Genomic DNA, 548,737 nt, shown 5'->3' with positions numbered 1-548,737 from the left:
CTTGCTTATGTTCATTCTTCTAGCTTGACTTCATCAGTACATACTGGTGACATTTATATGCAAGTCTGAAAAGAGATATAGTAGTAATTACATTAACAGAAATGCTCATCTTCAGAAGGATGATAATTATTTTTTTTTGGGGGGAAAGGTAACCATACTTCTAGGGTTAGCACAGTTCCTTGGCTTTGAATCGGAAATGTATAGTTTGCATCCTATGAACCTAATGGATATGTTTCAACGGTGAAGGAGGCAGCTGTCATTTGCGTTTGTTTAGTGGCAGAGGAAATGATTTTGTCTTGTAATGGCTTTTACAATATTCAGCAAGCAAAATGGACCATCTGGATTTGTGCCCATCTACGCATTTCATCACAACAGTGTACCAAAAATGTTAGCGCACGACTTAGTCAGAGATATATTGTGAATAATGTATTGCATGACAGTATATTGAGAAATATAACGTCTGTGGCTTAATGTTGTACACACAAGCATGCTTGTGTAGCATTGATTTGAAGGTCTGTAGACAAAGGGTCGCTGTTGAGACAAAGCTGTAACTCCCTTAGTTGGTGTTTGATTATTTATGTGACATTGTGTGTATGTATATATCAAAATATATATATTTGATTTGGTGTTTTTTTTTTCTCAGTAGTATGCAGCCAAATGTGTTACTTTTTTCTGGTTACGAAAGGTCATGTATACCTTTAAGGCATGCAGTGAATTTGTTTTAAAGAACAATCATTCTCTTCATTTAATTTACATAAATTGTGGAAGGTGTTTTATTGAACTGTGTTGTAAAATGTGTATTCTGGAACTCAAGTTGCATTTTTCCGTAAGATCTTGAACGTTCAGTATTTCATGTAATCCAGTGAGCCTTAATTGGTTAAAAAGTACCTATTACCAGTCTTCAAATGCCCTTCGTAAAGAGACTGGTGAGTTTTCCAAATATCTCCCATTAGCAAAAGTCATAAGGATTACTAATGGTCCCCTAAAGGGCATGACTTTCCAACAAATCCTAGGTTTTCCATTTTATGGGATCCTAGCATGCAGAATGGGATGTCAAAACCCTCCACACACGCCCCTGCTTTCATAAAAACCCTCCACACCCGCCCCTGCTGTGATAAAGATCTTGCTCTTTGCACTAACCCTGCACTATTGCACACTTTACTAAGAGCTCTTTCACACTTCCGTCTTTGTAGTCCCGTCAAGATACGTTGTTTTTTGAGAAAACGGGATCCTGCAAAACAATTTGCAGGATCCTGCATTTTCTCATAGAGTTGTATTAGCAATGTATCGCGACTGATGGCCACACATTTCTTCCGTCATGCACTGGATCCTGTGGAATTTGACAGCCCACAGGAAAAAACGTTCCCCGATGCCTCCTGCGGGATACGTCGTTCCACAAAATAGGAGCCTGTGGACACGGGATCCTGTGAACACTGTGAAACGCAGGAATCCAGTGATGTATGCAGTTTTTACATCTGAGCATGCCTGGAAGCATATTCCAACCAGGGGAAAAGTCTCGTTCTCTCTCTCTCGCGCGTTTTGTCTCTCTCTCTGTTTCTCTCTCTTGTCTCCCCAGAAATTTCTCTATTGAAATTCAGGCAAGAACACAAACGACACATCTGTCAAAACACTGGATGTGTTATACACGTTTTACACTATTTTCAAAACATATGTCGATCCGTTGCAACAACGCATTACAACGCTCGCCAGAAGACGGAAGTGTGAAAAAAGCCTAAGCTGTTCCCGAATGGTAGCATCACTAGAGCAGTCATAATTCAGAAACCTCTTAATAGAGTATGTGACCGCACTGGGTTAGTGCAAAAAGCGAGATCTCGCAATAACTCTTGAGAAGGGCCACCAAGTGTTATAGGATCCCACTCTACATGCTGATATTCCACATCCCAGAAGTTGGGACTTGACTTTTGCTAGAAAGCCGGGTCCTTTTGGAAGACCCTTGTCTTTTGCTAAAAGGTGATATTTTGATTTGAATTTCTTAAATAAAAAGGGCATCTACAGACTGTTGATAATCCTCTTTGACTTCAGTTGAGAAGTGTTTGTTCTAACCTTTATGGCATGTTCTTCACTTATTGTGTAAGTACGTAGATCCACTATAAGCCTTAATATTTAAACACTCCAGGCCTGTTGTGTTAATTCCTGTTTCATATACATATTTCTTAATGTTTTATTCTCTAGTGTCAACATTTGATAGCATACCAAGAGGACCCTGTAACAGATGGGTAATCCTGATATGAATGTTCTTCTTTAAAGAGAGTCTGTCAGCACAAAATGACTGTTCACACCAAGCAAGGGCGCTCGGTATACCCATGGAGTGGCTAAACAATTCAGTGTACCTTTCTACCTACGGCTCTTGCAATGCCAAAGCTGTTAATAAAAGAAAAAGTGTCATTGATATAGATCGAAAACAAGTAAGTAAAAGGAACTCTTTACTACGCCAAAGATGGATTGAGCACCAGTGTTTGGTTTGAACAGTCATTTTGGGCTGACAAACTCCCTTTTAGTAAATCTGTAGACCTTGCCTATGTGACACAGTGCTGTGCAAAATAATTGGGACAAAGCAAAAAAATAAAATGTTATAATGCACTGTTACATACTAATTCTGAAAATTACCTTTTTCCACTGGCTAATTGACCAAGATTTATTTATTATATATTAAAACTGTTTTGAATCACTGACTGGTAACCAACTTACGATTTTACTTAAAGGGAACCTGTCACCTGAATTTGGCAGGACTGGTTTTGGGTCATATGGGCGGAGTTTTCGGGTGTTTGATTCACCCTTTCCTTACCCGCTGGCTGCATGCTGGCCGCAATATTGGATTGAAGTTCATTCTCTGTCCTCCGTAGTACATGCCTGCGCGAGGCAATCTTCCCTTGCGCAGGCGTGTACTACGGAGGACAGAGAATGAACTTCAATCCTATATTTCGGCCAGCATGCAGCCAGCGGGTAAGGAAAGGGTGAATCAAACACCTGAAACATCCGCCCATATGACCCCACACCAGTCCCGCCAAATTCAGGTGACAGGTTCCCTTTAAAAAATGCTTTGTCCCAATTAATTTTCACAACACTCTAGTTATTAAACATCGGTTGTCTGGTTTAGATAGCCCATTTTCAAGTACCACATTCTGGGGTGAGGGTATGGGGTTGTTGAGCACCTCATTTATGAACCAGAGATTGTAATAGATGGTGTCCTAAAATACTTACCATATCCACTTATAACATAGAAAGCCCATATATTTCAATAAGTAATGCAAAAAAATAAAATTTAAAATATGTTTTAAGTACAAGATTCTGCCATGTATCCTAGTGCCTTCATTCATTTATATTGTTTCTTATGTTGTTATCTTGAAAGAGGTTGTCCAGGATTAGAAAAGTGGTCTGCTTTCTTCTGTACCAGTCCGTGCCTTGCATTATAGTCAAGCCAAATTTACTTGAATAAGGATGAATGGTAACACCAAATAGAGGCCATGAGTGGAACTGTGTCTGAAAATGGCTGACCCTTTTTTCCGACGTCCTGACAATCCCTTTGCTACCCAAATAGAACCAATGGACACGAAACCCCATAAAAAAGTGATTACTGGATGAGGACCTCACAGTATGGAAGAAAATAATGGAAGGGTAGTTTTATTAAACTATAGGATGCTCATTCTTGATAAACTAATTCATTCCAATACTTTAGGTCGAATTAGAAGTAGATCCAAATGTTGGTATAAATAATTCTCGTGGCATGTTATGGGCAGTGATGGGCTCAACATACTGTATGTGAGGACAATGCTGCTAATGATAAATGTGTGGATTATAATCTTCCAGACTGCTGTTTTGGAGTTGGTATCAAAAGGGCAATAATGCAAACTCCTTTATCTATCGTCCATATCCATCATATCTTTGAATGTATAGTGCCCAACACTGGATATTTGCTTTCTAGCTGAAAGCTTGTAATCAATTTTCTAATAACGAGCACACAGAAATTTCAGGGTTTTGCCATTGCATTTGGGGTACCGTACTACACATCGGCCATGGAAGACACCACTGTTTCCGAACTGGTCATCAAGAATTGATTTATTGTTGATGACCATTGACAAACAATTTTTGTCAATTTGAAAGATTAAGCTTCTTGCATTGCCGATGCTATGTTTGCCTTAATCTTTTCAATCTATGGCCACTGCTTAGGGCTGTACCAATAAATTAGAGCTACTGCTCATTTAGTATAACAGTGTATATCTGATAATATGATAGCAGTTGCAAAAGATATCAACTGCAGCAGCTTTTAATAGTGTATGGAACTTTGAGCTGCGTATTAAGGTGATAAATATACTCACAGTGGACTTTTTTTTCCATGTGGAATATACACTCAAGGGTTGTATACCTTACATCCGCTTAGATGTGACAATTACGCTTCTATAAAATCCATCTTTTTTTCCCCCCAGAATGCTTTTGGAGCAGACTGATAGTAATATTCTAATTTGTACGTTCTGGTAGGATTCACATCTAGATAATGTAACTGATTCGTGTTTCTTTATATTTTCTTGGGGCTTGATGCAAGAATTTAAAGGACCAAAGTTTATGTGCCTTCAAGTATCCACATTTTGCTGTTTGTCATTCTGTAAACCATCAATATCATTTCAGATTGGCATGTCTTTAAAGTTTAAGTCTACAGAGTTTATCACCAGGGCTAAATGTAAGGCCTGTTAATGACATAAACACCCAACGAATGACCTCTACAGGTTTCCTTGTGTAGTATTGCAGTAAAAACATGTCGAGGTTGTCACACTACATTCCCATATAAGTAATATGCAGCTATGTCTTTATTTTGAGGCAGTCAAGGTCATTCTTCATGCTTAATGGAAGGACACGGGTGAGATTTCATTACCTATTCTATGTACATTGTGGTGTTGCTAATTACAAGATGCTTTTACTCTCCAGATTCCTTGGTTCTTTTGGATGTGCGGGTGTGTTTTGCACATTTTGGTTTTAGGTCCACAGTAGCACAAGTTACAAGTGCGTTTCTGTACTGTATCTAGAATGTCACCTCACGGCTCTGACCAAAGATGTCTGTCCTGGTATTACTAAGACATTCACTGGTTGTCTGCATTTTTACTATGTTATTCAGAAACGAAAAGTGGCCTTTTCAACTCATTTTACTTTTCCTGTTGAAAAGATAATTTCCGTTTTTTGTGATCAAATTTTCAAGGAACCTGGGACAATACAGTAGATGGCTATTTACAGTACTGTATGTATAGAGAGATTATTGACCAGGGGCATTTTTAGTTCTGCCCGTTTCCTTTATCACACCCTTTCGTCAAAATAAGAATGTTCATTTGACATAAAAGCTGTAAATATTTGTAACAACTTTTTTTTTTCTAACTAGGCAAAATGTGTTTTTTTGGGAACAATTTAAAGTATAAAGTGCTTTTATATGAAAAAGAATCACTTGTCTTGTATATTTTGATAAGCAACAGTACCAGCTTTACTTGTGACAATGCAGAGGGTGGGTGGGCAGCAAAATGTCATGTATATTATCATGACCTGTTATCACATGGAAAGTGAAGATGAATATTAAAGAAACCATTATTTTCTAATTGCGTAGTGCATGGTTAATTTCTGTATTCTGTATCCGTTTTTTAATTTTATGTATTTACTGAAAAAATACTCAAATATCTATACTTACTCTTTCTAACAACTCTAGCTGTTTGTAGCATGCCGTTAATAAATGTCATTACATCTACACTCTCTTAATTTTCCTGCATTCTTGTCTCCTGCATCAGGGTTTACCCTTGTCTTTATTTGTGAAGCTAATGTCGTCTTGATTTTATCTAAATGCTTAACCACAAACTCCAGAATATTAAGTCTGTCAAAGTCATCAACTCGAAAAGGCTACCTCGGACAGACTTCACCCTTTAATTTGTATAAAGGAATTTGGAATTACTGTTGGGTTCAATGCGTTGCGTCCACATAGTGGCTGCAGGCTAGAGGAGTGAGCCTTAGGCAAGACTAGCATTAGCTGAGTCAGAAACATGGCTTTCTCCGTGACTTTGGCTTTATTTTCTGATTTTTGTCCAAGGTCAAATACAAGGAGGTTAGTAAATAGCGGAGTAACACAGAGGTAAAAAATAGGAAGGTTATTAGAACAGACGTGGGCAGAGTCACTAACCGCAACAGAATCAACAACAGAGAATCCAATAAAACCAGAGATCAAGTAGTAATCCAAGAACAATATCTGGCACTTCCCAGCAATATTCAGGAAGTTTAAGTATGGTGTGGTGCTTCCCCATAAGCCACAGCAAGAAGCTGATTTCTCGTTCTGGACAGCAACATTCTGGCTGGGTGGAACCACAGGTCCCACTTACACCTGTATTTTTTTCCAGGAAAATGTCTGTTCTGCTCAGAGACACTGACTGTGGCATGTCCTTCATTTTGAGCACTAAGAGATTCAAGACTGCCTGGAAGCAGAAGCGGGTAAGGGTCTAGATTTGACAGGCATGCCTTTACCGCCAGGATTCCAACTTGAAAAATGAAGGATAAGCAATGCTGGTTGAACAGCGTTGCACAATGATGCAGTCATACCATCTTTGCAGGAAAATACAACACAGCCCCATTCCCTTAAATAAAGTTCTGTTGCAGTTCCTTTCCCAGCAAGTGGCCATGAAATTAATGTACCAGTGCTGAGAAATGAATGTTTCAAGAAAAACGCAGATTTGCCTATAAATGCGTTGTTCCTTTTTATTACTACTCAGTGAAACCTTCTTTGGTACTGATTGCAGACGATAGATCTGTCAAACACCTGGCATAGCGGAGGATGATGCTGTCATTCAAGGAGAAGCGGTTGGGCCGTAATGAATGGGATCAATGCACTCAGAATACATTGATAAGCCATCAAGGAACTTCAAGACTAATTTGGATTTTACTTCAATCATACATTTGTCAGCACTGGCACATCAGTAATTAAAATAGGGGTATCATTTTTATTGGAACACATCTGGAAGAAACCAGTTTCTTGGCTGCATAGGACAACCTTTTAAGTTTTTTTTCTTTCTTTTTGCCAGAACCGATGAAGGCCCTTACAGTTCTATGACAATATGAGCATCTATCAATCTGAACCACAATTAGTATATGAAAAAACCAAGGAAGGAAGAAAATTGAGTAAAATAAATGGTAGATTTAAAGTAGAAAGACAAGAAAATAGTTTAAAAAAATAGCCTTTATTGAAAATAAGTATAAGGGCAAATGGTGGCACAAAGGCGCACACATACAATGGAATTACATAATAAGCAGCAGAAATTGGCAAAAAATGCATATTAAAGGAATAGTATCAATCAAAAATCGCCACTTAAAAAAGTGCAATCATGCTATTGACAACCATGGGGCGCATGAATTGTATTCATGTATGGAGTATTTGATGTCAATGTTTATATAATAAGGAGAGCATATATATACGGTACATACTGTATACACACAGTAGGCAATAAGTAAATCACAAGCAGTGAATTAAATCAATGTGTATAGTAAATGTATAATACATATGTACATGCGCCTGCCTATATCATCAATAGATGTATAGTAATAGCATGACACATAATTAAAAATTGCCAGTGGCAAGGAAGTGCATACCAGAAGAGTGGTGTGCTGATGGAGATGGAGATGCATGGCGCCGGACCCCGACGTGCGTTTCAGACCAACCAGACCTTCATCAGTATATGAACTGTAGCTCTGAGCTGGTTAATTCCCATTCAATGGAAACATTTTCCAGCAAATATCACAGATTTAAGCTGATAAGATTACCATTAACAACAATTATTTACTGACCCTATACTGTGCATTTGAATCATATGACCCTCACAAAAATCAATAGCCTGAATAAAGATATGTATAATACAATTATCATATATGCACTGACAATTGATCAGGGTGAAATAGGTAAGGTATTAATTAAAAAAACAGCAAATACGCCAAAAGAGCCAAAGGACCCACTCATTGTCTCGACTTCATCTAACGTGTATTTTAAACTTTCTTTTTTTTTAACATTTCTTTAGAAGGGAATTTATCAGCAAGATTTCACCCTCCAAACTATGTATGTGCACTGGTAGCTCATTCAAAGACAAGTCAAGAAATACCTTTACCTAGATAGTCTGTATTTCTACTGAGAAATCAGCATTTCAACCGATATGGAAAGTAAGGCTGAAGTGCCTTTGGTGCTTGGAAGCTCTTCCCATGCCTGTGTCTCTCTGGCTCTATCCCCAACTGGCGCAGACTACTCCTGCTTGTGTGCCACCCTGGCCGGTCCACTGCGGTAGCGGTACAGGGTCACGGCGATTGAGAACGACAGGGGGCGCACGCCAGTCTTTGTCAATTGTGGGGCTAATAATAAAATAATAGAAAGGTTTGTGATGCCAGTTGGGATGTTCGGCCTCGTATGACCGGGCACTGATGAGGGTCCCTGGGAGTTAGATGGTGATGGACAGTGCCAGATGACTACTTCCCAACTAGGGCTAGCATTCGACAAAGTAATAATCAGTTGGTACCTTGTTATGGACCTGGTGGTTAGGAGCACCCGAAAAGACCTGATGGTTAAACTAACAAAGGACAAGCTCTGGGAAGTGGGAGCTCTGCTGACCGCAACCCCTAATCCTATAACACACACTAGAAATAGCCATGGAGCGTTCCTGACTCTCCCTAGACGCCTCTTCACAGCCTAAGAACTAACTAGCCCTAGAGATAGAAAATAAAGCCTACCTTGCCTCAGAGAAATTCCCCAAAGGTAAAGGAAGCCCCCCACATATATTGACTGTGAGTTAAGATGAAAGTCACAAACACAGAAATGAAACAGGTTTCAGCAAAGGGAGGCCAGACTTACTAAACAGACTGAGGATAGGAAAGGTATCTTTGCGGTCAGCACAAAAAACTACAAAAAAACCACGCAGAAAGTGCAAAAAGACCTCCGCACCGACTCACGGTGCGGAGGTGCCACTCTGCATCCCAGAGCTTCCAGCTAGCAAAGCAAAATCATGATAGCAAGCTGGACAAGAAAACAATGAACAAATAATAAACTAGCAGGGACTTAGCTTCTGCTGGAGTAGACAGGTCACCAGAAAGATCCAAGACCGAACTGAACCAGTACAAGAACATTGACAGCTGGCATAGAGTAACGATCTGAGTGGAGTTAAATAGAGCAGCCAGCCAAAGAATAAACTAAATCACCTGTGGAAGGAACCTCAGAAGCAGCAGCTCCACTCACAGCCACCAGAGGGAGTCCATGGACAGAACTCGCCGAAGTACCATTCATGACCACAGGAGGGAGTTCGATAACAGAATTCACAACAGTACCCCCCCCTTGAGGAGGGGTCACCGAACCCTCACCAGAGCCCCCAGGTCGATTAGGACGAGCCAAATGAAAGGCACGAACTAGATCGGCAGCATGAACATCAGAGGCAAAAACCCAGGAATTATCTTCCTGACCATAACCCTTCCACTTGACCAGGTACTGGAGTTTCCGTCTCGAAATACGAGAATCCAAAATCTTCTCCACCACATACTCCAACTCCCCCTCGACCAACAGCGGGGCAGGAGGATCAACGGAGGGAACCATAGGCGCCACGTATCTCCGCAACAACGACCTATGGAACACATTATGGATGGCAAAAGAAGCTGGAAGGGCCAAACGAAATGACACAGGATTGAGAACTTCAGAAATCTTATACGGACCAATGAAACGAGGCTTAAACTTAGGAGAGGAAACCTTCATAGGAACATAACGAGACGACAACCAAACCAAATCCCCAACACTAAGTCGGGGACCAACACAGCGCCGGCGGTTAGCGAAACATTGAGCCTTCTCCTGGGACAATGTCAAATTGTCCACCACATGAGTCCAAATCTGCTGCAACCTGTCCACCACAGTATCCACACCAGGACAGTCCGAAGGCTCAACCTGCCCTGAAGAGAAACGAGGATGGAAACCAGAATTACAGAAAAACGGCGAAACCAAAGTAGCCGAGCTGGCCCGATTATTAAGAGCGAACTCGGCCAAAGGCAAGAAGGACACCCAATCATCCTGTTCGTTCGGTTTGGCCATTTGTCTGAGGATGGAAAGCCGAAGAAAAAGACAAATCAATGCCCATCTTAGCACTAAAGGACCGCCAAAACCTCGAAACAAACTGGGAACCTCTGTCCGAGACGATGTTCTCCGGAATGCCATGCAAACAAACCACATGCTGGAAAAACAATGGCACCAAATCAGAGGAAGAAGGCAACTTAGACAAGGGTACCAAATGGACCATCTTAGAGAAGCGATCACAAACCACCCAAATGACCGACATCCTCTGAGAGACAGGGAGATCTGAAATAAAATCCATGGAAATATGCGTCCAGGGCCTCTTCGGGACCGGCAAGGGCAAAAGCAACCCACTGGCACGAGAACAGCAGGGCTTAGCCCGAGCACAAGTCCCACAGGACTGCACAAAAGAACGCACATCCCGTGACAAAGAAGGCCACCAAAAGGATCTAGCCACCAAATCTCTGGTACCAAAGATTCCAGGATGACCAGCCAACACCGAACAATGAACCTCAGAGATAACTCTACTAGTCCATCTATCAGGGACAAACAGTTTCTCCGCTGGACAACGGTCAGGTCTATCAGCCTGAAACTTCTGCAGCACCCGCCGCAAATCAGGGGAGATGGCAGACAAAATTACCCCCTCTTTGAGAATACCCGCCGGCTCAGGAACACCCGGAGAGTCAGGCACAAAACTCCTTGACAGGGCATCAGCCTTCACATTCTTAGAGCCCGGAAGGTACGAAACCACAAAATCAAAATGGGAGAAAAACAGCGACCATCGAGCCTGTCTAGGATTCAACCGTTTGGCAGACTCGAGATAAGTCAAATTCTTGTGATCCGTCAAAACCACCACGCGATGCTTGGCTCCTTCAAGCCAATGTCGCCACTCCTCGAATGCCCACTTCATGGCCAACAACTCTCGATTGCCAACATCATAATTGCACTCAGCAGGCGAGAACTTTCTAGAAAAGAAGGCACATGGTTTCGTCACCGAGCCATCAGAACTTCTTTGCGACAAAACAGCCCCTGCTCCAATCTCAGAAGCATCAACCTCGACCTGAAACGGGAGCGAAACATCTGGCTGACACAACACAGGGGCAGAAGAAAAACGACGCTTCAACTCCTGAAAAGCCTCTACAGCCGCAGAGGACCAATTGACCACATCAGCACCTTTCTTGGTCAAATCAGTCAACGGTTTAGCAACACTAGAAAAATTAGCGATCAAGCGACGGTAAAAATTAGCAAAGCCCAGGAACTTCTGCAGGCTCTTCACAGATGTCGCTGAGTCCAATCATAAATGGCCTGAACTTTAACAGGGTCCATCTCGATAGTAGAAGGGGAAAAATGAAACCCAAAAATGAAACCTTCTGAACTCCAAAGAGACACTTTGACCCCTTCACAAACAAGGAATTTACACGAAGGACCTGGAACACCATTCTGACCTGCTTTACATGAGACTCCCAATCATCCAAAAAGACCAAAATATCATCCAAATATACAATCAAGAATCTATCCAGGTACTCTCGGAAGATGTCATGCATAAAGGACTGAAATACAGATGGAGCATTAGAAAGCCCAAATGGCATAACCAGGTACTCAAAATGGCCCTTGGGCGTATTAAATGCTGTTTTCCATTCATCGCCCTGTTTAATACGCACAAGATTATACGCCCCTCGGAGATCTATCTTGGTGAACCAACTAGCCCCCTTAATCCGAGCAAACAAATCAGACAGCAGCGGCAAAGGGTACTGAAATTTGACTGTGATCTTATTAAGAAGGCGGTAATCAATACAAGGTCTCAAAGAACCATCCTTCTTGGCCACAAAAAAGAACCCTGCTCCCAACGGTGATGCCGACGGGCGCATATGACCTTTCCCCAAGGATTCCTTTATATAACTCCGCATAGCGGCGTGCTCTGGCACAGATAAATTGAACAGTCGGCCCTTAGGAAACTTACTACCAGGAATCAAATTAATAGCACAATCGCAATCCCTATGGGGAGGTAGGGCACTGGATTTGGGCTCATCAAATACATCCCGATAATCCGACAAAAATTCAGGGACTTCAGAAGGAGTGGAAGGCGAAATTGACAACAATGGAACATCACCATGTACCCCTTGACAACCCCAGCTGGACACAGACATAGATTTCCAATCCAAAACTGGATTATGGACCTGTAGCCATGGCAACCCCAAAACGACCACATCATGCAGATTATGCAACACCAAAAAGCGAATATCCTCCTGATGTGCAGGAGCCATGCACATGGTCAATTGGGTCCAGTACTGAGGCTTATTCTTGGCCAAAGGTGTAGCATCAATTCCTCTCAATGGAATAGGATACTGCAAGGGCTCCAAGAAAAAACCACAGCGCCTGGCAAACTCCAAATCCATCAAATTCAGGGCAGCGCCTGAATCCACAAATGCCATAACAGAATAGGATGACAAAGAGCAAATAAAAGTAACGGACAAAAGAAATTTAGACTGTATCGTACCAATGGTGGCAGACCTAGCGAACCGCTTAGTGCGCTTAGGACAGTCGGAGATAGCATGAGTGGAATCACCACAGTAAAAACACAGCCCATTCCGACGTCTGTGTTCTTGCCGTTCAGCTCTGGTCAAAGTCCTATCACATTGCATAGGCTCAGGCCTATGCTCAGAGAATCCCGCCAAATGGTGCACAGCTTTGCGCTCCCGCAAGCGCCGATCGATCTGAATGGCCAAGGACATAGACTCATTCAGACCAGCAGGCGTGGGAAATCCCACCATGACATCCTTAAGGGTTTCAGAAAGACCCTTTCTGAAAATTGCTGCCAGGGCACACTCATTCCACTGAGTAAGCACAGACCACTTTCTAAACTTCTGACAATATACCTCCGCCTAATCCTGACCCTGACGCAAAGCCAGCAAGATTTTCTCTGCCTGATCCACTGAATTTGGTTCATCATAAAGCAATCCAAGCGCCAGAAAAAACGCATCTACATCACGCAATGCAGGATCTTCTGGCGCAAGGGAAAATGCCCAGTCTTGAGGGTCACCACGCAACAAAGAAATAATGATTTTTACTTGTTGAACGGGGTCACCAGAGGAGCGGGGTTTCAAAGCAAGAAACAGTTTACAATTATTTTTGAAATTCAGGAACCTAGATCTATCCCCAGAAAACAAATCAGGAATAGGAATTCTAGGCTCTAATATCGGATGCTGAACCACAAAATCTTGAATGTTTTGTACCCTTGCAGTGAGATGATCCACACAAGAGGACATACCTTGAATGTCCATATCTACTCCTGTGTCCTGAACCACCCAGAGGTTAAGGGGAAAAGAAAGACAAAACACGCTGCAGAGAAAAAAAAAATGGTCTCAGAACTTCTCTTATCCCTCTATTGAGATGCATTAATACTTTGGGCCAGCTGTACTGTTATGGACCTGGTGGTTAGGAGCACCCGAAAAGACCTGATGGTTAAACTAACAAAGGACAAGCTCTGGGAAGTGGGAGCTCTGCTGACTGCAACCTCTAATCCTATAACACACACTAAAAATAGCCGTGGAGCGTTCCTGACTCTCCCTAGACGCCTCTTCACAGCCTAAGAACTAACTAGCCCTAGAGATAGAAAATAAAGCCTACCTTGCCTCAGAGAAATTCCCCAAAGGTAAAGGAAGCCCCCCACATATATTGACTGTGAGTTAAGATGAAAGTCACAAACACAGAAATGAAACAGGTTTCAGCAAAGGGAGGCCAGACTTACTAAACAGACTGAGGATAGGAAAGGTATCTTTGCGGTCAGCACAAAAAACTACAAAAAAACACGCAGAGTGTGCAAAAAGACCTCCGCACCGACTCACGGTGCGGAGGTGCCACTCTGCATCCCAGAGCTTCCAGCTAGCAAAGCAAAATCATGATAGCAAGCTGGACAAGAAAACAATGAACAAATAATAAACTAGCAGGGACTTAGCTTCTGCTGGAGTAGACAGGTCACCAGAAAGATCCAAGACCGAACTGAACCAGTACAAGAACATTGACAGCTGGCATAGAGTAACGATCTGAGTGGAGTTAAATAGAGCAGCCAGCCAAAGAATAAACTAAATCACCTGTGGAAGGAAGCTCAGAAGCAGCAGCTCCACTCACAGCCACCGGAGGGAGTCCATGGACAGAACTCGCCGAAGTACCATTCATGACCACAGGAGGGAGTTCGATTACAGAATTCACAACAGTACCTTTTACGTTTTGGTAAGGCCCACATGGTGAGAGTTCAGTTTCTCTGCTGTGATGTAGTGTAGCCTTCCTGCTGCTAATCATGTCTCTGGTAAATGATTCCTTGGACCCCCAGGGGTACAAGGTAAACAGTTACTGGATCCATGACCCCTTCCAGCGAGCAGGCAGCTCGAATCCTGTGGAAAAACACTTTCTCTTGCAGCAGTTTCTCTGATTCTATGCGCTGCTGAGCTCCTGGGCAAAAGCACCCAACTGCTCATTATATGAAAACCGAGCAGTCTTTCAGTTTAGCGCAGACCCTGAAAGTCTCTATGCTGAATTCTCTGATACCCTGCCCCTCGTAGCTTGTCCTGGCAAAGAAGGCACCCTCCTATCCTCTGCCTGTGGACCTCCATTTTGCTACATCTTTGTTACTCTCCACATTGCAACCTCTCATAAGCACCTCCTCCCCCCGCATGGATTGTGCACAGCTCCTGGTTAAGGCAAAAGTGCGCAATCTTCCAGTAAGAGATTGGTAAAATGTGTGGATGCAGTTTTTCTGAGCAGAGAAGCCAGCCCTCAACATAGCTGGCAATACATAAGTGTATCACACATGTGGTTTTAACCCCTTAAGGACCACTGATACGCCTTTTAACAGTGGCAGTTAAGGGTACTTATTCCTCAGCAGCACTTTTTAACAGCGCTGAGAAATAAGGGTATAGCGCCCCCAACATTGGATAATCTCCGGGAGCTACCTGTGGTATCTGAGACCCTGGAAAACATGATCAGGGCTAGTTTTTACCATCCCCTGTCATGTGATCGCTGTTAACCGAATAACGCCGCGAAAAACTGACCGTCACATCCAAATATAGACTAACGCTCTCATTTTTCATATTTCTAGTGCAGTAATGCAGTTCAATTTTCGTGTTTCATGTTTGCATGTTTTAGCGATGCAGTGTGCTGCCTTATTTACTTGACTATCTACGAGTTGGCGACTCTAGGTTCAGCACCTGTTCACACTTAGTCTATATTTGGATGTGACGGTCAGTTTTTTGAAATGTATTCTTTAGCCTTCTGATCGAGCACTCCGCCTCCTAGCCACAGGTGTTTTAATTACAGCAGGTCCAATACCCCTCCACAGAGGGAGAGAATTTTAGTCTAAGAAGAGGTTTCACAGGTACCCATTCAGATGGAGACGTTTATTCTCAGCGAGGAAAGGCAAGTGTAGGACCTGGTATAAGAGAGATGCCGTAAAGTGGCTACCAGGTACACATAAAATTGGCCATTTTTATGCGCTAAACGCTCTCATTTTTCATATTTCTAGTGCAGTAATGCAGTTCAAATTTTCGTGTTTCATGTTTGCATGTTTTAGCGCTGCAGTGTGCTGCCTTATTTACTTGACTATATACGAGTTGGCGACTCTAGGTTCAGCACCTGTTCACACTTAGTCTATATTTGGATGTGATGGTCAGTTTTTTTAAATGTGTTTGGTTGCTCTTGAAGCAATGACACCAGCAGCAGTCCACTTCTTGTGAATCTCCCCCAAATTTTGATTGGCCTTTTCTTAACAATCCTTTCAAGGCTGTGGTTATCCTGGTTGCTTGTGCACCTTTTCTTACCAAACTTTTTACTTCCACTAAACTTTCCATTAATATGCTTGGATACAGCACACTATGTGGACAGTCAGCCTCTTTAGCAATGACCTTTTGTGGCTTACCCTCCTTGTGGAGTGTGTTAATGACTGCCTTCTGGACATCTGTCAATTCTGCATTCTTCCCCATGACTGTGGAGCCTACTGAAACAGAGTAAGGGACCTTTCTAAAAGCTTAGGAAGCCTTTGCAGGTGTTTTTGTTAATTATTCTAATTTACTAAGATAATGACTTTTGGGTTTCCATTGGCTGTAAGCCAGAATCATCAACATTAACAGAAATAAACACTTTGAATAGATCACTCTGTAATGATTCTATATAATACAGTATATAAACTGCACAGTACCACTCTTCCTGTCCTGTATATAAACACTGCACAGTACCACTCTTCTTGTCCTGCATATATACAGTGCACAGTAGCACTCTTCCTGTCCTGTATATACACTGCACAGTACCACTCCTCCTGTCCTGTATATATACACTGCACAGTACTGCTCCTCCTGTCCTGTATATATACACTGCACAGTAGCACTCCTCCTGTCATGTATATACACTGCACAGTACTACTCCTCCTGTCCTGTATATAGACTGCACAGTACCACTCCTCCTGTCCTGTATATATACACTGCACAGTACCCCTCCTCCTGTCCTGTATATAGACTGCACAGTACCACTCCTCCTGTCCTGTATATATACACTGCACAGTACTGCTCCTCCTGTCCTGTATATATACACTGCACAGTACCACTCCTCCTGTCCTGTATATATACACTGCACAGTACTGCTCCTCCTGTCCTGTATATATACACTGCACAGTAGCACTCCTCCTGTCCTGTATATACACTGCACAGTACCACTTCTCCTGTCCTGTATATATACACTGCACAGTACCACTCCTCCTGTAAATATACACTGCACAGCACCACTCTTCCTGTCCTGTATATACACTGCACAGTACCACTCCTCCTGTCCTGTATATATACACTGCACAGTACCACTCCTCCTGTATATATACACTGCACAGTACCACTCTTCCTGTCCTGTATATACACTGCACAGTACCACTCCTCCTGTCCTGTATATATACACTGCACAGTACTGCTCCTCCTGTCCTGTATGTATACACTGCACAGTAGCACTCCTCCTGGCCTGTATATACACTGCACAGTACCACGTCTCCTGCCCTGTATATATACACTGCACAGTACCACTCCTCCTCTCCTGTATATACACTGCACAGTACCACTCCTCCTGTCCTGTATATATACACAGTGCACAGTAGCACTCCTCCTGTCCTGTATATACACTGCACAGTACCACTCCTCCTGTCCTGTGTATATACACTGCACAGTACCGCTCCTCCTGTCCTGTATATACACGGCACAGTACCACTCCTCCTGTCCTGTATATACACTGCACAGTACCACTCCTCCTGTCCTGTATATATACACTGCACAGTACCACTCCTCCTGTCCTGTATATACACTGCACAGTACCACTCCTCCTGTCCTGTATATAAACACTGCACAGTACCACTCCTCCTGTCCTGTATATACACTGCACAGTACCACTCCTCCTGTCCTGTATATAAACACTGCACAGTACCGCTCCTCCTGTCCTGTATATATACACTGCACAGTACCACTCCTCCTGTCCTGTATATACACTGCACAGTACCACTCCTCCTGTCCTGTGTATATACACTGCACAGTACCACTCCTCCTGTCCTGTATATACACGGCACAGTACCACTCCTCCTGTCCTGTATATACACTGCACAGTACCACTCCTCCTGTCCTGTATATACACTGCACAGTACCACTCCTCCTGTCCTGTATATATACACTGCACAGTACCCCTTCTCCTGTCCTGTTTATATGTACACTGCACAGTACCACTCCTCCTGTCCTGTATATATACACTGCAAAGTACCACTTCTCCTGTCCTGTATATATACACTGCACAGTACCACTCCTCCTGTCCTGTATATATACACTGCAAAGTACCACTTCTCCTGTCCTGTATATATACACTGCACAGTACCACTCCTCCTGTCCTGTATATATACACACTGCACAGTACCTATTCTCCTGTCCTGTATATATACACTGCACAGTACCCCTTCTCCTGTCCTGTATATATACACTGCACAGTACCACTCCTCCTGTCCTGTATATATACACTGCACAGTACCACTCCTCCTTTCCTGTATATATACACTGCACAGTACCACTCCTCCTGTCCTGTATATACACTGCACAATACCACTCCTCCTGTCCTGTATATATACACTGCACAGTACCGCTCCTCCTGTCCTGTATATATACACTGCACAGTACCACTCCTCATGTCCTGTATATAAACACTGCACAGTACCACTCCTCCTGTCCTGTATATATACACTGCACAGTACCACTTCTCCTGTCCTGTATATATACACTGCACAGTACCACTCCTCATGTCCTGTATATAAACACTGCACAGTACCACTCCTCCTGTCCTGTATATATACACTGCACAGTACCACCTCTCCTGTCCTGTATATATACACTGCACAGTACCACTCCTCCTGTCCTGTATATATACACTGCACAGTACCACTCCTCCTGTCCTGTATATACACTGCACAGTACCACTCCTCATGTCCTGTATATAAACACTGCACAGTACCACTCCTCCTGTCCTGTATATATACACTGCACAGTACCACTCCTCCTGTCCTGTATATATACACTGCACAGTACCACTCCTCCTGTCCTGTATATACACTGCACAGTACCACTCCTCATGTCCTGTATATATACTGCACAGTACCACTCCTCCTGTCCTGTATATACACTGCACAGTACCACTCCTCATGTCCTGTATATATACTGCACAGTACCGCTCCTCCTGTCCTGTATATATACACTGCACAGTACCACTCCTCCTGTCCTGTATATATACACTGCACAGCATCACTCCTCCTGTCCTGTATATATACACTGCACAGTACCGCTCCTCCTGTCCTGTATATATACACTGCACAGTACCACTCCTCCTGTCCTGTATATATACACTGCACAGCATTACTCCTCCTGTCCTGTATATATACACTGCACAGTACCACTCCTCCTGTCCTGTATATACACTGCACAGTACCACTCCTCATGTCCTGTATATAAACACTGCACAGTACCACTCCTCCTGTCCTGTATATATACACTGCACAGTACCACTCCTCCTGTCCTGTATATATACACTGCACAGTACCACTCCTCCTGTCCTGTATATACACTGCACAGTACCACTCCTCATGTCCTGTATATATACACTGCACAGTACCGCTCCTCCTGTCCTGTATATATACACTGCTCAGTACCACTCCTCCTGTCCTGTATATATACACTGCACAGCATCACTCCTCCTGTCCTGTATATATACACTGCACAGTACCGCTCCTCCTGTCCTGTATATATACACTGCACAGTACCACTCCTCCTGTCCTGTATATATACACTGCACAGCATCACTCCTCCTGTCCTGTATATATACACTGCACAGTACCCCTTCTCCTGTCCTGTTTATATGTACACTGCACAGTACCACTCCTCCTGTCCTGTATATATACACTGCAAAGTACCACTTCTCCTGTCCTGTATATATACACTGCACAGTACCACTCCTCCTGTCCTGTATATATACACACTGCACAGTACCTATTCTCCTGTCCTGTATATATACACTGCACAGTACCCCTTCTCCTGTCCTGTATATATACACTGCACAGTACCACTCCTCCTGTCCTGTATATATACACTGCACAGTACCACTCCTCCTGTCCTGTATATATACACTGCACAGTACCACTCCTCCTGTCCTGTATATACACTGCACAATACCACTCCTCCTGTCCTGTATATACACTGCACAGTACCACTCCTCATGTCCTGTATATAAACACTGCACAATACCACTCCTCCTGTCCTGTATATATACACTGCACAGTACCACTCCTCCTGTCCTGTATATATACACTGCACAGTACCGCTCCTCCTGTCCTGTATATATACACTGCACAGTACCACTCCTCCTGTCCTGTATATATACACTGCACAGTACCACCTCTCCTGTCCTGTATATACACACTGCACAGTACCACTCCTCCTGTCCTGTATATATACACTGCACAGTACCACTCCTCCTGTCCTGTATATACACTGCACAGTACCACTCCTCATGTCCTGTATATAAACACTGCACAGTACCACTCCTCCTGTCCTGTATATATACACTGCAAAGTACCACTCCTCCTGTCCTGTATATATACACTGCACAGTACCGCTCCTCCTGTCCTGTATATATACACTGCACAGTACCACTCCTCCTGTCCTGTATATATACACTGCACAGTACCACCTCTCCTGTCCTGTATATACACACTGCACAGTACCACTCCTCCTGTCCTGTATATATACACTGCACAGTACCACTCCTCCTGTCCTGTATATACACTGCACAGTACCACTCCTCATGTCCTGTATATAAACACTGCACAGTACCACTCCTCCTGTCCTGTATATATACACTGCACAGTACCACTCCTCCTGTCCTGTATATATACACTGCACAGTACCACTTCTCCGTCCTGTATATATACACTGCACAGTACCACTCCTCCTGTCCTGTATATATACATTGCACAGTACCATTTATCCTGTCTTGTATATATGCACTGCACAGTACCACTCCTCCTGTCCTGTATATATGCACTGCACAGTACCACTTCTCCTGTCCTGTATATGTACACTGCACAGTACAACTTATCCTGTCCTGTATATATACACTGCACAGTACCACCTCTCCTGTCCTGTATACATACACTGCACGGTACCACCTCTCCTGTCCTGTATATATACACTGCACAGTACCACTTCTGTCCTGCATATATACACTGCACAGTACCACTCCTCCTGTTCTGTAAATATACACTGCACAGTACCACTCCTCCTGTCCTGTATATATACACTGCACAGTACCACTCCTCCTGTCCTGTATATATACACTGCACAGTACCCCTTCTCCTGTCCTGTATATATACACTGCACAGTAGCACTCCTCCTGTCCTGTATATATACACTGCACAGTAACACTCCTCCTGTCCTGTATATATACACTGCACAGTAACACTCCTCCTGTCCTGTATATATACACTGCACAGTAGCACTCCTCCTGTCCTGTATATATGCACTGCACAGTACCACTTCTCCTGTCCTGTATATGTACACTGCACAGTACAACTTATCCTGTCCTGTATATATACACTGCACAGTACCACCTCTCCTGTCCTGTATACATACACTGCACGGTACCACCTCTCCTGTCCTGTATATATACACTGCACAGTACCACTTCTGTCCTGCATATATACACTGCACAGTACCACTCCTCCTGTTCTGTAAATATACACTGCACAGTACCACTCCTCCTGTCCTGTATATATACACTGCACAGTACCACCTCTCCTGTCCTGTATATATACACTGCATAGTACCACTTCTCCTGACCTGTATATATACATTGCACAGTACCAATTATTTTCCTGTCCTATATATACACTGCACGGGATTTGGATGTATCGCCCCCAGCAGTTCGCCCCCAGCAGTTCGCCCCTGAGTACATTTCACCCCCACACATTTCGCCCCCAGCAGTTCGCCCCTGTGTACATTTCGCCCCCGAACATTTCGTCCCTAGCATTTGGCCCCCAGGATGTTTTGCCCCTGCACATTTCACCCCCGCACATTTTGCCCCCAGCAGTTCGCCCCCAGCAGTTTGCCCTTGGGTACATTTCGCTCCGCACATTTCGTCCCCAGCATTTGGCCCCCAGGATGTTTCGCCCTCGGCAGTTCACCCCCAGCAGTTCGCCCACGGATGTTTGTACATTTCGCCCCTGAACATTTCATCCCCAGCATTTGGCCCCCGGATGTTTCGCCCTCGGCAGTTCACCCCCAGCAGTTCGCCCACGGATGTTTGTACATTTCGCCCCCGAACATTTCATCCCCAGCATTTGGCCCCCAGGATGTTTCGCCCCTGCACATTTCATGCCCACACATTTCGCCCCCAGCAGTTCGCCCACTTCGCCCCCGGCAGTTTGCCCCCGGATGTTTTGCACCACAGCAGTTCGCCCCCAGCAGTTCGTCCCCGGATGTTTGTACCCTTGTGGTTCATGAATTCCCATCCGTCATCAATGTTTCACCCCTAGCAGTTCGCCCCCAGCAGTTCGCCCCCAGATGTTTTGCCCCCGAATGTTTCTCCTACAGCATTTTGTCCCTGGATGTGCCACCCTCAACTTTTGGGGTCAACATGCAGGGAACAAAACATCTAGGGCTGAACAATACCTGGGGGTAAAATGTACACAACCCCAATTGCTGGGGATTCCTGTGGCTGCCTTTTCAGCAGCTCACCCAGTGTCTCTTCTGGCTGGCCTTGTGCACACGTTCAGGTTGTTTTGCGTTTTTTCGTGGTAAAAACACTAAAAAACTCATTAAAAAGGCATACATTATGCATCCTATCATTTAGAATGCATTCTGCATGTTTTGTGCACATGATGCGCTTTGTTCCACGAAAAAAACGCATCACGGTAAAAAAAAAAGCAGCATGTTCATTAATTTTGCAGATTTTCTGCGTTTTTCCCGCTATTCTATGCATTTGGGAAAAAACGCACAAAAAATGCGTCAAAATGCATCAAAAATGCATGAAAAAAATGCAAAAAAAACGCATGCGGATTTCTGGCAGAAATGTCCGGTTTTTGTCAGGAAAATTTCTGCAAGAAATCCTGATGTGTGCACATACCCTAAAGAGTATTATCACCCTAGAACAAAAAAAAACTGACATACTTACCTGTCACGGCTGCAGGTCCTTGGGTCACGGAGTGCAGTCTAGAGGTTCCCCGTGATGTCTTCTCCTGCTTCTGGCTGTCTTTTCATCTTGCCTGGATCACTGATCCATGAAGCATGATGAATGCCAATCTCCAGGTCGCTCACTGACATGACGTCACTCCTGCCCCATTCATCAGTCAATCCAGGGGGCAGGATGCCTCTCCAGTCACCAAGACACTGCTGCACATGCGCAGTGCCACAATGAGATCAGCCAGAAGAAGAGGAAGCTGGGAAGAAGGAGGTGGCCTCCGGATCCAGCATGGCGGTCGCCAGCCCACACAGCCAGGAGAAGATCAGGCAAAGCTGAGCAGAAGACCTCTAGATAAGTACCAGGATGGGAAGATCGGCAGCATACTTACCGCAACATGATTGCTGAAAGCATGCTGCCTTATTTTGCTGCTTGGCATGAGAATACCCCTTTAGTGCTGTATGGAAGCAGGGGGATTGTTGCCTGACTACAGGGTTAATCCCACCAACCATCTCTGCAGAACTGAGATATTGGCTTTACTGAACTAAAGGGGTGGTTAACCAGCTTCTACAGAACCTCTTTATCAGGTCTTCAGAAGGGGGGTTTTGGGATCAGCCCTCACAGAACACTCTGCCAGTATACCAAACAATGGAGCAGCAGATAAAAGTGGCATTCTCACTTCAGGATCCCTTTTTCTATTGATGCCCTTCCTCAGATTAGGCCAAGAATAGGGTCCAGTTGTATTCTGCATTGAACCAGCTGTTTATCAGCAACTTTCAGCACCAACGACATTGACAAGTGACTGTAAGCTGCAGCCATAGTAACATAGTAACATAGTTAGTAAGGCCGAAAAAAAGACATTTCTCCATCCAGTTCAGCCTATATTCCATCATAATAAATCCCCAGATCTACGTCCTTCTACAGAACCTAATAATTGTATGATACAATATTGTTCTGCTCCAGGAAGACATCCAGGCCTCTCTTGAACCCCTCGACTGAGTTCGCCATCACCACCTCCTCAGGCAAGCAATTCCAGATTCTCACTGCCCTAACAGTAAAGAATCCTCTTCTATGTTGGTGGAAAAACCTTCTCTCCTCCAGACGCAAAGAATGCCCCCTTGTGCCCGTCACCTTCCTTGGTATAAACAGATCCTCAGCGAGATATTTGTATTGTCCCCTTATATACTTATACATGGTTATTAGATCGCCCCTCAGTCGTCTTTTTTCTAGACTAAATATTCCTAATTTCGCTAATCTATCTGGGTATTGTAGTTCTCCCATCCCCTTTATTAATTTTGTTGCCCTCCTTTGTACTCTCTCTAGTTCCATTATATCCTTCCTGAGCACCGGTGCCCAAAACTGGACACAGTACTCCATGTGCGGTCTAACTAGGGATTTGTACAGAGGCAGTATAATGCTCTCATCATGTGTATCCAGACCTCTTTTAATGCACCCCATGATCCTGTTTGCCTTGTCAGCTGCTGCCTGGCACTGGCTGCTCCAGGTAAGTTTATCATTAACTAGGATCCCCAAGTCCTTCTCCCTGTCAGATTTACCCAGTGGTTTCCCATTCAGTGTGTAATGGTGATATTGATTCCTTCTTCCCATGTGTATAACCTTACATTTATCATTGTTAAACCTCATCTGCCACCTTTCAGCCCAAGTTTCCAACTTATCCAGATCCATCTGTAGCAGAATACTATCTTCTCTTGTATTAACTGCTTTACATAGTTTTGTATCATCTGCAAATATCGATATTTTACTGTGTAAACCTTCTACCAGATCATTAATGAATATGTTGAAGAGAGCAGCTCCCAATACTGACCCCTGCGGTACCCCACTGGTCACAGCGACCCAGTTAGAGACTATACCATTTATAACCACCCTCTGCTTTCTATCACTAAGCCAGTTACTAACCCACTTACACACATTTTCCCCCAGACCAAGCATTCTCATTTTGTGTACCAACCTCTTGTGCGGCACGGTATCAAACGCTTTGGAAAAATCGAGATATACCTCGTCCAATGACTCACCGTGGTCCAGCCTATAGCTTACCTCTTCATAAAAACTGATTAGATTGGTTTGACAGGAGCGATTTCTCATAAACCCATGCTGATATGGAGTTAAACAGTTATTCTCATTGAGATAATCCAGAATAACATCCCTCAGAAACCCTTCAAATATTTTACCAACAATAGAGGTTAGACTTACTGGCCTATAATTTCCAGGTTCACTTTTAGAGCCCTTTTTGAATATTGGCACCACATTTGCTATGCGCCAGTCCTGCGGAACAGATCCTGTCGCTATAGAGTCCCTAAAAATAAGAAATAATGGTTTATCTATTACATTACTTAGTTCCCTTAGTACTCGTGGGTGTATGCCATCCGGACCCGGAGATTTATCTATTTTAATCTTATTTAGCCGATTTCGCACCTCTTCTTGGGTTAGATTGGTGACCCTTAATATAGGGTTTTCATTGTTTCTTGGGATTTCACCTAGCATTTCATTTTCCACCGTGAATACCGTGGAGAAGAAGGTGTTTAATATGTTAGCTTTTTCCTCGTCATCTACAACCATTCTTTCCTCACTATTTTTTAAGGGGCCTACATTTTCAGTTTTTATTCTTTTACTATTGATATAGTTGAAGAACAGTTTGGGATTAGTTTTACTCTCCTTAGCAATGTGCTTCTCTGTTTCCTTTTTGGCAGCTTTAATTAGTTTTTTAGATAAAGTATTTTTCTCCCTATAGTTTTTTAGAGCTTCAATGGTGCCATCCTGCTTTAGTAGTGCAAATGCTTTCTTTTTACTGTTAATTGCCTGTCTTACTTCTTTGTTTAGCCACATTGGGTTTTTCCTATTTCTAGTCCTTTTATTCCCACAAGGTATAAACCGCTTACACTGCCTATTTAGGATGTTCTTAAACATTTCCCATTTATTATCTGTATTCTTATTTCTGAGGATATTGTCCCAGTCTACCAGATTAAGGGCATCTCTAAGCTGGTCAAACTTTGCCTTCCTAAAGTTCAGTGTTTTTGTGACTCTCTGACAAGTCCCCCTAGTGAAAGACAGGTGAAACTATACAATATTGTGGTCGCTATTTCCTAGATGCCCAACCACCTGCAGATTTGTTATTCTGTCAGGTCTATTAGATAGTATTAGGTCTAAAAGTGCTGCTCCTCTGGTTGGATTCTGCACCAATTGTGAAAGATAATTTTTCTTGGTTATTAGCAGAAACCTGTTGCCTTTATGGGTTTCACAGGTTTCACTATCCCAGTTAATATCCGGGTAGTTAAAGTCCCCCATAACCAGGACCTCATTATGGGTTGCAGCTTCATCTATCTGCTTTAGAAGTAGACTTTCCATGGTTTCTGTTATATTTGGGGGTTTGTAACAGACCCCAATGAGAATTTTGTTACCATTTTTCCCTCCATGAATTTCGACCCATATGGACTCGACATCCTCATTTCCTTCGCTAATATCCTCCCTTAAAGTGGACTTTAGACAAGACTTTACATAGAGACAAACCCCTCCTCCTCTCTGATTTTTACGATCCTTTCTAAACAGACTGTAACCCTGTAAGTTAACTGCCCAGTCATAGCTTTCATCTAACCATGTCTCGGTTATTCCCACTATGTCAAAGTTACCTGTAGATATTTCTGCTTCTAGTTCTTCCATCTTGTTTGTCAGGCTTCTGGCGTTTGCGAGCATGCAGTTTAGAGGATTTTGTTTTGTTCCAATCTCCTCGCTGTGGATTGTTTTAGAAATGTTCTTACCTCCCATCTGAGTATGTTTTCCTGGGTCTTCTTTGTTCAAGTCTAATGTTTTTCTTCCCGTCCCCTCTTCTTCTAGTTTAACGCCCTCCTGATGAGTGTAGCGAGTCTTCTGGCGAATGTGTGTTTCCCAGGTTTGTTGAGGTGTAGTCCATCTCTGGCGAGGAGTCCATCGTACCAGTAATTCACACCGTGGTCCAGGAATCCGAATCCTTGTTGTCTGCACCATCGTCTTAGCCAGTTGTTTGCATCAAGGATCCTGTTCCATCTCCTGGTGCCATGCCCGTCTACTGGAAGGATAGAAGAAAAAACTACCTGTGCATCCAGTTCCTTTACTTTCTTCCCCAACTCTTCAAAGTCTTTGCAGATTGTCGGTAGGTCTTTCCTTGCCGTGTCATTGGTGCCAACATGTATCAGAAGAAATGGGTGGACGTCCTTGGAGCTGAAGAGCTTTGGTATCCTATCGGTCACATCCTTGATCATCGCACCTGGAAGGCAGCATACTTCTCTTGCAGTTATGTCCGGTCTGCAGATGGCTGCTTCTGTGCCTCTCAGTAGTGAGTCTCCCACCATCACCACTCTTCGTTGCTTCTTGGCTGTACTTTTTGCTGTCACTTGTTGCTGTGTGCCCTTTTCTTTTTTGCTTGCTGGTATTGCTTCATCCTTAGGTGTGCCATCTTCATCCTCTACAAAGATTTGATATTGGTTCTTCAGTTGTGTGGTTGGTGATTTCTCCATGGTCTTCTTGCTTCTTTTGGTCACATGCTTCCACTCATCTGCTTTTGGAGGTTCTCTGACACTTTTTTCACCTTCTGTTACCAGTAGAGATGCTTCTGTTCTGTCTAGAAAGTCTTCATTCTCTTTGATGAGTTTCAAAGTTGCTATTCTTTCTTCCAGACCCCGCACCTTTTCTTCTAAAAGAGCCACTAGTCTACACTTCTGACAGGTGAAATTTGATTCTTCTTCTGGTCGGTCTGTGAACATGTAGCACATGCTGCAGCTCACCATGTAGGTTGTCACATCTGCCATGTTGCTCCTAGATCCTGCTGACTTGCTGTGTGTTTTCCTTCTTGTGTAATCTACTCAGCCAAGCTCTCTTGCAATAATATCCTACGGCGCGCGGTTTGGTGATGCTTTCCAAGCAGCTGGCCCCGGCTGTACCCAACGATCTTCTAGCTTAGGGAGACTTCGCTTTTCCCAGAAGGCACCTGGAATATGCAAATTAGCCTCCTCAAGCTTGAATCCCTGGTTTGGCGATGCTTTCCAAGCAGCTGGTCCCGGCTGTACCCAACGATCTTCTAGCTTAGGGAGACTTCGCTTTTCCAAGAAGGCACCTGGAATATGCAAATTAGCCTCCTCAAGCTTGAATCCCTGGTTTGGCGATGCTTTCCAAGCAGCTGGTCCCGGCTGTACCCAACGATCTTCTAGCTTAGGGAGACTTCGCTTTTCCCAGAAGGCACCTGGAATATGCAAATTAGCCTCCTCAAGCTTGAATCCCTGGTTTGGCGATGCTTTACAAGCAGCTGGTCCCGGCTGTACCCAACGATCTTCTAGCTTAGGGAGACTTCGCTTTTCCCAGAAGGCACCTGGAATATGCAAATTAGCCTCCTCAAGCTTGAATCCCTCCATGATATCAGTGAGATCCAGGGAAGATGTGACAGCGCCTGGTAAAGAGCTGATCCACTGTGACATGCCTTATACCGGGGCATGCACTGCTCTGTGCAGAGAAATGCATTTTCTTGAAGGGACTCGGTTGTGTGCATCCGGTCTTTCAGTAACAAATGGCCCTTTGGTGACAACCATTAAATTGATGTGGCCCTTGGTGAATATGAGTTTGACACTCCTGATCTAAGACAAGTGACCATCATTTTACTGTTATATACTAATGGTGTTACACTTAATGGCTTCTTTTTGTCATCCATTACATATCATACTGTATCTAGTGATGAGCAAACCCAATCTGGAAAGTTCAGGGTTCGCATCGAACATTGCCTGCTCGGGTTCAACCACACCAATCCCAAACAGGCAATGTTCGGTATTTGCTCATCAGTAAATAAAAATCACTTCTCTCCCATTTGCTGGGGTCCCGACCTGTGTGGAGAGTCTTCTTGACCAAGGGAAAACCTAGCTAGGAATCCTGAAAGGGATTCCCTCGGGTACGATGACATATTCACACAATGTGGAAGTGCATGGAAGAGGACTGAAGGGGACCCTCCGTAAGTAAGTAAGTAAGTAGCAATATATATGTATTTTCTTTTTACTATCTGGTCAGTGATGAGGATGTGGTGGACAGATCCTCCGTTCCTCTGAGTCTCCATATCCATTGAGTTCAATGGAGGTGACAGTTTGGGGGTGCTGAGCCCGAACCCGGATTTTCTTGTGTGTTTGGGTTGGAACTGCCCAAACTGAACTTTGGCAGGTTCACTTCTCACTAATCATATTTTGGGTCTAAGATGTATAAATGTGATCAAGTTACAGTATTTTTTTAATTCCAAAACTTTGAGTTTTCTAGATAAGTAACTTTACAAACAGACAGAAAAATATTAACAATTGGTCAAACCAACCAATATTGCAGAACAATATATTTAAAGCATAACGATAAAAAAAACAAAAAAACTGTTGATATGTTATAATACCTGAGGTACTGATCTTTTTCATTGGAGAATCCCTTCCAGAAAGATTTAGTTTTTTTTTTAAATATAATATTTTCTAAATTTTATTTAATTTTGTGTGAAAAGTTCCATCCAAGTTACAGCAGCAGGCTCTATGTGCTGCAGGATTTCAGTGGTTACTAAGGAAGTCGGGCCCCCTTCGAAGCAGAAATTGTGGACGGATTCAGGCTTCCTGTGATACATTCAGGGCTGTTCGATCACAGCCCTATGGAAAGTTCCCCTTCCCCCTCCCCTCATGTGCTTAATCCTGGACAAGAGTAGGGCTTCTCCCCCATGTAAAGCCAGAAAAGAACTGAGCACATGAGGAGTTGGGGAGCTTTGCGGGGGGCTGTGAACCAGCAGCCCTGTATATATCATAGGGAGCACGTTGATGCCCCTTTCAGACTTGCTGTTTTCCTGGTGATTACCGCGGCAGTTTAAATTCGCAGCGGTAATTGCCAGGAAGATAGAACATGTTTTAAAATGGAAAACCGTGCAGCTTTCTGCTGCACAGTTTTCCCACGATTTGAGCCCATTGACTTGCATTGGGCAAATCGAGTGCTATGTAGTGGTTTTGCTGGCGACTACCGCCGTGGTTTTAAACTGCTGTGATAATCGTCGGCAAAACCGCTAGTCTGAAAGAGGCCTGACTGTTTCACGCCCCGTGTAGCCACGCCCCCTAGAGTCCATCCACAAGTTCTGCTACTAAGGCGAAACGACCTACTTATTAGCCACTGAAATTCTGCATCACCTGGAGCCTGCTGCTGGAAATTGGATTGGACTTTTCACATAGAAATAAAGTTGCTGGAAGGGGGTCTCCATTGGAAAAGAAGATCAGTGCCACAGGTATTATAACATAGCAAAACTTGTTTGTTTTTTTAGAGTTACTCTTTAACTGTATAAATTAAAACTGTTAAACAAGAAACATAAAGGGTATAGAGGGGAAGGGTTAGAGAAAAAGAGGAAAGAAAAGAAAAATTGCAGGTGTTAATGTTTGAATTATTTTACAGCTAAATATGTGACCATCAACTAAAATTCAAAGCTCTAGGCGATGCCTCTCAGATAATATATCAAGCTTCTATTGTTGAAATCTTGTACAATATGTTTTTTAACCCTTGCTAAAATTGCAGCGTATTTTTTGTTTCTTGCAGGGGTGGGATTTCCTGCTATTATCTGCATTATTCCTAAACTGTGGAGCTCTTGCTGATGTTTCAGACAGTTAATGAACCGGTATATATTTGGGAAAAGGATACCACATGTTTCTTGAAAGCTACGGTGCCACCCTTCAACATCATTATTTGTTCGCAAATCCTGAATGTGTGCACACAGGCTTAGAAAAGTTTTGGAAAATTTCTTGTTAAAATTGCAGGTAAAATGCTATGACACTATAATGCAATCAGTTGTGAGGTTTACAGATGGAAACAGTTGATTAAACATGTCACAAAAGTGCAGCACTCTGTACAGTACTTTGTGGCATGTGGATTGATGACGGATGGGAATTCATGAACCACAAGAACAAACTGGCGAAACAACCAAACACAAAATTCTGGGAGCAAAACAGGGTACAAACATCCGGGGGCGAACTGCTGGGGGCGAAACATTGATGACAGATGGGAATTCATGAACCACAAGGGTACAAACATCCTGGGGCGAACTGCCGGGGGTGAAACATTGATGACGGATGGGAATTCATAAACCACAAGGGTACAAATATCCGGGGGTGAACTGCTGGAGGTGAAACATTGATGACGGATGGGAATTCATAAACCACAAGGGTACAAATATCCGGGGGTGAACTGCTGGAGGTGAAACATTGATGTTGGAGGGGAATTCATGAACCACAAGGGTACAAATATCCGGGGCGAACTGCTGGAGGCGAAACATTGATGACGGAGGGGAATTCATGAACCACAAGGGTAAAAACATCCGGGGGCGAACTGCCGGGTGCGAAACATCCGGGGGTGAACTGCCGGGGACGAAATGGGCGAACTGCTGGGGGCGAAATGTGTGGGGGCAAAATGTGCGGGGGCAAAACATCCTGGGGGCCAAATGCTGGGGATAAAATGTGTGGGGGCGAAATGTATCATGGGGCGAACTGCTGGGGGCGAACTTCTGGAGGCGAAATGTGCGGGGGTGAAATGTGCGGGGGCAAACTGCTGGGGGCGAACTGCTGGGGCGAACTGCTGGGGGCGAAACATTCAAATCCCCTCTCATGCGATACTCTGTGACTTCTTTAGTAGGATCATTGTATCTGTACCAAAAGAATCTTAGGAAGTTCCTGTCTCTCTCTCTCACAAGGAAACAATGGAACATTTGCTGTATGTCAGCGATGAAGGCAATGGAATCTTTACAGAAGACAATAAGTATTCCCAGCAGTTTGTTATTGAGGTCTGGTCCTGTCAGTAGAAAGTCATTCTAGGAGACATCATCAAATTTAGCACTGGAATCAAACACCACTCTAATCTGGTCTGGTTCCTTAGGGTTATATACTCCAAAGATGGGTAGGAACCAGCATTCTTCAGAGCCTTTGAGAGTGGGAGCTAGTTCTGCATGACGGTTTTGAAAAATCTTTGACATGAAGGAGAAAAAAGTGATCTTTCATCTCTGGTTTCTTTTGTAGATTATGTTTGAGAGAGGAGAAACGTTTTAATGCCTGATTTCTGTTGTTCGGTAGACGTGGTCTGTGGGTTTTGAAGGGAAGAGGTGCGACCCAGCTGTTGGTCTCATCTTTAACAAGTCCCTTGTCCATTACCTCTAAGAACAACTTGTCCTCTACTGACATTGCTACTTGTTTGTCCTGCTTAGTTCTCTGGAAGACAGTGCACCCTAACTGATCCTCATAGCTTCCTGACACTATACTGCTGTTGGGAGTAAAGTCTATTAATTGATTCAGCAGATGGATGCTGTGTAGCAGTTCCCTGACATGGAACTCATTGTTACAAGGTTTAAACAGAGATGGGCATCCTTTCTCCAGTGTATTTGTCAGCATGCTTGTCACAGAAGATGGGGTGTGCATGCGTCCCAAGCATAAGTTTCCAATTATGACCCATCCTAGGTCTAGCTTTTGGGCATAGGGAGCGTTGTGGAGTCCATTGATATGACATCTCACTTTATGAACCTGCGGGATATCTCTCCCCAACAGCAGGATTATCTGGACCTGATGGTCGAGTTCCAGTATAAGGTGTGCTATGCGTTTCAAGTGAGCGCGATGGATGGGATCTGGTTACATTCGATGATTGTAGGTAGTGGTAGACAGAATTGTCCGTCTAAGGACTCGATTTGGTAGTCAGTAGCTTTCCTGCCTTTTGATGTCACAGTACCTGCACACGTCTTTACTGAGTAGGGAGTGCTTGGCCCTTTGATGTTGAATACTTCAAAGAATGTTGATCTTGCCAAGGATCGATTACTTTGATCATCCAATATAGCATACAATCTTACAGCTTGGTCTCTATGGCCTTTTGAGCACACTCTGACAATGCATATTTTTGAACAGGACCTACTGTCTATTGTCCCTTTGCAGACTTCTGTACATTGTGATCTCTGGCTTAGCTGTATCAGTGTTTCTTTCCTCCCCACCATGCTCACTGTCAGCTGATGTGTTTTGTGTACTCCATGGAGCTGGGCCAGGGTGTAGAGCAGTGTTATGATCTGTGGTGCCACATTCTGTGCATTTTACACCGACTTTGCAATCCTTGGCGAGATGAGTTGTGGACGAGCAGCACTTGTAGCAGATACCGTTTTCTTTCAGGAAGCTTGTGCAATCTGGCATAGATTTTCCTCTGAAGGTTCTGCATTTCAGGAGAGGATGAGGCTTCTGATGGAGTGGGCACTGCTGCCTGTCAGGGTACTGCACATTTGTCTATGATTGGGAGCAGCCAGCAGACCTGTAATTAGAACCTGGAGTAGAAACATAAGTCTTGTGTACTGCCACAGACATTCTGCGTGGATTTGCAGCTGGTGACGGTGTGGCATATGGCATTGCAAAGTCAAAGCTGGGATCGTTTCTAATTCTCTCTTGTTGGTGTATAAAGTCTACAAAAACGGAGAAGGGAGGGAATGGAACACTGTACTGTGTTTGTATTTGTATGTGGAACCCTGTGTGAGCCACCTCTCCTGTAGATTGTAGGATAACTTTAGGACTATGGGGTTAACACCTCTGGCTGTGTCGAAGAATGCAAGTCCCTGTAGGTCATCTTTGTATTTGGCAACTTGGACTTCCATTAGCAAGTTGCTTAGTTCTCTAAGATTCTGGAGACCCTTGTTAGATATTTTAGGAAAGTCATCGATTCTTTTGAACAAGGCTATTTCTATTACCTCTGCTGAGCCATAACACTCATCCAGCCTCTTCCAGATCTCTTTGAGGCCAATCTAAGGGTGGTTTATATTAATGTCTCTGATCCTCACTGCGTGTTTGACTGACTCTTCTCCCAGGTATTTGACTAAGAGGTCTATGTCTTCCCTGTGTTGTAGCCCCAAGTCTCTAGTGACATTTTGGAAGGAAGCTTTCCAAGCTCTGTAACCTTCAGCATGGTCAGTGAATTTCATGAGTCCCTTGACAACCAGTTCATGTTGTGTAAAGAAGTAAGCAAATTCTGCTGTGAACCAATTGTCAGCAGAGTATGCTGGTGATGGGTCACCCTGATTGTGATGTCACTGTGAGGTGCGTTTGTACAGGCTAATATCCTCTGGGTAACATAGTAACATAGTAACATAGTTAGTAAGGCCGAAAAAAGACATTTGAAAATCCAGTTCAGTCTATATTCCATCATAATAAATCCCCAGATCTACGTCCTTCTACAGAACCTAATTGTATGATACAATATTGTTCTGCTCCAGGAAGACATCCAGGCCTCTCTTGAACCCCTCGACTGAGTTCGCCATCACAACCTCCTCAGGCAAGCAATTCCAGATTCTCACTGCCCTAACAGTAAAGAATCCTCTTCTATGTTGGTGGAAAAACCTTCTCTCCTCCAGACGCAAAGAATGCCCCCTTGTGCCCGTCACCTTCCTTGGTATAAACAGATCCTCAGCGAGATATTTGTATTGCCCCCTTATATACTTATACATGGTTATTAGATCGCCCCTCAGTCGTCTTTTTTCTAGACTAAATAATCCTAATTTCGCTAATCTATCTGGGTATTGTAGTTCTCCCATCCCCTTTATTAATTTTGTTGCCCTCCTTTGTACTCTCTCTAGTTCCATTATATCCATCCTGAGCACCGGTGCCCAAAACTGGACACAGTACTCCATGTGCGGTCTAACTAGGGATTTGTACAGAGGCAGTATAATGCTCTCATCATGTGTATCCAGACCTCTTTTAATGCACCCCATGATCCTGTTTGCCTTGGCAGCTGCTGCCTGGCACTGGCTGCTCCAGGTAAGTTTATCATTAACTAGGATCCCCAAGTCCTTCTCCCTGTCAGATTTACCCAGTGGTTTCCCATTCAGTGTGTAATGGTGACATTGATTCCTTCTTCCCATGTGTATAACCTTACATTTATCATTGTTAAACCTCATCTGCCACCTTTCAGCCCAAGTTTCCAACTTATCCAGATCCATCTGTAGCAGAATACTATCTTCTCTTGTATTAACTGCTTTACATAGTTTTGCATCATCTGCAAATATCGATATTTTACTGTGTAAACCTTCTACCAGATCATTAATGAATATGTTGAAGAGAACAGGTCCCAATACTGACCCCTGCGGTACCCCACTGGTCACAGCGACCCAGTTAGAGACTATACCATTTATAACCACCCTCTGCTTTCTATCACTAAGCCAGTTACTAACCCATTTACACACAATTTCCCCCAGACCAAGCATTCTCATTTTGTGTACCAACCTCTTGTGCGGCACGGTATCAAACGCTTTGGAAAAATCGAGATATACCACGTCCAATGACTCACCGTGGTCCAGCCTATAGCTTACCTCTTCATAAAAACTGATTAGATTGGTTTGACAGGAGCGATTTCTCATAAACCCATGCTGATATGGAGTTAAACAGTTATTCTCATTGAGATAATCCAGAATAACATCCCTCAGAAACCCTTCAAATATTTTACCAACAATAGAGGTTAGACTTACTGGCCTATAATTTCCAGGTTCACTTTTAGAGCCCTTTTTGAATATTGGCACCACATTTGTTATGCGCCAATCCTGCGGAACAGACCCTGTCGCTATAGAGTCCCTAAAAATAAGAAATAATGGTTTATCTATTACATTACTTAGTTCTCTTAGTACTCGTGGGTGTATGCCATCCGGACCCGGAGATTTATCTATTTTAATCTTATTTAGCCGGTTTCGCACCTCTTCTTGGGTTAGATTGGTGACCCTTAATATAGGGTTTTCATTGTTTCTTGGGATTTCACCTAGCATTTCATTTTCCACCGTGAATACCGTGGAGAAGAAGGTGTTTAATATGTTAGCTTTTTCCTCGTCATCTACAACCATTCTTTCCTCACTATTTTTTAAGGGGCCTACATTTTCAGTTTTTATTCTTTTACTATTGATATAGTTGAAGAACAGTTTGGGATTAGTTTTACTCTCCTTAGCAATGTGCTTCTCTGTTTCCTTTTTGGCAGCTTTAATTAGTTTTTTAGATAAAGTATTTTTCTCCCTATAGTTTTTTAGAGCTTCAATGGTGCCATCCTGCTTTAGTAGTGCAAATGCTTTCTTTTTACTGTTAATTGCCTGTCTTACTTCTTTGTTTAGCCACATTGGGTTTTTCCTATTTCTAGTCCTTTTATTCCCACAAGGTATAAACCGCTTACACTGCCTATTTAGGATGTTCTTAAACATTTCCCATTTATTATCTGTATTCTTATTTCTGAGGATATTGTCCCAGTCTACCAGATTAAGGGCATCTCTAAGCTGGTCAAACTTTGCCTTCCTAAAGTTCAGTGTTTTTGTGACTCCCTGACAAGTCCCCCTAGTGAAAGACAGGTGAAACTGTACAATATTGTGGTCGCTATTTCCTAGATGCCCGACCACCTGCAGATTTGTTATTCTGTCAGGTCTATTAGATAGTATTAGGTCTAAAAGTGCTGCTCCTCTGGTTGGATTCTGCACCAATTGTGAAAGATAATTTTTCTTGGTTATTAGCAGAAACCTGTTGCCTTTATGGGTTTCACAGGTTTCACTTTCCCAGTTAATATCCGGGTAGTTAAAGTCCCCCATAACCAGGACCTCATTATGGGTTGCAGCTTCATCTATCTGCTTTAGAAGTAGACTTTCCATGGTTTCTGTTATATTTGGGGGTTTGTAACAGACCCCAAAGAGAATTTTGTTACCATTTTTCCCTCCATGAATTTCGACCCATATGGACTCGACATCCTCATTTCCTTCGCTAATATCCTCCCTTAAAGTGGACTTTAGACAAGACTTTACATAGAGACAAACCCCTCCTCCTCTCCGATTTTTACGATCCTTTCTAAACAGACTGTAACCCTGTAAGTTAACTGCCCAGTCATAGCTTTCATCTAACCATGTCTCGGTTATTCCCACTATGTCAAAGTTACCTGTAGATATTTCTGCTTCTAGTTCTTCCATCTTGTTTGTCAGGCTTCTGGCGTTTGCGAGCATGCAGTTTAGAGGATTTTGTTTTGTTCCAATCTCCTCGCTGTGGATTGTTTTAGAAATGTTCTTACCTCCCTTCTGAGTATGTTTTCCTGGATCTTCTTTGTTCAAGTCTAATGTTTTTCTTCCCGTCCCCTCTTCTTCTAGTTTAACGCCCTCCTGATGAGTGTAGCGAGTCTTCTGGCGAATGTGTGTTTCCCAGGTTTGTTGAGGTGTAGTCCGTCTCTGGCGAGGAGTCCATCGTACAAGTAATTCACACCGTGGTCCAGGAATCCGAATCCTTGTTGTCTGCACCATCGTCTTAGCCAGTTGTTTGCATCAAGGATCCTGTTCCATCTCCTGGTGCCATGCCCGTCTACTGGAAGGATAGAAGAAAAAACTACCTGTGCATCCAGTTCCTTTACTTTCTTCCCCAACTCTTCAAAGTCTTTGCAGATTGTCGGTAGGTCCTTCCTTGCCGTGTCATTGGTGCCAACATGTATCAGAAGAAATGGGTGGACGTCCTTGGAGTTGACGAGCTTTGGTATCCTATCGGTCACATCCTTGATCATCGCACCTGGAAGGCAGCATACTTCTCTTGCAGTTATGTCCGGTCTGCAGATGGCTGCTTCTGTGCCTCTCAGTAGTGAGTCTCCCACCACCACCACTCTTCGTTGCTTCTTGGCTGTACTTTTTGCTGTCACTTGTTGCTGTGTGCCCTTTTCTTTTTTGCTTGCTGGTATTGCTTCATCCTTAGGTGTGCCATTTTCATCCTCTACAAAGATTTGATATCGGTTCTTCAGTTGTGTGGTTGGTGATTTCTCCATGGTCTTCTTGCTTCTTTTGGTCACATGCTTCCACTCATCTGCTTTTGGAGGTTCTCTGACACTTGGTGGTGCCAGCCAGTGTAGTATTGCTTCGGTCTGACGTGCGATGTGTCAGAAAAGTGATTAATGTTGGTTACCTGGTGAAGGGCAAGGTAGTCATTAGCAGAGTTGTTTTGCTCCACGTTTTCGAGTTTGTATCTGTCCTGAAGTTGAGCCTCATGATGACTCTCACTCGCTTCACTGGAGATGTCATGTTCTTGTTTTGGTACCGGTTTAGTGTTATAGTTTGAATCAGGAAGTTAATTAGCGTACTGAGATGTGCATTGTGCTGAATCTTGCAGTGGAAACTCCAGACTTGACATACTGGTTCAGCTATGTAGCTCAGGGTTTTACATGGCTTCTAGCGATTCAGCTTCAGTGAGGTCTGCGGCAGCTTCTCTTTTTGCTGCCAAGCTCTCTAAGGCGGCACGTGCCATCTCTAACTGCGTCCTTCTCTCTTGGTCGTCTCTCTGTAAGCATGACCTTCTCTCTTGGTCATCTAGGAGTGCGTTCTCTAATTTAAGTTGCATCAGTGATGCGCCCTCTGCTGGTTGTCCTCATATGAACTCGAGCCTGGGAACTTTTCAGATTTTTTTCCCACGCTCGAAGGACATCCAGCAGAGGGCGCATCTCCGCGAATGAAGGTAACTACAGGTCATTGACCTACTTTACATTCATTCGCTGGGGTTTTACAGCCAGGAGCACAGCTGCATTATAGCAGAGCTCCTGCCTGTAAAAATTTGTAACCCCTTCAGATGGATTTACTTCGTGGGGCGTGACAGATCATCCGAAGGTATGAGATATTGTTTTTTTTTTTTTTTCTTTGTTACAGAGCGAGGGTCTTCAGGTGGATTACCAAGATAATAACATATTCCAACAACCTGTGTTTTTATTTCATTAAAAGACTAATAATGTGTTTGTGTTTTTTTTTAACCATTTCAGACTATTGGATTAATAATGGATAGGTGTCATAATTGACGTCTCTCCATTATTAATCTGGCTTAATGTCACCTTACAATAGCAAGGTGACATTAACCCTTCATTACCCCATATCCCACCGCTACACGGGAATGGGAAGAGAGTGGCCAAGTGCCAGAATAGGCGCATCTTCCAGATGTGCCTTTTCTGGGGTGGCTGGGGGCAGATGTTTTTAGCTGGGGGGGGGCAATAACCATGGACCCTCTCCAGGCTATTAATATCTGCCCTCAGTCACTGGCTTTACTACTCTGGCAGAGAAAATTGCGCGGGAGCCCACGCCAATTTTTTCCGCGATTTAACCCTTAAATATAATAGCTAGAGCGGACAAATTTGGCACATACACACTACTTACATTAGTAGTGTGGAATATGCAAAAAAAATGGGGATTTGAGATGGTTTACTGAATGTAAACCATGTCTAATATCATGTTGGGTTTAGGAAGGAGATAGCAAAAGCCGGCAATTGAATTACCGGCTTTTAAGCTATGTAGCGCTGCATTAAATATAAATATATATATAGGTGTCTCCCTGACATATATATATGTACAGTGGGGCAAAAAAGTATTTAGTCAGTCGGCAATAGTGCAAGTTCCACCACTTAAAAAGATGAGAGGCGTCTGTAATTTACATCATAGGTAGACCTCAGCTATGGGAGACAAACTGAGAAAAAAAAATCCAGAAAATCACATTGTCTGTTTTTTTAACAATTTATTTGCATATTATGGTGGAAAATAAGTATTTGGTCAGAAACAAACAATCAAGATTTCTGGCTCTCACAGACCTGTAACTTCTTCTTTAAGAGTCTCCTCTTTCCTCCACTCATTACCTGTAGTAATGGCACCTGTTTAAACTTGTAATCAGTATAAAAAGACACCTGTGCACACCCTCAAACAGTCTGACTCCAAACTCCACTATGGTGAAGACCAAAGAGCTGTCAAAGGACACCAGAAACAAAATTGTAGCCCTGCACCAGGCTGGGAAGACTAAATCTGCAATAGCCAACCAGCTTGGAGTGAAGAAATCAACAGTGGGAGCAATAATTAGAAAATGGAAGACATACAAGACCACTGATAATCTCCCTCGATCTGGGGCTCCACGCAAAATCCCACCCCGTGGGGTCAGAATGATCACAAGAACGGTGAGCAAAAATCCCAGAACCACACGGGGGGACCTAGTGAATGAACTGCAGAGAGCTGGGACCAATGTAACAAGGCCTACCATAAGTAACACACTACGCCACCATGGACTCAGATCCTGCAGTGGCAGATGTGTCCCACTGCTTAAGCCAGTACATGTCCGAGCCCGTCTGAAGTTTGCTAGAGAGCATTTGGATGATCCAGAGGAGTTTTGGGAGAATGTCCTATGGTCTGATGAAACCAAACTGGAACTGTTTGGTAGAAACACAACTTGTCGTGTTGATGAAACGTGGCTGGGTCTTTCAACATGACAATGATCCAAAGCACACCGCCAGGGCAACGAAGGAGTGGCTTCGTAAGAAGCATTTCAAGGTCCTGGAGTGGCCTAGCCAGTCTCCAGATCTCAACCCTATAGAAAACCTTTGGAGGGAGTTGAAAGTCCGTGTTGCCAAGCGAAAAGCCAAAAACATCACTGCTCTAGAGGAGATCTGCATGGAGGAATGGGCCAACATACCAACAACAGTGTGTGGCAACCTTGTGAAGACTTACAGAAAACGTTTGACCTCTGTCATTGCCAACAAAGGATATATTACAAAGTATTGATGAAATTTTGTTTCTGACCAAATACTTATTTTCCACCATAATATGCAAATAAATTGTTAAAAAAACAGACAATGGGATTTTCTGGATTTTTTTTTCTCAGTTTGTCTCCCATAGTTGAGGTCTACCTATGATGTAAATTACAGACGCCTCTCATCTTTTTAAGTGGTGGAACTTGCACTATTGCTGACTGACTAAATACTTTTTTGCCCCACTGTATATATACCTATTCTATGTGTATATATCTACTCTAATCTAACCTGTCAGTGTGATTTTACTGTACACTGCGCTGAATTACCGGCTTTTCAAAGGAGACACATGCGTAAAAATCGGACAGCAATACGGATGTCATACGGTCATACGGATGTTGCGATAAAAAAATTGCATGACACTCGCATGACACTCGCATGACACTCGCAGACGTTACATCCGTTTTTTCGGTCCGTAATTTGGAACGTTTTTTTTCTCTCAAGTGGAAAGGGCCCCTTATAATGACTGTCCCACAACATTCGATCTCCCATATAGAGCAGTCACATCAGGAGATGTGACTGATCTACAGGGCCTCCAGTGACACACTGACAGGAGATAATGGCTCCTTAAGTGTTATTACTGAGGGTTCACTGGAGTTCATGCTGTCACTTTACAGCACTGCTGAGTGAGAATTTTCCCACGTAGCGGTACCGCAAGTGACTGCATGAACTCCAGTGACCTCTGACGGTGGAGTGATCCACTGCGGGAGGATACCTGCTGCATTTGTATCACGAGAGGCCCCTGGAGAGCGGTCACATCTGCCAATATGACAGTTCTGCATGGGAGATCGTCATGGGACACTCGTTATTAAATAGATTAAGTCAGAACAGTGTGTATACTGTTGGCCTATTATTATTTTTTTTACAGATGATTGAGGGTGTCAGGCATTAGCTGTATGGTGAGTATGTACTGTATATGTGTGTATGTGGTTTTTTTTACACTTGAACACAGTGGCCGGATGATGGGACTACTGTCCCATCATCTGCTAGCTGTCACTGTAGCAGCCATAGCCGGATTGGACTAGTTGTCCCATCGGCCGATGCCCGCCTTCATACAGACCCGCACACATACACACACAGCACCGCAGGCACCTGCACACACATTGTTAGGGCTAGCGGATTGCACCAAATAATAAGAAAGATAGAATAAGGTGCGTTCGCAGCCCAGGGTCCACTGTGCAGAGATGGAACCTGCTGCCAAGTAATGACGGACTATATGGCGGTACAATGTGAATACACACACGGGTTAACTTCACCCTGTGTGAAGGAAGCGAACCCTGTTAAGTCACAGGGCCATGGTACTGCACACAAGAGCGCAAGCAAGGAGTCACCGAGCTCAGTCCCAAGACTTGGGATCCGAGTCCGTCAAGACTACTTGCGCTCGACACTGCTAATGGGGTGTCAGCGTAACCAAAATAATAATTAAAGATGCACGAGAGTTCGTGCGGTGCCGCACTGGCGGACGCCACTTACCACACAGGTTTGGGTCAGGAAAGCACTGTGAAAGCGCATGGCGCCGCAATGGCGGTCACAGCAAATAGATGCTGTATGGTGTGTAATGTGCTGATGGCTTAGTCGGGTGCTAGATAGCAATCATCCACCTTCCGCGAGCAGTCATCCAATAGGGAGGGGATTTTAAAGAACGACTTTCACTCACAACACACACACGTTTACAAATGTACACTAGCTCATGGCCGTGCGGTCATGCGAACCTTAAATAGCTGCAGCATGTACATGACCTTCCCAGAAGGACCAATGGGAGGCTGCCACAGAAGTTGAGCACCTTCAGGACCTTCCTGGAGGACCAATGGGATCTGCTGCAGCTTCTGAGCATGTGACCCTTGATCTCCAACGGGAGATCTTGCCCCGGGCATGCTCAGAAAAGGAAAAGCAGGACTTAATCCCAAAAGCATCTGCTCGCTGCTGCCCAGCACTGGCTTCAATAGCAGAAGCTGGAAAAGCAGCAGTATCCCTATGCACAGAGTGAGACGGAGCAAGACTCTGGGACCAACGTCTCTGCTGAGCAGACTCCACTGCGGCTGGAGAAGAATAGGAGACCGCAGCAGAGATGGTTTGAGATTCCCCCTGTGCAGAGGTGGGAACTCGACAGATACACACACAGACATGCACATCTTCTGTGCTCACACACAGTCTCGGCCCACACACATAGTCTCCACCCACACACTCTTCCTCCTCCCAATCTGCAGCGTTTCTCGCATGCAACTCCGCAGCAAAACCGCAGATCTTTTTAAACCTGAGGTTTTGCTTCAGATTTGCCTGACTCAATGGTAGTCAAGAGGTGCAGAAACGCTTCAGATCCGCAAACAGAATTGACACGCTGCAGAAAATAAAACGCTGCAAATCCAAGCGGACTTTTCCTCAGTATGTGCACACCAATTCTCAATTTCCCACTGACTAATATTGGTAGTGCACGACACTGCGGTTTTGATGCAATTCCGCACGTCCAAAAATGCTGCCGAAAGGCATCAAAATCTGCAAGTGTGCACATAGCCTTACTGAAAAAAATTTATCAGAACAAGCCTGCTGCCACACTGTGTGTACCCATGTTGACACTTGGAGAACTCTGCTGCGCTCATCCAGTGTCAGTGTGCAAGCAAAGACTTGCAAGTTGATTTTAGACAGCAATCACTTTTAGGCCGGTTTCACACGTCAGTGTCTCCGGTACGTGAGGTGACAGTTTCCTCATGTACCGGAGCCACTAACACACGTAGACACATAAAAATCAATGCATCTGTTCAGATGTCATTGATTTTTTGCGGACCGTGTCTCCGTGTGCCAAACACGGAGACATGTCAGTGTTCGTGGGAGCGCACGTATTACACGGACCCATTAAAGTCAATGGGTCCATGTAAAGCACGTACCGCACACGGACGTTGTCCGTGTGCCGTGCAGGAGACAGCGCTACATTAAGCACTGTCCCCCCCACTGGTGCTGAAGCTGCGATTCATATCTTCCCTGCAGCAGCGTTTGCTGTAGAGAAGATATGAATAAGTGTGTTTAAAATAAAGATCTATGTGCCCCCCGCTCTCCCACCCCCTGTGCGCCCCCCCACCCCCTGTGCGCCCCCCCACGCTGTTCTGAAAATACTCACCCGCCTCCCTCGTTGGCTGTCGCTGCTTCCTCTCTTGGCCGCATCTTCTCCTGTATGCGGTCACGTGGGGCCGCTCATTTACAGTAATGAATATGCGGCTCCACCTCCCATAGGGGTGGAGCCGCATATTCATGACTGTAATCGGCGGCCCCACGTGACCGCTCATACAGGAGAAGATGCGGCCAGAACAGGAAGCAGCGACAGCCAACGAGGGAGCTGGGTGAGTATTTTCAGAACAGCGAGGGGGGGGGGGGGCGCACAGGGGGTGGGAGGGCGGGGGGCACATAGATCTTTGTTTTAAACACTATTATTCATATCTTCTCTACAGCAAACGCTGCTGCAGGGAAGATATGAATGGGGCTTCAGCACCAGATGCTGGTACGTGTGGTACCCAGCACGGTGCGTGTGGTACCCAGTGGGCACACGGGCGGCACATGTGTGCCGCACGTGTGCCACACTGATGTGCCACAAAAACGTAGGGGCATACGGACACGGATAATTTTGGTACCGATTTTTTCCGGTACCGGAATTATCTGGACGTGTGAGACTGCCCTTACAGAGCACTGTCAAAGACAAAAGACTGGCTTTAATTTACAAATAAGAAGGCATAACAGAGCACCAAAGCATAGGTCAGGTGAAGGGTGCACCGAAGCACCCTCATCGGCATAATAGTAGATTTTTCTGCAAATATTAATTTTTCACCCTGAACCAGTGTAAATGTTAGTGTAGCCCAATATGCATTAAATTGGTGGTTGTTAAGGGGCCTTAGTCCTGCTCCTGTAGGTGAAATTCCTGTGGATGACAGCTGACAACCTACAGCATCTGCCCCGAATGGTTGTGGAACTGATCGTGGCCAATTAACCCCCTTAAATACCGCTGTCAATCGCAACAGCAGTATTTAAGTGTTTAAAAGGGGGTTACAAGATCCCCTTTGACAGGATCGACAAACAATTGATCGATTTCCATGGTACCCGAGGTCATCTGATGACCCCAGAGTACGGTGACCTGATATAGCTCACTTATTCAGATTTTAACAGGCTAAGTCAGTGAGACTCTGACTCTTCTCAAGCACTGCAGTACACAAGTACTGCAATGCATGAGACCAGAGATCAAAATAAAAAATATACATGTCCCATAGAAGTCACAAAAAACAGATGATCGTTTGTGATAAAAAGAAGCAATAATTGGAATCGTCATGTCTGGAATGACTCGATCTATAAAACTACCAAATGATTTATGCCATTTGATGAACACTGTAAAAAAAAAAGAAATAGAAACATGCCAAAAATGTCACTTTTTCATTATATTGACACAAAATTTTTTTTATAAAAAATGATACAAAAGTCATATGTAAAAAAAAATGGTACAAATAAAAAGGTCAAATCGACCCACAAAAAAACAAGCTGTAATATGGCTCATTCTGCAAAAAAAGTTACAGCTCTCAGAATATGGCGACGCAAAAACAAATTACTTTTTGTAAAATATTGTTTTCAATCTGTAAAAGTAGCAAAGCATTAAAGAACAATATCGCTTTTACTGCATGGTGAACAGTGCAAAAAAAATACAAAAGCAATAACTGAATTGCTGGCTTTTGTTCATTCTGTGTCTAAAAAATCTGAAACCAAAAAGCGATCAAAAAACATTATTTGCCCCAAAATGGTACCAAAAAAATCTCCAATTCATCATGCAATAAATAAGCCCTCATACAGCTCTGTTTACCATAGAATGAAAGTTTCTGCTCTTCTGGCACCTCAGGGGCTCTGCTAATGGAGCCCACAATTTATTCAAACTGAATCTAAGGTCTAAAAGCCAAGTAGCTCTCCTTGACATCCTATAACCTCTGTGTGCTCAAACAGTAGTGTACAACCATCTCTACCCTCTCCTAGTGTATCCCCACCCATACCCTGCAGACTGTGAGCCCTCGTGGGCAGGGTCCTCCCTCCTTATGTACCTGTGTGCCTTTTTTTTTGCTCATGTTTAATGTATTTGTCTATATTTGCCCCCTTTTCCACATGTAAAACGCCATGGAATAAATGGCGCTATAAAAATGTATAATAATAATAAGCGGTACTACCACGTTCAGTAAAAATTGCATAACAAATTATGTGGCACATCTAAATGTTCTAAAGTTTCGTGAATCATCTGTAGGGTAAAAGTACAAAATGCACTGCTAGATGAATTCTTTGAAGGGTCTAGTTTCTAAAATGGGGTAACTTTTGGGGGTTTCTGCTGTTTTGGCATGTTAGAGTGTCAGCAATTGTGAAATGGCATTCACAATCTATTCCAGACAAATTTATGCTCAAAAAATCAAATGGCGCTCTTGCTTTTCTGAACCCTGTCATGTGCCTAAACAGCAGTTTCTGACCACATTTGGGGTAGTATCATGTTCGGAAGAAATGTTTTAATAAATTATGGAGTCCGTTTATTTATCCATTTTGAAAAATGCAAATGTGGGGGTAAACCAACATTTTAGCAGAAAAACATAACTTTCGTTTTCACATGTACATTTTAATATGTTCTGTGAAGCACTTATTGGTTCAACATTCTCAAAACAGTTCTAGATAAATTCCTTGACGGGTCAGGTTTCCAAAATGGGGTCACTTGTGGGGTTTCTTTTGTTTTGGTACCTCAGGGGCTCTACATATGAGACATGGTGTTTTCAATCTATTCCACTCAAATTTACATTCCAAATAGCAAGTGTCACTTCTTTCTTTGGATACACGGCAGTGCTTGAAAACAGTACATTTCAATTACATGTGGGCTACATCACAATATGTCATGCTCACTATACCCCTGTATAAAATCCTTGAGGGATGTAGTATCCAATACGGGGTCACTTATGGGGGAATTCTGCTTTTTAGGCACCTTAGCGGCCCTGCAAATGTGACATGGCAACTGCAATCTATTTCAGCCAAATTTGTGTTCCAAAATTCAAATTACTTCCCTTCTGAGCCTTACTGTTTGTTGAAATAGAGGTTTCTGACCACATGTGGAGGATCAAGGCACTCAGACATTTTCTTGTGCTATTCCTTGTAAAAGAGAAAAAAGTGGGCTAAAGTAACATTTTAAAGGAAAAATTACATTGTATTTGAGGAGGTGCGGTTTTTAAGATGGTATCACTTATGCGAAGTACACTTAAAACTGATTTGGTCCTTAAAGAAACAAGTTTTGAAAAAATGAGAAATTGCTGCTCAAGTTTTAACCCTTCTAACATCCTAACAAAATAAAATGACATTTTAACCCCTTTCTGACCTCAGACAGGATAGTACGTCCGAGATCAGATCCCCTGCTTTGATGTGGGCTCCGGCGCTGGGCCCACATCAAAGCCGCGACATGTCAGCTGTTTTGAACAGCTGACATGTGCGTGCAATAGCGGTGAGTGGAATTGCGATCCACCCGCTGCTATTAACTAGTTAAATGCCGCTGTCAAATGCTGACAGAGGCATTTAACTACTGCTTCCGGCCGCGTGGCCGGAAATGCACTCATCGCCGACCCCCGTCACATGATCGGGGGTCAGCGATGTGTCACGATAGTAACCTTAGAGGTCCTTGAGACATCTATGGTTGCTGATGCTGACTTGCTGTGAGCGCCACCCTGGGGTCGGCGCTCATATCAAGCCTGTAATCTGATGATCTGATTATCGCTGCTATGTAGCAGAGCCGATCAGGCTATGCCAGCTTCTAGCCTCCCATGGAGGCTATTGAAGCATGGCAAAAGTAAAAAAAAGTTTAAAAAAATATGAAATAAATAAAAAAAATATAAAAGTTTAAATCACCCCCCTTTCGCCCCATTCAAAATAAAACAATAAAAATGAAATCAAATATACACATATTTGGTATCGCCGCGTTCAGAATTGCCCGATCTATAAAAAAAAAGGCTTAACCTAATTGCTAAATGGCGTAGCGAGAAAAAATCCGAAATGCCAAAATTACATCTTTTTGGTCGCTGCGACATTGAATTAAAATGCAATAACGGGCGATCAAAAGAACGTATCTGCACCAAAATGGTATCACTAAAAACAAAAACTCGGAATGCAAAAAATAAGCTCTCACCCGACCCCAGATCACGAAAAATGGAGACGCTACGGGTATCGGAAAATGGCGCAATTTTTTTTTTTGGGCAAAGTTTGGAATCTTTTTTCACCACTTAGATAAAATATAACCTAGACATGTTTGGAGTCTATGAACTCGTAATGACCTGGAGAATCATAATCACAGGTCAGTTTTAGCATTTAGTGAACCTAGCAAAAAAAGCCAAACAAAAAACAAGTGTGGGATTGCACTTTTTTTGCAATTTCACCGCACTTGGAATTTTTTTCCCATTTTCTAGTACACGTCATGGTAAAACCAATAATGTCGTGCAAAAGTACAACTTGTCTTGCAAAAAATAAGCCCTCACATGGCCATATTGACAGAAAAATAAAAAAGTTATGGCTCTGAGAAGGAGGGGAGTGAAAAACGAACACGGAAAAACGGAAAATCCCAAGGTCATGAAGGGGTTAACCCCTTCCCGACCTGTGACACAGCGTATGCGTCATGAAAGTCGGTGCCAATCCGACCTGTGACGCATATGCTGTGTCACAGAAAGATCGCGTCCCTGCAGATCGGGTGAAAGGGTTAACTCCAATTTCACCCGGCCTGCAGGGACAGGGGGAGTGGTAGTTTAGCCCAGAGGGGGTGGCTTCACCCCCCCGTGGCTACGATCGCTCTGATTGGCTGTTGAAAGTGAAACTGCCAATCAGAGCGATTTGTAATATTTCACCTAAAAAACTGGTGAAATATTACAATCCAGCCATGGCCGATGCTGCAATATCATCGGCCATGGCTGGAAACATTGATGTGCCCCCACCCCACCGATCGCCCCCCCAGCCCCCCGATCTGTGGTCCGCTCCCCTCCGTCCTGTGCTCCGCTACCCCGTCCTCCTGTCCGCTCCCCCCGTGCTCCAATCACACCCCCCGTGCTCCAATGAAACCCCCCGTGCTCCAATCAAACCCCCCGCACTCCGATCACCCCCCCGCACAGCGATCCCCCCCTCCCGTGCTCCGATCCACCCCCCTGCACAGCGATCCCCCACCCCGTGCTCCAATCCATCCCCCCATGCTCCGATCCACCCCCCGTGCTCCGACGCCCTCCCGTGCCCTGATCTCCCCCCCCTTATACTTACCTAGCCTCCCGGGATCCGTCCGTCTTCTTTCCTGGGTGCCGCCATCTTCCAAAATGGCGGGCGCATGTGCAGTGCGCCCGCCGAATCTGCCGACCGGCAGATTCGTTCCAATGTGAGTTTTGATCACTGAGATAGGTTATATCTCAGTGATCAAAATAAAAAAAATAGTAAATGCCCCCCCCCCCCTTTGTCACCCCCAATACAAAAATTTTTTTTTTCCACTAAGGTTGGGGTAAGAACTAGGGTTAGGGTTAGGGGTAGGGTTAGGGTTAGGGCTAGGGTTAGGGGTAGGGTTAGGGGTAGGGTTAGGGTTAGGGGTAGGGTTAGGGGTAGGGTTAGGGTTAGGGTTTCGGTATGTGCACACGTATTCTGGTCCTCTGCGGATTTTTCCGCTGCGGATTTGATAAATCCGCAGTGCTAAACCGCTGTGGATTTATTGCGGATTTACCGTGGTTTTTCTGCGCATTTCACTGCGGTTTTACAACTGCGATTTTCTATTGGAGCAGTTGTAAAACCGCTGCGGAATCCGCAGAAAGAAGTGACATGCTGCGGAATGTAAACCGCTGCGTTTCCGTGCAGTTTTTCCGCAGCATGTGTACAGCGATTTTTGTTTCCCATAGGTTTACATTGAACTGTAAAGCAATTGTTACCATCCACCTCTCGTGTCTCCCCTTTTCCTCATAGTTTGTAAGCTTGCGAGCAGGGTCCTCATTCCTCCTGGTATCTGTTTTGAACTGTATTTCTGTTATGCTGTAATGTCTATTGTCTGTACAAGTCCCCTCTATAATTTGTAAAGCGCTGCGGAATATGTTGGCGCTATATAAATAAAAATTATTATTATTATTATTATTATTAACTGTAAACTCATGGGAAACTGCTGCGGATCTGCAGCGTTTTCCGCAGCATGTGCACATACCTTTAGAATTAGGCCATGTGCACACGGTGCGGATTTGGCTGCAGATCCGCAGCGGATTGGCCGCTGCGGATTCGCAGCAGTGTTCCATCAGATTTACAGTTCCATGTAAACCTATGGAAAACTAAATCCGCTGTGCCCATGATGCGGAAAATACCACGCGGAAATGCTGCGTTGTATTTTCCGCAGCATGTCAATTCTTTGTGCGGATTCCGCAGCATTTTACACCTGTTCCTCAATAGGAATCCACAGGTGAAATCCGCACAAAAAACACTGGAAATCCACGGTAAATCCGCAGGTAAAACGCAGTGCCCTTTACCCGCGGATTTTTCAAAAATGATGCTGAAAAATCTCACACGAATCCGCAACGTGGGCACATAGCCTTAGGGTTAGGGTTGGAATTAGAGTTGTGGTTAGGGGTGTGTTGGGGTTATGGGTGTGATTAGGGTTATGGCTACAGTTGGGATTAGGGTTAGGGGTGTGTTGGGGTTAGGGTTATGGTTGGAATTAGGGTTGGAATAAAAAAGTTATGGCTCTGGGAAGGAGGGGAGTGAAAAACGAACACGGAAAAACGGAAAATCCCAAGGTCATGAAGGGGTTAACCCCTTCCCGACCTGTGACACAGCGTATGCGTCATGAAAGTCGGTGCCAATCCGACCTGTGACGCATATGCTGTGTCACAGAAAGATCGCGTCCCTGCAGATCGGGTGAAAGGGTTAACTCCAATTTCACCCGGCCTGCAGGGACAGGGGGAGTGGTAGTTTAGCCCAGAGGGGGTGGCTTCACCCCCCCGTGGCTACGATCGCTCTGATTGGCTGTTGAAAGTGAAACTGCCAATCAGAGCGATTTGTAATATTTCACCTAAAAAACTGGTGAAATATTACAATCCAGCCATGGCCGATGCTGCAATATCATCGGCCATGGCTGGAAACATTGTTGTGCCCCCACCCCACCGATCGCCCCCCCAGCCCCCCGATCTGTGGTCCGCTCCCCTCCGTCCTGTGCTCCGCTCCCCCGTCCTCCTGTCCGCTCCCCCCGTGCTCCAATCACACCCCCCGTGCTCCAATCAAACCCCCCGTGCTCCAATCAAACCCCCCGCACTCCGATCACCCCCCCGCACAGCGATCCCCCCCTCCCGTGCTCCGATCCACCCCCTTGCACAGCGATCCCCCACCCCGTGCTCCAATCCATCCCCCCATGCTCCGATCCACCCCCCGTGCTCCGACGCCCTCCCGTGCCCTGATCTCCCCCCCCTTATACTTACCTAGCCTCCCGGGATCCGTCCGTCTTCTTTCCTGGGTGCCGCCATCTTCCAAAATGGCGGGCGCATGTGCAGTGCGCCCGCCGAATCTGCCGACCGGCAGATTCGTTCCAATGTGAGTTTTGATCACTGAGATAGGTTATATCTCAGTGATCAAAATAAAAAAAATAGTAAATGCCCCCCCCCCCCCTTTGTCACCCCCAATACAAAATTATTTTTTTTTCCACTAAGGTTGGGGTAAGAACTAGGGTTAGGGTTAGGGGTAGGGTTAGGGTTAGGGCTAGGGTTAGGGGTAGGGTTAGGGGTAGGGTTAGGGTTAGGGGTAGGGTTAGGGGTAGGGTTAGGGTTAGGGTTTCGGTATGTGCACACGTATTCTGGTCCTCTGCGGATTTTTCCGCTGCGGATTTGATAAATCCGCAGTGCTAAACCGCTGTGGATTTATCGCGGATTTACCGTGGTTTTTCTGCGCATTTCACTGCGGTTTTACAACTGCGATTTTCTATTGGAGCAGTTGTAAAACCGCTGCGGAATCCGCAGAAAGAAGTGACATGCTGCGGAATGTAAACCGCTGTGTTTCCGTGCAGTTTTTCCGCAGCATGTGTACAGCGATTTTTGTTTCCCATAGGTTTACATTGAACTGTAAAGCAATTGTTACCATCCACCTCTCGTGTCTCCCCTTTTCCTCATAGTTTGTAAGCTTGCGAGCAGGGTCCTCATTCCTCCTGGTATCTGTTTTGAACTGTATTTCTGTTATGCTGTAATGTCTATTGTCTGTACAAGTCCCCTCTATAATTTGTAAAGCGCTGCGGAATATGTTGGCGCTATATAAATAAAAATTATTATTATTATTATTATTATTAACTGTAAACTCATGGGAAACTGCTGCGGATCTGCAGCGTTTTCCGCAGCATGTGCACATACCTTTAGAATTAGGCCATGTGCACACGGTGCGGATTTGGCTGCAGATCCGCAGCGGATTGGCCGCTGCGGATTCGCAGCAGTGTTCCATCAGATTTACAGTTCCATGTAAACCTATGGAAAACTAAATCCGCTGTGCCCATGATGCGGAAAATACCACGCGGAAATGCTGCGTTGTATTTTCCGCAGCATGTCAATTCTTTGTGCGGATTCCGCAGCATTTTACACCTGTTCCTCAATAGGAATCCACAGGTGAAATCCGCACAAAAAACACTGGAAATCCACGGTAAATCCGCAGGTAAAACGCAGTGCCCTTTACCCGCGGATTTTTCAAAAATGATGCTGAAAAATCTCACACGAATCCGCAACGTGGGCACATAGCCTTAGGGTTAGGGTTGGAATTAGAGTTGTGGTTAGGGGTGTGTTGGGGTTATGGGTGTGATTAGGGTTATGGCTACAGTTGGGATTAGGGTTAGGGGTGTGTTGGGGTTAGGGTTATGGTTGGAATTAGGGTTGGAATAAAAAAGTTATGGCTCTGGGAAGGAGGGGAGTGAAAAACGAACACGGAAAAACGGAAAATCCCAAGGTCATGAAGGGGTTAACCCCTTCCCGACCTGTGACACAGCGTATGCGTCATGAAAGTCGGTGCCAATCCGACCTGTGACGCATATGCTGTGTCACAGAAAGATCGCGTCCCTGCAGATCGGGTGAAAGGGTTAACTCCAATTTCACCCGGCCTGCAGGGACAGGGGGAGTGGTAGTTTAGCCCAGAGGGGGTGGCTTCACCCCCCCGTGGCTACGATCGCTCTGATTGGCTGTTGAAAGTGAAACTGCCAATCAGAGCGATTTGTAATATTTCACCTAAAAAACTGGTGAAATATTACAATCCAGCCATGGCCGATGCTGCAATATCATCGGCCATGGCTGGAAACATTGTTGTGCCCCCACCCCACCGATCGCCCCCCCAGCCCCCCGATCTGTGGTCCGCTCCCCTCCGTCCTGTGCTCCGCTCCCCCGTCCTCCTGTCCGCTCCCCCCGTGCTCCAATCACACCCCCCGTGCTCCAATCAAACCCCCCGTGCTCCAATCAAACCCCCCGCACTCCGATCACCCCCCCGCACAGCGATCCCCCCCTCCCGTGCTCCGATCCACCCCCTTGCACAGCGATCCCCCACCCCGTGCTCCAATCCATCCCCCCATGCTCCGATCCACCCCCCGTGCTCCGACGCCCTCCCGTGCCCTGATCTCCCCCCCCTTATACTTACCTAGCCTCCCGGGATCCGTCCGTCTTCTTTCCTGGGTGCCGCCATCTTCCAAAATGGCGGGCGCATGTGCAGTGCGCCCGCCGAATCTGCCGACCGGCAGATTCGTTCCAATGTGAGTTTTGATCACTGAGATAGGTTATATCTCAGTGATCAAAATAAAAAAAATAGTAAATGCCCCCCCCCCCCCCTTTGTCACCCCCAATACAAAATTATTTTTTTTTCCACTAAGGTTGGGGTAAGAACTAGGGTTAGGGTTAGGGGTAGGGTTAGGGTTAGGGCTAGGGTTAGGGGTAGGGTTAGGGGTAGGGTTAGGGTTAGGGGTAGGGTTAGGGGTAGGGTTAGGGTTAGGGTTTCGGTATGTGCACACGTATTCTGGTCCTCTGCGGATTTTTCCGCTGCGGATTTGATAAATCCGCAGTGCTAAACCGCTGTGGATTTATCGCGGATTTACCGTGGTTTTTCTGCGCATTTCACTGCGGTTTTACAACTGCGATTTTCTATTGGAGCAGTTGTAAAACCGCTGCGGAATCCGCAGAAAGAAGTGACATGCTGCGGAATGTAAACCGCTGTGTTTCCGTGCAGTTTTTCCGCAGCATGTGTACAGCGATTTTTGTTTCCCATAGGTTTACATTGAACTGTAAAGCAATTGTTACCATCCACCTCTCGTGTCTCCCCTTTTCCTCATAGTTTGTAAGCTTGCGAGCAGGGTCCTCATTCCTCCTGGTATCTGTTTTGAACTGTATTTCTGTTATGCTGTAATGTCTATTGTCTGTACAAGTCCCCTCTATAATTTGAAAAGCGCTGCGGAATATGTTGGCGCTATATAAATAAAAATTATTATTATTATTATTATTATTAACTGTAAACTCATGGGAAACTGCTGCGGATCTGCAGCGTTTTCCGCAGCATGTGCACATACCTTTAGAATTAGGCCATGTGCACACGGTGCGGATTTGGCTGCAGATCCGCAGCGGATTGGCCGCTGCGGATTCGCAGCAGTGTTCCATCAGATTTACAGTTCCATGTAAACCTATGGAAAACTAAATCCGCTGTGCCCATGGTGCGGAAAATACCACGCGGAAATGCTGCGTTGTATTTTCCGCAGCATGTCAATTCTTTGTGCGGATTCCGCAGCATTTTACACCTGTTCCTCAATAGGAATCCACAGGTGAAATCCGCACAAAAAACACTGGAAATCCACGGTAAATCCGCAGGTAAAACGCAGTGCCCTTTACCCGCGGATTTTTCAAAAATGATGCTGAAAAATCTCACACGAATCCGCAACGTGGGCACATAGCCTTAGGGTTAGGGTTGGAATTAGAGTTGTGGTTAGGGGTGTGTTGGGGTTATGGGTGTGATTAGGGTTATGGCTACAGTTGGGATTAGGGTTAGGGGTGTGTTGGGGTTAGGGTTAGGGTTGGAATTAGGGTTGGGGTTAGGGTTGTGATTAGGGTTATGGCTACAGTTGGGATTAGGGTTAGGGGTGTGTTGGGGTTAGTGTTGGAGTTAGAATTGAGGGGTTTCCACTGTTTAGGCACATCAGGGGTCTCCAAACGCAACATGGCGCCACCATTGATTCCAGCCAATCTTGTATTCATAAAGTCAAATGGTGCTCCCTCACTTCCGAGCCCCGACGTGTGCCCAAACAGTGGTTTACCCCCACATATGGGGTACCAGCATACTCAGGACAAACTGCGCAACAATTACTGGGGTCCAATTTCTCCTGTTACCCTTGTGAAAATAAAAAATGCTTGCTAAAACATCATTTTTGAGGAAAGAAAAATTATTTTTTATTTTCACGGCTCTGCGTTGTAAACGTCTGTGAAGCACTTGGGGGTTCAAAGTGCTCACCACATATCTAGATAAGTTCCTTGGGGGGTCTAGTTTCTAAAATGGGGTCACTTGTGGGGGGTTTCTACTGTTTAGGCACACCAGGGGCTCTGCAAACGCAACGTGACGTTCGCAGACCATTCCATCAAAGTCTGCATTTCAAAAGTCACTACTTCCCTTCTGAGCCCCGACATGTGCCCAAACAGTGGTTTACCCCCACACATGGGGTATCAGCGTACTCAGGAGAAACTGGACAACAACTTTTGGGGTCCAATTTCTCCTGTAACCCATGGGAAAATAAAAAATTCTGGGCTAAATTATTATTTTTGAGGAAAGAAAACGTATTTATTATTTTCACTGCTCTGTGTTATGAACTTCTGTGAAGCACTTGGAGGTTCAAAGTGCTCACCACACATCTAGATAAGTTCCTTTCGGGGTCTAGTTTCCAAAATGGGGTCACTTGTGGGGGGTTTCTACTGTTTAGCCACATCAGGGGCTCTGCAAACGCAACGTGACGCCCGCAGAGCATTCCATCAAAGTCTGCATTTCAAAACGTCACTACTTCACTTCCGAGCCCCAGCATGTGCCTAAACAGTGGTTTACCCCCACATATGGGGTATCAGCGTACTCAGGAGAAACTGGACAACAACTTTTGGGGTCAAATTTCTCCTGTTACCCTTGGGAAAATAAAAAATAGCGGGCTAAAAATCATTTATGAGAAAAGAAATTTTTTTTTTAATTGTCATGGCTCTGCGTTATAAACTTCTGTGAAGCACTTGAGGGTTCAAAGTGCTCACCACACATCTAGATTAGTTCCTTTGGGGGTCTAGTTTCCAAAATTGGGTCATTTGTGGGGGATTTCCAATGTTTAGGCACACAGGGGCTCTCCAAACGCGACATGGTGTCCGCTAATGATTGGAGCAAATTTTCTATTTAAAAAGCCAAATGGCGTGCCTTCCCTTCTGAGCCCTGCCGTGCGCCCAAACAGTGGTTTACCCCCACATATGGGGTATCTGCGTACTCAGGACAAACTGGACAACAACATTTGTGGTCCAATTTCTCCTATAACCATTGGCAAAATAGGAAATTCCAGGCTAAAAAATAATTTTTGAGAAAAGAAAAATTATTTTTTATTTTCATGGCTCTGCATTATAAACTTATGTGAAGCACCTGGGGGTTTAAAGTGCTCAGTATGCATCTAGATAAGTTCCTTGTGGGGTCTAGTTTCCAAAATGGGTCACTTGTGGGGGAGCTCCAATGCATAGGCACACAGGGGCTCTCCAAACGCGACATGGTGTCCGCTAACAATTGGAGCTAATTTTCCATTCAAAAAGTCAAAAGGCGCGCCTTCCCTTCCGAGCCCTGCCGTGTGCCCAAACAGTGGTTTACCCCCACATATGAGGTATCGGCATACTCGGGAGAAATTGCTCAACAAATTTTCGGATCCATTTTATCCTATTGCCCATGTGAAAATGAAAAAATTGAGGCGAAAATAAATTTTTTGTGAAAAAAAAGTACTTTTTCATTTTTACGGATCAATTTGTGAAGCACATGAGGGTTTAAAGTGCTCACTAGGCATCTAGATAAGTTCCTTGTGGGGTCCAGTTTCCAAAATGGGGTCACTTGTGGGGGAGCTCCAATGTTTAGGCACACAGGGTCTCTCCAAACGCGACATGGTGTCCGCTAACGATGGAGATAATTTTTCATTCAAAAAGTCAAATGGCGCTCCTTCCCTTCCGAGCCTTACCATGTGCCCAAACAGTGGTTTACCTCCACATGTGAGGTATCAGTGTACTCAGGAGAAATTGCCCAACAAATTTTAGGATCCATTTTATCCTGTTGTCCATGTGAAAATGAAAAAATTGAGGCTAAAAGAATTTTTTTGTGAAAAAAAAGTACTTTTTCATTTTTACGGATCAATTTGTGAAGCATCTGGGGGTTTAAAGGGCTCACTATGCATGTAGATAAGTTCCTTGGGGTGTCTAGTTTCCAAAATGGGGTCACTTGTGGGGGAGCTCCAATTTTTAGGCACACGGGGGCTCTCCAAACGTGACATGGTGTCCGCTAAAGAGTGCAGCCAATTTTTCATTCAAAAAGTCAAATGGCGCTCCTTCCCTTCCAAGCCCTGCCGTGCGCCTAAACAGTGGTTTACCCCCACATATGAGTTATCAGCGTACTCAGGACAAATTGGACAACAACTTTCGTGGTTCAGTTTCTCCTTTACCATTGGGAAAATAAAAAAATTGTTGCTGAAAAATCATTTTTGTGACTAAAAAGTTAAATGTTCATTATTTCCTTCCATGTTGCTTCTGCTGCTGTGAAGCACCTGAAGGGTTAATAAACTTCTTGAATGTGGTTTTGTGCACCTTGAGGGGTGAAGTTTTTAGAATGGTGTCACTTTTGGGTATTTTCAGCCATATAGACCCCTCAAACTGACTTCAAATGTGAGGTGGTCCCTAAAAAAAATGGTTTTGTAAATTTCGTTGTAAAAATGAGAAATCGCTGGTCAAATTTTAACCCTTATAACTTCCTAGCAAAAAAAAATTTTGTTTCCAAAATTGTGCTGATGTAAAGTAGACGTGTGGGAAATGTTATTTATTAACTATTTTGTGTCACATAACTCTCTGGTTTAACAGAATAAAAATTCAAAATGTGAAAATTGCGAAATTTTCAAAATTTTCGCCAAATTTCCGTTTTTATCACAAATAAACACAGAATTTATTGACCTAAATTTACCACTAACATGAAGCCCAATATGTCACGAAAAAACAATCTCAGAACCGCTAGGATCCATTGAAGCGTTCCTGAGTTATTACCTCATAAAGGGACACTGGTCAGAATTGCAAAAAACGGCAAGGTCTTTAAGGTCAAAATAGGCTGGGTCATGAAGGGGTTAAAAATGATGCAGATGTAAAGTAGACATATGGGAAATTTTATTTATTAATTATTTTGTACAGCATGACTAACTGGTTTAAGGATGTAAACATTAATAGTTTGTAAATTGCGAATTTTACATTTTTTTTTGCTAAAATTCTGATATTTTCACAAATACATTGACAAGCAAAAGGGTAACGATGTTTTGAACTTTTGACTTTCAGACTCCATATCTCACCATCAACTACAGCTTTGAATGTGAGACTACCATAATTTTATAAACAATCATCTAGGCTATACCTATACACAAATTTTACTTGCAACTATTTAGCATATGATTAGTTTTGCAGATTGTTATCATGTCACTGCATTATTACAGTCTTGCTCCTGGTGATGGAAAAATCTTTTTCGTCCTGTATACTACAATATACAACCTGTTCTCACAATCCCTAATAGCTCAGTGTGTTATTAGGTTGATTCCCACGTGAAAGGTTCAAACTGAGGACCAACCATGAAGAAGTTTTCCAAAGAAAAGAGACATGGCATCATCCAGCTCATCAAAAGCGGTCTGTCAGCCAAGAAAATTGCGAAACTGAATAATGTGAGTGCCATGACAGTTGGAATAATATGAAATGAAGTCCGTCTATACATTCAAAAGGTAAGAGGTGAATGTTCAAGCAAAATATCTGAGTCAACCCATCGGCTCATCACAAAGTATATAAGTTTTGACGAGACAAACACTGGAGTGGAGGCAGCTCACATGCTTCATAATAGTGAGCTCATAGACGTCCATGCAAATACCGTGCAACGCACATTACACAAGTCTGGAATGGTGGACCGAAAAAAGGGGAAGAAGCATTGACTCCAATATCATTGTAAAAAGTGCTGGCTGGCGTTTGCAAAATAGTACGAAAAGTGGACAGTAGAAAATTGGAAACAGGAGCTTTGGAGTGATGAGATGAAAGTCCATAGACTAGGCAATGTTGAAAGTCAAAGTTGGATTTAAAAAATACTAACAAAATAGTAAAAATAAAAATTTAGATTTTTAGGAGCAAAGCAGTAACAATGCAGTGGCATGACAAGAATCTGCATAATTAATCATATGCTAAATAGTTGCAAGTCAAGTTTATATACAAGACGGCCAAGATGATTGTGTATAAAATGATGGTAGTCTCACGTTTGAAGCAGTAGTGGATGGAGAGTCAAAAGTTCAAAACTTTGCTATCCTTATGTTTTGTATGTACACTGAAGAACAAATCTATTTAAATTTACCACTAACATAAATTACAATGTGTCACAGAAAATCAGTCTCATAATTACTGGGATATGTTAAAGCATTTCAGAGTTATTACCACATGAAATGACACTGGTCAGGCTTAAAAAATGTGGCTTGGACATTAAGGTCAAAATTGGCTTGGTCACTAAGGGGATAAATTCTGCAATACATACTGTAAATCAAGTAAGAAATACTGTACTAAAACAACTAGATCTTAAAAATCTAAATACTAGTATCCTAACAACATAATCTATAATTGCAAGTGCAAATTCGATAACTAAGGTATGGTCATTACACTTTTTGAAAACTCAACCTTCCCCTTTGATGGAATGAATGAAAATGCTTGTTAAGGCTGTCTACGCTAATATATTATGTACATCTGTTTCTAAAGGGCATAACAAACATTTAGAGGACATGTCTAAATGTAGAGTTCTTATGGCAAAATTACCAGACATGAAGAACTCATCTGACCAGGCAGGTGAGGTTTAGTAAGGAGTTCTGTGTTAATGTGATATACTAAGAATTTGCACTCCAGCACAGATCACTCAGATTGGGTGCAAGGATCTCCTCTCGTCTGTCTGACAAGACAAGATCATCATAAGATGTCTTCAGACATGATGTGAGGTCGTCTCCACACACTAGCACAGGAAAAACTGGTAGAAACTGAACCTGTAAAAGGAAATAATTGCTAAAAGTGCCATTTATGTCATGTCATATAAACAAAAATAGTGTTAGTCAACAAGTACAGTACACACAGAACAACTTATTATATACATTGTAACGCTACGGTCACTAACGGGTTGGAGAATACTCGCTTAGCAGCGAGATTAAAGCACACAGGAACGTTTTTCACATAAATAGTCTATTCCGGTTTATTTACACTTATAAACCGCTGTAGGCCATGTTATACATCACAGACCTCACATAGTCCTTAGCACTTCATAGTATACGGCTTCGAAACGCAGTCACTAAACACGCCGGACCTCTTTGTCCAGTTACCGTGGGTGACCACATGCCGAACAGTTCATTAATGTCCATGGAACAGAACAGGCACTAACACACGACATTAGATTGCAGTCTCTAAACATTCTGGACCTTACTCCGTCCAGTTACCATGGGTGACCGCACTGTCAGTGCACACAGTTCCCCATACTCTGGGTTACCTTCCAGGAGCTCCTACTCGACACGCTAACTCCTGTCAGTACTCTCTCTCCCAGGGAAGTTGTCTTACTGGGATCACCATTCTTGTGACCTGGGCACTCACAAAAGTCCAGACCTGCAGAAAAAATGGTAGCTCCCCCTCCCCAACGCAGTGCCGTCATAGACTCTGCAGACATGAACTCTCCATGTGCTATTCAGGAAGTCCTACTCCCAGGATCTTCAAACACATAGGCCTGCCAGTCCAAGGTCTCATCATGTGCTCTTCAGGAAGTCCGTCCCCACCTGGGACCTTACAACACATAGACCTTCCAGGACCTTACACACAGACCATTCAGGTTCATACACTCTCCATGTGACCACACCATGGTCACATTATATACCTGTAGCCACTCCCATAGGTGGGAGGTGTGTGTGTGGTTAGTCAGACCCGCCCAGCTCTATCTGACTAACCCTGTAAACCTCCCTTTAAAGCTACACAAACACAACTCTTATGGAACTACAAATCTCAGAACAACAATACTGGCTTACAGCGCAGACTCCCTCTGCGACACATACCGGCCATTTACAATCATGCCAGACACTGTTTCACAAACCCAGTTACCTCCATGCGTATCCTGAGGAGCCCACACAGTGCCCCCTAGTTGCAGCATGGGTCTCTGCATCACAACATGCATATTATATACAAACAAAGGTGCACTTTTGGGTACTGATTTCTAGAGATAACCTACATTGAGGAGGGTAGATCTGTAGTAAAAGGAAAAGAGCCCCCAACCTTTTCTATTTACACTCCGAGCAATCACAAATAGTTATAATACTTTAGGGATAGAGATAGTGTATACATTTCTCATATATGAAATCTTCATGGTACCATTCAAGAAAGTTGAGATCCTTTGGGAGGGTCATTGAGAAAGTTTATCCAACAGCGAAGTGGTGAAGACTCTTTTTTTTTCAATTGTAAACACTTGGTTATCAATGCAATCTGTTTAGACTTTAGATTAGCCATAAAGAGCCACATCCACTATGGGGCTATTATAGGGAGGATGAGGAGTGGGTTAGGTAAAATAGGGGGGCCATTAACCTCAATATAGGTCTTGCTCACTGTAGGCTATTACTAGCCATTCCCATTGACAATTTGTTTGTGGAGTAGACAAACTGTTTTGTTAGTTTCCAGCAAAAATCTATAAGTCCTCATTTTACAGTCTAGCAACATCTCTTCTTGCAACATTTCTATTTACTGTTAAGAAAGCTCAAATCGGTTGAGTTTTAGCTTGAAATCCTTTGTTTCCTCCCCTTCCTGCACAGTGCCCTCTGCACAGATAAAAGAGCATATAGTCTTAAATCTGAATTATTTAAGCTAGAAATTAGAGTGTGATTGAGTGTGAGTTCTGGTACCCGAACCGAACTTTGGATTAAAGTCCAGTCGAACCAGATCTTCCACGGGTCCGCTCATCCAAAATTGAAACACCTCTGTCACCCATTTGTTTTCAGAGTGAACCTGTCAAATAGATGGACCTCCACTAATTTGATACTGATGGCCTAATATAATGCTTAAAAACTCTTTTAATAAAGACAATATAGGTGACTGGGGGTAACATGACCTTTTACAGTGAGTTCGTAACATAAAATATATTTTGTTTTCTAGATTTTGAATAGAGAATGCTCAGGAATAATGTACAAAGTGATATATCACTGGGATAATGCAGACTATGATTTTACAATTGAGGGATCATGTCACAGTGAAGTCTCTGAACAGAGATAGCGCACATAAAGAAATCTAATTAGTGATGTTACAGCACAGGAATTATACAGTGATATAACAGTATAGAGAAAATGCACAGGAATAACGTCCACAGTGATGTCACAGCACAGGCAGGTAGAACAAGGCACTCTGTAGTTTTGTTTTGATAGTGTAGGAATTCACTTGGGAAAATAGGTAAGACACTAAAAACTGCCACTGACCCTAAAGGTTCCTGTACAGACTAGAGATCCTGACCCTGCAGTCCCTAGTAGTTCCCGTGTGAGCTGAGATAGCCCTAACCACAGACTAGATGATGGCAACTCGGATCTATGCTGCCTGAAAGGCTGTCAAGCGCTTCATATTCCTCCTAAAGAAGCCGACGTCAGAGCAGAGTGCAAATTACCTACAGAAGGCAATTAAGTATGTACTGCTATAGAATACACTGCCTACTTCCTAAATAGAAACCGAAGCTAGGAGCAGTGTGAAGAACATAAACATCAGATAGATAAACCCTAGCTGGTATTTCACTGACTGGCTTAAACTACAGCAGTATGACTGGACATGAGACTATCAAATGAGACTATCACCAGCAGGAAATATCAGCAGGGGGAAAGTATATATAACCGCACCAAAAGGTGATAGAGCAGACAAAAGAATAAATAAAAACACCTGTTTCCCTAAAAAGACTGAAGTGAAGATAACAGAATCTAAATACCCAAAGAAAAGGTGTATCTGCTGTGGCTCAGCAGACAGAGAAGCTGTCCACAAAGCACAGGCTCAAGGGTCCGAACACAAAGTTGGATCGCCCCCTTAGGGCTATGGGGTAGTCGGTACCGGGCCTTTCGGTTCTCAAGGGGGATATCACGGTGGCTGACCTGGTCCGTGGCCCTAGGGGACATCTGTTGTAAATTGGGGAAAGGTCTTTAAAGGGATAGTGTTCGTGACGCCACCTGTGGTATTCGGTCAAGGTGACCGACGCTGCTTAGGGGTCCGCTGGGGTGATGTTATGGCAGCTAGATGGTATACCTTCCCACAGGTGAAGTGTATCCCCAGGGCTTCCCAGAGTCTAGATGGTGAATGGTGGATGTTGTAAGGCACAGTGAATAACGAGGACACAAGGTTGCAGTCTCTTTACCTTTACTGAAGGCTTCAGCGTCCACAGTCCAGAGCACCAGATCACAGGGCAGGCAGAGTCCGGCCGGTCTGAAGGCAATTCCAGAGTCCCCTTATCCAGGTGGAAATCAGTAGCCTTCCTCTAGCACCTGAGTGTTGTAGTACCTCCCTGCTGAGCTTCTCGGTGAGGTCCTCACAACTGATGTTGGTGTTCTAGATATTCTGTCTCTTTCTCTCTGTCCCCCAGATGGTATGGATAGGACAAACCCATATGACTGATGGTCTGAGGCTTTTTACAGGGACCTTACGACGCCCCAGCTCCCACAAGTTGCCACCGTGCCTCCTGGGTATGGGTCGGGCAACTAAAATGGAACTAGCTGTCCTGCCAGTCTCTGAAGCAAGGCTTGGAGACGATTGCTCCCTCGGTGTTCTGGCTACCGGCTTCTGTGCCTTAGAAGGAGGCAGCCTTTTACAGGGCAGAACTCCTTCTGGTTTTCTCTCCTTTCACTATGACTTCGTTTCTCACTCTCAGCAACGCAATTCCCTTCGTGTCCTTTCTTAGGATGCTGCCGCACGTGGGGCAGGCGCAGCTTTGTGGCCTTCTATCTAGGCCTCTGACAGGATCCAACCCTTGTCAGGGACCTCTCTGACTGCAGCTGTTTGATGTTCCTCCTTTCCCCTGTCTGCCTGACAGGTGCTGCCTGGGTGAAGCCCAGTCAGCTTCTGACTCGGTAAATCCCCAGCCAGCTTCTGCCTGGGTCAATGCCCAGTCAGCTTCTGCCTGGGTCAATGCCCAGTCAGCTTCTGCCTAACTTTCTATCCAAGCCACCAGTTTTACCTAATTGTGAGGAGTGCCCTACTAAATAGGAGCATAGCTCCCCCTGGTGGACTGGAGTGCGAAGTGTGTTGTGTGGTTTGTGATACGTAACATCACTCCCCCTGGTGGAAGAATGACATTACTGCAACGACCAGGACCCTGGGGCGCTGCAGACCCATGACAGTTTAATTTAGTATGAGACTGATTTCAATTTTGCATGCCATTTATAGCTATCATTGAAATCAGCCCTCAGGATTTGGCCCCATAGCTGCTATACTATTCCTTCTACCCTGGTAGTTATGCCCATGATAGGTGATACATCCCCTTTAAAAGAATTGTACAACATGGGAAAATATTACTTCCTCCTAAATATGGTGCCACACCTATCCTTCGGTTGTGTCAGCGTGGTTCTACTAATGTCTTGGGCTGGATTGTCAAAAACTTAAACTACCTGTAGACTTATGTCACAGGTTTTTTTTTTTAAGAAAAGAGATATGTTTTTCTAAGGGTCTAAATACAGATTAATATATATATTTTTTTCCTGTTTTGTATTAAACATAGTATGGTTTCTGTAGCTGGATCAGGCTTTAGCATTGGTGACGAGGTTACTGTATCTTAAAACTCTATTATCATACTTTACGGATGAAGAGTTTGTTTCATAGCCCGAACAAAGAATGGCTTTGTGATCTGTACACGCAAATCCTGTTGTTCTGTAATATTAATTGTAAGAAAAGGTCGCCCGTATAAATGTATTTCATAACTGGATCCTTTCATCTGACTTGACACGACACAGATCAGTTCAATCAGTGGTGTATGATGTACCGCAGTGCAAAATCGTTTACTGCATTGAATCCTATTAAATACGCAGCAAGAAGATGGAGCTGAAAGTCCAAATGAACACGTTTCCAGGATGCTGAAACAAATGTGATTTGTCAGAATGGGTTTCTCATATTCTGGTGACCTTTTACTTCCCATCGGAAATTGCTGTTTACAATGCGTTATTTATTTATTGACTTTGCGGCTATGACTGTCACCATCATTTGTATTTTTGTCAAAACTTCTTATCTGTAATTCTACATTTTTTAATGTCATTGGATGGCAGAATGAATTATTAATGAATGGATGAGCATTAGAAATCCTGTGTATTATGTGGAGCACTAGCGTATGCAGATTGCTTCCTAGGACACAAGACAGCCAAGCATTAATATCAATCACCTGAACTTCGTATTGCCATATTCATAACATTTTGCCACTGCAGCTCATAATTCAGGAAGAACCTTCACTTAGGCTTAATTCTCTAGTTGTCACCCAGATATGTAGCTACATGCAGATCTAATTATTTTGGATGGGGTTTGAAATCCTGCTGACAGATTACCTTTAAAGATATAAACTTTAGTCCAAGAGAGGATTCATGTTAGGTTCCCAGAGAGACGTAGACTGTCTAAGAGAGGATTGGCATTAGGTCCTGGCTACGAGAAATGCCTTAATGTGGCTGCCAGGTACACATGAATTGGCCAATTTATGCGCTAAGCATTCTCAATTTTTCATATTTCTAGTGCAGTAATGCAATTCAATTCTCATATATTATGTTTGCATGCTATAGCGCAACAGAGTGCTTCCTTATCTGTTTCATTGTATATGAGTTGGCGACTCTAGGTAAGCACCTGTTCAGACCTGATTTATGTTTGGATGTGATGGTCAGTTTTTTTGATATTTGTATGTAGCCTTCTGACTGAGCACTTCTCCCCTTAGCCTTAGGTGTTTTTAATTGCAGCAGGATTCTACCCCTCCCCAGAGATATAGACTTCCATCCAAGAGAGAATTCACATTAGGTTCCCAGAGAGATGTAGACTGTCTAAGAGAGGATTGACATTAGGTCCTGGCAACGAGAATCGCCTTAACGTGGCTGCCAGGTACACATGAATTGGCTAATTTATGCGCTAAGCATTCTCAATTTTTCATATTTCTAGTGCAGTAATGCAATTAAATTCTCATATTTTATGTTTGCATGCTATAGCGCTACAAAGTGCTTCCTTATCTGTTTGATTGTCACACAACCGCTACACATGTAGCAGCGGAGCAGAACAGCTGATCCAAGAAGCCGGGTTCCCTCTGCAGCTTACTTGGTAAGCGCTATAGCTTGCCGAATAAGCCCTGACCCGATAAAATTCGTTCATTTTTAGGATCAATTGATGTTGATTTGCTTTCTTAAAAAACACAGATACAAAATAGGAATTTAAAAGTTTGGCCTTCTCAGCATCATTTTTGCCCACTTTTCAAGCCTTAGATTTCAGCATTCGTACAATTCATTCTTGATGTGACACAAATATAGCCTATATTGGCCTGTGTGAACTATGTCATACACAGATAAGAGCAGACCACGATTAGATGACATGGAGATTGCACAGTAATTGACAACCATATGCACTTGTCTGATAAGAGATATCGTGGTGACATATCAATTGAAAACTTCTTTTCTGAGTGATATTAGGTATTATCTGTTGGAAGTCGAATGTTTGCAGAAAAGAGAGGAAATTACCGTGAGAATTGTTTTCTGTGTCGTTCATGTTAAACTGCAGATAAACCAAACATTAGACTTCTGTTGGGAAAACAAAGAAAATTTTTCTTCTGCCCCTTTCTAGTTTTCCGTAAGATTTGTGTTGGAATATATCAGCGGCTATATAAGACCATCACTCTTAACCTTTAGTAGAACAATGTAATCTTCTTTCTTGATCAATATGAATAAAAAGTCCAGCAAGTATAACATTATTTCTGTACACTGAACACCAGTAACACCCAGTGCATATTCAATAATGCTGTGTTTAAACAAGAAATAGCTTATCTACAAAGCAATGCCAACCCATCTCCTATAAAAATACTTTGTACCATACATTGGCAAATGTAGCTATAAGGAGACTCTTTATTGTATTCATGGATGTAGAACACTGCTTACTTGTGATAGCAAAAACAGATGAAATTCTGGATGTGACCTCTGACCTTTATTTCACCTATTTATTCCTTTATTAATAGAATTAACAAGGATTATAAAATGGGGCTTGTGCAGATGACTATATAGATAAATCCAACCAGGGCAGGCGTTAGGGGCAATCAGACTAGGCATCTGCCTAGGACCCCCGCTACCCCAGGGGCCACCAGTCAGAGGCATGCTGCTAACAGTGACAAACCAGAGGGCCACTATGGGGCCAGTGAGTATGGGGGACCCGTCACCGCCCCCCGCATTACGCATTCAACTTATTGGCATCTTAGATGCTGATGCAGTTGAAAGCAATCATGGAGGAGAGAGCGTCAGATGAGGCTCCCATCACTCCCCCTTTGTCTCTGATGCAGTGAGCGCGTGATGACATCACTTTATCGTGCGCCACCCTGTGCCAGCAGTGCAGCTGATGAGACATGCTGCAGAAGCCAGAGCAGTGGGGGAACTTGGAGAGGTAAGTATCGTATGTATTTATTTTTTATACTACTGCTGGACTGTGAGGCTGTATTTTAGTGTGTGCGTGTGTGTGTGGCTGCATTATACTGTGTGTGTGTGTGGGGCACATTATATATGTGTGTGTGTGTGTGTGTGTGGGGTGGGGGGTCATGCATATGGAGAGCATTGTGGAGGAATTTGCTCTGGGGATATCATACTGTTTGTGGGACCATGAAAGGGATATTTTAATGCATAAGAACACTCAGGGTCAAAATTATTTTGTAAGTGCTGCAAAATTGTAAGATATGTTCTTCTTTGACCTCATCAAATTTTTTTTTAAGGGGGTGGGGGTTGGCAAATAGGAAATCTGCTATGGGGCCCCTGGCAGGCGTCATATAGTTGGATTGGTTTCAAGAACATGACAACTTTCTTTCCTTTCAGTTCTCAAATCTTTTTATATGCAGCATTTTTTGGATGACCAAGAATGGGATGTTCAAAGCATGTGAGTACCTGAATCTAATTTGTGGCAACTGCAAGAAAACGATCCTGTCTGCAAGCTTTCGCCAGAAAATTTTCAACAACTCCTAAATTCCATGCTTCGCTGATATGCTGCAATTCTGAAGGTCAAGAGTGGTTCAATATGCCTTTAAATGGGTGCCTTTAAAAGTGGCCTCAAAAATTCTGTAACTTAGAATGACACACTGTGGTCAACTGGGACAGGGTGCAGTGACTTGGCATTCCACGTCACTAAAGCATCCTGCTTTTATCACTGTGTATACTTCTTGGTGGTGATAGCTGTGAATCGGATTACTCCATCAGCATTTACAGAAATATTTTGTAAATCGGAAGACTACGATTATTGTACATGTTTGTACAGTTGGTATTTTATATCTTTAGACTTTCACTAACACTTTGCGCTTTTTCTTACATGGAACCGAAGCTCCCTTACTAATTGGCCATTTTTAACATGAGCCTTATCAGACCGCTGCACCTGCACACAGTGCTGAACTTGCTCGAATGCCCTTTCCAAAGGAGCGAGGACACACAAGGGGACAGACAGGACCTTGCAAGATATATTTATATCTGGAGGGAAAAGATATGTCACGGTGACCGCATTATATCTGGAAACTTTCCAAGAGAGCCCCACTTTTTGTAGAATAGTCATGAAATGAGTTCCTCTATGTGCAGTTGCATTACGTAGGTCATTGACGATGAAACATAATGGTAGAAATATATTCATCTGTATAGATGGAGCTTTGAGAGTTAATCGGAACAAAACAAATCATGAATGATGTATATATTTCTTTTATTTTTATTTAACATTTGGTTTTAACGTTCCATCACATCTTTTGCTTTACGCCTCATGCTTATTTGTCTACTAGAATATTATAAAGAATGAATGATACCAATAGTTCTACTGTAAATAAAGCAAATATAAAAGTATTCTCAATATTTTATCCACATTTTATTAGATGACCGCTATGTGTTTTTGCTCCTGTATATTTGCCTGGAGTTGTTTCTAAACTTGAATGCTTGCTTTCCACCCCTCGCATTGCTATCTCATACCCCATATTTAAAGTTAGCCCACCTATTCCAGCTGACAAGTTCATTAGATAAGGAAACGCGTTGGATTCAGATGGGACCTTTTAATTTTTATATTTTGAGCAGCTTTAATGCAAGATGAAAAATGAGTCACCCAAGTGCTTGCTCCATCCTGCCAAGGCGTTCTATGAATGTGCTGCCCACAGGAAAATGACGCCTCGTATCTGATAAAAAAGGGTTTTCTGCTCTCAACTTATTTTAGATGTGCAGGGTAAGAAGTGGAGCTGCCAAGAAGTTAACAGTGGGGGGAGTGCTGAAAAACTTCATGATATGACCACACTAAGTACTGCGCACTTTGTCCTGCTGGTGATATGGCTCCTGCTCCTGTTCTGTGCTTGCGGCTCTACTGGTGAGTTACAGCCCTATGGAACATTTGCTGGATTTATTGCTGTCTTAGGTGCAATGAAATGTATTTTGGAATAGCTTGAATAGAAGGATACATTCCATTTTGTGCTCTTTGGAGTTATATCATCAGATATCACTATTTCTATTATAGATTAAGAGATTATATTAATGTTAATAATAATAATAATAATAATGATAATAATAATATTAACACAAGCATACCTGAAAAACGACATGCCTTTCTTTATTCTCCTGGGTTCACCTAGGGTTATACTAGTACAGTTTAGGTATATGCGAATAGGAATTCAGGAATGCACAGAAAATCCGGTATAATTTGTTGAGAATTTTTTTTCTAGAACTTCTTAAATGAAAAATACCGTTGGTCTTTTTTTTGGAGCAAGTGTGAGTGCAAGTAGGGTCCTCTAAATACCGAATTGGAATATTGTACCACTTTATTTTTTTGGTTTCATACCGATCATCAACACCCACTCTATAGTGGTAACTGTATAAACTCTGTGTGCCCAATTACACTCTATATATAAGGTCTTAGATGTCAGTAATCTTGGATATCAGAGAGATCGAACAATACCGACGAGACTGGTGACGGGAGCTAAGCATGTAGTTCAATGACTTGAATTACCTGAAATCTACTATTTATTTTATTTATTTATTATACTCACCTATACAGCGTCATTAATTCCATAGCACTTTACAGACATTATCGGCACTGTCCCCATTGGGGCTCACAATCTAGAATCCCTATCAGTAAGTCTAAACCGGAGAACCCGGAGGAAACCCACACAAACACGGGGAGAACAAACAAACTCCTTGCAGATTTTGTTCTTGGAGAGATTAATTTTGTGTTATAACACAATGGTCAGAATCATCATGTGTGTGTTTTTTAAAGTCACTTTTCTTATTATATGGTTTTTCTGACCTCGGACGGGATAGTACGTCCGAGGTCAGATCCCCTGCTTTGATGCAGGGCTCCGCGGTGAGCCCGCATCAAAGCCGGGACATGTCAGCTGTTTTGAACAGCTGACATGTGCCCGTAATAGGCGTGGGCAGAATCACGATCTGCCCGCACCTATTAACTAGTTAAATGCCGCTGTCAAACGCAGACAGCGGCATTTAACTACCGCTTTCGGTCACATGATCGGGGGTCGGCGATGCGTCAGGATGGTAACCATAGAGGTCCTAGAGACCTCTATGGTTACTGATCACCGGTGGCTGTGAGCGCCACCCTGTGGTCGGCACTCACAGCACACCTCCATTTCTGCTACATAGCAGCGAACAGCAGATCGCTGCTATGTAGCAGAGCCGATCGTGCTGTGCCTGCTTCTAGCCTCCCATGGAGGCTATTGAAGCATGGCAAAAGTAAAAAAAAAAAGTTTAAAAAAATGTGAAAAAAATAAAAAAAATATAAAAGTTTAAATCACCCCCCTTTCGCCCCAATCAAAATAAATAAATAAAAAAAAATCAAATCTACACATATTTGGTATCGCCGCACTCAGAATCGCCCGATCTATCAATTAAAAAAAGCATTAACCTGATCACTAAACGGCGTAGCGATAAAAAAATTCGAAACGCCAGAATTACGTTTTTTAGGTCGCCGCGACATTGCATTAAAATGCAATAACAGGCGATCAAAAGAATATATCTGCACCAAAATGCTATCATTAAAAACGCCAGCTCGGCACGCAAAAAATAAGCCCTCAACCAACCCCAGATCATGAAAAATGGAAACGCTATGAGTATCCGAAAATGGCGCAATTTTTTCTTTTTTTTTAGCAAAGTTTGGAATTTTTTTTTCACCATTTAGATAAAAAATAACCTAGTCATGTTAGGTGTCTATGAACTCGTACTGACCTGGAGAATCATAATGGCAGGTTAGTTTTAGCATTTAGTGAACCTAGCAAAAAAGCCAAACAAAAAACAAGTGTGGGATTGCACTTTTTTTGCAATTTCTCCGCACTTGGAATTTTTCTCCCGTTTTCTAGTACACGACATGCCAAAACCAATGATGTCGTTCAAAAGTACAACTCGTCCCGCAAAAAATAAGCCCTCACATGGCCAAATTGACGGAAAAATAAAAAAGTTATGGCTCTGGGAAGGAGGGGAGTGAAAAACGAACACGGAAAAACGAAAAATCCCAAGGTCATGAAGGGGTTAAAATGGTTCATGAATTTAGTGCAAAAAAAAAAAATCTTTACCTTTTTGGTGCCCTTTCAGAGCAAAAGGTGGGCAGGTTAAAATGTGTCAACATTTGCGCAAAGAGCCCAGATATACTTAGACTTACTTAATGCTGGGACTGGAGTACATGTGCGTAACATTTTTCACAACTTGCTAAAAACAAATCATTTAAAAATGCCTGGTAACCCCCAAACTCTGCTCTGAATAATGGACAAAAAGAACCCAAACATGCGAACACATATAAAATAGGCTATAAAAAGGCACACATAAAAGGAAAAAATGAAAAATAGGTGAGAAAACTCCAAAAACTAGACAAAAAAGGGGAGCAATAGGCAAAAATGAATTGTGCCTTAAGATTATTTATATTTTGGTGTATTTCCTTCATAATTTTAATCATTTAGCTTAAGTTCCTAATTGCTTAGTGAGTATTTGATGCTGAGTGTTTCACTGCAGAAAAAATGCAGCACATTACCATTCTGACAAAGTGGATGGAATTTATCGAAATCTCATACCCATTATGCTTTTCTTTTTTAAAGCAGCGTAAGTAGACTTGCCAGGCATTTTTGAAATTCGCAACATGTCAACCTCTCTTGTGGTAAATATGCATTTTATTTGCGTTTTTTTTCTTTAGACTTGAATGAGATAAGTGAAATCCCCAGGTTAAAAACAGAGATGCGTTTTAGTGCGCTTCTGCAACAGAAATGCACTAAAAGCCGACTTGCAATATTTGCAGCTGATTTTTCTTCAGCAAAAGCCAGATTATTGGCAGCTGCATAAAATATGCACTTTTTTACGTGTTTCTGACTTTTTAATTATTTTTTCACTTGCTTTTTTCACATTAATTTGAATTGGCGGAAAACACTGCATGCTGAAAGTATTGACATGCTATAGAGTTGAATAAATGCTTTGAAAGTAAGTTCAAATCTGCAAGAAAAAAATAAGCAAACGTAACATGGACATGACATTTCAGAAATCTCACTCACTTCCCTGGTACTGTAAAACAAGTAGCATGTGAACAAACCCTTTAAATACATTTAATTACTAGTGATGAGCGAATATACTCGTTACTCAAGATTTCTCGAGCACGCTCGGGTGTCCTCCGAGTATTTTTAGTGCTCGGAGATTTAGTTTTCTTCGCCGCAGCTGGAAGATTTACAGCTACTAGCCTGCTTGATTACACGTGGGGATTCCCTAGCAAGCAGGCAACCCCCACATGTACTTATGCTGGCTAACAGATGTAAATCATTCAGCTGAGGAAAACTAAATCTCCGAACACTAAAAAATACTCGGAGGACACCCGAGCGTGCTTGGGAAATCTCGAGTAACGAGTATATTCGCTCATCACTATTAATTACCTAAGTTTTACAACTCATAGATAACTCCTACAATGCTTATTGTGCTCTGTATGAAGTCAGGATGTAGCAGGGCAAAAATTGTCTATTCACCATGATGTTATGATGAGGTATATGTGGTTTTACCAAGGAATCTAGAGAGTCAAACAAATCTTAAAGAAAAGCGTACAGCCATGTGCAATAGATGAGATACATCAGACACATAACCAGGGTCCTGTGAATCGTTTTACTAAACCCTAAAAATTACTGATCCTCATTAATGGATTTCTTAGGCCGGCTTCACACTCAGCGTATGAAAATACGGTCCGTATATTACGGCCGTAATACGCTGAAATGTCCCGAAAATAGTGGTCCGTAGCTCCTCCGTAGGCAGGGTGTGTCAGCGTTTTTTGCGCATGGCATCCTCCGTATGTAATCCGTATGGCATCCGTACTGCGTGGTTTTCTCGCAGGCTTGCAAAACCGACATACCGCTATAGAAATGATCCATGTGTCCCAAAAAGAAAAAAAAAAAAATATATATATATATATATACTGTCTATATATATATATATATATATATATATATATATGTCAGTAGACACATATATGTATATATATTAATATTTATTCCAGCGCTATACAGCTTGAAAGCCGGTAATTCAATTACCGGCTTTTTCTTTCTCCTTCCTAAAACCCGACATGATTTGAGACATGGTTTACATACACTAAACCATGTCTTCTCTCCATTTTTTTTGCAGATTCCACACTACTAATGTCAGTAGTGTGTATCTGCAAAATTTGCCCGTTCTAGCTCTTAAAATAAAGGGTTAAATGGCGGAAAAAATTGGCGTGGGCTCCCGCGCAATTTTCTCCGCCAGAGTAGTAAAGCCAGTGACTGAGGGCAGATATTAATAGCCTGGAGAGGGTCCATGGTTATTGGCCCCCCCCTGGCTAAAAATATCTGCCCCCAGCCACCCCAGAAAAGGCACATCTGGAAGATGCGCCTATTCTGGCACTTGGCCACTCTCTTCCCATTCCCGTGTAGCGGTGGGATATGGGGTAATGAAGGGTTAATGCCACCTTGCTATTGTAAGGTGACATTAAGCCTAATTAATAATGGAGAGGCGTCAATTTTGACACCTATCCATTATTAATCCAATTGTAGTAAAGGGTTAAATAAAAGACAAACACAATATTTAAAATTATTTTAATGAAATAAAAACAATGGTTGTTGGAGTATTTTATTCTACGCCCAATCCAGTCACTGAAGACCCTCGTTCTGTGAAAGAAAAAACATAATAAACCAACAATATACTTACCCTCCGCAGATCTGTAACGTCCAACGATGTAAATCCTTCTGAAGGGGTTAAAACAGTTTGCAGCAAGGAGCTTTGCTAATGCAATGCTACTCCTCGCTGCAAAACCCCGGAGAATGAGTCTAAATATAGATCAATGAGCTATATTTAGCTTCATTTGCGGTGAGGCGCCCTCTGCTGGATGTTCATAGATCGTGGGAAATTTCCTAGAAAGCTCCCAGGCTTTCTAGGCAAGTTCCCACGATCTATAAACAGCCAGCAGAGGGCGCCTCACCGCAAATGAAGCTAAATATAGCTCATTGATCTATATTTAGACTCATTCCCCAGGGTTTTGCAGCGAGGAGCAGCCTGCATTAGCAAAGCTCCTTGCTGCAAAATGTTTTAACCCCTTCAGAAGGATTTACATCGTTGGACGTTACAGATCTGCGGAGGGTAAGTATATTGTTGGTTTATTATGTTTTTTCTTTCACAGAACGAGGGTCTTCAGTGATTGGATTGGGCGTAGAATAAAATACTCCAACAACCATTGTTTTTATTTCATTAAAATAATTTTAAATAATGTGTTTGTGTTTTATTTAACCCTTTCATTCAATTGGATTAATAATGGATAGGTGTCATAATTGACGCCTCTCCATTATTAATTAGGCTTAATGTCACCTTACAATAGCAAGGTGGCATTAACCCTTCATTACCCCATATCCCACCGCTACACGGGAATGGGAAGAGAGTGGCCAAGTGCCAGAATAGGCGCATCTTCCAGATGTGCCTTTTCTGGGGTGGCTGGGGGCAGATATTTTTAGCCAGGGGGGGGCCAATAACCATGGACCCTCTCCAGGCTATTAATATCTGCCCTCAGTCACTGGCTTTACTACTCTGGTGGAGAAAATTGCGCGGGAGCCCACGCCAATTTTTTCCGCCATTTAACCCTTTATTTTAAGAGCTAGAACGGCCAAATTTTGCAGATACACTCTACTGACATTAGTAGTGTGGAATCTGCAAAAAAAATGGAGAGAAGACATGGTTTACTGTATGTAAACCATGTCTCAAATCATGTCGGCTTTTAGGAAGGAGAAAGAAAAAGCCGGTAATTGAATTACCGGCTTTCAAGCTGTATAGCGCTGGAATAAATATTAATATATATACATATATGTGTCTCACTGACATATATATATATACCTATTCTATGTGTACACATTTATTCTACCTATTGGACTGTAAGCTGTCAGTGTGATTTTACTGTACACCGCACTGAATTACCGGCTTTTCTCTCTAACAGCGCTGCGTATTTCTCGCAAGTCACACTGCTTGTCCGTGTGAAATCCGTATTTTTCACGCTTCCATAGACTTTCATTGGCGTATTTCTTGCGCAGTACGGTGACAAACGCAGCATGCTGCGATTTTGTACGGCCGTAGAAAGCCGTATAATACTGATCAGTAAAATACGGCAGATAGGAGCAGGGGCATAGAGAATAATTGTGCCGTATTTTTTGCGAGTTTTACGGACGTAGTTTCTGCCCTCTTACGTCCGTAAAACTCGCAAGTGTGAAGCCGGCCTTACAGTTACTCGTGTAGGGTACTGGTTCTCCTTATAGTGATCCAGCTGGTGTAAGGAGTCTTACAAACAATACTCCACAAGGAAAATATGTGAATTAGCTGGCCTAAGAGTTCACTTAGCAATATAAGTCCTATGTGTGTTTTTTTGTGAATAGAAATCACTGCTATTATAGGCTAAGCGGATGTTCTCATGTCTGTGTATTTTCATAGATTGAGTGTCCCAAACCAAAATATGGAGACTTGTCCTATTTCGATTTGAGTCATGCAAGTCTATGGGTCCGTAACATAACCGGAGAGAACTTGGATGAGGTCCATGTGCTATCTGTTTTTCACATACTGTTTAATATGAGAAACCGGAGAAACTCAGTTTTGTTTATTTGCATATGAGAAAAACTGATGAAACTCTGATGGTAAAAATTGATATACTGACCAAGCACTGAAAAAAATCAAATGAAAAACACTGATAAAACGCAGAACGTTTTTTGCGTACTGGAAAAATCTGGGTGAAACCTAAGCTAATACTAAACTTTCTTTCCAGTATCCAACTATGCTAATTTAAAAGTGGACCATAACCAGAACTAGAACCCAGAAAACATTGCACCTTATTGAAGTAAAACTTCTAAGAAAACATAGAAAATTACTTACCCATTTTTAAAATTTGTCTCAATAACACAAAGCATTTTGGAATTTTCATTTCAAGAGGCAGTTTAATAAACGTATATCTTAACCCCTTAACGACTGCATTAAAATAGTGGCCATTAAAGGGACACTGTCACCTGAATTTGGAGGGAACAATCTTCAGCCATGGAGGCGGGGTTTTTGGGTGTTTGATTCACCCTTTCCTTACCCGCTGGCTGCATGCTGGCTGCAATACTGGATTGAAGTTCATTCTCTGTCCTCCATAGTACATGCCTGCACAAGGCAAGATTGCACCTTGTGCAGGCATGTACTACAAAGGACAGAGAATGAACTTCAATCCAATATTGCAGCCAGCATGCAGCCAGCGGGTAAGGAAAGGGTGAATCAAACACCCAAAAACCCCGCCTCCATGGCTGAAGATTGTTCCCTCCAAATTCAGGTGACAGTGTCCCTTTAAGGGGCCTTATTCCCTCATTTAAAATGGCAATTGGGAATAAGTCTATAGTGCCCCCACAAAATTCAAAAATCCCCAAGGTCTCAGCTAACAGGGGTAGCTGTGACCCTGGAGAACATGATCAGGGCTGGATTTTCTGGTCCTCGATCACATGATCGCCGTTATTCAATGAATAACTGCAATCACGTTAAAAAAAAGTATGCCTCCTATTAAAATCATTTCTCTCTCTACTGACATAACATATATGTCTGAGGAGAGAGGAATGATATCCCCAAGCCTATCACATGGTTCTCCTGCGTTATCCCCAAGCCCTCCGCTTCTTATTCCGTCACCTGGCAACAGCAGAGATTTTTCCTATTACGGTAGTTAATTTTGATCACTGTGATAGACCTTATCACAGTGATCAAAAGCCAATAAATAATATGTCATCCCCGTCTCATCCCCTTAGTCAGACGATTACTACGGTATTTTTTTTTAAATTTGTATTTCTCTCATTCTTTACTATTAGGGTTAGTGTTGGGCTTTTGGTTACAGTTTGGATTAGGGTTAGAGTTGGATAGGGCTTAGAGTAAGGGTATGTGCACACGTCAGGATTTCTTGCAGAAATTTTCCTGACAAAAACCGGACATTTCTGCCAGAAATCCGCATGCGTTTTTACCACGATTTTACCGCAATTTTGATGCGTTTTTGGTGCGTTTTTGTGCGTTTTTTCCCAAATGCATAGAATTGCGGGAAAAATGCAGAAAATCCGCAAGAATAATGAACATGCTCATTTTTTTACCGCGATGCGTTTTTTTCACGGAAAAAAGCGCATCCATTTGCACATAACATGCAGAATGCATTCTAAATGATAGAAAACATAATGTATGCGCTTTTAATGAGTTTTTATAGCGTTTTTACCGCGAAAAAACGCGAAAAAACGCGAAAAAACCTGAACGTGTGCACATAGCCTTAGGGTTGGGGTTAGGATTGGGGTTAGTGTTTTCTCAAAAGTAAAAAAAAGATGACTATATGACAACTTGGGCTGAGTGCAAGTGCTGTCTACTTGAGTTTGCATCAGATGCTCGGGTATGCATTGAGTAGTGCCGGTGCTCGAGTGACATGCTTGAGTTCCCACCCAGCATGTTTTGCAGCTGTTACACACCAACAGCCCCACAATTAAAAATTTGGGGCTAAAACAACATTTTAGTGGTAAAAATATAATTATTCTTTTTTCAACGCCCAATGGTATACATTTCTGTGAGGCACGTTTGGTGTCAACGTGCTCAATGCACCCCTAGATGAATTCCTTGAGAGGTGCAGTTTATAAAATTATATTTCTTATGGGAGGTTTTTGCTGACACCTCAAGCAAAATCTGAACTCCAATACAGTGCTTCTTCCGTTCTGAGCTTTGCACTGTGCCTCAAAAGTAGTTTTCAACCACATATTAGGTATCTGTGTCCTCAGGGGAAATTTTGCTCTGTTAGCCTTGTGAAAAAGAAAAATTTGGGCAAAAAAACATTTCTGCGGGAATCTTTTGTCTTTTTTACAGTTCAGCATTATGAACTAATGTGAAGCAGAGGTGGGTTCAAGGTGCTCACCACACATCTAGATACATTACTTGATGGATCAAGTTTCCAGAACAGGGTTACTTGTGGGGGGTTTCCACTGTTTCCTCACTTCAGGGGTTCTTCAAATGCTACATGGCATCTGCTCTAGATTCCAGCTATTTTTGCATTCAAAAAGTCAAAAGGTGCTCCTTCCCTTCTGAGCCCTGCCGTGTGCACAAACAATAGTGTTCTCCAACATATGGGGTTATCGAAATGCTCAGGATAAATTGCAGAATAAATGTTGTGGTCCATTTCCTTCTGTTATCCTGTTGAAAATAAAACATTTGGAGCTCAAAGAACATTTTTGGGGTAAAAATTGGATTTTTTTTATTTTCACGGCTATGCGTTATAAACTGTGAAGCACCTAGGAGTTCAAGGTGCCCACCACTACAGATTTTGGTTCACCGTGATTCCCAAAGCAGCACCAGACAAGTCCACAATGGGATTTCAGTATTTGTCAACTTTACACTACTCTACCCTTCCTTGAATCTCTATTATAAGGTTTGATAAAGACCAGGGACATGATCGAAACATTACTTTATGGAATAGGTTGTATTTCTCTACTGCGGTGAAGCAATTTTCTTTTTTTGGTTATTGAAATAAATCCTTTCTTTGCAAATTATATGAGACTCTGAGTGCGACTGTTTATCCTCTGGATTACGGTCAGTGGAATATTTTCACGTTCAGTCAGCACCTCCCAAGCTAGAGTGCCTTTTCTTTCCTTCTTTTTCACCACTAGAGATGAGCAAACTTGTTTGGAAATCTCAAATTCTGCATGAACGTTGCACATTATCGTGTTTGGATTCCTGAGCTTTATTTACTCAAAATTGGTAAAAGTCAGCGAAAGTTCAGTAAATGACCGAGTTCACCAATGGGTCTTTCAGACGTCAGTGGTTCCTTTAGCAGCATGGGCCGCAAAATCTTCCGCACACATGCACGTTGATGACACATGGATGACATCCCTGTTTCATCAGTGTGACACGTATCGGCACCTGGAAATCAGTGGTGCTGTTTGCATTGGTCCCTGGTGCCGGGTGCTGAAGACAGCTCACATCACTGTCCCCTGCTTGCACTGCAATAATCAGTGTGACATGTACCGGCATGGAGGGTGCTAGTCACTGGTGCTGCGCTCACAGCAGCTATTTCCTAAGTGGTTCTCAACCTGGATTGTCACATCTTGGCACGATCCAGGTTGAAAACTGTTTATTGCTAGACATGGATTTAGTTGTGGGACAGAGTGACAGGTGAAGGATATGGTTGTTTTTTATTTTTGCTTTATTACAGAAGAACATGGCTTCAGTGTAATAGGTGATGCCGTGAGTATGGTTTAATTTAGATTCATTAAAGTAGTCTGTGCCATTCTTTCAATTAGAGGACTTTATTCTGGCTATGTGTTTATTTACAATATAACTTTAGAATTAGCAATGGAGAGGAGTCTTATAGATGCCTATCCATTGCTAAGACGTGGGCTTGATGTCACCAGACAGTACAAAGGTAACATCATCACCATATGAACCCCACATGCCACTGCCATAGGGCCAATGGGAGGAGCCAGGCAATACCCAGAATTGGTGCATCTAATAGATGTGCCCTTTCTGGGGTGGCTAGGGGCCAATATCCATGACCCCTTACCAGCCTGAGAATACCAGCCCCCAACTATCTGCTTTGGTTTGGCTGGTTTTCAAAAATGTTTTAAATTATTTATTTTAATAATTGAAAAACATGGCTTGGGGACCCTTCTATTCTTGACAACCAGCCTTGCCGATGCTGATAGCTGAGGTTTGCAGCCCGCAGCTGGCAGTTTTGCCTGGTTGGTTATCAAAAATACAGGGGAACCCATGTCAATTTTTTTTAAATTATTTATTTATAGTGGAATTGATGAGTCAATTAGTGTCACTTTTCCTGGTGTCTGCCCCTAATTTTTAGCTGTTTTGGCAGCATTTTGGCCCCCCTGAAGGTGTTGATTTGCTCTGCCTCCCATTGAAGTCAATGGAGTTCGGCGAATATCGGGACATTTGCCAATTCGAACCGAACCTTGAATGGTTTGCTCATCTCTATTCACCACACATCTATATAAATTCCTTGAGGTGTTAGTTTTCCAAAATGGGGTCACTTGTGTGGAGTTTCCACTGTTTAGGCACATCAGGGGCTGTCCGAACGCAACATGACGTCCACTCTTGATTCCAGCCATTTTTTGTGTTCAAAAAGTCAAATGCTGCTGCTTTCCTTCCAAGCCCTGCTGGGGGCCCAAATAGTAGTTTTACCCCATATATGAGTTATCTATGTACTCAGGAGAAATTTCACAACAAATTTTGGGGTTCATTTTCTCCTGTTATTCTTGTGAAAGTAAATTAAATTGAGTCTTTTTTGTGAAAAAAGTAAAATGTTAATTTCTTCCTTCCACATTCCATTAATTCCTGTGGAACAACTGAAGTGTTAATAAACATCTTGAATGTGGTTTTGAGGACTTTGATGGATGCAGTTTTTAGAATAGTGTCACTTTGGGTATTTTCTGTCATAAAGGCCCCCAAAGTCACTTCAATTGTGATGTGGTCCCTAAAAAATTGTTTTGTAAATTTTGTTGGAAAAATTAGAAATTGCTGATCAACTATGAACCCTTCTAACTTCCTAACAAAAAAATTACTTTTAAAAAATGATGTAGATGTAAAGTATCCATATGGTAAATTTTATTTATTAATTATTTTGTGCAAACTATTTGATTTAATGGCATAAAAATCAAAAGTTTGAAACTTGCAAAATTTTCAACATTTTTGTAAAATTTGCGATATTTTCATAAATATGCGCAAATCATATTGACCAAAATTTACCACTAACATGAAGTACAATATGTCACGAAAAAACAGTCTCAGAATCAGTTGGGTCCGTTCAACTTGTTCCAGAGTTATTACAACAAAAAGTGACACTGGTCAGATTGAAAAAATGTATCCTTGTCATTAAGGTCAAAATTAGCTTTGCCACTAAGGGGTTAATGGCCCTGGACATTTTGTACCAAGTAAGGGCAGAACAATTCTGTTGGTGTGTTTGCTGCCTTTATATTGGGCACATGTTCTATTCCTGAAAGACATAAAAAATACAGACTTCTGAATGAAGCTTAGCATCAAAACTCAATCTTTCATTGGGAAGCGGAAGAACAGACTGTCCAGCAGCTAAGGAACCAGAACTGCAATATAAGAAATGGGTACATATTTGGTGCAAAACTTCTAGAAAGCTAAGTAAATTGTTACATAGCTACCATAGCTCTCGTTCACTTTCATGGCAGTTTCAGAAACAGCGCTGTGTTTGGCTGTTTTTGTGGCCTCATCGGCTATGGCCAGAGTTTGGACGCTGTTATTACAGTCCCAGGTACTGTACAGTTGAGCTCAAAAGTTTACATACCCCAGCAGAATTTTTGCTTTCTTTGTTTTTTTCAAAGAATGTGAATGATAACACCAAAACTTTTTCTCCACTCATTGTTAGTGGTTATGTGAAGCCATTTACTGTCAAATTACTGTGTTTTCAGTTTTTAAATCATATTGACAACCCAAAACATCAAAATAACCCTGATCAAAAGTTCACATACCCCATTTCTTAATACCATGTATTGCTCCCTCTAACATCAATGACAGCTTGAAGTCTTTTGTGGTAGTTGTCGATGAGGTTCTTTTTTTCTCAGATGGTAAAGCTGCCCACTCTTCTTGGCAAAAAACTCCAGTTCCTGTAAATTCCTGGGCTGTCTGGCATGAACTGTGCACTTGAGATCTCCCTACAGTGGCTCAATGATATTGAGGTCAGGAGACTAAGATGGCCACTCCAGAAACTTCACTTTGTTTTGCTGTAGCCAATGACAGGTCGACCTGGCCATGTGTTTTAATCGTTGTCATGTTGGAATGTCCAAGTAAATCCCATGCGCAGCTTCCAGGCTGATGAGTGCAAATTTGCCTCCAGTATTTGCTGATGACGTGCTGCATTAAACTTTCCTTCTTTCCTTCCACTTTGACCAAGTTTCCTGTGCCTTTGTAGCTCACACATCCCCAAAACATCAGCGATCCACCTCCGTGCCTTACAGTAGTAAAGGTGTTTGTTTCATCATAGGCCTTATTGACCTCTCTCCAAATGTAACGTTTATGGTATGGCCAAAAAGTTCAATTTTGCTGTTATCACTCCAAATTACCTTGTTCCAGAAGTTTTGAGTCTTGTCTCTGTGCTGTTTTGCATATAGTAGGCATTTGTGCAGTAATGAAGCAGTAATGGCTTTCTTCTGGCAACTCGACCATGCAGCCCATTTTTGTTCAAGTGCCTCCTTATTGTGCATCTTGATACAGCCAGAGCGCTAGTTTTTAGAGAGTCCTGTATTTGTGCCGATGTTATTTGTGGGTTTTTCTTTGCATCCCGAACAATTTTTCTGGCAGTTGTGGGTGACATTTTTGTTGGTCTACCTGACTGTGGTTTTGTTTTTACAGAGCCCCTGATTTTCCATTTGTTAAAAACAGTTTGAACGCTATCAATTCCTTGAATATCTTTTTATATCCATTTCCTGTTTTATACAGTTCAACTACCTTTTCCCGTAGATCTGTTGACAATTCTTTTGCTTTCTCCTTGACTCACAATCCAGAAACATCAGTGGCTGGATGAAAGATACAAGAGTCTGTCTGGATCCCAGAAACTCACTCAGCTTTTATGCACACACACTGATTACAAGCAAACAGGTCACCTGTGACGATGTTACTTTTAGTAGTCATTCAAACCCGTTTGTCTCAACTTCTGTTCATGTTATCAGGCCAAAATCACCAGGGTATGTGAACTTTTGATTAGGGTCATTTGGATGTTTTGGGTTGTCATTATGATTTAAAAAGAGAAAACACAGTAGTTTGACAATAAATGGCTTCACCCAACCACTAACCATAAATGGAGAAAAAGTTTTGGTGTTATCATTCATATTCTCTGAAAAAAGGCCAAGAAAGCAAAGATTCTGCCGGGACATGTAAACTTTTGAGCACAACTGTATGTATGACAGACATGGGAATAACCCTTTATACTTCAATCTCACAACTAATTTTTTACCGATGGATTCCAGGGTCGTCTGTAACCGGAGGGTCATATGATTCAAGGCATTGACAGATGAACACACCTGCCTCAGGGTTTCCAGTTCCTGCTGTAGCTGCAGACCTTCCGCCGTCATCTCTTTTTGCTCAGCTTGTGTTTTCCGTAAGGTATTTTTCCTGCTCGCGCTCATCTCTCCGGTAAACTTCAGTCACCACAAGCGGGAACTTTGTAAACTCCCCGCCATAAGTAGAGGGAGGAGGAAGCCGTGCAAAAAGAGATGACGGTGGAAGGTCTGCAGCTACAGCAGGAGCTGGAAACCCTGAGGCAGGTGCGTTCATCTGTCAATGCCTTGAATCATATGACCCTCACGTTAAAGAAGACCCTGGAGTCCATTGCTAAAAACAGTAAAGACGTGAAAAACTTAAATGAAGGCTGGGAGATATTCTTTGGACAAAAATAAATATAAAATAATTTCTGATATACTACATGTCATTGGAAAATGTTAATTAATATTTGTATAAACCTCACATTATGATGTCTGAGATAAGGGGTGCTACATAGACACTGATAATCTCCTATTTGCAATCTCACAACTAATGTTGCCCATACAACTCTACTGAACTTTTGTGTCCTTTCAATTTCAATGAAGGCACACAAATGTATTTTTTTTACGGACACTTATTTCATGTTCCAATGCCATATCATGTGCTATATGGAGGCACCCAAAGTGCATTTTGGTCTTATAATTTCTGCTTTTAGTTATTCCTTACATAAAACTGTTTTAAACTCCACATAAATCTACGTACAAAAACAGACTTCTCTCTTTTTCTGAAATTGTGATGATTCTGCATCCATATCCTATGATATGACCACAAACAAAACATGCCCAAAATAAAGATTGTTTTTCTCTTTTATGATTTTTAGATTGCAGTAAGCTAGCTTCTCTTTTTTGTTATAAATAAATAATATTTTACCATACTATATTATGAGACGAGCAGATCTTTTGAAATTCAAATTCACCAAATTTTCCCCACAAATTAGATTTAATTTGACTAATTTTGTGCAAATCTCAGGAGAGCTTGTAATTGCTTGAAAAATACACATGGGGCTGAGGAGAGAGAGAGAGAGGACTCCACTTACTGTAAGAGCTTACACTCTACTGGACAGAAGGATAGAACCCTGCGGGCCACAAGAGCTTACACTCTACAGAAGAGAGAGAGACAGAGAACCCTGCAGACCATAAAAGCTTATGGATCACCCCCACGTAAGGGCAATGGGGTACTCGGTACCGGGTCCTTCAGTTCCCTCAGCTGGGATGTCACGGTGGCACGACCCGGACCGTGGCCCTATGAGGGGCGCCCAATAAAAGGCAGAGTTCGTTGATAACGGTAGTGTTCGTGACGCCACCTGTGGTATTCGGTCAGGGTGACCGACGCTGCTTAGGGGTCCGCTGGGGTGATGGAATGGCAGCTAGATGGTATACCTTCCATCAGGTGAAGTATATCCCCAGGGCTTCCCAGAAGTGTAGATGTTGATGGTGGATGATTTAAGGTGCGGTAAATAACGAGGACACAATGGGTGCAGTCTCTACCTTTACTGAAGGCTTCAGCATCCACAGTCCAGAGTGCCGGATGACAGGGTAGGCAGAGTCCGGCCGGTCTGATGGCAATTCTAGAGTCCTCTTATCCAGGTGGAAATCAGTAGCCTTCCCCTTGCGCACAGTAACGTAGTAGGTCCCTACTTGCATTAGCTACCATAGGGTCCTCACTCTTGTTACTTCTCTCTCTGTCCCCCAGATGGATAGGACAAACCCATATGACGGTGGTGGCCTGAGGCTATTTCATAGGGACCCTAGAGACGCCCCTCCTCTGCGTTGCCACCTTGTCTGCTTAGGTTCTTAGTTTGGACAGCCAACTTGGAATCGACTGCCCTGCCGGTCTCTGAAGTAAAGCGTAGAGTCTATTACTCCCTCGGTGTTCCGGCCACCGGATCTGCGCTCAGAGGGAGGCAGCCTGCTTCTAGCTGGTCTCCCTCTGTTGTTTCACTCCTGTTGCTACGACTTCTGTGCTCACTCACTACGGCACACTTCCTTTCGTGTCCTTTCTTAGGAGGCTGCCGCATGGGTTGCAGGCGCAGCTCTGTGTCCTTCTCTCCTTTTCCTGGGCTGAGTCCAGTCTGCTCCTCTCCTCTCCTCCTCCTCCTGGCTCCAACTATCTCTCTCTCTCACTTCCTAACCAAGCCCCAGTTTTACCCAAGTGTGAGGAGTGGCCTAATAGATAGAACCTTTTGCTCCCCCTGGTGGCCGGCGTGTGAAGTGTGTGTGTGGCTGTGATACCTGGCAGGGTGAACTCCTTTGGTGCCATTAGACGTAACATCGCTCTCCCCTGGTGGAAGAATGACATTGCTTCAATGACCAGGACTCTGGGGCGCTGCACTTACCCTCTACAGAAGAGGCTTACCTAGTGACTGTGGAGATAGAAAACAATTCTGCCATGCAATCTCTGCTCCGCTGGGAACCACTGATCTATGATGGCCAAGCTACTGACCAAGATATGATAATCTGCTAGAGGTCATAGCTACAGGGCATTATGATGAAGGCCATATGGCCACACAAAATGACACTAGCCTGCTCTCTGATGTTTTCACAGTGCAATTGTGTGGGGCATTTTTTTTGTGTACGGAATCTCAAAATGTTCAAATTCGAGTGAAACAACAAATTTCAGGAAACTTTACTTGAACTTGACCCTCTGTGGCTCGATCTGCTCATCTCTAATACTATACACTATTTTGTATCTTGTTGAAATACAGTAAATTACTGCAAGCGGCCAAAGGATAAGGAATAATTGCTATACAAACTAGCCTGATCAATTCAATCATCTTGACTAGGGTTGAGCGACCTTGACCTTTTTAGAGTCGAGCCGTGTTTCGCGAAACCCGACTATCTTAAAAGTCGAGTCGAGTGGAATCGGCCGATTATCGCGAAAAGTCGGGTATCGACCGAAACACGAAACCCAATGCAAGTCAATGGGGGAGCATAGTCGGCAGTGAGTGGAGGCCAGGAATACACCTACACTGCCCATTTTAATGGCAAAAACATCCATTCTTGTTACAGAAGCTTGTCAATCGTAATTTAGCTTATAATAATTGGAAGGCATTTGAAATTGGGGGTCATTTGGCTAAAGTTGTGGGGGGTAGGGCTGGTTCAAGTAATTAGTGGGCTCAGTAAATCTGGACCACGTCACGGCAGTGGAGCAGGGAGAGGTAAGTATTTCAACTTTGCAAGTGCTGTGATCCTGAGCAAGCAGGGGGGGCCTGTTATGAAAGGCAATTCAGTACCACAATGGACATAGCGGTCAGAGCACATACAGTGATCTGACAATAACTCAAAATCATAGAACGAGCTCTGAGACGTGGGAACTCTGCAGACCGCAATCCCTAATCCTCTCCAAACAACACTAGAGGCAGCCGTGGATTGCGCCTAACTCTGCCTATGCAACTCGGCACAGCCTGTGAAACTAACTAGCCTGAAGATAGAAAATAAGCCTACCTTGCCTCAGAGAAATACCCCAAAGGAAAAGGCAGCCCCCCACATATAATGACTGTGAGTAAGATGAAAAGACAAACGTAGGGATGAAATAGATTCAGCAAAGTGAGGCCCGACTTTCTTAACAGAGCGAGGATAGGAAAGATAACTTTGCGGTCTACACAAAACCCTAAAGAATACCACGCAAAGGGGGCAAAAAGACCCTCCGTACCGAACTAACGGCACGGAGGTACACCCTTTGCGTCCCAGAGCTTCCAGCAAAACAAATAGACAAGCTGGACAGAAAAGATAGCAAACAAATAGCAAAGAAGAACTTAGCTATGCAGAGCAGCAGGCCACAGGAATGATCCAGGGAAAAACAAGTCCAACACTGGAACATTGACAGGAAGCCAGGATCAAAGCATTAGGTGGAGTTAAGTAGAGCAGTACCTAACGACCTCACCACATCACCTGAGGTAGGAAACTCAGAAGCCGCAATACCACTTTCCTCCACCAACAGAAGCTCACAGAGAGAATCAGCCGAAGTACCACTTGTGACCACAGGAGGGAGCTCTGCCACAGAATTCACAACAGAACTCCCCCCTTGAGGAGGGGTCACTGAACCCTCACCAGTGCCCCCAGGCCGACCAGGATGAGCCACATGAAAGGCACGAACAAGATCGGGAGCATGGACATCAGAGGCAAAGACCCAGGAATTATCTTCCTGAGCATAACCCTTCCACTTAACCAGATACTGGAGTTTCCGTCTTGAAACACGAGAATCCAAAATCTTCTCCACAATATACTCCAACTCCCCCTCCACCAAAACCGGGCCAGGAGGGTCAACAGATGGAATCATAGGTGCCACGTATCTCTGCAACAATGACCTATGGAATACATTATGTATGGAAAAGGAATCTGGAAGGGTCAGACGAAAAGACACAGGATTAAGAACCTCAGAAATCCTATACGGACCAATGAAACGAGGTTTAAACTTAGGAGAGGAAACCTTCATAGGAATATGACGAGAAGATAACCAAACCAGATCCCCAACACGAAGTCGGGGACCCACACAGCGTCTGCGATTAGCAAAACGTTGAGCCCTCTCCTGGGACAAGGTCAAATTGTCCACTACATGAGTCCAAATCTGCTGCAACCTGTCCACCACAGTATCCACACCAGGACAGTCCGAAGACTCAACCTGTCCTGAAGAGAAACGAGGATGGAACCCAGAGTTGCAGAAAAATGGCGAAACCAAGGTAGCCGAGCTGGCCCGGTTATTAAGGGCGAACTCAGCCAAAGGCAAAAAGGACACCCAGTCATCCTGATCAGCAGAAACAAAACATCTCAGATATGTTTCCAAGGTCTGATTGGTTCGTTCGGTCTGGCCATTAGTCTGAGGATGGAAAGCCGAGGAAAAAGACAAGTCAATGCCCATCCTACCACAAAAGGCTCGCCAAAACCTCGAAACAAACTGGGAACCTCTGTCAGAAACTATATTCTCTGGAATACCATGTAAACGCACCACATGCTGGAAGAACAATGGCACCAAATCAGAGGAGGAAGGCAATTTAGACAAGGGTACCAGATGGACCATCTTAGAAAAGCGATCACAGACCACCCAAATGACTGACATCTTTTGAGAAACGGGAAGATCTGAAATAAAATCCATAGAGATATGTGTCCAAGGTCTCTTCGAGACCGGCAAGGGCAAAAGCAACCCACTGGCACGAGAACAGCAGGGCTTAGCCCGAGCACAAATCCCACAGGACTGCACAAAAGTATGCACATCCCGCGACAGAGATGGCCACCAAAAGGATCTAGCCACTAACTCTCTGGTACCAAAGATTCCAGGATGACCAGCCAACACCGAACAATGAACCTCAGAGATAACTTTATTCGTCCACCTATCAGGGACAAACAGTTTCTCTGCTGGACAACGATCAGGTTTATTAGCCTGAAATTTTTGCAGCACCCGCCGCAAATCAGGGGAGATGGCAGACACAATTACTCCCTCCTTGAGGATACCCGCCGGCTCAGACAAACCCAGAGAGTCGGGCACAAAACTCCTAGACAGAGCATCCGCCTTCACATTTTTAGAGCCCAGAAGGTACGAAATCACAAAGTCAAAACGGGCAAAAAACAGCGACCAACGAGCCTGTCTAGGATTCAACCGCTTGGCAGACTCGAGATAAGTCAAGTTCTTATGATCAGTCAATACCACCACGCGATGCTTAGCTCCTTCAAGCCAATGACGCCACTCCTCGAATGCCCACTTCATGGCCAGCAACTCTCGGTTGCCCACATCATAATTTCGCTCAGCAGGCGAAAACTTCCTGGAAAAAAAAGCGCATGGTTTCATCACTGAGCAATCAGAACCTCTCTGCGACAAAACAGCCCCTGCTCCAATCTCAGAAGCATCAACCTCGACCTGGAACGGAAGAGAAACATCTGGTTGACACAACACAGGGGCAGAAGAAAAACGACGCTTCAACTCTTGAAAGGCTTCCACAGCAGCAGAAGACCAATTGACCACATCAGCACCCTTCTTGGTCAAATCGGTCAATGGTTTAGCAATACTAGAAAAATTGCAGATGAAGCGACCATAAAAATTAGCAAAGCCCAGGAACTTTTGCAGACTTTTCAGAGACGTCGGCTGAGTCCAATCATGGATGGCTTGGACCTTAACAGGATCCATCTCGATAGTAGAAGGGGAAAAGATGAACCCCAAAAATGAAACCTTCTGCACACCAAAGAGACACTTTGATCCCTTCACAAACAAAGAATTAGCACGCAGGACCTGAAAAACCGTTCTGACCTGCTTCACATGAGACTCCCAATCATCCGAGAAGATCAAAATGTCATCCAAGTACACAATCAGGAATTTATCCAGGTACTCTCGGAAGATGTCATGCATAAAGGACTGAAACACTGATGGAGCATTGGCAAGTCCGAATGGCATCACTAGATACTCAAAATGACCCTCGGGCGTATTAAATGCAGTTTTCCATTCATCGCCTTGCTTAATTCGCACCAGATTATACGCACCACGAAGATCTATCTTGGTGAACCAACTAGCCCCCTTAATCCGAGCAAACAGATCAGATAACAATGGCAAGGGGTACTGAAATTTAACCGTGATCTTATTAAGAAGGCGGTAATCTATACAAGGTCTCAGCGAACCATCCTTCTTGGCTACAAAAAAGAACCCTGCTCCTAATGGCGACGATGACGGGCGAATATGCCCCTTCTCCAGGGATTCCTTCACATAACTGCGCATAGCGGTGTGCTCAGGCACGGATAAATTAAACAGTCGACCTTTTGGGAATTTACTACCAGGAATCAAATTGATAGCACAATCACAATCCCTATGCGGAGGTAGGGTATCGGACTTGGGCTCATCAAATACATCCCGGTAATCAGACAAGAACTCCGGGACCTCAGAAGGGGTGGATGACGAAATTGACAGAAATGGAACATCACCATGTAACCCCTGACAACCCCAGCTGGACACCGACATGGATTTCCAATCCAATACTGGATTATGGACTTGTAGCCATGGCAACCCCAACACGACCACATCATGCAGATTATGCAACACCAGAAAGCGAATATCCTCCTGATGTGCAGGAGCCATGCACATGGTCAGCTGGGTCCAGTACTGAGGCTTATTCTTGGCCAAAGGTGTAGCATCAATTCCTCTCAATGGAATAGGACACTGCAAGGGCTCCAAAAAAAACCCACAACGCTTAGCATACTCCAAGTCCATCAAATTCAGGGCAGCGCCTGAATCCACAAATGCCATGACAGAATACGATGACAAAGAGCAGATCAAGGTAACGGACAGAAGAAATTTTGACTGTACCGTACCAATGGTGGCAGACCTAGCGAACCGCTTAGAGCGCTTAGGACAATCAGAGATGGCATGAGTGGAATCACCACAGTAGAAACACAGACCATTCAGACCTCTGTGTTCTTGCCGTTCAACTCTGGTCAAAGTCCTATCGCACTGCATAGGCTTAGGTTTAACCTCAGGTAATACCGCCAAATGGTGCACAGATTTACGCTCACGCAAGCGTCGACCGATCTGAATGGCCAAAGACATAGATTCATTCAGACCAGCAGGCATAGGAAATCCCACCATGACATCCTTAAGGGCTTCAGAGAGACCCTTTCTGAAAATCGCTGCGAGCGCAGCTTCATTCCATTGAGTGAGTACGGACCACTTTCTAAATTTCTGACAATATACCTCTATCTCATCCTGACCCTGACACAAAGCCAGCAAATTTTTCTCTGCCTGATCCACTGAATTAGGCTCATCGTACAGCAATCTGAGCGCCAGGAAAAACGCATCAATATTACTTAATGCAGGATCTCCTGGCGCAAGGGAAAAAGCCCAGTCTTGAGAGTCGCCACGCAAAAAAGAAATAATAATTCTCACTTGTTGAGCTGGGTCACCAGAGGAGTGAGGTTTCAAGGCCAGAAACAGTTTGCAATTATTTTTGAAATTCACAAACTTGACTCTATCACCATAAAACAAATCAGGAATAGGAATTCTTGGTTCAAACATAGGCTTCTGAACCACCAAATCTAGAATCTTTTGTACATTTATAACGAAATTATCCATTGAAGAGCACAGACCCTGAATGTCCATGTCCACACCTGTGTCCTGAACCACCCAAATGTCTAGGGGAAAAAAAAGGCAAAACACAGTGCAAAGAAAAAAAAATGGTCTCAGAACTTCTTTTTTCCCTCTATTGAGAATCATTAGTACTTTGGGCTTCCTGTACTGTTATGAAAGGCAATTCAGTACCACAATGGACATAGCGGTCAGAGCACATACAGTGATCTGACAATAACTCAAAATCATAGAACGAGCTCTGAGACGTGGGATCTCTGCAGACCGCAATCCCTAATCCTCTCCAAACAACACTAGAGGCAGCGGTGGATTGCGCCTAACTCTGCCTATGCAACTCGGCACAGCCTGTGAAACTAACTAGCCTGAAGATAGAAAATAAGCCTACCTTGCCTCAGAGAAATACCCCAAAGGAAAAGGCAGCCCCCCACATATAATGACTGTGAGTAAGATGAAAAGACAAACGTAGGGATGAAATAGATTCAGCAAAGTGAGGCCCGACTTTCTTAACAGAGCGAGGATAGGAAAGATAACTTTGCGGTCTACACAAAACCCTAAAGAATACCACGCAAAGGGGGCAAAAAGACCCTCCGTACCGAACTAACGGCACGGAGGTACACCCTTTGTGTCCCAGAGCTTCCAGCAAAACAAATAGACAAGCTGGACAGAAAAAATAGCAAACAAATAGCAAAGAAGAACTTAGCTATGCAGAGCAGCAGGCCACAGGAATGATCCAGGGAAAAACAAGTCCAACACTGGAACATTGACAGGAAGCCAGGATCAAAGCATTAGGTGGAGTTAAGTAGAGCAGTACCTAACGACCTCACCACATCACCTGAGGTAGGAAACTCAGAAGCCGCAATACCACTTTCCTCCACCAACAGAAGCTCACAGAGAGAATCAGCCGAAGTACCACTTGTGACCACAGGAGGGAGCTCTGCCACAGAATTCACAACAGGGGCCCACTCGTTGGCATTGGCACTGGCACAGGGCCCCTCAAAGTACAGCCGTGTGTTTTCACGGCGGGGGCGCCTCCCACCGGCAGCAACACTTTTGCGTACTATGAGAGGCCCTGTGCCAGTGACGTCGCCAACTAGTATTCCTCTCCCCACCTGATGAAGGAACCTGCACTTTCATCTGCACCTTCCTCTTTGTCCCCGTGTAAGGTGGTATGGTATGCGGGAAGAGGAACCTGACTTTCAGCAGGGTCACAATCTTGCTGTGTAGCGTGCATGGGGAATGTTGCGTTATGGGTCAATGTACCAGCAGACTCATCTATCACTGGCTGGGCAATGGGCAGGATGAGGAGGAAACACAGATATAGGCCCAAAGAATAAAGTGGGCTAAATGCAGTTCAAAATTGGTAACACAGGACTAACCAGGGGGCATTGCAGTGGAGGACAACTGGAATGAGAGGCTGACACAGAGAGTAGGCCCAAATCAGTAAGTAGTTGAAATGCAGTTCAAAATTGGCAACAGTAGTAAACAGGCGGCACAGCTTTGTTCAGTGGAGGAGAACAGCAAGGAGTGGCAGACACCGATAGTAGGCCCCAACCCAACTAGTAGGCCAAATGCAGTCTAACATTAACAACTACTTAACGAGAGCCTGAAAATGGAATTTCAGGACAGGAAACCAGGAGAACAGCAAGGAGCGGCAGACACTGTTAGTAGGCCCCAAACCAACTAGTACGCCAAATGCAGTTGTTCCATTTAACAACTATTTAACAAGAGCCTGAAGATAGAAGCTCAGGAAAGGCAACCTGGAGAACACCTTGGAGCGGAAGACACCGTCTCTACAACCCAGACCCAACTTCTAGGCCTAATGCAGTGTTGTTTCAACAACTACTTAATGAGAGCTAGAAGATCGAAGCTATGGAGAGGCAACCTGGAGAACACCTTGGAGTGGAAGACACCGTCTCTATGACCCAGACCCAACTTGTAGGCATAATGTAGTGTTGTTTCAACAACTACTTAACACGAGCATGAAGATTGAAGCAATGGAGAGGCAACCTGGAGAACACCTTGGAGCGGAGGACACCGTCTCTACAACCCAGACCCAACTTGTAGGCCTAATGCAGTGTAGTTTTCAACAACTACTAAACGAGAGTAGGAAGATCGAAGCAATGTGGACGAAACCTGGGGAACACCTTGGAGTGTAACACACCGTCTCTCTACACCCCATACCCAATTTGTAGGCCTAATGCAGTGTAGTTTGCAACAACTACTAAACGAGAGTCGGAAGACCGAAGCAATGGCGAGGAAACCTGGGGAACACCGTGGAGTGGGACACACCGTCTCTACACCCCATACCCAATTTGTAGGCCTAATGCAGTGTAGTTTGCAACAACTACTAAACGAGAGTAGGAAGATCGCAGCAATGTGGACGAAACCTGGGGAACACCTTAGAGTGTAACACACCGTCTCTCTACACCCCATACCCAATTTGTAGGCCTAATGCAGTGTAGTTTGCAACAACTACTAAACGAGAGTCGGAAGACCGAAGCAATGGCGAGGAAACCTGGGGAACACCTTGGAGTGGAACACACCGTCTCTCTACACCCCATACCCAATTTGTAGGCCTAATGCAGTGTAGTTTGCAAAAACTACTAAACGAGAGTAGGAAGATCGAAGCAATGTGGACGAAACCTGGGGAACACCTTGGAGTGGAACACACCGTCTCTACACCCCATACCCAATTTGTAGGCCTAATGCAGTGTAGTTTGCAACAACTACTAAACGAGAGTCGGAAGACCGAAGCAATGGCGAGGAAACCTGGGGAAAACCTTGGAGTGGGACACACCGTCTCTACACACCATACCCAATTTGTAGGCCTAATGCAGTGTAGTTTGCAACAACTACTAAACGAGAGTAGGAAGATCGAAGCAATGTGGACGAAACCTGGGGAATACCTTGGAGTGTAACACACCGTCTTTCTACACCCCATACCCAATTTGTAGGCCTAATGCAGTGTAGTTTGCAACAACTACTAAACGAGAGTAGGAAGATCGAAGCAATGTGGACGAAACCTGGGGAACACCTTGGAGTGTAACACACCGTCTCTCTACACCCCATACCCAATTTGTAGGCCTAATGCAGTGTAGTTTGCAACAACTACTAAACGAGAGTCGGAAGACCGAAGCAATGGCGAGGAAACCTGGGGAACACCTTGGAGTGGAACACACATCTCTCTACACCTCATACCCAATTTGTAGGCCTAATGCAGTGTAGTTTTCAACAACTACTAAACGAGAGTAGGAAGATCGAAGCAATGTGGACGAAACCTGGGGAACACCTTGGAGTGTAACACACTGTCTCTCTGCACCCCATACCCAATTTGTAGGCCTAATGCAGTGTAGTTTGCAACAACTACTAAACGAGAGTAGGAAGACTTTCTTTAAAACTTTAAAAATGTCTGTACTGCTACATACTTAGCCTGTTAACTGGTTCATGCAGCTTTACATGAACACCCGAGCCTTACACTATGGCCGGTCCGAATAACTAAAGCAATTGTTACCATCCACCTCTCGTGTCTCCCCTTTTCCTCATAGTTTGTAAGCTTGCGAGCAGGGCCCTCATTCCTCCTGGTATCTGTTTTGAACTGTATTTCTGTTATGCTGTAATGTCTATTGTCTGTACAAGTCCCCTCTATAATTTGTAAAGCGCTGCGGAATACGTTGGCGCTATATAAATAAAAATTATTATTATTATTATTATAGGAAGATCGAAGCAATGGAGAGGAAACCTGGGGCACACCTTGGGGCGGCAGACACCGTTAGTAGGACCTACCAAAGTAGTAGCCCCAATGCAGTTTTAAAATTCCTAGAGGCTGAAAACAAGACTATTGACACTCTGCTTTTTTCAAAGGAGGACAGCTGTATTGAGTGGCGCAGACAGACACAGGTAGTAGGCCTTAAACCAAAAATGTGGCTCACTGCAGTTTAAAAAAGGTTACAGGGGTACACAGGCAGCATTGCTCTGGGCAGTGGAGGACAATTTCAATAGTGGACCGCAGACAGACTTTGTACACCTACTATTAAAAAAAGGATGCTCTATGCAATTAAAAATAGGTTCCAGGGGTCCACGGGCAGCAGTGGTGTGGTCAGTGGACGAGTATTGGAAGGAGGGACCGCAGACAGGCGTAGTAGGCCTAACATAACAAAATTAGGTTGTAGGCACTTTAAAATTGGTTCCAGGGGTACACGGGCAGCAGTGGTGTGGTCAGCGGAGGACAATTTGAATTAGGGACTGCAGACAGACTTGTAGGCTGTCCCCTGTGGACCATGCATCCAACACATTAACCCAGTGCGCCGTAATGGACTCGTAACTTTTTGTGGACATGCCTACTGGTCCATGCGTCTCTTGTCAGGTGCACCTTTCTACTGTTTGATTGCCTGAGTGCTATGACAATGCAGACTTTTTCATGCCGGTGGAGGGCTGGGATGGCTTTTCTCGCAAAAGAAATGTCGACTGGGTAGCTTGAACCATGGTACAGCGTAGTTCATCTGGGCTTTCTAAATATAAAACAAAGAAAAAAAGGAGGCTCCATGCACTTTCAGCTGGGTTCCAGGGGTACACGGCCAGCATTGGTCTGGTCAGTGGAGAACTATTGGAAGGAAGGACCGCAGACAGGCTTCGAAGGCCTAACATAATAAAATATGGCTGTAGGCACTTTAGAATTGGTTCCAGGGGTACACGGGCAGCAGTAGACAGGTCAGTGGAGGCCTAGTGGAAGGAGGGACCGCAGACAGGCTTCGAAGGCCTAACATAATAAATTTGGGCTGTAGGCACTTTAACATTGGTTCCAGGGGAACACGGGCAGCAGTAGACAGGTCAGTGGAGGCCTAGTGGAAGGAGGGACCGCAGACAGGCTTCGAAGGCCTAACATAATAAATTAGGGCTGTAGGCATTTTAACATTGGTTCCAGGGGTACACGGGCAGCAGTAGACAGGTCAGTGGAGGCCTAGTGGAAGGAGGGACCGCAGACAGGCTTCGAAGGCCTAACATAATAAAATTTGGCTGTAGGCACTTTAAAATTGGTTCCAGGGGAACACGGGCAGCAGTAGACAGGTCAGTGGAGGCCTAGTGGAAGGAGGGACCGCAGACAGGCTTCGAAGGCCTAACATAATAAATTAGGGCTGTAGGCACTTTAACATTGGTTCCCGGGGTACACGGGCAGCAGTAGACTGGTCAGTGGAGGCCTAGTGGAAGGAGGGACCGCAGACAGGCTTCGAAGGCCTAACATAATAAATTAGGGCTGTGGGCACTTTAACATTGGTTCCAGGGATACACGGGCAGCAGTAGACTGGTCAGTGGAGGCCTAGTGGAAGGAGGGACCGCAGACAGGCTTCGAAGGCCTAACATAATAAATTAGGGCTGTAGGCACTTTAACATTGGTTCTCGGGGTACACGGGCAGCAGTAGACTGGTCAGTGGAGGCCTAGTGGAAGGAGGGACCGCAGACAGGCTTCGAAGGCCTAACATAATAAATTAGGGCTGTGGGCACTTTAACATTGGTTCCAGGGATACACGGGCAGCAGTAGACTGGTCAGTGGAGGCCTAGTGGAAGGAGGGACCGCAGACAGGCTTCGAAGGCCTAACATAATAAATTAGGGCTGTGGGCACTTTAACATTGGTTCCAGGGGTACACGGGCAGCAGTAGACTGGTCAGTGGAGGCCTAGTGGAAGGAGGGACCGCAGACAGGCTTCGAAGGCCTAACATAATAAATTAGGGCTGTATGCACTTTAACATTGGCTCCAGGGGTACACGGGCAGCAGTAGACTGGTCAGTGGAGGCCTAGTGGAAGGAGGGACCGCAGACAGGCTTCGAAGTCCTAACATAATAAATTAGGGCTGTGGGCACTTTAACATTGGTTCCAGGGATACACGGGCAGCAGTTGACTGGTCAGTGGAGGCCTAGTGGAAGGAGGGACCGCAGACAGGCTTCGAAGGCCTAACATAATAAATTAGGGCTGTAGGCACTTTAACATTGGTTCCAGGGGTACACGGGCAGCAGTAGACTGGTCAGTGGAGGCCTAGTGGATGGAGGGACCGCAGACAGGCTTCGAAGGCCTAACATAATATTATTGGGCTGTAGGCACTTTGAATTCTCTCTGCCTGATCCACTGAATTAGGCTCATCGTACAGAAATCCGAGCGCCAGGAAAAACGCATCAATATTACTTAATGCAGGATCTCCTGGCGCAAAGGAAAATACCCAGTCTTGAGAGTCGCCACGCAAAAAAGAAATAATAATTCTCACTTGTTGAGCTGGGTCACCAGAGAAGTGAGGTTTCAAGGCCAGAAACAGTTTGCAATTATTTTTGAAATTCACAAACTTGACTCTATCACCATAAAACAAATCAGGAATAGGAATTCTTGGTTCAAACATAGGCTTCTGAACCACCAAATCTTGAATCTTTTGTGCATTTATAACGAAATTATCCATTGAAGAGCACAGACCCTGAATGTCCATGTCCACACCTGTGTCCTGAACCACCCAAATGTCTAGGGGAAAAAAAAGGCAAAACACAGTGCAAAGAAAAAAAAATGGTCTCAGAACTTCTTTTTTCCCTCTATTGAGAATCATTAGTACTTTGGGCTTCCTGTACTGTTATGAAAGGCAATTCAGTACCACAATGGACATAGCGGTCAGAGAACATACAGTGATCTGACAATAACTCAAAATCATAGAACGAGCTCTGAGACGTGGGAACTCTGCAGACCGCAATCCCTAATCCTCTCCAAACAACACTAGAGGCAGCCGTGGATTGCGCCTAACTCTGCCTATGCAACTCGGCACAGCCTGTGAAACTAACTAGCCTGAAGATAGAAAATAAGCCTACCTTGCCTCAGAGAAATACCCGAAAGGAAAAGGCAGCCCCCCACATATAATGACTGTGAGTAAGATGAAAAGACAAACGTAGGGATGAAATAGATTCAGCAAAGTGAGGCCCGACTTTCTTAACAGAGCGAGGATAGGAAAGATAACTTTGCGGTCTACACAAAACCCTAAAGAATACCACGCAAAGGGGGCAAAAAGACCCTCCGTACCGAACTAACGGCACGGAGGTACACCCTTTGCGTCCCAGAGCTTCCAGCAAAACAAATAGACAAGCTGGACAGAAAAAATAGCAAACAAATAGCAAAGAAGAATTTAGCTATGCAGAGCAGCAGGCCACAGGAATGATCCAGGGAAAAACAAGTCCAACACTGGAACATTGACAGGAAGCCAGGATCAAAGCATTAGGTGGAGTTAAGTAGAGCAGTACCTAACGACCTCACCACATCACCTGAGGTAGGAAACTCAGAAGCCGCAATACCACTTTCCTCCACCAACAGAAGCTCACAGAGAGAATCAGCCGAAGTACCACTTGTGACCACAGGAGGGAGCTCTGCCACAGAATTCACAACAGGGGCCCACTCGTTGGCATTGGCACTGGCACAAGGCCCCTCAAAGTACAGCGGTGTGTTTGCACGGCGGGGGCGCCTCCCACCGGCAGCAACACTTTTGCGTACTATGAGAGGCCCTGTGCCAGTGACGTCGCCAACTAGTATTCCTCCCCCCACCTGATGAAGGAACCTGCACTTTCATCTGCACCTTCCTCTTTGTCCCCGTGTAAGGTGGTATGGTATGCGGGAAGAGGAACCTGACTTTCAGCAGGGTCACAATCTTGCTGTGTAGCGTGCATGGGGAATGTTGCGTTATGGGTCAATGTACCAGCAGACTCATCTATCACTGGCTGGGCAATGGGCAGGATGAGGAGGAAACACAGATATAGGCCCAAAGAATAAAGTGGGCTAAATGCAGTTCAAAATTGGTAACACAGGACTAACCAGGGGGCATTGCAGTGGAGGACAACTGGAATGAGAGGCTGACACAGAGAGTAGGCCCAAATCAGTAAGTAGTCGAAATGCAGTTCAAAATTGGCAACAGTAGTAAACAGGCGGCACAGCTTTGTTTAGTGGAGGAGAACAGCAAGGAGTGGCAGACACCGATAGTAGGCCCCAACCCAACTAGTAGGCCAAATGCAGTCTAACATTAACAACTACTTAACGAGAGCCTGAAGATGGCATTTCAGGACAGGACACCAGGAGAGCAGCAAGGAGCGGCAGACACTGTTAGTAGGCCCCAAACCAACTAGTACGCCAAATGCAGTTGTTCCATTTAACAACTATTTAACAAGAGCCTGAAGATAGAAGCTCAGGAAAGGCAACCCGCAGAACACCTTGGAGCGGAAGACACCGTCTCTACAACCCAGACCCAACTTGTAGGCCTAATGCAGTGTTGTTTCAACAACTACTTAATGAGAGCTAGAAGATCGAAGCAATGGAGAGGCAACCTGGAGAACACCTTGGAGCGGAAGACACCGTCTCTATGACCCAGACCCAACTTGTAGGCATAATGTAGTGTTGTTTCAACAACTACTTAACACGAGCATGAAAATTGAAGCAATGGAGAGGCAACCTGGAGAACACCTTGGAGCGGAGGACACCGTCTCTACAACCCAGACCCAACTTGTAGGCCTAATGCAGTGTAGTTTTCAACAACTACTAAACGAGAGTAGGAAGATCGAAGCAATGTGGACGAAACCTGGGGAACACCTTGGAGTGTAACACACCGTCTCTCTACACCCTATACCCAATTTGTAGGCCTAATGCAGTGTAGTTTGCAACAACTACTAAACGAGAGTCGGAAGACCGAAGCAATGGCGAGGAAACCTGGGGAACACCGTGGAGTGGGACACACCGTCTCTACACCCCATACCCAATTTGTAGGCCCAATGCAGTGTAGTTTGCAACAACTACTAAACGAGAGTAGGAAGATCGAAGCAATGTGGACGAAACCTGGGGAACACCTTGGAGTGTAACACACCGTCTCTCTACACCCCATACCCAATTTGTAGGCCTAATGCAGTGTAGTTTGCAACAACTACTAAACGAGAGTCGGAAGACCGAAGCAATGGCGAGGAAACCTGGGGAACACCTTGGAGTGGAACACACCGTCTCTCTACACCCCATACCCAATTTGTAGGCCTAATGCAGTGTAGTTTGCAACAACTACTAAACGAGAGTAGGAAGATCGAAGCAATGTGGATGAAACCTGGGGAACACCTTGGAGTGGAACACACCGTCTCTACACCCCATACCCAATTTGTAGGCCTAATGCAGTGTAGTTTGCAACAACTACTAAACGAGAGTCGGAAGACCGAAGCAATGGCGAGGAAACCTGGGGAAAACCTTGGAGTGGGACACACCGTCTCTACACCCCATACCCAATTTGTAGGCCTAATGCAGTGTAGTTTTCAACAACTACTAAACGAGAGTAGGAAGATCGAAGCAATGTGGACGAAACCTGGGGAACACCTTGGAGTGTAACACACTGTCTCTCTACACCCCATACCCAATTTGTAGGCCTAATGCAGTGTAGTTTGCAACAACTACTAAACGAGAGTAGGAAGATCGAAGCAATGTGGACGAAACCTGGGGAACACCTTGGAGTGTAACACACCGTCTCTCTACACCCCATACCCAATTTGTAGGCCTAATGCAGTGTAGTTTGCAACAACTACTAAACGAGAGTAGGAAGATCGAAGCAATGTGGACGAAACCTGGGGAACACCTTGGAGTGTAACACACCGTCTCTCTACACCCCATACCCAATTTGTAGGCCTAATGCAGTGTAGTTTGCAACAACTACTAAACGAGAGTAGGAAGACTTTCTTTAAAACTTTAAAAATGTCTGTACTGCTACATACTTAGCCTGTTAACTGGTTCATGCAGCTTTACATGAACACCCGAGCCTTACACTATGGCCGGTCCGAATAACTAAAGCAATTGTTACCATCCACCTCTCGTGTCTCCCCTTTTCCTCATAGTTTGTAAGCTTGCGAGCAGGGCCCTCATTCCTCCTGGTATCTGTTTTGAACTGTATTTCTGTTATGCTGTAATGTCTATTGTCTGTACAAGTCCCCTCTATAATTTGTAAAGCGCTGCGGAATATGTTGGCGCTATATAAATAAAAATTATTATTATTATTATTATAGGAAGATCGAAGCAATGGAGAGGAAACCTGGGGCACACCTTGGGGCGGCAGACACCGTTAGTAGGACCTACCAAAGTAGTAGCCCCAATGCAGTTTTAAAATTCCTAGAGGCTGAAAACAAGACTATTGACGCTCTGCTTTTTTCAAAGGAGGACAGCTGTATTGAGTGGCGCAGACAGACACAGGTAGTAGGCCTTAAACCAAAAATGTGGCTCACTGAAGTTTAAAAAAGGTTACAGGGGTACACAGGCAGCATTGCTCTGGGCAGTGGAGGACAATTTCAATAGTGGACCGCAGACAGACTTTGTACGCCTACTATTAAAAAAAGGATGCTCTATGCAATTAAAAATAGGTTCCAGGGGTCCACGGGCAGCAGTGGTGTGGTCAGTGGACGAGTATTGGAAGGAGGGACCGCAGACAGGTGTAGTAGGCCTAACATAACAAAATTAGGTTGTAGGCACTTTAAAATTGGTTCCAGGGGTACACGGGCAGCAGTGGTGTGGTCAGTGGAGGACAATTTGAATTAGGGACTGCAGACAGACTTGTAGGCTGTCCCCTGTGGACCATGCAGCCAACACATTAACCCAGTGCGCCGTAATGGACACGTAACTTTTTGTGGACATGCCTACTGGTCCATGCGTCTCTTGTCAGGTGCACCTTTCTACTGTTTGATTGCCTGAGTGCTATGACAATGCAGACTTTTTCATGCCGGTGGAGGGCTGGGATGGCTTTTCTCGCAAAAGAAATGTCGACTGGGTAGCTTGAACCATGGTACAGCGTAGTTCATCTGGGCTTTCTAAATATAAAACAAAGAAAAAAAGGAGGCTCCATGCACTTTCAGCTGGGTTCCAGGGGTACACGGCCAGCATTGGTCTGGTCAGTGGAGAACTATTGGAAGGAAGGACCGCAGACAGGCTTCGAAGGCCTAACATAATAAAATATGGCTGTAGGCACTTTAGAATTGGTTCCAGGGGTACACGGGCAGCAGTAGACAGGTCAGTGGAGGCCCAGTGGAAGGAGGGACCGCAGACAGGCTTCGAAGGCTTAACATAATAAATTTGGGCTGTAGGCACTTTAATATTGGTTCCAGGGGAACACGGGCAGCAGTAGACAGGTCAGTGGAGGCCTAGTGGAAGGAGGGACCGCAGACAGGCTTCGAAGGCCTAACATAATAAATTAGGGCTGTAGGCATTTTAACATTGGTTCCAGGGGTACACGGGCAGCAGTAGACAGGTCAGTGGAGGCCTAGTGGAAGGAGGGACCGCAGACAGGCTTCGAAGGCCTAACATAATAAAATTTGGCTGTAGGCACTTTAAAATTGGTTCCAGGGGAACACGGGCAGCAGTAGACAGGTCAGTGGAGGCCTAGTGGAAGGAGGGACCGCAGACAGGCTTTGAAGGCCTAACATAATAAATTAGGGCTGTAGGCACTTTAACATTGGTTCCCGGGGTACACGGGCAGCAGTAGACTGGTCAGTGGAGGCCTAGTGGAAAGAGGGACCGCAGACAGGCTTCGAAGGCCTAACATAATAAATTAGGGCTGTGGGCACTTTAATATTGGTTCCAGGGATACACGGGCAGCAGTAGACTGGTCAGTGGAGGCCTAGTGGAAGGAGGGACCGCAGACAGGCTTCGAAGGCCTAACATAATAAATTAGGGCTGTGGGCACTTTAACATTGGTTCCAGGGATACACGGGCAGCAGTAGACTGGTCAGTGGAGGCCTAGTGGAAGGAGGGACCGCAGACAGGCTTCGAAGGCCTAACATAATAAATTAGGGCTGTGGGCACTTTAACATTGGTTCCAGGGGTACAAGGGCAGCAGTAGACTGGTCAGTGGAGGCCTAGTGGAAGGAGGGACCGCAGACAGGCTTCGAAGGCCTAACATAATAAATTAGGGCTGTATGCACTTTAACATTGGTTCCAGGGGTACACGGGCAGCAGTAGACTGGTCAGTGGAGGCCTAGTGGAAGGAGGGACCGCAGACAGGCTTCGAAGTCCTAACATAATAAATTAGGGCTGTGGGCACTTTAACATTGGTTCCAGGGATACACGGGCAGCAGTTGACCGGTCAGTGGAGGCCTAGTGGAAGGAGGGACCGCAGACAGGCTTCGAAGGCCTAACATAATAAATTAGGGCTGTAGGCACTTTAACATTGGTTCCAGGGGTACACGGGCAGCAGTAGACTGGTCAGTGGAGGCCTAGTGGAAGGAGGGACCGCAGACAGGCTTCGAAGGCCTAACATAATAAAATTGGGCTGTAGGCACTTTGAATTCTCTTGCAGGGGTACACAAGCAGTGGGCACCATTGGTGTTGTCAGCGGCGGCCGATTGTAATGAGTGTCTGCCAGTTAGTAGTCCCAAAAAATCAATACATGTTAATGTCTCGCATTACAACAAAAAGAAAAACCAAAAGGGTGCAATCATTAGGTACAGGGTTGGGCTCCTCTGCGTAGTTTCAGACCTAGTAATTTTGCACAAAGTATTTACTTGGGTAAATATAGGACACTGTCCCTGACTATGTTAAGTACCATCATACATGTCAACACAATGGTATTGTCAGTGGCAGTAATTTACGGATGTCAGCGCATAGACTAAACATAGGTGTAACTGTGAGAGATAATTGTGCAAGTGGTAGAGCAATGCTTGAGCTGGGGGTGGGTGAACTCTCTTGTGGCTGGCGGTACATGCCCAGGGCCCCTCATGTTACAACAGTGTGTCTGACGTTGGGTGCGCACCACCACCGCCAGAGACACTTTATTGTACTATGAGGGACCCAGTGGCAGTGCCGTAGACCAAAAGCGGGCACACCCACCTCTTCAGACAAACAGCACTCTCACGGGTGCTTGCGCCAAGTGGCGATACCACGGCCCGTGTGGGGAGTTTAGCCATTTAGGGAGGTGTAAACATGTCGTATGCTGGACAATCAGCTGCTGCAAATTACGAGATTGGTAAAGTCATTCAGAGTAGTCCACAGGCAATACCTTTTCATAGGAAAGCTAGGTGTCGGCCGGGCAAGGTGGGGCAAAATAATTCGAAATCCAGTTGTGGTTCATTTTAATGAAGGTTAGATCATCAACATTTTGGGTGGCCAGACAAGTCCTTTTTTCGTTAATATTGAACCTGCAGCACTGAATACTCTTTCTGATAGGACACTAGCTGCCGGGCAAGCAAGCTCCTGCAATGCATATTCTGCCAATTCTGGCCAGGTGTCTAATTTGGATGCCCAGTAATCAAATGGGAATGACGGCTGAGGTAGAACATCGATAAGTGATGAAAAATAGTTAGTAACCATACTGGACAAATGTTGTCTCCTGTCACTTTGAATTGATGCAGCAGTACCTGTCCTGTCTGCGGTCATAGCAAAATCACTCCACAACCTGGTCAGAAAACCCCTCTGTCCAACACCACTTCGGATTTCTGCACCTCTAACACTTCTGTTCTGCTGCCCCCTGCTGCTCGTGTGAGAACGATCACGGGCGCTGTGTGCTGGGAATGCCTGAAGCAAACGGTCAACAAGAGTTGATTGTTTGGTTGCTAATATTAGTTCCAAGTTCTCATGTGGCATAATATTTTGCAATTTGCCTTTATAGCGAGGATCAAGGAGGCAGGCCAACCAGTAATCGTCATCGTTCATCATTTTAGTAATGCGTGTGTCCCTTTTGAGGATACGTAAGGCATAATCCGCCATGTGGGCCAAACTTCCAGTTGTCAAATCAGCGGTTGTGCTTGGTTGAGGGGCAGTTTCAGACAAATCTACATCACTTGTGTCCCTCAAAAAACCAGAACCCGGCCTTGCCACGCCACCAATTTCCAGTGGCCCCGGAAAAGCTTCCTCATTAAAAATATACTCATCCCCATCATCCTCCTCGTCCTCCTCCTCTTCGCCCGCTATCTCGTCCTGTACACTGCCCTGACCAGACAATGGCTGACTGTCATCAAGGCTTTCCTCTTCCTCTGCTGCAGACGCCTGATTTTTTATGTGCGTCAAACTTTGCATCAGCAGACGCATTAGGGGGATGCTCATGCTTATTATGGCGTTGTCTGCACTAACCAGCCGTGTGCATTCCTCAAAACACTGAAGGACTTGACACATGTCTTGTATCTTCGACCACTGCACACCTGACAACTCCATGTCTGCCATCCTACTGCCTGCCTGTGTATGCGTATCCTCCCACAAAAACATTACAGCCCGCCTCTGTTCGCACAGTCTCTGAAGCATGTGCAGTGTTGAGTTCCACCTTGTTGCAACGTCTATGATTAGGCGATGCTGGGGAAGGTTCAAAGACCGCTGATAGGTCTGCATACGGCTGGAGTGTACGGGCGAACGGCGGATATGTGAGCAAAGTCCGCGCACTTTGAGGAGCAGGTCGGATTACCCCGGATAAGTTTTCAGGAAGCACTGCACCACCAGGTTTAAGGTGTGAGCCAGGCAAGGAATGTGTTTCAGTTGGGAAAGGGAGATGGCAGCCATGAACTTCCTTCCGTTATCACTCACTACCTTGCCTGCCTCAAGATCTACTGTGCCCAGCCACGACTGCGTTTCTTTCTGCAAGAACTCGGACAGAACTTCCGCGGTGTGTCTGTTGTCGCCCAAACACTTCATAGCCAATACAGCCTGCTGACGCTTGCCAATAGCTGCCCCATAATGGGATAACTGGTGTGCAACAGTGGCAGCTGCGGATGGAGTGATTGGGCGACTGCGATCTGTGGACGAGCTCTCGCTTCTGCAGGAGGACGAGGAGGAGGAGGAGGGGGTGCGAATGCCTACAGCCAACTGTTTCCTAGACCGTGGGCTAGGCAGAACTGTCCCGAAATTGCTGTCCCCTGTGGACCCTGCATCCACCACATTCACCCAGTGTGCCGTGATGGACACGTAACGTCCCTGGCCATGCCTACTGGTCCATGCATCTGTTGTCAGGTGCACCTTTGTACTCACAGATTGCCTGAGTGCATGGACGATGCGCTCTTTAACATGCTGGTGGAGGGCTGGGATGGCTTTTCTCGAAAAGAAGTGTCGACTGGGTAGCTCGTAGCGTGGTACAGCGTAGTCCATCAGGGCTTTGAAAGCTTCGCTTTCAACTAACCGGTAGGGCATCATCTCTAACGAGATTAGTCTAGCTATGTGGGCGTTCAAACCCTATGTATGCGGATGCGAGGATAAGTACTTCCTTTTTCTAACCAGAGTCTCATGTAGGGTGAGCTGGACTGGAGAGCTGGAGATCGTGGAACTAGCGGGTGTGCCGGTGGACATGGCAGACTGAGAGACGGTTGGAGACGGTATTGTTTCCGCCTGTGCCCTAGATGCAGTGTTTCCTACTACGAAACTGGTGATTCCCTGACCCTGACTGCTTTGGCCTGGCAAAGAAACCTGCACAGTTACTGCAGGTGGTGCGGAAAATGGTGGCCTTACAGTGACGGCAGGGATGTAGCGTTGGTGAGTAGCTTCATTGGCCGAGGGTGCTACAACCTTAAGGGACGTTTGGTAGTTAGTCCAGGCTTGCAAATGCATGGTGGTTAAATGTCTATGCATGCAACTTGTATTCAGACTTTTAAGATTCTGACCTCTGCTTAAGGTAGTTGAACATTTTTGACAGATGACTTTGTGCGGATCAATTGGATGTTGTTTAAAAAAATGCCAGACTGCACTCTTTCGAGCCTCGGATCCCTTTTCAGGCATTGCGGACTGAGCTTTAACCGGATGGACACGCTGTCCTCCAACAGTTTTTGGCTTTGCCACGCGTTTTGTCCCATCTACGGGCCCGGCAGATGGAACCTGTTGCGATGTTGATGCCTGCTGCGGCCCCTCCTCCTCCGCTTCAGAACTACTGCCGCCTGCACCCTGTTCCCCCAATGGCTGCCAATCGGGGTCAACAACTGGGTCATCTATAACCTCCTCTTCTAGCTCGTGCGCAACTTCTTCTGTGTCACCGTGTAAGTCGGTGGTAGAGCGTTCGTGACGGGGCAACATAGTCTCATCAGGGTCTGATTCTGGATCAGCACCCTGCGAGGGCAATGTTGTGGTCTGAGTCAAAGGACCAGCATAGTAGTCTGGCTGTGGCTGTGCATCAGTGCACTCCATGTCAGATTCAACTTGTAATGGGCATGGCCTGTTAACTGCTTCACTTTCTAAGCCAGGGACGGTAAGTGTAAAGAGCTCCATGGAGTAGCCCGTTGTGTCGCCTGCTGCATCCTTCTCTGTTGTTGTTTTTGCTGAAGAGGACAAGGAAGTGACTTGTCCCTGACCGTGAACATCCACTAACGACGCGCTGCTTTTACATTTACCAGTTTCAAAAGAGGAGGCAAAAGAGCTAGAGGCTGAGTCAGCAAGGTAAGCCAAAACTTGCTCTTGCTACTCCGGCTTTAAAAGCGGTTTTCCTACTCCCAGAAAAGGGAGCATTCGAGGCCTTCTGTAGCCAGACGACGAACCTGGCTCCACAGCTCCAGACTTAGGTGCAATATTTTTTTTCCGACGACCACCTGGTGCTCTACTACCACTACCATCATTACCAGCTGACAATGAACGCCCACGGCCACGACCTCTTCCACCAGACTTCCTCATTGTTTTAAAAAACGTAACCAAAGTAACGGTATTTGTTGCTGTCAAACAACTTACACGGTGAGCTATAACTTCAGTATGATTTAGATATCCCTTTACAGGTGGGTGAGACCTCAAGGAAAATCAGGCACAATGTTACACACTCTGTTTTCGGTGGCACCAAATGAGAGAGATGCCACACACGCAGGACTGTCACTCAAGCAGAAATGTCAATATTGATCTCCCACTTTTTTTTTGATTTGTTCAGGGAGAATTTAGAAACCAAATAAAAAAAAATAGGCTTTCTATGGCCCACTATTTGAGAGAGAGAGATGGCACACCCAGGAGTCAAGACTGTCACACAAGCAGAAAGGGCAATATTAATCTCCCACTGAATTTTTTTTTTTTTCAGGGAGACTTTAGAAACAAAATAAAATAAAATGATTTTTTCAGGAAGAATTTAGAAACCAAACAAAATAAAATGATTTTTTCAGGGAGAATTTAGAAACCAAATAAAAAAAATAGCCTTTCTATGGCCCAGTGCCCACTATTTGAGAGAGAGAGATGGCACACCCAGGAGTCAAGACTGGCACACAAGCAGAAAGGGCAATATTAATCTCCCACTGAATTTTTTTTTTCAGGGAGACTTTAGAAACAAAATAAAATAAAATGATTTTTTCAGGAAGAATTTAGAAACCAAATAAAATAAAATGATTTTTTCAGGGAGAATTTAGAAACCAAATAAAAAAAAATAGCCTTTCTATGGCCCAGTGCCCACTATTTGAGAGAGAGAGATGGCACACCCAGGAGTCAAGACTGGCACACAAGCAGAAAGGGCAATATTAATCTCCCACTGATTTATTTTTTTTTTTTCAGGGAGACTTTAGAAACAAAATAAAATAAAATGATTTTTTCAGGAAGAATTTAGAAACCAAATAAAATAAAATGATTTTTTCAGGGAGAATTTAGAAACCAAATAAAAAAAATAGCCTTTCTATGGCCCAGTGCCCACTATTTGAGAGAGAGAGATGGCACACCCAGGAGTCAAGACTGGCACACAAGCAGAAAGGGCAATATTAATCTCCCACTGATTTTTTTTTCTGGGAGACTTTAGAAACAAAATAAAATAAAATGATTTTTTCAGGAAGAATTTAGAAACCAAATAAAATAAAATGATTTTTTCAGGGAGAATTTAGAAACCAAATTAAAAAAAAATAGCCTTTCTATGGCCCAGTGCCCACTATTTGAGAGAGAGAGATGGCACACCCAGGAGTCAAGACTGGCACACAAGCAGAAAGGGCAATGTTAATCTCCCACTGAATTTTTTTTTCAGGGAGACTTTAGAAACAAAATAAAATAAAATGATTTTTTCAGGAAGAATTTAGAAACCAAATAAAATAAAATGATTTTTTCAGGGAGAATTTAGAAACCAAATTTTAAAAAAAATAGCCTTTCTATGGCCCAGTGCCCACTATTTGAGAGAGAGAGATGGCACACCCAGGAGTCAAGACTGGCACACAAGCAGAAAGGGCAATATTAATCTCCCACTGAATTTTTTTTTTTTTCAGGGAGACTTTAGAAACAAAATAAAATAAAATGGTTTTTTCAGGAAGAATTTAGAAACCAAATAAAATAAAATGATTTTTTCAGGGAGAATTTAGAAACCAAATAAAAAAAATAGCCTTTCTATGGCCCAGTGCCCACTATTTGAGAGAGAGAGGTGGCACACCCAGGAGTCAAGACTGGCACACAAGCAGAAAGGGCAATATTAATCTCCCACTGAATTTTTTTTTTCAGGGAGACTTTAGAAACAAAATAAAATAAAATGATTTTTTCAGGAAGAATTTAGAAACCAAATAAAATAAAATGATTTTTTCAGGGAGAATTTAGAAACCAAATAAAAAAAAATAGCCTTTCTATGGCCCAGTGCCCACTATTTGAGAGAGAGAGATGGCACACCCAGGAGTCAAGACTGGCACACAAGCAGAAAGGGCAATGTTAATCTCCCACTGAATTTTTTTTTTCAGGGAGACTTTAGAAACAAAATAAAATAAAATGATTTTTTCAGGAAGAATTTAGAAACCAAATAAAATAAAATGATTTTTTCAGGGAGAATTTAGAAACCAAATTAAAAAAAAAATAGCCCTTCTATAGCCCAGTGCCCACTATTTGAGAGAGAGAGATGGCACACCCAGGAGTCAAGACTGGCACACAAGCAGAAAGGGCAATATTAATCTCCCACTGATTTCTTTTTGATTTTTTCAGGGAGAATTTAGAAACACAATAAAAAAAAATAGGCTTTCTATGGCCCACTATTTGAGAGAGAGAGATGGCACACCCAGGAGTCAGGAGTGGCACACAAGCAGAAAGGGCAATATTAATCTCCCACTGATTTCTTTTTGATTTTTTCAGGGAGAATTTAGAAACACAATAAAAAAAAAAAAAAAGGCTTTCTATGGCCCAGTGCCCACTATTTGAGAGAGAGAGATGGCACACCCAGGAGTCAAGACTGTCACACAAGCAGAAAGGGCAATATTAATCTCCCACTGATTTTTTTTTTTTTCAGGGAGACTTTAGAAACAAAATAAAATAAAATGATTTTTTCAGGAAGAATTTAGAAACCAAATAAAATAAAATGATTTTTTCAGGGAGAATTTAGAAACCAAATTAAAAAAAAATAGTCTTTCTATGGCCCAGTGCCCACTATTTGAGAGAGAGAGATGGCACGCCCAGGAGTCAAGACTGGCACACAAGCAGAAAGGGCAATATTAATCTCCCACTGATTTCTTTTTGATTTTTTCAGGGAGAATTTAGAAACGCAATAAAAAAAATAGGCTTTCTATGGCCCACTATTTGAGAGAGAGAGATGGCACACCCAGGAGTCAGGAGTGGCACACAAGCAGAAAGGGCAATATTAATCTCCCACTGATTTCTTTTTGATTTTTTCAGGGAGAATTTAAAAACACAATAAAAAAAAAAATAGGCTTTCTATGGCCCAGTGCCCACTATTTGAAAGAGAGAGATGGCACACCCAGGAGTCAGGAGTGGCACACAAGCAGAAAGGGCAATATTAACCCCTTCATGACCAGGGGATTTTTCATTTTTTCGTGTTCGTTTTTCGCTCCCCTCCTTCCCAGAGCCATAACTTTTTTATTTTTCCGTCAATTTGGCCATGTGAGGGCTTATTTTTTGCGGGACGAGTTGTACTTTTGAACGACATCATTGGTTTTAGCATGTCGTGTACTAGAAAACGGGAAAAAAATTCCAAGTGCGGTGAAATTGCAAAAAAAGTGCAATCCCACATTGGTTTTTTGTTTGGCTTTTTTGCTAGGTTCACTAAATGCTAAAAATGACCTGCAATTATGATTCTCCAGGTCATTACGAGTTCATAGACACCAAACATGACTAGGTTATTTTTTATCTAAGTGGTGAAAAAAAATTCCAAACTTTGCTAAAAAAAAAAAAAAAAAAATTGCGCCATTTTCCGATACTCGTAGCGTCTCCATTTTTCGTGATCTGGGGTCGGTTGAGGGCTTATTTTTTGCGTGCCGAGATGACGTTTTTAATGATAGCATTTCGGTGCAGATACGTTCTTTTGATCGCCCGTTATTGCATTTTAATGCAATGTCGCGGCGACCAAAAAAACGTAATTCTGGCGTTTCGAGTTTTTTTCCCGCTACGCTGTTTAGCGATCAGGTTAATACTTTTTTTTATTTGATAGATCGGGCAATTCTGAGCGCGGCGATACCAAATATGCGTAGATTTGATATTTTTTTTATTGATTTATTTTGATTGGGGCGAAAGGGGGGTGATTTAAACTTTTATGTTTTTTTTATTTTTTTCACATTTTTTTAAACTTTTTTTTTAAACTTTTGCCATGCTTCAATAGCCTCCATGGGAGGCTAGAAGCAGGGACAGCACGATCGGCTCTGCTACATAGCAGCGATCTGCTGATCGCTGCTATGTAGCAGAATTGCACGTGTGCTGTGAGCGCCGACCACAGGGTGGCGCTCACAGCGACGGGCAATCAGTAACCATAGAGGTCTCAAGGACTTCTATGGCTACAATGGAGACGCATCGCCGACCCCCGGACATGTGACGGGGGTCGGCGATGACGTCATTTCCGGCCGCCCGGCCGGAAGCGGTAGTTAAATGCCGCTGTCTGCGTTTGACAGCGGCATTTAACTAGTTAATAGGTTCGGGCAGATCGCGATTCTGCCCGCGCCTATTACGGGCACATGTCAGCTGTTCAAAACAGCTGACATGTCCCGGCTTTGGTGCGGGCTCACCGCGGAGCCCTGCATCAAAGCAGGGGAGCCGGCATCGGACGGTATAGTACGTCCGATGCCGGTAAGGGGTTAATCTCCCACTGATTTTTTTTTATTTTTTCTGGGAGTATTTAGAAACCCAATAAAAAAAAAAAATTAATAGGCTTTCTATGGCCCACTATTTGAGAGAGAGATGGCACACTCAGGACTGGCACAGAAGCCCAAAGGCCAATATTAATCTCCCACTGTATTTTTTTTATCAGGGAGAATTTATAAACCCCACAAAAAAAAAACTGAAAAATGAAAAGGCTTTCTATGGCCCACTATGTGAGAGAGATGGCACACACAGGGATGGCACTCTAGCAGAAATGCCAATCTTAATCTCCCACAAAAAAAAAAAAACAGGGACTGTCCTACAATTACTATCTCCCTGCAGTAATCTCAGCCAGGTATGGCAGGCAGCAATAAGGAGTGGACTGATGCACAAATGAAATAAAAAGTGTGGACAAACAAACAAGATAGCTGTGCAGAAAGGAAGGAACAACAGGATTTGTGCTTTGAAAAAAGCAGTTGGTTTGCACAGCGGCGTACACACAGCAATGCAGCTATCAGGGAGCCTTCTAGGGCAGCCCAATGAGCTACAGCGCTGAGGAACAAAAAATGTAGCTTCCATTGTCCCTGCAAACAAAAGGTGGTGTTGGACAGTGGGAATCGCTACAGCACAAGCGGTTTAGTGGTTAATGGACCCTGCCTAACGCTATCCCTGCTTCTGACGAAGCGGCAGCAACCTCTCCCTAGGCTCAGATCAGCAGCAGTAAGATGGCGGTTGGCGGGAACGCCCCTTTAGAGCCCCTGTGACGCCGCAGACAGCAAGCCAATCACTGCAATGCCCTTCTCTAAGATGGTGGGGACCAGGACCTATGTCATCACGCTGCCCACACTCATTGGCTGAGAAATGGCGCTTTTCACGTCATTGAAACGCGACTTTGGCGCGAAAGTCGCGTACCGCATGGCCGACCCCACACAAGGGTTGGATCGGGTTTCATGAAACCCGACTTTGCCAAAAGTCGGCGACTTTTAAAAATGAACGATCCGTTTCGCTCAACCCTAATCTTGACTTGTGTATATGGCTGTATTAGGGTATGTGCACACGTTGTGAATTCCATTGTCGATTTTTCTGCTCGGATTCTGCGGATGCGTTTTACCTGCGGATTTCCTGTGGATTTTCTGCGGATTTAGTGCAGATTTTGTGCAGATTTCACCTCCGTTTTTACACCTGCGGATTCCTATAACGGAATAGGTGTAAAATGCTGCGGAATCCGCACAAAGAATTGACATGCTGTGGAAAATAAAGCGCTGTGTTTCCACTCGGAATTTTCCACAGCATGTGCACTGTGGATTTGGCTTTCTATAGGTTTACATGGTACTGTACATCGCATGGAAAACTGCTGCGGATCCGCAGGGCCAAATGCGCTGCAGATCCGCCGCCAAATCCGCAACGTGTGCACATAACCTTAAAGGATCTGTCATCACTGTTACGGGTGTGTCAGAGGCTGCAGACAGTTGCACACATCTGGATGCAGAAGCTTTCTGCGGTTGGCTTTGCAGACGCTTTTCTAGTCCTTCTGACTTTTGGACCCAGTGGCAACCTCCCCCAGCTCTACTTGACACACCTGGACTATGTGTTTATAGACTTCACATCTGCTTCGCGGAATTGCCGGTGATATTTCCATTTTTCCCTGTTGAGGCTTGGAGCTATAACAGTAGGATATTTTCCTATTTGGTGCTGCTGGGGGACATCTGGGTCTAGACAAGATAAGTGTTCCCCTTGATTGTCTATCCCAGCTGTGTTTAGTTGCAGTGGGTATTGACTAGTGCTGACCCCGTCATTATCTAAACAGGGTTTATTGCCAGGGTCAGGCAGGGATTAGGTTCCTGCTCGGCGATAGGTGCAGAACCTATATAGAGACATTTAGGGCAGACAGGATGACTTTAGATCTGCCTAGGGTTCCCCAAATCCCCCTTCCCTAGTGTTGGACTCGCTTCCCCTCATTGTGTTGCACTTAGTCTTCCCACACTGTGAATGAAAATCACATTTGACCAGAAGTTTGCATACACTAGATAAAAAGACACATATGCATGTTTTCTCAACATCTGACATGAAATCAGAATAAATATGTCTCGTTATAGGTGAGTTTGATTTACCATGATTATTATTATTTTCCAAATACCAGAATATTGAGAGAGAGAGAGAGAGAGAGAGTGTTTTAAGGCATTTTTATTACTTACTACAAAGCCAAAGCTTCTATTGCTAGCATTTTGAGCTAGTGCAGTGAAAGGATCTATGGTTTGAATTGGACTTGCTAAAGAGAGAATGTGACCTTGGAATCTGCTCTGCTCTGGAATGCTTTTAGAAGGGTTGTCCAGGACTTACTTATTGATGACCTATGCATATCTGCACCAGCTGATATCTGTTGAGAGGGGGCTCGTTGTGAGCACTGTATAGCGAGAACCACCCGATCTCAGTACATGGTTTAGTGGTTGCTGACTAATAGAAATGAGCAAACTTGTTTGGAAAACATTTGCCAATCTCAAATTCACCATAATCATAGCACATTTCGGATTTGTGTTTGGTTTCCCGAGCCTTTTTCCTCAAAGTCAGCAAAATTCTGTCACAGATAGGTAAATGATTGCTTTTTCAATCAAGCTTTTGTTTTGACTTTGTCTAGGATAGTGGTACTATATGATGAGTGGGGTGGTTTATAAGGGACGGGGTGTGTATAGAGCGGCAGAGTATAATAAAAAAAAAAAATAACCTAATGTGTGTACATTCTGGCTGCCAAACAGGACTCAGAAACCATCCACAACGTCATGACAAACGGGCTTCTGTGATTGGCTGACAAAGTCACATGTCCCTCTTCATATAAAAAGCAGAAATGTTATTTTGCTAGCTCCAATTTCTCAGTGCAACAGAGCAGAGAGGCCGCTTCTGCTGCTGCTGCAAGTGAACTTGTCATTTAGTTAGATAGGATCCTGTCCTGTGTGAAATCGTTCTTCCAGCATCTAACTAGTTGTTGGTAATAGTGTTGTGCAGACAGGAGTCCACATTTCCTACTGAAAATGGTTTGGGCTAAAACTGTGTTGCAGTCAGGAATCAGGAGGCCACATTTGCTAATCAAAATCGCTAGGCCTAATATTGGGGTTCAGTCAGGAGGCCCCATTTGCTAATGCAAATTGTTTGGGTTAAAACTGTGCTCCAGTCAAGAATCAGGAGGCCCCATTTGCTAATCCAAATCATATGGGCTTAACTGTGTTGCAGGCAGGAATCAGTAGGCTTCATTTGCTAATCACTACTGTTGAGCATTCCGATACTGCAAATATCGGGTATCGGTCGATATTCGCTGTATCGGAATTCCGAAACCGAGTTCTGATACTTTTGCGATATCGGATACCGGAATCGGAAGTTCTCATAATGCAATGATGAACTATAATGGAGTGTGGGCGTTGCGTGGGCGGAGACTGTGTGTCTGTGTGTGCGGGTGGGGTCTGTGCGTGACCGTGGGGGGTCTGTTCGGGCCTGCCGGGGGTCTGTGCGTGCCTGCCGGGGGTCTGTGCTGGCCTGCCGGGGCTCTGTGCGGGCCTGCCGGGGCTCTGTGCAGCCTGCTGGGGGTCTGTACGGGCCTGTGGGGGGTCTGTGCGAGCTGCCGGGGGTCTGTGCGGGCTGCCGATGCTCTGTGCGGGCCTACCGGGGCTCTGTGCCGGCCTGCTGGGGGCCTGTGTGAGCTGCTGGGGGTCTGTGCGGGGTGCCGGAGCTCTGTGCAGGCCTGCCAGGGCTCTGTGCGGGCATGCCGGGGGTCTGTGGGAGCTGCCGGGGGTCTGTGCGGGCTGCCGGGGCTCTGTGCGGGCCTGCCGGGGCTTGTGCGGGCCTGCCGGGGGTCTGTGTGGGCCTGCTGGGGGTCTGTGTGGGCCTGCCGGGGCTCTGTGCGGGCTGCCGGGGCTCTGTGCGGGCTGCCAGGGCTCTGTGCATGCAGCCGGGGCTCTGTGCGGGCTGCCGGGGCTCTGTGCGGGCTGCCGGGGGTCTGTACGGGCCTGCCGAGGGTCTGTGCGAGCTGCTGGGGGTCTTTGCGGGCTGCCGGGGCTCTGTGCGGGCGTGCCGGGGCTCTGTGCAGGCCTGCTGAGGCTCTGTGCGAGCTGCCGGAGGTCTGTGCATGTGTGCAGGCATCGTCCGATGGGACTACAAGTCCCATCAGATGATGCCTGCTACAGTGACAGTGATTGACACATTAGCCAATGATGGGACAGTAGTAGTCCCATCATCTAGCTAATGTGTTGAATGTAAAAAAAAAAAATACTACATACATACATACTGTTAGGGGTCGAGTTCCTGCCTCTGCACAGGAGGAATCTCAGGCCATCTCCGCTGCAGTCTCCCATTCTTCTCCTGCCGCAGTAGAGCCTGCTCAGCGAAGACATCAATCCCAGCGTCTCACTCAGTCTGACTCTGTGTTAAGAGTTACTGCTGCATTTCCTGCTTCTGCCATTGAAGTCAGTGCTGGGCAGTGGCGATCGGATGCTTCTGGGGCTAAGTCCTGCTTTTCACATTCTGAGCATGCCCAGAATAAGATCTCTCAGTGGAGATCCAGGGTCACATGATCAGATACTGCAGCTAAGGTCCTTGTAGGTGCTAGGACTAAATCCTGCTTTGCATTCTGAGCATGCCCAGGGCAAGATCTCTCAGTGGAGATCTGGGGTCACATGCTCAGGTACTGCAGCTCTCCATTGGTCCTTCTTTGAAAGGTCCTAAACGTGCTGCAACTATTTAAGGCTCGCATGGCTGCACGGCCATGCGCTAGTATCAATTCATATATGTGCTTTGCGCCAGTGTGGTTATGTATGAGTGTGTTCAGGGACGTGGCTGAAATAAGCCCCTAGAATACCGGCTTCTCCGGTGAGAAGATTGCATGTTGCATAACCACTGACTGCTATCAGCTTGGCAGTAAGCTTGTGCTCCTGTGAGAATAACAGGGCGCAGTGCTTCCCTTTCACGGCTGCTCTGTGGAGTAACAGAGCTAGCCTGTACCGCCTAACAGTGCCGCCATTCACTAGCAGCAGGTTCCTCCTGCACGGTGGACCCCGGGCTGCGAACGCACCATTTATAATAAACATCTCTATTTTCTCGGTGCGTTCCGCTAGCCCTAACAGTATACTAGCGCCAGGGTCTGGCTAGTAAATGGCGGATGATCAGCGTTTACAGCGGTACATCCAGCAGCTGGAGGGTAGGTTGGCGGCTCTCGAGCGCACAACCTCAGCTGTGGATGTTACTGCAGTCGCTGTTCAGGCTGCAAGTGTAGCTGCAGCCAGTTTGTCCTCTGCCACCCCTGCTCCGACTTTATCCCGTCTTCCGCTTCCAGACAAGTTTGCTGGTGACAGTAAGCAATGTCGGGGATTCGTGAGTCAGTGCTCCATACATTTTGTGCTTCTGGCTGCACGTTTTCCTACGTAACGGGCGAAAGTGGGATTTATTTTATCCCTTTTGTCAGGCAGGGCGTTGGAGTGGGCAACACCGCTATGGGAGCGCAATGATCGTATGGTGCAGATTGCTCCTCTCTTCCTGGACGCTCTGAAACAGGTCTTTTTGGGACCTCGTGTCACCCAGGATACCGCGCTCCAATTGTTGGCAACAACCCAGGGTTCGTCCATGGTCAGCCAGTTCGCCGTCCAATTCCGGACTCTGGTCTCGGAGCTGAAGTGGCCGGATAAAGTCCTTATTCTGGTGTTCTGGAGAGGACTAGCAGACCATGTGAAGGATGCCTTGGCCACCAGGGAGATTCCCGCCACACTGGAGGAGCTTATTTCTATATCTACCTGCATCGACCTCCGTTTTAACGAGGTTGGAGCGGGCCCAGTGTAGGCAGGGGTTTCGGCTGGCTCCCACCTTTGCCAGACCTCTAGAATCTTCCATTCAGGCATCCGACTCCCATGAGGCCATGGAGGTTTCTCGAGCGGGACCTAAGTCTCGGACCGCTCGAGTACCTGTGGTTTGCAGAAATTGCCAACAAGAGGGACATTATGCCAATAAATGTCCACGGCGGTTTGGTAAACGATCGCGTCTAGTAACCGTTGGAGGAGGTTCTCTAGACACAGCGGCATTTTCCTCCAAGCTGTCCTTCAAGGGGACAATCATATTAGGCTCTTACTCTCTAACAGTCGAGCTTTGTGTGGACTCCAGAGCAGAGGGGAATTTCATGTCCTTGGCTTTTGCTCTGCGCCATGCAATACCTCTGGTGATGCTCGCCAAACCGGTGACTGTTAGAGTGGTGAACGGGTCAACACTTCCATCTCAGATCACACACCAGACTGTCCCTTTCACGTTAGCTATGTCCCCATCCCACCAGGAGATAATTTCCCTTCTTGTCCTTCCTGAGGGAATGGATGAGATTCTGCTGGGAGTACCCTGACTCCGTTTCCACTCCCCACATATTGAGTGGTCCTCTGGGAGGATATTGGGTTGGAGTGAATCCTGTAAGGGCAGATGTGTGAAAGAGTGCGTTCAGGTTTCCACCACTGAGATACCCGCAGATCTCTCTTCTCTTCCCGAATACTAATGGTCCTATGCAGACGTCTTCTCCAAAAAGGCTGAGGAGACCCTTCCGCCTCACCGCCCCTATGACTGTCCTATAGATCTCTTGCCTGGAGCAGAACCGCCTCGGGGACGTGTCTATCCCCTCTCTCTTCTGGAAATGGAGGCCATGTCCCAATACATCCAGGAGAAATTGGCAAGAGGGTTCATTAGGAAGTCAGTGTCACCAGCAGGGGCAGGGTTCTTCTTTGTGCAGAAGAAGAACAGAGAATTACGTCCTTGCATAGATTACAGGGGTCTTAATGCCATCACCGTGAAGAATAAGTACCCGCTGCCCCTGATTGCTGAGCTTTTTGATAGGCTAAGGGGAGCTAAGGTATTTACCAAATTAGATCTGCGGGGTGCTTATAACCTGATTCGCATCCGTGAGGGGGACGAATGGAAAACGGCGTTTAACACCAGAGATGGGCACTATGAGTATCTGGTGATGCCCTTCGGGCTCTGTAATGCCCCAGCCGTTTTCCAAGACTTTGTCAATGACATCCTCCGGGATATGCTTTCCACCTTGGTCGTAGTCTATCTGGATGATATTCTCATCTTTTCTCCAGATATTGACTCCCACCGGAGAGATGTTGGCAGAGTCTTCGACCTCTTACGGGCAAATTCTCTCTATGCAAAGTTGGAGAAGTGTATGTTTGAGCAGGAGTCTTTTCCTTTCCTGGGCTATATCATCTCCGCCCAGGGATTGGCTATGGATCTTGCCAAACTACAGTCTGTGATGGACTGGCAAGAACACCATTCTCTTAAAGCAGTGCAGCGCTTTATGGGATTCATTAATTATTACCGCCAGTTCATTCCCCACTTCTCAACTTTGGTAGCTCCCTTGGTAGCCCTCACCAAGAAGGGAGCAAATCCCAAATTGTGGTCTGAAGAGGTCTCCAGGGCCTTTTCTTCTATTAAGTCCCGTTTTGCTAGCGCTCCCATCCTTCATTGTCCCGATGTTGATAAGCCGTTCATAATAGAGGTGGATGCCTCTTCAGTTGGTGCTGGAGCAGTCCTCTTCCAAAAGGATGCTCAAGGTCGGAAGCATCCGTGCTTCTTCTTCTCCAAGACCTTCACACCTGCGGAGAGGAATTATTCCATTGGGGACAGGGAGTTGCTAGTGATGAAGCTGGCTTTCTCGGAATGGAGACATCTCTTGAAGGGGGCTCGTTTTCCCTTTCAAGTCTTCACGGACCACAAAAATTTGTTATATCTGCAAACAGCCCAGCGGCTAAATTCTCACCAGGCCAGATGGTCCTTGTTCTTCTCCCGGTTCCACTTCACTCTTCATTATCTCGCTGGGGAGAAGAACATTCGTGCTTATGCTCTCTCTCACTCTGTTGAGTCATCTGAGGAGGAGGAGGGGGAGCCTCGGCTTATTGTCCCTTCAGAGAGCCTGAGAACCGTAGCACCAGTTTTGCTAGAGTCTGTGCCTCCGGGCAAGACTTTTGTGCCCATTAATTTGCGACTGGAGGTTCTCTCTTGGGCTCATTCGTCCAGGGTGAGTGGACACTTTGGGACTAAGATGACATCTGAGCTGCTGGCGAGGACGTACTGGTGGCCACATATGGTCTGGGATGTCAGAGATTATATTCAGGCGTGTGTCTCCTGCGCCAAAAATAAATCTCCTCGTCAAAGGCCAGCTGGGTTACTCTATCCCTTGCCGGTGGCAGACAGGCCCTGGGAGATGGTCGGGATGGACTTTGTTGTGTGTTTACCCAAGTCTCGTGGCTGTACCATCATTTGGGTCATCACCGATCATTTCTCAAAAATGGTGCATTTGGTGCCGCTACCACGGTTACCTTCTGCACGGGCCTTGGCAGCGTTGTTCATAAAACACATCTTCCGCCTACATGGTATGCCAGACAAAATGGTCAGTGACCAGGGTCCCCAGTTTGCGTCTCGGTTCTGGAGAGAGCTTTGTCGTCTTCTCAGCATTGAGTTAAATCTCTCTTCCGCATATCATCCTGAGATGAATGGGTTGGTAGAGAGGGCCAACCAGACCTTGGTCACATACCTGCGACATTTTGTTTCAGCCAGGCAGGATGACTGGGTATCCTTGCTATCATGGGCAGAGTTTGCACTGAACAACGCCGTAGCCGACTCCACTGGACAAACCCCATTCCTCCTCAACTATGTTCAGCATCTGCGGTTACCTGTGCCTATGCCCGTGTCTTCCACCGACTTCAGGGTGGCAGACTGGGCTGTGGAGGCACGGGATATTTGGGACCGCACTCAGGATGCCTTTCGGGCCTCCAAGGAGAGAATGAGGTCCTCCGCCGATGCACATCGGCGCCCCGCTCCGACCTTTGCTCCTGGCGACTTGGTGTGGCTCTCCGCCCGTAACATCAGGCTGCGAGTTGAGTCCACTAAGTTTGCTCCTTGCTACTTGGGCCCCTTCAAGGTCCTTGAACAGGTTAATCCTGTGGTCTATCGTTTGGCCCTTCCGCCATGCCTGGGTATCACCGACACCTTTCATGTGTCCCTCTTGAAACCCGTATATATGTCTCGGTTTTCCGAGTCATCTGCTGGGACATCGGGTTCGTCTACGGACGATTACGAGGTAAACGCTATTTTGGGGAGCAAGGTGGTACGTGGCAAAAAATTTTATTTGGTGGACTGGAAGGGTTATGGTCCTGAGGACAGGGCCTGGGAGCCTGCTGAGCACATTCGGGCTCCGCAGCTCATTGCTGCCTTCGAACATAGCAAGGCTCAAGGAGGGGGGCCCTAGGAGGGGGGTAATGTTAGGGGTCGAGTTCCTGCCTCTGCACAGGGGGAATCTCGGGCCATCTCCCATTCTTCTCCTGCCGCAGTGGAGCCTGCTCAGTGGAAACGTCGATCCCAGCGTCTCGCTCAGTCTCACTCTGTGCTAAGAGTTACTGCTGCATTTCCTGCTTCTGCCATTGATGTCAGTGCTGGGCAGTGGCGAGTGGACGCTTCTGGGGCTAAGTCCTGCTTTTCACATTCTGAGTATGCCCAGAGTAAGATCTCTCAGTGGAGATCGAGGGTCACATGATCAGATACTGCAGCTAAGGTCCTTGTAGGTGCTAGGACTAAACCCTGCTTTGCACTCTGAGCATGCCCAGGGCAAGATCTCTCAGTGGAGATCTGGGGTCACATGCTCAGGTACTGCAGCTCTCCATTGGTCCTTCTTTGAAAGGTCCTAAACGTGCTGCAACTATTTAAGGCTCGCATGGCCGCACGGCCATGCGCTAGTGTCAATTCATATATGTACTTTGCGCCAGTGTGGTTATGCATGAGTGTGTTCAGGGACCCGGCTGAAATAAGCCCCTAGAATACCGGCACCTCCGGTGAGGAGATTGTATGAGTGTGTTCAGGGACCCGGCTGAAATAAGCTCCTAGAATACCGGGAAAATTTCTCACACAGCAATGCCAAAAGTGAGACTAGGGACTATTTTTTTTACAGCGGCGGAGGAATACAGTGTGGAAGAATACCTTCCTCCCATCATTGTGTTCCTGGAGCCCCTAGAGAGCGGTCGCATCAGCTGATGCTGTCTTTCTCCACGGGAGATCGTCGTGAGACACTCGTGGATTTCTGCAGATCAAGGAGTATATTGGTTGTTTGTTATTTTAATCTTTTTTACAGATGGCACTGGCTTCGGGGAACAAAGTGACAAGTGATGGTGAGTATGTACTCTATGTTTAATGCACTGTATGTCTGTATGTATGTATTGTATGTAATGTATGAATGTACTGTATGTAGTATGTATGTAGTATGTATGCAGTATGTATGTAGTATGTATGTTTTTTTAATACAACACATTAGCCGGATGATGGGACTACTACTGTCCCATCATTGGCTAATGTGTCAATCACTGTCACTGTAGCAGGCATCGTCCGATGGGACTTGTAGTCCCATCGGACGATGCCTGCACACACGCACAGACCCCCAGCAGCCCACACAGAGCCCTGGCAGCCTGCACAGAGCCCCGGCAGGCCCGTACAGATCCCGGGCAGCCCGCACAGAGCCCCAGCAGCCCGCACAGAGCCCCAGCAGGCCCGTACAGACCCCCAGCAGGCCTGCACAGAGCCCCAGCAGGCCCGCACAGAGCCCCGGCAGCCCGCACAGAGCCCCGGCAGACCCGCACAGACCCCCGGCAGCCCACACAGACCCCCGGCAGCCCACACAGAGCCCCGGCAGGCCCGCACAGAGCCCCACCCGCACACACATGTCTGCCCATGCACTGCCTACACTCTTCCCCCCTCCGGAACAGGATGTAGAAGGACAGAAAGGGCTTATTTTCATTCCAATATTTGTGTCCCATTGACTTGCATTGGTATCGGTATCGGCGATATCCGATATTTTTGGGATATCGGCCGTTCCAATCCGATACCGATACTTCTGGATATCGGAAGGTATCGCTCAACACTACTCAATACTACTAATCACAATTGTTAGTCTCACGCAGATTGGGAAATAGAACCCTGAACAGACCTAACCGTCTCAGAGAGCTCCTTTTGAAGTTGATTATGATAAGTGGCCCAGGCTCTATGTTCAACAGACAAATCCTGCATAATTTAAGTCAGGCTAGACATCTGATCCTCCAGCATGAGAAGCGGATCCATAAAGAGAGGAGTAAAGAAAAAAAACTGTCAATGGTCAGTTATAATGTCACACTGCAGCTATGCAGGTAACTGCAACTCCCACTAGATGGCAATAGCATAAAAGGATAGTAACAAGTCTGCAAGGGCAGACCTGCAGTGCTGCAGCGAAGCTACCACCAGGTGGCAGCAGAATAATCAAACAAGCCGAGTCAAAACCTAGACCATCACGCAGTACATACAAGCACAGAGTCAGTGGAGAGCCAAAGGGTCAATATCAGTCAAAAGGCAGAAGTATGACAACCAAAAAAAACAAAACGCAATACCCTAAAATATAACTTTTAATAAATAATGTTAAGATCTGATAGATAATTAAGCAAATAATGACCACCAACGCCAACAACCGTGGGTCTCTACGGGATAGATAAAGCAGCCGAGATATAGCAGGACCTCTTTTAATAAAGAGAATATTTATTCCTGACTAGGTCCCTAATGTTAGCCCTAATAGAACTCAAACCTTCCTAACAGTGGAGGTTGGCACCCTAAAATTCGATATGTGGCCCCCGCTCAACGTCGGCTATACCTTCTTGCCCTAATCCGGGCCCTAACAACTACCCACGCCCAAGACCCAAACACCATACATACAATATAAACCTAGGTCACGCTAATGTGAAACGAATAAAACCCTATTTTTATGTGATCTTTTCGACAGGTGTTGATAGAAATGTGATAATGTACAATATGATGATTATTGATATCTAGAAAAAAGAAGCCTGTATTTATGTCTGCTATGGTTACTATTAGTGTTGAGCGATACCGTCCGATACTTGAAAGTATCGGTATCGGATAGTATTGGCTGATACCCGAAAAGTATCGGATATCGCCGATACCGATACCCGATACCAATACAAGTCAATGGGACACCAAGTATCGGAAGGTATCCTGATGGTTCCCAGGGTCTGAAGGAGAGGAAACTCTCCTTCAGGCCCTGGGATCCATATTAATGTGTAAAATAAAGAATTAAAATAAAAAATATTGATATAATTACCTCTCCGGAGGCCCCTGGACATCACCGCTGGTAACCGGCAGCCTTCTTTGTTTAAAATGAGCGCGTTTAGGACCTGAGAATGACGTTGTGGCTTCTGATTGGTCGCGTGCCGCTCATGTGACCACCACGCGACCAATCAGAAGCCGCGACGTCATTCCTCAGGTCCTAAATTCCTAGAATGAGGAGTTTAGGACCTGAGGAATGACGTTGCGGCTTCTGATTGGTCGCGTGCCGCTCATGTGACCGCCACGCGACCAATCAGAAGCCGCGACGTCATTCCTCAGGTCCTAAATTCCTAGAATGAGGAGTTTAGGGCCTGAGAATGACGTCGCGGCTTCTGATTGGTCGCGTGGTGGTCGGCGGTCACATGAGCAGCACGCGACCAATCAGAAGCCGTGACGTCATGGGAGTCCCTAAACGCGCTCATTTTAAACAAAGAAGGCTGCCGGTTGCCAGCGGTGATGTCCAGGGGCCTCCCGAGAGGTGAGTATGTCAATATTTTTTATTTTAATTCTTTATTTTACACATTACTATGGATCCGATACCGATACCCGATACCACAAAAGTATCGGAACTCGGTATCGGAATTCCGATACCGCAAGTATCGGCCGATACCCGATACTTGCAGTATCGGAATACTCAACACTAGTTACTATTAGGTCACAGTGAATCTACTGTATATGTTAACGAATGGCAGCGATATAATGCTATATGCACAAGAGCACTTTATATCTTGATGGTCTCGGACTACCAAATGTGGGAGACCTATGCTCCTTTGTACCCTTTAAATAATATTATCCTCTTGGTTATTAACAACCAGGAATGCCTTCATCCATTGTGAAATTTCAATCTACGTCTGCCATGGTCCTGACTAGGTCATAGCGAATTTTTTGTATATGGTAATCTAGGCAGCGGGTATATGCTGGTTGCACAATAGCACTTTAGGAGATCCACGCTCCTCTGCCCCCCTTTTGTATTGTATAGATCTGAGAAGGTATTTCCTGCCCCGGATATTAGATTTAGTAGGTCAGACCTTTTGGCCTCTAAACGCATAGATTCCATTCATAGGGTACACATTTATGTGCAGCTTTTTTATGGATTTAATATATGTGGTGCAGTAAGATCACTTATGCTGCATAGGTTTTATTCGTTTCACATTAGCGTGATCTAGGTTTATATTGTATGTATGGTGTTTGGGTCTTGGCGTGGGTAGTTGTTAAGGCCCGGATTAGGGCAAGAAGGAATAGTCGACGTTGAGCGGGGGCGCCATATCGAATTTTAGGCTGCCAACCTCCGCTGTTAGGAAGGTGTGAGCTCTATTAGGGCTAACATTAGGGACCTAGTCAGGAATAAATATTCTCTTTATTAAAAGAGGTCCTGCTATATCTCGGCTGCTTTATCTACCCCGTAGAGACCCAGGGTTGTTGGTGTTGGTGGTCATTATTTGCTTAATTATCTATCAGATCTTAACATTATTTATTAAAAGTTATATTTTAGGGTATTGCTTTTTTTTTTGTTGTCATATTGAACGTACCCCTTTAATATTGTTTTTTGTTGTTTCGCTTAAAAGGCAGAAGTACCAGGGACCAGAGGCAAAGTCAAGTCAGAGTTAAAGCCGAGTCAAACACTGGGAAATCCAAAAGCAATCAGGAACCACTAAGACAGCACGGGCAGGGAAGGAGGGGTAGACATGTGCAAGGTCAGAAAGCGCAGCAGGACCAATCAGGGTACTACCAGAGTCAGATACTCACGTCGAAAATATAGCTGACACCACCTGCAGGATGCAGCAGAGCTAAATATCAAACCTGAACCCAGAATGAGGCAGAGCAAAGTTAACCCTTGACATGATCGGCCCGGGAAAAGGCAGACAGGCCTCAAAACCCGGACTGGATCATGACCCCAACCTAATATTGGGATTCAGCCAGTAGGCCCTATTTGCTAATCAAAATCGTTAGGTCTAATATTGCGGTTCAGCCAGGAGGCCTCATTTGTGAATCAAAATCATTTTGGCTAAACTATGCTGCAGTCAGGAAGCAGGAGGCCCCATCTGCTAATCAAAGTTGTTATGTGTAATATTGGAGTTCAGCCAGGAGGTCCCATTTGCTAAGCCAAATCATTTGGGCTAAAACTGTGCTGCAGGCAGGAATTAGGAAGCCCCATTTGCTAATCAAAATTGTTAGGCCTAATATTGGAGTTCAGTCAGGGGGCCCCATTTACTGATCAAAATCCTTAGGCCTAATATTGGGGTTCAGCCAGGAGGCCCCAGTTACTAATCCAAATCATTTGGGCTAAAATTGTGTTGCAGTCAGGAATCAGGAGAACCCATTTGCTAATTCAAATCATTAGGATAATATTGGGCTTCAGCCAGGAGGCTAATCAAAATCATTAGGGCTATTAGTGTTGTTCAGGCACACTATTGCAGAAAATAAATGCTGATTGATCATTTAGTGACAGGTGACTGACAGATCTTGGCCTGTTGTGAAACAGCTGGTTAAAAGAGAAGGCTACATGCAACACTGGTGGGAAAAAGCAAGGTCGTGGTGGAAAGGGGAATAGGCTTGGTGTTTGACATGTACGTGGGTTAGGTGTCAATGTTACTGAAAGCTCTATTGAAAAAACACTGTCTCGTCCTATCCAAAGACAACTGACGACATCTGTTAATGAACGCACTATTCGACTCCCTTTCTTTGGCAATCACACAATGGTACGCCTTGCAGATGAGACTCAAAAAGAGCATGTGCGCCAGTGGATTGCAAGCGCTGCATCAAGTGGCCTCTCCTCTTCCTCCTCCTTAACATCACACAAATTACAATCCTCAGAGGTAGCACATCAATCACCCTTGCTTTCCCCTGCATCACACATTTCCAACCACCCAACTGACTGTGGGGAACCACAGATGGACCAATCTGCAAAGCTGTTCACACATTCTATTCCATGGACATCATATGTCTTCTCCAAAGATTCACAGAATACAGAGGAGGAAAGCACCGATGCCCAAAATGTTTTCCTATTGGATCCAGGGCCCTGTAAAGTAGGATCTGAGCAGAATCCTGACCATTATCACCAGAATTTAACCCCAGGGGTTCAGGTGACACTCATGAGACTCAGAGAGTAGCACGCGGACTGTACTGTGCTGTCACAGCAGGAAGAAGAGGAGGGTGACTCTCAGGGCAAGGAGTGGGAGAACAGAGAGGATGATGATGAGGTTGTAGATCTCACATGGTCTGAACCCAGAGGCATGCAGCTGAGTAGCTCAGCAGAGGAGGTAGAGGAAGAGGAACACAAGGAAGTTATGTTGCGGCTTACTGCACGGACATGGAATGATACAACAATGAAAAGCACTGCATCCTCAGCCACAATTGTGGCTGTGGCCAGCACCAGTCTCAAGTCTGCAGTTCACAGGGGCAGAAAGGGTTGCCTAACCTGGGCCTTGTATGAAACTGCAAAGGATGACCCAATTCACATCTGCCAAATTTTCCAGAGGCTCATTATACTGTTGTTACAATGTGGAAATTGATGTAATTTTAGTGCTGTTTGACAATACTTTTTTGAAACGTGGAGACTTCAATTTGGGTCTGCATTTGGAAACCTTGATATCTCATGCCTGGCCTATGGCTGAGTGCTTCTGTGCCATTATAAAATGTTCTACTGTGGCTCAATTGATCAGTCAACTACCTGTACTACTATCCTTACATTTTTCTACCATTAGTAGTCTGCAAAACTGATGTTTGTGCCACGTGAGTGTGGCTGGGAAAAAAAATACAATTTTAGCTGTTGCATGAGGTATCAGGGCTTCCAGCAAAGAAGGCTTACACTGCTTCATTACCCACATCGTCTTAATTGAAATTTCAATTCAAAGCTCGAAATGCTCGCCCTGACCCTGATACCTCATGCATGTTCCATGGCTGATTGCTTGTGTGCCATTATTAATTGTTCTACTGTGTGTCAATTGGTCAGTTAACTACTTGTGTTACTATCCTATTTTTCTAAAATTAGTGCTCTACCAAGCTAATATTTCAGCAACCTCATTGTGGCTGAGAAAAAAAATCAGTTTGAGGTGTTGTATGAGGTATCAGGGCTTCCACCAAAGCAGGCTTACATCGGTCCCCCACTCACCTCTTATTTTGAATTTAAATTAAAAGCTGTAAATGTTGGTCCAGATCCTGGCTTATAAATGGCCCATGCATGACTGCTGCTGGGCCATTATAAAATTTGTACTGCTCGTCAATTGATGCCACTTTTCCTGGTGTCTGCCCCTAATTTTTGTAAATGTTTGGACTCCAAGTTGGGTCTCCTTCATGTATGTTGCCTGAATTTGTCAGACCTCTCAGGGCACCAAGCCTACACCAGTTACTCATCCACCTGTTACAGATCAATGTTTAAGCTAGAAATGCTGGTCCAAACCTTATCCCAGGCCCTCTCCCATGCATCCATGCTGTGCAATTATACTATTTATACTCTGGGTCAATTGATGCCACTTTTCCTGGTGTCTGCTCCTAATTTGAGCTGTTTGGGAAGCTTTTTGCTGCCCTAAAGGTCTTGTGTATATGTTTGGTTTTGCCTACCATTGAATTCAAAATGGTTCGGGTACATTGGGGCATTTGCAGAGCCCAACTGAACTGAACCTTGAAAGGTTCGCTCATCTCTACTGCCTAGAACTGTGGTTTATCTTCCATTTCCTTGAAAGGCAGAGACACAGTGTATGGTGCCTCAAGTTCCTCACCTATAAAGTGTCACCAAAAAGCTTGGTACAATTATTGTATTCTGTAACTGCCATGCTCTGTGCACTGTAGTGTGTCTGTCACGATAGTAGCAATGCTGGAGGCCTACTTGGGAGAATGTACCACTGGGCTAGTTTGCTCAATGTGAGTAGGCACATCCAGCTTTTACAATAGTTGGGCATATAGTTTTGACATCCTTACTTCAGATATGATCAGCACCTGCTAAAGTTCTTTCATTTCCTTCCTATTTTCCTCATTTTCAAATCTATTACTCCTGTAAACAATGATGTTTTAAAGTCACCAGAAAGCTTCGTAATACTTCCTCCCCTTAGCACTTGACCAAATGTCATTGTACTGGTGACTGCATTCAAGATTAAACAATGCCGTTATCACATGTACAGAATTTCCCTTTTCCCAATACATTTGCCTTATAAGACCATATATGATCATGAACAATTTTGCAAATGTTAAAATCATTCTAATTTGTTTTTTAACTCACATATTTTATAACTCACATATTTGAAGGCATGGATTGGTTGATCAGATGTGATGGAAGAATACAGATTCACCCCCTAACTTCTATCAGTTGCCATACATACAACTCTAAAATGGATGACATTTTGACACAATTAGTCTGTATTCATATCCAAGTTAGGGTCATACTTGATGTAAATAATTGAGGCTGATGCCCACTGTTAGCTTCTGAAATGGTACAGACATAACACAGCTTTGTCGCTGGGTTATTAGCAGAAGTCAAAAACAGATGTAATCAGAGCATTAGTAACACTGAGTAAGGAATTTAGCCCTTTTACCCCCAAGGGTGGTTTGCACGTCAATGACCAAAAACCAGCTATTCATGAATTTCTTTTGGGGGGCGTTTATACCGTTCCGCGTTTGGTAAAATGAATAAAGCAGTTTTATTCTTCAGGTCAGTACGTTTACAGCGAAACCTCATTTATATAATTTATTTTATGTTTTGGCGCTTTTATACGATAAAAACTATTTTATAGAAAAAATAATTATTTTTGCATCGCTTTATTCTGAGGACTATAACTTTTTTATTTTTTTGCTCATGATGCTGTATGGTGGCTCGTTTTTTGCGGGACAAGATGACGTTTTCAGCGGTACCATGGCTATTTATATATGTCTTTTTGATCGCGTGTTATTCCACTTTTTGTTTGGCGGTATGATAATAAAGCGTTGTTTTTTGCCTCAGTTTATTTTTTCTTACGGTGTTTACTGAAGGGGTTAACTAGTGGGCCAGTTTTATAGGTTGCGTCATTACGGACGCGGCGATACTAAATATGTGTACTTTTATTGTTTTTTTATTATTTAGATAAAGAAATGTATTTATGGGAATAATATTTTTTTTTTCTTTATTTAGGAATTTTTTTTATTTTTTTACACATGTGGAATTTTTTTTTAACTTTTTTACTTTGTCCCGGGAGGGGGGAGAGGGGCGGGGGGACATCACAGATCACTGATCTGACAGTTTGCACAGCACTCTGTCAGATCAGCGATCTGACTTACAGCACTGCAGGCTTACCAAGCGCCTGCTCAGAGCAGGCACTTGGTAAGCCACCTCCCTCCCTGCAGGACCCGGATGCCGCGGCCATTTTACATCCGGGCCTGCTGCAGGGAGGAGAAGTAAGAGACCCTCGCAGCAACGCGATCACATCGCTGTGCTGCGGGGGTCTCAGGGAAGCCCGCAGGGAGCCCCCTCCCTGCGCGATGCTTCCCTATACCGCGGGCACACCGCGATAATGTTTGATCGCGGTGTGCCGGGGGTTATTGTGCCGGGGGCGTTCCGTGACCGCTCCTGGCACATAGTGCCGGATGTCAGCTGCGATAGGCAGCTGACACCCGGCCGCGATCGGCCGCGCTCCCTCGTGAGCGTGGCCGATCGCTATGACGTACTATCCCGTCGAAGGTCAGATAGGCCCAGGTCACCTCGACGGGATAGTATGTCAAAGGTCAGAAAGGGGATAAAAGCCAACCGGTAGGTCATGTCACTGGAGCTCCGCCAGAGGCCTGGGGTACTTGATACCGGGTCCGGTCATCATTAAAGGGGCGGTCACAGTGGCAGCGACCCAGTCGGTGGCCCTGGGTGTCCAATTTAAAGGAAATGTCTTTAAAGGGGTTATTGAAATAGGAATATTTGTGACACCTCCTGTGGTATTCGGTCAGGGGTGACCAATGCTGCTTAAAGCAGTCAACTGGGGTGATGTTATGGCAGCAGAGATGGTGTGGCTTCCCACAAGTGAATTTGGGTCCCCAGGGCTCCCGGTGTAGTGGATGAAGATAGTGTTGTAAGAAACAGAGGATACAAAGTTGCAGTCTCTTTACCTTTTTAGTGTAGAGTTCAGGCAGCCATAGTCCAGGGTACCGAATCATAGGTACTGGTATGGTCCGACTGGCTTGGAAGCGAATCTGGAATCCCCCTAACCAGGTGGATTGGAAGCCTTCCCATCTGCGCTGTGTTCTAGTCCTTTGCTGCATTAGGCCTCACACAAGGTCCTCACATTCTCTCTGTCCCCATTTAGGTAGGACACTAACCTAGAACAGGTAACTCAAGCCTTTTTACAGTGTCCCTCAGATGACACCGGGCTCTCGGTACTACTGTGCCTTCGGGTGTTAATGGTGGACAGTAGACCTGCAATCTGCTGTCCGCCGGTTTCGGCTGTGGTGCATAAAGTTACCCCCACAACCTCAGTCTTCCGGCTACCAGTATCTGCTCTTCAGCGTGGATGGAGCCCAGTCATAGCTCCCCTCTCCTGCATTTCTTTTCCTCCTTCACTGTCTCTACAACTGTTCTCTTCCTTTCTTTCCTTTCAGGAGCTGCAGCACCTCACGTGGCTGCACGGCCCAAACTTTCCTTTCTCAGACTCTCTCCTTCTGCTTCCTCTCTCTGTCTCTCCCTCCGACAGACTCCTCTCACAGACTTACTAACTCCTCCCCCAGGCCAGAATATATATAATCTAGGGAAACTCCCCTGAAACCGGGTACAGAGCTCCACCTTCTGGCCTGGAGTCAGATCATGTTGCATGTATGTGAATACCTGTTAAAGGGATCCTTCCTATCGTTCAAGCATGGCATCACTGTCCCCATGAGGAAAGAAATGCCACTGCAACAACTGTGAAGAGTCAAGTTGGTGTCATTGACATTCTCCCCTGCCGCTGATATTGTCACCAGGCTGCTCTACATATTCTGCATGCACTATTGCCATGCACAACCCAGGCATGAACAGAGCAGGAAGTGATACTCTTGCTGGCTTCATTCAGTACAGTACTCTCACTGCACTGCACATACCAGGAGAATATAAAGAAACCACGTGAGGTCTGGAGCAGTCTGCTGGTGACTCTAGCATTCAGAGGGATGCCAATTCTTACTAATGTGATTTAACTCTGGGTGGGTTTCAAGGGATGGATGGATATTTATACTTGACATTGATAAGAATAGTCTACATTGACTTACATTGGTTTTGGGCTGTGTGTTGTCTAGCCTCACACCATTCTATTGATTCTATCCTGCCTGTTGGGTAAGCTAATTAACTCAATGTTTAGTGACTAATTTAGGGGATTTAAGCCATTTTTCTACCCACATTTGTTTGCATTGCAATTGTCCTGCTCTTACCCCAATTTTGCTTCCTTTTGCAGACCCCTAGCGTTTACTACAAACATTTTACAGCACCAAAGTTCGGGTCACTATTGAATTATATTGGCTTCTGGGTCAAGTTTGGGGTCACGTTCAGACTCAAACTGAAATTTTAGCTGTATATTCATTGAACCTACCGAACATCCAGGAGTCTGCTCAATAATAAGCATGATGTGCTTCATCTGCTACACTAAATTTCCTTGGCCAACCACTGTATCTACGGTCTTCAACATTGCCCATTTCTTGGTGCATCTTCAAAAGAGCTTGATCAGCACCTGATCAAACCTTTCCCTGGGAGAGACATTGCTGATTCAGTTTAGCTACCTTTAATCTTGCTGCTGTGCTTAGTCAATTTTGTGCCACCGGAAACATGAAACAGTCTTCCACAATCTCACTTTTAGGTACCGATCACACTTCCGTTTTTTGTGTCCGTATGCAGTCTATTTTTAAGGACACTGACGCGCAACTTAGTGTCTCTGCTAAATGCACGGCTGAATGCTTGCACAATGCCAATGTTCAGCATGGCATCTCGATGTAGCAGAGCAAGACTTGTCAAGGGACAAATGAATTATCTTCTCGTCGGACAGGTGAGGAATATGTTTTTTTTATTATTTTTGTTTTATTAGAGGGGATATGGGCATCGGAGGATTATTTTCTTGTTGGACATGTGAGGCATAGGGTTGTTCATTATTTAATTTTTTTTTAAAAGGGTCATATGCGTCAATGGATTTTAGGTGATAAAGGTGAGTATAACTTTTTTTTAACATAAATGTGTAAAAGTTTTATTTCAAATAAAGGGTTTTATTCTTGCTGTGTGTTTATTTCCAAACTTACCTTGAGGTAAGTAATGGGGCGTCTTATAGATGCCTCTCCATTACCAACCCCATGGCTTGATGTCACCTGCCAATACAAAACTGACATCAACCCCAATACTATTACCCCACTTTCCACCATCATAGGGCAAGTAGGAAGAGCAAGGTTAAGCACCATATTTGGCACATTTTATGGATGCGCCATTTCTGCGGTGGCTAAGGGCTGATGTTTGTAGCCTAAGAGGATGGGGGGGGGGGGGGAATATCCATGGCCCTTTCCCAGACTATTAATGTCAACCCACAGCTTTCTTTTTAGCCTTTGCTGGTATGAAATTATAGGGGACCCTAAGTCCTTTTTTTCTGGCGTCCCCCGTAAGCTCACCAGTAAAGGCTAAGCAAACAGCTGTAAACCTTTTGTGATATTGTCCCTTTTCCCAGATTATCAACATCAGCTCCCAGACGTGGGCTTTCCTTCTGCTGGTTATCAATATTACACTGGAGCCCACGCTATTTTGTTTATTTAATTCTTAACTTTACATAGGATGTACACAGCGGGTGCTGAATACAGCTCCCATCATTGTTGCCTGGCCGCGCTGATCACAGGTGACATGATAAGAGCTGATTTCAGCAGCCGGCACCTGGGAACAGCACGAACTGTGCTGCTTTTCCCAGGTGCCTGTCTGTGTCTCACAGACACATGGATGTGAAGCACGGACATACGGACAGCAAACAGATACCCTGATGTCACATGGATGTCACATATGTACATACGGATGGCACACAGAAATGGACCACTGATCTCACCAGTACTGATTTTTCACATGAATCACCAGTAAGTGTGAAGGAAGCCTTATAGCCAAGTTTGGCTGTCCTACACTCAGTTTAAGCCCCCTATGTAGCTGTTTAAGTTATTGATTATACTTCTTCCACATGAACATGATGACCATTATTACATGCTTGTTATAACTGATTACTCATACACCAGACTATAATGCTACAAAATCTCTGATTTTGTGCAAGTGTATCTAGAAGAATTGATGCTTTGATGCTGTTTTACAGACAAACTGTGGTCACAGTAAATGCTGATTTGATTTAGATTTCTCTTTTGTTTATTCACTTTGCATTTTGGTAATTAATAAAAAATAAACTATTAACATTTTAATTTTATAAAGCATCTACATGCAAACAAATGTTCTTTCTTCGTTTCAATCTTCTAAAAACAATTAATAATCAGTGCAAGTAAATAAGAAGAGATATGAGCTCATCGTTCAGGAAAGGTCCTTCATTCCAGCCCTCACTTCAGTCTACTTATAGATATTTTCTTGTATCTGTTTTCCTGTTTTAAACTGAATGCAAGAAGGAAGTTTGTTAGAAGTTGGAAGGAAGTCCAAAACTTACAGGAGATTAAGACATACTGTAACAATGAGCATCATGTTGACATAATTACGTTAATGATTCGCATGATTAGGTCAAGGGAGGAAGCAGCAGTGAGTTCACGTCAGGATTGTAGCATCGTTTTCACACTGCCAGGTGTAGAAAGCTGAAAAAAGGTTTAACATGCCTATATCCAGATTGAAGCTAGTCAAGAATAAAAGGTTTCGAATGTGCTAATTGCAATGATGTGACTGGTATCAGTCACTGCAACAGTTTGTGTATAGGATAAATTAAAGATATTAAAGTACTATGGTTTCAAAAGTGTTAATTAACTCAAAGAGTAGAGGCGGCATCAAATGTGGTTCGTGATGCTTTCAAATACTTATCTTCTGAGATCCAATATTGGTTTTAATACTTACACATGGAGGTAGCTCACACCATAAAAGCATATGAATGGCAACAAAACATATACAGTACATAAATGTACAACACACAAGATAACTTTTGGAGTTTTGACAGATGCGCAATGCCCCATAACAAATTAGCTCTTCTATTCATTATGGTTTGGTAGCACACTCACTGTACAGGGGAATTCACATTTAAGTAATTTAAATGTCCATTAACATGACCAATGTTCTACAAATTAATTGAGAGTTTTTTATTTTCAGGAAACCCCTGTGCCCATGGTGATATTTTTGTAAAAAAAATGTGCTTTACTCACTCTCTACTGGTTCTTTGTTGAGTCTCTGCCTTTGTTCCCAGCGTATATTATTGCTTGCAGCGCTAATGTTACTTCAACAGCCCTGCAGCCAATAAACGGCTTTGAGTGACATATGCCGGGTACTCGGGTATAGTCGCTGCTCTCAGTGACTGACTGCAGCAGTGTCAACATGAGATCAGAGCTGAAAACAATAATAAACAACTGGAGCAGTGGTGATGACTCAGAGCTGGACTCAGAGATGGTATGTAAAGTCCAATTAGTTTTCTTAAAACAAACTTTTCCTGGGAAAAGAGTTTTCTGAATATGGAAAACCCCTTTAATCCTTTAATGAAAGAGCTAATTTTAACGTTAATGGCCAAGCCAAATTTTACAATTCGAACCACTGTCACTTTATGAGGTTATAGCCCTGAAATGGTTCAACAGATCCCACTGATTCTGAGATTCTTCTTTCTTGACACATTGTGCGGCGCCCCAGGGTCGTCGCAGTGGTATTGCTTTCTTCTCGGGGAGAGTGATATTACGTTTGGAGGCAAAGAAGGATAACTGCATCCAGGTATCACAAACATGCAACACATTTCACACTCCAGACCACCAGGGGGAGCTTCTGCTCCTATTTATTAGGTCACTCCCCATATATACATAACTGGTAGTCTGTAGGGAAAGTTAGAGAGTTCCAGACAGTAGTCAGAGTTGGACAGAGGGTCCAAAGGAGCTGTGCATGCCCTCAGAGCTGCAGCTCCCAGAAAGAGACATTGAAAACAGAATTGTATTGCAGAGAGCGTGAAGGAAGTCGTAGCAAAGGAGAGGATACCAGAAGGGGATCGGCCCTACACAGGCTGCCTCCCTCTGAGGCGCAGAAGCCCAGTAGCTGGAACACCGAGGGAGTAAGGACCTTTATGCTTTGCTCCAGAGACCGGCAGGACAGCTATTTGCAAGTTACCTGTCCGCACTGACACCCAGGAGGCACGGTGACAACTACAAAGCCGGGTTATCTATGAGACCCTATAATCAGGCTCAAGTCACCAGTCATACGGTTATTGTCCTATCCTATATGAGGGACAGAGAAAGCGAAACATCTCATTTGTGAGACCCTTATGTGAAGCCATAGGCAGTAAGGGACTACACCACTGCAGCGCAAGGGAAGGCTACTGATTTCCACTTGGACAAGGTGACTCTGGACTTACCTCCAAACCGGCCTGACTCTGCCTGCCCTGTGATCTGGTGCCCTGGACTGTGGATGCTGAAGTCTTCAGTCTTCAGTAAAGGTAAAGGGACTCCAACTTTGTGTCCTCGTTCTTCACTGCGCCATTCACCATACCACCATCTACATAGCCCTGGGGACATACTTCACCTGTGGGAAGGTATACCATCTCGCTGCCATAACATCACCCCCAGCGGACCCCTTAACCCCTTCCCAACCTTTGACGCATACGCTGCGTCATGAAAGTCGGTGCCATGCTGACCCATGACGCAGCGTATGCGTCATGGCGGAATCGCGTTACTGCAGGCCGGGTGAAAGGGTTAACTGTAATTTCACCCGGCCTGCAGGGACAGGAGGAGTTGTACTTTAGCCCGGGGGGGGTGGCTTCACCCCCCCCGTGGCTACGATCGCTCTGTTTGGCTGTTGAAAGTGAAACTGCCAATCAGAGCGATTTGTAATATTCCACCTAAAAAACTGGTGAAATATTACAATCCAGCCATGGCCGATGCTGCAATATCATCGGCCATGGCTGGAAACACTAATGTGCCCCCACCCCACCGATTGCCCCCCCCAGCCCTCCGATCAGTGGTCCGCTCCCCTCCGTCCTGTGCTCCACTCCCCCATCCTCCTGTCCGCTCCCCCCGTGCTCCAATCCCACCCCCCGTGCTCCAATCCCACCCCCCTGCACTCCGATCCACCCCCCCGCACTGCGATCCACCCCCCCGCACTCCGATCCACCCCCCGTTCTCCGATCCAACCCCCCGTGTTACGACCCACCCCATGCTCCGATCCACCCCCCCGTGCTCCGACGCCCCCCGTGCCCTGATCTCCCCCCCCTTATACTTACCTAGCCTCCCGGGGTCCGCCCGTCTTCTTTCCTGGGCGCCGCCATCTTCCAAAATGGCGGGCGCATGCGCAGTGCGCCCGCCGAATCTGCCAGCCGGCAGATTCCTTCCAGAGTGAATTTTGATCACTGTGATAAAACCTCACAGTGATCAAAATAAAAAAAAAAACAGTAAATGACCCCCCCCCCCCTTTGTCACCCCCATAGGTAGGGACAATAATAAAATAAAGAATTTTTTTTTTTTTCCCCACTAAGGTTGGAGTTAGAACTAGGGTTAGGGGTAGGGTTAGGGTTAGGGATAGGGTTAGGGTTAGGGGTAGGGTTAGGGTTAGGGGTAGGGTTAGGGTTAGGGTTAGGAATGTGCACACGTATTCTGGTCCTCTGCGGATTTTTCCGCAGCGGATTTCATAAATCCACAGTGCTAAACCGCTGTGGATTTATCGCGGATTTACCGCGGTTTTTCTGCGCATTTCACTGCGGTTTTACAACTGCGATTTTCTATTGGAGCACTTGTAAAACCGCTGTGGAATCCGCAGAAAGAAGTGACATGCTGCGGAATGTAAACCCCTGCGTTTCCGTGCAGTTTTTCTGCAGCATGTGTACAGCGATTTTTGTTTCCCATAGGTTTACATTGAACTGTAAACTCATGGGAAACTGCTGCGGATCCGCAGCGTTTTCCGCAGCGTGTGCACATACCTTTAGAATTAGGCTATGTGCACACGGTGCGGATTTGGCTGCCGATCCGCAGCAGTGTTCCATCAGGTTTACAGTACCATGTTAACATATGGAAAACCAAATCCGCTGTGCCCATGGTGCGGAAAATACCACGCGTTGTATTTTCCGCAGCATGTCAATTCTTTGTGCGGATTCCGCAGCGTTTTACACCTGTTCCTCAATAGGAATCCGCAGGTGAAATCCGCACAAAAAACACTGGCAATCCGCGGTAAATCCGCAGGTAAAACACAGTGCCTTTTACGCGCGGATTTTTCAAAAATGGTGCTGAAAAATCTCACACGAATCTGCAACGTGGGCACATAGCCTTAGGGTTAGGTTTGGGTTGGAATTAGGGTTGTGGTTAGGGTTAGGGGTGTGGTTAGGGGTGTGTTGGGGTTAGGGTTGTGATTAGGGATACGGCTACAGTTGGGATAAGGGTTAGGGGTGTGTTGGAGTTAGAATTGAGGGGTTTCCACTGTTTAGGCACATCAGGGGGTCTCCAAACGCAACATGGCGCCACCATTGATTCCAGCCAATCTTGTATTCAAAAAGTCAAATGGTGCTCCCTCACTTCCGAGCCCCGACGTGTGCCCAAACAGTGGTTTACCCCCACATATGGGGTACCAGCATACTCAGGACAAACTGCGCAACAATTACTGGGGTCCAATTTCTCCTGTTACCCTTGAGAAAATAAAAAATTGCTTGCTAAAACATCATTTTTGAGGAAAGAAAAATGATTTTTTATTTTCACGGCTCTGCGTTGTAAACGTCTGTGAAGCACTTGGGGGTTTAAAGTGCTCACCACATATCTAGATAAGTTCATTGGGGGGTATAGTTTACAAAATGGGGTCACTTGTGGGGGGTTTCTACTGTTTAGGCACACCAGGGGCTCTGCAAACGCAACGTGATGTCCGCAGACCATTCCATTAAAGTCTGCATTTCAAAAGTCACTACTTCCCTTCTGAGCCCCAACGTGTGCCCAAACAGTGGTTTACCCCCACACATGGGGTATCAGCGTACTCAGGAGAAACTGGACAACAACTTTTGGGGTCCAATTTCTCCTGTAACCCTTGGGAAAATAAAAAATTCTGGGCTAAAAAATTATTTTTGAGGAAAGAAAACGTATTTATTATTTTCATGGCTCTGCGTAATAAACCTCTGTGAAGCACTTGGGGGTTGAAAGTGCTCACCACATATCTAGATAAGTTCCTTTCGGGGTCTAGTTTCCAAAATGGGGTCACTTGTGGGGGGTTTCTACTGTTTAGCCACATCAAGGGCTCTGCAAATGCAACGTGACGCCCGTAGAGCATTCCATCAAAGTCTGCATTTCAAAACGTCACTACTTCAATTCCGAGCCCCGGCATGTGCCCAAACAGTAGTTTACCCCCACATATGGGGTATCACTGTACTCAGGAGAAACTGGACAACAAATGTTGGGGTCAAATTTCTCCTGTTACCCTTGGGAAAATTAAAAAATTCTGGGCTAAAAAATTATTTTTGAGGAAAGAAAACGTATTTATTATTTTCACTGCTCTGTGTTATAAACTTATGTGAAGCACTTGGGGGTTCAAAGTGCTCACCTCACATCTAGATAAGTTCCTTTCGGGGTCTAGTTTCCAAAATGGGGTCACTTGTGGGGCGTCTCTACTGTTCAGCCACATCAGGGGCTCTGCAAACGCAACGTGACGCCCGCAGAGCATTCCATCAAAGTCTGCATTTCAAAACGTCACTACTTCACTTCCGAGCCCCAGCATGTGCCCAAACAGTAGTTTACCCCCACATATGGGGTATCAGCGTACTCAGGAGAAACTGGACAACAACTTTTGGGGTCAAATTTCTCCTGTTACCCTTGGGAAAATAAAAAATTGCGGGCTAAAAAATCATTTTTGAGAAAAGAATTTTTTTTTTTATTTTCATGGCTCTGCGTTATAAACTTCTGTGAAGCACTTGAGGGTTCAAAGTGCTCACCACACATCTAGATTAGTTCCTTTGGGGGTCTAGTTTCCAAAATAGGGTCATTTGTGGGGGATCTCCAATGTTTAGGCACACAGGGGCTCTCCAAACTCGACATGGTGTCCGCTAATGATTGGAACTAATTTTCCATTTAAAAAGCCAAATAGCGTGCCTTCCCTTCTGAGCCCTGCCGTGCGCCCAAACAGTGGTTTACCCCCACATATGGGGTATCTGCGTACTCAGGACAAACTGGTCAACAAAATTTGTGGTCCAATTTCTCCTATTACCGTTGGCAAAATAGGAAATTCCAGGCTAAAAAATCATTTTTGAGGAAAGAAAAATTATTTTTTATTTTCATGGCTCTGCGTTATAAACTTCTGTGAAGCACCTGGGGGTTTAAAGTGCTCAGTATGCATCTAGATAAGTTCCTTGGGGGGTCTAGTTTCCAAAATGGGGTCACTTGTGGGGGAGCTCCAATGCATAGGCACACAGGGGCTCTCCAAACGCGACATGGTGTCCGCTAACAATTGGAGCTAATTTTCCATTCAAAAAGTCAAAAGGCGCGCCTTCCCTTCCGAGCCCTGCCGTGTGCCCAAACAGTGGTTTACCCCCACATATGAGGTATCGGCGTACTTGGGAGAAATTGCCCAACAAATTTTAGGATCTATTTAATCCTATTGCCCATGTAAAAATGAAAAAATTGAGGCGAAAAGAAATTTTTTGTGAAAAAAAAAGTACTTTTTCATTTTTACGGATCAATTTGTGAAGCACCTGAGGGTTTAAAGTGCTCACTAGGCATCTAGATAAGTTCCTTGGGGGGTCCAGTTTCCAAAATGGAGTCACTTGTGGGAGAGCTCCAATGTTTAGGCACACAGGGTCTCTCCAAACGCGACATGGTGTCCGCTAACGATGGAGATAATTTTTCATTCAAAAAGTCAAATGGCGCTCCTTCCCTCCCAAGCCTTACCATGTGCCCAAACAGTGGTTTACCCCCACATGTGAGGTATCGGTGTACTCAGGAGAAATTGCCCAACAAATTTTAGGATCCATTTTATCCTGTTGCCCATGTGAAAATGAAAAAATTGAGGCTAAAAGAATTTTTTTGTGAAAAAAAATTACTTTTTAATTTTTACGGATCAATTTGTGAAGCACCTGGGGGTTTAAAGTGCTCACTATGCATCTAGATAAGTTCCTTGGGGCGTCTAGTTTCCAAAATGGGGTCACTTGTGGGGGAGCTCCAATTTTTAGGCACACAGGGGCTCTCCAAATGTGACATGGTGTCCGCTAAAGAGTGCAGCCAATTTTTCATTCAAAAAGTCAAATGGCGCTCCTTCCCTTCCAAGCCCTGCCAAACAGTGGTTTACCCCCACATATGAGGTATCAGCGTGCTCAGGACAAATTGGACAACAACTTTCGTGGTTCAGTTTCTCCTTTTACCATTGGGAAAATAAAAAAATTGTTGCTGAAAGATCATTTTTGTGACTAAAAAGTTAAATGTTCATTTTTTCCTTCCATGTTGCTTCTGCTGCTGTGAAGCACCTGAAGGGTTAATAAACTTCTTGAATGTGGTTTTGAGTACCTTGAGGGGTGCAGTTTTTAGAATGGTGTCAATTTTGGGTATTTTCAGCCATATAGACCCCTCAAACTGACTTCAAATGTGAGGTGGTCCCTAAAAAAAATGGTTTTGTAAATTTCGTTTTAAAAATGAGAAATCGCTGGTCAAATTTTAACCCTTATAACTTCCTAGCAAAAAAAATTTTGTTTCCAAAATTGTGCTGATGTAAAGTAGACGTGTGGGAAATGTTATTTATTAACTATTTTGTGTCACGTAACTCTCTGGTTTAACAGAATAAAAATTCAAAATGTGAAAATTGCAAAATTTTCTAAATTTTCGCCAAATTTCCGTTTTTATCACAAATAAACACAGAATTTATTGACCTAAATTTACAACTAACATGAAGCCCAATATGTCACGAGAAAACAATCTCAGAATCGCTAGGATCCGTTGAAGCGTTCCCGAGTTATTACCTCATAAAGGGACACTGGTCAGAATTGCAAAAAATGGCAAGGTCTTTAAGGTCAAAATAGGCTGGGTCATGAAGGGGTTAATGCAGCGTTGGTCACCCTGACCGAATACCAAAGGTGGAGTCACGAACATTTCCTTTTAAAGACCTTTCTCTTTTACACGGACGTCCCAGGGCCACAAACCGGGTCAGCGACCATGACATCCCCCTGTGAACCGCAGGACACGGTACCGAGTACCCCACGGCCCCTTGGGGGCGCTCCAATTGTACTTCAATGAACAGGTGAGATATGCCACAAAAATAGTTAATAAATAATATTTCCCACATGACTACTTTACATCAGCACAATTTTTGAAACAATCTTTTTTTCTTAGGATGTTACGAGGGTTAATAATTGACCATCGATTTATCATTTTTCAAGATCTCGCTTTTTGGGGTAAGATTGATTTTGACATCGAGTACTGCTGCTCAGCTTACTTTTAACCAGAAAACCCAAGTCATTTTCCTGTTCTGTAATCCCAAGTATGCTCCCATTTAATGTATATGCGGCAACATGATTACTCCGTCTTAGGTGGATTACTCTTCTTCATTAATCTACATTAAACCTCATTTGCCAATCGTTTGCCAATTCAGTCATCTTTTCATATAGTTTTGTCATATTGTATTGTCAATGTCAGATTTTAAAATCCTACATAATTTGGTGCCTTCAGCAAATAATGACACATTCCTCTCTATTCCATCCACAAGGTCATTAATTAAAAGGTTAAAAAGAATCGGTCCTAGCACAGATCCTGGCGGTACCTCACTGCTGACTATATCCCATTTAGAGATTGTACCATTTACAGCGACTGTTTGTTTCCTGCCTTTTAGCCTGTTCTTTACCCATCTTCAAATAGTTTCTAACAGTCCCTGCTTCTGAAGCTTCAGTATAAGGCTGTTATGTGGTACAGTATCAAATGCTTTCCAAGGTCCAGATAAATCACATCAGCTGCATTACCAACATCTAGATTTGCACTTACCTCCTTATACATACCCAACATGTTAGCTAGACATGACTTATCTTTCATGAATCCATGCTGGCTGTCAGTTATATTATTCTCTGCAATATATTTCTGCAGATCATCTCTTTTAATGCCCTCAAAAACTTTGCACACTACTTCTAATAGGTTTACTGCAACAGAGAGGAGCCAGAAGAACACAGCATCTGAGTTCTCCTACTCCTGCACTGGCTAGAAGCACTTCACCTTCATATTAAACAGTGTAAATTTCTTTTGGCAGTGCAGGGGCTAATCTGCTCTGTTGAGAGAACCAGGAGCTAAGGCACTCAACAGTGCACTGTTAGCCACTCCCATCTGCTATATAAACTGGGTCTTGGCTAGCACTCATTGTCAGAGTAGCTTTTGCTGCATGGCTGTAGGTGGTTGTTGGTGGTTATTTGAGTAGGTGGTTGGTGGATTTATCTGTGACTGTTGCTAGGTTTTGTGTGTGATAATTCCCTTTCTTCTCCTACTTTGGTTTACCCCATCTTTCACTTCCCGATGCTTACCTCTGTTAAATGTGTGTGTATATTTGTATGTTTAGTTTTTTTCATCACCCCTGTTCGTATTACCTTGTTAGTCTGGTTGGTGTATTAAGATACACTACTACTCCCCTTTTCCTTGTGTGATAGAAGGGTACAGACTGAGAACGGATTCAGGAGCTAAGGCAAGGTACGTGACCTTGGCATCTTCACCATCAAAAGTAACCTGAGGAACAAGGTGAGCTAGGGCGCCCCTAGCATTAGGGACAGGGAAAGAACCCCTGGTCCCGGGACACCCGACAACAGAATCGTGACAATGCTGATGTCGGTAGTTGCCTGGATCCACCTTCTAACCTTTCTTAAATGTTGAATCATGTCAGTAATTCTCTAATCCTGTGGCACCACCCTGGTGACAGGAGAGTCTAAGATCATGAGATACATAAAACTGTCTGTCAATTACTGAGCTCAACTCCTTCATGTTTAATTTGCTCAGATCCAGGCATACTTCTTTTTGTGTTAAACTAGTTATATAAGACTAGCTATTGAACCCGTTCTACGCCCGGGTGGCGAGCATTTATATTGGTATATGGTCTCCATCATGTGCTGCTGCCATCCTGCGCCCGTTTTGTCATGTGCTGCTCCCATCCTGCGCCCCCGTTCTGTCATGCGCTGCTGCCATCCTGCGCCCGTTCTGTCATGTGCTGCTCCCATCCTGCTGCCATCCTGCGCCTGTTATGTCATGTGCTGCTGCCATCCTGCGCCCGTTATGTCATGTGCTGCTGCCATCCTGCGCCCGTTCTGTCATGTGCTGCTCCCACCCTGCGCCCCCGTTCTGTCATGCGCTGCTGCCATCCTGCGCCCGTTCTGTCATGTGCTGCTCCCATCCTGCTGCCATCCTGCGCCCGTTATGTCATGCGCTGCTGCCATCCTGCGCCCGTTGTCATGTGCTGCTCCCATCCTGCGCCCGTTCTGTCATGTGCTGCTGCCATCCTGCGCCCGTTCTGTCATGCGCTGCTGCCATCCTGCGCCCGTTCTGTCATGTGCTGCTCCCATCCTGCGCCCGTTCTGTCATGTGCTGCTCCCATCCTGCGCCCCCGTTATGTCATGCGCAGCTGCCATCCTGCGCCCGTTCTGTCATGTGCTGCTGCCATCCTGCGCCCGTTCTGTCATGTGCTGCTGCCATCCTGCGCCCGTTCTGTCATGTGCTGCTGCCATCCTGCGCCCGTTCTGTCATGTGCTGCTGCCATCCTGCGCCCGTTCTGTCATGTGCTGCTCCCATCCTGCGCCCCCGTTCTGTCATGCGCTGCTGCCATCCTGCGCCCATTCTGTCATGTGCTGCTCCCATCCTGCTGCCATCCTGCGCCCGTTATGTCATGCGCTGCTGCCATCCTGCGCCCGTTCTGTCATGTGCTGCTGCAATCCTGCGCCCGTTCTGTCATGTGCTGCTGCCATCCTGCTGCCATCCTGCGCCCGTTATGTCATGCGCTGCTGCCATCCTGCGCCCGTTCTGTCATGCGCTGCTGCCATCCTGCGCCCGTTCTGTCATGTGCTGCTGCCATCCTGCGCCCGTTCTGTCATGTGCTGCTGCCATCCTGCGCCCGTTCTGTCATGTGCTGCTGCCATCCTGCGCCCGTTCTGTCATGTGCTGCTGCCATCCTGCGCCCGTTCTGTCATGTGCTGCTCCCATCCTGCGCCCCCGTTCTGTCATGCGCTGCTGCCATCCTGCGCCCGTTCTGTCATGTGCTGCTCCCATCCTGCTGCCATCCTGCGCCCGTTATGTCATGCGCTGCTGCCATCCTGCGCCCGTTCTGTCATGTGCTGCTGCAATCCTGCGCCCGTTCTGTCATGTGCTGCTGCCATCCTGCGCCCGTTCTGTCATGCGCTGCTGCCATCCTGCGCCCGTTCTGTCATGTGCTGCTCCCATCCTGCTGCCATCCTGCGCCCGTTATGTCATGCGCTGCTGCCATCCTGCGCCCGTTCTGTCATGTGCTGCTGCCATCCTGCGCCCGTTCTGTCATGTGCTGCTGCCATCCTGCGCCCGTTCTGTCATGTGCTGCTGCCATCCTGCGCCCGTTCTGTCATGCGCTGCTGCCATCCTGCGCCCGTTCTGTCATGTGCTGCTGCCATCCTGCGCCCGTTCTGTCATGTGCTGCTCCCATCCTGCGCCACTATTGTATTATATGCCCCCGTATGCTGCTGCCATATATAAAAAAAAAATACCATACTCACCTATCGTCCGGCTCCACTGCAGGTGTGTGTTCAAGAAAATGGCGCCGGAAAGCGCGGACTGCGCAGGCGCCGGTTCCGGCAGCAGGAATCGGCACCTGCGCAGTCCGCGCTCTCCGGCGCCATTTTCTTGAAGACACACCTGCAGTGGAGCCGGAGTGTGTCTTCAAGAAAATGGCGCCGGAAAGCGCGGACTGCGCAGGCGCCGATTCTGGCAGCAGGAATCGGCGCCTGCGCAGGCCGCGCTTTCCGGCGCCATTTTCTTGAACACACACTCCGGCTCCTCTGCCTGTGACTGGACTCTGTCACAGCAGAGGAGCCGGAGACGGAGCCGCACGCAGCGCTGGAACGGAGGACAGGTGACTATACTTACCCTCCCTCCTGGCGCGTCCACGGTCCCTGACTCTCCGGTGGAGATCGCGGTATGCATTCAGTGCTTACACATACCGCGATCTCCTGGGAGCGTCACTCTGTGGGGGCCAGACTGCGCCGGCGCTTGCGCCTGCGCAGTCTATAAAGGCTTCGGACAGAGTGACGCTCCCAGCGTTATATTATAGATGGTGAACTCTAATTTGTGCCTTGTTGAATGATCCCAGGAACAGTAAGTTCATTGGTGAATATGGATGGAAATGTGCCTATTTAATATCTCAGTTTTTTCTTTGTCCTCTATAATTATCTTGATAACATCCTTAAAGAGAGGACTCGTGTGTTTTGTTTTATTTCAAATAAAAGACTTGATAGTTGCTGTGTCTTTATTTACCATATAACTGTAAGGATTAGTTTGGGCTTGATATCACCGGATAATACAAAGGTGACATCAACCCCACATATATGAACCCCACTTGCCACCACCACCACAGGGAGAGTAGGAAAAGCCAGGCAAAGCCCCGGAATTGGCACATCTAATAGATATCCCTTTTCTGGGGCAGTTGCGGGTTGCTATATTTAGGCTGGGGGGCAATATTCAAGGCCCCTTCCCAGCCTGAGAATACCAGCCCCCAGCTGTCTGCTTTAGCTTGGCTGGTTTTTAAAATGGGGGGACCCATCACAATTTTTTAAAATGATTTATTTAAATAATTAAAAATTACGGCATGGAGACCCCTATGTTCTGTTCTGGATAACTAGCCTTGCTAAAACTGACAGCTGAGGGTTGCAGCCCCCAGCTGTGAGTTTTGCCTGGCTGGCTATTAAAAATACTGGGGAACCCACATGTTTTTTTTTTCATATATTATTTATTTAGAGCGCAGGCGGCGGCTGATGAATTCTCCCATTAGCTGCGGCCTGCTCTCTCTGTTATTAGTGGCAGTAGGCATAGGCTGATGGGAGTAGTAGTCTCATCAGCTGAAGCCAGTGACAGGACTTAAACTTTTTAATGATAAGTCTCATTTCTCACAAAAAGTTTATCTCATATTACTGTAAATGATCTGAAATGCCTGTACACCTTGTTGTGAAATGAATTGCTGAAATATTATAAAGAAATCCAATATTGCTGCAACAGGTTAGTAGAAAGTTTAGAAACACTGAGCTAACCAGGAAAAAAGAACTGTAGTTAATCTACAGTTTACAAGAATGTTGTAATTCTCAAACTACATGATTGTGTACAGCTCCATGCATTTTGTGGTATTGCAGACAGGTGCCGGAGTTATATGCCGTTAATATTAGCACTGTTTGGCCGAAAGCCACACAAGAATATTGCATGCTTAGTTTTGTTTTCACAAAAACTTTAATCTGAAAGAAAAATTGCTGATATGTGCGAGCATAGGTCTGTTTGCTGTCTGTGTGTAGTCTTTTGTGCACACAAACAACGCACTGACCAAAAATATGCTTGTATGAAGGTCGGCAAGCCATATTCACACCTTCAATATTTGGTCAGTTTTTTACCTCTGTATTTGTAAGCCAAAATCTTCCATTGAATACTGGGGAATACAGAAGGATTTTATACCAATTACTAGATGGTGGCCCGATTCTAACGCATCGGGTATTCTAGAATATGTGTGTATGTATGTATATATATAGCAGCCATATAGCAGAGGCCACGTAACACAGACAGCAACGTAGTATATAGCACAGCCATGTAGTATATAGGAGCCTCGTAGTATATAACACAGCCACATAGTATATAACACAGCCCACATAGTATATAACACAGCCCACGCAGTATATAACACTGCACACGTAGTATATAACACTGCCCACGCAGTATATAACACTGCCCACATAGTATATAACACAGCCCACGTAGTATATAACACAGCCCACACAGTATATAACACAGCCCACGTAGTATATAACACTGCGCACATAGTATATAACACTACCCACGTAGTATATAACACTGCCCACGTAGTATATAACAATGCGCACGTATTATATAACACTGCACACATAGTATATAACACTGCCACGTAGTATATAACACTGCCCACGTAGTATATAACATTGCCACGTAGTATATAACACAGCCCATGTAGTATATAACACTGCACACGTAGTATATAACACTGCCAACATAGTATATAACACTGCCACGTAGTATATAACAAAGCCCATGTAGTATATAACACTGCCTCGAAGTATATGGCACAGCCCACGTAGTATATAACACTGCGCACACGTAGTATATAACACTGCCACATAGTGAACTCAAACTCACAAGAAAAAAATGGGTCCCATGTGTTGAAGGCTAATGCCTAATTGGCCTGGTGTACATACCCATTAAATAGCTGGACAGTAAATGTATACTCCCAATGCACATACAACATAGAAAAAATGGAGTACCATACATGTAATAGTAATTTAAAAATTCATATACTTTATTAAAGATATCAGAAAATTACATACAAATAATACAAAAATAACAAAAAAAGACAAAAAACCCTAGTTTGGAAACCGTTACATCCCCGTCACAATAAATGTATTTGAGTATACACACAACATGGTGATAGTCTACCACATCATGACTGATCCAAAATGATTTCGGTATAAATTTAGCCTACCATAAAATATGAGGCAATGACCAATCACTTATACAATGAGGCAGGCCCCAAGAGTTGTCATAGTGACAGAAAATCCGTATGGGGAAACAAAGAGTACAAAGTGGCAGAGTTAAATATATGATACCTTACCCATGCTGGAAGACAATCAGGTGCCGGGGTGCCAGTATAGACCCTCCTGACGCTCGTTTCGCGTAGGCTTTATCACAAGAAGGGAGTGTATTGAGCAGACCATATACTGGCCCTTTTATAGTGGCATTCACTATGCAGCACGCCTACAGTGCGCGTGCGCACCGCCGCCACCGCCGGAAACAGCGTCCCAGCACACCGGCATTCATCGGGAGCGCACGTCTAGGGAAAATCCCCTTGTGACATCAATAGACATGCGCACCCGAGTACATGAAGCCGGACACAGCGCGCACGCGCGAGACAACGGCCGCCATATTGAATGCTGGCAAGAAGAAGGGAAAGCGCAAACCAAGCCTACCTAAGTGTGGTACAGCGTGTGTGGTAAGTTAGAAAGATAAATAACTACCTGTTGTGTATAATGATCTGAAGAAACATGTTTAATGGGCATTGCTAACAAGTAAGCAGCCCAGAGGAGCAATTAGTACAAAAATGATTCAATACCGCCAACATCTAATGAGGCAATATAAAATAAAAATGTGTAAATCACCAATACTGTGTATTTATCAATGAAAAAATGCCCTCAGAAGGGAACTTTATAGAAAAAATGCATCTCATACATATAAATAGTACAAGTAATAAGTGAAATCATACAACATACTTTTGAAACAGTAGTGCAAACATAGTACATGGTATGTAATACATAACCATAATAAAGTGCCACAGTGCATTAAAACCACCCCCACCACGCTAATACATAAGGGATATAAGAATGCACAATCCTCTTGAGTAGAGCACATAATTCTCCAGATTCTGAATATAATTTCCCTGCCACAATGTTGGAATGCCACCAAAAGAAAAAGAGGGCCACAGGTTAGACTGCTCAACCTAAAAATACAAACGTAAAATAAATAAAGAGAAAACATGAACATATACACTAAATGAAATATAAAATATAATGATAGATCCATCAGGATACTCCGAAACTGCACAGGTTAGGACATGCGAGGACAAGAGCAATCATAAGAATGAAGCGAAACTCAATTTTTCATTGAGTCCCACCGGGGCCATGGAGTTCAAGGTCACTATCCAGCGGCACTCTGTTTTTGCCAACAATCGCTTGATATTACCTCCTCTGCTACCACAATGTACTTGGTCAATTCCCAAGATCCGTAGACCTCTAGGGTCACATGCATGTAACATGCGAAAATGTTTCGGGAGAGTTTTCAAGATGCCAACGTCCTCCACCTCCTTCGCGTTGGCAATGTTTCTAACATGCTCCCTTACACGCACACGGAGCTGACGTGATGTAAGTCCCACGTACCTCTTGGAGCAAGGACATGTGGCCAGGTACACAACATATGTGCTGGTACAACTTATATGATGCCGAATCTGAAATCTTTTTTTCTCATTTGATGATGAAAAATGGGTACCCCTGATCAAGTTCTTTTCCTTGCAAGCAAGGCAATCCCCACAGGGATAAGATCCCCAATTTGGACCCCTATTGTTTGGATTTAAAGGATTGATTACTTTTGCCACATAGTGGCTTTTGACCAATAGGTCCTTAATGCTCTTACCACGTTTTGCTGTAAATTGTGGTTTAACGGGAATATTAGACGCCAATACTGGATCAGTGAGAAGTACTGACCAGTGGGTGTTAATTATTTGTTGCATCTTTTTCCACTGGCAGTTGTATGTAGAGATGAACCTAACACAATTCTCAGATGCTGATTTTTTCTCTTGTTTAAATAGTAATTGATGTCTCTCCGTTTTTTCGGCTCTTAAATATCCCTGTTTGATACAACGATTGCTGTACCCACGAGCTTTAAATCTATTCCTTAGATTTTCTGCTTGGGCCTCAAATTTTTGGTCCGTTGAGCAGATCCGCCTCATCCTGAGAAATTGAGCAACTGGGATGGCCTTGATAGTATGTGTGGTATGAGATGAGGACACATGCAACAGAGAGTTCACAGAAGTGGTCTTTCTGTAAACATCCGTATTCAGCGCCCCCACCTCATCCACCTCTAAACAAATATCCAGGAAATCAATTCTTTGTCTGTGTGCTTTGTAAGTTAATCTGATGTTGAATGGGTAACGGTTGAGCTGACCCACAAACTCACTGATGCCAATCTCACTGCCTTGCCAAAGAAAAAAGATATCATCAATATACCTATGCCAACACTGCACTCGGTCCACGGAAGAGACCCCGTCCGACTGGAAAATGGATCTCTCCCATAGACCAAGAAACAGGTTGGCATAGGCTGGGGCACAAGCTGCCCCCATTGCAGTACCACGTTTTTGTGGGTAATATCTATCTTTGAAGACAAATTGTGGGTCAGCACAAACCGCAACAACTCAACAATAAAATCACAGACCTGGCCATCCCAGTTGCTGCCTCCCAGGAAGAAGCGGACCGCATCAATACCATCATCATGAGATATACATGTATATAATGATTCGACGTCAGCTGTGACCAGCCACATGTCCCGCTCCAAGATGGTACCCTCAATTTTAGTCAACATATACGCTGTATCTCTTATGTAATATGGTAATATTTCAACCATAGATTTTAGGTAGAAATCAATGTATTTACACACTGGATCGCAGAGACCATCAATCCCGGAGACAATTGGTCTCCCGGGAGGATTTTTGGAATCCTTGTGTATCTTTGGAAGTAGATACAGGGTAGGGATCTTCGGAAATTGAACCGATAATCCATCATAGATTTTTTTATTGATGATCCCTCGATCCACTGCATCAAGTAGGATTCCATCCAGCTCCATTTTAAATGCGGCCAAGGGACAGTGGGATAATCGAATATACGTATCCCTACAACCCAATTGCCTGAAAACTTCCCTTTCATATTTAATAGTAGGCCATACAACGACGTTCCCCCCTTGTCAGCAGCCTTTATTACAACATCTTCCAGTGCCCCTAATTCACAAGAGCCTGGCGCTGAGATGTGGTTATATTGTCCCTGGTGACAACATTGGGGATTTTTTTGAAATCCTCCAACACCAACTTGGTAAATATTTCAACCTGCGGACATATAGACAAGGGAGGGAACGTCGTTGATTTAGGTAGAATGGATCTCGGGAACGTACCTTGCACATCAGGTTCTTGTTCCTTTAATAAGTCTTCAAGAATAGCCAATGTCTCTTTTTCAGCCATATAAGTTAGACCATGCTCTTCGTTATCTTTTTTGTCGTGCAATTTTTTTTAAATTAGCTTACGAGAGAACAGGTATAAATCCTTCATGGCTGAAAAATAATTGAACGAATTGTTAGGCACAAAGGTTAAACCAAGGGACAGTACCTCTAATTGTGCATCAGTCAATTTGTGGTTGGACAGGTTAATCGCCTCCAGTGTTCCAGATTTCTTTTTCTTATCGTCAGATTGACTTAGTGCCGTCATTTTCCGTTTTGTAGAGGATCTTGCCTTGCCCAAATCCATTGGTTTAAAGCTCGATCTTCTCTGTCTGTTGTAAATCTGATTTGTGCCCTGGGCTATGTCTGTCTCCTGATCTTCCCCGGATGTCATAGATGACATTGACTCAGTGCGTGCTCTGCCACATAGTATATAACACAGCGCACGTAGTATATAACACTGCCACGTAGTATATAACACTGCCGAGGTAGTATATAACACAGCCCATGTAGTATATAACACTGCCCACGTAGTATATAACACTGCCACGTAGCATATAACACTGCCCACGTAGTATATTACACTGCCCACGTAGTATATAACACTGCACACGTAGTATATAACACTGCCCACGTAGTATATAACACAGCCCACGTAGTATATAACACAGCCAAGTAGTATATAACACAGCCAACATAGTATATAACACTGACCACGTAGTATATAACAATGCCCACGTAGTATATAACACAGCCCACGTAGTATATACAGTTGTGGCCAAAAGTATTGACACCCTTGCAATTCTGTCAGATAACACTCAGTTTCTTCCTGAAAATGATTGCAAACACAAATTCTTTGTTATTATTATCTTCATTTAATTTGTCTTAAATGAAAAAACACAAAAAGAATTGTCCTAAAGCCAAATTGGATATAATTTTACACCAAACATAAAAGAGGGGGTGGACAAAAGTATTGGCACTGTTCAAAAAATCATGTGATGCGTCTCTAATTTGTGTACCTGTGGCACCTAACAGGTGTTGGCAATAACTAAATCACACTTGCAGCCAGCTGACATGGATTAAAGTTGACTCAACCTCTGTCCTTTGTACTTGTGTGTACCACATTGAGCATGGAGAAAAGAAAGAAGACCAAAGAACTGTCTGAGGACTTGAGAAACCAAATTGTGAGGAAGCATGAGCAATCTCAAGGCTATAAGTCCATCTCCAAAGACCTGAATGTTCCTGTGTCTACTGTGCGCAGTGTCATCAAGAAGTTTAAAGCCCATGGCACTGTGGCTAACCTCCCTAGATGTGGACGGAAAAAAAAATTGACGAGATTTCAACACAAGATTGTGTGGATGTTGGATAAAGAACATCGACTAACATCTAAACAAGTTCAAGCTGCCCTGCAGTCCGAGGGTACAATAGCGTCAACCCGTACTATCCGTCGGCGTCTGAATGAAAAGGGACTGTATGGTAGGAGACCCAGGAAGACCCCACTTCTTACCCCGAGACATAAAAAAGCCAGGCTGGAGTTTGCCAAAACTTACCTGAAAAAGCCTAAAACGTTTTGGAAGAATGTTCTCTGGTCAGATGAGACAAAAGTAGAACTATTTGGGCAAAGGCATCAACATAGAGTTTACAGGATAAAAAAAGAGGCATTCAAAGAAAAGAACACGGTCCCTACAGTCAAACATGGTGGAGGTTTCCTAACGTTTTGGGGCAGCTTTGCTGCCTCTGGCACTGGACTGCTTGACCGTGTGCATGGCATTATGAAGTCTGTCAAAGCAGGGTGTGACTATAACTAAAAATTAACTTTTAATATATAATTCTTAAAATGGTATAACTAACCAACAAAGAAAACACACACAAAGGACTCACAAAAAATTCACATTCTTGGGAATGTAAAACCACGGAATCCCTGAGATTTTGTAAGCCACAACTCAATATGCCAATCACTTAGGGGAAAAGAATTCTCATCACATGAGAATCACATGACATAAGCAATCACAAACCGCATGTCTCATATCACAAATACCTTCTGTTGGATGAAATTGCAGTAGCAGTGATTGACATATAAAATTAGAATGATCTCACCTCTGAGCTTTCTTTTTTTGGTATGGAAAAGACCGCTCAATGTTGGCACTGCATCCGGGAGGGGGGGGGCACGTTCCGGCCACACACACACCCACCCACCCGGCAAAATTTTTTTTACTTATCCCCAAAATAAAGAAATGGTTTCTGCTTTGACATACTGTTTTGGATTGGTGGATATTTGATTTTTTTCGCACTATGAAGTCTGAAGACTACCAACAAATTTTGCAGCATAATGTGGCCCCTCATGGGTCTTTCAGCAGGACAATGACCCAAAAGAAAATTCAAAAAGAACTAGAATGGTTTGAGAGAAAGCACTGGAGACTTCTAAGGAGGCCAGCAATGAGTCCAGACCTGAATCCCATAGAACACCTGTGGAGAGATCTAAAAATGGCAGTTTGGAGAAGGCACCCTTCAAATATCAGGGAACTGGAGCAGTTTGCCAAAGAAGAATGGTCTAAAATTCCAGCAGAGCATTGTAAGAAACTCATTGATGGTTACCGGAAGCGGTTGTTCGCAGTTATTTTGGCTAAAAGTTGTGCAACCAAGTATTAGGCTGAGGGTGCCAATACTTTTGCCTAGCCCATTTTTGGAGTTTTGTGTGAAATGATCAAAGTTTTGCTTTTTTGCTTCAATCTCTTTTGTGTTTTTTCATTTAAGACAAATTAAATGAAGATAATAATACCAAAGAATTTGTGACTGCAATCATTTTCAGGAAGAAACTGAGTATTATCTGACAGAATTGCAGGGGTGTCAATACTTTTGGCCGCAACTGTAGATCGGGCGATTCTGAACACGGCGCTACCAAATATGTGTAGGTTTGATTTTTTTTTATATTGTTTTATTTTGAATGTTGTGAAAGGGTGATTTGAACTTTTATATTGTTTTTATTTTTTTATATTTTTAAAAACATTTGTTTTTTATTTTGCCATGCTTCAATTGTCTCTATAGAAGACTAGAAGCTGGAATACTTTGATCACTTCTACTACACACAGACGATGATCAGATTGCCTGTGTGTAGCAGAAATGCTCACTTGTTATGAGCGCCATTCATGGGGTGGCACTCATAGCAATCTGGCAATGAAAACCATAGAGGTCTGCTGCAGACCTCTGGATGTCATGCCGACCCATCATTGACCCACGATCATGTGATGGGGTCACCGATAGGCGGGATTAGTGACAAGCTTCCTGTAAATGTAAGTTAAATGCCGCTGTCAGAGATTGACAATGGCATTTAACTAGTTAACAGCCGCGGTTGGATCACGATTCCACCCGCGGCTGTTGCGGGCAAAAGTCAGCTGTATAGATCAGCTATCATGTGCCCAGAAAGGTGCGAGATCAGTGCTCGAGCCCACACAAACAGGGGGAGTCCGACGTGTGTACTATAACGCCACACATCAGAAAGTGGCTAATATGTGTTAGGTGCTACTACATGTTGTCTCAACATGGACAACAGGCACAACAGAAAACGGCGACAATTAACAGTAAAACTGCATGTGGTTGAGAACACAATACAATGTGTAACATCATCCTAAATCAGTCAATCTGGAAATTAAAAGGGTTTTCCACTTTTATAAAAGTTGATCTTAAATATTTTTTAATGTAAAATAAGAGAGCCAGATAATTATCACCCTCCCCAACTTCAGTGCCTGCTCCCCACCATTGCTCTGGTCTCTATATTTTAGATGCAGCTGTGAAACTACAATGAAAGTCTAGATCACCGCTGCAGCTAATCACTGAGCTCAGTTGTTTAGAGGCTGCAATAATAAAATATGACGCTTTTTACACTATTGATATATCAAATTGTGGCTTGGAACCAACATCAATACTTCTCAAGGTCTTTTTAGTAATGTTATGGAATTATAACACACATACCTGTAGGACTCAGTAATAAATTGTATGGATGACAATTCTAATACTTAATTTTTAGATGATCTACGATTTGTTTTCGATGTTTAATCTGGTATCGCTCTACTCTTTTTTTCCCCCCTTCAGATGTGCTATCAGCGGAGGTATGTAAAACATGCCATCAAAATGCCACATGTATAGAAAAAGATAACAAATATTCCTGTATGTGCAACTTTGGATTGATTGGAAATGGAAGGACACAATGTTTGGGTAGGTTAAATGAATTGTATTTATGTTTTTGTTTAATATTATTTCATTTCTCTGAATGAATCACATAGATAGATACTGCTGTTGAGGTAAAAATCTCAGGAGTATGGTGCAGCGGCCACAGTTCTAGCATGGTAGAACACCACCAGGGCACTTTGACCCTCTCAGTCCATGCGCCATCCACTGCTCCTCTTTTGATTAAGTAGTCTGTATTAACATCATCATGAGTGTATTGCACCTCAACATAATGACTACTAATCAGAAGAGGCGCCTGGGATGCAGAAGATACTAGGAGGTTTGCAGTGCTCTCGTCCAAGCGGCAATGGACTATTCACGTGGTTTACTGGAACCTGGACCCTGTCCTCTGAATCATTTTGCTAAACTCTAAGGCTACTTTCACACTAGCGTCGGATTCGGCCCGTCGCATTGCGTCGGACCGAGATTCCGACGCTAGCGTTTGATGCGCCTCACAACGGGTGCAGCGGATGCATTTCTCTGGCGCATCCGCTGCCCCATTGTAAGGTGCAGGTAGGTGGGGGCGGAGTTCCGGCCACGCATGCGCGGTTGGAAAAAGCGGTCCGTCGGCAGCAAAAAACGTTACATTTAAAAACTTTGCAGGATGCGTTTTTTCCCCTAAACGACGCATTGCAACGTATTAAAAAAAACGCTAGTGTGAAAGTAGCCTAGAGACACATATGTACATTTATATATTTACACATTCCTACTTGCATACATAAAATGCCCCTAGCTGCTCGACGTACACAAAGACCGTGAGGTATGTAGTTATAATATCTCCAGTGGGCTGAGTAATCTCCTCATTACTAACACCAAACCTAATCATGGGATCAGGAGCAAATGGTAGCATTACAATGGAGACCGCCGGGAATCTGACAAGTGACAAGATATGTTTATATTTTTACAGGTTCTATTTAGCCTTTATTAGACTTAATAAATAAATAAAATATATATTTGCTTATTTTACAAAATTAACCTAAAAGCAAATACACAAAAATACATTTATTAATGATAACATACAGTACAGAGCAAAAGTTTGGACACACCTTCTCATGTTCTTCTTATGTTCTCATTCACTTTATGCAGTTAATAGCCCTCTGTGTCTGTACTGCTACATACTTAGGCAGTTAACTGGTTCATGCAGCTTTACATGAACACCCGAGCCTTACACTATGGCTGGTCCGAATAACTATAGCAATTGTTACCATCCACCTCTCGTGTCTCCCCTTTTCCTCATAGTTTGTAAGCTTGCGAGCAGGGCCCTCATTCCTCCTGGTATCTGTTTTGAACTGTATTTCTGTTATGCTGTAATGTCTATTGTCTGTACAAGTCCCCTCTATAATTTGTAAAGCGCTGCGGAATATGTTGGCGCTATATAAATAAAAATTATTATTAATTATTATTTAAAGATTTTTCTGTATTTTCATGACTAAGAAAATTGTACATTCACACTGAAGGCATCAAAATTATGAATTAACACATGTGGAATTATATACTTACCAAAAAAGTGTGAAACAACTGAAAATATGTCTTATATTCTAGGTTCTTCAAAGTAGCCACCTTTTGCTTTGATGACTGCTTTGCACACTCTTGGCATTCTCTTGATGAGCTTCAAGAGGAAGTGACCGGGAATGGTCTTCCAACACTCTTGAAGGAGTTCCCAGACATGCTTAGCACTTGTTGGCCCTTTTGCCTTCACTCTGCGGTCCAGCTCACCCCAAACCATCTCGATTGGGTTCAGGTCTGGTGACTGTGGAGGCCAGGTCATCTGGCGTAGCACCCCATCACTCTCCTTCTTGGTCAAATAGCCCTTACACAGCCTGGAGGTGTGTTTGGGATCATTGTCCTGTTGAAAAAAGAATGATTGTCCAACTAAACGCAAACCGGATGGAATAGCATGCCGCTGCAAGATGCTGTGGTAGCCATGCTGGTTCAGTATGCATTCAATTTTGAATAAACCCCCAACAGTGTCACCAGCAAAGCACCCCCACACCATCACACCTCCTCCATGCTTTAAATCCCACTTATTAAACCTGACAGGGCACACCTGTGAAGTGAAAACCATTCCCGGTGACTACCTCTTGAAGCTCATCAAGAGAATGCCAAGAGTGTGCAAAGCAGTCATCAAAGCAAAAGGTGGCTACTTTGAAGAACCTAGAATATAAGACATAATTTCAGTTGTTTCACACTTTTTTGTTAAGTATATAATTCCACATGTGATAATTCATAGTTTTGATGCCTTCAGTGTGAATTTACAATTTTCATAGTCATGAAAATACAGAAAAATCTTTAAACGAGAAGGTGTGTCCAAACTTTTGCTCTGTACTGTATATGTAAATGGATTTTTTGGGGATAAGAATATGATATTCTATTACTGGGATAGGCCATCAGTATAAGTTGAGTGAGGGCTCTCCCAGTGATTACCTGTTTGAAAGAGAAATGACACACTTTGAACTAAATGGGACAACTCTGCAGGGTAGTAAAGGGCTCCTTCAAACACCTGACCGATAAGTCCTCAATATTCTAATTATGATAACAGAATATATAATACTAGTGGGTTAAAAATCTTTTGGCCAAAACAAAAGCTGATGGCTATGTATGTGGTGATGGGAACTGTAAATGTGTGATTGGTAAGGATGTGGTGCAGAAATGGAGTTTTTCCAAGAGAGGGCGGTGGGACCATGGATGCTTCGAGGGGTGGAGCCTTGGCGGACTCTCAAGGGGGCCTCAAAAATTTTGCCAGTATGGGGCCCTGAAATCCCTAGTGACAGCCCTGGCTGAATCGCATGTACCATGCTGCAAGTGGGTGCGAATCAGATAACAAGCACCTATACAAGTCTATGGGTGTGTGTGAAACATCGGACGCGCTTAGTAACCCGATATTAACCCTGGTTACCATTGTAAATGTAAAAAAAAAAAAAACACTACATACTCACATTCCGATGTCTGTCGCGTCCCTCGCCGTCAGCTTCCCGCACTGACTGTGAGCGCCGGCCGTAAAGCACAGCGGTGACGTCACCGCTGTGCTCTGCTTTATGGCCGGTGCTCACACAGTCAGTGCGGGAATCTGAGGGCGAGGGACGTGACAGACACCGGAATGTGAGTATGCAGTGTTTTTTTTTTTAACTTTTACAATGGTAACCAGGGTAAACATCGGGTTACTAAGCGCAGCCCTGCGCTTACTAACCCGATGTTTACCCTGGTTACCCGGGGACTTCGGCATCGTTGGTCGCTGGAGAGCTGTCTGTGTGACAGCTCCCCAGCGACCACACAAGGACTTTCCAACGATCACGGCCAGGTCGTATCGCTGGTCGTGATCGTTGGAAAGTTGATCAGTGTGAAGGTACCTTTAGTGTAAAGGTACCATTAGCAGTAGCGATTCTGGTTTCTGAACATACCCATAGAAAAAGAAGGTATGCACAACTGCCAATTGTATTCTAGTCACCACTGCGCCACTACTGCGCCCTGCCTGAAAGGACGCATTCTGTTATTGCTTAATTACATGATGGAAGAAGCACTGGCAATCCTTTTAAAAGATATTGCAGATTTAAAAGAACAGACTACCTACAAATAAATACAACACTTGTTTAAATAGGAGAAAAATGTGACTAATTTAGGGGGTGAATAAAGAGATAGTCAATAGCATTAACACAAGCTCTTACATTAACACACTTCTCCCCTTATTTTAATATTCATTTTAGTTTAAGCACTTGTTTTTTACTGGTACAACTATTTTTGTCGGTAGGCTGTAAGTTTACAGAAAAATTATTTATAAATAATTTGCAGCATAAATTAGTATTTTTCCTCTGACTGTACTTTTTTATTATCATTGTTATTATTATTTATTTTATAGTGTCTTTAATTCCAGTGAATAGATACTTGCTTTGTACCTAGTTATACATTGAAAAACAATTGTAATGGGCTATATAAACTATATTTGTTAACTGCATATGGCTAAGAGACAGACAGGTATAATGGGAGTGAGGACCCTACCTGCGAGGGTTTACAATTTCAGAAAGGGAGGGTAAAACTTGGTAATATGGTAGCGCAGTGGCATCACGGTGTCATGTATTGACAATAAGTGATTAGGGAAAGGGGCCCTGAGTGGTCCCTAGGACTGGGGGTTCTAATTATCCCTGCTCACAAAGGTACCTCTAAAGGTGAGGAGGTTTGAGCCACCAGCCTTACTGTTCCTTATTATTCCCTAAACAACAAACATACAAACACACTCTACTGTACAAAGGTAGAGACGTATATAGGGAGGGATAGAAATGTACCAACCAATTTTAAATAGGACAATGAGGAATGCATACACGCAACAATCTTTAGTAGCAACACCGATCTCCAGTTCAGCACAGTGTTTCCAAGGAGCTAGGAAGCAAAGCTTTCACTGGCAAGGAAGAGAAGGTCTGACAATATTTTATAGGGAGAGGAAATGACCAGGAGATGGCAATGTGAGATGGAGCTGCAAGTTTCTAACTAGCTTAGAAAGGGTCGTTAACCTCTTCAGCACCAATGGATACTAAATCTATTTAATATGAAACACGAACATATTGGCTAAATGGAAGATCTGAGATTCACAATGCGTAGTGATTTTCTAACCCCGGGTCTCCCAGGAGGACGCAACCCATTCTTGACACATGATTATTGTAGGTTGTGAGCATTCTTGAAGAGGTGGATTTTCAGGTTACGTTATAATGCTTCAAAGATCAATTACACTTTTTTTTACTGTGAGGACTATTTTGTTTATATTTAACATATTTTAATATGGACGAGCCCTCATCTTGGGCAAGGGCTACCTTCCAGCCACATTATTTTAAGTTAATGTTTTGAACTTTACTTAAAATATATAATTTGAATTCTTTAAATTATTTGTTTTATAAACTTAAATGTGCTATTGATCGGTGGTGGTCTTGTTCCAGAGACCACCACTGATCGGTGAAAAAAATGGTCTAATGAGCTCACTACTGCAAGCTGCAGTGCTCAGTTCTTGCCTGGTCAAGCACAGTCAAAGTCACAGAGGAGTTTACAGAAGTGAGCACATAGGAGCAGTGGTTAGAATGAATTAATCTTAATCTTGACTCACCAGCACATTTAGGTGCTTAAAACATAACAACATTATAGGTATCCTTTTAATGCATCAATAAAGATTGAATTGTGTTTTTTATAGAATTTTCTGGTGTTAATTATTGTTTTTGTTATGTGTATGTTCTCTACATGGCTGTTGAGTCTTTGCCATTAATGATAAACATTGGACCCTTAGCTTCATGGTTAGGCTGTTAGATGGTTTGATTTTCAGAGCTATGTATACTTTTTACAAATTTTACACGCATTTTATATAGATTGTGGTAGATCAGCTCACTCTGCTGCGCTGTCTCTTTAAGTATTCCACTGGTTTATTGTACATGTGGCATAAACTAACGCAAAGTGAATAATAAATTGAGCCTTTTCAGGCAAAAGCAGGAATACAAAACAAAATTGTATAAGTCTCTGCATCTGCGGGAATCTGTCTGCTCAGGATATAATAGCCAGGTTTGGTACAGTTTGACACAAAAGCACTTCTATGGTGCTGTCGGCTCCATACCTACTCAACACTGAATGTCTTAGGAGGCTGACTATTTAACCCCTTAATGACCGCCGATGCACCTTTTAACAATGGTGGTTAAGGGTACTTAAACCACAGCGCCGAGACCCCAGAGAACATGATTCAGGTTGGTTTTTACCAACCCTGGGGTTGCGACCGCTGTTATTTAACAGTGACCGCAAAGAAAAAGTGCAATTTGCCATTTAATTTCTCTCTCCTCCGATGTGATCGCACATCAGAAGAGAGACAGAAATAGGATCCCCGATACCCCCCATACTTCCCAGTGTCCCCCGGTATGCCTGGGCCCGAATTCATCCTCCTGCGTCTCCAATGTCTTCTTCTGGGAAGAAAATGTTGGGCGCATGCGCAGTGCACCCGCCGAGATCTGTCGGCTGGCACCAGGCAACAATAGGGAGATTTTTCCTATTGCTTCATTTTGGTCACTGTGATAGACCCCCCTTTATCACCCCCTTAGTTAGGGAAAAATAATAAAATAAAGAAAATATATTTATTTGCATTTTCCAATTAGGGTTACAGTTGGGCTAAAGTGAGTTGGGCTAAAGTTAGGGTTAGGGTTGGGGATAAAGTTAAAGTTTGGGCTAAAGTTAGGGTTGGGATTAGGGATATAGTTAGGATTAGGGTTAGAGTTGGGATTAGGGTTAGGGTTGCGATTAGGGTTAGGGTTTGGATTAGGGTTAGGGTTGAGATTAGGGTAAGGGGTGTGTTGGGGTTATGTTTGTGGTTAGGGTTGGGATTAGGGTTATGGTTAGGGTTGGGATTAGGGTTAGGGCTGTGTTGGGGTTAGGGTTGTGATTAGGGTTATGGTTGGGATTTTGGTTAGGGGTGTGTTGGGTTTAGGATTGGAGTTAGATTTGGGGAGTTTCCACTGTTTAGGTACATCAGGGGGTTTCCAAATGCGACATGGTGCAACCACTCAGAACAAACATAGCGCTCGCAGACCATTCCATCAAAGTCTGCATTCCAAAACGTAACTACTTACCTTCCGAGCCCCAGTGTGTGCCCAAACAGTAGTTTTCTCTTATATATGGGGCATCAATGTACTCAGGAAAAATTGGACAACAACTTTTGGGGTCCATTTTCTCCCGTTAGCCTAGTTAAAATAAAAAATTAGGGGCTACCAAATCATTTTTGTGGGAAAAAAATGATTTTTTATTTTTAAGGCTCTGCGTTATAAACTTTAGTGAAACATTTGCGGGTGTGAAGTTCACACAACATATCTAGATACGCTCATTGGGGGTCTAGTTTCCAAAGTGGGGTCACTTGTGGGGGTTTCTACTGTTTAGGCACATCAAGGGCTCTGCAAGCGCAATATGACACCAGCAGACCATTCTATCAAAGTCTGCATTCCAAAATGGCGCTCCTTCCCTTCTGAGCCCTGCCGTGCGCCAAAACAGTAGTAATCCCCCACATATGGGGTATCAGCATACTCAGGACAAATTGCACAACAACTTTTGGGGTCCAATTTCTCCTGTTACCCTTGTGAAGCTAAAAATTTGGGGGTGAAAAGATCATTTTTGTGGAAAAAAAGATTTTTTATTTTCACGGCTCTATGTTATAAACTTCTGTGAAGCACTTGGGAGTTCAAAGTGCTCACCACACATCTAGATAAGCTATTTGGGGGTCTAGTTTCTAAAATGGGGTCACTTGTGTGGGGTTTCCGCTGATTAGGCACATCAGGGGATCTCCAAACTTGACATGGTGTCCAATCACAATTTCAGCCAATTCTGCATTGAAAAAGTCAAACGGCGCTCCTTCCTTTACAAGCTCTGCCGTGTGCCCAAACAGTTGTTTACTGCCACATATGGGGTATTGAGGAGAAATTACACAACAAATTTTTGGTTCATTTTCTCTTTTTACACTTGTAATAATAAAAAAAAATGGTTCTGAATTAAAATGTTTGTAAAAAAAGTTATGTTTATTTTTTCCCTCCACATTGCTTCAGTTCCTGTGAAGCACATAAAGGGTTAATAAACTTCTTGAATGTTGTTTTGAGCACCTTCAGTGGTGCAGTTTTTAGAATGGTGTCACTTTTGGTTATTTTTTGTCATGTATACACCTCAAAATGACTTTCAATGTAATGTGGTCCCTAAAAAAAATGCTTTTGTAAATGTTGTTGTAAAAATGAGAAATCGTTGGTTAACTTTTAACCCTTATAACTTCCTAATAAAAAAAATTGTTTCCAAAATTGTGCTGATGTAAAGTAGACATGTGGGAAATGTTATTTTTTAAGTATTTTGTGTGACATATCTCTCTGATTTATGGGCAGAAAAAGTAAAAGTTTGAAAATTGCTAAATTTTATAAATTTTTTCTGTTTTTTTCATAAATAAATGCAAGTTATATAGAAGAAATTTTACCACTAACATGAAGTACAATATGTCGTGAAACAACATTCTCAGAATCAGCGGGATCTGTTAAAGCGTTCCAGATTTATAACCACATAAAGTGACAGTGGTCAGAATTGTAAAAATTGGCCTGGTCATTAAGCTGCAAATTGGTTCTGTCACTAAGGGGTTAAATCTCAGTCCACATCCTGGGGTGGAGATAAGGTGGACAACTTCCCACCAGCTCTATGGTTGTCCACAAAAAACCAGCCCCTAAAATGGCCTATTAACCCCTCACATAGTGTGCTGGAGCAAACTTCTAAAAGTGTCAAATCAGTGAAGTTAATAGCCTCAGTGAAACATCTCCCCTCAAGCACTTTGCCAGTGACTTTGTCACAAGATGTGTATACATACGCATACATAAACAAATAGCACAGTATGTACTTAATTAGATGCTGCAAATATTTCATAAATTTAGCTTGTATCTCTCTGCCACATGTAATATTTGCTTTCAACATTTTAACAGATAAAGATGAATGCCAAGGGACACATAAGATATGTGGAGAACACACAGTGTGCCATAACACACATGGAAGTTACTACTGCATATGTCTAGAAGGGTACCAACCATCAAATAACCATGAAAACTTTATACCTAATGATGGTACTTTTTGTACAGGTGCGTAGCAGAACCTTTCAACATTTATATATGGTACAGCAAATAATTAACATATATACATTTGATCCTTGAACGTTTGTGAACCCTATAGAATTTTTCATATATTTGCATAAATTTTATCTAAAACTACATCAGATTTTCAAATGAGCCCTACAGAGAACCAAATTAAACAAATGGGTCAAAATTATTAAACAATGTCATTTTTTTACATGAGGAAAAAGATATGATCTCACATGTATATGAGTGGTAAATGCATGTGAACCTTTAGGATTAGCAGACAATTTAAACGTGAAATTAAATTCTGGTGTTTTCAGTTGATAGGGCAACAATCAGGGGTGAGTGGGTGACCTATTTTATTTAAAGAACAGGAATCTATCAAAGTCTCATCTTTACGATGTATGTTTGTGGAAGTATACCATGGCACGAACAAAGGGGATTTCTGCGGACCTCAGGAGGAGAGTTGTTGATGTTCTTCAGGCTGGAAAAGGTTACAAAACCATCTTTGAAGAGTTTTGGCCTCTCCAATTTACAATCAGAAAGGTTATGCACAAATATTGGACATTCTATACCACTATTGCCTTGGTGGTTGAGTGACAAAAATCTCTCAAAGAGCGAGGCATAAAATAATCTGCAAGGACACAAAGGTAACTCCTAAGCAAGTAAAGACTTCTCTCACATTAGAGCCCAAAATCAGGAGGACACTGAACAAGAATTGTGTGCAAGCAATGGTTTGCTAAAGATTTGCAGTTTGCTCAGTTTGCTAAAGATCACCTGGACTTGTCAGAACACAATTAGAACAATGTCTTTGGGATGGTTGATAAACTGGTAATTTCTGAAGGGTTCACAAAATTTCAAACACCACTGTATGACCCTAGAGAAGATGTACTTGCTGCTTTAGATTTAAAAATTGGTCATTACTTGTAGCTAAACACTTTCTGTAATTTCATATGTGCATTTCACATGATAGTTGGACGGTGCACCTTTGTATCTTTATACAGTTTTAGACTTTCTAGGCAGTTTTGGTAGTATTTAAAAGAAAAAGATCTGTCTCTAAAAAAGACAGCCATATGTTTTTATGATGAGCATAATTCTTTTGCAAAAATATTCATGTAAAGTATGCCAGACAAGAATTTATATTAGGTATAAGAGAAATGTATGTAACTTTTCTGGCAACATATGCAAAATCTACCATACAGCATTCACAAGGGTGATAATTTTGGCACAGTATCTGTCTGGTCTAGGCTTGTCCTGTGCAACTTTAGGACAGTGTTAATATACTGCAATATTCGTACTGGGGAATGCTATATTTGATTTAGACCACATTCTGTATATTTGGACCAGTGTTGTTCTTTAGATTTTTATGTGTCCACTAGATTGTGGCCTGATTCTAACGTATTGGGTATTCTAGATTATGTAGGTAGTATATAGCACAGGCTACGTACTATATTGCACAGTGACGTAGTATATAACACAACCGACGTAGTATATAACATAGCTACATAGTATACAGTTAGGGCCAGAAATATTTGGACAGTGACACAATTTTCGCGAGTTGGGCTCTGCATGCCACCACATTGGATTTGAAATGAAACCTCTACAACAGAATTCAAGTGCAGATTGTAACGTTTAATTTGAAGGGTTGAACAAAAATATCTGATAGAAAATGTAGGAATTGTACACATTTCTTTACAAACGCTCCACATTTTAGGAGGTCAAAAGTAATTGGACAAAAAAACATAACCCAAACAAAATATTTTTATTTTCAATATTTTGTTGCAAATCCTTTGGAGGCAATCACTGCCTTAAGTCTGGAACCCATGGACATCACCAAACGCTGGGTTTCCTCCTTCTTAATGCTTTGCCAGGCCTTTACAGCCGCAGCCTTCAGGTCTTGCTTGTTTGTGGGTCTTTCCGTCTTAAGTCTGGATTTGAGCAAGTGAAATGCATGCTCAATTGGGTTTAGATCTGGAGATTGACTTGGCCATTGCAGAATGTTCCACTTTTTGGCACTCATGAACTCCTGGGTAGCTTTGGCTGTATGCTTGGGGTCATTGTCCATCTGTACTATGAAGCGCCGTCCAATCAACTTTGCAGCATTTGGCTGAATCTGGGCTGAAAGTATATCCCGGTACACTTCAGAATTCATCCGGCTACTCTTGTCTGCTCTTATGTCATCAATAAACACAAGTGACCCAGTGCCATTGAAAGCCATGCATGCCCATGCCATCACGTTGCCTCCACCATGTTTTACAGAGGATGTGGTGTGCCTTGGATCATGTGCCGTTCCCTTTCTTCTCCAAACTTTTTTCTTCCCATCATTCTGGTACAGGTTGATCTTTGTCTCATCTGTCCATAGAATACTTTTCCAGAACTGAGCTGGCTTCTTGAGGTGTTTTTCAGCAAATTTAACTCTGGCCTGTCTATTTTTGTTATTGATGAATGGTTTGCATCTAGATGTGAACCCTTTGTATTTACTGTCATGGAGTTTTCTCTTTACTGTTGACTTAGAGACAGATACACCTAATTCACTGAGAGTGTTCTGGACTTCAGTTGATGTTGTGAACGGGTTCTTCTTCACCAAATTAAGTATGCGGCGATCATCCACCACTGTTGTCATCCGTGGACGCCCAGGCCTTTTTGAGTTCCCAAGCTCACCAGTCAATTCCTTTTCTCTCAGAATGTACCCAACTGTTGATTTTGCTACTCCAAGCATGTCTGCTATCTCTCTGATGGATTTTTTCTTTTTTTTTCAGCTTCAGGATGTTCTGCTTCACCTCAATTGAGAGTTCCTTTGACCGCATGTTGTCTGCTCACAGCAACAGCTTCCAAATGCAAAACCACACACCTGGAATCCACCCCTGACCTTTTAACTACTTCATTGATTACAGGTTAACAAGGGAGACGCCTTCAGAGTTAATTGCAGCCCTTAGAGTCCATTGTCCAATTACTTTTGGTCCCTTGAAGAAGAGGACGCTATGCATTACAGAGCTATGATTCCTAAACCCTTTCTCCGATTTGGATGTGGAAACTATCATATTGCAGCTGGGAGTGTGCACTTTCAGCCCATATTATATATATAATTGTATTTCTGAACATGTTTTTGTAAACAGCTAAAATAACAAAACTTGTGTCACTGTCCAAATATTTCTGGCCCTAACTGTATAACATAGCCCCGTAGTGTATTGCACAGGTATGTAGTATATTGGTCAGCCACGTAGTATATAGCAGAGCCACGTAGTATATAACATAGCCATGTAGTATATTGTACAGGCACGTAGGATATTGCACAGCCACTTAGTATACAGTGGGGCAAAAAAGTATTTAGTCAGTCAGCAATAGTGCAAGTTCCACCACTTAAAAAGATGAGAGGCGGCTGTAATTTACATCATAGGTAGACCTCAACTATGGGAGACAAACTGAGAAAAAAAAATCCAGAAAATCACATTGTCTGTTTTTTTATCATTTTTTTTGCATATTATGGTGGAAAATAAGTATTTGGTCAGAAACAAACAATCAAGATTTCTGGCTCTCAAAGACCTGTAACTTCTTCTTTAAGAGTCTCCTCTTTCCTCCACTCATTACCTGTAGTAATGGCACCTGTTTAAACTTGTTATCAGTATAAAAAGACACCTGTGCACACCCTCAAACAGTCTGACTTCAAACTCCACTATGGTGAAGACCAAAGAGCTGTCAAAGGACACCAGAAACAAAATTGTAGCCCTGCACCAGGCTGGGAAGACTGAATCTGCAATAGCCAACCAGCTTGGAGTGAAGAAATCAACAGTGGGAGCAATAATTAGAAAATGGAAGACATACAAGACCACTGATAATCTCCCTCGATCTGGGGCTCCACGCAAAATCCCACCCCGTGGGGTCAGAATGATCACAAGAACGGTGAGCAAAAATCCCAGAACCATGCGGGGGGACCTAGTGAATGAACTGCAGAGAGCTGGCACCAATGTAACAAGGCCTACCATAAGTAACACACTACGCCACCATGGACTCAGATCCTGCAGTGCCAGACGTGTCCCACTGCTTAAGCCAGTACATGTCCGGGCCCGTCTGAAGTTTGCTAGAGAGCATTTGGATGATCCAGAGGAGTTTTGGGAGAATGTCCTATGGTCTGATGAAACCAAACTGGAACTGTTTGGTAGAAACACAACTTGTCGTTTTTGGAGGAAAAAGAATACTGAGTTGCATCCATCAAACACCATACCTACTGTAAAGCATGGTGGTGGAAACATCATGCTTTGGGGCTGTTTCTCTGCAAAGGGGCCAGGACGACTGATCCGGGTACATGAAAGAATGAATGGGGCCATGTATCGTGAGATTTTGAGTGCAAACCTCCTTCCATCAGCAGGGGCATTGAAGATGAAACGTGGCTGGGTCTTTCAACATGACAATGATCCAAAGCACACCGCCAGGGCAACGAAGGAGTGGCTTCGTAAGAAGCATTTCAAGGTCCTGGAGTGGCCTAGCCAGTCTCCAGATCTCAACCCTATAGAAAACCTTTGGAGGGAGTTGAAAGTCCGTGTTGCCAAGCGAAAAGCCAAAAACATCACTGCTCTAGAGGAGATCTGCATGGAGGAATGGGCCAACATACCAACAACAGTGTGTGGCAACCTTGTGAAGACTTACAGAAAACGTTTGACCTCTGTCATTGCCAACAAAGAATATATTACAAAGTATTGAGATGAAATTTTGTTTCTGACCAAATACTTATTTTCCACCATAATATGCAAATAAAATGTTAAAAAAACAGACAATGTGATTTTCTGGATTTTTTTTTCTCAGTTTGTCTCCCATAGTTGAGGTCTACCTATGATGTAAATTACAGCCGCCTCTCATCTTTTTAAGTGGTGGAACTTGCACTATTGCTGACTGAATAAATACTTTTTTGCCCCACTGTATAACAGTCACATAGTGTATTGCACAGCTACATAGTGTATTGCACAGCTATGTAGTATATTAATCAGCGACGTAGTATATAGCATAGCCACGTAGTATTTAACATTTCCACGTACTATATTGCAGAAGCACGTAGTATATTGCATAGCTACGTAGTATATTGCACAGCCACGTAGTATATAACAGAGCCACGAACCAACACAGCCACATAGTATATTGCACAGCTACGTAGTATATAACACAGAGCACATAGTATATTGCACAGCCACGTAGTATATTGGACAGTCACATTGTATATTGCCCAGCTACATAGTATATAGCACAGAGATGTAGTATATAACAGAGCCCACGCAATATGTAACACAGCCCATAGTAGTAGTATATAGCAATGTGGGCACTATATGAGTGGTTAAAAAAGACTTAAAATTAAAAATAAACATATACTCACCTTGAAGTCCTGGCGCCTGTGTGCGGTGCACATGGTAGCTTCCGGTCCCAGGGTTGGTATGAGCGCAGGACCTGTGATGATGTTGTGGTCACATGACCATGACGTCATGGCAGGTCCTTCTCGCATAGCATCCTTGGCACCGGAACCTGCCGCTTTCACTGCCGAGGACAGCGCGTGACGTCAGAAGGTGAGAATAACCTTTTTTTTTTAAATTATTATTATTATTTGTAACATTAGATCTTTTTACTATTGATGCTGCATGCGCAGCATCAATAGTAAAAAGTTGGTCACACAGGGTTAATAGCTGTGTTAATGGAGTGCGTTACACCGCTGTCCGTTAATGCTGGCATTAACCCTGTGTGAGCGCTCAGCGCTGACTGCAGGGCAGTAAAGCAGCGGCCATTTCGCTGCCAGATTATGGCCGTCGCTGATTGGTTGTGGCAATGGTAATAGGTGTTTTGCCACGACCAATCAGCGACTTGGATTTCCATGACAGACAGAGGCCGTGACCAATGAATATCCGTGACAGACAGACAGACAGACAGATGGAAGTGACCCTTATACAATTATATAGTAGATACAACTGTTGAATTCACACTACAGTATTGTAACTCTTTTCTGGCTCTGAGTTTTAAGGAGCCATAGATCAGAACCCAGAGAATTCCATCCATAGTGTTCTCTTATATGGAGGAATACAAACGCCATCATTATGTATTTGTAAAGAACTAACAGAACAAAAAGTGTGACACAGTCAATGAGGTATTCTTCCCTAGATGTTTTGCTTCTCGGGAGACTACCTTCATAATTTAATGCCATTTAGAATCACCGTGGAGCAGCACGCTTTAAAACTATTGTATAATTTGCAATGCAACACATTTATTAACCTTACACCATGAATGTAAGTTTTTTAAAACTGAAGTGGAAAGTAGATGTGGATTACTGCTACATATTTAATTATGAACTTTTTGAAGGTGTTGCAAAATTTCCACTACTGTAATTTTCCAGTAGATGGATTGAAAAAACATATGTAGAAGTATATATGTAGATATCCCCTTGAGAAAGCAGAGTGCGAAATGTGCACAATTTTTATAGTTTGTAATACATTGACTATATGATGAAGTCCTTAATCATATCCTTACCCCTATACAGTGGGTAAGGAAAGTATTCAGACCCTTTAAATTTTTCACTCTATGTTTCATTGCAGCCATTTGGCAAATTCAAAAAAGTTCTGGTTTCACATTAATGTATACTCTTGACCCCATCTTGACTGAAAAAAAACAGAAATACAGAATTTTTTGCAAATTAAAAAAAAAACAACGAAATATCACATGGTCATAAGTATTCAGACCCTTTGCTCAGATACTTTTATTTATCTCACATGCTGTCCATTTTCCTGTGATCCTCCTTGAGATGGTTCTCCTTCTTCATAGGAGTCCAGCTGTGTTTAATTAAACTGATAGGACTTGATTTGGAAAGGCACACACCTGTCTATATAAAACCTCACAGCTCACAGTGCATGTCAGACCAAATGAGAATCATGAGGTCAAAGGAACTGGTCAAGGAGCTCAGAGACAGAATTGTGGCTAGGCACAGATCTGGCCAAGGTTGCAACATAATTTCTGCAGTACTCAAGGTTCCTAAGAGCACAGTGGCCTCCATAATCCTTAAATGGAAGAAGTTTGGGACCACCAGAAGTCTTCCTAGACCTGGCCATCCAGGCAAACTGAGCAATTGTGGGAGAAGAGCCTTGGTGAGAGAGGTAAAGAAGAACCCCAAGATCACTTTGGCTGAGCTCCAGAGATGCAGTAGGGAGATGGGAGAAAGTTCCACAAAGTCAACTATCACTGCAGCCCTCCACCAGTCGGGCCATTATGGCGGAGTGGCCCAACGGAGGCCTCTCCTCAGTGCAAGTCTGAAGAAATGTGGTGCACTCTGTATCTTGAAGCAGTAGGTGCAGGCTAAACAAATAGTCACAATTTTCATAGAGAAATAGCCGCACACTGACGTTTTGAAGGTTATGCAAAAAATATTCTCTCTTTATTAGTGCGTACAGACATCACCAGGTGTTCAATAGCATAAACAGGATTTGGCGGACAATAAGGTTAACGTTTCGACCAGGAGTGGTCTTTGTCAAAACCTCACTTTCAGTAGAGGTGAAGGGCGTGCAAGAAATGAAAGACTGAGTCCAGTGTGAGCGTTGTTAGTAGAAGCATTCAAGCGCTATGTCCGTCTCATTGGTGATGCAGTCTCCTCAGTGCAAGACATATGAAAGTGTTTGCTGTGCTCTGGGGTCAGGTACTTCCGGGGTTAACTCGGATGGCCTCTTTCTGGGCCCTGGGAGGCTTTTTATAGCCTCACTGTGAAGTCAGTCCTTGTCGTTTATACTCTGACCCTTGGCTGAGTGTGTCTGATCCTGGTGCGCCTCTGCTTTGTGCATGTACTATTGTTTGTCTCTTTGGTTTCTGATCTGGTCCCGTCCCTGTTGTGATTCCTGCCTGCTGTTTATGTACCGTCTATTGCCCATTCTGGTTTTCTCATCTCTTGCTACGTCCTGAATAGGGTTGAGCGAAACGGATTGGCCAATTTCAAAAGTCGCCGACTTTTGGCAAAGTCGGGTTATGTGAAACCCGACCCGATCCCACTGTGGGATCAGGTCGGAGGTCTGCGATCTTCACTCCAAAGTCGGGTTTTGTTTTTTATATATATATATGTATATATATATATATAATTGAGACATATATATATATTTATATTTACTTCAGCGCGATATAGCAGAAAAGCCGGTAATTCAATTGCCGGCTTTTCATTTCTCCTTCATAAACCCGACATGATATGAGACATGGTTTACATACAGTAAACCATGTCATATTCACATTTTTTTTGCATATTCCACACTACTAATGTTAGTAGTACCCTGTTTTTTACATCTTTTACTAGCACTTGCGGATTACTGCAACATTTTTTCAAACTGAGTGTTTTTGGTTTTACTATTCTCTTTTGTGTCTTCAGGTTTCTTGGTGGTGTGTGAACATGATAATACAGACTTGTTCACTGTGCAAGTAGCCCATGTGTTCCTGTTTCCATAATTGTTCTCTTGTGTCTACAAGACTGGGGAGTTCCACCACTCCTCTTGGGCGATCTGCACAAAAGCTGTTCTACCCTGTATGCACACATGGATTTTTCCTCTCTGAACCCTGTTCACACAGGTTATATACAGATGATCAGGTTTTTAAATACATCAGATAGGGATTGCATACATTAGTTAGGACTGCTCTGATAAGGGTATACCGTGAAGATTGGTAGAGCAGCTTAGTATACATTTTTTGCAAAAAACGTATCAACCAAATACCCTGTTTTTTACATCTTTTACTAGCACTTGCGGATTACTGCAACATTTTTTCAAACTGAGTGTTTTTGGTTTTACTATTCTCTTTTGTGTCTTCAGGTTTCTTGGTGGTCTGTGAACATGATCATACAGACTTGTTCACTGTGCAAGTAGCCCATGTGTTCCTGTTTCCATAATGTTAGTAGTGTGTATGTGCAAAATTTGGGCGCTGTAGCTATAAAATTTAAGGGTTAAATCGCGGAAAAAATTGGCGTGGGCTCCCGCGCAATTTTCTCCGCCAGAGTGGTAAAGCCAGTGACTGAGGGCAGATATTAATAGCCTAAAGAGGGTCCACGGTTATTGGCCCCTTCCTGGCTAAAAACATCTCCCCCCAGCCACGCCAGAAAAGGCACTACTGGAAGATGCGCCTATTCTGGCACTTGGCCACTCTTTTCCCACTCCCGTGTAGCGGTGGGATATGGGGTAATGAAGGGTTAATGTCACCTTGCTATTGTAAGGTGACATTAAGCCAGATTAATAATGGAGAGGCGTCAATTATGACACCTATCTATTATTAATCCAATTGTATGAAATGGTTAAAAAAACACACACAATATTGCAAAGTATTTTAATGAAATAAACACACAGGTTGTTGTAATATTTTATTGCACTCTCAATCCACCTGAAGACCCTTGACCTGTAACAAATTAAAAATAATAAACCAACAATATCTCATACCTTCCGTCGATATGTCCCACGATGTAAATCCTTCTGAAGGGGTTAAAATATTTTACAGGCAGGAGCTCTGCTATAATGCAGCCTAAATAGGCACTGTAAGCGGTTTATACCTTGTGGGAATAAAAGGAATAGAAATAGGAAAAACCCAATGTGGCTAAACAAAGAAGTAAGACAGGCAATTAACAGTAAAAAGAAAGCATTTGCACTACTAAAGCAGGATGGCACCATTGAAGCTCTAAAAAACTATAGGGAGAAAAATACTTTATCTAAAAAACTAATTAAAGCTGCCAAAAAGGAAACAGAGAAGCACATTGCTAAGGAGAGTAAAACTAATCCCAAACTGTTCTTCAACTATATCAATAGTAAAAGAATAAAAACTGAAAATGTAGGCCCCTTAAAAAATAGTGAGGAAAGAATGGTTGTAGATGACGAGGAAAAAGCTAACATATTAAACACCTTCTTCTCCACGGTATTCACGGTGGAAAATGAAATGCTAGGTGAAATCCCAAGAAACAATGATAACCCAATATTAAGGGTCACCAATCTAACCCAAGAAGAGGTGCGAAACCGGCTAAATAAGATTAAAATAGATAAATCTCCGGGTCCGGATGGCATACACCCATGAGTACTAAGAGAACTAAGTAATGTAATAGATAAACCATTATTTCTTATTTTTAGGGACTCTATAGCGACGGGGTCTGTTCAGCAGGACTGGCGCATTGCAAATGTGGTGCCAATATTCAAAAAGGGCTCTAAAAGTGAACCTGGAAATTATAGGGCAGTAAGTCTAACCTCTATTGTTGGTAAAATATTTGAAGGGTTTCTGAGGGATGTTATTCTGGATTATCTCAATGAGAATAACTGTTTAACTCCATATCAGCATGGGTTTATGAGAAATCGCTCCTGTCAAACCAATCTAATCAGTTTTTATGAAGAGGTAAGCTATAGGCTGGACCACGGTGGGTCATTGGACGTGGTATATCTCGATTTTTCCAAAGCGTTTGATACCGTGCCGCACAAGAGGTTGGTACACAAAATGAGAATGCTTGGTCTGGGGGAAAATGTGTGTAAATGGGTTAGTGACTGGCTTAGTGATAGAAAGCAGAGGGTGGTTATAAATGGTATAGTCTCTAACTAGGTCGCTGTGACCAGTGGCGTACCGCAGGGGTCGGTATAGGGACCTGTTCTCTTGAACATATTCATTAATTATCTGGTAGAAGGTTTACACAGTAAAATATCGATATTTGCAGATGATACAAAACTATGTAAAGCAGTTAATACAAGAGAAGATAGTATTCTGCTACAGATGGATCTGGATAAGTTGGAAACTTGGGCTGAAAGGTGGCAGATGAGGTTTAACTATGATAAATGTAAGGTTATACACATGGGAAGAAGGAATCAATATCACCATTACACACTGAACGGGAAACCACTGGGTAAATCTGACAGGGAGAAGGACTTGGGGATCCTAGTTAATGATAAACTTAACTGGAGCAGTCAGTGCCAGGCAGCAGCTGCCAAGGCAAACAAGATCATGGGGTGCATTAAAAGAGGTCTGGATACACATGATGAGAGCATTATACTGCCTCTGTACAAATCCCTAGTTAGACCGCACGTGGAGTACTGTGTCCAGTTTTGGGCACCGGTGCTCAGGAAGGATATAATGGAACTAGAGAGAGTACAAAGGAGGGCAACAAAATTAATAAAGGGGATGGGAGATCTACAATACCCAGATAGATTAGCGAAATTAGGATTATTTAGTCTAGATAAAAGACGACTGAGGGGCAATCTAATAACCATGTATAAGTATATAAGGGAACAATACAAATATCTCGCTGAGGATCTGTTTATACCAAGGAAGGTGAAGGGCACAAGGGGGCATTCTTTGCATCTGGAGGAGAGAAGGTTTTTCCACCAACATAGAAGAGGATTCTTTACTGTTAGGGCAGTGAGAATCTGGAATTGCTTGCCTGAGGAGGTGGTGATGGCGAACTCAGTCGAGGGGTTCAAGAGAGGCCTGGATGTCTTCCTGGAGCAGAACAATATTGTATCATACAATTATTAGGTTCTGTAGAAGGACATAGATCTGGGGATTTATTATTATGGAATATAGGCTGAACTGGATGGACAAATGTCTTTTTTCGGCCTTACTAACTATGTTACTATGTTAGATCATCGGAAGGTATGGGATATTGTTGTTTTTTTATTTTTCCTTTGTTACAGAGCGAGGGTCTTCAGGTGGATTAAGAGTCAAATAAAATATTACAACAACCTGTGTCTTTATTTCATTAAAAGACTTTGTAATAATGTGTGTGTGTTTTTTAACCATTTCATACAATTGGATTAATAATGGATATGTGTCATAATTGACGCCTCTCCATTATTAATCTGGCTTAATGTCACCTTACAATAGTAAGGTGACATTAACCCTTCATTACCCCATATCCCACCGCTACACGGGAATGGGAAGAGAGTGGCCAAGTGCCAGAATAGGCGCATCTTCCAGATGTGCCTTTTCTGGGGTGGCTGGGGGCAGATGTTTTTTGCCAGGGGGGGGGGGGCAATAACCGTGGACCCTCTCCAGGCTATTAATATCTGCCCTCAGTCACTGGCTTTACCTCTCTGGCGGAGAAAATTGCGCGGGAGCCCACGCCAATTTTTTCCGCGATTTAACCCTTAAATTTAATAGCTACAGCGCCCAAATTTTGCACATACACACTACTAACATTAGTAGTGTGGAATATGCAAAAAAAAATGGGAATATGACATGGTTTACTGTATGTAAACCATGTCTCATATCATGTCGGGTTTAGGAAGGAGAAATGAAAAGCCGGCAATTGAATTACCGGCTTTTCTGCTATCTCGCGCTGAAGTAAATATAAATATATAGAGATTTCCCATTGACTTGCATTGGGTTTCGTGTTTCGGCCGATCCCCCGACCCCGACTTTTCAAGATAATCGGCCGATTTCACTCGACTCGCGAAACTCGACTCGACCTCAAAAAAGGAAAAGTCGCTCAACCCTAGTCCTGACTATTCTTCTGACTGCCCCTGTGTACTGCGCCGACCTCTGTGTATGACCTTGGCTTGTGTGACTACGTTTATTTCTGTCATCCTTTTTAACATCCTTGGGGGTTTCCTCTCCTTCTTAAGGTACCTTCACACATAACGATATTGTTAACGATATCGTTGCTATTTGTGACGTAGCAACGATATCGTTAATGAAATCGTTCTGTGTGACAGCGACCAACGATCAGGCCCCTGCTGGGAGATCGTTGGTCGCTGAACAAAGTCCAGAACTTTATTTCGTCGCTGGACTCCCTGGAGACATCGCTGGATCGGCGTGTGTAACACCGATCCAGCGATGTCTTCACTGGTAACCAGGGTATACATCGGGTAACTAAGCGCAGGGCCGCGCTTAGTAACTCGATGTTTACCCTGGTTACCATGCTAAAAGTAAAAAAAAAAAAACACTAGATACTTACCTACCGCTGTCTGTCCTCCGGCGCTGTGCTCTGCTCTCCTCCTGTACTGTCTGTGAGCCGGAAAGCAGAGCGGTGACGTCACCGCTCTGCTTTCCGGCTCACAGACAGTACAGGAGGAGAGCAGAGAAGCAGAGCGCACCGCTGGAGGACAGACGGCTGTAGGTAAGTATGTAGTGTTTGTTTGTTTTTTACTTTTAGCATGGTAACCAGGGTAAACATCGGGTTACTAAGCGCGGCCCTGCGCTTAGTTACCCAATGTTTACCCTGGTTACCGGCATCGTTGGTCGCTGGAGAGCGGTCTGTGTGACAGCTCTCCAGCGACCAAACAGCGACGCTGCAGCGATCCGGATCGTTGTCGGTATCGCTGCAGCGTCGCTTAATGTGAAGGGGCCTTTACACTTTCTCCCAGATCCGCTGCAGGCTCAAACAACGATGCTAAGCTCCACCCACCCCCTCTGACACGCGGTCACATGATTGCAGGTCTTGTCTGCCTGCTCTGGAGAACGGATAGCCTCTGCAGCACCGCTGCTATCGCTCTTGTTCACAGCTCCTCGGTGCCATAGGCGGTCCCTGGCACCAGACGTCCAGGCTAGCCTCCTGCGCTGTTGCTGGAGAGTGCCCGTCAGGTAGCTGGTTCTGACACTATAAACGACCGTCACAGTTTTTTTTCTCTCTCTTTTTTAAGGGGTTAAGGAGTGTTATATGCATGGATCCTATGCAGGCATTAGCAGATCAGGTGAAACACCTAATGCAAATGTTCCAGAAATTGAATGTGGAGCAGCGCACAGTGGCTCAGACTCAGCAGCAGTTTTTAGATACCGTACAGGGGGCTGTCGCTGCGGGGTCTCTGGGTACTGGTAGTAGAGATGTGTCATTGGTATCTCCCGAATCACCAGTAAAACTGCCTGACCCCTTCTCAGGGGATAAAAAGGAGTTCAGAGCCTTCAGGGAGGGGTGCAAACTTTTTTCCCTGAGGCCTCGTTCTTCTGGGGATGAGTTCCAGAGGGTGGGGATCATTATTTCCCTACTTCAGGGGGCTCCACAAGCCTGGGCCTTTTCTCTATCTCCTTCTGCTCCTGAGAGGATGACTGTTGATGCCTTTTTTGGTGCCCTGGGCCGCATCTCTGATGAGCCTGACAGGGTCCGTATGACTGAGGACATGGTAATGAGTATTCGGCAGGGCAAACATTCAGCTGAGTGGTTCTGTTCGGAGTTCCGACGTTGGGTTGCAGAAGTGTCCTGGGATGATACCGCCCTTCGAGGGCTATTCTGCAGAGGCCTGTCTGAACAGCTCCAGGACGCTCTGGCCCTTCATCCTCCATCTGACACTTTGGAGGACGCCATAACCCAGGCCATATGAATGGACCGCAGGTTACGTGCCAGGGGTGTCATGTAGTGTGAAACTTCCCTGTTTGCTGGCAGCAAAGAGACTGGGGCTGCTCCTGAAGCCATGAAAATCAGCATCACCTTGCTAAAAGAGAAGGAGAGAAGACCCCGCCCAGAGAAACAACTCTGTTTCTATTGCGGAGAACCCGGACATTGGAGAAAAGATTGCCCCTCCTGTCCATCATCCTCTAAGATGACAGGAAACAACAGGAAACGACTAGGTCTGGGTAGCGAACGAGGAGGCTGTCCAGACCCTCAGGTACTGTTTTCCTCATGTACTAAAGTCTTGTTAAAGGTAGAACTATGGATAGACAATTATCATTTTTTCTCTACAGCATTGGTGGACAGTGGTTCATCTCTCAACCTGGTTCGTTCCTGTGTCGTCTCCCAACACAAGATAGGTACAGTCAGGCTGGAGATGCCACTTAAAATTGTGGCCATCGACTCTTCCCCTCTAACACGTACAGGGATTCTTTATGCTTCCAAAAGGTTTTCTTTACAGATCGGTTCTTCCCACAAGGAAGAGATGGAATGTTTTGTTATGGACAAATTGCCCGCAGGGCTAGTGCTGGGCATGTCATGGCTTCAATGCCACAACCTGGTGATTGACTGGGAAACAGGGGAGATTATTAAATGGGGATCCAAATGTGTCGATTGTTGCCATAAACCTGTTTGTTGTCTAAAACTTGCAAAACCTGTCTCGGTGTCTTCTGTTAGTCTGGAGGGTATTCCGGAGTACCTAAGAGACTTTGAGGACGTGTCCTCTGAAAGTGAGGCTGAGGCGCTGCCCCCGCATAGGCCATTTGACTGTGCTATTGATCTTATTCCTGGAGCCAAATTGCTCAAATCCTGTCTATTTAATTTGTCAGGCCCGGAGCACCTGGCTATGAAGCAATACATTGCTGAAAGTCTTCGTAAAGGGCATATAAGACCTTCTGTGTCCCCAGTAGCTGCGGGGTTTTTCTTTGTTAAAAAGAAAGATGGTGACCTACGTCCCTGCCTCGACTTTCGAGAACTTAATAAAATCAAAGGCAGGAACACATACCCCCTGCTTCTGATTCCTGATCTCTCTAACCAGCTCTCTGGGGCCAATTGGACCTCAGAGGAGCTTATAATTTGATTAGAATATGGGAAGGTGATGAGTGGAAAATTGTATTTCTTACCACGGAGGGGTTACTTGAAAATCTGGTGATGCCATTCGGTCTCACCAATGCCCCAGCTGTGTTCCAAAATTTCATTAATGTAGTTTTTTTGGACCTCATTGGTCGCTTTGTTGCGATCTACTTGGATGATATCCTGATATATTCCTCTGACAGACATTCTCTTTTATCACATGTTAAAACAGTGTTTCAAAGACTCAGGGAAAATCAATTATTTGCTAAACTAGAGAAATGTTCTTTTTTCGTTCAGGAGCTCTCATTTTTTGGGTCTCATAATCTCTCCACAGGGGTTTCGTATGGATCCCAATAAGGTGCAAGCCATTATGGAGTGGGTCCAGCCTCAGGACCTTAGAGGACTCCAGCGCTTTTTGGGATTCACGAATTACTATCGCAGGTTTATTGGTCCCTGTCAGCCAAGCAATCTTTTTTAACTTTGCAAAACTGTTTCACATCTGCTCTTGTTCTGGTGCAACCTGAGTCATCCAAGCCATTTGTAGTCGAAGTTGACGCTTCGGAGGTTGGGGTGGAGGCAGTGATGTCACAGGGACCTGCTTCTCTGACTAACCTCAAACCTTGTTTTCTCAGGCTGAGAGGAATTATGACATTGGTAATAGAGAACTCTTAGCAATTAAGTTGGCGTTCGAAGAATGGAGGCATTTTTTGGATGGGGCGGCTCACCCCATCACGGTCATCACCGACCACAAAAACCTAGAGTATATCAAATCTGCTAATAGACTGACTGCCAGGCAGGCCCGATGGTCACTTTTTTTTCCCGATTCCAATTCTCAATAACATTTCTTCCAGGGTCTAAAAACACTTTCTCCCAGAGCCGCTGCAGGCTCAAACAGCGATGCTAAGCTCCACCCACCCCCTCTGACACGCGGTCACATGATCGCAGGTACTGTCTGTCTGCTCTTGAGAACAGCTAGCCTCTGCAGCACCACTGCTACCGCTCTCATTCACAACTCCTCGGTGCCACAGGCTGTCCCTGGCACCAGGCATCCAGGTAGCTGGTTCTGCCAGAAAGCCCATATAGAGTTTGCTAAAAAAACACATGAAGGGCTCTCAGACTATGAGAAATATGATTCTCTGGTCTGATGAGAAGAAGATAGACCTTTTTGCTGATAATTCAAAGCAGTATATGTGGAGAAAATGAGGCACTGCTCATCACCTGCCCAATACAATCACAACAGTGAAACATGGTGGTGGCTGCATCATGCTATGGGGGTATTTTCCAGCTGCAGGGACAGGATGACTGGTTTTCATTGAAGGAAATATGAAAGCGGCCAAGTACAGAGATATCCTGAATGAAAACCTCTTCCAGAGTGCTCTGGACCTCAGACTTGGCCAAAGGTTTACCTTCCAAAAAGGCAATGACCCTAAGCACACAGCTAATATAATAATGGAATGGCTTCAGAACAACTGTGACCATTCTTGACTGGCCCAGCCAGAGCCCTGACCTAAACCCAATTGACCATCTCTGGAGAGAGCTGAAAATGGCTGTCCACCAACGTTCACTATCCAGCCTGATGGAGCTGGAGAGGATCTGCAAGGAAGAATGGCAGAGGATCACCAAATCTAGGTGTGAAAAACTTGTTGCATCATTACCAAGAAGATTCATGGCTGTACTAGCTCAAAAGGGTGCTTCTAGTCAATACTGAGCAAAGGGTCTGAATACTTATGACCATGTGATACTTCAGGTTTTTTTTTTCCATAAATTTGCAAAAGGAACTACATTTCTGTTTTTTTTTCCAGTAATGATGGGGTGCAGAGTGTACATTAATGAGAAAAAAAATAACTTTTTTAAATTTACCAAATAGCTGCAATGAAACAGAGTGAAAATTTTAAGTGGAATGAATACTTTCCGCACCCACTGTACATCTCCTGGGACTCTTGATGAGGGGAAGAAAGAAGACCAGGTTGAGGATTCAGAAGCCCAGCCACTTGGCTACTAAGACTAGACCATGTGGAAGACTTGGTGGTGCTACTTGTTAACACACTAGAGCATTTGTCTGCCATCCAACCCACAACATCTTCACGCTTCTCTGGTTTCGACAGTGGTGTAGCGTGCTGACCGACTTTTGACAGGAAGCTAGAACAAGATACAGTCACCTTCTGATCTGTCACATGGCTTTGGCGGGTGCCACCAAATCCATGTCCACATTCCTTAACGTCAACCTTTCCCATATTGAATGCATTATGAAAAAAAAATCCTGGCTTTGTTTTTCACTAGTACCCTCAGAGAGGTGTTATGCACAAATTCCCTGTATCTAGCAATGAGTGGATATTTTTTCAGATATCATCTTTACTACACATGGCAACAGTAGACTCAGGAAAATTACAGGTAAATAGTCACATTTACATATCTCAGCAGGCTTTGCGTTAGTCGCACAACTGCTAGATAAAGATACACTATGTTAGGTGTCAAGTTCCCACCTCTGCACAGGGGAATCTCAAACCATCTCTGCTGCGGTCTCCCATTCTTCTCCAGCCGCAGTGGAGTCTGCTCAGCAGAGATATCGTTCCCAGTGTCTTGCTCAGTCTCACTCTGTGCATAGGATTACTGCTGCTTTGCCTGCTTCTGCCATTGAAGCCAGTGCTGGGCAGCGGCAAGCAGACGCTTTTGGGATCTAAGTCCTGCTTTTTCCCTTCTGAGCATGCCCAGGGTGAGATCTCCCATTGGAGATCGAGGGTCACATGCTCAGATGCTGCAGCGGTTCCCATTGGTCCTTTATTGGAAGGTCCTGAACGTGCTGCAGCTATATAAGCTGCGCATGACCGCACGGCCATGCGCTAGTGTACATTTCTAAACGTGTGTGTGTTGTGAGTGAAAGTCGTTCATTAAAGTCCCCTCCCTATTGGATGACTGTTCGCGGAAGGTGGGTGATTGCTATGTAGCGCCCAACTTGCTACCAGCATGTTACACACCATACAGCATCTATTTGCTGTGACCGCCAGTGCGACGCCCTGCGCTTTCACAGCGCTTTCCTGACCCAAGCCTGGGTGGTTAGTGGCGTCCGCCAGTGCAGCACCGCATGCACTCTCGTGCATCTTTTATTATTACTTTGGTTAAGCTGACACCCCATTAGCGGTGTCGAGCGCAAGTAGTCTAGTCGGACTCGGATCCCAAGTCTTGGGACTGAGCTTGGTGACTCCTTGCTTGCGCTCTTGTGTGCAGTACCGCGGCCCTGTGACTTAACAGGGTTCGCTTCCTTCACACAGGGTGAAGTTAACCCGGGTGTTCTTTAAATGGCGTTCGGTTTTACACAGCGGCACAGATGAGTATTTGCGGCCTGATTTTGTGGCTCTATGTGGGTAATTGTAAACATTGCTGAAATTGTATAGGAAGACCGGAGTAAGATAGCATGGACACACTATTGGTGTATCAGTCCATGCATAGAAATGAGTTGATCCGGCTGAATTTATCTTGATTTTTTTCCCACACTATTCTGAGTGTTAGCCCATGTAAATGTATATAGGTGATCCGGCTGGATTTATCTAGAAGTGTATCTACACTGTGCTAAGGATCTTGGGGCCGCTGTGAATGATTATCCAGTTGTTATATACTTATCGCCATATGTGTGTTTACATAGCGTGTTGCTTTTGGGGAACTAGGTAATCCCTAGCATAGTAGTTATCTGTTAGTGCTAGAGGACCCTTTAGTGTGTGGGCAGTGGCTTACATTAGTGGCTGCAAGGCTTTTTAGGAAGAAGCAGCAGATTTGATTGATGGGGCGGCTGATGGTTGTTGAAGTCCGCTGGTCCTCATTTTAGTGCAGTGGGATTCCCAGAGTGACACATGTTGATTGAGCATGTGAAGGTTCATACATATAGTAGTCAAATTATTGCACTTTTTACCTCTACTCAATTTTTTTTGCAAAGGTGGCAGATTATGTGAGTTGGCTCATCCTTTGCAGTGACAAAAAAAGGCCCAAGCTAGGCAACCCTTGCCACCTCTGCAAGCTGCAGACCCACGGACACTGCTGGTCACAGCCACAGTTGTGACAGCACAGTACATTCCTCAGGAGCCTCAGAAATCTGAGTCTCATCAGGATCACCTCCCCCCAGGGGTTAACATCTGATGACGAGGATCAGGATGCTGTTTCGACCCTACTTCGTCCTGCCCAGCATCAAAGCTACAAAAAAATTTGGGGCAACGGTGCAATTTTCCTCCTCTTGACTGTGAAGCTTTTGAGTACACTTCTGATGACCATGGCATGGAATGTGTGAACAGCTTTTCAGACTCACCCATCTGTGGTTTCATGCAGTCAGTTGTACGGTTGGATAGTTGGGACGCAGGGGGAAGCAAGGGGAATTTGGATGCCACCTCTGTAGACTGTACTGGGTGTGATGTTGAGGTGGAGGAAGAGGAGGAGAGGCCACTTGCAGATGCGCTTGCCATCCACTCGAGCGCATGCTTTTTCTGGCCCTCATCAACAAGGCATAAGGCTGTGCATCTGCCAAAGGAAGGTAGTGGAGTAGCCCGTCCAGTAACAGAAGTGGTCAGTTATCTTTGCATAGGACGTGACATTGGTTCACTAGTGCTTTCACAAACATTACCACCTACCCCACGAATACCTTGAACACCAAGCCTAATTTCCCTTCCACCACGGCCTTGCTTTTTCCAAGTCATGTTGCTCAGATAGTATGGCAGGAGCACAGCATTAGCAATAAAATATAAGATTTTAAATTCTGCACCAACTGTGCAAACAGCTGAATTTCAGCGGCAGTAAATTTCTGTAAATTGCTGAATTGTGTCACAGAAGAACAAATGGATGATGACTGTATGACAAAGAAGGCATGCTGCAAACAATTTGAAAGTTAGATGTTCCCTACTGTATGATGTTAGAAACACAAGAATATTTTGTGGCCTCTGGATCTAGCCTCTATAACACACTAGATGCTGCAAACTATTTGAAAGTAAGGTTTCCTACTCTATGACACTAGAAACAGAAGAATTTTTGTGGCCTCTGTATCAGGCCTTTATAACAAACTGTATGCAACAAATTATTTTAAAGTCAGGTCCCCTACTGTATGACACTAGTAACAGAAGGATTTTTTGGTGGCCTATGGATCAGGTCTCTTAACAAACCAGATGCTACAAACTATTTTATAGTCAGATCTCCTACTCTATGACACTAGAAACCGAAGATTTTTTTGTGGCCTCTGGATCACACTAGATGCTACAAACTATTTGAAAGTCTGGTCTCCTACTGTACGACACTAGGTACAGAACAATTTTGTGGCCTCTGGATCAGGCCTCTATAACACAGTAGATGCTACAAACTATTTGAAAGTCAGGTCTCCTACTGTATGACACTAGGAACTAGGAACAGAAGGATTTTTTAGTGACCTATGGATCAGGCCTCTCTAACACTAGATGTTGCAAACTATTTTAAAGTCAAGTCTCCTAATGTATGTGCAGCGCCCCATAGACCTGGTCATTGCAGTAACGTTGCTCTGCCAGTAAGGGGAGTGATGGTACGTCTGATGGCACTAAAGGAGTTCATCTGGCCAGGTATCACCAGCACACATTACACTTCACACTCCGGCCACTAGGGGGAGCAAAAGGTTTTATTTATTAGGCCACTCCTCACACTGGTAAAACTAGGGGTTGGATAGGAAGTTAGTCAGAAGCTGACTGGGTTGGATTCAGGCAACTTCCCGTGGCAGGGGGTGTTGCAGGGAGAAGATTCAGGGGGGTCCCTGTCAGGCGTGGGAACCTGGCAGGTACCTAGCGACAAGAACAGAATGTTACGGAACCGCGCCTGCACTACCCGCGGCGGTATCCTAAGAAAGAGACACGAAGCGAAGGATATTGTGGACAGTGAGAAATGAGATCAAGCACAAAGGAGAGCCAGTAGGAGTCGTGCCCAGAGAACGGCAACATCCTACTGAGGCGCGTAGCCGGTGCCCGGAACATCGAGGAAGTGACTGACTTTATGCCTTACTTCAAATACCGCAGGACAGTTAATTATAGGTTGGCTGTCTACCTTACATCACCTAAGCAGACATAGGGGCAACGCATGGAGAGTGGCATCTCTAGGGTCCTGGAAGAGCTCCGAGCCTACCTGTCAAACGGGTGCATCCTAGCCATAACATACCGGGGGACGGAGAACTAGAAGGAACTGGAACAAGTTAGAACGAACGAGAATAGAAGTTGTGAGGACTATGCCGAAAGCTCAGCAGGGAAGCACTACAACACACAGGCGCTAGTGGTAGGCAACGATTTCCACCTGCAAAGGGAACTCTGGATGTGCCTTCGGACTGGCCGGTCTCAGACAGCCCTGTTAACTGTGCTCTGGATGGCGGATCCTGAAGTCTTCAGTGAAGAGGTAAAGAGACTGCAACCCTGTGTCCTCGTTATTGTCTGCACCTCACACCATCACCATCCACCTTACTGGGAAGCCCTGGGGACATACTTCACCTGTGGGAAGGTATACCATCTAGCTGCCATCACATCACCCCAGTGGACCCCAAGCAGCGTTGGTCACCCTGACCGAACACCACAGGTGGAGTCACAAACCCTTGACAGACTCGTATCACCTTTCACCCCCCCTTAGTGGGGTCACAGACCGGGTCCAGCCACCGTGACATCCCCAGAGCTGAGCCAGCAGAGGACCGGTACCGAGTAAACCGCGGCCCTGCGTCTGGGGGCGCTCCATATGACACTAGGAACAGAGGAATTTTTTTGTGGCCTCTGGATCAAGCCTCTATAACACACTAGAGGCTGCAAACTATTTTAAAGTCAGGTTTCCTACTGTACGACACTAGGAACAGAACAATTTTTGTGGCCTCTAGATCAGGTCTCTACAGCTTAATTTTAACCCAACAAAATGACGAAGCGTGATAGGGTGGGCTGTCTAACTTTTTGCAACTGAATTTTTTTTTTTAATGTGCCTTAGGTCTGCAGACAGTTTCATATCACCACAGCACAAAATGACAAAGTGGGATACAGCAGGCTGTTTCACATTTAGCTAGTGAAAAAATATTATTGTCATTAATGAGGTCCACAGACACAGCCAGCAGCTCACTTGTAGGACATGTGCCCTGCTGGCTTTGTCTGTGGACCTCATTAATGACCCCAAAAAAATGCTGGAAGGTAAATTTAACAGCCACACTGGACACTAGCTAGCTACACTATCTGACTGATATACAACCACCTAGCTAACTAGCTAAAATCTTGCTGCTAACAGTACCAGAGTCAGGAGCAGCCTCTCTGCGCTGTTACAGTGTAAAAATGGTGCTAAAAACAAGATGTCCGCTATTTATATGCAGAGGGACATGCGATTTTAGCAACCAATGACATAAGCCATTGTGTCAGAACATTGTGGGTGTTTCCTGCTCACTGATTGGCTAGCAGCAATGTGTACACAAAGTTAGTGAAAAAAAATGACTGTTTACTAGAATGCCATGCCTCTGAGCTCTGCAAACCCCCTCCCCTCATCAAACACAAGCCAAATACTCATGATACACCACCATTACCGTTGCTAAAATGCTGAAAATACTTTTGTGGCAACGCAAATATTTTCCGGCTCCTTTACCGAATGTTACCGATTTTATAAAATGTTGTTTGTGTTTCCGATCACGAATCTGAATGTGCCATATTCATGCTGAATTTATGTTTGGCGATCATTTTCAAATCAAATTCGCTCATCACTACCTATTACGCTGTAAGGGCAGCCAATTACAGTAATGCCACACCAAATATGGCACCTGCATTACTGTGATTGGCAAGCAAACCCAGCATGTTCATTGGCTGCAAAAAAGTGCCAAACATGCTGGGCGGGTCATTTGAATATACAGAGGCGAATAGCAAATTACTCGTCGAGTAACAAATAGCCTGAATATCGTTTCATTTATGCGCATAACAAATAGTGCTGAATGTATTTGCTCATCAATACCTATCAGCGATAAACCTCCTTTCTACTGCAGCGCCAGTGTCCCTGCATGCTTCCCTCCTCCCCCAGCAGGGACGTTGACCTCAGTTCTGCATGTTCACCTCCTGCTGCTGCCCAGGGTCTTTGCTTGGGGTGCGCTCTCCCTCCCTCTTAAAGGGACAGTGCACGCTGTCCCTAAATTAACCCTGCCAATGGCTGGGAGACACTTATTATTTAAGTCATCTTTACCTGTTGGAAGATGCCTGAGCAATGTATGCACGCTGTTTTGTTGCATGCTTGCTAGTTCTTAGGTCACCTGTATCTGCTGAATCATTGCAGCCAGGGATTCTGTAAATTGTGACCAGATGAGTGTTGTCATTTGCAGTACAGTTGTGGCGGCTGTCGGCTTCTTCTAAGTGGGGAGCAATGTGATAATATTATGGTTGATTTGGGATGTAAACAGGTACATGGATACAGAAGAGCAAACAATGAGAAGACAGTGGTTATAACAAACAACTATTTATTTGGCTAACACGAATATCTACAGTTGGGCTCAAAAGTTTACATACCCCAGCAGAATTTTTGCTTTCTGGGCCTTTTTTCAGAGAATATGAATGATAACACCAAACCTTTCTCTCCACTCATGGTTAGTGTTTGGGTGAAGCCATTTATTGTCAAACTACTGTGTTTTCTCTTTTTAAATCATAATGACAACCCAAAACATCCAAATGACCCTGATCAAAAGTTCACATACCCCTTTTCCTAATACTGTGTATTGCCCCCTCCAACATCAATGACAGCTTGAAGTATTTTGTGGTAGTTGTGGATGAGGTTCTTTATTTTCTTAGGTGGTAAAGCTGCCCACTCTTGTTGGCAAAAAGCCTCCAGTTCCTGTAAATTCCTGGGCTATCTAGCATGAACTGAGCGCTTGAGATCTCTCCAGAGTTGCTCAATGATTTTGAGGTCAGGAGACTGAGATGGCCTCTCCAGGACCTTCACTTTGTTGTGCTGTAGCCAATGACAGGTTGACATTGCCTTGTGTTTTGGATCGTTGTCAGGCTGGAACTTCCAAGTACGTCCCATGCACAGCTTCCGGGCTGATGAGTGCAAATTTGCCTCCAGTATTTGCTGATAATGTGCTACATTCATCTTTCCTCCAACTTTGACCTAGCTTCCTGTGCCTTTGTAACTCACACAACCCAAAACATCAGCGATCCACCTCCGTCCTTTACAGTAAGAATGGTGTTCCTTACATCATAGGTCTTGTTGTCCTCTCTCCAAATGTAATGTTTATGGTTGTGGCCAAGAAGTTCAATTTTGGACTCATAACTCCAAATTACCTTGTTCCAGTAGTTTTGAGGCTTGTCTCTGTGCTGTTTTGCATATTGTAGGCAAGATACTTTGTGGCATTTGCACAGTAATGACTTTCTTCTGGCGACTCGACCATGCAGCCCATTTTTCATCAAGTGCCTCCTTATTGTGCATCTTGAAACAGCCATACCGCTAGTTTTCAGAGAGTCCTGTATTTCAGCTGATGTTTTTTGCGGGTTTTTCTTTCTACCTGACCGTGGTTTTGTTTTTACAGAGCCCTTGATTTTCCATTTGTTAATCACAGTTTGAACACTGCTGACTGACATTATCAATTTCTTGGATATCCTTTTGTATCCATTTCCTATTTATACAATCCAGCTACCTTTTTTCTCTAGATCTGTTGATAATTATTTTGCTTTCCCCATGAATCACAATCCAGAAACATCTGGCTGGATGAAAGATGCAAGAGTCTGTCTGGATGCCAGATACTCACTCAGCTGTTATGCATACACACTGATTACAAGCAAACAGGTGAGGATGTTACATTTAGTAGCCATTCAAGCCCATTTGTGTCAACTTCTGTGCATTCTATCACGCAAAAATCACCAGGGTATGTAAACTTTTGATCGGGGTCATTTGGATGTTTTGGGTAGTCATTATGATTTAAAAAGAGAAAAACAGTATTTTGATGTTAAATGGCTTCACCCAACCACTAACTATGAGTGAAGAAAAAGTTTTGGTGTTATCATTCATACTCACTGAAAAAAGGCCAAGAAAGCAAAAATTCTGCTCGGGTATTTAAACTCTTGAGCACAACTGTATATATATATATATATATATATATATATATATATATATATATATATATATACATTGCTCAAAAAAATAAAGGGAGCACTTAAACATCACAATGTAGCATCGAGTTATGAAGCAACACTGATTGTGAATCAATTTTCCCCTGAAATTGTGCAAGTCTAACAGACAACACTTAGAAATGATAGGCAATTAGCAAGACAACCCCTATAATGGAGTGGGGTGTCTGTTTTAGTCACTTTTGCATCTTGTTATTGCTCTCACCCCTAGAGGTCCTGTACAGTAACATGAGGCATTATCTACAACCCACAGAAGTTGCTCAGGCAGTGCAGCTCATCCAGGATGGCACATCAATGCCAGCTGTGGCAAGAAGGGTAGCTGTGTTTGTCACCACAGTGTCCAGAACATGCAGCAGATACCAGGAGACAGGCCAGTACATCAGGAGACATGGGGGGGGGGGCGTAGAAGGGCAACAACCCAGCAGCAGTACTGCTACCTCCTCCTTTGTGCAAGGAGGAACAGGAGGAGCAGTGCCAGAGCCCTGCAAAATGACCTCCAGCAGGCCACTAACACCTATATGTCTGCTCAAACTGTCAGAAACAGACCCCATCAGGGTGTTATGAGAGGCTGACGTCCACAAGTGGGTATTGTGCTTACAGCCCAACACCATGCAGGATGATTGCCATTTGCCAGAGAACACCAAGATTGGCAGATTCGACACTGGCACCCTGTAGTCTTCACGAATGAGAGCAGGTTCACACTGAGCACATGTGACAGAGTCTGGAGAAGCTGTGGAGAACATTCTGCTACCTGCAACATCCTCCAGTTTGGCAGTGAGTCAGGAATGGTGTGGGGAGGCCTTTCTTTGGCGAGCTGCACAGCACTCCGTGTGCTAGCCTTAGGTACCCTGTTATGACCTGGTGGTTAGGACAAGAATGGACCTGATGGTCAAGAGCACCCGGAAAGACCTGATAGCTACAAAAATACAGGACAAGCTCTGGGAAGTGGAAACTCTGCTGACCGCAATCCCTAATCCTATCACACACACTAGAAATAGCCGTGGATTACTCCTAACGCTCCCTATGCAACTCGACACAGCCTAAGAAACTAGCTAGCCCTAAAGATAGGAAAATAAAGCCTACCTTGCCTCAGAGAAATTCCCCAAAGGAAAAGGCAGCCCCCACATATATTGACTGTGAGTAAGATGAAATCACAAACACAGAGATGAAATAGATATAGCAAAGTGAGGCCCGACTTACTGAACAGACAGAGGATAGGAAAGGCAACTTTGCGGTCAGCACAAAAACCTACAAAAAGCCACGCAGAGAGTGCAGGGAAAAAAAACAGGCGCCCCTCTGCGTCCCAGAGCTTCCAGCAAGCAAGGCAATATTCCAATAGCAAGCTGGACAGAAAAAATAGCAAACAAGAAAATAGCAAAGAGGAACTTAGCTTCTGCTGGAAATAACAGGTAACCAGAACGATCCAGGAGCGAACTAGACCAATAGTACAACATTGACAGCTGGCATGGGGCAAAGATCCAAGTGGAGTTAAATAGAGCAGCCCACTAACGACTTAGCCTCGTCACCTGTGGAAGGAAATTCAGAAACACCCACAGCCACCATAGGAAGTCCATGGACAGAACCAGCCGAAGTACCATTCATGACCACAGGAGGGAGCCCGACAACAGAATTCACAACAGTACCCTGACTGCCAGTAGCTACCAAGATGAAATCCTCAGACTCATTGTAAGACCATATGCAGGTGCAGTGGGCCCTGGGTTCCTTCTGATGCATGGCATTGCTTATGTGGCTGAAGTGTGTCAAAAGTTCCTGCATGATGAAGGCATTGATGCTATGGACTGGCTTACCTTTTCCCCATCACTGAATCCAATCGAGCACATCTGGGACATCATGTCTGGTTGCATCCACCAAGGCCACATTGCACCACAGACTGTCCATGAGTTGACTGATGCCTTAATCTAGGTCTGGGAGGAGATCTCTCAGGATAACATCCACTGCCTCATCAGTACAATGACTAGTCATTGTAGGGTGGTCATACGGGCACGTGAAGGTCACACACACTACTGAGAATCATCTCCTTGTCTTGAGGCATTTCCACTGAAGTTAAATAAGCCTGCAATTTGATTTTCCACTTTGATTTTGAGCATCATTCCAACTCCAGACCTCCATGGGATATTAGTTGTGATTTACATTAATAATTTTTATTGTTCTCAACGCATTCCACTATGTAATGAATAAAGATTTGCAACCCCAGTGATATCTAGGATGTGGGATTTTAGTGTTTTTTTGAGCAGTGTATATATATATATACAGTGGGGCAAAAAAGTATTTAGTCAGTCAGCAATAGTGCAAGTTCCACCACTTAAAAAGATGAGAGGCGTCTGTAATTTACATCATAGGTAGACCTCAACTATAGGAGACAAACTGAGAAAAAAAAATCCAGAAAATCACATTGTCTGTTTTTTTTATCATTTTATTTGCATATTATGGTGGAAAATAAGTATTTGGTCAGAAACAAAATTTCATCTCAATACTTTGTAATATATCCTTTGTTGGCAATAACAGAGGTCAAACGTTTTCTGTAAGTCTTCACAAGGTTGCCACACACTGTTGTTGGCATGTTGGCCCATTCCTCCATCCAGATCTCCTCTAGAGCAGTGATGTTTTTGGCTTTTCGCTTGGCAACACGGACTTTCAACTCCCTCCAAAGGTTTTCTATAGGGTTGAGATCTGGAGACTGGCTAGGCCACTCCAGGACCTTGAAATGCTTCTTACGAAGCCACTCCTTCGCTGCCCTGGCGGTGTGCTTTGGATCATTGTCATGTTGAAAGACCCAGCCACGTTTCATCTTCAATGCCCTTGCTGATGGAAGGAGGTTTGCACTCAAAATCTCACGATACATGGCCCCATTCATTCTTTCATGTACCCGGATCAGTCGTCCTGGCCCCTTTGCAGAGAAACAGCCCCAAAGCATGATGTTTCCACCACCATGCTTTACAGTAGGTATGGTGTTTGATGGATGCAACTCAGTATTCTTTTTCCTCCAAACACGACAAGTTGTGTTTCTACCAAACAGTTCCAGTTTGGTTTCATCAGACCATAGGACAATCTCCCAAAACTCCTCTGGATCATCCAAATGCTCTCTAGCAAACTTCAGACGGGCCCGGACATGTACTGGCTTAAGCAGTGGGACACGTCTGGCACTGCAGGATCTGAGTCCATGGTGGCGTAGTGTGTTACTTATGGTAGGCCTTGTTACATTGGTCCCAGCTCTCTGCAGTTCATTCACTAGGTCCCCCCGCGTGGTTCTGGGATTTTTGCTCACCGTTCTTGTGATCATTCTGACCCCACGGGGTGGGATTTTGCGTGGAGCCCCAGATCGAGGGAGATTATCAGTGGTCTTGTATGTCTTCCAGTTTCTAATTATTGCTCCCACTGTTGATTTCTTCACTCCAAGCTGGTTGGCTATTGCAGATTCAGTCTTCCCAGCCTGGTGCAGGGCTACAATTTTGTTTCTGGTGTCCTTTGACAGCTCTTTGGTCTTCACCATAGTGGAGTTTGGAGTCAGACTGTTTGAGGGTGTGCACAGGTGTCTTTTTATACTGATAACAAGTTTAAACAGGTGCCATTACTACAGGTAATGAGTGGAGGAAAGAGGAGACTCTTAAAGAAGAAGTTACAGGTCTGTGAGAGCCAGAAATCTTGATTGTTTGTTTCTGACCAAATACTTATTTTCCACCATAATATGCAAATAAAATGATAAAAAAACAGACAATGTGATTTTCTGGCTTTTTTTTTCTCAGTTTGTCTCCCATAGTTGAGGTCTACCTATGATGTAAATTACAGACGCCTCTCATCTTTTTAAGTGGTGGAACTTGCACTATTGCTGACTGACTAAATACTTTTTTGCCCCACTGTATATATATATATATATATATATATATATATATATTACACTGTCTTCTATATTTACAGTTCAAAGACTGTTATAGGTAAAACCACTCCTAATGCTCCAACCTAATGGGTGTCACTCTCACTACTAGGCCCGTCACTGTAGTCTTTTCCTTAAGCGGCTGAAATGTCAAACATGCCCTAACGGGAGTCAATGATACTACCTGCTAGGTCGCAAGTCCCAAATTGGTAAGTTATTTGGTATATGGTATGCTCATCACACAGACCGTCTTTGTTTGCTCAAGCACGGCCCCGGCCCGCAATCTGTACCGTACATCTACGCTGGAAGTAATGGCTCACAAGGACGTCACTCTCTGCTTACTGATCGTCTTTCTCAGCCCTGGTCCTGCTCATTTGGCTTGCATTTCTTAGTTCTGGCCTCTTATCTCTGGCTCTGGTCACCTGAATCTGTTTTCTCAGTCCTTCACCCGCATCTGGTTACTTGGTCCTTCAGTTGCTATGGTGGCTAGAAGCCAACTCCGCTGTACCGCACGTCTGTACTGCTACAGGTCCATGCCCTGACTCCTCCCCTTATTTTCCTTCCCTTGTTTTTTTATAATTATTAACTACACCACAGCTGTAACCTTGCCCAGTGTCTTCTCTAATCTTTTCCCTCAGGGAACGTGTGTTCTGTTCTTCAGTTCCTACCATTGTCATTCTCTATTCCTTTGGTCAGCATATAGCGATGTTTGCTCGTAGACTTTATTGTGTGTGTCACTTCACTCCTTCATCTCCTCACAAGACAACTCTTTGGAGCTGCCTTTCCAGCCTTAACCCCTTTCTGCCATCAGACGTACTATTCTGTCCATGTGGGGTGGGCTTTACTTCCCACGGACAGAATAGTACGTCATAGGCGATCGGCCGCGCTCACGGGGGGAGCGCCGCCGATCGCGGCCGGGTGTCAGCTGCTTATCGCAGCTGACATCCGGCACTATGTGCCAGGAGCGGTCACGGCCCGCCCCCGGCACATTAACCCCCGGCACACCGCGATCAAACATGATCGCGATGTGCCGGCGGTGCAGGGAAGCTTCCCGCCGGGAGGGGGCTCCCTGCGGGCTTCCCTGAGACCCCCGCAGCAACGCGATGTGATCGCGTTGCTCCGGGGGTCTCTCACCTCCTCCCTGCAGCAAGTCCCGGATCCAAGATGGCCGCGGATCCGGGTCCTGCAGGGAGGGAGGTGGCTTACCAAGTGCCTGCTCAGAGCAGGCACTTGGTAACGCTGCAGCGCTGTTTGACAGATCGGTGATCTGTCAGAGTGCTGTGCAAACTGGCAGATCACCGATCTGTATTGTCCCCCCCTGGGACAAAGTAAAAAAGTAAAAAAAAAATTTTACAAGTGTGTAAAAAAAAAAAAAAAAATCCTAAATAACAAAAAAAAAAAAAATATTATTCCCATAAATACATTTCTTTATCTAAATAAATAAAAAAAAACAATAAAAGTACACATATTTAGTATCGCCGCGTCCGTAACGACCCGACCTATAAAACTGGCCAACTAGTTAACCCCTTCAGTAAACACCGTAAGAAAAAAAAAAAAAACGAGGCAAAAAACAACGCTTTATTATCATACCGCCGAACAAAAAGTGGAATAACACGCGATCAAAAAAACAGATATATATAACCATGGTACCGCTGAAAGCGTCATCTTGTCCCACAAAAAATGAGCCGCCATACAGCATCATCAGCGAACAAATAAAAAAGTTATAGTCCTCAGAATAAAGCGATGCAAAAATAATTATTTTTTCTATAAAATAGTTTTTATCGTATAAAAGCGCCAAAACATAAAAAAAAGATATAAATGAGGTGTCGCTGTAATCGTACTGACCCAAAGAATAAAACTGCTTTATCAATTTTACCAAACACGGAATGGTATAAACGCCTCCCCCAAAAGAAATTCATGAATAGCTGGTTTTTGCTAATTCTGCCTCACAAAAATCGGAATAAAAAGCGATCAAAAAATGTCACGTGCCCGAAAGTGTTACCAATAAAACGTCAACTCGTCCCGCAAAAAACAAGACCTCACATGACTCTGTGGACTCAAATATGGAAAAATTATAGCTCTCAAAATGTGGTAACGCAAAAAATATTTTTTGCAATAAAAAGCGTCTTTCAGTGAGTGACGGCTGCCAATCATAAAAATCCGCTAAAAAACCCGCTATAAAAGTAAATCAAACCCCCCTTCATTACCCCCTTAGTTAGGGAAAAATAAAAAAATTTTAAAAAATGTATTTATTTCCATTTTCCCATTAGGGTTAGGGCTAGGGCTAGGGTTAGGGCTAGGGTTAGGGCTAGGGTTAGGGTTAGGGTTAGGGCTAGGGCTAGGGTTAGGGTTAGGGCTAGGGTTAGGGATAGGGTTAGGGCTGGGGTTAGGGTTAGGGCTAGGGTTAGGGCTAGGGTTAGGGCTAGGGTTAGGACTAGGGCTAGGGTTAGGGCTAAGGTTAGGGCTAGGGTTAAGGCTACAGTTAGGGTTAAGGCTACATTTAGGGTTAAGGCTACAGTTAGGGTTAAGGCTACAGTTAGGGTTAAGGCTACAGTTAGGGTTAAGGCTACAGTTAGGGTTAGGGTTTGGATTACATTTGCGGTTGGGATTAGGATTAGGGGTGTATCTGGGATAGAGGTGTGGTTAGGGTTACCATTGGAATTAGGGTTAGGGGTGTGTTTGGATTAGGGATTCAGTTATAATTGGGGGGTTTCCACTGTTTAGACACATCAGGGGCTCTCCAAACGCGACATGGCGTCCGATCTCAATTCCAGCCAATTCTGCGTTGAAAAAGTAAAACAGTGCTCCTTCCCTTCCGAGCTCTCCCGTGTGCCCAAACAGGAGTTTACCCCAACATATGGGGTATCAGCGTACTCATGACAAATTGGACAACAACTTTTGGGGTCCAATTTCTCCTGTTACCCTTGGGAAAATACAAAACTGGGGGCTAAAAAATAAGTTTTGTGGGAAAAAAAAGATTTTTTAATTTTCACGGCTCTGCGTTATAAACTGTAGTGAAACACTTGGGGGCTCAAAGTTCTCACAACACATCTAGATAAGTTCGTGGGGGGGTCTAGTTTCCAATATGGGGTCACTTGTGGGGGGTTTCTACTGTTTAGGTACATTAGGGGCTCTGCAAACGCAATGTGACGCCTGCAGACCATTCCATCTAAGTCTGCATTCCAAATGGCGCTCCTTCCCTTCCGAGCCCTCCCATGCGCCCAAATGGTGGTTCCCCCCCACATATGGGGCATCAGCGCACTCAGGACAAATTGGACAACAAATTTTGGGGTCCAATTTCTCCTGTTACCCTTGAGAAAATACAAAACTGGGGGCTAAAAAATAATTTTGAGGGGATTTTTTTTTTTACTTTCACGGCTCTGCGTTAGAAACTGTAGTGAAACACTTGGGGGCTCAAAGTTCTCACAACACATCTAGATAAGTTCCTTGGGGGGCTAGTTTCCAATATGGGGTCACTTGTAGGGGGTTTCTACTGTCTAGGTACATTAGGGGCTCTGCAAACGCAATGTGACGCCTGCAGACCATTCCATCTAAGTCTGTATTTCAAATGGCGCTCCTTCCCTTCCGAGCCTTCCCATGCGCCCAAATGGTGGTTCCCCCCCACATATGGGGTATCAGCGCACTCAGGACAAATTGCACAACAAATTTTGGGGTCCAATTTCTCCTGTTACCCTCGGGAAAATACAAAACTAGGGGCTAAAAAATAATATTTGTGGGAAAAAATTTTTGTTTTATTTTTACGGCTCTGCATTATAAACTTCTGTGAAGCTCTTGGTGGGTGTTAGGGCTAGCGGAACGCACCAAATACTAAGACAGATAGAGTATGGTGCGTTCGCAGCCCGGGGTCCACCGTGCAGAGATGGAACCTGCTGCCAAGTAATGACGGACTATATGGCGGTACTCATAAGTATACACACGTGGGTTAAACTTCACCCAGCGTGAAGGAAGCGATCCTGTTGCGTCACAGGATCGCGGTACCGCACATAGAGCGCGAGCAAGTAGTCAGCGAACTCAACCCCAACTAGGATTGAAGTCCGATTAGACCCTTGCTGGCACAACACCGCAACTGGGTGTGTAAGGAAGCTAAATAACAATATTAGGGCACAAGAGTGCATGTGGTGCCGCACTGACGAACGCCACTAACCACCCAGGCTTGGGTAAGGAAAGCACAGAGGAAGTGCACGGCGCCGTACTGGCGGTCACAGCAACTGGACGCTGTAATGTGTGATTCGTGCTGTAGGATAAGTCGGGCGCTAGATAGCAACCATACACCTTCCACGAACAGACATTCAATAGGGAAGGGGGTATCCAAGGACGACTTGCACTCACAACAAACACACTTATGCAAATGTACACTAGCGCATGGCCATGCGGTCATGCGCAGTTTATATAGTTGCAGCACAGGAAGTGGCCACAGAAACTTTGCCCTTCCAAGACCTGCCAAGAGGACCAATGGAATGTGCTGCAGGGCCTGAGCACATGACCCTCGATCTCCAACGGGAGATCTTGCCCTGGGCATGCTCAGTGTGTGCAGACAAGGATTTAGTCCCAGAGAAGTCTGCTCGCTGCTGACCAGCACTGGCTTTAATGGCAGCAGCTGAAGAAGCAGCAGTAACTCTCTGTACAGAGTGAGACTGAGCAAGACGCTGGGACCGACGTCCCTGCTGAGCAGACTCCACTGCGGCAGGATAAGAATGGGAGACCGCAGCGGAGATGGCTCGAGATTCCCCCTGTGCAGAAGCGGGAACTCGAGACCTAACATTACCCCCCCTCCTAGGGCCCCCCCCCCTCCTTGGGCCTCGCTACGCTCGAAGGCAGCAATGAGCTGTGGGGCCCGAATGTTTTCAGCAGGCTCCCATGACCTGTCCTCTGGGCCATAACCCTTCCAATCCACCAGATAGAACTTTTTGCCGCGTACCACCTTGCACCCCAAAATAGCGTTCACCTCGTAATCGTCTGTAGACGAACCCGATGTCCCGGCAGATGACTCGGAAAACCGGGACATGTATACGGGTTTCAAGAGGGACACCTGAAAGGTGTCGGTGATACCCAAGCGTGGAGGAAGAGCCAAACGGTAGACCACAGGATTAACCTGTTCGAGAACCTTGAAGGGACCCAAGTAGCGAGGAGCAAACTTAGTGGACTCAACTCGCAGCCTGATGTTACGGGCGGAGAGCCACACCAAGTCGCCAGGAGCAAAGGTCGGAGCGGGGCGCCGATGAACATCGGCGGAGGACCTCATTCTCTCCTTGGAGGCCCGAATGGCATCCTGCGTGCGGTCCCAAATGTCCCATGCCTCCACAGCCCAGTCTGCCACCCTGGAGTCAGCAGAAGACACAGGCATGGGCACAGGAACACGCGGATGCTGGCCGTAATTTAGGAGGAATGGAGTCTGACCGGTGGAGTCAGCTACGGCATTATTAAGTGCAAACTCTGCCCACGGTAGCAAGGATCCTGCCTGGCAGAAACAAAATGTCGTAAATATGTGACCAAGGTCTGGTTGGCCCTCTCTACCAACCCATTCGTCTCGGGATGATATGCCGAAGAGAGATTCAACTCAATACTGAGTAGACGACAAAGCTCTCTCCAGAATCGAGACGCAAACTGTGGACCCCGGTCACTAACAATTTTGTCTGGCATACCGTGTAGGCGAAAGATATGCTTGACGAACAAGACAGCCAACGCCCGTGCAGAAGGTAGCCGTGGAAGAGGCACCAAGTGCACCATTTTGGAAAAATGGTCGGTGATCACCCAGATAATGGTGCAGTTACGAGACTTGGGTAAGCCAACCACAAAGTCCATCCCGACCATCTCCCAGGGCCTGTCCGCCACTGGCAGAGGATAAAGCAAACCAGCTGGCCGTTGCCGAGGAGTCTTGTTCTTGGCGCAAGAGACACACGCCCGAACATACTCTGCGACATCACGAGCCGTATGCGGCCACCAGTATGTCCTCGCCAGTAACTCAGATGTCCTTTTGGTACCAAAATGTCCACCCACCCTGGACGAGTGTGCCCAAGAGAGAACCTCCGGTCGCAAACTGGATGGTACAAAAGTCTTGCCCGGAGGCACAGACTCTGGCGAAACCGGGGCCACAGTTCTCAAGCTCTCGGTGGGGACAATAAGCCGAGGCTCCTCCTCCTCCTCCGCAGATGACACAACGGAGCGAGAGAGAGTGTCGGCCCAAATGTTCTTCTCCCCAGAAAGAAAATGGAGGGTGAAATGAAACCGGGAGAAGAATAAGGACCATCTGGCCTGGCGAGAATTCAACCGCTGGGCTGTCTGCAGGTACACCAAATTTTTATGGTCTGTGAAGACTTGGAAGGGAAAACGTGCTCCCTCCAAGAGATGTCTCCACTCCGAGAAAGCCAGCTTCATGGCTAGCAACTCCCTGTCCCCGATGGAATAATTCCTCTCTGCTGGTGAGAAGGTCTTGGAGAAAAAGAAGCAAGGATGCTTCCGACCTTGAGCATCCTTTTTTTGAAGAGGACTGCTCCAGCACCAACAGAAGAGGCATCCACCTCCATGATAAATGGCTTATCAACATCGGGGTGATGTAGGATGGGAGCGCTAGCGAAGTTTGACTTCATAGAGTTAAAGGCCTTGGAGACCTCCTCAGACCACAATTTGGGATTCGCCCCCTTCTTGGTGAGGGCAACCAAGGGAGCTACCAAAGTTGAGAAGTGCGGAATGAACTGGCGATAATAATTAATGAACCCCATAAAGCGCTGCACCGCTTTAAGAGAATGGGGTTCCTGCCAGTCCATCACCACCTGTAGTTTGGCAGGATCCATAGCCAATCCCTGGGCAGAGATGATGTAGCCTAGGAAAGGTAAGGACTCCTGCTCAAACATACACTTCTCCAACTTGGCATAGAGGGAGTTTGCCCGTAGGAGGTCGAAGACTTTGCAAACATCTCTCCGGTGGGAGTCAATATCTGGAGAGTAGATGAGAATATCATCCAGATAGACTACGACCGAGGTGGAAAGCATATCCCGGAAGATATCGTTCACAAAGTCTTGGAAAACGGCTGGGGCATTACAGAGCCCGAAGGGCATCACCAGATATTCATAGTGCCCATCCCTGGTGTTAAAAGCCGTCTTCCATTCGTCCCCCTCACGGATGCGAATCAGGTTGTAAGCACCCCGCAGATCTAGTTTAGTAAATACCCTTGCTCCCCGAAGCCTATCGAAGAGCTCAGTTATCAAGGGCAAAGGATACTTATTTTTAACGGTGATGGCATTAAGACCCCTGTAGTCTATGCATGGACGCAATTCCCCATTCTTCTTCTGCACGAAGAAGAACCCTGCCCCAGCAGGTGACACTGACTTCCTAATGAATCCTCTTGCCAGATTTTCCTGGATGTACTGTGACATTGCCTCCGTCTCCGGGAGAGATAGCGGATAGACCCGACCCCGGGGAGGCTCAGCACCAGGCAAGAGATCAATAGGACAGTCATAGGGGCGATGGGGCGGAAGGATCTCAGCCGCCTTTTTGGAGAACACGTCTGCATAAGACCAATACTGCTTGGGGAGAGAGGAAAGATCTGCGGGTACCTCTGTAGTAGCAACCTGAACGCACTCCCTCTGACACCTACCCCCACAAGATTCACCCCATCCCAGGATTCTGCCAGAGGACCACTCGATATGAGGAGAGTGGTACCGTAGCCAAGGTATTCCCAACAGGACCTCATCAATTTCCTCAGGAATGACGAGCAGAGATATAATCTCCTGATGAGATGGTGACATGGACAGAGTAAAAGGGATGGTCTGGTGTGTTATCTGTGAGGGCAGTGTCGACCCATTCACCACTCGTACCGTTACTGGTTGAGCTAGCATAACCAGGGGTATTGCGTGACGTTGGGCGAAGGCAGAAGACATAAAATTGCCCTCCGCCCCAGAATCCACGCAGAGCTCTACCGAGTGGGAGAATGAGCCTATAGTAATTGTCCCCTTAAAGGACAATTTAGAGGCAAACGTCGCCGTGTCTAGTGTACCTCCACCTACTACCACTAGACGCTGACGTTTCCTCGACCGCTGAGAACATCTGGTGGCTAGATGTCCTGACTGCTGGCAAACATGACAGACCTTGAGTGCACAAGCGGTCCGGGACTTAGATCCCGCTTGTGACACTTCCCTGGCCTCATGTGACTCAGGAACCAGGACCAGAGACTCCAGAGGTTTGGCGAAGGTAGGAGCCAGCCGAAACCTCTGCCTACACTGGGCTCGCTCTAACCTCCGCTCGTTAAAACGGAGGTCAATTCGAGTGGAGACAGTTATTAACTCCTCCAGTGTGGCAGGAATCTCCCTAGTGGCCAGAGCGTCCTTAACGTGGTCAGCCAGGCCCCTCCAAAATATGGGAATAAGAGCTTTATCCGACCAATCCAGCTCAGAAGCTAAAGTGCGGAATTGGACGGCAAAATGACTGACCAAGGACTCACCCTGAGTTAATGCCAGCAGTTGGAGTCCAGTATCATGGGTGACTTGAGGTCCTAAAAAGACATGTTTCAGAGTGCTCAGAAACAGCGGAGCACTCTGCACCACATGATCGCCATGCTCCCACAGCGGCGTAGCCCATTCCAACGCCCTGTCCGACAAGAGAGACACTATAAATCCCACCTTAGCCCGCTCTGTGGGAAAACGTGCAGCCAGGAGCTCGAGGTGAATAGAGCACTGACTCACAAATCCCCTACAAAATTTGCTATCACCAGAAAATTTTTCTGGCAGCGGGAGGCGAGAAAATGTCGGAGCAGGGGTGGCAATGGACAGGGTTGCTGCAGCCACGCTAGCAGCCTGTACAGCAACTGCGGTAACATCTACAGCTGAGGTTGCGCTCTCAAGAGCCGCCAACCTACCCTCCAGCTGCTGGATATACCGCAAGGATTGCTGTTTGTCTGTCATTACTAGCCAGACCCTGGCGCTAGTGTAATGTTAGGGCTAACGGAACGCACCAAATACTAAGACAGATAGAGTATGGTGCGTTCGCAGCCCGGGGTCCACCGTGCAGAGATGGAACCTGCTGCCAAGTAATGACGGACTATATGGCGGTACTCATAAGTATACACACGTGGGTTAAACTTCACCCAGCGTGAAGGAAGCGATCCTGTTGCGTCACAGGATCGCGGTACCGCACATAGAGCGCGAGCAAGTAGTCAGTGAACTCAACCCCAACTAGGATTGAAGTCTGATTAGACCCTTGCTGGCACAACACCACAACTGGGTGTGTAAGGAAGCTAAATAACAATATTAGGGCACAAGAGTGCATGCGGTGCCGCACTGACGAACGCCACTAACCACCCAGGCTTGGGTAAGGAAAGCACAGAGGAAGTGCACGGCGCCGTACTGGCGGTCACAGCAACTGGACGCTGTAATGTGTGATTCGTGCTGTAGGATAAGTCGGGCGCTAGATAGCAACCATACACCTTCCGCGAACAGACATTCAATAGGGAAGGGGTATCCAAGGACGACTTGCACTCACAACAAACACACGTATGCAAATGTACACTAGCGCATAGCCGTGCGGTCATGCGCAGTTTATATAGTTGCAGCACAGGAAGTGTCCACAGAAACTTTGCCCTTCCGAGACCTGCCAAGAGGACCAATGGAATGTGCTGCAGGGCCTGAGCACATGACCCTCGATCTCCAACGGGAGATCTTGCCCTGGGCATGCTCAGTGTGTGCAGACAAGGACTTAGTCCCAGAGAAGTCTGCTCGCTGCTGACCAGCACTGGCTTTAATGGCAGAAGCTGAAGAAGCAGCAGTAACTCTCTGTACAGAGTGAGACTGAGCAAGACGCTGGGACCGACGTCCCTGCTGAGCAGACTCCACTGCGGCTGGATAAGAATGGGAGACCGCAGCGGAGATGGCTCGAGATTCCCCCTGTGCAGAAGCGGGAACTCGAGACCTAACAGTGGGTCAAAGTGCTCACCATACATCTAGATAAGTTCCTTAGGGGGTCTACTTTCCAAAATGGTGTCACTTGTGGGGGGTTTCAATATTTAGGCACATCAGTGGCTCTCCAAACGCAACATGGCGTCTCATCTCAATTCCTGTGAATTTTGCATTGAAAAGTCAAACGGCGCTCCTTCCCTTCCGAGCTCTCCCATGCGCCCAAACAGTGGTTTACCCCCACATATGGGGTATCAGCGTACTCAGAACAAATTGTACAACAACTTTTTGGCTCCAATTTCTTCTCTTACCATTGGGAAAATAAAAAATTGGGGGCGAAAAGATAATTTTTGTGAAAAAAAAATATTTTTTATTTTTACGGTTCTGCATTATAAACTTTTGTGAAGCACTTGGTTGGTCAAAGTGCTCATCACACCTCTAGATAAGTTCCTTAGGGGGTCTATTTTCCAAAATGGTGTCACTTGTGGGGGGTTTCAATGTTTAGGCACATCAGTGGCTCTCCAAGCGCAACATGGCGTCCCATCTCAATTCCAGTCAATTTTGCATTAAAAAGTCAAATGGCGCTCCTTCGCTTCCAAGCTCTGTCATGCGCCCAAACAGTGGTTTACCTCCACTTATGGGGTATCGGCGTACTCAGGACAAATTGCACAACAAGGTTTGGGGTCCATTTTCTCCTGTAACTCTTGGCAAAATAAAACAAATTGGAGCTGAAGTACATTTTTTGTGAAAAAAAGTTAAATGTTAATTTTTATTTAAACATTCCAAAAATTCCTGTGAAACACCTGAAGGGTTAATAAACTTCGTGAATGTGGTTTTCAGAACCTTGAGGGGTGCAGCTTTTAGAATGGTCTCACACTTGGGTATTTTCTATCATATAGACCCCTCAAAATGACTTCAAATGAGATGTGGTCCCTAAAACAAAATGGTGTTGTAAAAATGAGAAATTGCTGGTCAACTTTTAACCCTTATAACTCCCTAACAAAAAAAAATTTTGGTTCCAAAATTGTGCTGATGTAAAGTAGAAATGTGGGAAATGTTACTTATTAAGTATTTTGTGTGACATATCTCTGTGATTTAATTGCATAAAAATTCAAAGTTGGAAAATTGCGAAATTTTCAAAATTTTTGCCATGTTTCCATTTTTTTCACAAATAAACGCAGGTAATATCAAAGAAATTTTACCACTATCATGAAGTACAATATGTCACGAGAAAACAATGTCAGAATCACCGGGATCCGTTGAAGCGTTCCAGAGTTATAACCTCATAAAGGGACAGTGGTCAGAATTGTAAAAATTGGCCCGGTCCATAACATGCAAACCACCCTTGGGGGTAAAGGGGTTAAACATCTAACAGAAGAATGGTCCAGTCTGCCCTGGCTAAAAGTAGTGCAGCTGTAGCGCATTCCTTTTTTAACATTTCCAAAAAGGGTAATTTCCTCAAATAATGTAGATGTAGCAATTAGGGTTGAGCGAAACGGGTCGAACATTTTCAAAAGTCGCCGACTTTTGGCGAAGTCGAGTTTCATGAAACCCGATCCGACCCCTGTGCGTGGTTGGCCATGCGGTACGCGACTTTCGCGCCAAAGTCGCGTTTCAATGACGCGAAAAGCGCCATTTCTCAGCCAATGAAGGTAAACGCAGAGTGTGGGCAGCGTGATGACATAGGTCCTGGTCCCCACCATCTTAGAGAAGGGCATTGCAGTGATTGGCTTGCTGTCTGCGGCGTCACAGGGGCTATAAAGGGGAGTTCCCGCCGACCGCCATGTTACTGCTGCTGATCTGAGCTTAGGGAGAGGTTGCTGCCGCTTCGTCAGAAGCAGGGATAGCGTTAGGCAGGGTCCATTAACCACAAAACCGCTTGTGCTGTAGCGATTTCCACTGCCCAACACCACCTTCGGTGTGCAGGGACAGTGGAAGCTCCTTTTTTTTTTTTTTCCTCAGCGCTGTAGCTCATTGGGCTGCCCTAGAAGGCTCCCTGATAGCTGCATTGCTATGTGTACGCTGCTGTGCAAACCAACTGCTTTTTTCAAAGCACAAATCCTCTTGTTCCTTCCTTTCTGCACAGCTATCTTGTTTGTTTGTCCACACTTTTTATTTAATTTGTGCATCAGTCCACTCCTTATTGCTGCCTGCCATACCTGGCTGAGATTACTGCAGGGAGATAGTAATTGAAGGACAGTTCCTTTTTTTTTTTTTTTGTGGGAGATTAAGATTGACATTTCTGCTAGAGTGCCATCTCTGTCTGTGTCATCTCTCACTCAGTGGGCCATAGAAAGCCTATTTATTTTTTTGCTTGATTTGGGTTCCAAAATCTACCAGAAAAAAATCACAACATCAATCAGTGGGAAAAAAATATTGGCCTCAGGGCTTGTGTGCCACTCCTTACTCCTGTGTGTGCCATCTCTCACTCAGTGGGCCATAGAAAGCCTATAAATTTTTTTGCTTGATTTGGGTTCTAAATTCTACCTGAAAAAATCAATAAATCAATCAGTGGGAGATTAATATTGGCCTTTGGGCTTGTGTGCCAGTCCTAAGCGTGCCATCTCTCTCTCTCTCAGATAGTGGGCCATAGAAAGCCTATTTTTTTATTATTTTATTGGGTTTATAAATTTTCCCTGGAAAAAAAAAAAAAAGTGGGAGATTAATATTGGCCTCTGGGCTTGTGTGCCAGTCCTGAGCGTGCCATCTCTCTCACAAATAGTGGGCCATAGAAAGCCTATTTATTTTTTTGGTTGATTTGGGTTCATAATTCTACCTGAAAAAATCAATCAATCAGTGGGAGATTAATATTGGCCTTTGGGCTTGTGTGCCAGTCCTAAGCGTGCCATCTCTCTCTCTCAGATAGTGGGCCATAGAAAGCCTATTTATTATTATTTTTTTTATTGGGTTTATAAATTTTCCCTGGAAAAAAAAAAAAATGGGAGATTAATATTGGCCTCTGGGCTTGTGTGCCAGTCCTGAGCGTGCCATCTCTCTCACAAATAGTGGGCCATAGAAAGCCTATTTATTTTTTTGGTTGATTTGGGTTCATAATTCTACCTGAAAAAATCAATCAATCAATCAGTGGGAGAAAAATATTGGCCTCAGGGCTTGTGTGCCACTCCTTACTCCTGTGTGTGCCATCTCTCACTCAGTGGGCCATAGAAAGCCTATTAATTTTTTTGCTTGATTTGGGTTCCAAAATCTACCAAAAAAAATCACTAAATCAATCAGTGGGAGATTAATATTGGCCTCTGGGCTTGTGTGCCACTCCTGACTCCTGTGTGCGTCATCTGTCACTCAGTGGGCCCTAGAAAGCCTATTTTTTGTTTTATTTGTTTTCTAAATTCTCCCTGAAACAATCATTTTATTTTCTTTGGTTTCTAAATTATTCCTGAAAAAAATCATTTTTTTTGTATTTTTTTTTCTCTCAAGTCTCCCTGAAAAAAAAAAAAAAAAAAAATCTGTGGGAGATTCATATTGCCCCTTCTGCTTGTGTGCCAGTCTTGACTCCTGGGTGTGCCATCTCTCTCTCTCTCCCCAATTGTGGGCCATAGAAAGCCTATTAATTTTTTTGCTTGATTTGGGTTCCAAAATCTACCAAAAAAAATCACTAAATCAATCAGTGGGAGATTAATATTGGCCTCTGGGCTTGTGTGCCACTCCTGACTCCTGTGTGCGTCATCTGTCACTCAGTGGGCCCTAGAAAGCCTATTTTTTGTTTTATTTGTTTTCTAAATTCTCCCTGAAACAATCATTTTATTTTCTTTGGTTTCTAAATTATTCCTGAAAAAAATCATTTTTTTTGTATTTTTTTTTCTCTCAAGTCTCCCTGAAAAAAAAAAAAAAATAAAAATCTGTGGGAGATTCATATTGCCCCTTCTGCTTGTGTGCCAGTCTTGACTCCTGGGTGTGCCATCTCTCTCTCTCTCCCCAATTGTGGGCCATAGAAAGCCTATAAATTTTTTTGCTTGATTTGGGTTCCAAAATCTACCAAAAAAAATCACTAAATCAATCAGTGGGAGATTAATATTGGCCTCTGGGCTTGTGTGCCACTCCTGACTCCTGTGTGCGTCATCTGTCACTCAGTGGGCCCTAGAAAGCCTATTTTTTGTATTATTTGTTTTCTAAATTCTCCCTGAAACAATCATTTTATTTTCTTTGGTTTCTAAATTATTCCTGAAAAAAAATCATTTTTTTTGTATTTTTTTTTCTCTCAAGTCTCCCTGAAAAAAAAAAAAAAAAAAAAATCTGTGGGAGATTCATATTGCCCCTTCTGCTTGTGTGCCAGTCTTAACTCCTGGGTGTGCCATCTCTCTCTCTCTCCCCAATTGTGGGCCATAGAAAGCCTATTAATTTTTTTGCTTCATTTGGGTTCCAAAATCTACCAAAAAAAATCACTAAATCAATCAGTGGGAGATTAATATTGGCCTCTGGGCTTGTGTGCCACTCCTGACTCCTGTGTGCGTCATCTGTCACTCAGTGGGCCCTAGAAAGCCTATTTTTTGTATTATTTGTTTTCTAAATTCTCCCTGAAACAATCATTTTATTTTCTTTGGTTTCTAAATTATTCCTGAAAAAAATCATTTTTTTTGTATTTTTTTTCTCTCAAGTCTCCCTGAAAAAAAAAAAAAAAATCTGTGGGAGATTCATATTGCCCCTTCTGCTTGTGTGCCAGTCTTGACTCCTGGGTGTGCCATCTCTCTCTCTCTCCCCAATTGTGGGCCATAGAAAGCCTATACATTTTTTTGCTTGATTTGGGTTCCAAAATCTACCAAAAAAAATAACTAAATCAATCAGTGGAAGATTAATATTGGCCTCTGGGCTTGTGTGCCACTCCTGAGTCCTGTGTGCGTCATCTGTCACTCAGTGGGCCCTAGAAAGCCTATTTTTTGTTTTATTTGTTTTCTAAATTCTCCCTGAAACAATCATTTTATTTTCTTTGGTTTCTAAATTATTCCTGAAAAAAATCATTTTTTTGTATTTTTTTTCTCTCAAGTCTCCCTGAAAAAAAAAAAAAAAAAAAAATCTGTGGGAGATTCATATTGCCCCTTCTGCTTGTGTGCCAGTCTTGACTCCTGGGTGTGCCATCTCTCTCTCTCTCCCCAATTGTGGGCCATAGAAAGCCTATAAATTTTTTTGCTTGATTTGGGTTCCAAAATCTTCCAAAAAAAATAACTAAATCAATCAGTGGGAGATTAATATTGGCCTCTGGGCTTGTGTGCCACTCCTGACTCCTGTGTGCGTCATCTGTCACTCAGTGGGCCCTAGAAAGCCTATTTTTTGTTTTATTTGTTTTCTAAATTCTCCCTGAAACAATCATTTTATTTTCTTTGGTTTCTAAATTATTCCTGAAAAAAATCATTTTTTTTGTATTTTTTTTTCTCTCAAGTCTCCCTGAAAAAAAAATAAAAAATAAAAATCTGTGGGAGATTCATATTGCCCCTTCTGCTTGTGTGCCAGTCTTGACTCCTGGGTGTGCCATCTCTCTCTCCCCAATTGTGGGCCATAGAAAGCCTATTAATTTTTTTGCTTGATTTGGGTTCCAAAATCTACCAAAAAAAATAACTAAATCAATCGGTGGGAGATTAATATTGGCCTCTGGGCTTGTGTGCCACTCCTGACTCCTGTGTGCGTCCTCTCTCACTCAGTGGGCCCTACAAAGCCTTTTTTTTTTTTTTCCTAAATTCTCCCTGAAACAATCATTTCATTTTATTTGTTTTATAAATTCTTCTGTAAAAAATAATTTTTTTTTAATTTTTTTTTTTTCTGAAGTCTCCCTTTTAAAAAAAACAAACACAAATCAGTGGGAGATAAATATTTACATTTGCGCTTCAGTGACAGTCCTGCGTGTGTGCCATCTCATTTGTTGCCAACAACAACAGAGTGTGTAACATTGTGGCTGATTTTCGTTGTGGTCTCACTCACCTATAAAGGGGTAGCTAAATCATACTGAAGTTATAGCTCACCGTGTAAGTTGTGTGACAGCAACAAATACCGTTCGTTTGTTTACGTTTTTAAAACAATGAGGAAGTCTGGTGGAAGAGGTCGTGGCCGGGGGCGTTCATTGTCAGCAGGTAATGAGGGTAGTGGTAGTGGTGGAGCATCAGCTGGTCGTGGGAAAAAAATATTGCACCTAAGTCTGGAGCTGTGGAGCCAGGTTCGTCGTCTGGCTACACAAGGCCTCGAACGCTCCCTTTTCTGGGAGTAGGAAAACCGCTTTTAAAGCCGGAGCAGCAAGAGCAAGTTTTGGCTTATCTTGCTGACTCAGCCTCTAGCTCTTTTGCCTCCTCTCGTGAAACTGGTAAATGTCAAAGCAGCGCGTCGTTAGTGGATGTTCACGGTCAGGGACAAGTCGCTTCCTTGTCCTCTTCAGCAAAAACAACAACAGAGAAGAATGCAGCAGGCGACACAACGGGTTACTCCATGGAGCTCTTTACACATACCGTCCCTGGCTTAGAAAGTGAAGCAGTTAACAGTCCATGCCCATTACAAGTTGAATCTGACATGGAGTGCACTGATGCACAGCCACAGCCAGACTACTATCCTGGTCCTTTGACTCAGACCACAACATTGCCATCGCAGGGTGCTGATCAAGAATCAGACCCTGATGAGACTATGTTGCCCCATCACGAACGCTATACCACCGACCGACACGGTGACACAGACGAAGTTGCACACGAGCTACAAGAAGAGGTAATAGATGACCCAGTTCTTGACCCCGATTGGCAGCCATTGGGGGAACAGGGTGCAGGCGGCAGCAGTTCTGAAGCGGAGGAGGAGGGGCCGCAGCAGGCATCAACATCGCAATAGGTTCCATCTGCCGGGCCCGTATCTTGCCCAAAACGCGTGGCAAAGCTAAAACCTGTTGGAGGACAGCGTGGCCATCCGGTTAAAGCTCAGTCTGCAATGCCTGAAAAGGTATCCGATGCTAGAAAGAGTGCAGTCTGGCATTTTTTTAAACAACATCCAATTGATCAGCGCAAAGTCATCTGTCAAAAATGTTCAACTACCTTAAGCAGAGGACAGAATCTGAAAAGTCTCAATACAAGTTGCATGCATAGACATTTAACCACCATGCATTTGCAAGCCTGGACTAACTACCAAACGTCCCTTAAGGTTGTAGCACCCTCGGCCAATGAAGCTACTCAGCAACGCAACATCCCTTCCGGCAGTGTAGGGCCACCATTTTCCGCACCACCTGCAGTATCTGTGCAGGTTTCTTTGCCAGGCCAAAGCCGTCAGGGTCAGGGAATCACCAGTTTCGTAGTAGGAAACACTGCATCTAGGGCACCGGTGGCAACAATACCATCTCCCACCGTCTCTCAGTCTGCCATGTCCACCGGCACCCCCGCTAGTTCCACGATCTCCAGCTCTCCAGTCCAGTTCACCCTACATGAGACTATGGTTAGAAAAAGGAAGTACTTAGCCTCGCATCCGCGTACACAGGGTTTGAACACACACATAGCTAGACTAATCTCGTTAGAGATGATGCCCTACCGGTTAGTTGAAAGCGAAGCTTTCAAAGCCCTGATGGACTACGCTGTACCACGCTACGAGCTACCCAGTCGACACTTTTTTTCCAGAAAAGCCATCCCAGCCCTCCACCAGCATGTTAAAGAGCGCATCGTCCATGCACTCAGGCAATCTGTGAGCACAAAGGTGCACCTGACAACAGATGCATGGACCAGTAGGCATGTCCAGGGACGTTACGTGTCCATCACGGCACACTGGGTAAATGTGGTGGATGCAGGGTCCACAGGGGACAGCAAGTTTGGGACAGTTCTGCCTAGCCCACGGTCTAGGAAACAATTGGCTGTAGCCGTTCGCACCCCCTCCTCCTCCTCTTCGTCCTCCTGCAGAAGCGAGAGCTCGTCCACAGACCGCAGTCGCACAACCACTCCATCCGCAGCTGCCACTGTTGCACACCAGGTCTCCCATTATGGGGCAGCTACTGGCAAACGTCAGCAGGCTGTATTGGCTATGAAGTGTTTGGGCGACAACAGACACACCGCGGAAGTTCTGTCCGAGTTCTTGCAGAAAGAAACGCAGTCGTGGCTGGGCACTGTAGATCTTGAGGCAGGCAAGGTAGTGAGTGATAACGGAAGGAATTTCATGGCTGCCATCTCCCTTTCCCAACTGAAACACATTCCTTGCCTGGCTCACACCTTAAACCTGGTGGTGCAGTGCTTCCTGAAAAGTTATCCGGGGTTATCCGACCTGCTCCTCAAAGTGCGTGGACTTTGCTCACATATCCGCCGTTCGCCCGTACACTCCAGCCGTATGCAGACCTATCAGCGTTCTTTGAACCTTCCCCAGCATCGCCTAATCATAGACGTTGCAACAAGGTGGAACTCAACACTGCACATGCTTCAGAGACTGTGTGAACACAGGCGGGCTGTTATGTTTTTGTGGGAGGATACACATACACGGGCAGGCAGTAGGATGGCAGACATGGAGTTGTCAGGTGTGCAGTGGTCGAAGATTCAAGACATGTGTCAAGTCCTTCAGTGTTTTGAGGAATGCACACGGCTGGTTAGTGCAGACAACGCCATAATAAGCATGAGCATCCCCCTAATGCGTCTGCTGATGCAAAGTTTGACGCACATAAAGGATCAGGCGTCTGCAGCTGAGGAAGAGGAAAGCCTTGATGACAGTCAGCCATTGTCTGGCCAGGGCAGTGTACAGGACGAGGTAGCGGGCGAAGAGGAGGAGGAGGACGAGGAGGATGATGGGGATGATTATATTTTTAATGAGGAAGCTTTTCCGGGGCCACTGGAAATTGGTGGCGCGGCAAGGCCGGGTTCTGGTTTTTTGAGGGACACAAGTGACGTGGATTTGCCTGAAACTGCCCCTCATCCAAGCACAACCGCAGATTTGAGAACTGGAACTTTGGCCCACATGGCGGATTATGCCTTACGTATCCTCAAAAGGGACACACGCATAACTAAAATGATGAATGATGACGATTACTGGTTGGCCTGCCTCCTTGATCCTCGCTATAAAGGCAAATTGCAAAATATAATGCCACATGAGAACTTGGAACTAATATTAGCAACCAAACAATCAACTCTTGTTGACCGTTTGCTTCTGGCATTCCCTGCACACAGCGCCCGTGATCGTTCTCACACGAGCTGCAGGGGCCAGCAGACCAGAGGAGTTAGAGGGGCAGAAATCAGAAGTGGCGTTGGCCAGAGGGGTTTTCTGACCAGGTTGTGGAGTGATTTTGCTATGACCGCAGACAGGACAGGTACTGCAGCATCAATTCAAAGTGACAGGAGACAACATTTGTCCAGTATGGTTACAAACTATTTTTCATCCCTTATCGATGTTCTCCCTCAACCGTCATTCCCATTTGATTACTGGGCATCAAAATTAGACACCTGGCCAGAATTGGCAGAATATGCATTGCAGGAGCTTGCTTGCCCGGCAGCTAGTGTCCTATCAGAAAGAGTATTCAGTGCTGCAGGTTCAATACTAACAGAAAAAAGGACTCGTCTGGCTACCCAAAATGTAGATGATCTAACCTTCATTAAAATGAACCACAACTGGATTTCGAAATCTTTTGCCCCACCTTGCCCGGCTGACACCTAGCTTTCCTATGAAAAGGTCTTGCCTGTGGACTATTCTGAATGCCTTTTCCAATCTCGTAATTTTCAGCACCTGATTGTCCAGCATACGACATGTTTACACCTCACTAAATGGCCAAACTCCCCACACGGGGCCGTGGTATCGACACTTGGCGACAGCACCCGTGAGAGTGCAGTTTGTCTGAAGAGGTGGGTGAGCCCGCTTTTGGTCGACGGCACTGCCACTGGGTCCCTCCTAGTACAATAAAGTGTCTCTGGCGGTGGTGGTGCGCACCCAACGTCAGACACACCGTTGTAATATGAGGGGCCCTGGGCCTGTACCGCCGGCCACAAGACAGTTTCCCCCCACCCCAGCTCAAACAGTGCTCTACCACTTGCAAAATTATCTCACAGCTCCACCAATGTTTAGTCTATGCGCTGACATCCTTCAATGCCACTGACAATACCATTGTATTGACACTTTTGTTATGTTAGGCCTTCGATGCCTGTCTGTGGTCACTCCTTCCACTAGGCCTCCACTGACCACACCACTGCTGCCCGTGTACCCCTGGAACCAATTTAAAATTGCCTACAGCCATGTGTTATTATTTTAGGCCTTCGATGCCTGTCTGCGGTCACTCCTTCCACTAGGCCTCTACTGACCACACCACTGCTGCCAGTGTACCCCTGCAACCAATTTAAAATTGCCTACAGCCAGCCCAATTTTTTTATTTTAGGCCTTCGATGCCTGTCTGCGGTCCATTCTTTCAACTACTACTACACTGACCAGGGCACTGCTGCCCGTGTACCCCTGGAACCAATTTAAAATTGCCTACAGCCATGTGTTATTATTTTAGGCCTTCGATGCCTGTCTGCGGTCACTCCTTCCACTAGGCCTCCACTGACCACACCACTGCTGCCCGTGTACCCCTGGAACCAATTTAAAATTGCCTACAGCCATGTGTTATTATTTTAGGCCTTCGATGCCTGTCTGCGGTCACTCCTTCCACTAGGCCTCCACTGACCACACCACTGCTGTTCGTGTACCCCTGGAACCAATTTAAAATTGCCTACAGCCATGTGTTATTATTTTAGGCCTTCGATGCCTGTCTGCGGTCACTCCTTCCACTAGGCCTCCACTGACCACACCACTGCTGCCCGTGTACCCCTGGAACCAATTTAAAATTGCCTACAGCCATGTGTTATTATTTTAGGCCTTCGATGCCTGTCTGCGGTCACTCCTTCCACTAGGCCTCCACTGACCACACCACTGCTGTCCGTGTACCCCTGGAACCAATTTAAAATTGCCTACAGCCATGTGTTATTATTTTAGGCCTTCGATGCCTGTCTGCGGTCCATTCTTTCAACTACTACTACACTGACCAGGGCACTGCTGCCCGTGTACCCCTGGAACCAATTTAAAATTGCCTACAGCCATGTGTTATTATTTTAGGCCTTCGATGCCTGTCTGCGGTCACTCCTTCCACTAGGCCTCCACTGACCACACCACTGCTGCCCGTGTACCCCTGGAACCAATTTAAAATTGCCTACAGCCAGCCCAATTTTTTTATTTTAGGCCCTCGATGCCTGTCTGCGGTCCATTCTTTCAACTACTACTACACTGACCAGGGCACTGCTGCCCGTGTACCCCTGGAACCAATTTAAAATTGCCTACAGCCATGTGTTATTATTTTAGGCCTTCGATGCCTGTCTGCGGTCACTCCTTCCACTAGGCCTCCACTGACCACACCACTGCTGCCCGTGTACCCCTGGAACCAATTTAAAATTGCCTACAGCCAGCCCAATTTTTTTATTTTAGGCCTTCGATGCCTGTCTGCGGTCCATTCTTTCAACTACTACTACACTGACCAGGGCACTGCTGCCCGTGTACCCCTGGAACCAACATCAGAAAATATAAAAATAAGTATTTTGCTTACAAAAAAGAAAATACTGGAGAGATATCAAATGCAGACATTTTAACATTAAAAACAAACACACAACTAAAATCTGGTACAGTACTAAAAATGGCCACCAGCTACAATTACTTTCTCCTGCAAGTAGTTAACTGAAAGGTTTTTTAAATTGAAAACACAGATATGGCATCCACCGAGTGTTGTCCTGTCGCGTCTTCTTTATATTATTGCCGAGAAGATGCAAAACAATGAAAATAATAAAATCATTAATTACCAAAATAATAGAGAAAGTCAACACCACATTGAAAATAAACATTCATTCCAAATAAAGAAGCAGGGCGCGTCCGAGGGTGAGTATATACCTAATAAGAATATAATCACCCTCGGACGCGCAATGCTTATTTCCAACAGCCTTCCTTCCTAAGAATCAGCCCTTCCGTGGTGTAGAGAGACGTTGTGTTACACTCCAAGGTGTTCCCCAGGTTGCCTTTCCTGAGCTTCGATCTTCCGGCTCTCGTTTAGTAGTTCTTGGAAACTACGCTGCATTAGGCCTTCAAATTGGGTATGGGGTGTAGAGAGATGGTGTGTTCCACTCCAAGGTGTTCCCCAGGTTGCCTTTCCTGAGCTTCGATCTTCCGGCTCTCGTTTAGTAGTTCTTGGAAACTACACTGCATTAGGCCTTCAAATTGGGTATGGGGTGTAGAGAGAGGGTGTGTTACACTCCAAGGTGTTCCCCAGGTTGCCTTTCCTGAGCTTCGATCTTCATGCTCTCGTTTAGTAGTTGTCGGAAACTACGCTGCATTAGGCCTACAAATTGGGTATGGGGTGTAGAGAGAGGGTTTGTTACAGTCCAAGGTGTTCCCCAGGTTGCCTTTCCTGAGCTTCGATCTTCCGGCTCTCGTTTAGTAGTTGTTGGAAACTACGCTGCATTAGGCCTTCAAATTGGGTATGGGGTGTAGAGAGAGGGTGTGTTACACTACAAGGTGTTCCCCAGGTTGCCTTTCCTGAGCTTCGATCTTCCGGCTCTCGTTTAGTAGTTCTTGGAAACTACACTGCATTAGGCCTTCAAATTGGGTATGGGGTGTAGAGAGAGGGTGTGTTACACTCCAAGGTGTTCCCCAGGTTGCCTTTCCTGAGCTTCGATCTTCCGGCTCTCGTTTAGTAGTTCTTGGAAACTACACTGCATTAGGCCTACAAATTTGGTATGGGGGAAACATTGGCGCATCTGCGGTCCCTCCTTCCTCTAGGCCTCCACTGACCTGTCTACTGCTGCCCGTGTTCCCCTGGAACCAATTTTAAATTGCCTACAGGCAGCCCAATTTATTATGTTAGGGCTTCGAAGCCTGTCTGCGGTCCCTCCTTCCACTAGGCCTCCACTGACCTGTCTACTGCTGCCCGTGTACCCCTTGAACCAACATCATAAAATAAAAAAAAAAGTATTTTGCTTATAAAAAAGAAAATACTGGTGAGATATCAAATGCAGATATTTTAACATTAAAAACAAACACACAACTAAAATCTGGTACATTACTAAAAATGGCCATCAGCTACAATTACTTTCTCCTACAAGTAGTTAACTGAAAGGTTTTTTAAATTGAAAACACACATATGGCATCCACCGAGTGTTGTCCTGTCGCGTCTTCTTTATATTATTGCCGAGAAGATGCAAAACAATGAAAATAATAAAATCATTAATTACCAAAATAATAGAGAAAGTCAACACCACATTGCAAATAAACATTCATTCCAAATAAAGAAGCAGGGCGCGTCCGAGGGTGAGTATATACCTAATAAGAATTTAATCACCCTCGGACGCGCAATGCTTATTTCCAACAGCCTTCCTTCCTAAGAATCAGCCCTTCCGTGGTGTAGAGAGACGTTGTGTTACACTCCAAGGTGTTCCCCAGGTTGCCTTTCCTGAGCTTCGATCTTCCGGCTCTCGTTTAGTAGTTGTTGGAAACTACGCTGCATTAGGCCTTCAAATTGGGTATGGGGTGTAGAGAGATGGTGTGTTCCACTCCAAGGTGTTCCCCAGGTTGCCTTTCCTGAGCTTCGATCTTCCGGCTCTCGTTTAGTAGTTCTTGGAAACTACACTGCATTAGGCCTTCAAATTGGGTATGGGGTGTAGAGAGAGGGTGTGTTACACTCCAAGGTGTTCCCCAAGTTGCCTTTCCTGAGCTTCGATCTTCATGCTCTCGTTTAGTAGTTGTCGGAAACTACGCTGCATTAGGCCTACAAATTGGGTATGGGGTGTAGAGAGAGGGTTTGTTACAGTCCAAGGTGTTCCCCAGGTTGCCTTTCCTGAGCTTCGATCTTCCGGCTCTCGTTTAGTAGTTGTTGGAAACTACGCTGCATTAGGCCTTCAAATTGGGTATGGGGTGTAGAGAGAGGGTGTGTTACACTCCAAGGTGTTCCCCAGGTTGCCTTTCCTGAGCTTCGATCTTCCGGCTCTCGTTTAGTAGTTCTTGGAAACTACACTGCATTAGGCCTTCAAATTGGGTATGGGGTGTAGAGAGAGGGTGTGTTACACTCCAAGGTGTTCCCCAGGTTGCCTTTCCTGAGCTTCGATCTTCCGGCTCTCGTTTAGTAGTTCTTGGAAACTACACTGCATTAGGCCTACAAATTTGGTATGGGGGAAACATTGGCGCATCTGCGGTCCCTCCTTCCTCTAGGCCTCCACTGACCTGTCTACTGCTGCCCGTGTTCCCCTGGAACCAATTTTAAATTGCCTACAGGCAGCCCAATTTATTATGTTAGGGCTTCGAAGCCTGTCTGCGGTCCCTCCTTCCACTAGGCCTCCACTGACCTGTCTACTGCTGCCCGTGTACCCCTTGAACCAACATCATAAAATAAAAAAAAAAGTATTTTGCTTATAAAAAAGAAAATACTGGTGAGATATCAAATGCAGACATTTTAACATTAAAAACAAACACACAACTAAAATCTGGTACAGTACTAAAAATGGCCACCAGCTACAATTACTTTCTCCTGCAAGTAGTTAACTGAAAGGTTTTTTAAATTGAAAACACACATATGGCATCCACCGAGTGTTGTCCTGTCGCGTCTTCTTTATATTATTGCCGAGAAGATGCAAAACAATGAAAATAATAAAATCATTAATTACCAAAATAATAGAGAAAGTCAACACCACATTGCAAATAAACATTCATTCCAAATAAAGAAGCAGGGCGCGTCCGAGGGTGAGTATATACCTAATAAGAATGTAATCACCCTCGGACGCGCAATGCTTATTTCCAACAGCCTTCCTTCCTAAGAATCAGCCCTTCCGTGGTGTAGAGAGATGTTGTGTTACACTCCAAGGTGTTCCCCAGGTTGCCTTTCCTGAGCTTCGATCTTCCGGCTCTCGTTTAGTAGTTCTTGGAAACTACACTGCATTAGGCCTTCAAATTGGGTATGGGGTGTAGAGAGAGGGTGTGTTACACTCCAAGGTGTTCCCCAGGTTGCCTTTCCTGAGCTTCGATCTTCATGCTCTCGTTTAGTAGTTGTCGGAAACTACGCTGCATTAGGCCTACAAATTGGGTATGGGGTGTAGAGAGAGGGTTTGTTACAGTCCAAGGTGTTCCCCAGGTTGCCTTTCCTGAGCTTCGATCTTCCGGCTCTCGTTTAGTAGTTGTTGGAAACTACGCTGCATTAGGCCTTCAAATTGGGTATGGGGTGTAGAGAGAGGGTGTGTTACACTCCAAGGTGTTCCCCAGGTTGCCTTTCCTGAGCTTCGATCTTCCGGCTCTCGTTTAGTAGTTCTTGGAAACTACACTGCATTAGGCCTTCAAATTGGGTATGGGGTGTAGAGAGAGGGTGTGTTACACTCCAAGGTGTTCCCCAGGTTGCCTTTCCTGAGCTTCGATCTTCCGGCTCTCGTTTAGTAGTTCTTGGAAACTACACTGCATTAGGCCTACAAATTGGGTATGGGGTGGAGAGAGATGGTGTGTTACACTCCAAGGTGTTCCCCAGGTTTCCTTGCCATTGCTTCGGTCTTCCGACTCTCGTTTAGTAGTTGTAGAAAAGTACACTGCATTAGGCCTACAAAATGGGTATGGGGTGGAGAGAGATGGTGTGTTACACTCCAAGGTGTTCCCCAGGTTGCCTTTCCTGAGCTTCTATCTTCAGGCTCTCATTAAATTGTGGTTAAATGGAACAACTGCATTTGGCGTACTAGTTGGTTTGGGGCCTACTATCGGTGTCTGCCACTCCTTGCTGTTCTCCTGGTTTCCTGTCCTGAAATTCCATTTTCAGGCTCTGGTTAAGTAGTTGTTAATGTTAGACTGCATTTGGCCTACTAGTTGGGTTGGGGCCTACTATCGGTGTCTGCCACTCCTTGCTGTTCTCCTCCACTGAACAAAGCTGTGCCGCCTGTTTACTACGGTTGCCAATTTTGAACTGCATTTCGACTACTTACTGATTTGGCCCTACTCTCTGTGTCAGCCTCTCATTCCAGTTGTCCTCCACTGCAATGCCCCCTGGTTATTCCTGTGTTACCAATTTTGAACTGCATTTAGCCCACTTTATTCTTTGGGCCTATATCTGTGTTTCCACTTCATCGTGCCCATTGCCCAGCCAGTGATAGATGAGTCTGCTGGTACATTGACCCATAACGCAACATTCCCCGTGCATGCTACACAACAACATTGTGACCCTGCTGAAAGTCAGGTTGCTCTTCCCGCATACCATACCACCTTACACGGGGACAAAGAGGAAGGTGCAGATGAAAGTGCAGGTTCCTTCATCAGGTGGGGGGAGGAATACTAGTTGGCGACGTCACTGGCACAGGGCCTCTCATAGTACGCAAAAGTGTTGCTGCCGGTGGGAGGCGCCCCCGCAGTGCAAACACACCGCTGTACTTTGAGGGGCCCTGTGCCAGTGCCAATGCCAACAAGTGGGCCCCCCCTGCTTGCTCAGGATCACAGCACTTGCAAAGTTGAAATAATTACCTCTCCCTGCTCCACTGCCGTGACGTGGTCCAGATTTCCTGGGCCCACTAATTACTTGAACCAGCCCTACCCCACACAACTTTAGCCAAATGACCCCCAATTTCAAATGTCTTCCAATTATTATAAGGTAAATTACGCTTGACAAGCTTCATTAAGAAGAATGGATGGTTTTGACATTAAAATGGGCACTCTAGGTGTTTTCCTGGCCCCCACTCACTGCCGACTATGCTGCCCCATTGACTTGCATTGGGTTTCGTGTTTCGGTCGATCCCGACTTTACGTCATAATCGGCCGATTTCACTCGACCCGACTTTTGAGATAGTCGGGTTTCGCGAAACCCGGCTCGACTCTAAAAAGGTCAAGGGCGCTCAACTCTAGTAGCAATCAGAAGACCATGTTTTGCTACATGTGGCTTTTAGCTCCAACCTGGAGTGTACCCCGAAGAAAAGAGCAATACTGTATAAATAATGAGCATCATACTTGGCCAAGAATATTTAAATTCCATTCACTTTAATTCCATATGCTTTGCTCAGATTCATGTATTTAGTATATGATTATATTATGTGACCATTATAGGCAAAATTCACAGCTGCACTTTCAATTTACGATCGTATTTTTCCAAATGTATGTCATTAGGGCTGATTTATTCATTGAGATTCTTTGCTTGTACAAAGTGTATTCTTGATCAGTAAAGTCTTGTATAGGTATTGTGCGATTCAATGACAATTTTGAATAAACTAAATGTGATTTTAAGGAAAGATTTAATCACCTAAGTGCTTTTTATGAAGAGCTTTACGTTTTCCTGTATGCGTTCAAGCTATTACAGATATATTCCTATCAGCCACATTCACCAGCAGAAAAAAAAGTGTGTTTGATAGACGCACACCTGCCCTATACACAGAGCTTTGGCGTTATTAAGCTTTCTGCTTTGTGATATTACATATCTTTGAATACCTGTTCTTTTAAAACTTTTATAAATGCTTTCTGTATTTTAACCCCTTAGTAACAGAGCCAATTTTGCACTTAATGACCAAGCCAATTTTTACAATTCGGACCACTGTCAATTTATGTGGTTAGAACTCTGGAATGCATTAACGGATCCTGGTGATTCTGAGATTATTTTTTCATGACATATTGTACTTCATGCTGGTTGTAAAATTTATTTGATTTGACTTGTGTTTATTTATAAAAAAAATAGAAATATGACGAAAATTTTGAAAATTTAGCAATTTTCAAACTTTGAATTTTTATGCCATTAAATCAGAGAGACATGTCACACAAAATACTTAATAAATAACATTTCCCACATGTCTACTTTACATCAGCACAATTTTGGAAACATTTTTTTGTTAGGAAGTTATAAGCGTTAAAAGTTGACTAGCGATTTCTCATTTTTCCAACAAAATTTACAAGACTATCTTTTTTAGGGACCACCTCATATTTGAAGTGAGTTTGAGGGGTCAATATAACGTAAAATACCAAAGAGTGACACCATTCTAAAAAAAAATACACCCCTCAAGGTAAGCAAAATTTTTTTTATTTTCACAAAGGTATCAGGAGAAAATGGATCACAAAATTTGTTGTGCAATTTCTCCTGAGTTTGCTGACCCCCCAAATGTGGGGAAAGGCCACTGTTTGGGTGCATGGCAGGGGTCAGAAGGGAGGGAGCACCATTTGCCTTTTTTAGCGCAAAATTGTCTGGAATCAATGGTGGCGCCATGTTGCGTTTGGAGACCCCCTGATGTACCTAAACAGTGGAAACCCCTCAATTCTAACTCCAATCCAAACCCAACACACCTAGTCCCGACCCTAACCATAACTCTAACTACAACAATAACCCTAATTCCAACCCTAACCCTAACCACAAACCTAACCCAAACCCTATTTCCAACCCTAACCACAGCCCTAACCATAACCCTATCCCTAACCCTAACTTCAGCCCAACTCACTGTAGCCCAACCCTTCACTTCCAAACCCTGCCGTTCATCCATACAGTACTTTTCCTCTACATTTTGGGTATCGACATACTCAGGAGAAATTGCAAAAAAAATTGTATGGTTCCTCCTTCTGACCCTTCCGAAATGAAAAATTTGGGGCTAAAAACATTTTTGTGATAAAAATGTGATCTTTTTTATTTTCACGGCTCAACATTATAAACTTCTGTGAAGCACCTGGGTTTTCAAGATGCTCACCACAGATCTAGATAATTTCACTGAGGGGTCTAGTTTCCAAAATGGTATCACTTGTGGGAGTTTCTACTGTTTAGGCACATCAGGGGCTTTCCAAACGTGACAAGGCATCTGCTAACTATTCCACCAAGTTTTGCATTCAAAAAGTCAAATGGCGCTCTTTCCCTTCCAAACCTGGTTGTGCATCCATACAGTAGTTTTCCTCTACATTTTGGGTATCGACATACTCAGCAGAAATTGCACAAAAAATTGTATGGTTTCTCCTTTTTGACCCTTATGAAACGAAAAATTTGGGGTTAAAAACATTTTTGTGGGAAAAATGTGATATTTTTTATTTCACTGCTCAACATTATAAACTTCTGTTAAGCACCCTGGGGGTTCAAAGTACTCAATAAACATGTAGATAAGTTCCCTGAGGGGTCTAGTGTCTAAAATCATGTCACTTGTGTTTTTTCTCACTGTTTAGGCACATCAGGGGCTCCCCAACACCTAACTATTCCATCAAATTTCACATTCAAAAAGTCAAATGGCACTCATTCCCTTCCAAGCCCTGCTGTGTGCCCTAGCAGTGGATTTTTCCCACATATGGGGTATCTGCATGCTCAGGAGAAATTGCACAACAAATTATTTGGTCCTTTTTTTCCTGTTACGCTTGTGAACATAAAAAAAATTGTGTTGCAGTTTTAGAATGATGTCACTTTTGGGTATTTTCTGTCACATAGGCCCCTCAAAGTCACTTCAAATGTAGTCCCTAAAAAATGGTTTTGTAAATTTTGTTGAGAAATGAAAAAGCTAGTCAAATTTTAACCCTTATAGCTTCTTAAAAAAAGATTATGCTTCAAAAATTGTTCTGGTGCAAAGTAGACATGTGGGAAATGTTATTTTTTAACTATTTTATGTGATATGACTCTCTAATTTAGGGGTATAAAAATTAAAAGTATGAAAATTGCTAAATTTTCAAATTTCATCGAATTTCCGATTTTTTTTACAAACGAACATGAATAATATCAAATAAATTTTACCACTATCATCAAGTACAATATATCATGAAAAAACAGTCTCTCAGAATTAGTGGGATCCATTAAGCGTCCCCAATTAAAATGTTACCCAGAAAACATTGATGAAAATATTGATGAAAGTAACAAACACATGATATGATTATACTGAAATTGTTATGATTCTACCCATGTCACACTATTAACTGTTACATATATATTTATTAAATATTTTACTTTTATTGATTGTTGTCTTGTAGATGTTGATGAGTGTGAAGATTCCGACATATGTGGTGTTAATGGAAAATGTAAAAATATTCCTGGAAGTTACGAATGCTACTGTAATGATGGCTTCAGTTTACAAAACGGTACTGGACCATTTCAAGCAAATGGTGATAAATCTTTGTGCAAAGGTAAATAAAAATGCAAACATTCAAAGCTTAATGCAAGTTATTATGGAATATTATATAACAAAGCCATTTTTATTTTTATTAAAGTAAAATTTTGTTCAGTATGTTTAAAGATGACTTGCAAGTTCTCCTCAACTGTCTGTTTTAGTAAATACGTATTTTACCAATGGCTCTCATTGCTTGAGTGGTATTTCTGTATGGTACCACTGATGTTTCTTTAGGAATTCAAAAGCTATGAGTTTACAAGCAAAAATCACTTCAGGAAACTCTCTTTTTTTCTGGACTTTGGATGATTTTCTCTTTTCCTTGTTATCCTGTTTTTTATGTGGCTAAGAATTGACAGACATGTTGTGCTATTCAGCTTATCATCTGCAAAGGCTTTCTGCCAATATAGGAATATTTGCATAATGTTATACAGTATGTCTTACTTAATTCATTTATCATATATAGATATGATGGTTAACAGTGTTTCTTGTCCTTTGCTGTCATCTACTGACCATTGTTATAATTTGTTGTTCATGTATTATAGCTGTGATTTCTCATAATGCCTCTCTCTCTGCAACTCCTCCTTTCTTGTTTCCTCACATCCTATCTTTCTGGCCAGTGCCATCTTGGCAGCACGTGCATGAGGACTAAACAGAAGATTCTCCTGTTACCTCTATCCTCCACATTCTGTCTCATATTCATCCCTTTATCTTCCCTGACATCTTACCTCACCTCACCATGGTACTGTGAATGAAATAGGTTAACGTTCATCAATGCCTCGTACTTCCTAGATTTACCACGTGCAGCTGATCAAGCAAGGGAGGAAAGGGTAACGAGTAACTCAATCTGTCATTGCTTGTACAGAGATCCGTGCTCATAGCCCTCTGAGACATCTCGTATATGTGCATTGGTGGCAGAATAGTAAGCTATTTGAGATCTTCAATATAAAGGGACAAGCGGCTCCGTACACCCTGAACACTTGCTCTGGTCGTATTGAGACTTCCGGCAGGAGATCCTCTGGGTACATTGCTTCTTTAATCAAGGGAAATATGCACATCCCATTGCCAACTTTAATTGAATGTGATCAGATAACAGATACCTGATAACAGGGAAAAAAGTCCCATTCCAGAAGCCATGCTTCATCATCCCCATTCCTTACTATAAAAATTCCTCCTCTGAACACAAATGCTGATATTCTAATCCTGCTCGGAAGGGACATTCTGAAGGTCCACAAGGTGCGTCAACAATGCAATGGCCCAGATGATGCTCCATATACCCAAAGACTTGATCTAGGCCAGGTAATCGTGTGTGATGTAAGTTTGGAGAAGAGTGAAAAGACATCCGAAGTTGACTCCTTTAAAGCTTATGTGCTCCAAAATGGTCGCACAACTCACTCTATGAAGTGAACCTCTGACCTCATCCAGGAGCCTGACACCATAGGTACTCTTTATGGTGATAATGCAGTGCCAGCTCCACCCTTGCATGATTGCTCATATGTATCTCTCTTCCTTTGGTGTATACCATCCAAGAAAGCCTAAAGAATTCAGAGAGGTGTTCGATTCAAGTGCCAAGCATCATGGTGTATCTCCGAACAACATTCTTCTCAATGATCCCAAGCTGATTAGTAACCTAGTGGGAGTGCACATGAGATTCAGAAAAGAGACAGTTGCTATTACTGCTGACATTGAACAAATGTTCCATAGCTTTATCATGCAACAAGATGGCCGAAATTATCTTATGTTTCTTTGGCACCAAGACAACTACACCAACAAGTGGTTGAATACCACATGAATGTGCACGTGTTCGGAAACAGTCCTTCTCCTGCAGTCGCTACATACGGCCTACATAGGACTATGTCAGATGGCAAATCAGAGTGCAAGAAAGGATGCCCAACAGTTTGTTAAAAAGGACTTGTATGTGGACAATGAACTCAAATCCCTGCTCAAAGCAGAAGAAGCCATAGATTTGCTTAAACGGACACAATGTATGCTTTCTAAAGCTCATCTGGGAGTGCATAAAATTGCCTCCAACAGTGCTATCATTAGGAAGGACTTTCACCCTACTGATCATGCTGCATAATTCAGAGACTTGAATCTAGGCTTAGACAATCCACCAGTACAAAGAAGTCTAGGCTTAAGGTGGAACTTGTTTAAGGACTCCTTCGGCCTTCAGGTTACTTGCGCAGAAAAACCGTTTACTAAGTGTGGAGTTCTGTCAGTGGTGAACAGTCTACATGATCTACTCGGATTTGTTGCACCCCTAACTATACAAGGCAAGCATCTGCTAAGACACCTTTCAGAGTCTATTAAGTACTGGGATTCACCACTGCCTGCTGACAAACAACCAAAGTGAAGTTTTTGGAGGAATGTGCATTAGATGGGATCGACATACCTCGTTGTTGTGTAAGAGTGTGACAGAAGCTATCATGTGCATCTCCCCCTAGTGTGCTTACAATTGATGTGTGGTAATGTAAATGATGCTTATGTATATGGAGAGCCCCATGGGGCCATGGGGTACTCGGAACTGGCCCAGTTCTTAAAGGGATGTGTCACGGCGGCAGTGATCTGGTCTATGGCCCTGGGTGTCCAATAAAAGGGGATTGAGATATGGATATAAAGTCTATGTTCGTGACGCCACCTATGATATTTAGTCATCCTCTGGGGATGATGGTATGGCAGAAGGGATGGTATGACTTCCCACAGGTGAAGCTTAATCCCCAGGGCTCCCGGTGTAGTCATCAAAGATTTTGTAGTGCCAGAAGGAATTAGAGGACACAAGGTTGCAGTCTCTTACCTTTTACTGGTATGAAGCAGCCACAGTCCAGGGTATGGATCACAGGTGATGGTGTGGTCAAGCCAACCTGGAAGTGATTCAGGGATCCCTCTAGCCAGGTGGGGTTGGAAGCCTTCCTTTCTGCCCTGTGTTGTAGTCCCCTGCTGCCTAAGGCTCCCCACAAGGTCCTCACTTCCTCTCTGTCCCTTTTGGTAGGACACTACCCGCATGTCAGGCAACTCAAGCCTTTTTACAAGAGTCTCTGGTTATGACTCTGGGCTTTATGTGCTGCTGCGCCTTTGGGTATTAATGGTGGACAGGCAACTTGCAATCTCCTGTCCGCCGGTTTCTGCTGTGGGGCATGCAGTTATGCCCATTAGCTCGGTCTTCCGGCCACCAGTTTCTTGTGATTCAGCATGGAGGGAGCTCATTCGCAGCTCCCCTCCAGCTCTTTCCTCTCCTCTGTGTCTCCTCCCCTATCAGTCTCCTACAGACTACTCTATCTCTCCTTTCTCTTCCAGGAGCTGCAGAACCACCTGTCTGCACGGCCCCAGCTTTCCACTTCTCACTCCTCATTCTGCTCTCACAGAGTGACCTAACTCCTCCTCCAGCCAGAATATATATAGGGAAGTTACCCTCAAACCGGGTTCAGAGCTCCCTCTTCTGGCCTGAAGTCAGAACAGTGTTGTGTTCATGATAACTGTCCAAGCATGGCATCACCCTCCCCGTGAGGAGGGCAATACCACTGTGACAACAGAATTCCTGGGGTGTCACATGTACCTTATGATTAATAATGTAGTTGTTATATTGTATGAGGGTTTTACATTTAATTTTATGTGTTTTGATATTGTTACAAGATTAGGGAAGGATGTAAAGGATAAGATAAGAGGATAGCTATAAATTAAAATAGGATTGGGTTTACTAAGGTGGGGCACAATAGTCAGGAAACAAGGTTGCCAATAAAAGAACAGTTGGGGATTTCCAAATTGGGAGGGGCAGGAGTGAGTGAGTGAGTTTTTTAGGGGACATTTCCTGATTCTAAGTCAGTCAGTGGGAACAGTGTACAGTAGTGTATTATAGTTATAACATTAAGAAAGTGCTGGAGAGTGATTCAGAAGAAGTCGGACCAGGCCAGAGGGTCACACAGTATGAAAAGGCACAGAACGCTTGGGAAAAGCAGAATGCGGACGACCGCCACTTGGTACGATGGTATCCCTTAAATAATACGGGATATGGCTCGAGGAACCTTTTTCATCTCCCAGTGAAGGGGAGCCAGAGTGGGAACCAGTATGGGAAAGTGGACACAGGAATATGGGGAACCCAGAGCCAGGAAGAGCATCTTAGAGTCTAGAGGAGCCAGCATTGAGAAGGAAAGCTCAGGCTGAAAATGGGACCGCAGAGCCAGGAAGAGCATCTCAGAAGCTAGAGGAGCCAGCATTGAGAGGGAAAGCTCAGGCTGAAAAACATGAACTTGTGCTGTACTGAAACTGCCATAGATTAGTTGTTATCAAGTAAAGTTATGCAGCGCCCCAGAGATCTGGTCATTGCAGTATGACACTCTGCCGCTAAGGGGAGTGATGGTACGTCTTATGGCACTGAAGGAATTCTACTGACCAGGTATCACCAGCACACATTATACTTCACACTCCGGCCACTAGGGGGAGAAAAAGGCTTTATTTATTGGACCACTCCTCACACTGGTAAAACTAGGGGTTGGATAGGAAGTTAGTCAGAAGCTGACTGGGTTGGATTCAGGCAACATCCCGTGGCAGGGGGTGTTGCAGGGAGAAGACGCAGGGGGGTCCCTGTCAGGCGTGGGAACCTGGCAGGTGCCTATCGAACAGAGCAGAACATATCGGAACCGCGCCTGCACACCCCGCGGCGGTATCCTAAGAGAGAGACACGAAGGGAAGGATATTGTGGAACAGTGTAAACGAGATCAAGCACAAAGGAGAGCCAGTAGGAGTCGTGCCGTGAGACAGAGGCAACATCTTACTGAGGCGCATAGCCGGTGGCCGGAACACCGCGGGAGTAACTGACTCTAGGCCTTACTTCGAACTCCGCCGGACAGTTAATTATAGGTTGGCTGTCTACCTTAAATTTCCTACGAAGACATAGGGGGCAACGCGTGGAGAGGGGCGTCTCTAGGGTCCCGGAAGAGCTCCGAGCCTTCCCGTCATACGGGTGCGTCCTAGCCATAACATATTGGGGGATGAGAATCTAGTAACATCTGGAACAAGCGAGAGAGAATTAGAAAGAACGAACGAACGAGAACAGCAGTTGTAAGGACTATTCTGAATGCTCAGCAGGGTAGCACTACAACACACAGGCGCTAGTGGTAGGCACTGATTTCCACCTGCAAAGGGAACTCTGGATGTGCCCATCGGACCGGCCGGTGTCAGAAAGCCTGTTAAGGGTGCTCTGGATTGAGGATCCTGAAGTCTTCAGTAAAGAGGTAAAGAGACTGCAACCCTGTGTCCTCGTTATTGACTGCACCTCACATCCACCTTACTGGGAAGCCCTGGGGACATACTTCACCTGTGGGAAGGTATACCATCTAGCTGCCATTACATCACCCCAGCGGACCCCACAGCAGCGTCGGTCACCCTGACCGAGTACCACAGGTGGCGTCACGAATCCCTGATAGACTGTACCACCTTTATTGGACGCCCCTTAGCAGGGTCGCGGACCGGGTCTAGCCACCGTGACAGCCTCAGAACCGAACCAGAAAGGCCCGGTACCGAGAACTCGTGGCCCTGTGTCTAGGGGCGCTCCAGTTACACTGTTAAAGCAGAATACAATGTCTGTTCCTGAGTGTGTGATATCATCTGGAGATGGGAATATGGGATCAACAGGGTCTGCAAACGCAACCATGAGTTTTGTGCAATATTCCCACACCACACACCAGATGGGACATTATGTTTTCTTTGCAGGGTGCCAGGGTGTGGGATCAAAACAGCCCCTCCCCATGATTACCACCCTGGTCACCTCACAGTTACACTTTGGCATTTTTTGCTACAAGTCAAAGGAAGGAGATCCATTTATTCTCTGATGCCTGCACTAAAGCCATTGCAGATGTTGCCTATTTGAAGGTTATAGACTCTAACAATGAAGCTCATGTTGGATTTCTATTTGGGAAGGATAAATTGGCTCCTAAATCTGAGCACACCATACTCAGACTTGAACTCTGAGAGGTTGTACTAACCATAGAGATTGCAGACTTCATACAGAGCGAACTATCCACGTGGATGATACAATATTCCACACAGACAGCAAAGTTGTTCTGGGTTATAAATACAACAAGACAAAACGCTTCTATGTCTATGTCAGTAACCGCATTGAAACAATCAGGAAGTCTTCTAAACCTGAACAATGGCAGTATATTCAATTCCATCTGACCCCTGCCGACCTTGGTACCTGGCCAATGTCTGCCGGTGCCTTTGCAAATTCTTCTTGGATGACAGGACTGGAGTTCCTACTAGTCCAGTTCAAAGAGACTATCAAAAAAGATGTTTTCAGACTTCAGGATCCTGACATTGATTCAGAGATTTGTCCTGATATCAGCACCCTCATCATCAAATACGAATAGAAGGTTGGCATGGATTGTTGGCGATTTAATAGCTTCTCCAGATGTTCAACGCTTGTTCATGCCAATGCAAGGTTAGTTCACATTGTACAATGCTATCGCACTGAGGACATTAACGCATATTGTCACGGTTGGCACATCTGTCCTAAGCCTCTCTCAGCAGAAGACATTGCTCTAAGTGAAATGTTTGTGATACGCATTGTGCAGCTGAATAGTTTTTGAAAGGAAATTAAATGTACAGCTCTGGCAAAAATTAATAGACCACTGCAAAATTTTGAAGAAGCTATTTAGCGAAACGGTGCTCGTCGGGCGCAGGTTTTTTCTGGTACAGTCTCCTCACGCACTGCTGGCCATTTCAGCATTCCACGGCAGGTAACACCATTTTTTGAACCATTTTTTTAATCATACCACCATCTCCATTTAATGGAAGCATTTCATGTTTGTGCGTACTTTTTGTAACAGCCGCAATAGCAATTTTTCAGTATACTATAGACAACTTACCATTAAGGGCCCTTTTGGTTCATATGATAAGTCTATTTCTCTGTTTGCAGGCGTTTATGTTACATAAGCACTTTAAAAAAAAGCTGCTGCAATGTGTTTTGGAATGATACCCATGTAGAGGTGTGAGTTTTTTCCTCTCCTTTCTACTCAGCAGGCTTAAATAATCCTTTACTTATTTTTTTGCAAATTGCATTATTTGTAAAAACACTCTACCTATCTGTACCTTTTCCCTGATTTTTTGGAGGTTTTTTTTTCATTTTCCTTGTTTTCTCCTGTCTTTTTAAATTCAGTATTTAATTGTTGTATTTAATAAAAAGTGTTTCTTATTTTCACATGTTCTTTTAGTCAGCAAAATATGTAAAAACATTGGAACGTTGGAATAAAACCAAAGATACAAGGTGGTGAGCCAAAATATGGCACCACCGCTGTCACAGGATAGTAACTAAATATAAATAGCCAGCATACAAAAAGCATACCCATAAACAGGAAATCCTGCCCCATGTGGACATAAGCATGTAAATCATAAACTAAAGTGTAATAGTGCATATGTACTGGCCACAAAGGGGAACCTGAGTATAGATGCATATGGCCATGTAATACAATAAAAGAAGACAAAATTACCTGTAACCAGCGATGGTGACACTGCCACTTCCCCAACGCGCGTTTCGCAGTGACCTGCACAAAAAGCAGAGGAGGCTGGTGGGGAGGCAGAGAACAAGAAGAAGACCCTGTCCCCACGTCTTGCGCCAAAGCCCCCAGAGGCACTGAAGACGTCATTTTATGAAAACTTCATAAGATGAGTATTAAATAACCACTGAGTGGATCACATCAGGTATCAGATTAATCTGCATCACGGTGCCTTCATGGCCCTACCTTTAGTTTATAGGGCTCAATCCTGCTGACAGATTCTCTTTAAAATGCACTTTGGGGATCATGGACTCCATTAAACCTTAGCCTTAATATTTTATTCATGTATTTAAAATTATAATGTACATCCTTTGCAGTGATGGGGATAAAGACATACATGAAGAAATAATGTGTTTTCTTTTCACCATATCTGAGGTTGAAGTAAGAAGATTTGAGATAGACCGGACATTTTAACTTTACTTTTTTCTTTTTCCAAACACAGAGATTAACTGTGGACAGCCTCCATCACGTCCTAATTCTGCAACAATAGTATCTGCCAAAACCACATTTGGGAGCCAAGCGACTTATAAATGTTCATCTGGATTTAACCCTGATCGAGGAGTCAGTACATCTATTTGTACAGCCAAAGGAACATGGGAAGGTGCCACTGTAAGGTGCACAGGTAGGTCCAGCAAAGGACATTACTGTAATTATAAATACTATAGAATTCTTAACAATAGAAGTATCATATAATCATGTTATTATCAGTATTAGTTCTCACTTGTTCAGTGTCTTAGGCTAGGTTCACACTTGAATTGTGCAGTCCGTTCAACATATCCGTTAAACGGACTGCACTAACGCAAGTGCCGACTTTGGCACTGCACTAGCGCAGATGGAGCATCTGCTAGCTCTATCTGCGCTAGCAGTGACGGACCCGGAAACGCTGTAGCCCACGTCTCGGGTCCGTCACTCAATGACGGCACATTGCTAGCGCACGCCCATTATGGGCGTGCGCTAGCGATGTGTTCGCCATTGCAAGTAATGGCGGCGTTAACGGACTACGTTACACCGCGTTATGCTGTGGTGAAACGTAGTCCATTAAACGGGTTCACACAACGCAGTGTGAACCCAGCCTAAGAGTTATATCAATATGTGTGGCTTCATATACCTATCAATAAAGCTCAGGATATAATAAAACTATAACAGCCGTTATAAAATTTAATCCATATCATTGTTAACCTAAGATTTAATAAGCTGGCTGTTAAATCTATAATGCTTACATATTTATCAAGGAAAGACATGTATCATGTATCCACAGAATAGGTGATAAATGTCTTACCACAGGGTATTCATTAGTGCCATGGACCATGGGACGAGAGTAGTGATGAGTGAACGTGCTAGCCATTACTCGTTACTCGCCTGAGTATCGCTATGCTCATCGTACTCGGCGAGCAGCGAGCATTTTCGGGATTATTCGGCGGTAACTGCAGTCTCCACCCAGCAATTTTGGTGGACTTTAGAGACCCAATCACGGTGCAGGGATTGTCTGCCAGGCCATGAAACGCCGCAGCGATCTTTGTTGTGGTCGTGCAGTGATTGGCTGGGCCATACAGCATCATCCCGAGTATAAGAGACCTGGCGCTGCCCTGCTCGCAACATTCTGCTCCTGTTTCAGCGACAGTAGGGAGAGCTGCTGCCGAGATAGGGTCAGAATCGTGGTTTTAGAGTTAGTGTAGGTCTCCAACTCTTACATCCACAACTCCTCAGAATCCAACAGTCCTTTTTAGGGCTAATTCTTGGTTCCCGATTTTGCAGCGCTAGGCAGGCACGGCACAGCATATCCACATCAGTGCAAGGCCTGCAGGCACTGTATGTGCGTCCAATGGTCCCACTGCATCCGTCCCAAAGCTCCATAACTGTCTGCTGCTACTGCAGCTTATTTACTGTCTATATACCAATTTTTTTTTCTCCAAAAAATCCTCCCCCACAAAAAAAAAAAATATACAGTCTGTTCTGTCAGACTGAGGCCTGTTGGAAACTGATAGTTTGTCCGGCATATGTAGCATAGTTGTGTGTGCCACCCTTGTGCCCCCCTTTTTTTTTTTGGTGTTTTAACCCCTTCATGACCCAGCCTATTTTGACCTTAAAGACCTTGCCGTTTTTTGCAATTCTGACCAGTGTCCCTTCATGAGGTAATAACTCAGGAACGCTTCAATGGATCCTAGCGGTTCTGAGATTGTTTTTTCGTGACATATTGGGCTTCATGTTAGTGGTAAATTTAGGTCAATAAATTCTGTGTTTATTTGTGATAAAAACGGAAATTTGGCGAAAATTTTGAAAATTTCGCAATTTTCACATTTTGAATTTTTATTCTGTTAAACCAGAGAGTTATGTGACACAAAATAGTTAATAAATAACATTTCCCACACGTCTACTTTACATCAGCACAATTTTGGAAACAAAATTTTTTTTTGCTAGGAAGTTATAAGGGTTAAAATTTGACCAGCGATTTCTCATTTTTACAACGAAATTTACAAAACCATTTTTTTTAGGGACCACCTCACATTTGAAGTCAGTTTGAGGGGTCTATATGGCTGAAAATACCCAAAAGTGACACCATTCTAAAAACTGCACCCCTCAAGGTGCACAAAACCACATTCAAGAAGTTTATTAACCCTTCAGGTGCTTCACAGCAGCAGAAGCAACATGGAAGGAAAAAATGAACATTTAACTTTTTAGTCACAAAAATGATTTTTCAGCAACAATTTTTTTATTTTCCCAATGGTAAAAGGAGAAACTGAACCACGTACGTTGTTTTCCAATTTGTCCTGAGTACGCTGATACCTCATATGTGGGGGTAAACCACTGTTTGGGCGCACGGCAGGGCTTGGAAGGGAAGGAGCGCCATTTGACTTTTTGAATGAAAAATTGGCTGCACTCTTTAGCGGACACCATGTCACATTTGGAGAGCCCCCGTGTGCCTAAAAATTGGAGCTCCCCCACAAGTGACCCCATTTTGGAAACTAGACGCCCCAAGGAACTTATCTAAATGCATAGTGAGCCCTTTAAACCCCCAGGTGCTTCACAAATTGATCCGTAAAAATGAAAAAGTACTTTTTTTTCACAAAAAAATTCTTTTAGCCTCAATTTTTTCATTTTCACATGGACAACAGGATAAAATGGATCCTAAAATTTGTTTGGCAATTTCTCCTGAGTACACCGATACTTCACATGTGGGGGTAAACCACTGTTTGGGCACATGGTAAGGCTCGGAAGGGAAGGAGCGCCATTTGACTTTTTGAATGAAAAATTATCTCCATCGATAGCGGACACCATGTCGCGTTTGGAGAGACCCTGTGTGCTTAAACATTGGAGCTCCCCCACAAGTGACCCCATTTTGGAAACTGGACCCCCCAAGGAACTTATCTAGATGCCTAGTGAGCACTTTAAACCCTCAGGTGCTTCACAAATTGATCCGTAAAAATGAAAAAGTACTTTTTTTTCACAAAAAATTTATTTTCGCCTCAATTTTTTCATTTTCACATGGGCAATAGGATAAAATGGATCCTAAAATTTGTTGAGCAATTTCTCCCGAGTACGCCGATACCTCATATGTGGGGGTAAACCACTGTTTGGGCACACGGCAGGGCTCGGAAGGGAAGGCGCGCCTTTTAACTTTTTGAATGGAAAATTAGCTCCAATTGTTAGCGGACACCATGTCGCATTTGGAGAGCCCCTGTGTGCCTATGCAATGGAGCTCCCCCACAAGTGACCCCATTTTGGAAACTAGACCCCCCAAGGAACTTATCTAGATGCATACTGAGCACTTTAAACCCCCAGGTGCTTCACAGAAGTTTATAATGCAGAGCCATGAAAATAAAAAATAATTTTTCTTTTCTCAAAAATGATTTTTTAGCCTGGAATTTCCTATTTTGCCAATGGTAATAGGAGAAATTGGACCACAAATGTTGTTGTCCAGTTTGTCCTGAGTATGCAGATACCCCATATGTGGGGGTAAACCACTGTTTGGGCGCACGGCAGGGCTCAGAAGGGAAGGCACGCCATTTGGCTTTTTAAATGGAAAATTATCTCCAATCATTAGCGGACACCATGTCGCGTTTGGAGAGCCCCTGTGTGCCTAAACATTGGAGATCCCCCACAAATTACCCCATTTTGGAAACTAGACCCCCAAAGGAACTAATCTAGATGTGTAGTGAGCACTTTGAACCCTCAAGTGCTTCACAGAAGTTTATAACGCAGAGCCATGAAAAAAAAAAAAAAAATTATTTTCTCAAAAATGAATTTTAGCCCGCAATTTTTTATTTTCCCAAGGGTAACAGGAGAAATTTGACCCCAAAAGTTGTTGTCCAGTTTCTCCTGAGTACGCTGATACCCCATATGTGGGGGTAAACCACTGTTTAGGCACATGCTGGGGCTCGGAAGTGAAGTAGTGACGTTTTGAAATGCAGACTTTGATGGAATGCTCTGCGGGCGTCACGTTGCGTTTGCAGAGCCCCTGATGTGGCTAAACAGTAGAAACCCCCCACAAGTGACCCCATTTTGGAAACTAGACCCCGAAAGGAACTTATCTAGATGTGAGGTGAGCACTTTGAACCCCCAAGTGCTTCACAGAAGTTCATCACACAGAGCAGTGAAAATAATAAATACGTTTTCTTTCCTCAAAAATAATTTTTTAGCCCAGAATTTTTTATTTTCCCAAGGGTTACAGGAGAAATTGGACCACAAAAGTTGTTGTCCAGTTTCTCCTGAGTACGCTGATACCCCATGTGTGGGGGTAAACCACTGTTTGGGCACACGTGGGGGCTCAGAAGGGAAGTAGTGACTTTTGAAATGCAGACTTTGATGGAATGGTCTGCGGGCGTCACATTGCGTTTGCAGAGCCCCTGGTGTGCCTAAACAGTAGAAACCCCCCACAAGTGACCCCATTTTGGAAACTAGACCCCCAAAGGAACTTATCTAGATGTGTGGTGAGCACTTTCAACCCCCAAGTGCTTTACAGAAGTTTATGACGCAGAGCCGTGAAAATAATAAATACGTTTTCTTTCCTCAAAAATAATTTTTTAGCCCAGAATTTTTTATTTTCCCAAGGGTTACAGGAGAAATTGGACCACAAAAGTTGTTGTCCAGTTTCTCCTGAGTACGCTGATGCCCCATGTGTGGGGGTAAACCACTGTTTGGGCACACGTGGGGGCTCAGAAGGGAAGTAGTGACTTTTGAAATGCAGACTTTGATGGAATGGTCTGCGGGCGTCACGTTGCGTTTGCAGAGCCCCTGGTGTGCCTAAACAGTAGAAACCCCCCACAAGTGACCCCATTTTGGAAACTTATCTAGATATGTGGTGAGCACTTTGAACCCCCAAGTGCTTCACAGACGTTTACAACGCAGAGCCGTGAAAATAAAAAATAATTTTTCTTTCCTCAAAAATGATGTTTTAGCAAGCAATTTTTTATTTTCTCAAGGGTAACAGGAGAAATTGGACCCCAGTAATTGTTGCGCAGTTTGTCCTGAGTATGCTGGTACCCCATATGTGGGGGTAAACCACTGTTTGGGCACACGTCGGGGTTCGGAAGTGAGGGAGCACCATTTGAATTTTTGAATACAAGATTGGCTGGAATCAATGGTGGCGCCATGTTGCGTTTGGAGACCCCCTGAAGTGCCTAAACAGTGGAAACCCCTCAATTCTACCTCCAACACACCCCTAACCCTTATTCCAACTGTAGCCGTAACCCTAATCACAACCCTAACCCCAACACACCCCTAACCCTAACCACAACCCTAATTCCAACCCAACTCTAAGGCTATGTGCCAACGTTGCGGATTCGTATGAGATTTTTCAGCATCATTTTTGAAAAATCCGCGGGTAAAAGGCACTGCGTTTTACCTGTGGATTTACCGTGGATTTCCAGTGTTTTTTGTGCGGATTTCACCTGTGGATTCCTATTGAGGAACAGGTGTAAAACGCTGCGGAATCCGCACAAAGAATTGGCATGCTGCGGAAAATACAACGCAGCGTTCCCGCGCAGTATTTTCTGCACCATGGGCACAGCGGATTTGGTTTTCCATATGTTTACATGGTACTGTAAACCCGATGGAACACTGCTGCGGATCCGCAGCGGCCAATCCGCACCGTGTGCACATAGCCTAATTCTAAAGGTATGTGCACACGCTGCGGAAAACGCTGCGGATCCGCAGCAGTTTCCCATGAGTTTACAGTTCAATGTGAACCTATGGGAACCAAAAATCGCTGTACACATGCTGCGGAAAAACTGCACGGAAACGCAGCGGTTTACATTCCGTAGCATGTCACTTCTTTCTGCGGATTCCGCAGCGGTTTTAGAACTGCTCCAATAGAAAATCGCAGTTGTAAAACCGCAGTGAAATGCGCAGAAAAACCGCGGTAAATCCACGATAAATCGGCAGCGGTTTAGCACTGTGGATTTTTCAAATCCGCTGCGGAAAAATCCGCATAGGACCAGAATACGTGTGCACATACCGAAACCCTAACCCTAGCCCTAACCCTACCCCTAACCCTACCCCTACCCCTAACCCTAGCCCTAACCCTACCCCTAACCCTAACCCTACCCCTAACCCTAACCCTACCCCTAACCCTACCCCTAACCCTAACCCTAGTTCTTACCCCAACCTTAGTGAAAAAAAAAAAAATTCTTTATTTTTTTTATTGTCCCTATCTATGGGGGTGACAAAGGGGGGGGTCATTTACTATTTTTTTTATTTTGATCACTGAGATAGGATATATCTCAGTGATCAAAATTCACTCTGGAACGAATCTGCCGGCCGGCAGATTCGGCGGGCGCACTGCACATGCGCCCGCCATTTTGGAAGATGGCGGCGCCCAGGAAAGAAGATGGACGGACCTCGGGCGGCCAGGTAAGTATAAGGGGGGGGAGATCAGGGCACGGGGGGGGCGTCGGAGCGCGGGGGGGTGGATCGGATCATGGGGGGGTGGATCGGAACACGGGAGGGAGGATTGGAGCACGGGGAAGGATTGGAGCACGGGGTGAGGGATCGCTGTGCGGGGGGGGTGGATCGGAGAATCGGGGGGGGTCGCTGTGTGCGGGGGGGGGATCGGAGTGCGGGGGGGTTTGATTGCAGCACAGGGGGTGTGATTGGTGCACGGGGAAGCGGACAGGAGGACGGGGGAGCGGAGCACAGGACGGAGGGGAGCGGACCACAGATCGGGGGGCTGGGGGGGCGATCGGAGGGGTGGGGTGGGTGCACATAAGTGTTTCCAGCCATGGCCGATGATATTGCAGCATCGGCCATGGCTGGATTGTAATATTTCACCAGTTTTTTAGGTGAAATATTACAAATCGCTCTGATTGGCAGTTTCACTTTCAACAGCCAATCAGAGCGATCGTAGCCACGAGGGGGTGAAGCCACCCCCCCTGGGCTAAACTACCACTCCCCCTGTCCCTGCAGATCGGGTGAAATGGGAGTTAACCCTTTCACCCGGCCTGCAGGGACGCGATCTTTCCATGACGCATATGCTGCGTCATGGGTCGGAATGGCACCGACTTTCATGACGCAGCGTATGCGTCAAAGGTCGGGAAGGGATTAAATACACTGAAAAAGGCCTCATATATCTCTGTGCTCCAAGTTTGGTCATTGGAGGCCGGTGTTCTTACTTTGTGGCTGTGTGATATTTAAATTCTATACAGCACTATTTAGCATCCAAAAAAATTCAACAGCCACAGATTTGCCAGTGTGGTATTTCCGTTACAGCCATCATATATCTCTGTGCCCAAAGTTAGGTCATTGGAGGCCGGTGTACTTACTTTGTGGCTGTGTGATACTTAATTTCTAAACTGCGCTATTTAGCATCCAAAAAAATTGAAAGGCCACAGATTTGTCAGTGTGGTATTTCCGTTACAGCCGTGAACCGTCATATATCTCTGTGCTCCAAGTTTGGTCACTGGAGGCCGGTGTACTTACTTTGTGGCTGTGTGATACTCAAATTCTATACTGCGCTCTTTAGCATCCCAAAAAATTCAAAGGCCGCAGATTTGCCAGTGTGGTATTTCCGTTACAGCCGTCATATATCTCTGTGCTGTAAGTTTGGTCATTGGAGGCCGGCGTGTTAATTTTTTGGCTGTGTGATACTCTAATTCTATACAGAGCTATTTAGCATAAATTAACATTAAAAAGATAAATAAAAAATTAATACAGTCTGTTAGGTCAGGCTGAGGCCTGCCTAGTGTTCAGGTTTGAAAAATCGTAGATTTGCAGGCATACTGATCACATATTATTTCGCTTAGTAGTAAAGACATTTGTGTTGAGCATTTGAAATAGTGCAGTAGTCCATTTAAAATGGCTAAGGCAAGGGGCAAGGGACGGGGAAGTGGACGTGATGCTGATGCATCCAGAGGCCGAGGACGTGGGCAAGGTGAAAGTGGGCAACAACAAAGACCCACATCTTCTCGCTCGACCTTCCTGTCCCAGTTTCTGGGGGACCGCAGCACACCACTATTGAAGCCAGAGCAGTGTGAAACGGTTGTTAGTTGGATAGCGGATAATGCTTCCTGTCACTTAGCCACCACCACCACCTTGTCTTCCACACTGTCAAGTCTGAGTAGCCGTGAGTGTGGCCAGGATATTCCTCACCCTGATCCACCTTCCTCTCACCATGCTGAGTGCCCTGAGGCAACTGATCCCACACTTGGACACTCTGAAGAGCTGTCCAGTTTTCCATTTCAAGATTCAGAAATCTCTGCCAGTCAACTTGAAGCGGGGAAAGATGAGATCGCATGTAGAGCTACCAAAGCTTTAACCAGCCCCGATCCCACAAAGGCGATGGTGGGAAAGTGTAACAAGAGGTGGACGATGATGAGACACAATTGCCAGAAAGTCAGGAGGAGGAGCAGGGTGCGGATGTGGAAGACGAGGTGGTGGATAGCCAGTTTCCTACTCCACACTGATGAGGGGCAAAAACCCCGAAACAGCTGTCTGTGGATGGATACCATGCTTGGCATAGGTGGTTTTCCTTTATTGGATGTTTTCCTTTATTGGATGCTGCCCTTCCCTTGGTTGTTCCTTCCTGGGGAAAGGCCTGGCTATTCACTGCCTGCGTTGAGAAACACGTGATGGTGTCTCTGCAGCTCCTCTACTGGCTATTTTTTAAAGACTCTGCCAATAACCCCAAACAGGCCATTTGCAGCACCTGCCATGCCCACATCAGCAGGGGTAGCAAAACAACCAGCCTGACCACCACCAGCATGATCAGGCACATGCAAGCAAAGCACCCAACTTTGTGGGCCGAACCCCAGGCTCCAGGACCACTGTCTGCTGGTCACACCATTGCTTCTTCCACCGTTTTGTGTAGAAGCCAATCCCCAGTACACCGTGCATGTGAAGATGCCTCTAGCCCTGCACCTGTTGTTGCTCACAGTCAAGCAGCACCATCAGCAAGCGCGTCTATGTCCTTGTCCTAACACAGCGTTCAGTTGTCTATAACCCAGTCTTTGGAACCCAAGCCAACGCTCCACAGGCCACAGTCCTCAATTTTAATATTTCTCATCTGCTTGCGCTAGAAATACTGCCTTTTAGGCTTGTTGAGCCGGAAACTTTCCGCAACCTGATAGCGGCGACCATCCCAAGGTACTCAATCCCCAGTCGCCACTATTTCTCCCAGTGTGCCATACCGGCATTACACCAGCATGTGTCCCACAACATTACCGGTGCCCTCCACAATGCTGTTAATAAGAAAGTCCACCTAACCATGGACACGTGGACAAGTGCTTGTGGGCAGGGATGGTACATCTCAATGACGGCACACTGGGTTAACATAGTGGAAGCCGGGACCCAGTTGGACCTTGGGATGGAACACATCATCCCACACCGAGGATTGCTGGCCCTACGTCAATCAGGGTTGCCCCCACTGTCTACAGCTCCTGCACCTCCTCCTCCTCTTCCTCTTCATCTTCCATCTCTGAAATCAACACATCAGTCAGAAGCTGGAAGCACTGCAGCACTGCCTCAGCCAAGCGGCAACAGGCTGTGCTGAAGCTAATCTGCATAGGTGACAAACCGCACAATGCAGAAGAGTTGTGGACAGCGCTGAAATAGCAGTTATATGTTTGGATGACACCGTTGAACCTACAGCCATGCATGGTCGTGTGTGACAATGGCCGTAACCTGGTGGTGGTTCTGAGGCAAGGTAAGCTCCCACACGTACCTTGCTTGGCCCATGTGCTTAAACTCATGGTTCAACGTTTTCTGAAAAGCTACCCGAAGCTGCCGGATCTGCTTGTGAAAGTATGCCGTCTGTCTGCCCATTTCAGAAAGTCAGCTACAGCTTCAGCTGCCCTTCCAGCTCACCAACTGTTGTGTGATGTCCTCAAGCGCTGGAACTCTACGCTGCATATGTTGGGAAGGATTTGTGAGCAGAAGAGGGCCGTTGTTGACTACCAACATCAACAAGGCCGTCGAATTTCAGGTCAGACTCCACACATAAGACCTCAGGAGTGGACATGGATGTCAGACATATGTATCATCCTCCAAAACTTTGAGGACCGCACCAAGATGGTGAGCGGCGATGACGCCATAATTAGCATCACCATCTCGCTTCTCAGCATTCTGAAAAACTCTCTGCTCACAATCAAAGATGGTGAGGGAGTACCTTGCAGATCATACAAACGTCCTCCGTGATTCCTCTGTGCCTTTGAATTATTGGGTATCCAAGCTGGACACGTGGCATGAACTGGCTCTCTATTCCTTGGAGATCCTGGCCTGCCCTGCTGCTAGAATTCTGTCAGAGAGGGTTTTTAGTGCCACTGGTGGAATTATTACAGATAAGCGCATCCGCCTCTCAACTGAAAATGCTGACAGGCTGACTCTTATCAAAATGAACAATGAACAAATGACTTCTGTACACCACCAAGTGAAAGCAGCGAAATATATCCTCAAATACATTCTCTCTTTTGGGGAGGTGTATTCTCATGCACCTCTTCTCAAACACACATGGGTATACACTTCCAGATTTGGTCTGTTTGTTTTTATCCTCCTCCTTATCTTCATCCTTCTCATCAAGAACCACTATATCAGCAGGGTGAACGGGGTCTGTACGGTGCATTTTAACCAAGGGTGATGTGATGGCACTCTTTTATTTTTTTAAAAAAGGACAACATATTGGGGAATTGGGCATGGCATTACATTGGGCCTACTTTTTAACTCTGTCTCTTGCAATCTGTCCTTTACCTGCCAGTAGATCTCCAGGGTGAATGTGCTTTGTACGGTGCATGTTGGCCAAGGGGCCTGTGATGGCACTCTTTTATTTTTTAGAATAAGGATTTTACATGGGGGAATTGAGCATGACATTACATTGGGCCGACTTATTAACTCTGTCTCCAGCAATCTGTCCTTTACCGGACAGTAGATCACCAGGGTGAACGTGCTCTGTATGGTGCATGTTGGCCAAGGGACCTGTGATGGCACTCTTTTATTTAAAAAAAAAAAAGGATTTTACATTGGGGAATTGGGCAAGACATTCCATTGGGCCGACTTTTTAACTCAGTCTCCTGCAATCTAAAATGTACCTGTCACTAGATCACCAGGGTGAATGTGTTCAGTTACGTTTTAGGCCATTGGCTAGGGGCATGCGATGGCACTAGTGTATTTTTAAAAAAGGTACCCCCATTGGGGAATTGTTTGGCAGATCATGCACTGCATTACAAGTCTCAGAGACCGACACCACCATTTAGGTCTAAGGGGCTGTGATGGCACTATTTTAATCAGTCCAAAAAGGACCCCACATTGGGGAATTGGGCATGGCATTCCATTAGGCCTACTTCTTAACTCTGTCTCCTGCAATGTCTCTTGAATACTAGATTAGACTAGATTACCAGGGTGAACGTGCTTTGTACTGTTATAGGCCGGTGATGGTTGGTAAAGGGGGGCTGTGATGGCACTAGTCTATTTTTACAAAAGGTTCCCCCATTGGTGAAACCACATCCTTGTTGGCAAACACTTCATAACATTTGTGTACCTTAAAGATCTCACTTGAAAAGCTCCTTTTTGTGTTGCCTGGTTGCTAACATTGGACACAATACACTTCATATAAATTTTATAAAGCAATGCTGCTACTTTGCCTCAGTAGATCATTACAAATATAGCTTTGTACACTATATTTGTTTCTCTCCTTGTGAGTTTTAACTTTGTCTGCCTCAAATGTACAAATGGACAATATACAAATGGCGATTTGTAAACAAGATTGAAATATTGTATACCGAATGCATTCAGACAATCACATAGCTGCATTTCTTGTAAAACATTTAGAGATGTGACAGACAATGCTCATAGTGACACAATCTTGATAAATGTTTGTTTATTCACTTCACAAACAGTTCTAAGCTTCTATATTTGGCTGTTTGACATTGTAAAACATTAAGGTTTACTGAAACTAAGCCGGTAGTGGTTTGATCTAAATCCTTGTGGCTTTCATTTTGTAGGGGTTTATGGCCCCTCGTCTGATGACTCCATGATATCTCAGTTTCATCCAACCCTGAAAAGTGGCCACTTGAAGGTGTGGATGAAACTAGAGTTACTACATAGTGTTATTCACTATATAAGACCAGAGAAACATGACTAAGACAGATGCCAAAACTGGGGTACCTGTACATGTTCAGTGTGCTAATACCTGCATAATTGGGGACGCCCATGCAGTGTAGGTAATCTCCCAGGGGTTCTCTGTTTTGGTGTTGCTTCTCTGATATTCCAGACGGATGATGTTTAAAAGCCTCTTGGTGATGATATAACTATACTGTATGTAGCTAATCTTCATATATAATCACTATTTATTTAATTAATTTACTATTTATTTAATCCTTATATGTACTTGTTAACCTGTGTATGTGGGGCATTGCGCAGGGACGGGGGCTCTCCCACCGGAACAACACAATGTGATCATGTTGTTCCGGTGTTCCGGAAGGAGTCCCCGGATCCAAGATGGCTGCGTGACTCCTTCCGGGTCATGAAGTGAGGTGGATAGCCGGTGCCTGCTCAGAGCAGGCGCCGAAAGCCTCCTGCACTGCCTGTCAGATCGCTGATCTGACACAGTGCTATGCACAGTGTCAGATCAGCGATCTGATCTAATATAGTGATGTCCCACCCTGGGACAATGTTAGAAAGTAAAAAAAAATTGAATGTACAAAAAAATGTAAAAAAAATCCCCAAATAAAGAAAAAAAATATTTCCCAATAAATCCATTTATTTACTGTATGCAAGTAAAAAAACAATAAAAGTACACATATTTGGTATTGCCGCATCTGTAACGACCCGTTCTATAAAACTATCCCACTAGTTAACCCCTTCAGTGAACACCACAAAAAAAAAAACGAGGCAAAAAACAACGCTTTATTATCATACCGGTGAACAAAATAACACGCGATCAAAAAGACAGATATAAATAAACATGGTACCGCTGAAAACGTCAACTCGTCTCACAAAAAACAAGACCTCACATGACTCTGTAGGCCAAAATATCGATAAATTATAGCTCTCAAAATGTGGTGACGCAAAAACTATTTTTTGCAATAAAAAGCGTCTATTAGTGTGTGACGGCTGCCAATCCTAAAAATCCACCAAAAAAGCACTACAAAAGTAAATCAAACCTCCCTTCATCACCCCCTTAGTTAGGGAAAAATAATACATTTAAAAAAAAATGTATTTATTTCCATTTTCCCATTAGGGTTAGGGTTTGGGTTGGGTCTAAATTTAGGGTTAGGGTTGGGGTTAGTTTTAGGGTTGGGGTTAGGGTTGGGGCTAAAGTTAGGGTTAGAGTTGGGGCTAAAGTTAGAGTTAGGGTTGGGGCTAAAGTTAGAGTTTGGATTAGGGTTGGGATTAGGGTTAGGGGTGTGGTTAGGGTTATGGTTGAGATTAGGGTTAGGGGTCTGTTTGGGTTAGGGTTTCAGTTAGAATTGGGGGGATTCCACTGCTTAGGCACATCAGGGGCTTTCCAAACGCGACATGGCATCCGATCTCAATTCCAGCCAATTCTGCTTTGAAAAAGTAAAACAGTGCTCCTTCCCTTCCGAGCTCTCCCGTGCACCCAAGCGGGGATTTCCCAAATATATGGGGTATCAGCGTACTCAGGACAAATTGGACAACAACTTTTGGGGTCCAATTTCTCCTGTTACCCTTGGGAAAATACAAAACCCTAGGGCTGAAAATAATTTTTGTGGAAAAAAAAAAGAATTTTTATTTTCACGGCTCTGCGTTCTAAACTGTAGTGAAACACTTGGGGGTGCAAAGTTCTCACAACACATCTAGATAAGTTCCTTGAGGGGTCTAGTATCCATTATGGGGTCATTAATGCGGGGTTTCTACTGCTTAGGTACATCAGGGGCTCTGCAAATGCAATGTGACGCCTGCAGACCAATCCATCTAAGTCTGCATTCTAAACGTCGCGCCTTCCCTTCCGAGCTCTCCCGTGTGCCCAAACGGAGGTTCCCCCCACATATGGGGTATCAGCGTATTTAGGACAAATTGGACAACAGCTTTTGGGATCCAATTTCTCCTGTTACCCTTGGGAAAATACAAAACTGGGTGCTAAAAAATAATTTTATTAAAAAAAAAAAGAATTTTTATTTTCACGACTCTGCGTTATAAACTGTAATGAAACAATTTGGGGTGCAATACCTTCTGTTACCCTTGGTAAAATAAAACAAATTGGCACTGAATTAAATTTTTTGTGACAAAAAGTTAAATGTTCTTTTTTTTTAAACATTCCAAAAATTCCTGTGAAACACCTGAAGGGTTAATAAACTTCTTGAATGTGGTTTTGAGCACCTTGCGGGGTGCAGTTTTTAGAATGGTGTCACACTTGGGTATTTTCTATCATATAAACCCCTCAAAGTGACTTCAAATGTGATGTGGTCCCTAAAAAAATGGGGTTGTAAAAATGAGAAATTGCTGCTCAACTTTTAACTCTTATAACTCCCTAACAAAAAAAAATGTTTGTTCCAAAATTGTTCTGATGTAAAGTAGACATGTGGTAAATGTTACTTATTAAGTATTTTGTGTGACATATTTCTGTGATTTAAGGGCATAAAAATTCAAAGTTGGAAAATTGCAAAATTTTCTAGATTTTCACCAAATTTCCGTTTTTTTCACAAGTAAATGCTGGTAATATCAAAGAAATTTTACCACTATCAGGAAGTACAATATGTCATGAGGAAACTTTGTCAGAATTATCAGGATCCGTTGAAGCATTCCAGAGTTATAACCTCATAAAGGGACAGTGGTCAGAATTATGAACCATAATATGAAATTATGGTGGTGAGAATTATGAACCATAATATGAAATAATATGAACTCGAGTCTGGGAAAATATTCTGAAAAGTTCCCAGGCTCGAGTTAATATGAGGACATCCAGCATAGGGCGCATCACCGCAACTCGAGGTACCTACAGTACATTCCCCTACATTCCATTCATTCACCGGGTTTTTACAGGCAGGTGCGGCTGCATTAGCAGGCTTCTGCTTGTAAAATTAGTTAACCCTTTCAGATGGATTTACAGCGTGGGATGAGACTGATCGTCGGAAGGTATGGAATATTGTTGTTTGTTTTGTTTACATTTGTTTCAGGTGACAAGGGTCTTCAGGTAGATTACCAGTATAATAAAATATTACAACAACCTGTGTTTTTATTTCATTAAAATACTTTGTAATAATGTGTGTGTGTTTTTTTAACCATTTCATACTATTGGATTAATAATGGATAGGTGTCATAATTGACGCCTCTCCATTATTAATCTGGCTTAATGTCACCTTACAATAGCAAGGTGACATTAACCCTTCATTACCCCATATCCCACTGCTACACGGGAGTGGGAAGAGAGTGGCCAAGTGCCAGAATAGGTGTATCTTCCAGATGTGCCTTTTCAGGGGTGGCTGGGGGCAGATGTTTTTAGCCAGGGGGGGGGGCTAATAACTATGGACCCTCTCCAGGCTATTAATATCTGCCCTCAGTCACTGGTTTTACCTCTCTGGTGGAGAAAATTGCATGGGAGCCCACGCCAATTTTTTTCGCGATTTAACCCTTTAATATAATAGCTAGTGCGCCCAAATTTTGCACATACACACTACTAACATTAGTAGTGTGGAATACGCAAAAAAAAGGATATGTAAACCATGTCTCATATCATTTCGGGTTTGAGAAGGAGATAGGAAAAGCCGGAAATTGAATTACTGGCTTTTAAGCTATCTAGCGCTGTATGATATATTAATATATATATATATATGTGTCTCACTGACATACATATATGTATACAATAGACAGTGTTTATGTTTTTACGATTATTTGAGCCCATGGATCCATTGAATGTCAGTTTTGCAAGCCTGCGAGAAAATCTTGCAGTACGGATGCCATACGTATTACATATGGAGGATGCCATGCGCAAAATACGCTGACACACCCTGCCTATGGATGACATATGGATCACTATTTTGGGGACTTTTCGGCGTATTACGGCCGTAAATAACGGACCGTATTTGCATACGCTGAGTGTGACGCCGGCCTAACTGCATGGAGAAACTTTTTTTTTCTCCACATCTGAGAAAAAGAGATCCCACTCTGACTGAACTTTTCTGATTAGCATATTACGACCATTTTTATCGGATACAAAGTGGATTAGGCTACAAATTTTGTTACATGTTAATTTTCGCAGACATTTGGCTTCAGATTTCACCCTTCTGCATACCAAAAGCGCTGCATAAGATTACATACACTATGAAAATCTGTGCAAATTTGAAGATTTGTTCATATACATTTTTTTCTATTAGGCTATGTGCACAAGTTGCGGATTTTGCTGCGGATCCGCAATGTTTCTGCAGCTGCGGGTCCGCAGCAGTTTCCCATGCGTTTTCAGTACAATATAAACCTATGTAAACACAAACCGCTGTGCCCATGCTGCGGAAAAAAATGCTCGGAAACATAGCGGTTTACATTCTGCAGCATGTCAATTCTTTGTGCGGATTACGCAGCGGTTTTACACCTGCTCCATAATAGAAAACCGCAGGTGTAAAACCGCAGTGGAATCCGCACAAAAACCGCAGTAAATCTGCAATAAATCTGTAGGAAAAAAAGCGGTGTTTTTGCCCTGCGGATTTATCAAATCCCCTGCGGAAAAATCCGCAGCCCTCACAAATACGTGTGCACATAGCCTTAACATGTTACAGCCATGACATGTAATTAGAGGCACACAATGGCTGATTGAGGCTGTGTGCACACGTTGCGGATTAGGCTTAGGAATTTCTGGTGCGGATTCTGCCTCTCCTGGCAGAAAACGCACCTGCGGTTCTGCAGCGTTTTTTGTGCGTTTTTGCTGCGGTTTTCTTGCGGATTTGCTGCGGTTTTTACCCCAGAGGTTTTTCTATAATGGAATGGGTACTAAAACGTGTGGCAACCATGTGCCGCCCGGGTGCCGCATCAGTACGGACGGCCGTTGGGGAAGTAGAAATACTGTAAATGCTGTTCCCCGGCGGCTGGTGCTGAAGCTGGCTGTCATCCATTCGACCTCAGGACCGTGGGAGAATGCAAGTGATGAGGTCACGGGAGTTCAAGCTCTCTCATCATTTGCATTCTCCCACAGTCCTGAGGTCACAGGAGTTCATGATGGCAGCGAGCACAGACTCATTGACGTCACCGCTAGTTACTGAGTCTGTGCCGGCAGCCTCTCATTCATTACTCAGTAGTTTACAGCTGGGCTGGTCACATTAGCACTGCTCCCGGTTGTAAACTGTACATTCCCCAGATATGGATTACGCCGTGGGACTGACTGTACGCCGGAAGGGAATAGGTATATTGCTCGTTTATTATTTTAATTTTTTTTTACAGGAGATAGAGGGCTTCAATTGGATTAGGAGAAACAATAAAGATGGCAAAACTGTGTGGTGTATGATTTCATTAAAATACTTTATTCTTACTGTGTGGTGTTTATTTTACTTTTTACCAACTATAGGATTAGTAACGGATAGGTGTCTTATTGACACCACTCCATTAGTAAGCCGGGCTTAATGTCACCTTACATCAGGAAGGTGACATTAACCCCCCACTACCCACTTGCCACCGCTACAGGGCAAGTGGGAAGAACAGGGCAAAGCTCCAGAATTGGCGCATCTAATAGATGCACTTTTTCTGGGCAGCCGCAGGCTGCTGTTTTTAGGCTGGGGGCCCTGTTATGATCTGGTAATTCAGTACCACAATGGACATAGAAGTCAGAGCACATACAGTGACCTGACAATAACCCAAAAACATAGAACGAGCTCTGAGACGTGGGAACTCTGCTGACCGCAATCCCTAATCCTCTCCAACCACACTAGAGGCAGCCGTGGATTGCGCCTAACGCTCCCTATGCAACTCGGCACAGCCTGAGAAACTAGCTAGCCTGAAGATAGAAAATAAGCCTACCTTGCCTCAGAGAAATGCCCCAAAAGAAAAGGCAGCCCCCACATATAATGACTGTGAGTTAAGATGAAAAGACAAACGTAGAGATGAAATAGATTTAGCAAAGTGAGGCCCGACTTTCTGAACAGAGCGAGGATAGGAAAGCTAACTTTGCGGTCAACACAAAACCCTACAAACAACCACGCAAAGGGGGCAAAAAGACCCTCCGTACCGAACTAACGGCACGGAGGTACACCTTCTGCGTCCCAGAGCTTCCAGCAAGCAAGAAAAAACAAATAAGCAAGCTGGACAGAAAAAAACAGCAAACAAATAGCAAAAGCGGAACTTAGCTATGCAGAGCAGCAGGCCACAGGAACGATCCAGGAGGAAACAGGTCCAATACTAGAACATTGACTGGAGGCCAGGATCAAACCACTAGGTGGAGTTAAATAGAGCAGCACCTAACGACTTCACCACATCACCTGAGGAAGGAAACTCAGAAGCCGCAGTACCACTCTCCTCCACCAATGGAAGCTCACAGAGAGAATCAGCCGAAGTACCACTTGTGACCACAGGAGGGAGCTCTGCCACAGAATTCACAACAGTACCCCCCCCCTTGAGGAGGGGTCACCGAACCCTCACCAGAGCCCCCAGGACGACCAGGATGAGCCATATGAAAGGCACGAACAAGATCGGGAGCATGGACATCAGAGGCAAAGACCCAGGAATTATCTTCCTGAGCATAACCCTTCCACTTAACCAGATACTGGAGTTTCCGTCTTGAAACACGAGAATCCAAAATCTTCTCCACAATATACTCCAACTCCCCCTCCACCAAAACTGGGGCAGGAGGATCAACAGATGGAACCATAGGTGCCACGTATCTCCGCAACAATGACCTATGGAATACGTTATGAATGGAAAAAGAATCTGGAAGGGTCAGACGAAAAGACACAGGATTAAGAACCTCAGAAATCCTATACGGACCAATGAAACGAGGTTTAAACTTAGGAGAGGAAACCTTCATAGGAATATGACGAGAAGATAACCAAACCAAATCCCCAACACGAAGTCGGGGACCCACACAGCGTCTGCGATTAGCGAAACGTTGCGCCTTCTCCTGGGACAAGGTCAAATTGTCCACTACATAAGTGCAAATCTGCTGCAACCTGTCCACCACAGTATCCACACCAGGACAGTCCGAAGACTCAACCTGCCCCGAAGAGAAACGAGGATGGAACCCAGAGTTGCAGAAAAATGGTGAAACCAAGGTAGCCGAGCTGGCCCGATTATTAAGGGCGAACTCAGCCAAAGGCAAAAAGGACACCCAGTCATCCTGATCAGCAGAAACAAAGCATCTCAGACATGTTTCCAAGGTCTGATTGGTTCGTTCGGTCTGGCCATTTGTCTGAGGATGGAAAGCCGAGGAAAAAGACAAGTCAATGCCCATCCTAGCACAAAAGGCTCGCCAAAACCTCGAAACAAACTGGGAACCTCTGTCAGAAACGATATTCTCTGGAATGCCATGTAAACGAACCACATGCTGGAAGAACAATGGCACCAAATCAGAGGAGGAAGGTAATTTAGACAAGGGTACCAAATGAACCATCTTAGAGAAGCGATCACAAACCACCCAAATGACTGACATTTTTTGAGAGACGGGAAGATCTGAAATAAAATCCATAGAGATATGTGTCCAAGGCCTCTTCGGGACCGGCAAGGGCAAAAGCAACCCACTGGCACGAGAACAGCAGGGCTTAGCCCGAGCACAAATCCCACAGGACTGCACAAAAGAACGCACATCCCGCGACAGAGATGGCCACCAAAAGGATCTAGCCACTAACTCTCTGGTACCAAAGATTCCAGGATGACCAGCCAACACCGAACAATGAACCTCAGAGATAACTTTATTCGTCCACCTATCAGGGACAAACAGTTTCTCCGCTGGGCAACGATCAGGTTTATTAGCACCCGCCGCAAATCAGGGGAGATGGCAGACACAATTACTCCCTCTTTGAGAATACCCGCCGGCTCAGATAAACCCGGAGAGTCGGGCACAAAACTCCTAGACAGAGCATCCGCCTTCACATTTTTAGAGCCCGGAAGGTACGAAATCACAAAATCAAAACGGGCAAAAAACAGCGACCAACGAGCCTGTCTAGGATTTAACCGCTTGGCAGACTCGAGATAAGTCAAGTTCTTATGATAAGTCAAGACCACCACGCGATGCTTAGCTCCTTCAAGCCAATGACGCCACTCCTCGAATGCCCACTTCATGGCCAGCAACTCTCGATTGCCAACATCATAATTTCGCTCAGCAGGCGAAAACTTCCTGGAAAAGAAGGCGCATGGTTTCATCACCGAGCAATCAGAACTTCTCTGCGACAAAACAGCCCCTGCTCCAATCTCAGAAGCATCAACCTCGACCTGGAATGGAAGCGAAACATCTGGTTGACACAACACAGGGGCAGAAGAAAAACGACGCTTCAACTCTCGAAAAGCTTCCACAGCAGCAGAAGACCAATTGACCACATCAGCACCATTCTTGGCCAAATCAGTCAATGGTTTAGCAATACTAGAAAAATTGCAGATGAAGCGACAATAAAAATTAGCAAAGCCCAGGAACTTTTGCAGACTTTTCAGAGATGTCGGCTGAGTCCAATCATGGATGGCTTGGACCTTAACAGGGTCCATCTCGATAGAAGGGGAAAAGATGAACCCCAAAAATGAAACCTTCTGAACACCAAAGAGACACTTTGATCCCTTCACAAACAAAGAATTAGCACGCAGGACCTGAAACACCGTTCTGACCTGCTTCACATGAGACTCCCAATCATCCGAGAAGATCAAAATGTCATCCAAGTACACAATCAGGAATTTATCCAGGTACTCTCGGAAGATGTCATGCATAAAGGACTCAAACACTGATGGAGCATTGGCAAGTCCGAATGGCATTACTAGATACTCAAAATGGCCCTCGCGCGTATTAAATGCAGTTTTCCATTCATCGCCTCGCTTAATACGCACAAGATTATACGCACCACGAAGATCTATCTTGGTGAACCAACTAGCCCCCTTAATCCGAGCAAACAAATCAGATAACAACGGCAAGGGGTACTGAAATTTAACCGTGATCTTATTTAGAAGGTGGTAATCTATACAAGGTCTCAGCGAACCATCCTTCTTGGCCACAAAAAAGAACCCTGCTCCTAATGGCGACGATGACGGGCGAATATGCCCCTTCTCCAAGGACTCCTTCACGTAACTCCGCATAGCGGCGTGCTCAGGCACAGATAAATTAAACAGTCGACCCTTTGGGAATTTACTACCAGGAATCAAATCGATAGCACAATCACAATCCCTATGCGGAGGTAGGGTATCGGACTTGGGCTCATCAAATACATCCCGGTAATCAGAGAAGAACTCTGGAACCTCAGACATGGATTTCCAATCTAATACTGGATTATGGACTTGTAGCCATGGCAACCCCAACACGACCACATCATGCAGATTATGCAACACCAGAAAGCGAATAACCTCCTGATGTGCAGGAGCCATGTACATGGTCAGCTGGGTCCAGTACTGAGGCTTATTCTTGGCCAAAGGTGTAGCATCAATTCCTCTCAATGGAATAGGACACTGCAAGGGCTCCAAGAAAAACCCACAGCGCCTAGCATACTCCAAGTCCATCAAATTCAGGGCAGCGCCTGAATCCACAAATGCCATGACAGAATAAGATGACAAAGAGCAGATCAAGGTAACGGACAAAAGAAATTTTGACTGTACCGTACCAATGGTGGCAGACCTAGCGAACCGCTTAGTGCGCTTAGGACAATCAGAGATAGCATGAGTGGAATCACCACAGTAGAAACACAGCCCATTCTGACGTCTGTGTTCTTGCCGTTCAACTCTGGTCAAAGTCCTATCGCACTGCATAGGCTCAGGTTTATGCTCAGATAATACCGCCAAATGGTGCACAGATTTACGCTCACGCAAGCGTCGACCGATCTGAATGGCCAAAGACATAGACTCATTCAGACCAGCAGGCATAGGAAATCCCACCATGACATCTTTAAGGGCTTCAGAGAGACCCTTTCTGTAAATAGCTGCGAGCACACCTTCATTCCATTGAGTGAGTACGGACCACTTTCTAAATTTCTGACAATATACCTCTATCTCATCCTGACCCTGACACAGAGCCAGCAAATTTTTCTCTGCCTGATCCACTGAATTAGGTTCATCGTACAGTAATCCGAGCGCCAGGAAAAACGCATCGATATTACTTAATGCAGGATCTCCTGACGCAAGAGAAAATGCCCAGTCCTGAGGGTCGCCACGTAGAAAAGAAATAATGATCCTAACTTGTTGAACTGGGTCACCAGAGGAGCGAGGTTTCAAAGCCAGAAATAGTTTACAATTATTTTGGAAACTCAGAAATTTAGTTCTATCTCCAAAAAACAAATCAGGAATAGGAATTCTTTGTTCTAACATAGAATTCTGAACCACAAAGTCTTGAATATTTTGTACTCTTGCCGTGAGCTGATCCACACATGAAGACAGACCTTTAATGTCCATCGCTACACCTGTGTCCTGAACCACCCAAATGTCTAGGGGAAAAAAAAGTCAAAACACAGTGCAGAGAAAAAATAATGGTCTCAGAACTTCTTTTTTCACTAGGTGGAGTTAAATAGAGCAGCACTTAACGACTTCACCACATCACCTGAGGAAGAAAACTCAGAAGCCGCAGTACCACTCTCCTCCACCAACGGAAGCTCACAGAGAGAATCAGCCGAAGTACCACTTGTGACCACAGGAGGGAGCTCTGCCACAGAATTCACAACAGGGCCCATATCCATGGCCCCTTACCAGCCTGAAAATAGCAGCCCACAACTGTGAGTTTTGCCGGTTGTTTTAAAAACATAGGGGAACCCCACATTGGGTTTTTCATTCATTCATTCTACCCTGCTCGTGCTGCTCGCCGGCAGAGCAGGGGAGAATGGATGAAAGTCACATTCAGCACCTGTGGCCAGGGAACAGCGCTTACAATAGTGCTACTTCCCCAGCGGCACTGTTCTCCGTGTGCACGTGTGTGGCAAGTTTTGTGGCCCATGTGTATGGGTGAAAACGGACATGTCTGTGTGTTTTGCACATGGGCACACAGTCCGTGAAAACACGCTGACATGTGCACAGACCCATTAATTTGAATGGGTCGACGTGTGTCAGTGTCTTCGGTACGTGCGAAAACTGTCACCACACATACCGGAGACACTGACGTGTAAAACCGGCCTAAGACTATGTGCATACGTTGCGGATTAGGCTTAGGAATTTCTGGTGCGGATTCTGCCTCTCCTGGCAGAAAACGCACCTGCGGATTTGTCGCATTTTTTGTGTGGTTCCGCAGTGTTTTTTGTACGTTTTTGCTGTGATTTTCTTGCGGATTTGCTGCGCGGTTTTCTATAATGGAATGGGTACAAAAACGCTGCAGATTCACAAAAAAGAAGTGACATGCTACTTCTTTTAAACAGCAGCGTTTCGGCAGCGGATTTTCCGCAAAGTGTGCACAGCATTTTTTTTTTTCTCATAGATTTACATTGTACTGTAAATCAATTGCGGATCTGCAGCGTTTCTGCACCTCAAAAAGCGCTGCGGATCCGCAGAGAATCCGCAGCGTGTGCACATAGCCTAAGTTGTACATGAAAAAATTGCATGTCTGAATGAGGCCTTAGGATAAATTAGTTTTCTACTGGCTACTATGTTAGTTAGTCCTCGAAAATACAGTTCCTAGCATTTTTTTTACATTTCAACCATCATAAAAGTAATGCGTTGTTCATGTCTAATCTTCTTGAGAAGTGAAGCAGCTGGCTTGGTGGGATACTTAACTACCGTACTTTTGTGTAATTGATTTGAACATACTAACTAAGCATTTCCTACTATTTCAACATTTTGGTCACACATTCCTAGGTCTACCTGAAACCTTCTAAATTGTGAATGTTTAAATACATCTGAATTTTTTTTCTGTTTATAGATATTGATGAGTGTGAAGTTCCTAAAACTTGTGGTATTAACGCTCTGTGTCAGAATATCCCGGGGAGTTTTGAATGCTTCTGTAAAGAAGGCTACAAGGCGCAATATGGCAAAAACACTTTTCAAAGCAAAGGTATCAAATTTATTTGTCAAGGTAAGAAAGGAGGGAGTAAAACTACTTTAAATAAAAAGCTAGACTGGTATCAATGTATATTATTATTGAAGATTTTGTTGATCATATTAATAATAGTAGTGATAATAATAATTATGACATTCTAAATATGTTATATGAAAAAGTAATTAAGTCATGTTATAAAAGTTACTTTCTAATACAAAAATTCCACTTCCCATAATTTAGCCAGCAATGTAAACTATGTGACCCTTATTCATTGGCAATTGCAAGCAGATGTGCACAACACTGAAAAAATGCACCATATTCATAAAGTGGAATGCGCGTCTTAATAAATTTGAAACATTATGCTCCAGCGAGTCTTTCATTAAAGGGAATCTGTCACCCCCAAAATCGAGAGTGAGGTAAGCCCTCCGGCATCAGGGGCTTATCTACAGCATTCTGTAATGCTGTAGATAAGCCCCCAATATATCCTAAAAGGTTAGATTATACTCACCCAGGGGCAGGGGCTGACTGGCAAATTTTAGCCTGGGGGGCAAGCACACAGCAGTGGCCCATGAGTAGCGGCTCATCCTTAAAGGGGTTGTCGGATCTTATGCTACATGTCTACAGACACTATGTGTGAATCCTCATATCATGCGCTATGAAGATTCTCTGGTGCCGGCAACAGGTGGTCTTGTGACTGCAAGCATGCGATATATATATATTCCCAGCCACATTTCGACTAGACTGTTTTGGGCCTTGTTCAATACAGTTGCATTAGGCCATGCAAGTCTGGTCGGCATGTGACCGCATGTATGCAAATCACAAACTTACAGCCACACACCCGCCAAATAACCACAGCACTGCCAGCAATGTGAGAAGCACAAGTCTGCAGTCCAAAGAATGACAGAGTGAATGCACCAATGGCACACACACACACACGCACAGCCCCACTGTATAATGACAGACACACACAGCTACACTGTATAATGACACACACAGCCCCACTGTATAATGACACACACACACAGCCCCACTGTATAATGACAGACACATGCACAGCCCCACTGTATAATGACACACACACACAGCCACACTGTATAATGACACACACACACAGCCACACTGTATAATGACACACAGCCCCACTGTATAATGACACACACACACAGCCCCACTGTATAATGACACACACACACAGCCACACTGTATAATGACACACACAGCCACACTGTATAATGACACACACACACAGCCACACTGTATAATGACACACACACACAGCTACACTGTATAATGACACACAGCCCCACTGTATAATGACACACACAGCTACACTGTATAATGACACACACACACAGCCACACTGTATAATGACACACACACACAGCTACACTGTATAATGACACACAGCCTCACTGTATAATGACACACACACACAGCCACACTGTATAATGACACACAGCCCCACTGTATAATGACACACACACAGCCCCACTGTATAATGACACACACAGCCACACTGTATAATGACACACAGCCCCACTGTATAATGACACACACACACAGCTACACTGTATAATGACACACACACACAGCCACACTGTATAATGACACACAGCCCCACTGTATAATGACACACACACAGCTACACTGTATAATGACACACAGCCCCACTGTATAATGACACACACTGCCCCACTGTATAATGACACACACACACAGCCACACTGTATAATGACACACAGCCACACTGTATAATGACACACACACACAGCCACACTGTATAATGACACACAGCCCCACTGTATAATGACACACACACACAGCTACACTGTATAATGACACACACACACAGCCACACTGTATAATGACACACAGCCCCACTGTATAATGACACACACACACAGCTACACTGTATAATGACACACAGCCCCACTGTATAATGACACACACTGCCCCACTGTATAATGACACACACACACAGCCACACTGTATGACACACACAGCCCCACTGTATAATGACACCCACAGCCCCACTGTATAATGACACCCACACAGCCCCACTGTATGACACACACAGCCCCACTGTATAATGACACCCACACACGCACAGCCCCACTGTATAATGTCACACACACAGCCCCACTGTATGACAGGCACATGCACAGCCTCACTGTATAATGACACACACACGCACAGCCCCACTGTATAATGACACACACACGCACAGCCCCACTGTATAATGACACACACACGCACAGCCCCACTGTATAATGACACACACACACGCACAACCACACTGTATAATGGCATACACACACGCACAGCCCCACTGTATAATGACACACACGCACAGCCCCACTGTATAATGACACACACGCACAACCCCACTGCATAATGACACACACACGCACAGCCCCACTGTATAATGACACATGCACAGCCCCACTGTATGACAGGCACACGCACAGCCCCACTGTATAATGACAAACACACACCCACAGCCCCACTGTATAATGACACACGCACAACCCCACTATATAATGACAGGCACACGCACAGCCCTACTGTATGACACGCACAGCCCCACTGTATAATGACACACACACGCACAGCCCCACTCTATAATGACACACACACGCACAGCCCCACTGTATAATGACACACACACGCACAGCCCCACTGTATAATGACACACACACGCACAGCCCCACTGTATAATGACACACACACAGCCCCACTATATAATGACATACACACACACACATGTACAGCCCCACTGTATAATGACACACACACGCACAGCCCGACTGTATAATGACACACACACACACGCGCAACAGCACCACTCTATAATGACAGGCACACGCACGGCCCCACTGTATGACAGGCACACGCACGGCCCCACTGTATAATGACAGGCAAACGCACGGCCCCACTGTATAATGACAGGCACACGCACGGCCCCACTGTATAATGACACACATGCACAGCCCCACTGTATAATGACAAACACACACAGCCCCACTGTATAATGACAGGCACACGCACGGCCCCACTGTATAATGACACACACACACACAGCCCCCCTCTGTATAATGACAGGCACACGCACAGTCCCACTATATAATGACAGGCACACGCACGGCCCCACTGTATAATGACACGCACACGCATGGCCCCACTGTATAATGACAGGCACACGCACGGCCCCACTGTATAATGACACACACACACACAGCCCCCCTCTGTATAATGACAGGCACACGCACAGCCCCACTATATAATGACAGGCACACGCACGGCCCCACTGTATAATGACACGCACACGCATGGCCCCACTGTATAATGACACACACACACACACCCATTGTATAATGACAGGCACACGCACGGCCCCACTATATAATGACAGGCACACGCACGGCCCCACTGTATAATGACACACACACACACAGCCCCCCTCTGTATAATGACAGGCACACGCACAGCCCCACTATATAATGACAGGCACACGCACGGTCCCACTGTATAATGACACGCACATGCACGGCCCCACTGTATAATGACACACACACACACACCCATTGTATAATGACAGGCACACGCACGGCCCCACTATATAATGACAGGCACACGCACGGCCCCACTGTATAATGACACGCACACGCACGGCCCCACTGTATAATGACACACATGCAGCTCACAGATGCACGCAGCTCACACACGCACGCAGCTCACACACACGCACGCACGCAGCTCACACACACGCACGCAGCTCACACACACACGCACGCAGCTCACACGCACACATGCACGCAGCTCACACGCACACATGCACGCAGCTCACACACACACACACGCACGCAGCTCACACACACACGCATGCACGCAGCTCACACACACACGCACGCACGCAGCTCACACACACACACGCATGCACGCAGCTCACACACACACGCACGCACGCACGCAGCTCACACACACACACACACACACACACACTCTCCTCATACACACACACACTCTCTCCTCATACACACACAGACACTCTCCTCTGTGGTGCAGGGGCGGCTGATGTCCATGTGCAGCTCTTCAGTTTCTCCTGCTCACAGCTCTGCACTGTCCCGGCACCTCCCCCATCTCTCCCTCTCTGCCGGGATAGCAGATAAGAGCAGGAGAAGCCGGAGCTCCGTGCACACACAGGCCGGTATGCCGGTATTCTGACCTTTCATCTTGGCTGCTGGCTCTCTCCCTCAGAGTGGCAGTGGCGCATAGGAGCCTGCTCATCACATACCCCTGCAGCTTGCATGTTAGGGCTGCTGGCGGGATGACACCATCGCGCACTACAGGTGCGCTATGTATTAGTCACTGCCAGTCCTCCAGCGGCCCTGTGCAGCTGCTTAGACCCCGGCCCGGGGGGCATATGCATTTCTGCCACCTGGGCCAGCCCGCGCCTGCCCAGGGGCATTCCCAGTGCTGGTCTGGGTCTGGCAACTCCTATCTTCATCAGATCACGTCCTCTTCTGGTCTTCAGGCTGTGGCTCCGGCGCCGGCGTACTTTGTCTGCCCTGTTGAGGGCAGAGCAAAGTATTGCAGTGCGCAGGCGCTGGGCCTCTCTGACCTTTCCCAGCGCCTGCGCACTGCAGTACTTTGCTCTGCCCTCAACAGGGCAGACAAAGTACACCTGCGCCGGAGCCACAGCGTGAAGACCAGAAGAGGACTTCATCGTAAGAAGATGGGAGGCCCCGGACCGCGACGCCCATCGGACCGGACCAGCAGTGGGACCGCCCCTGTGTGAGTATAATATAACATCTTTTTCTCATCTTTTAGGATATATCGGGGGCTTATCTACAGCATTACAGAATGCTGCAGATAATCCCCTGATGCCGGTGGGCTTAGCTCACCCTCGATTTTGGGGGTAACAGATTCCCTTTAAGGGCTCATTCACATGAGTGTATAAAATGTTATCAGATAGCACTTGGAGCAGTGTTATGCTATGGGGCAGCTCAGATCTGCGATTATTTTCTCATGTTGATTCGGCATCTCAATATGCCACAATTACATCCGAGAATCGGATTGCACTCACTCGGATGTCATCCCAGTGCAGTGCGATTACCGAGGATGCCAGGAATGGAGAAGATGGAGAAATTACTTTCTCTGTCTCCTCTGCATCTGTGCTGCAGTTCTCTCACGTGAAAAATTCAGATCACACTCAGATGACACTTGGCCAATGCTTGCAGCAGAGTAAGTTTGAGCCGAGTGTCATTAGTACATCATATCCAGTGTTCTTCCATCAGATGCCATACGCTAATGTGACCCCAACCTAAGACTGACATACAAAACACCAGTGTTAATGAATCTGTCTTATCAAATTTACTTTCCAATTGTTCAGTAAAATACATATATGTGGCAAATAAAAATGTAGGATATCTCTCAGAGTTATAAAGATTTTTCATTGGTATTGATATAAATATCTTTTAGCTATAAAGAAAAAAATTTGTGCATACTTCTTTCCCAACAAGCATCATAAAAGAAAATATTCCGGTAAGGCCGGGATCACACTTCTGAGTTCAATGAGAGAAACTCGTGCATCAAGTCCTGGCACTGCCGCCAGCAGTCGGGACTAGAGCATGCGGCTGCAAGTTCCGGTGGCAGTGCCAGGACTTGATGCAAGAGACTCACGTGAGTTTCTTGCATTGAACTCGCAAATGTGACTCAAGCCTAATTCATTGTATCTTGGCCAAATTTGTAAAGCCTACTTTTCCGCTCACTAGTAATAATTAGGTTGGTAACAAATAAAGTTCTGATTCTACAATAGAAATAAAAATAAAAACTAAATCTAGATACACCTGCCGCTGTTCCTATGCACCGGTTTAAGTGTTCCGATCTGGTCTTTTTTGTTTCCGTTCTGTTGAGGTAGACCGTGAGGTCTCTGCGGCCAAATAGTGGCCGCTAACAAGTTGCAGTCATGACATTTCATCCAAGCCAGAGGATAGGGTTAAGAAAATGTTAAAGGTGACAACGACCAGCAGTGCAAAGTTAAAAGTTCAGGTCCTGCATGGGTCTATGTTGTACAGTCATGGATACAAATTTTGAGAATGAGACAAATATAAATTTTTCCAAAGTCTACTGCTTCATTTTTTCTAATGGCAATTTGCATATACTCCTGAATGTCAGAGTGATCAGCTTAACAGCAATTACTGTACTTGCAAAGTCAATATTTGCCCAGAAAATGAACTTTAACCCCCAAAACACATTTCAACATCATTGCAGTCCTGCCTTAAAAGGAGCAGCTAACATCGTTTTAGTGATTGATCCATTAACACAGGTGTGGGTGTTGATGAGGACAGGGCTGGCGATCAATCACTCATGATTAAGTAAGAATGACAAAGGAGGCTGGTGCTTGGTATCATTGTTTCTCTTCAGTTAACCATGGTTATCTCTAAAGAAACACGTGCAGCCATCATTGTGGAGCGCCCCCAGACACAGACCCGGTCCGTGACCCTGCTAAGGGGCATCCAGTAAAGGGATTTGTACAGTCTGTCAATGGTTCGTGACGCCACCTGTGGTGTTCGGTCAGGGTGACCGACGCTGCTGTGGGGTCCACTGGGGTGATGGAATGGTAGCTGGATGGTATAACTTCCCACAGGTGAAGTATGTCCCCAGGGCTTCCCAGTGAGGTGGATGGTAATGGTGTAAGGCCCAGTCAATAGTCAATAACGAGGACACAAGGTTGCAGTCTCTTTACCTCTTTACTGAAGGCTTCAGGATCCTCAGTCCAGAGCACGTTCAACCGGGCTATCAGAGACCGGCCGGTCCGATGGGCACATCCAGAGTTTCCCTCGCAGATGGAAATCGTTGCCTACCAATAGCACCTGTGTGTTGTAGTCCTACTCTGCTGAGCATTCTGAATAGTCCTCACAACTGCTGTTCCCGTTCGTTGGTTCTCTACAGCTTCCTCTCTCTCTCTCGTTCTTTGGTTCCAGATGTTGCTAGTTTCTAATGTCCCCCAGATACGTTATGGCTAGGACGCCACCCATTTGACGGGAAGGCTTGGAGGTCTTCCGGGACCCTAGAGACGCCCCTCTCCCAATGTTGCCCCCTATGTCTTCGTAGGTGTAGAAAGTAGACAGCCAACCTATGATTAACTGTCCAGCGGAATTTGAAGTAAGGCCTGAAGTCAGTTACTCCTACGGTGATCCGGCCACCGACTACGCGCCTCAGTAAGATGTTGCCTTCCTCTCTCGGCACGACTCTTACTGGCTCTCCTTTGTGCTGATCTCGTTTACACTGTTCCACAATATTCTTCCCTTCGTGTCTCTCTCTTAGGATACCGCCGCAAGGTGTGCAGGCGCAGTTCCGTAACGTTCTCTTCTGTTCGCTAGGCACCTGCCAGGTTCCCACGCCTGACAGGGACCCCCCTGTGCCTTCTCCCTGCAACACCCCCTGCCACGCGATGTTGCCTGGTTCCAACCCAGTCAGCTTCTGACTAACTTCCTCCCCAGCCCCTAGTTTTACCAGTGTGAGGAGTGGCCCAATAAATAAAGCCCTTTGCTCCCCCTAGTGGCCGGAGTGTGACGTGTAATGTGTTCTGGTGATACCTGGTCAGGATAACTCTTTAGTGCCATCAGACGTACCACTGCTCCCCTTAGTGGCAGAGCGCTATACTGCAACGACCAGGTCTCTGGGGCGCTGCAATTGCACTGCACAAAAATGGCCTAACAGGGAAGAGTATCGCAGCTACAAAGATTGCACCTCAGTAAACAATCTATCGCATCATCAAGAACTTCAAGGAGAGAGCTTCCATTGTTGTCAAAAAGGCTCCAGAGCACCCAGGAAAGATCAGCAAGCGCCAGGACTGTATCTTAAAACTATTTCAGCTGCGGGATCGGACTACCAGCAGTGCCGAGCTTGCTCAGGAATGGCAGCAGGCTGGTGTGAGTGCTTCTGCACGCACTGTGAGGCGGAGACTCTTTGAGCAAGGCCTGGTTTCAAGGAGGGCAGCAAAGAAGCCACTTCTCTCCAGAAAAAACATCAGGGACCGACTGATATTCTGCAAAAGGTACAGGGAGTGGACTGCTGAGGACTGGGGCAAAGTCATTTTCTCTGATGAATCCCCTTTTCGATTGTTTGGGACATCTGGAAAACAGCTTATTCGAAGAAGAAGAGGTGAGCGCTACCACCAGTCTTGTCTCATGCCAACTGTAAAGCATCCTGAAACCATTCATGTGTGGGGTTGCTTCTCAGCCAAGTGAATCGGCTCACTCACAGTCTTGCCTAAAAACACAGCCATGAATAAAGAATGGTACCAGAATGTCCTCCAAGAGCAACTTCTCCCAACCGTTCAAGAGCAGTTTGGCGCCCAACAATGCCTTTTCCAGCATGATGGAGAACTTGCCATAAAGCAAAGGTGATAACTAAATGGCTTATGGAACAAAACATAGAGATTTGGGGTCCATGGCCTGGAAACTCCCCAGATCTTAATCCCATTGAGAACTTGTGGTCAATCATCAAGCGATGGGTGGACAAACAAAACCAACAAATTCTGGCAAAATGCAAGCATTGATTATGCAAGAATGGACTGCTATCAGTCAGGATTTGGTCCAGAAGTTGATTGAGAGCATGCCAGGGAGAATTGCAGAGGTCTTGAAGAAGAAGGGTCAACACTGCAAATATTGACTTGCTGCATTAACTCATTCTGTCAATATAACTTATTGGTACTCATACTATGATTGCAATTATATTTCTGTATGTGATATAAACATCAGACAAACACTAATAAAAACCAGAGGGCAGCAGATCATGTGAAAATATAATTTTGGTGTCATTCTCAAAAATTTTGCCCATGACTGTAGTGACAAACACTTTAATCCTACAATGAAATAAATTCCTTATATATTAGCACAGCAAAAGATCAAAAAGAAAAGTCCCAAATTGCTGAGAGATTCACAAGACAATTATACTGACTACCCCACAAATTAGTCAATTAGCTACTTAGTGCGCCAAGAATACCACAAGAATGCTACTATTCAAAATCCACCATTACTAATAGGTTTACTATATATTTGCCCATTCAGCTGTTGACTGTGGCCAGCCTCCTGCTCTTCCAAACACTGAAATGATTTTGTCTGGAGCCACAACATTCGGAGGCCAAGTGACTTACACGTGTATATTTGGTTTCCTTGAAGAAGGCCACAACACATCGGTCTGCACCTCTAATGGAACATGGAAAGGCACCTCTTTGGTTTGTACAGGTAATGATACTATATACAAGTGCTTCTCACAAAAATAGAATATCATCAAAAAGTTAATTCATTTCAGTTCTTCAATACAAAAAGTGAAACTCATACATTTACAGAAATAAACACTTGAAATAGATCACTCTGTGTCATCGTTTGGACAGGGTTAATGCACTGCCCTCTCAGGGTTAATTGTTGTGGCCTCCTTTTGGATCTGGGAGGGATATTTATACCCATGCTGGACTAGGATTCTCTGTCAGTTATACTTTCGTTTTGTGTGCCTGACCCCCTGGTGTGCGTGTGCATACTGAGTTGTTTGTTGGCTCTCCATGTGTCCAACCTGTGGAAAGATCTTGCAGAAGAGGTGTTTACACGCTCATTTTAGTAAACTATCACATTCCTCATGAAATAATTCTGGAGTAGCCATTCTTAGAACTTTGCATTGTAAGAAAAAACATTGACATCTGGGTGTTAGCAGTTAAGGGTGTGACCCCATCGGTGCCAGCCTCTGCATGGACAAACTCATCAGACAAAGGGAATGGTTATGCCTAATTCTGATATTTTCATAAAGAGCTATCTGCCAAATGTCTGACAGCTACTTCATGTTTTTAAATCTTAACATTAAATTACGGTTAACTTTCAGGAAATCCTGGATTCTAATGTTGTGGCTTTCTGTCCATTTTTGTCTTTCCAGCTATAGACTGTGGTCACCCAGTGGCCATGCCAAACACTGTAATTCATAATTTTACTGGCACCACATTTGGGAGCATTGCGACGTTCATGTGTGCAACAGGATTTATTGCAATAAATGGTTATAATTTATCAGTATGCAACCACGCTGGAAGCTGGGAAGGAGCTAATCTTGACTGTAGAGGTAAGACTGACAAAAGGTTGATAATGTCTTATGATAATTCATATAACTAAGTGGTTGTAAATAGGGGACAATAAAAAATAATAAAATGCCAAGCTGTGATAAGGTATATTGAGTTTGCCCTGCTAGAAAAAAGCCTCATGGCATGTTCATACTTGGTATTTCTGCACCAAAACCCTTCCCTATTGGCAGGAAAAACCCTGAAAACAAAATGAATAATTTATTGTGTTTGCACTGGGGGCCCTAGGCAGCTGCTGGCCAGTATGCCAGCAGGTGTCAGTGTCCGGGCCCACTGGAGAATCCTCCGGTTCTCCGGTGGACCAGTCCGACCCTGTATACAGTGTGTGTGTATATATATATATATATATATATATATATATATACACACACACACACACACACTTATTTGATATCTTTTTATTACTCTTTATCTGTTTTTAGCCCTAATAAGAGACTTGGCCCCTCCTAGGCTCTATTGCTTCCATGAATTTCCATAAAGACTTTGCGTAAAGGGCTCAGCTGTGTTTCTGTGACAGAAAGCTGATTGCCATATAGTTGTTATGTTGTGTTATTTTGTATCTTTTTTGCACATTGTATGATTTTGAACTAGTTCGGATGACTAATCATTGATTTCCTTTAAAGAAATAGACTGTGGTCAACCACCATTACTTCCAAACGCAGAAACCAAATGGAATGGAGATGCTAATCTTGGCAGTGAGGTTCAGTATACATGTCAAAAAGGCTTTTACAATCCTAAAATTTGGCATGTGTCAAGATGTACTTCAAATGAAACATGGGAAAACATAACTTTTTCTTGCACAGGTAATACATGGACTGTATCTGATGTAATCTTGATTGTGCTTTTCATAGCTATAACCTTGGGTCATTGATACTGGAATCCTGTGTCAGCATGAACCAGCTCATACTTGTGGCTGCTAGTGCTCTGTTAACAGAGGTACATTTACTACTTTTAACCAGTGTAAAAGCATTCTACATTCCAGTTAGCTGAGGTAGTCAGTAAATTATTTTGCAAATATGATAGTTAAGAAAATTGAAAACTGAAATAGGTTTGTATAAAGTATTATAGTCTACATCCATTCTCCTTTTAGTGAGACAATACAACTTGATACATGGAATTTTCTTGCCCCATGCTATACATTGTATATATAAATAATTGTATGTTTTCTTTTGGAGAGGTTGACTGTGGGATGCCTTTTTTGATTGAACATGCTGACTGGATATGGAATAATCAGACTACCCTAAGGAGCCATGTCTATTATAAGTGTAGACCTGGATTTACTGACAGTGGCAAAAAGAACTATTCTGTATGCCTCGAGAATGCTACTTGGGATGTACTGAATATGAAATGCTCAGGTATTTTCTTAAAGTTAAAGTAAGCTGTATTTAATTGGTCACTGTTGCTTTAAGAAACTTTGCATAAATCACTACTACAAGCAAATATAAAAAATGTTGTAATATACTGTATCTTAGCAGAATAAAATGCTTGGTTCTCCACTAACACCTGATCAAACTATTCACTCTGCAAAACTGCTTAAAGGGAACCTGTCACCTGAAAAAACGCTATTAATCTGCTATTTTGTGGGGGTTAATCCGCAGGTTAATAGCATTTTGAACGTTCCCAGTGCCTGCACTAAGGCCCATGCTGCCATGAGGAAATTAACTTTATTCCCCTCGGCAACGTTCCGGTTTCAGTCACAGGCATGGCGCAGGTTCAGTTACCGATCTGTGTATAGAGAGGGGCGGCTGTAGCCGTGTCCCAGGCACTGACTGTCAGCCAGCCCTAGTGATGTAAGTCAGTCACTGACATCTATATATCTATCTATTCTATTTGCATATATCTATTCTATCTATTCTTTCCTGTCGGATCCCGATGTGATTTTACTTTTCAAAGGAGATCGGTGTGTAAAATTCAGACAGAACCGTGTACTGTGCGATTTTATTTCTTTTCTTTTGCTCACACCGATTGACTTGCATTGGCGAGTCTTGTCCAAGATACGCAGCAAATCGCAACATGATGCAATTCCAGCTGAGAAAAAAATCTCAGATGCGATGTAACCCATTGAATAACATTGGTCTGACTGCAATCCGATCTTTTATAGGATTGCACTCATCCGTTTTTCTCGCAAATGAGTATGAGCCCTTAGGATCATAAATGGCCGGTCAAGTGGCAGAGCAATTAAAGCCAGAAAACTTCCATATACCTCATAGTAACGTTTCTCTGGATATCGACTATTATATATACAGTATATAAACAGTTGTGCACTTAGATTTATGGCATCTTATCTTCTTCCGACTCGTTTCCCTCATCTTTTGGTCATACAGGGTTTTATCAGGGAATTCCTTCAATCAGGACAAGAAAGCCGTACTGTAATGGGAATAACAGCTCACACACAACCCTTACATACAATATGAGCCCATACACAGCCTCTACATACAGTAGGAGTTCCCACATAGCTACCTACATACAGTATAAGCACCTCTTAGCTCCCTTAACACAGTATGAGCCCCATATAGTCTGTTATTTACAGTATGATCCTGCACATAGCCTCCTATATACAATGTGAGCCCCCATCCTGCCACTTATATACAGTGTCGGCCCCCACATAGCTTCCTATATACAGTATGAGACCCTATATTGCCTCCTATATACAGTGTGAGCCCATATATAGCCACATATATAAAGTATGAGCCTCCATATAACCACCTATATATAATATGATCCCTTATATAGCCTCCTATATACACTACAAGCCTGCACATAGCCTCCTATATACAGTGTGAGCTCCCATATAGACTCCTATATTCAGTGCAAGCATGCATATAGCCTCCTATTTACAGTATGAGCCCCCATATAGCCTCCTATATACAGTATAAGCCTGCACATAGCCTCCTATATACAGTAAGAGTCCCCATACAGCCTCCTATATACAGTGTAAGCTCCACATTGCACCCTATATACAGTATAATCCCCTTATATAGTCTCCAATATATAGCGTGAGCCTGCACATAGCCTCCTGTGTACAGTATGAGACTCTATATAGTCTCCTATATACAGTATGAGCCCCTATATAGCCTCCTATATACAGTATGAGCCCCCATGTAGCCACTTATATACAGTGTGCTCCCCCATATACCTCCTATATACAGTATGAGTCCCCATATAGCCTCCTATATACAGTATGAGTCCCCATATAGCCTCCTATATACAGTATGAGCCACTATATAGCCTCCTATATGCAGTGTGAGCCACTACATAGGTTCCTATATACAATATGAGCCCCTATAAAGAATCCTATATACAGCATGAGCCCACACATAGCCTCCTATATACAGTATGAGCCACTATATAGCCTCCTATATGCAGTGTGAGCCACTACATAGGTTCCTATATACAGTATGAGCCCCTATAAAGAATCCTATATACAGCATGAGCCCACACATAGCCTCCTATATACAGTATGAGCCACTATATAGCCTCCTATATGCAGTGTGAGCCACTACATAGGTTCCTATATACAGTATGAGCCCCTATAAAGAATCCTATATACAGCATGAGCCCACACATAGCCTCCTATATACAGTATGAGCCACTATATAGCCTCCTATATGCAGTGTGAGCCACTACATAGGTTCCTATATACAGTATGAGCCCCTATAAAGAATCCTATATACAGCATGAGCCCACACATAGCCTCCTATATACAGTATGAGCCTGCACATAGACTCCTGTATACAGTGTTAGCCTCCCATACACATATTAATTTAAAAAAAAAACACCCGAGGCTCCAGTTTTAGTCTGGCCAGCACATATATGCACATATATATATCAGAGACAACGGGAGCTCTCCTGGCGCTGCGCTGCCATTCTGTAGCAGTGCGGGGCCAGGAAAGCTCCTTGCCGGGATATATGCACCACCACATAATGAGGGCAATCTGGCAATGGTGCTCCAGGTAGCCCGAACGTGCACACTGTGGCCATTTCACAGACAAAACCCAAGAAAAAAAACCTAAAACAATAAAAATTAGCATATACCCTACAACAACTAAATAGTAATAGTACAATTAAATAACATAGGGTACTTAGTTAACGCTATTTTGATTTTTTTTTTTAAAAAGCATGAAAGCTTTTGCCTATGTTGTACCTACCATATGTAAAATAAAATGGCTGTTTTACTAGAATAAGAGACTAACAATGTTATTTGTTCTCAGTAAAAGAAGATCTAATTAGTAACCTCATAACTTTGAATGCAACCTGTCTACAATGGCAGAAAAGTAGTGACATTTTTGGTTGGGAAATTTTTTACAAGGTAAGCAGTTGACCATTGTAGCGGCTGGAAGAGTAAATGTGAGAGTCATTTCAACAGACTTGTTTCTTCTTTGTTACAACAGTTCAGTATACATGGAATTAGGTGGAACGACAAAGACTTTTTTGACAAGAAAAGTTTGAACTACACTACAGACAATGAAAATCCAGTTGTATGCTTTGATCTTCTCCCTGACACTAACTACACAATCTCTATGGTGGCTGATTCTGCCACTCTTCCAGCCATACTTCTCAACATAACAGTGAAAACAACTAGTAGGTAACCGTTTATTTTTAATTAAGGCAGTACGTTCATATATTTAGTTGGACCTGTTCACACTGATCAACTACTGTAAATTAGCCTATAAGTAAATGTTGCTTAGCCCCTTAAGGCCTGGCGATTTTTATAAAACAAATATTAATTCTACTATTGTTTTTTGGGGCATTGCTTTAATGATGTTGCTGTTGTGGTCTCCAGAGCAATTTTTGGCTATTATTGTGTCTAAGACAAAATTGGGACTCATCACTGAAGAGGATAGACATTCATTCTAGCCTCCCATGCCCACTTTCTTTTTACCATGACCTTTGAGAACAGTGGTGTGAGGTCAATGAAGAGGCCTTTGTGATGAAAGTCACATCTGTTTTAGGCTACATTCACATTTGCGTTGTTGGGCGCAGTGTCGGCGACACGACGCAACCAACAACGCAAATACACAACGCAGCGTTTTGCGACGTATGCGTTGTCATAAGACCCTACAGATCAAGACTTTCGGCGCAGGGAAAATGCTACATGTAGCGTCCTCTGTGCCCAGTCTTGTGCATCTATATGACGCATGCGTCGTAAAACACAGTACAACGCATACCGGCGCATGTCCATGCGCCCCCCCTGCTAAAGATAGGGACGCATGACGCATGCATCGGTATGCGTCGACGACGCTGCGCCCAGCAGTGCCAATGTGAACGTAGCCTAACTCTCAAGATTATGGTGAGAGGTGGCATTACGTATGGTAGCTGGACCCCTCTAGTTATCATTCCAAGTGCGCTAGTAGCTCACCGTTAAACTAACTTGGTGATGGAACCAATGGTACAGCCGTTTCTCCCAGGAGACGTTTTTTCAACGCTACAATGGCATTTCACTTGTGCTACTAGGAGTAGTCTGCATGGTCTAAACATGTTGCCATGGCTTGCAGTGTCTCCAGGCTTGTCTCCAATCGAACATGTCTTGGACGTCATTGGTCAGCAATTGCAAAGGGAGATGACAGCAGCAGATCTTGATGATTTGAGTGCCCAAGTGCATTCAATGTAGTAGAAAATTCCTCAGCCAACCAATAGTAACTTATTTGATAACATGCCATGGCTTGTGTGGGTATTTTTGCATGTGGTGCTCATACTCAATACTGAATAAAGAGAGGATTTTAAAGAGTTGCTTCAACTTTTTCATCATCTGCAAGTCATTAATATGTCTATCCATCCTGTGGTTTACTTTTTACAATTCCACGACGCTTACTTCTTCTATATCATTATCTATACACACACAGTATAAATATGTGAGTGTGTTTTTATGTGTGTGCATGTATGTGTGTACATCTACATACAGCTCTGGTAAAAATTAAGAGACCACCACATCAAAACCCTGTCATGGGCAGCCCAATCTCCAGACCTGAACCCCATTGAAAACCTCTGGAATGTAATCAAGAGGATGATAGATAGTCACAAGCCATCAAACAAAGAAGAACTGCTTACATTTTTGCGCCAGAAGCAGTGTGAAAGACTGGTGGAAAGCATGCCAAGACACATGAAAGCTGTGATTAAAAATCATGGTTATTCCACAAAATATTGGTTTCTGAACTCTTCCTGAGTTAAAACATTAGTATTGTTGTTTCTAAATGATTATGAATTTGTTTTCTTTGCATTATTTGCGGTCTGAAAGCACTGCTTTTTTACATTTTCACCATTTTTCTTTGTCAGGAACAAAATACAAAATTTATTGCTTGGAAATTTGGAGACATGTTGTCAGAAGTTTCTAGAATAAAATAACAATTTACATTTTACTCAAAATATACCTATAAAGAAAAATCAGACAAGCTGAACATTTTGCAGTGGTCTCTTAATTTTTGCCAGAGCTGTATATAAAGCTGAGCTGAGTGTATGTACAGTATGTGTGTGTGTATGTATCAAGCCATGCCCACGCCACATAGCCCCAAGAGGAAGTAGAACTCCTGCTTCCAAAGGACATCATTTGGTGCAAATGGAGAAGTTTTTTCAACTGGATTTATGCCCAAGTTCAAACTTCAAGAACAGATTTGCCACTCAATTGACTCACTGCTTCCATTACAAGGAAAAGATCCTCAATTTCTTCAACTATACTTCATGGGAAATGTAGAAGCAGAGGCTCAACAGAGATGCTCTTTAATTCCACACACTCGCCTTGATATTGTCACTAACTTGTAGCAGTTCCTTCACTTAAACAATCCATATGTTCAATTTTTCAAGACTGCACTTGAATGAATGCCAAGTGATGATTACAGAGTTGTAATCAGAGCTGACAAAACACTACAAGGCGAACTTCAGCGATGTTTCAATGCCTCCACATTTGATGAGGTAGCTATTTTGATTGTGGGTTATGAGCTTCACAGCTGTGACATTGTGATTCAGAAAAGGAACAATGGTTTGCAACTGGTGGCAGAAACTCATAGGTCCTATGATGCACTGCAATATCCAATTATCTTTTGGCAGGGACAGGATGGCTATCACTTTAAAATACCTACAACAGGAAACCCTTTAGGAAAAAAGTGTCGGTCATGGACTTCTATGCCTATAGGATCAAGAGGTAGTCACCAGAAATGGTCTTCCAACAATCTTGAAGGAGTTCCCAGACATGCTTAGCACTTGTTGGCCCTTTTGCCTTCACTCTGCGGTCCAGCTCACCCCAAACCATCTCTATTGGGTTCAGATCTGGTGACTGTGGAGGCCAGGTCATCTGGCGTAGCACACCATCACTCTCCTTCTTGGTCAAATAGTCCTTACACAGCCTGGATGTAGGTTTGGGGTTATTGTCCTGTTGAAAAATAAATGATGGTCCAACTAAACGCAAACCGGATGGAATAGCATGCTGCTGCAAGATGCTGTGGTAGCCATGCTGGTTCAGCATGCCTTCCATTTTGAATAAATCCCCAACAGTGTCACCAGCAAAGCACCCCACACCATCACACCTCCTCCTCCATGCTTCACGGTGGGAACCAGGTATGTAGAGTCCATCCATTCACCTTTTCTGTGTCGTACAAAGACACAGTGGTTGGAACCAAAGATCTCAAATTTGGACTCATCAGACCAAAGCACAGATTTCCACTGGTCTAATATCCATTCCTTGTGTTCTTTAGCCCAAGCAAGTCTCATCAGCTTGTTGCCTGTCCTTAGAAGTGGTTTCTTAGCTGCTATTTTACCATGAAGGCCTGCTGCACAAAATCTCCTCTTAACAGTTGTTGTAGAGATGTGTCTGCTGCTAGAACTCTGTGTGGCATTGACCTGGCCTCTAATCTGAGCTGCTGTTAACCTGCAATTTCTGAGGCTGGTAACTTGGATAATCTTATCCTCAGAAGCAGAGGCGACTCTTGGTCTTCCTTTCCTGGGGCGGTCCTCATGTGAGCCAGTTTATTTGTAGTACTTGATGGATTTTGCAACTGCACTTGGGCACACTTTCAAAGTTTTCCCAGTTTTTCGGACTGACTGACCTTCATTTCTTAAAGTAATGATGACCACTCGTTTTTCTTTACTTAGCTGCTTTTTTCTTGCCATAATACAAATTCTAACAGTCTATTCTGTAGGACTATCAGCTGTGTATCCACCAGACTTCTGCTCAACACAACTGATGGTTCCAACCCCATTTATAAGGCAAGAAATCCCACTTATTAAACCTGACAGGGCATACCTGTGAAGTGAAAACCATTTCTGGTGACTACCTCTTGAAGCTCATCAAGAGAATGCCAAGAGTGTGCAAAGCAGTCATCAAAGCAAAAAGTGGCTACTTTGAAGAACCTAGAATATAAGACATATTTTCATATTTTCAGTTGTTTCACACTTTTTTGTTAAGTATATAATTCCACATGTGTTAATTCATAGTCTTGATGCCTTTAGTGTGAATTTACAATTTTCACAGTCATGAAAATACAGGAAAATCTTAAAATGAGAAGGTGTGTCCAAAGCTCTGTATATATATATATATATATATTGTAGGGATTGTACTCGCTCAGGTGCGGCGGATGACACTCTGGAGGCACATTTCTTTAAAAGTTCACAGGTTTATTGCTCCATAAACCACATAGCAACAGGAACAACAGGTAAACAGTCTTACTTCAGACAGTTGAATCCTCAATGTCCATATTAGAGCTCCGCTCTCTCTCAGACCTGTAGGCATACAGGCTGTGCCATGTCCAGCACGTAGGCTCTCCAGCCTAAATATGGTCTCTGTGTGCTGTTCAGGACGTCTGTCCCCACTTGGAACCGTCCAACATACAGGCCACTCTGCAGTGTCCAGCCAGGACACATGGAAGTCTGTCCACTCTTGCAGACTCCCAAACACACTCACCACATGGGCTACACACACCTCTTTACATAAGTGTAACCACACCCAGATACCTGTCACATGGCCAGTCAGGTGAGTGTGACATCACCACAGGTCCTTCAACACAAAACCATCTTAGGTATTCAAACACGCCTCTTAGGGTGGGTTTGTAGGTGACTGAACCCACCCATCTCTCCAATCACCTGGAAGCCTTCCCAATGTAAACAAATCCCTCAGCAGTAGATCTGCTTGAGCAAAACATACCCAGGCTTCCATCACAGGGCCACCCACCTCTGCGATACATACCGTCCATTAATCACATGACCTTTAGCCACGCTACAATATATATATATATATATATATATATATATATATACTGTACATATACAGCTCTGGCAAAAATTAAGAGACCGCTGCACAGTTTTATAAAAATCTACATGTCTGAGCCATTCCATTTACTACTTATTGTGCTTCTGATTAGGTGATCACCTGAACCAAATCTTATTTAACAAAGGAGAGTATAAAAAACACTGCTGTGGTGTTCATAATCCTCTTGCAATAGGGCAAGCTGGATGGCAAAGGCAAAACAAGTGCTAGTAATATCAGTAATATCCCAAAAGTAATAGGAATGAAAAAATAACTTTTAACCATGCCAAAGGAGTTGAAAAGAAAAGTCTTGAGTGAGGAAAAGAAGGGCTCAATTCTGACTTTACTAGCACAGTGAGCGTCATGTTGCCTCCATCCTTAAAATTTCTAAGACAGCAGTCCATTACAACAAGGTCAAGCAGCAGACATTGGGGACAACAAAGCTACAAAACAGCAGAGGGCAAAAATGACTCTCCACTGACCGGGATGACTGTCATCTTAATCGAATGTCACTCAGCAACCGCAGAATGACATCAAGTGACCTACAAAATGGATGGCAAATGGCAGCTGGGTTGAAATGCATGGCAACAACAGTCCTTTGGACTGATTTATGATGACTGTTTTTTTGTGGATGCAGCACCCGGTTAATCATTGAAGGGCGACATTGCGGCCGCACAGTTCAGCAAGGCAGAGGTATTTGAGTCTAACTGATAGCAGCAGTGCGGAGGTATTTTTCTTTTTGTCTGGAGCTGCATGGCAATAACAGTTCGAAACAGGCTCCTAGAGGCAGGACTCAAATCATGTAAAGCTAGAAAAAAGCCTTTCTTCAATGAGAAGCAAAGGAGAGCCAGGCTGAAGTTTGCCAAAGACCATGAGAATTGGACCATAGAGGACTGCAGTAAGGTAATCTTCTCTGATGCTTCTTTAGCCAGCACCTGGTCATCTAATGGTTAGACGGAGACCTGGACAGGCATACAAGCCACAGTGTCTTACACCCACTGTGAAATTTGGTGGAGGATCGTGATGATCTGGGGATGCTTCAGCAAGGCTGGAATTGGGCAGGTTGTTCTTTGCAAAGAACGTATAAATCAAGCCGCATACAAGGTTATCTTGGAAAAACAGTTGATTCCTTCTGCTCAGGCAATGTTCCCCAACTCTGAGAACTGGTTTTTCCAGCAGGACAATTTACCATGCCACACAGCTAGGTCAATCAATGTGCGGATGAAGGACCACCACATCAAATCCTTGTCATGGCCAGCCCAATCTCAAGACCTGAACCCCATTTAGAACCTCTGGAATGTAATCAAGAGGAAGATGGATAGTCACAAGCCATCAAACAGAGTAGAACTTCTTACATTTTTGTGCCAGGAGTGGCATAAGGTCTCCCAAAAGCAGTGTGAAAGACTGGTGGAAAGCATGCCAAGACACATGAAAGCTGTGATTAAAAATCATGGTTATTCCACAAAATATTGATTTCTGAACTCTTTCCGAGTTAAAACACTAGAATTGTTGTTTCTAAATGATTACAAACTTGTTTTTTTTGCATTATGTGAGTTCTGCAAGCAATGCATTTTTTTGTTATTTTGACCATTTCTCATTTTCAGAAGATAAATACAAAATTTATTGCTTGGAAGTTCGGAGACATGTTGTCAATAGTTTATAGAATAAAAGAACCATTTACATTTTACTCAAAAATTTACCTATAAAGAGAAAAATCCGACAAACTGAAAATTTTGTAGTGGAACTATTGCAGAATTATTAGGCAAGTTGTATTTTAGAGGATTATTTTTATTATTGATCAACAACTATGTTCTCAATCAACCCAAAAGACTCGTAAATATCAAAGCTTAATATTTTTGGAAGTTGGAGTAGGTTATTTTTTGATTTGGCTATCTTAGGAGGATATCTGTTTGTGCAGGTAACTATTACTGTACAGAATTATTAGGTAACTTAATAAAAACCAAATATATTCCCATCTCACTTTTTTATTTTCACCAGGTAAACCAATACAACTGCACAAAATTTTGAAATAAACATTTCTAACATGCAAAAACAAAACCCCCCAAATTAGTGACCAATATAGCCACCTTTCTTTATGATGACACTAACAGCCTTCCATCCATAGATTCTGTCAGTTACTTGATCTGTTTACGATCAACATTGCGTGCAGCAGCCACCACAGCCTCCCAGACACTGTTCCGAGACGTGTACTGTTTTCCCTCCCTGTAGATCTCACATTTTATGAGGGACCACAGGTTCTCTATGGAGTTCAGATCAGGTGAACAAGGGGGGCATGTCTTTATTTTTTCTTCTTTGAGACCTTTACTGGCCAGCCACGTTGTGGAGTAGTTGGAGGCATCTGATGGAGCATTGTCCTGCATGAAAATCATGTTGTTATTGAATGATACCGACTTCTTCCTGCACCACTGCTTGAAGAAGTCTTCCAGAAACTGGCAGTAGGTCTGGGAGTTGAGCTTCACTCATCCTCAACCCGAAAAGGTCCCACAAGTTCATCTTTGAAGATACCAGCCCATACCAGTACCCCACCTCCACCTTGCTGGCATCTGAGTTGGAGTGGAGCTCTCTGCCCTTTACTGATCCAGCCTCTGGTCCATCAAGAGTCACTCTCATTTCATCAGTCCACAAAACCTTTGAAAAGTTAGTCTTAAGATATTTCTTGGCCCAGTCTTGACATTTTATCTTATGTTTCTTGTTCAAAGGTGGTCGTTTTTCAGCCTTCCTTACCTTGGCCATATCCCTGAGTATCGCACACCTTGTGCTTTTTGTTACTCCAGTAACGTTGCAGCTCTGAAATATGGCACAACTGGTGGCAAATGGCATCCTGGCAGCTTCACGCTTGATTTTCCTTAATTCATGGGCCGTAATTTTGCACCTTTTTTGCCCAACACGCTTCTTGCGACCCTGTTGGCAGTTTGCCATGAAACGCTTGATTGTTCGGTGATCACGCATCAAAAGTTTGGCAATTTCAAGACTGCTGCATCCCTCTGCAAGACATCTCACAATTTTGGACTTTTCAGAGCCCATCAAATCTCTCTTCTGACCCATTTTGCCAAAGGAAAGGAAGTTGCCTAATAATTAAGCACACCTTCTATAGGGTTTTGGTTCAGGGGGGGCGAAGCTTCTGAGTGGTCTTCTAACCAGTTAACCTTGATTACAATTCGGTGACGCGCCCTAATAGTGGAGGAGTACCAACATAGATTTTACCGCCATATGGTCAGTGGTAAATACAGCCCTACAGAACCTATAAGAGATCACAGCACAGTAACAGAGAATGTCTTACTGCTTATGTTCTCTGATGGAATCGTTCATTTTTCTCATCTTTTCCATCTGGCCCAGACCGACATGAGGACTTCTTCCAGCCAGGACTTGTCTGCAGAGAATACAACAAAGACACATTTCACTTCTCACATTCCAGCACCATCACCTTCTATTCCCAACCTGCACAGCCTTCTCATCCTGCTGATACCCCAATACTGAGCTGCTGCTGCCTTGTGTCCCTATTACTGCCCCTGATACCTCAATACTGAGCCGCTGCTGCCCTATGTGTCCCTATTACTGCACCTGATACCCCAATACTGAGCCGCTGCTGCTGTATGTGTCCCTATTACTGCCCCTGATACCCCAATACTGAGCCGCTGCGGCCATATGTGTCCCTATTACTGCACCTGATACCCCAATACTGAGCCGCTGCTGCTGTATGTGACCCTATTACTGCTCCTGATACCCCAATACTGAGCCGCTGCTGCTGTATGTGACCCTATTACTGCACCTGTTGTGTAAATTCTAAAGCACCCCTCTATAATATAGTAATGCCGGGTGCAAGTGCCCTAGAAAACAGTGCCCACATTTTTCCCCCCTAAAAAGTAATATTGCCATGTGTGCCCCTTTGATAGTCACAGTAACTCGAGTTCCCCTATAACAATAAATGCCCACTTTAAATTTAACAATGTCCCGAGTCTCCCCCTGTACAGTTCCTCTATACACAATATGATGCCCCCCTCACTGTATAGTACCACCCACTCAGTATACTGACCCTTTAGTAGACTCCAAACTGTTTGATGGCTCCAACACTGTATGATGGCCCTTTCACTGTAATCCCCACACTGTGTGATGGCCCCATAGATAACCTCCATATAGTATAATGTATAGTGTATTAGGCAGCCCCCCCATAGGCAGATCCTATAGTGTATTAGGCTGCACTCCCCCCATAGGCAGATTCTGTAGTGTATAAGGTAGTCCCCATAAAAAAAACACAATAAATACTCACCTCTCTTCCTCCTTGTTCCAGCTGTGCTCCCTGCTCCCGCTCTTGTCCTGACAGTGGGCGCCGGGCAGTGACGTCACAGTGCCCACTGTCAGTGTCGGCGTCTGAGATGTCAGACGCTGACAGGGGATGATGGGGGAAGGAGCGCAATGCAGCGCTCCTTCCCTCACCAATGCGGTCAGCTGTATTGGCTAGATGCCGATACAGCTCACCATGCGATGACGGGCGGGGGGCCCACTGATGGCACCTGGGCCCTTCGCCTGCTCAGGGCCCCCAGAGCGGTAGAGCAGGGAGATCGATTCTCCCTTCTCTGATGCAGAATGTAACTGTATCATATCACTGTATGCAGTTACAGTAGCATAGCTCCAGGTGGACCCCCTCAGATCGCAGGGCCCTGAGCGCCCAACACCCTCTGCCCCCCCGGTAGCTACACTACTGGTGTCAGTAGAAATTACAACTTACAACAGCATTGTCCCTCAGCAAGATGTACTTACAATAAAAAGCTAAGGTTCTTAGCGCAAAAATTGGCCGATTCATGTGTGCCCATCAACCACGGCAAGTTGACACTTCTCTGATGGGTCCTATCATAACCCTTCCCTATCCTACTGTACATGTCACTTTCGGACTAAAAAGGCTACAATGATGGACATTATGTGTATATATACCGTATATACTTGAGTATAAGCCGAGATTTTCAGCCCATTTTTTTGGGCTGAAAGTCCCCCTCTCGGCTTATACTCGAGTCATATACTGGGAGGTCAGCAGGGGAGGGGGAGCGGGGGCTGTGTAATTATACTTACCTGCTCCCGGCGCCGTCCCTGCAGTCCCTGCTTCCCCGGCGCTGCAGATTCTTCCTGTACTGAGTGGTCACATGGCACCGCTCATTACAGAAATGAATATGCGGCTCCACCTCCCATAGGGGTGGAGCCGCATATTCATTGCTGTAAATGATCGGTAACTGTGACCGCTCAATACAGGAAGAAGATGCAGCGCCGGCGAAGCCAGGGACTGCAGGGACGGTGCCGGGAGCAGGTGAGTATACGGGGAGCGCAGCGCTGTGCTATATTTACCTGCTCCTCGTTCCGGTGCGCCTCCGTCTCCAGCGTCCTCTGGCTGTGACGCTCAGGTTAGAGGGCGCAGTGACGTAGTCAGTGCGCGCCCTCTGCTGAACGTCAGTGCTGGAGACGGAGCCACACGAGGAGCAGGTAAATATTGAAAGCGCCGGCGTCCTGAGCAAGAGAGGTGAGTATGTGATTTATTTTTTTTTATTGCAGCAGCAGCATTCTATATGGCACAGCTTTATAAGGAGCATCTATGGGGCCATAATCAACGGTTCAGAGCAATATATATGGGGCACAGCTTTATAAGGAGCATCTCTGGGGCCATAATCAACGGTGCAGAGCAATAAATATATGGGGCACAGCTTTATAAGGAGCATCTATGGGGCCATAAAGAATGGTGCAGAGCAATATATATGGGGCACAGCTTTATAAGGAGCATCTATGGGGCCATAATCAAAGGTGCAGAGCAATAAATATATGGGGCACAGCTTTATAAGGAGCATCTATGGGGCCATAATCAACGGTGCAGAGCAATATATATGGGGCACAGCTTTATAAGGAGCATCTATGGGGCCATAATCAACGGTGCAGAGCAATATATATGGGGCACAGCTTTATAAGGAGCATCTATGGGGCCATAATCAACGGTGCAGAGCATTATATATGGCACAGCTTTATAAGGAGCATCTATGGGGCAATAATGAACGGGGCAGAACATTATATATGGCACAGCTTTATAAGGAGCATCCATGGGGCCATAATGAACGGTGCAGAGCATTATATGTGGGGCACAGCATTATAAGGAGCATCCATGGGGCCATAATGAACGGTGCAGAACATTATGTATGGCACAGCTTTATAAGGAGCATCTATGGGGCCATGAACGGTGCAGAGCATTATATGTGGCACAGCTTTATAAGGAGCATCTATGGGGCCATAATGAACGGTGCAGAGCATTATATACAGTGGGGCAAAAAAGTATTTAGTCAGTCAGCAATAGTGCAAGTTCCGCCACTTAAAAAGATGAGAGGCGTCTGTAATTTACATCATAGGTAGACCTCAACTATGGGAGACAAACTGAGAAAAAAAAATCCAGAAAATCACATTGTCTGTTTTTTTAACATTTTATTTGCATATTATGGTGGAAAATAAGTATTTGGTCAGAAACAAACAATCAAGATTTCTGGCTCTCACAGACCTGTAACTTCTTCTTTAAGAGTCTCCTCTTTCCTCCACTCATTACCTGTAGTAATGGCACCTGTGTAAACTTGTTATCAGTATAAAAAGACACCTGTGCACACCCTCAAACAGTCTGACTCCAAACTCCACTATGGTGAAGACCAAAGAGCTGTCAAAGGACACCAGAAACAAAATTGTAGCCCTGCACCAGGCTGGGAAGACTGAATCTGCAATAGCCAACCAGCTTGGAGTGAAGAAATCAACAGTGGGAGCAATAATTAGAAAATGGAAGACATACAAGACCACTGATAATCTCCCTCGATCTGGGGCTCCACGCAAAATCCCACCCCGTGGGGTCAGAATGATCACAAGAACGGTGAGAAAAAATCCCAGAACCACGCGGAGGGACCTAGTGAATGAACTGCAGAGAGCTGGGACCAATGTAACAAGGCCTACCATAAGTAACACACTACACCACCATGGACTCAGATCCTGCAGTGCCAGACGTGTCCCACTGCTTAAGCCAGTACATGTCCGGGCCCGTCTGAAGTTTGCTAGAGAGCATTTGGATTATCCAGAGGAGTTTTGGGAGAATGTCATATGGTCTGATGAAACCAAACTGGAACTGTTTGGTAGAAACACAACTTGTCGTGTTTGGAGGAAAAAGAATACTGAGTTGCATCCATCAAACACCATACCTACTGTAAAGCATGGTGGTGGAAACATCATGCTTTGGGGCTGTTTCTCTGCAAAGGGGCCAGGACGACTGATCCGGGTACATGAAAGAATGAATGGGGCCATGTATTGTGAGATTTTGAGTGCAAACCTCCTTCCATCAGCAAGGGCATTGAAGATGAAACGTGGCTGGGTCTTTCAACATGACAATGATCCAAAGCACACCGCCAGGGCAACGAAGGAGTGGCTTCGTAAGAAGCATTTCAAGGTCCTGGAGTGGCCTAGCCAGTCTCCAGATCTCAACCCTATAGAAAACCTTTGGAGGGAGTTGAAAGTCCGTGTTGCCAAGCGAAAAGCCAAAAACATCACTGCTCTAGAGGAGATCTGCATGGAGGAATGGGCCAACATACCAACAACAGTGTGTGGCAACCTTGTGAAGACTTACAGAAAACGTTTGACCTCTGTCATTGCCAACAAAGGATATATTACAAAGTATTGAGATGAAATTTTGTTTCTGACCAAATACTTATTTTCCACCATAATATGCAAATAAAATGTTAAAAAAACAGACGATGTGATTTTCTGGATTTTTTTTTCTCAGTTTGTCTCCCATAGTTGAGGTCTACCTATGATGTAAATTACAGACGCCTCTCATCTTTTTAAGTGGTGGAACTTGCACTATTGCTGACTGACTAAATACTTTTTTGCCCCACTGTATGGCACAGCTTTCTATGGAGCATCTATGGGGCAACAATGAACGATATGGAGAATTATATGTGGCACAGCTTTATATGGAGCATCTTATGGGGCAATAATGAACGGTATGGAGCATCTATTTTTATTTTTGAAATTCACTGGTAGCTGCTGCATTTCCTACCCTAGGCTTATACTCGAGTCAATAAGTTTTCCCAGTTTTTTTGTGGCAAAATTAGGGGGGTCGGCTTATACTCGGGTCGGCTTATACTCGAGTATATACGGTAGTTAACAAATGTATAACTGCTTCATACTGTATATGCTTATGAAGCACCAAGTTCAGGTCAGCAGTCCCGGCAATTTGGTCTTCTTATGAGAAAATGGTTCATGTTTCATTGATGCGTGAAACCGGCCTAAATTTTAGCAGCTCCAGCCGTTGTCCAGAAGGTATCAATAAATGTCCTATTTCTATTTCCTATTGCCTACTGAAATCAAAGAACTGTACATGTAATTAATAAACATGACAGATCCTCAGAATATGGGTTCAACCTTACCACTCAGCCAAATCAGATCTCCTGCTTTGCTTTGCCAGGTACCCAAAACACGTCTGCAAATTGAGATTCTGATTTTACAACTTATCCGAAGTAATGTGGCAAGGCTTGCTAAAGGTTCAATATTGACTTTGAGGATTGCTACATTCAGTAAGTGGCATAGGGTTCCAGTCCTCATCTTCTCTCTGATGGGTTTATTTGCACATTCTAGCTTAGAAAAGAGCATTCCTTCTATATCTAGCCCGCTGCCCAATAAACCCTTTGAAATGAATATACAGCACTCTATGAATACATTATGTGTATTTATTTAATGATGAAACCGTGACATTAATTCTGTAAGTTACATGTAATAAATTAATATGTCTGTTTAATTAAGCAGGGAAACAAACATTCGGTGATATCACAGTATTAAATAACACATGTTTGACTTGGACCAGAAATTCTTCAGCAGCAAGATCATCTGAGGTGTATACAGTAAGTATACTATGTGTTCCTATACAAATTTGTGCATGGCTCCTTATTCCCATCCTTCTCTGCATGGCTCCTTATTCCCATCCTTGCCTGCATGGCTCCTTATTCCCCATCCTTGTCTGCATGGCTCCTTATTCCCATCCTTGTCTGCATGGCTCCTTATTCCCCATCCTTGTCTGCATGGCTCCTTATTCCCATCCTTGTATGCATGGCTCCTTATTCCCATCGTTGTCTGCATGGCTCCTTATTCCCATCCTTGTCTGCATGGCTCCTTATTCCCATCCTTGTCTGCATGGCTTCTTATTCCCATCCTTGTCTGCATGGCTCCTTATCCCCATCCTTGTCTGCATGGCTTCTTATTCCCATCCTTGTATGCATGGCTCCTTCTTCCCATCCTTGCCTGCATGGCTCCTTATTCCCCATCCTTGTCTGCATGGTTCCCCATCCTTGTTTCCATGGCTCCTTATTCCCATCCTTGTCTCCATGTTTCCTTATTCCCATCCTTGTCTGTATGGCTCCTTATTCCCATCCTTGTCTGCATGGCTCCTTATTCCCATCCTTGTATGCATGGCTCCTTATTCCCATCCTTGTATGCATGGCTCCTTATTCCCATCCTTGCCTGCATGGCTCCTTATTCCCCATCCTTGTCTGCATGGCTCCTTATTCCCATCCTTGTATGCATGGCTCCTTATTCCCCATCCTTGTCTGCATGGTTCCCCATCCTTGTCTCCATGGCTCCTTATTCCCACCCTTGTCTCCATGGCTCCTTATTCCCATCCTTGTCTCCATGGCTCCTTATTCCCACCCTTGTCTGCATGTCTCCTTATTCCCATCCTTGTCTGCATGGCTCCTTATTCCCATCCTTGTCTGCATGGCTTCTTATTCCCATCCTTGTCTGCATGGCTCCTTATTCCCATCCTTGTATGCATGGCTCCTTATTCCCCATCCTTGTCTGCATGGTTCCCATCCTTGTTTCCATGGCTCCTTATTCCCATCCTTGTCTCCATGGCTCCTTATTCCCATCCTTGTCTGCATGGCTCCTTATTCCCACCCTTGTCTGCATGGCTCCTTATTCCCATCCTTGTCTGCATGGCTCCTTATTCCCATCCTTGTATGCATGGCTCCTTATTCCCATCCTTGTATGCATGACTCCTTATTCCCACCCTTGTCTGCATGGCTCCTTATTCCCATCCTTGTCTGCATGGCTCCTTATTCCCATCCTTGTCTGCATGGCTCCTTATTCCCATCCTTGTATGCATGGCGCCTTATTCCCATCCTTGTATGCATGGCTCCTTATTCCCATCCTTGTCTCCATGGCTCCTTATTCCTATCCTTGTATGCATGACTCCTTATTCCCACCCTTGTCTGCATGGCTCCTTATTCCCATCCTTGTCTGCATGGCTCCTCATTCCCATCCTTGTATGCATGGCTCCTTATTCCCATCCTTGTCTGCATGGCTACTTATTCCCATCCTTGTCTGCATGGCTCCTTATTCCCATCCTTGTCTGCATGGCTCCTTATTCCCATCCTTGTCTGCATGGCTCCTTATTCCCATCCTTGTCTGCATGGCTCCTTATTCCCATCCTTGACTGCATGGCTCCTTATTCCCATCCTTGTCTGCATGGCTCCTTATTACCATCCTTGTCTCCATGGCTCCTTATTCCCATCCTTGTCTCCATGGCTCCTTATTCCCATCCTTGTCTCCATGGCTCCTTATTCCCACCCTTGTCTGCATGTCTCCTTATTCCCATCCTTGTCTGCATGGCTCCTTATTCCCATCCTTGTATGCATGGCTCCTTTTTCCCCATCCTTGTCTGCATGGTTCCCCATCCTTGTTTCCATGGCTCCTTATTCCCATCCTTGTCTCCATGGCTCCTTATTCCCACCCTTGTCTGCATGGCTCCTTATTCCCATCCTTGTCTGCATGGCTCCTTATTCCCATTCTTGTATGCATGGCTCCTTATTCCCATCCTTGTATGCATGACTCCTTATTCCCACCCTTGTCTGCATGGCTCCTTATTCCCATCCTTGTCTGCATGGCTCCTTATTCCCATCCTTGTATGCATGTCTCCTTATTCCCATCTTTGTATGCATGGCGCCTTATTCCCATCCTTGTATGCATAGCTCCTTATTCCCATCCTTGTCTGCATGGCTCCTTATTCCCATCCTTGTATGCATGACTCCTTATTCCCATCCTTGTCTGCATGGCTCCTTATTCCCATCCTTCTCTGCATGGCTCCTCATTCCCATCCTTGTATGCATGGCTCCTCATTCCCATCCTTGTCTGCATGGCTCCTCATTCCCATCCTTGTCTGCATGGCTCCTCATTCCCATCCTTGTCTGCATGGCTCCTCATTCCCATCCTTGTCTGCATGGCTCCTTATTCCCATCCTTGTCTGCATGGCTCCTTATTCCCATCCTTGTCTGCATGGCTCCTTATTCCCATCCTTGTCTGCATGGCTCCTTATTCCCATCCTTGTCTGCATGGCTCCTTATTCCCATCCTTGTCTGCATGGCTCCTTATTCCCATCCTTGTCTGCATGGCTCCTTATTCCCATCCTTGTATGCATGGCGCCTTATTCCCATCCTTGTATGCATGGCGCCTTATTCCCATCCTTGTATGCATGGCTCCTTATTCCCATCCTTGTCTGCATGGCTCCTTATTCCCATCCTTGTCTGCATGGCTCCTTATTCCCACCCTTGTCTGCATGGCTCCTTATTCCCATCCTTGTCTGCATGGCTCCTTATTCCCACCCTTGTCTGCATGGCTCCTTATTCCCATACTTGTCTGCATGGCTCCTTATTCCCACCCTTGTCTGCATGGCTCCTTATTCCCATCCTTGTATGCACGGCTCCTTATTCCCATCCTTGTCTGCATGTCTCCTTATTCCTATCCTTGTATGCATGGCTCCTTATTCCCATCCTTGTCTGCATGGCTCCTTATTCCCATCCTTGTCTGCATGGCTCCTTATTCCCATCCTTGTCTGCATGGCTCCTTATTCCCATCCTTGACTGCATGGCTCCTTATTCCCATCCTTGTCTCCATGGCTCCTTATTCCCATCCTTGTCTCCATGGCTCCTTATTCCCATCCTTGTCTGCATGGCTCCTTATTCCCATCCTTGTCTCCATGGCTCCTTATTCCCATCCTTGTATGCATGGCTCCTTATTCCCATCCTTGTATGCATGGCTCCTTATTCCCATCCTTGTATGCATGGCGCCTTATTCCCATCCTTGTATGCATGACTCCTTATTCCCACCCTTGTCTGCATGGCTCCTTATTCCCATCCTTGTCTGCATGGCTCCTCATTCCCATCCTTGTATGCATGGCTCCTTATTCCCATCCTTGTCTGCATGGCTCCTTATTCCTATCCTTGTCTGCATGGCTCCTTATTCCCATCCTTGTCTGCATGGCTCCTTATTCCCATCCTTGTCTGCATGGCTCCTTATTCCCATCCTTGTATGCATGGCGCCTTATTCCCATCCTTGTATGCATGACTCCTTATTCCCACCCTTGTCTGCATGGCTCCTAATTCCCATCCTTGTCTGCATGGCTCCTCATTCCCATCCTTGTATGCATGGCTCCTTATTCCCATCCTTGTCTGCATGGCTCCTTATACCTATCCTTGTCTGCATGGCTCCTTATTCCCATCCTTGTCTGCATGGCTCCTTATTCCCATCCTTGTCTGCATGGCTCCTTATTCCCATCCTTGTCTGCATGGCTCCTTATTCCCATCCTTGTATGCATGGCTCCTTATTCCCATCCTTGTCTGCATGGCTCCTTATTCCCATCCTTGTATGCATGGTGCCTTATTCCCATCCTTGTATGCATGGCGCCTTATTCCCATCCTTGTATGCATGGCTCCTTATTCCCATCTTTGTCTTCATGGCTCCTTATTCCTATCCTTGTATGCATGACTCCTTATTCCCACCCTTGTCTGCATGGCTCCTTATTCCCATCCTTGTCTGCATGGCTCCTCATTCCCATCCTTGTATGCATGGCTCCTTATTCCCATCCTTGTCTGCATGGCTCCTTATTCCCATCATTGTCTGCATGGCTCCTTATTCCCACCCTTGTCTGCATGGCTCCTTATTCCCATCCTTGTCTGCATGGCTCCTTATTCCCATCCTTGTCTGCATGGCTCCTTATTCCCATCCTTGTCTGCATGGCTCCTTATTCCCATCCTTGTCTGCATGGCTCCTTATTCCCATCCTTGACTGCATGGCTCCTTATTCCCATCCTTGTCTGCATGGCTCCTTATTCCCATCCTTGTCTCCATGGCTCCTTATTCCCATCCTTGTCTCCATGGCTCCTTATTCCCATCCTTGTCTGCATGGCTCCTTATTCCCATCCTTGTCTGCATGGCTCCTTATTCCCATCCTTGTATGCATGGCTCCTTATTCCCATCCTTGTATGCATGACTCCTTATTCCCACCCTTGTCTGCATGACTCCTTATTCCCACCCTTGTCTGCATGGCTCCTTATTCCCATCCTTGTCTGCATGGCTTCTCATTCCCATCCTTGTATGCATGGCTCCTTATTCCCATCCTTGTCTGCATGGCTCCTTATTCCCATCCTTGTCTGCATGGCGCCTTATTCCCATCCTTGTCTGCATGGCTCCTTATTCCCATCCTTGTCTGCATGGCTCCTTATTCCCATCCTTGTCTGCATGGCTCCTTATTCCCATCCTTGTCTGCATGGCTCCTTATTCCCATCCTTGTCTGCATGGCTCCTTATTCCCATCCTTGACTGCATGGCTCCTTATTCCCATCCTTGTCTGCATGGTTCCTCCTTATTCCCATCCTTGTCTGCATGGCTCCTTATTCCCATCCTTGTCTGCATGGCTCCTTATTCCCATCCTTATCTGCATGGCTCCTAATTCCCATCCTTGCCTGCATGGCTCCTTATTCCTATCCTTGTATGCATGACTCCTTATTCCCACCCTTGTCTGCATGGCTCCTTATCCCCTTCCTTGTATGCATGGCTCCTTATTCCCACCCTTGTCTGCATGGTTCCTCATCTCCATCCTTGTATGTATGGCTCCCATGAGAAAAGCAAAAAAAAATATCCCACTTACCTTCCCTACTCACCCTCGCAGCATCTTGTTCCGATGCCAGCAGCGCCTGCGACTGAGTGATCATGTGTCCCCGCTGATTAAGATAATGAATATTCACCTCTCTCCATGCCTATGGTAGTGAAGAGAGATGAATATTCATTACCTTAATGAGCGGGCACCTATGACAGCCCGGCAGCTACTTTGAAGTCGGCGACTGCTGCTGACACTGTGCTTGTGCTATAATAGAAATGAATGTTCACTGCAAGTGCAGTGAATATTAATGATGAGCGAGTGTACTCGTTGCTCGAGTTTTCCCGAGCAAGCTCGGGTGACCTCCGAGTATTTGTTAGTGTTCGGAGATTAAGTTTTCATCACAGCAGCTGAATGATTTACAGCTATTAGCCAGACATGTGGGGGTTGCCTGGTTACTAGGGAATCCTCACATGTAATCAAGCTGGCTAATAGCTGTAAATCATTCAGCTGCTGCGATGAAAACTTAATCTCCGAACACTAACAGATACTCGGAGGTCATCTGAGCGTGCTCGGGAAAACCCGAGCAACGAGTACACTCGCTCATCACTAGTGAAAAATCATTAATTTTAGCAATGGACACAGGCTTTAGCCGCAGCAGCCGGATTCTGCCTGCTGTCACCCGCTGCTTCGCGGCTGCCCCTCCCCTGCCGTAAACTGGGACAATGACTCCTGTATAAGTCGAGTGGGGCATTTTCAGCACAAAAAAAGTGCTGAAAAGCTCGGTTTATACATGAGTATATACGGTATCTAAAAAATAAAAAATCTGAACCTTAATTGGAATCAGTGACCAGGTTTTTGCCACCCACCTAATCTGAGAGCTGCATAATGTAGAGCAGAGACCTTGATGCCAGTGATGTGTCACTTATTAGGCCGCTTAGTGTAGTTTTGATAAAATCACCATTTTATCAGCAGGAGATCATCACTAGAGAACTAGTAAACCTACTACCAGGTAGTCCTCAATATTCATGATCTCTGTATAACCCCACTTCCGCCGATTGGCAGTGCGGTGGGCAGGGTTATGCACAGCTCAGTATTTAATTAACTACATGATCTGCAGCAGAGAAAATAGGAATTTAGTAAAATGACAGGTTGCTTGCAGATGGGGTATCAAAAACAATGCAACAGATTCGCTTTAATATTTTTATCAGGGGCGCACTGGAAAAGGTGAAGTAATCACTTTGCCTAATAGATATGTTTGCCTTTGTTTAAGTCAAGGGCAAAAGATATTCCTTGTGACAGAATGTTAGGGCTGGCGGAACGTACCAAATAATATTAAGGAAGATATAAGGTGTAGTGATGAGCGAGTATACTCGTTATTTGAGATTTCCCGAGCACGCTCGGGTGTCCTACGAGTATTTTTTAGTGCTCGGAGATTTAGTTTTCTTCACCGTAGCTGAATGATTTACATCTGTTAGCCAGCATAAGTACATGTGGGGGTTGCCTGGTTTTCACAGACCATGTGTTCATGTGCAAAACACGGAGACATGTCAGTGTTCGTGGGAGCGCACGGATCAAATGGACCCATTAAAGTCAATGGGTTTGTGTAAACACGTACCGCACACGGATGCCATCCGTGTGCTTTTTTTAAAGTCATAGGGATAAAATTGAAACAAATTGTTTCAATACACGTACACGTGCACACAAACAGCAAACGGACAGCACACGGATGATAAACACTGGCACATGGATGACACACAGATGGCCTACGTGCACCCACGGACACCGGATAGCTCCAGGACCGTTTCTTCCGGTACCAGAAATATCTGGACGTGTGAGACTGACCTAACACAGTGTTACGGGGTCCTTCTCTGGTACCACACAATCAACAGAGCCAGCGAAGAGTGAACAATCCCAAGACTTTTAAGCAAAAATACAAAAGGTCCATAGACGATCTACCATACAAAGGATAAAATAGTCCAGAACACAAATGCAGTTCAGTAACAGGATAAAGGTCCAACAATCCAGCAGACAGAGGATAGCATAGTCCATATACTCTTCTTTCTCTCTGAGATGCTGTGATCACATCATAGTTCCACACAGGACTGATCTGTCTCACCTCCCTGATATTTTAAGTCTCCCTCCTTATTCTCACAGGTCAGGAAGGGAAGGTCTCAGGGGCTCATTGTTTCAACAAGCTAGGTCAACATGGCATTAGCATATTAGCAAATAATACAGTACTATGGGGGCGGATATCAAATGGCTGCAACAGCCATTCATCAATTAGCAAATAACTCCTTCTACAAGAGAACACCATGAAAATAAGTAAAAATGATACCCATATAGCATATCACACCATCACAACCAGTATTATGGAATTATAACCAAAATCATGTCTATAGGTAAGACAATTACGACGCTGTGAATCATAAAGGAACCAACTTAAAATGAGTATGTTGTAGAATGCATAGAACATTGATTTCTAGGCTGTGACATGCCACACATCATTCTCCTGCAGGTGTCTATCCAAGGAAGGACTTGGTCTACAGGTGGTGTACTCCAGAGCATAATGTTTAACTTCAGCACAGATGACCTTACTCCAGTATTGTGTCTGGATTTGCCTGTTGCAGGAGAATACTTTGTGAATATAACAGAGCCATCAAAGCGGCTGTCTGCGTATGCTCAGATTAACATAACAAGTGATGGTGAGTACGGAGGCCTCAAAGCATCTTTTAAAGTCTAAAATTTATATTTTGGTTTTATTCAAATAGCAGTGAATCAAAGAAAAGTGAATCCAAAACAGAGAAAGTTTCTTGTCTTATACACATTCCTTTATGGCCCATTACTGACTTTAACTTAGAAAAAACTGCACCAAAATGCTGCATGAGTACAGATCAAGGGTTCTATTATTCTCCTAATTATAAAGTTTTTGTGAAAAACAAACAAGAAAGACGCTCATTGGACACTATCAGATTAAGATTAAATTACTAGAGATATCAAGCACTTTCACCTAATTTATCAGTATTTGGTCAGTATTTTACATCAGTATTTGTAAGCCAAAACCAGGAGAGGAACAATTAGAGGAAAAGTATAATAGAAACATATGCACCACTTCTGCATTTATCACCCACTCCTGGTTTTGGCTGAGAAATACTGATGTAAAATACTGACCAAATACCCCTAGTGTGACTGCAGCCTTACTGCTGAGAGATTACATTGCAATAAATATCAAATTATGCCAAGAGCCAAAAGGTTCTCACAGATTGTGAAGATGGAGAATCTAATTGGAAAGTAAAAAAAAACTCTCAACAATTTAAAGGGAACTGCACTAATGTGCAATACAAAGTATGTTGAGAAAAAAAGGGGGAAGACAAGTGCACATAGGGTGATATTGAAAGGTGGATAAGAAAGGATTGTGGGTTGTAATTGTCAGAACTCCAGTAATTGCCCTTGAATGTTACAGCTGCTGCAGTCCCATCGGCAAATGAAGGTGAACACTGTTTTGCACATTGATAGAAAAAGGACATTCACGTTTCAGAACAGACCGTGCTGCTGTATAAAGGAAGCAGTTCCAGAGTGGAATAGCAATTTTGTTATTTTTATTTTTACACGCTTCGTGTTGCACCGAGCTCCTTAAAAAAACAAATTATATAACACAAGCATGCTACAGTATGTAGTTTGTTTTTGTAAAAGAGCTTGGTGCAAGCACAAAAAGAGTAAAAAATAAAAACTGATGAATGAAATTGCTATTCTGCTCTGGAATGTTATGAAAGGCAATTCAGAATCACAATGGACATGGAGGTCAGAGCACATACAGTGAACTGACAATAACCCAAAATAATAGAACGAGCTCTGAGACGTGGGAACTCTGCAGACCGCAATCCCTAAGCCTATCAAACCACACTAAAGGTAGCCGTGGAGCGCTCCTGACCAGAACCTAGGCGCCTCGTCACAGCCTGAGAAACTAGCTAATCCTGAAGATAGAAAAATAAGCCTACCTTGCCTCAGAGAAATTCCCCAAAGGAAAAGGCAGCCCCCCACATATAATGACTGTGAGTAAGAAGAAAACACAAACATAGAGATGAAACAGATTTAGCAAAGTGAGGCCCGACTAGCTGAACAGAACGAGGATAGGGAAGATAACTTTGCGGTCAGCACAAAAACCTATAACAAACCACGCAGAGGGGACAAAAAGACCCTACGCACCGACTAACGGTACGGAGGTGGTCCCTCTGCGTCTCAGAGCTTCCAGCAGGCGAGAAAAACCAATAAAGCAAGCTGGACAGAAAAATAGCAACAAAATAACATAAGCAAAACTTAGCTTTGCAGAGCAGCAGGCCACAGGAATGATCCAGGGAAAAAACAAGTCCCACACTGAAACATTGACAGGAAGCATAGATCAAAGCATCAGGTGGAGTTAAGTAGAGAAGAAGCTAACGAGCTCACCAGATCACCTGAGGGAGGAAACTCAGAAGCTGCAGTACCACTTTCCTCCACAAACGGAAGATCCCAGAGAGAATCAGCCGAAGTACCACTTGTGACCACAGGAGTGAACTCTGCCACAGAATTCACAACACTGGAACTGCTTCCTTCATGCACCAGCGAGGTCTACTATTAAACGTCAGATCTCCTTTTTCTATCATACAAAGTATGTATTTGCTCACCAGAGTTGGTTGTGTTTGACAGGTGCAACGTAAGGGTTCATTTACATGGACCGGCCAGAGGCACGATACACCCATCGATTGATAAATTGTTCATTGTGCACAGACTGCCATGTCTCTCAGCAATGCGAGTTCTGTTTACCCAGATGTAACATCTGTCTGAGGCCACTGGCTCAAAAGACTGCCTTGGACAGATTTGGCAGAACGCACTCCAACTGGCAAATTCCAAAGAAATTTCAATACCCTTTCACCCCTGTACAGGGATCTGGTTTTACAATATAACCCAGTGGAATTCTGCAACGGAAGAGCTGCCATCCAGAGGCAAAAATGGTCACCAAGCAGGGTGAAAGCAAAGAGGTCACATCAAGGACAAAATCAAGGTCTATAAGAATAGTCAGAAACATAAGCCGGGGTCAAAACAGGAATACACTAGAACCAAACAAGAGCAGAAGACACACATCTAGCGAGGGTAACACTAAGCTATATCTGGCAGCTTCTAACAGAAAGTTGGAAGCTTTAGTATAGTGTGATGTTCTCCAATTGGCAGGAGCAGGGAGCTGATAACTTCAAAATAAAGGAAATCCAACTCCAAGAACAGTGCATGTTTTATTCACATAAAATGCTGAGGACAAGGACATACAGAGTCAGCAGTACAGCTTACGAGACACATGACATTGACGTATTTCAGGTGCCTATGCACCCTTAATTATCCAAATGCATGAAAAGGGTTATAAACTGGTGTTCATGCAGTGTGTAAGCACACGTTCACACTAGCCACTGAACAGCAAAAAACAAAGACAGAAACATAATGATTGAATACTCTGCAGTAAATAAATATAGTGCATGAAAATAATAAAGGGTATTAGTTAACATGTTTTTTGACAAAAAAAAATGCAAATCCCACCACTTCATGGTGACACCAACAAGGAAAGTCATAACTCTAATATTAGAGACCTTACCATTTGTCAAGTGACATGCATGTGGTTAAGGGCTGAGAAGGACTGGGCCAAGCAAAGGGACACACAGCCATGCACCCCAGTTTATATCCCAGTTCATACCTTTGGGTGACGAAAGCCATGACTGGGTAACAAACATAGAGCATTACACTACATTTAGAAGGGACAGAAAAGATAAATAAGGTGGAGTGGTGTGCAGCTTCGTAAAGTTCAAATAAACACCTTTGCTCAATGAAGACATTGAGGGGAGTTGAAACAATGTAGAGTCACTATGGTTAATGGGGATGGCAATAATGGAAAGCTGCTAATTGGAGTTTGCTACAAGCCTCCTAATTTAGTGGAACAGGTCGAGGATGAAATGCTACCACAAATTAAAAAGGCAGAAAACAGTAAAACATAGAATCTTCTGGTTGTGCTAAAAGCTACAATATCTCATCCATATTTCAGCACAATTACCTATCTTAGCTGGTAGATGAACCAACCAGGGGAGGTAATCTGCTGGATCTGGTTCTGTCAAATAGACCAGGTACAATTTCAGATCTACAGGTCAGGGAGCATTTGGGATGCAGTGGCCGTCATAACATGGAAATAAGTATCAATGTAATTTTCAATTATACATTCAAAAGGAAAAATGCCCAAACCTGGAACTTTAGGAAAGCTGATTTCAACAAATTAAGGGAAGAGCTTAATCATGTTGACTGGGACCACATCATGGTAACTGGGGATACTGAACATAAATGGGGCATTTTTTGGAAATTTTCGTGATTAACTAACATGTTGGGTTTCTATGAGGAGGTAAGTGCAAATCTGGATGTTGGTAATGGTGCTGATGTGATTTATTTGGACTTTGCAAAGACATGTGATACTGTTCATAACAGCCTTATAGTGAAGCTACAGAAGCAAGGACTGGAGGAAACTATGTGCAGATGGGTAAGGAATTGGCTAAATGACAGGAAACAAACATACTCTAAATGGGATATAGTCAGCAGTGGGCTACCTCACGGATCTGTGCTAGGACCGATTCTTTTTAACCTCTTTATTAATGACCTTGTGGATGGTATAGAGAGTAAAGTGTCAGTCTTTGCTGATGACCCCAAACTATGTAGGATATTATATTCGGACCTTGACATTAAAATTTTGCAAAACGATCTGAATAAGAGGACTGAATGGGCAAACACTGTAGACAAATGTAAAGTTATGCACCTAGGATGGAGTAATTCTATTGCTGCATATACATTAAATGGGAGTATACTCGGGACTACAGATCAAGAGAAGGACTTAGGTATTCTAGTTACAAGTAAGCTGAGCAGCAGTACTCAATGTCAAGCAGCAGCTGCAACAGCAAACAAGATTTTGGATGTATAAAAACAGAGATAAAATCCCACGATCATAACGTATTATTACCCCTTTAAAAATCACTGGTGAAGCCACATCTAGAATATGGGATCCAGTTTTGGGCTTCACATTTTTAAAGGGATATTCAGAAGTTAGAATTAGTTCACAGATGGGCAGCTAGATTATTACAAGGGATTGTAGGCCTCTCATATGATGAAAGAATGGAAAAGTTGGGCTTGTTTAGCTAATAAAAAAGACGCCTCAGAGAGGATCTCATTTACATGTATAAATATATGTGTGGCCAGTACAAAACACTGGCACATGACTTATTCCTTCCAAAGACCATACTGATGACTAGGGGGCATTCATTAACGGTGGAAGACAGGTGATTACGACAGTTAAACAGGAGAGGGTTCTTTTCAGTTAGAGCAGTCAGCAGTCAGTAATGGCCGATACTATAACAGCTTTTAAAAAAGGGCTGGATGATTTCCTTGATACACGTAACATTGTGGATTATAGATAATTTAGTGACAAATGTACACTTGGTTGAGAAAGGTTGAACTTGATGGATCTAGGTCTTCTTTCAACCTATTTAACTACATATCTATGTAAGCCGCTTGCCTGACTCTCTTGATTCATGAAGAGGCCTATGTGCTAATTTGGCCTCCAAACTCCCCAGATCCTAATCTTATATGAGATGTCTGTAAAAAACAAGTGGCATATCTGTTACAGAAATTTCTATTGCTGTCCTAATTATCTGGATGCGGGGCAGGGACTTATGTATGGCACTCGAGCACCCACGATATTTGATGCATACCCAAACACCTGTTGCAAACTGGAGTATTATTTATTATTTGGGCCTACTAAGTGTGTCTGCCACTCATTACAGTTTTCCTCCACTGAACAAAGCAATGTCGCCTGTTTAGTCCTGTTACCAATTTTGAACTGCATTTAGCCTACTTTATTATTTGGGCCTATATCTGTGTTTCCTCCTCATCCTGCCCATTGCCCAGCCACTGCTAGATGACTCTGCTGGTAGATTGACCCAGACCACTACATTCCCCTTGCACTCTACACAGCCAGAATCTGACCCTGCTGAAAGTCAGGTTCCCCTTCCCGCATACTATACCACCTTACATGGGGACAAAGAGGAAGGTGCATATGAAAGTGCAGGTTCCTTCATCAGGTGGGGGGGCATACTCGTTGGCGACGTCACTGGCACAGGCCCCTCATAGTACGCAAAAGTGTCTCTGCCAGTGGGAGGCGCCACCCGCCGTCAAACACATCGCCGTACTATGAGGGGCCCTGTGCCAGTGCCAACGAGTGGGCCCCCCCTGCTTGCTCAGGATCACAGCACTTGCAAAGTTGAAATACTTACCTCTCCCTGCTCCACCGCCGTGACGTATTCCGCGTTTCCTTGAGCCAGCCCTACCCCCCCACAACTTTAGCCAAATGACCTCCAGTTTTCAATGCCTAACTATTATTATTAAGTAAATTAAGATTGACAAGCTTAAGTAATAAGAATTGATGTTTTTGGCATTAAAATGGGCACTGTAAGTGTTTTCCTGTCCTCCACTCACTGCCGACTTTGATTCCCCATTGACTTGCATTGGGTTTCGTGTTTCAGTCGGCCCCCGACTTTTCGCAATAATCGGCCGATTTCACCCGACCCAACTTTTGACAAAGTCAGGTTTCGCGAAACCCGACTCGATCCGAAAAAAGTAAAAGTCGCTCAACTCTACCTAGGAGCAGTGTCTGCACGTCAGCAGAGTAGCCCGCCTGTGAAACTAACTACACCGCCTGTGTATCTCAATTTTTACTGCATCTAATCCAGTTAACAGTTTTGGGCCTAGTACCACAGTTTGGCCACTCAGTTCTGCTCGGTTTTCATCCATCGGTTGTTGTGCCAACAACTACAGATACAGAGTTGCCAATTAGTTAAGCACTAAAATGAGTGGCAAAAGGCCTGCTGCTGGTGGAAAGGGGAATAGGCGTGTTGGAAAGGGAAAATAAGTTTGTGTCTGTGGGGTAGGTGGTAAAGCATCAGTAACATCTGCAGAAGAAAGACCATCTTCCAGCCAAAGTAAGATGTCTACTTCTTCTTGTGGACAATCTGCTATGATCCCTTTCTTACGACCATCGCTACAAGCATCGCCAAAAATTCCAGATGAGGCAAAAAACAGCAGGTGCTTGAACGGATATCAAGTGCTCGTTCAAATGGGCTCTCCTCCATGTCAACTTCAACATCACAACTACTCCAGTCCTCAGAGTTGTCACCCCAATCGCACTTGCTTCCTCACAGCTCCCAAGTCTCCAGCCACCCATCTGAGCATGGGGTAACACAACTGGTTGAGTCTGTAGAGCTGTTAACGCATACTATAGCCTGGGAATCAGAGGTCTGCTCCAGAGCTTCTGTGAATCCAGATGAAGAAATGATCTGCACTGATGCCCAGAATCTTTGTGAGTTGGATCAAGCCCCAGATGAAGAAGCTTAATGTAGACCCTCTTTACCAAACTGTAACTCCTGTTGTCAGAGACAATGAGGAAGATGATGATGAGACTGAGATACCTGGTTGGAATGAAAACTTGACTTTTCGGTCAGGGCAGGAAGAGGTTGGCTTTGAGGTCGACGGGTGTGAGAACACACAGGATGATGAGGACGAGGTTGTAGACCCCTCTTACTGTCAACCCCCAGTCCGCCAGTCCATGAGGTCAGCAGAGGAGGTGGAGGAGGAGGAACAGGAGAAGTCGTATGCGGAAGGGATAATATCTCTAAGGTCAAGAAGGTTGGCAGCACCAAGGTGGCTGGCATTGGAGGCTGGGGGAGAGGGATTACCGAGGGTGCATGGTAGCAGCCAAACTGTTGAGGATGGTGCAGGAGGTGAGGAAGCAGTGGAGGACGAACTGGCACTGGGCATGGAAGACTCATTAGATTAGGGAGACCTTGATCAAATTTCTGTTGTGCGAGGTTGGGAGAGAAGGGCAGACGAAGGAAGCATGATTCTCACCTCGCCACCACCAAGACAACAAGGACTTAGTCCTCCTGGATGCGCAAGACACATGAGTGCATTCTTGCTGCACTACCTGCAACATGACCCTCGGATTGTCAGAATCCGAAGTATTCTGCTGGGTTGCCACACTCTTAGATCCCCGGTACAAAAGTAAATTTGGCAAAATAATTCCTTCCATAGAAAGGGATTCACGCATGCAGGAGTATCAGCAGAGACTGTTACAGAATCTAACATCTGCTTTTCCACAAAACACCAGTGGTGCACGTAGTGAATCTCTGAGTTCTAACTTGCCAACCGTGGGACTATCGAGTCATCACTCAAACCGTAAAAGTAACATCGTATCTGGTGGTAACAGCAATTTTTTCCAATCGTTTCACAATTTTTTTAGACCATCCTTTGCAAGGCCACAGGAGACAAGAAGTCTGACGCACAGCCAACGCCTAGAGAAGATGGTACAAGAGTATCTCCAAGTTAACATCGATGCCATGACTGTGGAACTGGACCCTTGCTCATTTTGGGCTTCCAATCTTGAAAAATAGCCTGAGCTCACCACTCATGCCTTGGAGATCTTGTCGTGCCCCGCAGCCAGCGTTCTCTTTGAACATGTGTTCAGCGCTGCTGGTTGTGTGCTGACAGTTAAACGCACGCGGCTGTCCAGTGACAATGTAGACAGATTAACGTTCATCAAGATGAACAAATCCTGGATCCGCAAGGACTTTTCTACCCCTGTGTCATCTTGGGGAGACAAAAAGCTTGATGATTTTTGAAAATCACCTCACCAACCGTTTTAAAAAACTCTGGCAAAATTGATGCCACTTAAGTGGTGTCTATGGCCGAATTTTTGTAAAAAATGGAGACTCTTTTATTTAGTCCCCTTGCTGAGTTTTACATGACGTTGCCATCGTCAATTCCAGGTGGGTGGGGTCGTCTGCAGAGTTGTTTACTCATACTATGGCCTGGGATTCAGAGGTCTGCTCTAAAGCTTCAGTGTCTGCTAGTCAGCAGAGTAGCCCAGCCACCCACCGCCTGTTTACCTAAGTACTATTTTGTAACGGCATCTGGCCCAGGAAATCCTTTTGGGCCTAGTAGAATTTGGTTCTACTCAGCAGCGTACTTCACCCATGAAGCAAGCTACACCGCCTGTTTACCTAACTAATATTTTTTAACGGCATCTAGCCCAGGAAATCCTTTTGGTCTTAGTAGAATTTAGTTCTACTCAGCAGCGTACCCCACCCATGAAGCAAGCTACACCGCCTGTTTACCTAACTACTATTTTGTAACGGCATCTAGCCCAGGAAATCCTTTTGGGCCTAGTAGCAATTTCTGCTACTCAGCAGCATACCCCACCCATGAAGCAAGCTACACCTCCTTCTTTCTTTCTCAATCTAACCCCTCGGCTCTGGGGTGTCCACTCTCCCTCCAGCTCTCTCCTTCTCACAGGTGGACTACCGCGTGTTTTCACACTGTGGTGAATCTTATAGCTGAGTGCGCTCCTTTTTTCTTAATATATCCATGAAGCAAGCTACACCGCCTGTTTACCTAACTATTTTGTAATGGCATCTAGCCCAGGAAATCCTTTTGGGCCTAGTAGAATTTAGTGCTACTCAGCAGCGTACCCCACCCATGAAGCAAGCTACACCACCTTTTTACCTAATTACTATTTTGTAACGGCATCTAGCCCAGGAAATCCTTTTGGGCCTAGTAGAATTTAGTGCTACTCAGCAGCGTACCCCACCCATGAAGCAAACTACACCGCCTGTTTACCTAACTACTATTTTGTAACGGCATCTAGCCCAGGAAATCCTTTTGGGCCTAGTAGAAATTTCTGCTACTCAGCAGCATACCCCACCCATGAAGCAAGCTACACCGCCTTCTTTCTTTCTCAATCTAACCCCTCAGCTCTGGGGTGTCCACTCTCCCTCCAGCTCTCTCCTTCTCACAGGTGGACTACCGCGTGTTTTCACACTGTGGTGAATCTTTTGGGCCCAGGCATAAGAAGTCATCGAGGTAATGGATAATATGTGCCGCCTTACAAACGTCCATGATGATACATTCAAGGAAACAGCTAAACGCCTCAAATAGTGAGCAGGATATGGAGCACCCTATGGGCAAACAGCGATCTATGTAGTATGCTCCTTCACAGAAGCAGCCCAATGGGAGGACACTATTCGGAGGCACAGGTAGTAACCAGAACACCACCTCAATGTCTGTTTTGGCCATTAGGGTGCCCCTTACCAACTTCTTGACCTGCCTGATTGCCTCGTCAAAGGAGGTACAGTACATAGTACTGTACTTGGTTCCGCGTCGATGTTGTCGTTTACTGACCGGCCCCTTGGATATGACAAATGGTGGATTAGTCTGAATGTATTGGGTTCATTTTTTGGCACAACTCCCAACGGGGGTACCACTACGTCTTCTAAGGAAAGTGTTCTGAATGGACCCGCAGCCATTCTACCTAAAGATATTTATTTTTTTATTTTTTTGTCAAGACGTCTGGGTGTTGGTAGAGTGATTTTAGATTTTTACTCCAGCCTTTCTTGATTTTAGAAGGGCATGACATGCCTATATCTGTGTCTCCTCCTCCTTTTACTCCTCCACTCTTTTCGCTTGACTATATGTAGTTGTGACTAGGGTTGAGCGACCTTGACTTTTTTAGAGTCGAGTCGGGTTTCGCAAAACCCAACTATCTCAAAAGTCGGGTCGAGTGAAATCGGCCGATTATGTCGTAAAGTCGGGATCGACCGAAACACGAAACCCAATGCAAGCCAATGGGGCAGCATAGTCAGCAGTGAGTGGGGGCCAGGAAAACACATAGAGTGCCCATTTTAATGGCAAAAACATCCATTCTTCTTAATGAAGCTTGTCAATCTTAATTTCCCTTACAATAATAGTTAGGCATTGGAAATTGGGGGTCATTTGGCTAAAGTTGTTGGGGGTAGGGCTGGTTCAAGTATTTTGTGGGCCCAGGAAATCTGGACCACGTCACGGCAGTGGAGCAGGGTGAGGTAAGTATTTAAACTTTGCAAGTGCTGTGATCCTGATCAAGCAGGGGGGGGGGCACTCGTTGGCATTGGCACTGGCACAGGGCCCCTCAAAGTACAGCGGTGTGTTTGCACGGTGGGGGCGCCTCCCACCGGCAGCGACACTTTTGCATACTATGAGGGGCCCTGTGCCAGTGACGTCGCCAACGAGTATGCCCCCCCACCTGATGATGGAACTTGCACTTTCATCTTCACCTTCCTCTTTGTCCCCTTGTAAGGTGGTATAGTATGTGGGAAGGGGAACCTGAATTTCAGCAGGTTCAGATTCTGGCTGTGTAGCGTGCAAGGGGAATGTAGTGGTCTGGGGCAATGTACCAGCAGACTCATCTATCACTGGCTGGGCAATGGGCAGAATGAGGAGGAAACACAGATATAGGCCCAAAGAATAAAGTGGTCTAAATGCAGTTCAAAATTGGTAACAGGACTAACCAGGGGGCATTGCTTTGTTCAGTGGAGGACAACTGTAATGAGAGGCTGACACAGTGAGTAGGCCCAAATCAGTAAGTAGGCTAAATGCAGTTCAAAATTGGAAACAGAAGTAAACAGGCGGCACTGGTTTGTTCAGTGGAGAACAGCAAGGAGCGGCAGACACCGTTAGTAGGGCCAACAAAACAAGTAGGTCAAATGCATTGTTATATTACAAAATTTAACGAGAGCCTCAAAATTGAAGCTAAGGAAAGGCAACCTGGAGAACACCTTGGAGCGGCAGACATCGTTTCTAGAACCCAACCAAACAAGTAGGCCCACTGCAGTTTTTAAATTAAAAAACTCTTCAACGAGAGCCTGAAAATTGAAGCTCAGGAAATGCTACCAGGAGAACACCTTGGAGCGGCAGACACCGTTAGTAGGCCCTACCGAAGTAGTAGCCCCAATGCAGTTTTCAAATTCCTGTAGGCTGAAAACCAGACAATTGACGCTCAGCTTTTTTCAGAGGAGGACAGCTGTATTGAGTGGTGCAGACAGACACAGGTAGTAGGCCTTAAACAAAAAATTTGGCTCAATGCAGTTTAAAAAAGGTTACAGGGGTACACAGGCAGCATTGGTGTGGTCAGCGGAGGACAATTTGAATTAGGGACTGCAGACAGACTTAGTAGGCTGTCCCCTGTGGACCATGCATCCACCACATTAACCCAGTGCGCCGTAATGGACACGTAACCTTCCGTGGACATGCCTACTGGTCCATGCGTCCACGCGTTATGAATGTGTGGCTAAAGAATACAGTGACACAGAAATGGGCCAGTTTCCTAATGCTGCTTGCAGATCTTCAGATATCGACTTTTTTGTCTCATCTTTATGTACTATCCTGCTGAAGGCCCCCATACAGGCTTGCCATCTGTGAAGCATATGTCTTGATCGGAAAAGGTTTTGTTGTCAGGTGCACCTTTCTACTCTTAGATTGCCTGAGTGCATGGACAATGCAGACTTTTACATACTGGTGGAGGGCTGGGATGGCTGTTCTTGCAAAAGAAGTGTCGACTGGGTAGCTCGTACCGTGGTACAGTGTAGTTCATCTGGGCTTTATAAATATAAAATAAAGAAAAAAAGTAGGCTCTATGCACTTTCAACTAGGTTCCAGGGGTACACGGCCAGCATTGGTCTGGTCAGTGGAGGACAATTTCAATTATGGACCGTAGACAGACTTAGTACGCCTACAATTAAAAAAAGGATGCTCTATGCAATTTAAAATAGGTTCCAGGGGTACACGGCCAGCATTGGTCTGGTCAGTGGAGGACTATTGGAAGGAGGGACCGCAGACAGGCTTAGTAGGCCTAACATAAGAAAAGTAGGCTGTAGGCACTTTAAAATAGGTTCCAGGGGTACACGGGCAGCAGTGGTGTGGTCAGTGAAGGACAATTTCTATTATGGACCGCAGATAGAATTAGTATGCCTACAATTAAAAAAAGGATGCTCTATTCAATTTAAAATAGGTTCCAGGGGTACACGGCCAGCATTGGTCTGGTCAGTGGAGGACTATTTGAAGGTGGGACCGCAGACAGGCTTAGTAGGCCTAACATAAGAAAAGTAGGCTGTAGGCACTTTAAAATAGGTTCCAGGGGTACACGGGCAGCAGTGGTGTGGTCAGTGAAGGACAATTTCTATTATGGACCGCAGACAGACTTAGTAGGCCTAACATAACAAAAGTAGGCTCTATGCACTTGGAATTATCTTGCAGGGGTACACAGGCAGCATTGGTGTTGTCAGCGGAGGCCGATTGTAAGGAGTGTCTGACAATTAGTACTCCCAAAAAATAAATAGATGTTAATGTCTCGCAATACAACAAAACCAAAAAACAAAAGGGTGGCATACTTAGGTACAGGGGTGGGCTCCTCTGCTGAGTTTCAGACCTAGTTATTTGGCGCTAAGTATTTACTGGTGTACTGCCCCTGACTATTTTAAGTAGCATCATACATGTCAACACATTAGTATTGTCAGTGCCAGGCATTGAAGGATGTCAGCGCATAGACTAAACATTGGTGGAGCTGTGAGAGATAATTTTGCAAGTGGTAGAGCACTGTTTGAGCTGGGGGGGTAACTGTCTTGTGGCCGGCGGTACAGGCCCAGGGTCCCTCATGTTACAACGGTGTGTCTGACATTGGTTGCGCGCCACCAGCGCCAGAGACACTTTATTGTACTATGAGGGACCCAGTGGCAGTGCCGTCGACCAAAAGCGTGCACACCCACCTCTTCAGACAAACGGCACTCTCACGGGTGCTTGCACCAAGTGGCGAGACCACGGTCCCGTGGGGGAAGTTTGCCCATTTAGGGAGGTGTAAACATGTCATATGCTGGACAAACAGCTGTTGCAAATTACGAGATTGGAAAACTCAGCCAGACCAGTCCACAAGCAAAACCTTTTCATAGGAAAGCCAGGTGTCAGCCGGGAAAGGTGGGGCAAAATAATTTGAAATCCAGGAGTGGTTCATTTTAATGAAGGTTAGATCATCAACATTTTGGGTAGCCAGACGAGTCCTTTTTCGGTTAATCTTGAACCAGCAGCACTGAATACTCTTTCTGATAGCACACTAGCTGCTGGGCAAGCAAGCTCCTGCAATGCATATTCTGCCAATTCTGGCCAGGTGTCTAATTTGAATGCCCAGTAATCAAATGGGAATGACGGTTGAGGGAGAACATCGATAAGGGATGAAAAATAGTTAGTAACCATACTGGACAAATATTATTATTATTATTATTATTATTTATTATTATAGCGCCATTTATTCCATGGCGCTTTACATGTGAGGAGGGGTATACATAATAAAACAAGTACAATAATCTTGAAAAATACAAGTCACAACTGGTACAGGAGGAGAGAGGACCCTGCCCGCGAGGGCTCACAATCTACAAGACATGTAGACAAATATTGTCTCCTGTCACTTTGAATTGATGTTGCAGTACCTATCCTGTCTGTGGTCATAGCAAAATCACTCCACAACCTGGTCAGAAAACCCCTCTGTCCAACGCCACTTCTGATTTGTGCACCTCTAACACCTCTGGTCTGCTGCCCCCTGCAGCTCGTGTGAGAACCATCACCGGCGCTGTGTGCTGGGAATGCCTGAATCAAACGGTAAACAAGAGTTGATTGTTTGGTTGCTAATATTTGTTCCAGGTTCTCATGTGGCATAATACAGGTCCTTCTCAAAAAATTAGCATATAGTGTTAAATTTCATTATTTACCATAATGTAATGATTACAATTAAACTTTCATATATTATAGATTCATTATCCACCAACTGAAATTTGTCAGGTCTTTTATTGTTTTAATACTGATGATTTTGGCATACAACTCCTGATAACCCAAAAAACCTGTCTCAAAAAATTAGCATATCAAGAAAAGGTTCTCTAAACGACCTTTTACCCTAATCTTCTGAATCAACTAATTAACTCTAAACACATGCAAAAGATACCTGAGGCTTTTATAAACTCCCTGCCTGGTTCATTACTCAAAACCCCCATCATGGGTAAGACTAGCGACCTGACAGATGTCAAGAAGGCCATCATTGACACCCTCAAGCAAGAGGGTAAGATCCAGAAAGAAATTTCTCAACAAATAGGCTGTTCCCAGAGTGCTGTATCAAGGCACCTCAATGGTAAGTCTGTTGGAAGGAAACAATGTGGCAGAAAACGCTGTACAACGAGAAGAGGAGACCGGACCCTGAGGAAGATTGTGGAGAAGGACCGATTCCAGACCTTGGGGAACCTGAGGAAGCAGTGGACTGAGTCTGGTGTGGAAACATCCAGAGCCACCGTGCACAGGCGTGTGCAGGAAATGGGCTACAGGTGCCGCATTCCCCAGGTAAAGCCACTTTTGAACCATAAACAGCGGCAGAGGCGCCTGACCTGGGCTACAGAGAAGCAGCACTGGACTGTTGCTAAGTGGTCCCAAGTACTTTTTTCTGATGAAAGCAAATTTTGCATGTCATTCGGAAATCAAGGTGCCAGAGTCTGGAGGAAGACTGGGGAGAAGGAAATGCCAAAATGCCTGAAGTCCAGTGTCAAGTACCCACAGTCAGTGATGGTGTGGGGTGCCATGTCAGCTGCTGGTGTTGGTCCACTGTGTTTCATCAAGGGCAGGGTCAATGCAGCTAGCTATCAGGAGATTTTGGAGCACTTCATGCTTCCATCGGCTGAAATGCTTTATGGAGATGAAGATTTCATTTTTCAGCACGACCTGGCACCTGCTCACAGTGCCAAAACCACTGGTAAATGGTTAACTGACCATGGTATTACTGTGCTCAATTGGCCTGCCAACTCTCCTGACCTGAACCCCATAGAGAATCTGTGGGATATTGTGAAGAGAAAGTTGAGAGACGCAAGACCCAACACTCTGGATGAGCTTAAGGCCGCTATTGAAGCATCCTGGGCCTCCATAACATCTCAGCAGTGTCACAGGCTGATTGCCTCCATGCCACGCCGCATTGAAGCAGTCATATCTGCCAAAGGATTCCCGACCAAGTATTGAGTGCATAACTGAACATTATTATTTGTTGGTTTTTTTGTTTGTTATTAAAAAACACTTTTATTTGATTGGATGGGTGAAATATGCTAATTTATTGAGACAGGTTTTTTGGGTTATCAGGAGTTGTATGCCAAAATCATCAGTATTAAAACAATAAAAGACCTGACAAATTTCAGTTGGTGGATAATGAATCTATAATATATGAAAGTTTAATTGTAAACATTACATTATGGTAAATAATGAAATTTAACACTATATGCTAATTTTTTGAGAAGGACCTGTATTTTGCAATTTGCCTTTATAGCGAGGATCAAGGAGGCAGGCCAACCAGTAATCATCATCGGTCATCATTTTAGTAATGCATGGGTCCCTTTTGAGGATACGTAAGGCATAATCCGCCATGTGGGCCAAAGTTCCAGTTGTCAAATCTGCGGTTGTGCTGGGTTGAGGGGCAGTTACAGGCAAATCTACGTCACTTGTGTCCCTCAAAAAACCTGAACCCGGCCTTGCCACGCCACCAATTTCCAGTGGCCCCGGAGAAGCTTCCTCATTAAAAAAATACTCATCCCCATCATCCTCCTCATCCTCCTCCTCCTGTTCGCCCGCTACCTCGTCCTGTACACTGCCCTGACCAGACAATGGCTGACTGTCATCAAGGTTTTCCTCGTCCCCTGCTGCAGACGCCTGCTCCTTTATGTGTGTCAAACTTTGCATCAGCAGACGCATTAGGGGGATGCTCATGCTTATTATGGCGTTGTCTGCACTAACCAGCCATGTGCATTCCTCAAAACACTGAAGGACTTGACACATGTCTTGTACTTTTGACCACTGCACACCTGACAACTCCATGTCTGCCATCCAACTGCCTGCCCATGTATGTGTATCCTCCCACAAATACATAACAGCACACCTCTGTTCGCACAGTCTCTGAAGCATGTGCAGTGTTGAGTTCCACCTTGTTGCAATGTCGATGATTAGGCGATGCTGGGGAAGGTTCAAAGACCGCTGATAGTTCTGCATACGGCTGGAGTGTACGGGCGAACGGCGGATATGCGAGCAAAGTCTGCGCACCTTTGAGGAGCAGGTCGGATAACCCCGGATAACTTTTCAGGAAGCACTGCACCACCAGGTTTAAGGTGTGAGCCAGGCAAGGAATGTGTTTCAATTGGGAAAGGGCTATGGCAGCCATGAAATTCCTTCCTTTATCACTCACTACCTTGCCTGCCTCAAGATGTACAGTGCCCAGCCATGACTGCGTTTCTTTCTGCAAGAACTCGGACAGAACTTCGGCGGTGTGTCTGTTGTCGCCCAAACACTTCATTGCCAATACAGCCTGTTGACGCTTGCTGTTATGCTGTGCTATCAGGCAACACAGTGTGCAGTAATCAGCGCACATACAGTGATATGGCAATAACCCAAAAACAATAGAACAAGCTCTGAGACGTCGAATCTCTGCAGACTGCAATACCTGAACCTATCCTCACACAACTAAAAGCAGCAGTGGATTGCGCCCGACACTACCCACGCAACTCGGCACCGCCCGAGGAGCCGACCAGCCCGAAGACAGAAATACAAGCCTGACCTGCCTCAGAGAAATACCCCAAAGGAATAGGCAGCCCCCCACATATAATGACTGTTAGCAAGATGAAAAGACAAAACGTAGGAATGAAATAGATTCAGCAAAGTGAGGCCCGATATTCTAGACAGAGCGAGGATAGCAAAGAGAACTATGCAGTCTACAAAAAACCCTAAAGCAGAACCACGCAAAGGGGGGCAAAAAGACCCACCGTGCCGAACTAACGGCACGGCGGTGCACCCTTTGCGTCTCAGAGCTTCCAGCAAAAGAGAATAGCACAGCTGGACAGAAAAAACGGAAACAAAAACAAAGTAACACTTATCTAGCAGAGCAGCAGGCCACAGGAAAGATGCAGTAGCTCAGATCCAACACTGGAACATTGACAAGGAGCAAGGAAGACAGACTCAGGTGGAGTTAAATTGCAAGGCAGCCAACGAGCTCACCAAAACACCTGAGGGAGGAAGCCCAGAGGCTGCAATACCACTTGTGACCACAGGAGTGAATTCAGCCACAGAATTCACAACAGCTTGCCAGTAGCTGCCCCATAATGGGACACCTGGTGTGCAACAGTGGCAGCTGCGGATGGAGTGGTTGTGCGACTGCGGTCTGTGGACGAGCTCTCGCTTCTGCAGGAGGATGAGGAGGAGGAGGAGGGGGGCGAACGGCTACAGCCAACTGCTTCCTAGACTGTGGGCTAGGCAGAACTGTCCCAATATTGCTGTCGCCTGTGGACCCTGCATCCACCACATTCACCCAGTGTGCCATGATGGACACGTAACGTCCCTGGCCATGCCTAGTGGTCCATGCATCTGTTGTCAGGTGCACCTTTGTACTCACAGATTGCCTGAGTGCATGGATGATGCGCTCTTTAACATGCTGGTGGAGGGCTGGGATGGCTTTTCTTGAAAAGAAGTGTCGACTGGGTAGCTCGTAGCGTGGTACAGAATAGTCCATCAGGGCTTTGAAAGCTTCGCTTTCAACTAACCGGTAGGGCATCATCTCTAACGAGATTAGTCTAGCAATGTGGGCGTTCAAACCCTGTGTACGCGGATGCGAGGATGAGTACTTCCTTTTTCCAACGAGAGTCTCATGTAGGGTGAGCTGGACTGGAGAGCTGGAGATCGTGGAACTAGCGGGGGTGCCGGTGGACATGGCAGACTGAGAGACGGTTGGAGACGGTATTCTTGCCGGTGCCCTACATGCAGTGTTTCCTACTACGAAACTGGTGATTTCCTGACCCTGACTGCTTTGGCCTGGCAACGAAACCTGCACAGATACTGCAGGTGGTGCGGGAAATGGTGGGCTTACAGTGACGGAAAGGCTGTAGCGTTGCTGACTAGCGTCATTGGCCGAGGGTGCTACAACCTTAAGGGACGATTGGTAGTTAGTCCAGGCTTGCAAATGCATGCTGGTTAAATGTCTATGCATGCAACTTGTATTTAGACTTTTCAGATTCTGACCTCTGCTTAAGGTAGTTGAACATTTTTGACAGATGACTTTGCGCTGATCATTTGGATGTTGTTTAAAAAAATGCTAGACTGCACTCTTTCTACCATCGGATACCTTTTCATCCATTGCAGACTGAGCTTCTTTAACCGGATGGCCACGCTGTCCTCCAACTGGTTTTGGCTTTGCCACGTGTTTTGGGCCAGATACGGGCCCGGCACATGGAACCTGTTGCGATGTTGATGCCTGCTGCGGCCACTCCTCCTCTGCTTCAGAACTACTGCTGCCTGCACCCCGTTCCCCCAATGGCTGCTAATCGGGGTCAACAACTGGGTCATCTATGACCTCCTCTTCTATCTCGTGTGCAAATTCGTCTGTGTCACCATGTAAGCCGGTGGTATAACGTTCGTGACGGGGCACCATAGTCTCATCAGGGTCTGATTCTGGATCAGTACACTGCGAGGGCAATGTTGTGGTCTGAGTCAAAGGAACAGCATAGTAATCTGGCTGTGGCTGTGCATCTGTGCACTCCATGTCCGATTCAACTTGTAATGGGCATGGCATTTTAACTGTTTCACTTTCTAACCCAGGAACGGTATGTGTAAAGAGCTCCATGGAGTAACCCGTTGTGTCGCCTGACGCATCCTTCTCTGTTGTTGTTTTTGCTGAAGAGGACAAGGAAGCGACTTGTCCCTGACCGTGAACATCCACTAACGACGCGCTGCTTTTACATTTACCAGTTTCAGAAGAGGAGGCAAAAGAGCTAGAGGCTGAGTCAGCAAGGAAAGCCAAAACTTGCTCTTGCTGCTCTGGCTTTAAAAGCGGTTTTCCTACTCCCAGAAAAGGGAGCGTTCGAGGCCTTGTGTAGCCAGACGACGAACCTGGCTCCACAACTCGAGACTTAGGTGCTATATTGCTTTTCCCACGACCACCTGATGCTCCACCACCACTACCATCATTACCAGCTGGCAATGACCGCCCACGGCCACGACCTCTTCCACCAGACTTCCTCGTTGTTTGCAAAACGTAACCAAAGTAACGGTATTTGTTACTGTAAAAAAACTTACAAGGTGAACTCTAACTTCTGTAGGATTTAGATATCCCTTTATAGGTGGGCGAGACTGCAAGGAAAATCAGGCACAATGTTACACACTAGGTTTTCTGTGGCACAAAATGAGAGAGATGCCACACACGCAGGACTGTCACTCAAGCACAAATGCCAATATTAATCTCCCACAATTTTTTTTTTTTCAGGGAGAATTAAAAACAAACAAAAAAAAAACAGTATTATAGACACTAGACTTTCTGTGCCCCACAATTTGAGAGAGATGGCACACACGACTGGCACTCAAGCACAAATGCCAATATTAATCTCCCACTATTTATTTTTTTTCAGGGAGAATTTAAAAAAAATAAAATAAAACAGTATTAGACCCTAGGCTTTCTGTGCCCCACAATTTGAGAGAGATGGCACACACTACTGGCACTCAAGCACAAATGCCAATATTAATCTCCCACTATTTATTTTTTTTAAGGGAGAATTAAAAAACAAACAAGAAAACAGTATTATAGACACTAGGTTTTCTGTGCCCCACAATTTGAGAGAGATGGCACACACGACTGGCACTCAAGCACAAATGCCAATATTAATCTCCCACTATTTATTTTTTTTCAGGGAGAATTAAAAAAAATAAAATAAAACAGTATTAGACACTAGGCTTTCTGTGCCCCACAATTTGAGAGAGATGGCACACACGACTGGCACTCAAGCACAAATGCCAATATTATTCTCCCACTATTTATTTTTTTTAAGGGAGAATTAAAAAACAAACAAAAAAAAAACAGTATTATAGACACTAGGCTTTCTGTGCCCCACAATTTGAGAGAGATGGCACACACGACTGGCACTCAAGCACAAATGCCAATATTAATCTCCCACTATTTATTTTTTTTCAGGGAGAATTAAAAAAAATAAAATAAAACAGTATTAGACACTAGGCTTTCTGTGCCCCACAATTTGAGAGAGATGGCACACACAACTGGCACTCAAGCACAAATGCCAATATTAATCTCCCACTATTTATTTTTTTAAGGGAGAATTAAAAAAAATAAAATAAAACAGTATTAGACACTAGGCTTTCTGTGCCCCACAATTTGAGAGAGATGGCACACACGACTGGCACTCAAGCACAAATGCCAATATTAATCTCCCACTTTTTATTTTTTTAAGGGAGAATTAAAAAAAAAAAAAAAACAGTATTATAGACACTAGGCTTTCTGTGCCCCACAATTTGAGAGAGATGGCACACACGACTGGCACTCAAGCACAAATGCCAATATTAATCTCCCACTATTTATTTTTTTTAAGGGAGAATTAAAAAAAAAAAAAAAACAGTATTATAGACGCTAGGCTTTCTGTGCCCCACAATTTGAGAGAGATGGCACACACGACTGGCACTCAAGCACAAATGCCAATATTAATCTCCCACTATTTATTTTTTCTAAGGGAGAATTTAAAAAAAAAACAAAAAAACAGTATTATAGACACTAGGCTTTCTGTGCTCCACAATTTGAGAGAGATGGCACACACGACTTGCACTCAAGCACAAATGCCAATATTAATCTCCCACTATTTATTTTTTTTCACGGAGAATTAAAAAACCCCCCCAAAAAACAGTATTAGACACTAGGCTTTCTGTGCCCCACAATTTGAGAGAGATGGCACACACGACTGGCACTCAAGCACAAATGCCAATATTAATCTCCCACAATTTTTTTTTTTCAGGGAGAATTAAAAAAAAACAAAAACAAAACAGTATTATAGACACTAGGCTTTCTGTGCCCCACAATTTGAGAGAGATGGCACATACGACTGGCACTCAAGCACAAATGCCAATATTAATCTCCCACTATTTTTTTTTCAGGGAGAATTAAAAAAAAACAAAAACAAAAACAGTATTATAGACACTAGGCTTTCTGTGCCCCACAATTTGAGAGAGATGGCACACACGACTGGCACTCAAGCACAAATGCCAATATTAATCTCTCACTATTTATTTTTTTTCAGGGAGAATTTAAAAAAAAAAAAAAACAGTATTAGACACTGGGCTTTCTGTGCCCCAAAATTTGAGAGAGATGGCACACACGACTGGCACTCAAGCACAAATGCCAATATTAATCTCCCACTATTTATTTTTTTCAGGGAGAATTAAAAAAAAAAAAAAAAAACAGTATTAGACACTATTCTTTCTGTGCCCCAAAATTTGAGAGAGATGGCACACACAACTGGCACTCAAGCACAAATGCCAATATTAATCTCCCACTATTTTTTTTTTATTTCTGGGAGAATTGGCAAGAAATCAGGCCCACTGTTAGACTGTATGTTTTCTGTGCCAGAAAATGAGACACAGATGCCACACACAGGACTGCCACTGATGCAGATTTGCCAATTTTAATCTGCACCCTTTTTTTTTAATTCAGGGAGACTAGTGAATAAATGTGGGCCACTGTATTAGAGTATATTTTCTGTGGCAGAAAGTGGCTTGAAGAGATGTAACGAAAAAAAAAAAAAAGGGACTGTCCTACAATTACTATCTCCCTGCAGTAATCTCAGCCAGGTATGGCAGGCAGCAATAACAAGGAGTGGACTGCTGCACAAATTAAATCAAAAGTGTGGACAAACAAACAAGATAGCTGTGCAGAAAGGAAGGAACAACAGGATTTGTGCTTTGAAAAAGCAGTTGGTTTGCACAGCGGCGTACACACAGCAATGCAGCTATCAGAGAGCCTTCTAGGGCAGCCCAATGAGCTACAGCGCTGAGGAAAAAAAAGTTGCTTCCGCTGTCGCTGCAAACAAAAGGTGGTGTTGGACAGTGGAAATCGCTACAGCACAAGCGGTTTCGGGGTTAATGTACCCTGCCTAACGCTATCCCTGCTTCTGACGAAGCGGCAGCAACCTCTCCCTATGCTCAGATCAGCAGCAGTAAGATGGCGGTCAGCGGGAACGCCCCTTTATAGCCCCTGTGACGCCGCAGACAGCAAGCCAATCACTGCAATGCCCTTCTCTAAGATGGTGGGGACTGAGACCTATGTCATCAAGCTGCCCACACTCTGCGTCCACCTTCATTGGCTGAGAAATGGAGCTTTTCACATCATTGAAACGTAACTTTGGCGCGAAAGTCGCGTACTGCATGGTCGACCCCACACAGGGATCGCGTCGGGTTTCATGAAACCCGACTTTGCCAAAAGTCGGCGACTTATGAAAATGAACGATCCGTTTCGCTCAACCCTAGTTGTGACGTTTCCATTTGTTTGTTGTGTCTTCTGAGCAGTTTGTCAGCTTTTGGACACCTTTTAAGGAGTTTTCTATGTGTTTTCCATGTGTTTGTATGTGTTTGTGTTTGCCTGCCATTGGTTTCAATGGGGTTCGACGGTGTTCGTCGAACGTTCGACGAACATTCGTCGAACACGTCCCTGTTCGATGAACCGAACCGAACCCGAACACTAGGGAGGTGGCTCAACACTAGTCATTACACCCATCGATGCCCTGGGATCATGTTGATGAGAATGATTTGCTTCTATGCCAGTGCCCTAATAATGACCCTTTTACATAATGACAGCAGCATATAACAGGTTAATAGTCACAGACAGAGCTCAGTTCCAGCTGTGGCTGTTAGAGACAGATGGTTTACAATTCTGGGAACTATATACAGTAGTTTGCAGAAATATTCACACACCCTGTAACACCACTGCTTGTGTTCTTGCATGGCTTTCCATCCCCCACCATGCAGGGACACCGACTTACTCAAAACCCTTGGCCGTGCTGTAAGCTCCTTGTGCTTGTCTTATTGGAATAGGAAGCATGCATACCGGGATGTGGGGGGGGAGCCACGCATTAAACGATGGGAGGGGAGAGCCACGCACACCAGGACAGGACGGTGGGGGAGCCATGCATAGTAGGACAGAGACGAGGGAAGCCACACATACCAGGACAGGGACGAGGGGACAATGGATACCCGGCTTATCCTAGAGTCAAAAAGCTTACCCAGGTTTCCTCGGCTTATACTCGGGTCGTCTTATACTTGAGTATATACAGTTTATGATCCCATAAATGCTTACATTTTTCTCACTTCTCTTCACCAACTCAGACTATTTAGTGTTGATGCATCACATAAAAATTACAAAAATATTTAAACACAGGCTGTTATGTAACAAAAATAGCCGGGGGGGGTGAATACTTAATGCAAGCCACTGTAAAACTACAAATGAAATAAAACATACGTGTCCTCAGAAAGGAATACGTCACCGCATTTTAGTGGACCACCTTAGTGGCTATATACATCTTTGCATCGATTTTGTTTTCTTTTTCATTTGCTTCACAAATACAATAGTTGAACAATCTTCTAAAAAAATGTTTTGAATTTTTTTTACCATTTTGCTGTTGCAGTTTTTTTTATCTACCTCAGTGATTTTGCCAAAAAATTACAAGTTTGTCTGAGCTTCTACTCTGTTCTTATGGCGTTCACTGCTGTCTCCCCTCCCTTCTCAAAGTTTTAAAGATCGGGGCAATGAGTAGGTCTTACACAGAATTTCAGTGTAGAGAGGGGAGAAAGTATATCAGAAAGAGAAATAAGTGCAAGATAGTATCTGGGCTGATATATACTTGTAAGCTAAAGAAAACAGCAGCATCCTGGATTCACACAGACCTGGGAGAGACATTCACACAAGAGAAAAATCAGAAACTTTGGGCATGCTGAAAATTGTATATCATATGCAGAAATATATGTCAGAAAATGTATCTTTAAGTTGATAAATGCTCAGGCTGCAGTAACTGTAGTTAGACTCATTTTGCTGTATGTAATAGAAGGATTCTTGTTCACATCTAGAGGCTGAACACTCAGAAACCTCTAAAAGCTGAAAGTTTGCTGTATTTTTAAACATAATAAGCAATAGTTTGTGAATGTGAGCATTATGTAATGGCTTAAAAGTGGAAAAACCCCTTTAACTTTCCTAAAACGTAAAATCAACCATATTCAATGACAAATGATTGGTGACCAATTATCACATTTTGTTTTTCAGAAATTGAAAATTCTAAAATGGAGCAAATGTTTAATGAAACTTGTCTGTGGTGGAATCAAAGTTTAAATGGCTTACAAGAAATCTACAAAGTAAGTGATTATAATGGCGGAAGCTTATCTGCTCTGAGAACTAAAGGATGCAACAAAAATGATTTTTGTCTCCCCTAATAACATGTCGTGAGGCCCATATACACGTGATATACTTTGTTAATCTCTCCAAAATTGCCATGTTTGGCCAACTTTACTCTGATATGCATGTAAGCCTTTAGTACTGCGCCATGTTTGGCTATATGCTTCCCTCTATGTGGCTTTTGACGTAGAATTGCACAATATACTTCTACATTTTTCTGTTGGATCCGTAAGGAGTCCAACAACAGAAAATTCTAAATCCCTCTGCATGCAATATTAATATATAGAAGTAAAGTAGACCTTCATAGACCTTTATATGTGCTGAATTATGGCTCTATAGAACACGGAGTTTGTAATAGCAGGGTTGTCAACTTGACTTTTTATGTTTACTGGACGACATAAAAAAAATCACAGACAGAATATTTCTTAGAGACACATAGGAAAACCATAACGTCATTGTGATTCTAAGTGAAAAATGGTTTCAGCCAATAATTCTGATATGAAGACATTATCTGCATTCACTGTATATTGATGATAATTACAGTCAAAATAATTTCTTTCCGTTGTTTACAGGCAGGGCAAAAAGTGCCCTATTTTTATGGACTGTCCTGGAATTTCTGGAAGGTTTACAACCCAGTGTAAAAGTCATAATACCAATTTATGCAATGAGAATGTTTTTTCATGACATATTGCACTTCATGATAGTGGTAAAAGTTCTTTGATATATTGTAACTTGCATTTATTTGTGAAAAAAACGTAAATTTGGGGAAATTTTGAAATTTTTCAGCTTTGAATCACAAAGATATGTCACACAAAATAGTTAATAAGTAACATTTCCCACATGTCTACTTTACATCAGCACAATTTTGGAAACCATTTTTTTTTGTTAGGAAGTTATAAGGGTTAAAAGTTAACCTGTGATTTCTAATTTTTACAGCAAAATTTACAAGACCATTTTTTTTAGTGACCACATCACATTTGAAGTCACTTTGAGGGGCCTATATGACAGAAAATACCCAAAAGTGACCCAATTCTAAAAACTGCACCCATCAAGGTGCTCAAAACCACATTCAAGAAGTTTATTAACCATTCACGTGCTTCACAGGAATTTTTGAAATGTGGAAAAAAAATGAACATTTAACTTTTTCACAAAAAATTTACTTCAGATCCAATTTTTTTTATTTTAACAAAGGTAACAGGAAAAAGGACAGCAAAATTTGTTGTGTAATTTCTCCTGAGTACGCCGATATCCTTTTTGATGGAGAAAACCACTGATTGAGCGCATGGCAGAGGTCGGAAAGGAACTTTTTGAATGCAAAATTTGCTGGAACAATTTGTGGATGCCATGTCGCATTTGAAGAGCCTCTGATCTGAATAAACAGTGAAAATCCCCCACAAGTGTCACCATTTTGGTAACTAGACCCCTCAGGGAACTTATCTAGATGTGTGGTGTGCACATTGAACCCTCAAGTGCTTCACAGAAGTTTATAATGTTGAGAGGTAAAAATAAAAAAATTCTAATTTTCCCCACAAATATGTTTTTAGCACAAAATTTTGCATTTTTATAAGGGTAACAGGAGAATTTGCACCAAAAAATTGTTGTGTCATTTCTCCTGATTACGCCGATACCCCATATGAGGTAGAAAACTGCTGTTTTGGGCGGACGGAAGGGCTCAGAAGGGAAGGAGTGCCATTTGACTTTTTGAAAATAAAATTTCCTGGAATCATTAGCGGATGTGATGTCGCATTTGGAGAGCCACTGATGTGACTAAACAGTGGAAAATCCCCCACAAGTGACCCCATTTTAGAAACTAGACCCCTCAAGGAATGTATTTAGATGCGTGGTGAGTACCTTGAACCCCCAGGTGCTTCACAGAAGTTTATAATCTTGAGCCATGAAAATAAAAAAAAAAATCACATTTTCCCCACAAATATGTTATTTTGGCTCCAAACTTTGCATTTTGAGAAGGGTAACCGGAGAATTTGCACCATACAATTTGTTGTGCAATTTCTCCTGAGTATACCGATACCCCATATGAGGGGGAATACTACTTTTGAGGCACAGTGCAAAGCTCAGAAGGGAAGAGGCGCCATATTGGAGTTCAGATTTTGCTGGAATGGTTTGAGGGTGCAATGTCACATTGGCAGAGCCCCTGATTTGCCAGAACAGCAGAAACCCCCTATATGTGAACTCATTTTACAAACTACACTCCCCAATGAATTCATCTAGGGGTTCAGTGATCATATTGACACCACATGTGCCTCACAGAGTTTTATACCATGAGTGGTAAAGAAAGAATAAATTACATTTTTACCACTAAAATGCTGTTTAGCCCCAAGTTTTTAATTTTTCTAAGGGCTAATAGGACATTTTTTATAACAAAGTGAGGTCCATTTTTTCCTGAGTGTGCCAATATTCTACATGTAATCAGGAAATATTTTTCTGGCACAGTGGAAAGCTCAGAAAGGAAGGAGCGCCATACTATAGTGCAGAGTTTACTGTTATGTTTGCGGGAGCCATGACCCACTGGGAGAGCTCCTGAGTTGCCAGAGCTGCAGAACACCTCATAGAGTTTAAGTCCTCTTTTTCTCAGAAGAGGCAATTTGCATATTATATTTCCCAGAGGAGCATTGTACGGCAAATAAACCTCCTTACCTTGACAAGCCAGAGATGGTATGTCACTCTCCAAAAGGAGAAACGATACCCCTTAGACCCCAGTCCAGAGCCTCTCACCTAGCCAAATTAGTTCTCATGCTTCGCACTGACGAGGGCCAACAGCCCGAAACACCGTGTCTGCGAATTGAGATACTAATTTGGCTTTTATCCTAAGTCATATTGCATGACTCGTTAAAGAGTTGATTGTGACTTGTAGGATCGCTACTTCCAACAGGTGGCGCTATAGAGTTTAAGTCCTCTTTTTCTCAGAAGAGGCAATTTGCATATTATATTTCCCAGAGGAGCATTTTACGGCAAATAAGCCTCCTTACCTTGACAAGCCAGAGATGGTATGTCACTCTCCATAAGGAGAAACGATACCCCTTAGACACCAGTCCAGAGCCTCTCACCTAGCCAAATTAGTTCTTATGCTTCGCACTGACGAGGGCCAACGGCCTGAAACACCGTGTCTGCGAATTGAGATACTAATTTGGCTTTTATCCGAAGTCATATTGCATGACTCGTTAAAGAGTTGATTGTGACTTGTAGGATCGCTACTTCCAACAGGTGGCGCTATAGAGTTTAAGTCCTCTTTTTCTCAGAAGAGGCAATTTGCATATTATATTTCCCAGAGGAGCATTTTACGGCAAATAAGCCTCCTTACCTTGACAAGCCAGAGATGGTATGTCACTCTCCATAAGGAGAAACGATACCCCTTAGACACCAGTCCAGAGCCTCTCACCTAGCCAAATTAGTTCTTATGCTTCGCACTGACGAGGGCCAACGGCCTGAAACACCGTGTCTGCGAATTGAGATACTAATTTGGCTTTTTTCCGAAGTCATATTGCATGACTCGTTAAAGAGTTGATTGTGACTTGTAGGATCGCTACTTCCAACAGGTGGCGTTATAGAGTTTAAGTCCTCTTTTTCTCAGAAGAGGCAATTTGCACAGTATGTTGCAGTCACCAGTATGTTACAGTCACCTGTACATTATGCCCAACTCATGCTTCTGGAGACATGCACCGTAAGTTAGGCGGGCTCTCGCACTGTGGGGCTCAGAAGGGAAGGGGGCATTTGGATTTGGTAGCGCAGAATTTGATGAATTTCTTTTGGATGAGGAGACATTTCTCTTTTCGAGTGCCTTTGTGCAATCAGTAACGTGGAAGCCCCCTATATTTCAGTTAACAGATGACAGACCTGAGTGGGTGCTTGCTTTTGTTGTGGATTGATTTGAAGCCTTTATTGGGAACATTTTACATAACGTTTGGGATCACATTTATACGGCGCTCTACGCTGAGCACTTACTTTGGGGTTTCCATCTAATTCTCTGAGTGAGGTGATTCATATGAAACCCCCAATCCATTCACTATAATGAGGCAGCAGAGTTACTCTGAACTCCTTCTGGCCTCTGTTCAGCGTTGCTCTTCTTTTGAGAAGTGCACAAAACTGTGGCCGACGGCACTTTCATGCAATCCTAAAAAGATGGACACCATCAGATCACAGGTCCCATGGTGTCCACAGTGCCTCCATCTACCTCATTATAGGGAATCTTCTGCTGGTGGTTCTGTCTGAATCATGTGTTTCAGAGATTTACATGCAAATTGTCTCTTCAGAGAGGAAGAGGACTAGAACTCTAGTGCCACCTATTGGAAGTAGCAATCCTAACAGTCAATGTCGACCCTTTAACAAGCCTTGTCACTTGACTTAGGATAATAGCCAAACCAGAATCTCAATTTGCAGACACTGTGTTTTGGGGTACTGCCCCTCGTCAGTGCAAAGTGAAGATCTGGTTTGGCTGATTGAGAGGCGTCTGACCGGGATCCAAGAAGTATTGTTTCTCCTTGCGGAGAGTGACATGATAAGCATCTCGAGGTGAGGAGACTTAAAGCCGCAATGCTCCTCTGGGAAATATGCAAATTGTCTCTTCAGAGAGGAAGAGGACTAGAACTCTAGTGCCGCCTATTGGAAGTAGCAATCCTAACAGTCAATGTCGACCCTTTAACAAGCCTTGTCACATGACTTAGGATACTTCTTGGATCCCGGTCAGACGCCTCTCAATCAGTCAAACCAGACCTCCACTTTGACGAGGGGCAGTACCCCGAAACACAGTTTCTGCAAATTGAGATTCTGGTTTGGCTATTATCCTAAGTCCTAAGTTGTTCCAGATGTAGCGATACCAAACGTGTACTTTTATTGTATATATATATATATATATATATATATAAATATATATATATATATATATATATATATTATTTTTTCATATAAATATTTATTTAAGGGTACAATATATTTAGAGTTATCAATTATTTTTTTATATATTTTTACAATTATTTTTAAAAACTTTTTTTAACTTTGTAATTTGTCCCACTATGGGGCTTTCATTTTTCCCAGGATGATCGTTTGTATAGCATGGAGATGCAGGAGCATCCCTATACTATGCAAACTTTCAGCGCTGCACTGACAGGGTAAGTTGCTGATCATGCTGTGACCATGATCAAGGAACTTTGCTAGCTCTGGTGACCCGGATGTCATCATAACGACACGAGTCACCATGGCAACGATTTAACCCCGCAATGTCTTTCCTCTGCCTGCTCCAGAAATCCTGCGATTGAGTTCAGTTGCAGCATTTAGGGGGTTAAAGTGCCGGAAGCGGTGCGGGACCACTCCTGGCACTGAGTGACGGGTATCAGCTGTCAGAATCAGGCAAAAAAGAAAGGTAGGAGGTCACCATCAAAAATTAAACGGTATCTTCCTGAAGCATGTCAACAACTTAAGGCATAAATATAGAACAAGAAACAAACATTTAGTCAGGGACCACGAAATAAATAGCAATGTTTATTTAGAGAATACAAAACAGCCAAAACACTTAAAAACATTAAAAAAAAGACCAATTAGAATACACACGCATAGATAGAATATGACCCAGCAGACAGCAATGCACCACAGTGTACAAATCAATGAAGGAGTTGTATGGACACCAAATACAATATAGATTACTCTGGCCTCTATGTAAAAGGTTAATATCAATATTTTGGCACCAAGTACAAGGTCACACTCACTCTGAATATATGAGAGGCTTGCAATATGAAAGCCTCTTTGTGTACCTGCGTCCAGTATACAGGCCAAAGGATAGTGTGTCAGGGAAATCCTATTCACAATCTACCACATATCAAAAACCAGGCATGAGTAACACAACCGCAAAGGTAAAACAATGAGAAATGTAGCCTTAAAGATTCAATATTAAACCTAATAGGAAAATAAATAGGAAGCATGCATAAGGTGTTAGTCCCATAGATGCCTACATGAATAATGTAAGCCTACTTGCGGTCGTAATGATACAAAGTCGCAATGGGGCCAAGCACAAATTGGTGCCTATAGAACAAGATCAGAGTATGTTGCAGCCATTGGTGGGATGCGCAGAAGCCTGACGCATGTCGCCACACCAGTGGCTTCTTCAGGGGCAGGTAAACCCAAGCAAACCCACAAATATAAATAAGGATTCCCAAATAATGTGATCCAGATCAGCTGAGAGACGTGCTAGCTCGGAACCGGAAGTTTCGTCAGTGGTCTGATACCGAGTGCCGGAATTCAGGTGCACTCTGTGCACTCTGATGTGAGCCCGCGGAGAGAATGACAGACCGCACATGAGAAGGAAAGAGAAGACGTTCAAATGTTATAAGCAAAGTATGAGAAGTGTTCAACTTATGTGAATGTGCTTATACTTAAGGCAGATACCCCTAACAATCACATATGCAAGTGGAAGGAATGATCACCAGGGGGCAAGAGAATTTACATCCCCATAGAGCAGACACAAATACTACAGCTGTTTTTATTGGTGCAGAGATATAAACATAAATATAAGAGATGTCCAAACAATTCTTATTAACCAAAGCTAATGCTAGGTTGAGATATAAACAAAAAAATTAGAATAACGAACATAAAATAATAAGGTATTAATTTGTATGTATTGATTCATTGTATACACTGTAACTAGGTTCCCCAAGGGGAAGCATAGGGAAAAAATGGATTAATGTCCCAAAATAAGAACATATATGTACCCCAGTGAATCTCACTATCAGCAAAAAGAGGGGGGAGATGTGACAAGGACAATTCCATATAAAAAATGGACATACCATCAATTAGGTCAAAGCAACAAATAAGACGTCCATTACTAAGTCACATGCCATCAAAATGTTAACCTAAAGTAGGTGTGGGAAACCTCAGGCCCCAGGGCCATTTATTGCCCTCGATGACCTTTTATCACGGGGTCTCAGTGGATTGCACTGCAGCCTTGCAGTGTTGGAATCCTGGGTGCAAATCCCACCAAGGACAACATCTGCAAGGAGTTTGTATGTTCTCCCTGTGTTTGCGTGGGTTTCCTCCAGTTTCTCCGGTTTCCTCCCACATTTCAAAGACATACTGATAGGGAGTTTAGATTGTGAGCCCCATCAGGGACAGCAATGATAATGTGTGCAAAAAAAAACCTGTAAAAGGCCAGGTTCACATTGCATCAATAGCAATGCGCTGACGGCATCCGTTACATAGTGGCACTAACGCTATGTAATGGATACGCACCCATTGACTGCCACTATGTAGCGCGTCGCTAACGCATGTCATAATCGGCATGCATTAGCGATGTGCCGTCATTCTGTGATGGACCCTCGGACTCAGGCTGCAGCATTTTTGGGTCCGTCACAGATAGCGCAGATGGAGCATCTATGCTATCGCAATTGCATAATGCGATCTTAGAAAAGGCACTAGCGTTGCACAGTCTGTTTAACGCATGCGCTGAACGGACTGCAGTAACGCAATATGAACCCTGCCAAAGTGCTGCAGAATATGATAGCGCTATATAAAAATAAAGATAATTATTATTATTATCAGGCCCCCAAGCAGATTCTCATGGATCGCATTCTTGGGCAGGGAGATGGATGTTGAAACTTTCTGCCATTAATTCATGAATGACACTAATACAAAGTTCCCTGAAGGGAAAGAGTAGAGAAAAAGAGTTGAAGTATCAAAATAAGCATACATCTGTACCCCCATGGCACCCCTCTATCTGCAAAGGAAAAAAAGGGGGGTGAAACAGATAGAGTTTCCTATGTACTGAAATGTGGAAAAGACAATAACATATGGAGGATGGACGGGCCATCCGTTAGGTCAAGGAACCCCAAAAAGACGTCCATTATTAAGTCACATACTGTCAAGATAATAGCCTGATGAAATACAAAAAACATTTAGAATGTACAAAAGACGTTTAAAACTTCTACCAGTACTGTCCAGAGTGGATAATGTACAAACTGTTATAATAAGGTAATTCAGTACCACAATGGACATAGAGGTCAGAGCACATACAGTGACCTGACAATAACCCAAAAACATAGAACGAGCTCTGAGATGTGGGAACTCTGCTGACCGCAATCCCTAATCCTCTCCAACAACACTAGAGGCAGCCGTGGATTGCGCCTAACGCTCCCTATGCAACTCGGCACAGCCTGAGAAACTAGCTAGCCTGAAGATAGAAAATAAGCCTACCTTGCCTCAGAGAAATACCCCAAAGGAAAAGGCAGCCCCCACATATAATGACTGTGAGTTAAGATGAAAAGACAAACGTAGAGATGAAATAGATTTAGCAAAGTGAGGCCCGACTTTCTGAACGAGGATAGGAAAGGTAACTTTGCGGTCAACACAAAACCCTACAAAAACCACGCAAAGGGGGGCAAAAAGACCCTCCGTACCGAACTAACGGCACGGAGGTACACCCTCTGCGTCCCAGAGCTTCCAGCAAGCAGGAAAAAACAAATAGACAAGCTGGACAGAAAAAACAGCAAACAAAATAGCAAAGCGGAACTTAGCTATGCAGAGCAGCAGGCCACAGGAACGATCCAGGAGGAAACAGGTCCAATACTAGAACATTGACTGGAGGCCAGGATCAAACCACTAGGTGGAGTTAAATAGAGCAGCACCTAACGACTTCACCACATCACCTGAGGAAGGAAACTCAGAAGCCGCAGTACCACTTTCCTCCACCAACGGAAGCTCACAGAGAGAATCAGCCGAAGTACCACTTGTGACCACACGAGGAAGCTCTGCCACAGAATTCACAACAGTACCCCCCCTTGAGGAGGGGTCACCGAACCCTCACCAGAGCCCCCAGGATGACCAGGATGAGCCATATGAAAGGCACGAACAAGATCGGGAGCATGGACATCAGAGGCAAAGACCCAGGAATTATCTTCCTGAGCATAACCCTTCCACTTAACCAGATACTGGAGTTTCCGTCTTGAAACACGAGAATCCAAAATCTTCTCCACAATATACTCCAACTCCCCCTCCACCAAAACCGGGGCAGGAGGATCAACAGATGGAACCATAGGTGCCACGTATCTCCGCAACAATGACCTATGGAATACGTTATGTATGGAAAAAGAATCTGGAAGGGTCAGACGAAAAGACACAGGATTAAGAACCTCAGAAATCCTATACGGACCAATGAAACGAGGTTTAAACTTAGGAAAGGAAACCTTCATAGGAATATGATGAGAAGATAACCAAACCAAATCCCCAACACGAAGTCGGGGACCCACACAGCGTCTGCGATTAGCGAAACGTTGAGCCTTCTCCTGGGACAAGGTCAAATTGTCCACTACATGAGTCCAAATCTCCTGCAACCTGTCCACCACAGTATCCACACCAGGACAGTCCGAAGACTCAACCTGCCCTGAAGAGAAACGAGGATGGAACCCAGAGTTGCAGAAAAACGGCGAAACCAAGGTAGCCGAGCTGGCCCGATTATTAAGGGCGAACTCAGCCAAAGGCAAAAAGGACACCCAGTCATCCTGATCAGCAGAAACAAAGCATCTCAGATATGTTTCCAAGGTCTGATTGGTTCGTTCGGTCTGGCCATTAGTCTGAGGATGGAAAGCCGAGGAAAAAGACAAGTCAATGCCCATCCTACCACAAAAGGCTCGCCAAAACCTCGAAACAAACTGGGAACCTCTGTCAGAAACGATATTCTCTGGAATGCCATGTAAACGAACCACATGCTGGAAGAACAATGGCACCAAATCAGAGGAGGAAGTTAATTTAGACAAGGGTACCACATGGACCATCTTAGAAAAGCGATCACAGACCACCCAAATTACTGACATCTTTTGAGAGACGGGAAGATCAGAAATAAAATCCATAGAGATATGTGTCCAAGGCCTCTTCGGGACCGGCAAGGGCAAAAGCAACCCACTGGCACGAGAACAGCAGGGCTTAGCCCGAGCACAAATCCCACAGGACTGCACAAAAGTACGCACATCCCGCGACAGAGATGGCCACCAAAAGGATCCAGCCACTAACTCTCTGGTACCAAAGATTCCAGGATGACCAGCCAACACCGAACAATGAACCTCAGAGATAACTTTATTCGTCCACCTATCAGGGACAAACAGTTTCTCCGCTGGGCAACGATCAGGTTTATTAGCCTGAAATTTTTGCAGCACCCGCCGCAAATCAGGGGAGATGGCAGACACAATTACTCCCTCTTTGAGGATACCCGCCGGCTCAGATAAACCCGGAGAGTCGGGCACAAAACTCCTAGACAGAGCATCCGCCTTCACATTTTTAGAGCCCGGAAGGTACGAAATCACAAAGTCAAAACGGACAAAAAACAGCGACCAACGAGCCTGTCTAGGATTCAACCGCTTGGCGGACTCGAGATAAGTCAAGTTTTTATGATCAGTCAAGACCACCACGCGATGCTTAGCTCCTTCAAGCCAATGACGCCACTCCTCGAATGCCCACTTCATGGCCAGCAACTCTCGATTGCCCACATCATAATTTCGCTCAGCAGGCGAAAACTTCCTGGAAAAGAAGGCGCATGGTTTCATCACCGAGCAATCAGAACTTCTCTGCGACAAAACAGCCCCTGCTCCAATCTCAGAAGCATCAACCTCGACCTGGAACGGAAGCTAAACATCTGGTTGACACAACACAGGGGCAGAAGAAAAACGACGCTTCAACTCTTGAAAAGCTTCCACAGCAGCAGAAGACCAATTGACCACATCAGCACCCTTCTTGGTCAAATCGGTCAATGGTTTAGCAATACTAGAAAAATTGCAGATGAAGCGACGATAAAAATTAGCAAAGCCCAGGAACTTTTGCAGACTTTTCAGAGATGTCGGCTGAGTCCAATCATGGATGGCTTGGACCTTAACAGTGTCCATCTCGATAGTAGAAGGGGAAAAGATCAACCCCAAAAATGAAACCTTCTGAACACCAAAGAGACACTTTGATCCCTTCACAAACAAAGAATTAGCACGCAGGACCTGAAACACCGTTCTGACCTTCTTCACATGAGACTCCCAATCATCCGAGAAGACCAAAATGTCATCCAAGTACACAATCAGGAATTTATCCAGGTACTCTCGGAAGATGTCATGCATAAAGGACTGAAACACTGATGGAGCATTGGCAAGTCCGAATGGCATTACTAGATACTCAAAATGGCCCTCGGGTGTATTAAATGCAGTTTTCCATTCATCGCCTCGCTTAATACGCACAAGATTATACGCACCACGAAGATCTATCTTGGTGAACCAACTAGCCCCCTTAATCCGAGCAAACAAATCAGATAACAACGGCAAGGGGTACTGAAATTTAACCGTGATCTTATTTAGAAGGCGGTAATCTATACAAGGTCTCAGTGAACCATCCTTCTTGGCTACAAAAAAGAACCCTGCTCCTAATGGCGACGATGACGGGCAAATATGCCCCTTCTCCAAGGACTCCTTCACATAACTCCGCATAGCGGCGTGCTCAGGCACAGATAAATTAAACAGTCGACCTTTTGGGAATTTACTACCAGGAATCAAATCGATAGCACAATCACAATCCCTATGCGGAGGTAGGGTATCGGACTTGGGCTCATCAAATACATCCCGGTAATCAGACAAGAACTCTGGAACCTCAGAAGGGGTGGATGACGAAATAGTCAGAAATGGGACATCACCATGTACCCCCTGACAACCCCAGCTGGACACCGACATGGATTTCCAATCTAATACTGGATTATGGACTTGTAGCCATGGCAACCCCAACACGACCACATCATGCAGATTATGCAACACCAGAAAGCGAATAACCTCCTGATGTGCAGGAGCCATGCACATGGTCAGCTGGGTCCAGTACTGAGGCTTATTCTTGGCCAAAGGCGTAGCATCAATTCTTCTCAATGGAATAGGACACTGCAAGGGCTCCAAGAAAAACCCACAACGCCTAGCATACTCCAAGTCCATCAAATTCAGGGCAGCGCCTGAATCCACAAATGCCATGACAGAATACGATGACAAAGAGCAGATCAAGGTAACGGACAGAAGAAATTTTGACTGTACCGTACCAATGGTGGCAGACCTAGCGAACCGCTTAGTGCGCTTAGGACAATCATAGATAGCATGAGTGGAATCACCACAGTAGAAACATAGTCCATTCAGACGTCTGTGTTCTTGCCGTTCAACTCTGGTCAAAGTCCTATTGCACTGCATAGGCTCAGGTTTAAGCTCAGGTAATACCTCAAAATGGAGCACAGATTTACGCTCACGCAAGCGTCGACCGATCTGAATGGCCAAAGACATAGACTCATTCAGACCAGCAGGCATAGGAAATCCCACCATTACATCTTTAAGGGCTTCAGAGAGACCTTTTCTGAAAATAGCTGTGAGCGCACCTTCATTCCACTGAGTGAGTACGGACCACTTTCTAAATTTCTGACAATATACCTCTATCTCATCCTGACCCTGACACAGAGCCAGCAAATTCTTCTCTGCCTGATCCACTGAATTAGGCTCATCGTACAGCAATCCGAGCGCCAGGAAAAACGCATCGATGTTACTTAATGCAGGATCTCCTGACGCAAGAGAAAATGCCCAGTCCTGAGGGTCGCCACGTAAAAAAGAAATAATGATCCTAACTTGTTGAACTGGGTCACCAGAGGAACGAGGTTTCAAAGCCAGAAATAGTTTACAATTATTTTTGAAACTCAGAAATTTAGTTCTATCTCCAAAAAACAAATCAGGAATAGGAATTCTCGGTTCTAACATAGAATTCTGAACCACAAAGTCTTGAATATTTTGTACTCTTGCCGTGAGCTGATCCACACATGAAGACAGACCTTTAATGTCCATCGCTACACCTGTGTCCTGAACCACCCAAATGTCTAGGGGAAAAAAAGGCAAAACACAGTGCAGAGAAAAAAAAAATGGTCTCAGAACTTCTTTTTTCCCTCTATTGAGAATCATTAGTACTTTGGGCCTCCAGTACTGTTATAATAAGGTAATTCAGTACCACAATGGACATAGAGGTCAGAGCACATACAGTGACCTGACAATAACCCAAAAACATAGAACGAGCTCTGAGACGTGGGAACTCTGCTGACCGCAATCCCTAATTCTCTCCAACAACACTAGAGGCAGCCGTGGATTGCGCCTAACGCTCCCTATGCAACTCGGCACAGCCTGAGAAACTAGCTAGCCTGAAGATAGAAAATAAGCCTACCTTGCCTCAGAGAAATACCCCAAAGGAAAAGGCAGCCCCCACATATAATGTACATAAATAAGCATCAGCCTAAATAAATAACTTCAAAGAAAGAGGTGGTCCCGTCTGGATGCCGGTCAGCGACCCCAACGTGCGTTTCGCGTTTGATTGTTATCGCTTCCTCAGGGGGCGTGGTTTAATCAAGTTCCCTGTCTCATTAAATAGCGATCACATCCGACCATGTGATCAAGTGCAAATAGCGCGTGCGCACAAGTGAACCGCACGCCGAGACAAACACATGCATCCCAAGCCTCACCTCAACGCAGCGGTATGACAGGTATAATTAGAATAATGGTAAGAAAGTGACAGTGCATTCTAATTATACCTGTCATGCTGAGCATGCGTGCGCCCCTGGTCCGATCCTCTGCAGTGGCGCTGTGTCACGTGTTGGGGGTGTGGCGCCGGCCCGCTCACGTGACCGGTGTCCTCTGCGTTGAGGTGAGGCTTGGGACGCATCTGTTTGTCTCGGCGTGCGGTTCACTTGTGCGCACGCGCTATTTGCACTTGATCACATGGTCGGATGTGATCGCTATTTAATGAGACAGGGAACTTGATTAAACCACGCCCCCTGAGGAAGCGATAACAATCAAACGCGAAACGCGCGTTGGGGTCGCTGACCGGCATCCAGACGGGACCACCTCTTCATCCCACATGGGTAATTAATTTGATCTGCACTTTTCCCATCGCATTCATATAAATGTATGGCCGTCGCTATAACACTAGTCTATATGTGTATATTAGGACATCTGGCTGATTGGGTATTAGGCAATACTCTGATATGTATGTGCTGGTAGTATACCTACTGCATACATTGAGGTTACTTGTCCCAGTCTGTGAGTCGTGGTCTTTTTTGTACCTGGATGTAGTCACGATTTGTCACTCTTTATTTACATGGTAACTGTATGATTTTATGTACTTAATAAAATTTATATTAGTTTTGTATTATCTACTGGCTACTTTTTGACTCATGGTTCTCTGAGTTTTGTTTCCCCACATATAATGACTGTGAGTTAAGATGAAAAGACAAACGTAGAGATGAAATAGATTTAGCAAAGTGAGGCCCGACTTTCTGAACAGAGCGAGGATAGGAAAGGTAACTTTGCGGTCAACACAAAACCCTACAAAAACCACGCAAAGGGGGGCAAAAAGACCCTCCGTACCGAACTAACGGCATGGAGGTACACCCTCTGCATCCCAGAGCTTCCAGCAAGCAGGAAAAAACAAATAGACAAGCTGGACAGAAAAAACAGCAAACAAAATAGCAAAGCGGAACTTAGCTATGCAGAGCAGCAGGCCACAGGAACGATCCAGGAGGAAACAGGTCCAATACTAGAACACTGACTGGAGGCCAGGATCAAAGCACTAGGTGGAGTTAAATAGAGCAGCACCTAACGACTTCACCACATCACCTGAGGAAGGAAACTCAGAAGCCGCAGTACCACTTTCCTCCACCAACGGAAGCTCACAGAGAGAATCAGCCGAAGTACCACTTGTGACCACAGGAGGAAGCTCTGCCACAGAATTCACAACAACAAACTGTCAAATCTTGATAATTTTATAAATGTTGCTAATGTCCGCCAAGAACTGGCAGAGAAGAATACATCGCATTTAGATCACAATTGTTGATACAATCCTGTAAAAAGGAGATCCTCATTTAGTCCTTTTGGAGAGAGACTTTGTAAGACATAAAAGCATTTAGATTTGCAGCGTAGGAGTCGATTTGTGATGTTCCCGCCCCCATATATTTGTATGTGTGCTCTCAATGCCCATGACCTTGAAACACGAAGTTCTACTTTGATGGGCACCCAAAAAGTGGGAGGCCACAGATGAGATGATTTTGTTCTTCCCTGGGCTATGGAGACATTTGACAGATGTTGTTGCATTCTCCTCCTCAATTCCAGTGTGGTTTGTCTAACATACACTTTTGGACAGTCACAAAAAATTGCATAGACCAAGTTTTGTGACCTGCAGTTGAAGAATTCCTTGGGCCGGATCTGAAAAGATAGAGTAGAAATCATAAATTGACAAATATTATAATTGCCCTCCCCCCTCCCCCCCGCCCCATCCAATATCTGTAAAGTTCAAGCTCGAGGTTTGGACGCAAGTTAGCGTCATCTCCGGCACCAAGCTCGAACTTTACAAAAAAACTTGGGCGAACCCGCCAATCCCGATCATTGGGGGGTTCGCCCATCATTACAATTTAGTAGAAATTGACCTTTTTTTAGAAGGAAAGTCATCTGATTCCAATGAAAGAAGTGCTAAATGAAGCAAACAATGGATTTTTAAGTTGCATACCTTATTGAATAGGCTTAATATATCTTTCCATACTAAGGTTTCTTAGTATGATAAAGGTTACCTTTACGACCACAATTCCTTCAACATAGTTCAGATTGATTCAAAAATACTTTCTGGCACTTCACCCAAGTGAAATACCATCTTGTTAAAATTTTGTAATATGATTTATGCAAACTTTCATTTATGGAGTTTGAATATGTAATTTTTTGCTTTCTACCATCTTCTTGGAGGAAAATGGATATCGAGGTACTTTTCCCAGTTGATTATATATTTTTCTTTAGAGAATAAGAGATCAACATTAAATAAAGTATAGATATACTTAGTATTCCAAATAGCATTATTATCGGTATTATTAACAAAAAAATATATTTCTTTAGTTAATCCTAATGGGAATTTTAAATTTATTTCTCAAATATTTTCTTATTTCAAGAAAAATATATACCGTAATTCTATTTCTGAGAGATTATATTTTAATTTAAGATATTTAAAGTTGCAAAAAGAAGCTTTTTTATTCTCTTTTATTATCTTGGCTAGGTCTTTAATCCCATTATTTTCTCATAATTTATATGTAAAAATTAGGAATAGCCATTTTAAGGGTTAACATGGTATACTATCCTGTGTAATTGGGATAGTTTTAGACCTGGTAGCAATTTTCGTGCTATAACTGTATATTTCATAATCAGGTGAGTTGGAACATCCAAAGAATGATCTAAAAGATATGACAAAATTAGCAGTAGAAAGGGTGTATTATTATTGAATGCTTTTTCTAATACAGTTCACAACAGTTTGTTAGATGATTTTAGGAAACAGTTCCTACTCTGCAGAACTAAATTGGTAGTATGGTGTGCATCTAAATTCGGAACTCTCATACGTCCTCTTATTTTATGTTTGTAGAGAATCTGTTTGGAAATCTTAGGTGGTTTCATTTTTTTCAGCCTGTTCATCCAGATTCCAGAAATGTGCATGTGGATTGAGTGGAAAATGTATTGAAGCTTTGGAAGTAGTGACTAGGGATGAGCAGACCCATGGACATTCGGGTTTTGATACCTGACCGGAATTGTATTCCAAAGTTCTGTTCAAGTACCAAAACTGTACCCGAACTTGAACCAGAACCTGAAATCCATTAAAAACAATGAGGACCCAAACCTTTGAGCTGAAAAATATTCTCGTTTTCTCCCCCACAAATTCTGAACATTGCAACAGACTTCTGGGAGAAGCCAGTGTTCGGCATTTAGCACCAGAGACTAACTGTCTGGTACGAACCCCGAACTTTTATGTTCGACTTCGGCCATTTCTCATAGTGACATCTCATAGAGGATTATTTCCCGTAACCAGGAGGATTCAATTTTCTCTATATTAGAAATGCTTCCTTGAAGATCTTTATTAATGTGAGATAAATGTACGGTATATCTAAAATCTAGCAACCAGGTTTTGTTTATTTAATTCAGAGATAATAATAAGGCTAGATTCCTCCCATGCATATGGGAATTCAATTCTAATAATATTTTTTACCTCTAGATCTTGGTAAAGATTTACATTGTAATGTTTAAGTGGGCTGATCTTGTAATATGATATTTGGGAAAAGGTTTCAATAACATTACATAGTTCGCGAATAGTATTAAGTGGGTTAGTCAGTGTTAGAATTGCATCATCTGCAAATAAACCTATTTCATATTGTCTTGAGTTAGTTGAGATACCAATAATAAGGTTATTTATTCTGATGAATTCGGCAAGTGGTTCCAGAATACAGTCATGACTGAAAGACCCTTGAAATTGTTTCAGAAAATTAACTATTTCTCCCAGAAAATTATTGCAGTTACATATTTTGTAATACATGTTTATTTCCTTTGTGTGTATTGGAACAAAACAAAAAAGAGAGAAAAAAAGGCAAATTGGACATAATTTCAGACAAAACCCCAAAAATGAGACTGACAAAATTGCTGGCACCTTTCCAAAATTGTGGGTAAACAACTTTGTTTCAAGCATTTGAAGCTCATTTAACCCCTTCACGACATGCGCCGTACTAGTACTGCGCATGCCGTGAATCCCCCTTTGATGTGGGCTCCGGCGGTGAGCCCACATCAAAGTCGCGACATGTCAGCTGTTTTGTACAGCTGACATGTGCGCGCAATAGCGGCGGGTGAAATCGCTATTCACCCGCCGCTATTAACCTGTTAAATGCCGCTGTCAAACACAGACAGCGGCATTTAACTACCGCATCCGGCCGGGCGGCCGGATATGACTTAATCGCCGACCCCGTCACATGATCGGGGGTCGGCGATGCATCAGGAAGGTAACCATAGAGGTCCTTGAGACCTCTATGGTTACTGATGCAGGCCTGCTGTGAGCGCCCCCCTGTGGTCGGCGCTCACAGCACACCTGCATTTCAGCTACATAGCAGCGATCTGATGATCGCTGCTATGTAGCAGAGCCGATCAGGCTATGCCAGCTTCTAAAAAAATCAAACATACACATATTTGGTATCGCCGTGTTCAGAATCGCCCGATCTATCAATTAAAAAAAGCATTAACCTAATCGCTAAACGGCGTAGCGAGAAAAAAATCCGAAATGCCAGAATTACGTTTTTTTGGTCGCCGCGACATTGCATTAAAATGCAATAACCGGCGATCAAAAGAACGTATCTGCGCAAAAATGGTATCATTAAAAACATCAGCTTGGCACGCAAAAAATAAGCCCTCACCCAACCCCAGATCACGAAAAATGGAGACGCTACGGGTATCGGAAAATCGCACTTTTTTTTTTTTTTAGCAAAGTTTGGAATTTTTTTTCACCACTTAGATAAAAAATAACCTAGTCAAGCCAAACAAAAAACAAGTGTGGGATTGCACTTTTTTTGCAATTTCCCCGCACTTGGAATTTTTTTCCCGTTTTCTAGTAAAAGACGTGGTAAAACCAATGGTGTCGTTCAAAAGTACAACTTGTCCCGCAAAAAATAAGCCCTCACATGACCATATTGACGGAAAAATAAAAAAGTTATGGCTCAGGGAAGGAGGGAAGTGAAAAAATAAAATGCAAAAATGAAAAAGGGCCGCGACTTAACATAGTAACATAGTTAGTAAGGCCGAAAAAAGACATTTGTCCATCCAGTTCAGCCTATATTCCATCATAATAAATCCCCAGATCTACGTCCTTCTACAGAACCTAATAATTGTATGATACAATATTGTTCTGCTCCATGAAGACATCCAGGCCTCTCTTGAACCCCTCGACTGAGTTCGCCATCACCACCTCCTCAGGCAAGCAATTCCAGATTCTCTCTGCCCTAACAGTAAAGAATTCTCTTTTATGTTGGTGGAAAAACCTTCTCTCCTCCAGACGCAAAGAATGCCCCCTTGTGCCCGTCACCTTCCTTGGTATAAACAGATCCTCAGCGAGATATTTGTATTGTCCCCTTATATACTTATACATGGTTATTAGATCGCCCCTCAGTCGTCTTTTTTCTAGACTAAATAATCCTAATTTCGCTAATCTATCTGGGTATTGTAGTTCTCCCATCCCCTTTATTAATTTTGTTGCCCTCCTTTGTACTCTCTCTAGTTCCATTATATCCTTCCTGAGCACCGGTGCCCAAAACTGGACTTGAAGGGGTTAAACTCACCTGTACATAAGAGGTGTAGGTAATGTAAAAATCAAACCTGAAATCAGATGAAAAGAGGAGAAGGCGACTCAGTCTTTGCATTGTGTGTCTGGTTGTGCCATACTAAACATGGAGGACAGAAATATGATAAGAAAAACTGACTGAGGACTTGAGAACCAAAATTGTTCAAAAATATCTCAAGGTTACAAGTCTATCTCCAGAGATCTTGATGTTCCATTGCCCACGGTGCACAATATAGTCAAGAAGTTTACATCACATTGCATAGTAGCTAATTTCACTGGACGTAGATGGCAGTGAAAAATTAATGAAAGGTTGCAAGGTAGGATAGTCTGGATGGTAAATAAGCAATCCCTCTCAAGTTCCAAAAAAATTCAAACTGTCCTGCAGACTCTCGGTGCATCAGTGTCAGCGCAAACTATCCGTTGACATTTTAATTAAATTAAATGCTTTGGCAGAAGACCCAGGAAGACCCCACTGCTGGCACAGATACATAAAAAAGCTTGCTTACAGTTTGACAAAATATATGTGAGTAAGCAAAAATCCTTTTGGAAAAGTGTCTTGTGGACAAATGAAACCAAGATAGAGCTGTTTGGTAAAGCACATCATTCTACAGATTGCCTAAAACGGAATGAAGCCTACAAAGAAAATAGCACAGTACCTACAGTCAAATATGGTAGAGGTTCAAAGATGTTTTGGGGTTGTTTTGGTGTATCTGGCACTGGGTGCTTTGACTGTGTGCAAGGCATCATGAAATCTTAAGATTACCAGAGGATTTTGGATTGCAATGTAGTGCTCAGTGTCAGAAGGCTGAGTTTGAGTCCTATCCAGCAGGAAAACACACTTCAAGAAGCACCTAGAAATGGATGGAAACAAAGTGCTGGAGAGTTTGGAAATGGCCAGCAATGAGTATGGATCTAAATCCCATTGAATAGCTGTGGAGAGATCTTAAAATTGCTGTTAGGACAAATCACTCTTCAAATATGAGAGACCTGGAGCACTTTGTAAAAGAAGAGTGGTCCAAAATTCCAACTGTGAGATGTGTAAGAAGCTTGCAAATGGTTATAGGAAGCGATTCATATCAGTTATCTATTCTAAAGGATGTGCTGGAAAATATTAAATTGAGGGTGCCAACAATTTTGTTCAGATCATTTTTGGGGCTTTGTGAGAAATTATGTCCAATTTGCCTTTTTTTCTGTTTTTTGTGCTGTTTCAATGCACAGAAAGATAATAAACATGTGTATAATAAAACATGTGTCATTGCAATAATTTTCTAAGAGAAATACTTGATTTTTTGGAACAATTTCAAGGATTCCAACACTTTCGAGCAAGACTGTAAGTATAAAAAGAATCGGTAAAAGTGGATATCAGTGCCTTGTACCATTGGAAATCTACTATATAAAGCTGAATGTGTGTATGTGTGTGTGTGTGTATGTCCGGGATTGGCATCTGCACCGTCGCAGCTACAGCCACAAAATTTTGCACAGTCACACGTCTGGACCCCGAGAGCGTCATAGGCTACGTTGTGAGGCGAAATTTTAACCCCGGGCGTTCCAATTCACCAAACAATTTTGCCCCTATCTACATAATGGGGAAAAAAGTGAAAGGAAAAGTGTTGGAGGCGTCGCAGCTACAGAAACAAAATTTTGCACAGTCACACGTCTGGACCCTGAGAGCGTCATAGGCTACGTTGTGAGGTGAAATTTTAACCCCGCGCGTTCCAATTCACCAAACAATTTTGCCCCTATCTTCATAATGGGGAAAAAAGTGAAAGGAAAAGTGTTGGAAGCGTCGCAGCTACAGCAACAAAATTTTGCACAGTCACACGTCTGGACCCTGAGAGCGTCATAGGCTATGTTGTGAGGTGAAATTTTAACCCCGCGCTTTCCAATTCACCAAACAATTTTGCCCCTATCTACATAATGGGGAAAAAAGTGAAAGGAAAAGTGTTGGAGGCGTCGCAGCTACAGAAACAAAATTTTGCACAGTCACACGTCTGGACCCTGAGAGCGTCATAGGCTACGTTGTGAGGTGAAATTTTAACCCCGCGCTTTCCAATTCACCAAACTATTTTTCCCCTATCTACATAATGGGGAAAAGTGAAAGGAAAAGTGTTGGAGGCAAATTGACAGCTGCCAGATGTGAACAAGGGGGACTTAAAGAATGAGAGTGATGGCGCCAAAGAGTATATACCGATCAGTTGCTAAGGTGGGGCCCCGACATGAGATACTCACCACACATGGGGATATGAACACACACACAAAATGCGCCACACACTACCACGTGCTTGAACACATATACCACCCTCAGCACACATTTCACCACACATACACCAACATCGCCACATAAAAGTCGAAACACAAAAGTCGCCGCTCAAAACTCACCACGCGCAAAACTCGCCACATGCAAAAACTAGGCTCACGCAAAACTCGCCACAAGTGCAATACTCACCTCATGGAAAACTCGCCACACGCAAAACTTGCACACGCGGAAAAATTGCCACATGCACAAAATTTGCAACACATGCAAAAGTTGCCTCACACAAAACTTGCACATACTCAAAAGGCACCAGACATAAAACTCACCACGTGCAAAACTCGCCATGCGCAAAACTTGCTGCACACAACTTGCTACACTAACCTGTCACATGCAACTCGACACACAAAAAGTTGCTACACGCATGTTGCCACACAAAACTCATCTCACAAAAGTCGCTACATGCATGTCGCCACACACAACTCAACACACACAACTTGACAGATGAAACTCGCCCTAAAACACACACAAGTCTGGTATTAGCCTTCAAAAATAAAAATCTGATTAATAAGCAGACAAACTACAAGAGCAACAAATGCACCATATAGGAAATACAGCAGCTGTCAGTCACATGACCTGTCTATTATGTGTATGTGTGAGCTAATATATACTGCCAGGGGGAGGGCTTCCTGTTGGCTGGGGATCTATCAGGCTGCCAATTTATCTTACAAATACTGAGGTAAAAATACTGAGCAAATAACGTGTTAACGAGGTCTAATACAGGAGATCACACAGGTATATACTATATACAGGGGAGATGACACACAGATATATACTATATACAAGGAGAGATGACACACAGGTATATACTATATAGAGGAGGAGATGACATACAGGTACATACTATATACAGGAGGAGATGACATACAGGTATATACTATATACAGGAGGAGATGACACACAGGTATATACTATATACAGGAGCAGATTACCTACAGGTATATACTATATACAGGAGGAGATGACATACAGGTATATGCTATATATAGAAGATGACATACAGGTATATACTATATACAGGAGGAGATGACACACAGATATATACTATATACAGGGGAGATGACACACAGGTATATACTATATACAGGAGGAGATGACATACAGGCATATACTATATATAGAAGGAGATGACATACAGGTATATACTATATATAGGAGGAGAGGACATACAGGTATATACTATATATAGGAGGAGATGACATACAGGTATTTACTATATATAGGAGGAGATGACATACTGGTATATACTATATACAGGGGAGATGACACACAGCAGGTATATACTATATACAGGGGAGATGACATACAGGTATATACTATATACAGGAGATGACATACAGGTGTATACTATATATAAGGGAGATGACAAACATGTATATACTGAGGTGAAAATGAGAGGTGTGAGGTGAAAATGAAAAGGTGTGAGTGCAAAATGAGAGGAGCGAGGGAAAATAGTGTAGTGATCGGAAAATGAGGTCGAAATGACAAGTGTTAGGCGGGAATGAGGAGTGAGGGAGAAAATGAGAGGTGTGAGGGAGAAAATGAGAGATGTGAGGGGGAAAATTAAAGATGTGATTGGGAAAATGAGAGGAGTGATGGGAAAATAAGAGAAGTGACGTGCTATAACTAACCACAGATATTTACTATGCCCAGGCAACGCCGGGCTCTTCAGCTAGTATTAAATAAAATTGAATGGGAGTTTATCTACAATGACTTTATTTGATGGATGGGCATACAAAGCAGAAATAGCTTTGAAGACTGATCCACCAAAGCCAAATCTATCCGGTTGAAGGCATCTAGAAATATCATTAACAATTGGATTTTTATTATTTTCTATAAATGAAATTACGTCTATAGCTTTCCTAGTGCCAACTATGGTTTGCCTACCTTTTACAAACCCTATTTGATTATTATTATTATTATTATACATTTTTATAGCGCCATTTATTCCATGGCGCTTTACATGTGAATACGGGGCAAATATAGACAAATACATTAAACATGAGCAGATAACAAGGCACACGAGTACATAAGGAGGGAGGACCCTGCCCGCGAGGGCTCACAGTCTGCAGGGGGTGGGTGAGGATACACTAGGAGAGGGAAAAGCTGGCTGTGCGGCTGTTCAGTAGGTTGAGGATCACTGCAGGCTGTAGGCTTGTCAGAAGAGATGAGTCTTCAGGTTCTTTTTGAAGGTTTCTATGGTAGGCGCAAGTCTGATGTGTTGGGGTAGAGAGTTCCAGAGTATGGGGGAAGCACGGGAGAAGTCTTGGATGCGGTTATGGGAAGAAGAGATGAGAGGGGAGTAGAGAAGGAGGTCTTGGGAGGATCGGAGGTCGCGTGTAGGTAGGTACCGGGAGACCATGTCACAGATGTATGGAGGAGACAGGTTGTGGATGGCTTTGTATGTCAGTGTGAGGGTTTTGAACTGGAGTCTCTGGGCGATAGGAAGCCAGTGAAGGGCTTGACACAGGGGAGAGGCTGGGGAATAGCGGGGGGACAGGTGGATTAGTCGGGCAGCAGAGTGTAGGATGGATTGGAGTGGTGCCAGAGTGCTAGAGGGGAGTCCAGAGAGTAGGAGGTTGCAGTAGTCGAGGCGGGAGATGATAAGGGCATGCACTAGCGTTTTTGCAGTGTTGCGGTCAAGGAAAGCACGGATCCGGGAAATATTTTTGAGTTTGAGACGACAGGAGGAGGCAAGGGCTTGGATATGTGGCTTGAAAGAGAGGGCAGAGTCGAGGATCACCCCGAGACACCGGGCGTGTGGGACTGGGGATAGTGAGCAGCCATTGACATTGATGGATAGATGTGGTGGAGGGGTAGAGTGAGATGGGGGAAAGATGATGAATTCTGTTTTGTCCATGTTCAGTTGTAGAAAGCGAGCAGAAAAGAAGGCTGAAATGGCAGACAGACAGTGCGGGATTTTGGTAAGCAAGGAGGAGAGGTCCGGTCCGGAGAGGTTGATCTGTATGTATCAAGTTAAGAAGTACTGCTGATTAGGGTTGAGCGAAACGGGTCGTTCATTTTCAAAAGTCGCCGACTTTTGGCAAAGTCGGGTTTCATGAAACCCGATCCGACCCCTGTGCGGGATCGGCCATGCGGTACGCGACTTTCGCGCCAAAGTCGCGTTTCAATGACGCGAAAAGCGCCATTTCTCAGCCAATGAAGGTAAACGCAGAGTGTGGGCAGCGTGATGACATAGGTCCTGGTCCCCACCATCTTAGAGAAGGGCATTGCATTGATTGGCTTGCTGTCCGCGGCGTCACAGGGGCTATAAAGGGGCGTTCCCGCCGACCGCCATGTTACTGCTGCTGATCTGAGCTTAGGGAGAGGTTGCTGCCGCTTTGTCAGAAGCAGGGATAGCGTTAGGCAGGGTCCATTAACCACCAAACCGCTTGTGCTGTAGCGATTTCCACAGCCCAACACCACCTTCGGTGTGCAGGGACAGTGGAAGCTACATTTTTTTTTTTTTCCTCAGCGCTGTAGCTCATTGGGCTGCCCTAGAATGCTCCCTGATAGCTGCATTGCTGTGTGTACGCCGCTGTGCAAACCAACTGCTTTTTTCAAAGCACAAATCCTCTTGTTCCTTCCTTTCTGCACAGCTATCTTGTTTGTTTGTCCACACTTTTTATTTAATTTGTGCATCAGTCCACTCCTTATTGCTGCCTGCCATACCTGGCTGAGATTACTGCAGGGAGATAGTAACTGAAGGACAGTTCCTTTTTTTTTTTTTTTTGTGGGAGATTAAGATTGGCATTTCTGCTAGAGTGCCATCCCTGTCTGTGTCATCTCTCAGTGGGCCATAGAAAGCCTATTTATTTTTTTGCTTGATTTGGGTTCTAAAATCTACCTGAAAAAATCACTACATCAATCAGTGGGAGAAAAATATTGGCCTCAGGGCTTGTGTGCCACTCCTTACTCCTGTGTGTGCCATCTCTCACTCAGTGGGCCATAGAAAGCCTATTTATTTTTTTGCTTGATTTGGGTTCCAAAATCTACCTGAAAAAATCACAACATCAATCAGTGGGAGAAAAATATTGGCCTCAGGGCTTGTGTGCCACTCCTGACTCCTGTGTGTGCCATCTCTCACTCAGTGGGCCATAGAAAGCCTATTAATTTTTTTGCTTGATTTGGGTTCTAAATTCTACCTGAAAAAATCAATAAATCAATCAGTGGGAGATTAATATTGGCCTTTGGGCTTGTGTGCCAGTCCTAAGCGAGCCATCTCTCTCTCTCTCAGATAGTGGGCCATAGAAAGCCTATTTATTATTTTTTTTATTGGGTTTATAAATTTTCCCTGGAAAAAAAAAAAAGTGGGAGATTAATATTGGCCTCTGGGCTTGTGTGCCAGTCCTGAGCGTGCCATCTCTCTCACAAATAGTGGGCCATAGAAAGCCTATTTATTTTTTTGGTTGATTTGGGTTCTAAATTCTACCTGAAAAAATCAATAAATCAATCAGTGGGAGATTAATATTGGCCTTTGGGCTTGTGTGCCAGTCCTAAGCGTGCCATCTCTCTCTCTCACATAGTGGGCCATAGAAAGCCTATTTATTATTTTTTTTATTGGGTTTATAAATTTTCCCTGGAAAAAAAAAAAAAAAGTGGGAGATTAATGTTGGCCTCTGGGCTTGTGTGCCAGTCCTGAGCGTGCCATCTCTCTCACAAATAGTGGGCCATAGAAAGCCTATTTATTTTTTTGGTTGATTTGGGTTCTAAATTCTACCTGAAAAAATCAATAAATCAATCAGTGGGAGATAAATATTGGCCTCTGGGCTTGTGTGCCACTCCTGACTCCTGTGTGCGTCCTCTCTCACTCAGTGGGCCCTACAAAGCCTATTTTTTTTTTATTTGTTTTCTAAATTCTCCCTGAAACAATCATTTTATTTTATTTTGTTTCTAAATTCTTCCTGAAAAATTCATTTTTTTGTATTTTTTTTTTCTAAAGTCTCCCTGAAAAAAAAAAAAAAATCAAATCAGTGGGAGATTAATATTTACATTTGCGCTTCAGTGACAGTCCTGCGTGTGTGGCATCTCTCTCATTTGTTGCCACCAACAACAGAGTGTGTAACATTGTGCCTGATTTTAGTTGTGGTCTCACCCACCTGTAAAGGGGTAGCTAAATGATACTGAAGTTATTGCTCACCGTGTAAGTTGTGTGACAGCAACAAATACCGTTAGTTTGGTAACGTTTTTAAAACAATGAGGAAGTCTGGTGGAAGAGGTCGTGGCCGGGGGCGTTCATTGTCAGCTGGTAATGAGGGTAGTGGTAGTGGTGGAGCATCAGGTGGTCGTGGGAAAAAAAATATTGCACCTAAGTCTGGAGCTGTGGAGCCAGGTTCGTCGTCTGGTTACACAAGGCCTCGAACGCTCCCTTTTCTGGGAGTAGGAAAACCACTTTTAAAGCCGGAGCAGCAAGAGCAAGTTTTGGCTTATCTTGCTGACTCAGCCTCTAGCTCTTTTGCCTCCTCTCGTGAAACTGGTAAAAGTAAAAGCAGCGCGTCGTTAGTGGATGTTCACGGTCAGGGACAAGTCGCTTCCTTGTCCTATTCAGCAAAAACAACAACAGAGAAGAATGCAGCAGGCGACACAACGGGTTACTCCATGGAGCTCTTTACACATACCGTCCCTGGCTTAGAAAGTGAAGCAGTTAACAGTCCATGCCCATTACAAGTTGAATCTGACATGGAGTGCACTGATGCACAGCCACAGCCAGACTACTATGCTGGTCCTTTGACTCAGACCACAACATTGCCCTCGCAGGGTGCTGATCAAGAATCAGACCCTGATGAGACTATGTTGCCCCATCACGAACGCTATACCACCGACCGACACGGTGACACAGACGAAGTTGCACACGAGCTACAAGAAGAGGTAATAGATGACCCAGCTCTTGACCCCGATTGGCAGCCATTGGGGGAACAGGGTGCAGGCGGCAGCAGTTCTGAAGCGGAGGAGGAGGGGCCGCAGCAGGCATCAACATCGCAACAGGTTCCATCTGCCGGGCCCGTATCTTGCCCAAAACGCGTGGCAAAGTCAAAACCTGTTGGAGGACAGCGTGGCCATCCGGTTAAAGCTCAGTCTGCAATGCCTGAAAAGGTATCCGATGCTAGAAAGAGTGCAGTCTGGCATTTTTTTAAACAACATCCAATTGATCAGCGCAAAGTCATCTGTCAAAAATGTTCAACTACCTTAAGCAGAGGGCAGAATCTGAAAAGTCTCAATACAAGTTGCATGCATAGACATTTAACCACCATGCATTTGCAAGCTTGGACTAACTACCAAACGTCCCTTAAGGTTGTAGCACCCTCGGCCAATGAAGCTAGTCATCAACGCAACATCCCTTCCGGCAGTGTAGGGCCACCATTTTCTGCACCACCTGCAGTATCTGTGCAGGTTTCTTTGCCAGGCCAAAGCAGTCAGGGTCAGGGAATCACCAGTTTCGTAGTAGGAAACACTGCATCTAGGGCACCGGCGGCAACAATACAATCTCCCACCGTCTCTCAGTCTGCCATGTCCACCGGCACCCCCGCTAGTTCCACGATCTCCAGCTCTCCAGTCCAGCTCACCCTACATGAGACTATGGTTAGAAAAAGGAAGTACTTAGCCTCGCATCCGCGTACACAGGGTTTGAACGCCCACATAGCTAGACTAATCTTGTTAGAGATGATGCCCTACCGGTTAGTTGAAAGCGAAGCTTTCAAAGCCCTGATGGACTACGCTGTACCACGCTACGAGCTACCCAGTCGACACTTTTTTTCCAGAAAAGCCATCCCAGCCCTCCACCAGCATGTTAAAGAGCGCATCGTCCATGCACTCAGGCAATCTGTGAGCACAAAGGTGCACCTGACAACAGATGCATGGACCAGTAGGCATGGCCAGGGACGTTACGTGTCCATCACGGCACACTGGGTAAATGTGGTGGATGCAGGGTCCACAGGGGACAGCAAGTTTGGGACAGTTCTGCCTAGCTCACGGTCTAGGAAACAGTTGGCTGTAGCCGTTCGCACCCCCTCCTCCTCCTCCTCGTCCTCCTGCAGAAGCGAGACCTCGTCCACAGACCGCAGTCGCACAAACACTCCATCCGCAGCTGCCACTGTTGCACACCAGGTCTCCCATTATGGGGCAGCTACTGGCAAACGTCAGCAGGCTGTATTGGCTATGAAGTGTTTGGGCGACAACAGACACACCGCTGAAGTTCTGTCCGAGTTCTTGCAGAAAGAAACGCAGTCGTGGCTGGGCACTGTAGATCTTGAGGCAGGCAAGGTAGTGAGTGATAACGGAAGGAATTTCATGGCTGCCATCTCCCTTTCCCAACTGAAACACATTCCTTGCCTGGCTCACACCTTAAACCTGGTGGTGCAGTAGTTCCTGAAAAGTTATCCGGGGTTATCCGACCTGCTCCTCAAAGTGCGTGGACTTTGCTCACATATCCGCCGTTCGCCCGTACACTCCAGCCGTATGCAGACCTATCAGCGTTCTTTGAACCTTCCCCAGCATCGCCTAATCATAGACGTTGCAACAAGGTGGAGCTCAACACTGCACATGCTTCAGAGACTGTGTGTACACATACACGGGCAGGCAGTAGGATGGCAGACATGGAGTTGTCAGGTGTGCAGTGGTCGAAGATTCAAGACATGTGTCAAGTCCTTCAGTGTTTTGAGGAATGCACACGGCTGGTTAGTGCAGACAACGCCATAATAAGCATGAGCATCCCCCTAATGCGTCTGCTGATGCAAAGTTTGACGCACATAAAGGATCAGGCGTCTGCAGCTGAGGAAGAGGAAAGCCTTGATGACAGTCAGCCATTGTCTGGCCAGGGCAGTGTACAGGACGAGGTAGCGGGCGAACAGGAGGAGGAGGACGAGGAGGATGATGGGGATGATTATATTTTTAATGAGGAAGCTTTTCCGGGGCCAGTGGAAATTGTTGGCGCGGCAAGGCCGGGTTCTGGTTTTTGGAGGGACACAAGTGACGTGGATTTGCCTGAAACTGCCCCTCAACCAACCACAACCACAGATTTGAGAACTGGAACTTTGGGCCACATGGCGGATTATGCCTTACGTATCCTCAAAAGGGACACACGCATAACAAAAATGATGAACGATGACGATTACTGGTTGGCCTGCCTCCTTGATCCTCGCTATAAAGGCAAATTGCAAAATATAATGCCACATGAGAACTTGGAACTAATATTAGCAACCAAACAATCAACTCTTGTTGACCGTTTGCTTCTGGCATTCCCTGCACACAGCGCCCGTGATCGTTCTAACACGAGCTGCAGGGGCCAGCAGACCAGAGGTGTTAGAGGGGCAGAAATCAGAAGTGGCGTTGGCCAGAGGGGTTTTCTGACCAGGTTGTGGAGCGATTTTGCTATGACCGCAGACAGGACAGGTACTGCAGCATCAATTCAAAGTGAAAGGAGACAACATTTGTCCAGTATGGTTACTAACTATTTTTCATCCCTTATCGACGTTCTCCCTCAACCGTCATTCCCATTTGATTACTGGGCATCAAAATTAGACACCTGGCCAGAATTGGCAGAATATGCATTGCAGGAGCTTGCTTGCCCGGCAGCTAGTGTCCTATCAGAAAGAGTATTCAGTGCTGCAGGTTCAATACTAACAGAAAAAAGGACTCGTCTGGCTACCCAAAATGTAGATGATCTAACCTTCATTAAAATGAACCACAACTGGATTTCAAAATCTTTTGCCCCACCTTGCCCGGCTGACACCTAGCTTTCCTATGTAAAGGTCTTGCCTGTGGACTATTCTGAACGACTTTTCCAATCTCGTAATTTGCAGCACCTGATTGTCCAGCATCCGACATGTTAACACCTCCCTAAATGGCCAAAGTCCCCACACGGGGCCGTGGTATCGCCACTTGGCGCCAGCACCCGTGAGAGTACTGTTTGTCTGAGGAGGTGGGTGTGCCCGCTTTTGGCCGACGGCACTGCCACTAGGTCCCTCATAGTACAATAAAGTGTCTGGCGGTGGTGGTGCGCACCCAACGTCAGACACACCGTTGTAATATGAGGGGCCCTGGGCCTGTACCGCCGGCCACAAGACAGTCCCCCCCCAGCTCAAACAGTGCTCTACCACTTGCAAAATTTTCTCTCACAGCTCCACCAATGTTTAGTCTATGCGCTGACATCCTTCAATGCCTGGCACTGTCAATACCATTGTATTGACATTTTTCTTATGTTAGGCCTTCGAAGCCTGTCTGCGGTCACTCCTTCCACTAGGCCTCCACTGACCTGTCTACTGCTGCCCGTGTTCCCCTGGAACCAATTTTAAATTGCCTACAGCCCAATTTTTGTTATGTTAGGCCTTCGAAGCCTGTCTGCGGCCCGTTCTTTCCAGTACTACTACACTGACCAGGCCACTGCTGCCCGTGTTCCCCTGGAACCAATTTAAAATTGCCTACAGCCAGCCCAATTTATTATGTTAGGCCTTCGAAGCCTGTCTGCGGTCCCTCCTTCCACTAGGCCTCCACTGACCTGTCTACTGCTGCCCGTGTTCCCCTGGAACCAATTTTAAATTGCCTACAGCCCAATTTTTGTTATGTTAGGCCTTCGAAGCCTGTCTGCGGCCCGTTCTTTCCATTACTACTACACTGACCTGGCTACTGCCGCCCGTGTTCCCCTGGAACCAATTTAAAATTGCCGACAGCAAGCCCAATTTATTATGTTAGGGCTTCGAAGCCTGTCTGCGGTCCCTCCTTCCACTAGGCCTCCACTGACCTGTCTACTGCTGTCCGTGTTCCCCTGGAACCAATTTTAAATTGCCTACAGCCCAATTTTTGTTATGTTAGGCCTTCGAAGCCTGTCTGCGGCCCGTTCTTTCCACTACTACTACACTGACCTGGCTACTGCCGCCCGTGTTCCCCTGGAACCAATTTAAAATTGCCGACAGCAAGCCCAATTTATTATATTAGGCCTTCGAAGCCTGTCTGCGGTCCCTCCTTCCACTAGGCCTCCACTGACCTGTCTACTGCTGCCCGTGTACCCCTTGAACCAACATCAGAAAATATAAAAATAAGTATTTTGCTTATAAAAAAGAAAATACTGGAGAGATATCAAATGCAGACATTTTAACATTAAAAACAAACACATACAACAAAAATCTGGTACAGTACTAAAAATGGCCACCAGCTACAATAACTTTCTCCTGCAAGTAGTTAACTGAAAGTTTTTTTCAATTTAAAACACAGATATGGCATCCACCGAGTGTTGTCCTGTCGCGTCTTCTTTATATTATTGCCAAGAAGATGCAAAACAATGAAAATAATAAAATCATTATTTACCAAAAAAATAGAGTAAGTCAAAACCACATTGCAAATAAACATTCATTACAAATAAAGAAGCAGGGCGCGTCCGAGGGTGAGTATATACCTAATAAGAATATAATCACCCTCGGACGCGCCCTGCTTCTTTCCGACAGCCTTCCTTCCTAAGAATCAGCCCTTCCGTGGTGTAGAGAGAGGGTGTGTTACACTCCAAGGTGTTCCCCAGGTTGCCTTTCCTGAGCTTCGATCTTCATGCTCTCGTTTAGTAGTTGTCGGAAAGTAGGCTGCATTAGGCCTACAAATTGGGTATGGGGTGGAGAGAGATGGTGTGTTACACTCCAAGGTGTTCCCCAGGTTTCCTTGCCATTGCTTCGGTCTTCCGACTCTCGTTTAGTAGTTGTACAAAACTACACTGCATTAGGCCTACAAAATGGGTATCGGGTGGAGAGAGATGGTGTGTTACACTCCAAGGTGTTCCCCAGGTTTCCTTTCCATTGCTTCGGTCTTCCGACTCTCGTTTAGTAGTTGTAGAAAACTACACTGCATTAGGCCTACAAAATGGGTATCGGGTGGAGAGAGATGGTGTGTTACACTCCAAGGTGTTCCCCAGGTTTCCTTGCCATTGCTTCGGTCTTCCGACTCTCGTTCAGTAGTTGTAGAAAACTACACTGCATTAGGCCTACAAAATGGGTATCGGGTGGAGAGAGATGGTGTGTTACACTCCAAGGTGTTCTCCAGGTTGCCTTTCCAGAGCTTCGATCTTAATGCTCTCGTTTAGTAGTTGTTGGAAACTACACTGCATTAGGCCTCCAAATTGGCTATGGGGTGGAGAGAGATGGTGTGTTACACTCCAAGGTGTTCCCCAGGTTTCCTTGCCATTGCTTCGGTCTTCCGACTCTCGTTTAGTAGTTGTACAAAACTACACTGCATTAGGCCTACAAAATGGGTATCGGGTGGAGAGAGATGGTGTGTTACACTCCAAGGTGTTCCCCAGGTTTCCTTGCCATTGCTTCGGTCTTCCGACTCTCGTTTAGTAGTTGTAGAAAACCACACTGCATTAGGCCTACAAAATGGGTATCGGGTGGAGAGAGATGGTGTGTTACACTCCAAGGTGTTCCCCAGGTTTCCTTGCCATTGCTTCGGTCTTCAGACTCTCGTTTAGTAGTTGTAGAAAACTACACTGCATTAGGCCTACAAAATGGGTATCGGGTGGGAGAGATGGTGTGTTACACTCCAAGGTGTTCCCCAGGTTTCCTTGCCATTGCTTCGGTCTTCCGACTCTCGTTTAGTAGTTGTAGAAAACTACACTGCATTAGGCCTACAAAATGGGTATCGGGTGGAGCGAGATGGTGTGTTACACTCCAAGGTGTTCCCCAGGTTTCCTTGCCATTGCTTCGGTCTTCCGACTCTCGTTCAGTAGTTGTAGAAAACTACACTGCATTAGGCCTACAAAATGGGTATCGGGTGGAGAGAGATGGTGTGTTACACTCCAAGGTGTTCTCCAGGTTGCCTTTCCAGAGCTTCGATCTTAATGCTCTCGTTTAGTAGTTGTTGGAAACTACACTGCATTAGGCCTCCAAATTGGCTATGGGGTGGAGAGAGATGGTGTGTTACACTCCAAGGTGTTCTCCAGGTTTCCTCGCCATTGCGTCGATCTTCCGACTCTCGTTTAGTAGTTGTAGAAAACTACACTGCATTAGGCCTACAAAATGGGTATCGGGTGGAGAGAGATGGTGTGTTACACTCCAAGGTGTTCCCCAGGTTTCCTTGCCATTGCTTCTGTCTTCCGACTCTCGTTTAGTAGTTGTAGAAAACTACACTGCATTAAGCCTACAAAATGGGTATGGGGTGGAGAGAGATGGTGTGTTCCACTCCAAGGTGTTCTCTAGGTTGCCTTTCCTGAGCTTCTATCTTCAGGCTCTCGTTAAATTGTGGTTAAATGGAACAACTGCATTTGGCGTACTAGTTGGTTTGGGGCCTACTAACAGTGTCTGCCGCTCCTTGCTGTTCTCCTGGTTTCCTGTCCTGAAATTCCGTTTTCAGGCACTCGTTAAGTAGTTGTTAATGTTAGACTGCATTTGGCCTACTAGTTGGGTTGGGGCCTACTATCGGTGTCTGCCACTCCTTGCTGTTCTCCTCCAGTGAACAAAGCTGTGCCGCCTGTTTACTACGGTTGCCAATTTTGAACTGCATTTCGACTACTTACTGATTTGGGCCTACTCTCTGTGTCAACCTCTCATTCCAGTTGTCCTCCACTGCAATGCCCCCTGGTTATTCCTGTGTTACCAATTTTGAACTGCATTTAGCCAACTTTATTCTTTGGGCCTATATCTGTGTTTCCTCCTCATCCTGCCCATTGCCCAGCCAGTGATAGATGAGTCTGCTGGTACATTGACCCATAACGCAACATTCCCCGTGCACGCGACACAACAACATTGTGACCCTGCTGAAAGTCAGGTTGCTCTTCCCGCATACCATACCACCTTACACGGGGACAAAGAGGAAGGTGCAGATGAAAGTGCAGGTTCCTTCATCAGGTGGGGGGAGGAATACTAGTTGGCGACGTCACTGGCACAGGGCCTCTCATAGTACGCAAAAGTGTTGCTGCCGGTGGGAGGCGCCCCCGCCGTGCAAACACACCGCTGTACTTTGAGGGGCCCTGTGCCAGTGCCAATGCCAACGAGTGGGCCCCCCCTGCTTGCTCAGGTTCACAGCACTTGCAAAGTTGAAATACTTACCTCTCCCTGCTCCACTGCCGTGACGTGGTCCAGATTTCCTGGGCCCACTAATTACTTGAACCAGCCCTACCCACCACAACTTTAGCCAAATGACCCCCAATTTCAAATGCCTTCCAATTATTATAAGGTAAATTACGCTTGACAAGCTTCATTAAGAAGAATGGATGGTTTTGACATTAAAATGGGCACTCTAGGTGTTTTCCTGGCCCCCACTCACTGCCGACTATGCTGCCCCATTGACTTGCATTGGGTTTCGTGTTTCGGTCGATCCCGACTTTACGTCATAATCGGCCGATTTCACTCGACCCGACTTTTGAGATAGTCGGGTTTCACGAAACCCGGCTCGACTCTAAAAAGGTCAAGGTCGCTCAACTCTACTGCTGATAATCTATCTACAGTTATTTTTGCATAAACTTTAATATTGGTATTTAAAAGTGATATAGCACTGTAGTTTGAGATTAAAGAAGGTTTCGTTTTTTGTTGAAGTATCACTATAATTATTGCTTGAAGATTCTCAGATGAGAAATTACTTTCCTCCATAGCTTGATTAAGCTAGTTGGTTAGGGGTACACATAAAAGGTGTTTGAAAATTAAATGATATTCATTTGGGAAGCTGTCAGGCCCAGGAGCTTTAGTTTCTTTTTGTTTGCTTAGTACTGAGTCGACTTCCGCAGCTGAAAAGAAGCATTTAAGCAGGATAATTTGTCTTAAGCATTGGAAGCTGATTAGCTACAAAATGCGGTCAATAACTTTTTCTTTAGGTTCTGGAGTTTCTTAATTATCTTTAAGTTTGTATAAAGAATGATAGTACAAAGCAACTTCTTCTAAAATGTTCTTTTGGTGGGATTTTTTAATATGGGAGATTTTTGTTTTCGTTCTATGTTGCTTAATTTTATTTGCCATTAGTTTGAGCATCTTATCATACTCAAAGTAATGTTTGCCTTGACAGATTGAGTCATTTTGTCAGAATTAATATCAATTAATAAAAATTTGAGTTCCAATCTAAGTTTTAGATTTTTCAAGTGTGTAGATTTTTCCTCCTTATCAGTTTTATTGATAATTTCTTTAGTTTTGGTTTTTGTGTGTTTATTATATTGGGAGATCAGTTGAATGAGTATTTCCTTTATGAACTGATCGGGGGTCGGCGATGCATCAGGAAGGTAACCATAGAGGTCCTTGAGACCTCTATGGTTACTGATGCAGGCCTGCTGTGAGCGCCCCCCTGTGGTCGGCGCTCACAGCACACCTGCATTTCAGCTACATAGCAGCGATCTGATGATCGCTGCTATGTAGCAGAGCCGATCAGGCTATGCCAGCTTCTAGCCTCCCATGGAAGCTATTGAAGCATGGCACAAGTAAAAAAAAAATGTTTTTAAAAATATGAAAAAAATATAAAAAATATAAAAGTTTAAATCACCCCCCTTTCGCCCCATCCTAAATAAAACAATAAAAAAAAAATCAAACATACACATATTTGGTATCGCCGTGTTCAGAATCGCCCGATCTATCAATTAAAAAAAGCATTAACCTAATCGCTAAACGGCGTAGCGAGAAAAAAATCCGAAATGCCAGAATTACGTTTTTTTGGTCGCCGCGACATTGCATTAAAATGCAATAACCGGCGATCAAAAGAACGTATCTGCGCAAAAATGGTATCATTAAAAACATCAGCTTGGCACGCCAAAAATAAGCCCTCACCCAAGCCCAGATCACGAAAAATGGAGACGCTACGGGTATCGGAAAATCGCACTTTTTTTTTTTTTTAGCAAAGTTTGGAATTTTTTTTCACCACTTAGATAAAAAATAACCTAGTCAAGCCAAACAAAAAACAAGTGTGGGATTGCACTTTTTTTGCAATTTCACCGCACTTGGAATTTTTTTCCCGTTTTCTAGTAAAAGACGTGGTAAAACCAATGGTGTCGTTCAAAAGTACAACTTGTCCCGCAAAAAATAAGCCCTCACATGACCATATTGACGGAAAAATAAAAAAGTTATGGCTCAGGGAAGGAGGGAAGTGAAAAAATAAAATGCAAAAATGAAAAAGGGCCGCGACTTAACATAGTAACATAGTAACATAGTTAGTAAGGCCAAAAAAAGACATTTGTCCATCCAGTTCAGCCTATATTCCATCATAATAAATCCCCAGATCTACGTCCTTCTACAGAACCTAATAATTGTATGATACAATATTGTTCTGCTCCATGAAGACATCCAGGCCTCTCTTGAACCCCTCGACTGAGTTCGCCATCACCACCTCCTCAGGCAAGCAATTCCAGATTCTCTCTGCCCTAACAGTAAAGAATCCTCTTCTATGTTGGTGGAAAAACCTTCTCTCCTCCAGACGCAAAGAATGCCCCCTTGTGCCCGTCACCTTCCTTGGTATAAACAGATCCTCAGCGAGATATTTGTATTGTCCCCTTATATACTTATACATGGTTATTAGATCGCCCCTCAGTCGTCTTTTTTCTAGACTAAATAATCCTAATTTTGCTAATCTATCTGGGTATTGTAGTTCTCCCATCCCCTTTATTAATTTTGTTGCCCTCCTTTGTACTCTCTCTAGTTCCATTATATCCTTCCTGAGCACCGGTGCCCAAAACTGGACATGAAGGGGTTAAACTCACCTGTACATAAGAGGTGTAGGTAATGTAAAAATCAAACCTGAAATCAGATGAAAAGAGGAGAAGGCGACTCAGTCTTTGCATTGTGTGTCTGGTTGTGCCATACTAAACATGGAGGACAGAAATATGATAAGAAAAACTGACTGAGGACTTGAGAACCAAAATTGTTCAAAAATATCTCAAGGTTACAAGTCTATCTCCAGAGATCTTGATGTTCCATTGCCCACGGTGCACAATATAGTCAAGAAGTTTACATCACATTGCATAGTAGCTAATTTCACTGGACGTAGATGGCAGTGAAAAATTAATGAAAGGTTGCAAGGTAGGATAGTCTGGATGGTAAATAAGCAATCCCTCTCAAGTTCCAAAAAAATTCAAACTGTCCTGCAGACTCTGGGTGCATCAGTGTCAGCGCAAACTATCCGTTGACATTTTAATTAAATTAAATGCTTTGGCAGAAGACCCAGGAAGACCCCACTGCTGGCACAGATACATAAAAAAGCTTGCTTACAGTTTGACAAAATATATGTGAGTAAGCAAAAATCCTTTTGGAAAAGTGTCTTGTGGACAAATGAAACCAAGATAGAGCTGTTTGGTAAAGCACATCATTCTACAGATTGCCTAAAACGGAATGAAGCCTACAAAGAAAATAGCACAGTACCTACAGTCAAATATGGTAGAGGTTCAAAGATGTTTTGGGGTTGTTTTGGTGTATCTGGCACTGGGTGCTTTGACTGTGTGCAAGGCATCATGAAATCTTAAGATTACCAGAGGATTTTGGATTGCAATGTAGTGCTCAGTGTCAGAAGGCTGAGTTTGAGTCCTATCCAGCAGGAAAACACACTTCAAGAAGCACCTAGAAATGGATGGAAACAAAGTGCTGGAGAGTTTGGAAATGGCCAGCAATGAGTATGGATCTAAATCCCATTGAATAGCTGTGGAGAGATCTTAAAATTGCTGTTAGGACAAATCACTCTTCAAATATGAGAGACCTGGAGCACTTTGTAAAAGAAGAGTGGTCCAAAATTCCAACTGTGAGATGTGTAAGAAGCTTGCAAATGGTTATAGGAAGCGATTCATATCAGTTATCTATTCTAAAGGATGTGCTGGAAAATATTAAATTGAGGGTGCCAACAATTTTGTTCAGATCATTTTTGGGGCTTTGTGAGAAATTATGTCCAATTTGCCTTTTTTTCTGTTTTTTGTGCTGTTTCAATGCACAGAAAGATAATAAACATGTGTATAATAAAACATGTGTCATTGCAATAATTTTCTAAGAGAAATACTTGATTTTTTGGAACAATTTCAAGGATTCCAACACTTTCGAGCAAGACTGTAAGTATAAAAAGAATCGGTAAAAGTGGATATCAGTGCCTTGTACCATTGGAAATCTACTATATAAAGCTGAATGTGTGTATGTGTGTGTGTGTGTATGTCCGGGATTGGCATCTGCACCGTCGCAGCTACAGCCACAAAATTTTGCACAGTCACACGTCTGGACCCCGAGAGCGTCATAGGCTACGTTGTGAGGCGAAATTTTAACCCCGGGCGTTCCAATTCACCAAACAATTTTGCCCCTATCTACATAATGGGGAAAAAAGTGAAAGGAAAAGTGTTGGAGGCGTCGCAGCTACAGAAACAAAATTTTGCACAGTCACACGTCTGGACCCTGAGAGCGTCATAGGCTACGTTGTGAGGTGAAATTTTAACCCCGCGCGTTCCAATTCACCAAACAATTTTGCCCCTATCTACATAATGGGGAAAAAAGTGAAAGGAAAAGTGTTGGAAGCGTCGCAGCTACAGCAACAAAATTTTGCACAGTCACACGTCTGGACCCTGAGAGTGTCATAGGCTACGTTGTGAGGTGAAATTTTAACCCCGCGCTTTCCAATTCACCAAACAATTTTGCCCCTATCTACATAATGGGGAAAAAAGTGAAAGGAAAAGTGTTGGAGGCGTCGCAGCTACAGAAACAAAATTTTGCACAGTCACACGTCTGGACCCTGAGAGCGTCATAGGCTACGTTGTGAGGTGAAATTTTAACCCCGCGCTTTCCAATTCACCAAACTATTTTTCCCCTATCTACATAATGGGGAAAAGTGAAAGGAAAAGTGTTGGAGGCAAATTGATAGCTGCCAGATGTGAACAAGGGGGACTTAAAGAATGAGAGTGATGGCGCCAAAGAGTATATACCGATCAGTTGCTAAGGTGGGGCCCCGACATGAAATACTCACCACACATGGGGATATGAACACACACACAAAATGCGCCACACACTACCACGTGCTTGAACACATATACCACCCTCAGCACACATTTCACCACACATACACCAACATCGCCACATAAAAGTCGAAACACAAAAGTCGCCGCTCAAAACTCACCACGCGCAAAACTCGCCACATGCAAAAACTAGGCTCACGCAAAACTCGCCACAAGTGCAATACTCACCTCATGGAAAACTCGCCACACGCAAAACTTGCACACGCGGAAAAATTGCCACATGCACAAAATTTGCAACACATGCAAAAGTTGCCTCACACAAAACTTGCACATACTCAAAAGGCACCAGACATAAAACTCACCACGTGCAAAACTCGCCATGCGCAAAACTTGCTGCACACAACTTGCTACACTAACCTGTCACATGCAACTCGACACACAAAAAGTTGCTACACGCATGTTGCCACACAAAACTCATCTCACAAAAGTCGCTACATGCATGTCGCCACACACAACTCAACACACACAACTTGACAGACGAAACTCGCCCTAAAACACACACAAGTCTGGTATTAGCCTTCAAAAATAAAAATCTGATTAATAAGCAGACAAACTACAAGAGCAACAAATGCACCATATAGGAAATACAGCAGCTGTCAGTCACATGACCTGTCTATTATGTGTATGTGTGAGCTAATATATACTGCCAGGGGGAGGGCTTCCTGTTGGCTGGGGATCTATCAGGCTGCCAATTTATCTTACAAATACTGAGGTAAAAATACTGAGCAAATAACGTGTTAACGAGGTCTAATACAGGAGATCACACAGGTATATACTATATACAGGGGAGATGACACACAGATATATACTATATACAGGAGAGATGACACACAGGTATATACTATATAGAGGAGGAGATGACATACAGGTACATACTATATACAGGAGGAGATGACATACAGGTATATACTATATACAGGAGGAGATGACACACAGGTATATACTATATACAGGAGCAGATTACCTACAGGTATATACTATATACAGGAGGAGATGACATACAGGTATATGCTATATATAGAAGATGACATACAGGTATATACTATATACAGGAGGAGATGACACACAGATATATACTATATACAGGGGAGATGACACACAGGTATATACTATATACAGGAGGAGATGACATACAGGCATATACTATATATAGAAGGAGATGACATACAGGTATATACTATATATAGGAGGAGAGGACATACAGGTATATACTATATATAGGAGGAGATGACATACAGGTATTTACTATATATAGGAGGAGATGACATACAGGTATATACTATATACAGGGGAGATGACACACAGCAGGTATATACTATATACAGGGGAGATGACATACAGGTATATACTATATACAGGAGATGACATACAGGTGTATACTATATATAAGGGAGATGACAAACATGTATATACTGAGGTGAAAATGAGAGGTGTGAGGTGAAAATGAAAAGGTGTGAGTGCAAAATGAGAGGAGTGAGGGAAAATAGTGTAGTGATCGGAAAATGAGGTCGAAATGACAAGTGTTAGGCGGGAATGAGGAGTGAGGGAGAAAATGAGAGGTGTGAGGGAGAAAATGAGAGATGTGAGGGGGAAAATTAAAGATGTGATTGGGAAAATGAGAGGAGTGATGGGAAAATAAGAGAAGTGACGTGCTATAACTAACCACAGATATTTACTATGCCCAGGCAACGCCGGGCTCTTCAGCTAGTATTAAATAAAATTGAATGGGAGTTTATCTACAATGACTTTATTTGATGGATGGGCATACAAAGCAGAAATAGCTTTGAAGACTGATCCACCAAAGCCAAATCTATCCGGTTGAAGGCATCTAGAAATATCATTAACAATTGGATTTTTATTATTTTCTATAAATGAAATTACGTCTATAGCTTTCCTAGCGCCAACTATGGTTTGCCTACCTTTTACAAACCCTATTTGATTATTATTATTATTATTATACATTTTTATAGCGCCATTTATTCCATGGCGCTTTACATGTGAATACGGGGCAAATATAGACAAATACATTAAACATGAGCAGATAACAAGGCACACGAGTACATAAGGAGGGAGGACCCTGCCCGCGAGGGCTCACAGTCTGCAGGGGGTGGGTGAGGATACACTAGGAGAGGGAAAAGCTGGCTGTGCGGCTGTTCAGTAGGTTGAGGATCACTGCAGGCTGTAGGCTTGTCAGAAGAGATGAGTCTTCAGGTTCTTTTTGAAGGTTTCTATGGTAGGCACAAGTCTGATGTGTTGGGGTAGAGAGTTCCAGAGTATGGGGGAAGCACGGGAGAAGTCTTGGATGCGGTTATGGGAAGAAGAGATGAGAGGGGAGTAGAGAAGGAGGTCTTGGGAGGATCGGAGGTCGCGTGTAGGTAGGTACCGGGAGACCATGTCACAGATGTATGGAGGAGACAGGTTGTGGATGGCTTTGTATGTCAGTGTGAGGGTTTTGAACTGGAGTCTCTGGGCGATAGGAAGCCAGTGAAGGGCTTGACACAGGGGAGAGGCTGGGGAATAGCGGGGGGACAGGTGGATTAGTCGGGCAGCAGAGTGTAGGATGGATTGGAGTGGTGCCAGAGTGCTAGAGGGGAGTCCAGAGAGTAGGAGGTTGCAGTAGTCGAGGCGGGAGATGATAAGGGCATGCACTAGCGTTTTTGCAGTGTTGCGGTCAAGGAAAGCACGGATCCGGGAAATATTTTTGAGTTTGAGACGACAGGAGGAGGCAAGGGCTTGGATATGTGGCTTGAAAGAGAGGGCAGAGTCGAGGATCACCCCGAGACACCGGGCGTGTGGGACTGGGGATAGTGAGCAGCCATTGACATTGATGGATAGATGTGGTGGAGGGGTAGAGTGAGATGGGGGAAAGATGATGAATTCTGTTTTGTCCATGTTCAGTTGTAGAAAGCGAGCAGAAAAGAAGGCTGAAATGGCAGACAGACAGTGCGGGATTTTGGTAAGCAAGGAGGAGAGGTCCGGTCCGGAGAGGTTGATCTGTATGTATCAAGTTAAGAAGTACTGCTGATTAGGGTTGAGCGAAACGGGTCGTTCATTTTCAAAAGTCGCCGACTTTTGGCAAAGTCGGGTTTCATGAAACCCGATCCGACCCCTGTGCGGGATCGGCCATGCGGTACGCGACTTTCGCGCCAAAGTCGCGTTTCAATGACGCGAAAAGCGCCATTTCTCAGCCAATGAAGGTAAACGCAGAGTGTGGGCAGCGTGATGACATAGGTCCTGGTCCCCACCATCTTAGAGAAGGGCATTGCAGTGATTGGCTTGCTGTCCGCGGCGTCACAGGGGCTATAAAGGGGCGTTCCCGCCGACCGCCATGTTACTGCTGCTGATCTGAGCTTAGGGAGAGGTTGCTGCCGCTTCGTCAGAAGCAGGGATAGCGTTAGGCAGGGTCCATTAACCACCAAACCGCTTGTGCTGTAGCGATTTCCACAGCCCAACACCACCTTCGGTGTGCAGGGACAGTGGAAGCTACATTTTTTTTTTTTCCTCAGCGCTGTAGCTCATTGGGCTGCCCTAGAATGCTCCCTGATAGCTGCATTGCTGTGTGTACGCCGCTGTGCAAACCAACTGCTTTTTTCAAAGCACAAATCCTCTTGTTCCTTCCTTTCTGCACAGCTATCTTGTTTGTTTGTCCACACTTTTTATTTAATTTGTGCATCAGTCCACTCCTTATTGCTGCCTGCCATACCTGGCTGAGATTACTGCAGGGAGATAGTAATTGAAGGACAGTTCCTTTTTTTTTTTTTTTTGTGGGAGATTAAAATTGGCATTTCTGCTAGAGTGCCATCCCTGTCTGTGTCATCTCTCACTCAGTGGGCCATAGAAAGCCTATTTACTTTTTTGCTTGATTTGGGTTCTAAAATCTACCTGAAAAAATCACTACATCAATCAGTGGGAGAAAAATATTGGCCTCAGGGCTTGTGTGCCACTCCTTACTCCTGTGTGTGCCATCTCTCACTCAGTGGGCCATAGAAAGCCTATTTATTTTTTTGCTTGATTTGGGTTCCAAAATCTACCTGAAAAAATCACAACATCAATCAGTGGGAGAAAAATATTGGCCTCAGGGCTTGTGTGCCACTCCTGACTCCTGTGTGTGCCATCTCTCACTCAGTGGGCCATAGAAAGCCTATTAATTTTTTTGCTTGATTTGGGTTCTAAATTCTACCTGAAAAAATCAATAAATCAATCAGTGGGAGATTAATATTGGCCTTTGGGCTTGTGTGCCAGTCCTAAGCGTGCCATCTCTCTCTCTCAGATAGTGGGCCATAGAAAGCCTATTTATTATTTTTTTTATTGGGTTTATAAATTTTCCCTGGAAAAAAAAAAAAAGTGGGAGATTAATATTGGCCTCTGGGCTTGTGTGCCAGTCCTGAGCGTGCCATCTCTCTCACAAATAGTGGGCCATAGAAAGCCTATTTATTTTTTTGGTTGATTTGGGTTCTAAATTCTACCTGAAAAAATCAATAAATCAATCAGTGGGAGATTAATATTGGCCTTTGGGCTTGTGTGCCAGTCCTAAGCGTGCCATCTCTCTCTCTCACATAGTGGGCCATAGAAAGCCTATTTATTATTTTTTTTATTGGGTTTATAAATTTTCCCTGGAAAAAAAAAAAAAAAGTGGGAGATTAATATTGGCCCCTGGGCTTGTGTGCCAGTCCTGAGCGTGCCATCTCTCTCACAAATAGTGGGCCATAGAAAGCCTATTTATTTTTTTGGTAGATTTGGGTTCTAAATTCTACCTGAAAAAATCAATAAATCAATCAGTGGGAGATAAATATTGGCCTCTGGGCTTGTGTGCCACTCCTGACTCCTGTGTGCGTCCTCTCTCACTCAGTGGGCCCTACAAAGCCTATTTTTTTTTTATTTGTTTTCTAAATTCTCCCTGAAACAATCATTTTATTTTATTTTGTTTCTAAATTCTTCCTGAAAAATTCATTTTTTTGTATTTTTTTTTTCTAAAGTCTCCCTGAAAAAAAAAAAAAAATCAAATCAGTGGGAGATTAATATTTACATTTGCGCTTCAGTGACAGTCCTGCGTGTGTGGCATCTCTCTCATTTGTTGCCACCAACAACAGAGTGTGTAACATTGTGCCTGATTTTAGTTGTGGTCTCACCCACCTGTAAAGGGGTAGCTAAATCATACTGAAGTTATTGCTCACCGTGTAAGTTGTGTGACAGCAACAAATACCGTTAGTTTGGTAACGTTTTTAAAATAATGAGGAAGTCTGGTGGAAGAGGTCGTGGCCGGGGGCGTTCATTGTCAGCTGGTAATGAGGGTAGTGGTAGTGGTGGAGCATCAGGTGGTCGTGGGAAAAAAAATATTGCACCTAAGTCTGGAGCTGTGGAGCCAGGTTCGTCGTCTGGTTACACAAGGCCTCGAACGCTCCCTTTTCTGGGAGTAGGAAAACCGCTTTTTAAGCCGGAGCAGCAAGAGCAAGTTTTGGCTTATCTTGCTGACTCAGCCTCTAGCTCTTTTGCCTCCTCTCGTGAAACTGGTAAAAGTAAAAGCAGCGCGTCGTTAGTGGATGTTCACGGTCAGGGACAAGTCGCTTCCTTGTCCTCTTCAGCAAAAACAACAACAGAGAAGAATGCAGCAGGCGACACAACGGGTTACTCCATGGAGCTCTTTACACATACCGTCCCTGGCTTAGAAAGTGAAGCAGTTAACAGTCCATGCCCATTACAAGTTGAATCTGACATGGAGTGCACTGATGCACAGCCACAGCCAGACTACTATGCTGGTCCTTTGACTCAGACCACAACATTGCCCTCGCAGGGTGCTGATCAAGAATCAGACCCTGATGAGACTATGTTGCCCCATCACGAACGCTATACCACCGACCGACACGGTGACACAGACGAAGTTGCACACGAGCTACAAGAAGAGGTAATAGATGACCCAGCTCTTGACCCCGATTGGCAGCCATTGGGGGAACAGGGTGCAGGCGGCAGCAGTTCTGAAGCGGAGGAGGAGGGGCCGCAGCAGGCATCAACATCGCAACAGGTTCCATCTGCCGGGCCCGTATCTTGCCCAAAACGCGTGGCAAAGTCAAAACCTGTTGGAGGACAGCGTGGCCATCCGGTTAAAGCTCAGTCTGCAATGCCTGAAAAGGTATCCGATGCTAGAAAGAGTGCAGTCTGGCATTTTTTTAAACAACATCCAATTGATCAGCGCAAAGTCATCTGTCAAAAATGTTCAACTACCTTAAGCAGAGGGCAGAATCTGAAAAGTCTCAATACAAGTTGCATGCATAGACATTTAACCACCATGCATTTGCAAGCTTGGACTAACTACCAAACGTCCCTTAAGGTTGTAGCACCCTCGGCCAATGAAGCTAGTCATCAACGCAACATCCCTTCCGGCAGTGTAGGGCCACCATTTTCTGCACCACCTGCAGTATCTGTGCAGGTTTCTTTGCCAGGCCAAAGCAGTCAGGGTCAGGGAATCACCAGTTTCGTAGTAGGAAACACTGCATCTAGGGCACCGGCGGCAACAATACAATCTCCCACCGTCTCTCAGTCTGCCATGTCCACCGGCACCCCCGCTAGTTCCACGATCTCCAGCTCTCCAGTCCAGCTCACCCTACATGAGACTATGGTTAGAAAAAGGAAGTACTTAGCCTCGCATCCGCGTACACAGGGTTTGAACGCCCACATAGCTAGACTAATCTCGTTAGAGATGATGCCCTACCGGTTAGTTGAAAGCGAAGCTTTCAAAGCCCTGATGGACTACGCTGTACCACGCTACGAGCTACCCAGTCGACACTTTTTTTCCAGAAAAGCCATCCCAGCCCTCCACCAGCATGTTAAAGAGCGCATCGTCCATGCACTCAGGCAATCTGTGAGCACAAAGGTGCACCTGACAACAGATGCATGGACCAGTAGGCATGGCCAGGGACGTTACGTGTCCATCAAGGCACACTGGGTAAATGTGGTGGATGCAGGGTCCACAGGGGACAGCAAGTTTGGGACAGTTCTGCCTAGCTCACGGTCTAGGAAACAGTTGGCTGTAGCCGTTCGCACCCCCTCCTCCTCCTCCTCGTCCTCCTGCAGAAGCGAGACCTCGTCCACAGACCGCAGTCGCACAAACACTCCATCCGCAGCTGCCACTGTTGCACACCAGGTCTCCCATTATGGGGCAGCTACTGGCAAACGTCAGCAGGCTGTATTGGCTATGAAGTGTTTGGGCGACAACAGACACACCGCTGAAGTTCTGTCCGAGTTCTTGCAGAAAGAAACGCAGTCGTGGCTGGGCACTGTAGATCTTGAGGCAGGCAAGGTAGTGAGTGATAACGGAAGGAATTTCATGGCTGCCATCTCCCTTTCCCAACTGAAACACATTCCTTGCCTGGCTCACACCTTAAACCTGGTGGTGCAGTAGTTCCTGAAAAGTTATCCGGGGTTATCCGACCTGCTCCTCAAAGTGCGTGGACTTTGCTCACATATCCGCCGTTCGCCCGTACACTCCAGCCGTATGCAGACCTATCAGCGTTCTTTGAACCTTCCCCAGCATCGCCTAATCATAGACGTTGCAACAAGGTGGAACTCAACACTGCACATGCTTCAGAGACTGTGTGTACACATACACGGGCAGGCAGTAGGATGGCAGACATGGAGTTGTCAGGTGTGCAGTGGTGAAGATTCAAGACATGTGTCAAGTCCTTCAGTGTTTTGAGGAATGCACACGGCTGGTTAGTGCAGACAACGCCATAATAAGCATGAGCATCCCCCTAATGCGTCTGCTGATGCAAAGTTTGACGCACATAAAGGATCAGGCGTCTGCAGCTGAGGAAGAGGAAAGCCTTGATGACAGTCAGCCATTGTCTGGCCAGGGCAGTGTACAGGACGAGGTAGCGGGCGAACAGGAGGAGGAGGACGAGGAGGATGATGGGGATGATTATATTTTTAATGAGGAAGCTTTTCCGGGGCCAGTGGAAATTGTTGGCGCGGCAAGGCCGGGTTCTGGTTTTTGGAGGGACACAAGTGACGTGGATTTGCCTGAAACTGCCCCTCAACCAACCACAACCACAGATTTGAGAACTGGAACTTTGGGCCACATGGCGGATTATGCCTTACGTATCCTCAAAAGGGACACACGCATAACAAAAATGATGAACGATGACAATTACTGGTTGGCCTGCCTCCTTGATCCTCGCTATAAAGGCAAATTGCAAAATATAATGCCACATGAGAACTTGGAACTAATATTAGCAACCAAACAATCAACTCTTGTTGACCGTTTGCTTCTGGCATTCCCTGCACACAGCGCCCGTGATCGTTCTAACACGAGCTGCAGGGGCCAGCAGACCAGAGGTGTTAGAGGGGCAGAAATCAGAAGTGGCGTTGGCCAGAGGGGTTTTCTGACCAGGTTGTGGAGCGATTTTGCTATGACCGCAGACAGGACAGGTACTGCAGCATCAATTCAAAGTGAAAGGAGACAACATTTGTCCAGTATGGTTACTAACTATTTTTCATCCCTTATCGACGTTCTCCCTCAACCGTCATTCCCATTTGATTACTGGGCATCAAAATTAGACACCTGGCCAGAATTGGCAGAATATGCATTGCAGGAGCTTGCTTGCCCGGCAGCTAGTGTCCTATCAGAAAGAGTATTCAGTGCTGCAGGTTCAATACTAACAGAAAAAAGGACTCGTCTGGCTACCCAAAATGTAGATGATCTAACCTTCATTAAAATGAACCACAACTGGATTTCAAAATCTTTTGCCCCACCTTGCCCGGCTGACACCTAGCTTTCCTATGTAAAGGTCTTGCCTGTGGACTATTCTGAACGACTTTTCCAATCTCGTAATTTGCAGCACCTGATTGTCCAGCATCCGACATGTTAACACCTCCCTAAATGGCCAAAGTCCCCACACGGGGCCGTGGTATCGCCACTTGGCGCCAGCACCCGTGAGAGTACTGTTTGTCTGAGGAGGTGGGTGTGCCCGCTTTTGGCCGACGGCACTGCCACTAGGTCCCTCATAGTACAATAAAGTGTCTGGCGGTGGTGGTGCGCACCCAACGTCAGACACACCGTTGTAATATGAGGGGCCCTGGGCCTGTACCGCCGGCCACAAGACAGTCCCCCCCCCCAGCTCAAACAGTGCTCTACCACTTGCAAAATTTTCTCTCACAGCTCCACCAATGTTTAGTCTATACACTGACATCCTTCAATGCCTGGCACTGTCAATACCATTGTATTGACATTTTTCTTATGTTAGGCCTTCGAAGCCTGTCTGCGGTCACTCCTTCCACTAGGCCTCCACTGACCTGTCTACTGCTGCCCGTGTTCCCCTGGAACCAATTTTAAATTGCCTACAGCCCAATTTTTGTTATGTTAGGCCTTCGAAGCCTGTCTGCGGCCCGTTCTTTCCAGTACTACTACACTGACCAGGCCACTGCTGCCCGTGTTCCCCTGGAACCAATTTAAAATTGCCTACAGCCAGCCCAATTTATTATGTTAGGCCTTCGAAGCGTGTCTGCGGTCCCTCCTTCCACTAGGCCTCCACTGACCTGTCTACTGCTGCCCGTGTTCCCCTGGAACCAATTTTAAATTGCCTACAGCCAGCCCAATTTATTATGTTAGGGCTTCGAAGCCTGTCTGCGGTCCCTCCTTCCACTAGGCCTCCACTGACCTGTCTACTGCTGCCCGTGTTCCCCTGGAACCAATTTTAAATTGCCTACAGCCCAATTTTTGTTATGTTAGGCCTTCGAAGCCTGTCTGCGGCCCGTTCTTTCCATTACTACTACACTGACCTGGCTACTGCCGCCCGTGTTCCCCTGGAACCAATTTAAAATTGCCGACAGCAAGCCCAATTTATTATGTTAGGGCTTCGAAGCCTGTCTGCGGTCCCTCCTTCCACTAGGCCTCCTCTGACCTGTCTACTGCTGTCCGTGTTCCCTTGGAACCAATTTTAAATTGCCTACAGCCCAATTTTTGTTATGTTAGGCCTTCGAAGCCTGTCTGCGGCCCGTTCTTTCCACTACTACTACACTGACCTGGCTACTGCCGCCCGTGTTCCCCTGGAACCAATTTAAAATTGCCGACAGCAAGCCCAATTTATTATATTAGGCCTTCGAAGCCTGTCTGCGGTCCCTCCTTCCACTAGGCCTCCACTGACCTGTCTACTGCTGTCCGTGTTCCCCTGGAACCAATTTTAAATTGCCTACAGCCCAATTTTTGTTATGTTAGGCCTTCGAAGCCTGTCTGCGGCCCGTTCTTTCCACTACTACTACACTGACCTGGCTACTGCCGCCCGTGTTCCCCTGGAACCAATTTAAAATTGCCGACAGCAAGCCTAATTTATTATATTAGGCCTTCGAAGCCTGTCTGCGGTCCCTCCTTCCACTAGGCCTCCACTGACCTGTCTACTGCTGCCCGTGTACCCCTTGAACCAACATCAGAAAATATAAAAATAAGTATTTTGCTTATAAAAAAGAAAATACTGGAGAGATATCAAATGCAGACATTTTAACATTAAAAACAAACACATACAACAAAAATCTGGTACAGTACTAAAAATGGCCACCAGCTACAATAACTTTCTCCTGCAAGTAGTTAACTGAAAGTTTTTTTCAATTTAAAACACAGATATGGCATCCACCGAGTGTTGTCCTGTCGCGTCTTCTTTATATTATTGCCAAGAAGATGCAAAACAATGAAAATAATAAAATCATTATTTACCAAAAAAATAGAGTAAGTCAAAACCACATTGCAAATAAACATTCATTACAAATAAAGAAGCAGGGCGCGTCCGAGGGTGAGTATATACCTAATAAGAATATAATCACCCTCGGACGCGCCCTGCTTCTTTCCGACAGCCTTCCTTCCTAAGAATCAGCCCTTCCGTGGTGTAGAGAGAGGGTGTGTTACACTCCAAGGTGTTCCCCAGGTTGCCTTTCCTGAGCTTCGATCTTCATGCTCTCGTTTAGTAGTTGTCGGAAAGTAGGCTGCATTAGGCCTACAAATTGGGTATGGGGTGGAGAGAGATGGTGTGTTACACTCCAAGGTGTTCCCCAGGTTTCCTTGCCATTGCTTCGGTCTTCCGACTCTCGTTTAGTAGTTGTACAAAACTACACTGCATTAGGCCTACAAAATGGGTATCGGGTGGAGAGAGATGGTGTGTTACACTCCAAGGTGTTCCCCAGGTTTCCTTTCCATTGCTTCGGTCTTCCGACTCTCGTTTAGTAGTTGTAGAAAACTACACTGCATTAGGCCTACAAAATGGGTATCGGGTGGAGAGAGATGGTGTGTTACACTCCAAGGTGTTCTCCAGGTTGCCTTTCCAGAGCTTCGATCTTAATGCTCTCGTTTAGTAGTTGTTGGAAACTACACTGCATTAGGCCTCCAAATTGGCTATGGGGTGGAGAGAGATGGTGTGTTACACTCCAAGGTGTTCCCCAGGTTTCCTTGCCATTGCTTCGGTCTTCTGACTCTCGTTTAGTAGTTGTACAAAACTACACTGCATTAGGCCTACAAAATGGGTATCGGGTGGAGAGAGATGGTGTGTTACACTCCAAGGTGTTCCCCAGGTTTCCTTGCCATTGCTTCGGTCTTCCGACTCTCGTTTAGTAGTTGTAGAAAACTACACTGCATTAGGCCTACAAAATGGGTATCGGGTGGAGAGAGATGGTGTGTTACACTCCAAGGTGTTCCCCAGGTTTCCTTGCCATTGCTTCGGTCTTCAGACTCTCGTTTAGTAGTTGTAGAAAACTACACTGCATTAGGCCTACAAAATGGGTATCGGGTGGAGAGAGATGGTGTGTTACACTCCAAGGTGTTCCCCAGGTTTCCTTGCCATTGCTTCGGTCTTCCGACTCTCGTTTAGTAGTTGTAGAAAACTACACTGCATTAGGCCTACAAAATGGGTATCGGGTGGAGAGAGATGGTGTGTTACACTCCAAGGTGTTCCCCAGGTTTCCTTGCCATTGCTTCGGTCTTCCGACTCTCGTTCAGTAGTTGTAGAAAACTACATTGCATTAGGCCTACAAAATGGGTATCGGGTGGAGAGAGATGGTGTGTTACACTCCAAGGTGTTCTCCAGGTTGCCTTTCCAGAGCTTCGATCTTAATGCTCTCGTTTAGTAGTTGTTGGAAACTACACTGCATTAGGCCTCCAAATTGGCTATGGGGTGGAGAGAGATGGTGTGTTACACTCCAAGGTGTTCTCCAGGTTTCCTCGCCATTGCTTCGATCTTCCGACTCTCGTTTAGTAGTTGTAGAAAACTACACTGCATTAGGCCTACAAAATGGGTATCGGGTGGAGAGAGATGGTGTGTTACACTCCAAGGTGTTCCCCAGGTTTCCTTGCCATTGCTTCGGTCTTCCGACTCTCGTTTAGTAGTTGTAGAAAACTACACTGCATTAAGCCTACAAAATGGGTATGGGGTGGAGAGAGATGGTGTGTTCCACTCCAAGGTGTTCTCCAGGTTGCCTTTCCTGAGCTTCTATCTTCAGGCTCTCGTTAAATTGTGGTTAAATGGAACAACTGCATTTGGCGTACTAGTTGGTTTGGGGCCTACTAACAGTGTCTGCCGCTCCTTGCTGTTCTCCTGGTTTCCTGTCCTGAAATTCCGTTTTCAGGCACTCGGTAAGTAGTTGTTAATGTTAGACTGCATTTGGCCTACTAGTTGGGTTGGGGCCTACTATCGGTGTCTGCCACTCCTTGCTGTTCTCCTCCAGTGAACAAAGCTGTGCCGCCTGTTTACTACGGTTGCCAATTTTGAACTGCATTTCGACTACTTACTGATTTGGGCCTACTCTCTGTGTCAACCTCTCATTCCAGTTGTCCTCCACTGCAATGCCCCCTGGTTATTCCTGTGTTACCAATTTTGAACTGCATTTAGCCAACTTTATTCTTTGGGCCTATATCTGTGTTTCCTCCTCATCCTGCCCATTGCCCAGCCAGTGATAGATGAGTCTGCTGGTACATTGACCCATAACGCAACATTCCCCGTGCACGCGACACAACAACATTGTGACCCTGCTGAAAGTCAGGTTGCTCTTCCCGCATACCATACCACCTTACACGGGGACAAAGAGGAAGGTGCAGATGAAAGTGCAGGTTCCTTCATCAGGTGGGGGGAGGAATACTAGTTGGCGACGTCACTGGCACAGGGCCTCTCATAGTACGCAAAAGTGTTGCTGCCGGTGGGAGGCGCCCCCGCCGTGCAAACACACCGCTGTACTTTGAGGGGCCCTGTGCCAGTGCCAATGCCAACGAGTGGGCCCCCCCTGCTTGCTCAGGTTCACAGCACTTGCAAAGTTGAAATACTTACCTCTCCCTGCTCCACTGTCGTGACGTGGTCCAGATTTCCTGGGCCCACTAATTACTTGAACCAGCCCTACCCACCACAACTTTAGCCAAATGACCCCCAATTTCAAATGCCTTCCAATTATTATAAGGTAAATTACGCTTGACAAGCTTCATTAAGAAGAATGGATGGTTTTGACATTAAAATGGGCACTCTAGGTGTTTTCCTGGCCCCCACTCACTGCCGACTATGCTGCCCCATTGACTTGCATTGGGTTTCGTGTTTCGGTCGATCCCGACTTTACGTCATAATCGGCCGATTTCACTCGACCCGACTTTTGAGATAGTCGGGTTTCGCGAAACCCGGCTCGACTCTAAAAAGGTCAAGGTCGCTCAACTCTACTGCTGATAATCTATCTACAGTTATTTTTGCATAAACTTTAATATTGGTATTTAAAAGTGATATAGCACTGTAGTTTGAGATTAAAGAAGGTTTCGTTTTTTGTTGAAGTATCACTATAATTATTGCTTGAAGATTCTCAGATGAGAAATTACTTTCCTCCATAGCTTGATTAAGCTAGTTGGTTAGGGGTACACATAAAAGGTGTTTGAAAATTAAATGATATTCATTTGGGAAGCTGTCAGGCCCAGGAGCTTTAGTTTCTTTTTGTTTGCTTAGTACTGAGTCGACTTCCGCAGCTGAAAAGAAGCATTTAAGCAGGATAATTTGTCTTAAGCATTGGAAGCTGATTAGCTACAAAATGCGGTCAATAACTTTTTCTTTAGGTTCTGGAGTTTCTTAATTATCTTTAAGTTTGTATAAAGAATGATAGTACAAAGCAACTTCTTCTAAAATGTTCTTTTGGTGGGATTTTTTAATATGGGAGATTTTTGTTTTCGTTCTATGTTGCTTAATTTTATTTGCCATTAGTTTGAGCATCTTATCATACTCAAAGTAATGTTTGCCTTGACAGATTGAGTCATTTTGTCAGAATTAATATCAATTAATAAAAATTTGAGTTCCAATCTAAGTTTTAGATTTTTCAAGTGTGTAGATTTTTCCTCCTTATCAGTTTTATTGATAATTTCTTTAGTTTTGGTTTTTGTGTGTTTATTATATTGGGAGTTCAGTTGAATGAGTATTTCCTTTATGAACTCTTTATGAGCATTCCAAACTATTGCGGATGAGATTTCATGTGATGTATTTTCTCTGAAATAATTTTTGCTATTTGGAAAATGACATTCATCTTTAATTTCCAATATGAATTGGAAAGTAAGTGTCTTCTATAGCTGTTAGAACACCGTCTTTTTTTTTTTAAATCATCAATGGATGATTTATGGATATGCAGAAAATTTTTATATGTAAATTTAATGGGATTGATGGGTGAGATTTTAGTCTCCTGAAGTCCAATTATGTCAGAGTTTTGCACCTTTCCAGACAAGATATCCCTTCAGAGGACTTTTGAGTCCCTCGACGTTTAACCCCTTTCCGACATCGCGAGTAATAGTGCGCTGATGTCTCCAACTCTGAGCTCGCACCTTTCCAGGCACATCAGCTGATATATACAGCTGACATGTACCCGCAACAGCCTTGGGTGGAATCACGATCCACCCACGACTGTTAACTAGTTAACAGTCTCCTATTGTATCCTCACCCATCCCCTGCAGACTGTGAGCCCTCGCGTGCAGGGTCCTCCCTCCTTATGTACCTGTGTGCCTTGTTTTTTTTGCACATGTTTAATGTATTTGTCTATATTTGCCCCGTATTCACATGTAAAGCGCCATGGAATAAATGGTGCTATAAAAATGTATAATAATAATAATAAATGTCGCTGTCAATTTCTGATAGCGGCATTTAACTTGCACTTACTGGAAGTGTGTCACTAATCCCGCCCATCGGTGACCCCATCACATGATCACGGGTCACCGATGGGTTGGCATGACAACCAGAGGTTTCCAGTAGACCTCTAGGGTTGCCATAGCCAGATTGCTATGAGCACCGAGAAAGAACTCTCGGCCCTTCTCCTGCATTTTGATTTGTAGAGGTGTTCCCCTTGTAGATTATTATAAGTTTAGTGGGGAATCTCTATTTGTATGGTATATTCATTGATCTGAGCATGTTGGTCAAGTCCGAAAAGGATTTTCTCACCTTCAGAGTTTCTTTGGATAAGTCCTTGAAAATGTTGATTTCTCAAATGGAGAAGGAAGATAAAAGTAAAAGTGTAGTCTGGTCATTACGTTTCTGGAAATTTCTTTGGAGAGGAATTTCGGTTTGGGTAGCCTTGTCCATTTTGAAATCCAATTTGCTTGTTGATGATGGATGAGCTTTAAGAATTAAGTCTAAAATAAAGGATGTTAGATGCTTGGGGGAGATATATTCAGGTATGCCTCTGAACTTGACGTAATTATGTCTGTTTCTATCATCAATGTCCGTTAATTTGGATTTCAGTTGCTGTACTTCTTTATGAGAAATGTGCCCTTTTTCTAGGGTATTACGCTTAACTATGTACTCATCAACTTTTTTTCCGTTTCTACCATTTTAACATTAATTTTATCTACACATTTTTGTAGAGTATCCAGTCTTTTACTAATATTATGTTCAAGCTGACTAGAAGAGGCCATAACTAATTCTCTGATAAATCTCCCCGGCACTGTTAAATTATGCTTGGTGCATCTGGACCAAGAGGGGATACATTAACTTTAATGTTAATTTCCTGAGAAGAGTGGAGAATTCTTAGACCTAGACTAGGGCATTGTTTATGCAGGCTTGTCTTGGCGGAATAATGTTTGGACTCTTCATCAGACTCCAATTCAACAATGGTGCTTTCACGTATCATTCCCCATTCCCCTTTCTTATATATCTTGTAATTGACTTACTTTTACCTTCTATTTTTCATCTCCTTCCCAGTAGCTTTTCTTATCAGGTTCCCTTATAGTTACTGACCTCTGATTTCAGAGAAGAAGAGTGTCTCAAATCTCTGGGGATACTAACTGTGTTGGCTGTATCATGTACCTTTACAGGAGCAGAGCAACTTCTTTCAATCTGACAGCTGTTGTGGAATTAATTCCCCCCAGTGTTCTTTTGAATATTAACTTTGTCCTTCACACCTGCCATAGGTGCCCTATGTATTGGGGCAATAACAGAGCTTGTCTGTTGTTATGTATTATGTAGCGAGGAGTTAACTGCACACGTTTCTCCTCTGGAGCTTTCAGAGAGCCGGAACTCCTCATGGAGGTGCAGGGAGTTTTCCCCCTGATTAACAGCAGAGTCTTTCCTACACCGCAATGTACAGAGCTCTGTGTCAGCTAATCTGCACTGCGATAAGGGAATTTTATTTTTTTGTAAATTCTTTTTTTAGTACCAACCAGAGTCAAAAGTACAGGTAAACAATACAAGTCAATTGAAAAATATGGCTAGACAATCGACGAAATTTTCCAATTTTCGACTTGGGGAAGAGAAAGAAGGGTAGATAGGCTGTAGGAGGCATGTAGGGGGGAAGGGAAGAAAGGAGGGGGGAGGGAGAAGGAGAAAGGGGAAAACAACAACTATCTGGTAACAGAGAGTAACATTCGAATAGTAAAGCAAATTAGAGGATATAATCCACACAATGTTAGGAAATCAAGCAAAACCTATTCTCAAACCAACTTTCCAGATGAAAAACAGTAAACGAATAAAACGGATAATAGGCCAAAGGTTTAGCAATTCTCTCCAGGGGGTCCATCTCTTAATATATAAATCATGCTTGCCTGTCTCCCAGCTAGAGAGCTCCTCCAGACGGGAAATTTGGTTAACCTTGGAGGACCACTCTGACCAAGTGGGGGGGGGGGGATTCGTCTCTCCAATGAAGAGTGATTAGATACTTGGCAGCACAAATCATTAGAGGGAGGAGGCAGTGTTTTTTTGGTCTAAAATTTTGGGTTGGACAAGAAAGTAAAACTTCCATTGCTTGAAGGTTGGTTTTAATTATTCGTAATTTCCGGAGAGTGTCATTTATATTCTTCCAATATTGTTTTAATTTTAAGCAGTCCCAAAATATGTGTGTGTGGTGTCCCAGAGAATTGTGGCAACACCAGCAAAGATTGGAATCTGTGAGCCCTAAATGGTGAAGTTCAGCTGGAGTTAGATGCCACCTAGTTAATATTTTGTAAGAATTTTCTTGAAGTAATATGCATCTGGAGAAGCCTCTTGCATGCGTCAGGATTTGAGTTATTTGAGTTTCTGTGAGGTTAATCTCAGGTTCCAATTCCCAGGAGTGAATAAAGGAGGGTTTTGATTTCTCAGATGGGGTAGAAAGTTGCCAATAAATTCTGGAGATGTTCCTCATTTTTGGATGAGAAGCCTTGGCTAAAATGTCCAGCAAAGACAGGTTGGGTTTGGTTGGGAACTTTCATCTAAATTGGTTAAAGGTTCTTTTAATATGTTGAGTCTGCAAAAAATTGTTTGGGCGGTTAAGTACTGTTGAAGGCCAGTTTCCCCCATAAAGAATATCGTTATTAAAATAACTGTTTAAAGATTCCTTCGGTAGCGAGGACCAAAGCCCAAATGGGTCTCGAAAATCGGGATCAAGCAGAAAATGAATGGTGCAAATGGGTGCTAGTATAGAGAGGAAGGTGTCTTTGGAAGCTCGTTGATCGCTAGACGTTTGATTCGGAGAGTAGTTAAGGTCAACTCATCAAGTCTAAGGTGAAAGGGGGGTCTGGCTTGCGACCAAAGGTAGGGAATACCCTCAGAGCCCAATAATGCTAAATTGATGCTGTTTAGATCCCCATTACCAACTCTTGACACTATTTTTAGCCATCTAGAAAGCTGAACTGCTTTGAAATATAGGGTGAGATCTGGTACCCCCAGCCCACCTGAAGAGCATGGGTGGGAGAGAAATTTATACGGCAGTCTGGCTGGTTTTTTATTCCAGATGAATTTCGAGATGATAGATTTTAGATTCCTGAAGAAGGTCTTAGGGACGCCAATGGGGGTCATGCTGAATGTATATAGGATTATCGGCATTATATATGCTTTAAAAATACTTATACGTCCCATCCAAGAGAGCATAGGTAGGTTATAGGTGTTAGGAGTCGAGTTTCCTCTGCTGCACAGGGGGAATCTCGATCCGTGTCTGCTGCGGTCTCCCATTCTGCTTCGGCCGCAGTGGGCTCTGCTCAGTGGAGGCGCCGCTCCCAGCGTTTTGCTGGGACTGATTCTGTGCAGGGGGTTACTGCTGCCTTTTCTGGCTCTCCTGTTGTACCCTGCACTGATCTGCGGCGAGCGGGCTTCTCTGGGACTAAGTCCTTATTTGCACACACTGAGCATGCCCAGGGCAAGATCTCCCGTTGGAGATCGAGGGTCACATGCTCAGGCACTGCAGCACATCCCATTGGTCCTCTTGGCAGGTCCTGAAAGGGCAAAACTTCTGTAGCTGCTTCCTGTGCTGCAACTATATAAACTGCGCATGACCGCACGGCCATGCGCTAGTATTGTCTTGATAATGTGTGTGTGTAGATGGATGTATGTCGATGGATGAAAGCTCCTAAGTATCCCTCCCTAGTGTTGTTGACTGCTCGCGGATGATGGTAGCTATCTAGCGCCCGACTAGCCATCTGCACGTAACACACATCACAGCGTCCAGTTGCTGTGTCCGCCAGTACGGCGCCGTGCGCTTCCTCTGCGCTTTCCTTACCCAAGCCTGGGTGGTTAGTGGCGTCCGTCAGTGCGGCACCGCATGCACTCTTGTGCCTTTATATTCTATTTATTAGTTTCCTTATACACCCAGTTGCGGTGTTGTGCCAGCAAGTGTCTAATCGAACTTCAATCCTGAGTAGGGGTTGAGTTCGCTGACTTCTTGCTCGTGCTCTATGTGCGGTACTGCGGTCCTGTGACGCAACAGGATCGCTTCCTTCACGCAGGGTGAAGTTAACCCATGTGTGTATACTTAGTACTGCCATATAGTCCGTCTTACTAGCAGCAGGGTCTTTACCTGCACGGTGGACCTCGGACTGCGAATGCACCTAGTTTCATATCATCTATACTTGGTGCGTTCCGCCGGTCCTTAACATAATACTAGCGCCAAGGTCTGGCTAGTAAATGGCGGACATTCAGCAATCTTGGCGGTATATCCAGCAGCTGGAGGGTAGGTTGTCGGCTCTCGAGAGCTCAACCTCAGCTGTGGATGTTACCTCAGTTGCTGTACAGGCTGCTAGCGTGGCTGCAGCAACCTTGTCCACTGCCACCCCTGTTCCGACATTATCTCGCCTCCCGTTGCCAGGAAAATTTTCTGGAGATTGCAAAACTTGTAGGGGATTCGTGAGTCAGTGCTCTATCCACCTCGAGCTCCTGGCTGCAAGTTTTTCTACAGAGCGGGCTAAGGTGGGATTTATTGTCTCTCTCTTGTCGGACAGGGCGTTGGAGTGGGCTACGCCGCTGTGGGAGCGTGATGATCATGTGGTGCAGAGTGCTCCGTTGTTTCTGAGCACTCTGAAAAAGGTCTTTTTAGGACCTCAAGTCACCCATGACACAGCGCTCCAACTACTGGCATTAACTCAGGGTGAGTCCTTGGTCAGCCATTTTTCCGTCCGCTTCCATACTTTAGCTTCTGAGCTGGAGTGGTCGGATAAAGCCCTTATCCCCATATTTTGGAGGGGCCTGGCTGATCACGTTAAGGACGCTCTGGCCACTAGGGAGATTCCTGCCACACTGGAGGAGTTAATAACTGTCTCTACTTGTATTGACCTCCGTTTTCACGAGCGGAGGTTAGAGCGAGCCCAGTGTAGACAGAGGTTTCGGCTGGCTCCCACCTTTGCCAAACCTTTGGAATCTCCAATCCAGGCATCTGAGTCACATGAGGCCTTAGAGGTGACACGAGCGGGATCCAAATCTCAGTCCGCCTGTGCACATAGGGTCCGTCATGTTTGCCAGCAGTCAGGACATCTTGCCTCCAAGGGTCCTCAGCGGTCGGGGAAACGTCAGCGTCTAGTGGCAGTTGGAGGAGGTACACTAGACACGACGACGTTTGCCTCAAAGTTGTCCTTCAAGGGGACAACTACCATAGGCCCATCCACTCTTATGGTCGAGCTATGCGTGGATTCTGGGGCAGAGGGTAATTTTTTGTCTTCCTCTTTTGCCCAGCGTCACGCAATACCCTTGGTGATGCTCGCCAAGCCTGTAACCGTTCGAGTGGTAAATGGGTCAACACTACCCTCACAGATTACCCACCAAACCATTCCTTTCACGCTTTCTGTGTCTCCATCACATCAGGAGATAATCTCCCTATTAGTCATTCCTGAGGGAATTGATGAGGTCCTGTTGGGGATACCATGGCTTCGCTACCATTCTCCTCATATTGAGTGGTCCTCTGGGAGAATTTTGGGATGGAGAAAATCCTGCGAGGGTAGATGTCAGAGGGAGTGCGTTCAGGTTGCTACTACACAGGTACCCGCAGATCTTTCCTCTCTCCCCAAGCACTATTGGCCCTATGCAGACGTGTTCTCCAAAAGAGCTGCGGAGACCCTTCCGCCTCACCGCCCCTATGACTGTCCTATTGACCTCTTGCCTGGTGCTGAGCCTCCCCGGGGTCGAGTCTATCCGTTATCTCTCCCGGAGACGGAGGCAATGTCTCAGTACATCCAAGAGAATCTGGCAAGAGGATTCATTAGGAAGTCAGTGTCACTGGCAGGGGCTGGGTTCTTCTTCGTACAGAAGAAGACTGGAGACTTACGTCCGTGCATAGACTACAGGGGTCTTAACGCCATCACCGTTAAGAACAAGTACCAATTACCCCTGATATCTGAGCTGTTTGATAGGCTACGGGGAGTGAGAATATTTACTAAGTTAGATCTGCGGGGCGCTTACAACCTGATTCGCATCCGTGAGGGGGATGAATGGAAGACGGCTTTTAACACCAGGGATGGGCACTTTGAATATCTGGTGATGCCCTTCGGGCTCTGTAATGCCCCAGCCGTTTTCCAAGACTTTGTGAATGACATCTTCCGGGATATGCTCCCCACCTCGGTCGTAGTCTATCTGGATGATATTCTCATCTTCTCTCCAGATATTGACTCCCATCGGAGAGATGTTCGCAAAGTCTTCGACCTCTTACGGGCAAACTCCCTCTACGCCAAGTTGGAGAAGTGTGTGTTTGAGCAGGAGTCCTTGCCTTTCCTTGGTTATATCATCTCTGCCCAGGGTTTGGCTATGGATCCTGCCAAGCTACAGGCTGTAATGGACTGGCAGGAACCCCATTCTCTTAAAGCGGTGCAGCGCTTTATGAGGTTCATTAATTACTATCGCCAGTTCATTCCACACTTCTCAACTTTGGTAGCTCCCTTGGTTGCCCTCACCAAGAAGGGAGCAAATCCCAAGTTGGGGTCAGAGGAGGTCTCCAAAGCCTTTCTCTCGATCAAGTCACACTTCGCTAGCGCTCCCATCCTACATCGCCCCGATGTTGATAAACCATTTATCTTGGAGGTGGATGCCTCATCCGTTGGTGCTGGAGCAGTCCTTTTCCAAAAGGATGCTCAAGGTCGGAAGCATCCTTGCTTCTTCTTCTCCAAGACCTTCACACCAGCGGAGAGGAATTATTCCATCGGGGACAGGGAGTTGCTAGCCATGAAGTTGGCTTTTTGTGAGTGGAGACATCTCTTGGAGGGAGCTCACTTTCCCTTCCAAGTCTTCACTGACCACAAGAACTTGGTATATCTACAAACGGCCCAGCGGCTGAATTCTCGCCAGGCTAGATGGTCCCTGTTCTTCTCCCGGTTTCATTTTACTCTCCATTTCCTCTCCGGGGAGAAGAACATTCGTGCTGACGCTCTCTCCCGCTCCGTAGTGTCATCGGAGGAGGAGGAGCCTTGGCTTATTGACCCTTCTGAGAGCCTGAGAACTGTAGCTCCGGTTTCGCTAGAGTCTGTGCCCCCGGGCAAGACTTTCGTACCAGCTAACTTGCGACCGGAGGTTCTCTCTTGGGCTCACTCCTCCAGAGTGGGTGGGCATTTTGGGACCAAGAGGACATCTGAGCTTTTGGCGAGAACATACTGGTGGCCGCATATGGCCCGAGATGTCAGGGACTATATTCAGGCGTTCGTTTCTTGCGCCCAGAATCGGTCTCCTCGGCAACGGCCTGCTGGGTTGCTTTATCCTCTACCGGTGGCAGACAGGCCCTGGGAGATGGTCGGGATGGACTTTGTGGTGGGCTTACCCAAGTCGCGTGGCTGCTCCATTATTTGGGTTGTCACCGACCATTTCTCTAAGATGGTGCATTTGGTGCCGCTTCCTCGGTTACCCTCTGCACGGGCCTTGGCGGTGTTGTTCATTAAGCACGTTTTCCGATTGCATGGTATGCCTGATAAGATTGTCAGCGATCGGGGTCCCCAGTTCGCGTCTCGGTTTTGGAGAGAGCTCTGCCGTTTACTCAGCATAGAGTTAAACCTCCCCTCTGCATACCATCCCGAGACGAATGGGTTGGTGGAGAGAACCAACCAGACTCTGGTGACATATTTGCGACATTTCGTCTCTGCTAGGCAGGATGACTGGGCATCTTTGCCAACTTGGGCGGAATTTGCCTTGAACAACGCCGTAGCCGATTCCACTGGTCAGACTCCTTTTCTCCTTAATTACGGCCAGCATCCGCATGTCCCTGTGCCCATGCACGTGTCATCCACCGATTCTAGGGTGGCAGACTGGGCGGTGGAGGCACGTGACATCTGGGACCGCACACAGGATGCCAACCGGGCCTCCAAGGAGAGAATGAGGGTTTCGGCTGATACACACCGGCGCCCCGCTCCGGTCTTTGCTCCTGGCGACTTAGTGTGGCTCTCCGCCCGTAACATCAGGCTGCGAGTTGAGTCCACTAAGTTTGCTCCTCGCTACATTGGCCCGTTTAAGGTTCTGGAACAGGTCAACCCTGTGGTCTACCGTTTGGCTATTCCTCCACGCCTTGGTATCACCGATACTTTTCACGTTTCCCTCTTAAAGCCCGTTCATTTGTCCCGGTTTTCTGAGTCATCTGCTGGGACATCGGGTTCATCCACGGATGAGTTTGAGGTGAATGCTATTGTGGGGTGCAAGGTGGTACATGGCAAGAAATTTTATCTGGTGGACTGGAAGGGTCACGACCCAGAGGATAAAGCCTGTGGAGCACATTCGGCTCCGCTGCTTATTGCAGCTTTTGAGCGTAGTGAGGCTCAAGGAGGGGGGGGGCCCTAGGAGGGGGGGTAATGTTAGGAGTCAAGTTTCCTCTGCTGCACAGGGGGAATCTCGATCCGTGTCTGCTGCGGTCTCCCATTCTGCTTCGGCCACAGTGGGCTCTGCTCAGTGGAGGCGCCGCTCCCAGCGTCTTGCTGGGACTGATTCTGTGCAGGGGGTTACTGCTGCCTTTACTGGCTCTCCTGTTGTACCCTGCACTGATCTGCGGCGAGCGGGCTTCTCTGGGACTAAGTCCTTATTTGCACACACTGAGCATGCCCAGGGCAAGATCTCCTGTTGGAGATCGAGGGTCACATGCTCAGGCACTGCAGCACATCCCATTGGTCCTCTTGGCAGGTCCTGAAAGGGCAAAACTTCTGTAGCTGCTTCCTGTGCTGCAACTATATAAACTGCGCATGACCGCACGGCCATGCGCTAGTATTGTCTTGATAATGTGTGTGTGTAGATGGATGTATGTCGATGGATGAAAGCTCCTAAGTATCCCTCCCTAGTGTTGTTGACTGCTCGCGGATGATGGTAGCTATCTAGCGCCCGACTAGCCATCTGCACGTAACACACATCACAGCGTCCAGTTGCTGTGTCCGCCAGTACGGCGCCGTGCGCTTCCTCTGCGCTTTCCTTACCCAAGCCTGGGTGGTTAGTGGCGTCCATCAGTGCGGCACCGCACGCACTCTCGTGCCTTTATATTCTATTTATTAGTTTCCTTACACACCCAGTTGCGGTGTTGTGCCAGCAAGTGTCTAATCGAACTTCAATCCTGAGTAGGGGTTGAGTTCGCTGACTTCTTGCTCGCGCTCTATGTGCGGTACTGCGGTCCTGTGACGCAACAGGATCGCTTCCTTCACGCAGGGTGAAGTTAACCCATGTGTGTATACTTAGTACCGCCATATAGTCCGTCTTACTAGCAGCAGGGTCTTTACCTGCACGGTGGACCTCGGACTGCGAACGCACCTAGTTTCATATCATCTAAACTTGGTGCGTTCCGCTGGTCCTTAACAATAGGTCTTTGTCAAACTCTCAACTTTTTTAAGGAGTGTGTTATAGTTAGCTTGGAAGAGATTATTGGGGTCTCTTGTTATCGTGGTTCCTAAATATTTTATGGAGCTAGAGGACCATGGGAGTGGGGTGAGGGAGCGCAGGGCAATTAGTTGGGAGTGAGGGAGGGAGATGTTCAAGGCTTCAGACTTTGAGGAATTAATTTTAAAATTGGATATCTGTCCAAATTGAAAGACATCCAATATGGCCGGGAACGCATGGAGAGGGTTAGTAATCAAGAAGAGTAGATTATCAGCAAATGCTAACATTTTAAATTCTAAAGGGCCTACCCATAATCCTAATATAGAGGGTTCTTGTCTAATTCTCTGTAAGAGTGTTTCAATAACCAAGATAAACAGAGAAGGGGACAGTGGACACCCCTGTCTGGTGCCGTTATTTATGTCAAAACTATTTGAAAGGGTGCCGTTTATTCTCACTCTTGCCGTAGGCTGGGAATAAAGGGAGAAAACAGCATGGACAAATTGAAGAGGAAAGCCAAACTTGACTAGCACCTGTTCCATGTACCTCCAACTCACTCTGTCAAAGGCTTTTTCAGCATCCGTAGAAAGGAGGGTCAGGGGAATCCCCTTGTTCTGAGCAAATGTAATGGACTGAATAATTTTGACCGAGTTATTCTTGCCCTCTAGGGCAAGCGAACAGTTTCAAAAGTCGCCAACTTTTGGCGAAGTCGAGTTTCATGAAACCCGATCCCACCCCTGTGCGTTGTCGGCCATGCGGTACGCGACTTTCGCGCCAAAGTCGCGTTTCAATGACGCGAAAAGCGCCATTTCTCAGCCAATGAAGGTGAACGCAGAGTGTGGGCAGCGTGATGACATAGGTCCTGGTCCCCACCATCTTAGAGAAGGGCATTGCAGTGATTGGCTTGCTGTCTGCGGCGTCACAGGGGCTATAAAGAGGCGTTCCCGCCGACCGCCATCTTACTGCTGCTGATCTGAGCTTAGGGAGAGGTTGCTGCCGCTTCGTCAGAAGCAGGGATAGCGTTAGGCAGGGTCCATTAACCACCAAACCGCTTGTGCTGTAGCGATTTCCACTGCCCAACACCACCTTCGGTGTGCAGGGACAGTGGAAGCTACATTTTTTTTTTCCTCAGCGCTGTAGCTCATTGGGCTGCCCTAAAAGGCTCCCTGATAGCTGCATTGCTGTGTGTACGCCGCTGTGCAAACCAACTGCTTTTTTCAAAGCACAAATCCTCTTGTTCCTTCCTTTCTGCACAGCTATCTTTTTGGTTTGTCCACATTTTTTATTTAATTTGTGCATCAGTCCACTCCTTATTGCTGCCTGCCATACCTGGCTGAGATTACTGCAGGGAGATAGTAATTGTAGGACAGTCCCTGTTTTTTTTTTTTTTTTTGTGGGAGATTAAGATTGGCATTTCTGCTAGAGTGCCATCCCTGTGTGTGCCATCTCTCAGTCAGTGGGCCATAGAAAGCCTATTTATTTTTTTGCTTGATTTGGGTTCTAAAATCTACCTGAAAAAATCACTACATCAATCAGTGGGAGAAAAATATTGGCCTCAGGGCTGGTGTGCCACTCCTGACTCCTGTGTGTGCCATCTCTCAGTCAGTGGGCCATAGAAAGCCTATTTATTTTTTTGCTTGATTTGGGTTCTAAAATCTACCTGAAAAAATCACTACATCAATCAGTGGGAGAAAAATATTGGCCTCAGGGCTTGTGTGCACTCCTGACTCCTGTGTGTGCCATCTCTCAGTCAGTGGGCCATAGAAAGCCTATTTATTTTTTTGCTTGATTTGGGTTCTAAAATCTACCTGAAAAAATCACTACATCAATCAGTGGGAGAAAAATATTGGCCTCAGGGCTTGTGTGCCACTCCTGACTCCTGTGTGTGCCATCTCTCAGTCAGTGGGCCATAGAAAGCCTATTTATTTTTTTGCTTGATTTGGGTTCTAAAATCTACCTGAAAAAATCACTACATCAATCAGTGGGAGAAAAATATTGGCCTCAGGGCTTGTGGGCCACTCCTGACTCCTGTGTGCATCATCACTCACTCAGTGGGCCATAGAAAGCCTTTTTTTTTTTTATTTGTTTTCTAAATTGTCATTGAAAAAATCATTTTAGTTTATTTGGTTTCTAAATTATTCCTGAAAAAATCATTTTATTTTATTTTGTTTATAAAGTCTCCCTGAAAAAAAAAAAAATAGGTGGGAGATTAATATTGCCCTTTCTGCTTGTGTGCCAGTCTTGACTCCTGGGTGTGCCATCTCTCTCTCTCTCTCAAATTGTGGGCCATAGAAAGCCTATTAATTTTTTTGCTTGATTTGGGTTCTAAAATCTACCTGAAAAAATCACTACATCAATCAGTGGGAGAAAAATATTGGCCTCAGGGCTTGTGTGCCACTCCTGACTCCTGTGTGTGCCATCTCTCAGTCAGTGGGCCATAGAAAGCCTATTTATTTTTTTGCTTGATTTGAGTTCTAAAATCTACCTGAAAAAATCACTACATCAATCAGTGGGAGAAAAATATTGGCCTCTGGGCTTGTGGGCCACTCCTGACTCCTGTGTGTGCCATCTGTCACTCAGTGGGGCATAGAAAGCCTTTTTTTTTGTTTTGTTTTGTTTTCTAAATTGTCATTGAAAAAAATCATTTTATTTTATTTGGTTTCTAAATTATTCCTGAAAAAATCATTTTATTTTATTTTGTTTATAAAGTCTCCCTGAAAAAAAAAAAAATAGGTGGGAGATTAATATTGCCCTTTCTGCTTGTGTGCCAGTCTTGACTCCTGGGTGTGCCATCTCTCTCTCTCTCTCTCTCAAATTGTGGGCCATAGAAAGCCTATTAATTTTTTGGCTTGATTTGGGTTCTAAAATCTACCTGAAAAAATCACTACATCAATCAGTGGGAGAAAAATATTGGCCTCAGGGCTTGTGTGCCACTCCTGACTCCTGTGTGTGCCATCTCTCAGTCAGTGGGCCATAGAAAGCCTTTTTTTTTTTTTTTTTTTGGTTTCTAAATTGTCATTGAAAAAATCATTTTATTTTATTTGGTTTCTAAATTATTCCTGAAAAAATCATTTTATTTTATTTTGTTTATAAAGTCTCCCTGAAAAAAAAAAAAAAATTGGGAGATTTATATTGACATTTGTGCTTGAGTGACAGTCCTGCGTGTGTGGCATCTCTGTGATTTGGTGCCACAGAAAACAGAGTGTGTAACATTGTGCCTGATTTTCCTTGTGGTATCACCAACCTGTAAAGGGATATTGAAATCAAACAGAAGTTATAGCTCACCGTGTAAGTTGTTTGACAGCAACAAATAAAGTTACTTTGGTTAAGTTTATAAAACAATGAGGAAGTCTGGTGCAAGAGGTCGTGGCCGTGGGCGTTCATTGTCAGCTGGTAATGATGGTAGTGGTAGTGGAGCATCAGGTGGTCGTGGGAAAAAAAATATTCCACCTAAGTCTGGAGCTGTGGAGCCAGGTTCGTCGTCTGGCTACACAAGGCCTCGAACGCTCTCTTTTCTGGGAGTAGGAAAACCGCTTTTAAAGCCGGAGCAGCAACAGCAAATTTTGGCTTACCTTGCAGACTCAGCCTCTAGCTCTTTTGCCTCCTCTTCTGAAACTGGTAAATGTAAAAGCAGCGCGTCGTTTGTGGATGTTCACGGTCAGGGACAAGTCGCTTCCTTGTCCTCTTCAGCAAAAACAACAACAAGAGAGAAGGATGCAGCAGGCGACACAACGGGTTACTCCATGGAGCTCTTTACACATACCGTCCCTGGCTTAGAAAGTGAAACAGTTAACAGGCCATGCCCATTACAAGTAGATTCTGACATGGAGTGCACTGATGCACAGCCACAGCCAGACTACTATGCTGGTCCTTTGACTCAGACCACAACATTGCCCTCTCAGGGTACTGATCCACAATCAGACCCTGATGAGACTATGTTGCCCCATCACGAACGCTATACCACTGACCGACACGGTGACACAGACGAAGTTGCACACGAGGTAGAAGAGGAGGTAATAGATGACCCTGTTGTTGACCCCGATTGGCAGCCATTGGGGGAACAGGGTGCAGGCGGCAGTAGTTCTGAAGCGGAGGAGGAGGGGCCGCAGCAGGCATCAACATCGCAACAGGTTCCATCTGCCGGGCCCGTATCTTGCCCAAAACGCGTGGCAAAGCAAAAAACTGTTGGAGGACAGCGTGTCCATCCGGTTAAAGTTCAGTCTGCAATTCCTGAAAAGGGATCCGATGCTAGGAAGAGTGCAGTCTGGCATTGTTTTAAACAACATCCAATTGATCAGCGCAAAGTCATCTGTCAAAAATATTCAACTAGCTTAAGCAGAGGTCAGAATCTGAAAAGTCTCAATACAAGTTGCATGCATAGACATTTAACCACCATGCATTTGCAAGCCTGGACTAACTACCAAACATCCCTTAAGGTTGTAGCACCCTCGGCCAATGAAGCTAGTCAGCAACGTAACATCCCTTCCGTCACTGTAAGGCCACCATTTTCCGCACCACCGGCAGTATGTGTGCAGGTTTCTTTGCCAGCCCAAAGCAGTCAGGGTCAGGGAATCACCAGTTTTGTAGGAGGAAATACTGCATCTAGGGCACCGGCGGAAACAATACCGTCTCCAACAGTCTCTCAGTCTGCCATGGCCACCGGCACACCCGCTAGTTCCACGATCTCCAGCTCTCCAGTCCAGCTCACCCTACATGAGACTCTGGTTAGAAAAAGGAAGTACTTATCCTCGCATCCGCGTACACAGGGTTTGAACGCCCACATAGCTAGACTAATCTCGTTAGAGATGATGCCCTACCGGTTAGTTGAAAGCGAAGCTTTCAAAGCCCTGATGGAGTACGCTGAACCACGCTACGAGCTACCCAGTCGACACTTTTTTTCCAGAAAAGCCATCCCAGCCCTGCACCAGCATGTTAAACAGCGCATCGTCCATGCACTCAGGCAATCTGTGAGTACAAAGGTGCACCTGACTACAGATGCATGGACCAGTAGGCATGGCCAGGGACGTTACGTGTCCATCACGGCACACTGGGTGAATGTGGTGGATGCAGGGTCCACAGGGGACAGCAATTTCGGGATAGTTGTGCCTAGCCCACGGTCTAGCAAACAGTTGGCTGTAGGCGTTCGCACCCCCTCCTCCTCGTCCTCCTGCAGAAGCGAGAGCTCTTCCACAGACCGCAGTCGCCAAACCACACCATCGTCAGCTGTCACTGTTGCACACCAGTTGTCCCAATATGGGGCAGCTACTGGCAAGTGTCAGCAGGCTGTATTGGCTATGAAGTGTTTGGGCGACAACAGACACACCGCGGAAGTTCTGTCCGAGTTCTTGCAGGAAGAAACGCAGTCGTGGCTGGGCACAGTAGATCTTGAGGCAGGCAAGGTAGTGAGTGATAATGGAAGGAATTTCATGGCTGCCATCTCCCTTTCCCAACTGAAACACATTCCTTGCCTGGCTCACACCTTAAACCTGGTGGTGCAGTGCTTATTGAAAACTTATCCTGGTTTCTCCGACCTGCTCCTCAAAGTGCGTGGACTTTGCTCACATATCCGCCGTTCGCCTGTACACTCCAGCCGTATGCAGACCTATCAGCGGTCTTTGAACCTTCCCCAGCATCGCCTAATCATAGACGTTGCAACAAGGTGGAACTCAACACTGCACATGCTTCAGAGACTGTGCGAACAGAGGCGGGCTGTTATGTTTTTGTGGGAGGATACACATACACGGGCAGGCAGTAGGATGGCAGACATGGAGTTGTCGGGTGTGCAGTGGTCGAAGATACAAGACATGTGTCAAGTCCTTCAATGTTTTGAGGAATGCACACGGCTGGTTAGTGCAGACAACGCCATAATAAGCATGATCATCCCCCTAATGCGTCTGCTGATGCAAAGTTTGACGCACATAAAGGATCAGGCGTCTGCACCAGAGGAAGAGGAAAGCCTTGATGACAGTCAGCCATTGTCTGGTCAGGGCAGTGTACAGGACGAGGTAGCGGGCGAAGAGGAGGTGGAGGACGAGGAGGATGATGGGGATGAGTATATTTTTAATGAGGAAGCTTTCCCGGGGGCACTGGAAATTGGTGGCGTGGCAAGGCCGGGTTCTGGTTTTTTGAGGGACACAAGTGACGTAGATTTGCCTGCAACTGCACCTCAACCAAGCACAACCGCAGATTTGACAACTGGAACTTTGGCCCACATGGCGGATTATGCCTTGCGTATCCTCAAAAGGGACACACGCATTACTAAAATGATGAACGATGACGATTACTGGTTGGCCTGCCTCCTTGATCCTCGCTATAAAGGCAAATTGCAAAATATTATGCCACATGAGAACTTGGAACTAATATTAGCAACAAAACAATCAACTCTTGTTGACCGTTTGCTTCAGGCATTCCCAGCACACAGCGCCCGTGATCGTTCTCACACGAGCTCCAGGGGGCAGCAGACCAGGAGTGTTAGGGGTGCACACATCAGAAGTGGCGTTGGACAGAGGGGTTTTCTGACCAGGTTGTGGAGTGATTTTGCTATGACCGCAGACAGGACAGGTACTGCTGCATCAATTGAATGTGACAGGAGACAACATTTGTCCAGTATGGTAACAAACTATTTTTCATCCCTTATCGATGTTCTCCCTCAACCGTCATTCCCATTTGATTACTGGGCATCAAAATTAGACACCTGGCCAGAATTGGCTGAATATGCATTGCAGGAGCTTGCTTGCCCGGCAGCTAGTGTCCTATCAGAAAGAGTATTCAGTGCTGCAGGTTCAATATTAACCGAAAAAAGGACTCGTCTGGCTACACAAAATGTTGATGGTCTAACATTCATTAAAATGAACCACAACTGGATTTCGAATTCTTTTGCCCCACCTTGCCCGGGCGACACCTAGCTTTACTATGAAAAGCTCTTGCCTGTGGACTACTGTGAATGACTTTTAAAATATCTTAATTTGCAGCAGCTGATTGTCCAGCATACGACATGTTTACACCTCCCTAAATGGCCAAACTCCCCACACGGGGCCGTGGTATCGCGACTTGGCGCAAGCACCCGTGAGAGTGCTGTTTGTCTGAAGAGGTGGGTGTGCCCGCTTTTGGTCGACAGCACTGCCACTGGGTCCCTCATAGTACACTAAACTGTCTCCTCTGGTGGTGGTGCGCACCCAACGTCAGACACACTGTTATAACATGAGGGGCCCTGGGCCTCTACCGCCGTCCACAAGCGAGTTCACCCACCCCCAGGTCAAACATTGCTCTGCCACTTCCACAATTATCTCTCACACTTCCACCAATGTTTAGACTATGCGCTGACATCCTTCCATTCCTGCCACTGACAATACCATTGTGTTGACATGTATAATGGTACTTAACATAGTCAGAGGCAGTGTCCTCTATTTACCAAAGTAAAAACTTTGCGCCAAATTAGTAGGTCAGAAACAACGCAGAGGATCCCACCCCTGTACCTAAAGATTGCACCATTTAGTGTTTTCGCAGGATTTTAATGTGAGACATTCACATTTATGTATTGTTTTGGACTACTAACTGGCAGACACTCATTACAATCATCCTCCGCTGACCAGGCCACTGCTGGCCGTGTTCACCTGGAACCAATTTAAAATTGCCTACAGCCATATGTTATTATGTTTGGCCTTTGATGCCTGTCTGCGGTCACTCCTTCCACTAGGCCTCCACTGACCACACCACTGCTGCCCGTGTACCCCTGGAACCAATTTAAAATTGCCTACAACCAGCCCAATTTTTTTATGTTAGGCCTTCGAAGCCTGTCTGCGGTCCGTTCTTTCTACTACTACTACACTGACCAGGCCACTGCTGCCCGTGTTCCCCTGGAACCAATTTAAAATTGCCTACAGCCATCTGTTATTATGTTAGGCCTTCGATGCCTGTCTGCGGTCACTCCTTCCACTAGGCCTCCACTGACCACACCACTGCTGCCCGTGTTCCCCTGGAACCAATTTAAATTTGCCTACAGCCATCTGTTATGATGTTTGGCCTTTGATGCCTGTCTGCGGTCACTCCTTCCACTAGGCCTCCACTGACCACACCACTGCTGCCCGTGTACCCCTGGAACCAATTTAACCCTTTTACTTAATAAGTAACATTTCCCACATGTCTCCTTTACATCAGCATAATTTTGGAACCAAATTTTTTTTTTGTTAGGGAGTTATAAGGGTTAAAAGTTGACCAGCAATTTCTCATTTTTAAAACACCATTTTTTTTTAGGGACCACGTCTCATTTGAAGTCATTTTGAGGGGTCTATATGATAGAAAATGCCCAAGTGTGACACCATTCTAAAAACTGCACCCCTCAAGGTGCTCAAAACCACATTCAAGAAGTTTATTAACCCTTCAGGTGTTTAATAGGAATTTTTTGAATGTTTAAAAAAAAATTAACATTTAACTTTTTTACACAAAAAATTTACTTCAGCTCCAATTTGTTTTATTTTACCAAGGGTAACAGGAGAAAATGGACCCCAAAAGTTGTTGTCCAATTTGTCCTGAGTACGCTGATACCGCATATGTGGCAGTAAACCACTGTTTGGGCGCATGGGAGAGCTCGGAAGGGAAGGAGCGCTGTTTGACTTTTCAATGCAAAATTGACAGGAATTGAGATGGGACGCCATGTTGCGTTTGGAGAGCCACTGATGTGCCTAAACATTGAAACCCCCCACAAGTGACACCATTTTGGAAAGTAGACCCCTAAGGAACTTATCTGGATGTGTGGTGAGCACTTTGACCCACCAAGTGCTTCACAGAAGTTTATAATGCAGAACCGTAAAAATAAAAAATCATATTTTTTCACAAAAATTATATTTTTGCCCCCAATTTTTTATTTTTCCAAGGGTAAGAGAAGAAATTGGACCTCAAAAGTTGTTGTCCAATTTGTCCTGAGTACGCTGATACCCCATATGTGAGGGGGAACCGTTTGGGCGCATGGGAGGGCTCGGAAGGGAAGGAGCGCCATTTGGAATGCAGACTTAGATGGAATGGTCTGCAGGCGTCACATTGCGTTTGCAGAGCCCCTAATGTACCTAAACAGTAGAAACCCCACACAAGTGACACCATTTTGGAAAGTAGACCCCCTAAGGATCTCATCTTGATTTGTTGTGAGAGCTTTGAACCCCCAAGTATTTCACTACAGTTTGTAACGCAGAGCCGTGCAAATAAAAAATATTTTTTTTTCCACAAAAATTATATTTTAGCCCCCAGTTTTGTATTTTTCCAAGGTTAGCAGGAGAAATTGGACCCTAAATGTTGTTGTCCAATTTGTCCTGAGTACGCTGATACCTGATATGTGGGGGGGAACCACCGTTTGGGCGCATGGGAGGGCTCGGAAGGGAAGGAGCATCATTTGGAATGCAGACTTAGATGGATTGGTCTGCAGGCGTCACATTGCGTTTGCAGAGCCCCTAATGTACCTAAACAGTAGAAACCCCCCACAAGTGACCCCATATTGGAAACTAGACCCCTCAATGAACTTATCTAGATGTGTTGTGAGAACTTTGAACCCCCAAGTGTTTCACTACAGTTTATAACGCAGAGCCGTGAAAATAAAAAATCTTTTTGTTTTCCCACAAAAATTATTTTTAGCCCCCAGTTTTGTATTTTCCCAAGGGTAACAGGAGAAATTGGTCCACAAAAGTTGTTGTCCAATTTGTCGTGAGTACGCTGATACCCCATATGTGAGGGTAAACCCCTGTTTGGGCACACGGGAGAGCTCGGAAGGGAAGGAGCACTGTTTTACTTTTTCAACGCAGAATTGGCTGGAATTGAGATCGGACGCCATGTCGTGTTTGGAGAGCCCCTGATGTGCCGAAACAGTGGAAACCCCCAAATTATAACTGAAACCCTAATCTAAACACACCCCTAACCCTAATTCCAACGGTAACCCTAACCACACCTCTAACCATGACACACCCCTAACCCTAATCCCAACCCTATTCCCAACTGTAAATGTAATCTAAACCCTAACTTTAGCCCCAACCCTAACTGTAGCCCCAACCCTAACCCTAACCCTAGCCCTAGCCCTAATCCTAGCCCTAACCCTAGCCCTAGCCCTAACCCTAGCCCTAACCCTAGCCCTAACCCTAGCCCTAACCCTAGCCCTAATGGGAAAATGGAAATAAATACATTTTTTTTTATTTTTCCCTAACTAAGGGAGTGATGAAGGGGGGTTTGATTTACTTTTATAGCGAGTTTTTTATCAGATTTTTATGATTGGCAGCCGTCACACACTGAAAGACGCTTTTTATTGCAAAAAATATTTTTTGCAATACCACATTTTGAGAGCTATAATTTTTCCATATTTTGGTCCACAGAGTCATGTGAGGTCTTGTTTTTTGCGGGACGAGTTGACGTTTTTACTGAAATCATTTTCGGGCACGTGACATTTTTTGATCGCTTTTTATTCCGATTTTTGTGAGGAAGAATGACCAAAAACCAGCTATTCATGAATTTCCATTGGGGGAGGCATTTATACCGTTCCGCGTTTGGTAAAATTGATAAATCAGTTTTATTCTTCGGGTCAGTACGATTACAGCGATACCTCATTTATATCATTTTTTTATGGTTTGGCGCTTTTATACGATAAAAACTATTTTACAGAAAAAATAATTATTTTTGCATCGCTTTATTCTCAGGACTATAACTTTTTTATTTTTTTGCTGATGATGCTGTATGGTGGCTCGTTTTTTGCGGGACAATATGACGCTTTCAGCGGTACCATGGTTATTTATATCTGTCCTTTTGATCGCGTGTTATTCCACTTTTTGTTCGGCGGTATGATAATAAAGCGTTGTTTTTTGCCTCGTTTTTTTTTTTTTTTTCTTACGGTGTTTACTGAAGGGGTTAACTAGTGGGACAGTTTTATAGGTCGGGTCGTTACGGACGCGGCGATACTAAATATGTGTACTTTTATTGGGTTTTTTTTAATTTAGATGAAGAAATGTATTTATGGGAATAATATTTTTTTTTTTTTCATTATTTTGGAATATTTTTTTTAATTTTTTTTTACACATTTGGAAAAATTTTTTTTTACTTTTTTACTTTGTCCCAGGGGGGGACATCACAGATCAGTGATCTGACAGTTTGCACAGCACTCTGTCAGATCACTGATCTGACATGCAGCGCTGCAGCCTTCACAGTGCCTGCTCTGAGCAGGCTCTGTGAAGCCACCTCCCTGCCTGCAGGACCCGGATCCGCGGCCATCTTGGATCCGGGGCTGGAGGGAGCAGGGAGGGAGGTGAGACCCTCGCAGCAACGCGATCACATCGCGTTGCTGCAGGGGGCTCAGGGAAGCCCGCAGGGAGCCCCCTCCCTGCGCGGTGCTTCCCTGCACCGCCGACACATCACGATCAAGTTTGATCGCGGTGTGCCAGGGGTTAATGTGCCGGGGGCGGTCCGTGACCGCTCCTGGCACATAGTGCCGGATGTCAGCTGCGATAAGCAGCTGACACCCGGCCGCGATCGGCCGCGCTCCCCCCGTGAGCGCGGCCGATCGGCTATGACGTACTATCCCGTCCAGGGTCAGATAAGCCCAGGGCACCTCGACGGGATAGTACGTCTAAGGTCACAGAGGGGTTAAAATTGCCTACAGCCAGCCCAATTTTTTTATGTTAGGCCTTCGAAGCCTGTCTGCGGTCTGTTCTTTCTACTACTACACTGACCAGGCCACTGCTGCCCGTGTTCCCCTGGAACCAATTTAAAATTGCCTACAGCCATCTGTTATTATGTTAGGCCTTCAATGCCTGTCTGCGGTCACTCCTTCCACTAGGCCTCCACTGACCAGACCACTGCTGCCCGTGTTCCCCTGGAACCAATTTAAAATTGCCTACAGCCATCTGTTATTATGTTAGGCCTTCGATGCCTGTCTGCGGTCACTCCTTCCACTAGGCCTCCACTGACCACACCACTGCTGCCCGTGTACCCCTGGAACCAATTTAAAATTGCCTACAGCCAGCCCAATTTTTTTATGTTACGCCTTCGAAGCCTGTCTGCGGTCCGTTCTTTCAACTACTACTACACTGACCAGGCCACTGCTGCCCGTGTTCCCCTGGAACCAATTTAAAATTGCCTACAGCCATCTGTTATTATGTTAGGCATTCGATGCCTGTCTGCGGTCACTCCTTCCACTAGGCCTCCACTGACCACACCACTGCTGCCCGTGTACCCCTGGAACCAATTTAACATTACCTACAGCCAGCCCAATTTTTTTTATGTTAGGCCTTCGAAGCCTGTCTGCGGTCCGTTCTTTCAACTACTACTACACAGCCTACAAAGTCTGTCTGCAGTCCCTAATTCAAATTTTCCTCCGCTGACCACACCACTGCTGCCCGTGTACCCCTGGAACCAATTTTACAGTGTCTACAGCCTAATTTTGTTATGTTAGGCCTACTACGCCTGTCTGCGGTCCCTCCTTCCAATACTCGTCCACTGACCAGACCACTGCTGCCCGTGGACCCCTGGAACCTATTTTTAATTGCATAGAGCATCCTTTTTTTAATAGTAGGCGTACAAAGTCTGTCTGCGGTCCACTATTGAAATTGTCCTCCACTGCCCAGAGCAATGCTGCCTGTGTACCCCTGTAACTTTTTTAAGCTGCAGTGAGCCACATTTTTGGTTTAAGTCCTACTACATGTGTCTGTCTGCGCCACTCAATTCAGCTGTGTTCCTTTGAAAAAAGCTGAGCGTCAATAGTCTTGTTTTCAGCCTCTAGGAATTTTAAAACTGCATTGGGGGTACAACTTTGGTAGGGCCTACTAACGGTGTCTGCCTCCCCAAGGTGTGCCCCAGGTTTCGTCCACATTGCTTCGGTCTTCCGACTCTCGTTTAGTAGTTGTAGAAAACTACACTGCATTAGGCCTACAAATTGGGTATGGGGTGTAGAGAGATGGTGTGTTACACTCCAAGGTGTTCTCCAGGTTTCCTCTCCATTGCTTCGATGTTCATGCTCTCGTTTAGTAGTTGTTGGAAACTACACTGCATTAGGCCTACAAATTGGGCATGAGGTGTAGAGAGATGGTGTGTTCCACTCCAAGGTGTTCCCCAGGTTTCCTCGCCAATGCTTCGATCTTCATGCTCTCGTTTAGTAGTTGTTGGAAACTACACTGCATTAGGCCTACAAATTGGGTATGGGGTGTAGAGAGATGGTGTGTTCCACTCCAAGGTGTTCCCCAGGTTTCCTCGCCAATGCTTCGATCTTCATGCTCTCGTTTAGTAGTTGTTGGAAACTACACTGCATTAGGCCTACAAAATGGGTATGGGGTGTAGAGAGATGGTGTGTTCCACTCCAAGGTGTTCCCCAGGTTTCCTCTCCATTGCTTCGATCTTCATGCTCTCGTTTAGTAGTTGTTGGAAACTACACTGCATTAGGCCTAGAAAATGGGTATGGGGTGTAGAGAGATGGTGTGTTTCACTCCAAGGTGTTCCCCAGGTTTCCTCGCCAATGCTTCGATCTTCATGCTCTCGTTTAGTAGTTGTTGGAAACTACACTGCATTAGGCCTACAAATTGGGTATGGGGTGTAGAGAGATGGTGTGTTCCACTCCAAGGTGTTCCCCAGGTTTCCTCGCCAATGCTTCGATCTTCATGCTCTCGTTTAGTAGTTGTTGGAAACTACACTGCATTAGGCCTACAAATTGGGTATGGGGTGTAGAGAGATGGTGTGTTCCACTCCAAGGTGTTCCCCAGGTTTCCTCGCCAATGCTTCGATCTTCATGCTCTCGTTTAGTAGTTGTTGGAAATTACACTGCATTAGGCCTACAAAATGGGTATGGGGTGTAGAGAGATGGTGTGTTCCACTCCAAGGTGTTCCCCAGGTTTCCTCTCCATTGCTTCGATCTTCATGCTCTCGTTTAGTACTTGTTGGAAACTACACTGCATTAGGCCTACAAATTGGGTATGGGGTGTAGAGAGATGGTGTGTTCCACTCCAAGGTGTTCCCCAGGTTTCCTCGCCATTGCTTCGATCTCCATGCTCTCGTTTAGTAGTTGTTGGAAACTACACTGCATTAGGCCTACAAATTGGGTATGGGGTGTAGAGAGATGGTGTGTTCCACTCCAAGGTGTTCCCCAGGTTTCCTCGCCAATGCTTCGATCTTCATGCTCTCGTTTAGTAGTTGTTGGAAACTACACTGCATTAGGCCTACAAATTGGGTATGGGGTGTAGAGAGATGGTGTGTTCCACTCCAAGGTGTTCCCCAGGTTTCCTCGCCAATGCTTCGATCTTCATGCTCTCGTTTAGTAGTTGTTGGAAATTACACTGCATTAGGCCTACAAAATGGGTATGGGGTGTAGAGAGATGGTGTGTTCCACTCCAAGGTGTTCCCCAGGTTTCCTCGCCATTGCTTCGATCTCCATGCTCTCGTTTAGTAGTTGTTGGAAACTACACTGCATTAGGCCTACAAATTGGGTATGGGGTGTAGAGAGATGGTGTGTTTCACTCCAAGGTGTTCTCCAGGTTGCCTTTCCTGAGCTTCTATCTTCAGGCTCTTGTTAAATAGTGGTTAAATGGAACAACTGCATTTGGCGTACTAGTTGGTTTGGGGCCTACTATCGGTGTCTGCCACTCCTTGCTGTTCTCCTCCAGTGAACAAAGCTGTGCCGCCTGTTTACTACGGTTGCCAATTTTGAACTGCATTTCGACTACTTACTGATTTGGGCCTACTCTCTGTGTCAGCCTCTCATTCCAGTTGTCCTCCACTGCAATGTTCCCTGGTTAGTCCTGTGTTACCAATTTTGAACTGCATTTAGCCCACTTTATTCTTTGGGCCTATATCTGTGTTTCCTCCTCATCCTGCCCATTGCCCAGCCAGTGATAGATGAGTCTGCTGGTACATTGACCCATAATGCAAAATTCCCTGTGCACGCTACACAGCAAGATTGTGACCCTGCTGAAAGTCAGGTTCCTCTTCCCGCATACCATACCACCTTACACGGGGACAAAGAGGAAGGTGCAGATGAAAGTGCAGGTTCCTTCATCAGGTGGGGGGAGGAATACTAGTTGGCGACGTCACTGGCACAGGGCCTCTCATAGTACGCAAAAGTGTTGCTGCCGGTGGGAGGCGCCCCCGCCGTGCAAACACACCGCTGTACTTTGAGGGGCCCTGTGCCAGTGCCAATGCCAACTAGTGGGCCCCCCCTGCTTGCTCAGGATCACAGCACTTGCAAAGTTAAAATACTTACCTCTCCCTGCTCCACTGCCGTGACGTGTTCCAGATTTCCTGGGCCCACTAATTACTTGAACCAGCCCTACCCCCCACAACTTTAGCCAAATGACCCCCAATTTCAAATGCCTTCAAATTATTATAAGCTAAATTACGATTGACAAGCTTCATTAACAAGAATGGATGTTTTTGCCATTAAAATGGGCAGTGTAGATGTTTTCCTGGCCTCCACTCACTGCCGACTATGCTCCCCCATTGACTTGCATTGGGTTTCGTGTTTCGGGCGATACCCGACTTTTCGCGATAATCGGCCGATTCCACTCGACTCGACTTCTAAGATAGTCGGGTTTCGCGAAACACGGCTCGACTCCAAAAAGGTCAAGGTCGCTCAACCCTATTGCCCTCCCGACCCCTCACAAACCCAACTTGGTCAGAATGGATAAGTTTGGGTAAAATAGTGCTTAGTCTGTTTGCCAAAATTTTGGCCCACAGTTTTGTGTCTGCGTTAAGCAAAGAAATTGGTCTGTAGCTAGCACAGGAGGTAGGGGCCTTTCCCTCCTTCGGGATAACTGATATGAAAGCCTCCAAGGATTGTTTGGGTAAGAGTTGGCCCTCCAGATATGAATTAAACAGCAGAGTCAAGTGAGGCAATAAGTGTTTAAGAAATTTTTTATAATAGATGATAGGTAGGCCATCTGGCCCTGGAGCTTTCCCATTAGGGATCGTTGCCAGAGTTTCTGATATTTCTTTGGGGGAAATAGGAGCTATTAACGTCTGGGAATCGTTTGAGAGAACCTTGGGAAGTTTAAGGGGTGTCAAAAATTCATTTATTTTACTAGAGGTCTCTGAGGGGTCCTTTACGGTTAAAGGGTTAGGTAAATTGTATAGATCTTCATAGAAGGATCTGAATACCTCAGCAATATCGGCAGTATCGTATTTAGAGGAATTATTTGCAGATTTAATGTGATTTACGAATCTCTTCTCATTACGTTTCCTAAGTAGGGAAGTCATGAGTTTGCTGCCTCTTTTACCATGGAGGTAGAACTTCTGTTTGCATCTCATGTAAATTTTAGCCGAATGAATATTTAGGAGGATTTTTAGGGATTGACGTAATTTTACTAGCTCGGTTTGGATTTTATCACTACAGGATTTTTTGTGTATCTTCTCATAAGAATTAATTTGGTGTAAGATAGATAGAGTTTGCTTTGTTCTTTCTTTTTTGACAAAAGACCCTAGGGAGATGAGCTCCCCTCTCATTACAGCCTTATGGGCTTCCCAAACCATAGGGGTGGAGGACCTAAGCATGAATTATCCTGAAAGAAGTTCTCAAGAGTGTCTGTTAACTTAGAAACATGCAGGATAGAATCTAGCAGGGTCTCATTTAGGGTCCAAGATTTCGCAATCCTAGGGAGGCAATCGATGTTCATGTCGAGGAAGATAGGTGCGTGGTCTGATAAAAGCATGTTGTCAATAGTTGCAGAATTTATGAGGTGGAGGCAAGACATTTGGGTAAGGAGATAGTCAATTCTATGATAGGTATTGTGTGGGGGCGAATAAAGGTATAGTCCTTGGTGGTGGGATACAAGGTCCTCCATGGATCTAACAATTTAAAGATTGCAGGGAAAGATGGAGCCTTCCCAGGGCTTTTTGGAGATAAATGTCTTACCAGACGAAGTGTCAAGAAGCGGACCCACCTCTACGATACCCTCAGCAAACAGTCTTAGGATATTTAATGTTTTACATAGCCAACCCACTTGATTTGTATTTGGAGCGTATAGGTTGCACAGCGTTATTTTGGTGTTGGCCAAAAGGCCTTTAGTCATTACAAATCTCTCATCAGCATCAGTCAAAAAGTGTATTAGTTCAAAAGGAACATTTCTTTTAATAACTATACTCACTCCTCTGGAAGCTGATGAACCCGTGCTATGGTATCTAGATGGGAATTGAGATCGGGACATATCAGGAACCCTTCCTTTTTTGAAGTGAGTTTCCTGTAGGAAAACAATGCTAGCTTTTTTAGAGTTTAAGAATCTCAGAATATGACCTCTTTTGTTTGGGGAACGCAGACCTTTAACATTAAATGAAGAAACCTCTATAGTGGCGGATGTATTAATTTTAGCCATAACTAAAACAGTGGGCGGTAAGAGACAACTTAGTCCGTGGACTGAACCGATCGAACATCTCAATAGACCAGAAAAACAACAAAAATAACTGGAAAAAAGGGTAAACACATATATACAAGTATATTACCCATCTGCCGCAGAAGCGGGGGCTGGGAGTACCTCCCATAGCATATAGGGTAGGCGCACTCTGATGTGCGAATGGCAATCTAACATTAAAGAAACTATTTCTGTTACACAACAACAACTGTAAAACAGTGAAGGTTATCTAAGCAACAAGAAGAGCAACGGAGATAACGATTATTTAACGCATGGATCTATATAGACCCGGGATGCTGTTCATGGAGGGGGTTTCTTCCTAACACTGGATCTCCCCTGTCTGGGTGACACAAGCCTTTTAACTGGAGTCCATTCTCCCTTATCTCCAGCCATAGCTTTCAAAGGATGTGGGGCACGTGGGTCCATATCCAGGGGGAGCCAAGAAGGGACTTCTATTTCGGTCAAGTTGAATGTATCCTAGACTTTGGGGAGATCATCTGGGTACTTAACGACCACTTGTTTACCCCCACCATGTATGGCTAAACCAAAAGGAAAGAGCCATTTGTAAAGAATTTTTTTTGAGCGAAACACATCTAGTAATGGTTTTAGGATTCTGCGATTCATCAGGGTCGACGGAGCAAGGTCTTGAAACAGTTGAATGGGGGAGTTTTCATATGTGAGCGATTTATTACCTCTAGAGGCCGCCAGGATGGCGGAAGTGTCCAGGTAGCTCAGCAAACCACAGATAACATCTCTCGGTGGCTCAGAGGATTTTGGCTTAGGTCTGAGCGATCTGTGGACTCTTTCGATAATGATCTGGTCGCTTTTATCCCTAGGCAGGAGCAGAGCAAATATCTCTCTGGTAGCTTTTTCCAGAATCTCTTGGGAGACACTCTCAGGCAGACCTTTGATCCTGATGTTCTTCCTGCGGCTCCGGTTCTCCTGGTCTTCCAAAGCAAGAGCAGCATTGTTTTGTTGCATTCTGTGATAGTCCAGGTGATCTTTCATATTGTTTGAATGGTTAATAAGCGAAGCTTAAAAGCCTCCAGAGATTCGACTCTGTTACCTATGTGTGAGAGGTCAGCCCTCATGCCCGCTATTTCAGCAATTAGAGGCTTCATAGCCTGAGCCAGAGACCTTTTGAGGAAGGATCTAGACATTTTTCCAGAGTCAGCTTGAGTAGCGTCCCTACCTGAGGCCTCGTCGCTCGAGTCGGTTTCTTCAGCCAGATCATCTGTTGCTATGCTTGAATGAGGGTTTTTTGAAGTGGCTCTAGCCGTTGCCTTATGTTTAAGAAATTTCTCCATTTCCCCCTGTTTGCCTTGATAGAGGGCTGATGTTAAGCTCTTGGGGCGAACCTTTCCTGTTTTCACCGTTATAAATTTATGCAGTGCAGAATGGAAGCTCCTTATATCGCCACTCGCGCCCACAAATGTAGTTTATGATAGCATGGTTATGGCAGGTGTTTCCATCCAGAATCTCCAATGACATATCATTATGTATGGGTATTCCAGCAGATGTATGCCAAACAGATGGGGCTATTTGTGGTATTTCCTTTAGAAATATTGGCTGTAAACAGACTGCAGCCCAAGGTGGATAGCGTCTGAGGAGGGCAGCACCTGCCTTTTATGATTAATAATGCTGTCTAAGGCAGCGGGGAGCAGTACAAGGATGTGGGTGCGATGATGTTCCTCACCCTGGAACGTTCATAGTGTCTCTCGCCATCTCCGGGGACCAAGCCAGGGGAGAGAGGTGAGCAGGGAGGCGGGGCCTTCCTCTGTGCAGCCTCAGGGAGCTGCAAGCTGCGACCGTTGGCAAGATGGCGCCGGCCACGTGTGAGTTCCGAGGTGGGCGGGGTGACGCTTACCGCCCGACTACCGCTCTGCTTCCCCAGGCCGCCGGGAAACATGGGGGCCCCCCCTGTCAGACACGTCCGGCACCCACCAAGTCTCAGGCCCCTCCGTCCGAGAGCCACGCTCAGGTATCTTGTGCCGCGGGTCTCTGGTCCGGCGCAGCCGCTCGGCAGCCGCGCGGCTCTCCGGTCTCCCTCGCTGTACTCTCGGGACACCCGAAGCCGCTCCAGTAGCCAATCGATCCAGCAGTGAGAGGTGAGGTGAACGACTCCGGCGTCCGGGGTCAAAGTCGCGGGCCTGCCAAGCTCCCGTGCGCGTCGGCGTCTCAGCGATTCCCTCTCCCAGCCGGTATGAAGGCTGTTATATCTGTCACAGAGGGACGCTGGTATTGAGACGGGGATCTTATATGATTTTCCCCAAAAAATATATATTTAAGGCGATAAAATGTGGCTGGGAGCGGGAGCTCTTGCAGAGCACGTCCGTCTACGTTCAGTCCCAAGCCACGCCCCCAAGGGAATTTTATTTAACTAGCAAGTGTCCTCTTGATCTTTCAGAGGTTGTCAAGACTTCTTTGAAGGCATTGGGTCCGTCTTCCTGTTGAAAGTTGTAGCACTCACCTTGTCTACAGTCAGGGAGTCTTTAGCTGAGGCACTGCTCTTAGAACGCGATGTTGTCGGCTTATTGTGACTCAGCCCTTTTAGGGAAACTTGCTTGTTCAGAGACATAGTTGAATCCAAATGGGTCCTTGGTATACCTGTAGGTTCAATGAAGGTTCGAGTCCACAATTGAAGTTTGTAAATCCTCTGGAATAGCGTTGAAGTTGCTTTGCAGGCAAGGCTGTGTAGGAGCACATACGAATGCGACCATTGAGGGCTAATGATGTTTCATTAAATGCTCTCCTGATTTTGTACATGATTTGGGGGTGTTCAGCAAATATGCTTCTGACCACTTTGTTCATGGGGAGGGGTCTTTCAACAAATGCACTCTTGACTGTGTACTGGAATGGTGGTGGGAGGTTGATGTGTGTTCAGCAAATATGCTCTTAACTTTGTACATGAAGGCAGGGTTATATTTGTTCTCCTCACCTTGAGCATGGGGGTGTATGGCCAGCAAATGTATTACTGACTTTGCAGTGGAATTAGACAAATGAACTCCTGAAATTGTACATATTGGGTGGGGGGAAGGCAGTGGCACAATTAATTTTATTACAGGGGACAATAAATTGATGGGACAATAATACAGCTCCCATTGATGAACAATGTATTATGATGATATTGGTTTGGGGGATTGTTTTTTTTATGGGATGATGATTATACTCTCATTTATCTGGGGGTGGGGAACAAGAATTCAAAGATTTGCTATGGAGACCCGTGATTTTAATGTATGCACCTGACTGGTTCTAACTAAAATTTCATTTGTATCCACAGCTGTATGTTCATGGTGAGAGATGGTCTCTAAAAGAATTATTTCACGACCTTCTGTACAAGATTAATACAGACCATAATATAAGTGCAATATGTTTGGATATTCCCATGGATGCTCAGCACCCTAATAATGTGACTGGAGGCTTTTCCAACCTTGTAGGTAAGTCAATTATTACAATGTAAATGAATTTTATATTATATTACCCCATTAGGATTAATTAAAGGGGTTGTCCACTACTTTCAGTTAACCCCCAATGTATCCCCCCAGGGCCCCTAATGAATTTTATAAATACCTTCTGTTGCCATTTTCGCCTGTGAGCGGCGCTATGGCGGTGGCTGAGTCCGGGTCACGTGACCCCCAGGCTGCAGCCGCTACTAATTTCCACCAACGTCACGTCAATTTCAAGACTCTGGAAATTGACGTGACATCAGCAGCAGGCGTGACCAGCCTCCACAGACAGCAGTCACTCAAGAGTGACTGGGCTGTGGGTGGGGCTGAGCGCTGCCTGCGGGGCTGTGCTGGGGGTGGGCGGGGCTGTGCTGGGGGCAGGCGGGGCTGTGCTGGGGGCGGATGGGGCTGGGATCTGCAGGCGGGGCTGGGGTCTGCTGGCCCACCGCGTTAATGTGCTGAGACGTGCGGCCGGTGCGGAGGTGGCAGCGGCCGGTTGCGGTGATGGCAGCGGCTGGTTGTGGTGATGGCGGCGGCGGCCAGTTGCGGTGATGACGGTGGTGGCAGGGGGTGGGGGTCTGAGAAAGGTGCTGGCGTGTGCTGGCGGGGGGTCTGCGGGGCTGTGCAGTGGGGTCTGCCTGTTACAGTGACAGTGAGTGACACATTAGCCAATGATGGGACAGTAGTAGTCCCATCATCCGGCTAATGTGTTGAATGTAAAAAAAAACCCACAGACACACATATACAGCACAGACAACATACATTACACACATACAGAACCTACACCGTGCGACATGTGACAACATGCAAGATGCGACATGCACCATGCGACATGCACCATGCAACATATACCATGCAACATGACATGCACCATGCGAGATGCACCATGTGGCATTCACCATGTGACATGACATGCGACATGACATGCACCATGCAACATGTGACAACATGCGACATGTGATGACATGCAACATGTGACACCATGCAAGATGTGACATGCGACAACATGCACCATGCCACATGCACCATGCGACATGCAACATGTGACGACATGCGACATGCAACATGTGACAACATGCAAGATGTGACATGCGACAACATGCACCATGCGACATGCACCACGCGAAATTCACCATGCGACATTCACCATGCGACATTCACCATGCGACATGACATGGACATGCGACATGCAACATGTGACACCATGCGACATGCGATGAAATGCACATGCGACATGCAACATGTGACGACATGCAAGATGCGACAACATGTAACATGCGACAACATGCAACATGTGATTGCATGCGACATGTAACATGTGACAACATGCAAGATTCGACATGCGACAACATGCACCATGCGACATTCACCATGCGACATTCACCATGCGACATGACATGCACAGGCGACATGCAACATGTGACAACATGTGACATGCGACGACATGCACAATGCGACATGGCATGTGACATGACATGCACCAAGCGACATGCACATGCGACATGCAACATGTGACAATATGAGACGACATACACCATGCGACATGCACCATGCGACATTCGCCATGCGACATGACATGCACCATGTGACAACATGCAACATGTGACAACATGCAAGATGCGACATGCACCATGCGACATGCACCATGCAACATGTACCATGCAACATGACATGCACCATGCGAGATGCACCATGCGGCATTCACCATGTGACATGACATGCGACATGACATGCACCATGCAACATGTGACAACATGCAACATGTGATGACATGCAACATGTGACACCATGCAAGATGTGACATGCGACAACATGCACCATGCCACATGCACCATGCGACATGCAACATGTGACGACATGCGACATGCAACATGTGACAACATGCAAGATGCGACATGCGACAACATGCACCATGCGACATGCACCACGCGAAATTCACCATGCGACATTCACCATGCGACATTCACCATGCGACATGACATGGACATGCGACATGCAACATGTGACACCATGCGACATGCGATGAAATGCACATGCGACATGCAACATGTGACGACATGCAAGATGCGACAACATGTAACATGTGATTGCATGCGACATGTAACATGTGACAACATGCAAGATTCGACATGCGACAACATGCACCATGCGACATGCACCATGCGACATTCACCATGCGACATGACATGCACAGGCGACATGCAACATGTGACAACATGCGACATGCGACGGCATGCACAATGCAACATGGCATGCGACATGACATGCACCAAGCGACATGCACATGCGACATGCAACATGTGACACCATGCAACATGCGATGAAATGCACATGCGACATGCAAGATGCGACAACATGTAACATGCGACAACATGCAACATGTTATTGCATGCGACATGTAACATGTGACAAACATGCAAGATTCGACATGCGACAACATGCACCATGCGACATTCACCATGCGACATTCACCATGCGACATGACATGCACAGGCGACATGCAACATGTGACAACATGCGACATGCGACGACATGCACAATGCGACATGGCATGCGACATGACATGCACCAAGCGACATGCACATGCGACATGCAACATGTGACAATATGAGACGACATACACCATGCGACATGCACCATGCGACATTCGCCATGCGACATGACATGCACCATGTGACAACATGCAACATGTGACAACATGCAAGATGCGACATGCACCATGCGACATGCACCATGCAACATGTACCATGCAACATGACATGCACCATGCGAGATGCACCATGCGGCATTCACCATGTGACATGACATGCGACATGACATGCACCATGCAACATGTGACAACATGCAACATGTGATGACATGCAACATGTGACACCATGCAAGATGTGACATGCGACAACATGCACCATGCCACATGCACCATGCGACATGCAACATGTGACGACATGCGACATGCAACATGTGACAACATGCAAGATGCGACATGCGACAACATGCACCATGCGACATGCACCACGCGAAATTCACCATGCGACATTCACCATGCGACATTCACCATGCGACATGACATGGACATGCGACATGCAACATGTGACACCATGCGACATGCGATGAAATGCACATGCGACATGCAACATGTGACGACATGCAAGATGCGACAACTTGTAACGTGATTGCATGCGACATGTAACATGTGACAACATGCAAGATTCGACATGCGACAACATGCACCATGCGACATGCACCATGCGACATTCACCATGCGACATGACATGCACAGGCGACATGCAACATGTGACAACATGCGACGGCATGCACAATGCGACATGGCATGCGACATGACATGCACCAAGCGACATGCACATGCGACATGCAACATGTGACAATATGCGACGACATACACCATGCGACATGCACCATGCGACATTCGCCATGCGACATGACATGCACCATGTGACAACATGCAACATGTGACAACATGCAAGATGCGACATGCACCATGCGACGTGCACCATGCACATGCGACATGCAACATGCGACATGCAACATGCGACATACAGTACAAGCATACAATACATACATACAGTACATATAACATACAGTTAAGTCCATATATATTTGGACAGAGACAACATTTTTCTAATTTTGGTTATAGACATTACCACAATGAATTTTAAACAAAACAATTCAGATGCAGTTGAAGTTCAGACTTTCAGCTTTCATTTGAGGGTATCCACATTAAAATTGGATGAAGGGTTTAGGGACCAAAAGTAATTGGACAATTGACTCCAAGGCTATTTCATGGACAGGTGTGGGCAATCCCTTTGTTATTTCATTCTCAATTAAGCAGATAAAAGGTCTGGAGTTGATTTGAGGTGTGGTGCTTGCATTTGGAAGTTTTTGCTGTGAAGTAAACATGCGGTCAAAGGAGCTCTCCATGCATGTGAAACAAGCCATCCTTAAGCTGGGAAAACAGAAAAAACACATCCGAGAAATTGCTACAATATTAGGAGTGGCAAAATCTACAGTTTGGTACATCCTGAGAAAGAAAGAAAGAAAGCACTGGTGAACTCATCAATGCAAAAAGATCTGGGCGCCCACGGAAGACAACAGTGGTGGATGATCGCAGAATAATCTCCATGGTGAAGAGAAACCCCTTCACAACAGCTAACCAAGTGAACAACACTCTCCAGGAGGTAGACGTATCAATATCCAAATCTACCATAAAGAGAAGACTGCATGAAAGTAAATACAGAGGGTTTACTGCACGGTGCAAGCCACTCATAAGCATCAAGAATAAAAAGGCTAGACTGGACTTTGCTAAAAAACATCTGAAAAAGCCAGCACAGTTCTGGAAGAACACTCTTTAGACAGATGAAACCAAGATCAACCTCTACCAGAATGATGGAAAGAGAAAAGTATGGTGAAGGCATGGTACAGCTCATGATCCAAAGCATAGATTATCGGGAGGTGCCCCCGAACCTGTTCCACTGGACTAATTGTGGACTCTGTAGATCTACCTGCATGTGTTGCTCCAGCGTTCTTGATAATAAATCTGTGGAATCATCCCTTGGCCTGTTGTCCCTTCTTGCTCTGACGTACACCCCGTCACATACCCCATCATCTGTAAAACATGGTGGAGGCAGTGTGATGGCTTGGGCATGCATGGCTGCCAGTGGCACTGGGTCACTAGTGTTTATTGATGATGTGACACAGGACAGAAGCAGCCGAATGAATTCTGAGGTATTCAGAGCCATACTGTGTGCTCAGATCCAGCCAAATGCAGCAAAACTGATTGGTCGTTGTTTCATACTACAGATGGACAATGACCCAAACACAAAGCTAAAGTAACCCAGGAGTTTATTAAAGGAAAGAAGTGGAATATTCTTGAATGGCCAAGTCAGTCACCTGATCTCAACCCAATTGAGCATGCATTTCACTTGTTAAAGACTAAACTTCAGACAGAAAGGCCCACAAACCAACAGCAACTGAAAACCACCACAGTGAAGGCCTGGCAAAGCATCAAAAAGGAGGAAACACGGCGTCTGGTGATGTCCATGAGTTCAAGACTTCAGGCAGTCATTGCCAACAAAGGGTTTTCAACCAAGTACTAGAAATGAACATTTTATTCACAATTATTTAATCTGTCCAATTACTTTTGGCCCCTTTAAAAACAGGGTGACACATGTTAAGGAGGTGAAACTCCTAAACCCTTCATCCAATTTTAATGTGGATACCCACAAATGATAGCTGAAAGCCTGAACTTCAACTGCATCTGAATTGTTTTGTTTAAAATTCACTGTGGTAATGTCTATAACCAAAATTAGAAAAATGTTGTCTCTGTCCAAATATATATGGACTTAACTGTAGATTACATACTCACCATCACTTGTCACTTTGTTCCCCGAAGCCAGTGTCACCTGTAAAAAATATTAAAATAATAAACAAACAATATACTCCCCGATCCGCAGATATCCAATTAAAACGAGTGTCCCACGATGATCTCCCGTGGAGAGCAGCAGCATCTTCTGATGTGACCGCTCTCCAGGGGCTCCAGGAATACAATGATGGAAAGGTATCCCTCTATAATATATTCCCCAAAATGTATTCCTACGCCCCTGTGAGAAAATAGTCCCTAGTCTCACTTATGGCATTGCTGGGTGAGAAATTTTCCCAGGCAGCAATAGCCATAAAGTGAGACTTTGTCCTAAGGTAACCTCTCAGTGATGCACTGCAGGAGGCATTGTCTCCTGTCAGTGTGTCACTGAGGGTCCTAAAGAGCAGTGACTGTTATGAACTGGTGGTCCAGGAGCAACATGGGACGAGCTCTGAAGGAGGTGGTACCTGTACTGACCGCAGTCCCTAAGCTCAACACAACACTAGAAGTAGCCATGGGATGCTCCTGTCACTCCCTAGGCACCTCGTCACAACCTGAGAACTAACTACCCCTAAAGATAGAAGCAGGAAAACTATCTTGCCTCAGAGAAAATCCCCAAAGGATAGATAGCCCCCCACAAGTAATGACTAGTGTTGAGCATTCCGATACCGCAAGTATCGGGTATCGGCCGATACTTGCGGTATCGGAATTCCGATACCGAGATCCGATACTTTTTTGGTATCGGGTATCGGATACATAGAGATGTGTAAAATAAAGAATTAAAATAAAAAATATTGATATATTTACCTCTCCGGCGGCCCCTGGTGAGTCCGCGGGTAACCGGCAGGCTTCGTTGTTCAAAATCAGCGCTTTTAGGACCTGAGAATCACGTCCCGGCTTCTGATTGGTCGCGGGCCGCCCATGTGACCGCCACGCGACCAATCACAAGCCGCGACGTCACCGCAAGCTATTAGCGCGCTCATTTTTGAAAAATGAGCGCGTTAATGGCTTTCAAAGACGTAGCGGGTTGTGATTGGTCGCGGCCGCGACCAATCACAAGCCGCGACGTCACCGCAAGCTATTGACGCGCTCATTTTTAAAAATGAGCGCGTTAATGGCTTTGAAAGACATAGCGACTTGTGATTGGTCGCGTGGCCGCGACCAATCACAAGCCGCGACGTCACCGCAAGCTATTGACGCGCTCATTTTTAAAAATGAGCGCGTTAATGGCTTTGAAAGACATAGCGGCTTGTGATTGGTCGCGTGGCCGCGACCAATCACAACCCGCTACGTCTTTCAAAGCCATTAACGCGCTCATTTTTCATTAACGCGCTCATTGAAAGTCATTAACGCGCTCATTTTTCAAAAATGAGCGCGCTAATAGCTTGTGGTGACGTCGCGGCTTGTGATTGGTCGCGTGGCGGTCACATGGGCGGCCCGCGACCAATCAGAAGCCGGGACGTGATTCTCAGGTCCTAAAAGCGCTGATTTTGAACAAGGAAGCCTGCCGGTTACCCGCGCTGAGTTCAGGGGCCGCCGGAGAGGTAAATATATCAATATTTTTTATTTTTATTCTTTATTTTACACCTCCCTATGGATCCCAGGGCCTGAAGGAGAGTTTCCTCTCCTTCAGACCCTGGGAACCATGAGAATACCTTCCGATACTTGATGTCCCATTGACTTGTATTGGTATCGGATATCGGTATCGGCGATATCCGGTATCGCTCAACACTAGTAATGACTGTGAGTGGAGAGGGAAAAGACATACATAGAATGAAACCAGGATGTAGCACAGGAGGCCAGTCTAGCTAGATAGATAGGACAGGACGGAATACTGTGCGGTCAGTATAAAAACTACAAAAATCCACACAGAGTTTACAAATATCTCCACACCTGACTAAAGGTGTGGAGGGTAAATCTGCTTCCCAGAGCTTCCATCTAAACTGAATTAATCCAAGCTGGACAAAACATAGAATGCACAGAACGAATAAGTCCACAACAAGTGGACAGAAAAGAGCAAAGAAAGGACTTAACTTTGCTGAACTGGTCAGGATATCAGGGAAATCCAAGAGAGATGTGAATCCAGCCAGGAACCATTGACAAGTGGCACTGGCTGAAGGAAGAGCCAGGTATAAATAGCCGAGCAGAAAGACAATCAGTGGAAGCAGCTGCAGACTGCTAAATCCAAGGAGCAGCCATTCCACTTACAACCACCGGAGGGAGCCCAAGAGTGGAATTCACAACAAGTGACATCACCCGATGTCACGGTTCTATAGGGGAGATCATCGTGGGACACTCGTTATTAATTGGACTACGGCGGACAAGTAGTATATGGTTTATTGTTTTACGTTTTTTTGCAGGTGCTGAAGTATGGTAAGTATGGTAAAATGAAGAATATTAAAATACTTTTTTCTGGCTGTGTCTTTTTTTTAACTCCTTCACTACTATAGGATTAATAAGGGATAGGTGTCATATTGACACCTCTCCATTATTAAACCGGCTTAATGTCACCATACAATAGCAAGGTGACATTAGCCCCCTATTACCCCATATCCCACCACTACTCGGGAGTGGGAAGAGAGGGTCTAAGTGCCGGAATTGGCGCATCTCACAGATGCGCCATTTCTGGGGCGGCTGCGGACTGGTATTTGTAGCCGGACGGGGGGGGGGGGCAATATCCATCACCGCTCTCTAGACTATGAATATCAGCCCCCAGCCGTCTGCGTAGCCTTTCTGGCTATAAAATATAGGGGGACCCCACGTCATTTTTTGGGGGGTCCCCCTATTTCAATAGCCAGTAAAGGCTACGCAGACAACTGCGGGCTGATATTCATAGCCTGGGAGGGGCAATGGTACTACCCCCTTCCCAGGCTACAAATATTGGCCTCCAGCCGTCGGCTTTCCCCCTCTGGCACAGAAAATTGCGCGGGAGCCCACACCATTTTTTTAGTTTTTTTTTAACTGAAACATATTGTTCATTAACCCCTTTCTGCCAGCTGACGGAATAGTATGTCAGCTGACAGTATCCCCAGCTTTGAGGTGGGCTTCGGCGGTGAGCCAACTTCAAAGCCGCAACTTCAAAGCCGCAACATGTCAGCTGTTTTCAATACAACAAAAGAAATGTACATGATCGCTAAACTGCGTAGCGAGAAAAAAAATCAAAGCCAAAATTGTGTTTTTTTGTTGGTCGCCGAGACATTGCATTAAAATGCAATAATGGGCGATCAAAAGAACGTATCTGCACAAAAGTGGCATCAAAAATTAGCCCTCACCCAACCTGATATCTCAGAAAATATAGACACTACGGGTATCGGAAAATGGCACAATTATTTTATTTCTTTTTAGCAAAGTTGGAATTTTTTTTCACCACTTAGATAAAAGAAAAAACCTAGACGTGTTTGGTATCTATGAACTCGTAATGACCTGGAGAATCATAATGGCAGGTCAGGTTTATGCTGTGTGCATACGTTGCAGATTTGGGTGCAGAATTTTCTGCACAAAATCTGCATCTCCTTGCAGAAAACGCAGCTGCGTTTTTGATGCTTTTTGTCATGTTTTTTTCACATATTTGCGCGGTTTTGATGTGGGTTTTTTGTGCAGTTTTGATGCAGTTCTTGGTGCAGTTTTGATGCATTTTGGTGCAGTTTTGATGCAGTTTTTGGTGCAGTTTTTGGGCGGTTTTGATGCATTTTTAAATTTTTCATTGGTGCAGTTTTTGCGCGTTTTTGTATGCGTTTTTGAAAGCTAATTAAAGATGTATTATTGAAGAAAAAAGAGATTTGTGATGTCATTACTGTCCAACCTCCTCTTTTACATTTGTCCAACCACACTCAATTACACACAGATAGGCAGATAGATGATAGATGAAATGGATAGACAGATCTACATATAGATAGATCTATAGATGCATACATCTATCTATTCATATATGTATCTATAAATATATCTGGATAGATAAATCTATTGATAGATGTATGGCTAGTGTAGGGTGTGTGTCCACTGACATCCGAATTAGCTGCAGATTGGACACAGCCTTAGCATTTAGTGAACCTAGCAGAAAAGCCAAGCAAAAAACTAGTTGTGGGATTGCACTTTTTTTGCAATTTTTCATATTTTCTGTTACACGACATGGTAAAACCAATGACATCGTTCAAAAGTAGAACTTGTCCCGCAAAAGATAAGCCCTCACATGGTCATATTGACGGAAAAATTATGGCTCTGGAAAGAAGGGGAGCGAAAAACGAAAAAAGCTCCAGGGGTGAAGGGGTTTAGAATAATAATATAATAATAATAATTTTTATTTATATAGCGCCAACATATTCTGCAGCGCTTTACAAATTATAGATGGGAATTGTACAGACAATAGACATTACAGCATAACAGAAATATAGTTCAATACAGATACCAGGAGGAGTGAGGGCCCTGCTCGCAAGCTTACAAACTATGAGGAAAAGGGGAGACACGAGAGGTGGATGATAACAATTGCTTTAGTTATTCGGACCAGCCATAGTGTAAGGCTCGGGTGTTCATGTAAAGCTGCATGAACCAGTTATCTTCCTAAGTATGTAGCAGTACAGACACAGAGGGCTAATACTGCATAAAGTGTATGAGAACATGATGCGAGGAACCTTTTTTTTTTTTATAAATAGGCCACACAGGGATCGTTAGGTTAATGCATTGAGGCGGTAGGCCAGTCTGAACAAATGAGTTTTTAGGGTACGCTTAAAACTGTGGGGATTGGGGATTAATCGTATTAACCTAGGTAGTGAATTCCAAAGAATCGGCGCAGCACGTGTAAAGTCTTGGAGACGGGAGTGGGAGGTTCTGATTATTGAGGATGCTAAACTGAGGTCATTAGCGGAGCGGAGGGCACGGGTAGGGTGGTAGACTGATACCAGGGAGGAGATGTAGGGTGGTGCTGAGCCATGGAGTGCTTTATGGATAAGGGTAGTAGTTTTGTACTGGATTCTGGAGTGGATGGGTAGCCAGTGTAATGACTGGCACAGGGTAGAGGCATCGGTGTAACGGTTGGTGAGGAATATGATCCTGGCTGCAGCATTCAGGACAGATTGGAGCGGGGAGAGTTTTGCAAGAGGGAGGCCGATTAGTAGAGAGTTACAATAGTCCAGACGAGAATGAATAAGTGAAACAGTAAGAGTTTTTGCAGAGTCGAAAGTAAGAAAAGGGCGAATTCTAGAAATGTTTTTGAGATGCAGGTAAGAAGAGCGAGCCAATGATCGGATGTAGGGGGTGAATGAAAGGTCAGAATCAAGGATGACCCCAAGGCAGCGGGCATGTTGCTTTGGAGTAATGGTGGAACCGCACACGGAGATGGCAATGTCAGGCAAAGGTAGGTTAGTAGAGGGAGAGAACACGAGGAGTTCAGTTTTTGACAGGTTTAGTTTCAGATAGAGGGAGGACATGATGTTAGAGACAGCGGTAAGACAATCACTGGTGTTTTCTAAAAAGGTCGGTGTGATATCAGGAGAAGAAGTGTATAATTGGGTGTCGTCAGCATAGAGATGGTACTGGAAACCAAATCTACTGATTGTTTGTCCAATAGGGGCAGTATACAACGAGAAGAGGAGGGGGCCTAGGACTGATCCTTGAGGAACCCCAACAGTAAGGGGAAGGTGAGAGGAGGAGGAACCAGCAAAACATACAGTGAAGGATCGGTCTGAGAGATAGGAGGAGAACCAGGAGAGAACGGTGTCCTTGAGGCCGATGGAGCGGAGCATAGTGAGGAGGAGCTGATGATTCACAGTATCGAATGCTGCAGAGAGATCCAAGAAAATTAGCATGGAGTAGTGACCATTAGATTTAGCTGTTAGTAGGTCATTAGAGACTTTAGTGAGGGCAGTTTCAGTAGAGTGTAAAGAGCGGAAGCCAGATTGAAGAGGGTCGAGAAGAGAGTTATCTTGTGGGCGGCACGGTGGCGCAGTGGTTAGCACAGCAGCCTTGCAGCGCTGGAGTCCTGGGTTCGAACCCCACCAAGGACAACATCTGCAAAGAGTTTGTATGTTCTCTCCGTGTTTGCGTGGGTTTCCTCCGGGCACTCCGGTTTCCTCCCACATTCCAAAGACATACTGATAGGGAATTTAGATTGTGAGCCCCATCTGGGACAGCGATGATAATGTGTGCAAAAAATGTAAAGCGCTGCGGAATATGTTAGCGCTATATAAAAATAAAGATTATTATCTGAGAGATAGCGGGTAAGACGGGAGTGGACCAGGCGTTCGAGGAGTTTAGAGATGAAGGGAAGATTAGAGACAGGTCTATAATTTGCGGCACAGTTTTGATCGAGGGATGGTTTTTTAAGTAATGGATGTATGATGGCATGCTTAAATGAGGAGGGAAAAATACCGGAAGTGAGGGAAAGGTTGAATATTTTTGTTAGGTGAGAGGTGACAGCCGGGGAAAGGGACTGGAGGAGATGTGACGGAATGGGGTCACTGGTGCAAGTGGTCGGGCGAGAAGATGCAAGGAGCCTGCTTACTTCTTCTTCTGTAACTGCTTCAAAGTCAGAGAGTGAACTAGATGCAGTGGGGGAGGGAGGACAGTGCATGGTATGAAGAGATTGGGAGATGATTTCCTGTCGAATGTGGTCAATTTTTTCTTAGAAACATGGATATGGAAATATCTATGTAAATATACATAGATATATAGATACATATCTATCTATCTATCCCACATCTATCTATCTATCCCATATCTATCTATCTATATACAGTTATATGGAAAAGTTTGGGCACCCCTATTAATCTTAACCTTAATGTTTTATAAAAATTGTTTTTTTTTGCAACAGCTATTTCAGTTTCATATATCTAATAACTGTTGGACATAGTAATGTTTCTGCCTTGAAATGAGGTTTATTGTACTAACAGAAAATGTGCAATCTGCATTCAAACAAAATTTGACAGGTGCATAAGTATGGGCACCCCACCAGAAAAGTGACATTAATATTTAGTAGATCCTCCTTTTGCAAAAATAACAGCCTCTAGTCGCTTCCTGTAGCTTTCAATGAGTTCCTGGATCCTGCGTTGTATAGTTGACCGATGTCACAGTGACACCATCTGCAGCAAGTTGATGCTTCAGCTCTCTGGAGGTGGTCTGAGGATTGTCCTTGACTGATCTCACCATTCTTCTTCTCTGCCTTTCTGATGTTTTTCTTGGCCTGCCACTTCTGGCTTTAACAAGAACTGTACCTGTGTTCTTCCATTTCCTTACTATGTTCCTCACAGTGGAAATTGACAGGTTAAATCTCTGAGACAGCTTTTTGTATCCTTCCCCTGAACAACTATGTTGAATAATCTTTGTTTTCAGATCATTAGACAGTTGTTTTGAGGAGCCCATGATGCCACTCTTCAGAGAAGGTTCAAACAGGAGAACAACTTGCAAGTGGCCACTTTAAAGGGAACCTGTCACCCCGTTTTTTCAGATTGAGATAAAAATACTGTTAAATAGGGCCTGTGCTGTGCGTTACAATAGTGTATGTAGTGTACCCTGATTCCCCACCTATGCTGCGAAATACATTACCAAAGTCGCCGTTTTCGCCTGTCAATCAGGCTGGTCAGGTCGGGTGGGCGTGGTGACATCGCTGTTTCTTCCCCAGCTTTCCGTTGGTGGCGTAGTGGTGTGCGCATGTCCAAGTGCCGAATCCAGTGCGTGCAGGTGAAGAAAAAGCGCACGATCTGCGCTATTTCCCTTGTCATCGGTGGGGGCAGCCATCTTCCTGAGGCCGCGTGTGTGCAGATGGAGTGCTCTGCTGCACGGGGCTTCAGGAAAATGGCCGCAGGATGCGGCGCGTGCGCAGATGGAGATCGCAGTGGCCATTTTCCCAAAGCCGAGTTTGCATCTCGGCTTCAGGAAAATGGCCGCCGCGATCTCCATCTGCGCACGCGCGGCATCCCGCGGCCATTTTACTGAAGCCCCGTGCAGCAGAGCACTCCATCTGCGCACACGCGGCCTCAGGAAGATGGCTGCCCCCACCGATGACAAGGGAAATAGCGCAGATCGCGCACTTTTTCTTCACCTGCACGCAGTGGATTCAGCACTTGGACATGCGCACACCACTACGCCACCAACGGAAAGCTGGGGAAGAAACAGCGATGTCACCACACCCACCCGACCTGACCAGCCTGATTGACAAGGCGAAAACGGCGACTTTGGTAATGTATTTCGCAGCATAGGTGGGGAATCAGGGTACACTACATACACTATTGTAATGCACAGCGCAGGCCCTATTTAACAGTATTTTTTATCTCAATCTGAAAAAACGGGGTGACAGGTTCCCTTTAAGTAGCTTTTCTCATGATTGCATGCACCTGGCTATGAAGTCCAAAGCTCAATGAGGTTAGAAAACAAAAAAAAGTGCTTTAGTAAGTCAGTAAAAAGTAGGTAGGAGTATTTAAAACAAGAAAATGATAAGGGTGCCCATACTTATGCACCTGTCAAATTTTGTTTGAATGCAGATTGCACATTTTCTGTTACTACAATAAACCTCATTTCAAGGCAGAAACATTACTGTGTCCAACAGCTATTAGATATATGAAACTGAAATAGCAGTTGCAAAAAAAAACTTTTTATAAAACATTAAGCTTAGGATTAATAGGGGTGCCCAAACTTTTTCATATAGCTGTATCTATCTATCTATCTCTGTGTGCAATGGAGTGTGGGTTGGACAAATGTAAAAGAGGAGTTGGACAGAAATGACATCACAAATCTTTTTGAAGATAGAGGAGGGAGGGGTTTGGGTGTGTTTTGGAGTGGGTGTGGTAAGTTCGGGCTTAGTGGCCAGTGCAATGCATCATGGAACTTGTAGTATTAGAGCACAATAACTCAGGAGAAAGGAAATTCTCGATTAACCCCATGAGAGCTGGATCCAGCACTGAAGATGTGCTGCTACAACATGGTAAAAGGTAATATTGCTAAAATAAACACAGTGGATGTTTTCAGTGGCACATCATAGCAAGATTTATGAAAAAAAAATTATTGTAGTGGACAACTTCTTTAATATTCAAAATCTACTCTAACATTATCTTTGCAGTGCTGTAGTCTAAAAAAATATTCTGAGAAGTCCCATGTAAGCTATAAAACATTTTCATATTATTATTCTTTCTATTTGTATTTTGTAGGTGGAGAACCCATTCAAAACTTAACAGTGTTCAATGAAACATGTCTGATTTGGAGAAGACAATTCAAATCAAAAGAGCTATATTTGGTAAGAGCATAGATTTCTGAAATGAGAGTGGTGTTCACTGTTCAGTGATTTGCATGAATGTTGTTCATTTTTATGTTTCCTTAGGGCAAATCATCACAAAATGACTTGGGCTATGTTCACAAATGGCAATTTTGCTGCGTTTTGTTATGCAGATTAAATGATTTGTCTACACTACATGTTTAATAAAGTGACTTTTATTCATCAAAAACGCAGCAAAATCTGTTTGCTTCAGTTTTTGCAGCATATTTAGACTTCCTCATTGTTTTCTATGGGTGAAAAAAATACTCCAAAATGTGACAGACGTGATATGTTACAGATTTAAAAAAAACGTTACAGAGATTTCTGAAATCTCAAATTTTTGCTGATACTGTGATCATCATGGAACCCTTCAAACAAAAAAACTGTCCAAAATCTAACAGCCCATCAACTGTAATATAAGATATGTAGCAGAGATTGGGATTCATATTCTTTGAATTTTAAAGATTCATTCACGTGATGATAGTCCTTAATCTTTTGGCAGATATTTGAAGTGTCAACAATAATTTTTTTTTGTCTATTGATGCAAAAATTATTACATTTGACAAAAATGATTAGAAATTACTCTGATCCTCTTGCATTTTTTTCCTTGAGTTGAGATTTAAAAAAATGCATAAAAAGCAATAGACATGAACACCCTTTTCCCCATGCTATGATGGATTGTTTCATCTGTCATTTGAAGCCCCTTCACAATAGACATTCTGATAACATTTAGAATGTTGTGTCATTGTGGACATCTGTAAAAGGAACATGTCTTGTTAAAAAATGCTATTAACCTGCACATATGGGGTTAATCTGCAGTTTATTGGCATTCTAAAGATGTGCATGCGTCCCAATACCAATTGGTATTGCCTTGTGCAGGCGTGTACTACGGAGGACAGAGAATGAACTTCAATCCAATATTGCAGCCAGCATGCAGCCAGCGGGTAAGGAAAGGGTGAATCAAACACCCCAAAACCCCGCCTCCATGGCTGAAAATTGTTCCCTCCAAATTCAGGTGACAGTGTCCCTTTAAGGACAACATGATCTATGTGTTCAGTGTCCAACACTGAAGAATGAGTTGACATATACCCAATTTTTATACAATGTCTTGCATTTATCAAGATACTTGTATTGCTGGTGGCATCATTGCACTGTCAAACAATGTCCCCCCAACCTTAAATTGTATGTTCACAATATATAAACAAATTCTGTATCTTAGGTATTCTTACAAGTCTACCCATTTCTCTACTTTTTTCAGTTCTTTATCTATGGTTATAGGAGGAATGAGAAAAGCATCGCACACAAGCTGATATTTAATGTCACCACAGATGAGAAACAACCTGTTGTGTGCTTCGAGCTGCAGAAAGGAATTAACTACACAGTGGATGTGGTGTCAGCATTTTACCCTCAGTATCCTCTGCAAATTTTTATGCTTACCGTAAATTCAGGTATGTACTCAATTATCATTTCACTATTTCAGATGGGAAATACATCATGGAAACGTTCATTATCTGAGCCAAGCAACAAGAGCATTGTAAATGTCTTTTAGGTTAGGGTCACATGAGCTTACAATAAATATTGATCACATTTTCATCTAGAAAAGTGGGACGATTTTTTTTCAGGCCTGTCATCCGTATGCAGTCTGTGTGCAATCCATTTTTTTTACATTTGCACTATTTAACAGTGGCGTAACTAGAGTCTCATGGGTCCCGATGCAAGATTTGGACCAGGGCCCCCATCCTGAAAAAAATATATGTACGAGCCCTCCATCCTAGTGTATATATGCTTTATCCTGGTATATATGTCCCTCATTATGACCCCATCTTGGTAAATATATTGCCCATTCTGGTATATGTCCCCTGTCCTGGGCACCATCCTGGTATATATATAACAGGTATATACATATACCATCCTGGTATATACTATATTTTGCGTATTATAAGACGCACCGGATTATAAGATACACTCCAAATTTTGAGGTGAAAAATGGGAAAAAAAATTTTTATTAATAAAATGGTGGTGCTTCTTATAATCCATGAGTCTTATTGCTTACCGAGGGTGGTGGCTGGGGTGAAATGGGGGCCCAGGGTCACTACTAAAGGAGGCAAGAGTGGAGGGTTGCTGCAGGCCGCAGGCTGGGATGATGGGGTGTTTGGATATGCGCCGCTGCCAGTGTTCAGTGGTGTGGGGGCTCAGCCAACATTTTGTGAAAGCCCAGAACCTCCGCACTCACATTGTTTACTATGCGGTGGACTCGGGGGAAATGGCTGCTGGGGGCGGCGCATGTGTGGATGGAGATTTCGAGAGATCTCAGTGCTGAGATCTCATCTCCCAAGATCTTGGTGCCAAAATGTCCATCCGCGCATGTGCGGCCCCTGGCAGCCATTTTCTCGGAGTCCACTGCACTGCATAGTAAACCATGTTAATTAAGGGTGTTCTGGGCTTTCACAAAATGTGGGCGCACATCTGAACACTCCCTCATCCAAGCCTGTGGCCTGCAGCAATGCTTCACTCTAGCCTCCTCTAGCAGCGACCCTGGGACTCTGCCCCACCGTGGCCGGTAAGGTAAATCCGCATTTAAAGATGCACCCACATTTTCCTCCCAAATTTTTTGGGAAAAAAGTGCGTCTTAGAATCCGAAAAATATGGTATGTCCCCTGTTCTGCCACTGTTCTTTAATGTATAGAAAAAAGTAAACCATTAACACCAGGGGTGTGCATAGAAGTCATGAGCTCCATAGCAGAAGTATCATGCACACCCCCACATAGTCCTCCATATAGTATAATGAATCTAAGAGTTCTCCATATAATATATTGCACAGCCTATTGTCATCCATTTAGTATAATGCACTGTCCATAGTCATCAATATTAGTATAATACACAGCCCATATCCTTCATATAATATGCTATATAGACCATAGTCATCCATGTAGTATAATGCACAGCTCATAGTCCACCATAAAGTACAATGCACAACCCATAATCCTCCATATAGTATAATGCACCCCATAGTCCTCCACATATTACCATGCACACCCCTAGTCATCCATAATGTATAATGCACCCCATAGTTATCCGTAAAGTATAATACATCCCATAGTCATCTATACAATATAATGCACCCCATAGTCATCCATGCAGTATAATGTACCCTATAGTCATCCATGCAGTATAATGCACTCCATAGATGATTATAAAGTATAATACACCCCCATAGTCCTTCATATAGTATAATGTACCCTATAGTCATCCATGTAGTATAATGCACTCCATAGTCGGCCATAAAATAAAATGCACCCCCAAAGTCCTCCATATAGTATAATGCATCTCATAGTCATCCATAAAGTATAATGCACCCCATAGTCATATGATTCTATGATGTCTTTGTTGTGATAAAATACCTGTTTTTCAATGTGTTTAACAAATTCTTGCTATTTCTTGATTACACTGGGACATCTAGGCTGATCCTGTGCAGTAAATGTGTAAAAGGTTGTCTGTACCTGCTCAATGACATTTTCTACTTTGCTTAGCCAAAACACGTAGCATAGTTTTATTTTTCAGCTATATAGTACTGTGACTAAATTTTCGGCCAGCATATAACACACGTCTACCGACTTTGGGCAAAGGTATTTCAACCATGCCCTCTGAAAAGAAAAAAAAGGCCAACATTAGATATCCTGTGTTTTGATAGATACTTTCACCTTGAGTGAACATATTGTTCTTTACCAGCCGTCCGCCTGTAGCTTGGCCCGATGCACAATGTCCTGTCCAAGGTCGTGTGTGGGCATCTAGTGTTTGGTGACCAATTGTTTGGATGCCTAGGAGAAAGCCACATAACTAACATTTATTTATGTGCTATGTACTATGTGAAACACTGTTTTTCTAAAGTGCAGCTCTATTGTGAAATAAAGAAACGGTATGTATATGTGCTGACAATCTCTCAATTGGACAGTTTACTTGACTCCTATGCATAGAGAAAATAATCAGATTTAAATGAATAAAATACAAGTTATACAGAATTTTACCAGCAAACTACAAGTCAGTCTGCTCATCTCCATTTACTCCATAATCTGCTTCATGAAGATCAGATACCATGAACATGACAATTTTCCTTTAAGACAATCATTTGTATTTTAGCATTATGTCCCATTTTAATTGCTGTCCATTCATTACGGTATATTGTAAGAGAAAGTACACAGATTAATGCAAAAAATATAATCACTAATTAGCTATAATTAGCTCTCTAAAAATGGCCTTAATGATGATATGAAGATCTAATTTGGCTAGTGTTTGGAAATAAGCTCCTATAATGCAGCCAGCTTTATTGCTTAATTAGGTGGGAGCAAGAGTCAGTAAATAGGTTAGGAGCACGTGAAAGGAACATAAAATACACAGAGCTGCAATTTACAAATTTTAAGTAAAAAAAATCATCAGAAAAAGTGCTTAGCAACACATTTTATGTGATCATATCAGGACAAAATTCTTAATTTCCGCTTTTGAGACCAAGGACAGATCTACAAATGTGAGATGCAGGGAGTTGATAAAAATAGCTAATGTTGTTATCAGCAGCCAGAGTACCAATTTGCAGTCATCCAAACATATGTTATGTCTAACATGATAAAGAAACATGTGCAATTGAATATACAGACAGAATGGGTAACTCAGACTGCCCTATATACTATATCATAGATATACAAATATAGAAGATCTGAAGTTCTTATTTAATTCTATGGGGCTGCAAAGTTTATGCAACCTAATAATATGCAATTTCTGTAAGCTGTGTACCAGAATGGGTTCCCCAGGATACAGCAAAGTCATGAACGAGGAAAACAACTTCAACACCAGTTCATTCACCAAAAGTATTTTTCTTGAATGTGTGGATGACTGTAACTAGAAAGAGGGGGAATATTTTAAGAATTCAAAGACACTCAGCAGAGGGGCAAAGACCCTTGTGCTATATAGCTTGGCGCCCTGCAATATGTGCCAACTACCAATTACCTGTTAATGCCCTAAAATCCGGAACAACTGAATGAGTGTGTGGTCGGGGCTCGCCTGCAGTACAGCACAACAGCTTACAATCTTACAATGAATTAACTCTATCCCCTAACTAATTATTCCCCTGATCCAATGGGCTTACAGTGAACCCTGAGTAATGGTTCTTCCCCAACTATACTGAGGATTAATGAATAACCAAATCTAGCAGGTGCCTAACCAGAAATGAAGTTTGAAGAATTTATGCCAATATCATGCAACTATAATCTTTCTCAGAAGCTCCCTCCTGAGCAAGCTCAAACATGGCATGAAGTCCATCACGTGTTTTGTCAACACCTAGTTGTGAATTTAACTTGAGGACAAACATGAAATCCTTAACAAGAAAAAGGTGTTGTAGCAGTGAAACCGAAAGTTCCGGATATTGATCTTGACAGGAATTCTGGCATGGCACGGTCAATATTCCTATCTAGCTGATTACTGGCCTTATCTCAGTCTCGAGTATTTTGGCGCCAAAATGTGATGAGGTGTGTGCATGGTTACCCACTGCAGTGGCGCAGTGGGCCTTGGTTACCATATTGACCCGAGTCTTCTCCGGACAAACAACCGATCAACACAGACAGATGAGGGTCCCTCCTGCATATGAGCGGTACCGCTGATGACTGTGCCCTGACTCATCGGCGAAGTCGAGAACTGCTCATGCTAGGCTTCAGCCTTTTCGCATCTTTCAGCGGAGTTCCTGGCAACAATCTTCTCCCATCTGGTAAGGATCTGGTCACAGGCCTGATCAGCTTCACACCACCGTGGCTATGGTCTTTGGTGGAATGCTGCTACGCAAGGATGTCTCTGGATCCCTATGAGGCACGTCGTCTCTCCCTTTAGTAACTCCAGACTGCCTTCCAAGATGGCTGCACTTCCCCTTTCTGAGATTGACCTCACCTCAGCTTGCAGCTTCACCTCTGTCCATCTACAGTTAGGGCCAGAAATATTTGGACAGTGACACAAGTTTTGTTATTTTAGCTGTTTACAAAAACATGTTCAGAAATACAATTATATATATAATATGGGCTGAAAGTGCACACTCCCAGCTGCAATATGATAGTTTCCACATCCAAATCGGAGAAAGGGTTTAGGAATCATAGCTCTGTAATGCATAGCGTCCTCTTTTTCAAGGGACCAAAAGTAAATGGACAATGGACTCTAAGGGCTGCAATTAACTCTGAAGGCGTCTCCCTCGTTAACCTGTAATCAATGATGTAGTTAAAAGGTCAGGGGTGGATTCCAGGTGTGTGGTTTTGCATTTGGAAGCTGTTGCTGTGAGCAGACAACATGCGGTCAAAGGAACTCTCAATTGAGGTGAAGCAGAACATCCTGAGGCTGAAAAAAAAGAAAAAATCCATCAGAGAGATAGCAGACATGCTTGGAGTAGCAAAATCAACAGTTGGGTACATTCTGAGAAAAAAGGAATTGACTGGTGAGCTTGGGAACTCAAAAAGGCCTGGGCGTCCACGGATGACAACAGTTGTGGATGATCGCCGCATACTTAATTTGGTGAAGAAGAACCCGTTCACAACATCAACTGAAGTCCAGAACACTCTCAGTGAAGTAGGTGTATCTGTCTCTAAGTCAACAGTAAAGAGAAGACTCCATGACAGTAAATACAAAGGGTTCACATCTAGATGCAAACCATTCATCAATACCAAAAATAGACAGGCCAGAGTTAAATTTGCAGAAAAACACCTCAAGAAGCCAGCTCAGTTCTGGAAAAGTATTCTATGGACAGATGAGACAAAGATCAACCTGTACCAGAATGATGGGAAGAAAAAAGTTTGGAGAAGAAAGGGAACGGCACATGATCCAAGGCACACCACATCCTCTGTAAAACATGGTGGAGGCAACGTGATGGCATGGGCATGCATGGCTTTCAATGGCACTGGGTCACTTGTGTTTATTGATGACATAAGAGCAGACAAGAGTAGCCGGATGAATTCTGAAGTGTACCGGGATATACTTTCAGCCCAGATTCAGCCAAATGCTGCAAAGTTGATTGGACGGCGCTTCATAGTACAGATGGACAATGACCCCAAGCATATATCCAAAGCTACCCAGGAGTTCATGAGTGCCAAAAAGTGGAACATTCTGCAATGGCCAAGTCAATCTCCAGATCTAAACCCAATTGAGCATGCATTTCACTTGCTCAAATCCAGACTTAAGACGGAAAGACCCACAAACAAGCAAGACCTGAAGGCTGCGGCTGTAAAGGCCTGGCAAAGCATTAAGAAGGAGGAAACCCAGCGTTTGGTGATGTCCATGAGTTCCAGACTTAAGGCAGTGATTGCCTCCAAAGGATTTGCAACAAAATATTGAAAATAAAAATATTTTGTTTGGGTTATGTTTATTTGTCCAATTACTTTTGACCTCCTAAAATGTGGAGTGTTTGTAAAGAAATGTGTACAATTCCTACATTTTCTATCAGATATTTTTGTTCAACCCTTCAAATTAAACGTTACAATCTGCACTTGAATTCTGTTGTAGAGGTTTCATTTCAAATCCAATGTGGTGGCATGCAGAGCCCAACTCGCGAAAATTGTGTCACTGTCCAAATATTTCTGGCCCTAACTGTATGTGTGTTTTTCAGTCTTTCAGTTATTCTTAGGAAACAGTGACATTTTGTGACCGAGTCAGGCATGCCGGATGTTGCACTCCCATCAATCAGAAATTGATGCCATATCCTAATGACAGGTCATCAAAGTAATGAGCAACCTCTTTAACCCTTGCCAAAAATGTGGCAGCAAGGCACACAATACATTATAGGTGTGTCATATTTGGTTGTCAAAATTGACTAGTAAAACATGTGAGTTAAAAAAAGACATTCACAATTAAATGTCTTCCTTTTTTATTCTATTTTCTATTAAACAAACTTTAACCTCCTTCCCAGAAATGACATAACAAAAAATGCTAGCTAGGTACAGGTCCAAAAATACAGCCCATGCAACAGCATGCTGTATTGGTTTTGAGTGCATGGATGTAAAATTTAACTACAAAAAACACGTACACTTTGTGTTGCAGACATTCAAAGTTAACTATATGGATTTTGAGGAATTTTCTTTCATATGTTTTAAACAACAGTTATCCCTCCCTTCATGCAAAGGGTTGCACAAGAAATGCAAAATCTCAGTATAGTCGCTTGTGTCAAGCTTGCACTCATTCTGACACAGATTTCAGATTTTTTTTCTGAAAAAAATATTGTGCAGCCTTGCTGCTTTCTAGTGAATTGTGAAGTATGAAATGTTAGGGTTAGCGGAACGCACCAAATACAAAGACAGATAGAGTATGGTGCGTTCGCAGCCCGGGGTCCACCGTGCAGAGATGGAACCTGCTGCCAAGTAATGACGGACTATATGGCGGTACTCATAAGTATACACACGTGGGTTAAACTTCACCCAGCGTGAAGGAAGCGATCCTGTTGCGTCACAGGATCGCGGTACCGCACATAGAGCGCGAGCAAGTAGTCAGCAAACTCAACCCCAACTAGGATTGAAGTCCGATTAGACCCTTGCTGGCACAACACCGCAACTGGGTGTGTAAGGAAGCTGAATAACAATATTAGGGCACAAGAGTGCATACAGTGCCGCACTGACGAACGCCACTAACCACCCAGGCTTGGGTAAGGAAAGCACAGAGGAAGTGCACGGCGCCGTACTGGCGGTCACAGCAACTGGACGCTGTAATGTGTGATTCGTGCTGTAGGATAAGTCGGGCGCTAGATAGCAACCATACACCTTCCGCGAACAGACATTCAATAGGGAAGGGGTATCCAAGGATGACTTGCACTCACAACAAACACACATATGCAAATGTACACTAGCGCATGGTCGTGCGGTCATGCGCAGTTTATATAGTTGCAGCACAGGAAGTGGCCACAGAAACTTTGCCCTTCCAAGACCTGCCAAGAGGACCAATGGAATGTGCTGCAGGGCCTGAGCACATGACCCTCGATCTCCAACGGGAGATCTTGCCCTGGGCATGCTCAGTGTGTGCAGACAAGGACTTAGTCCCAGAGAAGTCCGCTCGCTGCTGACCAGCACTGGCTTTAATGGCAGAAGCTGAAGAAGCAGCAGTAACTCTCTGTACAGAGTGAGACTGAGCAAGACGCTGGGACCGACGTCTCTGCTGAGCAGACTCCACTGCGGCTGGATAAGAATGGGAGACCGCAGCGGAGATGGCTCGAGATTCCCCCTGTGCAGAAGCGGGAACTCGAGACCTAACATTACCCCCCCTCCTAGGGCCCCCCTGCCTGGGCCTCGCTACGCTCGAAGGCAGCAATGAGCTGTGGGGCCCGAATGTTTTCAGCAGGCTCCCATGACCTGTCCTCTGGGCCATAACCCTTCCAATCCACCAGATAGAACTTTTTTGCCGCGTACCACCTTGCACCCCAAAATAGCGTTCACCTCGTAATCGTCCGTAGACGAACCCGATGTCCCGGCAGATGACTCGGAAAACCGGGACATGTATACGGGTTTCAAGAGGGACACATGAAAGGTGTCGGTGATACCCAAGCGTGGAGGAAGAGCCAAACGGTAGACCACAGGATTAACCTGTTCGAGAACCTTGAAGGGACCCAAGTAGCGAGGAGCAAACTTAGTGGACTCAACTCGCAGCCTGATGTTACGGGCGGAGAGCCACACCAAGTCGCCAGGAGCAAAGGTCGGAGCGGGGCGCCGATGAACATCGGCGGAGGACCTCATTCTCTCCTTGGAGGCCCGAATGGCATCCTGCGTGCGGTCCCAAATGTCCCGTGCCTCCACAGCCCAGTCTGCCACCCTGGAGTCAGCAGAAGACATAGGCATGGGCACAGGAAAACGCGGATGCTGGCCGTAATTTAGGAGGAATGGAGTCTGACCGGTGGAGTCGGCTACGGCATTGATAAGTGCAAACTCTGCCCACGGTAGCAAGGATGCCCAGTCATCCTGCCTGGCAGAAACAAAATGTCGTAAATATGTGACCAAGGTCTGGTTGGCCCTCTCTACCAACCCATTCGTCTCGGGATGATATGCCGAAGAGAGATTCAACTCAATACTGAGTAGACGACAAAGCTCTCTCCAGAATCAAGACGCAAACTGGGGACCCCGGTCACTAACAATTTTGTCTGGCATACCGTGTAGGCGAAAGATATGCTTGACGAACAAGACAGCCAACGCCCGTGCAGAAGGTAGCCGTGGAAGAGGCACCAAGTGCACCATTTTGGAAAAATGGTCGGTGATCACCCAGATAATGGTGCAGTTACGAGACTTGGGTAAGCCCACCACAAAGTCCATCCCGACCATCTCCCAGGGCCTGTCCGCCACCGGCAGAGGATAAAGCAAACCAGCTGGCCGTTGCCGAGGAGTCTTGTTCTTGGCGCAAGAGACACACGCCCGAACATACTCTGCGACATCACGAGCCATATGCGGCCACCAGTATGTCCTCACCAGTAACTCAGATGTCCTTTTGGTACCAAAATGTCCACCCACCCTGGACGAGTGTGCCCAAGAGAGAACCTCCGGTCGCAAACTGGATGGTACAAAAGTCTTGCCCGGAGGCACAGACTCTAGCGAAACCGGGGCCACAGTTCTCAAGCTCTCGGTGGGGACAATAAGCCGAGGCTCCTCCTCCTCCTCCGCAGATGACACAACGGAGCGAGAGAGAGTGTCGGCCCAAATGTTCTTCTCCCCAGAAAGAAAATGGAGGGTGAAATGAAACCGGGAGAAGAATAAGGACCATCTGGCCTGGCGAGAATTCAACCGCTGGGCTGTCTGCAGGTACACCAAATTTTTATGGTCTGTGAAGACTTGGAAGGGAAAACGTGCTCCCTCCAAGAGATGTCTCCACTCCGAGAAAGCCAACTTCATGGCTAGCAACTCCCTGTCCCCGATGGAATAAATCCTCTCTGCTGGTGAGAAGGTCTTGGAGAAAAAGAAGCAAGGATGCTTCCGACCTTGAGCATCCTTTTGGAAGAGGACTGCTCCAGCACCAACAGAAGAGGCATCCACCTCCATGATAAATGGCTTATCAACATCCGGGCGATGTAGGATGGGAGCGCTAGCGAAGTGTGACTTTATAGAGTTAAAGGCCTTGGAGACCTCCTCAGACCACAATTTGGGATTCGCCCCCTTCTTGGTGAGGGCAACCAAGGGAGCTACCAAAGTTGAGAAGTGCGGAATGAGCGCTGCACCGCTTTAAGAGAATGGGGTTCCTGCCAGTCCATCACAGCCTGTAGTTTGGCAGGATCCATAGCCAATCCCTGGGCAGAGATGATGTAGCCTAGGAAAGGTAAGGACTCCTGCTCAAACATACACTTCTCCAACTTGGCATAGAGGGAGTTTGCCCGTAGGAGGTCGAAGACTTTGCAAACATCTCTCCGGTGGGAGTCAATATCTGGAGAGTAGATGAGAATATCATCCAGATAGACTACGACCGAGGTGGAAAGCATATCCCGGAAGATATCGTTCACAAAGTCTTGGAAAACGGCTGGGGCATTACAGAGCCCGAAGGGCATCACCAGATATTCATAGTGCCCATCCCTGGTGTTAAAAGCCGTCTTCCATTCGTCCCCCTCACGGAAGCGAATCAGGTTGTAAGCACCCCGCAGATCTAGTTTAGTAAATACCCTTGCTCCCCGAAGCCTATCGAAGAGCTCAGATATCAAGGGCAAAGGATATTTATTTTTAACGGTGATGGCATTAAGACCCCTGTAGTCTATGCATGGACGCAATTCCCCATTCTTCTTCTGCACGAAGAAGAACCCTGCCCCAGCAGGTGACACTGACTTCCTAATGAATCCTCTTGCCAGATTTTCCTGGATGTACTGTGACATTGCCTCCGTCTCCGGGAGAGATAACGGATAGACTCGACCCCGGGGAGGCTCAGCACCAGGCAAGAGATCAATAGGACAGTCATAGGGGCGATGGGGCGGAAGGATCTCCGCCGCCTTTTTGGAGAACACGTCTGCATAAGACCAATACTGCTTGGGAAGAGAGGAAAGATCTGCGGGTACCTCTGTAGTAGCAACCTGAACGCACTCCCTCTGACACCTACCCCCACAAGATTCGCCCCATCCCAGGATTCTGCCAGAGGACCACTCAATATGAGGAGAGTGGTACCGTAGCCAAGGTATTCCCAACAGGACCTCATCAATTCCCTCAGGAATGACGAGCAGAGATATAATCTCCTGATGAGATGGCGACATGGACAGAGTAAAAGGGATGGTCTGGTGTGTAATCTGTGAGGGCAATGTCGACCCATTCACCACTCGTACTGTTACTGGTTGAGCTAGCATAACCAGGGGTATTGCGTGATGTTGGGCGAAGGCAGAAGACATAAAATTGCCCTCCGCCCCAGAATCCACGCAGAGCTCTACCGAGTGGGAGAATGAGCCTATAGTAATTGTCCCCTTAAAGGACAATTTAGAGGCAAACGTCGCCGTGTCTAGTGTACCTCCACCTACTACCACTAGACGCTGACGTTTCCTCGACCGCTGAGGACATCTAGTGGCTAGATGTCCTGACTGCTGGCAAACATGACAGACCTTGAGTGCACAAGCGGTCCGGGACTTAGATCCCGCTTGTGACACTTCCCTGGCCTCATGTGACTCAGGAACCAGGACCGGAGATTCCAGAGGTTTGGCGAAGGTAGGAGCCAGCCGAAACCTCTGCCTACACTGGGCTCGCTCTAACCTCCGCTCGTTAAAACGGAGGTCAATTCGAGTGGAGACAGTTATTAACTCCTCCAGTGTGGCAGGAATCTCCCTAGTGGCCAGAGCGTCCTTAACGTGGTCAGCCAGGCCCCTCCAAAATATGGGGATAAGAGCTTTATCCGACCAATCCAGCTCAGAAGCTAAAGTGCGGAATTGGACGGCAAACTGACTGACCAAGGACTCACCCTGAGTTAATGCCAGCAGTTGGAGTCCAGTATCATGGGTGACTTGAGGTCCTAAAAAAACCTGTTTCAGAGTGCTCAGAAACAGCGGAGCACTCTGCACCACATGATCGCCACGCTCCCACAGCGGCGTAGCCCATTCCAACGCCCTGTCCGACAAGAGAGACACTATAAATCCCACCTTAGCCCGCTCTGTGGGACAACGTGCAGCCAGGAGCTCGAGGTGAATAGAGCACTGACTCACGAATCCCCTACAAAATTTGCTATCACCAGAAAATTTTTCTGGCAGCGGGAGGCGAGAAAATGTCGGAGCAGGGGTGGCAATGGACAGGGTTGCTGCAGCCACGCTAGCAGCCTGTACAGCAACTGCGGTAACATCCACAGCTGAAGTTGCGCTCTCAAGAGCCGCCAACCTACCCTCCAGCTGCTGGATATATCGCAAGGATTGCTGTTTGTCCGTCATTACTAGCCAGACCCTGGCGCTAGTGTAATGTTAGGGCTAGCGGAACGCACCAAATACAAAGACAGATAGAGTATGGTGCGTTCGCAGCCCAGGGTCCACCGTTGAGAGATGGAACCTGCTGCCAAGTAATGACGGACTATATGGCGGTACTCATAAGTATACACACGTGGGTTAAACTTCACCCAGCGTGAAGGAAGTGATCCTGTTGCATCACAGGATCGCGGTACCGCACATAGAGCGCGAGCAAGTAGTCAGCGAACTCAACCCCAACTAGGATTGAAGTCCGATTAGACCCTTGCTGGCACAACACCGCAACTGGGTGTGTAAGGAAGCTGAATAACAATATTAGGGCACAAGAGTGCATGCGGTGCCGCACTGACGAACGCCACTAACCACCCAGGCTTGGGTAAGGAAAGCACAGAGGAAGTGCACGGCGCCGTACTGGCGGTCACAGCAACTGGACGCTGTAATGTGTGATTCATGCTGTAGGATAAGTCGGGCACTAGGTAGCAACCATACACCTTCCGCGAACAGACATTCAATAGGGAAGGGGTATCCAAGGACGACTTGCACTCACAACAAACACACATATGCAAATGTACACTAGCGCATGGCCGTGCGGTCATGCGCAGTTTATATAGTTGCAGCACAGGAAGTGGCCACAGAAACTTTGCCCTTCCAAGACCTGCCAAGAGGACCAATGGAATGTGCTGCAGGGCCTGAGCACATGACCCTCGATCTCCAACGGGAGATCTTGCCCTGGGCATGCTCAGTGTGTGCAGACAAGGACTTAGTCCCAGAGAAGTCCGCTCGCTGCTGACCAGCACTGGCTTTAATGGCAGAAGCTGAAGAAGCAGCAGTAACTCTCTGTACAGAGTGAGACTGAGCAAGATGCTGGGACCGACGTCCCTGCTGAGCAGACTCCACTGCGGCTGGATAAGAATGGGAGACCGCAGCGGAGATGGCTCGAGATTCCCCCTGTGCAGAAGTGGGAACTCGAGACCTAACATGAAACGTGTAATTATAATTCAAATGCAGCAAGACAGACGCCATATATTCAGCATATCACTGATAGATCACACTGAGTCTGGCACTGCTGATGCTAACACCTCTTCTACCTCTTTATCTCCCCTTATCAGCTGAATCTCTATTATTCCGAGACTACTCCTATCTTCTGTATTGCTGCGGTTGTAGAACACATTCACAAGACTTTCTCTTCCTAGCCCTATTGTTGAGCTGCGAGCTTTGATATACTCTCACCAACCTAAAATGGCCGCTGCATTCCCTGCTTCTGCTCCTCGGCTTTTATACAGGCTTCGATAGTCCCTCCTGATTGGCTGTGCATGGAAGTGGTTATATATATATATATATATATATATATAGTAGAGGATTGTACTCACTCAGCTGCATGAGGTAGGCACAGTAGGCAGTATTGCTGCAACATCCAGACATATTTATTTAATGTTCATAAATTGCACCAGATGGCAAAGCAAAAACACATCCTTTTTCAGCACACAGTGAAAACATAAAGTAAAAGGTCCATACAACACACACAGTGTGTTTGCCCGCTCAGGATAGTGTCCGGTTCCCTACCCTCAGCATAGACCAGCACGCGGGAGATCTACACATCTCCAGCTCCAGACACTGAATGAGACACACGGCCTCCATTTCATCCGCCAAACCATGCCCCTGGAGTTGAGATATGCGAGCAGTCATTTTCACCCATCTCTTATGACTGCTCGTAAAACCTGGCCCTAAAATGGCCCAAATAACTCTCTCAGCATTATTTGTGCTGGAGCATGTTTCCTAGCTCACATCACCTCAGCCATCTCCCCTCAAGGACTCTTCTGGCAGCCATCTTACATACCCTCCCCCTCTGCCCAAAGCTCGGGAGCTTGGCACCTTCTACCAACAAATAGTGGATCCTCGACAGGGCATCAGCATTGTCATGCTGTTTCCCTGGCCTATGATCCAAATGGAAGTTAAAATCCTGAAGTGCTAGGAACCACCTGGTCATTCGGGCATTGTTCCGTTTTTTCTCCCTCATGCATTTCAGTGGGGCACGGTCTGACACTAGTCTGAACCTCCTGCCTAAGAGATAGTACCTTAGAGAGTCCAAAGCCCACTGGATGGCTAAATATTCCTTCTCCACTATGGAATAGTTTTTCTCACAAGATGACAACTTCCAGCTAAGATACATTATGGGGTGCTATGTTCATGCTACAACATGTAACTTGTTTGTATTTCTTAAAGGGAACCTGTCACCCCCCAGGCATTTTTAACTAAAAGAGCCACTTGTGCAGCACTAATGCTGCATTCTGCCAAGGTGGCTCTTTTAGTTGGGGTCCATTCCAACGCTGAAATAATCATTTTTAGAATTTGCTCTTCCTACCTGCAGTTTGTCAGGGGGGCATGTCTTTTCCCCCCTGACACAAACGCCTCCCAGCCGTCACTCAAGGACTCTGTGCACCGGGCGCCTCCTCCATTTCCTTCCTGAACGTCCCCGTCACCTGCGTCACATTGCACCACAGACTGTCCAGGAGTTGGCGGATGCTTTAGTCCAGGTCTGGGAGGAGATTCCTTAGGAGACCATGAGCCGCCTCATCAGAAGCATGCCCAGGCGTTGTAGAGAGGTCATACAGGCACTTGGTGGCCACACACACTACTGAGCATCATTTCCTTGTCTTGAGGCATTTCCACTGAAGTTGGAACAACCTGTAATTTGATTTTCCACTTTGATTTTGAGTATCATTCCAAATCCAGACCTTTGTCGGATATTAATTTTGCTTTACATTGATCATTTTTATGTTTTATTGTTTGTGTTATTTTAGTGTTCCCTTTATTTTTTTGAGCAGTGTATATACAAAAAAGAGGAAGGCAGGGCTGCGACTGACCGGTCACTTCCTATTGATTACTTATACATGCAAAGGCGGGGACAGTAATGCCTGCGCTGATTGGGTGCAGGCCATGCTTGACATAACCTCACGATATGAGAGCCCCTTGAACTCAAGTGCCGACACAGCTGAAATGGCAATAGCATGAGAGGGGAGTATAAGTCTTATTATTTTAATGGGGACAAACATTCAGATTGAGAAGGGGTTGTCCTAGTAGTTGACAACCCCTTTAACTGAGAGATAAGCAAATATACTTTATATTTTGCTATCCTAGTCTATTTTTGTCTAATGGACAGGTGTTATGTAATATATACTGGTTAGTTCAGATTAATAAATCAATTTATTCAGTGAAGTAATAAACATGCTGTTATAAAGGAAAGAGATCTAGAAGATAAAACTTTATTGGAACCTTGGATGTTCATAAAGTGGCTCAGTAAATACAATTACTAGTTATGAGAAGCATTCTTGACTTCTTAAAGAGAGTTTAGAGATGTCAAAGTTTTAAAATGATATCATAAGTTTATTTATTGCTATCACGATGTGTGGACCGTCTTAAATGGTACAGAAAGTAATTGTACACTAGATGGCGCTGTGCATTAATACAATCTGTATGAGCGAAAACAATAGAATCTCCAATTTTCAAATGATACTGGAAAAATACTCACAATGAACAAATATAACAAAAGCTTGTTTTTTTATAGCTTCATTGGGCTTTTCCATGATGCAGATTCTTATTTTTTTTAAGTAACTAATACAGTGGAAGTTGTGACATCCCATTAGGAGACGATAACTGTGCTGTTCATGGTAGTCTTTAGTACGACAGAAATAGAAAAATGATAGAAAGGTAGATAGTGAAGTTACACGTTTAAAATGGTTGCCTGGTTAAAATAAGTTATCACCAACAGTGCCTTGTGAAAGTATTCGGCTCCCTAGAACTTTTAAACCTTTTCCCACATATCATGCTTCAAACATAAAGATACCAAATGTAAATTTTTGGTGAAGAATCAACAACAAGTGGAACACAATTGTGAAGTTGAACGAAATTTATTGGTTATTTTAAATTTTCATGGAAATTCAAAAACAGAAAAGTGGGGCGTGCAATATATTATTTGGTTCCTTTACTTTCAATGCCGCAAACTCTCCAGAAGTTCATCGTGGATGTCTGAATAACCCAATGTTGTCCTAAATACCTAATGATGATAAATATAATCCACCTGTGTGTAATCAAGTCTCCATATAAATGCACCTGCTCTGTGATAGTCTCAGGGTTCTGTTTGAAGCACAGAGAGCATCATGAAGACCAAGGAACACAACAGGCAGGTCCGTGATACTGTTGTGGAGAAGTTTAAAGCCGGATTTGGATACAAAGTGATTTCCAAAACTTTAAACATCCCAAGGAGCACTGTGCAAGCGATCATATTGAAATGGAAGAAGTATCATACCACTGGAAATCTACCAAGACCCAGCCGTCCCTCTAAACTTTCATCTCAAACAAGGAGAAGACTGATCAGAGATGCAGCCAAGAGGCCCATGATCACTCTGGATGAACTGCAGAGACCTACAGCTGAGGTGGGACAGTCTGTCCATAGGACAACAATCAGTCGTACACTGCACAAATCTGGCCTTTATGGAAGAGTGGCAAGAAGAAAGCCATTTCTCAAAGATATCCATAAAAAGTGTAATTTAAAGTTTGCAACAAGCCACCTGGGAGACACACCAAACATGTGGAAGAAGGTGCTCTGGTCAGATGAAACCAAAATCGAACTTTTTGGCAACAATGCCAAACGATATGTTTGGCGTAAAGGCAACACAGCTCAACACCCTGAACACACCATCCCCACTGTCAAACATGGTGGTGGCAGCATCATGGTTTGGGCCTGCTTTTCTTCAGCAGGGACAGGGAAGATGGTTAGAATTGATGGGGAGATGGATGGAGCCAAATACAGGACCATTCTGGAAGAAAACCTGTTGGAGTCTGCAAAAGACCTAAGACGGAGATTTGTCTTCCAACAAGACAAAGATCCCAAACATAAAGCAAAATCTACAATGGAATGGTTAACAAATAAACTTATCCAGGTTTTAGAATGGCCAAGTCAAAGTCCAGACCTCAATCCAATCGAGAATCTGTGGAAAGAGCTGAAAACTGCTGTTCACAAACGATCTCCATCAAACCTCACTGAGCTCGAGCTGTTTGCCAAGGAAGAATGGGCAAGAATTTCAGTCTCTCGATGTACAAAACTGATAGAGACATACCCCAAGCGACTTGCAGCTGTAATCGCAGCAAAAGATGGCGCAACAAAGTATCAAGTTAAAGGGGCCGAATAATATTGCACGCCCCACTTTTCAATTTTTGAATTTCCACAAAAATTTTAAATAACCAATAAATTTTGTTCAACTTCACAACTGTGTTCAACTTGTTGTTGATTCTTCACCAAAAATTTACATTTGGTATCTTTATGTTTGAAGCATGATATGTGGGAAAAGGTTGAAAAGTTCCAGCTGGCCGAATACTTTCGCAAGGCACTGCATCTGATTGGTGGGGGATCAACTGCTGGAACACATACAGATCAGCAGAATGCATGCCTGATCGTCACTCCACTAATTCTCCATGTGGACTGCTGGAAAAAGCTGAGCCCAGCACCCAGCAGTTCTATAGGGAGTAAATGTAGCAGCGGTCAAGCATGCACAATGCCACTGCATGCTATCGAGGATAAAAGTTCCCTTACCTGTTCAGCCAATCGTTGAGGATTCCAACAGTCGGACTTCCACGATCAACAAGTTATCACATGGATAGGTGATTACTTATTTCCACTGAACAACTGATCCTTGAGTGAATGCTGTAAAAAGATGCTCCTATAAGTTCATGACCTCCAGCACTCCATGGAACTGCTTGCCAATCACCATATGAAATGTTGAAAACTCCACAACTATTGTTACCGTAGCTTTGAGGACATCTATATGCAGTGCTACAAACATGAACTATACATTTGTATTTGTGTGTATCAAAAAAGTTCATTCTGCTATGAACTTGTTTTTACTTTGTCCTTGTTTCCTTGAATAAATCTTAGTATATCCGTTTTCAGATGCACCACTTCCTAAATTGAAAATTGTGCCAGCTCACAGTCAGTTGCCAAAAATTAGTTTTCAAAGGAAAGATAGAAATGGACCCATCAGGTAAGTGTCCTTCCAATGTTACAGAAACTACCTTCAATTGTTGCACAATGGGACTAAACATTGTATCTCCCTTACCAGGGAAATACATAGAAATCATGGGCCCCATACTAAAAGTCCTAATTGCCCCCTAAAAAATTTTTTTGAGGCAAATGGGTGCTTGTCTCAGAAGGGCCTACCTCACAGCTTTTAAAGTCAGGAAAAGGGAAATGTATTGTGCTATGAGCACAGTAACTGTACACGTCCTGAAACACCTTCATGTTCTCACCCACTACAATTCTCCCTCCATGGCTTCGAAGTTTGATGCAAATAAATTGCCCTCCCACACACAATATGATACCGCCACAGTGAGATCCCCCATGCAAACTGCCCTACGGTACCCACGACATACATAGATGACCCCACAGTTCTCCCAGCAAAGTATGATGTCCCCAACAGAGGATGATGCCATAAAGCAAACAACACAGTGACTATCTCCACAGACCCAATGCAGTAGGTTGTCCCCAAAATTACCCCCTGCACAGTATAATCCCCCACAAACTCAATGCAGTATGATATCTCCATTCAACATGATGGCCATCACTGCCTCCCACACACAGTATGACACCCTCACACAGTACGATGGTCCCCATAGACCCCCTCACAGTATGATGTCCTTTGAACCTCAGCATACAAAGTATCATGGCTTTCAAAGCCAACTACACACATTATGGTCCCCACAGCTCCCAACAAACTGAATGATTCCACCACAGTTCTGCTCCACAACCCACCACACAGTATAATGCACCCAACGCAGTTTATTTGCCCCCTCACAGTATAATGCCCAAAGCCTCTTCCACACAGTATGACGGCCTCCACACATCATGAGGCCCACCACAGTCACCAAACATGGAGTAGGATGCTTGCTCCACATGCACAATATGCTGCCCCAGAAAGTATAATGCCCCCCACAGCATGATGATGCCCACATACAGTATCATAACCCCCACAAGAACTGAAAAAAATGAAAACTACTCACCTTGCTCACTGTCTGGAAACTCTGTACAGCATGTGGACTGATGCTCTGAACTACAGGCACAATCTAGCGATGTCCAGTTGTGTTGAGGCTCAGCCGCATAAGATAAGTTTTCAGGCTTGTGAGCTGCCAACTCTATGCAGAGTCTGTTTGTCCTCAGAACTTAGAAAAGCAATGGGGAATATAGATTGTGTTTTATATGTCTTCAACCCAAGGGAGGTTGGTACTAATTACATTTATCCCTTCACACCACAGCCCTTTTTACTTTTTGCGTTTGTTTTTCGCTCCCCTCCTTCCCAGAGCCATAACTTTTTTATTTTTTTGCCAATATTGCCATGTGAGGGCTTGTTTTTTGTGAAACGAGTTGTACTTTTGAATGACACCATTGGTTTTTCTATGTTGTGTACTCGAAAATGGGAAAAAAATTCCAAGCGTGGTGAAATTGCAAAAAAGTGCAATTCCGCAACAGTTTTTTTTAGATATTTTTTAACTTGTTCACCAAATGCTAAAACTGACCTGCCGTTATGATTCTACAGTTCATTACGCGTTCATAGATACCAAACATGGATAGGTTGTATTTTATTTAAATGGTGAAATAAAAATCCAAAGTTTGTTGAAAAAAAATATATATATATGGTGGCATTTTCCGAGACTCGAAGCATCTCCATTTTTCGTGATCTGGGGCTGGATGAGGGCTTATGTTTTGTGTGCTGAACTGATGATTTTATCAGTACCATTTTTGTGTGGATATGACCTTTTTATCGCCCGTTGTTGCATTTTAATTCAATGTTGCGGCGACCAAAAAAAACCGTAATTTTAGTGTGTTTACTTTTTTCCGCTACGCTGTTTACCGATCAGATTAATTCTTTTTATAGCTTGATAGATCAGGCAATTCTGAAAGCAGCGATATGAAATATGTGTATAGATTTGTTTTATTGTTTTATTTTGAACTAGCTGAAAAGCCTGGCGTTGCCCAGGAATAGTAACTAACTGTAGTTAGTTATAATAAATTATAATGATTATCCCATAGCCCATATACCCATCATACACATCCTCTATCTCATAGTACCGTGCCCATATACCCATCACACATAATCTCAGCCCATAATCCCATGCCCATATACCCATCATACACATGCTCCATCCCATAGTCCCATGCCCATATACCCATCACACACATCCTCCGTCCCATAGTCCCATGCCCATAAACCCATCATACATATCCTCCATCCTATAGTCCCATGCCCATATACCCATCATACATATCCTCCATCCCATAGTCCCATGCCCATATACCCATCACACATCCTCCATCCCATAGTCCCGTGCCCATATTCCCATTATGACATCATCTTCGCCATGGTAACCATTCTGACATCATGGTTGCCATGGCAACCTATGACATCTCATCACATCACCATGGCAACCATTATGACATAACAGTTACCATTGCAACCTATAATGACATCATCATCACCATGGCAACCTATCATGACATCATTGTCGCCATGGCAACCTTTATGACATCATCATCACCATGGCCACCATTTTGACATCATTGTTGATACACACATATTGAATCATCGGCACCATGGCAACCATTATGACACAACCGTCACCTTTGCAACCTATTATGACATCATCATCGCCATGGCAACCATGATGACATAATTGTCACCATGGCAACCAATATTTGGTTTAATATTTCATATAATGGTGTGCACTCTGAAAATTAGGACCAGGTGCAGGCTGAACTTGGAATATATCCAATTAAATTGTAAGTTCGGGAAAAAACAGCCGCACTCAAAATATGGATTTTCAAATGTATATCAAGCAAACATTTATTGAGGTCACCACAGTAAAACATAAGGGTATCGAGGTAACGTTTCGACCCCATAATGGACACAGCACCACAGGAACCAGGAAACTCCAAACCCGCAGTTTCAATTGGGACCTACCCATGCCTTACCGGATTCTTGTCTTCAAAATGTATTGCTCTTCTCAGGAGCCCTCATATGATTATTTCGTACTGCGTTTTTTTCTTCTCAATTTCCCATACTTTGTCTTAAGCGAGGTTTGAAAAAGACCCATTACGGGGTCGAAACGTTACCTCCACACCCTTATGTTTACTGTGTGACCTCAATAAATGTTTGCTTGATATGCATTTGAAAATCCATATTTTGAGTGCGGCTGTTTTTCCCAAACTTACAATGGCAACCATTATGACATCATCTTCACCATGGCAACCTTTATGACATCATTGTCGATATACATATATTGAATCATCGTCACCATGGCAACCATTATGACATTGCAACCTATTATGACATCATCGTCGCCATGGCAACCATTATGACATAACCGTCATCATTGCAACCTATTATGACATAATCGTCGCCATGGCAACCATTATGACATAACCGTCACCATTGCAACCTATTATGACATCATCTTCACCATGGCAACAATTATGACATCATCTTCGCCATGGCAACCTTTATGACATCATTGTCACCATGGCAACCATTATGACATCATCTTCGATACACACATACATACACACATACACTAGTTTTTATACATATAGATGGAGCAAATGGGGCGTGATTTGAACTTCTATATTTTGAGTTTTAAAAACTTTTTTTTAACTTTTTGCATGCTTCAATAGTTTCTATGGGAGACTAGCAGCTGCGATAACCTAATCGCCTCTGCTACACACAGGCGATGATCAGATTGCCAGTATGTAGAAATGCTCACTTGATATGAGGGCCGAAAACTGGATGGCGCTCATAGCAATCTGGCAATGACAACCATAGAAGTCTGCTGGAACTCCTGGTTGTCATGCTGACCCATCGGTGCCCTGAAATCATGTGGCAGGGGTCACCGATGGGCAGGATTAGTGACGCACTTCCAGTGCGATCACATTAAATGCTGTGGTCAGTGGCATTTAACGAGTTAACAGCCCCGGGTGGATCGTAATTCAACCCGCGGCTGTTAGAGGCACATGTCAGCTGCTCAAAGTAGATGTTGAAAGATCTTGGCTTAGCGCCGGAGCCCACATCAAAGGGAGGGACATGACAGGCACAGTACTAGTACGGCGCATGTCATGAAGGGATATAAAGTAATGGTCTAGCAGATGTGAGGATCCACAGGAGCACTTGGCAAACCTAGATTCGGTGGATGGTGCCACACTATGGGAAATGCCTAGGTAGGGTAGGCTTTGTGTTGGAATGATGTTAATTTTTGCATATATTGCAACAACTACTATTTACTACTGTTTAATAGTGCATAAGTTTCTGTCTCCAGCAATAGTGTTATGTTGTCAGTAAAGCACCGTTAGAAAAAAAAACAAAACAAATAATATCTATGCCTGGATGAATTAGAAAGGATTCTTCTTTGAGCTAGTGATGTTTTCCTGAGCAAAAAGATACTTAGGTCCTGATTCATCAAGACTAGTGATTTTGTATGCCGGTCTTGATGAGTGGGTTTGTAGGAGTTAGAGGCTCTTGATTGATAAAGAGTATGTTTCCACGGTCAGGAAAAACTGTGGATTGGATGCTGCGTACAGCTACAGCATCCAATCCGCAGCGGCCAGATGTTACAGCATAGTGGAGGGGATTTAATTAAATCTCATCTCCACTGTGTTCAAAGATGCAGGGGGCAGACCTGCGTATACGTATATGCGGCACGTCTTTATAGACTGCAGTATGTCTATTTACTGAGCGTCTCCGCAAGAAAAATTACATAGTCTATGTATAGGATGCGGTGATTCCGCATGTGTTCAATGAACACATGCGGTATCACCATGCGTACAAAAGCTGCTCGCCGGCAGAGCAGGGAAGAATGAATGAAAGCTGCGTTCAGCACTAGCTGCCGGGAAACAGCGCTTACAATAGCGCTACTTCCCCGGCAGCTGTCCGTGTGCTACTGATGCGGCACACAGGTGGCACAATGTTTCCACATGTGTGCCGCACATAGTACACACATGGACAAATGGACACCGATATCTCTGGTACTGCTTTATCCGGTACCGGAAATATCGGGAAGTGTGAATCCGGCCGAAGTCAGAGTATTAGAGTACCTAGATGCCCATTAATTTCTACAAAAAGTTATATTTCCATGATTTTTTTGTTGTTTTGTTGCAATTGTGGCTGCTCTATGGGAAATATGTATGGCCAAAAAAATACCAAAATGCCATGTGTTACAGCATTCAGACCCACAGCAATCAGTTGATTCTGGAATACTTGAGAGTTGGGGTAATTAATCACTAATAAGGCCTCTAAGGATATTAGAATAGGGGATACTGAGCACAATAGCGTATTTTTTTATTGCGTGACCATGAATATTCAGTGGTATAAAGACCATCAAGCCCTATACAAATAGGTCAGTTTCAAAAGCCATCCCCCTCCATACACTATTTAGTGATCAACAGCTTTCTTTGTAACATTCTGTGCATAGCCTAAAATAATGTAATTGCGTTAATACTGGTAAAAATCAATCATATTCAATACCTGCTGGTAACGTGTACAATGAAAAGCCAGTTAATTTTACGACTTTATCCAATATTTGCCAATTTCAGTTCCTACCAGGTATTTGTAATCCAGTTGGTCCGAGGGTGCTCGTTCACCTGTGAGTCTTTGGAAGCTGTCACTTACTTTAATAATGTATCAAAGACCCAAGGATATGTCACCGCTGAGTTTTTTCCTGGAGATGTTTCGGACCACCTGGAATTTTCTGTGGGAGACAGACAATATTATGGAGAATTCTACAATGCTCCTCTAGAGAGAGGGAAGGATTACTGCATAATACTACGAACTATAACAAAGGTAAGTCCAATGTAAAATAGGATTATCTTCTTCCAATATGTAGTTTAGAGTTTATCATATAATAATTGTATGCTAGTTATCATGCGTCTGTCACCAAATTATACAATACAAAATATATAAAATATTGAATAGATTTCTTAGATTTGATGAAGCTGGTGTACTTACTTATAAAATCTATGTATAAATGATTTTAAAATACTTAGGGCCAATTCAAATGAGAATATTACATGGATGTGTTCTGGACATCGGCCAGTACACTGACTGATGGGATTACAGGTTTCCTTTCGAAACTATGAATACAGAAAATATGAAACTTCCATATCGCATTCGATTTTTACTGATGCATTGCCATTATTAACATAGGAAACTGTATGTGATCATATCCATTTTAAAATGACACATGTATAAATACAGATGTGACATGGATGTAAAACACGGATACACTGGTGCATGAATGACAATGCAAATGAGTTTTATGAATGAAAATGTCGATTTCAAATATGCGTGTTTGACCACCACCTTAAATTAAAATAATAATTTTAGGCGTCCAGATTGGGATGGTCCCTTAAAATCCTTGAGGTATTACTGGGTGGGGAAACTTTCAGAGCAGGTCTTAAATCTGTTGTATGGACTTTTAAAGCAATAACAGCCTTAATAGCTGTAGCAGGTCTGTTTATTAAAGGGAATCTGTCATCAGGTTTTTGCTATGTAATTTGAGAGCAGCATGATGAAAGGGCTGAGATCCTTATTCCAGTGATGTGTCACTTGTTGGGCTGCATGCTGTTATTTTGATACAATCCCTGTTTTCTCGGCTGCAAATCTAGCATGGCTTTAAATGAAAAGCCCTGTATAACCAGCCATATCACTGATTGGCAACTTTCTATTTACGCTGTAAATTGAGAGAAAGTTACTAATTAGCAGTGGTGGCTTGCTTGTGTAATGAAGGTGACCGAATGCAATGCACAGAAAACACAAGGCAGGAGCATGCAATGAACTATTTACTTCCTCCAGATATGCAGGGAATTCTCAGTGGTCACGAAACAGTGCAAAAAGCAGTAAACATACAATAGATTTCAGAATACAATTTGAAGAATGGAAACATCTCTCAGGGATTATACGTGTGTCCTTCTTAGGGTATGTGCACACGTTGCAGATTTGTCTGCAGAATTTTCTGCACAGAATCTGCAGAAAACGCAGGTACAAATCCGCACGATTTTGATGCGTTTTTGATTCTTTTTTTGTGCTGATTTTCATGCATTTTTTCATGCGGATTTGTCTGTGTTTTTGTAACCTAAATAAAGATATAGACAGATAGATAGATAGATAGATAGATAGATAGATAGATAGATAGATAGATAGATAGATAGATAGATAACAAAAAGATAAATAATAGATAGATAGGAGATAGAAAATAGAGAGATAATAGATAATAAATAAATACCAAGGCAAATGTTTAGTAATGAACCTAATAAAATGGTACATAAATAGTTAAATATAGACACATGCACACAAAATCTGCACGCAATATTTTTAATTTAAAAAAAGGGGAAAAATGGCGTGGGCTCCCGCACAATTTTCTGCACCAGAGAGGGAAAGCCGATGGCTGGGGGCCGATGTTTCTAGCCTGGGAAGGGGTTAATACCCATGGAGCTTCCCAGGCTATGAATCTCAGCCCGCAGCTGTATATTTAGCCTTTACTGGCTATTAAAATAGGGGGACCCCAAAAAAATATGACATGGGGTCCCTCTATAATTTTTTAGCCAGAAAAGGCTATGCAAACAGCTGCGGGCTGATATTCATAGCCTAGAGAGGGGCCATGGATATTGCCCCCCCCCCCTGAGCTACAAATACCAGCTCCCAGCCACCCCAGAAATGGCACATCTGTAAGATGCACTAATTCCAGTAGCCTCTCTCTTCCACTGCCCTGTAGCAGTGGCATATGGGGTAATAAGGGGCTAATGTCACCTTAAATTGTAAGGTGACATTAAGCCCAGTTAGTAATGGAAAGGCGTCAATAAGACACCTATTCCTTACTAATCCTTTAGTTGTGAAAGATTTAGAGACACAGCCAGAAAAAAGTATTTTAATATTCTTAATTTCACCATACTTACAACCACGCCTAATTCCCCGAAGCCATCGATCACCTGCAAAAAATAAAAAATAATAAACCAACAGTATACTCCCTGGTCCGCAGCAGTCCAATTTATAGCGATTGTCCCATGATGATCTCCCCTATAGAGCTGTCACATCAGGAGATGTGACCACTCTATAGGTCTCCAGTGACACACTGACAGGAGACAATGGCTCCTGCAGTGTTATCACTGAGGGTTCAATGGTATCTCACTTTACGGCACTGCTGTGTGAGAATTTTCCCATGCAGCAGTGCCGCAAGTGACAGTATGAACTATACTGTACTCACAGCAGCGGAGGGATACAGTTCGGAAGGATACCTTCAGTCATTGTATCCCGGAGCCCTTGGAGAGCATTCGCATCTGCCAATGTGACAGCTCTCCAAGGGAGATCGTCGTGGGACACTCGTTATTAAATGGATTACATCGGATCAGGGTGTATACTGTTGGTTTATTATTTTTACATTTTTTACAGGTGATCGAGGGCCTTGGGGACTAGGTGATTGGTGAGTATGTACTGTAGGTTATATGCACTGTATGTCTATATGTATGTACTGTATATGTGTGTAGTGTGACCACTGCTGCCCCATCATCCGGCTACCTGTCACTGTAGCAGGCTTAGCCAGATGGAACTAGTAGTCCCATCAGAGGATGCCTGCCTACACACAGACCCGCACACACAGACCCACACACACACACAGCCCCACAGCCCCACGCACACTCACACAGATACACCCTAACACCTGCACACACAGCCCCCCACATCTTCTCCACACACACACAGCCCCACACAACCGCACAGACACACACAAACACCCACACACACAGTCTCTGCCCACACTCCGCCCACACACTTTCCCCCTCCCAATCTGCAGCATTTCTCGCAGGGACATTCGCAGCAAATCAGCAGATCTTTTTTAAACCTGCAGTTTTGCTGCAGATGTGCCTGACACAATGGAAGTCTATGGGTGCAGAAACGCTGCAGATGCCCAAAAAGAATTGACATGCTGCAGGAAAAAAAAAAGCTGCGATTCCGCATGTTTTTTTCCGCAGCATGTGCACACCAAATGTCAATTTCAGATTGACTAACATTGCTTGTGCACTACACTGCAGATTTGATGCAATTCCAAAAACGCGGATCCGCATCTAAATCCACAAGGTGTGCACTTAGCCTTACAACATTAGCTACTCCCGCAGCAATGGCCCTAGTGGGGATCACCGGGTTTTTCCGCTAGGCCGCAAGTCCTTCTTACAAAGTCTGTTAAGGAATGTTGAGCTTTCTGTGTACGAACCGGTCCCCACCCCACCTATTGTACTAATCCAGGCCGACTCTTGAACCGTGCATTATTGCTGGAAGAGACAAACTGGCCCACTCGCGCCTTCCTTCCACCACTGCAGGCGAATTCTTCCGGGCAGTGTCTCCTCAAGGGTTGCTTGGCAGAAGATGGCTGTATCCCAGATCGTGGGAAAAAGAGGGTTGGGCTCTAGATCTTGACTGGTATTGTCAGGGTTTTTTATCTTGACTGGTGAAGATGTCTGGGATTCTGGCCTTGACCAGCGCAGTCTGGACTCTGAGCCTTGACCAGCATAGATCGAATACGTGGGTCTTGACCGGCATCCTCAGGGCTCTGGATCAGACTACTAGATCCAATCTACAAGCGTCCAGCACCATCATGGCATATGGTTCCTGCTGCGTCTTCTCCTGTGCACGTCTACACCTTGTGCTCTCTTGACACTAAAGCCTCTTGAGGTTTTGTGCACAGGGCTTTAATATCCGGGAACACCGTCATCCAATGCACCTAACCTGGCCCTGCAGTTGAACTGTTACCCTGCAATTCTTCCAATGATGATTGGTTCCACATGGCTTTGTCTGGCCAGTAGATGGCAGTTTGTCCTCAGTATTGCCACATCATGCAGTCACTCTTCAGGGGTACCATCGCTTCCTCTTACAATTGAACCAGGAGGTATGAGACACCTAGTCCTGTAGTAATAAACTCATAATGATAAACACTGATTTTATTGAAACAGCAACACACAGCCTAGAAAGTGACACGTAACTATAATCAAGCTCTCAACCCCTACTAGGTGATTGCTAAACATCCCATTGTTGACCTCTAAGGCAGCAATTGCATACAGTGCCTTGCGAAAGTATTCGGCTCACTGGAACTTTTCAACCTTTTCCTACATATCATGCTTCAGACATAAAGATACCAAATGTAAATTTTTGGTGAAAAATCAACAACAAGTGGAACACAATTGTGAAGTTGAATGAAATTTATTGGTTATTTTAATTTTTTGTGGAAATTCAAAAGCTGAAAAGTGGGGCGTGCAATATTATTCGGCCCCTTTAACTTAATACTTTGTTGCTCCACCTTTTGCTGCGATTACAGCTGCAAGTCACTTGGGGTATGTCTTTATCAGTTTTGTACATCGAGAGACTGAAATTCTTGCCCATTCTTCCTTGGCAAACAGCTCGAGCTCAGTGAGGTTTGATGGAGATCGTTTGTGAACAGCAGTTTTCAGCTCTTTCAACAGATTCTCGATTGGATTGAGGTCTGGAATTTGACTTGGCCATTCTGACACCTGGATAAGTTTATTTGTGAACCATTCCATTGTAGATTTTGCTTTATGTTTGAGATCATTGTCTTGTTGGAAGACAAATCTCTGTCCCAATCTCAGGTCTTTTGCAGACTCCAACAGGTTTTCTTCAAGAATGGTCCTGTATTTGGCTCCATCCATCTTCCCATCAATTTTAACCATCTTCCCTGTCCCTGCTGAAGAAAAGCAGGCACAATCCATGATGCTGCCACCACGTTTGACTGTGAGGATGGTGTGTTCAGAGTGATGAGTCCGCAAGGACAGGGTCCTCTCCCCTCTGTACCAGACTGTCACTGTAAACTTGTTTACTGTAAAAGATATATATACAGTAACTCTGTATGTAAACCCTTTTTCATGTACAGCACCATGGAATTAATGGTGCTACATAAATAAATAATAATAATAATAATAATAATGAGCTGTGTTGCCTTTACGCCAAACGTATCGTTTGGTATTGTTGCCAAAAAGTTCGATTTTGGTTTCATCTGACCAGAGCACCTTCTTCCACATGTTTGGTGTGTCTCCCAGGTGGCTTGTTGCAAACTTTAAATGACACTTTTTATGGATATCTTTGAGAAATGGCTTTCTTCTTGCCACTCTTCCATAAAGGCCAGATTTGTGCAGTGTACGACTGATTGTTGTCCTATGGACAGACTGTTCCACCTCAGCCATAGATCTCTGCAGTTCATCCAGAGTGATCATGGGCCTCTGATCAGTCTTCTCCTTGTTTGAGATGAAAGTTTAGAGGGACTGCCGGGCCTTGGTAGATTTGCAGTGGTATGATACTCCTTCCATTTCAATATGATCACTTGCGCAGTGCTCCTTGGGATGTTTAAAGTTTTGGAAATCATTTTGTATCCAAATTCGGCTTTAAATTTCTCCACCACAATATCACGGACCTGCCTGTTGTATTCCTTGGTCTTCATGAAGCTCTCTGTGCTTCAAACAGAACCCTGAGACTATCACAGAGCAGGTGCATTTATACAGAGACTTGATTACACACAGGTGGATTATATTTATCATCATTAGGCATTTAGGACAACATTGGATCATTCAGAGATCCACAATGAACTTCTGGAGAGTTTGCTGCATTGAAAGTAAAGGGGCCGAATAATATTGCACGCCCCACTTTCCAGTTTTTGAATTTCCACAAAAATGTAAAATAACCAATAATTTTCGTTCAACTTCAGAATTGTGTTCCACTTGTTGATTCTTCACCAAAAATTTACTTTTGGTATCTTTATGTTTGAAGCATGATATGTGGGAAAAGGTCGAAAAGTTCCAGGGAGCCGAATACTTTCGCAAGGCACTGTATTTCATTTTGTGGATTGGTAATAAATTTATTCAGTGGGCAAATCCCTTCAGCTCAACATTAGTTTTTTTTGGTGGCTGGAGGGACTAAAAATGTACATTTTTATTGCACTGTATATAAACTGATATCTATCCATATACACTAGTTAGGCATGGAAGATAAAAGCTTTGCCTCTTATTTATGCCTTTGCTCTACATTTCTTAGTATATTAACTGTTAACTGAAAATATTGGCCACATGTCTTTTGATGCACATCAAGGCACAAGCAAAGCACATGCTAGTTTTATAATGGAGGGTATAGGAGATACACTTAATTCTACTTCATTCCTTGTCGTTCTAACTGCTTTGTACAATATTTGGCATGAATTTGCAATGTACAGACTAGAAAGCATGTCTATCTACCTATTGATTCTGCTGCTGGTCTATCCATCTATATCCATCCATTGCAATACTTGTCAAATATCCAGGTAGTTATGGATGTTACTTCACTGTTAATTTAAATCAGGTTTACAAATATGCATTTATACCATTTTCTTCCTTGATATATTTGACTTGTTATACAAATAGGAAGACTTTTTTTTCTTGGAACTCGCACGAGTTTCTCGCATCAATACCTGGCACTGCCGCTGGCACTCGGACCAGAGCATGCGGCTGCATAGAAATACATACAGCGGCACGCTCCGGTCCCAAGTGCCGGTCGTAGTGCCGGGTATTGATGCATGAGTTTTTTGCATTGTGCACGCAAGTGTGATCCCAGGGCCTCATATAGGCCTTGTTCGGATGTACATGTTTCACAAATATGTGTTTTATCCATGCTTTTCATGGCTAGAACTCATACCATTTATAGTTTGTGGTTATTCACATATCCGTGTTTTTTGATGACCACGTGTCTGCAAAAGAATAATGCCCTTTTTTGGTCCTATTCCCATTTGAAACTCACCCATTTAAGTCTATGATAAATTCGGTATGCACACTGATGGCTTCCTGATGAAAACTCTGATGGTAAAAATGGACATACTGACCAATCATTCCTGAAAATCTGATAAAAAATACTGATGGAAAACAGACATCTGAATGAGGCCTTAGGGTAATGCAACACAGTGCATTTTTGACACACTTTTGGCTCCATTGACTCCATGCAGTTTTTGCATAAACCTACATCTTTAGTCATGCGTTTTTGTATTGCATGCTGTTTAGTAGGCTGCCAGTGCTCTGTATTGATTAGAGTGGACTATTAAAATGGAATCTCGCAGTCAGAATGTGCACATCTGTACAAAAACTGCACGTGGTTTTAGGCTACATCAAAACTGAATTTTATTGTATGCTTCTAATTAATTGAGACATTTGTGAATTTTGCTGGCTATCATATACCTGAATTTATAGAAAAGAAAATAATCAATATATAGCACATACTTTAAAATTTATAACTACTGGGAACTACCCATTTGGTCTTGATCAAGGGTCCTGATATATATTTCCCTGGATCTGCTCCTGCTATGTCTGCATCAGTCCGCAGACACTGTCCAGCCCGGGATTAGCATGGCTGAGACCTGTTGTTCCACCAGGCTAATAGTTGTGTGTGGTGTCTTGGAGCCGAGCAGGTGTTAATATCTCCCTGCTGTAGCCAATGGGGTAGTACCACACCCTACTTGTGACGCTACTCACTTCTCGCAGCTAAGCCATGAGTCAGAGTGGTCATGGAGTCCAAGTTCAGAAGCCAGGAGAGTACGTCATAAACAGAAGGAAGAGACAAAAGCGTAGTCAGGTAACGTTCCAAGGTCAGAGTACTGGGAGGATAACGGATCAGAGCTGAAGGGGTTAAACAGGTGGATGGTCAGAACAAAGTCCAAGGTCAGGCAACAGATCAAGCTTTTAGAACTCAAGGCACAGGGAGCACAAACCTCACAAGATGAACATACCACCTAAAGATGAGTACAAATTACTCATAGACCACTATAACGCTCAAGGTATAAAATCAATAAAGTTTATTGAAAATTAATCTTAATAACACATCATGACATATGAGGATCTCAAAAGACTAAGCCAAAATCCATGCAAAGCAGTGATAATACATCAACTCATATCACATAGCATTGTATAGTATATTCACATATTCCAATCCCATATGACGTTCACAACACATCCTATAAGGTCACAGTCCTATGTACATATATATACCCGGATGATGGGAATTTAACATTAGGGATGTCCATGTAAACATTATAATTCAATGCTTACCCATTCTGAATCACAAACACCACTGCAAAAAAAAGCCCTGACGCGCATTTAGCACACGTGCGCGACATATCACTGGCTAATTTGTAAGTAACTAGGGATATTTATGAAAGAGACGTGGGCAAGAGACACATTCCCCTTGAAAAAGCATGTGGGCGAAACGCGCATCGGGGCAGAGGTTGCGAGATACAGTGATGGACAGGAGGCAGGGCAAGGGTTAATGTATTTACTTTAACAGTGATGTACTCCATGCAGGGAGATAAAATAGTTCAAGAGGAGTAATGTGGGTACTATAAAATAGAGGGTATGCGGGGTTGGGGTAATGCAGGTTTACAATAGTAGTAAAAGTTCGGTGCAACTAATCCATTCAGACGACTTCCAAATTGTAGGGTTCACAAAACAAGCGATGGTGCCAACAACGGTCAGTGCGGATTTGATACGGTATAGTCCTGAAGACAACGTCGAGCTGGGTCCTGGTGGCAGCGGTTATTCTCTGATGCCCTCTGCGGGATCCTTAGTCCAGGGGTAGCTGTGGTGAGGGGTAAGGTACTGACCACAGCACTGTTGGGGCCCAACGTTGCCCGACAAATATGCACCGGGAGGTCAGGGTACAGTTCACGGTTATGCACCCAGTGCTTCTCAGGCTGTATGCGCGCAGCAGTCACGGGCCAGGGCTTCTGGCATTTTGCTTTGTGGGGGCCAACGGGCACATGGCACATCTCTGATTACTGCGGGCGACAGCGGGGATACACGGGTGCCTGCCTGCTCTGCTACTGTGCTCAGAGGATGGAGCACTCACCTCCCCCTGCTGCACGCTGTCTGTTCCCGCGGAGTCTCCCTCGTTCCGCTGTCGCTTTCTCTTTTTATCCTAAAACACGTCCCCTGCTGCCAAGTGCAAAGGTTGGTCTGGTTCTTTAAGCTTTCCCCCGGACAACAGGGGAGACAGCCCCGACAGTTCTGGACCCGATGTAAGGAAGGTACCCCCAGCCTGGTCGTTCTGCTTACAGGTCCCACAATGTGTACATAGACAGAGGCAGATTTCAGCATCTCAACAGTCACTTCACAAATGAAACATTTTATTACATAGAAGCATAGATTGGCTAAGATGACATAAAAGAGTAGTAGACCCCTCAGTGTCCACTCTCCCCAAGCCCCTCATTCTCAATATTGGTGGGGCCTCCTGCCTACAGATCATTTTGCAGCTTGTAGAAGTTTTTTTTAAAGGGTTTTTCTGAGACTGATATTGATGGCCTGTGATATAGAAGATGCTAAGCACAGCCTAAATAGGGGAGGTGCACAGTCATAGGTGCCCAAACCTGAACGTATACAATATAAAGTGACTAGCACACTCCAGGGTGTTGTGATGCAAAAAAGTGGGGATTTATTACATACAGTAAATCACAAACGTTTCGGTCGATACTGGACCTTCATCAGTGTGCTAGGTATAATTGTATACTTGTATGGCCCCAAAAACAATAGACTACTCGGATTTGCATCAATCAGACATGCTGGAAAAAAAGCAACAAGCCGGGAAGAAACAGAACCAGGCTGGTCAACTGACGGTGAGTCAGAATAATGGGTGGCGCTGAGGCTCAAAAGAGCTGTCAGTAAGCCAGGACACTAGGGATAAATGCGGTATCCACCGCTAATAGAGTGTGTAACTATGTAGCAGTCTCAGGGTCTGGACTCTTGGGGAGCCAAAACGCTCCTCTTCCACACATACTAGTAGTATAAGTGGCACATTAATGGTGCAGTACACAATTAATGGAGCTTCAAGTGGTGCCTTTGATGCCCAACTCTGTTTCTTGTGGTCATATAGTACAACCCCTGGCAAAAAATATGGAATCACCGGCCTTGGAGAATGATCATTCAGATGTTTAATTTTGTATAAAAAAAAGCAGATCACAGACAAGGCACAAAACTAAAGTCAAGGTGTGATCACTCCTTTTTAGAGGCAGACTAATGATCAGATCTAATTTGATGTGTTAGTTTTGGGAATTAAAATTTACAGGGTGATTCCATAATCTTTTACCTCATATTGAGTGACTCCATAATTTTTACCCCATGTTTGGTTAAAAAAAGTAACCATTACTGACTACTAGGGTTGAGCGACCTTTACTTTTATAGGATCGGGTCGGGTTTCACGAAAACCGACTTTTTCAAAAGTCGGGTCGAGTGAAATTGGCCGATCCTATAAAAAAGTCGGGGTCGGGGTCGGCCGAAACTCGAAACCCAATGCAGTGCATTGGGTTTCCAATGGTTCCTAGGGTCTGAAGGAGCGGAAACTCTCCTTCAGGCCCTGCGATCCATATTTAAGTGTAAAATAAAGAATTAAAATAAAAAATATCGCAATACTTACCCTCTGACGCGCCCTGGTACTAACCGGAACCTTCCTTCCTTCGAATCAGCGCTTCCAGGACCTGGCGGTGACGTCGCGGCTTGTGATTGGTCGCGCGGCCGCCCATGTGACCGCTCGCGCGACCAATCACAAGCCGCGACGTCACCGCGACATCACCGAAGGCCATGGAAGGGCTGATTCTTAGGAAGGAAGGCTGCCGGAAAGAAGCAGGGCCCGTCCGAGGGTGAGTATATTCCTAATAGGAATATACTGATTCAAAGGAAGGAAGGTTCCGGTTAGTACCAGGGTGCGTCAGAGGGTAAGTATTGCAATATTTTTTATTTTAATTCTTTATTTTACATTAAATATGGATTCCGATACCGATTTCCGATATTGCAAACATATCGGGAATCGGGATCGGAATTCCGATACCACATTCAGAAGATCGCCGACTTCATGGCCGACCCCACACAGGGGTCGGGTCGGGTTTCATGAAACCCGACTTTGCCAAAAGTCGGCGACTTCTGAAAGTGGCCGACCCGTTTCGCTCAACCCTACTGACTACCACATTTTTGTTATTGATTTCTTTTAGTGTTTCTTAAAGCCAGAAGTTGCCATTTGAAATGACTTTAGTTTTGTGCCATGTCTGTGATCTGCTTTTTTTCTACAAAATTAAACAACTGAATGAACATCATCCAAGGCCGCTGATTCCATAATTTTTGCTAGGGCTTGTACGTTTTTATGAAGGAATGGATACCATGTGGCTCAAACTATGTAGATAATTCCCCTAATTATTGACTTCTGGTGTTTCAACCACAACCATTGTAAACAGGTGCATATAATATAGTTAACAGCCATGGAATCTCCATGGACAAATAATGATAGCAAGCACACCTTTGGCATGTCAGAACAGTTTAATGAACCTTCACACCTTTTTGTTTAGCTTCTATCTCCACCCCCTCTTCCCTGATTGATAAGTCTGGCTTTACAGGAGTCAAAGAAGGGCATAGACAGGTAGGTGGAAGGGGCTATGAACTGTTTGGCTAGTTTAACTTCTCACACCAAACTCTTGTGCTTGGTATGAATAGCAGACAGACTTACTTCAAACATTACACTAATATAAAATAAAATGATACCTTTGTCACAAGTCACTTTTTGATATGTCTAATCTGCTGAAGTGGAAGTAAATACGAGTGATGAAACCACAAGAGATGTGTAGAGAAGACCATCATGAAATGGTTTTCTGTTGTCAAGCATCACCATAGACGTAACTCCAATGTACATGGTAATCTTAAGTTGCAACTATACTTTTATATTACCATCTTCATAAACTAAATCTCCGACTTTTTTAAAGTCTGACACCCCAATCTTAAAGAGAACCTGTCAGCAGGTATAGTCCTATAAATTAAAGGCTATAATGGCACTGTGATGCTGATTAATATGATACCTGATGTAAAGGGATCCGCTGAGAGGCTGCTGAATATTCACCTTATGAAATTTTCAGAAAATTACATCTTGTGTGGTTCAGGGCAGGATGTGAGGGCAGGGTCTTCTTCTCGGTTTCCGTCCCCCTTCCAGCCTTCTATGTTTCTTGTGCCGTTCACTGATTATTCAGTGGCCTGCCTCCTTTTTAAAATTCCGAGCTGCCGCCATCATTGTGTGGGTGTACGCAGTGGGAGACGGCATCCTGTGTGCAGGACATAAATAAAATGGAGCCTGAGATTTATGGAGTGAAGTATGCCATGCACGCATCACACCCATATTCCGCCATACTTTGCAGAACTGGTTGGGACTGGTGTGAATATGCCAGAAGTTGCTGCAAGATTATTGTGACACTTCAATTTGCGCAAAAATTTTGTGACTTGACGTGTTTTACACAAGTTGATATATAACTTTTATATATCTACCTATATGTATTTCGCTAGGGGCAACATACATTATATTGTACGTTCTGGATTTTTTCCATTGTACAGTCTGGCAATCAATTTTGATAACTTCCAACAATACTGAATTAATTACATTAACTGTCAAAGAGAAAAGCTCATGAAAGATATACTTTTCTATTGTGAAGCTACTCAAAAACATATCTTGCCCAGTTTTTCTGAATAGATCACATACTTTTCACTACATTAGTCTCTAACCTACATAATTATTAATAATTGAAGAGATGAAAAATCAATGTAAAACCCATGGAGATGGAAACTTTATTTTCATGTAGCTTTTGCCATAATGACAAGATGAAAAACATTTAGCCTAATCCAATGTAAAATTATCTATATATCAGTAAACGGAAATATTTAAAACAATTACCCTCAGGCAGTAATGACCTCTGATCTTCTCATTATGTTCTATCATTTATATATCTTTGCTTTAATTCTTTATTATAATGCATTGCCAAAGCCATCTGCAAAACATAAACTGTTCATTAGTTTCCTGCAGAGTTGAATTGTAAAGGGAGCTGAGGCAAATCCAGTACATGATTTGCCAGATGCTCATAGTGAAGAGAGGGACGAATGTTGTGATTGTGCAAAACTATGGGCACATTATAGTTAGAATGGTTCTGTATAAACAGTATAAACAAAATTAAGTTCAGTTGAAATTTATTTCCTGGGTAATGTCTCTACTTGTGGAGAGTGACATTCCTCATATGCCACTGAAAAAAACTTATAGGCCATGCAATGCTCATCTGGGAAAAATCTGCAAATTGCCTCTTCAGAGAGGAAGAGGACTAGAACTCTAGTACCACCTATTGGAAGTAGCCTGACTCTTCCCACTTGCCTTGTAGCAATGACAAGTGGGTTTCATATTTGTGGGGTTGATGTCACCATTGTATTGTCTGGTGACATCAAGCCCACGGCTTAGTAATAGAGAAGCATCTATAAGACACCCATCCAGTACTAATCCTATAGTTATATTGTAAATAAAGACACAGCAAGTATAAAGTCCTTTATTTGAAAAAACAAAACAAAACACACTTTTCCAATTTTACTACTATGCATTCCCATTTGTGGGATGAAAAAAATATTTTATTTTACCACTGTATCTATACAAGCAGTGTTTCTAACAAAAATTGTGTTTCTGTAACATTCTGCAGCTATGTTTTTGGGAGTAGTGTGTCTAAAATAACATTTTACTCTGCAGCTGTCTCTCCCATTTGTGGGCTGAAAAAAATATTTTATTCTAACTGCTGTGTCAATATGAGTAGTGTGTCTAAAAACAATTCTACCAGGCAGCTGAAAACATTCTTTAATTCTTCCACTATTTCTCTATGAGTAGTGGGTCTAAAAAAATAATTCTACTGTATAGCTGTATCTGTATGAGATGTGTCTGTGCAAAAAAATAACTGTGTTTCTGTGTGTACTCTGCAACCCTGCCTCTGGAAGTACTATGCCAAAAAGACTCTGGGAGTACTGTGCCAAAATGACTCTGGGAGTACTGTGCCAAAAAATCTTTGTGCGTACTGTGCCAAAAAGTTTCTCTGTGTACTCTGCAGCTGTGTCTGTATGAGTAGTGTGGCAAAAAAATTATTATACTCTGCCACTGTGTCAGTACGAATTTTGGGCTTAAAATTAGTTATAATCTGCAACAATGTCTGTGTTAATACTGTGCCTGAAAAAAAAATGTGTGCATACTCTGCATGCTTCTCTGTGGGAGCACTCTGAAAAAAGAATCTGTGGGGTTGCAGCGCCCCAGAGTCCTGGTCGTTGCAGTAATGTCACTCTGCCACTAAGGGGAGTGATGTTACGTCTGATGGCACTAAAGGAGTTCACCTGACCAGGTATCACAGTCACACATAACACTTCACACTCCAGCCACCAGGGGGGGGGGTTCTATCTAATAGGCCACTCCTCACATTCTGGTAAAACTGGGGGTTGGACAGGAAGTTAGGGAGAAAGCAGCATGGGAAAGTTCGGGAGAGGATCTGTCAGGGGTGGGATCCTGGCAGGGACCTAGCAGAAAGGACAGATCATTACGGAGCCACGCCTGCACTACCTTGTGGCGGCATCTCAAGGAAGGACGCGAAGTGAAGTATATTGTGGAGAAGTGAGAAGCAAGATCATAGCACGAAGGAACCAGAAGGAGTCGTGCCCCTAAGACTGTGGCAACATCCTTCTGAGGCGCGTAGCCGGTGGCCGGAGCACCGAGGAAGTAACAGACTCTATGCATTACTTTGAACAGCGGCAGGACAGTTAATTATAGGTTGCTGTCTCACCTAAATCACCTAAACGGACATAGGAGGCAATTGTGGGAGAGGGGCGTCTCTAGGGTCCCAGAATAACTCCAGGCCTACCTGTCATACGGGTGCGTCCTAGCCATCTCATCTGGGGGACGGAGAGAGAGAGAACATCGACAACAGACACGACAGTTGCGAGGACTATCCTGTGGTGCTCAGCAGGGATGGACTACAACATACAGGCGCTAGGAGGTAGGCACTGATTTCGACCTGCAAAGGGAACTCTGGATGTGCCTTCGGACCGGCCGGTCTCAGCCAGCCTTGTTAGCAGTGCTCTGGATTGTGGACCCCGACTGCAACCCTGCGTCCTCGTTATTCCTCATGTCTTGCACCACGCACCATCACCTTTCATTGGACGCCCCTTAGCGGGGTCACGGACCGGGTCTAGCCACCGTGACGACCCCAGGACAGAGACAGAGAGGCCCGGTACCGAGTATCCCAAGTATCCCACGGCCCTGCATCTGGGGGCGCTCCAGGGGTACTCTGCAAAACAGCCTATGTGGGTATACTCAGAAAAACACCCTCTTTTTTATTTTTTATTTTAATTTGGGAAGGCCCCCAAACATTGTGAGTGGAAAATAGAACAAAAAAACTGCAGTGGAGTCTAACAATGGCTGTGTGTGGCTGGTATGCTTCTGTATTTAGCCAAAATTATGGACAAGTGGGATTCATGCCTAGTTCATTTTAATGAATGTGAGCTTGCCCATGTTGGATGTGGACAGGTGCATGCACCTGTCTGTGATCACACCTCGTGCCATGCTAAACACATGTTCCGACAGTACACTCTCCACAGGGCAGGCCAGCACCTCCAAAGCATAAAAGGCGATCTCAGGCCATGTGTTCAATTTGGAGACCTAGAAGTTAAATGGGCCAGACCAATCAATTAGTATGTGGACATATACTCTTCCACCATGTTGTTGAAACTGTCTTGCTTTGATCCTTTGAGCTTGTGTTTTGTGGTCAGCTTCTTTTTCTGCAGAGCCTCAGGAGACATGCCTTTTCTCTGGGTGTTTGGGTTCTGTTTTCTGGCTGCAGTCTTTCTAGCTTAATACCGGTGTTTTGCTTTGTCCACCTATCACCTTTTGGGTGCAGCTTTTCTGTCTCCCAGTTGGCATTTCCTGCTGCTTATAGATTCACTTAAATGTTCTAACATTGTATTGATGTTTGGAGCCAGTCAGTGAGCCTTCAGCTAAGGATTTTCACATTGTTGTTTCTTTGATATACTTGACACTTCTCTTCTGTTTAACTTTAGTAAGTAGGATGTATATTTGTTAAGAGTAATTGCTTTATTTTTGTTTGGTATTCTATTTACTATACTCACTGAAACATCTTTTCTTTGTTTAGGAGACTTCTCCTTTTATAGTTAATTAACACTCTGCTCTGCTCTCTGGGTCTTTAGGAGGAACGAGAAGCAACTAGATGGCCATTTAGGGAGTTTAGGTCTGAGTTGCCATCAAATAGTTATTTGGTTAGGGCTATCTCTGTATCCGCAGACACCACTAGGGACTGCAGTGTCAGGATATCTAGTTTGTACAGGAACTGGCAGGCTCAGTTGCATTTTTTTGGTGTCTAACCTATTAATCCAGAGTGAGTTGCTACACAGGCATAACCTAAATGCTGCCTCCTTCTAATACTGACCATACCAGATGGTGGTGCTGAATGATGAGATGTGGTGAGTACGTTTTTTTACATTTCTGCCATGCTATGCCTTCCTTCTGAAGTGGTGTCAGCATTGGCATCTTCCTCCTCCTCTGCCTTCTGCTTCCACTTAGCCCTCTCTCACATGAGAACAAAGTCAGTAGTGCGTCTGTCAACGTGTGCTTGAATTCCTGCAGTTTCAGATTGCGATCTAGTGACGAAACTAAAGGCCCCTTCACATTTAGCGACGCTGCAGCGATACCGACAACGATCCGAATCGCTGCAGCGTCGCTGTTTGGTCGCTGGAGAGCTGTCACACAGACCGCTCTCCAGCGACCAACGATGCCGGTAACCAGGGTAAACATCGGGTAACTAAGCGCAGGGCCGCGCTTAGTAACCCGATGTTTACCCTGGTTACCATGCTAAAAGTAAAAAAAAACAACCACTACATACTTACCTACAGCCGTCTGTCCTCCAGCGCTGCGCTCTGCTTCTCTGCACTCCTCCTGTACTGTCTGGGAGCCGGAAAGCAGAGCGGTGACGTCACCGCTCTGCTTTCCGGCTCACAGACAGTACAGGAGGAGAGCAGAGCACAGCGCTGGAGGACAGACGGCTGTAGGTAAGTATGTACTGTTTGTTTTTTTTTACTTTTAGCATGGTAACCAGGGTAAACATCGGGTTACTAAGCGCGGCCCTGCGCTTAGTTACCCGATGTTTACCCTGGTTACCAGTGAAGACATCGCTGGATCGGTGTCACACACGCCGATCCAGCGATGTCTCCAGGGAGTCCAGCGACGAAATAAAGTTCTGGACTTTATTCAGCGACCAACGATCTCCCAGCAGGGGCCTGATCGTTGGTCGCTGTCACACATAACGATTTCATTAACGATATCGTTGCTACGTCATAAATAGCAACGATATCGTTAACAATATCGTTATGTGTGAAGGTACCTTAAGGATGGCACATTGTGCTTGTAGTGGGGATCCAGCAGGGTGACCACACAGTGATCAGCACTTGTAACAATCTGGGCAACACAGGCAAACAGCATGTATTGTCTCGTGTGTACCAGGCTGCTCAGAGGTAATGACAAGCTGGGAGATGTATCGTCTGGGTTGTCTGTATTATTCTCCAAGACATGTGTGAACGCCTAGCTTCATAATGGTGTGAATGGTCCCTGTTTCTCCTCCTCTTCTGCGACCACCTCATCCATCATCGTCTGAAGCATTGTTTTCTTAGGAGGCATAGAAGTGGGATAGTAATGCTGTTGAAGGCATCATCAACGCCACCTGTGTTCATGGAGTACTCGAATCAGCGCAACACAGCAGACATGTCTGCAAGGAGGTCATATAGTGATATAGCGACTTACCCTTGCAAGCTGCTGCTTGAACTATAGTATCGCCTGCTGCTAGCAGTCTTTCCATCATTTGAGAGGTAGAGTTCCACCTTGTGAGTGCATCACGTATGAGACGGTGAGCGGGAAGGCAGAAGTGAAGTTGCAGCGCAGACAGGTTAGCAGGAACGCCGAACTGCGTACAGACAACCTTCAGTTTCACCAGCAGCTCTGACATATCTGTGTAATTTTTAAGGATGTTCTGCTCCATCAAATTCAACGCATGTGCTGCCAGGCAAGGGATGTGCATCAAACCGACTAGGCCCAGAGCTGCTACAAGATTTCAGCCATTATCGCACACCACCAGGCCAGGCTTGAGGTTTAGTGGCACAAACCACAAATCTGTCTGTTCTTTGATCACCATCCACAGTTACTGCACAGCGTGGGATTTTTCCCACAAACAGATATGTTTTAGAACAGCCTGCTGTAGTTTACCACTGGCTCTGCTGAAGTTATAGGCTCAAGTGTTGCAGTGACCAGATAAGGAGGCATTGGAGGAAGCAGAGTTGGAGGAGAAGGCAACATGGACATAGAAACATCCAGCAATCCAGGGAAATATTACAAATTGCTCTGATTGGCTGTTTCACTTTCAACAACCAATCAGTGCTATCGTAGCCACGTGGGGGCAAAGCCACCCCCCCCCCCCGGGCTGAAGTACCACTCCCCCTGTCCCTGCTGATCGGGTGAAATTGGAGTTAACCCTTTCACCCAATCTGCAGGGACGCGATCCCTCCATGACGCCACATAGGCGTCACAGGTCGGATTGGCACAGATTTTCATGATGCCTATGTGGCGTCACAGGTCAGGAAGGGGTTAAAGGGAACCTGTCACCAGTTTCTATAATGTTGTATATCAATCCTGGAAGATGGTGGCCGTAACTTATATCAGTCAAAACTGGTGACAGGTTCACTTTAACTCTGCTGTCCTACTAATCCCCTTCTGTCCTTGCTACTTGTCCCCTTCTCCCCTCTTCAAGTCCCTTATCTCCTAATTCCACAATGTATCCTCTTCAAGCTACTAACAATGACCTACAAAGCCGTTCATAATCTGTCTCCCCCACATTTCTCTGAACTAATCTTCCTCCTCTTTCTACTTTTCCACCACCTGACCCATCATCGCCTGAATAATTTTTTCAAAGAAACATAGAAGTGGGATAGCAAAGTTGATGATGGCATCATCAGCGCTGGCCATGTTCATGGAGTAAGAGAAGTAGAGCAACATGGTACACATGTCTCGCATGGAGGCCCACTCTGTGGTCTTGAAGTGTTGTTGTTTCGCAGATTGACTCACCTGTGCATGCTGTAGCTAAAACTCCACTATCGTGCTTCGCTGCTCGCACAGTTTTTCCTCAACCTTCTGCTCCACTTGGACCTCTGGTTCATGATTATAATTTGTTTATTTTTTATTCTATTATTTTAAGTTATTTCCCTATCCTCATTTGTTTGCAGGGCAATTGTCCTGCTCTTACTCCCATTTAGCTTCATTTTGTTGCCCCCTAGCCCTTACTCCATTTACAGCCATTTTAGAGCACTGAAATTTGGGTCCCCATTGACTTGAATGGGGTTCAGGGTCAACTTTGAGTCCACCTGAACCCGGCGAACCCAAACATCCATTGGTTCGCTCATCGCTATCTTTTCTCTGCTTTCCCCTAAAAGTGTCAAGATGGCGGCCAACAGTCGAACTTGCCTTTTTGATAAGCTTATGCAGCTTATGAGCATCAGACACCCACATACTACATCCCCAGCACATGATTGTGAAAAGATGGCACTTGCCACTATGGAGTGGTAGAACACTTCTAACATTTTGCTGCACACATTAAACAACCTCAATTTCCTTAGAAATTACAGTTTGTTCCTCCCCTTCTTGTAAACCCACTCTATATGGCACCTCAAATTAAGTTTACTGTCCAAGCAAACCCCTAAAATATTTGTAACTCTAAACCTGCTCCACTTCCTGACTAGTAATAGTGACAGCTAAACATTCCATCTTTCTCCTGCTATACTTCACCACCAGCTCCTTAGTTTTCTTTTTCTTTAGTTGTAAAAAAGTTATCACGACACCAAAGCACAAAATCCCACACCACCCTGATATATTCCTCATCACCCTGGCCCCCACTAATACATCCTAGTACCATGGATAACTTCATGCCTACTATTCCTTAAGCCCCCTTCAACATACAGTTTCATGAAAATAACATAATTTCCCCCTCTTCAGTCTCATATAATATAGTCTCATGTAAGTAGACATCGCCCTTTCCGATCAGCCTCCTCAAACATACAGTCCCATGCACATATCACAGCCCTCTCTCCATCCTCCTCCAGCATTCATTTCCATGTAAAAAGATATGAACCCGGTCATTTCATGAGTGGTAAAGCTCACTCAGTACACGTGTTCCGTTATGTCCCAGATGACTGAGGCTGGGCAGCACACAGAAAGTTTACTGGGATGGGGCGTGACCGCTGATGTGTACGACCTGCGGCACATGACTGCAGGAAGCGGAACTGGAGGCGGAGCCAGCTGCAAAGCTCCCGAGGAAGATAGCAGAGAACGGCGGACACCGACAGATCTGGAGTAGGTCACAGAGAGGCGAGGTCAATACCAAGAGGACAGCGAGGTACAAGAGTGAGGTACAAAAGAAGAATCAAATACAAGCCAAGTGTCAGAAACTGGAGAGGGCAGCAAAAGTACCAGGGGAACAGGCAAAACGGGTAGTCAGGATGGAGCAGAAGTCAGAAACCGGGCAAACGAATGAGCAGTACTGAATCAATAGACAAAAGCAAAAACAGGGGACAGAACCAGGTCAGTAAAAGGATAACTTTCAAAAGCAGGCACAAGGCACAAGCACACAAGGGTCAAACTACTCAGCTGAGGGCAGAAGTATAACTGACAAAGCCCAGAGCCCAGCTGAGGCCATTTAAAGCCCTTTCACAGTCAGAGAGAGGCCAAAAAGCCTTAACCCATGAGGTACCAGTCAAAACTTCCAAACAAATCATGACACCTCCATTATCCACAAAAAACCCTCTCTTCTCTATATACATTCCCCTCTTGCAAAACATTGCTCTGCTTACCTCAACCCCCCTATATACAGTTATCATGGCTTGGTTTCATGATTTGAAATGGTGACCTTTTGCTGCATGGTCGGTTTCCCTCTCTGCTGAGCTACAGTCCTTTTCATCTCTGTCCAAATTCTGCTGACTTATTTTGTTTTGGTTTTCCTTTCCTGATTAGCCTCTCTTCAGGTGTTTTTCAATTTCCCTTTTGGCTCTGTCTTATCATGTTTTGGGATTGGATTTATATGTCTACCTTTCACTGAGCTCACTTGCTGGCTATACTTCCATGTAGATTGGTGTTTGGACTTCTATCTCCTCAGCTACTATTTTACCTTGTCCAGTGAGCCCCAGTTTTTTCCCTGCTGCAAATCCATGAATTTGTCTCCTCAGCACCTTTCCCTTATACTCCACATTTGGGAGTATGGTAGGTTTCACTTAATCATAGTTACCGTATATACTCGAGTATAAGCCGACCCGAGTATAAGCCGACCCCCCTAATTTTGCCACAAAAAACTGGGAAAACTTATTGACTCGAGTATAAGCCTAGGGTGGAAATGCAGCATTTACCGGTGAATTTCAAAAATAAAAATAGATCATTATTTCCCCATAGCTGTGCCATATAGTGCTCTGCACCGTTCATATTTCCCCATAGCTGTGAACCATATAGTGCTCTGCACCGTTCATTGTGCCCCCTAGCTGTGCCATATACGGTGCTCTGCACCGTTCATTGTGCCCCATAGATGTGCCATATACGGTGCTCTGCACCGTTCACTGTGCCCCATAGCTGTGCTGTGCCATATACGGTGCTCTGCACCGTTCACTGTGCCCCATAGCTGTGCCATATACAGTGCTCCGCACCGTTCACTGTGCCCCATAGCTGTGCTGTGCCATATACGGTGCTCTGCACCGTTCACTGTGCCCCATAGCTGTGCTGTGCCATATACGGTGCTCTGCACCGTTCACTGTGCCCCATAGCTGTGCTGTGCCATATACGGTGCTCTGCACCGTTCACTGTGCCCCATAGATGTTCCACATAAATTTGTGCCGCCGCTGCCGCAATAAAGAAAAAAAAACACATACTCACCTCCCTTGATTGCAGCTCCCGGCGTCTCGTTCCGGCGCCTCCATCTTCCCGGCGTCTCTGCTCTGACTGATCAGGCAGAGGGCGCCGCGCACACTATATGCGTCATCGCGCCCTCTGCCTGAACAGTCAGAGAGCAGAGACGCCGGGAAGATGGAGGCGCCGGCCGGGAAGATGGATCGGCGCCCGGCGGCTGGAACGAGGACAGGTGAATATAACATACTCACCTAGTCCTGGCGATCCTCGCGCTGTCCCCTCCTGTCTTCGGTGCCGCAGCTTCTTTCTCTATCAGCGGTCACCGGCACCGCTGATTAGAGAAATGAATAAGCGGCTCCGCCCCTATGGGAGGTGGAGCCGCTTATTCATTTCTGTAATGAGCGGTCCCACGTGACCGCTGAAGAGAGGAAGAAACTGCAGCGCCGAAGCCCGTGGGACGGCAGGGACAGCGCGAGGATCGCTGGGACTAGGTAAGTATACCTCAGCGCCCTCACCCCCTCACCTGCCGACCCCACCGCTACCGTGACTCGAGTATAAGCCGAGGGGGGCACTTTCAGCCCAAAAATTTGGGCTGAAAATCTCGGCTTATACTCGAGTATATACGGTACATAGTTATTAAGGTTGAAGGAAGACTATATGTCCATCTAGTTCAACCCATAGCCTAACCTAACATGCCCTAACATGTTGATCCAGAGGAAGGCAAAAAAAACCCATGTGGCAAAGAGTAAGCTCCACATTGGGGAAAAAAATTCCTTCCCGACTCCACATACGGCAATCAGACTAGTTCCCTGGATCAACGCCCTATCAAGGAATCTAGTGTATACCCTGTAACATTATACTTTTCCAGAAAGGTATCCAGTCCCCTCTTAAATTTAAGTAATGAATCACTCATTACAACATCATACGGCAGAGAGTTCCATAGTCTCACTGCTCTTACAGTAAAGAATCCGCGTCTGTTATTATGCTTAAACCTTTTTTCCTCCAACCGCAGAGGATGCCCCCTTGTCCCTGTTTCAGGTCTATGATTAAAAAGATCATCATAAAGGTCTTTGTACTGTCCCCTCATATATTTATACATTAAAATAAGATCACCCCTTAGTCTTCGTTTTTCCAAACTAAATAGCCCCAAGTGTAATAACCTATCTTGGTATTGCAGACCCCCCAGTCCTCTAATAACCTTGGTCGCTCTTCTCTGTACCCGCTCCAGTTCAGCTATGTCTTTCTTATACACCGGAGACCAGAACTGTGCACAGTATTCTAAGTGTGGTCGAACTAGTGACTTGTATAGAGGTAAAATTATATTCTCCTCATGAGCATCTATGCCTCTTTTAATGCATCCCATTATTTTATTTGCCTTTGTAGCCGCTGCCTGACACTGGCCACTGAATTTAAGTTTGTCAACCACCTATACACCCAGGTCTTTTTCATTGACGGTTTTGCCCAGAGTTTTAGAATTAAGCACATAATTATACATCTTATTACTTCTACCCAAGTGCATGACCTTACATTTATCCCCATTAAAGCTCATTTGACATTTATCAGCCCAAGCTTCTAGTTTACATAAATCATCCTGTAATATAAAATTGTCCTCCTCTGTATTGATTACCCTGCAGAGTTTAGTGTCATCTGCAAATATTGAAATTCTACTCTGAATGCCCCCTACAAGGTCATTAATAAATATGTTAAAAAGTAGAGGGCCCAATACTGACCCCTGTGGTACCCCACTGCTAACCGCTACCCAGTCCGAGTGTGCTCCATTAATAACCACCCTTTGTTTCCTATCCCTGAGCCAGCTCTCAACCCACTTGCACATATTTTCCCCTATCCCCATTATTCTCATTTTATGTATCAACCTTTTGTGTGGCACCGTATCAAAAGCTTTTGAAAAGTCCATATCTGTTTTGTTTTAGTTTGTTTTTTGGTTCTCCATATTTATACCTGACTATCCTTGTAAATGTACAGAATAGAAAGGTACATGGCACTCTTATGATAGAAGATGAGATGCCCAAGTAGAGTATCCAGCCCGTATAGTACAGTATCAAACAGACTTGGTACTCAGAGGGTAGAATTTTGTGAGAATAATGTTCCTTTTATTGTGCATTTGTGAGAGAGTGCCAGGGCAGTAGTCGTGGCTGAGCGCGTCCTGGTCTTCCATCACATGTAAACACTGTCCCATCATCAGCATACCTTCAGTTACACCTTCTGCACCCTCGGGGTCCCATCCGGCTTGTTTAGGCACCGCTGCTTGTGTTATTGCACAATGAGAGACAGAGTCCAATACAAACTTAAAACTTGGAATTTTACTATTTCTTTCACACAGTACATCCTTGTCAGTGACAACATTAGCATCAGTTTCCACACAGTTCACAACCTTTCCTCTCTCTGCCTCCTGTCCTATGTCCGCTAGTACCATACATGGTCCCACCACCTCCTGCGGTAACACAGCACTCTCCTTTAGCAAAGTCTCAGAGTATGGAATTCCCTTGTCCATTTCGCACTGGATCTAAGGGCATCAGCCCACGTGATGACCTGCCACATTTATGAGTGACCTGAGTCCCGTGTACTATCCCAGACCTGCCTTTTGTCTTCAGCTCCAGTCTGCAGTCACACTGCCACTTCAGCTGCACTTCAGTCCTTTCCTGCAGACTCTGATGGCTGGACATTTCACCTCTTAAACTTTAGTGGTTTGCTGTATTGCTCGGCCTTAAGCCCACCCAAGCTCTACGGGCGCTCTGGCCCCAACTGACTGAAGTCATGAAGTCCTTCTATCTAAACTACAGCAAATCCCTCCTATGTTAACTATGTACACTCCTGAGTACTAGTGCACTAGTGTGCCCCATCTACTGGACGGTTGTCAGCACTGCCCTACCCTGTAATATCTAAATTTAAATAAGGCAAACATATGTATAAAGCACGCAACCTAGATATAAATATATAGCTATTTAGCAGCAAAATACTTTACGCTAAGGGGGTAGAGACATGGCACTCCCTTACATTTCCCCTCCCTTTAACAATGGTCATCCCTGACCATTTACCCTTGATTTTTAATATTTACATATAATACTCCATGCAGGGAGGGTAACGAGGTAGATAATGCAAACAGCACAACGTCTCTTTATTAACAATGCACGAAAGTCCTATCTCCCTTTAGAGGTGCCTGACTCACAGTCCTCCAGGTTACACCTTCAGTCCATTGTGGGAACCAAAAGTTCATTTTCCCACAAAACTTTTTAACATGTGCCCGGAATCAGTTCTTTCATTAGAACCGCTAATTCACAAATCAAGCAGTCCTACCTGAATCCATTGTATTTACAGAGGTATGACCTTTCTGTAAGGTCAGCAATTCTTTAAAGGAGGCGTCCCCCTCCCTTTGTGTATGGCACCATCCTGAGTGCCAGATGTGCATTACCTGGTCATAAAGCACTGTCTGATGCTGCAGCTGTACCTAGTCCGTTAGTCCAAAGACCCTTCTTTTCCAGAAACAATGTGGAGTTCTGCTATCCAGTAGAAAGGGCGCAACAAAACAACAACTCAACGTTCACTTCTGGCCGTCCGGCCACATCACTCCCAATCCAGGGAGCGGTGTCAGGGCTACTTCACCCACAGGGATGCAGAACAGTCCCATGTATAACTATAGGCAAAGTTGCAACGAGCACAACTGTCCCTCATAAGTGTCAGCCATATGTCACAGTTCAAAGGCGCATGTCCCGTGCCACGTTGTCCTCTTCCGGACTCATTGCCCAGGTTTGAGTCATTGACACTCCTGCAACCGCAGGCGTCAGGGACTGTCAGGATGTGGCTGGGGTTAAATCTGTCCTTATGATGGCTGAGAGATAGGGAACCATTTGTCTTTGCTCCGAGCCCACGTATGGTTCTGGGCTGTCATCCTCTGAGCATAAAATCACTGCCACCACGAAGTAACCCCTGGGACAGTCCTCTTTAAAAAATAACATTTCAAAAACCTGACCTGCACATCCAAATATAGACTGAGTGTGAACAGGTGCTGAACCCAGAGTCGCCAACTCGTATGCAGTTCAAATTTCGTGTTTTCAAGTTTGCATGTTTTGGCGCTGCAGTGTGCTGCCCTATTTACTCTTTAAAAAATAAGACCCAGTCTCCTTCCACTAAGGGTCTCCCATACTTTACGGAGGCAGCGTTAACGTAGACTTTATCATTTGTCCCTGCCTCCCGAGTGAAGCCGTATCCTCGTTTCACCTTAGTGTGGACCAGCTGCCCTCGAATACGGCACCCGGCCATATCGCTTTCTCCATATTTCCACAGCTCAGCCTCTTTTTGTTTTTTGGCATCTATCACCTCCACTATCCAGGCCGACTGACGGGAACAGGCCCTCCTCTGTTTGATGGGAATGTGGGGCATATGTAAGGGGTTGAGTAATTTACCCCTTTAAACCTCTATATTGTTGCCTTGTATGTGTGTACTTATTTATACATTTTATGCCATTGTTACATGTTGTCTTGTATCTCCTTATGTCATATTGCCTATGTAATGTATGTTACACTACATTTCAATAGGGACAGTGCAGTATGGAAAATAGCCACTAGATGGGGGCACTGAGTTCACTGTATGATAAGTTTATCTGTAGGACATATAGGTGTTATTTTTTGATAAGGGATAGTTGGGAATAAGGCAGGAATATTTCCTGGTTACAGTCAGTCGGGGATAGACCCCTGTGTGCTCAGGTGGCCTATGTCCCGAGCTGCTTAACTACCCCCGCAATGTTGAAGTAAATGTCTAGCCATCCAAGGAGGGGATTTGGAAAGTAGAGTGAAGAGGAGGGCACAGTATGGGCAGCAGCAAAGAAGAGACTGCGGAAGATGATTTAAGAAGATAGAGAGAGAGTCACCGTAAAAGTGCACAGACAGGTTAACCGTTCACGTGGTAGAGAACTATGCAAGTATTATGGAGCGCCCCCAGACACAGGGCCACGAGTTCTCGGTACCGGGCCTCTCTGGTTCGGTTCTGAGGCTGTCACGGTGGCTAGACCCGGTCCGTGACCCTGCTAAGGGTCGTCCAGTAAAGGGATTTGTACAGTCTATCAATGGTTCTTGACGCCACCTGTGGTGTTCGGTCAGGGGGACCAACGCTGCTATGGGGTACGCTGGGGTGATGGAATGGCAGCCGGATGGTATAACTTCCCACAGGTGAAGTATGTCCCCAGGGCTTCCCAGTAAGGTGGATGGTGATGGTGTGAGGTGCAGGCAATAATGAGGACACAAGGTTGCAGTCTCTTTACCTCTTTACTGAAGGCTTCAGGATCCTCAATCCAGAGTACGTTTAACAGGGGTCTCAGAGACCGGCCGGTCCGATGGGCACATCCAGAGTTTCCCTCGCAGATGGAAATCGTTGCCTACCAATAGCGCCTGTGTGTTGTAGTCCTACCCTGCTGAGCATTCGGAATAGTCCTCACAACTGCTGTTCTCGTTCGTTCGTTCTCTACAGCTCTCTCTCTCTCGTTCTTTGGTTCCAGATGTTACTAGTTTCTAACGTCCCCCAGGTTTGTTATGGCTAGGACGCCACCCGTTTGACGGGAAGGCTTGGAGGTCTTCCGGAACCCTAGAGACGCCCCTCTCCCAATGTTGCCCCCTATGTCTTCTTAGGAAATTTAAGGTAGACAGCCAACCTATAATTAACTGTCCGGCGGAGTTTGAAGTAAGGCCTGAAGTCAGTTACTCCTACGGTGATCCGGCCACCGACTACGCACCTCAGTAAGATGTTGCCTTCCTCTCTCGGCACGACTCTTACTGGCTCTCCTTTGTGCTGATCTCGTTTACACTGTTCCACAATATTCTTCCCCTCTTGTCTCTCTCTTAGGATACCGCCGCAAGGTGTGCAGGCGCGGTTCCGTTACGTTCTATTCTGTCGCTAGGCACCTGCCAGGTTCCCACGCCTGACAGGGACCCCCCTGTGCCTTCTCCCTGCAACACCCCCTGCCACGGGATGTTCCCTGATTCCAACCCAGTCAGCTTCTGACTAACTTCCTCCCCAGCCCCTAGTTTTACCAGTGTGAGGAGTGGCCCAAAAAATAAAGCCTTTTGCTCCCCCTAGTGGCCGGAGTGTGAAGTGTAATGTGTTCTGGTGATACTTGGTCAGGATAACTCTTTAGTGCCATCAGACGTACCGCTGCTCCCCTTAGTGGCAGAGCGCTATACTGCAACGACCAGGTCTCTGGGGCGCTGCATAGTACATCAGATGTCTGGAGCGAAACAGGCAGAAGAAGGCTATAGTGTAGTGATGCTCAAGCGGGCACCTCATCCCGTGGAACCATTTAGTGACACAAGGAAGAGAGAACGGACAGATAAGGAGATGTGCTGTCTTAACTGTGAAGATAATGTTGGAATTCATGTGGATGTGCTGTGTCCTGAAGTGAATAAATCCATTTTGATAAGTTTCTTTGGACTCTGCCTCTATTTCTTTGAAACTGAGGATGGCCGTCAGACAGAGCAGTGGAGACGAAGCTGACAGCACCGTGCGTACTGTATGTTATGTTTTTGTTTAAGGGGAAGGAGTAATTTTTGTCATAGCAGTTAGGCGGGGGAGGGAGGTCCTCGGAAGTTTGTGGAAAGAGGGGGAAAGAGGGGAATGGCAGATTCTATGGGGGGTACTTCTAGTGGTCCTGGACTCCCTCGGAGTGGATTGCGAGTGGATGTGGTAGATCAGCCCATGGAGGGGCTGATTAAAGTATTTGGTAATCGGTTGGTTTGGCCGGGTTGGTCATTATCTGCCTCCGAGCTGGTGCTTAGCAGCTGGAGGCAAGCCTAAGCCTGGAGGCCAAGGTACACAATTTGAATTTCTGCAAGGTTATTTTTGAGGCTTCGAGGACCACCACTCCCTGGGGGGTTATTGTTTACATGTTGTATTTATGTTTAATAAAAGGCTGCTGTGGCCATTTAATCCAAATCTGGTGTAATGTCGTTATTCAGGAGGGGATCTTACGATAAGGTAGTTTATGAGAGATCCGATGCAGTAAGTAATTAAGGTTGGGCATTTAAGTCAGTAAAGGCGGCCATGAGTCACGTGTACCCCTTACGTCAAGTGTTTGATCTTAAATTTATCTACATTAAACTTCAATTGCCATTTGTCAGCCCAAGCCTCCATCTTACATAAATCCTTCTGCTAAATTAAATGATCGTCATCTGTGTTGGTTACCTTGCAGAGTTTAGCATCATCTGCAAATATTGAAATTTTACTCTGTATCAAGGTCATTAAAAAGTGTTAAACAGAATAGAGCCCAATACTGACTTCTGTGGTACCCTTCTGTTAACTGTGACCCAATCTGAGTGTGTTTCATTAATAACCACCCTCTGTTTATTATTACCGGCGTTAACCCAATCCCACTTTTTTTCTCCTAGTGCCATTGCTCTTATTTTGTGTATTTGCCTTTTATGTGGTACTGAATCAAACGCCTTTGAGAAGTCCCGATAGAGGACAACCATGTCCGTACCTTGGTCCAATCTGGAATTTTCTAGCTGTTTAGACTAGATTGACAGGACCAGGCCTCCTTCATAAACTCATAATGATGTTGGGTCATGAAGTTATTTTTATTGAGATAGTATCATATAGCATAGGTTTTCTTCTATTGCTAACATGTTTATTCCTACAGGGCATATAGTATACACAAGGCCTATTCAGTTTGCTCCAGTTTATAGCATTAACATTATCATTTAGCCAATGGAAATTTACCTTCCGGACACAGGGTACCGTCACACAGTGGCATTTTGATTGCTACGACGGCACGATCCGTGACGCTCCAGCATCGTAACAATATCGCTCCAGCGTCGTAGACTGCTGTCACACTTTGCAATGTATGACGCTGGAGCGATAATTTCATGACGTATGTGCGATGTAGAAGCCGTTGGTTACTATGCGCACATCGTATACAATATCGTGCACACCTTTGTTACACCATGCGATCATGCCGCCACAGCGGGACACTAGACGACGAAAGAAAGTTTCAAACGATCTGCTACGACGTACGATTCTCAGCGGAATCCCTGATCGCAGGAGCGTGTCAGACACAGCGAGATCGCTGGAACGTCACGGATATATCGCTGGAACGTCACAAATCGTGCCGTCTTAGCGATCAAAATGCCACTGTGTGACGGTACCCTTAGTGTCCTTGTAACTCCTCTACTATACATCTTATTAACAGATGCGTGAGAATGTATTATTTTGGGATAACTATTACCCAAGCGACCCCCCCAACCTGTATATTTGATACTGTATGGTCTCTTGGTTAAACTTGGGTATAGACGTGCCCCCCTCTTGTTGTGTCCTTCACCAGTTGTGAGAGGTAATTCTCTTTTATTAGTGTCAAAAACCTGTATTTCTTCACTGGGCCTTTGCTGGTTTCTGTTCCCTAATTTATATTAGGGTTGTTGAAGTCCACCATAATATTTTTTGATCCCAGATTTTCTGCACCATCCAATTGCTTTATGGAGATATTTTCTGGTGCTTCTATTTTATTTGGAGACATATAACAGTATTTCATTATTCTTTCTCAATCCCCTTATTTCCAGCTTTAAAGACTTACATATATTATCACACAAGATGGGTTTTAGGGAACACAACACAATATAGTCATGAAAATGAACTGGCCAGTCATTGCTGTGTCAATCCATGTCTCTGTTATCCCCATTATATTATTTTTCTTCCAACAGTATTAATTATAATTCCTCCATTTTTTTGGTGAGCTTCTGGAATTAGTCTACATGCACTTTATGTTTTTTTCTGCAACTTTTATTTTTCCTCTATAAACAGTTTTAACACCTTCTAGCCATTTCTTCCTCCAGCACAGCTGCACCCTCTCCATTGAGGTGTGCCCCATCCCTACTATAGAGCCTGTAGCTAAAGGCAAAGTCAGACAGCCATATAACATGGACGACGATCGCATTGCAATGCTCATACTGGCCAGCAGCTCTCCTGGCTCGAGCTTTACAGCATGTATTTCTATACATGTTGCAAACAAAACTGTCTCTTCAGCTTTCCCTCTTTCTTCCCTGCTAACTGCACCTGGAGCACATGCCCCACCTGCCCTTCCCAAGTTATGTCTCTGCTTTTTAATATTAAGGCTAGGGTCACATTGCGTTAGTGCAATCCGTTTAGCGCTAGCGCTAGCGGATTGCGCTAACGCAATGTTTTCTATGGGGCTGCGGTCGGGGTCGCGGTAACGTCCCCGCTCTCGCAGATCCCCGATCTGCGAGAGCGGGGAACGGACCGCGGGCGCGCCTCGGACGCTGCTTGCAGCGTCCGCGGCGCGCCAGGAAACACCGGCTCATCGCTAGCGCGTGCCGAACATGGCACGCGCTAGTGAAGCGCGTTCCCATTGCCTTCAATGGGCGCGTTAACGGACGCGTTGCACGGCGTTAATTTCGCCGTGCAACGCTGTCCATTAAACGCGGTCCCATAATGCAATGGGAACCCAGCCTTAGTAGGTATATGCCAGTGTGTAGTGCAGTTCTTTCAAAAATGTGACCCACTTTGTTTTGAATTTTTTTTTCAAGTTTGGATGGGGTTTTGCTTTTCTCATATAATTGCTGGAAACTAAAAATTAAAGTATAGCTGCAGTTATGAACTGACATACTATACCAACATGTGGCGGCAGGGCAGCTACTAGGAATTTCGGTGCCTCATACTGGCAACATTTTTGGGGCCCCCTTGAGACTCCACCCCAGCCCCACCTTCACCCCTCGAACTGTCCACAGTCAAAAGATTTTTTAAGCCGCCACCATGACAAGGTAGACTATTTTGGCTGGGCCCTACTCTATCCTATTAATCATTTGTTAAAATATCCAATACAATTTAGGTATATTTTTATTTATTTTTCAATTTTTAAAATGACCCATTATATCACATAGAAGGGACAAATACCACTGCACCATGACCAGACACCATATTACAACCACATAGTGACCTATAATACCACATACAAGGAACAAATACCACCACACCATGTCCAGAACACATATTACCACCACAATGACCGAATAATATCACATACAAGGGACAAATACCACTGCACCATGTCCAAACCATATATTACCACCACATGATAACCAATAATACCACATACAAGGAACAAATACCACCACACCATGACCAGACCACATATTACCACCACATAGTGACCAAACAATAGCACATACAATGAACAAATACCGCCAAACCATGGCCAGACAACATATTACCACCACATAGTGACTGAATACTAAAATACTGCTCAGAAGTGTTGAGCGATACCTTCCGATATTTGAAAGTATCGGTATTGGATGGGATCGGCCGATATAAAAAAAATATCGGATATCGCCGATACTGATACCCGATACCAATGCAAGTCAATGGGACACAAATATCAGAAGTGATCCTGGATGGTTCCCAGGGTCTGAAGGAGAGGAAACTCTCCTTCAGGCCCTGGGATCCATATTCATGTAAAAAATAAAGAATAAAAATAAAAAATATGGATATACTCACCCCTCCGACGAACCCTGGCTGTCACCACTGCAAGCGTCTGCCTCCGTTCCTAAGAATGCAGAGATTGAAGGACCTTCGATGATGTCGCGGTCAGGTGACCGTCAAAGGTCCTTCACTCTCTGCAGTTTTTTTAAACACTTCTTTCTACCAAAGGGCTACATTTACCTAAGGTTTTTTGTTGTAATATATACAGTGTATAGTGTCAGCGTACAGGTAACACACTGACTCACCAGTGACGTCTCTTGTTGAAGTCCTTCATCTTCGCTTTTCATCTTCATCCAGCACAGACTGCCATCACTTCTTCCAGCCAGGGCTCGTCTTTGCAGAAAATAACAGTTATCTAGAGCACCGTTTACAGAACACATTACTTAATTTTTTTCCCAAACTACACCCGATGAAGAAAAAAAGGCAACAGTGTTGCTCTGCACAGTATCAGGACTGCTTCCCCCATTCAAAACAGTTTAGTCAAAAAATAGAATAAATACATCACTGCATCAATAGGATCCCCCATCCTGGCCCCTGTGTGTCTCATTCCTGGCTCCAGCCATATGTTCTCCCAACCTGCCTCTATGTGATGTTCCATCCTGCCCCATATGATCTCCCCATCCTGCCCCATGATCCTGCCCCATCTGTCCCATGATCCTGCCCCATCTGCCCCATGATCCTGCCCCATCTGCCCCATGATCCTGCCCCATCTGCCTCCATCCTGACCCATGATTCTGCACCATCTGTCTCCATCCTGCCCCATGATCCTGCACCATGTGTCTCCATCCTTCCTCATCTGTCTCCACCATGCACAGTCTGTCTCCATTCTGCACCATGTCTCCATCCTGCCCCCTGTCTCCAATCCTGCCCCATCTCCATCCTGCCCCGTGTCTCTCATCCTGCCCCCGTGTCTCCCATCCTGCCCTGTCTCAATTCTGCCCCCCTTGTCTCCCTTCTGCCCCTGTGTCTCCCATCCTGCCACTGTGTCTTCATTCTGCCCCATCTACACTCTGCCCCTTGTCTACATTCTGCCTCTTGTCTCCCATCCTGCCCTTTGTCTCCCATCCTGCCTCTGTGTCTCCCATCCTGCCTCCATGTCTCCATCCTGCCCCTGTGTCTCCATTCTGCCCCTTGTCTCCATTCTACTCCTGTCTCCTTTTTGCCCCATGTCTCCCATCCTGCCCCCGTGTCTCCCATCCTGCCCCATGTCTCCATTCTGCCCCATCTCCATTCTGCCCCCGTGTCTCCAATCCTACCCCATGTCTCCAATCCTGCCCGTGTCTCAAATCTTGCTCCCTGTCTCCATTCTGCCTCTTGTCTCCATTCTGCCCCCTTGTCTCCATTCTGACCTTTGTCTCCAATCCTGCACCGTGTCTCCAATCCTGCCCCCATCTCCATTGTGCCCCATGTCTCCATTCTGCTCCATCTCCCATCCTGCCCCCATGTCTCCAATCCTGCCCCGTAACTCCAATCCTGCCCCCATGTCTCCAATCCTTCCCCCGTGTCTCCAATCCTGCCCCCACGTCTCCATTCTGCTCCATCTCCATCCTGCCCCCTGTCTCTGTTCTGCCCTTTGTCTCCATTCTGCCCCCATGACTCCATTCTACCCCTTGTCTCCAATCCTGCTCAGTGTCTCCCATCCTGCTCCCATTTATTCATTCTGCCCTGGGCCACTATCAATAAAAAAAACAAAGAATTTTCTTCTTACTTTGCCGGGCTCCTGCGGTGAAGTTCCCTTCAGGCGTTTCAAGCACGCACTCGCCGGTGAATGACAATGGCGTCATACGCTGGCGACATGTGCGCTGACATCAGCTGCCAGCCTCTGATTGGCTGGCGGCTTTATCTATTGCCGTGTGGGCCCGCACAGCAATAGAGTAACTGAACCTGCATCTCAGACACAGGTTCAGTTACTGCATCGGAAGCTTGTGGCTGGGGCCCGATCAGCAGAAGAGACGGGGCCCGATGCGGACCCCTTCTGCTGATCGGGCCACATACGCCAGTCAGGGCAGTAATGCACTGATGGCGGCACTGTGTGGCCGCAACAATAACAAGTACTCAATATAGAGGCTTTTTATTTGTTCTAAATAAAAAGGCCAGTTTATAACATTTGCACTATGCTTCCTACTATTGATGAAAGTATATCATTTTTTTAAATCTGTACTCAAAATTTCACTTCCACTGTATTTTCTATTTTGGTATTACTACATTTCTGAATGTTTTTCCTTTCCAGGTGAGAACACAGACATGTACGGTTATGGCTCAAGTTGAAGGTAAGAATAACGAGAAAAGGTACATTCTGCATATTCAAGCTCAGGAAATATAAGTGAATAAAATCTTTGCTTACAGACATTGAATAAATGTAAATCTAATGTTTATGATCTGAAATCTTAAGAGGTATGACATGGCTAAAGAGTCTATCTGTCTGCCAACCTGGAGGGAGGTAGGGAAGCTTTTCATCCAGGGTTTCTGAAACACTCCAAATAGGACAATCTTGATAATTGTTATCTATTTCCTTGATGTTTGTATTTTTTTATTTTCTTTGAAAGTTTTTCTTTTTTTGCATTAGATTTTTAGAAACTGACTTTATTGACATGTTAAATACATTTTTACTAAACAAAATGCAATTTTAAAATAAACAAACAAAACCAAAATGAGCTATGGAGAGACATAAATACAGTTATATGAAAAAGTTTGGGCACCCCTATTAATCTTAAGCTTAATGTTTTATAAAAATAGTTTTTTTTACAACAGCTATTTCAGTTTCATATATCTAATAACTGTTGGACACAGTAAAGTTTCTGCCTTGAAATGAGGTTTATTGTACAGAAAATGTGCAATCTGCATTCAAACGTCCTCTCCCTGCAGAAACTCCACGACCACGTGCCTAAAGGTACCGTCACACATAATGATATCGTTAACGATATCGTTGCTTTTTGTGATGTAGCAACGATATCGTTAAGGAAATTGTTATGCGTGACAGCGACCAACAATCAGGCCCCTGCTGGGAGATCGTCCAGTCCAGAACTTTATTTCGTCGCTGGACTTCCCGCTGACATCGCTGGATCGGCGTGTGTGACACCGATCCAGCGATGTCTTCACTGGTAACCAGGGTAAATATCGGGTTACTAAGCGCAGGGCCGCGCTTAGTAACCCGATGTTTACCCTGGTTACCAGCGTAAACGTTAAAAAAACAAACACTACATACTTACCTTCTGCTGTCTGTCCCCGGCGCTGTGCTTCTCTGCACTCCTCCTGCATCCTGTGTCAGCGCCAGCCAGCCGGAAAGCAGAGCGGTGACGTCACCGCTCTGCTTTCCGGCTGACCGGCGCTGACAGTGTAGAGGAAAGCAGAGCGCCGGAGGACAGAGAGCGGTAGGTAAGTATGTAGTGTTTGTTTTTTTAACGTTTACGCTGGTAACCAGGGTAAACATCGGGTTACTAAGCGCGGCCCTGCGCTTAGTAACCCGATGTTTACCCTGGTTACCGGGGACCTCGGGATCGTTGGTCGCTGGAGAGCTGTCTGTGTGACAGCTCTCCAGCGACCAAACAGTGTCGCTGCAGCGATCGACATCGTTGTCGGTATCGCTGCAGCGTTGCTTAGTGTGACGGTACCTTTACTCCCTGCCTTCTTCATCTTGGTAGACTGATAAAGATAAGCAGAAAAGTACTAAGGGCTTAGTGTGCTTATTCCTGAACAGCTGCTAACAGATATAAGAAACACTAATAAATATAAATAAAATATAAAGTGTGGACTAGACTTTAATATGAGCTAATGTGAGCTACATAACTGTAAAGTGGAGTGTTTGGTGAACTTTATTAACTATTTGTTTTTTTCGCAGAACAGACTACAGCGTGAGCTGAACTCACACAGAGACCTTGCAGATAGCCGTGAACGGCACTGCAAGGCCAAAAAAAGCTCCTCTATGTACTCCTATATAGCAGGATACAGATGGAAACCCACTAATAGGATAAATCAGGAGTCAGGACAAAATGTGCAGCAGGCAGCACTAATTGAAAAAAGAACAATGGAACAGTATGAGGCAGTGACGCATGCTGAGCTGACTACAACCAGCTCTGGCTGCAGAACAGACTACAGAGTGAGCTGCACTCACACAGAACCTTGCAGACAGCCGTGATCGGCGCTGCAAGGCCTAAAAAAGCTCCTCTATGTACTCCTATATAGTGTTTTTCCACAATCTAGCAGGATACGGATGGAAACCCACTAATAGGACAAATCAGGACAAAATGTGCAGCAGGCAGCACTAATTGAAAAAAGGACAATGGAACAGTATGAGGCAGTGATGCATGTTGAGCTGACTACAACCAGCTGTGGCTGCAGAACAGACTATAGAGTGAGCTGCACTCATACAGAGACCTTGCAGACAGCCGTGAATGGCACTGCAAGGCCTAAAAAAGCTCCTCTATGTACTCCTATATAGTGTTTTTCCACAATCTAGCAGGAAACAGATGGAAACCCACTAATAGGATAAATCAGGAGTCAGGACAAAATGTGCAGCAGGCAGCACTAATTGAAAAAAGGACAATGGAACAGTATGAGGCAATGACGCACGCTGAGCTGTCTACAACCGGCTGTGGCTGCAGAACAAACTACAGAGTGAGCTGCACTCATACAGAGACCTTGCAGACAGCCGTGAACGGCGCTGCAAGGCCTAAAAAAGCTCTTCCATGTATTCCTATATAGTGCTTTTCCACAATCTAGCAGGATGCGGATGGAAACCCACTAATAGGATATATTAGGACAAAATGTGCAGCAGGCGGCACTAATTGAAGAAAGGACAATGGAATAGTATGAGGCAGTGACACACACTGAGCTGTCTACAACCGGCTGTGGCTGCAGAACAGACTACAGAGTGATTTGCACTCACACAGAGAGACCTTGCAGACAGCCATGAACAGCGCTGCAAAGCAAAAACAAGGTTGTCACACAGTGGTTGCTAAATTAGCCTGGGTAAAGCACAATGAAGCAAATCGCTATCTCAAACTGGCCCTCAATCAGAACACAGTGTCCTGTCCCTTTCTGAATTCACAGCAGAGTGAAGCCAAAATGGCGGCAGCGACTTTTATAGTGCATCATGACATCATTTCATCAGCCAATCACAGCCATGCCAGTAGTTACATGACTGACATGCATAACAGGATGTGCCCACACTTCTTAAGATTCCTCATTGGCTGAATTAAATCAAACTGGCTCATTGAATTATGGGAACTTCCGATTCCGGTATCCGATATTGAGAAAGTATCGGAACTCGGTATCGGAATTCCGATGCCGCGAATATTGGCCGATACCCGATATTTGCAGTATCGGAATGCTCAACACTACAGGCCACATATTTTACATTGTGGTATCTCTGTGACATGCCTCATCTATCTGTGGACTAAAAATTGTGGCATTTCAGGCCTATATTGAACTGTTCTTGCTGTGTGTTACCCTAGTTCTTGACACCAGTTTGCTGAAAAAAAAAATTGTTAGCTACAGGCCAGATATTTTAAACTGTGGTTTTCCCGCACCCAGATCACATATAAGTTCGCTCAAATTTCAGCCATTTGTAGTGAACATGGAAAATATTGTAGTGCATTTAAAATGGGCAAGGCACGTGGCAAGGGACGGGGAAGTGGATGTGATGGTGATGGTGCATGCAGAGGCTGAGGCTGTGGCTGTGGGAAAGCTGAAATTGTGCCACAACAAACACCCACATCTTCTTGCCCGACCTTCATGTCCAAATTTCTAGGGGACTGCAGAACACCATTATTGAACCCAGCGCAGTGTCGAAAGGTTGTTGGTTGGATAGCGGACAATGCTTCCAGTCACTTTGCGACCACCATCAACACCACCCTGTCTTCCACACGGTCAAGTCTGAGTAGCCATGAGTCTGGACCTCATATTCCTCACCTTGATCATCCCGCCATGCCGAGTGCCCGGAGACAACTGATCCTACACTTGGACACTCCAAAGAGCTGCTCACTTTTCCATTTACAGTATAGATTCTGGCCTCTGGCCTGGTCCACTTGAACTGGGGCAAGATGAGATCGCATGTAGCGATGCCCAAATATTTGAGCAGCCACGGTCACATGAAGGCCACGGTGGGAACGTTTCACAAGAGGTGGACGATGATAAGATTCAATTGTAAGAAAGTCAGGATGAGGATTAGGGTGTGGAAGTGGAGGACGAGTTGGTCGATGAGATAGTAACTGACCCAAGCTGGCATGACTACATGCAGAGCAAGGACAGCAGCACACAGGAGGAGGGAGGCGTAGCACTCCAACAGACAGGAAGAAGCAGTGTGGTGGCCGCAGACAGAAGATGGGCAACCGCTCCACCAACACGATGGAAGTTATCAGGAAAACTGTTAGGTCTTCCTGAGTCTGGTTGTTTTTAAAGATTATGCTGTTAACCACAAACAGGCCATTTGCACCACCTGCCATGCCTGCATTAGCACGGGTAGCAAAACTACCAGCCTTACCACCACCAACATGATTAGGCACATGGCAGCAAAGCACCCGACTTTGTGAGCCGAACCCCAGGGTCCAGGAACACTGTCTGTGGATGCTTCTTCTGCTGTTGTGCGTGGAAGGCAATCCACTGTCCATGCTGCCTGCGAACATGCCTCCTGCCCTGCATCTGTCATTGCCCACACTTAATTAGCACCATCATCAAGCATGTCCACATCCTTGTGTCAGCGCAGTGTTCAGTTGAACATACCCCAGTCCTTGGAACGCAAGCGTAAATATGAAGCCAACGCCCCACAGGCAACAGTATGAAATTCACACATTTCTCATCTGCTTGCACTCGAAATGTTGCCTTTTAGGCTCATGGAGATGGAAGCTTTCTGCAATCTGATGGTGGCGGCCGTCCCAAGGTAGTCGGTCCCCAACAGGCACTATTTCTCCCAGTTTGCCATCCCCGCATTACACAAGCACGTGTCCCACAACATTAACCATGCCCTCAATAATACTGTTACTGGAAGAGTCTTCCTAACCACGGACACATGGAAAAGTGCTTGTGGGCAGGGATGGTTCATCTCACTGATGGCACACTGGGTTAACATAGTGGAAGCCAGGACCCAGTCGGACCTTGGAATGGAACATGTCCTCTGTTGTGAATTCTGTTGCTGAGTTCACTTCTGTGGTCACAGGTGGTATTGCAGTCTCTGGGCTTCCTCCCTCAGGTGTTTTGGTGAGCTCGTTGGCTGCCTTGCTATTTAGCTCCACCTGAGTCTGTCTTCCTTGCTCCTTGTCAATGTTCCAGTGTTGGATCTGAGCTACTGCATCTTTCCTTGGGCCTGCTGCTCTGCTAGATAAGTGCTTCTAGTTTGTTTTCTGTTTTTTCTGTCCAGCTTGCTATTAACTTTTGCTGGAAGCTCTGAGAAGCAAAGGGGTGCACCGCCGTGCTGTTAGTTCAGCACGGTGGGTCTTTTTGCCCCTTTGCGTGGTTTTCGTTTTAGGGTTTTTTGTGGACTGCATAGTTCTCTTTGCTATCCTCGCTCTGTCTAGAATATCGGGCCTCACTTTGCTGAATCTATTTCATTCCTACGTTTGTCTTTTCATCTTGCTAACAGTCATTATATGTGGGGGGCTGCCTATTCCTTTGGGGTATTTCTCTGAGGTAAGTCAGGCTTGTATTTCTATCTTCAGGCTAGTCAGCTCCTCAGGCAGTGCCGAGTTGCATAGGTAGTGATAGGCGCAATCCACTGCTGCTTATAGTTGTGTGAGGATAGATCAGGTACTGCAGTCTACAGAGATTCCACGTCTCAGAGCTCGTCCTATTGTTTTTGGTTATTGCCAGATCTCTGTATGTGCGCTGATTACTGCACGCTGTGTTGCCTGATTGCCAGCCATAACAGTACAAGGAGACCCACCAATGATTCCCAATAGAGGGAAAAAAGAAATCCTGACATCATTTTTTTTTCTTAGCTCTGTCTTCAGTCTTTTTTTTCCCCTAGACATTAGAGTGCTTCAGGACACAGCTGTGGACATGGATATTCAGGCTCTGTGCTCCTCAATGGATAATCTCGTTGTAAATGTACAAAAGATTCAAGATACTATTGATCAGAAATCGATGCTAGAACCAAGAATTCCGATTCCTGATTTGTTTTTTGGTGACAGAACTAAGTTCCTGAGCTTCAGAAATAATTGTAAGCTATTTTTGGCCTTGAAACCTCATTCTTCTGGTAATCCTATTCAACAGGTTTTGATTATTATTTCTTTTTTGCGCGGCGACCCACAGGACTGGGCGTTTTCTCTTGCACCAGGAGATTCTGCATTGAGTAATGTTGATGCATTTTTCCAGGCGCTGGGATTGCTTTACGATGAGCCTAATTCAGTGGATCAGGCTGAGAAAAATCTGCTGGCTTTATGCCAGGGTCAGGATGATGTAGAAGTATATTGTCAGAAATTTAGGAAGTGGTCAGTACTCACTCTGTGGAATGAATCTGCACTAGCGGCTTTGTTCAGAAAGGGTCTCTCTGAAGCTCTTAAGGATGTAATGGTGGGATTTCCTATGCCTGCTGGTTTGAATGAGTCTATGTCCTTGGCCATTCAGATCGGTCGTCGCTTGCGCGAGCGTAAATCTGTGCACCATCTGGCGGTATTGTCTGAGAGTAAACCTGAGCCTATGCAGTGCGACAGGACTATGACTAAAGTAGAACGGCAAGAACACAGACGTCTGAACAGACTGTGTTTCTATTGTGGTGATTCTACTCATGCTATTTCTAATTGTCCTAAACGCACTAGGCGGTTCGATAGCTCTGCCGTTATTGGTACTGTACAGTCCAAATTCCTTTTGTCCATTACCTTAATGTGCTCTTTGTCATCGTATTCTGTCATGGCGTTTGTGGATTCAGGCGCTGCCCTGAATCTGATGGATTTGGATTATGCTAAACGTTGTGGATTTTTCTTGGAGCCTTTGCGGTGTCCTATTCCGTTGAGAGGAATTGATGCTACACCTTTGGCCAAGAATAAGCCTCAGTACTGGGCCCAGCTGACCATGTGCATGGCTCCTGCACATCAGGAAGTTATTCGCTTTCTGGTACTGCATAATTTGCATGATGTGGTCGTGTTGGGGTTGCCATGGCTACAAACCCATAATCCAGTATTGGATTGCAACTCTATGTCGGTAACCAGCTGGGGTTGTCAGGGAGTACATGGTGATGTTCCATTTTTGTCTATTTCGTCATCCATTCCTTCTGACATCCCAGAGTTCTTGTCGGACTTTCAGGATGTATTTGAAGAGTCCAAGTCTGATGCCCTACCTCCGCATAGGAATTGTGATTGTGCTATCGATTTGATTCCTGGTAGTAAATTCCCTAAGGGTCGTTTATTTAATTTGTCCGTACCTGAACACACCGCTATGCGCAGTTATGTGAAGGAGTCCCTGGAGAAGGGACATATTCGCCCATCGTCGTCACCATTGGGAGCAGGGTTCTTTTTTGTAGCCAAGAAGGATGGTTCGCTAAGACCGTGTATTGATTACCGCCTTCTTAATAAGATCACTGTTAAGTTTCAGTATCCCTTGCCATTGATTTCTGACTTGTTTGCTCGGATTAAGGGGGCTAGTTGGTTTACTAAGATTGATCTTCGTGGTGCGTATAATCTGGTGAGAATCAGGCAGGGAGATGAATGGACAACGGCATTTAATACGCCCGAGGGTCATTTTGAGTATCTGGTGATGCCGTTCGGACTTGCCAATGCTCCATCTGTTTTTCAGTCTTTTATGCATGACATTTTCCGTGAGTATCTGGATAAATTCTTGATTGTTTACTTGGATGACATTTTGATCTTCTCAGATGATTGGGAGTCTCATGTGAAGCAAGTCAGAATGGTTTTCCAGGTACTGCGTGCTAATTCCTTGTTCGTGAAGGGATCAAAGTGTCTCTTCGGTGTGCAGAAAGTTTCATTTTTGGGGTTCATCTTTTCCCCTTCTACTATCGAGATGGATCCGGTTAAGGTTCAGGCCATCCAGGATTGGACTCAGCCGACATCTCTAAAAAGTCTGCAGAAATTCCTGGGCTTTGCTAATTTTTATCGTCGCTTCATCTGTAATTTTTCTAGCATTGCCAGACCATTGACCGATTTGACCAAGAAGGGTGCTGATTTGGTTAATTGGTCTTCTGCTGCCGTGGAAGCTTTTCAGGAGTTGAAGCATCGTTTTTGCTGTGCCCCTGTGTTGTGTCAACCTGATGTTTCTCTTCCGTTCCAGGTCGAGGTTGATGCTTCTGAGATTGGTGCAGGGGCGGTTTTGTCACAGAGAGGTCCTGGTTGCTCAGTGTTGAAACCATGTGCTTTCTTTTCCAGGAAATTTTCTGCTGCTGAGCGTAATTATGATGTGGGCAACCGAGAGTTGCTGGCCATGAAGTGGGCATTCGAGGAGTGGCGTCATTGGCTTGAGGGTGCTAAGCATCGCGTGGTGGTTTTGACTGATCATAAGAACCTTACTTATCTTGAGTCTGCCAAGCGCTTGAATCCTAGACAGGCCCGTTGGTCGTTATTTTTTGCTCGTTTTGATTTTGTGATTTCATACCTTCCGGGCTCTAAAAATGTGAAGGCGGATGCTCTGTCTAGGAGTTTTGTGCCCGACTCTCCGGGGTTATCTGAGCCGGCGAGTATCCTCAAGGAAGGAGTCATTGTGTCTGCCATCTCCCCTGATTTGCGGAGAGTGTTGCAGAAATTTCAGGCTAATAGACCTGATCGTTGTCCGGCCGAGAAACTGTTCGTCCCTGATAGGTGGACTAGTAAAGTTATCTCTGAACTTCATTGTTCGGTGCTGGCCGGTCATCCAGGAATCTTTGGTACCAGGGAGTTGGTTGCTAGATCCTTCTGGTGGCCATCTCTGTCACGGGATGTGCGTGCTTTTGTGCAGTACTGTGGAATTTGTGCTAGGGCTAAGCCCTGCTGTTCACGTGCCAGTGGGTTGCTTTTGCCCTTGCCGGTCCCGAAGAGGCCTTGGACACATATTTCGATGGATTTCATTTCTGACCTTCCCGTTTCTCAAAAAATGTCGGTCATTTGGGTGGTCTGTGATCGCTTTTCTAAAATGGTCCATCTGGTGCCCTTGGTTAAATTGCCTTCCTCCTCTGATTTGGTGCCTTTGTTCTTCCAGCATGTGGTTCGTTTACATGGCATTCCTGAGAATATTGTTTCTGACAGAGGTTCCCAGTTTGTCTCGAGGTTCTGGCGAGCCTTTTGTGGTAGGATGGGCATTGACCTATCTTTCTCCTCGGCCTTCCATCCTCAGACTAATGGCCAGACCGAACGAACCAATCAGACCTTGGAAACATATCTGAGATGTTTTGTTTCCGCTGACCAGGATGATTGGGTGTCATTTTTGCCGTTGGCTGAGTTCGCCCTTAATAATCGGGCCAGCTCGGCTACCTTGGTCTCTCCATTTTTCTGCAATTCTGGGTTCCATCCTCGTTTCTCTTCAGGACAGGTTGAGTCTTCGGACTGTCCTGGTGTGGATTCTGTGGTGGACAGGTTGCAGCAGATCTGGACTCAGGTAGTGGACAATTTGACCTTGTCCCAGGAGAAGGCTCAGCTTTTCGCTAATCGCAGACGCCGTGTGGGACCTCGACTTCGTGTTGGGGATCTGGTTTGGTTATCTTCTCGTCATATTCCTATGAAGGTTTCCTCTCCTAAATTTAAACCTCGTTTTATTGGTCCGTATAGGATTTCTGAGATTCTCAATCCGGTGTCTTTTCGTCTGACCCTCCCAGACTCCTTTTCCATACATAATGTATTCCATAGGTCGTTGTTGAGGAGATACGTGGCACCTATGGTTCCATCTGTGGAGCCTCCTGCCCCTGTTTTGGTGGAGGGGGAATTGGAGTATATTGTGGAGAAGATTTTGGATTCTCGTGTCTCTAGACGGAAACTCCAGTATCTGGTCAAATGGAAGGGTTATGCTCAGGAAGATAATTCCTGGGTTTTTGCCTCTGATGTCCATGCCCCAGATCTTGTTCGTGCCTTTCATGTGGCTCATCCTGGTTGGCCTGGGGGTTCTGGTGAGGGTTCGGTGACCCCTCCTCAAGGGGGGGGTACTGTTGTGAATTCTGTGGCTGAGTTCACTTCTGTGGTCACAGGTGGTATTGCAGTCTCTGGGCTTCCTCCCTCAGGTGTTTTGGTGAGCTCGTTGGCTGCCTTGCTATTTAGCTCCACCTGAGTCTGTCTTCCTTGCTCCTTGTCAATGTTCCAGTGTTGGATCTGAGCTACTGCATCTTTCCTTGGGCCTGCTGCTCTGCTAGATAAGTGCTTCTAGTTTGTTTTCTGTTTTTTCTGTCCAGCTTGCTATTAACTTTTGCTGGAAGCTCTGAGAAGCAAAGGGGTGCACCGCCGTGCTGTTAGTTCAGCACGGTGGGTCTTTTTGCCCCTTTGCGTGGTTTTCGTTTTAGGGTTTTTTGTGGACTGCATAGTTCTCTTTGCTATCCTCGCTCTGTCTAGAATATCGGGCCTCACTTTGCTGAATCTATTTCATTCCTACGTTTGTCTTTTCATCTTGCTAACAGTCATTATATGTGGGGGGCTGCCTATTCCTTTGGGGTATTTCTCTGAGGTAAGTCAGGCTTGTATTTCTATCTTCAGGCTAGTCAGCTCCTCAGGCAGTGCCGAGTTGCATAGGTAGTGATAGGCGCAATCCACTGCTGCTTATAGTTGTGTGAGGATAGATCAGGTACTGCAGTCTACAGAGATTCCACGTCTCAGAGCTCGTCCTATTGTTTTTGGTTATTGCCAGATCTCTGTATGTGCGCTGATTACTGCACGCTGTGTTGCCTGATTGCCAGCCATAACAGTCCTCCCAACGCCGAGGATTGCGGGCCCTACGTCAATCAGGGTAGCCCCCACAGTCAAAAGCTAGAAGCTCTGCGGCACTGCCTCAGCCAAGAGGCAACAGGCTTTGCTGAAGCTAATATGCTTAGGTGACAAACCGCACAATGCTGAAGAGTTGTGGACAGCTCTGAAAGAGCAGGCAGATCTGTGGCTGACATTGCTGAACCTACAGTCAGGCATGTCAGACATATGTACCATCCTTCAAAACTTTGAGGATTCCACCAAGATGTGAGCGGCGATGATGTCATAATTAGCATCACCATCCCGCTTATCTGTATTCTGATAAACTCTCTGCTCACAATGAAGGAGGATGCATTGAAGGTGGAGCATGATGAGATGGAGTAAGGAACCATACAGGGTGATTACACACAGCCCAGCCTCATGTCATCCCAACGTGAATTGGTTGACAATGAGGAAGAGAAGGAGAAAGAACAGGAGCTACTTTCATGCCCTATAGATGGTACTACAAGCACAACTGTCATACCATCTGTCCAGCGGGATGGCCTCAGGACAGGGAGGAGAAGGAGGAAAGCATGGTTAGTCGTCCTCTTGGTGAGGACACGGAAGTCTTGTCTGTTAGCATAGCTGACTTTATGTTGTGCTGCCTTTCTCGTGACCCTTGCAGACAGGTGTACTAAAATGATGCAGTACCAGAAGGCCATTGTTGTGGAATTATTTAAAAAATTCCCATCTGAAAATGCTGGTGGCAGAGATCACAGTTTGTTGGACAACCAAGGAGTACATGTGAGAGAGATACAACTTCAATCCATCAGAGGCAGGGGAACACTGGCAAAGTTCTGGGAGAGTTTTCTCAGACCCTCCCATCGCACTGGCTCTGAGGCACGGGGTATTCTCAGAAGGAGTGCAAAGTTTTGGAAGATGCTGAGGAAGTAGCTTGCTGACCAACCTGGCCTGCCCTGCTGCTAGCACTTTGTCAGAGCGGGTTTTTAGTGCCGCTGTTGGAATTATAACTGATAAGCGCATCCGCCTGTCAACTGAAAATGCTGACAGGCTGGGTCTAGTGTTGAGCGATACCGTCCGATACTTGAAAGTATCGGTATCGGATAGTATCGGCCGATACCCGAAAAATATCGGATATCGCCGATACCGATATCCGATACCAATACAAGTCAATGGGACACCAAGTATCGGAAGGTATCCTGATGGTTCCCAGGGTCTGAAGGAGAGGAAACTCTCCTTCAGGCCCTGGGATCCATATTAATGTGTAAAATAAAGAATTAAAATAAAAAATATTGATATATTCACCTCTCCGGCGGCCCCTGGACATCACGCTGGTAACCGGCAGGCTTCTTTGTTTAAAATGAGCGCGTTTAGGACCTGCGAATGACGTCGCGGCTTCTGATTGGTCGCGTGCCGCTCATGTGACCGCCACGCGACCAATCAGAAGCCGCGACGTCATTCTCATTCACTAAACTCCTAATTCTAGGAATTTAGGACCTGCGAATGACGTCACGGCTTCTGATTGGTCGCGTGGCGGTCACATGAGCGGCACGCGACCAATCAGAAGCCGCGACGTCATTCGCAGGTCCTAAACGCGCTCATTTTAAACAAAGAAGCCTGCCGGTTACCAGCGTGATGTCCAGGAGCCGCCGGAGAGGTGAATATATCAATATTTTTTATTTTAATTCTTTATTTTACACATCCCTATGGATCCGATACCGATACCCGATACCACAAAAGTATCGGATCTCGGTATCGGAATTCCGATACCGCAAGTATCGGCCGATACCCGATACTTGCGGTATCGGAATGCTCAACACTAGCTGGGTCTTACAAAAATGAACAAGGACTGGATTGGGCCAGACTTCTCTACACCACCGTATGATAGCAGCAAAACATAACCTCAAATCCAGTGTAATTTTTTGTGAGGTCTATTCCCATGCACCTCCTCACACCCACAAATGGGTATACGCTTCCTGATTTTGCGTATTTGCTGTTACCATCCTCTGTCGCCTCATCCTCATCAGCCACCAACACTAGATCACCATGGTGACCATGGTCCGGGATGCAACAGCCACTTTATTGTGTTAAAGGGTCTTTTTGATGCCCGTAAAAAAAAGATTACACACTATGTTGATGTGTACCCCCCAGGGGCAATGTTTGTCAGCTTATACACTTTGTGTATGGGTATTACAAGTATAGGAGACCTGCTCCTTTAAATTGGAAAAATAATTTTTCAGAGGCCATCCTCCAAGTCTCTTCAGACACCACCACTAGATCACCAGGGTGAACGTGTTCTGTGATGCAACAGCCAATTTATTTTTTTCAAGGGTGTTTATGATGCCCGTAAATAAACATGTTTACACAGTATGTTGATGTGTACCCACCCGGGGGAAATGTTTGTCAGCCCATACACTTACTGCATGGGCATTACAAGTATAGGAGACCCGCTCCTTTTAACTGGGAAAACATTTTTCGGAGGCCATCGTCCACATTTATTCCAAGGGGATTGAGGTCCATGCAAATTTGGGGCAGGCCTTGTATTCACTTCATGGGCAAGCTTTATGGGAGCACCAAATGACTAATAATGGGAAACGCATCAAAAACGCTACTTGTGAACATAGCCCAAGTCATGGAGGAACATTTTTGTTTCTGGTTATTTATTTTTTACATACAAATTATTACCCTGGAAAGGATATTCCTTAACATATTTCCCAGAAAAATCCATTTTGGTTTTGTTTTGTATGTTTGTTTTATTGAGTGCATGTAAAAGTGGTGTGACTTGGGAGTCAGAAATGCATCCAGGGGTCTTCCCCATGATGTCATTTGAGCACTGTTCCCATCAATTTCAGATGTCTTTAGACCCTAAAAGGAACTCCCGGGGAAGGGGGGGGGGGGGGTCGCAGCAAAAATGCATGGCTTTCCCATAGACTTGCATTGGGCTCGTTGCTTGGGTCGAGCACCCGAGCATTCCAATTTGCTCGACCTGAGCAACGAGCACCCGAGCATTTTAGTGCTCGTCCATCACTACTGAATACTTATGACCATGTGATATTTCAGTTTTACTTTTTGTGCGGTGATGGGGTGCAGAGTGTACATTAATAAGAAAAAATGAACTTTTTTGAAATTACCAAATGGCTGCAACGAATCAAAAAGTGAAACATTGAAAGGGATCTGAATACTTTCCATACCCACTGTAGGTGTTCTAAACCTGCTAACAGATATGATTTCTAGCACGTAGGCACATAATCAGCATCTTTGATTCTTACATGTTCACATAAGCTTCCATTTTGTATTCATTTTGTATCTCTTCAATTACGTCCAAATCCCTAACACAATGAATGATAAAATCTGACCTTTATGTGCAATGAGTGCAGTTTCAAATACTGCTGACTGAGAAAAAATATATGTCCAAGAAGAATAGTTGATTGGCACATCCCAAAAAAATATAACATCTTCAAATTTTATTCCATATATGTCACACAATATTTGTTTGTGATGATGTGTGACAGTCTGACTCTGGTTTTAATCAATGAGAGATAAGATATTGAAACTCCAGTTGAGTAGATGGAAATCTTTTGGAAGCCTGGGTGACAACAACAGCAGTAGCAGATTGAAACATGTTTTCATGATTATCTGCACCGCAGAAAAAAACAGCGGCGCACATCTGTGAGCCATTAATAGAAAATATTAATAAATAATGGGAATGATCGTGGAAGAAAACAGCCACCATACAAAGGCTGACCGGGGACAAGTCTTGTATTTGGTAGTATTATATTTGCATAGAAAAATTCTTCCATAGATATCTTTATTTGCATGGCAAGTGATGAAAAAAGGTTTACCCCGATTAATAATGGAGAAGGTAAACAGAGATTTATCTCCACGGGGTTTACACTCCATCAAATGAACATGTATTATTCATCCAATGAAGTGGCAATGCGCACAATGGATATGTAATTACTGCTGTACCCTCAAGTGTCTCCATGACGGTTCATTCTGTCGAGCTTTTTAAATTCTCAGATGAGTCTTCAGATGCAGAAATCAATTGTTAAATAAGATTTTTGGGGGCAAATCCAGCAGGATGTCTGTTCCTTGTCTTATAAACAGTTCTGGCACAATAGACTGGAAGAGTTATGCTTCAGTCACTTTATAGTACATGATAGTCTAAGTGACCATTTCATGATCTAGTTATACAGCAATTTCCCACGGTAGTTTTACTGCCACTTTGATTCTACTTATGCCATTCAGCTGGATGATAATTAGATGACTTATGCCCTTCTCGTGCCAGAGATAGACAGTAACACTATCTGTGCCTGAGAGCCGCATCATTTCTTTGCTCTGTTATATAATTCTCATTCCCTTCTGATACAAAATCAACCCTGCTAAATGCATAAGGAATAAGATCATGAATGTGTAAGAGACAAACATATTTAAGCAGTGGGAAAACATTACATGAAGACAATTTCACTGTTGTCTTCATAACGTAATAATTGAATGAATGCATTTATAACCTATGAGTGTTGTTTAGGACACCTAACAATGGCAACTGGCACGCTTTGGCTTAAAGGTATTTTTCAGGTTCTGATTTCAGATTGAAGAGTTGTGACAGTGTACTAACTAAAAGGGCTCCTTCTCACTTGCGAGCAGTGTCGGACTGGGGCACCGGGACACCGGAGAATCCTCCGGTGGGCCCCGCCCCCTGGCCCTGCCTGCCTCCTTCATTTGTCCCTGCAGTGCCCAGGCTGCCTCATTCACGCTCGCATAGTGTGATCATCTCATGTCCTGTGTGAGAAGTGCAGCCGCGCTGCAGCTCCTTCTCCACATCACATGACATCACATCACCACACTAGTGGACCATTCATTACCGCGCGCCGCGCTCAGTGCTGGGCTGGCTGCAGACAGTGCAGTGGCTAGTACTGTCTGCAGCCGCTGCAGTGCTGACTGTGCGCTACTGGCTGCCTGGCTGCTATCATGCTATTGAGAGCAGGCAGCCCGTGCGCAGCGATTCGCCGCTCAGCAGACCCGGCCACGGCACCACCCCTCACCCCACCAGCACCAGTCAGGAGTCACTCAGTCTCAGTCACATACCATTGCATACATTTGATTTGCATGAGCATCATTCATGATCTTCTCAACTCTGGCTCCTCTTCTAGTTCTGTGGTCTGGTTGGACTACGGTATTCTAATGCTGATTGGCTGACATGCAGCCAATCAGCATTAGTTTTGCTTTGTGTGACCTCACAGGTCACAGCACAGAGTGAGCTGTGCTGTGATTGGTCGACTGTCCTCCTGCCCAAGCAGCACAGAGCCTGCACAGGCGCACTGAGTCCTGCACGATCATTCATAGTCGGAGTCGGAGAGGCTGCAGTGCTGCACTGCCTGTAGCTGATGGTTCAGAGACAGTCCAGGAATTTCCTATCTTAGTTAGTGAGTCACTACTATTGTAATAAATCAATGTACTAATGTATGTAAGACAGTATGTGAGTAAAATATGCCTGCAGCCTGCAGCAGTAGACAGCCACTGAGACAGTTATGGGAGGCTCCCCCCGGCCCCTGCAATCTAAAGCGGTGACACAAGGTGTGGGTCTGGGGGGCCACCATATAAAATTTCTAATTTCCTGTGGTTCCCCTTCCCCACTGTCTCCTAATTTGCTGTGGGGCCCAGTCACCTCTCCCACCATTTCACCTCTGAGGAAGGGTCCCAAAAGGGCACACAGGGGGCCCTCAAGAAATTAGGTGACACAGTGGGGAAGGCAATATACTACGTGACTGGGCAATATACTACGTGGCTCTGTGCTGTATATACTACGTGGCTGGGCAATATACTACGTGGCTCTGTGCTGTATATACTACGTGGCTGGGCAATATACTATGTCGCTGTGCAATATACTATGTGGCTGTGCAATATACAACGTGGCTCTGTGCTGTATATACTACGTGGCTCTGTGCTGTATATACTACGTGGCTGGGCAATATACTATGTCGCTGTGCAATATACTATGTGGCTCTGTGCAATATACAACGTGGCTCTGTGCTGTATATACTACGTGGCTCTGTGCTGTATATACTACGTGGCTCTGTGCTGTATACTACGTGGCTGGGCAATATACTACGTCGCTGTGCAATATACTACGTCACTGTGCAATATACTACGTGGCTCTGTGCTGTATATACTACGTGGCTCTGCTGTATATACTACGTGGCTCTGTGCTGTATACTACGTAGCTGGGCAATATAATACGTGGCTCTGTGCTGTATATACTACGTGGCTGGGCAATATACTATGTCGCTGTGCAGTATACTATGTGGCTCTGTGCAATATACAACGTGGCTCTGTGCTGTATATACTACGTGGCTGAGCAATATACTACGTGGCTGGGCAATATACTACGTGCCTGGGCAATATACTACATGGCTGGGCAATATACTATGTCGCTGTGCAATATACTATGTGGCTCTGTGCAATATACAACCTGGCTCTGTGCTGTATATACTATGTGGCTCTGTGCTGTATATACTACGTGGCTCTGTGCTGTATATACTACGTGGCTCTGTGCTGTATACTACGTGGCTGGGCAATATACTACGTCGCTGTGCAATATACTACGTCACTGTGCAATATACTACGTGACTCTGTGCTGTATATACTACGTGGCTCTGCTGTATATACTACGTGGCTCTGTGCTGTATACTACGTAGCTGGGCAATATACTACGTGGCTCTGTGCTGTATATACTACGTGGCTCTGTGCTGTATATACTACGTGGCTGGGCAATATACTATGTCGCTGTGCAGTATACTATGTGGCTCTGTGCAATATACAACGTGGCTCTGTGCTGTATATACTACGTGACTGAACAATATACTACGTGGCTGGGCAATATACTACGTGCCTGGGCAATATACTACGTGGCTGGGCAATATACTACGTCGCTGTGCAATATACTACGTCACTGTATTTTGGGAGAGATCTGCAAGATTGGTACTGGGGCAGATCTCTCCCTCCACTCTGGGTTTTCAGAGCGGCTCATGTCCACAATTCCCATTTAAACTTTTAGTTAAGGTATGGGTGTGTCAGTGTGTTGTTTGCAAGCATCTGAGCAGGGAGCTCTATGAAGGACGGGTCTGTGGGAAGACTGAACACAGGCCACTCTTGGGAAAAGTTTAGGAAAAATCAAAAGAACAAAAGTCACGCACAGTGTGGGAAAACTAAGTCCAACACGAGGGAAAGGAAGTCCAAACACTATGCACAGGGGGTACAAACCACTAGGTAGATCTAATAGCACCCTGCCTCCCTTACCATCCCTATATTTGTTCCACACCAATCGCCAAGCAGGAACCTAAGCGCTGTATATCCCTAGAGCTAGGCTCTGAATAGGAAATGGGGGATGAGCACTGGTTAGTCCCCACTGAACACTAAAGATAAGAAGGGAGACAAATAAGTGGGGAGAAACTTAGCTTGAGCAGACTCCAGAGAGATAACACCAAATGTCTTCAAACAGCACCAGAGAGGAAGTAAGCCAACTGCTATAGCTCCAAGACTACACAAGTGAAAATATGAATATCACCGGCGACTCCCTGAAGCAGACTAGGAGTCTACAAATACCCAGGTCCAGGTGTGTCAGTTAGAGCTGGAGGGAGGTTGCCACTGGGTCCAAAAGTCAGAAGGATTAAGAAGACATCTACAATGCCGAACGCAGAAACTTTCTGCAGCCAGATGCAGAGCGACTGTCTGTAGCATCTGACACACCCATGAAAGCAGTATCAGAATATGTGGGTATGCCTCTCTTTTACAGAGAGTGTGTAAACATGCAGTTGTCTATTCATGCAGTACAGTTCCAGGAGGAATAAAATGAGACGAACACACAAAAAAAATCTCCAGAATTATTATTTTTTGGGGGAGAATGAAAAAAATTACTAAAACATACAGTACATGCCAGGTGAGCTAATAGATCTTCTTTAACCCCATAAATATCATATTTTTAGACTTCAGGACCACTGGACCTTTCAGGCATGATGTCACTTGACATGATGTCCCTGGTTACAACTGGGGTCAGACGAGCGTATGAAAAATTGTCCAATTTTCTTCTAGAAAACTACACTGATTTTGCATTCCGCATTTCATCCATTTCCGTACTTTACATTCATGTGGCATCCATATTTATATACTATTTATATACAAATTTATATACCAATAATGCCAATGTATCTGTAAAAATGGGATGACCCCTATTTAATTTATTGCACACCCATAGACTAGAATGGGTAAGTCTCATCTGAAATTCATGAGAGAATAGTGCATGTTGAGATTTTTTTTTATACTTGGATACTCGCTCCATGTGAAAAAACTGTCAATTGAACAACTCCATTAAATGACATTGGTCAGTTGGTTTTCAGATTTTTATTTCACAGGAGAAGATCAAAGAGTTACTTTCGCCTTCTTTCTCTGGTTAGACCAATTTGATACTTCTCCTTTGACCACTCACAAGATATTTTAAGTGAAAGAACTGATCCTTACTAGATTTTCAATAATTTTCTGTTGTGACTAAACGTCTTAGGAAGTCAACAGTTCCTAGGGTAATATTTTTTTTTCCAGTTTGATGTTTCTCTGTACAGTGACTGAACCAGTTGGCTAATTCTACATGAGTTGATGAAATTTACCGTAATTGAACAAGCATACTTCTAGCATTTTCCCTGAGTGTATATCTAACCTCATTACAGCAAGCAGCAACCTACGTCCCTCCAATACGTGTGAAACTACAGCTCCCAACGCCATGATAGCCAATATCTGTTATAACGTTCTAGAAGTTGCATTTTCACAAAAATTTTCAGAGATTGCTGACCCCTATCGTTCTTGTTTTTTTGTGCATGGCTGCTCCTAGTCAAAATGTTATTTATGTGCCTGGCAATTACTTTGGGAGATGATGGTAACATCGCTATATACAATATTTTTAATGTTCCAAAATGTATTTAAGTGCTAACTCTCCTTTCAATGAACTTAGGCTCAAGTGCTAGCCACTGAGTGTCTCCTTTCTTTCTAACTTGTTATTTTTTGCCTGTTGTCAAGTGTAATCTGACTCTAACAGCTAAGAAGCAAATGTACATTACTGGAAACAGTGTGGTGTCTTTGACCTAATGCTCCTGCTCTCCTGTCTGTCAGACTGAATGGAGGCAGAATAGAGAGGTGGGCTTTCGATTTAGGGCAGGCATAATAATTGGGAATGAGCAGGCACAATGTATGATGAGAATTGAGAGGAAAGATGTTTCCAGCACCTATAGTGCTGATTCTCACGAAGAAGAACCAAACACAAAGAAAGAGTTGATAGAAAGTTTATAGACAGTTTCTAGATGCATGTGTATCAAAAGCAGTTCTAACTTGTAGTAGGGGACATGGTGGCAAGACTATGTTTTCTACAGGTTTTTTGTGAAAGGGCATGAATGCTTTAAAAAAAGTTATAATATAGTAGCCGATGTTATGCACAATATTGAGACTGAGGAATCAAAAATTGCTGAACATCTTCCACTCGCTACCAAATACATACCTTGAATTAAAGGGCTATGTACAGTGGGGGAAATAAGTATTTGGTCCCGTGCTGATTTTGTAAGTTTTCCCACTGACAAAGACATGAACAGTCTATAGTTTTAAGGGTAGGTTAATTTTAACATTGAGAGATAAAATATCAAAAATAACATCCAGAAAATCACATTGTATGAATTCTATAAGTGTCTTTCTGTGATTTTCATGTACGTGGAAAAAAAACGATGTTTGTTGGCACAAACCCTGCATTGTCACTTGACATATCGGCTCTTCTTTACCAAGTATGATTGATATTCCTTGTTATAAATCATAAAGATGATAGTTATTTGTCACTTGTAGCTCAAATGCTATTTAGAGTGTTCCCATTACTATAAAGTAAGAAGTATTCTCCTTTTCTCTCAGAGCTATCAGGCAGTCGTCATCACCTGACTGTGGTCTTATTAGGATCAGTTGCCTTGTCATGCTTCATAGTATTTATGTCTTACTCATTGGCACGGTAAGTAGATTTGCACTTAAATCACATTTGTCTTCAAGTAATGTCTGTTTCAGCCATATTGGTAAATGTCCATCTATTTTGGATAAACTATCTAGGAGGAATTATTATTATCTAGGAAAATTTACTAGTAAATCATGTTATTTGCCTATAATATAGCACTAATGCGGGTCACATATAATATTTAGATTTAACATTCTAAGCCAGTTATATCTTTATAGTAATTAGAGCTTCTGTTTTTAATATAAAGATACAAATGAACAGCATAGCCAATGCTGATGTCTACATTTGCCATTACGGGGCGCTAATGGGCTTATTGCATAATTTTACTGCATACGTTTTGTGGCCGGCTCATTCACACGTCTTATGTTCAGCTATGTTCACATCAACACGGAGCTCTGAGCCGAGCACTACAAAAGGGGGTTTTCTGTTGGAATCCCCAAATTCTGCATTCCGAGGGGAACCCCTAATGTGGTGCTCGGTGGAGGACACTACATTAATGTGAACCTAGCCTTAGTTTGTCTCATGCAATCTAATATTATTGCATGTGAGTTTATAGAAGCTGAGGTCAACCCTAAGCATTCAAGGAAAACATGTGTTCACATATAAGGAACTGCATGTACAGGAATTCCCTCATTTATAGACTTTGTTCTGGAAACACACGCTTGGCCTTTGATCTATTCCAAAGATTCTTTTCTTGCTAATCTGAAAATGTCTTTTAACTCTAATTGTAGAAAATCTGTGTAAAACTATATGAAGGGGAACGGCATCCAAGTCGTGTGACCTTCTTGGAATTACTATCATGTGATTGTTAAAAGAGATAATATGCTTTTGTGATAGTTTAATGAAAAGAATTTCCCATTTTCTTTGCATTCTTGGGTGGTGCAGATGTCTCCAAATGTAAGCCGCGACAACTCATAAAAATGCTAGTATATAATATCTAACAATTAGCAATTACCCCTCCATTAATTACTAAACCAAACATAAGTGTTACCGATTGGTAATTAATCACAATCTGTTTGCATTTGGCAGGTGCTGTAACAGCTAGCAGACACATTTTAGATGAACAGTAAGTGATGTATCAGATTATTAGGTTGCTCTCCTGAAAGGAATCCTTGCCCAGATTTTGGCGACCCCATCTGAAAGTAGCATGATATATAAACAAAGACCCTGATTCCAGCAATGTATCACTTACTGCACCGCTTGCTGAAGATCTACCAGGTCCCTGAAGGCTGAGCTCTGTATAACCCCGCCCACATCACTGATTGACAGTTTCTGCCCATGCACAGTGTACACAGAAAGCTGCCTATCAGAGGTAGGGTGGGGTTATTCGCATCTCACGAATATACAAGACTACATGGCAGAAAGTTTGCTAGTCCTCTACTGGTAATCTCCTGCTGATAAAAAGTGATATTTTAAAAGCTACATTAAGCAGCCCAGTAAGTGACACATCACGGGAATTAGGGTCTATGTTTCTATATTATGGTGTGCTCAGATAACGTGGCAAATCCTGGCTACAGATTCCCTTTAAAGTGATTTTCCAAGCAAAAAAAAAAAACTGTGCTCCTTTGCCCTCTTCATCTGGCCAATTTGCACCTGCATATTGTTTGTTTCTTTTTATTAAAAAGTGCAGCAGGCTCCCCTTTCCTATACAGAGGGATGCTGCAAAGAAACATGTACCATGTTCTACACACTTCTTTAGAGTGGGGCCCCATGGTGGACAGATGCCTCAATATTCGTCCTGACAGTGCACACTGAGGGCACAGCCTCCTGACAGTGGCCACATGCTATGTCTACCTTGCATTAGTGATACTCACCTACTGACTCCCACCTGTTTCCAATGCAGGTCAGTCCATAAATTGTGCTGACAAAGGAATTGAAGATATCGCTGTTCCACCAGCAGCAGGATCACTATGACTTGTGATTGGCTGCAGTGGTCAGGTGACTTGAGTAGCGGGTCATTTGAAATATATCCGATGATCTGCTGCTCAAGTTACTTGACTATTGCAGTCAATTGTAGAGATCCTGCTTCTGGTAGAGCAGTGACGTCTCCTACTCCTGTGTGTGTGTTTGCTGATAGGTGACTATCACTTAATTTGATATTTTTTACACTTCCAAGCCCATGGAAAATTTTGTTTTTGCTTGAATAAATGTTTTGAGCCTTTGATATTAACCCCTTAATCCCATTGGACGTACTATCCTGTTGAGGTGACCTGGGATTTAATTCCCAGTGACGGGATAGTACGTCCAGCGCAATCAGCCGCGCTCACGTGGGGAGCGCGGCCGATCACGCCCGGGTGTCAGTTGACTATCGCACCTGACATTCGGCACTATGTGCCAAGAGCTGTCACAGACCGCTCCTTGCACATTAACCCCTGGAACACTGCGATCAAAGATGATCGCAGCCTTCCGGCGTCAAAGGGAAGCATCGCGCAGGGAGGAGGCTCCCTGCGTGCTTCCCTGAGACCCTCGGAGCAACGCGAGATCGCGTTGCACCGAGGGTCTCCTTCCTCCTCCTCCCTACAGGCCTGGATCCAAAATGGCCACGGGGGGCCTTCCGGGTCCTGCAGGGAGGTGGCTTTCAAGCGCCTGCTCAGAGCAGGCGCCGGGAAGCCTCCCTGCAGTGCCTGTGTGATCGTTGATCTGACACAGTGCACTGCAAAGTGTCAGATCAGCGATCTGTCACTATACAGTGATATCCCCACTGGTGCAATGTAAAAAAGTAAAGAAAATATTTACATGTGTAAAAAAAAAAAAAAATCCTAAATAAATAAAAAATATTGTTCCAATAAATACATTTCTTTATCTAAATAAAAAAAAACAATTAAAGTACACATATTTAGTATCGCCGCGTCCGTAATGAACCGACCTATAAAACTGTCCCACTAGTTAACCCAGTGAACACTGTAAAAAAAAAAGGCAAAAAACGATGCTTTATTATCATACCGCCAAACAAAAAGTGGAATAACACGCCATCAAAAAGACAGATATAAATAACCATGGTACCGCTGAAAACGACATCTTGTCCCACAAAAAACGAGCTGCCATACAGCATCATCAGCAGAAAAATAAAAAAGTTATAGTCCTGAGAATAAAGCGATGCAAAAATAATTATTTTTTCTATAAAATAGTTTTTATCGTATAAAAGTGCCAAAACATAAAAAAATGACATAAATGAGGTATCGCTGTAATCGTTCTAACTCGAAGAATAAAACTGCTTTATCAATTTTACCAAACATGGAACGGTATAAGCGCCCCCCCCCAAAAGAAATTCATGAATAGCTGATTTTTGTTCATTCTACCCAAAATGGTACCAATAAAAACATCAACTCGTCCCGCAAAAAACTAGACCTCACATGACTCTGTGGACAAAAATATGGAAAAATTATAGCTCTCAAAATGTAGAGACGCAAAAACTATTTTTTGCAATAAAAAGCATCTTTTAGTGTGTGACAACTGCCAATCATAAAAATCTGCTGAAAAGACCCGCCAGAAAAGTAAATCAAACCGCCTTCATCACCCTCTGAATTAGGGAAAAATAATAAAATTTAAAAAAATGTTTTTATTTCCATTTTCCCATTAGGCTTATAGTTGGGGCTAAAGTTAGGGTTAGTGTTGTGGCTAAAGTTAGGGTTAGGGTTGGGGCTAAAGTTAGGGTTAGTGTTGGGGCTAAAGTTAGGGTTAGGGTTGGGGCTAAAGTTAGGGTTAGGGTTGGGGCTAAAGTTTGGATTACATTTACGGTTAGGATTAGGGTTGGGATTAGGGTTAGGGGTGTGGTTAGGGTTATGGCTGGGATTAGGGTTAGGGGTGTGTTTGGGTTAGGGTTTCAGTTAGAATTGGGGGGTTTCCACTGTTTAGGCACATCAGGGGCTCTCCAAACGCGACATTGCATCCGATCTCAATTCCAGCAAATTCTGCGTTGAAAAAGTAATACAGTGCTCCTTCCCTTCCGAGCTCTCCCGTGCGCCCAAACAGGGGTTTACCCCAACATAGGGGGTATCAGCGTACTCAGAACAAATTGGACAACAACTTTTGGGGTCCAATTTCTCCTGTTACCCTTGGGAAAATACAAAACCAGGGGCTTAAAAATAATTTTTGTGGAAAAAAAAAGATTTTTTGTTTACATGGTTCTCTGTAATAAACTGTAGTGAAACACTTGGGGCTTCAAAGTCCTCACAACACATCTAGATAAGTTCCTTGGGGGGTCTAGTTTCCAATATGGGGTCACTTGTAGGGGGTTTCTACTGTTTAGTTACATCAGTGGCTCTGCAAATGCAACGTGATGCCTGCAGACCAATCCATCTAAGTCTGCATTCCAAAAGGCGTTCCTTCCCTTCCTAGCTCTGCCATGCACCCAAACGGTGGTTCCCCCCCACATATGGGGTATCAGCGTACTCGGGACAAATTGGACAACAACTTTTTGGGTCCAATTTCTCCTGTTACCTTTGGGAAAATACAAAACTGGGGGCTAAAAAATAATTGGTGTGGGAAAAAAAATGATTTTTTATTTTCACGGCTCTGCATTATAAACTGTAGTGAAACACTTGGAGTTTCAAAGTTTTCACAACACATCTAGATAAGTTCCTTAGGGGGTCTTCTTTAAAAAATGGTGTCACTTGTGGGGGGTTTCAATGTTTAGGCACATCAGGGGCTCTCCAAACACAACATGGCATCCCATCTCAATTCCAGTCAATTTTGCATTGAAAAGTCAAATGGCTCTCCTTCCCTTCCGAGTTCTGCCAATGCGCCCAAACAGTGGTGTACTCCCACATATGGGGTATCAGCATACTCAGGACAAAATGAATAACAAGTTTTGGGGTCCAGTTTCTTCTGTTACCCTTGGGAAAATAAAAAATTGGGGCAAAAAATTATTTTTGTGAAAAAATATGATTTTTTATTTTTATGTCTCTACATTATTAACTTCTGTGAAGCACTTGGTGGGTCAAAGTGCTCACCACACATCTAGATAAGTTCCTTAGGGGGTCTACTTTCCAAAATGATGTCATTTGTGGGGGGTTTCAATGTTTAGGCACATCAGGATCTCTCCAAACGTGACATGGCGTCCCATCTCAATTCCAGTCAATTTTGCATTGAAAAGTCAAATGGCGCTCCTTCCCTTTTGAGCTCTGCCATGCACCCAAACAGTGGTTTACCCCCACATATGGGGTATCAGTGTACTTAGGTCAAATTTTACAACAACTTTTCGGGTCCAATTTCTCCTGTTACCCTGGGTAAAATAAAACAAATTGGAGCTGAAATAAAATTTTTGTGAAAATAGTTAAATGTTCATTTTTTTTTTAAACATTCCAAAAATTCATGTGAAACACCTGAAGGGTTAATAAACTTTTTGAATGTGGTTTTGAGCACCTTGAGATGTGCAGTTTTTAGAATGGTGTTACACTTGGGTATTTTCTATCATATAGACCCCTCAAAGTGACTTCAAATGCGATGTGGTCCCTAAAAAAAAATGGTGTTGTAAAAATGAGAAATTGCTGGTCAATTTTAACCCTTATAACGCCCTAACAAAAAAAAATTTGGTTCCAAAATTGTGCTGATGTAAAATAGACATGTGGGAAATGTTGATTATTAAGTATTTTGTGTGACATATCTCTGTGATTTAAGGGCATAAAAATTCAAAGTTGGAAAATTGCGAAATTTTCGCCAATTTTCAGTTTTTTTCACAAATAAACGCAGGTTATATCAAAGAAATTTTACCACTATCATGAAGTACGATATGTCATGAGAAAACAGTGTCAGAATCATCAGGATCCATTGAAGCATTCCAGAGTCCAAAAGGACAGTGGTCAAAATTGTAAAAATTGGCCAGGTCAGTAACGTGCAAACCACCCTTGGGGGTTAAGGGGTTTAAGGATCAGGGCCTAGATGGTTTTTGGACTACCTATGGTCAGCCTGTGAACCCAGACACACTGTTTGTAGTAAACTAGGGAGCAGATCCTTTTATTCTAATCTGTGACAACCTCTTAAAATAGAAGCAATATGTTCTTAGTGTGTTTATTTTATATATATTTTAAATCCAAACTTTTAAAACATATTAAAAATAAATCACTTTGCTTGTACTATAAAGTAAAGTAGTTTATTTGACTTGAGCGTGAGCTTTATTTTAATGCCTCACCTGTCTAATAAATGCTAAAATTAAACTCAAAATTGTGATAAAGTGAGTGATTGGCATGAATTGTTGCATTCTTTCCTTATGACTAGGATCATGTTCAAATTAAATCACATTTAAGGTTCCAGATTACTGCACAATTATCTGACTTTTTAACCCCAACATTATATACCACATACTTAGTAAGGGGAACTCTTGTAAATAAATTCTTGTATTTTTTTAGGGGAAGGGGATTGAAATTAGCTTGAACCTGAAATCACAAGGAACCTAGAGAACCTTATAAAAGGTTTCAACAAACTGTTTATATAAATCAACTCAATAGGGCGAATATAAGAAACTTTTTAATTTGCTTTATTTTGAAAGAATTCTGCTTTTTCACAAACATTTTTGCTTAAGAAAAGACAGACTGCCAAGTCACAATGTTGTCAGGTTACACCTTCCATTATACTCTATGGAGAGGGGAAGAGTAAGGCTGCCATCACACTAGCAGTATTTGGTCAGTATTTTACCTCAGTATTTGTAAGCCAAAACCAGGAGTGGAACAATCAGAGGAAAAGTCTAATAGAAACATATGCACCACTTCTGTATTATCACCCACTCCTGGTTTTGGCTTACAAATACTGATATAAAATACTGACCAGATACTGCTAGTGTGACGGCAGCCTAAAGAGCATAGTGATGCCACAAGAAATAGGAAACACAGAAATATTGTGTTGAGCTTTCTAACAAGTCTTTTACTTCACTTGTAAGCTGGATTCACATCTGTTCTGATACGTATTAGGCCGGCGTCACACACAGCGTAAAACAATACGGTCCGTATATTACGGCCGTAATACGCTGAAAAGTCCCGAAAAAAGTGGTCCGTAGCTCCTCCGTAGGCAGGGTGTGTCAGCGTTTTTTGCGCATGGCATCCTCCGTATGTAATCCGTATGGCATCCGTACTGCGTGGTTTTCTCGCAGGCTAGCAAAACCAACATACCGCTATAGAAGTGATCCATGTGTCCCAAAAAGAAAAGAAAATATATATATACTGTCTATATATATATATATATATATATATATATATATATATATATATATATATGTATATGTGTCAGTAGACACATATATTAGAGAGAAAAGCCGGTAATTCAGTGCGGTGTACAGTAAAATCACACTGACAGCTTACAGTAGAATAGGTAGAATAAATGTGTACACATAGAATAGGTATATATATATATATATATGTCAGTGAGACACATATATGTATATATATTAATATTTATTCCAGCGCTATACAGCTTGAAAGCCGGTAATTCAATTACCGGCTTTTTCCTTCTCCTTCCTAAAACCCGACATGATTTGAGACATGTTTTACATACAGTAAACCATGTCTTCTCTCCATTTTTTTTGCAGATTCCACACTACTAATGTCAGTAGTGTGTATCTGCAAAATTTGGCCGTTCTAGCTCTTAAAATAAAGGGTTAAATGGCGGAAAAAATTGGCGTGGGCTCCCGCGCAATTTTCTCCGCCAGAGTAGTAAAGCCAGTGACTGAGGGCAGATATTAATAGCCTGGAGAGGGTCCATGGTTATTGGCCCCCCCCGGCTAAAAATATCTGCCCCCAGCCACCCCAGAAAAGGCACATCTGGAAGATGCGCCTATTCTGGCACTTGGCCACTCTCTTCCCATTCCCGTGTAGCGGTGGGATATGGGGTAATGAAGGGTTAATGCCACCTTGCTATTGTAAGGTGACATTAAGCCTAATTAATAATGGAGAGGCGTCAATTATGACACCTATCCATTATTAATCCAAAACTAGTAAAAGGTTAAATAAAACACAAACACATTTTTTAAAATTATTTTAATGAAATAAAAACAATGGTTGTTGCAGTATTTTATTCAACGCCCAATCCAGTCACTGAAGACCCTCGTTCTGTGAGTAAAAAAACATAATAAACCAACAATATACTTACCCTCCGCAGATCTGTAACGTCCAACGATGTAAATCCTTCTGAAGGGGTTAAAACATTTTGCAGCAAGGAGCTTTGCTAATGCAGGCTGCTCCTCGCTGCAAAACCCCAGGGAATGAGGCTAAAAATAGATCAATGAGCTATATTTAGCTTCATTTGCGGTGAGGCGCCCTCTGCTGGCTGTTCATAGATCGTGGGAAATTACCTAGAAAGCTCCCAGGCTTTCTAGGCAAGTTCCCACGATCTATAAACATCCAGCAGAGGGCGCCTCACCGCAAATGAAGCTAAATATAGATCATTGATCTATTTTTAGCCTCATTCCCTGGGGTTTTGCAGCGAGGAGCAGCCTGCATTAGCAAAGCTCCTTGCTGCAAAATGTTTTAACCCCTTCAGAAGGATTTACATCGTTGGACGTTACAGATCTGCGGAGGGTAAGTATATTGTTGGTTTATTATGTTTTTTTACTCACAGAACGAGGGTCTTCAGTGACTGGATTGGGCGTTGAATAAAATACTGCAACAACCATTGTTTTTATTTCATTAAAATAATTTTAAAAAATGTGTTTGTGTTTTATTTAACCTTTTACTAGTTTTGGATTAATAATGGATAGGTGTCATAATTGACGCCTCTCCATTATTAATTAGGCTTAATGTCACCTTACAATAGCAAGGTGGCATTAACCCTTCATTACCCCATATCCCACCGCTACACGGGAATGGGAAGAGAGTGGCCAAGTGCCAGAATAGGCGCATCTTCCAGATGTGCCTTTTCTGGGGTGGCTGGGGGGAGATATTTTTAGCCAGGGGGGGGGCCAATAACCGTGGACCCTCTCCAGGCTATTAATATCTGCCCTCAGTCACTGGCTTTACTACTCTGGCGGAGAAAATTGCGCGGGAGCCCACGCCAATTTTTTCCGCCATTTAACCCTTTATTTTAAGAGCTAGAACGGCCAAATTTTGCAGATACACACTACTGACATTAGTAGTGTGGAATCTGCAAAAAAAATGGAGAGAAGACATGGTTTACTGTATGTAAACCATGTCTCAAATCATGTCGGGTTTTAGGAAGGAGAAGGAAAAAGCCGGTAATTGAATTACCGGCTTTCAAGCTGTATAGCGCTGGAATAAATATTAATATATATACATATATGTGTCTCACTGACATATATACAGTGAGGCAAAAAAGTATTTAGTCAGTCAGCAATAGTGCAAGCTCCACCACTTAAAAAGATGAGAGGCGTCTGTAATTTACATCATAGGTAGACATCAACTATGGGAGACAAACTGAGAAAAAAAAATCCAGAAAATCACATTGTCTGTTTTTTTAACATTTTATTTGCATATTATGGTGGAAAATAAGTATTTGGTCAGAAACAAAATTTCATCTCAATACTTTGTAATATATCCTTTGTTGGCAATGACAGAGGTCAAACGTTTTCTGTAAGTCTTCACAAGGTTGCCACACACTGTTGTTGGTATGTTGGCCCATTCCTCCATGCAGATCTCCTCTAGAGCAGTGATGTTTTTGGCTTTTCGCTTGGCAACACGGACTTTCAACTCCCTCCAAAGGTTTTCTATGGGGTTGAGATCTGGAGACTGGCTAGGCCACTCCAGGACCTTAAAATGCTTCTTACGAAGCCACTCCTTCGTTGCCCTGGCGGTGTGCTTTGGATCATTGTCATGTTGAAAGACCCAGCCACGTTTCATCTTCAATGCCCTTGCTGATGGAAGGAGGTTTGCACTCAAAATCTCACGATACATGGCCCCATTCATTCTTTCATGTACCCGGATCAGTCGTCCTGGCCCCTTTGCAGAGAAACAGCCCCAAAGCATGATGTTTCCACCACCATGCTTTACAGTAGGTATGGTGTTTGATGGATGCAACTCAGTATTCTTTTTCCTCCAAACACGACAAGTTGTGTTTCTACCAAACAGTTCCAGTTTGGTTTCATCAGACCATAGGACATTCTCCCAAAACTCCTCTGGATCATCCAAATGCTCTCTAGCAAACTTCAGACGGGCCCGGACATGTACTGGCTTAAGCAGTGGGACACGTCTGGCACTGCAGGATCTGAGTCCATGGTGGCGTAGTGTGTTACTTATGGTAGGCCTTGTTACATTGGTCCCAGCTCTCTGAAGTTCATTTACTAGGTCCCCCCGCGTGGTTCTGGGATTTTTGCTCACCGTTCTTGTGATCATTCTGACCCCACGGGGTGGGATTTTGCGTGGAGCCCCAGATCGAGGGAGATTATCAGTGGTCTTGTATGTCTTCCATTTTCTAATTATTGCTCCCACTGTTGATTTCTTCACTCCAAGCTGGTTGGCTATTGCAGATTCAGTCTTCCCAGCCTGGTGCAGGGCTACAATTTTGTTTCTGGTGTCCTTTGACAGCTCTTTGGTCTTCACCATAGTGGAGTTTGGAGTCAGACTGTTTGAGGGTGTGCACAGGTGTCTTTTTATGCTGATAACAAGTTTAAACAGGTGCCATTACTACAGGTAATGAGTGGAGGAAAGAGGAGACTCTTAAAGAAGAAGTTACTGGTCTGTGAGAGCCAGAAGTCTTGATTGTTTGTTTCTGACCAAATACTTATTTTCCACCATAATATGCAAAAAAAATGATAAAAAAACAGACAATGTGATTTTCTGGATTTTTTTTTCTCAGTTTGTCTCCCATAGTTGAGGTCTACCTATGATGTAAATTACAGACGCCTCTCATCTTTTTAAGTGGTGGAACTTGCACTATTGCTGACTGACTAAATACTTTTTTGCCCCACTGTATATATATATATACCTATTCTATGTGTACACATTTATTCTACCTATTCTACTGTAAGCTGTCAGTGTGATTTTACTGTACACCGCACTGAATTACCGGCTTTTCTCTCTAACAGCGCTGCGTATTTCTCGCAAGTCACACTGCTTGTCCGTGTGTAATCCGTATTTTTCACGCTTCCATAGACTTTCATTGGCGTATTTCTTGCGCAGTACGGAGACAAACGCAGCATGCTGCGATTTTGTACGGCCGTAGAAAGCCGTATAATACTGATCAGTAAAATACGGCAAATAGGAGCAGGGGCATAGAGAATAATTGTGCCGTATTTTTTGCGAGTTTTACGGACGTAGATTCTGCGCTCTTACGTCCGTAAAACTCGCAAGTGTGACGGCGGCCTTACTATATAATTTCCTTCAAGCCGCTGCTCCTTCTGTGTGCTAACTTAGGAAAGAAGAGCAGGAATCTCTCTCAGTGTACTATGCTATATATCTAAGGGGTAATGTTTCTCCTTATGGAGAGTGACATACCAGCTGGCTTGTCAAGGTAAGGAGGCTTATTCGCCGTGCAATGCTCCTCTGGGAAGTTAAATATTCAATTTATTGAATATTGAATATTTAATTTCCCAGAGGAGCATTGCACGGCGAATAAGCCTCCTTACCTTGACAAGCCAGAGCTAGTTTGTCACTCTCCACAAGGAGAAACGATACCCCTTAGACCCCAATCCAGAGCCTCTCACCTAGCCAAATCAGTTCTCATGCTTCGCACTGACGAGGGTCAACAGCCCGAAACACCGTGTCTGCGAATTGAGATACTAATTTGGCTTTTATCCTAAGTCATATTGCATGACTCGTTGAAGGGTTGATTGTGACTTGTAGGATCGTTACTTCCAACAGGTGGCGCTATAGAGTTTAAGTCCTCTTTTTCTCAGAAGAGGCAATTTGAATATGCTATATATGGGACACATCATAGCAGCTAGTTTCCTCCCACCAGAGTCGTTTGCAAATTAGAGATAGAGGCTGCAGAGGGGAAAACTACTGAAAATACAGGATACAAGTCATATAATGGCTATAGATAGTGCTATGGTTCATGTACACACGACACCTTATTCTGAAAAGTTACTCGGATTATAGATTTACTTTAAATCATTTGTTTGCATTTTACAATCCTGCTTTGGTAAAAGAATCCACTACTACATAAGCAGATCTCAGGCTGTCCCATTCCTGGTACCCCTTGTGATCACTTGCAATCCATAAAAGAATTTGACTAGTGATGAGCGAACGTGCTCAGAAGAGGTGTTATCTCGGCATGCTCGGGTGCTATCCGACTGTCTTTGGCATGCTCAAAAAATATGTTTGAGTCCCAGCGACTGTGTCTCTCGCGGCTATTCGACAGCCACAACATATGTAGGGATTGCCTGTTAAGCAATTCCGATATGTATCGCCCACAAGACATGCAGACACGGGGACTGTAACATATTATTCGAGAACGCTGAAGACACTCGGTTAATATCCAAGCATGCTCATATAACACCTTATCCGAGCAGGTTTGCTCATCACTAGTCATGAGCAAATACATTCAACACTATTTGTTTCTCGCATGAATACTACGCTATTCGGGCTATTCGTTACTTGGCAAGTAATTTGGTATTCACCTTGGTATATTCAAGTGACACACCCAGCATGTTTGGCGCTTTATTTGCAGCCAATGAAAATGCTGAGCTAGCTTGCCAATCACAGTAATGTCATAGGGACTATTTAAAGGTTGCTGGTGTCATCTTGTGCACATTGCAGCCAGAAGCAGTGTAGGGAGAGCGTAGTTTAAGCATAGGGAGAGTGAAAGGAGCATAGGGAGAGTGATAGGAAGTTATAGTGAGAGTAATTTATTCCAAAAAGCTCTTTTAAGAGCTGAAGATTGTTAAGAGATTACTTGTTTGTTAGGCAGGAATTTAAATAGGGAGAGATTTAATAGGAGGGAGGGTGAAAGGCAGGCATGGGTTTTCTCATCATTGCAAGTACATGCTACAGATCTCTGCTATTTTCCACTGTGTTGCATAGTAGTTAGTATTAGGATTAGGGTAAAATAGGGAGGATTTCATCCACTATCAAAATATAAAAATCAGCTATTTGTAGAGGAAAATAATATTAGGTAGTAACTGCATATACAAAACCATTTTTTGGGAGCTACATAATATTCCTGTGTAGCAGCATATATGTATATATATATATTTTTTTTTTTTTGACCGCAAAATAATATTCCTCAGTGGCAGCATATAGTAACATCCATTTTAAAATTTAATTGCAATATAATATCCCTCACCTATTACTTAAAATACCTAATATTTGTCTAGCAATCCAGGTACGTAATCCAGGTACAGATAATCTTACGTGAAAATTTAGCAGGGGCAATAATCTTCATTACTCCGCATTTGCAATGTTATAGCAAGCCAATTGAAAAAAAATCTTTTATTGTTCTAAAAAATAGCATATCTTTATTTAGCAGTTGTGCAACTGGCGCAATCAAGGTACAGATAATCTTACGTGACAATTTAGCAGTGTCAGCAAGGGAATCGATAGGGAGTACAAGTTTCTAAAGAAAAGAGAAATAAACCAGCTCACCTGTGATGCATTAGTTGAACTTCAATGTCATGATTAAGGGAGCCTAGTGTTAGGGCTAGCGGAACGCACCAAATAATAAGACTGATAGAGTATGGTGCGTTCGTAGCCCGGGGTCCACCGTGCAGAGATGGAACCTGCTGCTGAGTAATGACGGACTATATGGCGGTACTCATAAGTATACTCGCGTGGGTTAAACTTCACCCAACGTGAAGGAAGCGATCCTGTTGCGTCACAGGATCGTGGTACCGCACATAGAAGGCGAGCAAGCAGTCAGCGAACTTAACCCCAACTAGGATTGAAGTCCGATTAGACCACTTGGTGGCACAACACCGCAACAGGGTGTGTTAGGCAACTCTTATAATTAGAGCACCGAAGTGCGAACTGTGCCGTGCTGGCAGGCACCACTAAGCACCCAGACGTGGGTCAGGAAGCGCACTACTGGCGCGTGGCGCAGCACTGGCGGACACAGCAATAGACGCTGATACGTGTGACACGTTGAGTGATTTGTCGGGCGCTAGATAGCAGCCATACTCCATACGCGAACAGTCATACAATAGGGTAGGGGTATTTAATGAACGACTTGCACTCACCACAAACACACGTATTCAATTGTACACTAGCGCATGGCCGTGCGGTCATGCGCAGTTTATATAATTGCAGGACAGGAAGTGGCCACAGAAACTTTGCCCTTCCAGGGCCTGCCAAGAGGACCAATGGAATGTGCTGCAGAGCCAGAGCACATGACTCTCGATCTCCAACGGGAGATCTTGCTCTGGGCATGCTCAGTGTGCGCAAACAAGGACTTAGTCCCAGGGAAGTCCGCTCGCCGCTGACCAGCACTGACTTTAATGGCAGGAGCTGAAGAAGCAGCAGTAACTCTCTGTACAGAGTGAGAGCGAGCAAGACGCTGGGAGCGACGTCCCTGCTGAGCAGACTCCACTGCGGCTGGAGGAGAATGGGAGACCGCAGCGGAGACGGATCGAGATTCCCCCTGTGCAGCAGAGGAAACTCGACTCCTAACACCTAGTCTCCAGAATTGCGTTCAGATTCTTACCCACATGGTTTGTGCTGAAGTTTGTATCCTCTAAACTACAAGTTTGTGAATAAAGAAATTTTATCTTCATGGACTCGGTGGAGCTGGACATTCTTCTTTTTTTAGTAAAAGTTTCTCCATTGCACATTGTGCCAAGTTTTCACAAAGTACAAAACCTTAGCCACTTGGGGGTATAGATACATGACCACTAAGTACTTGTTGCAGAAGCAGGACGAGGAGGAGGTGATTTCATGAACAAAATGGGTTTGGACGGTAAAGGATACATGTTAAGACAGCATCCCAACAAAAAACATTTGGCCTGCTTTTACATTATGTTGCTGTCATCCATAGGGCTTACAAAGTTTCCGGAAATCCAGTCCTTGTTCAATTTTAGAAGAGTCAGCCTGTCTGCATTTTCTGTTGACAGGCGTGTGTGCCTATCCATTATAATTGCACCAGTTAAACTAAAAAATCCACTCAGACAACACAGTTGCAGCAGGTCATTGCAGCAGATCCAAGGAGTAGAAGGAGTAGTTGGGCCAAATGTGGAAGTCACGGGGTTACCGTGACAGTGTGGAGCCAGAAGACTGCATCATCTGATTGCTCCTACCCCAGTGCTGAGAAGAAGCACTTCTTTTTAAATGTGTTTATTTCTTCTTGCGGAACAGGGGTTAATCGGCCATGTTGGAAATCCTTGTGTTCACAGCTGAGCTCAGTTAGCCACTCCCTTCCCCTTTTTAGTCTGGGCTATGTTTCAAATCCTTGTCAGAGCAAGCATTTGCTGCATGGCTACAGGAGGGAGAGGAGTTCATATGAGAAGGAGAGTTGGAGGAGTTATCTGTGACTGTTGCTTGGTTTGTATGTTTGGTAATTCCCTATCTTTCCCTATTTTGGTTTATTCCCCTACCTCCACACCCCGTTGCATTCCTCTGTTATATGTGAGTGAATATTTTGTATGCCTGGAGTTTTCTGTTAACCCTTGTTTGTGTTGCCTTGTTTGTCAGGTTGGTGTACTATGGTGCACAGTAGTGCCCCTCTTCTGTGGGAGGGGGAAGAGCTACCTCAGGAGACAGGCAAGGGCTTAGGCGCTGGCATCTTAGCCATCTGAAATATCCTGGGGAGCAGGGCGAGCTAGGGTGCCCCCTAGTGTTAGGGATAGGGAAGGAGCCCCTTGTCTCGAGTCACCTGACAGCTGTGCCGTGTGATAGTTGCTCTGAAACCCGAGAGGTACATGAAGGGCTGCAGGGGCTCTCCAAAAGGGACATGATGCCCGCACACTATTCCATCAAAGTCTGCATTCCGAAACGCCATTCCTGCCCTTCTGAGCCCTGCCGTGCACCCAAACAGTGGATTTCCTCCACATATGGGGTATCAGCACACTTAGGAGAAATTGCACAACAGATTTGGAGGTCAGTTATTTTCTGATGCCCGTGTGAAAATAAAAAAAAAATTATGGCAAAATTACATTTTTTGTGGAAAAAAAGGTTTTGTAAATTTTGTTGGAAAGATGAGAAATCGCTGGTCAAATTTTAACCCTTATAACTTCCTAATAAAAAAAAAAATTGTTTCCAAAAATTGTGCTCATGTAAAGCAGACATGTGGGCAATGCTATTTATTAACTATTCTGTGTGACATAACTGTCTGATTTAAGGGCATAAGAATTTAGACAAGTTTTCATCAAATTTCTGTTATTTTCACTAATAAACGCAAGTCATATCAAACAAATTTTAACACTATCACGAAGTACAATATCGCGAAAAAATAATCTCAGAATCAGTGAGATCCGTTGAAGCATTCCAGAGTTTTTACAATTGTAAAATTAGTCTCGGTCATGAAGGTGAAAACAGGCCCGGTGGTGAAAGGAATAAGCTCTGTCGCAATTTTATTTAGTAGAGAGGTATAATTCAAAGAGTACAATTGCTCTGGGTATCTGCCTGTCTTGATTCCAATGTAGGTGTTAAAGGATCTAGAGGTCTGTAGGTTCAGACCAATTTCTCTCACCTATCCGAATGGAGTTTTTTCCCCAGTTCCAGGATTTCACTTTTAGATTAGGTGTTAAGTATTTCCTAAAACTTTATAAATTGAAACAATTGTTGCAGTTGTTCTAATGGTCTATGCAAAAGCAATATAATGTAATTCACATAGTGTGCTATTCTCGTCATCTTGGTACCAACTCGTATTCGATTAAACAGGTCAGACTCCTATAAATCGGTCCTTGGGTTCCAGGGCTAGATGAAATCGTAGCAGAGACATCGGGCACCCATGTCGAGTCCCTTTGTGCAGAAAAAGAGAATCAGACAAAAAGCATGGTGTGCAAACTATTGCTGTAGGATTATTATATACTCCTCCAAAAAGCATCCTAAAATTACCCTTAACATTCATTGCATCCAACACTGCCACCAGCTAGTCCAAGCTTACGTTGTCAAAAGCTTTTTATACATCCACGCCAGCAGGGTCGGGTTTTCACCTTGCTGTGGACGGTGTCGTAACGCATCTAGCACCGTCAGGACTTTAAGTATATTTGTCACTGCAGCCCTTCCCTTTATGAATCTTACTTGTGCTGGACCTACCATATGTGGGAGAAAACATGCCAACCAATCAGCCATTATCTTATAAATAATTTTTTGATCCACATCAATTAGGGAAATAGGCCTATAGGAGCCCACTTCTAGGGGGTCCTTCACCTATTTGATTATCACGTTTATGTATGTGAAGGAAGGACCAGGGGCTGCGTTACCTCTGTGTGGGCTTTCTGCATCATCAGGACTTGCCCGGTATGGGGATGATTTCCTCACAGATGGCTCAGGAATAATAGACAGGTTAACTTCAACAATAACGTCTTTACTTAACACAGCTTGATCAATTACAGGCACTTTGGGTAACGCATGCAACACATCTTTCTCTGTCCCTGCTCTGTCCTTTCCTTCTTTGCATTCAGCCCCAGGTCGGACTGCTTCTCTTGGTCCCGCAGAGTCTATTCCATCCCGAATTCTTGCCTCACATTGTAGAGTCCAATACTGTTTCGCCCCAGTTCTAAGTACTGCCGCCCAGGCAAAGATCTGCCTCATCCTGTGTGTAGTGACCTTGCTGACCTGTCTTCTTGCTCTATGGGGACAGATTTCCTTCAGTTGCATCCGCAGCACTTGTTTTCTTTCCTCCTAGAGGAATCCTTTCTCAGTAACTGGTCTATGCTTAAGCCCCCTTCTTAAACGTCACGGGGCACAGCTACTTCTGGCTAGACTGTTATGATATGGTGGTTTAGGAGCAACATGGGACAAGCTCTGAAGGAGGTGGTACCTGTACTGACTGCGGTCCCTAAGCTCAACACAACACTAGAAGTAGCTGTGGGATGCTCCTGTCACACCCTAGGCACCTCGTCACAGCCTGAGAACTAACTACCCCTAAAGATAGAAACAGGAAAACTATCTTGCCTCAGAGAAAATCCCCAAAGGATTGACTGTGAGTGGAGAGGGAAAAGACATACACAGAATGAAACCAGGATGTAGCACAGGAGGCCAGTCTAGCTAGATAGATTGGACAGGATAGAATACTGTGCGGTCAGTATTAAAAACTACAAAAATCCACACAGAGTTTACAAAAATCTCCACACCTGACTAAAGGTGTGGAGGGTAAATCTGCTTCCCAGAGCTTCCAGCTTAACTGAATTAATCCATACTGACAAGCTGGACAAGACATAGAATGCACAGAATGAATAAGTCCACAACATGTGGACAGAAAAGAGCAAAGCAAGGACTTATCTTTGCTGAACTGGTCAGGATATCAGGGAAATCCAAGAGAGATGTGAATCCAACCAGGAACCATTGACAAGTGGCACTGGCTGAAGGGAAGAGCCAGGCATAAATAGCCGAGCAGAAAGACAATCAGTGGAAGCAGCTGCAGACTGCTAAATCCAAGGAGCAGCCATACCACTTAAAACCACCGGAGGGAGCCCAAGAGCAGAACTCACAAAAGTGCCACTTACAACCACCGGAGGGAGCCCAAGAGCGGAATTCACAACATAGACAGCCCAGTGAGCTGCTTATTCACTTTGCCCCTGCAGCGCCTCAGGGTCCTGATCTTTGCAGTAATGTCATTTTCCTTTAGGGGAGAGTGATATTACAGTTGGAGGCAGAGAAGGACAACTGAATCCAGGTATCACAAACATGCAACACATTTCGCACTCCAGGCCACCAGGGGAGCTCTGCTCCTATTTATTAGGGCACACCTCACACTTAGGTAAAACTGGTTGCCTGGGGAGGAAATTAGTTAGTTGCTGGCTGAGCTTCGCTCAGTTAGTTGGTCCCTGACAGGGGTGGGATCCTTATATTAGAAAATAGCCGACAGCACAACTGATATAGGGATGCCCGTCCTAGTTCCAATGGACCCAGAAGGAAAAGTACATACCGCAGCAAAGTGAAGGACAGCATCCAATCCAGGTGAAGTATAAAAAGTCCTATATTGTGCCAAATGCAACGTTTCAACCATATAGCTCTTTTTCAAGCAAAAAAAGACCTATATGGTTGAAACGTTGGATTGGATGCTGTCCTTCACTTTGCTGAGGGGTGGGATCCTGTCAGAGATCGAGACAGAAGGACACGGAGCTGTGCATGCCCTGAGAGCTGCAGCTCCCAGAAAGAGACACTGAATGAGAACTGTATTGTAGAGAAGGTGAAGAAGTCATAGCAAAGGAGTGGATATCAGGAGAGAGCAGCCCTACACAGGCTGCCTCCTTCTGAGGAGCAGGATCCCGGTAGCCGGAACAGTGAGGGAGCAACAACCCTTTATGCCTTGCTCCAGAGACCGGCAGAACAGCTAATTTCACGTTATCTATCCACCCCTACACCCAGGAGGCAAGGTGGCACCCCTTAGAGGCTGGGGCATGATAGAGTCCCTGTAAAACGCCTCAAGCCACCAGTCATACGGGTTTGTGCTATCCATCTGGGGGACAGAGAGAGACATAACATCTGTAACATCTTCAACAGTTGTGAGGACCTTATGAGAAGCTTAGCAGTAAGGGACTACAACACCACGGCGCTAGAGGAAGGCTACTGATTTCTATCTGGACAAGGGGACTCTGGATTTGCCTCCAAACCGGCCGGACTCTCCCTGCCCTGTGGTCTGGTGCCCTTGACTGTGGATGCTGAAGCCTTCAGTAAAAGATAAAGAGACTGCAACCTTGTGTCCTCGTTCTTCACTGCGCCTCTCACCATCCAGCATCTACACACTGGAAAGCCCTGGGAACATATTTCACCTGTGGGAAGGTATACCATCTAGCTGCCATAACATCACCCCAGCGGACCCCTTAAAGCAGCATCGGTCACCCTGACCGAATACCACAGGTGGCGTCATGAACATTTCCCCTAAAGACCTTTCCCTTTTTCAACAGACGTCCCAGGGTCACAGACCGGGTCAGCCACCGTGACATCCCCCCGTGAACCGAATGACCCGATACTGAGTACCCCACTGCCCTTGGGGGCGCTCCACCCTCCTACTTTAATTACATGCTACAGTGCCCCCCTAATGGCCAACCATGTACACTATGCCCCTATGATTATACAAGGCCCAGGGACTTACTTTCCACATGCAGTGTGTAGCAGTACTCTTGTACACGGTGACAATACACTTTATGTGTAGCTGTGCCACCGTGCACAAACACATCAATACTACTCTTAAAGGGGTTGGGGGAGAAGAAGGAACAATATGCATTTACATCCCCTACATTTCCCCCTTTCTTTAATAATGATTGTCCTCAACCATGGCAACCTGTAATGTTGCACATATTAAAACATTAACTTGAACTCAATATAGATCACGTCCATCAATACTTCAAAGGGAGATGGCCTCCTTCCTTTAAATAGGGTACTCCTGTACCAGGAAACACAGTTCACTGGAGAGACCTGCTTCTCCAGCAGAATGGGCACAAGAGGTGCAGCAAAAAGAAAGAGTCCATGGGCTCTATAAAAAAGGAACATCCAGTTCGCAGTCCTCTGAATCAGACAGACAAAACTCAAATGTCCTTATGGTCCTTTTTGACCTTGAAACTCCCCTTTATACTGGGGGTAAACAGCAGGGCTTCTCCTTTGCCCCAATAGGATGCGGAACAGTCCTTTCTCCTTCCTGTATATGGTGCAATGGCTCCACAAATGAAACAATCAAGTTTCTCATGTCTCCTCCCCAATCTTTAGGATGAGAGTTGTTGTGAATTCTGTGGCTGAATTCACTCCTGTGGTCACAAGTGGTATTGCAGCCTCTGGGCTTCCTCCCTCAGGTGTTTTGGTGAGCTCGTTGGCTGCCTTGCTATTTAACTCCACCTGAGTCTGTCTTCCTTGCTCCTTGTCAATGTTCCAGTGTTGGATCTGAGCTACTGCATCTTTCCTGTGGCCTGCTGCTCTGCTAGATAAGTGTTACTTTGTTTTTGTTTCCGTTTTTTCTGTCCAGCTGTGCTATTCTCTTTTGCTGGAAGCTCTGAGACGCAAAGGGTGCACCGCCGTGCCGTTAGTTCGGCACGGTGGGTCTTTTTGCCTCCCTTTGCGTGGTTTTGCTTTAGGGTTTTTTGTAGACTGCATAGTTCTCTTTGCTATCCTCGCTCTGTCTAGAATATCGGGCCTCACTTTGCTGAATCTATTTCATTCCTACGTTTTGTCTTTTCATCTTGCTAACAGTCATTATATGTGGGGGGCTGCCTATTCCTTTGGGGTATTTCTCTGAGGCAAGTCAGGCTTGTATTTCTATCTTCAGGCTAGTCAGCTCCTCAGGCAGTGCCGAGTTGCATAGGTAGTGTTAGGCGCAATCCACTGCTGCTTTTAGTTGTGTGAGGATAGGTTCAGGTATTGCAGTCTACAGAGATTCCACGTCTCAGAGCTTGTTCTATTGTTTTTGGGTTATTGCCATATCACTGTATGTGCGCTGATTACTGCACACTGTGTTGCCTGATAGCACAGCATAACAGTACAAGGAGACATACCAATGATTCTCAATAGAGGGAAAAAAGAAGTCCTGACATCATTTTTTTTTTTTCCTCAGCTCTGTCTTCAGTTTTTTTTTTCCCCTAGACATTAGAGTGCTTCAGGACACAGGTGTGGACATGGATATTCAGGGTCTGTGCTCTTCAATGGATAATCTCGTTATAAATGTACAAAAGATTCAAGATACAATTGATCAGAAATCTATGCTAGAACCAAGAATTCCTATTCCTGATTTGTTTTTTGGTGACAGAACTAAGTTCCTGAGCTTCAAAAATAATTGTAAGCTATTTCTGGCCTTGAAACCTCATTCTTCTGGTAATCCTATTCAACAGGTTTTGATTATTATTTCTTTTTTGCGCGGCGACCCACAGGACTGGGCGTTTTCTCTTGCGCCAGGAGACCCTGCATTGAGTAATGTTGATGCGTTTTTCCAGGCGCTTGGATTGCTTTACGATGAGCCTAATTCAGTGGATCAGGCTGAGAAAAATTTGCTGGCTTTATGCCAGGGTCAGGATGATGTAGAAGTATATTGTCAGAAATTTAGGAAGTGGTCAGTACTCACTCTGTGGAATGAATCTGCACTGGCGGCTTGGTTCAGAAAGGGTCTCTCTGAAGCTCTTAAGGATGTCATGGTGGGATTTCCTATGCCTGCTGGTTTGAATGAGTCTATGTCCTTGGCCATTCAGATCGGTCGTCGCTTGCGCGAGCGTAAATCTGTGCACCATCTGGCGGTATTGTCTGAGAGTAAACCTGAGCCTATGCAGTGCGACAGGACTATGACTAAAGTTGAACGGCAAGAACACAGACGTCTGAACAGGCTGTGTTTCTACTGTGGTGATTCCACTCATGCTATTTCTAATTGTCCTAAGCGCACTAGGCGGTTCGATAGCTCTGCCGTCATTGGTACTGTACAGTCCAAATTCCTTCTGTCCATTACCTTGATATGCTCTTTGTCATCGTATTCTGTCATGGCGTTTGTGGATTCAGGCGCTGCCCTGAATCTGATGGATTTGGATTATGCTAAACGTTGTGGATTTTTCTTGGAGCCTTTGCGGTGTCCTATTCCGTTGAGAGGAATTGATGCTACACCTTTGGCCAAGAATGAGCCTCAGTACTGGGCCCAGCTGACCATGTGCATGGCTCCTGCACATCAGGAAGTTATTCGCTTTCTGGTACTGCATAATCTGCATGATGTGGTCGTGTTGGGGTTGCCATGGCTACAAACCCATAATCCAGTATTAGATTGGAACTCTATGTCGGTAACCAGCTGGGGTTGTCAGGGAGTACATGGTGATGTTCCATTTTTGTCTATTTCGTCATCCATTCCTTCTGACATCCCAGAGTTCTTGTCTGACTTTCAGGATGTATTTGAAGAGCCCAAGTCTGATGCCCTACCTCCGCATAGGAATTGTGATTGTGCTATCAATTTGATTCCTGGTAGTAAATTCCCTAAGGGTCGTTTATTTAATTTGTCCGTGCCTGAACACACCGCTATGCGCAGTTATGTGAAAGAATCCCTGGAGAAGGGACATATTCGCCCATCGTCATCACCATTGGGAGCAGGGTTCTTTTTTGTGGCCAAAAAGGATGGTTCGCTAAGACCGTGTATTGATTACCGCCTTCTTAATAAGATCACTGTTAAGTTTCAGTATCCCTTGCCATTGATATCTGACTTGTTTGCTCGGATTAAGGGGGCTAGTTGGTTTACTAAGATTGATCTTCGTGGTGCGTATAATCTGGTGAGAATCAGGCAGGGAGATGAATGGAAAACGGCATTTAATACGCCCGAGGGTCATTTTGAGTATCTGGTGATGCCGTTCGGACTTGCCAATGCTCCATCTGTTTTTCAGTCTTTTATGCATGACATTTTCCGTGAGTATCTGGATAAATTCCTGATTGTTTACTTGGATGACATTTTGATCTTCTCTGATGATTGGGAGTCTCATGTGAAGCAAGTCAGAATGGTTTTCCAGGTACTGCGTGCTAATTCCTTGTTCGTGAAGGGATCAAAGTGTCTCTTCGGTGTGCAGAAAGTTTCATTTTTGGGGTTCATCTTTTCCCCTTCTACTATCGAGATGGATCCGGTTAAGGTCCAGGCCATCCAGGATTGGACTCAGCCGACATCTCTGAAAAGTCTGCAGAAATTCCTGGGCTTTGCTAATTTTTATCGTCGCTTCATCTGTAATTTTTCTAGCATTGCCAGACCATTGACCGATTTGACCAAGAAGGGTGCTGATTTGGTTAATTGGTCTTCTGCTGCCGTGGAAGCTTTTCAGGAGTTGAAGCGTCATTTTTGCTGTGCCCCTGTGTTGTGTCAACCAGATGTTTCTCTTCCGTTCCAGGTCGAGGTTGATGCTTCTGAGATTGGAGCAGGGGCGGTTTTGTCACAGAGAGGTTCTGGTTGCTCAGTGTTGAAACCATGTGCTTTCTTTTCCAGGAAATTTTCTGCTGCTGAGCGTAATTATGATGTGGGCAACCGAGAGTTGCTGGCCATGAAGTGGGCATTCGAGGAGTGGCGTCATTGGCTTGAGGGAGCTAAGCATCGCGTGGTGGTATTGACTGATCATAAGAATCTTACTTATCTCGAGTCTGCCAAGCGCTTGAATCCTAGACAGGCCCGTTGGTCGTTATTTTTTGCTCGTTTTGATTTTGTGATTTCGTACCTTCCGGGCTCTAAAAATGTGAAGGCGGATGCTCTGTCTAGGAGTTTTGTGCCCGACTCTCCGGGGTTATCTGAGCCGGCGAGTATCCTCAAGGAAGGAGTCATTGTGTCTGCCATCTCTCCTGATTTGCGGAGAGTGTTGCAGAAATTTCAGGCTAATAAACCTGATCGTTGTCCGGCCGAGAAACTGTTCGTCCCTGATAGGTGGACTAGTAAAGTTATCTCTGAACTTCATTGTTCGGTGCTGGCTGGTCATCCAGGAATCTTTGGTACCAGAGAGTTAGTGGCTAGATCCTTCTGGTGGCCATCTCTGTCACGGGATATGCGTGCTTTTGTGCAGTCCTGTGGGATTTGTGCTAGGGCTAAGCCCTGCTGTTCACGTGCCAGTGGGTTGCTTTTGCCCTTGCCGGTCCCGAAGAGGCCTTGGACACATATTTCGATGGATTTCATTTCTGACCTTCCCGTTTCTCAAAAGATGTCGGTCATTTGGGTGGTCTGTGATCGCTTTTCTAAAATGGTCCATCTGGTGCCCTTGGTTAAATTGCCTTCCTCCTCTGATTTGGTGCCTTTGTTCTTCCAGCATGTGGTTCGTTTGCATGGCATTCCTGAGAATATTGTTTCTGACAGAGGTTCCCAGTTTGTCTCGAGGTTCTGGCGAGCCTTTTGTGGTAGGATGGGCATTGACCTATCTTTTTCCTCGGCCTTCCATCCTCAGACTAATGGCCAGACCGAACGAACCAATCAGACCTTGGAAACATATCTGAGATGTTTTGTTTCTGCTGACCAGGATGATTGGGTGTCATTTTTGCCGTTGGCTGAGTTCGCCCTTAATAATCGGGCCAGCTCGGCTACCTTGGTCTCTCCATTTTTCTGCAATTCTGGGTTCCATCCTCGTTTCTCTTCAGGACAGGTTGAGTCTTCGGACTGTCCTGGTGTGGATTCTGTGGTGGACAGGTTGCAGCAGATCTGGACTCAGGTAGTGGACAATTTGACCTTGTCCCAGGAGAAGGCTCAGCTTTTCGCTAATCGTAGACGCCGTGTGGGTCCCCGACTTCGTGTTGGGGATCTGGTTTGGTTGTCTTCTCGTCATATTCCTATGAAGGTTTCCTCTCCTAAATTTAAACCTCGTTTTATTGGTCCGTATAGGATTTCTGAGATTCTCAATCCGGTGTCTTTTCGTCTGACCCTCCCAGACTCCTTTTCCATACATAATGTATTCCATAGGTCGTTGTTGAGAAGATACGTGGCACCTATGGTTCCATCTGTGGAGCCTCCTGCCCCTGTTTTGGTGGAGGGGGAATTGGAGTATATTGTGGAGAAAATTTTGGATTCTCGTGTCTCTAGACGGAAACTCCAGTATCTGGTCAAATGGAAGGGTTATGCTCAGGAGGATAATTCCTGGGTTTTTGCCTCTGATGTCCATGCCCCAGATCTTGTTCGTGCCTTTCATGTGGCTCATCCTGGTCGGCCTGGGGGTTCTGGTGAGGGTTCGGTGACCCCTCCTCAAGGGGGGGGGTACTGTTGTGAATTCTGTGGCTGAATTCACTCCTGTGGTCACAAGTGATATTGCAGCCTCTGGGCTTCCTCCCTCAGGTGTTTTGGTGAGCTCGTTGGCTGCCTTGCTATTTAACTCCACCTGAGTCTGTCTTCCTTGCTCCTTGTCAATGTTCCAGTGTTGGATCTGAGCTACTGCATCTTTCCTGTGGCCTGCTGCTCTGCTAGATAAGTGTTACTTTGTTTTTGTTTCCGTTTTTTCTGTCCAGCTGTGCTATTCTCTTTTGCTGGAAGCTCTGAGACGCAAAGGGTGCACCGCCGTGCCGTTAGTTCGGCACGGTGGGTCTTTTTGCCTCCCTTTGCGTGGTTTTGCTTTAGGGTTTTTTGTAGACTGCATAGTTCTCTTTGCTATCCTCGCTCTGTCTAGAATATCGGGCCTTACTTTGCTGAATCTATTTCATTCCTACGTTTTGTCTTTTCATCTTGCTAACAGTCATTATATGTGGGGGGCTGCCTATTCCTTTGGGGTATTTCTCTGAGGCAAGTCAGGCTTGTATTTCTATCTTCAGGCTAGTCAGCTCCTCAGGCAGTGCCGAGTTGCATAGGTAGTGTTAGGCGCAATCCACTGCTGCTTTTAGTTGTGTGAGGATAGGTTCAGGTATTGCAGTCTACAGAGATTCCACGTCTCAGAGCTTCCAGCAAAAGAGAATAGCACAGCTGGACAGAAAAAACGGAAACAAAAACAAAGTAACACTTATCTAGCAGAGCAGCAGGCCACAGGAAAGATGCAGTAGCTCAGATCCAACACTGGAACATTGACAAGGAGCAAGGAAGACAGACTCAGGTGGAGTTAAATAGCAAGGCAGCCAACGAGCTCACCAAAACACCTGAGGGAGGAAGCCCAGAGGCTGCAATACCACTTGTGACCACAGGAGTGAATTCAGCCACAGAATTCACAACAGAGAGTGGCTCTGCAGCCGCAGGAGCCGTGGATTGCCCCAATAAACCAATAGGGCTTAAATAATCAGGACCCTGCAGGAGTCTAGTTAGAATAAGCTCAATCTTTGATGTTATTGCACCTCCTCCGGGTTGCATACGGCCATGTCTCAAGGGCAGTTCTCTTTCTAGAAGGAGACCCAGTCTCCCTCCTCCAGGAGCCTTCCAAACTTCACTGAGGCCGCATTCACATAGACCTTGTGACGGGTCTCAACCTCCTGAATAAAGCCATACCCTTGGCCCGACTCCATGTATGTAAGCTGACCGAAAGTGCAGCATCCGGCCATAGCACCACCTCCTGGTTGGCGCAACTTAGCCCAGACCTCCTTCTCCCTTTTCTTTTTCTCCTCCACTACACTGGCGATCCAGGACAGCTGGTCCGGGGATGGGAACAGACCTTCATTTAAGCATGCAGGATGTGAGGCCCCCTTGGATGCTTGGGCGCTTGCACCATATCTCCCCTCCAGCACATGGCAAGCTGTCGTACGCCCCAGGATCTCAGATTCCTTTGCCGCGGATATAACGTCGGTGACAGTAGCAAGCAATTTGGGATGGGCTCCAAGAGCAGACAATGGGGACGGGGTCTCACTCACTTGGGCCACGGGACGAGGCTCACTCACCACTTCAGTTGGTCGTCAGTGGATCATGTCCTCTGCACAGCTGTTGCTTTCTTCCGCAGAGGTGGTGTGGACTGATTTTCCCGGAAGTAGTCCCAGATGCAGCCTATCTTCCGGTACAGGCTCCCATGGTTGTAAAGGCTTCAGCCTTTCGGCTGACGGCCCCGGTCTCGATGGATGTCCAGGCTCTGACTCCACGGGCTCCTAATGTTGTTCGCTCTGCCCCACTGGACTCTGTCGCTTGCCTCCATTCGGATGACGTATGATTTCAGGTGGCTGCCAAGGTCCTCCAGCATCAGGTAAGGACAGTGTACCCCAGTCTTCGTTGCTTCGCGACATGGACCGGGCCCGACCTCTCTCCTCTCACAACTGCCACTCCAGACAGCTTACTCCTCCAGAGCCACATGAGCGATGCATTGCTGCCTGTGCCAGATCGTCTAGTGATACCGCACAGCCACACCCGTGACTCTCTTCTGGGCCCCACCCGTTCCAGAGTGGGGTTGCTTCCTGTCGCTCCTCCCATTCCTTTTCAAGGCGCCTCAGTAGGCGTGGGGGTAAATTTCTTTGGTGCATCCTCCGGAGATGTCACTCAAAGGATCTTTGTGCCACTTCAGTGCAGGCACACTCACGACAAGTACAGTGACAGTTATAGTCCTTTCCTTTGGTGCCACTCACCTCCGTCTTGTTCGCCATCTTGGTTGAGTCAGTCATTGATAAATGTTGTGAGACCAGCGGTGGACGCCGCGTCTGCACAGTTATGTCCCAGGCTGGAACTGCCTAAAGCCCATTGTCCTAGACTGAACAAGCTTCAGTATATCTATATACGGGTATTAACCCCAAATTAACCAGTCTTTCCTGGACTGATCAAAACTGACTTTTTTTCGTTCCACTAGTTCTGGAGTACGCAACTGATGAAGGTCTATGTTTGTGACCGAAACGTTTTGACGTATCACTCTCTGGGATTGAATAAATCACTTGTTCCTCATTAACATAAGTTGAGTGCGAGGTTTTCTTCTTTGTACATTGATAAATTTTCAGTCACATCCAGATTTTCGGCTATCTCCAGGGCATCCGTTCCTCCTGAAGTAATGGGAATTAGTCACATCAAACAGTCTCTCTCTTCTCTGCGTCGGCTTCACCGCCATATGGGGCAGTGAGATCATGCCGACTATGCCAAGTGAAGGAAGGACCAGGGGGTGCTAGAGTGGTAGTCATGGCCAGCAGTATTCCTTGTATGACTCCCTGGTCCCTTCCCCATAAAAGTTCACAATTCTTCGCTGTGTTACCTCTGTGTTGGCTTTCTGCATCATCTGGACTTGCCCGGTACGGGGATTGTTTCCTCACAGACGGCTCCAGAATAAAAGAGACACTCTCCGGGTTAACTTCAACGATCATTTCTTTACTTAACACAGCTTGATCAATTACAGGCACTTCAGGTAACACATGCAACACATCCTTCTCTGTCCCTGCTCTGTCCTTTCCTTCTTTGCATTTAGCCCCAGGTCAGCCGGCTTCTCTCGGTCCCACAGAGTCTATTCCATCTGGAATTCTTGCCTCACATGGGGGAGTCCCATACTGTTTCTTCCCAGTTTTAAGTACTGTCACCCAGGCAAAGATCAGCCACATCTCATGTGTAGTGACAGTGCTGACCTTTTTTCTTGCTCTGTGAGGACAGATTTCCTTCAGCTGCGTCCACAGCACTTATTTTCTTTCATGCTAGAGGAATCTGTCCTTTGTAACTGGTCTAGGCTGGGCCCCCCTTCTTCAACATTACGGGGCACAGTAACTTCTGGCTAAGCAGCCCAGTTAGCTGCACGGGCTCTCAGGCCCTGACTACAGCTAACTGAAAGCAGGAAGCTGCACTATACTTATTCACTGTGCCCCTCCTACTCTAACTACATGCTACAGTGCCCCCCTCTAATGCCCACACAATTGCCAAGCACTCCTTTTCCATCGTGGAGTGTACCATCTCTCGGCAATAGCTTCCTGCTCAGGTACAGGACAGGATGCTCCTGGCCCACTGCGTTGACCTGGCTGAGCATGGCACCGAGAACAAAGTCACTGCTGTCGGTCTGTACTACAAATGGCTGTGCAAAATCAGCAGCTCGTAGTACTGGGGAGCAGGAGAGCGCAGTCTTGAGTGCCTGAAAAGCGGTCTCGCAGGTGACTGACCAGTCTACCGCAAGTGGCAGCTGTTTCTTGGTGAGGTCCGTCAGGGGCTTGGCCAGGGTGTTGTAGTGTGGAACAAACCTCCTTTAGTACCCAGCGGTGCCGAGGAAGGACATCACCTGTTTCTTGGTCCTGGAGGTGGGCCAGGATGCGATGGCATCCACCTTCCCAGGATCTGGCTTCAGAACCCCCCGCTTACCTGGTGATCTAGGTAGAGGTCCTCGCTCATGCCCAGCTGGCACTTTTCCGGCTTGATGGTCAAACCTGCCCTTTTGATCCACCTAAGCACCTGTGTCAAATGCTCTAGGTGATCTTCCCATATGGAACTAAAGATGACAATATTGTTCAGGTACACGGCTGCGTACCCTTCAAGTCCCTGAAGCAGCGTGTTGACCACCTGCTGAAAAGTGGAAGGGGCATTCTTCATGCTGAATGGCATCACATTGGATTCATACAGTCCAAGCGGGGTGATAAAGGCAGAGCGCTCCCAGGGCCTCGTGGGTCAGAGGGATCTGCCAATATCCTCTGCTCAGATCCATGATGGTCAAGTACTTAGCCCCGGCCAACTGATCGCGCAGGTCATTTATTTGTGGCATAGGGAACATATCGGTGACTGTGACAGCCTTGTGTCCCCGGTAGTCCATGCAGAACCGGGTGGTTCGGTCCTTTATGGGGACGAGGACTACGGGCGATGTCCACGCGCTGTTGGATGCCTGGATCACGCCCAGCTTCAGCATCTCATCAATCTGCTGGCGCATCTGCTGCTGCACCTTGAGAGAGACCCGATATGCTGACCGCCAGATCCGGGGGGTGATCCCCGGTGTCCACGTGATGGACAGCCAACCCAGTCCTTTCGGGAAGGCTGCTGAACAGCTCCCGCAAGGGGCATAGAGTATCCGGCATCTGGGACCGTTGGTCCTCGGAGAACTGGTTGCCAACCTTCACGTCCTCAATGCATCCACCCACCTTGGCTTTGGTGAGCAGATCCAGGAGGGTTTCGGTCTCTCCTTCCTCAGGAAGGTTGCACACAGGGAGGGTGCAGGCCTCCCGTTCATGATAGGTCTTCATCATGTTCACATGAAAGGCCTTCCTCCTTCCACTGGTGTGGTCTAGGGTGACCAGATACATGACATCATTGAGCTTCTGGTGCATGAGGTATGAGCCATCCCAGACTGCCTGAAGCTTGTTCTGTGGTACAGGGACCAGTGCCCACACTTTCTGACCCACCTGGTAGGTCCTTTCACAAGCGTTCTGTTTGTACCAGCACTTCTGGTCAGCCTGAGCCTGGGCCATATTGTCCTGCACCAGCCGCGACAAGGCCGTCATTTTGTCCTGGAAGCGCACGAAGTACTCAATGACTGACACTCCAGGGGTGGCCAAGTCTCCTTCCCATGCCTCTTTCAGCAGAGCAAGGGGCTCTTGTACATGCTGCCTATACAGGAGCTCAAAGAGGGCGAACCCCGTTGAGGCCTGCAATAGTAGGTGAGGGAGATACCGCTCTCAGTTGCTCCCGAGGGAGTCAACCAAAATCCTAAGCATCTACTTGAGGGTGCCATTGAACCACTCACACAGACCATTAGTTTGCGGATAGTACGGACGGGCCACCAGATGTTGCACCTGTATTTGCTTACAAAGGGACTCAGCTGCGACATGAACTGGGTCCCTCGGTCAGTGAGCTTTTCCTGGGGAAATTCCACTCTAGAGAAAATCTCCATTAAAGCGGTGGCCACCTTGTCTGCCTGAGTGGACGACAAAGCTACCGCTGCCGGGTACCGAGTGGCATAATCCACTACCGTTAGTATGTAGCATTTCCCGGAGTGACTGGGAATGGACAGCGGTCCAATGAGATCCACAGCCACCCTCTGGAAAGGCTCATCAATGATGGACAATGGCACCAGTGGGGCTTTGGGGCGCCGCCTCGCCTTCCCCACTCTCTGACAGGTGTAACACGGATGGCAGTAGGCAGCCACATCGGTCCCCATTTTAGGCCAGAAGAAATGCTGGGCTAGAGCGGCCTTTTTGTTAGCGATACCTATGTATCCGGCCATCGAAACCTCATGTGCGATCCGCAACAACTTGCCCGGAATGGATAGGTACTACTAACTGTCAGTCCCTAGGCCACACCTCTAGTGACTCTTGCTGAACCAACACCTGTACAGCCATCCCTGGTCCCAGACCACCCGCTCGAGGTCTGAGTCCATGAAAGGCTTTGCCGCCTGCTCCTTAAGGGCCTTTAGGCTTTCGTCGGCCTCCAGCGCTGCCTGAAACCCCTAACTAGACATGGCCAGAATGAACGAAACTGCCACGTCTTCTGTAAGTTCCCCGGAACCCGTCTCCAGGCCTCCCTCTGGCTCAGCCGCCACTTGCTCGGAAGGGGGAAGGCTGTCAGACCTCTGTGAGGCACCTTGGGTTCCAGCACTCCCACTCCTGGTGACAGTGGTCACGACCGCTGTAACCCTGGGTAGTGTCTGCCTTCCCTCGGCCTCCACACAAGTCGCCAAGTCAGTTGGAGCAGCCTGGTCTCCTGGCATCCCGGGTGTGGGGACCTCCTGCCCTGGGGCCTTACCTGGAAGCTCCACCTCTCCTTTGACAGCCCCAACCCCATTGACACGTTCCCCTTCCTGCAGCTGCGCAGAACCCAGCAGCTTTGACTCATCTAGCGACCCTACAATCCCTTTGGCAGCCCCTCCCACCAATTCTGGTTTTGGCTTGCAGCTACCTGCCCCCTACATCTCCCTCCAGAGCACACTGTCTCATCACACCTGGGGGCATTCTCACACCTTCCTGTGTCTTGTGGCTCTGTCTCATCTGCACACGCTGCAAGTGTCCTGTCAGTGCAGGAGTGATTCTCAGCCCCCACCACCCCTCTTGACGCAGAAGGAACAGGCAACACACTTATAACATTGCTAGCAGTAGAGAAATCAAGACACAGTGGGGGACCAGGACTTGGGGTCTCAGTAGCCGCATACTGTGACACTAGCCACCAGAAATCAGTCCCAAGTAAAATACTTAGGGGAATATTCACCAACATTCCCACCTCCCTCATTCCCTTCCCTGTGCCCCAGTCTAGATGAACCCTTGCAACAGGCAGTGCCGGTTCGACGCCTCCAATCTCGGAGATGGCGGGGGGTTTTCCGGGTAACAAGTCCTAAGGGTACACCATCTCAGGCCACACTAGGGTCGGTGTCACGCAGTCCCATAGCGGCGGCTTGGTTTACAGTGACGGACTGGTAATTGTCATGGGACCTCCTACGATTTCTACCCACACACGACAGGGGACGGTTTTGGGAATGAGGACGGGGCCTTGAGGCGCAGGGGACACATGGCCCTGAAGTGTCTGGGTTGGTTGCAGAGGTGACACCTCCTGGGTTCTGCCCCTGGCCTGAAGTGTCTGGGTTGGTTGCAGAGGTGACACCTCCTGGGTTCTGCCCCTGGCCTGGAGAGGGAAACACAGGGTGGCACCCCTTGCGTTCTAGGGGCTGGGAAAATGGGCAGGATGAGTCATATCCCCTCTCCAGGTGCTGTGAGCAGCCCGCTTGGCTTCAGGGGCCAAGTTATTGGCATATTTATCTGCCAGGGCGGCTGTAGCAGCGGCCCCCGCAATGATGCAGTAATTAATGCAAAAGGAGCCCTGACCAAGTATTGAGTGCAGTTACTGAACATACATTTCAGTAGGCCAACATTTCAGATGTTATAATCATTTTTTCAAGCTGGGATTATAAAATATTCTAATTTACTGAGATAATGACTTTTGGGTTTTCATTGGCTGTAAGCCATAATCATCAAGTTTAACAGAAATAAACACTTGAAATAGATCACTCTGTAAGAACTCTATCTAATATATCAGTTTCACTTTTTGTATTGAAGAAGTGAATTAAACTAACTTTTTGATGATATTCTAATTTTTTAGATGCACCTGTATATCAATAATAACTCTACGTCAACATTGAGGCAGATTTTTGAAGAGAGCAATATTGACCATTCTCTTTACTGGCAGGAAAAATATAACTTATCTTATGGAGATTAAGAATGATGTCAACAAGCAATATATTTCCTGTTATGTAAGCTAATATGGGGCACAACTTTTTCATCAATTAGAAACTCATTCCAAACAGGTAAATAGGAATGTCCAACTTGGTGAGGTAATTACTCTTCAAGTAGGTGATCTGCTCTGGTGTGACGGTGTCTATGTTGTCTTTACGCCCTTGGTGTTGAGTATGGTCCGTCCTCTTCCCGTTCACCTCTATTTCCCTTTCTGCCTCCATATCTTGATGATTTGGAGAGGAGAGCATCCATGCCCCTTTCAACTTCCTGAGGTGATGTGCAGGTAATAACCTCTCAGTTTTCCTGGAAAATTCTTAGTACAGCAGGATATTGGAGCATGAACTTCTTTGACGGGAACAAAGTTGGGTAAATTTTGCCAAAGGCTCTCCTGCTTTTGCCAACATCAGCTGAGTGATCTTTAGATAGCAAGAGCTTCATTCCTTTAATTGTCAAAGTCTGGGATCTTTTCTTGTCAGCTCTCATAATGTCTGCTTTTTCATTCAGGAAAGAAATATATCTTGGTATCGTGTTAGCCAGTAAATAGAAAAATATTTAGAATTGAGAGTCCTCATTGGTTGATACCTTTTCATGGCTAACTGGAAAGATGGTAACAAATTGCAAGCTTTCCAGACTACACAGGTCTCTTCATCAGTCAAAGACTAAAACAAATTCTGAAGAATCACATATTTATGCACAACATAGCATAAAAAAAAGGGAAAAACCATGGTAAGACAGGTGACATGAAGCAGAATTACCATGGGTGATAAACAGTTATGTCCATAAATATTGGGCCAGTTCTTAGATAAGGATTGTTTTATTGTGCTCTAACTGCAGGAATGAATGTGTCGCACGGATTTATGTCATTTTACATCAACTAAGGAACTTGCCCCTCAGACCATGTGGGGTCATCACAACAGAGACCCTAATCAGAGGACAATAAAACAATCCTTATCTAAGAATTGGCCCAAAATTTATGGACATAACTGTTTATCACCCATGGTAATTCTGCTTCATGTCACCTGTCTTACCATGGTTTTTCCCTTTTTTTTCCTTTTTTTTCCTATGCTATGTTGTGCATAAATATTCTTCAGAATTTGTTTTAGTCTTTGAGACCTGTGAGACCTGTGTAGTCTTGAAAGCTTGCAATTTGTTACCATCTTTTCAGTTAGCCATTAAAAGTTATCAACCACTGAGGACTCTCAATTCTAAATATTTTGCTTTTTCATTATAATCTAAGAATTTCATTATAACCTGAGGTGGTCTTGACCCTCGACTGCAGGGATCCGATTGGTAAGAATGTAGGTCAGGTCCCACTCTGTATGCTCTTTCAACTCTGCAGCTATGGCTGAGGTCCAGTGAAAGGGGCATATCGCTCTCACGCTCTCACAAAGATGTTGTAATTCTGAGGCAGAGACTCATTCCATTAACTCTACTAGTCTCAAATTACTGCTTCTAGATCTGTTCTCTAGATCCTCCACATTTTTGCTGAGGTGGTTAGATTCTGCAGAGAGTTCTTTAAGGTGAGTATTCATTTGCACATTTTGATGTTCCAAATGCAGGACCCATTGTTCCAGCTCCTCAATTCTACTGGTGTGGCCCCTTAGCTCTCCCTGTAAACAGTTAAGAGCGGTTTTAATGGTCTGCTCCAGAATCTTCTTAATATCAGGAGTAGAAATGGGTGAAACCATGGATGTTTGGGTCCCACGGGTTTGGCCAAACATTTAAAAAAATGTTTGGTACCTGAACTCGAACGTGAACCCCATTCAGATGAATGGGGCACCTGAACATCTGTTGTTTCCCACGCTGTCATCTGCGAGACAAAAATAAAAACCAAAGTGATACCTTTCTGCTGACCAATGCCAATGTCCCACTGTAAAAGACCAAAAATAATAAAACACCATATATCTCACCTGTCCGCCGATAATCCATTAATGGGCATGACCCACTGCAATCTGGATGGCGTGAAGAGCAGTCACATCAGTGATGCGACCGGTCTGTACACCAGCCTGAACACACTGAGACAGGAGCGTGAGAACACTCCTGCAGTGTGTTACGCTGATGTGAGAAAGGTCACCGGAATTCATAGCTGATTAATCCAGGTCATCTCACTTACTGCACCACTCGCTGAGTTTCCCATAATTCAAGCAGTGCTGTAAATGAGGTGACCAGGGGTAATCAGCTATGAACCCCGGTGACCTTTCTCATGTCAGCACTACACACTGCAACGCTCCTGTCTCGGTGTGTTCCGGGTGGCATAGAGAGAGAGGTGGCTTATTTTTTGTGAATAAATGTGTAAAAGAGGGTGGAGAGTTTTTATTTCAGATAAAGGACTTTTCTTGCTGTGTCTTTTATAGCAATCTTAGTATTGGGTTAGTAATGGGGGCGTCTTAGAGATGCCTCTTCATTACTAACCCTTGGGCTTGATGTCAGCGGCCATAAAACAGTTGATATCACCCCCAAACCTATTACCCCACTTGCCACCGCACCAGAGCAAGTGAGAAGAGCCGGGCAAAGTACCAGAGTTGGCGCACCTAATAGAAGAGCCTTTTTGGGGGTGGCTGTGGGCTGGTGTCACCGTACAAGGTAAGTGGGAAGAGCCAGGCAAAGCACCATAATTGAGGCATCTAATAGATGCGTCTTTTCTGGGGTGGCTGCAGGCTGCTATTTTTAGGCTGAGTAGGGCCATGGCCCCTTCCCAATCTAAGAATACCAACACCCAGCTGTCTGCTTTAGCTTGGCTGATTGTCAAATATGGGGGCACGCCATGCTGTTTTTTTACTTATTTATTCAAATAATTAATAAATACACCCCTCTATTTCTGATAACCAGCAAATATAAAGCTAAGAGCTGGGAGTTGCAGCATGTAGGTGTTAGCTTTACCTGCGCTGGTTATCAAAAATAGAGGGGAATCCAAGCCACTTTTTCAAAAAATGTATTTATTTATTGCACAGGTGCCAGGAGATGAATACTCTCATCAACGTATGCCTGTTGTTGCTGCTATCAGTGAGAACAGATGTAGGATAATGAGTAGTACTCTTGTCAGCTGACGCTGCTTAGAGCTGCTGGCTCACAGACTGTCCACAATGTGGGAACTGCATCGCGCTGATTAAACTTACCACCGATCAAAGCCGCCGGTGTTTCTCGCTTTGTCACACAGATGACAGCATGGGAAAGACCTGATGTTCAGGCAGCGGAACCCAAACAGTAACATGGACTTCCTGGAGAAGTCCGTGTTCGTGGTCTGTTCACGTCTTGTTGTTTCCTTCTGCACCGTATGTAGCAGATACCGGTCCATAGAGGGGTAGGGCATGTTTGTTGAAGTTTTTACTAGTTGATAGACTAGTTTGGACCGTTTATCAGTGTTTATATCAGGCTTTGTTGGAGTCAGGTGTGGGAGCTCTCCACTCTGCATCCTACATCACCAGCGCCGGAACCGGAAGTCTGTACATGGAGCTCCTGTGACTACCTTGTTAAGTAGCTGAGTGAACCGATCTACCACAAAATATATATTACTTACAAACCCTGAAGCTGGAGAACCTCATGGATGATGTGAATCAGTGTTTCTTACCTTTTTGTTTGTTATTTTAATGTTCTAGCAATGAATGCTAATTTACATTTTTTTTTTTCAGAGTGATCTCTTGAGCCGTCCCAGGACCATCTTTACACAACAGCTTGATTATGTGAATTTCTATTAAATCACAGAAAAGACAATGAATTTTAACAAAGTCAAATGTGGACATATTTGCCATGTCTTAAATGCTTAATCTTGGATGTAATATGTAATGAGGAAATTGCTTTACCTATATTAATGTTACGGCTCGAGCAAACAACCGTATTATCGGTCCAAGTGAGATCTGACAAAACATTGGATCGTATCCAGATCAATGTTGCGTGATGAGGCTGTGCACATGTCCTAATTTTTTTCTCAGACAGAGCCAGTTTTTGGATGACACTTGGCCATGCATGTCAATGAGTATGTGGGGAACCTTGAACTGCACTCGGATGACATTTGAATGCAGTCCCATTTCCATGGACTGACACAATGAGAAGATTGAGACATTTTTTTCTTCATCTTCTTCTCATGCAAAGAGAATTGGATCAAGCTCTGATCAGAGTATGATCAGAATGTGATTTGCATAATCAACACGATTATACAGAAGAAGAAACATACGGTTGTCTCCATCTAGCCTTACTGAAAGGAACCTGCCAGCAAGATCAAGATTTTAGACCCCAAACTATCATCATCTATTCAAAGTCTCTATAATTGTTGATGTCAGTCATACCTTTGTTCTATAAGTCTGTGGCTCCGTTTTATAGAAATCTATTGATGAATTTTCATGCATATGATCCTTAAGAAGACTTGGCCCTGCACTTATAGCTCTCTGGCCTCTCTCCTCCTTTCTCCACCAGCTGCCAAGTTCTGCTAGCGATCATCTGTGTATTGCTCCCCCTCAAGTGCTGCCATTCCCGGTGCGAGCAGTGCACGCGCAGTTCAATAGTCCAGTTTGAATATTAACTATGCATGCGCCACTCCAAAATGGCCCTTTGCGTGGGAAAGAAGGAAAGAGGTCTGAGGCCCCTACACATATGGCTCACTTACATGAAAATTTACAAATGGAATTCTATAAAACAGAGGTGAGGACTTATAAAGCAAAGGTATGGCTGTCAATGTTAAAGGTAATGTAAACAGATTATGTTAGTTTGGGATCTAAAATGAGTTGACAGGTTCCCTTCAAATGTGTAATTTCTGCTAATAATGGTAACAAATCTCATGCTGTGCCATATGTATTATGGTACAGCTAAGTCAAGAAACTTTGAGAAAAGAGGAAATATTTAGCGAATGTACATTTATGTAATATCCAACCATTTTTGTGTGGGTTTATCTGCTGTAAAGACTCCATCCTCTGCATTAAAAGTGATGCAGCTACCTGCTAACCTGAAAATACACTCATGGACGAAAGTGTTTGCATCCTTAAAATTGTTCCAGAAAATTAAGTTCTTCTCCTAGAAAATTATTGTGTACTACACGTTTTGCTATACACATGATTATTTCCTGGAACAACCCCCCCCCCCCCCCCCCCCCAAAAAAAAAAACAAAGAAAAAAAGGTTAATTGCACATAATTTCACAGAAATCCCCCCAAATGGTTCGGACACAGTTGTTGGCATCCTCAACATAATATTTAATTGCACACCCTTTGGAATGAAAAAACAGTAGTTATTTGTTTCTTATATCCATCAACAAGCTTCTTACACCTCTCAACTGGAATTTTGAACCACTCTTCTTTTGCAAACTGCTCCAGGTTTCTCATATTTGAATGGTGCCTTCTCCCAACAGCAATTTTAAGATCTCTACACCAGTGTTCAATGAGATTTCGTTCTGGACTCATTGCTGGCCACTTCAGAACTCTCCAGCACTTTGTTTTCATTCATTTCTGAGTGCTTCTTGAAAAATGTTTGGGGTCATTGTCCCGCTGGAAGACCCATGACCTTGGAAGCATACCCAGCTTTCTGACACTGTTCTCTATATTGTGACCCAAAGTTCTTTGTGATGCCTTACACACAGACAACAAATTACCGAGGTGTGAGCAACAATTTGGAGATGAAAAATAAATATTTTTCTATACAGGTGTCACTAAAGCGGCTAAAAACACACATATAGACTCCCCAACAAATCTCACCTATACAGGTTTCTTCAAGGGGCTATGGCTATAATGAATTGTGAAAATGGAGTGCTGGAGTTTGATTCAACTTGATAGGTTCCAGGGAAATCCCAATCAGGAAACCTATATAAAATGACCAATAGGAGCCCCACTTAGCATGGACCATTCAAAATTCTAAAATAAAATAGTGCATAGAGGCTTGAGAATTAACCTATCTCCAAATACTCATAGGTTTGTTCAAGGTTTGGAACAGTTATTGATGAAAGATTTTGAAAGATTTTGGTTCTCAAGTCCTCAGACAGTTCTCTTCTCCTCTTTCTGTTCTCCATGCTTAGTCTGACACACATAGACACCCAATGCAAACATTGAGTTAACTTCTCCCCTTTTTATCTGATTTCAGGTGTGATTTTCATATTGCCCACACCTTGCCACAGATGAGTTTGAACAAAGTTGTTTACCCACAGTTTTGGAAAAATGCCAAGAATTTTGTCAGGCCTATTTTGGGGGTTTTGTGTGAAATTAAGTCAAATTTGACATTTTCTGGAACAATTTCAAGGGTGCCAACACTTTCGGCCATGACGGTATATTGATATTATGCCATTTTCTCATTCAGACCCAAGCTGCACTTTCTTAGGTAATATTTTTTAGATGTACATTTGTATGCAAATATGTTGTCTTTTATTTATTCAATACAGTTATATTAATAAAGTTTAGATTCAGTGTTTTAATTTTGTATAAATCCAATTCAGTACATTTTCTATGCTTTGTAATACTATTCCTGTTATTTTGTATTTTTTTTATTTAATATGCTATTGATTTATATTTTAGAATTAAAATGTATAGGAAATGTTGATTCTTCACTCATCTTGTACTGTTTTTTGTTTGGATTTGCTAGAGATTATCGTCACTGTGCAGACATTCACTTGAGTTAAGAATTTGTCACCAAGACACGCCAATGTAGTTATTAAAATGCAACTGATAGATGTTATAAGGAACCCAAGTCTGTGGATGCCTTTTCTGAGCTCTCTCTCAGGACTTTTTGTATCTCTTTTAGACTATTACTAAAAGTAAGCAATGGATTTTGGATGCAATATGCAGCTAGAGGCTTTCTTCTGAATTACTCATAGTATAGTAGGTTGGCCAATATTTTAGCTACTGCATAAAAAGTCTGGAGTCTCCTGTATAAAAAAAAAATAATAGATGATAATTCTCAATTTTTTTCTTTTAGAATTAGACATTTGCATGATAAATAGTAGTCATCAAATGGCTGCCTGTGCGACTGACCTGCCAACATGCAGCAGTATCGCTTTATAGCCAATTGTCAGATTGGGTGGAGAAGAGAACCATGGCACAAATTCTTTAACATCCACTCATTGCTTGTGTAGGTTTTTTTCGCCAACAATCCTGGATATATAGCTGTCATTTTCTCATAACAGATTCCATTTAGTTGTAGATGGCAGCATACATGCCAACTTTAGAGATGGAACCGTAGCATAGGAATATTTAAGTCTTGCCCTATTCCTGCCTGGGGACACTTATGTTCAGGAGGTGTTTAGCTAAAATTCCTTCTAGACAATCGTGGTCGAAATTTGTGCAGTTGTACCTGAAAAATTGGTACAATTCCAGCAAATTAAGGAGTTTTTTTTCAACTATCTGATAATAAGAATGATATGTAAATTTGTTCTATAGTTTACAATTAATTGGCAATGAATGTGCTTATTATCTGATTGTTTTTTTTATGTTGTACTTCTTTTCACATACGTTGAAAATATTAATGGCATCCAGATTAACATTGACATCTTTTAGATGATGTCATTTATAAGCACTTGCATATGATATAATGAAATAATTCTAGCTGTAAAATGCTTCTCATTTATGCACAGCAGTTGGAGGGAAAGACAATATTTATATTTATGACATTGAAATTGCTTATAAACAATGTCTAAAACAAAGCCTGCATCAAAAATAAATATCATTGGTCTCGGAATTTTTCCTGCATTCCTCTTCTTATTTGAATAAAGCTTTGAAATTCAAAGTTTTGACTTGACATTTTGCAAATAAGGCTTTGTGATAAATGCCCTGAATGGGTAAGCAATGCAAAAAGGTTTTATTTTTTCCCATTAACTCTTAAAGTTACCCACCTTATAATCCACAAGTACGTTTTTAGCTTGGTCACTGAGCACATACTGTAAAAGCGTTCCTCAGCACTTATTGCATATCAAAATATTATAATGAAACAATTTTGCTTTCAAAATGAATACAGACCTGTATTATGGACCCAAAGACACTCAGTCTGCCAACATGTGATGCTTCCATATGGTATGACCTATGATAACAGTATGTCTCAATAGTATTTTCTGGGTTTCGTATGTTGGATGATCATAGTCTGACCTAGAAATCAATAAACAGCATCCTGCTCTGGACAGATCTTCAGGGATTTTATTTTTATTGGGATGATAATCTTTGAGTTATTGAAATCTATGTTTTAAAACATATGCTTAATGGGTTGGTCTAAAATGTATTTTCTAATTATCTTTACACCCTAGCCATCTTTTGTAATTAGCTTTATTACACAATACCCTACACTTTTCCCTATCTACCTAATTTCTAATTGTGTTTTATTTTTACTATACTTTCTGTAACATTTAATTTGAGAGGAGTCAACTGTGTGCTTCTATTTCTGGAAACATAGCTTCTGTTAAGGAAGACAGCTTAACAGAAGCTTAGAACAAGAATGAACTCCCATCGCCATACAATAAGAGAAAAAATGAATGGATCTACCGGTGGCAATAAATTTCTGTCTCCCAAATCATAACATTATGGACATGAAATTACTTGTATTGAAAGGAAACTTCAAATCGCAGAAAGACAGAAGAGTCTAGGAATATAAACTGATGACGACCTTTGACACTCTTAATGCAGGAATGAATGTGTCACATGGATTTATGTCTTTTTACATCAACTAAGGAACTTGCCCCTCAGACCATGAAGGGTCATTACAACAGAGACCCTAATCACAGGACAATAAAACAATCCTTATCTATGAATTGGCCCAATATTTATGGACGTAACTGTTTATCACCCATGGTAATTCTGCTTCATGTCACCTGGCTTACCCATGGTTTTTTTTCCCCTCTTTTTTTTTTTTTCCCTATACTATGCTGTGCATAAATATGTGATTCTTCAGAATTTGTTTTAGTCTTTGCCTGATGAAGAGACCTGTGTAGTCTCGAAAGCTTGCAATTTGTTACCATCTTTTCAGTTAGCCATTAAAAGGTATCAACCACTGAGGACTCTCAATTCTAAATATTTTTACAATGAAAATAATATTTCACATTAATAAACTTTAGTGTTGGTTGTGTTGACCGTGTCTCCGATCTTTTTCTTCTCCAAACCAAGGTTGCCCAAAAACGGGCAGTTAGATCTGTATTTAATATCATTTTTTGTAATCCAAAACCAGGAGTGGGTGATACAGGCAGAGGTCCTAGTTATTATGTTAATATCATAATTGACCTCTAATTGTTCCACTCCTTGTTTTGGTTTACAAATACTGATATAAAACACTGGCCACATACCGCTAGTAATGGCAGCCATGTTGCGTTATTGGTAAGCTTGTTGACGTCATTGCGTCATGATTCTCTTCTCATGTATCCATTGGACACAAAATGGAGAGTCAATCACTGTCACGCTATCTATACTCATCAAGTCAGGGTCCGGCTGCACTGTCTCACAGTCATTGCGCTTGTCGAGCGCTCGGCCATGCCAGAGTCCTGCTGCGTCGTGGTGGGGGGGGGAACATAAAGCCCTGCCAGGGTCCTGCTGCATCGTGGTGGGGCCGGTCTGAAAAGCCACGCCAGGGTCCTGCTGCATCGTGGTGTCAGTGGAGGAGGTCCAAGCCGGAGCAGCGGTGGTCACGGTGGTGGCGGTGGGATGTCCATCTGCACTCGTCAAGGTGTTGGCGCTGTAGTGGAGTCCGCCTGTGGAAGGAATTGAGGTGGCCGTGCAGTGGTATGCAGCAGAGGTCGGCATTGAGGTTAATCGTGACAGTGACGGCACAGTTGGATATGCCGCCACTGTCTGCTGTAAATAACGACTCTGTTGCATAGCCTGCACAAAAGCAGCGTTGCAGGCCTGCATCACACTGAGCTGGAGGTCAGGGCTAAGGTGTTCCAACATGCCCTGCTCAATTTGGTTAAAAAAATGATGAGCTGGCCTCTGGAGGTCGGCTTTCACTTGATCAAGGCATTTGGTGACCTCCTGGATACGGCAATTCAAGAGGTTATGAGAAACATCCATTCGGTCACCTAAAGCCTTGATTGCTTTGTGTAAAACCGAGCTCAAGTGCAAAAAATCGGGCATGAGTGACCTGTCCAAAGCCCTCTGTCACTGCCGGGATGAGCCCAAAAAAAAGGGTGCAGTGGAAGAGGACTGTGAAAGGGGAAGACCTGATGGGCCAGCTCTCTGGTCTCCAGTTAGTGTGGAAGGCCCACCTGCTGCTGCGCTGCTGGATGGCTGGGATGGGTCCGTGGCTGCCGGATGAAGGACCGCTCCAGAACCTGGGCGACAGTCGTGCTGTGTGTGCTGTGAAAAAAGGAATCAGAAAATTAATACCAAAAAATAACCAGACGCTAAATCATGTGGAATTTTAAAATACAGATTATGTCAATACAATACAACCGAAAGCATGTGAGAAAAACTTACGTTCTCTGGACAAGGACCGGTCTTAAAAATGACAGCACGTGATGATATTTGTACAGTCTGATCCTTGCTCCTGAACCACTGGCAGCACGACTCTCTTGGCGCACGTCCTTGTTGAAGCGGTCCATCATGGAACGCCAACGTGTTTTTACTTTGTCCAGTGTTAAAAAAAAACCATTATGGTCAGGAAATTGACTTTTTGCCGTGCAAAGAAAACTGTGTGTGATGAGAGAAACTCCGGAGAGTTTCTTTCATCACACACAGTCAAGAGAGCATGGCCAAGGTCTCTGTTGCTTCACACTGCAGTGCAATACTTACCAAATGCACTACGGACCCGTGGCAGGGCATTGTCCCAGCCATCCCACAACGCTTGGGCCACCTCATTCCATAAACGGCGGAGCGTGCTGTTCATCGAATGCAGTGGATCCCGGCTGTCCCACAATGGAACTCGCTCCTGGACCAGTGTTATTAGGAGGTCGTTGTCGATAAGGTCATCATCCCATCGTGAAACCTAAAAATTAAAGAAAATCATTAAAGTTTGCTCAATCACATAAGGAAAAGAAAGAGACCAGATGATGAGAAATGGCATGAATACAAAAGTCAACATACAAAAGGATTCCAGAAGAAAAATTTAAAGAAATACGAGTGTAAAGAAAGGAAGATTCAAGAATATTACAATGAGGACAGTCAGCCTTGTATACATACCCGCTGCCATCTTCCCACTGGACCTTGACTCCGCTGCTCCTGCCCGGTCTGTGCCTCAGTAGAAGTGCTCCCCAAAAAAAAGGAAAAATCAAATTGTCACATGTGTCGATGTGACAGTGAATACTTACCAAGCTGAAGAGGCAAATACTCACCTCACTGACCTGCTCCACTTCCGACTGACGTGGCTGATATTCCTCATCAGATGAAGACTCCGCAGAAGACATTCTGATGCATGTAGACAGAAAGAAATGGAAGAAATTAGGACATGTAGAGCCAAAAAATTGAAAATAAAGGCATTGGTAAGGATATACTCACATTGATCTGGGTGTTGTCCTCCAAAATGCGGCCTGCCAGTGTCTTGTCTTCTTGAGAGTCTGATGAGAAGTGTCCTGAAACTTTCCCCAACCTCCCTTTTATCACCTTGATGGTAGGGGGTGGCTTATCAGTGTCTAGACATGGTTATCTTAATTAAAACGCATGCGTTCAAAAATGCATGCAAACGCATGTACGTAAAAACGCATGCGTTTCCCATAGACACCAATGTATTTTTTGACGCAAATCAAACGCAAACGAATGCATGCGTTTTCATGCGTCTAAAAAACGCCTCTGAAAATTACTACATGTTGCATTTCTGCGACCAAACGCATGCAGCAAAAAACGCATGCGTCGTTAAACGCGGCCAAACGCATACAAAAAAACGCATGCGTTTTTAATGTTAAACATAGTAAAAAAAACGCATGCGTTTATATGCGGTACAAATGCTGCAGATCAAAACGCACGTGTGAAACCAGCCTAAGTAGGCTAATTGCAGTTCAAAATTGCTAACAGGACTAAACTGGCAGCATTGCTTTGTTCAGCGGAGGACAACTGTAATGAGGGGCAGACACAGTTAGTAGGCCCAAATAAGAAAGCAGGCTAAATGCAGTTCAAAATTGCTAACAGGAGTACACAGGTGGCATAGCTTTTTTCAGCAGAGGAGGACAACTGTTATGAGAGACTCACACAGACTTAGTAGGCCTAAAATAAAAAAGTAGGCTAAATGCAGTTCAAAATTGGTAACAGGAGTACACAGGCGGCATTGCTTTGTTCAGTGGAGGACAACTGTAATAAGTGGCTCAGACAGACTGAGTAGGGCTAAAATAAAAAAGTAGGCTAAATGCTGTTCAAAATTGGTAACAGGAGTACACAGGCGGCATTGCTTTGTTCAGTGGAGGACAACTGTAATAAGTGGCTCAGACAGACTGAGTAGGCCTAAAATAAAAAAGTAGGCTAAATGCAGCTCACAATTGGTAACAGGAGTACACAGGCGGCATTGCTTTGTTCAGTGGAGGACCACTTTAATAAGTGGCTCAGACAGACTGAGTAGGCCTAAAATAAAAAAGTAGGCTAAATGCAGTTCAAAATTGGTAAAAGGAGTACACAGGTGGCATTGCTTTGTTCAGTTGAGGACAACTGTAATAAGTGGCTCAGACAGACTTAGTAGGCCTAAAATAAAAAAAGTAGGCTAAATGCAGTTCACAATTGGTAACAGGAGTACACAGGCGGCATTGCTTTGTTCAGTGGAGGACAACTGTAATAAGTGGCTCAGACAGACTTAGTAGGTCTAAAATAAAAAAGTAGGCTAAATGCAGTTCACAATTGGTAACAGGAGTACACATGTGGCATTGCTTTGTTCAGTGGAGGACAACTGAAATAAGTGGCTGACACAGTTAGTAGGCCAAAATAATAAAGTGTGCTAAATGTCAGCCAAAAATGTTCATAAATAAACTGGTGGCATAGCTAGGTACAGGGGTGGGCTCCTCTGCTGAGTAGCAGACAGTGGTAGTTGGCGCAAAGTATTAATTGGTCTAAATGGAGGCCAGGGCCCCTGTATATTTTTACTATCATCTATCATTTCAACAAATTTGTATTGGCAGTACCATTGAAGGATTTAACAGCACAGACTACACATTGGTGGAGCAGGGAGAGATAATTTTGCAAGTGGTAGAGCACTGTTCGAGCTGGGGGGGAACACTCTCTCGTGGGCGGCGGTACTCGCACAGCGCCCCTCATATTACGACGGTGTGTCTGACGTTGGTTGTGCACCACCACCACCATCAGAGACACTTCATTGTACTATGAGGGACCCCGTGCCAGTGCCGTCGCCCAAGAGTGGGCACACCCACCTGTCCTGGCAAACGGCACTCGCACGGGTGCTTACGCCAAGTGGTGACCACGGCCCTGTGGGGGGAGTCAGCCCTTTTAGGGAGGTATAAAATGGCCTATGGTGGAGATTCAGCAGCTGCAAATGGAGGAATTGGAGCAGTCAGTAAGAGGAGGCCAAAAGCAAGACATTTTTCAGGCAAGCTACGTGTCAGCAGGGGAAGGTGGGGCAAAATAATTTTAAATCCATGATTGGTTCATTTTAATGAAGGTTAGATTATCAACATTTCGGGTAGTCAGACGTGTCCTTTTTTCAGTCAGTATTGAGCTAGCAGCACTGAAGACTCTTTCTGATAGCACACTAGCAGCTGGACAAGCGAGCTCCTGTAATGCATATTCTACCAATTCAGGCCAGGTGTCTATTTTAAATGCCCAGTAATCAAAGGGGAATGACCTGTGAGGGAGAACATCGATAAGGGAGGAAAAATAGTTGGTAACCATACAGGACAAATGCTGTCTCCTGTCACTTTGAATTGATGCAGCAATACCTGTCATGTCTGCGGTCATTGCGAAATTACTCCACAACCTGGTCATAAAACCCCTCTGTCCAACGCCACTTCGGATTTGTGCACCTCTAACACCTCTGCCATGTTGCCCCCTACAGCTCATGTGAGAAGCATCACTGCCTCTGTGTGCTGGGAATGCCTGAACCAAACGGTCTACAAGTGTTTCTTGTTTGGTAGCAAATATTTGCTCCAGGTTCCCATGTGGCATGATATTTTATAATTTTCCTTTGTATCGTGGATCCAGGAGGCAGGCCAACCAATCATCGGTCATCATTTTGATAATGCGGGGGTCCCTTTTTCGGATACACAAGGCATACTCTGCCATGTGGGCCAATATTCCAGGTGTCAATTCACTGCTTGTGCTGGGTTGAGGAGCACTTTCTTGCAAATCAACATCACTTGTGGCCCGCAAAAACCCTGTACCTGACCTTGCAACGCCACCAGTTTCTATTGCCCCCTGAGAAGCATCCTCCTCCCATAAATATTCATCCCCATCCTCCTCCTCCTCCTCTTTGTCCGCCACCACGTCCAGGAGAGTTCCCTGACCAGACAATGGCTGGCTGTCATCGAGGCTTCCCTCCTCCTCGGCTGCAGATGCCTGCTCCTTGATGTGCATCAAACTTTGCATCAGCAGACGCATTAGTGGGATGCTCATGCTTATGATGGCGTCGTCTGCACTTACCAAAACACTGAAGGACTTGACAGAGGTCTTGGAGCTTCGACCACTGCACACCAGACAACTCCATGTCTGCCATCCAACTGCCTGCCCGTGTATGTGTATCCTCCCACAAATACATGACAGCATGCCTCTGTTCGCACAGCCTCTGAAGCATGTGCAGTGTGGAGTTCCACCTTGTTGCAACGTCGATTATTAGGCAGTGCTGGGGAAGATTCAGTGATCGCTGATGGTTCTGCATACGGCTGGAGTATACGGGCGACCGGCAGATGTGCGAGCAAAGTCTTCGCACCTTCAGGAGCAGGGCAGGTAACTCCGGATAATTTTTCAGGAAGCACTGCACCACCAGGTTCAAGGTGTGAGCCAGGCAAGGGGTGTGTTTCAGTTCTGAAAGGGCTATGGCAGCCATAAAATTCCTTCCGTTATCACTGACTACCTTGCCTGCCTCAAGATGTACTCTGCCCAGCCATGACTGAGTTCCTTGCTGCAAGTACTCGGCCAGTACTTCCGTGGTGTTCTGTTGTCACCCAAACACTTCATTTGTAGCACAGCCTGCTGACGCTTACAACTAGCTGTTCCATAATGGGACATCTCGTGTGCAACACTGGCAGCTGTGGATGGAGTGGTCGTGCGACTGCGCTCTGTGGATGAGCTTTCACTTCTGGAGGAGGAGGAGGAGGGGTGGCAAACGCCTACAGCCAACTGTTTCCTAGACCGTGGGCTAGGCAGAAATGTCCCACTATGGCTGTCCCCTGTGGACCCTGCATCCACCAAATTAACCCAGTGCGCCGTGATGGACACGTAACGTCCCTGGCCATGCCTACTGGTCCATGCATCTGTTGTGAGGTGCACCTTTCTACTGACTGATTGTCCCAGTGCATGGACAATGCGGTCTTTGACATGCTGGTGGAGGGTTGGGATGGCTTTTCTTGCAAAGAAGTGTCGACTGGGTAGGTCATAGCGTGGTACTGCGTAGGCCATCAGGGTTTTGAAAGCTTCTCTTTCAACCAACCGGTAGGGCATCATCTCTACCGAGATTAGTCTAGCAATGTGGGCGTTCAAACCCTCTGTATGGAGATGAGAGGATGAGTACTTCCTTTTCCTAATGAGAGTCTCTTGTAGGGTGAGCTGGACTGGAGAGCTGCATATGGTGGAACTAGCAGGGGTGGTGGTGGACTGTTATGATCCGGTGACCAAGGAGCTGCATGAGAACTTTCACTGGGGAAAGTGGCCACTATACTGACCGCAATCCTGAACTTAACACCGCAACTAGAAGTAGCCTTGGAGTGTACCTAACACACCTAGACACCTCGTCACAGCCGGAGAACTAAATACCCCTAAAGATGGAAATAGGAATACTATCTTGCCTCAGAGAAAATCCCCAAAGGATAGACAGCCCCCCACAAATATTGGCGGTGAGTTGAAGAGGAAAAAACATACACAGGCAGAAAAACAGGATTAGCACAGGAGGCCACTCTAGCTAGATAGGACAGAGTTCTGTGCAGTCAGTATAAAACCCTTCAAAACAACCACAGCAGAATATACAAAAACTTCCTACATCTACTAAAAGATGCAGGAGCGTATATCTGCAACTCCAGTGAATCCTACAATCAGAGCAGGAATAAAACTGAAACAAGCAGTGTGCCACAGAAACAAAAACCAAACACTTATCTTTGCTAAAATTGCCAGCGAGCAGGTGAAGCCAGAAAGTGATCCAACACTTCACAAGGAACATTGACAACTGGCAGGGACTAAAGAGTCCTGCAAAGCTAAATACCCCAGTCAGCCTTGCAATTAGCAGATACACCTGTCCAATCCTGCAGTCCAGGCACAACTGCATTACCATCTACAACCACTGGAGGGAGCCCAAAAGCAGAATTCACAACAGTGGACATGGCTTATTGAGAGAGGGTTGGTGATGGTATTCTTGATGTTGGCCTACCTACAGTGTTTCCTACCCAGAACCTTGTGATTCTCTGACTGCTTTGGCCTTGCGACGATACCTCCACATTTGCTGCTGGTGGTGTCCTAACCGGTGGGCTTACTGTGAGGGAAGCGTTGCTGACTACCTTCATTCTGAGCAGGTGCACCAACGGTACTGGACGTTTGGTAGTTAGTCCAGGCATGCAAGTGCATGCTGGTTAATGTCTACGCATGCACGTTGTATTTAAACTTAGGAGATTCTTCCCTCTGCTAAAGGTCTTTGAGCACTTCATACAGATAACTTTGCACTGATTATTCGGATCTTGGTTAAAAAATGCCCACACTGCACTCTTCCTACTATGGATTACCTTTTCAGGCATTGCACGCTGTGCTACTTTCACCGGATGGCCACGGTGTCCTAAAACTGTTTTTGGATTTGACAAACATTTTTGGCCAGATACGGGCCTGCCAGATGAAAGCTGTTGCGATGTAAATGGCTGCTGCGGATCATCCTCCTCCGCTTCTGAGCTACTGGCAGCGGCACCCTCTTCCCCCAATGGCTGCCAATCTTGGTCAACAACTGGGTCATCTATCACCTCCTCTTCAACTTCATGTGCATTACATCAATAGAAGAGCTATGAGCCATACAGACACTGGTAATTTAGGGAACCTCATACCTATATGAATAGACCGGAGACCACTAAAATAGTAGATGGGGAAGCCGTCAGCCGTGAAATACTATCTGAGCATGTCTGGTTACCCTATTGATTTTCAGAAATTGGTGTTGGAGATCCTTGAATTCACCTTAACGCATAATTTTTTTATCTTTAAGGGGTCCTTCTTCCTGCAGCTCCAGGGGACAGCCATGGGGGCGGCCTTTGCACCGGCCTATGCTGGTCTGTTCCTGGGGCTATGGGAGAGGGACCTCTTCTTGTCAGATCAGGCCTCGTCTATGGACCGCGTCCCCCTTTGGACGTGGTACATAGATGATGTTTTCCTGATCTGGCAGGGCTCAGTTGATTTACTGGAACAATTCATGGGATCTCTGAACAGAAATGATTATATCATCAAATTAACATATCACTTTGACAAAGAGAACGTTGAGTTTCTGGATGTATTGGTAGAGACAGTAGAGACAGTATTCAGACTGACATCTTTAGAAAGCCTACATCCACAAACACTTTGCTGCACGCTTCGTTCACACATCCGAGACATGTGATTCAGTCTGTCCCGATAGGTCAGTTTCTTCGCTTGCGTAGAATTTGCTCAAGTGATGCCGATTTTGAGAGGCAGGCGAATGACCTTAAATCTAGATTCTATGAGAGGGGTTATAGTCGCAGAATGGTAAAACGTGCCTATAATCGTGCTAGACACTCCTCTCGCCATGACCTGGTGTATAAATCAGAAGGTAAATTGCAAACTGAAAAAGTGAGATTTGTCACAAACTACCATAATCGCTTTGAATTGGTGAGGGAGGCCCTTACGAGATCATGGCCTATTTTACGGGCAGATCCCGTAATTGCAAAGTATGTACCTGAAAGACCAGCCATTACTACTAGACGTTCAAGAAACCTTTGTGATATCCTGGTACACAGCCACTATAATGCTGAGACTAAGCCCACTTTTCTGGATCAATATTCCAGAAGAGTTGGCTGTGTCCCTTGCGGACGATGTGTGGCATGTCCAAACATTGAAAGATGTGACTCTTTTTTCAATGCTGACAGGTCAAGGACATTTAAAATCAGGAAATATATTACATGTACCACTCGCCATGTAATTTACTTTGCCACATGCCCAT

The 548,737-nt window shown here is 44.6% G+C and overlaps 1 protein-coding gene across 1 annotated transcript; it reads left to right on the top strand.

Annotated features, from left to right (window-relative positions):
- The first annotated feature begins 69,102 nt into the window (after nucleotides 1-69,102).
- SUSD1 (sushi domain containing 1) lies at nucleotides 69,103-535,639 on the top strand. The gene is made up of 24 exons (XM_069767010.1): nucleotides 69,103-69,201; nucleotides 156,670-156,792; nucleotides 165,258-165,410; nucleotides 224,595-224,747; nucleotides 232,718-232,897; nucleotides 256,661-256,813; nucleotides 265,855-266,031; nucleotides 266,711-266,890; nucleotides 267,530-267,709; nucleotides 268,082-268,261; nucleotides 271,118-271,215; nucleotides 271,298-271,487; nucleotides 284,959-285,056; nucleotides 292,597-292,783; nucleotides 317,140-317,228; nucleotides 401,762-401,918; nucleotides 416,439-416,524; nucleotides 417,801-417,990; nucleotides 435,889-435,979; nucleotides 441,571-441,817; nucleotides 476,523-476,562; nucleotides 497,032-497,125; nucleotides 498,155-498,191; nucleotides 534,198-535,639. The coding sequence occupies exons 1-23, from the start codon at nucleotides 69,123-69,125 to the stop codon at nucleotides 498,168-498,170; spliced, it is 3,141 nt and encodes a 1,046-aa protein (XP_069623111.1). The 5' UTR covers nucleotides 69,103-69,122; the 3' UTR covers nucleotides 498,171-498,191; nucleotides 534,198-535,639.
- The last annotated feature ends 13,098 nt before the right edge of the window (nucleotides 535,640-548,737 follow it).

Source organism: Ranitomeya imitator, chromosome 1 (assembly GCF_032444005.1).
Source record: "Ranitomeya imitator isolate aRanImi1 chromosome 1, aRanImi1.pri, whole genome shotgun sequence".
Lineage (NCBI taxonomy): Eukaryota > Metazoa > Chordata > Amphibia > Anura > Dendrobatidae > Ranitomeya > Ranitomeya imitator.
The sequence above is the reverse complement of the archived record's forward strand: the minus strand, read 5'-3'. Positions and strand labels throughout refer to the sequence as shown.

Bases quoted from the DNA above. Each gene is read 5' to 3' on its own strand.
- SUSD1 (XM_069767010.1), top strand. From the start codon at position 69,123: ATGACCACACTAAGTACTGCGCACTTTGTCCTGCTGGTGATATGGCTC. The intron at 266,891-267,529 runs GTAAGACTGACA...TTTCCTTTAAAG, and splicing joins AGCTAATCTTGACTGTAGAG to AAATAGACTGTGGTCAACCA. The intron at 476,563-497,031 runs GTAAGAATAACG...CTTTTCTCTCAG, and splicing joins GGTTATGGCTCAAGTTGAAG to AGCTATCAGGCAGTCGTCAT.